The sequence below is a fragment of the Neodiprion virginianus genome, chromosome 3 (assembly GCF_021901495.1).
Source record: "Neodiprion virginianus isolate iyNeoVirg1 chromosome 3, iyNeoVirg1.1, whole genome shotgun sequence".
Classification (NCBI taxonomy): domain Eukaryota; kingdom Metazoa; phylum Arthropoda; class Insecta; order Hymenoptera; family Diprionidae; genus Neodiprion; species Neodiprion virginianus.
This window is the reverse complement of record NC_060879.1, coordinates 4,375,062-4,951,777: the sequence shown is the minus strand read 5'-3', so window position 1 is coordinate 4,951,777 and position 576,716 is coordinate 4,375,062. Positions and strand designations below refer to the sequence as shown.

The following is a 576,716-nucleotide window of genomic DNA, read 5'->3' as shown; positions in this document are numbered from 1 at the left end:
ATCTTTAGAATTTAATTAAACTCAATCCCAAGCGGTTTATTAAGACCCGCAGAGATCACACCTTGGAGTAACAAAGAAGAATCCAGAAAGAAGAAATGTAAGAGAGAAAAAATGCTAATTTCAATATTATCCACAGCTAAGCGACACAAGGTCCGTTCAACTTTAGGAAAACTAGCTTCAGCTCAAATTTCATTATCAATAAAATTTACGAAATTTGGAATAATAGGTACTTTACTTTGGAATACCTAGCATAGCGGAAACAGCACATTTGCGCAAAGAATAACTTTCTGTCACATTTTCTTGTGCATCGAACCGTAAGGAAGTCCTGGCTAACACGCTTTTCCACTGATAGCCGGTCGGCGGAGAAGCTAGATTTAGTCGTGTAAGAGACGGTGAAGCGGAGGTAAGCGGAGGGGTAAAACTGTTTGGATATCTGGAGGGTTGGTGCTGGTAGTGGATGGTCTTACTGACGGACACGTCGGGCACACCTCTCGTCTGCTAGTCACGTCAGAGCTATTGATTTCCCAGTGATCCCGCGGCAAGGCTCTCTCTCTCTCTCTCTCTTTCTCTCTCTATCCCTATCCCTCCTGCAGGCTCTCGCACCATTGTCCCGGACGAAAATTCAGAGCACCATAGTGGTTGGCAGGTGGATAGGCACCCAGGTTAGGTGCACCAACTTTGTCTGAGGCATGAGGAGACTTCGAGAAACGACATCCCGGTGATCCCTAAGCGACCCAGACTTAAGACAAGGTCATTTTCTCCCCAGCGCCATGCACCGCCGGGTAGCTTCCTCTTTCGTTTTTTAAACCCAAGATGCTCCTTTCCCTCATTTTTCCGCTCTCACCGACGGTTCCGTGACCGGAATTTCAACATTAGGGTAAACCCGCGTTATACATTATGTAAGGCAACGGACTCCGTAAACGATCAGGCCAGGAAGTGATTAGAACAACAGGCCTGATTTGGAACGTGAATTTTCGAATGTCAGATCAGTAATGAATGCACGATATTCGGGAGATTCATTGAGTTTGGTGCGTCCAATAACTGCGCCGCAGTTTTACCATTTCAATGCTGCCCATATCGGTTCACCGAGTAATGAATTATCACCCAACCTTAAATTCCACCAACGGGAAATCACGTTTTGCAGTGCAATCTGTTTTGCTTTATTACCAGCCATTCACCAGCTCATGGTGGTCCGTAGCGATATTGGTGATGACGTGACTGCAGAATTTTCACATATGTATAATCAAAGACACGGAACGAATGCGCAAAGTAATTTCTCACCGCATTTGATTGTTAACATCGCGAATTCGATCCGAGATCAATGTGTTCATCATTGCCATATTCAAATTTTTTACTTCCCGAAAGAAGTTGTATCGGACAGTTCCGATTCCTCCTATACTGAACCTCAAGTACCGAAGGAGGACGCGTTCATGCGAAGTGCCTATAACATCAAACTACTGGATCATAGGTAATCGGAGTAAAATAAAACAGGATATCAAGGGATCAGACAGGGGAAAATTCACCCATAAATCAAACGCGGAAGGACGAAGAAGAATAAGAAGAGGAAGAAGAAGAAGAAGAAGAACAAGATGAAGGAGAAGAAGAACCGGACTAAAGGAGAAGAGCCAAACTATGTACCCCGACCTCTCGCACTGTTTATCTCATATATAATGGAACTCTCTCCGCGAGGAGACTTTCCCATAGATCTTGCCGAGCAGCGGGACCAACGCAGGATAACAAGATTCTCTCCTATTCCCGCTCTCTGACACATGCTGCCGTACGCACAGGCGAACGCAGACTAACAGAACACACACCCACTCACACACGTATCGTACCCTCACCTCGGAATACGCACTTTCGCAGATACGCGGAAGTGAGAAGAGCTAGCTGAATGGTGAGACCCTCAACCTTCCCTCACTTTCCTCTCTCTCTCTGCATCCACGTGTAACGGTGAAAATGTGGTTATAGAACACGTAGTAAATAACAGCTCACCATACCAACACTGTATAACCACCACCGCCGCCGCCGCCGCTCCCGGCTTAGGTTTCCCCGCCATGACCAAGATCTATCATAAATCTCCTGGCATGCAGTTGCGCGTATAACGTAAGCACCTCTCTTCCAATCCTCACTCATTACATTTTCATTTTTCGTATATCGCACGATATCAGACCTTACACTTGGTTTCCAAATTCAAAGAGAGACCGCGTCATCCATGACCATGGTTACATATGGGATCGAACTGTTCATGGCAATCGAATTTCAAGTATGTCGCGATAGCCAATACGACACTCGATGACTTCAATGGAAGACACGCTTCTCGACTGTTCGTCTGCCATAATATCAACTGGTATCAATTATCCACATGCCTTTTACCAATGTGAAAACACCGACGTCTGTGATTGACTCACTTGTACCTGATTCAGATTAAAACGGTGAAGTATTATTCAGAGTAAAGAAATGGAATGTCTGGTTCCCGTGAGAATATCGGATTGACCTCATTCTTGATATTCCAAGAGTATAATGACACCTCGGTCTGAGCACCGGGTCGGGTAGTAAAATGGTAGGTAGTTTCACCAGCCCATGCATTTTCAGGTTCTTATCTATAACCTATGTATCTTTTATACATTGCCCTGGAGAAAAAGCCGCGCTGAGTGGTGAAAAGAGGAAAAACGGGGAAGCTTGAAGTCGGATAGAAGGAGGAGAGGGTTGCAAAAAAGCGATAGTAAAATGTGTAAAGAAGTAAAGTGTCGGAGAAAAACATGTACAGTGTTTTGTTTCACTCGACCCTGGTGGGCCCGGCCTTTTCTTACACTCTCATGGAGTGGCTCGCTGGGGGTGTGGATATGGCGGCCACCCTGCATCACCCCATCGTTCTCAGAACTCCGGGTGTAACAGACGTCTGTTTATGAAAGTTGAGAAGGCGAAAGACAGGGAGAGTAACAAAGCAAAGAAGGAGGAGCTTGAGCACTTCCTCTTGTCCTCGAGTAAACCGATGCAGTATTCAAAGGAAATTTCGGACAAGGAACAAAATATGGTAGCGATCCTCCAACGTTCTCGCGCGATTTTGGCAGTCATCGTCGCTTGCTTGTACAAATATCTCACGAGCAAACACGAGAAGAGACGACTGCACCGCGTGATTAGAATAACATTTGCATTATACGAGCTTGCAGTACAAACAACAACTATTCGCTTGCATGGCTAGATATGCTATTTGCACGCTTGGAGGAGGCGAAGAGGGGAAAGGATATGCAGCGCATTTAGTGCAGGTACCAATGCGATGTACCGGATCAGAGCTCGCCAGCATCTGCGTCAGCCGAGGGCGTACGGGGGTGCCTATTAATTTTGGATCTCGATGAACAACATCAGCGAACATACACCTGCACAAGATCAAAGCAATCTGTACACGATTATCTCGCGCGGAGCTTCCGGCGGCAGATACTCGGATGTATCAGAAACACAATATCAAAGCCAAACCTGGAGCTGCACCCTCTTTCTCCGTCGCAATGTTAGTTCAGAACTAATCTCCTCCAGCCTAGCCGTTCGATTTACACCCGCACTATGCTCCGTGTATGAATAACTATTCCACTACAATGACGTGGAATGCGGTTTGCCACCGACGGCATACAGCCTGATGCAGATTTATATGCACTTTGACAGGGGGGGGTCCATTGGATACAGAGTTAATGGCTTTTCGATGCGATCCTCAACCTCCCAGCTTTCGAACCATAAAGATTTTTCCTGATGGATCTATGAGACGTAAACAAGAGGCAAAAACGTGTAACAAACTCTTTCCTTGCTCAGTTTAATAATTAATAACAACAAACACCGTGGCAGTCACATTTGCTTTTCCAACGAGGCTCGTTTCAAGTCACGAATGATGTTGATGGTATTTTTAAAAGACGAGTTAATCTCTTGCAGATTAACCAGGCGTTCTATCCGCACTCTTTTTAGTCTCTCGATCGCAGTGACGACGCTCCTTTTCTCATCGTCGGAAAAATTCCCCTCAATATTATCTCGGACCTTGTTTTCGTCCGGGTTTTCACCTCTTTTAACGACGTTACGTTCAACCGATCGATATTTACCGCAACGAGAGGTGTTTATTTCGGCACACCTGAAATGGATCGATCCGTGAAGTCAGACCGGTCGATTCCTTACCAAAAATGTCTCTTCTAATGTCAATGCGTAAACTATCTATCGACCAAGTCGACTATCTATCGTTTACCCAGTGAGCAATGAATTCATTTCGACCCCTGAGGAAGATATTGCAGAACTGCTTTTCCAAAACAAGCCATTTCTCCGAGGTAATTTAAGCAGCACTTTTGAAGATTCCCGTTGACTCCGCTTGGGTCTTTCCGACAGTCTTAGGCAACTGTCAGACATTTTACCCTCAGGAATTTGAACTTCGATATCACTTTTGAATATTATTTTTCGTCTTGACAGATTTTCTCATTCCGTTTTCATTTGCAAAGATTTACACAACGCGCATGGTATTTGTACTCGCGATATGTCAACGATAAATTTGGTCACCCAGAGGCTATAATAAACAGCAGAAAATAAAGTTTCATATTACCAAAAAATAAATGCCAACGCTTGACGCTCGAGCGAAATCACCAGAAGTTTCGATGTTTGATTCGCGTTTTGCGGTGTGAAATTTTTTCCTCGTTGTACGTAATATTGACGATGAAAATAAAAACCCGAGTTTCGATGTGGCGTGAAATTTGTTTTCCGTTACAATTCACCGTGTTCTCCATTTGTTTGTTCAAGTATTAAAATGAAAAAAAAAAATCCTTTTTTCGATACATCGACACCACACGATGCACCAGCTGCAACGCCCCGAAGCATTGTACAAACACAAAATACAAAATAGTAAATGCGTTTCGCAGGGATTGAGTTTCGTTCCAATTAAATCGGAACACCGACTCTTTTTCGGCCCAAGTTGTAAACAAGAAGGTTTTACATATCACGGAGTCAATAAGCGTCAATCAGGATCCAATCGCAGCGGTACAGATTTTCACCCCGTAATTCTCTGCCGTCGTACGTCGGCTTGTCGTTAAATAAAAAACGAAAAAACGAGATTAACAGAACAAAAAAAAAAAAAACTACCTAAAATCGGCGCTTTTTGGACAAACAGAGAGAGAAAAAAAAATATATATGTATATATATAGAGAGAGAGAAACGTATTTTCTCCCCCGTCAAAAGAACAGGGGGAGAGAGAGAGAGAGAGAGAGAAGGAGAGTGAGAGAAAGAAAAAACGAGCAAACATTGATCCGGTTGTTTTTACCCGAATGCAGTCGGATACCAGCATGCATTCACCTCACCAGGTACTATTATAAAGTTCAACGCGCCGTGACGCTGTTCAGTTTTAATTCGAGTTCAGGCTGCATCGGGTGCTCAAAGCAAATGAAAGGATTTCGTGCCCCTAACGCTCACCGGAGGCTCAGTTTTCGTTTCCCGTTTTTTTTTTTTTTTTCTTTTTTTTTCTTCTTCTCTTTTACTCTCTCGTTTCTGGTATTTATTTACTGGAATGGCCCTTGTGCAGGTAAACGTAGTCGCTTTACGCACCTGTGATGGGGGACTTTAGTTCGTTTCATTTACAGTTTACAGTAAAGCTTTGAGGACTTTTCGAGGTTCGGTCTAATGGAACGAATTATTAAACGAGACTTTGAACGTTACAGTAACCGAAATCAATGAAGTCGACTTTGATTGAAACCATAATTTTATCAAAAATTGTCAAACCCCGCATTTTAGGTGAAATAGATTGAAGATGTTATATTGAAAAAATTTTATTTTCATGCTAAATCAGTAACATTTATCCAAACTCTTGATAAACCACAGTTTATTTTGTTCGTGAATGAAATTTGAATTCGTATCCTTCTAAATATTATTTTTTTTTTTTTCCTTTGGCTTCTCTGCAGTTGATCATACTTACCTACTGATGTGCGCAAAATTATTATAGATATTGTATTTGATGAACTACCATACTTTTTGATAACAAGAAACAAAAAATTATCCACATTATCAAAAATTGGAAAACGAATCGTTTGTAGAAAATTAAATTAGCAAAGAAAATGAACCCTGATTAAAATAATTGAACGAACAATACGATTTACGGTATAAAGAATTGAATAGAGACAGAAAAAAATGCAACCAATGAAAAAACTGACATGTATAATGCTGTGCGAAATTCCAGTCGGTTCATGAAACTTTCGCAGTTTTAACCCACACACATACACACACTTCAGCAACAGCGCTTTGAGTTGTATTTTTTTCGTCCCGATTATCCAAAAATACTTCGAAAATAATCTCTATTAAAATTCGACCGTATAATCATTAATTCATTGATTTTATTTCTCACCTCATACAAGTTAGTCAGTGAAATTTTCGTATTATTCATCGTTCGAGAATTGAAAAAAAAATGAGAAAACGCGTCTTAAGCACTTGAAATATATTAAAAAATAATCATAACGTTCGTTCAAGTTTTCGTAAAAATATACAGTATACGCAATGAAAATTTGATTCGTTAGCATGAAAATCCTCGTCAATCAAAAATCATCGATTCAAAATTCTTGACCCTGAAAAGTGAGCGGGGGTACCAAAAAAAAAAGCGTACTTGAATTACGGTTCCGTGGCTAATCCTGGAAGAAGAGTCAGAGATTCGCGGAAACCTCCGTGACCTTTACGGTCTCCGATGGTCTTCCATGAACACAGAGTGGGGTCTAGACGAAGACGTATCAATCAGTAACAGTAGATGCAACGCGATCCGATCCAAGTAGCGTCTACCACTCGCGCCTCGAGACAATGGCTAGAAGAGATGTCCCGCAGAGGTCCTGGGAGACGATATCCAAGAATCGTGGCGATATATCACCCGTGGAAAGACATTTCTTGATCTCTCGCGGGCGAAAACAGCGGAAACGAAGAGATAGAGAAAGAGCGATGAAGAAGGGGGGGTCGCCCCCCTCTCTCTCTCTCTCTCTCTCTCTCTCGAGAAAAGGATCACGGGAAAGAAAAAGTTCAAAGCTATTCTCGGCCCGGACTTCCTGCGCCAAAATGCGACGTGGGCCTAATTGATCGCGGGACTCGATTAGCCGTCACCTCGTACATCTCAATTTGTTACCTGCTGTTGGGTCAGGTCAGGAACTTCGCTAAGAGGACACCCTTGTTTTAAAAATATATTGCGAATTGTAACATGATTCAGTATTACGAAGAAACAGTCGTTTTCATAATTTCGAAACATTTCAACGGGTTTTCGAAGGATTTTCAAATGGTTAACCAAATTTTATCACAAATAGCCAAAGTCATTTTTAAACCTGCGCCAGTCATGTGTTTTTTTTTCTTTTTTTCTTTCTTTCTTACTGCTGAAGTTTTAAAAAACTTAAAGAATCAGTTCGACATTTCTAATTGATGATCAGATAGTTTACATTATAACATTTTTAGTTGTTTAACGAATAGAAGTGTTTAATCATTGGAATACTCCCTAAATACCGAGAAGCCCAAAAGTCAAACGTAACGACGTATTGCACAAAAATCAATGAATTCTGATCACGTCTGGTTTGAGGTTCAAATTTTTAGCTACTATTGCAGGATTCGTCTTTGAATGATGTACAAATTACAGTTAAAACCTGAGTTGCATAACATAAAAATAAGAAAAATGAACCGGATAATAATGACGAATCAATTCGCATACGTCAATGATTCATACAAGCTATAATATAAATTCTGGTTAACAATAACATGAAATCCGGAGTATCGAGTTCCAAGGAGAAGTTGAAAAAAAAACAACGAATATGTTTCTCGTAACGATAAGAAATCAATTATCCGAAAAGCGTATAAAAGGATCTTCGAGTGATGTTGCATATGAACAATTATATACGTTCCTCGTATGAAGAATCGGGCGATGCTTAATTAATTTGATAGTACAGTAAAGTTATGCCTTGAGTATGGATTCCGTATGGAAGTGGTTTTATTGGCTGGGTCAATATACCAGCCGCATCGATGCTATCAATCCAAAGAGTGATTAAATTTAACTGTGAGTAATTAAATTCTCTTAGAATAGAGAGGAAGAGAGGAGAGGAGAGGATCAGTTATTACGTTGGGTGCCGGCTCGATGCCTTAGTTTTTACGATTGAACATTAATTTCCCGAAGACATTATTCGAGCATTAAATCCCACGTTCTGTAAAGACACGGAAATGAAATACGGTTGGGCTCAAGATATTCCAGAGGATCGATGGCATCGAGATCTTATTTCGCAACCATTTCAAAGGATTTTTACCACATTTTTCACTTTCACACAGACTTCGCAAACTTAATATCAATCGGTACGAATAATTTGTCGGTCGTTTAAATAAGCAGCTTTATCAGCTGAAAAATAATTTCTTGAAAAAACCTCGTCATCACTTTCTTACCGAAATTACATTTCCTCAAAAAAATGGTATCTTTGGAATTTTGGGATTTTTTTTTTTTTTTTTTGGTTAGTCCCAGCCGATTAATATCAGTGAATTACGGAACCTTTGAAATTAAGAAGGACACGTGACCACGCGGTGCGGAAAACTTTGAAACCTCGTAGCAGTGACCGGGTAAATGATTGATGAAGGTAACTTCCAATAATTAACGAGATCATCGCCGAATCGGGTAAACATCACAGTGTAACGTGAGTATAAAGTTTATTCTCTCTATATCAGATTCGGGTATATAATCAATTTTCAAAGCCACTCGTCATCATCCCGCGTTTCACCGGATCCGGTGAATAATTCAATAAACTATCAGATAAGCAGAGGCTGACGGAATTCACTGAATACATGTATATTACGAAACGGAGAAAAAAAAAAAAAAAAAAAACGGCAAAACTAGAAAACCTAGTTTTCGATCGATCGGGTATCGCAAATTGAATTTTCGAAAGCGGCGGATGGGAATTGCCGACGGGCCGAGAAGTTTGAAAAGAAAAAGAAAATGTATGGATGAAAATACGAAACGATCCGCGCTGACTGGGTCCGGCTATACGAGGTTCACAAAATTGAGAAAATTTTTGCGGCAGTCCGGATGCCGTAAAAGGCAAGTCACACAATCGTATCACCATAAAAGTCGAAGAGAAAAAGAAAGGAATAATAAAAGGAACGAGTTTGTCTCCTAGAATTTAACATGTATAGCGGAAACTGGATACCATTCACTGTAAAAGAAAAAGAGCGAAGGTAAAAAAAGCAAAAAATTGGGAAAATCACCAGGCAATCAGGCAATCCAAAACTCACCCTACGAGTTTTTTGAAAAACGTCGACTACATTTTTTTCTTTTTGTTGATCTTGAATAAAAATTAACGGCTAAATATTGCACTCGATTTTCTCTGATACTATGCGATCTGTTCGGACAAATTAAACGGATCTGATTTTTATAACAGGGCGAGTTACGGGTTGCCTGAGTCAAAGTTTTTTAACACGGTATTTTTTTTTTTTTTATTGTTGAATCGAGAATCAATCGAATCAAGATAACTATTGTCTCGTTTCAGCAAAATAAAAATGAATAATTAACTCGCTTAACCTAAGCTCGAATTTCGAAACGATTCCTGTACATTTCGTTGTACCATGAAATACCATGAAATGCACAGAATTTTTTGGCGTGGGCATAACTTTACACACTTTTGGATCAACGATTTTTCAAATTAGGGTGCAGGCATACACGCATATAATACGTGTAGCATCAGCGGCAACTTATTGGCTGCTTCCGCTTCTTGGACACAAAAAACCTTTCACTCTCCTCCTGCTCTAAGATTCCGGAATAACAATAAATTTCATCTCCAAAAGCAAACAGCTCGGCATCGGGCGAACACACACGCGTATATTTCAAGTTCATACATGTACAGCCGAGTGATCCTTATTTGAGGGTTGGAAGAATTTGCATTGGGACGCCTCCCAAATCTGTTCCAAATAATGGATAAAAAAAAAAAAAAAAAAAAACAAATGTTCAAAGTTTCAAGCCTCTATGTGAATTGAAAAACGTGCCTCTAAGCTCCGAAAGTTTTAAATGCAAAATATGTGTGATTTTTATAACCAGTAATTTCGTTTTGTACGACTTTGGTATAAATTAAGGAATCGATTTGGCAGAGTTGATTCTTATAATGACAGGAACAAACCCTGATAATTTCAAAATTGTATCCTAATTTCACAATAGATTTTCGTTTTTTTTTTATAATATACAAGCTTAATATCATCACTTTTATTAAGCTTATACGTGTAAGGGAACGATAACTATGAAATTTCAAACTTTTTAGGGTTTGTTATTATCATTATAAGCAACAGCTTAGCTCTTTATTTCTTTTTGGTTGAGGAAAAAAAATTCCCGAAGTTTTTCCGACGTTCTTAGGTCAAGAATACGTCTATTACGATCGCGTAATAACAATAATTGAACATAAAATGAAAACGACAAATTCATTCTTCTCGGCATTGCTCGGTAGATCTGTTTTACCGATATTTGTTCCCCTTGGTGATAGGCAACCCAGCATACCGCGGCGTTTACTTGGAAACAACCGGTATATGCATTCACCATACGTCAATGCGATGACCGCGTTTAAAATTTTTTCAATCAGCTTAAATCCGAACATTTCATGTACACGAATAATCCGATTTTATCTCTGAATTTTTTCACCCGTATTCGGGCAGAAATTATTACAGTCCGAAGGTTTCCAACGTCACTTATTAATTCGAGCTAAAATTCACATTCGCATCACATTTGTCGACGAAGTTCTTCGATACTTGAGATGTATATAATTTATGTAAGAGATCCTCAACCATATTAAATATGCGACAAGGTTTACTCGAAACTTGATCAAACGGATACAATTATAATTTCCGACAACACAGCGTAGCTACAAAGTCGTTTAACCGGCAAAATACTAACCAAATTGGAGAGAAACAAAGACCAGGATTCAAAGCCTGCTCGACTAGAGTTATACTCTCAAACGAGCTTGAGCTCCCGCTCGAAGAAACTTATGCCTCCTTAAACCGATGTAGAAACCAGTAGAAAGCGTATGTCGCAGAAAATTATTTTCTCAAAGTACTCAACTCTCCAAAGAAGATTATTTAGCCACGAAAAAAACATGAAAACGAATATGATTATAATTCAAAAGTTGAATGAAACTCTTGCCCGGTAATTTTTGCTCAAAAGTACATATTCGAACAAATGGATCGAGACAGAATTAGGTTTAAGATTTAGTACGGAAAAAAACGACTTCCATCAAAGTTGACGTGTACATATACACATATATATAAATATATATAAGGTAATTTTCCGGGGGTGAATAAGAAAGCTGTATCTTATAAATAAACAAGCCGCCTACCATCCTTGGGCGAAAAACAAATTTGGAAGGGAAGGAAGTATAAGAAGATACGGTAAGAAACACTCGGGGTAAAAAAGGGGGTTCTCCCCTATATTTTTTTTCGCGGATTTTTATTTTTTATTTTTTTTTTTGTTAATTCATACAAGCATGCAGGTACGTGACCCTCCCTTCAAACGTTTCGGTGTCGGGCAGTATATCCTTGTTTCGGAGGTAGGGGGGAGAACCCGAAGGGTTTCGAGTGCGCTAAGGAAGAAAAAATGATATCGCGTGGGTTTGGCGGCGGGAGGCAACCTTAGCGTTTTCCCCCTTCTGTTTTAGCTCTTCTTATTTTATTTAGTTTATTTATTTATTTATTTATTTTTTTTTTTTTTTGCTTTCTCTCCATCTGTTGGTGAAACGCGACGTGACTTTGGCGGCCGAGCCCAACCGGCTGCAATGCACCGTAGAAATACAGACAGACGGTCGTGAAACAAACGCGGCGACCGACATAAAGCAAAAGGTATCTTACAGGGATTCACCTTTATTGAGATAAGTGAGATCCCTTCTCTTATCTCCCTCGGACGCTGCAATTCACTACAGTACCATCTTATACTCCGTCAGCCGAGATTACAACCTCTTAAATGCCCACCCTTCTTTACTAACCTCTGCAACAACAATCCCACGATACGTTTTTCCTTGGACTGAATCCTAGATCGAATCTCGGCGATCGGGATTTTATGTATTGTAAAACGAAGAAAAAAAAAAAACCGTCGACTTGACGATACTTTAGAAATCTCATCGGTAAGAAGGTTTTTGGTCGAATCCAATAATCCCGAACGTTGTTCAAGAATCCTAACGTGTTTCTGCGTAAACTGTCGACACATAAGAATTACGTATGATTCGAATCGTCGATGATGAAAACCTTGGGTTATAACGTATCGAAACGATCCATACCGGTGGAAATGTTATCGGAAATTTAAGCAGTCCGGAATTCAGGCCCTTCGGAGGTTCGGGAACTTCGAGTGTTCCAACCTTTCGAACCGAAATATTGTGTTGAATCTGAATCGTACAGGCCATTCGGAATTCCATTCATCCTTCGACGTAATATCGTTGCGAGCATACGTTCGAACGAAAATGCTGAGCAAAGGGTGACTTAGGAGCACGCGAGTCGAGACCCGTTGAGAATTGTTTAACGGTCGTGTTTCCCCGTTATTTCAAAGGTTCAGAAGACCGTAGTAGGACCTCCATCAACGGTTGACCCCTCGTTTGAATGTAATCCTCCGAGAACGAGCCCGGAATTACATGTTCAACTCAAAGCTCTCCATTCGTACCGCGTAGCTCTCGAATATACGTACGTTCAGTCAGACGCACTGCTGATGGGCTTGAAGAGCATCGTTGGCCAAAAATCGATGCTTCGTTTCGAGTCGATGGGCAATTGTTAAAAATCTAGTATGTATGTAGTTTTGTTTTTTTTTTTTTTTATTTTGACTTTGTAATCAAATAAATAAATATTGATTATATACATCCAATAATAACCAAAATCTTCGTTTGTTAGTTATAAAGTTTGCTTTTGTCTTGTTTATGTTGATAAATGAGTCTTGAAGTTTTTCGTTGATTATAACATGGGTGCCTATTTTGAACTTCAGAAGAACAAGGAGAACGTTTTCACCGAGATGCGATGGACTGAACGATGTCATCAGGAACAGTATAACAAAGGAATGATGGTAGATTACGTTTGGAGTTGTATACGAGAAAGTTCGTACGAACATAGAAGAAGTACGGGAAATATTCATTTTTGAACTTTGTTTATCAGTTCTTTTACATTTGCAGTTTAATGTGATTTATATTATTTTTGAATAAAAGTGATTCAAATGCAAAACTGAAGTTTATTCAACTGTTACGTATACTTCAAATGTTTGGGAAAATAGGTGATTTTTTTTTTAAATCCGAAATATCGTTCCGGCTTCTACAAAAGCAAACTTTATCTAATAAAGCTATTTTTTCGTTTATTAGTTACATGGAAGAAATCAAAATTTGACATCCAGAATCCAAACTCAAAAACCGTGTTAACCGGTATAATTCGTGAAATTTAATTCTCGGATGGATTATTTGATTTGGAAGACTATTTTCTACAAATTCACTGAAAAACTTTTCCTTTTCATTATCTTGCAATCGTTGAATAACAAATTTTCCAACATTGCACTACTGATACTGATAAAAATCAATAGCTGAAAATGCTCGATTGTTTATTGAAAAAAATAAATATGCTCCAGTGACTTTGGTAAAAAGTATTCTTCCGAATAAAATGACCTGTCGTAGAGTGAAGTCAAACAAATTTATAATATTATGAACAATTTTGAAACGATTTTGGAGCAACGCGTCGATATCTAAGCTATTCGTAATAATTCCAAGCGTTTCTATTTTCCATTTTAATCTATTGATTTTCGGCGAATCAGTCTCCTTCACGTGCAGCGTGGTTCATATACAGTAAAGTCAGATATTCAGTTGATTAAAGGAACGTATAAAAAGACCTAGTCCTAATTACGTCACTGGATTGAATTATTAGTAGCTTGAAACTTGCGCGCGGTTAATTTGATTGTCAGCAATTCCAATTCATGTTAAACTACGCTTCGAACCTTGAACCTGTCGCGTACCAATTACTTCTTCCCTAATTGCCTTCTATGGGTTGGTAAAAAACCCAGACTGATCTACGGTCATCGTAATATATATGTATACCTATGCCAGCTCGGTCAGTCCGAAAAATAAATGGATCTGGTAGATCGTTTCGGAATTTCTTAAGCTTCTTTAGGCACCTATTTCGCCACGATGAGCCGTCCAGAATTTTATCCCCATAACGACTGACATCATATAATTATCGAGAAATTAAAAACGCTTGAAAGAAAAATTATCAATTTCAACTTATCTACTATATTGTTAAATGTTTGTATCTTTTTCCGTCTACCTGATAAATCTCAAACGAAATTAAATACGAAAGCTAACAGAAACTAAGAACTGGCAAGATTGAACCACGGGATGAAAAGCGGAGAGATTACTAATCGATCCCAGGACTAGAATCGGTTCTCCAAGATGCGAATTTCAGTTTAACAAGAGAGTTGAAAAAGAGTTGCAAAAATTTTTAATTATAATTATGCCACGCAGGTGAGTCGGAAAATAGCTAATTATACAACGGAATTCATGAAAATCAGTGCCGCAGAATTGTAGGCGAGATTTTGATAGCTACGTGGGTTTTGTTTGGTATGTTGTATAAATGCGTAGGCTCATATATCCGAGTCCACCAACGGTATTTCAGACCCCTTTTTTGTCGGCCGACGCGAGATGAGGATTCCCAGAGGATTTGCAGCCCCGTAGAGGGTCGAGGAACGCGCGTACTCCGAAGTGGAACTACGCAGTTGATGACGCACGTGATGAAGGGTAAAAAAAAAATGTGGCATTTTTTAAATAAATTTACCGTCAATTTTCCACAACTTTCATACTAATTTCAATCCACGCACCGAGGAAGAAGTGCAAAATTTCCCTTTCGTATTAATTGCAACAAGTTTATTAATACTGCAATTCTGCAGCGAATTTGGCAAGTAAATTTTAAGTAATAAATCCTCCAGAATCACGTAAATATACATATATTCAGATTCGTCTGAACTACACTGTGCATTGAATAAAAGGGTAATTTATTTTCATCTAGGATTTCGTTCAAGGTAATAATAATATTTATAAAGAGATTTAACTCGGCTCAGACGTCTGAATTTTTCTTCGCGTTAATGGATGCAAATCTCTCTCTCTCTCTCTCTCTCTCTCTCCCTTTCTTGAGAAAAAAAATATTTCTTTATTCAATTCGGCATACCCGCGTGGTCGGAATAGCTAATTAACGCGAAACATTCCTACGCAATAATTTCGAACTGAAAAATGATTTTCCCAAACTCTCATTTTCTCGTCTATTTTCTTTTCATTGGTTCCAGTGTCGGAAAGTTTCAAATACTGATAAAAAGTTTCGGAAAATAAAGAAAATTCTGCGTTTTCTTTTATTTCCAAGCTGAAAATTAGACCAAACGAACAAAGAAAAAAAAAAACCGAATGTATTATATAATTGATGTTTCCTAGTGTACTCGGAGTATGTTGGGTTGCCTATCACCGAGGGGAATAAATATCGGTAATAAATATCTACTGATCCGCGTTGCAAAGCTGTTTGGATTTAGCCAAGCAATCGTTTCGTTGTTTATAACCTATGCTGGAACGTTTTCAGCGATCACGTTCCGGAGTCACGTCAAAGTGATTATATGACATGACCAAAGTGGCAAGGTGACTCGTTAGATCTGTTTTACCGACATTTGTTCTCCTTAGTGGTAGACAACTCAACATATCGCCGCGTTCACTTGCAAACATTCTTTAGTATCACATTACGAGCTATCAATCAAGCTGACAAAACATGGCGAGGGTGAAATTTCACTACTCAAAATTATTCTACAACGATTTGGTAATTGGGATCAAGATAATTACCGAGCTTGCGATTCTATTATCACCTGCACCTGCACCGTGGATATATGTGTATATATATATAGTAAATATATATATATATATATATATATATATATATATATACACATAGGTATAACAAGCTTTGCTGCAGGTGATTCGAGGCAAGCGTACATCCTTTATTTACAGCCCGATCTCACGATAGATCTGCACGTGTTTAGCCTCGTTCTCTGTATCTCACGTGTAGTATAAAAGATATATATATATATATATATATATACATATCAGTGTGTGTTATATAGATAGAAACAGGGCAGAGTAAAAGCAGCAGGAGGTTAATCAACTGAGGTAACTTTTATAGGGGTTGTAAATTGGAACGCTTCACCTGCAAAGCCCGTGTTCACCGTCCCAGAAATCAGTGCGTTCTCTTCAATGATGAAGTTATACGCGAAAAGCGGTAGATTCGGTCTTTGCATGAACAATTTTTTACATACATGCAGTGAGCAGAGGAAACCAAAAATGATTGGGTAATGAATTTTTTTTTTTTTTTTTCTCTCAATCCAATAAAAATCCTCCAAAATATAGCAAGCTTAAAGCTGCAACAGTACACGGTTGGAAAAAAAAAGTCTCAGCAAGTTCACTAAAATTTTTGGGTTGTTTTAACCATTTTTTGTAGAGTACGACTGAGTGGAAAAAAAATTTTTTAAATTACAAATTGAACGTTCATACGAAAATTGAAACGTTAAATGATACAAAAAAAAATTGTTATATTCATTAACATAAATTTAACAAATAACACAAATATAAAGTGAACCTGCTGGGACATTGTGTTTAGTTGAATTTTTCCAACAGTGTGTGACGTTATCGATGCCACTAGGTATATATGTATATATCTATACAATACAATACGCAATTAGTGAAATTAAATTGTTTGAAATATCCGTAATTTCTATTCTTTTATGAAGATGAAAAACTACATTGTCCGCACGCTTGTAAATATTCTTTTCTTCTCTGTCTCTCCTTCGAACATAAATACCCAATTACACACATCCTCTGCCTAAGTTCACGCCACGTAACTTCCCACCGGAGCAACGCGCCGCCCTCCGAAAATTAACGACGATGATTAGGGACTCGAAGGCTCAGCCCGCGAGCAATTAATCAAAAGGGTTATACATAGCCGTTGCGCAAGATCTGCAGAGTTCGGAAAGCGCGGCGAGAGCAAAATTCCACGCCCATGAGGCGGGGAATGGGTGAAAGGTTTTTCGAGCATCAGGGGCGGAAAAGGTGGGGGTGGTTGAAGCGCCTCGGGGGACGGCAATTAGGTGCAGAGGGTAACGGATGAGTCGAGATAACTGGCCGAAGAACGGTTATCTCGCGGGTATTCGACGAGGAATGAAAAGAGGAAAAGGAGCTTTCGCGTCATTCGACGCTCCGATATTGATTTTTTTTTCCCCCCCTCCCTCCTTTCTTATTTTATACACAGTAGGAGGAAAACCTGGAAGGAGATTAATGGACGAAACCGCTGACCTTCCTAAACTCGCAACAGCCTAAAACGCGGTGCAGCAAAGTAAAATAATTATCGAACACTGAGGGAAAAAATTTTTAGTTCCTGTTACCGCTCGGTCCTCAACTATTTTCATTTTTTTACCACAATCGAAAAATATAGTTCTAGGTAGAAAATGAAAATTAGTTTTCTAGCCGTTACCGGAAATTCTAGTATCCGTTACTATTCTTTCTCATTACGATCGCTCTTGTTGGATTTTCTTATAACCGTTGCGAAAATTTCTCGTCGAATTTCGGGTAATCTACTTATTGGTAAAGGCACTTCAAATTCGTGAGAGTTAAATGTTTGAGCTAATCGAAAATGAACAAATAGCCAAAGTGTGATGAACAATCACGTGTAACGGTAATTACCACGGAATTAAATTACTCAAAAGTTAATCCCACCGATAAATCAAAGAGACTTACAATTGTACGTAATTATCCTCCTCAACGATTCTGCCCTGGCATAGAGATCTTCAGAAGTTCTTCAGACCAACGCCATTTCTTTATAATCCCTCGGGTTCTTTGTCGATTCAAAAAACCCCTTTTCTGGAGTTCGGAGTAAATTATGATAATTCAATACTCGAGAATGCCGCGCCGACAATTTTTGAAAATCCTCTGACCCTCGTGAAAATTTACCTATGCAAGGTAATGGTTATTGGAACCTTGGGAAATAAATTTTCATAAAAAAATTTCAAAAATTTTCGAAAACTTCCAACGATTTCTTGTCCATGATTGTAAAGCTTCGAAATCCTGCCGTGCGAACGAAAAAATGACGCACCCAGATGCGGTGCATAATTAGTGAAACTATAGATTGTGTGCAGAATTACACCGGTGTATTGAAAGGCGTATAACCAACTATGTACCAGAGGTAGAAGCATTATCCGATCAATTAGCCGCGCCGCGTTCAATTGCTCCCAGTGGTTTACCCTGCAGGCGGCACATATACTGAGAGTCGAGTGGTTTGACTCACTTATACAATAGATCCTGCTGGTAAACAGCGATGCAGTGTAACCTACAGGCATCGAATCTCCAGATCGTGAGTCGCGAGATTAGGTATACATATGGGGCATTCCACGCCAATTCGACCTGGGTTTTACCCTCGACCTCGCAGATTTGGCGCGCGATTTTTTCTACGATTGTTCTCACTTTGAAAGATACTCTGTTTTTGTTTTTGTTGTTTTTTTTTCGACTCAATTTCAATTTTCTACAATTTTCAGAAACGATTTTATTGACCGACCAAAATTACAAATTTGAAAAAATTCTGAAAAATCCTGCGTCGGATATCAAAAATTTTGACCTTGGACCCGGAGTGGGCCGATTTTCCCTTCCTAACTGTTTTCAAGCGTTTTCCGAGAAAAAAGAAAACGTTAAAAAAATTAGAAGCGAAAGTCATTTTACTATGGATGGCTGCTGAAACATTTTTATACGTCACATGGGATTTTTGAAAACTTTTTCAGATTTTTCGGAACCATTTTACCATTCGCAAGTAATTTTTCGATATCCTTTTCAAGTTTACCATAGATAACCGAAAAGAAAAAATTTTTCCTAATCTGTGGGGTTAATTTTCGGTAAGCTAAAAAATATCCGAAAAACCGCCACGCTGGAAAGTACGTACCAGGGCGAAAAAAAAGTCATGGAGAATTTTCTAAAAAAGAAAAATGAAGGTAAACTTGTCATCCTTAAAACACCGCTTGGGAATTTTGATTACCTTTATTTTTGAGCCACGCTGTCTAACTTTTAGTATCTACGTCAAAAAATTTCGACTGGTGTGCCAAAACTTTTGCCCGGCAGTGTGTATAATATACACGATATCTATGGCAGGATCTGAACTTCCTAAGATTAAAATCCTGAAAACTGTCAATGTTACCTCCCTGCATGAGTTAAAAGATCAACAAGGCGGAACCGAGGGAATATCTGCGCGCCAACTTTCCTGTGCAATTAATTAGTAACATGCGACAGAAGAACTTACAATTAGGCGCATAGAGATATATACCCTACACATTGTAAGTATTACAGTACAGAAGTAAATTGCAATATCAAGCTCTGGTTGAACTAGAATGTTATAACTTACCCCCGTCTTTCTGTTGACCTTTCAATGCCTGTTGGTTGATTTGAGCAGGGTGATGGTGAGTTTAACTAACAATCGAGGCAGGGTTGCGAAAGCCTTTGTCATGGGCAGAGATTACGCCAGAGTTTCTCGTTGCACCGCTCTCTGCAGAAATCTGGGTCTAGTTATAATCCGGATTAGTCCCAACCCTTGCTGTTGAAGGAAGTGCAGCCACGATGCGGGGTGTTAATAAACTGCAAAATTACATGGAGAATTATTAGCAATAAATAATTATCTCGAGCGGGTCACGGTTCAGCGAACCGCGGTTATTTCCGATAAATGCCAATTAATGTTACCTTTAGTGTTATAAGAATGGGTGCGCGGTGTATAAAGTTGGTATTTACAATGATATTATGTGTGGGTGCTTGTAAAGTTTACATATGTACGAGGTAGATATACATATGTAATGGCAAGCGAACTAACACCGCGAACGCTACCGCATGTCCGCGTGTAAACTTTGCAATTTACTAATTACTCATCAACTGGCTGCAGTTAATAGAGCGGTAAAACAACGCGATGCTCTGCTACCGCTGCAGGAACGCTGATTAATTTCTCCCGCGTAACGACGCGCCCAATAATCAAATAACTAACATTAATAACTCAATTGTAACATACATAGCCATCCAAGTATATATGTAAATATACATATATAACGCCCCGTTTTAAAACCGATGTAATTAATAATCAAACTTGAGCTACTTTAATTGCTCGTTTTAACCGTTTTACCAGAATCAGTTTTAAAGAGGTATAAAACCAGGTCGCGATTTCATTTTATTTTCTTGCACACATATATGCAAATGGCATCTCGATCAAGACTCCAAGTCGATGTCTCAATCAGCTTTATAATTTTTTTTTGTTTGTAATCAATAGACGAAAAGTGCAAATTCCATTTTTTTCAAATATTTGCGTCCTAGCGTGTCTAAAGTGAAAACATCTGCTTAATATATGATATACGTTTTCTAATTTCAATCCGAGATCTTGAAAGTTTCTAATCGGTAAATTAATGCTTTTTTTTATACGTATTCACGATAAAGCAATATTTTCCTAGGTTCTAGTCGACCCGTAAAAAATTAGAGTCACTTGACGTTCCAACGTCATAATAATATTTGTATTATTCTATATAATTAACATCATCGATTTACTTTCGAAAATAAAGCCAGGGAATGACTTCTGACGGAAAGTTACTGCTAGAAAAGCATTATACGCATTATACAGTTTAACAGTGTCACTGACGATACATGACGCTTCTCCAGTTTGAATCTGTCGATTCGCATTATTTTCAAGACAGAAAACCACTCACATTATCGTTTACATAAAATTAAAGTTCAATGGTGCGCCGACTCCTCCAACGTTGATCGGAGTTTAAACTAAATTCAGCCCATCTCCAAATCATGCAGAAAAAATTGAACGCAGAAGAACAAACGACAATCGTGTTGCATGTTGCCATTTAGGATGCGTTCCGAAATTGGCTGGCAGCGCTAAAAACTCCCTAGGCAGAGGCAAAGCTACCCACGAACTCGGCAGCGCAAAAGAGATAAAAGATTGTTGACAGCACTGACAATGAGACTCGATATCTCTGAATGCACCCTTAGTGGTTTTAAGAATACCCCAATACCATAATCAGCGATTGATCAGTTGGCACGACTGACTAGTGATGCTTTCAATTCCCGTGATGCATCGCCCGAGCCTAATCGTATGATTCAAGCGATCCGATTGGCCCGCCGTAACGCGCTCAAGCGCGTTACGAAAATGGCGTGTGTGTTGACAATTGTTAGGTTATACGCTGAGAAGATTTTGTTGTCCTAAAATAGGGTCGCGTGTTCAATTTCAGCCGCTGATATTTGCTCCAAAGAGCGAGTAACGATCCACCGTGTCTCGCGAGATGCCTAAATGTAGCGCACCGGGTTGCGCGAGTAACGATAAGACGGAAGTAAACGGCAGAACTCTAACGCTCTTCCCATTCCCCGCCTACGACGATTTGTAAGTTTATCACGAATTCCGTTAACTCGAACGTCGAACGCGTGAGATGCAAGCTATGACGAAAATAGGGCCGTTTAGCCTTGGTTTTTGGCTTGGCGGGACGATGACATAACCTCACTTTTCGCAATCGCTATTCCTCACTCGCATTACCTCCGTTGAAATGAACTCGTCTGGATGCGTCGACGGTTGTTCGACATGAAAAGCTAACTGTCATTCCTTTTTAATTCAGGCTGTCGAGGAAATGGGAACAAAACTCAAAGGTCTACCATACGATGGATCAGAAGCTGAACGATCTGAAACTTTGTGAACTTCACTTCGATTCTACGTGTTTTGTCATTGGGAAACGAAACGTTTTGATGCCGAATGCTATACCGACGATTTTTGGTGCGAAGATTCTACGAGCTGGATAGATCACATTTTTTCTAGTGAATTTCGCTCTCACTATGTAACGCGAAGCTACGATCTTGTAAATTTTTACCTATAATTACAGATAACAACAAAAGAAGATTGAACGGAAAGGAAAAATCTGATTCTATTGAAAATTCGTCCCCCAAGCAAAGACGATTGCAGAGTCAGCAGAATGTGACTCTTCGTTCAAAACTGAATCCCCTTAGTCCACCTGCTTCGAAAGCATTGGAAAACGTACTGTCATTTTTTTCTACTTTACTTTCTTAGATTTCCCATCACCTGTTTATCTTCTCTTCAACATGTTTCAGAATATGAAGGCGGAGGGCAAATTCCTACAGCCGAGCTTAATAGAGCAGGTGCAGAACAATATAAACAAAACAGGTTCGTCATCTGTGTTCACAAAGCAAATAGACATGGGAAAGAAGGTCTACCGCCTGATAATAAGAATCGACAAAGTCTGCGAAGACCAGACCGTGCCACAAGAGCCAGTGAAAGTAGTCAAGAAAGGAAGGCCAGCATCCAAAGTCAAGCAGGTACCTGAATTAGAAATGCCTGAAGCGGAAGCATCCTTGGAGCTGGCAAAAATCGATGAAATAACATCCAGAGGATTGGAAGAGATGGAAGAAACACCGCCCAGAGGATTAGGAATGATCGAAGAAACGATGTTGAGAGGATTGGGAACGATCAAAGAAACGAACACCAAAAAATCAGACACGGTCGAAGAACAGGAGTCCACAGGTTCAAAAATAATCGAAACAGTGGTGTCCAAAAGGCTGGAAATGAAGGAAAGAAAGACATCTAGAGGTTTGGGAACAGTCGAGGCAAAGGCATCCAAGGGATTAGAAGTGGTGATGGCAAATCCGTCCAAGGGTTCGGAAAAAACGGTGGAAGCTAAGGTACCAAGAGGTTCGGGAACAGCAGAAGTAGAACCTCTGTCAAGAAATTTGGGTATAGCAGAAACAAAAGTATCATCAGGCTTGGGGGCGATAAATGCAAAAGCATCAAGAAGTTTGGGAACGGTCGAAGGAATGGCGTTCACAAGTTTGGAACCACTAGAACGAAACAACAGCGAAGTTAATCCTTGTTTAAAAACTGGTTGCAAATTGAAGAAAACGATACTGCACTCAAAGCCTGTATTTCAATGTGAACGGTGCAACAAGTACTATGTTGTGAAGGAGAATGCAAAGAGTGCAAATGCGTGGGCTTGCTATATTTGCCAGGAATCCATGCCGAATGCTGAGTTACTGGGATATCACATAAAGAAACATTTCAACTGCGACATATGCCAGCTGCAGTGCATGACCCAATTGTCCTTTGACAAACATAGAAAGCATCACGTAAGCACAGATCCTCTGTTACCCTACAAGTGTCACAAGTGTTCGAGTACGTTCGAGGTGAAAGCGGACGTACGCCAGCACTGTGCCGACAAACACTCAAAGAATCAAAAGCGAGAAGCTATGACAGAAGAAAGAACTGAGAAGGAGGTTGAAGCCAAGCAGACCTCTTCCGGCCAGGTGTCGTTTCAGTGTGAGTATTGTTACGTTTCGTTTAAAACGGAACAGGCCTACAAAAGTCACGTTCATTTGCACATGGGGAACAGCGGCTACGAATGCGGTGTTTGCTGCAAGAATTTTCAGACCACCAAACACCTGGCTGCTCATCAAGCGAGGCACTCTGAGCCTGTCAAGGCGTCCAAGGGCCTCAGTATTATCCAGAATCGTCAACCCAAGACTCGCACCATTGCCGTCGCTAAGGAAAATCCACAGAAACAACAATCACCACACCCCTGCACAATATGCAACAAGATATTAGAATCCGAATCCGCACTCGATATTCACATACGAGGTCACTTGTCAAACGCTCGCCGGTGTCCTCTGTGCCATAAAGCTTTCATCAATAAAACCACACTCGGGATACATTTTAAAACTCATAAGAAAGGTTAGATCCTGGTCAATCGTATTCTAAAATACCAAAACATCGGAAAACAAGCGTTCGTTCCTTTCTGGTCAATTTTTATCGGGCACAGGATTGAAAAGAAAAAATACAATTTCCTTCTAAAAATCTGAACGATTTGATTTAACTTAATATCGGCAAAACAAACTTTATAATTTGATTTTCTTTTTTTTTTTTTGTTCACAGCTGTGCCGAGTCCTATGGAAAAGAAATTGGGCGAGAACAGAATATACAACTGCACTTTGTGCCCTGAAAGATTTGACAAACGTTCTCAGTTGTACAATCACATTATGACGCACCTTGAACAGATTCACGGAGAAGGCGAAGAACCGGTTTTCGACAGTCTCGATCAACTCCTCGAAAGCGATGAAGACCTAGTGTAACAGCTCGTTTCTAAATATCTATATATTAAGAAAAAAAAAAAGAAAATATATTATTATATGCATAGATACAATGGGAGTTTTATACCTGGAAATGTTTTTCGACAGAAAATTCTTACAAAGGGTCAAAAAATAGCACTGAAGTACGTTTGGTTTATTTACATTGTAGTGTCTATAGCTGAAATGTATTATTACACGCTTTGCCGATGCAAGTTCATTTGTATGCGTATAATACATGTACTAAAACTGACTGCTTTACAGTTTTTCAAACACTGTATGGAATAAAAGTATAAATATTTTTCATTTCGAGTATTCACTAACGATTACCAGATACACGAGATATCGATGACGAGTGAATCGAGCCCACCGCATGAAAACTACAAATCATTTACTTTTTCAGTAAAATTCCCAATTCCGAAAATGTGGATAAATGAAGGCGCCTGTTAAATTGTCGATAAACAATTGGCAATACGTTAATGTATCATTTGCGTATGTAAAAAAGTATATTCGAATCAAGTTTCAAACAAGCACAACTCATAATACTAGCTAAAATTAAATTAAATATTTTCAATGATACCCTCTGCTGTAAATTTCTTCATAAAATATACACACATTATTCGTTTCTCTTCTTCACCTGGTATTACCTCAAATACTCTGTATTATTATTCGCAAATTTTTCATCAGTATCGATAAAAATAGTCCCCTATAGCATTATCGATATGAACTTACTTCAGGAATTAGGGATAAAAAATAAAAAAAAAAAACGGAGCGAGAATTTCGCGTGAACGCCCAATTGTCAAATCTGTTATTTCGATGTCCGGATTGTGTAAAATTAACGCGTAAATTACCTCGGCCCTAATATGATTAATGCTAAAGTGATCATCAACTTGACACGACAATACTTGAATCAGCAAAATGTTGATAACAAGAACGCTACCATCGATATTAAACATGCGAACAGTCGCCCCGTTTATCGCTGAAGGAACCTGCCTGTTGATCATATTCGTGGCGGCCATTTTACTAACCGCACCATTAGTTTCCCACGTCAATCAGTTACTCGTACGTTGAGTTTTAAAAAAAAATCCATTCCACCTCTTTCCCTTAATTAATCTTTTCCTCATTATTCCCGCTATAGGTAAAACCAAGCAAAGATATAAGCGATACGAAGCTTACCGAGCGAGAGATTCACCCTCCGGATTCGGACAAGACCAAACCTCGTCCTGCCGTTTTGCTACCTTCGGTAAAATCGGCGTCAAATTCATCGTTCGACCGATCGGTTAAATACCCGGCGTCACCTGCACCGCCAGCAAACGGTTCTAGCGGTGATGAAATCGGGAGTGAGAATAAATCCGAAGCTTTGATGCGTTCAAACGGATACAACGCTTTCGGATCGCTAAGCTACAACAACTATCGCCACAAGCTGATAGAAGAGACGCTGCAGAAACAATATGGCGGCGGTTACGCGCCGGGTGACGTCATCCTGAACCTGATCCAACTGAACACCGCCGATTCGGGGTGCAGCGTTACGCTGGGCCGTAAATACGACGCGATCAGTTTCTTCGACCACCTGAATCAGTCCGCGGGCCTCAGTCCCAGCTCCATTGGGCCCCACGACCAGCTGACCCATTTCATACCGCGAAATCCGCGGAAACCGGCGACGGCCGAGACGCATACCGAGACGATCGATGAGCCTTCCGAAACCAGCGTCCTCACCGGCAGACCCTCGGGCCCCTCAAGCAGGCCCACAACTCCGAGCGGCTGCCAGAGAATACAGGCCAAATTCGCGGGTTCCGCGTCTAGGACGCCATTCGTTACACCCGTTCAATCTCAGGCTCCGATAATAACCAACCCCGCCATGGTCGAGCAGCTCTTCAGACGCAACGACGACGCTGAACCCGACGTCGTCTCTAGGACCCACGTCGACGCCGAGGAATATCTCAGTCGGATCGCGAGGACTAATCGTCGGCACGACGTTGCCTCGATGCGGAGCGCCAGGTCTGCGCTTAAGAAGTCTGGACCACCCTTGCACACCGGGAGAAATAAGCTTCATCGGAACGGCGTCGGGGAAAGAAATCGTCGAGACTCCGTAAAAGCTGAGCTAGGGAATTTGACGACCTCGAAACCGACCGTTTGGCACAATTGATTTTGAGTGGGGGAAAACGGTTAATGCTTTTTTGAAATTCGAATTCTCCCTGCTTAGCAGTGACGATCGTCGCTTACGAACGACTGACGTTGAAACTCCCGGCACACTGTTTAACTTCCTGCTCCAGTTTGCTTTTCTCCAATTCTTACGTTGTAACCCAATTTTTTGTAACTTTTGATAATGTTTATCCCCTATACACACCGGAGCAGGAAGTTAGCTCTACAAGCCAGCGTTACAAACATTTTTTGTGCAAAGGATCCTGCAGAATTCTTATGGAAATTGCGGCTCCCGATTGAATTGACTAGATTTTTAATACGTTGTAGTACGTAGCCTCCTGATCAAAAGTTCTCTTGGACACAAGTCCCAAAAATCCATTGTTTCTGAGACACAGGCTTCCGAAGAAAGGTGTCCAGATTTTTTCATATCCATGGATTTCTTTATTTTCATAAATTTGAAAAGCTTCAAGGGGACTTGCAGTCAAACAAATCACTCAAAAAACTGCACAATTGATTCTTAAAGATAGATAGGAAGCTCTGATTGATTCCATTCATGGACTCGATGTTTTACCGGAAGGACGTGCAACCTTAGATTTCGCGTTACGAAACGAGACCCTCTGACTTTTGCAATAATCGACTCGTCCTGTTTTTCACACTCTGCAGCTTTTGAGTGTTATATTTGATCTCAAGTCCCCCTTGAAGTTTTGTAATTTGTAAAAAGCGCGTCATCCATAGATATCAAAAAATCCATACACCTTCTACTCAGGTAATAAGCTTGAATTATTTAGTAAAAGCGCAATTCAAAAAATTTTTGAAACAGTTTTTAGTCCGTGGTAGTAAGTGTGACAGGAAAAATTCTGATCTTTTACGATCAAATCTAACGCGCAAGAAACGTATCGAAGAAATGTTAAGAAAACATTCGTAACTTTTAAATCGCTTAACATATTAAGCTTAAATTTAGGTTGAATTCTAATTTCGGGCTTCTGGTCAAGTAGTCAAAATATCAGATATCTTCATCCAAATATACGAAACTTTTGAATTTCTCCGAAGTCTCTCTTCTAAAGAACTTTTCAAATTTACATAAAACCCTCTTAAGGAGGTGTCCTGATCGATTTCGAGTATTTTTATTCGGAATTTTGTACAAAATGAGGCTGTTGATCCCTTTTTCGCGTATGAGATAAGTGGACTTCGATATTTGAAATCAAGCGGGGTATCCTCTAAAATTTTCATATGACTGAATTGAAAAGGGTTTGGTTGTAAAAAAGTAGACATCGCCTGACTGAACCGGTCAGTATAAACCAAAGATCGCGAAATCTTCAGTGGATTCGAAAATCGAGAGTCACGACGAAGTCGAGAAGAAGAATAATAAGAAGTAGAAATCGCTTGTGAAAACCATAATGGGTCCAGTATTGCGGTCTTTTGACTGGGTCTTGTCGCGCGATTTTACGAATGGCGTTGATTCCGTTCGAAGCGACATTTCCAAGTTTTAAGACTCGGGATCGAGGTGGTTCAAAAGCGCCGTCTCGTAGTCCGGCACAAAGGGCGTTTGGAAATCGGGCTGTCAACGGTGCCACTTCAAAAGTAGCCGGCAACTCGACCGTCTCAATGTGTTTATTTAGTTAACGTCAAATTTACTCCAGAAAAACATGAATGAGCACCACCGAAACCGTCGGACCTCGTACCTCGAGTAGGTACTATTTGTATTAACTGAATTCGCAAGATTGGCGTGCCGAGGCGTGGCTTTCTACCCCATTGTGCAACCCCCAGCCACCCCATCGTGCAAACGAGGTCGCGGCGCGGCCGTCAAACGGCGACAAACTATTTCTCACTTCTATTATCCAGACATCCTATATTATTTACGAAAAATTTGGAGGAGAGAAATTTGAGTCAAACTTTAAATCGCGGCCGTCGATTTCCTCCACCGGCTACTTGGAAATCTCATATCGCTTGTACCGACATGCGCAAACGTAAAATGTTCTGCTGTTATAAAATATCGAAATATTTCAGATACATTTCAACAAAACATGTCGGAAATGATTCTGTCTAAATATGTCAGAGCTTTCTTGCGGCGATTATAGATGATGATATTGTAGAAAGATTATTACAATCATTTACAGGTAACATAGGTCTGCAACCAAAAGTATGCATGTACAAGTTTATTTTTTTATTTTTTCTTTTTTTTTCATTGTTTGCTATAGATTTTCATTCACTGAAACCGGGAAAAATAATCAAAAAATTCCATCTCGTCGGGGTTTTTAGCATGAACTCGTGTTTGCAGTTTCATTTGTAGTAAAACTAAATCTGATGTACTGTTATTTATTCTAAAAATCCTATGAAAAAGTAATTTCTTACTACTATTCAATACGCGTTATAGTGAGACTCGAGAATAAATACACACAGTGAAACAGAAAATGGAAAGCGAAAGAGTGTTCAGAGGTGTAAACAGAGCAATTAAGAAAAGGTTTCGCAAGCGAAAAGAATGAACGCGGAATATTAACTATATTTCATAAAGAAATTGTAACAAAATGGTGTCTTTTTTTTTCATTTTTGTTATGCTTTGTTTTTATGCAAACACCTAGTATTTTGCAAGAATAAAATAAAATCGCGATTGAGGCAAATGAAATTCATCTTTATGTTCGGCACACTCGAAAACGTCATGACATTTACCAAAAAACATCCCGTGCAGCTGAAAAAAAAAAGATTCTTCTTTTGCAAATCTGTGTAACAATAAAGTTAAAAACTTCTTGGGGCCAGAGCGCGATAAACGTGAGTCTGGCAGTTAGCAACGGTTGGTTAGAACGTCGCAGATGCTCGGACCACCTAGAAGATGAGAAGTCTATCAATTGGACCCGGTCTTCCCGATCTTCCAAACAGCAAACACACTACCGTAACAGTGGAGGAAAGACGTAAAACGAGGTTACGATAGCTGTCTGAGTAAAGAAAAAGTGCGGGGAGGGTTTCGCGTGACAAATTCCGATTCGCCATGTGTTCCCCAAAACTCCCGAGGACCCCGGGTGAGCGCTCAATTTGTTTCGATTTAAACGGCCAGCCCCCCGTTCCCGCAATCGATCTGCAATATCCACACATCCTGATACCATTTTCGATCTTAAAAAGTCACGGAGTTGCAGCTGAGGAACACGATCTTCTACTCGTGAGGCCCAAAGAATTTTCCGGCTCTTAGACGGTGTGGATTGGAAATTTTCTGCAAATTACAAATGCAAAGAAGAGAAAGAGAGAGAGAGAGAGAGAGAGAGAGGGGGGGGGGAGGAAAGTATAAGAAACAGGAAGGAGAATGAAGAACCGGAGTTTGGCGGCAAGTTAACGCGCACCAAAAGCCGAATGGATGAAAGGGTTGTGAATAAATAAGTCCGAGACCCGAAGAAGCAAATTCTGTCCGACATTAGGAAGAGAGTTGACAATGAATGCGCACTTGCACCAGCGTATAACTTGACCTTCGAAGTCACGCTGAGACTGGACCAGGTGACGGACGATATTGTCCATGGTACCGTTGTGCGGGAATCGGTAGGACCAAGAAGGTTCGTGCCCTCGGCAGGACTCGATGCTGGACGTTATCTTCTTCTTTGGGGTTTAAAGGGCGCGTGTTTTATTGACGAAATTTGGTTAGTGTGTATAAGTCGAAGAGCCGTAGGAGGACCGGGAGGATGAGAAGAGACCGTCGAAGGTATTAATCAAAAGTGAGTTTCCACTCGAGCGAGTGCGACTCCTCCTCCGAGGAAGGTCGGCGTGTCGGCTTCTCTGTGAGTACCAAGGAGACAATCGGCTCTCGACCAGATGGCCCGTGCCACGAATATATGAAGTTTCAATTCTTCGAGTTTAAGGAAAACGTCCCGGAGGTTGTTCGGTCGGTCGGTAGCTGCCGCGGCCGATCGTTGGATGAGGACGAGATCGGTAGAGAGAATGAGAGAGTAGAATTTCCAGGCATATATATGTATATATATATATGCACACACGTATGACGGGGATATAAATAATCCCGTGACGCAGGCCCATTGTCAAGGATCATTGCGGTGTGAACACATTGTGAGATGTGGTCTGGCCGCCTGTCCGCAGGACCCTGCCAGGACCTTTTAGCAAAGGCAGAAGCATCGCGGGAACACTACCCTCGGTCTCGTAACGCGCTCCTTCGTGGGGTGAAAAGCTCGTGGAAGATATTCGCAGCCCTCGGATACGCGCGTTACGAGAGTCAAACGATCGGCCTTGTTGCGTAGAGACGCAACGTCTACGAGGTATCAATGCTCCACTTTGTTGCGTTACGGACGCGAAAAGGGTTCGGCTTGACTCTCGTCTGTGGGACAATAAGTGACTTTTGGTCAAAGCCGATGCCGCCAACGCTTTTTCACGGAATGTAACTAACGTGCGGAATAGGTGACTTTTAATCATTTTCATTCCTTATTTAATTTTCTGCCCAGAGTATGATGTTTGAGGTCGGAACATACAGTTTCCATTTTCATTATAGACGATTGTCGCCACTCTTTTCACAATAAAGCTTCAAATGACGTTTTAGGCCTGTTCCAATTCGAGAACCAATAAAAAAATTAAATTAATATAATATAAAATAAAAATTTGGGTGTTCCGTTTGAAAGACAAAAGTTGGGCCCAGCAGATAGATGCTCCGGGCCGAAAAACTAAGACAGGTACTCATAATTTGTCACCCTTCGACCGAACCATGTTTCGAATCGAACCGCTGCGTTTTCGACATCATGAGAAAAATTTCGTTTGTTGTAGTAACTAGAAAAATCGAGTAAAACAGCTGTCGTTAAAAAAACTGTTTGAATATTGTTGGAATTACGAAAAACGAGCTACGGTTAACAATTTTGCGCTATCGTCGATCCTTTTTTGGTAATTGCAACGGAAAATCGGTTTCCGAGGTTTACTCTACTTTTTTAGTTAAACAAGCCTTTAACGTCAATTTATTCTTGCACAGGGATTAAATTTTCGCAACGGTTGCGAGAAAATCTAGCAACAGCGACCGTAATGGTTGAAGATATTTCTTGAAAACGGGACACCCCGTACATCAAGGGGCGGCGTACAATATGTATTGAAAAATGGCAGGCACGTTCGGTGTTATAATATGTGAAAGTGGTTTGCTATCGGTATAACAATGCGGCAAAATACCAGGAAGCTCGGCATGTAAATGCACGTATCGCGCAGACGGAGCAGGGCACGCGATTTGACAGCCGCCCTCGCATAAATCAATGGCGAAAAAGCGGGTACCGGTCCGGTTTTCGAGGGTGCGCAGCGTATGATCGCGGTCCGCATGATCGCTCGTCTGGAAGAACATAATAAAATTTTGCCCGCCATGCCAGGGGCGGTGACTGCGGTTGCACTTGGCTGCTTTTGGGGTGGGTCTTGCCCCGCACAACTATTATAAGGGGTTAGGGAAACGGGGCTTGGTAAGCCTGGTAGCCGGCGAGGAGGGAGAGTGCGGCTGAAGAAAGACGAAACGCGTAGAAATTTGACCGTCGAGTCATAACCGGCACCGAAAACACGGGGGAAAACGATCAAACTCACCTCGAATTGATTGAAATTCAAGGAACGGAGATCAGAGGGACGCGCTTAATTAATGCGAAAGAAATCGCTACGGCAAAAATATTAAAAAAGGGCCTTGGGGAATAATTGTTTTTAATACGTAACGTCGGAGGAAATGTTCTCGGTAAATAATTACCTCGTAAGGTTTGATTGACAAATTTCACACGATTTATTTATTTTCAAATAATTGCTAAAATCGAAGAGACCAATGATAAAATCTCGCGGTTTTGAAAAATTAATTTTATTGAATTGAATGAAAATTTGCGATATTCATTTGATGACGATCCGGGTGAAAATACGAAATTCTGCGAGGGGGAAACAACAATGCCTGTAGTAATTATTGCTGGAGATATTTTTTCCCGAGTAATTGAGTGCGGTAACCAACGAAACGTCGGAGAAAAGTTCCGACGGACTGCTCGCATAAAAAATTATTGAACCATTTCGTCCGAAATCAGGCAGAGAATCGCTAAAAGTTGTTGGAAACCGGTCGAATCGCGTGATTCCTTATTTCCTCGTGATTTTTCAAAATGTATAGGATATCATGGGGAATCACCAAAAAAAAAAAATCACGTGATTTCGGTAATCGCTGGGAATCACTAGCGAGCAACCCCTCGAAAAGTTAATTATATCGCAATTTTTTTAATGACTTTTAAGAGGTTTACTTTTCAAAATATGTATGAATATGTTTTGAAAAAATATATATAAATATACTGCGCCGTCGTAAAATCTGTTTTAAATAAAATTAGTATCGGTTTTTGTACCTTGAAGAATCCAAGAGTTAACAATTTTAATTAAAAGTTGTTGATTGACCAAGATCGATACTATTTGTCAATTTTATAACAATTTGATTTAATGATTTATCAAATTATTGTATTCGCAGGCTACGAAGATTTTCTTTTGAAATCCAAAAATTAAAAATGCAAAAGTGGAATTATAAAGAGAAACTTTCATATCGGTGCTTCGTTTCAAATAAAAGCTGAAGCTAAATAGCTAAAAGCTAGTTTAAATAAGTTTAAATACTGACTCAAAATTCGTAACACCAGATAAAAAATTCAACAGACTAATTATTTTGTACAAGCTTTCGCGGGAACTGTTCGAAATGGAATTCTCTCTCGTTTATAAAATTTTCAGTAACGTTTGATCATGCGTTGTCCAATTCAAACTTTAATCAAAGCTTAAAGTACGGTTCACGGAATGTCAGATACAATTGCAATATATTTTAGAGGAAAAAAATCATTTCACGACGCTATTGGCATCGTTTCCACCAAAGATTAGATGAAATTTTAAGCACCCTATTTTTCTCATCGAATTCTCTAATTAACTTCTCATAATCAAGACGTATAGAAAAAAAAACAGAGATATTGGTAGGAAAAAAATTTACCTTTCGCAATTGCGACAATATTCCTCCTTCTTCCACGTCGAATCAAATCCCTGACTTTCTTCTCCATAATGTTCCATTTTCCACGGCATTCACGTCTCATTACCTGAAAAATTCACAACACGATTATCGTAACTGATGATAATCGGATATCTGTAGAAAATTGAATTACAGTTTAATTTGTTTTCTTCTTTTATCCAAAAATATAAAAAACAACAAACAATTTATCGTCAGATCGTCGAATCGTTCATTTTGATTGATGAGGTCTGCGAGTGATCAGCAATATAAGAATTCAAGGCGCGCGCCGAAAAAAATCCAACCGACAAATTAGACCGCATTGATACACTTCTGCGAGAAATTTTCTATCGAGTTTTTTTTTTTTTTTTTTTTTTTCGTGAATTATGTCATTCAAGTGACCGAAACGATCCATCATCCCCTCGGACATTTCGGACAATCGTCGGCGGGAGACGAAGCTCGATTTGTAATTCACAATCCGGGACGTGATCGGTCAATCCTAATTTTTTTCGTCAATATTTTTTCACCCTCAAGATACGGTCAAAAGAATTATTTGCATTTTCAGCAAAAATCGCAATTACGTATACACGCTGGATGTGAAAAAAAAAAAAAAGTCGTTGAAGTTTATATAGATGACTTATACATGTAATATACCGTGTTTCGTAAAAAATTAATCAAATTCTATTAAATATATTCATAATGTATGATTTTATTGATCTTCGACCGCTTTCTGATTGAAAGATTAATTTCGACATCGTTCGTGAAATTCCCAACAGATTTCCTTCAAAGCTCTACTTTAGAAGGTTAGAAATTTTTTGTCTCCTAGATTCTTTGAAACGATGAAATGACAAATACGAATCTGAATCAATTCTGCAATTCTATTAAAAACCTGTATTAACTTACGTATTTTCTATTAACCATCTCGTGAAATTTTTTGATTGCTTCAACCATTTTCTACCGCAGGTTGTTTCTTTATTTTTTTGTTTCTTTTTTTTTCAAGACTGAGATAAATTTGCCATCAAACACAATTTGCTGATGTAATTTTTACAAAGAGGATATCAAGAAATACTACAAAATTCTTTCGAACAATTTGAAATATTTTTCCCATTGCTTGGTAACAAGGTAAAAATTCGTCTGTAATTGTCGAAAAGGGTTTTCTTTTTCTCTTCTTTTTTTTTCTGTTTGTTTAAAAAAAAAAAAATCGGTCGTAAAACGGTTGAATTTCAATCAATTGGCAAAAATTCCCAAGATTTTGGTACATTCTTGTGAAAATGATGTTTAATATTTGTTCTAGATTGAAAAAATTGAAAAATAAAATTTTCTCGTAAGTATACGCGCATCAAGACTTACGTTAAAAATTTCTAAAATGAACGGATTTAAAATACGTCGATTTATTTATCTGAAATAAATTGTATAAATCGATATCCTTGATTTCGTGTACACTCAATATAAGCATTATTCCCAATCTGGCGAGTGCCTAAAGGCTGAATTATCTCCTTTCTTATGTCGGATAAGGAGTGAGTAAACGCTGTAAAGTAATGACTGAATGATTTTGGGACAGGTATAATGGAGAGAAGACAGGCCGTGAATTCTCCTGACAATGAGCCGAAAGTGCGCGGCTTGCAGAGCTTTACGGATAATTTGGTAATTGGAAAAAAAACCCAGAGGATAGTTTTACCCGTAACAAGACAAAAAAAAAAAGATGTATAAATGCGTCTAAAAAATAGTTATTCATAGTGAAAATCGGATTATTCTTGACATCAAAAATATACAAAACACATGCTTTTGAAAAATAAATATTTACGCGAGACAACAACGGTTAACCTCTTCCCGGTCAAATTTTGCACGTGTCCGTTCAAACTATGGAACGATAGCCGGAAAGTGTTTAACATTTCGAATATGAAAAATTGGCAAATTGACCGGAAGTTGCTGTAAACCTTGTCGCGCATTTCGGCGCCCTGCGCAAAGTTGGGCTTTCGGTGTTCCTCGGATCGGGACAAGTGTGTTGTGACGTCGAGTATACGAGAGTAAGATGGATCAGCCGCGAGATGAGCCTAGTTCAAAAAGAATTTCCCGAGGTCCTAGCTTGTACCAATTTCAAGTTGTAGCCGAGCCCCTTTTCCTATCCCAACATCCTGCATTCGTCTCGTGCCATTCTTCGTTCACAGTAAATGTAATACGACGGTCAATGATCGATCGATCGTCGTTCTGAGCGTTTCTCTGACTGTAAACGACTCGGGATCCAAAGAAAAATACATACGCAAAGAGCAAAAAATACATTTCCGCGCAAAAACTTTCTCCCAAGAAACTGTAATAATATGCTTGTATTGTGATAAAGGAGGTTTGGAAATTTTATCAATGCGTCTTTGGTACATTTTGTTGGGTTGGGTTAAGTTAGGTTGGGTTTCTTGTGGCGGAAAATCGGTGACAACAAATTTGTAAAGAATTTAATCAATAAATAAAGAAAAAAAAAAAATTAGCCTTAGCTTTTTCCATCCATCAGTTTTAAACGATTTTTCGTATCCTTGTTTCACAGTTTTTTTGTCTCTATTTCCTTCTACATCTACACTTTCCCAGCTAAATTATGACTGTAAATGACGAATATGGATCGTTGATCCGATTTTGAAGGTGAAGCAAACTTTTACGACCATCAAAATCCTGCGAACCGAAACGCGTGTTCGAACGATCATTATCGAGAATGCGAATCGCGTTAATTGTGAGCGAGTTTCGTGCGTATTTCACAGCATAATGGAAAAATCTTCATGTGATAAAGTTTCAATCGAATCAAACAGTTTACAGTCAAGTTCTAACTTTCAAGTCCAGCTACCGTTCGAATTCACTCTGATTCATTTTCAAAATATTCTTTAATTCGTGATCCCTTTTATTGTCGCAAACGACACTTTTGAAGATTTAATTTCGTTCAAACCTTTTCTTCGTTTTTCTCAACTTCCAATACAGCCGTCGAGTCCTATTTTAAATAATTCGATAAACTTTCGTCTAGGTTTTGTAAAAATCTGGATTCAAAACACTTTCCGCGTTTTATCAAGCGACCGCTGTATCCGAGGTCAGGGTGATAAGGAGTTACATTTCACGTTCAAAACAGCGAACATAAAGTGAAGAACCGACTCGACGCGATTACGATACAAGTGAAGTATATTTATGAAAGAGGGTGAGAAACTGGAGAGTCGCATTTAGCGTTGGCGGATGAAGAGCTGCTGGACGGCGATCGTTTCGATGGACAAAGCGAATGAGGAGAGCGGAGTCGAGGACATAATAAGATAGAAGAGGAGAGATATCAATAGCGGGCTGTATGGGATCAATGGATCAATTGAATGAACCCCGAAGTAGTATTCTGGGTCCGAGTCACGTGGGGCACGCGGACAGCGCGCCTTTCAAAGCCCGAGAAAGATGGAGAGAAAGAGAGAGAAGTAGAGAGAGAGAGAGAGAGTGAGAGAGAGAGAGAAGATTTATTATGCCCATGGAAATGTTGGACAAAATGCGGAACACGCGAGTAAAGTAGTAACGTGAAATAAAAAGAGGTGAAACGTAAACGACGTCGAAGGTATGAATACGTATGAAGAAAAAGTAGAATATGTTAACGCAATTGAGGAAGATGACGAGTGCGAATAGAATAAAGTAATATTAAAGTATAATGGGAGAGAAATTAGATGGGTGAGTAAATAAATGAATGAATGAAAAAATAAAAACAAATTGAAATAGAGAAAGAGAGAACGGAATGTGACAGTTCGTCGAAATTACCCGTGCAGGGAATGTCGGGCAAGGCGGAAAGTAGAGTTGAAGAAATGAATCTTTGATCTTTAATCTTTAATAGTAACGTCCACGACAATATTGGACGATCCGGAAATGTCAGTCTAACAAATATGAAAAAAAATAATATAAAAAAAAGACAGCGATCAGAGTAAGATTAAAACGTGACAACAGGCACGGAGATAAGAACAAGAGAAAATTTCACTCAAAACTGGAGGAAATGATGGACGCGTGACGGTTTTTGGTGTGGAACAAAAAAAAAAAAGAAAACATCCATGTCAACTATATTTTTTAATAACTATTTAGCAGATTTTAGTCTGCACACAGTTGTTTTCACTGTTTCTAGAATAAATTCTACTAAGTATACTTTATCAGAAAAAAATCTGACGAGTCTCGCTTTTCGTGGAGTTTTGCAGTTGACGACTTTAAAATCAATACAAAAAATTGAAATTAAGGTTAAAAAGGAAAAACAAAAGAAGGAGATAAGAACGGATAAATGTAAGTAGAACAAAAGTAAGCAAAAAGTAAGAATGGAATAATAAATAAGAAAAATAATTATCAAGTTAATAAATAATAAATAAATAAGAGAAAGAGAGAAATGTCTCTCTCTTTCTCCTCGCCCTCTCCACTGGGACAAAATTTCGTTTGTTGCAGTAATTAGAAAAATTCGGAAAAACAGATATCGTTAAAAAAAAACTATTTGAATATTGTTGGAATTACGAAAAAAGAGAAACACGTAACCATTTCGCGCTAACGTCGATCCTTTTTTGGTTATTGCGACGCAAAATCAGTTTATGAGGTTTGCTCTACTTTTTTAGCTAAACAAGGCCTTAGCGTCAATTTATTTTTGCACAAGCATTAAATTTTCGCAACAGTTGCAAGAAAGTCTAGTAACAGTGATCGTAATGAGAAAGAATAGTCACGTATACTTGACTTTCCTTAACTTTACTTAACTTTCCTTAACTTTTTCTTAACTTGACTTGAAAAATGAAATTAATTAAGGACTGAGCGGTACCTGGAACTAAAAATTTCTATCAGTGTTGAACGTTGCAATGAACCATCGGCTGGATAATAGGACTCCGCCCACCCCCACTTCGCTTCAGTTTCCAGGTTAGGTATTGGTTCAAAATAGCGTATACATTGGCCCGGAATTATTTATGCTTGTAGGTTGCAGCTTTGCCGAAATGCCAAAGTGTCAAAGTTGAGAAGCGACCGTGTCAAAATTCCATGTGTCACCGACTTCGCCTAATCCCACCCCCTCCTCTTCCGTTACCTGAGTTAAGTCTACTCTGATTGTATGAATTTTGCTCGCATTTCAATAACCCCAATTTTGTTCCAAAATTACAACTTGAACGATTTATTATCGTTATTACTATAATCATTGTCTCATTATGGAGATTATTGCTCTTATCTTTTACCCGAATGCACACGAAACAAAAACCAAGAGAATTGAGTATGGAATATAAAAGCCGGCGAAAAGTTTGAGTGAAGCGCTTGAAATTTCTTGCTGCACTAAAGGTTAGATAGCGGAGTCAAAAATAAAGATAACATGGAGGACAAATTTACCTCTATTTTTCTTTTTTAAAAAATTCTCTACGTTTTTTTCAACACGGCTATTTTATCGGCTATTTTTTATCCACCGGTAAATTAGCCGAAGAACGGCCGTATTCGAAAATACGTACCGGGGCCAGAAAAAAGTGTAGAGAATTTTCTAAAAAAAGGAAAATAAAGACAAATTTATCCTCTTCAACATGCCGGTCGAAACGTTTGAATATCTTTATTTTTGAGCCCGTTATCTAATTTTTAGTGCGGCAAGAAATTTCGACCGGTGCGCCCAAACTTTTGAAAATATTGTAACCATCGGTAAGGTTTTTTTTTTCCTTCTTTTTCTCAAATTCTAGATAGCTGTATTCGGTATTTTCCTGGATATCGATTTTTCAGTATAAAGTCGAATGTCGCTATTCTTCAAAAATTTTCTCACTTCGCAATTTTTCCAATGAAATGTCGAAATAATTCCGTACGCAGAAATTCTGCAAAGGGAACCAAATTTTTCGTAAAATTTTCAATCTGACGATTAATTATCAAATTTTGCTATTGATTTAAAATATTAACTAAATCAGTGTAAATTTCTCAAGTAACAAATATTTCATACCGCCGAAAATTATACAAAAATCTCATTCTGTACCTTAGTCGTGATCTAACGCGTCTCAATTCCAGAACCTGAATTCACTTCCAATTCCGTTAATGAAAAATTCTCGAAAAGTTTGTGAATATAAAAAATGACCTGCCAAATCCTGTGAATATCTATCATAAATAAATGATAAAAAGATAAATAAATCTCGCTTAGCTAATTACTAAAATATTGAAAAAACAAACGAAATTGGCGAGATCGACATGCGGTACCTTTATACTTGTAAGTTTCCAATAACGCCGAGTGCAAAAATTAACGAAAGTTTTGAAGAAATTTTACGAATCGATGTGAACGAATATGAAAAACAGAAACAAGCAACACGTCCATACATGTATATCCGTTTCGCAGGGTGACCGCAAAAAGTAAATTCAATTAATAAAGCCCCTGCAGATGTCAAGTGGTGGGCATTAGTTCAACCAAATCTATGCATCCGTACGTGAGGGGGGTCTGAAAAATCCCGATCACAGTTGTATCGTTCGAAACACCAAGGAGGGTGTCGTAAAGCACCCCTGGCAGTAAGTCTGTATGGCAGGGTATTTGGCGTAGCCGGTTACCCGGCCTTCCGCAGAGGGGTGAATTAATAGTGGACAAAGGACACGAGGAATATCGTAGCGCCTACGGCAGGCCTCCACGAGCGCCTCCCCAAGCCCTTGGAAACCCCACCCCGTACCCTCTGGAATAGAAGCGATTCGACAGAAGTGTGTCCTCGAAGGGCGGCGTCAGTCCCCCACCCCTGTTAAAATAAGAAGGGGGAAAATAGCAGCGAACTAGACGCCTCCGAACCTTGGGGTTTATATCTTCCCTGCATAGAATCGGATCCTCAGTATCGACGAAAGTTTGGAAAAGACGAGTAGTTAGTGACCAAGTGACTCGCGTCAAATCCAGTTGGACGGAATCGGCTCTTCGGTATCACGGAGAGTTTGGAAGAGCGCGATAGTTGGCAAAGAATCGAATCGGTGAGATTCATGTCGAGAGGCAACAAGATGGATGGAAATCCAAAAGTAGACCACATCTTCCGTCCGTGGGACGTGGAGTGTAAAACCGAGACGTCGCCGATCCAAGTGAACGTCAAGTGCGACCTGATAAATTGTAACCAAGTTCTCCCCTCGCCGTCAAGTTCCGTTTCCGTTTCCGGGAGAAGTTCCAGTGCCACCGTCGAGAGCAATGGTTCCCAAGGTCGAGAGAACGACAATCTTACGAAGCTGTCGAGCCTCGTCGATCGGGCGATCCCAAGCACATCGACAACCGATGGTTCCGTTGACGCCAGCAGTGAAATCATATATTTCCCAAACAGTTTCTCCATCCACGATCACCGGTCAGCACCGTGCTCGGCTTTCGATCCAGCACATCCGGCCAATTACCCTTCGGGATCCTTCCCGTTTCCCAGTGGCAATGGACCCTGCCTTGACCACCAGAAACTCATCGCTTGGCAGGAACATGTCGCGGCATACAAGCGGTTGGAATATCAAAGACGATTAGCTATCGAAGAGGCAGCGAGGGCGCTACAACATCACGAGACTCTTGTTAAACAGAGCAAGAAACTAAGGCCGAAGAAGTTTCCTTGTCCCCACTGCAACGTCGCGTTCAGTAACAACGGTCAACTCAAAGGACACATCCGGATACACACAGGTGAGTTTCGAAACGCTTTTTTTCGATAGGTACCATAACGATCGGTCAACTTTTTTCCAAGACTCTTACTTTCGACAGTTACGTACTTACTTCTCGCTTACAACATACACTTGTCAGCTGTATTCTGAACATGCTGAACGAGCCTTATCCTTTTGTGAAGTGTTCGGTAGACCAGGAGAGTCAAAGTCACGAAAGACCCTTGAATCCCGATTTAAATCCTAAAGAAATAAACTTTCGGTTCACCCATCGAGAACCTTAGTTGGTCAGACCTGGAGTAATCATGGAATTGAAAACAAAATGCAGAATCTATTGGTAGTGTTCGTTGATAGATTGAACGATTCTATCGCTGAGGTTTTTGTATCTCCGATCTTGACCGTTCAGCACAAGTTTTAGTTTGCGAGTCAAACTTGATCGATATGAACTTGAGAAACACATTCCGGTCCGTTTTCCTCATCGAGACCAAGTTCGAGCATCGATTTCATCGAACACTGGTTCGATCTCTGACAAGTTTCGCTTGCCTATTATTTATCGTTTATTTTCTTTTTGTTTTTTTATCAACAGGAGAGCGTCCGTTCAAGTGCGACGAGGAAAATTGCGGCAAGACTTTCACAAGAAACGAAGAGCTAACGCGTCATAAACGCATTCACAGCGGTTTGCGACCGTACGCTTGTGATTCTTGCCGCAAGAGGTTTGGTCGAAAAGATCACCTCAAAAAACACACCAGGACGCACGAGACGAGGGGACCAGCCGTATACATTCCGGTACCGGGTGCATTGGCGTTTCCGCCCGAACATCCGGTCTATCCCTTCTACTACGGGATGTAGTGAGACCGGTCGCCTAGTTTTCAAAGGTAATCCATTATTCGAGCTCTGATAACCTGATCTCAACGTAAAAGCCATCCAGCCGGAGCCGAAGGATTCGAGTATTGCAAAATTTTCAAGAGTCTCTAGACGAGACGAAGGGAGAGTCCTCGAAACATCAACGAGACTGGATTCCGCGACGACTGATTTTTTGATATAAATTACAATTTAAATAGGAGAAACAATATTTTTTATACACATGTACACCAGTGATAAATTCTATAATGTAATTAGATGCGAGTTATAATATTTAATTATTATACATTTGCGTACTAAGGTTAGCTTGACGTAACTTTAGAATGACCGATCGCCAAAGTTTCGATCAGCAAAATTGACATCAGCGAATAACCGTCCAAATGGAACAAGCGGTTCATTTTCATCCAAATTCGTTATATCCAAAAATATGTGATATGTAAATAGGCAATATTCGTACGCGTTAATGTGCAATTTGTAAATAAAAATTTCGCACATAAATCAATCGAATACTATATATCTTGCATTACTGCGTATGTGATAATAAAAAATAGGTAATGCTAGTGTGCGTGATTGTAAAAAATTGTAAATAACAATTGTATATACACTAAAATGAAGAAATATTTTACGTAGACGCGGTTTTTACCGAATGATGGGAGAGAAGAGACAATCAAATCAGATTCTATTAATGTCAATAAAAACAAGATTATTTTATTCGAATAAAGTGTTCTTTCAATTCGACTGAATCCACCATTTATCCGTTTTTTATTCTTCACTAAATTTCCTCAACCTCCATGTTCTTCATTCCGATTCATCTAACATTCGTAAGTTAATTCAGGGTAAATTGAAAGCAAATTTAAATTTTAACGGACAAATACACATCATCGAGTATCCATGATTTTTTTTTCAACTTCGGTTATCATGTTAAAGATTTCAATAAATATGAATGACAGATCGTTTTTTTTTTTTTTTGCATTCTAAACCTGTATTCGGAAACTATTGAAGGTTATTCACAGAGTTTCTTTGTAGCAATTCAGCAATTCACAAGTAAAGAGAACAATTATTTTTTATTACCAACGATTGAAACTTTCGCCATATCGTGAGTCGTAAAAATTGTCTACAATGATTCGTACCGTGATAGGTAATTCGAGGAAAAAATGAATTCAAAAATCGTTTAAATTTCCGAATACCTAATCAAACTTTGGTATAAACTTTCGATGATTCGATCCTGTCTCCAGAAAAAAAATTTGGCATTTTCCATTGGCAACGAGACGCTGGCCAGCTCAAAAAAAAAAAGAAACAAAAAAAAAAAAAAGATACAAAATAATCTCTCAAAGTATTAAATAATGCGTATGAAAATTGAATCAACCGAATGTGTTTACATTTTCGAAGATGCGTTAAAATTTAGTATCGCAATATTGTGCGATTCGTGAATAAAACGTTAGCAACTCGTAAACGAAGTTGTCAAATTGCGGAACAAGCGCAGCTCGCGCGTTAATTCGAGTTGTACGATATTTTAAAGGAGCACAGAGAAACGGAAGTATCCACCATTTTCCTCTCGATTGAGTTAAACATGGCGCCGAGGGCGATTCCCCCGCGTGATCAGGGAAGCCTTCTCCGTTCAATTACGTCCCCTGGATACGAAGGGTGCGCGCCCCAATTGAGTCGGGAGGCAAAAGCGGTTGTTCACAGCCACCGCAAAACTTAATACCTGCATTCATTTGTACGTGTGTGGATCACGGATACTTTCCCGCGTTTTTTTCCGCCTCTTATTATTCCTTTTTTTTTTCTATCCATCCCTCTTCTCCTCTTCCATTCCGCGTACAGAAGCCCGGAACAAGGGGATGAGCCATGAGAGGATATGAATGTTACGGTCGATTCTGGGGTTGCTTTTTATTTCTTTTTTTCTCTCTCTTTCTCTCTCTCTCTCCCTCTCTCTCCAAAACTTGCCGAGGCAATATGGGGCGTAATCTTCTCATGCGACACTTGAAATAATTCACGTGTCAGACGCACACGCGTGTAATCGGAATATTTTTATTCAAACTCGAAATTCTTTATCATCAATTTTAACGAATTTATTTCTCGATAAGAAAGAAAAATTCTTTCGGGTAATTTCTTCTTCTTTTTAACCTTTCGAAAGTGTGAAAAGTGTATGCGAAACGCGGCGAAAAAAAAAAGTATTTTTTTTTTTTCTCACTCATGAGCAAAGGTTCGAAACAGTTGTCAAAAATTGTTTTTGACATAATCAAATTGAATTATTCATTCCTATGGAGTACAAAAATTGATATTTCATGAAACTCGGAAATTTCCTGCAAAGCGCGAAGACGAAAAAACCAAAAACATCTGTTCATTGTTAAATTATTATTCTTAAAAATAACTTTGCATAAAATCGTTATTGCGAATAACTCTCGTCGAAAGAATTAAAGTATATCAGCAACAAATGCTCGACAAAATTAGAAACTTGTAAAGAGAATGAATCGAAAAAAAACCGTCTACAAGTCAGATATCGATTAAATTTGAAATTCGGGTCCGGAAATACTGGCCCAAATACTTTTGCGAGATTGAAAAACCTGCGGGATAGTATAAAATATGGGTGAGCTACCGGTATAATGGTTAACGATGAAAGATCTGTGCAGATTCTCACACTTGCGTCAGTATAATCGAATAAAGTCCCGCTGTTAAGCGTCCCGCTGAGAGAGAGAGAAAGAGAGAGAGAAAGATGGAGTGAGAGTTGCTGCAGGGCTGCGTGCTGACACCCCCCCACTGGGGAATGAAAGATACACCCCTAGAGTGGGCATAAGTTCTGTTAAAAGTCCTCAGTAAACATTTTCAACGACTTCGGTAGAAACACGAACAATTGTTCTCTCCATAGCCAGTATACCTCCAAAAGTGTCAAAATATTGGCAGAACACTGTGTTTTTCAGTTAGAGTTGAGCTAAAAAAAAAAAGAAAAAATGACATAGACGAAGAAAAACGCGAGGAATCAATCTGGAAAATGAAATTGGTACATCGACAACCTTGAAAGAATTAGGCAATTTAATCATCATGAAGTTTTTCGGTTTGGATCGAGTTCAAAAAGGTAAAAAAAATGTATCGCGTGTCCAATGACGTAATGAAGCATGCACCAAAAATGCAAATTTGATGGTAAAAGCGTGTGTAATTTTTTTTTTGTAGTATTCGCTGCGAAAGCATTTTGAACGTGATTATTTTTCATAAGGTTCGTGATGAAAGGTCATAACCGACGGTATATAAGACCTTAAAATTGCTGATTGGTCCATTTTCAATTTCAACATTTTTTAGCGTATCCTCGGGTTTTAAGCATGAATACAAAGGGAGAAAAATACGCGTTTCTTTACGCTTACGCGTGGTAAAAGGTCGGATAACAGCGCATACATACTTTTATCATTAGGCATGCTATACGAACGACATTGAGACCTCCGACTTTTCAGCCTATGCACGACTTTGTATCCGCGCCAATGGCGTCAGAAGTTACCCAGCAGTTGGGATTCCTTTTCCCCCGATTTCACCCCTGCCTATAATACGATTTACCCGATGGCTCGGGTCGACCATTTTTCAACACCGAGTCACAGCAATTCACTTTGAAAATACTAAACGATCGTTCCAACTCGGGGATTAGAAGAAGTTTGCTTAACACCAGGATTACCTGCAGGTATGTCTTTATACTCTTTAAGTACACATCAGGGTTTGGATGTTTAGTGGAATAGCAAAAGGGTCTGAAATTTGATGGACCCAAAATAACGGGAAAAGAAACCGGTTTGGTTATCATACCTATTATATTTTTCTCTCAAACGTTTGGATATCAGGTTAAACCGTTGGACAGATTATTTGTTTACAGAAGTAAGACGTTGGACGAAACATTCGAACATTGAATGAAAAATAAAAACGTCGATATTGAGGAATGACTGAAGTGAGTTGCATTTCGCCCCCTTCACCAGCAACCGGAAAGTGTTTACCGTTTGTGCAAGAGCATTGCATTGATACATTATATATAACAGAGGGTAAGAATCGTCCATAGAAAAGTATTTTGGAAAGAGTCTAAGGTTATAAGGGAAGAAGAACACCCGCCGAGTACCGTTGACCGACTGATATATAGACGCATGGATACATCGAGTTTCCAGTGCTGCCGAACTGCTGGATAATAGATATTTCGCGTTACAATGCCAAGTTGCATCGTTGGAGCTCAAGTCACCAGCAAGAGCAGTCTCGTCAGCCACTATTAGGGCCTAAACGGTATTAAATGGAAGAATCGTCAAGACGTCAACGGACGACAATGAAGAAGGCGAAAGTAATTCTTATTCGAACCCGCCGCCCGCAGTGTGGCGACACAAAGCCAAAAACCAGCAAGTCTCTGATCGATGCATCCATGGCCATTTAACCATGGTGATCCAGTTATTTCGCGAGATGTCAGGTGATCTTCGATGCGGGAGAGAAAATCGGGCCAAAAAACAAAGTGCGCAAAGAGTGGAGTAGCATTAAGCACGTGATTCAAAAATAACTCTCCATTTTTTTCAGATTCTTATCTCAACTCTAACTCGTGCCCCAAAGAGGGTGGATTATATCTCCATTCAACATTTTCAGGGGCACATCGAATCTACCGAACGGATTTTTATGAAATTGTTGTTGGGGGGTTTTTTGGATCGCTGATTACGAATCCGAAATCGAAATGTGAAAGTTCAAAATGGCGGATCCGATATGGTGGACCAAAACCCAAAGCTGGGCAGAAAACCGTTAATCCATTAATCGGTAACTAACGAAGGTAACAAAATTGCTCTGATTTAACCTTTGAGTTGACCAAAACAATAATTAACGGTATTCTTAACTTTCGTTCAATTGAAGTTCGTACGCTCGGCGAGTCGAATGGCTAATGAATTAATGCGAAGTGCGAGTGCGAATGTGATGCATACATAGCTGTTATACTAGGCATGCCGTGGGTTTCAAAATTTTTTTTAAATATTCAACGATTATCGAAGTTGACTTTTTAAGTAGCGAATTAATGAATAACGAAGTTAATTTTTGGATTAACTCTGACCAGCTTCGCGATAAAACCCCAAAACTCACTTGATATTGTCATATCGGATCCACTATTTCAAATTAAAAAATTTTGAGTTCAGATTCCTAATCAGCGACCCACACAACCTCCCTAGACCAAATTTTATCCAAATTCGTTCGGTAGATTTGATGTCACTCTGAAAAGGTTGAACGGAATCGACCCTCTTTGGGTCACCGGTTAAATTTGACATGAAAATCTGAAAAAATTACTGAAATTCAAAAATGATCTTTTCAAGGAGCACCTCAATTGTACATTCACTGTGCATACTTAACTAGCAAGTCGGTACAACATACTTTACATCACTAATCGGCATGCCATGTGTGTGAGACACTTGTCTACATATTGTTTCCTAACTACAGAGGCCTGGATAGGTTCTGCTGACACCATCAGTACAGGCGGAAGCAGGTCTACCGGTTTTGTATACCGGTCTACCGATGAAGTTGCCGGCAGGCCCGTAATTGCAAACCAGTCGAGTATGATATCCGCGACTCGTGTCACGGGCTCGTCCACATCCGATGAACGACGTGTTTCCCCAGACCATCTGCGTGTAGTGTCCCGTGGCTTCATCAAACCTGAGACGAAGGTGACGTGAGATTTTGAGATCTCGGTTTGACAGATGATCGGTTTTCTCTCGGAACGGACGCCGTGCAGAGATGGGGATCAGGCAAGAGAAGATCGGTCGGTAACTTACCGATAAACGTCAATGTCGTTCTTGCTGAACTGTCCAACTTCGTCGTACCAGCCCGCCACGAGGTTTTCGATTGGCGGATTCACGTTGTGACTGCTCCAGTAGTCCACAACGTTTTGACCGACGCGAAATCTTTCTACGAACAAGAATATCGTTCCGTCGCTGACTTTGAAACCGTATCCAAACTTTTCTGACAGTTATAATTCTTTTGCCGGGAAATCTCGTCGACTTATACAACAGTCTTCAGCTTACCGGTATCCCTGCAATCGTCGTGAGGAATCATAGCGCATTGATCAGCCCAGCGTTGAGCAATCGTTGCCAATTCGTCGTCCCATTTCTACATAAGAAAATGTGTATCGTGGTAAATTTATTGAAAGATTCTAAGCCCGATTGCAAGTGTCGTTAGTGAAAAATTATCTAGTTTCATCCGCTGCATTTTCAACCGAACATTTACCAACTCCTTCATGTCACTGGCGGGTGTCTGAGGTCCTGGACGTCCTCGAGTTTCCTGACCACTGGCAACTCTCTGTCTACGCTCATTATGGTGGGCAACGATGGCCGCTCTTTCGTCACTTGACAACGGTGCCGGATCGTAATTTCTGCACTGACTGGATGGACCGTTGTTCTACAGTGAATGTGAGAAAACAAATGGAAAAAATAAAAATAAAAATTGGGTGAACGGACAAGAAAAGGACTGAGATCACGACGTCGATACAGGCACAAGATTCACGACGAGAGATTTCGATTATCTAACATTGAATTTCCATCATTTGCTACAATTTCTCGAAAAGTTTAAACCGCTTGACCGAATGTCGAGGAGAAGAAGTGTAGCTTTGAAACGTACTAATGTGTCACTACTACGGGGTTTTTCATCCCCTTTCAATTCTTTCTTACAGGATAGAGACAGAGCGTGTGCCGTTGGGTTCCGCACGTAGAAATCGTACAATAGTTGGATGCAGCCCAGGAGGACTGATGGCAAAGCCAGGACGACAGGGTCAAGATGAAAAGGACGGCCGATGTTGAACAGGCAAACATTTCGCTACACTATTCGTAAAACAAGCGTCAGTAAAAGTTGATCAGCGACTGCCGTTAAAACTGTGCAATTCGCTTGCTACGAAGCTGTTTATAAAGATATACCTACGTGCAAATCGCACTTGTTTTCGCATATGTTTTCGATATTGTTCGACATAATCGTCAGCTCGCAAAGCTGGTATCAGTACTGCGACTGGAAAAGTTCACCAGAAAAAAAAACACTTTTGTTCGTATTTTACAGCAACTGCAATGTTCGACGATATTATATGCGGTATGTATAATAAATTTCTATAACATCACGCGCACGGAAATCAAATCTTTCGAGTCACGTTCGACATTTTCTGTAAACATTAATGATAAAACAAGTAACTCTAAACAAGAAAGAACATATATTGTCGCCTTCCGACTATCGTCCATTTACATATACTTTATTTATTTGAATACTGAATTCCAATTACTTTGAGCGATTAGAGTTTCAAAAAAATGAGGCGGAAATACGAATACGGAGAGAAGTAGAGTCGCTTTTAGAGCGCTGGAAGTAAACTGCGAGTCTTCTGAATATCTCAGAATAGGTAAAAGAGCAGAGACAATAAGTCAGCGAGACAAATGTGACAAATAAATTGGTATATATTTATTCTATGTGGTTTCTACAAGCTAGCAGAATTCTAATTGTGTTTGAAAGATGTACACAAAGAAACGGATAGTAAATAATTAAACCTTCGCTATCGGATCATTAAGACACAAAAACCTGGAATAAATAACAGATTCGCTTTCGGTTGGTTCCTATATTTTCTATTATAATTTATTGAATTTAAGGAATCGAGTGACCTAATACTGACGGGTTCCGATATGAATACCGTGGAACCGGATAACCGTAAAAAAAAAATATACTCATACTTCCAGCAATAATATTGGTAATAGTAATTATATGTTTATAAGTCGTATATCCTTGATTGAATTATGTGGTGCGAGTCGTAAATAAGTGACACCTTACATTGGGAAAAGCAATTTTACACGCGGTGCTCTGACGATGGTTTCGCAGTGAGGTATCGTTTGCGAGAAAAAAGGTCTACATAATCGAAGGCGTGTACCATGTGACGTACAATTAGGGTAAATTCCAACCGAACTCTCGTTCTGCTTCGAGGCGGGAATATAGCTGACTATAGGTCAGCTTGGTATTTGTCATGCAAATATTATTGCAAGTTGTACATTTCACTGACGGCGTTACCTCAAGTCCGACTGAAACAAGCCATAAATCAATCGACCATAAACCCGACAAGTCCGTTGTTCCATATAATGAAAATCGTATAATGTGATTTAACTTTGAAATGTCTGGGCCCTCATCCCAAGACGGCCTCATCCGAAACTTCCTGGAGGTAGTATTTCGCACCGAATTGTAAATCATAGCTGATGTCAACATATAGTACCGGTATTTAAACAACATTCAAGGAACTTTCGATTTCGTCCATTGTTATGCATTCGCGATTAAGAAAGAACACCAACGAAGTATATTGAGGCCAAGCGACTTACAGATACGGGTAATCACTGTCATTGTCGTTAATATTCCACGGGTACGTTGACAGGTGAAATATCGTTTGTTGAATCGATTCCCTGATATACAGGGTGAGTCGCTTAAAACGTCCAGAATGGGAGGAGCTCAGTTTACGGATCAGGCCGTAGCCCTCAGCCAATCTGGCATATGTTTAGTGTAGCGTCGAAAAGTCAATAGTGTTATTATTGAAGTAAGGTTCGGAATCTACGTGCACGTCACCACTATGCACAAGAAATGATAATGACGTGTGAGAACAAAGAAAAGACGATAGTACGAAATGTCAGCATTTAGGTTTGGACGTTTGATATTGTCACGGTGAAACGTTTCGCGACACTATTCGCAAAACGAGCGTTAGCAAAACTTGATCAACGACTACCGCTAAGAATGTGATGCTGGCCTTCTACGAAGCCTTTTTGTAAGGACATGTCTACATGCAAATTGCACCTGTTTTCGTATACATTTTTGGTACCGCTGAATATCATCGTCAGTTTGGACAGCTGGTATCAGTCCCGCTATGTTTATGTAACGTAAATGTTTAATTTCTGTAATATAAGATGATTACATTTAATTAGGCGAAATAAGATAATTCGAAAAAAACATAAAGCAAACGTGACTAAGCTAGTCAAGAAAAAATATTTTTGCTTCCTATATCGCGGGTGGAATTGATTATCCAAAACCTGAAGCTTTTAACGCGCATATATTTGTTCACCTTGTAAAACACGTCGATTGATGTTTTTAGTATAGACAGATGATGGAAAACAGGTGTCCAAACTACTGTATCCAACAACATTATTATTTTAATACGACTCAACGTCATGTATGTCGATAAATTTTATAAAACTTATTAGTATTGTTATTCTCATTGTCCGCGTTACCATTCATGCTGGGTGAAGTATACCTATTTATTTTTAACACGAGCCAATACTCTGAAAACACTTGTTCAAACCGTGGAACTGTTGGGTGAAGTAAATGCGCAGTTTTTATTTTATACCGCTATCGTTTACAGGTTTAGGAAAAACACATCACACTGTGTTATAATTGAATATTGTTATTCGGGTTATCACGTGGATATGGTTACGACACCCAAGGTAAACGGCCTACGTCAAGTTACTGCAAACAGGGTCAAATTATCATTAATGTTTATCATGAGCTGTAATTCAATCGAAAATTTAAGAAAAATAAATGAAGAACATGAATGAATTTCATCAAAATTGCAGCCGAGAGGTTCTTTTCCTACTTTCATCGTAATCTCGATTAAAATGGAAAAACCAAACATGCATGTTTTTTTATTATGTCAACAGAAAAAAATTATTATTATTATCATATTTTGTTTTTTTTTCTCCCAAGTTCTGAAAAAAATTCATAGGCTGGAAAGCAGATCCCGGCCGACGATGAAGTTTACACAAGTTTTTGAACAGTTAGAAAGGAACATCATATGAAATTTTTGTCGAAAAAAATGATGCCCCTTTTGAGAAATCTCATGAACTAATATTCCTTGAGCTTTCACGGACTTTCAGCGGCGTCGATTAATTTTTGCATAATTTCGCGTTGGATTTCACTTAAAACTGAAAGTTTTTCATACGCAACTTTTTTTTTTTTTTTTATACAATCAATACTTTTCGAGTGATACGTAACTACACTTCGGACGATTCCGATTTCCGCCCATATTATAAACGAATGCTAACGTCTAAGCGTCGTCGAGTAAAAAACTAAAAAAAAAAATCACCAACACTCTCGACAAGTAACAGAAAGTTTTCACTAAGTTTAAACAATAAGTTAAAATAAACGCCTCTCTCTCTCTCTCTCTGGAGGAAGGGATTGTTAATACAGATCTTACCGCTTACTTAGAGTCAAAGTACTTTCAGGATCCGTATCGATCGGGATCTCTTCAAGAGCAGATCACTCAGTCCGCCTTAAGTAAATGGACTGGTGATGCTAAGAATATGCCATTATAACCGGATGATCACCCTTATTATGCCAATGCGACTTCCGAACAGCCTTCGGCACCATTTGTCATGTAAAGCTGTTAGGAAAATTAAAGGCTCATGGCCGAGCAGCTTCGACACTTCGAACGGTTTAGGGTGTATTTGAGCGATCCACGCTAGGCGGACAAGGGATCAGACCGGGATTATTTATCCTTTTGGGTTGATATTAAGCAAAGCTGGAGAAAACCGGTCAAAGTTTGTACAAAAGATAAGTTCGTTAATCGTTAATTCGCTACTCAAAAAGTTAACTTCGATAATAGTTGAGGTGTTGAATGTTTTGAAATTTTTTTAAAATTTAAGGCAAGTTAACGTTATCCGTTAAAAGTTAGATATCCAAAAGTTTTACCGATGTTTAAATACACTGACGATGAGAGAAAAAAATCGTTGAATCAACTAAATGTGCCTGTTCACGGCCCGCGAAATGAATATTTATTTGCGTCGTTTCAAGACCTTTGGCCTAAAAAAATTTTTAGTTGGTTCAAATGGTCCAACTAAAGATTGATATGTAATATATTCTATCGATATTTGCCGCGAACGCGGGAGAAAAGTGAACTTTTTCCCCCTATTTGTAAGAGAAATGAAATTTGCTGGAGAAAAGTGAACTTTTTTCCCCGCAAATGAGGGAATAAGGTTTAATTTTTTACCCCGCAACAGTTGAGAGGGAAAAATATTCCACTTTCGTCCCGCTTTTCAGGTCGAAAGAGTTAATATTACGGTTGAGTCGGGTATAAAATGAATATAAAAGTCGTTGAGACGTCAAAAGAACAGGAATGAAAACGGTTTCATAATTGAGACGGTATCAAATAAAGAGTTCCCGAATAAACAAGGATATTGGTATGTAGGATAATATATTTTCATATGGATTACAAACATCTTTCTGCCTACATTCACGGAAAAAACGACCGTGCAAAATAAATACGCGATATTATATACACATAATAGATATTACATATTGAATAGAAAAATAATTTAAACAATACCAATATTTTACACGAAGCATATAATTTCCTAAGCGAGGTACCGAGCTTTACCAACAGTGTAAACCTTTTGAGTGATGACATTTCCAGCAGGCCCGTAATTGCAGACAAATCTAGTGTGGTGAAATCCGCTGTCCATATAACTCGATCTTCCACAACCAACGAACATCGTTTCCCCCCAAACGAGCTGACTGTAGTGTCCCCATGATGCGTTGAATCTGACATTTTTTCAAAGGCAAAACTATAAGTTGATCCTACATTTATCCCCAGATAAACGAGCCCAGAACCGTCTTTAACGTACAATTTTAAAGTCAGCGTGGTTGGATCAGGTTTGTTTGTTCATAAGTAAAACGAAGAATGGTTAAAAAAAAACTTTGGATTCTCAGAGACCCCGTGTACGCATTGCATGTTGTTTTACTTTTTTTTTTTTGCTTCAACAATTTCTCCCACATCATCCAACGTCGTATTTATTTTTTTTTTTTTTTTCTTTGCTAAAACTAAGATTGGAGTCTATTTCGGAATTGTTAAATTTTCTCTCGGCAGAATTTCGTTCCAAGAGGGAACTTTGCGTAACGTAATGTCGAGTGCGGTAATAACCTTCAAACGTTGACCGGGGTCTGATTAACCCCCGTGTGAAATTTTCCACAGCTGTAAGTGAGTAGGATTAATGTAAACTACGAAAGACTCACCTAAACGCAGCAACATCGCGACTGTCGAATAATTGGACCTCGTCGTACCAAGCCTCGACGAATGGTACGAGAGACGGACTTCTGCTAGACGTTGTCCAGTGCTTCATGACGTTTTGACCGACGCGAAATCTTTCTAAATCGAGAAGAAAAGAAAAAAAAAAAAAAAAAAACCGACACCCCGCCGCAAAAGATTTTAATGAAGAGGTTGATTAATTTTACGTTTATCTCAATCTTACCGACATTCCTGCACGTGTCGTGAGGATTTATCGTGCACTGATCAGCCCAACGTTGAGCAATCTGTGCCAATTCCTCGTCCCATCTCTAAGGAAATACGAGAGTAATAATAAATTGATACGATCAATCGTTTTTCGATACTACAAGCGCCAGCGTAATGAACGGAAGAGAATTTACCAGCCAATTCATGTCGCTGGCTGGAGGCTGGGGTCCAGGATTACCACGAGGTTCTTCCCCTCTGGCAACTTTCTGTCTTAGTTCGTTATGCTTGTTGAGGATTGACATCTTCTCGTAATACGTCAACGGAACTGGTTTCGAATTAGGGCAACGACTGGACGCTCCGTTTTGCTATGCGCAATGAAATAAAATATACATCCACTCTGATACTTCCCATTCAATTTTAATGATAAACCTTAGCTGGCAAACCGGGTTACGAGATGACGCCAGACAATTCGCAAATGACGCATCTTTTACTCTTAGGTTGAAGAAAAAGTGTATCGTCAATTTCTTACTAAATTACATCGCTTCGATTCTTAAAAGAAAATTCCCTTTTTTCACCGACCACGGCTATCAAACGATTCTTATACTTGAAGTAGTACATCTCGAGTATATACAGTAAGAATATCAGATTTTTAAATAGAAAATTTGAAAAGTTAAGATTTTTTTTTTTTGTGAAAATATTAAATTTTTCGATTTCTCGAGGTTTTCAATTTTTTCTTTCTTTCTTATTTTAATTGTTGTTCTTTCTCTCAAAATGACCTGTGCTATCTTTTAAAACACAGTTTGAAGAGTCTCTGGTAATTTTTGAAAATTCAAACAACCAGCAGATTACTCGTGATATTCATTTTGGTGGTTGGGTTCTTTTTTATTCTTATGGTGATGTGTGCCAGCCAAGGGATGAATTTTATCCAATAAATCAAGATACGCGGTTCACCAAATTGAGGGTAAGAATTGCTGCACCAGCAATAAAATTTCAAGCAACTTTCCCCGTTGATGAACAGAGACTGAAATAAAATGAACGAGCTCGGATTAAGTGAGTGTTTTTTCTTACGGGATAAAGGCACATCGTCTGCTGTCCCGGTGCGCATGAAGAAATTTTGCAATAATTGCCTGCAGCCCCGACTAACCGATAAAAGCACCATGAAGACATAATAAGAAGAATCAGGGTGAATCGTGATCTTGAAAAGACGTCCATTTCGCGTTGAGGTGTACGAAAAACTAGACAAACATAGATTTCGAGATCTTAAAAGAAATTTTCTACCACCCTCAATGGTACAATTAATATGAACGATATTGAGACTGAATCGATTGCCGATGAGCGGCTCGTTTTATAAAGTACTAAGCGCGCAAATAAATGTACAAGATACCCTAATTAATTGTCATTTTGGGTCAGGGTGAAACAATTAACATCTGTTCAAGCTGATCTTGCCCTTCGTGTCTCACATCAAACCTTATTATAGTTTGCGATATCGAAGGTCCGATAAACAACTATCGTTATCATTGTTGTTGGTGTTGTTATTCCAAGTAGGTATTAGACAAATAATTCCGAAGGTCCCATGAACGAGTATAATCATTGCCATTGTCGTTTGTTTGAAATACTGTATAAATAATACCGATTTCATCATCTCCGATCATCCGGAAATAAAACTAATTCAAATACAAATCTAGAATCCCGGAATTTCTACGAAAGAAATCCGCATTCCTCGTCGCTTTCTTGCTAGTTCTAACAGTATGTCAAGGTTACCGGGTGACCTTTTTACAGAGTGAATCACTTTCACCTTTATGCACTGTATATTCAGCCCAAAAAGGCGATGCTTCGTTAAATATCGCTTCACGTCTTCCCACGCCGAGGATCATCTCTATCCCTCGTAACGAATGGCGGTCAATAACGTTCGCGGTAAATTGAAATTCCTTGAAAGGTTAAAAAAAGAACCGATATTAATACGTGGATCTTTTTAGTGAGGAAGAAAGAGAACCAACGAAAAAAAATAATCAATTTTCGAGCATTCTTTAACCGGTAATTGTACCATTGTGGATATTTATTTTATTTTTTTTCTTTCACTCTTCTTAATCGTCCTTCAAATTTGAGTTAAAGGGTAGAAAAAAAATTTGTACAACACCGAAGTTAACGAGGTCGGCAATTAAGTACCGCAGGTGTATTACGAAATCGAAGAAATCCATCTCCTTTTTTTAATCTACGACATCGATTACCGTAACGAAACATTGGGTTGAAAAAAAGTCACTGTTTTCTTATTTTTCAAATGATTTTGAAGTAACTAAGACTGCGAGATACGAGCATGCTTTGTCTTATTACAGTTTAGTGCATTTCAAACTGTTCCAAAATCGAGGAATAACGATTTTTCCTCAGCACGAATCGTTACCACGGGCAAGGTTACCAGCTTCACCATGATAAAGTAAACAAAACATTTCCCGTCTGGACTAAGTAAATATACACGTTGCGCAAAGCACCCACTTGCCGTTCTCACGGCTAGACTCGCGTAACTGACCCCAGACTTCCAGAGTCAGGTGCCTCATGGCGATATGAATGGAGTTCGAAACCCATTCACCCAATTCATCCATTGAATAGGGTTTCTTTCGCGCACAGCCACCCGCCCACTACGAGCCCATTCTTAAAAGCGACAAGAAAAATAAGAAGAAGAAGAAGAAGAAGAAGAAGAAGAAGAAGAAGAAGAAGAGGGCAAAGCCATTTCCCAACCAAGTGCTCAACGCTCCCAATGCGCTTTTCAGAAGTCAGATGGGTTTTGTGCGAAGCGACGTTCATAGCACAGACAGACCCCGCGGCTGTGCACTCAAAGTGTAAGGATTACGTGAGGCGTTTACGCTCATCCCATTTCGTCTCGATCCATTGTCAGCGGGCGTGAATATAATGACTGGTATGGTCAAAAATTCTTGGCTACAGTCAGGCGGGCGGGCAGAATTGGGGGATGATATATTTTTTTTAATTCTACCACCGTCAATGCCGTTACCTTCAACGCAAACCCCCCCCGATCACGTCCATTCTTACCTCTGATCATAGCGAATCAGACTCCGTAGCGAATACGGTACCTATCCATACCCGCAAGTTGCTAAGGAATAGAATCTTCAGGTGTGTGAAATTTTTTTAAAGCTTTAATATATGTATATACCGTAACTCTCAAGAGGATATAATTATGGATTAGTGAATGGTGAGCACCTGCTTAAGCATTTCTCCAGTTGATTATCAATAACGAAACACAAAGAGGATTAACCGAATGATCGTTGGATTCTTCAATGTTCAAGATTTCGAAATTTTGTCACGTTTTATTGATTGACTTGGTCAAAGACACGAAGTTGTACGTTCGTCAAAAAAGTTTCAGTATTTTCACTACAGGAAGTCACTCAAATTTCTAAAGTCAGTCGTCAACTTTCCACCGTCGACAGAGTCAGTCCAAAATACAATTCACATTGATAATAATTTTATCGCAAATGTCTGTCTCAAATTGTACCCCAAAATGAATGAAGAATTAGCATTGCAAAACGGAAAACAATTGCCACCGATCACTTCTTCCCTTTCTTCTGCTTTCCACCTCTCTTTCCCTTGTCGCTCTTTTCCTCATTTGGAGTATTTGGAAGAGGAGGAGGAGAAGAAGAAGGAGAACGCGATGGTTTCGGAGGATGTCTCCAAGGCCTAGGAGTGCGAAACTCAAGATCGATGTTGTTCTTTCTCTCGGCATTTTCGCTCCGCTTGCGTATCCTAAGAACGAAAATATTGGGGTTATCCTCAATGTCGACAAATCTCGGAACCACCGTTGGTTTCCCGTTCTTATTCTCCTTCTTCGAGTCCTTCGAGTTTTCATTTTTAACCTCGCGAGACGGCTCGCGAGACATTTCTTCCGGCTGAGGAAACACCTCGATGGTCCGACAAGAGGCGTCCAAGTTCCGACGATCTTCACCACCACCACCACCCTTACAACCATCGGCCATCCGAAACACCACGTTGTCTCCACACTGTTTCGCCGCTGTTCTTTTCCCTTGACCTTCGCAGCCTCCACCGGCGAGTCTTCCAGACATATTAGCGACGCGATCCTCAAGACAGTCGCATGATGGATCCCACAGGGGCTCGACTGGTTCTCTCTGGACCCTAACGACCATCCGGTTCTCGTTGATCACGGCCTCGATCTCCTTGTACGGTTTTCCTCCAGCGACGATTTCCGAGACGACTTTCTCTCTTCGAGGTTCGACGCCTGCGCAGCACGGCGAACATTTTCCTCGCATTGATTCGTACCTGGTTTCACCGAGTCGAGGACAGGGACACTTCGCCTCGTCCTCCTTAGATCCTCGCGCAAGGATCAACGGATTTTCGAACGGTTTCCGCGTTGCTGATTTTGCTAGACCTTGCGGTTCCTTCCTCTGGCACTCCGACAAACCTGTCGCTGGTCGAGACCATGGCGCCCCATCGTTTTTGGAAAGCGGGGTCCACGGTGGGGATGAAAACAACGAGGAGTCTTCACCGGCTGAGCAACATCCGATCGAAGACTGACCAGTTGATGGTCTCAAGCCGCGATCTGCGGCCGGAAATACCGGGAGAATTGGCACATTTTTAGCACATCCACAAACCCTTGCAGAGGCGATCATTTGCCCGGGTGATAGGATATTTGGTTTTGGTTACTTTTGCTTTTTATCTTGCCTATTTGTTAAATTTGATCAGAAATTTTGGATTGGTGTTTTTTTTTTTTTTTTTTTTTTTGCGAGAAATTTAATGTTGCGGTTAATTTTTGGTTAATTTTTTCTATTTTGTATTGGTTGTAGAAAGACGTGTGCAAAAAAAAAATGGTAAAATTTGTCAAAATGAATGAATGACCGAACGAATGTGTTTACAAAAAGTTGATAGATATCGAGCTATCGATAAGATACACTCGAAGTCGTCTCACATTGGTAAAATAATTGCTGTTCGAATATCGATTTTACCAATGGAATTATTACATCATTATGGCGTCCGTCAACGATGATGATGACGATGGTGGAGGAAATCCTATAAGTTAATCACTTTCGCTGATCCTTGACTCGTTGTCAAAATTTTCAAGTACAGTTTACAACTACAGAATCGAAATGCAAGACTTTGCGGAGGGAAATGGTGAGCGATGAAAAATCTGATTGTCATAAATTTAAATAAGCTCAAAGTCAGTTTTAACCTAAATTCTGAATAAGATGAGTGTAGGAGAAAAAGAATGACGTCAAATCGTGACCTTATTTCACTTCCTTGGCTTCTAGCTTCTTCCTTCAGAAATATTGAGATGAGTCAAGATCCCTGTACTTCAACTTGAATTTCTGTAAAAAATTATATCCAATAAGATCTGATTGACTGAAAATTCAAATGCCACTTGAGAACGTTATTCTTAATCATTTTATAACGATAATTTCTGAAGTCATTCGTCATCTCATCTGCCGCGCCAATTGGATCCAAAAAATGGATTCTAGAAAATTCAATACCACGTGTCAGTAAACGAAAATGAGAAGAAAAACGTTCGTTAATAAAATCACCATAATCGTCATCATCGTAATAATGATCATCGTCATTGTCGTTACAGGTTTCTGCAACTGTCCTCCAATGCAGGACGGTTCGCCGTGTAACGCGATCCGCGACAAGAATCGTCCCAACGCAGGGGAAGGTAAATTTTGGCACGAAATATCAACGGAGATGATAGACAACGCGTTGATAATCCGAGTAGAGAAGGACAAGAACCGTGTGCGACGAATGCGGGGAAATTGGGACCCGCCTTGCGACTGTGAAATGGTTGAGATTAGAAGGCCCAAGACGGGAGAAGAGAAGGCGAAGATAGTCAACGGCGGCGACAACAACCAGGTCCTCTTCAAGGTATTTTCGAAGGGTCGACTGACCAAGGACGAGAACGCAAAGCCGCAGACGATCGCGTACAAGGTCGGATCCTGCAGAGGCGGCGCCCAGAGCAACGATCAGTGCAGAACGATAACCGTCCACCCCCAAATGGGGGGTCCCGGATCCCAACAAGTTCACAGCGACCACCTTACGGATGGTAACCATGACGTGTTCCTGCTGCGGATAAAGAAGAAAGGAGACTCGTTCGATCCAAAGAACAGGAACATAGAACTCGAATTGAGAACTCCGAAGCCACCTACGCCCCTGCCGCCACCAAAAATACCACCACCACCACCTCCGGCCAAACTGCAGGAAAATATGGAAGCCGCTTCAAAACCGGAGAAAAGCAAGAAGATGGGGAAGGCAAAGGGAATGGGAAAAGCGAATGGGAAAGGAAAGAAGTGAAGAAAATTGTGTGATTGGTTGTGTTTTTCCGGTGAAGGGTGTTTTAGATTTTTTAATCATTCGAACTTTTTAAATGGTTATCGAGATTTCCAACTGTTGCAATTTTCTATACAACTCACTATTTTCTTCTTCTTTTTTTTTTTAATATTGTAACCCGTCGACGCCACTGACACGATTTTCGATCTGTTAATAAAATGTATTAACCGTGTTACCGAGAAGAAAAATTTCCATGCGATTTTCAGCGACCATGAAAAGATAGGTATGTACGTTTTTCAACGAGTGACAATCTGAACCATCGACTGGAACACCGAAGGCAAAGTCAGTCCCCGGGGAAGATGAATAAAGAATGAAAGAAGGAAGATGGGAGAGGAAGAGGAATCTCATTCATCTTCATCACCACGCGCTTCGCCGACAAGGTCATATAGTTTCACGGTGAATTACGGTAAGCCTTAAGTGGTTTAATGGTACGGAACCGGGATGAATGAGATACGAAAATTTTTATGAATGAAAACCGTTCGAAAAGCAATTATCATCGCGCAGACTCTGTTCACCTTGTTACCTTGCTGGATATATTAGTCAAGCTTCAGGCGTCTCCGCTTCTGGAGCAGCGAACGATTCCGCCGTTCGAAAAGGATCCAAACCCTCCGTCGTCTTCATAGATTTTCGACAAAGAATTTGGCACGAAGGGGGTTTGTGAATGAAAACGATACTCCACGGTGGAATTCAACTCGATGTATCTGATCCTGACCAACCACTCGTCGTTTTCATTTTGACAAAGCCCGAACCGTGAACGATCAGTTCAAGTCCCGAGTAGCTGTGAGCCCATCGATTTCTCAATGAAATTTTCAGAGATCGTCCTCGCGTATAATGCGGGCATTAATCCTCAGTTTCATAAATATCGATGTAACAAAGGTTCGGTTTCGCGGATAATATATGAAACTCAAAGACTTTAACCATTCTTCAAGCATACATACCTTGTGAGGGTTCGAGATGACTGACTGTAAAATAATTGCGACAGGTCAATAACGCTTCGAAATTTAAAGAGGATAAAAACTTCAACTCCCCCCCCCCTCCCCCTCGTCAGCCAAAGTCCATATAGTCCTATTATTCACTGCCTGCAGATTTCAAAGTATACTATAGGAGTCTATAAAAATGTACGAACACCTTGTTGTGCGGTCCGAGTCAAGCCTATAAATTAGAGGCCATGAAAGCACCTTGATAAAAGAACGACTGCGAAGGAGTCTAGTCAATTTTGACCACAGAATCCGTGACGAGTTCGCGTAACCTCAGCGCAGGGTGACCTCGGAACTATTCTTTGACGTCAAGGAGTCCCACGCACCTTCTTCACGTCGTAAGAATCAAGGAATTGACCACAGGATCGGCGATCCTGCCGCACGCTGACCGCAATACCATATTAACTCAATGTCAAGTCGGAATGGGACTTGGATTTTTCAAATCTCCCCCACGGTTCTTTTTCATGACCGTAACTTCGAACATACTCGGAATGGATTTCCGTCCGCATTGGAATGAATCGAAGGTGAAAGAAACATCTTCTGCGAACGGAATCGTCGGGAGTTTAACGAACAATTAACGAGTAACGGTGATGATAACGATCATCTCGATCATGGATATGGTAAAATATGTCATACGGAAAGAGGATCTCAGAAGTTTCGTCGTCCGTTTGCAGAAACCTCAGCACCAGCTATCAATCGCTTGTCATTAATAACAAGCGTTTGCAAAGAGGGGTCAATAAATCAGCAACAAGCCAGGCCACAAGGTGGCAACAAACTGAAACGAGGGATGAAGGGATCGACCGAGGTGGTCCCCAACGGAAGGACAAAAGCCTGTGGGACCAGCGCATCACGACGTAACAAAATACAACCAAACCGCATGTATACGTTTAAGGTATGATATAATATGTTTAAGGTAGCAGTCGCGTTCGATCGTCGGGTTTGCATGTACATACGGAAATACCGAATATTCGGCAATGGTTCGATGTGCACTAGGACTCCATTGTTGATGTCGTTATTGTGGCTTCTGAATCCATGGCTAGGTATGAACCCCTGCTGATAGGGATACCAGGGTGTAAAACGGAAATCGACGGCCACGATCAAACTTCCATAATTCGCCGCGCCTCGTTGTCTCCGGATCGCGGAAATTTTTATTTCGATTGGCGAGTTGCGCAGATAGTTAGATGGATAGATAGTTAATTACATAGTTAGATAGACCGCCAGATAGTCGGATAGCCAAATAGTAATTGGATAGACAGATAGATGGATAGATAAAAGTTTATTATCAGGATCTATACGGAAACCCAAAAAAATAACCCATACTTTTCTCGAGTGATGTAACGAATGTAAATTTTTAACCATTCGCGAATGCAAATACGAATGCGAATATTTGTCACATCGCTAGTTTACAGCTTTCGAAATATGAAATTTTATCAATGAAACTTGATAAGCTGGCCACCAATTTTTGAGAAAAAAGTTTCATGACATTACCAGGACGTAAGTCCCAGTTTTCCTTGTCATTTTCCCAGTTCTCATAAATTACTAGAACCTAAATCAGTAGACTTATTAACTCTATATTCGGTTCAAATTGAATTCGAATTGAAAAAAAATAAATATAGTGTACGAAAGAGTCAGTTGAAGTTAGTTTTTTTTCCTCTCGATGCGACGTGAAAAAATAAATTTTTCACTTCAAAAAATTAACTGATTTCCCAATTTTTTCAATGACCAAAATAAAAATTCTCCCGAAGTTCCCGATTTTCAATGACCCCTTTTAATGTCTCTGATATTTCCACGTTTTCAGGTTTTCCAAGTATGTGACCACCCTGATCTGAGATCACAGCAATGCGCGCGAAAGCTTTTCATCACCGTATTAAGAATTTTGATCTAAGCGAGCTTTGATGTTGATGCTAATCGTCGGCATAATCATTTACCGAAGCTGTTCCCCCTGCTTTTTCACCTTTTCATAAAACAGACAGAAAAGGACGAGTCAAGCCTTCGCGGTTGTCTGTTCATTCATCACGTGCTACCACCGCTATTATCGACAGAGAAAGTTTCCTTACACGTGACAAAACTTCCTAACTTACCTACGGACGGTCTCAAATGATGTGAGTAAAAAGCTCATTGTCAATGGAGTATTTTTCACTGTATCCACTGTTCCGCCATCATCATCGGCAACGGTATAAGATTATCTCTAATAATGTCGATTTATCAAATCCTTGAAAATAAACTAGAGTATGCAATGAAAATATCTCCAACATTTTTCTCCCACTTTCTTAAACCCGACAAAATCTGATCGCGATAATTTATTTAACTTGATCGTTAATATTTCGGAGAGCGTTTGGAAGATAATCATCTTTTAAAAATATCTGAATAAAGCTCTAATGACTGAACGCAGTCGCGGTTCGTAAGATGTAGCCTATAAAATATAATCAATCGTCATGTGATAAATTGTCAAGTTTTAACCGATGTTATGATCGAGTTCATCGGCCTGTGCGTCTGCAGTGCCTGTCTTTCCTGCATATGCTGCCTGATCACCGGAGGTCTGGTAAGAAAATTTCTTATCACTAAATCCAATCGTATGAAGCTGAGATTATCCATTCCTCAATTTCCAAGAGGTTATAAATTCATTTGTAAACGCATCAAAGCTCTGCTCAGCTGCTGAATAGATAATTTTATTTTATTTTCAGAAGCACATTTATCCAAGTTTTTTCATTCTCTTCCCGATGCCGTATGTTTTTTCTCCTTTTATCACAAGGTCGTCATATTAATTTACATTTTCCTGCTGCTCTGTACCAAAAAATTCCTTTTTTGATCACTGTACTTATTCTCATACTTTTCTGCAATTTTTAACATATATTTCTCAATTTTTTTTCTGTCGAATTTTTATATAACCGGTTCGATCGTATCTGTAAGAAATTTATTTTCCAGTTGCCCAAGAATTTGCAAAATTATTTTCTTTGTATGCGAGAAATTCGCAAAGAAAAATCTATACATTAGATTCTGAAAAATGTGTGCGAAATGTGCATAGAGAGAGAAAAAAAAACCGACAAGACTTCGAAAGCGTATTAATTAAATACGCATTCGTATGATGTAGAAATTTTCTGAGCATTCGAGAAAAAGTGAATGCTGATAGAATAATCATGGCACAGGTAATAAATGTATGAAAAATTACTATACACGTATATCAAATACATATACTTCAAATGCAGAGTACAAAAAATATTTCACCCGAAGGGTTGCTCACTCGAAAATTCGGTAGCACGACGATTTCCAAAAGGAATCGATTTCTTTTGATTTCGACCGCGATCCTCGTGATTTCCGAATCAATGAGATTACCCGCGACTTCGTGCGATTTCTTCTGATTCCAACCGTTACGAGTGATTTCTAAACTGTCAAGAAACAAACATCGATTACTCATCGTAGATCAACAATAATTAATTTACGATCAGGGGTACCCGAATACTCAATCAATAACATGGATTATTAAAGAAATTAGAATAATTTTTTCACTCTCTCATAAACATTTTCGTGAACACTTAAACTTTTTTCACTTACAATAGAAGATGACGTCGAGAATGTATCTGTATACGTAGCCGTTGGATAAATGCTCGCTTGCCTGGAAATGGGATTAGTGATACCCAGCGATTACCGAAATCACGTGATTTTTATACGATTCCCCGTGATTTCCTACAAACTGTGAGAAATCACGAGGAAATCAGGAATCGAACGCGATTCGAGCAATTTCCAGCAACTCTTAGCGGTTGTCCGTATGATTTCATACGAAATGGATCAATGATTTTTAAAGTGAGCCTTCGCCCCTCGATTTCACCGCGTGGTTATAAATAACCATAAATATAGGTGAGATAAAGGTTACAATATTTCCAGTGCATGGTACCAGCGGTAGTTCGTCTTCGCAATAAATGCGTCGAGAAGCATTTGCCGAACGATATGCAGTGGCTGGGAAATCTGCCGCATCCTGACTGCCGCGACACAGAAAGTGAGAGTTGCGGCTCGGACTGTTGCTCCATAACCCGACCTTCTTGCCCTGCAGCAGAAAATGAAGGTCCGACGAATCGAGACGAGCACGTTTCGTCAGAGTCCAAAACACCGGCTCACCGTTCCGACGAATGCAAATGCCAAACAAACTCAGGCTAGTTATAGTCTTTTTACTCTTTAACTTTGGACTCTCCGTAAGTTCCTGCTCACTGACGATGGCGCATGGCGGATGGTTACAAAGAGGCCACTGCGTTCGGTTCTGATGAGCGCGTCAATGATGATAAACCTAACCTAACCTTGCCCAACCTAACAAAAGGTGGCCACTGATTGTTTCAAAATATATTTAACGACATTTTCAGGTTTTATAGAAGCAAAAACACCGTTTTTCCATAAAATTTTTCTCGTTCCGGATTATGAGTGACTTGATTCATTTCGATACCTTGTTATTGAAATTGTCGTTTTTCGATCCTCGTTTGAAAAAGAATCAATTATTCCCGTCAAAAATTTATTTCAGCTTCGAAGATTAGGAACTGATATTTTTATTTTTCCCATGAGCACGATTACAATTCTCTGACAATTTCGCGTTTTTCAGGTGAGTGGCCACCCTGTAACCTAACCTAACCTAACCTAATCTAACCTAACAAATTTCTTTCCAGGAACAATATTAGTAACTAACGTAACCTAACCTAACAAATTTGTTTCCAGTAACAATATTAGTAACTAACCTAACCTAACCTAACCTAACAAATTTGTTTCGAGTAACGATATTAACCTAACCTAACTTAAACAAATTTGTTTCTAGTAGAGTGCAATGAGAAGTTCCGGTCAAAACGGGGAAGAAAATCCGGGAGCAAATCTCGCGATAATTCGTCACCGAGAAAATGGATGCTCTGTTTCAGAGGAGAAAAATCGGGGAAGGAAAACTCAAGTGAGACGTGCTGCGTTACTTCGACGAAAGAGGACAAGAATCGGGCTTCGCGTTCGGAGCCGGAAAAACGTACGCGAAAAAAAACGCGGGAAATTTCAAAAAATCGAGACGAGCTGCGCGACGAGGATTCAAAAACCCACTGCGTATATTTCAAGTCTTGCTCGTGCACAAGCGTCGTAGAGAAATCGTTGAAGCGAAGGAATAGGAGCTGCAAGAGAAGCGAAACGAAAGCGGAAGCTTCCTCAAAATATCCAGCAGCATCGTCGAAATCCAATCGTCGTTCGAAACGGAGATCAAAGACTTCGAAATCGTCGAAATGTTCCACGGCTACTGAGAAACGAGATCGTAACGACGGTCCTGACAGCGATTGCCGGTGCAAGATAATCATCGAGAAGGAAATTTCACGTGAAAATGAATGCGCGTGCGGTAAGCGTGACGAGAAAAGAAAAAATCATCGGGACGATTGCAGAACCCAGCGTTATTGCAGTATGTATATATATATATACGAGGGATGTTAATATTTCGGATTCGAAAGAAGAAAACAAAAATCGCATCAATTTATCTACGATCTTATTTCAAGTCAGATTTGAATTTGCTCAAAAATTCTTGCAAGTTCGCACTGTGATCCAGTGTTGCCAACCGCAAAGAAATATCCTTAGATCTATAAAAGAAATTGAGAGTCCGTTGAGGGAAAAAACGAAAGTTGTTTTCTTGTTAAGAAATATTGTCAAATGATCAATATTTCATTCTTTGTATGCTTCACTGATTTCTTAAAAATCGATAAACCAATTATCCAGCATTGGATACTATAACCATTTCCACTATTTGCTTGGGTTGCGAGTTACACAAGAATTACTTGGAGTATAACGGACAATTGACTTGGGGTTGGAGTTTGTGTCGTATTTTCAAATTTTTCTCACTTCTCGTTTAAACTCTTATTTTTCACTTAAGAATTTCTATTGTTTCGAGTTTCGTTGGAAAAAAACAATAAAAATTGAATTCAAATTTTCGTTTTCCTCTGAAACATGTACAAGCCAAAGTATTCTGAAAAAAAATTTCGACCACCTTCTAAATATTTGCTTGCTTCGGAAGTTGGCAACGCTGCTGCGATCTTCGCTTTGATATAAAGCAAAAAAAAAAAATATAAAAAATTTCATCGGTAGTCGTGTCATCAGATTTTGCATACCGAGTACATCGACCACTCTCATGAATTAGAGATTAAAATATAGAAGTAGTTGATTATTAATTTTGTCTTCCTTGTCCGCGTCGATTTTTTTCGTTTCATCTTTCATTTCTTTTTTTTTTTTTTTTTATCGTTGCAAAAAGTCATCTGACGTTGCTCATACGTCAGAAGCTCACGTGATCGTCTCGCACGGTCTTCATTTATTAACGATTGAATGGATCGTTCTCCTCTTTGACGAGAGAAAAAAAAAAAAAAACATAATCGAATTATAAATTGAAATTAACGACGGGGAAAATTTTTCGCTGGTGTAGGTTTGAGAATTCAAAAGAACCAAAAAAAATTCCCTTCTCTATTTCGGAATCACGCGTCGTGCGAAAATATGACATAATACTTCGATAAATCAAACTCGTCAATGCTGACGCGATGTTTACGGTTTTGTAAAGTGAAGAAACTTCGATCGATATGCAAACCCGTGTCCTGAGATGCCGATAAAAAATACAAATAAGAAAAAAAAATGCTTCAATTATTAGCAATCTGTGGCTGTCTCAGCGCCGTGTGTCTTTGGTGCGGATTAGTTTCCATATGGTAATAAATTTATTTCATTTGGCAGAATTTGAAAACACCGATTCTTCCTTGTATCTTTTCTTTTCCACGATCATTTAACCTAACAAAATCCTAACCTGATCCGAAAAAATTTTCGTTCTTGCAGTTGCCCTGGAATAGCGAACCGTGTTTCGAAATTGTCGAAAAAAGATTCCCACGTATGTCAACGGGATGATAAAAAATCTAGCCGCGAGTCAACGGCGAGTTTGAAAAATAATTGCAGGGATCGTTCGTCGGCGAGAAAATCGTCGGGAAATGTTTACCGCTGCCGAAGTAATACGGCTAAAACTTGTAGTGAAAAAATCGAGAGAAGAGGATCGCTGAGGGTGAAAAAATGCAAGGGTCAAGAGGAGAAGGTCGTCGTAATCGGAGACACGGAACACGCTATGATTTGCGAAATAACCACCCTTCCAAAGGGGGACACGGAGCTTTTTGGAAATGGTCAAAACTGCGATACCGCAGCTTTGCGAGAAACTTTCGATCATCGTCTTCGTAGGCGCGTCGATAATTGCACGAGTACAGCGTCGATTCCATCGTCAAACTTTTCGAAATCTTCCGACGGTGCGAAAATTATTAACAGTTGCAATTGCACTCCAAGAGGAGACTCCGTCACATGTTCTGTAAAAACTTGAGATCATCGTTGGATCCTCCAAAAATTGTTTTCGTTGCCTAACGCGAGAGTGTAATAAAAATAAGGTGGACCGAAAATTCTAAAAAAGTTTCAACTTACTTTTGCGATTTATCAGACGTTTCCTTTTTTTTTTCTTGCTTTTATAAATCAAATTCAGGTCTTGCAGAAACGCAATTTTGATTATCAATTCACGAATCGGAAAAAAGTTGCTTTTCAAAACTTGGTTTTTTTTTTTTTTTTGTTTATGGTTTCTTTCACACCGAATCTGCGTTTCAATTTTCAACAATTTCAAGACAGGCGTAATTTCAATTTCAAAGACGACTGTTTGCGTTGAGTGTGAGTAACAAGTTCAGTGAAATCAATGAAAATGTCAAGAATATCGTGCTAATCGCTAGTCCGCACTCTGCGATAAATGAAGGAGGAAAATCATTTTAAGGAAACTATTTCTCACTTGTGATCCGCAAAAGTTTGTAATAACCGCGAATTGATTTTACATATTTTTATTCATATAGATTTAATTTTTTAATATCCATTCTTGCATAACGGGAAAAAATATTGTCAATATTTTCTCTAATTCTAGGCGAAATTTTTTTATCGTCGAATACACGAATCTGACGCTTGGTAATGTTTTCACATCTGGCAGAGTCTAAACTGTTTTTAACAAACTATAAATTCAATGCTAAAAACTAGCAATTATATGTATATAGAAAAAACTATTGAATCTGTAATTGTAAAAGAAGATACCTGAACGGCTTAAATGATACAAATTTTTTATTCAATAAAATTTGTCGGCTTTAACGAATGATATCGAATGTTCAATCACTCTGGATAAGTATCGAAGCTGAAACAGCACGACGCTTAAAGATTTTTGTATTTTGAAATCAACCCCGTAAAATTTTCAATCCAAGAATCGTCGATAAATAAGAAATTTTTTAAAACTTCGATTCGTTCCATTTCATTCCATCAGATATCAAATAACCGCCATTTGCGTGGTTAAAAAACAATTTCCAAAAAGCAGTTTATAACGTGAGAAGGCTGAAAAATTATCTCCGAACAACGTTTCTAAAACCGTCGACAATGGGTGTGGGATATTTTCCAGCTACGAATGGATCTTCGATTTTTCTGCAAGAAATCCTTCTAGCCTCGGTTTGAATTTCCGGTCTAACACCATCGGCAATACCAGCGAGTATATTTTCATCGGAATGGATTTTCTCGTCGGTTTCATCGGGCCGATTTTCACCCTCGAAATCGTTGCTTTCATCCTTGACTCGAACCCTCTGCAAACGTTTCTGTTGTTCTTTTCGTCGTGGATAAAATAATTCTGTATCTACGGGAGAATTGTCGGCAAAACTGCGACCGATTCTCTGACAATGAGCCTCATTTTCCGGGGGTAAAAACAACCCCCGATCGGCTTCTCCAGGGCCCGATGATTCATTCCTACGGCACTGAGGCCGCGTTCTTGATTTCCTGACAATTTTGACAGTGCATTTTGCTGGCTCCCGATATCTGATCGGTACAGAATTAATTCTCGTTCTAGTTTTCTTCACATCGCAATTGTTCACCGATGATTTACACTTATCGATCATCCGATTTAGCCGCTTTATTCTCGTGTTTTCACATTCGGTTTTCACGCCAGTAGTTTTTTTAGGACAAACCGTGCAACACGCGTCCGAGTCTGATTCTTGCAGGTTTTTCAGAAACTTCGGAAAACTGTTGAGGAATAATAAAAGCGCGGTGATTCATTCGTTTTCAAGTTTATTATAATTAGATTCGCCTAAAAGCTTGCGCAGTAATAAAAAATAGATTGAACGGTTTTCAAATCTCCGGCACAAATTACCAAGAATCAAGTCTCGTCGTGAGATCCTTGATTTACCGCCAGGATTGATTGAGATGTCAAGAATTTGTTAAATGAAAATACTATCATTGAAATTTCGCAGCATTTTTTAACATGCTTAAAAACCTTATCACACAATTTGCTATTTTCATTTATGCACGTAAATTAACGTACTAAAATCAATTATTCTTTTGTCCGGTTTAACTGAAATTCAATTTCGAAACGAACGATGAATTACGAAAAAAAGAAAGAAAGAAAAAAGAAGAGAAATACTTTTTTTTTAAGCTTTTAAAGATAAAAGCGAGTATTTTCAATTCATAAATCACATTCTACACGTTTGTTTATTTAATATAACGATATGCCGGCGAGTGTTTATTAAACGCCTCTGCCTAAGTAATGTATAATTTAGACGAAAAAGAAATATGCTTCACCTTAAATTCCGCGACGTTCCTGAATCTTGTAAGCAGAAAAAAAAAGAAAGAAAATAGCGGACGCCAAAATCAGTGACAAGAGTCAAGCCGTTCAAAGACGGATAATTTGCATAATATGAAGTGACCCAACAACCAGTTTTCCGAATTGTTCGAACATAAAAACAGAAATGAAGGATTGATAAAACGCTGAGTTAAAAGACGGTGAAATAAATTTCGTATAAAACGCAATCGTTGAAATGATGCAAAGAACATCAAGTTTTTGGGATATTTTTTGAACGGTATCAAGAGATGGAAAAAAAAAAAAAAAAAAGAAGAAAAGAAAGAAAAAATGGACATCGTCAAAACTGTACGATAATTGCAATATACGCATACGACTTTTCATAAATACCATAAAGCGAGTAGTGTACACCATAGGCACGTGACACAAGCGCAACTGCATAACGCTAGACCGTCAACCATATCTTAATTTCACCACTCGTAAAGTAACAAATTTTTTTTTTCTTGTTCTATCAAAAAATTTTCTTGAATCGAGGTTATTCTGAAAAAAACAAAAAAAAATAAAAATCCTGTTCATTGACAAAATTGAAACATATTATTATACATATACGGTTATGAGTTGGTAAAACGTGACTGTTCAAATCGATTATCAATCACCGCACAGGCTGTGTATCAAATTATTCTTCTGTTTAACGATCGTAAAATCGATCGATATATATCGATCGATAATCGTCAGTATGAAAATCGCGTGGAGGATTAAAATCGTCGTTGATTGCAAAAGAATTCCTGAACCTCGCGAGGAATGGAAAGAAAACTAAGTGATGTAAATAAATAATGAGCAAAAATGGATGTAAATTATTGTCATCATTTGGTGACAATTGTTGACGGTAAAATTGTTTTCAAAAATATCCACCGACAACTTTTCCACGCTAGAACAAAAATATCCACGAGTATTACCGAACCTCCGACACACCGTGACTTCGATTCGTAAAAATGCTCGAGGTCCTTGCTCTCTGTGCAGGATGTGCATGTGTCTCCTGTCTCGGGTGTGCAATTGCCACGGCATTAACGTGAGTACGAAAAACAAGGCGAACAAAATAAAAAAAAAAAAAAAAAAAAACAGCAATCTTTCTCAAGAGCTACATTCTCGCAAAATTATTTCTCCCCTTGTTTGCTTTTTGCCTCTGTTTTTTTTTTTTTTTTTCTTTTATTTTTCTAGCAGGTTACAGAAAAGTAAACTTCGAATGCTAAAGAATTTTCGTTCCAAAGCAAAAAAAAAGTACGCAAAAATCAGGGGCATGGTGTTTTTTTTTTTTGTTTTTTTGGTTTTTTTTTTCTTTCTTGTGCAAAAGTCTTCCCTTAGGTCCAAATATTAGGGAACTTTTTTTTTTTGTTTTTTTTTTTGGGGGTGGTTTTTTGGAAATCGGATAACGAGGGTATTCAAATTTTCCCGTAAAATTTTGAAAATTGAAAAGTTGTTTCGAAGAAAATTAATTCTCTTCCCGGCGGACAGTTGACAAGTTTTTTTCCTGTAACGAATGATTAATCCAGAGCAGTGAAAAACATCCGGAATAATGGCATCGATCGATAGAAGATTTTTTAGAAAAAAAAAATCTCTCTTTTTATTAGAAGCGCTTCTGAAAGAAGTGAAAAAAAAAGCATGATTTTTTCTTTTTTCCAATTTTCAACCGATCGATCCCCAATTTTCCGGATGTACTTCACTCGCCTAGATTAATGGTCCAACTTTCCGCCGACGTATTTGTTTTTCATTTTTTACCATCTCCTCTCCTTCCTTCTTCAAAAAACAAATTATTCGTTGAAATTGATCTTCTTCTTTTTCTTTTTCTTTTTTTTTATTTATCTCCATCTTCGAAAGACAACGCGAATTTTATTCGTTCTACGTTTAAAATCAGGTTTATCTTGTATTAACGAATGTGAGCAAAGAGTAAATAAATATACAAGTGTTCGACGTTCGCAGTTGTCCTCGGATCTCGAACGTTATATCTCCTCAGTGTCAAGAGCCCGGAAATTGGTGAGTGGAACTTGCATAATATTCCATTGCCTATCTGCATGAAATAATGTATACAGTACATTATCCATATGTATGCAAATGATAGGTGATATGTTTTTTTTTTTTTTTTTTTAATATTTGTCTCTTGATTTTGTCAAATACCTCAAAACTCTGAATATGCATTAGACAATGACGATGATAATGATGATAATCAATATGATTGTCACGGTGAAATTTATTTTTTCCAATCCTGTTGAATAATTCATTCTCAATCTTTTTGCTTATATTTTCGTTCCTATTCTCACGTTTTCACGTATATTGTTAGCTTCACTTTTATTCACCTGCAATAACTGAGAATAAAGTTTCGAATTTCGTTAGTTCTTTTTTCACATGTGCTAAAATTTTTCTATTCCAACGATTTTCGCAACGTGGTAAGAATAATATTTCTCTTCGATTCAAGCTTGAAAAAAAAAAAATAAACGACAAACCGGCAGCTTTATTTTCCCCGTGTAAAATATCGCCTCTGGACTTTAATCACCACATTTGTTAAATCTGATTGTCATTGAATGCGTGAGGAATTTTTTATTCGCATTGCGCAGCTACGAATGGAATCCCTGTAATCACGGTATGAATTATTCCGGCAATATTCCACATCATCCCGTGATAATTTTCCCCATGGAATATCCGTCGTGTATTAATTGGAATTTTCGTCCATCGATATCAAGTTCAGCTTCCGCCCTGCAGTCGCCTTCAATAACCGGAAGTTGTTCTTCGTCGACGACTAATAACAGGTTTGATATACCTAGATTTAAATTTTTTCCCCGCATTTTTATCCTTTGTCTAAATTATTCTTTCAACATTTGAAAAAAAAACAAAAAAGAGAAAAAAAAAAGAAAGAAAACTGTTCTACTCGACAAAATTCTTGCTTTTCATTCGAGTAGTTTCACTGCGAAGGATTGACCGTGGACAATATTTTACGAATGAATAGAAATTAAATTCGAGAAACGTAAAGCAGTTGCTAAAAATACGTCCAAAATGTTTCACGAACCAAAAAAAAAAAAAAAAAACTGCAAAACAATCAAACGAAAAGTGTTTCCCATGCATTTCGCGATCCGCAAAACTGCAATAGAACTGAAAAAAATAAAAAAATAAAAAATATCCCCAACTTTTCCCCGAGTAATAAAACAAAAATTCCCCAACTTGTTTCTCGAATGAAAATAAAAATCGATTGATTGGTAATGTTTTCACAGTTTCCTTTCTTCGTTTCTCAATTTTTTTTTTTTTTTTTCTTTCAATCGCTCGCACACCTCTCGAGACTCGATTCTTTTCAGACGTCGTGAGTTTCAATTTTATAATATAAGAAAAACGTAGCGCGACGTCGCAATTTCTCGTTATCTCTGAGTGCAGTTGCACATCGTTGGGATCCGAAGTGCCGTTGAGGGGGAATGAAAATGTCAACAATATACCGGACGAAGTTTCATCGGCACCGAATGGCGCGGCAAAGTCACAAGAAAAAGTCGAGAACGAATCGAGACAAGGAGAATTTTCTCCCACGCCACCGCCGAGACTTAAACGCAATCGGTAATATAACCGCAGCTGTTTTATTCAGTCCCTATGTTTGTCGATAAATTTTCCAAAAAATCATTCCACCAAATTCTGTACGCAAATACGGCCTTCGGATTTTTGAGTCTTTCTTGTTTTTTTTTTTTTTTATTTCCACTCTCAAGAGTTCTTCACATTATTTAGATGTCAGCAAAGAAATTATTCGAGTACAAAAGATCTCTGACTTCGGTTGTAGGGGCTTTTCGTAATTAGTAGATTTTACAATCAAAATTGAACGTTTCAAAAAATGTCTTAGGAAAAAAAAACAGAAAACACGGGTTTCGATCGGAAATTTTCTGAATTTTACGAAAAATGATCATCATCTTTTTCTTACTTGTAATTTGAAGTGAGAAGTTGAAAAGAAATAAAACTCAAAATATCAATTTCACCATTGTTTCCATAGTTTTTTGAAAATCGGAAATTTTCTTCTGAAAGTTATGAAAATCTCCGACGAAGATCATGTCTTAATCACAGTTGCGGTCTAAATACCAACAAAGCGCTACAATTGACAAGTGATCGTCATTTTCCGATTATTATATATTATCGGATATTAAAAAAAATAATGTGAAGAACTCGTAGAAAAAAAAACGCAATGAAAACTTTTGCGTACGGGATTTGGTGGAATAGCCCATATATATATTAGGATTCTTTGTTTTTTTATTACGTTCAACTCTGTTGTGTTGCTCTAAAAACAAAGATTTAATTAATTAATTGCAAGTTCTGTTTACATTATATAATATGCAAAAACTTTTACCCCGACACGAAGAAACGAGGTTTGAGTTTTTTGTTTAAATTATCAATTCCTTTTTGTTTTCAATCTCAATTGTATGATTTCTATTCAAATATTCTTATCACACGTGATATCATTAATTCTACACGTAGTTCTGCTTTCCTTGGTTCTATGTTGTGCATAAAAAAATTGAAAATAACACAAAACCGATAAAACTTGCAGCGTCAGATCCGTGTTGAAATCGAAGTTGAAAAAACGTGCGACTGAGATTAGAAATTTTTCAAATTCGAAGCAAAAGTCGTTCGAATTTCATCGAGGATCAGGAGCCGCCGGATATTCACCGGACGAATTTTGTGCCAAATATAAATAATCCTCGTACAAATTTGCAATCCAATTGTGCAAAAATATAAATAACCACGTATTGTACGGTTAACAAACTGTCGAAATTGAAATATAAATTTTTCGTTCCTTTCGTGCAAACAATGTTTTTATGACAGTAATATAATTCCAATAATTTTGGTTAAAACCGTAAAAATAAATATAAATAAGAAAAAATCATGTTTTCCGGTGTGTATAAGATGATGTGGTATTAAAAAATGAAACCTCTGACGTCACATCCGGCACATTAAATTCCTTTCTATTTTTTTTTTTTTTTTTTTGTCTCAATTCGTTTATTTATTCTTACTATATATACTAATTATTGCGGTCGGAATTTCTCTGCCGACAATGCGAAAATATCAGGATAAAGAATTCTCCGAAGAGCGCCATAATCGAGTCGCGTAATATCCGCCGGATATGCGAAACCCGACGTTGCCTCGTTTGCTGTATTGACTCTCTTCTAGTACCGGAAAGATAAAAAATTGCAGCTTAACTTGATAAATTGACAACGAAAAAATGAAATGAAAAAAAATAAAACCCCAATTCTCACGCTGCAAAGAAAGAATAATATCCAATTCGAATTTCGGGCTACAAATTTTCAGATCCGTGGTTAACGATATTAAAGTCTTCGGATACGATATTACGTGAAAATATGACGATTTTTTTCATTTCAATCCACTATAATGTATCCACCATTAAAATTTTTGGAAGTCTGACCTTGGGTTCGTTATCGGTGATCCAAAAAACCTCCGGCTACCAATTTTCACAAAAATTGGAATATTTTTAGATTCTTTTCCATCATATTGGATCGCCCATTTTGGATTTCGCAATCTGACTTCGAATTTGTGATCAGCCACCCGACAAACCGTCGAGTAAAAATTTTCATAAAAATCCAAATGTTTTTAGTTTTTTTTCAGCTTATCGAATACGGCAAATTTAAATTTTCCAAATCTGACCTTAGATTCGTGATTAGCGATCCAAAAAACCTCGCGGTACCAATTTTCATTCAAATTCATTCATCCATTCTCAAGATATCATCGTTCGTATTCGATTTTTTGAAATTTTGTTATTTGCATAATTGGAAAAAGTACCGAACCGATCAACGCCAAAATCTAATCAGTTCTAAGTTTGAAAAAGCCGCGTCGATTACGAACAAAATCATGAAAATCCGGTAATTCGTTCTCGAGATATCGTAGAACAAAAAATGTATCCACACATAAATACAGAGATCCATCCGAAAATTGTCGGAGGTGATTCTCTAGGTTTTCAAACGTGGAGGTCTAGTCAAAATAACTTCTCTTTTTCTCTGAAAACAGAGAAACGGGAGGTTAAAAACCAATAAAAATACTGGTAAAAAAAAGTCAGAAAAAAAAAAAAACGAGAACGAGAAGAAAGAGAGATTTTTCATTTTCCTTACGGAGGTTCAATCCAAATAGATAATAAGTGGAATATTCCCCAACGTGAAATGAGAAACTGTTTTTACGACTCGAACGTTGCTCAAGCACGTGAATGACTTAGTCGCGTCGCGTGTTCTTTGGTCCCATTATTTTAAATCACCTTTCGTAACCTGAACTGTATCCCAGCTCTGAAACACGTTTTTTTTTTTTAGTTTCTCAACTCTTCAAACGTACAGCGCATTTGGTTTTTAACAAGATGTTTATTTAAAAAAAAAAAAAAAACAATCGTAATTTTTTTATCCTGCAATCAGAGAAATTATACAATGTGGTCTTTTTTAATCGCCCTAGGCGAATATATCGAAAACTAGAAAAGATGCAAGAAAAAGTTTAATTTAAAGACAAAATGAAGAATGTAGAAGGAAGTGGGTATTAAATTATTCAAAAATTCAAACAAGTGTTTCAAAATTTCGCGCAATTTATCAAAATTTTCTCAATTCCGGCGGAAAATGGTCGAGCATTTCACTTTTCAAAAATTTGTCCAAATTTTGTCAAAAATTTTACGGTTATGGTCAAAATATGTGGAAAATAAAAATTGACATTAGCTTATGATACACGTATATAATATGTAATATATTCATTGATTCGAAATAAATAATTTATCGCTCAATATTCAACATTTTAATTATCAGCCTGCAACTTCCGGTAGAGTTTTTACAATTTTGTCGTAATGTAATTTTGCTCACTTTTCGTCAGTCTTATTTCATGCGTGTAAATTTTTCATTTATTTCTTCTCTTATTTATTGATTTCTCTGTAAACGCAACAGTTATATATAGTATATAAACCCAAGGAAAAATTATTGAAATATTACCGCAAGAATATTAACAAAATTTCTATAACATCATACCGATGAATGTATAAACCGCATTATTACGAACATGCGTAGATTACAATTCGCAAAGAGTAAAAATAACAGGAAAATAAAACAACGAACAGACTGAATTCTAACTCCGTAATATCTGTGGAATTTTGTTGTTGTACATATTGTACATGTGTATACATATGTATACATTATATTCGTTATGAAAATCTTCCGACAAATAAAATTCTGTTTTTTATTTCAACTTCAAATACAACGTATATTATTTATGTCAGATCATTGGTTAGCATCGAAATTTAGCTCAACAAATTTATTTTTTTTTTTTGTTCACAAGTTTGCATATTTCACTACATATACATATATATTTTAATAAAATATTTCACCCACATATAAATATGTACCTAACTTTTTATTGAAACTACTATCAGATTCGATAAATCAAATATTCTCTACATCGATACGGGGTAAATACTTTTAAGTAATCATCGTTTACGCATAATCATAATAATAATAACGAATGAAAATAAACAACGACGTTGTTAATTTCGTCGCATGTTTTCCGTTCATCCAAGGTCCAGAGGTTTTTGCATTGTAATTATTTTTAACTTGCTTTTATTTTCTCGCATTATATTAAAACTTTTTGTTTGTTTGTTTGTTTGTTTGTTCGTTCGTTCGTTTTACCCTGTAAAATGTGCACGTGTAATATATTATTATTACATACATTATTCGACTTGCATACACGGTCTGAAAAGTAACGAAGTACGAACGTTGCGAAAATCTGAAATACCAGCAGCATTACGTGATCGTATGTTAAGTTGATTACAATCTATGACATAGCAACTGAGTTGGGTATAAAAATAAACAATACTAATAAGATGCTTATTTATAGCTTTTGCTTAATAGGAATTTCATGCATGCGAAACTGAAGGAAAAGAAAAAAAAAATAAATAAAATGGGCTCCAGTTTTCATGTTATTGTAGTATTTCAAGGAGGGGGATTTATTTGTAAATGTTTCTTGTTCGCAGGCAACAAAATTCGCGGAGAAATTGGGTTGACGAAAAAAAAAAATTTTCGACAGATTTTTCGTCAAGCTGTACGGTATTATTCATTACAATTTTTTTTTTTGTTAAACTGTGGATATTGGAAGAAAAACAAAAATCTAATTTTTAACGTGAGTATCGATTTTTTGAGCGACACGTGATATTGTCTTATTTTTTTTTTTTTTTGTTATCAACACATTGTGAAAGATATAAATGAAAATTGGGTAAAAAAATATTATGTAAAATTGAATAGTAAGTCTGATATGATCGATTTTCGAATTCCGCGAGACTGAATTTGAATGAAATTGTTGTTATTTTCATCAATTGCCTGAAAATAAAAAAAAATAAAAAAAAAATAACGAGAGAATCAGGTACGCTAAACAAGAAGCAACGATCCGAGTTTAAACTCTTTTTTTAAAATTGAATGACAAAATTTGAAAGTACGTTGTATTTTTTATACGTTTCTCGACAAGCCTGCAAAAATTTAAGAGGACAAACACACGTGTGTAATTCTAAAGGCGGGAAATGGATAAAGAAAATACAAGTCAGAGTCCGAAGAAGGCGATAATATAATGGTGGGAGGCAATTGCCAAGTCGGACGGATATATCGTTTGAGGTGAGAGAGTGTCGTTGAGTAGAAGTCGTCGGACTTCGCGAAAGGTACAATCGCGGATCTGCTGTGCTTAAATAGCGAAAAGGAACGTCAAATCTGGGATAAAGGAAAAGAAAATACGAAAGGATCTCGACGAGGCGATTATTACGAAATCGGCCAAATTTTTACCGTTAAATACGACAGGATATTAATTATCGTTGTGAACTGCTGGGAGGACGATTATTTTTCACACTGAAAATAAACTGAATAGTAAGTTGGAAAAAAAAAATATCGCATTTTTTAAATTTATTTCTTTGTTTTTGTTTTTTTTTTTTTCACCTTTCTTTCAACACACACGATACATTTATCGGGAATATTATACAGATGAAAAATGAGTGTTTCGATTATTTTGGTAACTTTGTTGCAAGCTTTGGAAAATCCGGCATGCTTGCGGTTTTATGAATTCCAAATTTTCATCAATTTCGACGAGATAAAAAAACAAAAAAAATCTTTTTCTCGTACGCTGATTAAATTTCCTGCATTTTGTTGAGACAATCTCGGTGAGAAGGAAAAATTTCAGTCTTTTTTTTTTGCGATTCTTCGATATCTAACTTCGATCGTTGCAAAAATCCAACATTTAAAAAAATTTCATTCTTCAAAAATCAGCTGACATTACGGTTGACTGACGTTTGAAGAAAGAACAAAAAGAGAACTTTGCTTTTTACTTGCGTTAAAATTTACCCGACAGTTGTTGAAATTATTTTGTACAAATTATTGAAAAGAATTGAAAAAAAAAAAAAATAAAAAAAAAAAAAAAACAAAACCCCGAGGAATAGACCACGCGTAAATAAATCTGAGAAATTCCCTGCGTACGGATGAAATAAATTCGAATCAGACTCTGTTGACCAATGGTAGAAGGAAAAAATTACACTTCAACTCTCACTTTCGTCCGATATAATCAACTTTACTGCAATTATAATATACGTATAAAATAAAAGGCAACACTGTCGAGTCGGACATCCTGTACGTAGTAAGCGAATGTTTATACTTCGTTAATTCCGTGATTTTATTTGCACGATGTGTCATTATATTCATATATTATACATATAGGGCATTTCACATCAAATCGACGAGTCATCGGCCTGACCTACTTGGAACACCGATGACCAATGGAATTTTTATTTTTTTATTTTTTTTTTTTTTTTTTGCTTCTTTCGACAAAAAATAATACATATAATTTTTACAAAATTTTCCCCCACGTTTCAAAAGTGTGGCGACCACTCGTAAAGCGATGAAATTAACCGTTGATATCAAGATCGAAAAAACGTTCTTTGTAAAATCAGTAACTCGAAAAAACGCATCTTTTTTTAAACGTTTGTTTTTTTTTTTTTTGGAATCTTCTGGTTTTGAGAAAACAAAAATACGTCGAAAAAATTTCACGCTTTTGAATTCCGTAACGTTTGCAGAGCAGCGATAAGGGTTAAAAAAATAAAAAAAGAAAAGAAAAATTTACCGTTCAATTGCCTTCGTTTCGTAATGCTGAGAAAAGTTACAAGTACATAAAAGTGACGGTGAGAATATTTGTAAATTAGTAAATTTGCGGATCGTTGTACTGATTTACAAAAAAAATTTGTTTTTCTTCTTTTTTTTATTTTTTACATAAATATTCTCTGCACACGTGCAATCGAACTATTTATCGCCTATTTCAAAATTTACAAAGCGACGTATTTGTATTTGAAACGTTACAAACCGTGCGTACGATCCAATCTCGCTTTACATCGTTCAATAGCTTAATTTTGGTCAATTTGTATTTCACGACACGTGCGGTCGACTTTCTACATAATGCGAGCTGTTATAATACTAGCCACGCCGTCAAATCACTGACTTCAAATAATTGGTAATGGTAGGATTATTTCGTTTCGCGTAAGACTCAAAACTGTTGTACAAAATTTCGCTGTTTTTTCGATTCCATGTTTCCTTTTTTTTTTCCATATCACGGATTTCCTTACACAAGAATGATAAAAAATAACCGATTTTCCATTAGATCGATAATTTTTTTTCCCTGTTAATCGAGTGTAATCGATTATTTTTCCTCAAAATCGGTTTTGCGTCTTTTACACCCACGAACGACGCAATATAATATCAATGTATGCAATTAAAGTATCAATTATTATCATTGTCTTACTTACTAAGAACCTATTTATATAAAATAAGTGAAAGATAAACGAACATTTTTTACCTGAAATTGAAAAATATTTTCAACGAAACTATAAATTATGAAAAAACTTTTAAGCCATTAAGACTACGTACTCAAATTTGCAAAATTCTAGTTTCAAATTCCCCGTTTCAAAAAAATACCAATCAATCGATTAATCGATTAATTTTCACCGATTCAATCGAGTCGTGTTCGATTATTTTTTTGGACTCGACTAATCGACGCGTCGATTATTTTTAACTTAGTCGCCATTCTTTGCCTAAATTTAATGTTTATATTATTTCATATACTCATTGATCCTAAACTTCTAACGACTTGAAGATAGACTCAAATTTTTTTACAGAATTTCATTTGTTATAGTAACTAGAAAAATTCAGTAAGACAGGTATCGTTAAAGAAACTGTTTGAATATTGTTGTTCATTACAAGCATTAAATTTTTGCAACAGTTGCAAGAAAATATAGCAAGAGTGATCGTAATGAGAAATAACAGCTATAAAACTAATTTTCATTTTCTGCCTAGAACAATATTTTTCAATTGTGGTAAAAAATGAAAATAGTTAAGGATCGATCGGTAACCGCAACTAAAAATTTCTCTCAGTGTATAATTCCTTTCTACATGTTATCTGTAACATAACAGGTACGATTTTACGCATATAATGTGTACAGTGCGGTATTACGTACGCGTATTTAGACTGCTTTCACTTTCGCGATTTTCCCGTTCGAGCCGATTTTTCTCATTTTTTCACCGTGCAGACGAGTTTCAATCACGTAACAACCAGCGATTTCACACGTACCTTGGTGGGAGTGAAAAACTAGAACGGCCGATTGAAAATAGGACGAAAATGTCGAATTTTCAAAGACGTGAAAATCCAATTCGTAGGATTGTCAAAATTTACAAGGTTCAGGCACAGAAAATTGAAAGTATAGAAATTCGAAGCACAGAGAGACAAAATATAAAAATGCCGAAACACAGAACGGTAGAATTTAGAATCCGTAAAAGATATTCTACATTATCGATACGAATTCTGCCGATTCTACATTTTGGCATATATTGTACATTCTGACCAATCGATTTTTCACGGAAAATATTTGCCAACCGATTACAGATTGCATAATACGTCTACATACGATTTTAACCGTTATTACAGTTTGCACGACCGACTGATCGACAATTTTTCATACTTATCTCATCTAAAATTATGTACACTTACGCATATATGATCGCGTACATAGGCTTACAAAAAGCAAAGATCATGAAAAATATCCCGCGTTGCAGCAACTCGTCAATCCGGTATTTTGTAATTTAAACGTGGAGTGACGTGGTTGTAGGTGCGAGTATGCAGAATTACTTACGATCAGTTGAACGTTAACAACTTCGATATTTCATTGAGAAGTGCGAATATTTGCAGACAACGAATATAATAAACTTATATATTTCTTATATTCACCAGACGTGAAGCAGTTTTTTTTTTCCCCCAACTTATTTCTCCATCTCTTTCGAATTACATATCATTACATCGTAGAAAATGGAAATAATTTTGCAACTTCGTCGAAAATTGAGATGGTATTTTTCTTTTTGAAACAATACCGTATAAACTTGGGTTATTTATTTATTTATTTATTTATTTATTTTCTATAATCTGACAACAGATTTGAAAAACAAACAAACGTATCGAGAGAAAGGAAGAGAGAGAGAAAGAGAGAGAGTGAAAAATGACGCTGCTTCCGCCGACCGTGAAACAGCAAGAACGGATTGATCAGGAAATGAAATGGGATCCGGAACAGACACGCAAAGATGTTGCAAACCTGAGGGAATGGCTTGTTAAACAACGGCACCTGCCGCAGCACATTGGTGAGTTAAAAAACCGCGAAAGAATTTGAAACAAGCGGCTTTAGACTGGCCGTGAGCCAGCCCAAGAAATTCTCATTCTCGCAGTGCAGGTTTATAGTTCATAGAAAAGAACAAAAATAATATCCAATTCGAATTTCGGGCTACAAATTTTCATATTCGTGGTTAACAACGATATTGAAGTCTTCGGTTACGATATTACGTGAAAATATGACGATTTTTTTCATTTAAACCACTATAATGTATCCACCATTAAAATTTTTGGAAGTCTGACCTTGGATTCTTTATCGGTGATCCAAAGAACCTCCGGCTACCAATTTCTACAAAAATTGGAATATTTTTAGATTCTTTTCCACCATATTGGATCGCCTATTTTGGATTTCGCAATCTGACTTCAAATTTGTGATCAGCCACCCGACAAACCGTCGAGTACAAATTTTCATAAACATCCAAATGTTTTTAGTTTTTTTTTTGCAGCTTATCGAATACGCCAAATTTAAATATTCCAAATCTGACTTAAGATTCGTGATCAGCGATCCAAAAAACCTCACGGTACCAATTTTCATTCAAATCCATTCATCCATTCTCAAGATATCATCGTTCGTGTTCGATTTTTTGAAATTTTGTTATTTGCATAATTGAAAAAGTGTCGAACCGATCAACGCCAAAATCTAATCAGTTCTAAGTTTGAAAAAGCCGCGTCGATTGCGAACAAAATCATGAAAATCCGGTAATTCGTTCTCGAGATATCGTAGGACACAAAACATTGGCCAGACTCTAAACTTCAAAACGTGAAGATCTAGTGAAAACTCACTTTTCACTTTCGGGATGAAGACAATAACTTCCTTTTTTCTGTGAAAACAGAGAAACGGAAAACTAGAGAGAAAAAAAGAAGTAAAAAAGGGAAAGAAAATATGTGCAAATTACTGTATAACTTGAATCGATGGATATTCAATTTTAAAAAAGTGACAAACAGCTGTGCAGTTATTTAATTTCCATAACTTGTTACATTATACATTAAAATTGCTTGTATGAATGAGTAATTGCATCGAACGTGTTTCAGACGACGTGAGACTGGAGAGATTTTTATACGGTTGTAAAAACAGCCTTGAAAGAACAAAACAGATGTTGGACAGATATTTCACAGCGCGTACCGCATTGCCGGAATTTTTCGCCGCCAGAGATCCACTGGCAAACGATATTCAGGAATGCTGCAAAGCAATGTAATATACAAATTTCCTCCCTACAATCTTACAAGATAGAAATTCCTTTTACGAAACTGTCGGTGCAAATTTCTCTGAAGAGATAAAATCAACGCTAACATTATCATGGCAGGACAATTTATCCTATCTGTGTATTATGATAAATCAGGGAAAAAAAATAAATAAAACAAAAACAAAAATGGATTGTAAAAATATAATTCTATGTAAATATCTATATTCAACGTAATTATTGCGTCGTTTAAAACAAAAAAAAAAATTTGTCCCCACAGACAATATTTTCTCCTCCCATCGCTGACTTCCGAAGGATATCGAGTCACGATTCTTCGCCTCGTCGATACAAGATTGGAAAAGTTTTCCCTCGAAACAATCACACGGCGCATCCTCATGGTTATGGACACAAGACTGGTTGAGGAATTTTCACTCTCCAACGTCATGATCATTGACCTTCAGGTGAATACCCATTCATTTATATTCAACATTTCAATGATGGATTTATTCGTGAAAAATATTCCCGTGTCAGAGTTAGAAGTGAAGGAAAAGAAATTTAGAAAAAACAAAAAAAAAAAGAAAAAAAAAACGACGGTTTGTGTTAATTCAAAGTACGGAAAATTTAACTGAAACTTTGTACAGTTTAGCGGCAAAAAAAAAAGCCTCAAAGCTCTTCACGTTGAAAAATTAATTTTTTTTCCAACATTTATAAATTATTTATCAATTTATACCAATATAATATGTACAGATTCTGTGAATCCGGATTAGCGTTTAGTCAAGTATAAATAGAAAGAAAAATAATTTGTAAACACAAACGTCGAATCCGAGACTGTGTTTGGCGATCTCGTTAAATCGTCAGACTTGCCAAAACCGGATATAATGTGAACGTTTGACGAAAAAAAATCCTTTACCAAAGTCAAGTTCAATGTAATTCGCACGTTTTACAAATTGGTATGTATTTAAGTGTGCAAATTTTGGCTTCGCGAACCGATTTTACACCAGGCGTTACGGAATCAGTTATCGTCGAAACGTGTCAACTCGAATTGCAAACACACTCAATGTCCTTTTTCACCTTTGATAAGCGAATTGGGTTTTTTATTTCTCAGTTTGTTTTCCATGAAATTGAATTGTATCGTATCGAGGAGAATAAATTTTATTAAAATCAAGGTATTTTATGTAAGAACATGATAATAATTGGCTAACGAGAATGAGAATTGAAATATCGACAGGGTTTCAACGCCGGGCACATATCGCGATGCGTGCCAACGCAAACTGTGATGCGACGCGGAATGGTCGCCACTCAGAACAGCATGCCGTTCCGATTAGCCCGTATCCATTTTCTGCACACACCGTCTTTCATTGGAAACGTATTGGCGATGATTTACCCGCTGCTTAAAGAGAAGCTCGTCGACAAGGTGAGAATATCGTACCTAATACGTCAGATTTTAAAACGTCACGATGTGTCGTATAGAACTGTGATTACAGCCGCCTCTCGATAAGTGCCCGCTTTCGGGGCTGTTGGTCAAAGGAGGAAAAAATAAAACTCTAATAATATAAAGAATAACGTTTGACTTTAAACCGTTGCGAAAAGCTGTATAGAACAGTGATTACAGCCGCCTCTCGATAAGTGCCCGCTTTCGGGACTGTTGGTCAAAGGAGGAAAAAATAAAACTCTAATGATATAAAGAATAACGTTTGATTTTAAACCGTTGCGAAAAGCTGTATAGAACAGTGATTACAGCCGCCTCTCGATAAGTGCCCGCTTTCGGGGCTGTTGGTCAAAGGAGGAAAGAATAAAACTCTAATAATAGGAAGAATAACGTTAGACTTTAAATTGTCGCGAAAAGCTGTATAGAACAGTGATTACAGCCGCCTCTCGGTAAGTGCCCGCTTTCGGGGCTGTTGATCAAAAGAGGAAAGAATAAAACTGTAATAATAGGAAAAATAACGTTAGACTTTAAATTGTCGCGAAAAGCTGTATAGAACAGTGATTACAGCCGCCTCTCGGTAAGTGCCCGCTTTCGGGGCTGTTGATCAAAGGAGGAAAGAATAAAACTCTAATAATAGGAAGAATAACGTTATACTTTAAATTGTCGCGAAAAGCTGTATAGAACAGTGATTACAGCCGCCTCTCGGTAAGTGCCCGCTTTCGGGGCTGTTGATCAAAAGAGGAAAGAATAAAACTGTAATAATAGGAAAAATAACGTTAGACTTTAAATTGTCGCGAAAAGCTGTATAGAACAGTGATTACAGCCGCCTCTCGGTAAGTGCCCGCTTTCGGGGCTGTTGATCAAAAGAGGAAAGAATAAAACTGTAATAATAGGAAAAATAACGTTAGACTTTAAATTGTCGCGAAAAGCTGTATAGAACAGTGATTACAGCCGCCTCTCGGTAAGTGCCCGCTTTCGGGGCTGTTGATCAAAAGAGGAAAGAATAAAACTGTAATAATAGGAAAAATAACGTTAGACTTTAAATTGTCGCGAAAAGCTGTATAGAACAGTGATTACAGCCGCCTCTCGGTAAGTGCCCGCTTTCGGGGCTGTTGATCAAAAGAGGAAAGAATAAAACTGTAATAATAGGAAAAATAACGTGAGACTTTAAATTGTCGCGAAAAGCTGTATAGAACAGTGATTACAGCCGCCTCTCGGTAAGTGCCCGCTTTCGGGGCTGTTGATCAAAGGAGGAAAGAATAAAACTCTAATAATAGGAAGAATAACGTTATACTTTAAATTGTCGCGAAAAGCTGTATAGAACAGTGATTACAGCCGCCTCTCGGTAAGTGCCCGCTTTCGGGGCTGCTAGTTGAACAAAGTAAGAAACAAAAACTCTTCAACTACGAATAATAACGTTCGATTTTAATCTACCGCGGTAAGTCATATCGAACGGCAAATACAGCCGCATCTGGATAACTGCCCGCTTTTGGGGCTGTTGGTTAAAAAAAGAAAGAAACAACTCTGCGAATTGATACAAAGTAGAATTCGTCAAGTGAGAAATGGATATTACTTGCACCTTGCAGTAAGTTACAAAAATCAATGAAATATTCCGATCCTCTCGTTATAGTTCCGTTTTCACACCGGTGGCGGTGAAGAATTGTACTCGTACATGGACAAGGATATCCTGCCGGCCGAATGGGGCGGAAAAGCTGGAACTTTCGACGAACTGAACGGTAATTAAATATTTTTTTTTTGCATTATGTTAAACATGCGGTATAATAACGTAAAACTACTGCACGAATATCATTATACCTGGTATTTTGTAACGTGAGAAAGTTATGCTATTCGACACAAGTTTCATCTGCGACGCGTGTCGGCAAATTGTGAAACGATAATCTTGTTAAAACATATCGATGCCATGGTTGTGTGGACATAAACGTTACACACCTTATTTAAAAATCAAACATCACCTCCGTGGCGGAAATGTTTGAACAGAAAATTCTGAGATTTAAATACTTGTAGGATGTTACGACGTATTGCCGACGTTTGTTTAAAGTCAGCGAAGGTTATACGATATACTCTCAATTACGATTGTAAATAACGCGAAACACTTCATCGCGGGAATTCGAATACTGGAGAGAAGAAAAGAAAATATATTTTTACCAGTGCGGATTCAACGTGTAAAAAACTTTTTTTTACGACGAAAAAAAAATCACCTGCAAATTTGAACACGATCGAATGAAATTTTGGAAACATGGACGTTTTTTCTACGTTTGTATATCGCTTGGGGCGAGAATTGAAAAATCATGAACTTCGTTTCAGATGCCTGGAAGAGGAAAATTGAGAAAAACAGAGACTGGTTCCTCAGGGAGGAGAAGCTTTGCCGCACAAACGAGAACGCTCGTTTGCCAAACTCGAAATCGTCCCTAACTTCGGAATTAAACGGAATCCAAGGATCTTTCAGAAAGTTGAACATCGATTAAAACGGTTCTAATATTTTTTATCGTGTTAAAATCGCAACATCAAATTGAGCAATATTATGTTTGATTTCTTTAAACTGCGTATGGATATAAGTAATTATTGTGATAATTTTGTAACACTTCTTGAGACATTAACTTCACGTTCATAAAGTAATATTGCAAAAAACAACAAATTCAGACAATAATCAGTGGAGGAAAAAAAAAAAAAATATACGTCGATCTTATTCTGATGCAAACTTTTGTTAAAATTGAAAACGGCACTTCAAATCAATGTAACTATATAATATTATAAATTGCTGTCGATAACAATTATTTCATTGTGATCTTTTGTTTGCTTTCTTCCGTCCATCAATAAATAATAACTTAAATTTATATTACAATAATTATAACATCACCGGTGTAGTTAAACATATCGTGGTTCATAAATTAGTGATTCGTGACTTAGATGAGGTCAAAAAAGTCAAATCTCAATTCTGTATTATAGGTATATAGATATATAATGACCGTTTTAACGGATCGTTTAAGAAATCATCAAAACACTAAAAATATGTAAATAACAAGAATAATACGAATAAAAATCATAAAGTGTAAAATGAATAATTCAATAATACATGTTTGTTATATACAACTATAAAAGGACCTATACACATTACTGTATTCACAGAAATTATATTACACACGGTATAACCCACATCTCACATGTAAAGTTGAATAAAATTTGAAAAGTGAAAAATATTTGCCAGTAAAAAAATTCGCTAATTGCTAACCCGCTGGATAATGGCGAGGTGAAATTTCAATTACCGTAAGTCGCGTGAAATCTGCAATTTCGCGAACCGAGTCTCGCAAGCTCCGGCAAAGCCTCGACCGATGGCAGTAGCTGCATGCAAGCCCGAGAGTCGAAAGCTCGACGTAGGTTATTCGCAAGTCCTTCGTTATCAGCCAGACCTGGCAGTTAAAGCTGCGCAAGGTATTTTGAATTTCGCGCCGGAAAATAAAACTGAAGAAAACATTTGAAACGTGATATAATTTTGTCGTTCGTTTATTGAATAAACTATAACCGTAGACTCTCGCTTCGAATTTCGAATTTGACGCCGTAAATCATACACACGAGAGGAACGATGAGGAATATATTACAGATCTTCACGAGTTCTAACCTAAAAATTTTTTACAAAGATTACGAAACAAAAACAATCAAATCGAAAGCATACTTCTTTCACTTGATTGTGTCACTTTTGAATGACACGATTTCTGAGGGGAGTTTTTTGAAAATGAGAATAGGCGAGGAGAAAAATTTTTAAAAATTGAAAGTTGAACATCCGCGTTTCTTGAGACGTAAAGCACACCCATGACGTCGTGCGAGGCAAAGTTGACAGCGCCATCTTGGTAACCGTTGTAGGAGCTTTCAGCGAAATACACGAACAGTTCCTCAACTCGTTTCCGGAGGCCAGTCCATTTCTTATCGTTATTAATGCAGCTAAATGCAGTTTGTTCGAAAATTCGTAAGAAAAGAAGAAAGAAAACAGATCGGATCGTGAAGCGGAAAGACGGGAATAATTTTATCGGCCGTGCTTATATTGTACGATGACCCGTTTGTGCTTCGTTGCAACGTTTGTGTAAAGCTCTGGAAGCGGCTTGCGTTCATACGATATACTTATACGTATATACATAACGTGTAACAATAATATACGTACATAAGTTACGCCTCTGTGCAGTGATTATTGTTGTGACAATATTATAACTTTAACGATTCAATGGTGGTTTCAAAGTTCGTCGTTATTGTCCTAACCGATACGGGATATTGTCGATAAAATATACAACCCGTATAAATAATTCAAACAGGACAAGAACGAAGAGACTATCCGTAAAAAATTTTTTCGGTAAGTGATTGTCAATCAACGTATTTAAATACTTTCACTTCTGTTGTTTTTTTGTTCTTTCTTTTTTTCTTTTTACCATGACAGAAAGTCTTTTTCTGGGTAGAGAATGAAAATGTGTTTTTTTTCAGATGTAAACGAAAAATCTGGTACGAGTTAACATTCTTATTTATTGTAATCAGTTGCATTATATTTTTTATCGCTGAAAGAAATTTTCACTTCCGGTTACCGTTCAGTCCTTAACTGTTTTCATTTTTACCACAATCACCAAAAAAGGATCTACGATAGCGCAAAATGGTTAGGCGTACCTCGTTTCTCGTAATTCCAACAATATTCAAACATTTCTTTTAACGATACCTGTTTTACTGAACTTTTCTACGCACTGTGGCAAATGAAATCTTTCTCAGTGTAGCTATTGCGATGATTTGACGTAGGTGCAACGATAAATCGATATTGCACGAGGCCTTATTTAACAAAAAAAAAAAACTTGTAGACTGAACGAACAGAATTGATAATGCAATAACCAGAAAATGCAGGAATAAGACTAAACGATTACTTGTGTATTACATCTTCGTGTGAATCCGACAATATTTAAAACGTCATTATAACGATATAATATTATTTTCACTGTAACATTTTAGTATAATAATGAGAAATGAAATTTTTTCACAACCATCTGGAATTATTCATTTCGAAAAATTTTGAATCTCGCGAGCACAAAGTCAAGAGTGGGGGGGGGGGGGGGGGGGGTCACCAATGTTATTTATCAACGTAAAAAAAACAAACTTTATAAGTAATAAGTGAAGATTTTCGTTATTATTTGATGTATAGAAGCAAAACTTGCATATTGAAATATGAAATCGAGAAAAAAAAATAATCTTTTTCTCAACCTGTGGCTGCAACATTTGTTTGTACAATTCAATAATTGACTAAATTTTCATATCATTAATTTTTTACTCTTCCTATACTAAGGTGAGAGGAAAAATTAACTTATTATCGACTCAACTCGTCGTTTTACTCTTTTTTTTTCTTTCAACTTCGAAATATCGTATAGCCTGTAATATTAAAAAAATTGATAAATTTGTATCGAAAATCAAAATAAGGATGAGGATAAAAATTTTTAAAAATACCCAGAGTTCACTTTATATCAGCCGGAATATATATATTTTTTTTAAATCTATGTTCATCTTATAATCGTCTGGTAAAAAATTCCCAATATTTTCAAGTTTTTTCTTTGTTATTTTTTTTTTCCTAAATCATATACGAAAGGCGTGCTGCAAGTTCAAAAATGAAACCGCGCAATTTGTAACGGGAAAAAAGGGATCTTCAAAATCTTCAATCGTAACGATAAAATGTGATTTTTTGCGAAAAAAAAAAGAAAAATTTCTTCAATTGCAAGAATATTCGACGATTGTTGTAAAAATTACGCTAATTTTATTTTTACCCGTAAAATTCCGATTACAACAATTGTGAGAAAACGAAACGTCTCTCCAGCTTGGCAATAATTTAATGCAGGTACCTATAAATTTTTTCTTTTTTCTCTATTTCTATCCCTAAAATTTTACACGACTGTTTGGTTGAATTTCCGTCGAATCGTCTTCGTTCGTACACGAAAATTCTACGAGTTCTGCCGGTTGTGTCAGCTCTGCAGTGATTGACCGCAATTCAATCAACTTAGACGTCCGGCGCGTGAGGGACAATTTTACCGACGACATAGTTCAATCTTGTAACACACATATATACAGGTAGTGTACCTAACACCTACACCACCCGACAAAACACAAAGGATTAAATTTCTACAAAGCGGTAATAATTCAGGTCGAAGAAAGTTCAATCTCATGATAAAAAGCCATAAAAAAGCTCCCCTCAGACTCCAATTACCGAATTATTCAATCAACCACTTTACTGTCTTGAATTAATAATAACCGTCATTCGTGTTGTTTTCAACATTGGATTGCACGCATAAGCGTAAATTATATGTACCGCGGTGTAAAAAGTGCTTTGACTCTTCAACTACCGTAAAACGTAGGCTTCGTATGTATGATCGGAGATTCGAAAATACGTCTTTTCATCATCATTCGAAAATGGGATGAAAATGGTGTATACTTTTTTTTTTGGGAGAATTTTCGGTTTTTCAAAAATAAAATTTTTATCTTGGAATTTATTTTTTAACGATGGTTTCTTGTGGTAAAAATAGAATAAAATTAAACTCCGTTTTTATGAACCTCGATTTTCTTTTTGTCTCAAGAGTAAAACGAAAGAAATTATGCTTAATTCGAAAAAAAAAAAAAAATAAATCAATTATTAACAAATGAAATGAAAAGAAAATCGATTTTCATCCAAACGGAGTTTTCCTTTTATTTAATTTTTTTACCACAAGAAACCATCGTTAACAATAAATAGCCAAGAAATTGTTTTTTTTTTTTGGGGGGGGGGGGGAGGGGATTTTTTCAAATTCAAAAGTTTTCCTGAAAAGAAAACAACAAAAATATTCAGCATTTTGATCCCATTTTCAAATCACGACGAAAAGATGTGTTTTCGAGTTTCTGATTTTACCAAAAAAAAAAAAAACAGTCTCACCGATTTAATTAAAACTGTCCATCTTCGTGTCAACGATATTTTTGATCGGCAGACTTTTACAAGATGGCGGTAAAATTTCGAAAAATTTACAGTTGTTATATTTTGAACGAAACAAAACAAAACAAAAAAAAAGTCCATCGGCCCTTGGAGTCTCAGAAGGTCAGGCCCGTTGATCCGTTGGCTTGAAATGGAATGCCCCATATGTAATATACCACAAACGATTCCACCTTGGATTATCCTTTGTGCAGATGACGATGCTGAACCGTGTGTACATTTATACACGTATATACACGATAATCATCGAGGCAAACACATCGTCGTAGTAAAGAATAATTATAACTCAGGGAGCTCTAATTCATTCACCGCATTCCGCGAAGCTGACGGAGCTTTTATTTAATTAAAACCGCAAGTAGATTGGACAGATCTGTGTTAAACCGTGTTTATAAAATTGTTAGACACGTTGTATCAACTCATCGCATAGCTCCGATGTGCCAAAGTGACTAGCCGAGGATCGCAAAATAAACTCTCCTAGTCTTCTCATTTTTATCTAGAATTGATTTTGCTTCCAAGTGAATTCTTTTTTCTACATACTCGAAATATAAAAAACTACTATTGATTTTTATTTCCGCTAACAAAAACTAATACATCTCGTGCTTTATCGAGGTAAAATTTGAAACAGAAGAAAATTAGTGCAAATTTTTACTTTTATTCGCTGTTTTTTTTTTTTTTTCATCCCCCTCATCTTTTCGCTGCGCACAATTTTAACGATTCTCTTCGTAATGCCAGCTACTTTGTTGAGAAAAATTCGGTAGAGATGAGATTTTTCGAGTACCGTGCGTAATTTTTGTCGATCCCTGCGATTCAGAGGAACAACGAAAAAAAAAAAAAAAACAACAACAACAACCGACAACATCACATCTCTCAAGAATTCAACGAACCGGAACTATAAAGTTCTCATCGAATGAATTTTAAACGAGATAATAATTTTTTTTTTTTTTTCCTTTTCTCAAATACCGTCGGCAACTCAAAAACGGGTTGGCGGAAAAAATACAAACAAAACAATACGGAATGGAAAAAAAAAAGAGAAAAAAAAACGAGAGAAATAAAGAAAAAGGAAAGAAGAAAGTCTCTCGACTAACTGTGAGAGATCAAGGCCGCAAGCCTGCTCTCTCCCAGGACATCGACCTTTGTGCATACACATTACACATATTATACGTCAATGTTTATACGGTACAATGACATTTAACTGTCGCCGTGAGAGAAAAAGAGACGCGAAGAACAGAAAAAAAAATAAATAAATAAATAATAAACGAAATAAAAAAAAGAAAAAAAAAACAAACCCCAACTTGGGAATCGATAAAAGCTGCGGGTTTCTCGATCGTTGCGTTATTTAGAAAGGTGCAACAATATCCCAGACATTTGCGTATCGATTAACGATTTTTATGATACGTTGCACATTGTATAGGGCGAGACGATGAAAATACCGATCGCTTTACTTGGATGTATAATTAATACCGCCAGGCGAGCGCGAATTCGTCGACACAAGAACAAATAATACAGACAATATTCAAATCTCCAAAAGTCTGTAAGAAATTACGAAAGCAACGTTGCTGTTATAACTGACGTGTAAGCACACCGTGTAGCGAGAAAAAAGGGGAAAAAAAAAGCAAAGAAAGTAAAATCTCTTTCGATAGAAAATTCGGAAAACAAGGAAAAAAAAAGGATCAATGCTAAAGTGAAATTCGTTACCAATTTTTCGTTGAAAGAAAACCGTTGAAAAAACTTGTAAAAATTATTAAACTATATTATTGAAATTTTCTAAGGAAAATAGAAACGAGTCAACGGGTTATATTTTCTAAAGAATTCCTGTCTCCGTGAAATATTATATTTATATGTGCGTATCCGGATCAAACATTGCATTAATATGTTATACGAATCGACGTGTATGATAATAAACTAAAAATCAGCTACGCGCAAAAAAAGAAAAAAAAATATACAGCCTTAGAAATTTTTCGTACGATATAAATATGTATATTACAAATAGATCAAACGTTTTGTAAATCTCTATAAGCTAATATATGTTGTATATTATTAATTTTCAAACGGTGTTAACAAAAAATATTAAAAGAAAAAACTAAAGAATGAAATAACACGACAATTAATATGTGTTACTATTATTTCAAAGAAAAGATGCGAAAGTTTGATAAAATCGTCGAAATTCAGATATGCACCCCTAAGGGAGATTGAAAACTACCCCTATCCATTGAATTTTATAAATCCAATAGCCATATAAATATTTCGAGATCTCTGTCAACCAAGCGTTTTTACGGTACGTTTGTTATCAAATTTCTCCGCTAACGAATTATATTCTCGAAAATACGTTTCTTTTTTTTTTTCGCATGTATTTATTTATAACAATTATAAACAACTGGGGGATGCCCAAAAAAAAAAAACCTATTCGTTCCAAATCTTAGGTACATATTTTTCTTTTTTTTTTTTTTACATAAAAATGCAAAAAAGGAAAGAAAAGCAAAAGGGTGTCAGTACAGTGGCTTTTGTGTCTGAAAAGGTCAAGTCCTAGGAGTTGAACGTGGTATTTTCCGTACCGCGCGCATGCGCATAAGCTGGCAAATCTGACATTACGCGAACCTAACCTCGATTTCGTGTTTCGCGTAAGAGAATTTAAAAAAAAAAAAAAAAAAAAAAACCATAAACAAACGCGTGCCATACTCCCGTTTTACAAAAAATCACGCGCAATAAAAAGGTCAACGATTTTTTCGCCTCGCTTATTTGCACCACAATTAGTCTTCGACTTAACCTACGGACTCGTATAGCAAACTTACGCTCGGCCCGAAAAGACCGAGTTTCCCTCCTTGTTAAACAATGTACTGTTCCACCTTGGTCTAGGTGCGCGTGTGCGTTTGCGTGTGTAGTACACGTGTAGAGAGGGTGCCACTATACAGGTGGGCCAGGGATTGATTTTTCACCGTCTGACGTCATCCAGGACCGAGTAGAGCTCAGCATGCGCGGGGTCGCGAAACGATCACCGTATACTGTATATACGTTCCTACCTATGTGTATGTGTATGTATAAAGTCAGCTAGGTTATAGGTATGCATATGTAGAAGGTATAGAAGCGAAACCAGCCAGGGTTGCACAGCTCGAGAATCATCCTTTGAACGTGACGAAAGGAAGCGAAGCGAAGCTGACATCAGCCCAAGAACTTTAAACTATATGTATGTATGTATAATTTAACGTCGTCGATGCGAACGTTGAAATAACATTTTTCTTTCTTTTTTTTTTTTTTTTGTTTTTTTTTCTCCTTCCATGCGACAAAAATTCAACGCGTTAAGCTGAATTGTAAATCGGCCCTTCTTTAATTCGCAGTTATATGTATAGTTTTTGTTTATAATATGTCGCGTGGTATTTTTCAAATCTTATCATTTGTTGCATTGGTATACAATGAGTTTTTTTTTTAACAAAAATTCTGGAACATGAAAAAGACAAGGAATGAAATTATATCGGAAACAAAACGAGAGTCAAGTTATCAATTTTTTCTTTACCGAGATCACTTCGAAATTGTTTAAAGACGAATCTCATTAAACTTCAATTCTATTCCAAAGAAATTTGAAACTAAAATTACAATTTAAATAAAATCGTTCTTCGAATTGATCATCGAAGTAGGAAAATTTTTTAAGTATGATTTAGATATTTTTCAATTTAATTGTTACCAAAGATCGAATATTAAAATTTATCGCAATCAAGAAATTGCATAATAAAATGACAAATTTATCAACCGCTTTTCTTTAATCTCACTGCATTATCAAAGCACCCGATGATAAAATCGAACACATTTAAACAATAACAAAGTGTTTTCATCGTCGAAGACATATTTGTGAGAAGAAAAAAAAAAAGATCACAATATTAATGATTCGCTATTGAATAAATAATCATTTAAATACAATTCCCCCGTTTTAACGCTTGTTAATAAATAAAAAAAAAAAATCCTTCTTACGGACGATCCTCGTCCAATTTCAGAGGCTTAAAATACTCATTGGGTATTACATTATGTGTATAACAACGATCAGTCTCTCTCTGCAGAGAAGGGTGAAATGATATTCAGGCATGACTGACCAATGATCGGAAACTGACCTTTCCCATCGAGGAGGGTCAGTGTACCTAATTCCTCGGGACTTTCGTGACAACGAAACGTTAAAATGGACGGTTTATACCCTGGGGGTTGTAAAGATAAAAAGGTAAGGATGGAAGGGGGAGAGTTGCGTACGAAAAAATAAAAAAAAATCAAACTCGCTGCTAAATGTTTTATATCGCATGATTTATACAGAAGGAATTTTACAACTATACTCGTATACATCGACAAACGTTTCACGGTGTCTTTTTTCTTCGGATATAAACGATTTAAGGTTTTAAATACCATCGATTTTAAGCGCATAAAAACTGTAAGACTTGTTTGCGAATATTATTACAAGAGAGTATTAATAAACGACTTTACGGCTAGACCGCTCTTCATGTGAAAAAATTATTATCTACACTTTCCAGCCGTATTGATTGAGCGTAATTTAAAAGTGATTATACTTTCAAGGCTTGATTTCTTACGCGATCTTCATTTATATTTTATTCATTCTGTTCTTGTAATATCGAATCAATAAGAAGTTACAAACCCTCGACTATATGAGAATTACGCATGCAATAAAACGTTAAAAATCGCTCGTTTATTGTCAGTAAAAAAAAAGGTTCCGACCTCTTATATCCTTTTTTGTTAAATCACTTTGTGAAAATTGTTACAATAAACTGTATAACCCAATTCTTCGGTTGTAAATAATTAATTAAAGAGAATAGAGGAAAAAACGACTTCACGTCACCTTCGAAAATTTATTTCAAAACTCGTACACGACAGAAAAAAAAAAAATTGAGTCATTTACCGACCGAATAGTCAAGTCCATGCAGAACCAGTTAATTTTGGCTGATACTGTACAGAAGGATAAAGAGTTTCAGTATTATAGATAAAAATCTCGCTTTCGTGAAAATTGCCCATTAAACACAAGTGTGTACAACGTGTTTTTTCTATTTTTCTTTTTTTTTTTCTTTTGTTTTTCTATTCTCCAGAAAATGATCGTATCCAGTAAGGAATGGGTCTACGTGTAACAGAAACAAACACTCGCACAAACTGGAGTTAAAAAAAAAAAAAAACAGTGCACGCGATATTATTCTTGATTATAAAGGATTTTGACGTCAATGCGGCATGATTCAGTTATTATACAGCGCAAGAGTTGAATTTAACGGTGTGTAAGAAGGGAAGAAAATAATATACATTTAATAATTTTAGACCTATTCGAATTGGAATTATTAAATAAACAACAATTCCGATAATCTTGCAGGTTAATTTCGACATTTTAATTAAAGAATCGATTCAAGAAATTGAAAAGCTGTATTAAACGCTCTGCTTTTGATATTGATATTGATATTTGAAAAGAAAAAAAAAAGTACAAAATCCTTATCAAGAAACATGTTTTCATGCATAATAAAACTTTGATTACTGATTTTTTTTAATCTTGCCAAAACTTCTCCAGCTCAAAAATACACTCACGGTTTATTTCAACATTTTTTTTCCCCAAAACTTTTTGAGTTGTTGTTTTTCACAAAAAGTATTTTTGAGAAAAAATCGCGAGCGCGTCTTAGAACTGGAGAAACATTTAAAAAAAAAAAAAATCAATAACAATCAAATCGAAGATGCGGTACGTATTGAACTAGATTTCTAACAGGTATGAAAGTCGAAAAAAAAAAACTGTTAAAAGCAAAAATATCAGTAAAGAGAAAAAAAAAATAAAAAAAAAAAACAACGAGGTCTGAATCTTGCGTGAAAATCTTTCCAATCGGATGTATCAAATATTTTTACATCCACTATCGTAAAAATCAACTAATTGGGTGTTTTTCAGACGAGTTAAATAAATAAAATCATAGGATAAAGACTAGTGATACAAAAAACAAAAATTTGAAAAAATTCTCACAAGCTTTTCAGGGTTCGTACTAGCGTGGAAAAAAATCTTTTATTAAATTAAAAATTAACAAAATGTCATGTCGATGGTAAATCGTTTTTACGAGTTTGCGTGGAAGACCTTATATACACGTATGTATATAAAAGACACACGTGAACCTGCAGCTCGCCAATGATCCGCATTTTCTTACTTTGGTGGTTTGGCGCGGGGTCACGGCGTGGGTTCATTCAGTGGTTATATTCGCTAGTCAGGAGGGTATAATATCCCCCCCCCCCCCCCCCCCATCATCGCCACCGGTACCATCACCACCACCACCACCACCACCACCACCACCATCACCACCACCACCACCAGTATACCAATAAAACGAAAGCCCTCGAATCACCCCGAGATTCGCCGAAGCTCGGATACCCCAAAGACTAGAGAAGCGACAGTCTGTGACAGGACGTTCCGGGATCCTGTTCACTTGTACCTCTTCGACACATACAAACCAGGATTCGGTTCCCTCCCTTCTTCCCTGTCTCAATTGCTAAAAAATTGGCGAACGGTCTCTTCGTACAACGGTCGAGATAATTGCGAGTTGAAACTAATTTTTATTTATTTTTATTTGTTTTTTTTTTTTTTTTTGTTTTATGCAATTTCAATTCGTATAGACGGGGGAATTGAATCGTTGCAGCCACACTGTGATTATTTTCTCCAATTACCGATCCATGTGCAAAACCTGTGTGCAGATAATATCGATGTGCGCGACACGTTGAGAGAACTTTTAGAAATTTTATATTCATAAAGTGTGTATCTGCATTTACTTGTTACTTTGTTTATAACAAAGGCTTGATTTCACTACGCTGCGCGGCGGGGTGACGATTACGTTTCAACTTTCCGAACGTTGAGAAATTAACCGGAGTTGAAAATCCTGGAATTATCGGCGAGGACATTGATCTTTCAAGTTTATATTCAAGCTAGGTTTTATCTTGCGATATTACGTCCGAATCTGCTGCTGCTGCTGCTGCTGCAATCGACCTGAAAATTTTCAATTGCGTTTATACAGCTAAGGTGGGTGAAACGCAAAATCGAATATAAGACACTTGTACAGTTCCGATTAACCGGCGTCGCGACGCCCTTTCGAAAAAAAACACAACTTCTTAATTACCCCAGTTTTTGCGACTGTCGGCGCGAAATAGAAACGTCAGTCATAGGCACCGGTAATTTTTGACTGTTATCCGGTAGACTTGACGGAAAAAAAAAGATAAAAAAATAACAAAATAAAATAGAGAGTGAATAATCGAAATAAAATTTCAAATTGACAAAACGCGTACGAATGGGATTGAAAAATCAGATTATCAATTCACGATTTTTGGACCAAGGATTTTTCATTGTCAAAAGTGACCTCGGAAACAATTTTTTACGTTCCTACTTCTTTTTCATTCAACATCGCGACACTGTTTTTCATTGGAGAAAAAGACCGCAATTTATTGTAAATATTTTTAAATTTTAACGAAGATCTCAAAGTTTATCTGATCTTTTATTTTTTCGTCATGTCTATTGGATTTTTTCATTCGCTTTTTGTCAAATCATCGTTCGAGTGATCATTTTTCAGTATCATTGATATTTGAATATTCTTAATTTGTTTGTCACTGTTATTGGTATTAATAATTATTGTGTTATTTTTCTTTTACATCAAGAGCCTTGTTTCGCTGCCTTCCAATTTTCAAATATATGTATAAAATTTTCCGACTAACAAACGCAACATTTGTGCACAAAGTTGTATATATTATTATCCGGTGATGGGTTTGAAATCTTATACGTCTGAACGTTTCCATTTATTCGTTCAGAGATAAGGCTAATATTATTATGGGTAATTTTTCAATTATCGTTTTTTTCAACGGTCCAATTTCACAGTGAAAGTTTTTCCAAGTGGTTAAATTTCACCAATTTTCGGGTGATCGAATTTCTCTCTGTTTACGAATTTAGGAATTATCGAATTTACACAATCGATGAATCGTTCGAAATATACAATCGAGAAACGAAGATATTTTGTTTTGATTTTTCGTTTGCGTGTTTTCGAAACTTCTGAGATTAAAATTAGTCGAAAAGGTAACTAGATCCATTCTGAGACAAATAGGTTTTGAGCCCCAAAAAATCACGAAAAAAAAGGGTTTATGAAAACAAAAAAAAAAGCAAGAAGACCAAGGCTAACATTAAGTAAAATCGGACATTGACAATCGGCAGTTTTAGACTACACAGCAAGTTCGTAAGCCCCGAAAGACTTGATCTTTTGATCTTCTAATTGAAGACCCGGCGTAAATTGATTAACAACAAGAGACGACGGAGTGAAGCGTTGAGTGCAACTTGCACCAATTATTCGAGCGTCAAAGCTTCAAATGATTAAATTATACAATTTGTAAAGACGATTGATAAGTTTTAAAAAGATCGCAAACAAAAAAACAACTCGTTATACTAGCAATACTTTTATCTGTAGCTACGAAAGAAAAGTAAAAAATTGAAAGTCTTATCTCGACTATTTGTAAACAAGTATACATCGCATATAAAAGTTCTGAACTAAGGCAAATTCTAAGACAACGTTCGATACCGTTATATTATTACCAAAAAATATTCTATTCTTGAATTTAATTAATTTCGAATCTTGACATTGACTAACGTCTCGAAACGAGGATAAAATTTTCGCAACTTCGGGGAGGGTCGATGAAAAGTATTTATTCAAAGTTCTTTTGGTACGCGCGAATAAAGTACAAGATAATATATAAAGTATACAGGATATTCTACCAATGTGTGTGTGTGTGTGTACACGTAAGTGAGGAAAAATGAATGTGTGTCTTATTCGTCCCTCTTTCAAAATTCCCCCCCCCCCCCCATTCGAAATTCGCTGCAAGCACCCAAGCGAGAGACTATAGTTGTCTAGATCGAGATTACTTCGAGAATTAAGTGTACTCCATAAAGCAAAGACGCAAAAGATCATTCTTACAAAAAAAAAAAATATATATATATACATAACTCCCCGCGTTTTTTGTGACTCTGAATTTAAAAGGGAAGTTGGTTTTTTTCAAACATTATTATTCTTATTTATACAATTTTTATAGAGTCTGTGACAAAAGAGTTGAATAAAAATGAGAGAAAGTTTCAGAGTAGTTGAAACTATGTATCCTATTCAAAATATATTTTACAAGGATTATTTTTCAAGTTATGTAGTGTATTCGGGATGAGAAGTATATCGACTTTGCAAGCTTGCCGTGCGTTCTTCTTCGTGTTTTTACGTCATTTCAATACCTTCGGCTGATTAATGACTCTGGATATTCAGGTTGAATAAAATTACAATTTCCTCAAACAATCAAATCAGAAAATTATCTCAATGATAATTATCCTATCTGTAATAAATTACCGTTATCGTCGACAGTACCATTAATCGTTGCCTTGACATCTGATATGAGTCTGAATAATACGAAAAAACATAATGTATTTTAGTTGAATCGATAAAACGAAAAAACAAACACCATTGAAATTCAACAAAAAGCTGTCTCTTCCCTTCGTTGATATCCGAACGTTTTATCTCCTCCCTTCGTTGTTTTTGTAACCCTCTATATTTGATCGGACTAAAACCCTCGGAGTAACATTTCAACGTATGCATCTAAAAATTTCAGGTGTAAATTCTAAAAGTTCTCACCCCCGTCAGCTATAACGTTCGGCAATTATAACCTGGTCCATAAATTCCGTTAGCAACAACTACAAGTGGCATGATATTGAAAAAGCATTGGTTCACGTTGGCATTGAGGGTGGAGTGGGTGGTACCAACATGTATAATATTCGCTACTCTTCCGGCAGGTTGTAGAGAGATCGATAACACACCAACTTGCAGGACAGAAGAGATCGTGGTATTAAGCTCCGGCAGTATCCTTCGGCTACGTGAATTCTGCAGTAGACGATAGATAAAAACCCGTAAAACATCGTCGACGAAAAGCGGAAAACTTGGTGTTTCCTTCAACTTATACCGCGGTCAAACAACGTTATTTACAATCAATCGTCTTCAGTCGATGATTGTTTTAAGTTTAAACGTTGTTTGAAGTCATCTGAGATCACTTCAAGTCATCAAAGTCACTAGTGTATGGTAATGCGAAATCACGTCAAGTCATGGAAAGTCACTGATCAATGGACATGCAAAACCACTTTTAAGTCATAAAAAGTCACTAGTCAATGGTAATGCGAAATCACGTCAAGTCATGGAAAGTCACTGATCAATGGACATGCAAAATCACTTTTAAGTCATAAAAAGTCACTAGTCAATGGTAATGCGAAATCGCTTCAAGTCATCGAAAGTCTCAAGTCAATGGTCATGCGAAATCACTTCAAGTCAAACAAAGTCGCTGATCAATGGAATAATGGTAAATTCAATTGCGATCTAAGTCTATTAGTAGTCACATGGACGAATGTGAGGTGATTCGAAAGTCGTTTGAATTCACTCTAGACTCATGCAGACAGTACGGTTTAAGGTTACACAAAGTCATTCTATGTCACGTAAAGCGGCTGCAAATTCATGAAATCGACTGAATTGCCGCCACTTGAAATAAAGGCCTACGCTTTATTGGAGAATGTTCAAAACTTCGACACTTTATGGTTCTCCTTCGACGATGTATACATACTTCGATAAAAACTTTATCAGAAATCGACAAACATCTGTAGAAACGACGTTACATAGAATCCGAGGATAAAAGAATCGACCCCCGTAACCCGACCGCATGAATACCCGGGTTCAAGAACGAACCGTACTGTTATCACGTACCTACACGAGTCCAGACATTGAAAACATACATTAAAGGGTTCCGGGGATTGATTGGACTTATACACGTGTTCTGTAAGCACAGGGTTAAGGCGACTAGGTTGCAGAGGTTATTCCTCTAAATATAGAGAAGGCGCACGGGGTCAAATCAATATCTAGGTAACACATAGCTATGACAGTAAAGAGGTACCGTATGTGCCATTATACCTTAATTTCAAACAAATTGCCTACTTTATTTACGTGACCCCGCGCCTCTCCTCGAACCCTCACATAAGTCCCCGTCTCTTCGTTTCGTACCGACAACTGATCTCACGACTGTGAATAATGAAGCTCGTACGGCCAAAGCGACACTTGTTCGGTATCAATGAAGGGGAACACGTTACAATTGGTCAGTTGTTTCAACTCCCTTTCCAGCTTCGACGATATTCATATACCCGGTAAATTTTTCAGAACGAATGTGGTTCGAGCTACCGATTAGAGTGACAGACGCAGATCTGGACAGAGAAAGAAACGATTTGATGAAAAGGGGTGATTGCCGGTGATGGACAATGAACAGCCCCACCAGGAACTGGTCAAATGCGTCGTCGTCGGGGATACGGCGGTTGGGAAAACCCGTTTGATATGCGCCCGAGCTTGCAACAAGCACGTGTCTCTGTCCCAACTTCTCACGACTCACGTACCAACTGTGTGGGCCATCGATCAGTACAGAATCTACAAAGATGTAAGTGCACATCCTCGTTTCATTCATGCGGCTCAACATTCAACACCTTCCCACATGTCCCCAACTAACCAACTTCACTTCGTGCCGCGAGATTCAAACCGCGAAAATCCTCAGTGCACAATTATTATACTGTTCGAAAAAGTTTACATCGATCATAGTTTGAACGAATCGTCCCAGAGACAAAGCCCCGGGATGACTGGTTAATTTTCGTTGCACAATCGTTCCATTTCCACATTGAAAGCCGTAAACTCTTCACGGGAACAATTCAAACCTCGAGAGCTTTTCGATCTCCATTTAACGTACAATGTAACCATTTGCCACATCCTTACAGTACATTTGTAGAGCTTTGGGTCGTTTTATATCTAGAACACGTTTAATCGCAAAGAGAGTTTTAAAGTGTTCCTGTTCTCGGAACAGTTTGACATTCGAGTGAGATTTTCAGTATCCGAGACACCGGGCAACGTGCCGTGCGTAAATTATCATCCCCTGGCTAGATCGTCGTTTTCCAGAATTAAGAAAACGAATCGAATTTCCATTACCGGTTGAACCGTTCCAAATGGGGTGGCGTTGAAACTTCCGAAGGGTGCTGACGTTAATTAATTTTGGTATTTCGCGATTTCGAAGAGAAGAAGGGTGCACACGGTAGGTTCGGACGTACATGCGTCTGTATGTAAGCCGAAGGTATACATGCACAGGACGAAAGGTTATAGAGAGTCGAATAAGGCATCGATTACCCCCGGAGAATGGGGAGCGTAAACTTTTCTCATTTTACCCTCAACTCTGGAGGATCCCATCCTCCTCCGACTTTCGCGCACTAACAATACATCTGTATGATATAAAAACTTTGATGTAAAAGTTTGACCGTATACTTTTTTAATTCCATTTTTTATTTTCAATATTTCTTGCGTCCGTCCTTCGGGGGACGATCGACGACAACGACGACAGGTCCTCGAACGCTCTTGGGAAGTTGTCGACAATGTCAACGTGTCCCTACGACTGTGGGATACTTTTGGAGACCACGAAAAGGATCGTCGGTTTGCCTACGGCAGGTAAATGTGTACTTTATATAATACGTTTATAGGTAGGTTTATACATACATTTTACTCAAACGATGACAGCTTTTTTCCCACGATATACGGCAATACGGCAATACGCTTGATATAACGTTGCACGCACTGTACTGTACCACACGAATATGATACACACACGTGTTTCTGTTCATATATGACCTAGGCAAACATATGGAATTCCGATCGTAATTAAGTAAACGGCAAAGCCAGCCAGCCAGTCGCTGACTGGCACGAGTGGGTGTTTAATAAATGGAGGAAAAGAGCATATCAATCTTTGTTATATGCGAGAATTTACCCTGCGGTGTTTTGGTGTGGGTACCGACACTTACCTAACCATACATACGACAGGTCAATAAGAATTAACAACCGTGTGAGTTTCGTTTTATTTTTCGTTTTTTGAGTATCTGTATACCGTACTTGCATCGTACGTTGAATCGGTAGTAGAAGCCAGTATCGTCGAAACGTATTTAGCAATGTCGAGAGAGTAATTATATGGATATACACAGACAGGTTGCGCAAGTAAACTAACAAACATCGAACGCATATCGAAAATCACTCGGATCGGGTGCAATGCAATGAAAATACACGTTCTAGAATAATTTTTGAACTGTATTTGAATTCCAGACCAAGATCGAACGAGTAAGGATTTATACCTATAAAAACAATTGAAACTGATTTCATACTGGTTTCATCGATGACTAATTTTCTTTTTCGTTTCATAAATAGAAACAGCCTGTAAAAAATCTCAAATCTACTTCACTGGTGTAAAAATAAAAAAAAAAAAGATCTTTCACTTCATGCAAAAAGTTAGATCACAAAAATCGTGAATTTCGTACTGTTGGATCGATGAATATCAACTGATTTTATGCGACGTCGCAGATCCGACGTGGTGCTGCTATGTTTCTCCATAACGAATCCGGTGTCCCTGAGAAACTGCAAGGCGATGTGGTATCCCGAGATAAGACGTTTTTGTCCCCAAACACCGGTACTATTGGTAGGATGTAAGAACGACCTGCGTTACATGTATCGTGACGAGACGTACTTGAGTTTCTTCAGGGATCGAAGTCCGTTCGTCAGGTGAGTGTATGCGGAGAGAAGGAATTCGTTCACACGGATATTGATCAAATGTAAAGTAAAGAAAATTTCGCGGTTGCTGTTCCAAATTCGGAATGGTCAAAACTCCGCCCCGTCAAATATACGCAGTCCACCACGTTACGGACCTTCAGATTTGTGGAGGCTGGTAAGGTTCAGAATCTTGACCATTCCCAACGTTGACCTATTCGCATTTTTGACCATTCCAAACATCAACTTGTTCCGAGTGTTGACCATTTCAAACATCGTCCTATTCGGAGTCTTGACCATTCCGAATATTGATCTATTCGGATTCTTCAACATTCCTAACATCAACTTATTCCAAGTGGTAACCATTCCGAAGAGTGATCTATTGGGATTCGTGACCATTGCGAGACTGAAACTAGCAGCCAGAATAAACAGTCAAATGTTCTTTCGCATAAGGTAGCGAAGTCCGAAAATCAACATTTTTTGAAACACCTTGAACCCCCAATACTGTTATACAGTCATGTTTGTAGATAAAATGGAACTGCATTTTTCTATTTCTAAAAAGTTTAACACATTTGGCTGCTAACTCTGGCCGCGATCTTTATCTTCATTTAACCATTCCGAACATCAACTTATTTGAAGTTTCGACCGTTCGAAGTTCCGATATTTCGATGTAACGGTAGGCCTGAACTTAGAAAATTCGTCTAATGCGAAGTTTGCCTTCAGAGCCACACGAAAAAGCGACCTCGTGATGCCTGACCAGGCAAGATCCGTGGCCAGAGAACTCGGTGTCTACTATTACGAAACCAGCGTCTTCACCTACTACGGTGTGAACGAGGTGTTCGAAAACTCGATCCGAGCCGCCCTGATCGCCCGCAGACAACAGCGATTCTGGATGACTAACCTGAAGAGAGTACAACGGCCGCTTCTTCAGGTACACGAAGTGGATAAACCCACCTCCACATTTGGAGGGACATTCGTGACTGTGTCTTGTTTCTTTGAAATTATACAGGCGCCGTTTTGCCCACCCAAACCGATTCCCCCGGAAGTCACTCTGGCTCCGAGCACATACGAGGATAACTTCAAGGCTCTATGGATGAAGCCGGTTCACACCGACGTCATCCTCGTGACCGGCGGTACTTCCTTTCCAGCACATCGTTGTCTCCTCGCTGCAGCATCGCCCGCTTTTCACTGGCTATTCTCAATCGAGCTTGTTCAGGAATTGACACCACGGAGCTCGAGCGAATCGAGCATGGTAAGCATCGCCCTTTTGGAGTTCAAGGAATGTCCTCATGAATGAAAACCCTCAACTTCGGTGTAAATGCGTACCCTAAACTTATTTCTTATGGAAATTTGGCATTGTCTGTGAGTTGGGGGTGCCAATTTACGCCCAGCCCGAGGGATTTTCCCGTTAAGGATAGTTGAATGGTCCAATGGATTATCGTGACTGTTGACGATTGATGGACGCAACGAATCCAGTAAACATTTATGAATAGACAGTGATAAGAGAGCTTTTGGACGAATGCGCTTCACCTTTCGTAACAAAATTTAAAAAAAGAGAAAACACGGTGAAAAAAATCACCCACATTGTTATTGGCGCCATTGATGCTAAACGCGATTGGAACAACATCCCTGCCACACAATAAAATAGAATCCAAACAATTTCGAACAACACAAGCTAAGATACGAACAGTTTGAAAGATTTTTTTGGCATCTCACTTGACTTGTGTCGTTCGAATTTGGTTCAGATGCATATTTGGAATGTTATTTCAGTCTTGTTCACCATCAACGGTGCCGATACCATTGATGGAGGGATTTTAAGCGTTTTCATTTAAATTCCTTTTGTAACATTTCATGTATTCTCATTGAGAATACGACAAGTTTAATCGTGCAACGAATCTTACAATACGTCGAAACAAAGTAAATGAAACGATGATGTATGATACTTCAGGTGAGCACCTTCGGCGAGGCGACTGTGGGAGATTTTAACGACGACACGGAATGCCTGATACGAGTCGATCAGTCCAAACCGGCAAAGTGAGTTTTACACTGGCATATAAAACTGTTAGGATCAATAGTGCAGCCGGCTAAAGAGACTTGGCATTAACACCGCTCAGATAACTGATCGTGATACGAGACTGACATATACCGCTGTAAACTGCGTACTTGCAATTTCAACTCTTCGTTCCGGAGGATACACGTCTGCACTGATTTACGTAACGGTGAATTCATCTTCTATAACATATTACAGAGTTTGGGAACAACTGAAAAGACGATCAAGCTTCCAAGTCCTTCCGACGATGGACAATCACCGGAAGCCAACCGGAGGTGCAATGCGGGAATTCAACCATCCGGCTTTCCAAAACATCCGGATATCCCTGGTAAGTCTATAATTCGCGAGCAATTCTTTTAAATCTTGCCTAATTTTACGAACTCGAGGTTTGCATGTATGTATGTTACCAGGGTCCTTATTTCGGGGTCGGAAAAATTTTCATAGGTAAGAAAAATCTGTGCAAAGTTTCAAGTCGCCACTGTTGTCGCTACGTCAACTGGAACACGTGCCTCTGAGCTCCGACAGTTCCGAATGTAAGATACATGTAGTTTTTATAACCAGTATAAATCGAGGGACAGATTTGAAACTTGGCAAAGTTTTTGCTTATAATGATTAAGAGCAAACCCTGAAAATTTTGTAATCTTGTAATTATCGTTCCCTCATATAATATAAACCTAATAAAAGCGTTGCTGTTCAGCTTGTATAAAAAAAGAAATATATTACAAATTTATGATAAAATTTTGAAATTTTCAGGCTTTGTTCTTATCATTATAAGTAAAGACTCTGCCAACTTTCAAATCGGTCCCTTAATTTATACCAAAACTATATAAAACGCAATAACTGGTTATAAAAACTACATGTATTTTACATTTAAGACTTTCGAAAATTAGAGGGACGTGTTGCAGTTGACTTGGAAGCTTAAAACTTTACACAGATTTTTTTTTGTTAATGATTTGAAACAGATCTGAGTGGCGTCTCAATGATAATTTATCCAACCCCCAAAATAAGACCACCCTGAGATACGTTTCTAATTAATTATCTTCGTGTTACACTCTCTACCTGTCTATGTTAAATTAATTCATTGATCGTTTTTGATGCAGATTGAAAACTCTAACAACGTTCAGCAACAGACGATAATTGTTACGCTAACAAAAATGATAACTCCACCAGCGATGCAACAGTGCTTGCAGTTCATTTATACCGGCAGTCTTGACAAGCGGTATCACGATTTGCAGGTAATTACGGTTTCGAAAAACCTTTCACATTATTTCTACTCAATTTTTTTTTTCTCTACATACTTTCTCTATCAATTGCTGTACAATGTATAGCCAATTCGAGGTCTTCGTTTTTTACAATGATACAAGTTCTCCCACTGACTCATCAACGATACAACTATCAATATAATTATCTATCGGACATTTTTGTCGTCATTTTCTGAAGTTGGATTAAATTTTTCATGTCTAATTAGAGTAATAAAATAACGTCACGCCAGCAATATTTGACGTTTAGTTTTTTTTTTTTTTTTTTTTAGTTTTCTTATTATTATTTTCTCGCAGTTCTTACAATCTTCAATTTCTGTCTTTGCATCATTTCGAATTAATCGTCAAGAAATTCTGCTCAATTCGTACGGAAAATTCGACAGCCTGACATGCATAATTTGTAAGTTCGTTAGCAGAAAAAAGGCTACAATTTTTTTTTTTTTTTATTCTTTTAACCGCATTATATTAACCCTAATTGAAGTTTGTTTGTTTGTTTTTATTGAAAAAAAAAAAAGAATTCTTAGCTCTACTCTTTGCATCCGCGACTTGTCTTTTCTCACGTATTCTACCATTATGATGCAATTCCACACGTACGTAATAATAATTATACATAGAATAATTATCTATAAATATATATATATATAATATATATATATATATATATACTTCCTGGCGGAGATTTCGTGTATATTCTATCACCTAAAAGGTGAAGCGAGAAGTGAATAGCGGTTGAGAAAAAAGTTGTCAAAAAAAAAAAGATCAAACGGAAATAATAATAATGATAATGACGAAAATAATATAAGTAATAATAATTGTGTTCGATTGGGATGTTTGGCTTGGAACTTTGGCATACGTACAATATTGCAATGTATACACGCAGTTGCTTTAGGATTCTTCTTTAACCTTATAAAACTGTGTTCTTTCCAGACAGCTCCTATCGGTCTCCTACTGGTTAGTAGTACACAACATGCTACTATAGCTACGTACGTTTAAATTGTAGTTGATACGCTGGTATGTAATAAACGTTACAATATACATGATATATACTCCGCCTGATGTCAGTGAATATTATATCCGGTAGATCTCACGCATACCGTACCCATAGAATCACGCTCTTCTCCGTTACATACGCGTTGCGTATTATAACATCTCCTAAATTTTTCATTAAAATTCAAATTCTTCGTGAAAAATTAACGCGTTGTTGTATGTAAATTGTAATGAGTATGCCTTGTACCATACTTAATGTATATAAGGAATTCCACGTCAATTCGACCTGGGTTTTACCCTTAAACTCTCGGATTTCACGCGCTATTTTTTCTATGATTATTCTCACTTTGAAAGGTACTCGGTTTTCTTTTTTTTTCGACTCAGTTTGAATTTTCTACAATTTATTGAAAATTTTTACAAAAATTTTTAATTTTAGTCGAGCAATAAAATCGTCTAAAAATTATAGAAAATTCGACTCGAGTCGGAAAAAAAAGAAAACCGAGTACCTTTCAAAGTGTGAACAATCATAGAAAAAATCGCGCGCCAAATCTAAGCGGTCAAAGGTAAACCCCAGGTCGAATTGACGTGGAATGCCCCGTACAAAATGCAAGGGGTGTTTCACCGAAGCGTTTTAGGCGTCAATATCGTTCGAAATCGTTTGCGTAATATCCGAAATGACACTGAAATCGGTGATATTGGATTAAAATTGTGCATTGGTAATCATCGATGTAATCCTTGATAATAACGATCTCAAGAAATCGTGAGAAATCACGTAATCTGAGCAAAATTTATCTGCCAAGTAATCTCTCGTAATCACTCGATACAATTTAATTAATCGCGAAGTATGAAATGATGGTGTTAATTTTTGCACCGTTGAAAAATCCCTTGATGAAATTTTATGCATTTATACCATTTCACCCGAGCATGCTTAAAAGTTGAGAACACAAGAATAGAACAGCTTCAGCAATAATTCAAACATCACTGATGTATTTTATAACGTGTGTGTGTGTGTGTGTGTGTGTATTCGTACCATTCCCATCGATCACTTATTTACATGCATTGTTAATTATAATCCATGGGGAATTCTATTGAAACGGATTTAAGGGGGAATAACCGATTTTTAAGAATTAATTTTCACAGCGATAACTAATTAATAGAGGGATCGGATTATTACGAGGTATTAAACTTAATTTATACCAATTTTTAATTGAAAAGTTTTTAAATTAACAAAGATATGGGCCTTGACTTAACGATTAATAAAAAAAATGTCCTCCTCCATTGTGGCATTGATATTTCGGTGAACGTCTGTCTCAAATTAAAAAAAATAATTTTATCAATATCTGTACAAATGTAACTATTGTTATACGTAGAGACTTTTTTTTTACAAAATGGCGACGGATACATTTTTTTTTTTTGTTAATCTTAAGGTCCTCTTTTTATGGCCTTTTTCGCCATTTTGTAAATAATAGAAACAGAGGAAAGACTGCGTATAACGATAGCTTCATTCGTATGAATATTTATGAAAATTTTGTTTTTTACTTTACAGATAACCCTTCACCGAAATATCAATACGACAGTGGAAGGGAAATTTTTTTATTAGCCGTTAATTCAAGACCCATATCTTGGTTAATTGAAAAAAAAATTTATAAAAAAATTATTGAAAACAAGTTTAACATACACTTAAAAATCCGATCCCTTTATTAATTAGTTATCCCTGTGAAAAAACTTTCTCCCCCAATTTATGTTTTTTCGATTACATGTATAACTCCGAATCGAACCAAGAAAAGTAAAATTTCATACCTTTATTAGATATTTACTTTAGAATTGAGAATAATTTAGACTGTAGAGTAAAAAATTGACTACAGTTTTGGGAAATTACTAAAAATCGGTGCTACCAATAATTACAGTGAATTTTATATTCTTATTTGTAGAGAGCTCGAACGATCGTATAAAATAACTGTAAGTGAAATCCGGAAGGGTTAAGATTTTTCATGGAATACCCCATGCATATGCTATATCATTAATCAAAATTCGCCAGACAGTATATGCAATACGGTAGTTTCAATATTTAGCGGTCTTTCATTCATTGTGAAACATCGAGTTTGTTTAAAAAATTGAAAGATTGAGCTTCAATTAAATCTTGACCAAAAGTCGATACTCAAAAACTGTTTCAAAATTTTTCTTTTCCTGCTGTGACTACACTAGGTTCGTATTTATCATGACAGGAAAAACTTTTAGCCAAACGTGCATTTTTCATTAGCGAAAAAATTGATAAGTTAAAGCCGAACGTTTAAAACGCGATTGACGAATGAAAATTCTTGTAGCGTAATAACGTCTCGCTCTTGATAAGAAATTTCGTTTACCTATATTACATAAAATAAAAATTACAATCGAAATATTACTCGAGCAACTAATGGTCACAGATAAAATTGATCGTTATATGGCGCAGGAAATCAGACAGGCTGCTGAATTCCTAAAGCTACCTCAACTTCTGATGGTACTGAACAACATACAAACGAGGGAGCAATTTTACAACAGTAATTTAAACAACCAGTACAAAATCGTCGTCAGGCAACGGCTGGAGGATATCTGCCTGCGAGAAGGTGATCAAATGCCATTATCCAAATATTTCGAACATTGAAACACGCGTGAATTGAGTTGACAAAAGAAAACCATAAAGATGCATCGAAATGACATCAATTGCATTCCAAGTGTCTGCCTGGATTTTTGAATTTATTAAATCCTTTCACACTTTGTTTGCTTGTAGTTAAAATTTGTAAATAAATCCCGCACAGGTCTTTTCGCTGACGTAATGTTCGAGTTGGACGACGGAAACATGCCGGCTCATCGTGCGATTCTAACTGCTCGTTGCGACATGATGAAAGCCATGTTTTCCGGTGATTTTCGCGAGAGTAGTGCCAAAGTGGTGAGTATGATTAAACGAACAACAAAAAGAAAAAAAAAAAGACCAATCATCTAGTTTTTACATCGTTCGCATGTAACGTTGAAGAAAACATCAAGTGACATTGATAATGGAATTTACTTTTTTTCTGCGCAGATTGTTTTCCCGGGAGTGAGAGAATACACGTTTCACAAGCTTCTCTGTTATTTCTACACGGACGAAGTACCGGCAATATCATCGGCCAGATGTCTAAATCTTTTGGAACTAGCAAATCGCCTCTGTCTACCTAGACTGGTGAATTTGGTTGAGAATCGAGTGATCGAGGATCTCGATCGGCTATCGCAAAACGACGGCAACGAAGCTGTAGAAAATTGTCTGAGGTTACTCGAACCTTGCAAAGTAAGTATCGGTACGATATTGCGACGAAAAAGGAAATCTACACATTTGTGGTATTGAAAAAATAGTAATTCTTTATAGTCGATTAGCTACCTCGCGTCACTTGAAACGAATTCAAAATACTTATCGCCAATTACGATACGGTAATGAAAAATCTCGACACGATCGAAACAATTACAGCTCCACAATGCCGACCAGCTAGCCGACTGGTGCATGAATCATCTCTGCGTCAACTACAACAAACTGTGTAAAATGTCACCGAGAAGCGTGCGTCTCCTTCACCCTGAGAACCAGGAATACTTGAACGAACATCGTTGGCCGCCAGTATGGTAAAACGAAACTTGAATTAAATGTACTCTACAAGACATTGGCCAGTTAAGACTATTACAGATACTGTCAGATTCGCATTGGATAGTATTAAATTGACATCGTATAGTGTCAACTGACTTCAGATAGCGGCATTTGAAATTATACGGTATCATTGGACATCGCAAAGTGTAAGAGTGACGTCAGATACTAAAATTGTATCGACATGTAATAGTGTCACATTGACATCGAATAATGTCACAATGACATCGAATAATGTCACAATGACATCAGACACGATAATTGTATAGACATATAGCGGCGTCGCATTGACATCAAATAACAGTACACTGACACCAGATACGACAATTATATTGACGTCGTTTAGTGTCGATTGGCATCGAATGTGTCGCATCAGCATCGGATAGTGTAGGAGTGACGTTATAGATACTGAAATTGCGTTGACATCGTTCATTGCCAATTGACATCTAATATGTCACAATGACATCATATAATGTTACAGAGACATCGGACGCTAAAATTACATTGTCGTCATTAAAAATTGTCAATTGGTATCTGATAGCGTCACATTGACATCGGGTGGTGTTGGAACGTCATTATATAGTGTTGAATTGATGCCAGATAGTGTTTATAGATTAGAATCGAATTATAGCCTGTGGAAGTCTACCCTATATATTTCTCACATTTGAGTATGCGACTGTCGGTTTGATTCGATTCGATGAAAATGAGGAAAATGGACAAAACAACCAGATATTCTTGCCTCTTTTTCGCAGGTACTTGAAGGACTACGACTACTATCAAAAGTGTCTGGCCGAGCACGACAAGGAGAACAAGCCGACGTTGAAACGTAACAGGAATCAATCGGGTTGCCTGTGTTTCAGCGGTTCTAATAAAGCCAGACGCGAGACGGCGGCGAGCGAAACACCGGCGGATCGCCCGCTATTTGACGCTTCGACTGAATCGGGCGAACCTGTATGACAAGAGTCAAGCGGCACGAGCCGCTCGGTCAGATTTATTCTGATTCTACCAGTGCTGATGGCATTCATATGCACTATTTTTACCATTTTGATACTCCTACAGATTCATACTTAAGACGATACTAAAGCAACACACACACACACACACAAATAAAGTGTAATAACGTTCTTTATTATAATTATCATCACGAAGATAACAATAATATAATTATAGACTGTCGAAGGTGATCGCGACGTTATTTTCCAATTGAAAATTCACACAAAATTTATTCCACGAAGAATCAGCTTTTTATTGCAGCCAATTTTTCACCTCTAAGATCTGTAAGGTCTCACTTCTCCTCTGATTCTTATCGAGGTTAGGGTCGCGTAATGTCAGATTTCTTCGCGACAGCGCATGCGCGCAACTTGAAGTCGGTATTTTCAGTACTTCGCGCATGCGCATTCGCAGACTCACTCTACCGTCACAAGTAACAGGTACTTTGTGTACGGAAAACATGATCGCGTTATATAAAATAACTCGACATATTCATTCTGACGATTTCTAATTATTTCGCAAACGGATTGCAACTTCGATTTTCGCGTGATTTACCGAATCAATTGTGATAGTTTCGTGGATCATTCATATTAATTTCATAAAAGATTACAGGTATTACTTGACCTTATTTCATCCGAATTTGTGTGTCATTACGAATCTATTTTCAATTTAAGTTAAAGTACAGTCGGTCATTTAACCGAGTGTTATAACCTAGTCCATCGTCTATTCGAAAGAATATTGAAATAGAAATGCGAGAGTGGTTCGTAGTTTTCAGTGCCTTTCTACTTCCATCGATCACCTTATATACTTGTTCTACTATCGTTCATCTACATCAAATGAGAGAAATGAAAAAAATGATTATCACACGTATGTATGAACAAACATTGTATGTACAGTAAATTAGATCTATAATAGGACACGTGAAATAAATCCAGGTATAATATCCATGACATATACGTTAACCACTCTCGCGTTTTATGCCAATATTCAAGCAATATATCTTTGACTTTGCGATTATTTGCATTCAATCTTAAAATAATAATAGAAATAAGAAGGGAGTAAAATTATGAGCATGAAATTATCCCAGCGCAGCATGCGATTCATTCGATTTGAAAACGCAGAATAAAACAAAAAAAAACGCAAAGTAACACATGTTTTAACTAATTTTCTCCCATTGCGTTTAATCGTGAGATTATCCGTGATAAATTTCATACAATTTTTCTCTCTTTATTTGTTTTTATTGCAAACCAAAAACATCGCAACGGTGTTTTTTTTTTTTTTTATTATTTCCAAAAACTGCCACCGGCTCTGGCCAAGTGAGTTCAACTCGTTGATGATCGCTGTATATTATAGCTGATTATATGAATACACATATTGTACGTATACACGTAAGGAAAAAGTATTCGACAAGTATTTGACGGTGAAAAAAAATTATGAAAAATATAATTTAACCGTCGGCACAAATACCGTATGAATTTCTTTCTATACACAAAAATTAAAGCATTATCAAATTCACCCAATATACTGTTTCAACTATTTCGCTACTTTCCGATTTTAATACATATCGTCATTAGTGTATGTATAATATACATAATGTTTCAATGAAATTCGGTTAGATCGTCTCAACTTCTCACTGCACTTTTTACATAATAAAATCGCATAAACCATTAATCAAAATTTCTGCAAACTTTTGCTTCACAGAATGGAAACACAAAAAGCGAAGAGAAAAAAAAAATATTAAAAATTAGAAAAAAATTTTGGGATAATGGTTAAGCAATTAATTATACGTGGCCTGAATTCGATACGAATTTATTTTTCGAAACCACGACATCCTTTGAATCGGCGTATTGAAAAAACGAAAAAACAAAACAAAAAAAAAAAACCAGGCATCTCGAAAGCAAGTATTATGTAATTAAGCGGTATAATAAATGCATATTTATACATCGCGTGTAATGTATGTTGTACTATTGATACACAGCACCGTTGTAATAATTATATAATACATAATACATATGAGCGCATTTTAATCATATGGGTAAAATTATCGTAAGAATAATTAACTGAGCATATCGGAGTGAGAGAACAAAAAGGAACGAAGAATAGTTCTAGAGAGAGAGAAAGAGAGAGAGCGAGAGAGAGAGAGAGAGAAAGTAGCTGGGGACGCAATTTGTATTTGCTCACTTTGCTAATTCATTATTATATTATTGTTATCATTAATATTAGCGTCTTACGGTTGTTGTAATGATCGTAATTATCATTATTATTACTACTACAATAATTATTATTGTTGTTGTTGTTGTTGTTGTTGTTATTATTGTTATTATTATTATTATTATTATTATTGCGATTGATAGAAATTTGATATTTTTAATCGTACAATAATATCCAATTGGTTAATATTCATAGCATAATATTAAACGTTACATACGGGAATTTTCATATCCGAATATCATGTACGGAGAAGGACGAGAGTTAAAAAAAAAAAAAAAAAAAAAAAGAAACCCGGAAGAGAATGAAAAGTGAATGTGAAAGAAATTTTGAATGAAATTCGCTCAATCGCTAATAATATTATTATATACATTTAAGTACGAACTTGTGGTATAGACAAATTTAAAACACCTAGAATGAATATGTATTATATTATTATGTATATCGATCGTGCACGTTGCATGTGTAACACATATTCATACGTATAATTGTACGTATGAAACGTGCGTAAACACAGCAATTTACCAACAAACATTCGAATCGGCAAAAATCAATCCAATGTCGAAAATTAGACAAACGCGATAAAAAAATAATGCAGGACGAATAAGAAAAAAAAGAAAATTCACAGCTATCGCACTGCACGAATGACGAAATAAATTTAGACCTCGCGTCTAATACATAATCAATATACAATATATACGTATAATGAAAACAATTTTTACCCCGAAATTATAGAACGTAACGAGACGTTGATGAAAATACAAATAAAAAAAAAAAAAAAGAATATAGAACAAATAATCGAGAAAAATAATAATTATTACAATAAAAATAATGCACGTGATTGAAATGCAGCAATCATAAACTTGAGGGTGAATCAGAATAATAATTTGCCACATTCAACTCGCGTGAATTATTTATACATATAATTATAAAACTGTAACGTATTACGTATTTAATATAGACGCAAGATTTTAACAGGCAACAATTTTTCTAATAACAATAATAATAATAATAATAACAATAATAATAATAATAATTTTAATAAAATCAATAAAATTAATGATAATAATAGCTAATACCTACCACACGAAAATTTCAAATCAAATAGTACAAAAATCTCAGATTGAAAAAAAAAGTAATTTAAAATTATACCTATTACGCAGTCAAAAAAAAAAAAAAAAAAACAATGTGCATTTTGTTTCTTTTTTTTTCATATTCGAAGAAAACGCTGCAAGATAAGAGAAAAAAAAGATCCGAATTAATCGTTCACAAATATTATACAATTATATTATATATCTTATAATATAAAATATATATAAAGATTGTATATGAAGAGTAACGATCAGGTAGAGAAATTCTTTTTTTTTTTTATAAATAAAAAATTTCATTTGCTTCATTTTTTTTAAATTTTATTCGCGTACGACTGTTCAAACTTTACGGATCATTTGTGTAACGCTGATTCACGCTTCTATAAAACGCTCGTTCGAATCTCAATGCAATACACCCCGATATTATAATTATTATCAAATATTGACAACATCACGCCTGGCGTAATTCGCTGCTAATTTCTTCAAAATTATTGGCACAACGATATCCGGATAGCATACGAGTATTGTTTCTGCGGATAATTTTTACTCTTCAGGGAAAATAAAAAAGCAACGTCGTCAATTCGTGAAAAAAAAATTCATAACACCCGAACCGGAAATATTCAAAAAGGTTGTTGCACGCATTTTGTGTTTCTGAATACATATATATATATATATATATATATATATATATATATATATATGTTTTTTTTTTTAATTCGCATTATATGCAACGTACAGACAATATTACACGTAATAATACGAAACGCGTTTGTACGATTCAGAAAAAAATAAATAAAAATATGTATTTGTACTTAGAAGAGGAGAAAAAATTTTTTTCAAATTGAATTGAAAGTAAAACATGTAAGCATATCTCTCTTGACGCGCTTAATATCAATTATAATTTGGATCGAACCTGGGACGAAAAAAAAATAAACAAAAAACAAGTACGGAATAGATGCGGAGTTTTGTCTTTTTTTTTTTTCTTTTCTTTACTTTTATCTGTCACCGACAAATCGTTAAAATCGATCGCTTGTCAATTCACTTTCCATAATTGAGATATAATTATATACGTATAAATGATACAACTAGACGAACATTGCGAAACAATCTCATATTGTCCGAAATCCGCGAAAGCCGATCGTTTGTCAAGAGTGCAAAAAAAAAAAAAAAAAAAACGAACGGAATAAGAAATCCGGCAAAAAAAAAACAAAGCGATTCCGACGAAGCTAATCAAACCAGAAGAACAAAAAATAAAAACAAATTAAATAAAAAACATCAACTTATCTACACGCATATACGACATATAAAATAAAAAAAAAAAATAAACATTTTACTCGTAGTTCTAACGTATAAATTATACATTTACAATACAATAACAATGCTTCAAGTGTAGATATTTTTTATATGACGGAGCAATGATTATCGTATGTGTGTACAGTATGCGCGTAAACGAATTATAAATGAATAAATAAAAAAAAAAAAAAAACTTGCGAGCGAAAAAAAACAATGAGCAAAAGAAGAGGTGAAAATCAGGAGAAAAAAAAAATAAAAATAAAAATAACTAAATTGTAACTTTAAACGTGAAGATCAAATTTTTTTAATTAAAAGACCATTCCCGATACCTAATAATACTCATTATTCGTATAATATAATTTAAGACGTAAGTGTAAAATATTGCCACATAAGATATCGTCTATTATAATACATGTTACATTATAAAATAGATGTAATATGTATGATTCAAGTACGTTAGATAGATTTACGTGTGAAAGGATTTACGATATTATACAAATATATAAAACGAACGGTCAGGTGAAACGAAAAAAAAAAAAACAAAAAAAAATTTAAAAAAAAACCACAAGCACGTGTGTGTAATACGATAATTAATCATTCGCTAACTTTTATCCAACTAAAGTGAATTAAGTGAAACAAAAAAAGAATAAAAACAAAAAAAAAAAAGAAAAAAAAAACAAACCCACCAACAAGATTATGCAATGATACGGTACTTACATAAAACACATTTCTTCAAGTTTTGACGACCGTTGTATGTTTTTGCAATCATAACGATAAAACGTAGATGTATTTCTTTGAATCGAACCGTGGATGAAACTTTTAATAATTCGATTTGGTAACATCGATATTTTATGTCCGCTACGCGTCAGGTATATGATTTTAGGAATATCAAATGGGATGATAAATTCATCGTTAAATGGATAACGACGCGATGGAATTCATGTTTAAAATAATATCGACGACGCGAAACTGTACGTTGTAATGTTGATAAGAAAGAAATGAGAGGTAGTATAAGTAAGAGGAGACAAGAAGCTTTGTAATGTGTATTGGAAAAATTATTGCATCGACTTGCGAATCAATGAAAAGGATTTTATCATCGTTGGTCATATCGCTAATTATACGTGGAATTTTTATATAGATGGAACGGATAGAAACGAAGTAAAAGCAATAACTTGAGCAGTGTAACGTGTACTTCACTCCCGTGTAAAATAATCTTTAATCTTTCTCTTTCCTTCTTACGTCGGACACCAATTTGCGACTATTGATTATAAAATATAATTTTTATACTGCACATAAACAACGTGGATAATTTTATGTGAAAGCGTGATATAATTGCTATAACGATATAATTTTACTTCCAGTTCACTGTGCGTGTAAACAGTCTTTATGTCATAGTACCGTATAAAAAGGATTAAACCGAGCGGGCGATTGGAGTAAAGAAATAATTGTTTCTGATTCGTTTTTTTTTCTTTATTCCTCTAACAAAGTGATAAGTGTAGTAATTAATCGATACCCAGAAGTACGTCCCGGTTTTAAAAAGTTGAGTCAATTTTCATGTCAATGTATTGAAAAGAAGAATAAGTAAAAAAAAATCAATCTCTCTCTCACTTTTATCCCAAGCATGTATAAGCATACATATATATATATATTAGGGTGAGCCAAAAAGGCTAACTTATCGAATGTATGGTCTTAAAGGGACCAATTTACTGAGAAAAAAATTCTCCCGTTTGGAAACATTTTTAGCTCAATTTTAAAAAGTGTCGCTGGCCATTTGAAATTTCCCATTTAAATAACACGCAAAAAATTTGTTTTTTTTTTACTTAAAATGGTATAACTTTTGAACCGTTTGAGATAAAAAAAATTTCAAGACATATTCTTGTAGGGTATTAAATTCTCTGAAAAAAAACCCAGAGTTGATTTTCTAGACTCAAAAATTCGCATACTTACGGACCGTGAAAGTCGAAGAAAAGCGGAAGTATGCAGCTTTAAGGCTCTACCATTGAAAATATCCATACTAAATGAAAAAACTTTGACTAAAATGAAATAAGGTGTGTGAAAGATGTTGTTTATAAACTAGATTCGTCAAAGGAGTAGAGTGTTAAATCATTTATTTATTTTTTATTGCACTTTTAAACATTAACATTCTTTTGAATTGTTGATAAAACTTTGTTTGTTACAATTACGGTATTGCTGCCGATTTAATTGCACCACTTGTAAAATAAATTGTTTTCGTTCTTCATTTTTCGTTAAAGTTCGATTATAATTTTGTATTAACGCTATACCGCATATTTCCGCTTTTCTTCGACTTTCATCGCCCGTAATTATACGAATTTGGAGTCTAAGAAATCAACTCCATGGACTCTTCTTAGAAAATTTCATGCCTTGCAATATGCCTTGAAAATTTTTTTATCTCAAACGGATCAAAAGTTACAACATTTATAATGAAAAAAAATTATATGTGTGTTATTTAAATGGGAAATTTCAAATGGCCAGCGACACCTTTTAAAATTGGGCTAAAAATTTTTCCAAACGGAAGAATATTTTTCTCAGTAAATAGGTCCTTTTAAGACCATAGATTCGACAGGTAAGTTTCTTTGGCTCACTCTAATATATATATATATATATATATATATATATATACACAATACATATGTGTGTATATTTTTTACCAATGTTCATTGAATACTAGACTATAAATATACATATATACACTGCTATTATATCATAACTAATAAATAACAATGATAATTATTCTGTAATAAGCAAGACAGTCTTGCCGAGGTCTGATCTCGTCGAGCTTCCTCCAAACTCATTCTCAATCCAACGATATATCGAATTAGATATATTATACTTTTGCCATCTTACTAGGATTATAACTACGCATTTCGATTGAAACGAGAAAGAAAAAAATACATCATCGGATGATTGGGCGCTTCTTTTATCAATTGAATAATCATCACCAAAGGTGACAATCTAATTTTTACACAAATCAGTACCCAGATCACGTGATTACAGTCTACTGAATTTTTTCTACAACCATTATCGTTGTTACTATTTAATATCGCGATCGCGTTAAATAAACTTGAAAATGTATGCTCTTAGGTTTTATTTCTCTTAAAACATGATGAGAGGACTTCGGATATAATCATCGTTGACATATGGTGCTCTCGTACGATATAATTACGTATATGAAACTGGTTTAACAATACCAAATAACAATAATAATAGTAATAATAATAACAATTACCCGCCTATTTCGTTAAACTTGTATTCAATTTCGTTCCAAGAAAAGAGGTAAACTATCGTACTGTAATAATAATCAACAGCCAGCCAATTAGCTAATGAGAAAAATAAAAATCAAATGTTTCAACTTCTTGGCTGCTGATTCGATTAATAATAATTGAAAAGCAAATAAGAATCGCATGAGAAAAATTATTGAAACGAGACTCCGTACGTAAGATTTAATTTAGAGAATAAAGAATACGAAAAACCCGATGGGTAAGATTGTGAACTAATCATGCATACGTGTAAAATGTACTCATACTGCATACATAATTTAAGGTATAGAAATGTAGGAGTAGAAAATTTCGTAATAAAAACATCATTCGAAGTAATATTTTCGTTTTTATTTATTCATGTTTTTTTTTTTTTCTTGTTATTTACTGATTTTTGTCCAAGCCATCAGCCTGCACATTATTTTATTCTATGCTTTTCATAATTTGCAGAACAAAAGGAGAGAAAAAAAAATACTCTCAACAAATTCATTCGGCATCCGATTTCGTTTACGAATAAAAAAATATCCCCATATTAATAGACGACTTACAACGTACTTCAAACTTGGAATAATAGAATTGTGAAACGAAATTATTTACAACGGCAATGCCAATTTCACCATTTCCTTTTTCACCTCGTCGTAAAGTTCTTTGTACTCGGGATTTTCTTTGATCAGAACCATTAGACTACCACGTTTGACGCCCATCGCTACTCCGATATCTTGCCGACTAGGTGTGTAACAATACGGAATGTCTTTGTCCTCGCAAACGGCAGGTAAGTGACACATTATTTCTATCGGAGTTACGTCACCAGCAAAAACGACCAGCCTGCCAAAACAAACAACGAGAGATAAGCAAACACGAGGAATTTCTTGGCGAAAACAACGAATTTCAAGTTTTGCATTGGACAAATGGACCAGATATAACGGACAATTTTCATTTGCAGATCGGTAATCTACTGTATTCGAGCATCAAGTTCTAACTTCAAATAGAAAAGCAGAATAATGTTAAAAAACCTGTTCTACTGCAACGTATTCCGTTAACAGTAAGATGAAAAAGTGAAGTTAGGAAAGAAAATGAGCCCTGTTACGTCGAATTATGTACGCTACTGAATTATCTTTACCCAGTTTCTCCTTTTCTGATGTGTTTCTGAACGTCGTTGAGTCCGTTGCGCAAAAATGTTTTGTGCTTCGATGCTGCGAATGAAGAAGAGAAATGGCAAAGTAATTAATGGAAATTTTTCAGAAGAAAGCTAGCGCCGATATTGTAAACTGTAAATACCATTCGATGAATTGCAAGTTAATAAAACGAACAAGGAATTCGAGGGAGATTCAAATTGACGGATGTCACAGAATTTTATTACTCTAATCGATCGATATTCTACCTTTTTTTATTAGCTTGTAAATTTTCTTGGTCAACTTTTTCGACGCCATGGGGTTAGCTATGATGCTAACGTTGTTCAATTTCTCTTCGTAGCTACTTCCTTTTACGATCGACGTGTCGCCGTCGGCTCCATCCAACGTATCATCGTGTTCGATTTTTATCACGACTTTTTCTTTCTTCGTCATTTTTTATTCGCAACGGAATTAATTTTCAACGCCGAAAACACAACCTCAAAAACAGTTTCCACCGATCTAGGCAAAAGCCGTTGAAGAACACGTGGGTCTGTATTTTAGAACAGGGTTCGAAGCATATTCGAACGAACACATAGAAGTCATTCCTCTACGCGAAACACTCGAGGCTTAGCGACATCTGTTGACACATTGAATTCTTTTGGTCGGTAAGGTAGAGATGTTTTTTTCCGATCACGATACGAAAATGAATAATTTACCGTACAATTATTGTTCATCATTTGTTATTTTCAAATGGATTTTCAATGCCAGAAACGGAGCCTCAAAAACAGTTTTCATCGATAGATACAACCGGTGCGATAAATCGTGGATCTGTATTTTAAACCTGGGTGAAATAGAAGGCTGTAAAAATGATTCGTCCCCGCCAAACTGTCAACGCAATCTGCTGAAAAATTTGATTTTTTCAGTCTGTAAGATAAAAAATTTTTCCCCGAAGTGTTGAAAAATTTGATTTCTCAATCGGTAAGATGGATATTTTTTTTTCCCGATATCGTTGACACCATTATGTACATGAAAAATTTTGCTCTAGTTGAAAACATGATGGCTAAATGGCGTTTCTCCCATTACATCTTTATTTCATGCCCAAGAATAGTTGACACTTGGCACTGATTTGTTATTGTCGACTGATAAAAATCGACTTAAGAACACGTGGTATGTATATAATTAATAAAGAGTACAGAAACACCAATCTCTAAAATGGTACCGTAAATAAATTTATACACCAGTTTCCCATACAAGATGTGTAGTAAGATTAGATTAGGCTAGGTTTCATTGCTCCCTTTCTATTTTTAGGTAATCGTTTAACCTACGGATAAATAATAAACAAACCTAAACGCTTGACTCTGACAACGACGGACTGTCAAGCTGAAAATCAAATCCAAAATGCCCGGCTGCAGCGTACCGGGATGCCACAATTCTAGTGCCAAGGGATATTCGATGAAATCGTTTCCAACGAACCTAGCGAGACGATTAGAATGGGCCAAAATGATTGATAGAAAAAATTGGATACCGAATCGCACATCCTGCATCTGCGAGGTTCGATAGTTCAAAGATATTCACTGTTCCTAAGAATTTTTACCTAATTTCTTTCAAACCCTCAGTACATTACACATGCAATTGAAAAGTGGATTCGTAATATTAAGTAATCGCAGGTTCATTTTCCTCCATTTATGTGGGAGAAACCGAGGGTAGACGGAAAACGGAAATTAAGACATAACGCTGTGCCAACAATGTTTCCTCTTCGTTCCAAAAGGGTGAACGCTCGCAACGAGTTAAACAAGAATGGTTTGGAATTAATACCTGGTAGTTCGAAACAAAATCTACCCGTGCCACACTCAATGGCTGAACAATCAGCAGCGACAGAACATTGTGAGGTAAACATTGAGCACAATCCAATCACAATTTACGTTTCTATCAGTTTCCTATTAGTTTTACTTGAAATTAGAAACGCTGTTATTTTCTAGAACAACGTTAACAGCACTAACGATATCAGGACGCATTTCATTGCCAACGAAAATGTTAATGCGATTAAAAATGAAGTACCAACAGTGTCATCTGAAGAAGAGGAAAATGCGGTGATGGACAAAAGTGCAAAGAGAGCATTAACGATGAGTGCGTTTTATCTAAGAAACATGAAGGAAAGATTGATCAAACAACAACGAGAAATTCTGGAACTGAGGCAAAGGCTAAGGAATTCCGAACGTGTCAATAGGAAATTGAAACGTCGGATGGAAGAGCGAAAAATTTGCGCCCAAGAGATTCTCGAGTGTGTTTTGCCCAAGTTTAAATTTTAGTCTTACAAAGTTCGAAAAATTTTCAGAAATGTTGAATTAGTCACTTTAACACTTTACGCGTAATTGAATCCGCCTGAGTATTGGATTTGAATAAAATCCAAGACACTAAAATGCAGAATATAACAAGTACACAACGGTATTTGGTATGCAAGCCAGAAAACAGTTCGTACAATTAGAAGACGGTACTGCGCTGACTAAAAATCAAAGTATTATTAGTGCCTAATGTGAGTTGTCAAGAACTCGTGATCAATGTAGGTGAAGAAATGATTGATTTTAATCGTATCAGCTAAGCAGTGAAAAAAAAATTGTATCTTAATTGCTCATCAGAACTGCCAACAAGGTTCGATTTATAATCAACTGAATACGATTAAATTCATAATCAATTGAATAACGGAGAGAGGAGAAAGTAAAATATAAAGAAAGGAAGAGAAAATAAAGCAAAGCGGTAGCGTGGTGGTCGATGTTCCTCTTCGTCGCGACGTCTTCGAGCGCAGCATCCCTCGTCACTGTGCCCCACGTAAACACAGAAACAAGAAGAAGCGTTTGCTCAGTCAAACAATCACCGATCTAGATCTATTTGCTTGCGACATGTGTTTTATCGGTTTTTAATAGCAGAAATTGTTTTAATATACATCACGTTAGAAGTATATTTATGAATATTGATAAAGTTGAAAACTGGTCGATGTTTGTTTGACGCTGTGGAACGAAAATTCGCTGTACCGACTTAGACTAAACCTGCACACCGATCGCGTTTTGACTACCAAACTTTGTCCGGTATTCTTTCCTGCATTCAACGAACGGATATTGATAAATAATCGCAAGAGCTAAACGAATAAACACGCATTCAAACAATACTCGGCTTAATCCAGGGTTGTTAAAAATTGTTACAAGAAACAATCCAAATCAGGGAATACATTTTGTGATACTTTAGTAACACCAAGTTAATCGTCAGACTTGCATTTTACATTTGAATAAGGCATAGCATTAAAATGTAAAATAGGTATTCCAATCCCGTTTGTTCAAATATGAATATAATAAATCGTTTTGTGTATAATTATTGTGAAATTATTTATGCCATTGATTTTCCTAGATCAGTAAGAACCCTGAATCAATCCACTTATCCTACCTATTCACCTATATCTACCCTATTTCCATTCTCACCAACACACTCATTCGATCCTATATCAATCACACCGTGGTCTGTAGTTTTGAGGCACGAGTAACTTACGTTTCTGGGTTTAACTGTAGGAAGAAAACGGGTTAGTAGACATCCTATCAATCCAGCTACTCATGAATTCGTAATGAATTTAATTATACTTCAAGTATCAAATGTTATATTGTTCACAATGGCTTCAAATTTTCTGCTGTTGAGCATTAATCATTTAGAAATATATGCAATGAGAAAACAGGTGTGAAAAATCTCAAATAACAGGATAGCATTTTCTCAAATTAAATACGATTAAGTTGAGTATAGACTCGACAGCAGCTGCATAATCGTAAATATTCATGGCAAATATTGAGGAAAGAATTCAAATTGACAATAAAAATAATTATACAATTCATCGTATGAGTGTAACATTACCACCACGCTACCGGAGAGAAAGATTGAGGAATAGATAGACAGCAAATATGGTTTGTCTAACTCACCAATTTTGATACTGAAGACTCTTGTTTTCACTTGAGTGAAGCTGACTGCTATGCTGATCACTGGAATCACTTTTCACCGGCTGCTGCCGATTCACATACGAAATATTTTACACATCACACTGTAAAAAGAACAATATTTTTTTATTGAAACTGAATTTTCTTGATTTGAATCTAACTGTTAACTTGATTTCGTAAAAAAGCGCGGACAATCTAGACGCTAAGCAAATTTTTTCGAGAGCCGACAATGTAAGTAATTTTTAATATCTCTGACGGCATTGAATCATCTAAATTTCATTGTAAATAATTTAACCAAAATACTAAAACAAAGAACGGATTACTTACTCAATCCACGAAGATTATTCTGATGTACAGTCACTGTTAGCAGAAATGCCGTATTTTTCGTGCATGATGGAAAAATTGAAGGGGATAGAACTTTTCTTCGATTGCATTATCTAACACAGTGTTGATAAAAATATGGTCAAGTTTAAGTAGAATTTTTTCACTGTTCACATTAGGTATAATTAATAAAACGTAACTGCAGGGATCGAATTATTCAGTGAGCTCGAAGAAACGTACGCGACGCACAAACTTTGTTTCCGAAGGTTAAAAGAACGCGACGATCCGTTCGTTGATCAACAACAAACACAAACAAAACACAGTTCACAGCAAGAATCAATCACTTTAATGCTGCTCGCGACGGAAAAAACATAGAATCAAAACAATAATTGGAATCTGAATCGTTCCGAGAACCGCAGTTCTTTTGTTTATTCGAGCTTGCGACGAACATTTCTATAATCACGACACGTTGCTCGCTGTAGTTGAAATAAACCTTTCACCGGCTGAATTGTGATTTGTTTCTTATTGTTAATTCGATAATTCACTAGAAACTGTATGTTCGATAATGTTTTGAGTAGGTAATTCTGGCGCAGATGAAGAATTTCCTGCTCCGCAGCATCTCGAACCACGTTTGAATCCGACTCAACCACTACTAATGCTGTGATCGCGTGATACACGATTGTCTCTTTTCCTCGCTTGCGACGGTGGCGCTCGAAATGGCGGCGTTCTGTTGAACTACTATCAAACAATTTGAATTCCTTTCCCACGAATTCCGCTGCCGCTGAAATAAGTGTACCTGTTCTACTAAATAAAAATGGAATCGTTCTCGAGGTTTTCGATCGAAAAGCTACAAACTCACGATATACACGATGCGCGATTGTATTTTCCTGAATTTGAATTCGCTTCCCATGAATTTCGCTACGCTCAAATAAGTGTATGTAGTTTATTCACGAAGAAATGTAAACTGTTCCACTGAATACAAGTGGATTACTTCTCGAGATTTTCGATCGAAAAGCTACAAATGCGCTATGTATGCGATGCGAGGTAGTCTTTACCTGAATTTGAATTCGTTGCCCACGAATTTAATATTCACGAATTAATATTCACAAAGAAATTTAAACTGTTCCACTGAATACAAATGAAGCAGCTCTCGAGATTTTCAATCGAAATGCGACAAATGCGCGATTGTTTTTTTCGTTGTTTGCGATGGTGGCGCCCTAAATGACGGTACTCGGCTGAACTATTTTGAAATATTTGAATCCGTTTACCGCTAAAATGGCTAAAATGCTCTCGAATTATTCATTTAATTAAAAAGATTCGAGCTAACGATGAACTAAATTATTTCCGATCCAATTACGTCCGAAGCTTATCAATTTGCATCTAAAAATGGGAATGAAAAAATTATTAAATAAAAAATAAATACATACTCTCTACCGTATACACAAAATCGAACGTAACTTTATATATATATGTATATATATTCATAATTACTAATCGCAACTGATTTCTGGCGAATAAACGAAATAAAAAAGAAAAAAAAATTATGCATAAGCTGTATTAATATTTATTTACAGTTCTCACATTACATGACTTTACAATACCTAAATTGATAAATACAATATGTATATATATATATATATATATATATATATATATATATACGTAATGTGTATAATTTATGTATGTATAATATGTATAATTCTAATGCAATTCATAAATTGTTACACGCTATGTTTTTTTTTTTTATTCGTTTATTCATTTTTTTAAGTACATCTTACGGTACGGGTTTAATTGATTTTCTTGTTTTACTGTATAATATAATATATTGTTTAGTAATTATTCTCGACAACATTAACGATACACATGTGATAAATTTAGCAATAATTGTGTAGTGATAATCTCTGCGGAACACGTTTAAAAACAAGTCAATTCAAACATATCGGTATACATTAGTATTGCGGAAGCAGATTTAACGCACTAGCAAGCCTCGAGCGCATTTCGACATAATAGCGTTGCATAGTTTGAGCAGAGGTAATTGGTTCCTTCGTACCTAATAAAAGTAACTATTATAATCACGTATGGCTGTCTGTAGAATTATTGCAATATTGGCTTGCTCGTCGATTGAAAACTCATGAAGATTTCATCGAGAAAGAATATGCAGAAATTTTCAAGCTTTGCAATGTGCAGAAAAGTCTCGTTACATGATTACAAAAATATTTTGTACCGACAATGTCTGAATAGTTATTACGATTGATTCAGTTTCACTCAGATTTCAAATTAATAAAAAACTAACGCTGTAGATTCGAGAGATTTTGAATTACATTTGAATTTTGCATGATACATAGAAACCGATGGTAACGATTCGTCTGCAGGCGCATGTACATACATACCATTACTATCCCGCATGAACGAATGATTTTAGATATTCATATCATTGAGTCAAAGAGTCGATGAAAACAAGAAATTACTCTTCGCAGATGATACTGTTCCGTAATGGAATTTGAACGTAAGTTTGGGATATAAGTTTTGAATCGTACTTATCATTTAGGGATACTTTTTTAGTCGACATATGTAACGTGTCAAGAACTCCTTGCCTAGATTAACGAACATTAAAATGATGCTAACAATGTGTAACGTGAGATAAGAATATATGTATATCTGATTAAATACATATTTGTTTGTCAATTTGTTTTTTTTTTGTATTTTTTTTTTTTTGTTTTATAGTTTTTTTACTTCACTCCATCGAACGAACGAAGTTTTAGTTTTTGTTATGTATATATAATGTGTACAATATATGAGAATCAACAATTTCAAACTTTTAGTTACGTGAAATCATCAACTTGCAAAATAGTTTACTGTCACTCCGTTGAATAGTGTATATCTATGTATAAATTCTGCCGTCTTACGAACTATAATTAACTATGATTTAAGAAACTCGCAAGCTACATCTATTACAGTATTTCCCTCGGTTTGAACTGTTAGATTCTCTTTCATATTCCACCTTTTCATCATCCTTTCTTCCAATAGACCTGAATTACGTAGTATACTTTATATCGTATATATAATGATGAAATGTACATCTATAAGACATTAACGAAGAAATACGCCATAATAGCATGAGTATATAAATGCAATCACGTATATGTTTCAAACAAATTGTGATTTTGATATACGCATATTGTCATTTTACCCAACGATAATAGCGCTCTGGCTAAAAATTTATTGTAAATTGAGGGTGCGACTTGGTCACAACAATTACACGGTACGGAAGTTTGTGAAAAAGATATCTCGAGAATGTCTTCGAATGTTTTTAGTACATAATAAATCAGAAAAATAGAACAATTTTCTAAGCATAATATTAAGTCTTACATTATCTACAATATCGAGTCACAAATCAAACCAATCGTCTAGAATTTCGTTTCGTAATATTGGACACGCTAAATTAAGTGTTTCCATTATTCAAAATATAACTAATTAATGAATCAACGACCACACCCTCGAACAATAATTACCAATGACAGTGATTTGACGTTCTCAAATTGAAAATTGTAATTCTTGTACAAGGTACTAGAAAAGTATAACTGATATAATAATAATTATTAATGATTGAATAATGCTAGTTATTACGAAAGTATTTTTCTATCGCAGAAAAAATAAACACATTATAACATATTTCGCAGCATGTGGGACACATTCGGCAAGTTTTTTTTTTCATCAATCTATAAAAACGTAAGACTAGTTTAGAATGATGAGAGAGTAATGAACAATAAGTAATCTACTAATACAATTGAAACTTTGGTGAACTATTTTTTTAATTAGTAATACATTTCTATAATATTCTTAGTCTTGATCAGTTTCATTTCTCACTTACGTACCGATGTATTGGTATGTGATTAACGTAAAGTCCCTGCTGATTAAAAAGATTATTAATAAATATTTTCAATTGGCTATTATTGAATAATTAATTGTTTTATAATGGAGTGACTGTCGCACGATTTGTTGGAATACCTAAAACTAAAGCAACTCCATAGAATGTAATCGTCAACAATAAATCCCATAAACACGGATTGTTTAATAGACAATACTTGAAATTATACAGCGAAGCTAGATAGATTATAATAATTACGCAACATTCAATCGGACCGTTGAATAAAAAAAAAAAAATTAAAAAAAAAAACAATTTCTCTTATTTGTTTCTTTTTTTCGTTTGCTTCTCGTTTTGTTGTTTCTTTATTTTTTTTTTTTTTTTCATACCCAGCAGAAAAACTACATTCACTCCGAGTAAGGCATAGCGAGTGTGCTCGCCTTAGTAACTTCGGTAAAGGTGTTTGCTGTTCTGGCAGATTTTAACGTTGTGTAACTACCATTCGGTTGGTCCGTTGGTCGATTGGCCGACCGGTGCTCCTGTGAACGGGTTTGTGGCTACGACCACATTAAATGTTACGGTCAATAATTCAATGCCGTATATGTAGAAAAAAAAAAAAAAAAGAATTTGCAAACATACGTCAATATCCATTCAAAAAAGTTAATTGAATTTGCGAGGCACTAATGGGTGTTATGAAATTTTATGATATCTATTTCTAGCGACAATTTTTAGCTAGCTATACTGGCTATAGCTATATTCGCAAATTCTTTTCCTTTAAATCTACGTATTGCCTAAATCTACAAATACGTATAATTTGTATGTTCATGAGCTTTCATGATTATAAGTTACGATACATAAATTAAAAAAGTGATTTATTGGAAAATAATCATTCGGGATATCTGGTAAGATTACAAAGATGAATAAGATTGCGCAACTTAAGAGAAATTAATGTTAAATTAAGTTAAATACAAAGTAATAATATGAATAACTTGACTTGGTTAAAAAAAATATACATATATTTATTTGGGATCGATACAATGTTAAGATTGTACGACGATGAAACTCAACAGCAGAGGATGGAGGATTGGGGAAGAGTCGTCAGCAGTAAAGCTTACGTAAATGCGATTCTTTTGTTGAAACGCTGGAGGATCGTCGATATTGGAACAGATTGGGAAAAAAATTAAATATTAAATCGAATCGTACAGACGAGTATAAAATAATGGTGAAAAGATAATGAATACATTATAATAATAAAATGGAACGATCACTACGAAATTATGAAATTTTAATTACTTTCTTATATACGTTATACCGTAAGCGTTTCGCTTTAGTTTTACACGGCTATTTTCTGCATTAATTCAACAAATTGCGGCGAGTTAATTGATATAAAAAAATAGCAAAGTATCAGCATGCGGTGTACTTATATAATCAATAATAATAATAACGTACGGATGTCTTCGATTTGATTATGCAAAAGATTTGAATGAATTTGAAGCCGTGTACTTTCACTCAAGATTTTAGTAGTGCTAATCTTCAACTCAATGTAAATAAAATTTTCTGAACATACAGATAGATATAATACCGTCATGATGAAATTTTGATCAGTTATGCCAGGCCGATTTACTTGGAGTTTAAAATTAAGATTGAAAACGCCCTTAGTGTAAACATTAACGTAAAGATTAAAAAAAAAGACGCAAGATTGAAAAAAAAAAGTCCAAATGACATGCGTATTGTTTTAATAATTAAAAATCAATTACATGTAATATTGTGTACAGCATGATGCGCAAAAGGGTAACAATTGACTCATTTCAAAGTAACTTAGTTCCATACTACTGATCAACGATCTTACACGCAAGGCAAAATACACCATCGCGTAATCGCGATTTCTTACATTTATACGAAATGTTATTTGCCTAAAAGCGTAAAAAATATTCAAAACCCAAAACGCAGGCCTCGATTACCTGAAGTATAAATTTATTTACATTGAACGGGTAAATCGAAAGAAATTTTATACACCTGGTTAATTTTCATTTCGAATTCATCATAATCCAATCGATATACTCGAATCGATATACAAGAACGACTGTGAGAGATGAAGTTCGATTGATAATTTTTTTCTACACCAATCACATGATTATCTACGTCGATGTCTCTGACCATTAAAATTATGCATTGTAAATTAATATTATTGACAGAAGCTGATTGAGGATTGCCGTTAACAGAATTGAAAGACAAACAGCGGCGTTGAATAGTTACAAAAGAATTATATTTAAATGTCGTTCATACGATCTGTAGATGAGAGGGAAAGGAAAAAAAACAAGCAAAGAGAAAAACACATTATCGTAAACGAAACTTATTGGCTCAAAGTAAACTGAAAAAATGTATAGTATGTATAATTACGATTATGCATTCTTTATATGCGACATACTTTAAGGCACGGGAAACTAATAAGCGGACGTTAATGGAACTGAAATAAAGAGGAAAAACAAAAAGTCACATCTAGTGCAAAGAAAAAAACATGCATCGCGTGTCTTTATCACTACAATAAACATCGTTATACGCAGAGTGACAAGTAAGTGAAATATCACCCGGTTGACTATCGGCATCCAGCTAAAGAAAATATCACAGATTATAATATTATATATTACAATTATAATATATGTATAAGACTGCAACAAATTATCCTTAAGATTTTTCAATCAGAACTCCCCGCTCAATATTTAATTCATAATAAAAAGATGTTCTTGTGGCTATGTACTCGGCACATACATACAATCAATTCAATTACATGTGGTAAAAAAAAAAAAAAAAGAAAAACGAAAAAATAAAGTTAACAGTTTTGATCTGCGTCAGGAAGAGGAGGACTTTAGCCTTATCGTCGCGCTTTCTGTTCAATTTCATACAGTTTAATGGAATGAATTCACTTAGTTCCGGCCAGCGGCAAATGGACTGACGATTTAAACGTTACCGGCATTATTCAATACTTGTTGCTCTGCGTAAATTATATGACAAATGCGTAGCCCGTTATCGGATTGTGACTATCAGTTGTTACTAAAATAATATTCCTCAGCTTTCAATTGTACAAATGTGTCACTACTGCGTTATGAATTCAAGAACTAGTAATACCGGTCGTGTAGATCACGCGGTCTCCGCCACTGTTAAGGGTTGTATTTTCATTGGCCGTTGTCGGCGGTGGTGGCATTGCGAATATGGGTTGCGCTCCCTGCGAAGCGCCTCCCTGAGGTTGCGCCGTTACAGCATCTTCGTCGCTTTCATCCTCCTATCGGAAAACATTGTTGATTTTTCATTTGTAACACAATGTGTCTGTTGTTATTACCGTTAAAAAATATCGAAAAGAAACGCCGTATGTATATATAATACATCAAATTTATCGATGTCTGTAGTCGCAGCATATTATTCACAGCAGAAGGATGAAAAAGAAGTAGTTGTTATTAATCATTCTTAGAGATCAGCATTGCGACTTTTTACTCTGTTTATTAGATCGCCGATGCTACCATTTATAATCAGAAACAAGTATTTATGCGAGAGGATGCGATTACACGTTGATGGAATTAAGGAACGGTACGCATGCCTTGCTTTAGTGAAATTGAAATACACGATATGCGCAAAGAGAAATTACAATGCTGATGAATGAGAATCAATTATAATTGTATCGAAGTGATTCGAGAAGGCTGAATAATTTGTTGAAGAATGATTAGGAATGGTTTTCAATAACGCATTGAGCGATATTAATATTGTCCCTCAACATTATCGTTGGTCGCAATGGTTGAGCTAAAATAAAAATGACGGCAAGTTAATGATAAAAAAAAAGTATCAAAACTGACGCAGTTACTCGGTATACGCGTTAAGGTATGAAATACAATGAATTTGTACACCACTTGCAAATACAATACCTCGGAAACAGTGTGGAAAACGTAGAGACTTAAAACTGTGATATTGTTGTACTTAGCTAAAGTAATGCGCAGCATCCGGATAACTTACCTTGCGCCCACTTCTCGGCTGGTCGGTCACTATGCCTCCTTCTGCATTCTGGTTCCGCTACAATACAACAACAACATAAACAAAACTTCTATGCTAAAGTGCCTTCAAGATCAGGCTGCACATGCTTGGTAATAAAAATTTGCCCACATATTGTTAAGGTAAGCTTGCTTGCTTCCCCAGTTTATGCAGCCATATGAAATAGATATTGATAAGGGTTCGAGTGATCCAATGGTTATTCGGTTAAATAATAAATAGAAATCGATCGATTCGTTTACGATGCTTAAACCATCTAGGAACAGAGATGATGATAATAATAACAATACGTATTAAAAATAAACGCAAATTACTAAATCTTTACTTATTTATTGGCCATGAGATATTCAATGTGAGACTACAAATGAACCAATGGATACATGAAAGGTGGCAGCTCCTGTTATAAATAAGCTACATCTTTCACTGCCATGCTCAACAACACAGGTGCGACATGAAGGTACAACGCGCGTGCCAAAGAAGATTTACCGAAGCGAACGGCCATCGCGCCGATGACTCTCGGAGCATTAGCTTAAATTTTGATATTAATAATTAGTGAAAACATTTGTCGATTTCTTCTTCACTTGCAACATCTTCTAAAGTTTTCGTCTTTTGCTGAGAGTCATGCTCAAGAAAGCATAATAACGATACTCGATGTCGGCGATGATCATTGGGCATAGCAAACGAACTGAAAACCGATTAACACTGAACAGAAAGATTTGCTGAGCTAAGTAAGAAATTAATGAAAGAAAAAATAGAAGTCAGCGCGTGATAAATGACAGACGGGAAATAGACCATTGCCAATTAATTGACCCTGCTGAAATGTATGTGATAAGCGCTACATTTGATGTGACAGAGACATATGCGTTGCTAAAGATATGAATGCGAGCGTGAAAAAATATCCATTGCATGTTAACAGAAATACTTACCAGAATTTGGAAGACGGGTCAGTTCGAGTCTGATAGATTAAATTCCACAACGATTAGAAATAAAAAAAGCACAGAATTGGGTTGCTGGGATATACAGAAAGTAAGAGAGAATAGTTACAGTCGACATGTTAATGTTACAACGGATGGAAAAATAAAAGCGAAATATGATATTGCGATGCTTACATCGTTCGTAGTGGCTGGAATAGTGCGCATGAATTTTTACCGAATGGCATGTGACGAGAAATTTAAAATTGATAGTAAACATGTGATGAAAGTGATTTTGGAAAATAGAATTTGACGCGCAGTTGAAAAATGAATTGTCCAATAAATTGTGACGATGTCAATGTTCCAATGAATGAGAATATGTTATAGTAGCGATTGCGTTTAATCAACAAAATTAGGGAAAATTTACATTCTTTGACAAGCGACGTGTACAACAGGGAAATTAATTATATCACCAGTGTGAGATAACTTCAATTCTACGTACCTTCTTCCTTTGGTGATTGACGGATGGTCAAGTTTAATTATTACATTACCCTGTAGATATTAATCTGACATTTTCCACACTGTGTTAGTGAATTGCATAAGAACCAAAACGAAAATGCAAGCTAGTTGGTTTATTAATTACAAGATCCAAGAAGAAGAAGAAGAAAAAGAAAGAGGAAAAAAAGAAAAAGAAGAAGAAGCAAAACAGTCTGTGTGACATAATCGTTTAACCAGCGAAAATAAGTTATTATTCTTTGGGATATATCGATATATCATTCATCGTCAATCATGTAAGCCATAATAAAATGCAAACACTACATTGAAAACGTGAAATTTTTTGAGAAAATTCATCAATAATGAAAAAAGACTGACATGAAGTTTATAAACAAATAATTCGGAATTTTTTTGCATACTGAATGAGATGGAAGACGAAAATAGCAAGAAGCAATGCATCGTTGCACGTAAAAAGTTCCTTACACGCGATCTCGGAATTTAATTTCGAGAACACCACCTGTGACAAACTGGTGAAGAATAAAAATAAAAACAAGAAAACGTATTCTTTTTCGCTACAGCCTAACATTCCGCTACTCATAATCATCATTGTGCAAAGCAATAAACAATAAGACAACGAACTGACAATTGCGAAAATCGTGATTAAAATGATATACGAAGAAAGCAAAAAGTATCAACGAAATTAATACTTATGGTAACATGTTCCATAGGTGTGGACATTTTAACGACTTATAACACAATGATGTGTTCATTTGTAAATTACATGTGCCCGACACTGTACATATGTAAAAATTCATAGCGACAGTGTTTATAGAATTTTGCCACATCAAAATTCGCACAATCAACTATCACGTACTAGGAATGTACACATACAGTAATTAGAAGACATTTCTAATACTCGCACATTCAGGACGAAATTTTACTAGCATATAATAATTGTATCAAGTATAAGCCACTTATTTAAGCAACAATGCTCCATTCGTCACTCAATCGAGATGGATTTAATTATATTTTTCAATCTACAAACTGTTGTAAATTTTCTACTGAGCGTCTTTCGAGTATGTCGTTGAAATTTTTTCATTGGACGGTCGTCAGCAAAGAATTATACACACGACTTGCATATTCTATAAATATTATTTTGAAAAATCGATTTGCATACTAGCCAAAAATCAGCGTGTAGCTAATCATTTCTCATGACCATTCAAGCAAAGGTAAAGTAGTGCGAGTAAACAAGAATGGAAGAAATTTGTAGATGTAATAGAAAGGCCGTAGTTATTAGTGATTTTCTTTAATGCGTCAGCATCAAAAGATCAGATTTTTCAAATGATTAATCATAATTTGAATAAAAGGAACATAGAATAATCTTTTTACGCAGTTGTTATGAAAACCATTTTGTACGATATATCAGGTGCACAATGTAAAGACAAACAAGATATTAATTCGGGGTTTTCCACTTTCCAATGTATATCCAAATATCAGAAATACCATCAAATTCTTCGTCGATTCAGCTTAACCATTAAATACTGACCTGTAAATTATGGTAGGCACCGCTGTCCTCTGGTTGCGTTGGTTTACATTTGCCGCAGCAGAAGTTACAGCAGCAGCAACAGCAGCAGCAACAGTAACAACCGGTTATTATGGCACAGACTGCGAACAGGGCCTGAAAAGAACATATTCACAACTTTAACGATGATCGTGAAGACACTGTGGAATTGCAATTCAGCTCTGTTGATTTATCTTATTGCAGCTACTTCGCGCGAGCATTAACCTATTCTCAAATTATACCTTAAACTTGTAGGTTTTAGTAACATCGGTTCTCACCTTGCACCAGCCAGAAGTAACCACGAAATAAGCATTAACATTTTCCTCGCCAAATTGTTCGGCTACATAGAGACCAAGAGAGCCGTAATTATCGTATATGTTGCGTTTTGTTAGGTCCGTGAGGATGGCGTGTGCCCTGTTTATTTCTTTGAACTGAAACAAGATTAGAATTTTAATCATAGAATGATCGTGGAATGAAATAGCACAGAAAAATAAGATGTTGCATATTCTGCTCGATACTTTGACACGGTAATTAAAATTTATTTTACACGTTCAACTGAATCCGAACAGAAATAATTGAATGCAACTTGAGTATGATGGGTGGATGAGACAATTGAGCTTCGTTACCTTATCAGCTGCCTCCGGATTGTTGGGGTTTTTATCTGGATGGAATCTAAGAGCGAGCTTTCGATATGTTTTTTTTATCTCGTCAGGGGTAGCTGTCTTTTGGATTTCCAAGATCTGGTAGAGGGAGTCCCCCGAGGTTCTAGAGTAAATTCACTCTATTAAATAGCATTCTTTAGTCCTGTGCCAACTAATTTGTCGATATAATAAGCAACTTCCGAGAGTCCAGTTGAAAAAATAAAATAATTTTTCATCTTTAAACTGTTTGCGAATTACACCTAAGGCAACGCAAATGTAGAGCCCACATAAGTTTATGGAACATTTATTTATTTAAAAAATCTATCTAATCAGACACGGTATCGTAGAATAAAGAAACCGATGCAATTTGTACCGTACTTGTAAATATTAAAAATCCATTTCTAGAACTAAGATGATAATATAAATATCGTGAATAATGTCAGTTTTAGTATCATTCTGAAAAATAAAATTGTTTAGAATAAAAGTAGACATGAGCTACAATCGCGTGAAAAACGATATTGTCGTCTGCCTTTAACACTTGGATAAAAATTATTGAGCTGATATTCATGAGATAAGAGTATTATTTGGAACAGTTTATTGACAACATAATTATTCATTATCAATCACAAAGCAGCGATCGTCAGAGTTAAATTCTTGCAGTATCAACGATAGAGCGAGGAATTTAATAAAAAACAGATAATCTTCATTGAATTTTGGGTGTGAACTGTAAAAAGATTCTCAGGAATGATTAATTGCTTATAATTAAAATTGTCATAAGTGTGGACGATAGCTTAACTCAAAGACAGATATGACGTACAAGGCAGCGTCCGATACTGGTTGACGAATAATAAAGAGATAAAATAGATGACACATTGGTTTCATAACAATAAGAGGAAGCAAAAGTGGTGAGGTAATTATTAGCGAGATTAGAGCCGTTTGGAAAGTGATATATAATTATCGGCAGAGCCTCTCGAATGTCTTTGGGTGGCAGCAACGAGTGACAGTTACACCCATGGCCAGTTAACCTATAGTTTTCTAGGGCCGATAATTTTCCAATAAAAAATTTCGGTGGCGTTACATCAAATCAAGCGGACCGTCGGAAGAGCGCTAATTTCAGAGAATATTCTGATTAGATTAGATAAGCCTGGGCGCAGGGAAATTCTCCGTAACGCCTTGGGAGACGTCGGATTGAGACGAGGAGGGACGACGAGGCCGTTAAATACTACTCACGACATTTTTCTCCTGTCCATGATCGTTGGTGTTGATACGGATCCGGGGACGACGAACGGCTAGAGGATAATACTGAGTAATAATTCACTCGAAAAGCGACTCTGTTACACGGACATCTTTACATTTGCCGGGAAATACAAGGGTAGCCACCAGGCACCAACTGAACTGAGCTCACAACCCGATTCAATATTTTAGTACTAAATGTCAACGTATCGCTGCTGCTGCTGCCGCTTGTTAACTACAGAAATTTAGCGGCTGCGGACGATCTGCTTACTATCGATCTAACGATTGGATATCTCGAATCCTTAGAACATTACCACTGGAGGGAGTTACCTATTCAATCGACCTCGCGAAAAATTCATCCGAAGTGATGAGAGAGAGTGAGAAAGAAATATTAGAGTCATTCCCGTCTCTCTTGTTCTGCATTTCATTGGCTAAGAGGAGACGTATTGGCCAATCAGGTGTAGAGCACGAGAGACAGATTATAACCAACATATATCTTTCTCTGTTATCTAATAGAAAAGTTCCGCCAGTTGACGTCACGACTGGCGGTTAATGCAAAACTGTTAAGATTCCGAAATGGTATATGCTTCAGTCAACGGGATATTACACGTGAAACGTTGACTACGTTTTTCTGTTCACGCAAAGACAAAATGCGAATACTTTCACTTTTGCAGGCCCCACCACGATTCTTACAGAGCTTAATCAAAAAATTGAAAATTTTTTTATTGAATTCGTGAAATCATGCGACCCAACGCGATGCATGACTCACAATGTTTGCTTATGCATTTATCACACGTGTAGTTAACCTTAGGTTTCGAATGGTCGTTTCCTACTCGCAGTATCAAGGGTATCAAGTAACGAGGGCCAACACTAATCAATTTTTCGTCATAGTCAGAAGGGTAAGGTGATCGTAGCTTTATTGATAGTTTTACCAATTTGACGGAGTTTGCCGATAAAGAGGGAAGCTGGTATGCGTTCCATCGGTAACACTGAGTTTTCTATTGTCGTCTCAAGCATGAAATATAAAAGGATAAAACAATGATGTCGGTACGTCAGTTCAGTATTTTTTAAACGTCCGTAACTTGATATTCAACTTTTATAACACGCCAACTCCCATAAGCATCCAACTCTTTAGTAAAATACAGTTACTCTATGTTCTAAACTGAGTGTAAACAAATCTTAACAGGCGGGGTTCAAAGTTATAGTTCAGAGATCGATATCATATTTATAAACCGCAAACTTATTTTGCGAGAAGATAATTCAACGAATGCCGATTCTAAATACCCATTGCTCTAAAACGGCGTGCGCGTTTATTACGCAATGGGGGTGAAACACCTTTGGACAATTTTAACACCTTTTTGCGAAAGAAAACCGCTGTTTGAACTGCAGGGCAAAACTTTAGCAATTGACTTGAGCTGCTGGATCGTTGACAGTCAAACTGTGACCGACAATGTCGTGCAGCCAAAGATGTATCTTAGGTATGTATATAATGATGAATTTGTGTAGCATTTTCGCAATTGGTTCCCTGACTATCGACGTTTCTCATTTTCAATTGTCCGTTTTCACTTTCGTAGAAACTTGTATTTTCGAACGATCAACCTCCTCCTGCAAGACATTCATCCGGTGTTTGTACTCGAAGGCAAGGCGCCTGACCTGAAGCAAAAAACTATCGAACGGAGAAACGAAATACAGCAAATTAAAAGAACGGGCGCTGTAGCACTGAAAAAGGCTACCGCTAAACGTGGAAGAACTCGATTCAATAATGTGCTCAAGGAGTGCGAGGAAATGCTAAGTTACATGGGAATTAAATGTGTTCAAGGATACGGAGAGGCGGAAGCCATGTGCGCCTACCTAAACGCAGATGGGGTGAGATGAAAATTTGAGGATTGGTTGATCAGAATTTCTTTAAAATAGTATGAAGTGAATCCAATTGTAAATCCTAAGTCCTTGACATCTCGATAATAATTCTTTACAGATAGTGGATGGTTGTGTGAGCCAAGACAATGACTGTTTCTTGTATGGGGCAAGAGTGGTATACAGAAACTTCAACCTCAGTGGAGCTGTCGCTTCAGGAGGAAGTATCGACGTTTATGATATGGAAAAGATTGAATCTGCATTGAATTTAGATAGAAATAAGATGGTAGCGTTGGCCTTATTGTGTGGCTGTGATTACGACGATGGATTGAATGGTGCAGGCAAAGAGGCAGCCTTGAAATTATTTGCACATGTCCGTGACGAAGATATATTAGACAGGTAGAACACTGAGAGTGAAATCTCAATAGGCATCAAATCTGAACAATTCCTGAATCCATGTTCAAAATGAAATTCAACACTTTTACGCAGGTTGAAGAGCTGGAAAACTGATAACCAGTTCGAGACGATTGAAGCTCGATTGGCAAATCCTAAGCATTGCACGTCTTGCGGTCATAATGGTAACGTCAGACTGCACGCAAGAGTTGGCTGCATAGGTTGCGGCACAGTAAAAAGTTGCAGAAATGATTATAAGTGAGCAGAATTGTATGTTAGGATAATTGACACCAAGTAAATTTCCAAATATTTATTAATCGTTGATCTTCAATAGGGAGGAGAAAAAACTGATAATGAATGAGATAACCCTGCGAAAAAAAGCAATTCTCATTGATACGTTTCCGAATCAAGAAATAATAGACGAGTATCTCATTAGGAAAGGTCCGGTTCCATCAAGTCTAGACCTAAAATGGCAACAACCAAAAGTGGTCAAATTTATTGTAAGTATAATTCGAATCATCAATCGCATATACATGCTTATTAAGTGACTTGATAAAATATAAGGTAAAAATTCGAAAATGATGAACATTTTTTCGACAGTTTTTCATGGAAAAAAAGCTGGGCTGGGAACCAAACTACTCGTTTGAGAAATTTCTTCCACTGATGACGCGTTGGCAGCTTGTCAGTCTACCAGAAATAAGTTTAAGACATAGCATAAGTTTCATGAAGTATTCGATCGGTTTGCCCGTATCAAACTTGATATTTCCTGATAGAGTAAAAAAAATTCGCAATATAAAGTCAGTAGCGAGTTACGAAATCATATGGAATGATGCGGAGGGATTTCTCGACGGTCTGATAACTCTGTCGGATGTAAAATCCAGTGAAGAAGATGCCGAACCGCTGAAAGATGATTCCAAAGAGCAAAATCCCCCCGAAGGATTGTTTGTTACAATCGAGCCTCAGAGTTTAGTTGTAAAATGCTATCCTGAGATAGTCGAGAAGTTTGAAGAGGAAAAAGTTGCGAAGAAGAAATCTAAGAACTCCAAAACCAGAGCTAAGACCACCAGCAGAGGCAAACTTAAGGCAGAACTCAACGCTGATACCGAAAAACCGGAAAAGCAGGTTGGCAAAAGGGGGAGGAAGAAGCTCGCTGACATAGTCAATACAAGAAAAATAGACGATTACATAGTGAACAACGTGGTGGAGAGTTTAGAAGACTCGTTCAACAAGATGGAAATTACTCCAAAGCGTCTCAAAAGCGCGCCACAGATCCAAAGAACCAAAGACGCCGAGGTAAACCCAAGAATGAATAACACACTGGACAGAATGTTCGAGAACTTGACTGCTGATGATTTTGCCAGTGAAGGGGAAACGGAACTTGACATGTCTGATATTGTCGAAGAAATATGCAACCGAAAAATTATCGATCTCTATTCTTCGAGAAATAATCACACGTTGAAACCTGAAAACAATAAAGAAAATACGACACCAGACGTATCTCACAATAATTATTCTGATATTTGTACAGCAAAAGGTAATTTTAATTTAGAAAAAGCACAGTGTTATGTTTTCGAGGAACATATTAACGTTTGCCCGATCACTGAGCACGATGTCACAGATGAATTTGCGGACATTGAAAATTATGTTCCATTAAGTCAGCGTGTAAACGAAGTAAAAGGCACACAGTGAAAAGTCGAAGGTCGTAGTGCTATTATTATTCATTTCTTACTTTTTCTGCACTAGTATTAAATACGCTAAAAAAAGGTTGATCATCTGTTGGTGCGGACTTGATGAGAATTGTAAATATAGTATTGTAATCCATTATGTACAGATAGAATATAGTTTACATTATTTTATACATAAAAAAAATGTATTTAATTCTTTCCATTAGCTCAAAAATAGCTGCTTGGTTCTTTCATTCGGTGACGACAATGAATTACGTATCGTGGATATCCACATGAATCGTAGACGCCTGTGCTCAGGCACTGCGGCAATCTAGCATGCTGCTACGTATGCTGGATTGCCTTTCGAAAGTGTGTTAGGCGCATCACGCGATGCCCGTCTCTGAAGAAGTTCAAGATGATTGAACCTAGAAAACGGATAGAAATGATGGAAAATGGATTAAAAACAAATTAAATATATATAATAATACTTCTTTGACTTATTTTATGAACAATCAATTTTATAATAAACTAGTCATTTTAATATATGATTTTGGAGTTTTTTTACTGAATTTTGAGAATTGAATATTTACAAAGTATGGTTCTAAATAAATCATTACCGATAGCGACGTACCCGAAGTAATTTTGGGGTCCCGAAAATTATGAATATGAAATCTCAAACCTTCAATATTTCGACTAAATCGGAAGCATTGTGGAGTGAATCCTTTTCGGAATCCTATCAGTTGACTATGACTGCTCGAATTAGGTGGATCATCTTATTTCCAACATTAAGTTTTTTACTACAGAAAATTGCAAATAACGAAGCCTGCGATTTTTGGAAAAATTCTTACTAATTCTGATAAATGCTAGACTCAGCATCAGCACATGCTATTCCAACACGTATAATATTCTCGGGTGAATGTCGACCGTATACCAAAATAATAGTAATAAAATGACCGAAAGCTGCACGAAATTTACTGGATACAGCCCCGGTTGGACCCATCGAGCCTCAAAGATTGAATAAATAAAAGAAAATCCTTGATTGAAAACAAAATTGTCAAACGTGAAAGAGAAATGCTGGAGTCCCATTTTCAGTGGTTTTCAACTGATTAACGGATTTCAATGATTTTTGTCTCAATCGCAGTAATTTTTCTTAGCTAAGTACTGGATATACTTTTAAATCTTTTTCAGTTATTTGAGAAACTGAATAAACGGAAAGTATTAGTTGGCGCCAGCAAGGTCAGACAAATGAACCAGTTGTATAAACATGAACGTACATATTGGAATAAATTAAGAAACCTAGTTCTAGCTTAGTGTTAATATGAAAAACAGCATAATACGTAGCATCGTTTAAAGTAGTTATAGTAAATGCAATCAATAACAATAGTAGTACGTGCGTATTATGTATCAATCACGCATCTAGCGATGTTATTGCAAAGTGTTCCCAAATGCTACAGTAATTTTATATCCCGTTGAAGATTATTCAGGTGTTAAACACACATTCATTCGGATGACAGTGACAGAGTGTCGAAATGGCAATGAAATGTAACCACTAAGACCTCTCGAAGGTAAACACTTACCCGCAGATCATACTTTACATTTTCAATTTTATTGCTATGAAAGACCATTTTTCGCACTTGCGAGAGCGCCCAGTGACGAGCTAGCAAGAAATTGATCCACATTAAAGCAAGCTGCTGGGTGATAATTTCAATCGGAGCATTTAATCAGACGAATCCAATCACTGTAAGTCTTATTTTTCTTCTGGAATCTACCTGAAAAACCACGAGTCGGCCGATTGAAATTGATACATTTTTTACTATTTCGAAATTCAAATGGAAAATATTAATTGTTGTGCGATTTATCGGTATAAAATTTAGATGAGTTCGTCCAAACATCAGTCAGGTCTCAAGGGGAGCAGAATTGACAGGAGCAACGAGAAGGTTTTCATTCATAAAGTATTCTCTCAAGTGGCAGTCAACAATCCAAATCATACGGCAATTATCTACGAAGGTAAATTTTTTCATCATGTGAGACGTATCACACAATCACTTTGTTATTGTTGTTGAGGGTCCGGAACTGCGTAAGGTCTCGCCGCTGAAATTCTTGTAGAAATGAGTTTTTACTTATTTCTAAGAATGAAGCTCTGCTATTCAGGGTAAAGAAATGTTAACTGAGTCAGAATTCAATAATAAGAAAGTGTTTTGTTACTCATCAGGCAAGTGGGGAAAGTGCGTAGATTTTGACTATCGCGTAATGCTCACCTTGCAGATGAGCGTGGCGAAGAAACAAGGTTGACTTTCAGTCAGCTCGAAGTGAGGACTAATCAGCTGTCACGAGTCCTGGCGAAACGCTGTCGTCGATCCTCGATCAACGGCGTTGATGCAATCGTGGCGATTTCGATGTGGCCTACGGACCGACTTCCGACCCTCTTGCTGGCTACCTTGAAGGCCGGGATAGCCTACCTTCCCCTGGATCCAGAGTTTCCGGTTCCCAGGGTTAGGCACATTCTCACCGAGGCTGAGCCCCTCATCGTGGTCACCGAAGAAGGAGGTGAGGGACGATCCATTATGGAAAGTGGAATCGATGATAGATTCCTCGCAGCTTGCAAATTGGCTTGTCTCTGAGGTTTGAGAAATAAGCGTTGGATACACCAGGTTTAAGATTGACAAATTAACATCAAAATGCGAGATTCGGAATGAACAGCTACGATCAACACCCATACCTACAACTTTCTCTTTCTACGTTGGAAAAAGAAATTTCGAATTCCTCTTCTCAGCGTTTTCATGTAACGAAATCTCAGTTCTAGCAATGAACAGAGGTGAAGAATCCGCAGGACGTGAGATGCGTTTATAGAGGCCGAAAGTTCACAGGCAATGACTCGTATGCAAAAACTGATCCGGAGAATCTCTCGTCTAAGCGTGCCTCATGACTCTGAATAATTTTCATCTGTTCTGTTGAACCGTTTCAGCCGACATGACAATATACGAGGGCACACCTGCCATCACGTACGAGGAGCTTCTGGAAGAAGCCACCAACGAGTTGCCACAGAACATGGATTTGGACGCGTGTCAAGAACTGGCGATCGTTTTATACACTTCAGGAAGCACGGGGGTGCCAAAAGGCAAGTACATTGTGATTTGGCTGAAATTTGAGCTCACGTGAGCTTGGAGGTTTCAAAGAAGGAAATTTCTCGGAACGAAAAAGAAGGATTCAATTTCTGCATTTTTCGCCAGGCGTTAAACTGCTCCACGAGACTCTGATAAATTCGCTTCGCTGGCAGTGGAATGTGGTGCCTTATTCGCCGACAGAGGAAAGATGCGTTTTCAAAGCAACTGTGACTTCCGTCGACAGTGTGCCCGAAATCTGGGGCCCTTTGCTTCAGGGAAGGTGCATCGTCGTTGTTCCAAAGCACATCACAAGGGACCCTCAGAGGCTCGTTCAACTGTTGGAGAAACACAAGGTGAGTAAACGATCCGAATCAAAAGATTCGGCCACGTGAAACGAGATTCGGAAAGAAGACGAAACCCTCTTTTCCTTTGACCTTGAAATACCCGACTATCGAACTGTTTCTGCAGATCGAACGGCTGGCACAAGTCCCGTCATTGTTAAGGACTATCCTGATGTATCTCGACATGCAACAGGACAAGCATCTCCTTAAAAACTTGAAACTCTGGATTTGTGCAGGCGAAGTCTTACCTCTTCCAGTGGCCGAACAATTCTTGGCCACATTCCCATCAGGCGAACACACGTTGGCCAATTTATGGGGTTGCACTGAGCTTGCAGGCGATGTCACATATCATTTGATCAATCACCCTACACAGCTCGAGGGTCTGGACAAAGTACCGATTGGTAAGCAGAGAGTTTTCAATCACCGAATGAACATGGCTCGAATATTATCCAGAAATCTTTAATTCCGTTTCCAAGGTAAGCCGGCAGAGAACTGCATTCTATACGTTGTGGATAAGAAGCTGCAACTCATGCCGCCAGGAGAATTGGGCGAGGTGGTTTGCGCAGGGAAATACTTGGCGGCCGGTTACGTAAAAGGAAGAGATCCGCATCGTTTCGTGGACAATCCACATTCTTCGGATCCAGGTGAGTAAATGAAAGATACGGACATGTACTCGATGCCTTTCTTTGCAAGCTATCCGATACCCAGAGTAACAGACTTGTCGATATTGGACTACTTGATCGGTTGACCGGTAACGGATCGTGCATAAACCTTTTTGTAATAACTCTGATATTTCTCAATGGATTTGGGCGAAAATTGATACACTTCGATTTCGGGGGTCATTGAATCCAAATTCAAAAGAAGAATTAGAAAATTTGATATTAGGGATTCGAAATGGCGGCTTCGAATTCCGGTAATTATAACCAGGCCTCAGCAGCCTTGTTCCAAAAAGTAAAAAATTAGAACAACTCTTTCGAAACTAGTTACTAATAATTACAAAGTTTTGTCACTAGCAATTTCAAAGTTTTGCTTGACTGTATTTTGACCACAAGTCAATCCACAGTCGACTTGTACATCATTACCGACAAAGAATGTGCAATTTAGCGAGCATTTGTGAATGTATGATTGACACATAGTCAACTATTGGCTTCGGATACACCCGAATTATTTCTGCCCGAAATAAGCCAAATATGAAGTGAGCCGATGTTAGTGGAAAAATAATCAAGTTACTATTCCACCTGCAGAATACTCGAGGATTTATCGTACCGGTGACTACGCGAGGATTGTGAAAGGCATATTAATTTACGAAGGCAGAATGGACAACCAAATTAAGGTCCGAGGACATCGGGTCGACATCGCAGAAGTGGAAAAAGCTGTCCTGGCATCTCCTGCCATCGACAAAACGGTCGTCCTCTGTTTCAAACCCGGTGAACTTTCGCAGGTAAATGAAAAGAGAAAAAGAGTACAAAGAGCGTAAAAACCTTTCAGAGACATTGCGAAATACATTTCTTATCGTACCGACAAGGAAACATCGATGCTGGTAATAGAAATACTAACAATCCTGCTCTTTGATCGGCTTTAGTCAAGAATATACGAATAGTGCCGTATAGTGTTCAAGTTTTGTTCACTCTGACGGATTGCTGACCCCGTTACAGGCTCTCGTTTCGTACGTGACGGTTAAAAACAACACCCGTGTTTCCGGATCAGAGATTGAATCTCATCTCCGCACCATCTTACCTCCTCACATGATACCGCATGTCATAGTGATCGATTCCATTCCGTTATTGGAAAACGGAAAGGCTGACAGACAGAGGCTTTTGAAGCGATACGAATTGATGAGCAACGGTGAGGAAGAAATAATCCTAAGATATCGAAAACTGAATCACCACTTTACTTTTTCTTCAACTTCTTGTTCACATTGTTACGCAGAAAAGGATATCGCCGTCGATTGCGACTACGAAAACGTCCCGCCGCCTCTTCTTCCTTTAGCCCGCGTCCTTTTTCCCACGGTAGCATCGGTGATCGGAAGTAGCGCCCGAGCCGCGGTGACGATCGACGCGAACTTTTACGATCTGGGGGGAAACTCTTTGAATTCGGTCTACACCGTCACCAGACTTCTTGACCAAGGCTACCGCATCGGAATAACTGACTTCATACGCGCGAAGAACATGGGAGAGATACTGCGGAGGATGAGGATCGACTCGGAGTCAGACTTCGATGAGCCTCCGTCCGAAGATGGAGAACGTTACGTCCTCGAGGAGCTTAATGACTCACATAGAAAAGACGTTATCGAGTGAGTATGCATATCAATTCTGTCGATCGAAAAGCTCTCGCGATGATTGAGTTCCTTCGGAATAAACCTAATCTATCCTCACCTTTGAAATACAGGATGATCACGGACAGTTTTTACCTGAAAGCTGACCTGGATAAGTGGTTGATGCCTGACATTAACCGAGAAGATTACTCGGAACTGATTGACAAGCTTTGGGATCCTCTGGTGGAGCAAGGATTGAGTTTCGTAGTGAAATCGACGTCAGGCGAGGCGCTAAGCGTCGCGTTGAATTTGGACGCGAGAGACGAGCCTGAGGTGACGATAAATTCGAAGCTGATGGTAACACTTGAGTTTTTGGAGTACCTTGAGAGGCCGATTCTGGAAGAACAACTCCCGAAGGGAAAGGGACAAATTTTCCACTCCTTCATGATGGGAACCAACAGCAGACTCACTTCGGCTGAAAATGTTGCTCTCGTAAGGGTGATGGAGGAAAATGTGTTTCGAGTCGCCAGGCAGAAGGGCTTTGACGGCGTGTTTGCAACAAACACCAGCCCTCTTACACAGGTAATTTGCTTATGGAGTTTGATTGCTCGTTGGTTATTTTGAAATTTGAGCAAACAAGGTATGAAAATAGAGCTTCTGGAGAAAATACTACTTATTCCCAATGATCGAACATCAAACTAATTTGCAAATTTATCGGTGTAGCAACTGGTGACTGGTATCTACAACTGCGACGTCTTGATGGACTACCAGGTCAACAAGTACGTCGCGTCTGACGGTTCGACGCCGTTCGGAGAGGCGCCCGACAGTCAAAGAGTATTATGCTCCTGGAAAAGCGTGTAGAAATTTTTCAACGGCGGCTCTGTGAATTATTTCTAGCTCCTTACATGCAACGCACTGGGTCCGTTTATTAACAGTAAACACATGCATGTGATCGTGACTACGAATTCAATCCGACAACGATATTATTAAAGAGATATTGCACCTAAAACGGATCGAAAGACGCAGTTGTGAGCTGGAAACATCTTTCCACACTTGTCTGTAAATTTGTCGAACGTAGAAAAACTGTCTGCTGCAATATATATTCAAAGAAATACGTCAGCATGTCGTATAATGAAAATTCCTCAAAATGTTACAATTAGTTATACTGTAGGTGCATGTTGCAGATTTGTTTAGAAATTGCGTTCGTCAGGAAGTTTGTTGGGTATGGTCATTGTTGACGGTAAAATAATAAAATGTACAGTGTTATTAAAGTCTCGACCGTTTGATTCGTCGTAACAATCCGAAATATGGTTTCGATTCCCTCGCGTCATCCGCTTTGGATCATTCAAAAATGGTAAACTGATCTGGTGTGTTGGCACATCTGATAAAAGTACCGTTGAGATTAGAAATAAGTACCGAAATGCTATTGCACGTTGGAATTGGAAAATTTTGCTCACTGAATGAACAATACGAATCATTTCGTAAGTATCGATCGATACACTCATCTTATTCCGTGTTTAATGTTGCTGTCCTCATCCATCATTTCCGCCGAGTATGATCCTGTGAAAAGTATCTTCAACACTCTTTGGATGATTTCCGGAAATTCTAGGACAGCGTAATTCAAGTTTTGATCGAATCATGGCACGTTAGCAAAAAAGTGCTATGTGAATAATAAGAAAAATTCAATCACCGTTCCTTTCGATTCGATATTGGGACACATTCAAGGCTACCTCAGAATGAGATCTCGAGGTCCGTTTTTGTACCAATTCATTCGACTGTACGCGTATTTGTAAGAGCGTGCCTGAAGGTAAAATAAATTGGCCATTGATACCAATACTCAGGTACCGAATGATCCAGGCAAACGAGTGAAATAACAGGTATTCATTTTTTTTTCTTTCTTTTTTTGACAGAGAATGGCGCAACAATGGGAATCATCTGAAAAAATGAGAAGTTGTGTACTTCGAACCTACGCTTTCCCTAAAAATGATGATAAGTGCTTGTCTATTTTATCCTACTAAAAATACGAAAAAAACTTCATTTGTTTTCTACTTGGATTCACCACACTAAATAGTTTATAAAAATAAAAAACAGTTCGCGTTGGAGAGGAAGGCCAGAGGATTGTCGAATTTGGTCGAAACGAGTTTCATTGAATGACGAATCTTTCACCTCCATTTTCCGCCGAAAATCTTCCGAGGGATTCTCGACATACTTATTCGGCTAGACTCTTTGTAGTGAATGAATATAATAAAAATGTTGAGGATCTATTTTGTAAATCTAAATAATCTTTCGATTCTTCAAAGACCACTCAAGTATTTTCTTAACATTCCGCTTTTTTTATTGCAAGAATAATTATTATCACCCCGAAAATAAAAAGTCGAGTTTTTACAAGATCTCGACGAGCCTTTTTCAAGGTATCAAGACTTGCATGTAACCAATTTTTATCCGACGAAATCCCGGGAACAAATCAACGGATTTTAATGATCTCGGTTTCAATCGACAGGACTTTGCTTCTCTTGGAACTGATGAAATTTTGGGGCTGATGGATTGAGTAGTTTTTGAGTTATGAGAATGAAGATAAAAAATAAATAAAAATTACGGTATCTTCGCGATGGATTGAGGGATTCCAATGATTCCAGTCTCAATCGGCACTTCGCAGCTTGAGTACAAACTGATTTTGAAATTTTTAATCGGCCTTGTGGTTTTTACTTATTCAAATGAACAAATAAACAAGTTTCATTATTGCTGTTCGTATATGTTAATGTGTATGGGCTGACAGCGCATCTTACTATTAGCGGAAATTGTGGTGGCATTAAGACTTAGGCTGGCAGCATCAAGTTCAGCTGAATAGACATCTTGTTTAAAAATTAACCTATAGTCTGGAATAAATCAATGAATCTGGTTATGGCCTACCTACAATAGGCTTCAACGTCGTACGACGAATCGTTTATACTTGTTTTGATGGATTGGAACGAATGAAGGAACCTGTCTCTGACATAATATTCAAAGTAATACGCATCATCGTACACTACCAATATTATGTATACGACAATTGCCCAAATTGAAATGAAGACTTCGGGGCCACACCAATTTTTGCATTCTGTACCACGAGTTCGAAGAATAGTATTTCATGTTCTAAAATCCAGCAAAAATTTCATCACAAAAGTAATTAATTACTCACAACCATGGTTCTGAGATGTCGTATATCTCTGTAGAGTCTTACCTCTATGTATTGGAATCCCTTGAAACTTATTACATTTCAGTCCCATCAACTCTTGAGAGGGAACTCTACAGGTTTTATCCAAAAAATTAATCATTTCAGTTTTCTTCCAACGATTTAGAAAAGTCTAACCAAGATATCCTTATACTAGTTTCAAGAATCTGATAGTATACGGCTTGAGAAAAAAAACTTCCAACATTCTAAGACGATGGTGTGCGAGCTGGGAATCTTTCGCGGAGAAGAGACAACAAAACGTCCCTGCACATGTTCTCTCATCGCCGACCGTTGGAGCTCTTTTTCAGTACTTAAACTAACATAATCACAATATTCCTGTGAAAATTTTCTGATAAGATTTATTTGGATGAGGTTCAAATCTTACGAATAAGTTAAGAGTATAAACTAACGTTAAGCCACCGTTGGAACAACGTTGGACCAATAGTACGTGCACGCGTGGGTAACGATCAAAAGTAACATTTGAGTTTTTAGAGTATCTGGAATGGTCGATCTAATTTCCGAGTAATGTTAAAATGTGGTTTCAAGTACAATAAAATAGGGTTTTTTTTTTTTTTTTTTGTTGCATTCAAGTTGAACATTTGGTGTACTTGTATGGTTTTCAAGTAGTGCCGCCTCCACTTTGGATCCTCTATTTTGCAGGTTTCAAAAGATTTATTACACTCTTCGACTTTTTTTACTTAAAGGTATTTTGCAGCTGCCATAATATATTGAATCCGTGGTATTGAATTTTTTAATTCTGCTTTCAAATTCAAATTCAGCGACCCCCGAAACGGTAGTGTACTTGTTTACCTCCAAATCCATCGAGAATTAACAGAGTTATTAAAAAATGTGCATATACGCGTCATCGTCAGTCTAGCCGCTTTCTTTTTCTGTGCATACACGCGTCATTACCAGTCAATCGATCAAAGGATGACTAATTCAACAAACAACTTATGGAGCGAAATCAGACACCCAGAAAAAAACCCGCCGGCTACCAATTTTTGTCTTATTTGGTCGGTTGTATGTGGCTACGAGTTCTGGCACAAAAACTGCAAGAACTCGTAACAATAAACCGGTTATTATCACAAGTTGCAGAACGTGTTTAATCTTTTTTTTAATTGAAAGTTTTACTGTGGTTCCTGTACTGCGGTACGTTGTGCACACATTATGTTATGTTAAGCACCTATAAAAATGTCTAAAGTCACGAAACGAACGCATAGAAAACATTTTTTTAACGCTTGACACCTCCGACGAAAGTCCATTTTTGACGAACTACGATTAACTATATCTTGCAAAGCACGCATGTTCGCAAGTTAAAATATTTTTGTCGTTGTTATACTCGACTAGCACCATGCGCTGCTTTACAAAACATTTGTGTAGATCAGGGGCCCAGTTTGGAACAAGGTTCTTTATCGTGAACGTCGGACGATCATGAAAATAAATGAAAATGACAATCTCTTCTAGATGGATTGACGGATTTTGATTATTTTAGTATCAATTGACGCGCTTATCCTTAGCCTGGGACTAAATGAATTTCGGATATCACGGGTCGTGTGGTTTCCCAATCATTTGAATGATATGTTTAAAAAATTGAAACATTTTATTTTTCAATGTCTAACGGGCTCAAAGCTTGTTCTAGCGAAATCTTTTCAGGTTCTCAGCATCAAGGCCGGACGGTAATAATCTTGTTTACAAATCAACGTAACGCTGGGAATGAATTAATAAGTCTGGTATACGTCTTCAACACATAATACGCAGAATCGCTTAAACTTGTTTCGATACCTAAGTATAAATGAGGAAACGTGGTTGTAGTGAAGTGAAATTCCAAATGAATTACGATATCGTTTAAACCCAAATGACTTTTACACGAGTTCAGAGAAGTATTCCAATGGGTACAGCTAAAGCATCCAAAAATACCGTTAACGTTTATAAACAACCATTAATATGATGTGGTAATAGAAATCGAATATTATTAATAATACGCGTGTCTTCGGTAGAAATAATTTCTAGGCTAAACTCCGAATTGGACACGTGCGTCAAAACTAAGCATAGAACTTTCTCGTAGATTATTGTACTTTTTCATATTTTTTTTTTTTTTTTTTGTAGATTATTGTACATTTTCGTGATAAAATCCTACTTTTTTGTAGATTATCCGTGTATTAGCGTAATTTCCTTGACTTTTTGGTCTTGATATTCGGACAAAACTATATTTCTTCGTAGATTATTGTACTTTTTCGTGAAACATTGTACTCTTTTTCACATTATCGTAGATTAGTGTAATTTTCATTTACTTATAGCACTTGATATAAGTCAAAAATCGTAGTTTTTCGTGGATCATCGTATTATTAGTCGTTACTTTTTTCTCTCAAGATTCACCTAATTCAGATACGATGAGTTCTAAGGTATACGATAGATTCTCTAAATCTATCTAGATCGTCTTTAGAAGATGAGAATATAGACCCAAACTTTGCTCGGAACTTAACTTCTCTGCAATAAAATTTCCGTGTGAGAGATGCGACGTCTAGTGGATGGTTGAGGTCCGAAATTGTAACCAGTTTTCGTAGGAAAATTCTAGATTTTCGTAATTTTTCGTCACAATTTGCACTTTTCTGTAAAGTTCGACGCGATTATACGAAAAAAAAATTCGTAACGTGTGGGTCCAAAATTGAAATTATATTTCATAAAAAGTGGTAGATATTCGTAATTTTTCGTTGATCCAAGTAATCTTCTACGAAACTCTGGGAAAAAAAAAATATTTAATCTACTTCCAATATGCAGTTTTCATAATTTTTCATAGAAATTTCTACTCTTCTAAGAAGAATACAACAATTTATCACGATTAGGTACAATCTTTTACACTTTTTTACAATTTGCTAATATTTTCTACGATCTTCTACGGCCGGCAATTCTTCGTAATTTGGTGTAGCAATTATTTTCGCCAAGGGCAATATCTACAAGTCGCCCATCTTTCCTCGTTATTGCACAGAGTTCCCAGAAGATACAATAATTCTTTGTCGACAATTTTTTTTGCGTTAAAAAAATTCAGAGATAAAACCCACGTGCCAGTTTTTATATCCTACACCTTCAAACTCACAGTTAAAAACCAGTTTACGCAAACGCTACTTGCGAATACTAGCGGAATGATAATGAGAGTTCGTGACGTTACTTTTAGAGAGTATACCACTTGTTCGCATATTATACTATACCATTTTCAATGCAAGCTTAATTTCCGGCATAGCGAGATCGCACGGCGACGAGTTAACATAAAAGAGCTCCACGATAAAACAATTTGCTAGATAATACATTTAGTAGCAGCATTCAATCAGATTCATCCGACCAGGGTAAGTCTTATTTTCTTTATCCAGAATCTTATACACTGCATTGTAATTTTTTGAGATTTGTTAATCACGTAACTGGGAATCGATATTCAACGCAATCTAACGGTCACTCAGCCTCAAACTAAGTTCCAAACTTCAAACCGTATGACACCGAATAGACTTGTCTGACATCTTTTCATTGTCCCTTCGTAGTCACAGTTCTAAATAATTCCATGGTTTAAAAAAAAAACTATCACGAGACAACTATCCGTCCGGTGAGGATCGAAAGGATGCGGGACGTCATCTAAAGATCCTGAATTGTGTACGAAAAGTCGATTCCGTACTTATAGTGTATACCCACTTCAATCCCCAAGCATATTATGATTGAAGTCTCGTTTGACCCCAGTTACTATTAGATATTTATCAATGGGTCGATTTTACCCGGTGTGACTACAAAGGGTGAATAATTTGTGCAAGACCATCAAATCGTGAAAAAACTACCGTGAAAACCACGAAATAGCACAGTTTTTACTATTTCGAAATTCAAATGGGAAATGTTAATTGTTTTGCGATTTATCGGTGTAAAATTCAGATGATTTCGTCCAAACATCAGTCAGTTCTCAAGGGGAACACTGTCGACAGAAGCAACGAGGAGGTTTTCATTCATAAAGTATTCTCTCAAGTGGCAGTCAACAATCCAAATCACACGGCAATTATCTACGAAGGTAAATTTGTTCGTCAAGTGACACGTACCACACAATCACTTTGTTATTGTTTTTGAGGATCCTGAACTGCGTAAGGTCTCGCCGCTGAAATTCTTGTAGAAATAAGTTTTTACTTGTTTCTAAGAATAAATCTCTGCTATTCAGGGTAAAGAAATGTTGACTGACAAGGAATGTCACCTTACTGTACCCCCACACAACCTGGGTCAAAAAAATTATATTTTGGACTTCACACCAAAGTATAAACCCTCAAAAAAAATTAGCGGCCCACTCGCATATTTAAGGGGTGAAATTAATTCTCAGAAATCGGTGGTTTTTTCGTTTTTCGCTGATATCGTCGAAACAAAAATAGATACGGCAAAAGTTTGAATAGCAAAGTTGTTCATTTTTCAGTGCTCTGCAATATTGTGTAGTCGGAAATTATATAGAATTTTTTTGTTTTTTTTTTTCATGAAAAACGGGTTTTTTTACACATCTTTCTCTATCATTTCATAATAAAACGTAATTGTTCCGACTCCACATTTAATGATATCAATCTACATTGGTTTTTTACGTCTCAAGAGGTCATGGAACCGGAGAGTTATTTTTTCAAACGCAATTTTTTTTACAGATTTGCACTAATTACATGTTCTTATCATAATCAAACTGTGAGGTCGACTGTTTGAAATACGTTTTATTTTTTCATGATATCCTATCTGAGATGTTTAATACCGTCATATCAGTAAATAATGAGGCTCTGTATAAACTGACTCTTGCCTGAATGAGAATGAAATGAAATTAGCAGATACAATTAAAGAGTTTTTAATTGAAAGCATAAGCACATACGCGAGAATCGAAATTGAAGAAGACGAAAGCTTGGAATTTCAAGAACAATTCAAACACCATGAGCCTGAAAGTATAGAAGACAGTGAATTGGAATGGAATTCAATTTCATCTGATGAGGCAGATGACTCTGAATGTACAAAAAATGAAGATGAGATTTCATTCGATTACAAGAAGAAAGCTGTGGAGTTTTGAAGAAGTGGAAAAACAAAAAATTTAAATATTCGTACAGTTGCACACCGTTTTAAAAAAGTGATTTCTAAAACACAGTTCAAGCGTTGGGCTCATCAAATCAATAAAGGTGGGACTTTTGAAGAAAAATTAAATGAGATATCTCAATATACTTTAAATCGCTTCATTGAAGCAACTGAATGTGGCCAGATAGTACACGATATTGATTTGCGACGATGAGCTTTGACCGCACATAAAAATTTCATGAATTCCGATGCACGATTCAAAGCGTTAAAAAAATGTGTGAACAAGTTCAAAAGAGCACATCGCATTACGTCTCGGAAAATTACAAAATTTATCACCCGAAAACTTTAGAAGACTCAAAAAATCTTAAAAAAACGGCTGAAGAGTTTACAAATAACATTAAATCTGTGATCAACGACTTTGGTCTGGAAAACGTTTACGATTCGGATCAAAGTGGATTTCAATTTGAAATGCATTCTGGTCGCACTCTTGCAAACCAAGGATCGAAAGAAATTGAATGCGTTGTTCAATCGATATCTTCAACAACTCATTCTTATACGATTCAACCAACGATATCCGCCGATGCAAAATTACTTTCACCGTTATATCTTGTATTGAAAGAAATCGGTCGTGACTTTGGCCCACGCGTAGAAAAAACGTTGTTCAAACCCACAAACGTTTTTGTTTCGGCATCGAAATCTGGAAAGTTAACATCAGGTAAGAAATATTTAAATTATACATTCTTGTGGCATATTAAATATTGCGAACCAAATGAAATTAAATATTTCTTTCGTTTTTTTGACAGATCATTTCAAACAGTGGCTAACCGAAATCTATTTTCCGAATGTTGGCGACAACAGTGCGCTTTTAATCGACTCCTGGAGTGGACACTGTTCAGAAGTAGTTGATGCGGTAACTCCTCCTAACAAAAAAATTGTATCAAAAATTATTCCAAAAGGGACAACAGGACAAATACAACCGTTAGATGTGTTTGGTTTTCGAATATGGAAAAATTTTGTTCGGCATTTTTCAGATATAGTAATTCTTTCCGGTAGCGATATAAATCTGCATTTAAGGAATAACATCATCAAACTGCAGTCACTTGTTCACAATCAACTGTCTTCCCCGCGTTATATTAATATGCTTAAATATGCATGGCACAAAAGTGGGTACATAGAAAAAACACCCCCTGAGTTCATCAATCCGGTGACAATTGGTTTTGGCGATAATTCGGAACCACGATGTCACATTTGTGGTGATTTAGCTGTTATGACATGTTCGTGGCGCAAAAAATCTTTGTTTGTCGAACAATTCTTTGAGGAGTATCATTATTGCAATGAATACATTCCATAATACGAAATGAAGAAACTGATAAGTGCATTGTCTGCTTTTTTTCCTGTCATGAGTACTAGACATTTTAATAGCTATATAATATATGAATTAAAGGTTTCTAGTAAATAAAAAAACAATATGCATGTTAATTAAAGTTTTATATAAAATGAAAAAAAATCATGTGATACTTATTCGCTTGTACTAAAATGGATGCACAAAACTAAATTAGATGTAAAAGATTTATGAGTATTTTACGATAAGGGTGGAATAGCATATTTGGATTTACTAAACCTATATATAAATGTAAACTGATTCCGTTTGACGGGTTTGTCAACCTTGTTTAATTTTCAGGCGAAATAAGAACTTTTTCAGTGATCAAATGACGAAAAATGTATTAAAAAACACTTCTTTAAAAAAAAAAAAAAAAAAAAATTGTTTCCAATTTTCGACTACATACTATTGCAGAGTACTAAAAAATGAACAACTTTGCTATTTAAACTTGTGACGTATCTATTTTTGTTTCGAAGATATCAGCGAAAAACGAAAAAACCACCGATTTTTGAGAATTAATTTCACCCCTTAAATATGCGAGTGGGCCGCTAATTTTTTTTTAAGATTCATACTTTGGTGTGAACTACAAAATATAATTTTTTTGACCCAGGTTGTAGGGGTACAGTAAGGTGACCTTCCTTGTGAGTGAGCATTCAATAATAAGAAAGTGTTTTTTTACTCATCAGGCAAGTGGAGAAAGTGCGTAGATTTTGACTATCGCGTAATGCTCACCTTGCAGATGAGCGTGGCGAAGAAACAAGGTTGACTTTCAGTCAGCTCGAAGCGAAGACTAATCAGCTGTCACGAGTCCTGGCGAAACGCTGTCGTCGATCCTCGATCAACGGCGTTGATGCAATCGTGGCGATTTCGATGCGGCCTACGGACCGACTTCTGACTCTTGTGCTGGCTACCTTGAAGGCCGGGATGGCCTACCTTCCCCTGGATCCAGAGTTTCCGGCCCCCAGGGTTGAGCACATCCTCACCGAGGCTGAGCCCCTCATCTTGGTCTCCGAAGAAGAAGGTGAGGACCATCCATTATGGAAAGTAGAATCGATGGTAGATTCCTCGCAGCCTACAAATTGACTTGTCTCTGAGGTTTGAGAAATAAGCGTTGGATACACCAGGTTTAAGATTGACAAATTAACATCGAAAAGCGAGATTCGGAATAAACAGCTACGATCAACACCCATACCTACAACTTTCTCTTTCTACGTTGGAAAAAGAAATTTCGAATTCCTCTTCTCAGCGTTTTCATGTTACGAAATCATAGTTCTAGCAATGAACGGAGGTGAAGAATCCGCAGGACGTGAGATGCGTTTATAGAGGCCGAAAGTTGACAGGCAATGACTCGTATGCGAAAAGCGGTCCAGAGAATCTCTCGTCTAAGCATGCCTCATGACTCTGAATAATTTTCATCTGTTCTGTTGATTCGTTTCAGCCGACATGACAATGTACAAGGGCACACCTGCCATCACGTACGAGAAGCTTCTGGAAGAAGCCAGCAACGAGTCGACACAGAACATGGATTTGGACGCGTGTCAAGACCTGGCGATCATTTTATACACTTCGGGAAGCACGGGGGTGCCGAAAGGCAAGTACATTGTGATCACGCTCCGTACCGAGTTGTCGATAAAATGGAGATTTGAGAGAAAGTAATTTGTCGGGGTGAAATTGAACAATTCCACTTCTGCCATTCAATCAGGCGTTAAACTGTTCCACGAGGCTCTGATGGATTGGCTTCGCTGGCTGTGGAGTGCTATGCCTTATTCGACGACAGAGGAGAGCTGCGCTTTCAAGACTTCATTGACTTTCGTCGACTGCGTACCCGAAATCTGGGGCCCTTTGCTTCAGGGAAGAAGCGTCGTCGTTGTTCCAAAACACGTCACAAGAGACCCTCAGAGGTTCGTTCGGCTTCTGGATAAGCACAAGGTGATTAAACGTTTCGAAACACAAGTTTCCACCATGTGACACGAGGGTCTGGAAGGAAACCAAACGTTTTGTTCTCTTTGACCTTGAATTACCTGATTACCGAACTGTTTTCTGCAGATCGGACGTCTCGTGCTAGTACCATCATTGTTGAGGACTCTCCTTATGTACCTGGATATGCAAAAGGACAAGAAACTCCTTCAGAGCCTGAAATTTTGGATATGTTCAGGCGAAATCATACCGGTTTCATTGGCCGAACAGTTCGTGGCCACATTTCCATCCGGTGAACACACATTGGTCAATATGTACGGTATCACAGAAACCACGGGCGATGTTGCATACCATTTAATCAATCATCCGAAACAGCTCCAGGGTCTTGCTAAACTACCGATTGGTGAGCAGAGTTTCCAATCACCGAATGGTCACGGTTCACTTTTCATCCGAAGATAGAGGATCGGCATAAGGTGTAAGAGAATCATTTTGTTTCATTTCGAAGGTAAGCCGGTGGACAACTTTATTGTCTACATTATGGACAAGAATATGCGGCTCGTGCCGCAAGGAGAATTGGGAGAGGTGGTTTGCGCAGGTAAATACTTGGCGGCCGGTTACGTAAAAGGAAGGGATCCACATCGTTTCGTGGACAATCCACATTCTTCGGATCCAGGTAAGCGAATGAAAGAAATGGACTTGATTCTTTTCTTCCCTGCTACGTGATGTTCGTGGTAGCACAATTGTCGGAATGTTGACCATAATCTGACTATTTATTTGACTGTCAATCGTGGTGATCGAGAAATTGAAGCTGTGCCGATTCAATCGTTCGCAAATGTCCTCAAAAACGTCACCAAAACCAAGACGACATCAAAATAAAAACTAGATATTGTACCCGGGACTTGCCGTAAAGAACGTAATGGCATAAAACAGATTTCGGTAACTGTACTAAGTTCAACGTTGGGCTTGACGATATTTTTACGACAAGTCAATTTATAGTTGACTTGGTCGTTGTAATTGACTCTAAAATGACAACTTAGCGGACATTATTTTTAAACGTACGGTCGACATGTAGGAAGCTTCGTTGGCTGCGAATATGCCTTCTTCGTCAGTCTTCGATCGGTTGACTTTCGACCGAGAAATTTTCGAAATCGACCGGGTGTTACTTGAGTAATAACCAAGTTACTATTCCGCCTGCAGAATACTCGAGGATTTATCGTACCGGTGACTACGCGAGGATTGTGGACGGTATATTGATTTTTGATGGAAGGATGGACACCCAAGTTAAGGTCCGAGGACATCGGGTTGACCTCACAGAGGTTGAAAAAGCAGTCGCGGCGTTTCCCGCCGTCGACAAAGTGGTCGTCGTGTGTTTTAAGCCCGGTGAACTTTCGCAGGTAAATAGGAAGAGAAAAACATTGCAGCGAGCATAAAAACCTTTCGCAGACATTTCGAAATGCACTTCTTATTATAGCAACAAGGAAATTGAGATGCTGGTTATAGAAATACTTGGAATTTTCTGGTCTAGTCAAGAGTACACGAATAATGCCGGATGGTGTTTGAGCTTTATTCACTATGAGGAATTGCTCGCCCTGTTACAGGCTCTCGTTTCGTTCGTGACGGCTAAATACAACACCCGTATTTTTGGATTGGAGATTGAATCTTATCTCAAGACCATTTTACCGCTTTACATGATACCGCAAGTCATAGTGATCGAATCGATTCCGTTATTGACGAACGGAAAGACTGACAGACAGATGCTACTGAAGCGATACGAATTGATGAGCAACGGTGAGGAAGAAATAATCCTAAGATATCGAAAACTGAATCACCACTTTACTTTTTCTTCAACTTCTTGTTCACATTGTTACGCAGAAAAGGATATCGCCGTCGATTGCGACTACGAAAACGTCCCGCCGCCTCTTCTTCCTTTAGCCCGCGTCCTTTTTCCCACGGTAGCATCGGTGATCGGAAGCAGCGCTCGAGCCGCGGTGACGATCGACGCGAACTTTTACGATCTGGGGGGAAACTCTTTGAATTCGGTCTACACCGTCACCAGACTTCTTGACCAAGGCTACCGCATCGGAATAACTGACTTCATACGCGCGAAGAACATGGGAGAGATACTGCGGAGGATGAGGATCGACTCGGAGTCAGACTTCGATGAGCCTCCGTCCGAAGATGGAGAACGTTACGTCCTCGAGGAGCTTAATGACTCACATAGAAAAGACGTTATCGAGTGAGTATGCATATCAATTCTGTCGATCGAAAAGCTCTCGCGATGATTGAGTTCCTTCGGAATAAACCTAATCTATCCTCACCTTTGAAATACAGGATGATCACGGACAGTTTTTACCTGAAAGCTGACCTGGATAAGTGGTTGATGCCTGACATTAACCGAGAAGATTACTCGGAACTGATTGACAAGCTTTGGGATCCTCTGGTGGAGCAAGGATTGAGTTTCGTAGTGAAATCTACGTCAGGCGGGGCGCTAAGCGTCGCGTTGAATTTGGACGCGAGAGACGAGCCTGAGGTGACGATAAATTCGAAGCTGATGGTAACACTTGAGTTTTTGGAGTACCTTGAGAGGCCGATTCTGGAAAAACAACTCCCGAAGGGAAAGGGACAAATTTTCCACTCCTTCATGATAGGAACCAACAGCAGACTCACTTCGGCTGAAAATGTTGCTCTCGTAAGGGTGATGGAGGATCATGTGTTTCGAGTCGCCAGGCAGAAGGGCTTTGACGGCGTGTTTGCAACAAACACCAGCCCTCTTACACAGGTAATTTGCTTATGGAGTTTGATTGCTCGTTGGTTATTTTGAAATTTGAGCAAACAAGGTATGAAAATAGAGCTTCTGGAGAAAATACTACTTATTTCCAATGATCGAACATCAAACTAATTTACAAATCTATCGGTGTAGCAACTGGTGACTGGTATCTACAACTGCGACGTCTTGATGGACTACCAGGTCAACAAGTACGTCGCGTCTGACGGTTCGACGCCGTTCGGAGAGGCGCCCGACAGTCAAAGAGTATTATGCTCCTGGAAAAGCGTGTAGAAATTTTTCAACGGCGGCTCTGTGAATTATTTCTAGCTCCTTACATGCAACGCACTGGGTCCGTTTATTAACAGTAAACACATGCATGTGATCGTGACTACGAATTCAATCCGACAACGATATTATTAAAGAGATATTGCACCTAAAACGGATCGAAAGACGCAGTTGTGAGCTGCAAACATCTTTCCACACTTGTCTGTAAATTTGTCGAACGTAGAAAAACTGTCTGCTGCAATATATATTCACAGAAATACGTCAGCAGGTCGTATAATGAAAATTCCTCAAAATGTTACAGTTAGTTATACTGTAGGTGCATGTTGCAGATTTGTTCAGAAATTGCGTTCGTCAGGAAGTTTGTTGGGTATGGTCATTGTTGACGGTAAAATAATAAAATGTACAGTGTTATTAAAGTCTCGACCGTTTGATTCGTCGTAACAATCCGAAATATGGTTTCGATTCCCTCGCGTCATCCGCTTTGGATCATTCAAAAATGGTAAACTGATCTGGTGCGTTGGCACATCTGATAGAAGTACCGTTGAGATTAGAAATAAGTACCGAAATGCTATTGCACGTTGGAACTGGAAAATTTTTCTCACTGAATAAACAATACGAACCATTTCGTAAGTATCGATCGATACAATTATCTTATTCCGTGTTTAATGTTGCTGTCCTCATCCATCATTTCGGCCGAGTATGATCCTGTGAAAAGTATCTCCAACACTCTTTGGATGATTTCCGGAAATTCTAGGACAGCGTAATTCAAGTTTCGATCGAATCGTAGCACGTTAGCAAAAAAGTGCTATGTGAATAATAAGAAAAATTCAATCACCGTTCCTTTCGACTCGATATTGCGACACATTCAAGGCTACCTCAGAATGAGATCTCGAGGTCCGTTTTTGTACGAATTCATTTGACTGTACGCGTATTTGTAAGAGGTGAAAGGTGAAAACACCTGAAAGTGAAATAAATTGGCCATTGACACCAATACTCAGGTACCGAATGATCCAGGCAAACGAGTGAAATAACAGGTATTCATTTTTTTTTTCTTTTTTTGATAGAGAATCGCGCAACATTGGGAATCATCTGTAGAAACGAGAAGTTGTGTACTTCGAACCCACGCTTTCCCTAAAAAATGATGATAAGTGCTTGTCTATTTTATCGTACTGAAAATACGAAAAAAAAATCATTTGTTTTCTACTTGGATTCACCACACTAAATAGTTTATAAAAATAAAAAACAGTTCGCGATGGAGAGGAAGGCCAGAGGATTGTCGAATTTGGTCGAAACGAGTTTCATTGTATGACGAATCTTTCGCCTCCATTTTCCGCCGAAAATCTTCCGAGGGATTCTCGACATACTTATTCCGCTAGACTTTTTGTAGTGAATGAATATAATAAAAATTTTGAGGATCTATTTTGTAAATCTAAATGATCTTTCGATTCTTCAAAGACCATACAAGTATTTTCTTAACATTCCGCTTTTTTTATTGCAAGAATAATTATTAACAACGCGAAAATAAAAAGTCGAGTTTTTACAAAATCTCGACGACAGGCCTTTTTCAAGGTATCAAGACTTGTGTGTAACCAATTTTCATCCGACGAAATCGCGGGAACAAATCAACGGATTTTAATGATCTCGGTTTCAATCGACAGGACTTTGCTTCTCTTGGAACTGATGAAATTTTGGGGCTGATGGATTGAGTAGTTTTTGAGTTATGAGAATGAAGATAAAAAATAAATAAAAATTACGGTATCTTCGCGATGGATTGAGGGATTCCAATGATTTCAGTCTCAATCGGCACTTCGCAGCTTGAGTATAAATTGATTTTGGAATTTTTAATCGGCCTTGTGGTTTGTACTTATTCAAATGAAAAAATTAAACAATTTTCATTATTGTTGTTCGTATATATCAATGTGTATAAACCTACAGCGCATCATACTATTGGCGGAAATTGTGGTGGCATTAAGACTCAAGCTGGCAGCATCAAGGTCAGCTGAACAGACAACTTGTTCAAAAATTAACCCGTAGTCTGGAATAAATTAAGGAATCTGGTTCCAGCTTACCCACAGTAGGCGTTAATGTAGTACGAAGAATTGTTTACACTTGTTACGATAGCTTGGAATAAATGATGAAACCTGTTTCTGATATCATAATATTAAAGATTATGTCAAGATACCTCGGATTACTGCAGCGTGAAGTTGCATAAATATTCCAATGGGTACATCCGAAACATCTGATAAGTAATATATTTGAAATCACTTTGAATACCTCATAGTACTTAATTGGAATCGATTACTGCCACAATACGTGTGTATTATGAATAAATCACCCATCTTGCGACGTTATTGTATAGATTTCCTAAAATATTCGGTAATTTTTAATTTCCATGAAAAATAATCAGATGTGAAAGGCTCGTGTGCGTTTTACTCTCAAGCTCATAGTTACAAACCAGTTTACGCAGACGTCACTTGTGAATACTAGCAGAATGATAATGAGAATTCGTGACTTCTACTTCTCAAGAGTATAGCGTTTATTCACAGATTATACCATATCGTTTCAAATACAAGCTTAATTTCCAGCATAGCGAGATCGCCCAGCGACGAGTCAACATAACAGAGCTCCACGGTAGAGCAATTTGCTAGATAAGATTCGCTAGCAGCATTGAATCAGATTTATCAGACCAGGGTAAGTCTTATTTTCTTCATCCAGTATCTCATACATTGCATTGTAATTGTTTGAGATTTGTTAAACACGTAACTGGGAATCGATATTAACCGTAATCGAATTATCACTGAGACTCGCAAGGAATCCTAGGCAAGTTCAGCTCCGCTGCTTTTGATCTAATTCAGACATTTTGTAGTGCATCGATAACTAAGAGACCCGTATTTATTTTCATGTGCTTATAAACGGTTTCAAGGAGTGAAAACGACCCCTAAAGATAAGCACCTGACAGGGTGGTTTCTCAATTTCGGTACCCTTCGATCAACATCCAAGGGGTTCACCTATCTACGATTCCTTGTTAAGCTTGCTGTTAGTTTCTGACTTTGAAGCGTAAACTGTTAGAAATTTCTGTATGGAACTTCCTAGACTGTATTGAAAGTTTTATTCCGACACGGAACAGTGAGTTCACCACATGTTTACTGATGATTCGACTTACAAATACAATAAATTTACCACACAATTAGGTGAATTCAAAACACTTGTTTGTGTTGCTCTGATAAATTTTAGTAAAATTTGAACCTGGCATTTGAACGGCATCGAAGCTATATCGCACACATATGGCTTGGACGATTTTCGCGAAATTTGTCACGTGGATGTTTTCGAGGTCGGTGAGAGTTCAGTGCAAATATGCCCGCGAATGATAGAACTTCAAAATGGCGAATCCAATATTGCGGACAGTTACATAATGATTTAGTCTATTCGCATGACGATTGATAGACGGGAGTTGTCGCGATCCCTGATTACGAATCCGCCTTGAAAATTGAGAAATTCGAAATTCCGGAATCAATATGGTGGACAATAATGCAAAAATTGATTTGAATCGCATGAAACTTGATCGGTACTCGAGAGTTTTTGATGCCGCAATAACGAATCCGAACTTGAATACTTTTTTTCGCATTTAGGGCATGAACAGTAAAATTTTTGTTACCACTCGGGAAATTGATCATTTCTGCAACACCATAAAATCCTAGAGAAACCACCAGGAAAACCACGAGTTGGATGACTGAAATTACTAAACTGTTTATTTTTCCAAAATTTAAGCAACAAACGTTTCGTATCATTCGATTAACCGATATCAACTATAGATGAGTTCGTTGGAAGAGCCGTCAATTCTGAAGGGGAACACTGTCGACAGAAGCAATGAGGAGGTTTTCAGTCATAAAGTATTCTCTCAAGTGGCGGTCAACAATCCAAATCACACGGCAATTATCTACGAAGGTGAGTTTATTCATCCTGTGGCACGTGTCACCCAATCACTTTGTCAAAATGACGGAGGATCCTGAACTGCGTGAGGTCTTGGCATCAAAATTTTTGTAGACATACGTTTTTACTCATTTCTAAGAATAAAGCTCTGCTTTTCAGGGTAAAGAAATGTTGACTGTGTGAGCATTCAATAATAAGAAAGTGTTTTTTTACCCATCAGGCAAGTGGGAAAAATGTGTAGATTTTGACTAACGCGTAATGCTCACCTTGCAGATGAGCGTGGCGAAGAAACAAGGTTGACTTTCAGTCAGCTCGAAGCGAGGACCAATCAGCTGTCACGAGTCCTGGCGAAACGCTGTCGTCGATCCTCGATCAACGGCGTTGATGCAATCGTGGCGATTTCGATGCGGCCTACGGACCGACTTCCGACCATCTTGCTGGCTACCTTGAAGGCCGGGATGGCCTACCTTCCCCTGGATCCAGAGTTTCCGGTTCCCAGGGTTAGGCACATTCTCACCGAGGCTGAGCCCCTCATCGTGGTCACCGAAGAAGGAGGTGAGGGACGATCCATTGTGGAAAGTGGAATCGATGGTAGATTCCTCGCAGCTTACAAATTGACTTGTCTCTGAGGTTCGAGAAATAAGCGTTGGATACACCAGGTTTAAGATTGACAATTTAACATCGAAATGCGAGATTCAGAATGAACAGCTACGATCAGCACCCATACCTGCACCTTGCTCTTTCAACGTTCAATAAAGAAATTTCGAATTCCTTTTTTCAGCGTTTTCATGTAACGAAATCTCAGTTCTAGCAATGAACGGAGGTGAAGAATCCGCAGGACGTGAGATGCGTTTATAGAGGCCGAAAGTTCACAGGCAATGACTCGTATGCGAAAAGTGATCCGGAGAATCTCTCGTCTAAGCGTGCCTCATGACTCTGAATAATTTTCATCTATTCTGTTGATCCGTTTCAGCCGACATGACAATATACGAGGGCACACCTGCCATCACGTACGAGAAGCTTCTGGAAGAAGCCAGCAACGAGTCGCCACAGAACATGGATTTGGACGCGTGTCAAGACCTGGCGATCGTTTTATACACTTCAGGAAGCACGGGGGTGCCGAAAGGCAAGTACATTGTGATTTGGCTGAAATTCGAGCTTACGTAAGCTTGGAGGTTTCAAAAAAGGAAATTTCTCGGAACGAAAAAGGAGGATTCAATTTCTGCATTTTTCGCCAGGCGTTAAACTGCTCCACGACACTCTGATAAATTCGCTTCGCTGGCAGTGGAATGTGGTGCCTTATTCGCCGACAGAGGAAAGATGCGTTTTCAAAGCAACTGTGACTTCCGTCGACAGTGTGCCCGAAATCTGGGGCCCTTTGCTTCAGGGAAGGTGCATCGTCGTTGTTCCAAAGCACATCACAAGGGACCCTCAGAGGCTCGTTCAACTTTTGGAGAAACACAAGGTGATTAAACGATCCGAATAAAAAGATTCGGCCACGTGAAACGAGATTCCGAAAGGAGACGAAACTCTCCTTTCCTTTGCCCTTGAAATACCCGACTATCGAACTGTTTCTGCAGATCGAACGGCTGGCACAAGTCCCGTCATTGTTAAGGACTATCCTGATGTATCTGGACATGCAGCAGGACAAGCATCTCCTTAAAAACTTGAAACTCTGGATTTGTTCAGGCGAAGTCTTACCTCTTCCAGTGGCCGAACAATTCTTGGCCACATTCCCATCAGGCGAACACACGTTGGCCAATTTATGGGGTGGCACTGAGCTTACGGGCGATGTCACATATCATTTGATCAATCACCCTAAACAGCTCGAGGGTCTGGACAAAGTACCGATTGGTAAGCAGAGAGTTTTCAATCACCGAATGAACATGGCTCGAATATTATCCAGAAATCTTTAATTCCGTTTCCAAGGTAAGCCGGCAGAGAACTGCATTCTATATGTTGTGGATAAGAAGCTGCAACTCGTGCCGGCAGGAGAATTGGGCGAGGTGGTTTGCGCAGGGAAATACTTGGCGGCCGGTTACGTAAAAGGAAGAGATCCGCATCGTTTCGTGGACAATCCACATTCTTCGGATCCAGGTGAGTAAATGAAAGATACGGACATGTACTCGATGCCTTTCTTTGCAAGCTATCCGATACCCAGAGTAACAGACTTGTCGATATTGGACTACTTGATCGGTTGACCGGTAACGGATCGTGCATAAACCTTTTTGTAATAACTCTGATATTTCTCAATGGATTTGGGCGAAAATTGATACACTTCGATTTCGGGGGTCACTGAATCCAAATTCAAAAGAAGAATTAGAAAATTTGATATTAGGGATTCAAAATGGCGGCTTCGAATTCCGGTAATTATAACCAGGCCTCAGCAGCCTTGTTCCAAAAAGTAAAAAATTAGAACAACTCTTTCGAAACTGGTTACTAATAATTACAAAGTTTTGTCACTAGCAATTTCAAAGTTTTGCTTGACTGTATTTTGACCACAAGTCAATCCACAGTCGACTTGTACATCATTACCGACAAAGAATGTGCAATTTAGCGAGCATTTGTGAACGTACGATTGACACATAGTCAACTATTGGCTTCGGATACACCCGAATTATTTCTGCCCGAAATAAGCCAAATATGAAGTGAACCGGTGTTAGTGGAAAAATAATCAAGTTACTATTCCACCTGCAGAATACTCGAGGATTTATCGTACCGGTGACTACGCGAGGATTGTGAAAGGCATATTAATTTACGAAGGCAGAATGGACAACCAAATTAAGGTCCGAGGACATCGGGTCGACATCGCAGAAGTGGAAAAAGCTGTCCTGGCATCTCCTGCCATCGACAAAGCGGTCGTCCTCTGTTTCAAACCCGGTGAACTTTCGCAGGTAAATGAAAAGAGAAAAAGAGTACAAAGAGCGTAAAAACCTTTCAGAGACATTGCGAAATACATTTCTTATCGTACCGACAAGGAAACATCGATGCTGGTAATAGAAATACTAACAATCCTGCTCTTTGATCGGCTTTAGTCAAGAATATACGAATAGTGCCGTATAGTGTTCAAGTTTTGTTCACTCTGACGGATTGCTGACCCCGTTACAGGCTCTCGTTTCGTACGTGACGGTTAAAAACAACACCCGTGTTTCCGGATCAGAGATTGAATCTCATCTCCGCACCATCTTACCTCCTCACATGATACCGCATGTCATAGTGATCGATTCCATTCCGTTATTGGAAAACGGAAAGGCTGACAGACAGAGGCTTTTGAAGCGATACGAATTGATGAGCAACGGTGAGGAAGAAATAATCCTAAGATATCGAAAACTGAATCACCACTTTACTTTTTCTTCAACTTCTTGTTCACATTGTTACGCAGAAAAGGATATCGCCGTCGATTGCGACTACGAAAACGTCCCGCCGCCTCTTCTTCCTTTAGCCCGCGTCCTTTTTCCCACGGTAGCATCGGTGATCGGAAGTAGCGCTCGAGCCGCGGTGACGATCGACGCGAACTTTTACGATCTGGGGGGAAACTCTTTGAATTCGGTCTACACCGTCACCAGACTTCTTGACCAAGGCTACCGCATCGGAATAACTGACTTCATACGCGCGAAGAACATGGGAGAGATACTGCGGAGGATGAGGATCGACTCGGAGTCAGACTTCGATGAGCCTCCGTCCGAAGATGGAGAACGTTACGTCCTCGAGGAGCTTAATGACTCACATAGAAAAGACGTTATCGAGTGAGTATGCATATCAATTCTGTCGATCGAAAAGCTCTCGCGATGATTGAGTTCCTTCGGAATAAATCTAATCTGTCCTCACCTTTGAAATCCAGGATGATCACCGACAGTTATCACATGACATCCGACCTGGAAAAGTGGTTGCCACCTGTCATTACCAGAGAACATTTCTCCGAAGTGATACACAAGCTTTGGGATCCTCTGGTGGAGCAGGGATTGAGTTTCGTACTGAAATCCACGTCTGGCGAGGCGCTAGGAGTTACGTTGAATTTCGACGCGAGAGACGAGCCTGAGGTGACGATAAATTCGATGATGACGGTGATATTCGACTTTTTCGAGTACCTTGAAGAGCCGATCCGAGAGGGACAGCTACCCAAGGGAAAGGGACAGATTTTTCACGGCTTCATGATTGGAACCAACAGCCGTGTCACTACAGCTGAGAATGTCGCTCTCGTAAAGGAGATGGAGGATCATATGATCAGAGTAGCCAGGCAGAAGGGCTTTGCTGGAATATTAGCAACAAACGTCAACCCGCTTACGCAGGTGATTGGCTTTTGGAGTTTCATTTCCTTCTCCGTATCCAAAACTTTAAGATGGAACGTTACGAGAATATAGAAAATAACACCTCTATCTAGTTGCCAAATGTAAAACTAACTCACCAATTTATCCTGACAGCAACTGGCGACTGATGTCTATCACTACGAAGTCTTGCTGGACTACCAGGTCAACAAATACGTCGCGTCTGACGGTTCAACGCCGTTCGGAGAGGCGCCCGATAGTCAAAGAGCACTCTGCTGCTGGAAAAAAGTTTAGCAATTTTTCAACAGCAGCCCTGTGAATTGTTTGCAGTTTCTTACGTGAAACGTAGTACCGCTAGTTATTAATAGTCAATATCTGGGCGTTATTATTTGATGAATTTGATTCAAATATTGGTCTTCCGGTGAAAATCAAACCAACCGGCAATGCAATTTGACGCCAAGTTTTAAGACTCACTCTGAATTGACAATGAATTCTCCTCCCTTGATAGTTCTCGAAATCACTGTCTATCCTCAGTGGGAATTAATTAACGCAATAAAATTTGGCTCTGCGTGATCCGCGGCGACTAGACACCGGATGAACTACTCAACAATGTACAAATTTTTTAATAGAACGCCGTTGAAGTGTCGAGCGAGGGTTAGAAGGTTATTAAACGATTCGACTCGTAATTTAGATTTATGCACAATAACAAAAATTACATTAAAAAATGATAATCAATTTAATGTAATACCATTAAGCGTAGTTTTACAAAAAAAAAAATGCTATGTTCTAACAAAAATATAATGCTTGGAATCCAATAATTTGAGGTCGTTCTGATTACGCACATTACTCCTTGAACGATTCAAAATGAGTTTTATTATCAGAGTTCATTGACTCTGTACAAATAGAAAATTAAATTTCACTCAAAGATCCGTCCTCTGGGCAACTCTAATATAAACTCCGTCGCCGTAAAGGTTGGTTCAGAACTGTTACACTTGGAATACCGTTGAGAACTGTCGCTATGAAACTCGTGCCGGTGCTACAACGAGAAGTTTACGATACGAATCATGTTTATATTAGGGTGCGTTTGTGCTTACCAGTTGGCAATATAGCTTTATTGTTTGAACATTTCAAATACACAATTGAATACATAATATGTATCTAAGTTTTTCCATTTTATCTACGCAATAGAATGAGGATTCGTATTGTCGGTTACGGTCTGTTGTAAATTTATATCAAATAAATATCGCCTCAACAAATGAACATGCCGAACAAGATCGTAACCGGAATGAAAAATCCTCGATTTACGCATATCACGAAAAATCTCACATAAATTTATATGTAAATGAATATGATATAGATACTAAATATTCATTATAATACATAATAATCTCCGATATATAATAATTTACGTCTCCCGTATGCTTACATAATATGGATAAGTTTAATGTATACTTCGTTACGAGTTCACGGTGAATATTCGAAAGGTTCGGTGGACGTATCAATTAGAAACAGTTTTTCATCCACCATGGAAAAACGAGGGTGAAAGAAAGAACATTGAATTATACAAAAACACTTTTATATCCAGAAACATTATTTTGTCGAGTTATAACAGCCGTATAGAATTTTTTTAAATTGCCTTTCACGTATGTATATCTATATTCCCCGTATTATGTCGTATATTTTATAAATTTTTATGCAATATTGTATAATATGTATACATACTTCGAAATATAGAATTATAAGTAATGGCTACATTTTTCGGTTATTGACGCGATAGGATCGAGCTTTGTAACAACGGGAAATGCATTTCATTACGATGATTAATTACATTGCAACGTGCAATCGATAAAAATCAATTTTTCTCGTGCAAACTTTATTCGCTTCCTTGAATAAACCTGAATTCGATCATCGAAGCTTGAAATATAATTTTATTAATTTACTTTTTAAAATTTTTTTTATTTATTTTACCTAATCCTATCATTATCATTATTTATGTTAATATTAATATTGATTTTACTACCGTATTCCTCTAATTGATCAAACGCAATTTGTATAACCGTCGTGTGTATTTTTAGGCGTGCGTGTATATTTTAAATGCCTCTTTTGAAAATTTTCATCGATTTCGTTTCAGATTAAATATCGGCGTGGCGTGAAATCGTCCGTTTTCTTTATTTCTTCTTTTTCATCGACGCTAATTACGCGGCGTCGCAGGCAAATATTGACTTCGATTGTACACTATAAGGACACGTTTCAATTGATTTACTGTTCGTACGGACATTATTGTACCTACACTAATTAGCTATATACCGTAATTGTGTCATTGTTCAATTTAACGAAACAGAGAACAGAAAATTATTTTCTAAAGAACGAACAAATCGGAGATAAATCGATACCGCTTGCCGATCTCATTTTTTAATAACTGAAAACAAACCCGTTCACCCGGTACGTATCATTAATTTCGTGTGCGTAATTTAGAAAAATACGATGCTGATGAAAACTCGCCAGGTGATTACAATTTACACAATACGTCAGGTTGATACAGATATCGATTATTTATTCTTCTCCTTTCTTGGGCTCGTTTCAACGCTACGGCAATTTATCCAAATTTCATTTCCAAACTACCTGCAGCTCTACTGATATTACGCGATAACGAAGCATTTTTATATAGTGTCTGAATATCAGAATTTCGAACTATTCAAAGCCGTAAGTATAATACATGTGAAGTTTATTTATAAATTACTGTTGTTATTATTGAACGAATGGCCGAATACAATTGGATGTTTAACCTCGATTTACGTAAATGAAATCGAAACGGAATTGGAGCGTCGAAATTATGTCGCTATCCTATCATACACAGATATATGCGGATTTCTGTAAAAGTTTTCATAATTTTCCAATCCGTTGTCTCATCCAGGTCATCCATAATCGATAAATCGTTCAACGGGTTAATATAAATATATATATATATATATATATAATATAATATGTAAAGCTTGATATTCGTTAATAATTGTAATAATTAACATATAACATTAAATATCTATATACGAATAATGCATTTTATAATTTACACTGCTTATTAATTACTGCGCAGTCCTCGTCATCACATTCTCGCATTTATACAGGTCTGTATACGCAAAATATCTTCTTTCGCGTGCAGCCCCAGTTTGTAATATTATCCCATTAACCGCGAACTCCGATCACACATTCGATTAGTTGCGTTGTTAAAGAATCATTCTTTACTTTTCCAGGGAAAGGATTGACCGGGAAATTTTTTAACACCGTTTCAAGTTTTCGAACGCCGAGAAACTGGCCAATATGCAATATTTCTTATTCCGCTACTTTCTCAGCATAATAATGCAGAATTCGTTACGCGGTGTATAAAATCGGTATGTCAAATATTAAATAAATACTATAGGAAATTTTTTTCTCATTCTAATTGTCTTTAATTCTGGATTTCTTATTTCAAGCAAAACTATTTCGGTTTAGATTTATTTATTTAACGTCGTGGTTGAGAAGAAAATGCGTGTTTGGAATTATTATTTTTTTCACAAGTTGAATCAGGCGAAAATGGAAAAGAGAATCTTTTACAAGTTTGATACTGTTCGTCGGATTTCACAGTCAGTCTTACATTCAGTCTTTCGAAACTGGAATCGAAAAATCAAATTACGGTGCAAGTTCATCGATGATATTTGATAATCCTATACGAGCAATGCGAGAGATGAAAAAGTATTTTTTTCACCTTCCTGTACGGTATACAATTTAGCCAGTTTCTTTGGAATCGCGTTATTATTTATCAACATTATGATTCGTTATATATTCGATCTTGAAATCTCGGATATTGACGCGATTTCGAGATCTTGCTGCAATTTTTATCCTTTAACGCGGGCAAAATTTTCATGGAATAATTTCTATATGTATATATATGTATATATAAATGTTTAACGACATTCAACATATTTATGATACATTGTTTTATACTTGTTACGCATAATATTGAATATCGTGTGAGAATTTTAAGATACATATATATATATATATGTATATATATAATATCCGTAGCTCGCCGGCGAACACGAAAAATAAATCTCACTCTTTATGGCATCGAAATAATGTGAACTCATAACTACAAAGCATAAACCTAGATTAGGATCGTTTAAATTTAGGATTACGGTAGAATCATCGATTCAATGATTTATCCAATTTCGATAAGGATTTTAAATATCGATTCATACTGTATTAATTGACATCGATACATCGTTTGATCCTACCCACTTGGTGAATAAATCTAATCTCTCGTTTTTTTTCGACATCGAAATATTTAATCATAATAAATCTTACGTTATAATTGAATTTCTCCATTCGTCTAATTATCAACTGTTCAAACTTATAATACGTGATATACTTAATGAATATATCTGAAGAAAAGTAACGACAAGAAATTTACAGGACAGTAGATACTTTCATCAGGTTAAGGCTGCGTTAATTATTGTCTTTCTTCGATTATGTCTCTCGCGTTTGGAGGAGCCTTATTACTTCGATGTGTCGCATCCTTTTTGCTACACTATTTAAGAACAGCTAAACACCGTTTACAAATACCTCTAAGTTTGCTTGATTCAATATACATACAATAATATGCGAATATGTGTATATGCATAATATTTTTCTTCTACTTTATTTATATACGCGTCGGTAATCCGTATCGTAGAAATTTAACCGTCATCAATCGGCAGAGAGGATAAAAGAGATGATAAATTCTTACCTTCGATCTACAAATAAATAATCCATTTAAATATTTCTCTTGTACTGTGTAATGTCAATGCAAACGTCTCAAGTTTCTTTAAACAAATAATTATCGATTGAAATCACTGTTATTACAATCGTACTCCTCTGCGATAATAAATGTTCGCAAGATTATTTCAAACAAGCATTTGTCAAATCGTTTTCATCCTTCGTGCCCAAGTCGACATATATGTATATGTATGTATGTAATACGTAGGATACAGGCCTACATGTAAATATGTATATATGTATATTATACTGTCTATACATACATAATTCTAACAATTAATATAAATATACAAACAGCACTGCGCTAACTTCTTTCAAACATACTTTTTATGTCTGTATATATTTATGTATATATATATTAGGGTGTGCCAGAAAAAAAAAAAACAAAACGCACACCAAAATTTCGGTAAAACAGTTCAGGTAGTATATTTCATCCATACACGAGCTGTTAATATTGATATTTAGAGGTATCTATTTGTTCTTTACATTTTTCATTTAAATAACACGTAAAGAAAACCGAAAAAAATGTTGAAATTTTTTTTTTCTCGTAAACGGCTTGACTTACAAACGATCTAGATACAGATTCTTATATTTAAATTGTAAATGAATAAAAATAAAAAAATAAGCACCTCCAAATGTCAGTATCAAGAGCTCATATTTGAATATTTGAATGATATATTCTATTTGAGATGCGGTAACGAAATTTTCATGCACGTTTAAAAAAAATATATTTATTTTTCATCTATCATTTTCATATATATATATATGTTTTTTTTTATAAATTGAGCTAAACTACGACTTTGTTCTATTATAGCTAGTGTAAGTAAGTGATGCCTTCGATGTCCTGTTTACCATTTTCAATTTGACTTTGACTCGACTCTGAATCACTCAAAACTCTTCATGCTGCTAAGTTATGTTATAATCTGTTATATTTTCTTTCTCCGTTCATAAGTCAACTTTATAGGTAGGTATCATATAAACAAAATTATACGTACAATAAGTTATCTAAGGTGATTGGTTATTCTGCACGCATACCGTAAATTCTATAACAACAACAACAACCATAATAATAATAGTAATGATAATAATAATAGCTTTTAATAATAATTATTAACAATAATAATAATACTGATTAATGTATTGTCACACGAACGTCTCTTGGTATTATTCGTACATACCTAATTATATGAACGTAATACGAACACAAAGACAAAGATACATATTTAATATTTCAAGCGGTGTTCAATACCGTCTAAGAATCACAGCGATAAGAAATTTTGCAAAATAATGTAAGAAAACAATTTATTGCACGTTAAAAAATTGAAGCAAACCGGTTGTACAAAACTGTAGTAATTTATTTATCTAATGAAAATTTAATCGCGTTGACCGATTGTATCGTTGGATCGTTATTAAATATGGCAATTGTGAAACTAAACTATTCGACTGTACAGTAATAATCTGACGAACAAAAATATGTTAGCAGTAATAAAATATCCGCGAATGGTAAATATTATTAGGTGTTTTTTTTTTTTTTTCCTTACACAACCCGTCATTATACGCATCTGGATCGTTGTCTGCAAATTCATGAACGGACACTGTATATTATACTCATGATCTGTGTTATATATTCACAGGCTGTAATCGGTATGAATGAACGGATGATTCGATTACAAGTGACTGAAATAGTTCAAAACTGACGTGTGCCTGGTAATAAAATTTATCTTCATCGTCAGATGTATTAAAAATAAGTAAAAGAAAAAAAAAAAGAAAAAAAAAAGGTGTGTTTGTAATGTTTTATTTATTTGTTTATTTATTTATTTATTTTTTTTTTGCAATTTGGTCCTACACACACTGCGTCGTCCACGCTTGATCGGTCGTCGGTTAAGTATAAGCTACAGAGTTTGAATCGTGAGTTTTCAAATTCGGCGAATAGTTTCTGCTCCTCGATATATAATTTCAATGCATGTGACAGCTCTCATCCGATATATCGTATCAATGTATCAGGCATGTTTCATGCATGCGTTATAATATAGGTATACGATGCGTCAGTTTATCGAAGCAAGAAATAACGTGGTGTAGGTACATACCTACGTGCAAGAATAAAAGTTTGAAAGATTCTTACCATACACGATGCAAGGAAGTGTTATGCGAGAGAACAAGGATCGATGTAACGAGAGAAACCTTGTGCCGTGGAAGTCCGAATGTTTGGTGTATCGCAGGGATCCATCGGTGTTACGGGTATTTCGGATAATGGATTTCGGTACCGTGGTTTAAAATTTACTCGGACAAACCGGCGGGTTCATTTGACCGAAAACGTTTAGCTCGTAGAGCGATGCGACGGCTATGAAGATCAGGTACCACACCATCAGAAACACCCCGTATCGTCGGTCAAGCTTCCAGCCGTTGAGATGAGTCACAACGACGAGAAAAACTACCGTCGATAGCAGAGACACCGTCGAGTAGGTCAGGCCTGCAATAGTACCATGCCAAGTCGTAGAATTAAAGAACCCGGGTACCGATCGGGAAGTAAGAGAGAAGGAGCCGAAACGAACAAAAACCTGGTTTTGGCGCGGAGTTATCGGTACCGATTTCCTCCACTCACCGCCTTCCGGTTCTTCGATCGTTCGAAATCTTTACAAACCAGGCAGCTGTCAACACCTGGTCAACACTTGATAATCGTAATATTTGAACGACCAAGGAACACAGAAGCAACGATTGAGACAAATCGGTACCTACTGCTAACTTTCCGCTGAAATCTGGCACAAGTTTGTAATCCTAAGTTTCTTCGACTTCTCTCTCACTTCCCGGCACCAACGAATCCATCCCGCAAGGTGACCACCCACCTCTGCTCGTCACGTTCACGTGGGAACCAGGCGCTATCATGGCTGTCTGAATGAACCAAGGAAGCCCAAGGCAGACCAGAATGTCGAATACGTTACTGCCGACCGCGTTACTCACTGCCATGTCACCCAGTCCTTCCTTGATCACTGCCAACGATGAGAGGGCATCGGGGACGCTCACTCCGGCTGCCACGAATGTCAGCCCCATCACCGTGTCGGGTATGCCCAACGTGCTACCTGAATGTAGGAGGATCAAGTCAGCCGGTGTGACCAATTTTTTATCGAGGAATAATGTCCTCCGCTTACGGGAACGGGGACGCAATTGGAACCGTGATGTTTTCTACCTATTATCGTGATCATCCAGACCATGAAGTAGCTGTAGAAGCTGATCCATATCATGGAAACGCAGAAGGTGAAGGGGTACCACCTCTTCCACTTCTCCTGCCGGCAGTCTGGCATGGTTACGCGACACATGAAGTGGATCGGGTAGACCAAGCCCCATGAGAACAAGCCCCACTTTCCACCGTCGGTCGGTCTTACCAGTGGGGAAATCTCGTTGGGGTCGGCCTCCTTCGCTTTGTAGTACTGCGGCTGGGCTGGACAAGCCGGCTTTGGATGGGCTGGATCGGAAGGGTCCTGGAGGCCGGCCATGTTGCCTGAAAGAATCGAAGCCTCGTTAATTCGGACTGAAGAATTTGGGGGTCGGGGATCATTCACCTTCGCTTTTGACTTGGTCCGTAACCGGGGAGTTTGGACCGGTGTACGACAGTCGCTCTTCTTGGAGCGATCGATAACTGACGAGGGCATTCTCCTCGGCAGGATCGTTGTCCTTCGGCAAGTACGGAAGGTTAAGGGATTTAGCCCAACGCTCGAGGCGCTCGTTGAAGGACAGAACGACGCAGTATACGACGTACGTGAAGAGCATGAAGAGGGCTTCGGGCCTGAAAGCGTAACGCGGTTGAACTCAATTCGTTCTTGAATACGAGGGGGTAAGAGAAAAGTACGTAGCTCGATCGCGTTACTGGCGTACTCACCACGATATTGATTCGTTATAGATCGTGCCAAGCATAACGAGGATCGAGATCATGTAGAAGAAACAGTCTCTGCAGAGTGGCCACCAGTTCAGCTTCGACACTGTTCCCGAAAACAGGCCACACACCGATATCACGAACATTATGTTGAACACGGCGCTGCCAATCACCCCGCTCACCTGTAAAATAGCGGTAACAGAATATGAGGAACCGATGATCGATCGTTCCGACAATCGCTTTTATTCTCCGCGTTATCCATTATCGCGCCAGCAACAATCGTAACTCGAAGCTGGATAGGAAGAACAAAGCAACGTCGCTGATTGCAAATCGGACAACGGGACTCACCCCTATGTCGTCTTTAGCGAAAAACACCCCTATCACAACTGTCGCCAACTCGGGAGCGGAGGATCCGGCAGCCATGAAGGTGGCACCAGCGACGTCCGGAGAAAGCCGCAATTCTGTGAATACCAAGTGGATCAAAGATGAGAAGATCGAAGTGGCTCGGACTGTCGAAAATCGTAACTGTGCTCACCTTCGCAAATCCTGTCCAAACTGGAAACGAAGTAATCGTCACAGACGATAGCCAGACCGAGGAACGTGTAAATAGCAACCAGGATGTCGATTATCAGTGCACCATGCTTACGGGCCTCGGGCCCGACCAACGGACGTGGAAACTGCTCGATGGCCGGTGGAGAGCAATTCTCTCTTCTTGGTCTCCACGTCGGACGAGCCTCGTTAATGATCGTTGTAACCGACTCTGGCATTCCCTGCAACGTATGTTTCAACCTCTCAGTTATGCTGAAAAGAAGGAATTCTCTCACGGATATCATTCGACCGAATATACCAGTTGAAACAAAGAGTCATCATCGAAACTTTTACTCATCAACAACGCGAAGGGTTGACCATGCTCCATATAACTACGCACCATGGGACTTCCATGACTTGCATCATGAACCATGACCTTTAAAGTCCTGCCAGAGTAATTCCAAATGACCAGGAACAACTTCTCGCATGTTACCATAAGGGTAAAAGTTCTCCGGAGCAGAGTCAACCCATTTCAAAAACGAACTCCAGCTCACCGTGGTGTTTGGATTCTGAGTTGTCTTGGCCTTCTCGGCACCCTTAGAATCAAGTTTGGTTTCCGGGGTGGTTTCGATGCTAACACGCTGTTTGTTGCCCTTCGGAGTCTCGGTTAAAGTCTTTTCAGTAAGCAAAGAAGGCTCCTTGGGAGCCTGAGTGACTGAAATGGAACTAATCGTTTTCGGTTCGTCATTCGCGAGGGCTTTCCTCGTCGGCGAGTCCTTGTCCTTGCGAATCGCGGTCGCATCTTGCAGGTCTTTGCCTCCGCTGATCGGTGACTGATCAGGAACAGAAACCGGAGTCGCAGCGTCGGTCATACTGGACGTGTAGACCGATGTTGTCGTCTGAATTAAAACGTAGAGGAGAAACAGGCCGACCTGAAGTGGCCACTTTTCCCGCCGAGTCAACCGACGCCGTGGTCTACTCCTCATCGTTGGGTGTTGCTGCAATTTAAGAAGGTGTCGCGTTACCGAAGCTCTTCGTGACAGCCGCCGCGGTGCGTTATATGCGTCAACACGTCGGCTCGCTCAAAGTATCGCGTTACCTTAACCGAACTGTCCGAGACTCGGAGTGTGCGGATCTGGGTTACATGAGGATGGGACGAGAAGGAAGACGCGGAATAAGAAGAGGAGGAAGAAATGTTGGCGAGAGGATGGGGAAGAGGTCAATTTGCAAATTACAGACTCGGGAAAGTAATTCGAGACTCGCAATCAGCCAAGGAAATCTCGACTCGTTGAAGTGCTGAGGGTATTTAATCCTCCCGCAGGACGTGTTTGCCTCTCGGCGTGATTTCGAGAGGCGATATCTGACAGGTTGAGAGGCCTATAGCGTCGTATACCGAGGGCGTGCTTGTCCGGGTTTTCATACCCTGGGAATTTTTTGTTGCTTCAATTTTTAGGACCCTCGGCAACGGCGCCTTTCACTTTTCCGTATTGTCAAAACTCGAAAACGCCAAACCCTTGGGCGAAACCTACGCCTGATGTACTGCGAGTACCTTATCCCAAGCGCCCTCCTCTAGGGAAAATGTTCGTGGGTTCGGACGTGCAATGTATGGAAAAAAATCGTCGTTTTGTTTATTACATGATTTACCTTGTCAATTCGGTAATATATGTAAGAAATCACATGTGGTTTTATGCATATGCATAATAAATGACAAAAGCACGAATCATCAAATCTACTAGATCTAAATTCATATAGTTGATAATATGATTTTTGATACAGTAAATCTGATGATTTGTGATTTTGTAATTAATCATGTGATTTCATATATATTTTATTGGTTGGGTCGGCAGTCGAATATTGTACATTTAGAAGTTGCGAAACGTCGACTCCTTGCGGTGAAATCTTTTCATACCTCACGCGTAAGTTTGCGAATTTTTAAATTCATGTTATTTGCATTGGAGAATTTTTCTGTATACTGCGCAAAATATTTTCAGTTATTTTTCGATCACAGGATCGCGTATTCATTTCTCTGTAATTGGAATAAGAAAATCGGATTTAATCGCGACGGATCAGAAAACGAAATTCAATTGAGTTTATTGGAAATTCCCTCTAGCAAATAAGCTCACTAGTTTTCAATGAAAGTTATATTTGAATCAAGTAAGATGCGGTTTAACGAAAACGATGAAGCCACTTGGGGCAGTAGCTTTTTTTTCCACCGCTCACCGTGCCGAAAAAAGTAATTTGTGCAGCTTGGATGGATTTAAATTTGATACAAAGTTCGTGCGACTGTGAAGTCAATTTAAAAAAGAAACAAAAGAAATTTTGGTGGTATATACTTTTTGTAAGAAAAAAAAGTATGAGCTGTAAATTAGCGTAAATTTTCCATCTGCCGCGGAGTTCCGGTTTCTGGTAAACCCTTCGCATGACCGCATTAACCGGTTCATGTTAAAATTGAAATGTTGTCTGAAAACGCCTGTGTTTGAATAAAGAAGTACTTTTTCGGACGATTTTGAGATGTTTTGGATATGTAAGTCAGAAATTGATTTTTTTTTTTCTTTTTTCTGTGAGAATAATTGTAAAAAATAGATAGCGGTAATGGATTTGTCAGAAAATTTCACCCCTATTAGACATATAGGTATTTGACAATTATTTAATATGAAGTATATCTTGAGAAAATCGTAAAAAAATGAGAATGAACATTGTAAACTATAGCGTAGAAAAAAGCGATTAGGACTAAGGAAAGAGAGAAATGTCCGGTTACGATCACTGTACGCAATTAATCCAAAATTATTTTGACTTTTCATCATCACCAAGAAATGATAATGAGAAAATTTAATACGCGCGGTTCACCGTTCGTTTTTACTACGCAGGTCGCTATAAATTTACAAATATCGAATGATATTTTCTCGGAACTATGGGGCGTTAGGCAAACATTGAACGACTGATTTAACGTCGCAATATTCTAAAAGGCGACAGGCCGCATGCGCGTTACTATTAAATCATTCGAAAATCGTCGATTGTAGGATTTCGGAGGCAGTTGTCGGAAACTGTGAGCTTTGGCGAGGTTCGGTTTGGCAAGGATCGATTCCCTCTTCCTCTGCCCTTGTCTTCCTCGCTGACTCCGGCGCCCCGACGACGATCAATCCGTCCTTGTCCCTTCGCCGCCCTTCTCCGCCCATTCCACCCCCGACAACCCCGCCTCGTCTCCTCGCGTGCCGTCCTCCAAGAGGAGCAAATATCCCGCAGTATCTTTGCGCTACGTCACCAGCATCAATAACGAGTTTCTCTTTCTGTGCAAAGCCGAGGGAGGAAAACGAGGGAGGAAATTTCAGGGTAGAAAAACATCCGGTCACGGGATTCGAACGACGGTACGGACAGGATAAAGGGTTGTGAGAAGAGTGAGAGAAGAAGAAGAAGACGACGATCAAGACGAGGAGGACTAAAGGGTGAAATGCTGCTAACCGATTCTCCGCTAATTCACATCCACCTCGATGTATGCTCGGAGGAAAGTACGAGGAAGAGAATTGATTCTCCGTTTCAGCTGGAATCCTTCCCGGATATCCCGTAAATCGGATATTCTATTTTCGCACAACCGACCGGACTAATTTTCCTCTAACCGGACTCCGTGATATTGATTGATCTATTTATGGAATGTTAATTGACCCTTTTCACCCGTCCACTCCTCCCTCCGTATCTCGTAACATCTACTTATTATACATACAAGCAACACGGAGGAATTATCGGGTATCACGGGTAAATCCACACGGTTCAATATAGTGGAGGTAACAATATCTGGCAGGGACTCGACGAGACCCTGATACGTAATCAATGCATCGAGCTGATTGGATTCATTGGCTAAACCAGCTGACGCGGTCTCGCTATGACGCCAAGTATATCCCTCTACGAGTAGTTCACTGTACCCTGGCTCTGAATCCGAAGCGTTGCGAGAGACTGCTGAAACGATACTCTCGTTCCGTATTTTTTTTTAAGTTTTTTTTCTACCCCTCCTCATTTTTTTGCGAAAGGGAAAAGCGGAGACGAGGAGAGAGAATCAATCATCGCCGTTCAACCAATTTCGCTCTGCTCTTGGTAGTATATTCCTGAACCGCACGCCGGGATTCAAGTGTCTCGAAGTGTGCTTAATGCACGTTGTGTCCTCAATTAGAATAATGAATTACCGTGTGGTTGAACAGAGTCGAGTTTCCGCCATTGGCGATCAATGGGCTCGCCGATACATCCAAGCTTTTTCCCATACAATTGTAACGTTATCGTCGGTGTCGTTCGGTATTTGAATTAAGTTTCGTCTGTTACTGGCAAGTATTATTATGTACATTCGATACGATTTTCTTTGTCACACTGAATTATATAATTCATATGTTCTTCCATTCAGTGTTATCTATATTGTCTCTGCTTCTTTGGAAAGTTTGTTATTCAATTCTACGCTGGTACTGGGAATTTTAGGAACGTTGTAATGGAATCATCGTTGGAATAGTCTACGTATTAATAATGATAAAATAATATTCATCAACGGCGTTAATTAACCTAGCAACGCGATTCAGTTGTGTTGATACAGTAACTCGAACTGCCTGACGGCTGAACGTGACGGTTTTTATCACTAGTGAAAAACCGCGACGTAGCAAGAAAATTTAAACACTTTGATCCGGGTTTCTGGCTCACGAAGGGATTACGAATCTCCATGATTTCCCTTGGCGGGATATTCTTTGATTCAATTTACTGAAAGAGAGATCGGACATGAAACGTCGAAAATTAATCACCGATACGAACCGCACGATCCCGGTAAAATTCTCTCAATCCGCTAAATTTTGTACGCGATATTAAAATATATTCTAGGCGTTTTTCACGGCTAATATTTCAACTTTCTCAGATAAATTTAATCTTGTTATTCCAGATATGATTCGGTGTACCACAAAATTTTAACTCGCGAATTTGACGGGAAGAATCGAAACAACGTTGCGGGAGACGCAGAGAAATTGAAAAAAGTTTTGAAAAATGCAAAGCCTGAATATAATTACAGTGTTTGAAAAATTCCAGCTGTGATTTATCCTCTTATCAAAATATTTTACGTACTTCTGGAAATTGTGAGGAAACTTGAGGGGAGGAAAATTTCAGGAGAGTATAAGGTTTTGTCTATCGCGTGGGTCGATTTAAAGTCTTACGGATGCGAGTATGATGTTTCTAAAATGGAATCGAACATGGACTGACCATCAGGGATAAATTTTACGAGCGACGAGGATTGCGTAATACAAATAAACCGCGTTTGGTGATCGACAATGCGAAATATTCGTGTAACTTGAATCGTGAATGGAGTTGGCGAGATGCTCTTATGTACGAATAATCTGAAAATCTATAGTCGATCTGATATTATCATATCTGAGAGATACGATGATTAATCGAAAAATGCCGAGAGGGAGGTACTTGTTGTATACGAGGACGTACAACTCTTGAAATTCCTTGTCTTTCTGACGTAACAGAGAAAGACGAACTGGAGAAAGGTAAAGCCAGGCACAGCTGACGGTACAGCGGCGATAAACTGATTGAAAATAAAAGCTGTACCAGTGCCGTGGAGGAGAGGAAGGGTGGCTCGTTCGCCCTCTCAGTAAAAGACCAACGTCACTCGGTTAGCGAAGTGTATAAACCGACGAGGTGAAATGCTTTATTCCGGACCCACTTAGGGCTCTTCCATTCAAAGCTGTGATGAATTTCACTCGTATTGGGAATATTTTACGGCTTGAATGTGGACGTTGACTGTACGCGGAGTGAATCATCGTACACAGGCTTGCGAGGGTATTTTGAAAACTGAATACTCAAGATTCAGGCTTACGTCAAATGAGAAATAACTTCTGAGTCATTCTTGCCGTTGTATGGTTTCGCTTAAAACAGCCATCGGTAACTGGCGAACGCTGAAAGTGATCCTGGAACCGAAATAAAATCGCAAGTGGTGCAAATAGCGGCCATCTTGATTTTGTGCCAGGGATTGAATTCGGCTTCCAGACAAAGTGGCGCCGTAAATCGTGACCTATACGCAACTTCACGCCAAGGATTTGGATCTACAAAATAATTTTTACACACCATTTTTTTTTTTTTTTGTGAATTTGTCTTCGGTAAATCGTGTTTGTGTCAAAGAGCATATTATGAGAATTAATTATCAGCAACTTTGACAGTCGTTTTTAAAATAATTATTGTCAACTCGTAGAACAGGAGGGAATTCCGATTACTTTTACCTAGCTGCAGTTTATATCCTTTACTGAAAGTAAAGTCCAGAGGAAGACAGAGAAGACACAGAAAAACGAGAAAAAAACTGCAGATTAAAAGAAGAGGACTGCAGACGAGAGGAAGGGGCCTTATTTATTGGATTAACTTTATTTTTCCAATAGGTATGCGAATATAGCTGCTGGCTCTTTGCGTCAACCGCTAGATTTATCGCCCACTAGATCTTGCGGTAGTTTTTTCAATAATTACAGGTGTATAAAACAAGTAATCGCAAAATCCTGTTAATCCAAGTTTTGGACTCGTTATTAAAAGCCTTGATCCTCGGAAATTTTTCTTTCAAGCTCGATGAAAAATGATGAAATTTTATCCTTAAAACTCTAGAGAATTGCTTGAGTTTGTCAGAGAACGTTAAAACGTTGCGATTAAGTCTCGGCAGGCGTACAAAAACATTATAGAAAAATTTAGGAATCCATAAAATGAAAAGTGAGAGTTAGCTGCGTTTTGGAAAAAATCGTTCTGCTCAACTGAATATTACTAAAATTGGATTTGCCGCAGGTTTCTTTTCGTTTGTGGAATCTTGAGGGAAATATTTTCACCGAATAATTTCGACGTTCTTAATTTTGTTTTCCTTCACAAGCGCCTGTGACACGGTCGTTACTTGGAAGAACCAGACGTTGATTACTTAGCGAATTCATTAAATATTCGTCGCTGAACTGCAAGCCAAACGAAATTCTACGAGCAAAATGTATTAATTTATTCTTAACAGCGTAGCAATATAATATATGCAATATGCGTATATGCACAAGGGTAGTTCACTGCATGTTTCAAACTAATATGACACGTTACATCAGAGTTTGCAGGCGTTCACGAGTCCCATAGGATTGATTATGCAGCCGACGTTTATAATTGCTACTGCACGCAACCGTTAATTAAACTACCCTGCATCGATCGATCGATTAGTTTTCCATTGTAGTTTTCCGGCGTTGAGCCTACGATCTTTAATCGGCAACCGTTTACTTCTACGAAAAAAAATAAAAAGGAAGAAATAAATCTTCTACGTTCATCAATCACGGGTGGCGATCAATTAAACGCTATAGATGTGTATTTCACGAGTTTTTCGCTCTCAATTGCATTAGAAAATAAAACATTTGTCCAAGCGTAATCGTACGATTTATTTTACCCTAGGGAATTACAGTTGAAATTGGTTACTGGATCAAAAGAAGACTGCGGTTCTCTTAAAGGGGAACAAACGTTTCAAAAGAAAGTAATTCCATAGCTAATTTGTGCGTATAATTCTCTCAATTATTCGGGTAATGAGCATAACGAATTTGACGCAGTAAATGACGCTTCGACAAAATGCTAATTGTTTCAATTATAAGTTGTTCAACAAGTTAGGGACATTTCTCGGCGGAATGGTAAACGAGTTTGGATACAAGGTGAGCAAACAGAGACTATTGTTGAAACATATAATTTTGTGTCATTTTATATAGCCATGAATTAGTTTAGGACAAAAATTAGGCAAGACCCCAGTAACGATTATTATGCTAGAAAGCATAAAATGTGAGGGTATTTTTAAACACGAGGCACGATCAGCGAGTGTGTGTAACGGTAAAATTATTGATTTGCATAAACAGCTCAGTGAGGTTTGTAGGTTGAGGGTATTAAGTAAGAGACGTGCAAAAAAAAAGAGCGCAATAAATCGCAGAAACTTACCACTGAGCTGATGGGCTCTTCGAGCATGTTTTCCAGACTCTTGAAGAATCCAACAGAAAGTATAAAACGACGATTCACTTATCTCAGAATAACAACATCTCTCGCCCCGAAATTATCTGAAAATAATGTGAGAAAAAAAAACTACCCTTGACAGCGGCTCTACTGTCTTTAAAGCGTTTTGCAACCCGTTACAGTCGACAACGAGTTCCGCTGTTCTTGGATCGTTGATTATTCAAATATCCCGTAAATACGCGGTCGAATCAAGTCACTTGCAGTTTACCTGACTATTTTCTTGTTTTATATCAATTTTTACTTGTTTTTTATCGACGCTCTGACGTTCCTCTTTGCGCTATTTCGCGTGTAATGCGAGGCTTTCCACGCTCGCCTCATTTTGCGCACGCGCAATTCTCCTCTCGTGCGCGAAGTGTTTCACTAAAAGTGTTAGCCACCGAATTCCGCGAGTGTTTTGGTGCCTGCACACACGCAACCCGCTCTACGCAAAAGAAAACGGGTAGCACTATATATGGGCTCGAGGGGTAGTTAGCAGGGGTCGAATTTAAGTAGCTGCCTCGATTTAACTAGCCAGTGACTACCCCTCAAAGGGTGTAGATAAACTATAGTTTTCATAACTTGCGCGGGGAAAACAGACGATGTATATTCATTATCACCGGGAATTACCTGGTGAACATTCTAATGGCGAATCAAATGACGGTAAATGCATACTTTGTCTTGAAATAATTGTCGCTTTTGAAACTTTAAAAAAATTTTATTCTGTACGATTTGCTATATGAATTTAAAGTCTCAGTCTCTCGAGTGTGACTAGTAGACTCGATAAACAAGGGAATAATGAAAAGACGTTAACGACTTTCGAATCGGTTGACAGCAGTGTGATACACTTTCAAAATTAGCAATGAAAATGCTTACCGGATAAATTTGAAGTCGTACGAGAATCACAGTTCTATACAGGAATCGCGATGCTTTCTTTATATCACAAAATGTAAAGTATGCTGTACGTAAGATGTATATCAACGTACAGACATAAAAAAATTGTAAACGGTTTGTGGTGAAAGCATTTTAGTTTGCCAACTGTCAAACTAAATGTCCAACCGATACGTATGCATACATACTTGTGCTCTTGTACACATGGGTATATTCACTTTGTTATCAGAGTTCATTGCCTCCTACGTTTGGTTCTGTATTCTGAATAATAAAATACATGATCCGTGTCAACGTATTTTGCATTGTATTTATATCTAAGAGGAAAAAAAAAAAAACAACGAACTGAAAATGAGTTGACGAAAAACAACGAGGTAACGTGACGTACCAGAGTCTCTTTATTCTGAGTAAACTTAAACATGTAGATGATTTCATACTTATAGAAAGCCATATGTCTTCTGTTCCTTGTGTCAAGCAATCGTTACGCTCTTTTAATATTATCTTGGCGTTTGGTTGAAGTTAACGGAGTATCCGCCGCTATTAGGGTCCTGTTTCAGCTCAAAGTTGTCTGTGGAAAGGCCGAATGGTCTCAAGACCATATTTCCGAGGTCTTTCAACTTCCCTATCATCTCTGTTTTCAACTTCTCGTTTCTCTCCGCGATCAACGGCGGTAATCTCTGCGAATAATATTCAGTTCAAACACAGACTAGCTCGTATTTCGTAATAAACTTACCCTGACAGCGTAATTCGCTTCGCTATGCGCCGGGTCGAAGGTAAGAATCTTCTTGAAATCCTCCAAGGCTTCGTCGAGTTTATCAGACTCTTCGTAGAGCTGTGCCCTCCTCAAATAAGCCTTCAAGTAACTAGAATTCAGTTCCAACGCTTTGGTGCAGTCCGATATAGCGGAGTCTTTGTTCTCCTGGAAAGAGGAGCCAATCTATAAATTTTCTTTTTCTCTCTGAAAGATGACTATATCTCAATCGTCATAATTATCTCAAATTATCGACCTCTGTAAGGACGTTTTGTAAAGTCATGCGTTTTAAAACGTTTCACCAACAAGGATAAAATCACTGTTGATTTACCATGTATTTCATCTTCGCCGCCGCTCTGTTAGCATATAGAATCGATCTGTCCTTGTCGAAGGCGAGCGAACAGGTTTGTATACCTCTGGTGTAAGCGTCCATGGCTTTCTGATATTCACCGCTTTTGAAAAGCTCGTTTCCCTCGTTCTTCAGACTCTCCGCGTCCTTCCTCAGCGCCTGTTTCACATTCAGTAACATTGGTAGCATAGTATTTGGTTATCGGCAAGCGAAGCGAACGATGCGTTACATGGATTGAAAAAGCTTCTCACCTCTCTCTGCTCCTCCGTCAAGTCGACTTCTCTGTCCTTCAGCGCCTCTTCGTCAATGAAATCATCCGGTAGTTCGGTGATTTTCTTTCCATCCTGTTCCTCCTCTTCATCTTCGTCCTTTCCTATCGCCGCGAAAGGATCGTCGCTAATTTTATCATTACCGATCCTCGTACTAGGCTGTACTTTGTCCTTTTCACTCTCTTTGTTTTCGCCTCTGGACTCCGTCGGTGTTTGCCTAATCGCCGAATCCTCAAGGCCTTTGGTCAGCTCGTCTATTATCTCCTCGTTTGTCTGAGGCCTCTTTTCACTCGCGACGTTATTATCCATCCTCGTTTAAAGTTCAAATTCACGTTAGAAACATACGCACGAACTGTCGATCGCCGGTTTTAAAACCTCTCAACGTACTTGATGCACGCAATATTGCGAGGTTAGCTGTCACACATAACCTACACGACGATGTGATACGTCATTCTGGAATAACCTGCGCTACGAGTCGCGACCAGCTTCTGCGTTTATTGATCTTTCCATACACGGCAAGGCACCGTAGCGTTTAATTACGTTTCTAGAAAATGGGAGTTGACAACATCGCTCGGGACAAAAACTAACAATAGTAATTCGCAAATTATTCAATTATTTTGTATAAAATTTATTTCCTTATTCTCAATCGTCATATCATTTGAATACACGCGAATATTCATGACTAGTTTTAAAATTCACCACATGTGACGCTGCTAGTCGAACTGCTATCTGTAAGTTTTTCAACAAATGAAGCACGTTTTATTCCTCAAGATAGCGCTCAAAATAGTCAAAGTGCGCCTAACTAGAGACAACCTAGCAAATTATCTGAAGCGCCTGATTACGAACAACATCGGTTACAGCTCCGAAACTTCAGAAGGAAAGCCTTCTAGTTACCAGACATGATCAAAGCGTGTAGCTTTTTTAAATTGATTAACCAATTGAATTCGAAACGGTGCATGGAATCGATTTGTAATAAAGGTGCAAGATAATTTTATTGCACGAAATTTCTACAGAAAGATGACCAATGCGACGCATCCGATACTTATAAGCACCACCACTACCACAATCAATTTTCAGGAACACGAATATTTTTTTTTCAGCTCCTCAGTCCTTCGAGTGGTAACCACGATAAGTTAACAGAATTTGCCGCAAGAGTGATGCTGACATCTGTTCAATGCTTTTACCTGTACTTAATGTCAAGTGCCATTCCCGATAAGAGTTTAACAATCAAATATTTCCGAGCCACCAGCCTGGCGGTTATACTAACACAGAGTAAAATGTCCGAACCACACATAACGTATCGGCTTACGAGCCGGCAGCTAATCTGATAAGATAGCAGTTTGTCGAATGAGGCTGTAATCTCCTCGCAGTCGATGCAAAACCTGTGAAATAATTTCTTCTCTTTTTTTTCCCCAAGCTCAGAAGGTTTTTACGCAAGTGACAGTAGGTGCGTGTTAAGGATACTGTGAAAGTATGTCATCTTGGTATTTACAAGCTAAAATATAGTCTTGACTGTGCAAATTACTAAAGAAAAATCGCTTCCGTGCTAATTATTTACCATACCCTGCATCCACCGACAAGTCAATCCGTCATTCGCCAGTAATATTTCTTAATGGTCCCCCGTTACCTTATAATGATAACGAACTGCACCAATTTATAAAAAAAAACATAATTATCGATAATGTGAAACATGAGCGCATTCTTTACAGTCAGTTTAAAAATATCTGCCGCAATCAACTCAAAAAGTGAAGTGAAAAAATGTGTACCCTATTTAGTGACCCAGATATCTCCGTTACATATCATTCTTGGAAGTGAGCAGATAACAAAAAGCAAAATTATCCCCTTGAAAGCGATAATCTTAAGCCAATACAGACGTCTTGAACATCAAATTGTCGCACCGATTACAAGCCCATAGCTAACATCTTCTGCGTCGTAAAGCCACGTGTTTTCGAAATTTGAAATACGTAAACACTGTGTATATTTATAAAATTCTCTGATATTTTTATAAATCATGAAGCTCCTTTAGACGAAAGGAATTATCCTCTTCGTCGCGATCGTCGATCGTCAAAAGACCGCAACGTACGTCATCGTACAGCGGTAATGTGTGTATGATACGCGATTAAAATGAATCGATTGATTACGCACGCGGCAAATTATATCTTACATGAACCAGCAACTGCAGACACTTATTCTTACTCATAGATACAGCGGTACTTGAAAGCTGAGGTCGTCCCCGCTCCTTAACGTTCGCCATGACTTCCTAATCTAACATTTGTTCGTTTAGATTTCAATTCAATTTCTACGTACACATTATTATATAATCTCTTTTCAGTTGGGGTGCTACAATGCTGATGAAAAGCAAGAGTCTGATCAACAGCAGCAACAACAAGTGGTCGAATAAACTGTGACGTTATGACAATAAAAGTGCGCCTCTAATCTCGAGAGTCTCCGTCCTTCTGGTTTCCTCAAGAATAACAGCCAACGAATAGCTGTATTGTGAACAAGTGAATATTGGTAACACCAAACGTGTTTGTACACGTTATAGTACAGTGATTTTTTATTATTGTGCTGCTGCGTGATAAAAAAAAAAAAATATGGGTAAGAAGTACGGCGTCTTCCTCTCTGTCACCGCTCTCATCTCGATCGCATCGGTGGTCATCATTTGCATATCCATGGGTACGACTGGATGGGTTTACGCAACGGCTGCTTCGGTCTCAGGTCTCACTTATGGAGACTCCGACGTGAACCATGGACTCTTCACCGGAAGCTTGACGCGACAACTGGTCCAGACGGCGACGAACTACGATCTATACAGTAATTAATTAAGAATACCTAATGAGACCGAGGAGCTAACGATTAGTCGATTACTTTGCATGAAGCATCATGGAACTCGTTGGAATTCTCGAGAATCCATGAACCGCGTATCGTAACACCGTTTTAAACAACGTTCCAAAGACTGCACGCTGTGTATGTAAAACCACGATGTGGTTGAAAGTTCCGAAGGGTCTAAAGAACTGGATACACTTTTCAATTTGACGTGGTAAAAAAATTTCTACAATCTTTTTTCAGTAACCTGCGTTTGGGGCTCGAACGCGTGTGCGTGGAGCTGCTTGTCCACAGCTTCGGAAAGAACGGCTGAAGTGGAAAGCCTCTTGGCCGGAGAAACGCCTTCATTCGCCTGCAGCGTGTCGACACGAGCCCTGACCAGCACTGGCTCTACAATATCCAGAGCCGACAATGGAACTTGTAAGTTTCACCGGAAACTCGACCCTCGAGAAGCCTTCCAAGAAATGACGATAACGTGTCTCTTCCAACCTGATTGCAGCTACCTCAGATTTTTTAAACGCCGGTGCCTGGCTGAGCAATGTCATTTTCATGACCCTGCTTCTAGCTGCAGCCGCAATCTCGGCCGGTCTTTCGGTTGTCAACAGCGTATGGAGTCCGTCAGAATCGTACTTGAACGTCCTGGTAAGTCAGAGCTGGACAGCGAAGATTCGTCGAGAAAAAACCGGGTCTTAAACTCGATTGAAACATATATGTACAATTGTCACGTAATATCGGCGATTTATTGCCAACTATACCGGGATCTGATAATTAGTAATCACCGAATCATGCATCGAACCCCACGCAATTGTTTGTATCAATTAGGTACAGTTTGAAAGCTTCGTATCGGGTTGAAGTGATAATCGTATTCAATCTAGGGTAGCTATAGATAAATATCATTAAAATCGCAAGATAAGGATTCGTAACGATAGAGCCCGTTGGATGTTCGTTTGCTTTTTTTAATATTGACTCATTTTTCGCGAGTATAAAAACGCGTTCGTTGTTTTTCCCTTATCGTTTGCAGGGTATCTACATAGCTAATGCCGTCACCGTAGGCTTGGACGTCATCGTTCTCATCATTTGGGGAGTCCACTATGGGGTGAGAACACAGACCAACGTTGCTATCAGAGACACGATCGTCGGTGAATTCACTTCTGAAACATCTCTCGGATATTCGTACTGGTAAGTGAATTTTAGTGTCTGCATTATCAGAAATCCCTGTTCCAAACTATGCTACGAGAAAACGATATGAAAACGTAAGAGGTGAAGTATATTAGAAGAAAGTAGAAACGATTGCAGAATTAAATATAATTTTGCGACTATGTTCGGTATAACGAAAACCAGACTTGATTCGGACAAATATTTTTCGTTTTCACTTTCAGGCTTTTATTGACGCCACCCTTCCTTCACGCTATCAATATCGGTCTCCTCTACCTGCGAGACACGTTGATAAACAGCGAGCCGCCCGAAACGAAGATAGACATCGAAGACATCGCCGACGGGACTCTGGTGCTGTTCTAGGATCCCGATCCACTCGAATAATTCCTAATTATAACATTACTTTATAATATAATTAACGATAATAAAACCTATTTAAATACCCGATATCGGTCCGCCTACGAAATTGGTAGACATGACGAAAAAATTTGGTCTAACACAAACGCTGCAACAATATCAACATGGCCGCCGTCGAGGCCCACTTGCGATTTTGTTTTCAGTCCAGTATCATTAATCGCGATCGAAATTCACTGAGGTTTATTTCATCCGAAACTAGACGATGGCAAGAACAGTTCAGCTGTGATTTCGGCTTCGATAAACGCCCAGGAGCCGGGTATTTAGGCAAAAACAAAAATTCCCCTGTCCGAGTGCACTCTCCGCTTTGTGTTGTGTCTATGATTCCCTGGCGGTGGAGATCGGAACGTGGCGCCGTCACACCTGCCCGTGGCAGGTGGTGAAAGCATTCTCGGCGGGGAACTGACAACAGGTCGACCCGTTTCACGGGAGAATCGGCTAAGCGTAAAAGTTTTCGTCGAGGTAAAAGGTGGTCGGTATCCGGAGCGGCATTCGAGTTCTTCAGTCTGTGCGGAAAGGATATTTAGGTGTGCGATACGTGCGGCGTAAGGTGGCATTGAAAAGCGGTGAAAAAAAAGTATCAGGACGAACTGCGTCTGATGAAATAAAATCCGCTATGCCGAGTCCCGAGCCTTCGGAATCCCTGCTTGAATCCCCAAAGTGATATTTTACTTATTTATAAATATTCAAGGTGCGAAGTTGAATCGGCAGTTCGCGACGTGCTGTGATCTCTAAATTCGAATCGAAACCGGTGTGCGAATACGAAAGAAAATTATCAGAAACACGAGGCTGAAGAATTTTTATTTTTTTTTTTTCCAAAAATTCTCTCGTTCTTCAAACCGGTATCGCATCGTTCCATCGAGTGCCTGTAAGGATCGAAATCTTTTTCACTGTGACGTGCAATTGTGGAAATAATAATAATATCAGGTGACGAAGGAATTTTTTCATCATTAAACGGAACGTTCATCGTGATTCGTTAGCGGTCTGCGGGTTTAGTCAGCGATTTACAACTTTCAAGGTAACTTTAGCACACTTTGTGCATAATATAAGATTACACTTGCAAATAGGCTAAACAGACAAGCGGCACACATGACCCTATGACATCTATAAAATTCACCGCACTGTTTCAAGGAAAACCTTTAGTCCTGTTCCTACAAGTTCTTCTTTATTACAACGACGGAGATTGGATCGATCGTAAAATCGGCGATTCGATCGCCATTCGGCCGATCGATTCACAATATCCAAGAAGTTTTTATATTCTGGTACGAATCACCGTTCGACACTGCTCCAATTCTGCAGTTTATCGGGCGAACCACACGGAGGTCAGGAACGTTCGTCTGGGAACTTTCCTGGCCTTCGCCGATTCGCCATTCGTGCGTAATCACGACCGTGCTGGCAATAAGTAAAAGCATGCAAATCTATACGAATTATCGTTATTTCGAGCCGTGACGCGTGCGCGGTCAGTATTGCGAAGTGAATTTTTGCGTCCTGAGTAACGACGATGATAATCATAATAATCGGTCGATCCTCACTCTATTCCGATAAAAATTTTATCCACAAACAGTATCAAATTTTTTCAAACATCAAAAATTTAGGTAAAAATAATTCATTTAACACGAGCGATTAATATTTTTAATGAAACTTCGATCCGACACGATTTTACAACAATTTTCACACACGTTTAACTTTTTTTTTTGTTCTTTTTTTGTTTCTATTTGACAAACAAGACAAAATTTTCGCCAGTTACAGGATAACGCACTATTGGCTCACGGAGAAACGTAAGTGTGCGGTAGGTGATAGTTTGCGTCAAGTTCGCTGATCATTAATTAGACCCTCAAGGCCTTCGAGCGTGCAGTTTAATTAGAGGAAGCTGTTGCGAACGGTGATATGATAGGCGTACGTAAGCCTTGTGATTGCGACTCGAAGAGGCGGTTATCGATTTTCTCTTCGCTCGATTTTCGCTAATTTACCTCGACGTTACGCATATTGTAGGCGCATCGAGTAACCGATACACCGGAAGTTAATAGGCTTGAACAATTATCGCACATTTGGAACACCCTTCGAAACGTAGCGTTTGCAAAGAAATAATACACGAATTTCGAAGTTCCGTTTCACGCTTGTCAATGGCCGCAAAATTGTTACAATTTCGCGTTTCATTTATCAACGTTGTCGATCACTTTTTTTTTACAATCAAACTCTTTGTGCGAAATTCTGCAAGTTTTTAGTTTTGAACATGTATTAAATACAGTGGTTTTTTAGATAGAAATAATTAGTCAAACTCCGATTGGCATAATAATTATGCAAATTCGATTGCTTCGTATCAGTTTGATTGTGACTTTGATAAATTGGATTGCATAATTTTATCGTTAATCAATTTCACTTCGATAAAATAATTTCATTCAAATAATTTCAAATAATCTTGTCCGATTATCAGGAATACAATTTATTTTTAATCTTCGGTGTTATTTAGTATTATAATGTAATCATTTCAAACAATTAAAATGAACTTTTATTTATTTAGAGTCACTCGGAAAGATGTCAATATATATTAATTATAAATTGTTTTCTTTTTGCTTGCTTCAATTTTCACATAAAAAAACAAAAAAATCACCGCAAAAATCTCGAAAGCGCTGCGCAAATAATTCAATGAAATCTGATCGGAGCAAAACTAAAATCAATTTCCATCAACGAATTAATCCCGCGAACTTGGCGCTGACGTTTTTTGCAAAAATTCTTTTCGACAAAAAATAAACGAAGATCCACATCGATTTTGAGTAACGAGCGGTAGGTTTTGAAAAACAGTCATGCCTCTCAGGCTAAATCCAGACAGTTTTAACAAATCACGCGTGGAATTATTTTCGAAATTCAATCAAACTTTACGATCAAATTTTTCATATGCTTCTTTTCTTTAAATTACATTCTACCTATGAAAAACAGCATTCATGATTTTTCACAAAATTTCAACTAAGTTTGTTCTCAAGTTATAAATCTTCGAAACATGCTCGTTTAGATTTTCCACGTATAAACAATTAATATACAATACAACTCTAAACCGAGAACAGATGTCGATAAAATTCTAGAGATATTTTATCTCGTCACATAGAATCTTTAAAAAGAATTACATCTTACACGTTTGAAAAATTTAAACAGCGAAGTTTAAAAAAATTCACAAAACCGTATTAAATACGAGTAAAAGAATTTCAAAAAAATCGCAACTGTTTCTTCAGATGGGCAGAATAAGATCAAAATTCTTCTCAAATTTAAAAAAAATAACGTGTCAAACGCGTGTTTTATTTATATCCACGTGGTGGCAGAATGCGTTTGAAAAATCGCTACTGACACAGTTTCCACGTACGGCGATATTATATCGACAAGTATGCAGAATGGCTTGTATAAAGCTGATAATACGCAGGTACCCGTATACATTTATATCCGTGCAACTGATATAACGAACAGAGAGAAGGAAGTGAAACGCGATAAACGGCTATCGTCTTCTTCTTCTTCTTCTTCTTATTCTTCTCGTTCGAGTTGCGTCACTTGCACCAAAGACGGGTTTTATATTGAGGTAAACACGCGCATGCAGCAGCGATATACACACCTGATAATACGTCCTGTAAGAGCAAACGGTTTAAGAGAGAAGGGAAGACGGTAAGAGAAAGAGGAAGAGAGAGACAAAGAGTGGGAAAAAATTACGGAGTAAGTAAACCGGTTTCTGCTTCGAATTAACATCGGGTTGTCGGTAGTCCGCAGGCTTGGCCCGCTGAATGATAATAATAATAATAATAACAACAACAACAACAATAATAATAACTAAGAAACAATATAAAAGTAGGAAACAAAGTTGGAGAAATTTATGCACACGTTGAAGGAATTATTTATAAAAAAATTTTTCTCTACTTGCTCGAGCAATGAATTATATGCGAGCAAAGTATAACTCCGGAACGATGTCAAGAGGAAATTTTCGTTCGTCGTTTAAATTTCACGATTATTTTTTTTTTTTTTTTTTTCTCGTTTGTTTCCATTTTGGCCGTTTCACAGCGATTCTAATTATTATACATCTACCGGATAATTTCATGCGAGTAAATATTGTTAAGAGAATCGATTTGTTTTAACGCGAATGAAATTCCTGGGGCATAAATTGCAGTCGACTGTGACACAATTCATACGATTGAATATGAGTGGTACAAATTCTTATTCGATGGAACGAAAGTCGACGATATTTCTGGGTAAAAGATGTCCGGTTGGGACGTCAATTTTCGAGCTAAAAATCGTCGAACTAGTTTAGTCGCGAATTGAGAGGTTTTTTTTTTTTTGTTTTTTTTTTTTTAAGGTACGTAACTTGAAAATGTGGAAATATTTCGTGGTATGCATACAGAAGAAAGAAGAATCGGGTTGACCAACTGATAGAAACCGACTGATAATATAATATTACACGCTGTGTGTACAAGTTACTTTGGCGTTAAGTCTAGAAACCGCGTGTTCTAAATTTATTCAAGCTCAACCACACGACGCGGTAAATATACGATATTTATTCTTTTTTTTTTTTCTTCTTCCCTCGTGGTTTTTAATGTTTCCTGAGGCAGAAGACACTGCAATTAAAACCGAGAACTCGCGTTCAGGCTCTCAAAGGTGTAATTTCATTTGCAACGAAAGAAGGGAAAAAAAGGAAACGCACGCGTGGCCCTGAGTTGAAAAATTCCCGTGACAAATAGAAGTTAAATTCTAGTCAGCAGTTTGGATTTCATGCAACTAATCTTCGGATTTCTGTTAAGCGGAGATCAATGAAAGTTTTCGACGTTTTTTTTTTTGTCATGAAACTTTGTCGAGTATTCGTTACTGTATTTATAATCTCCTGTAACTCGACCATAAACTTCAGCCTAATTCGTAAAGCCGCATGATTCGAAGCCTGCAAACTCATTCTCCTGACCCATAGAGCGAGAAACTATGGAGGGGACACCTTCGGTCTTCCGGTAAACCAGACGCTGTTTCCTACGTTGCTTTAAATGTTTATACTGAGAAAAATTTCATTTGTTAGAGTAACTAGAAGAATTCGGTGAAACAGGTATCGTTGAAAAAAAACTGCTTGAATATTGTTGGAATTACGAAAAACGAGGTACGCCAAACCATTTTGCGCTATCGTCGATACTTTTTTGGTAATCGCAACGCAAAATCAGTTTCCGAGGTTTACTCTACTTTTTTAGTTAAACAAGGCTTTAACGTCAATTTGTCGTTGCACAAGCGTTAAATTTTCGCAACGGTTGCAAGAAAATATAGCAAGAGTGATCGTAACGAGAAAGAATAGTAACGGATACTAGACTTTCCGGTAACAGCCAAAAAACTAATTTTCATTTTCTACCTAGAACTATATTTTTCGATTGTGGTAAAAAAATGAAAATATAGTCAAGGATTTAGCGGCAACCGCAACTAAAAATTTCACACCGTTTATACATCGTTATATTAATTCATGCGTGCCGCAGCAATTGAAGAATGCTGTAAGTGGAATTTCTATTTCTTTATTTATTTTTTTTTTCAATTTTCGAAATTCCCCTTATTCTCCTCTCTGATTATAATAGCACAGATTTGAGTCTGCAGAACTCGCAATAACGCCTCAAAATTCAAAGATATAAACCATGTACGATGTGAAAAATGTGCGCGAATTGCGAAAGCAAGTCAAATTGCCAACTCACCCAAATATATATATATATATATATATATATATATATATATATATATATATAAATAATACACTTGTATAAGTATTACATTTATAAAGCAGAAAAGTAGACTGTGTTTTCTGCCCGTGCGAAACTTTCTTTGTGTATCATGCCGACCGTGAAACTCGCGGCTGAATTCCAGATGATGAAAACGACACGCGCCAATCATTTCACGTTATCTGAGGTTATATCAAAATTGATTATAACTTTTTCGAACCGTGCAGCGAATAACTTTGATCAAAAATTTACCCGCTCGACGGATAGAATTCACGCGGAAAGAATATAATTTCTGCTAATTTACGCGTGATCGCAATAATGCAATTTTTCTTCTCGACTATCGTTAATAGATCGAATTTCCTGACATTTTGGAAAATTTTATCAAATTATGAATTCGATACAATATTTGTTGACATATTTATGAAACGTTTCGAAAATTCCGTTGAGGTTGATATTCCAGTAGAAATATACCAGAAACAGACACTGGGAAAAAATTCATTTGTTACAGTAGCTAGAAAAATTGAAGTTTCGCAACAGTTACGCGAAAATCTAATAACAGTGATCGTGATGAGAAAGAATAGTAACGGATACTAGACTTTCCGATAACGGCTAGAAAACTAATTTTCATTTTGTATCTAGAAGTATATTTTTCGTTGTGGTAAAAAAATTAAAATATAGTCAAGGACTGATCGGTAAGCGGAACTAAAAATTTCTCTCAGTCTAGAAATATATAAAATCGAAAATTTTACGTGGCAATTGAGATGTTTCAAACACATTTAAAAAAATATTCTTCAAATTACGCGTTAAATTTTAGCAGACGACGTAGCATGCAGTCGTTACGAATTCACTCTGCACGTACAACGTAACATGAAATTTTCGCTGCGGGCATTTCGATCTCCGCAGGATGATCGATTCTTCCGTATAGATATACAAACATAACGGTTCGGGATGAATTCCTATAACCGCTGTTGAGATGAAGGTAAGATGAATGAAAAGTAAGAGAAAAACAAAAAAAAACCTTTCGAATAACATTATTAATAGTGGTAAAAAAAAAAGAAAAAAAAAAAATTATAAAAATTAATAAGCAAACAAGAAGAATAAATATAAAAACGAAAGAAATTCTCGCATGTGCGGAGAGACCGAGATTCATATATACACGGATATCTATTACGTGTACATGATTATACAGCGATGAGAGGCTCGGATTATACGGCCGACCGAAATATGCCGTTATATTCACTCTCGCAAGGTGTGCGTGTGCGACTCGCCAAACTTCACCGATATCTTCTCCATGTCTGACCAACACCCAACCAACTCTGCACATCTATATATAATAATAAAAAGCACCGCCATACGATATTACAACACAACTCGTTCGAAAAATCATCGTGTGAATAAAAAATCCCTCTATGCACGCGGATATATGTATATATATGGGGTATTCCACGCGAATTCGACCTGGTTTCAACCCTTGACCTCTCAGATTTGACAGGCGATTTCTTCTATGATTATTCTCACTTTGAAAGGTACTCGGTTTTTTTTTTTTGGTTTTTTTTACGACTCAATTTGAATTTTATACAATTTTTAGAAACGATTTTATCGAGCGATCAAAATTAAAAATTTTAGAAATTCTGAAAAATCCTGCGTCAGATATAAAAATTTTCAAGCTTGCATCCGGAGTGGGCCGATTTTTCCTTCTTACTGTTTACAAACTTTTACCGACAAAAACACGTGAAAAAAATTAGCAGCGAGAGTTATTTTACTATGAATGGCTGCTGAAACATTTTCGTATATCACGCCGGACTTTCAAAAAAAATGCAGATCTTTCGCAAGAGTTATTTTCTCTTCTTCATTTTGCTAATAAAAAAAATTGCAATTGGTAAAATGGTTCCGAAAAATCTCAAGAAATTTTCAAAAATACCATGTGACATATAAAAATGTTTCGGCAACTATCCGTAGTAAAATGACTTTCGCTTCGAATTTTTTTTAACGTTTTTCTTTCGGGAAAAGCTTGAAAACAGTAAGAAGGGAAAATCGGCCCACTCCGGGTACAAGCTTAAAAATTTTGATATCTGACGCAGGATTTTTCGGAATTTTTTCAAATTTTATTTTGGTCGGTCGATAAAATCGTTTCTAGAAATTGTAGAAAATTCAAATTGAGTCTTAAAAATACAAAAAAAGAAACCGAGTACCTTTCAAAGTGAGAACAATCACAGAAAAAATCGCGCGCCAAACCTGAGAGGTTAAGGGTAAAACCCAGGTCGAATTGGCGTGGAATGCCCCATATATATATATATATATATATATATAATTATGTATACGAATAGGTATGATATTAATTATTGCGAGAGGTGCTGAAAACGTGGGAGCGCTTTGAGAGATTTAATTTAATTTTTAATCACCCGCAACGTTTCTCTTTACGTATTGTTTCGTATAATTTTACAAATACTGTGTATATAATATCGATTCAAATGTTGTAAAAAGAAAAAAAAAGAGAAAAAAAAAGAAAAATCTCTTTCTTCGCTCAGATCTGTGTTGATTTTATATTATTTTTGATCTTTTTTAAACAAATCTTAGCATCGATACTTTCTTATTATATTCGTTTAACATTTGCGAGTCACCGATTGTTTACGGAACGTTTTGACTAATTACAGACTCGGTATCCGAAAACTTGAATCATTCTTCTTTTCCGGCAGGTGTGAAAGAATATTCTCCGTACGATTATCGCACAGACGTGAGTTAAAAAATCATCAACAATATCCCGCAATTCGATTCGACTATAAAAAATATTTTCACAGCTGCAGTGAGACGTCGTGACCGTAATTCAAGGCAGTTTCTAAACTCGATACCTCATTATATACCTGCTATACCTGCAGTTCATTGCGTAATGCAGATGTCAATTTACGACAGAGTGTGTATTTGAATGAATTATTTAAAAATATACATCCGAGTTAGAAGATATGATATTGTAATAATCCGGTTGATATTTATACGTAGAACCTTTTTTTTTTTAATAACGCACAGCAGCTGCTGATAAGCTGAAGTGAAAAAATATATACACGGCAATTATTTGGATATATAACAATAATACGTTAACAAATTTGATCAATTATTTAGAGTAACATGACGAGCCACTTGGTCATGCAGGCATTTATTTTACCGAGGATTGTCTCAAGTTTCTCTCGAATTTAGGTGAGCTCGATTATTCGCGGGAATCTAATTATTACAATACGCGTTAATTATACGATTATATCGCCGCGTATTATACATGTATACCTAGATACAAAAAGCCGGGGACTTGTTCTCATAGTCGTTATAACATGTTGTGAACCTACAGATTCGAAAGAATAACGTTCTTCTGGCAGAGCAGCTGTTGAAAGCTGGTATGTATGGGCGTAAAAACGACACCCGACGTCACGTAATTTTACTTATAACAAACAATCGAAAGTATCTACATTTACAAGGAAGGATACATATACTGAGTGAAATTATATTTATCTTAACAGTAATTACCTGACGTAGAAGATTATTACACTCGTTGTAATAAAATTAACTCTGTTAGGGATAAAAGAAAATATGATACAAATAAATATAACTTGGTCAAGTATAATTATAGTTGTAAATTTATAACTTCATAATAATGTGGCGAATTAAATACGAAGGTATGAAAAGATCAATTTTTCAAATATAACTATTTTGGCAACACGCGGAGTGAGAAATGAAACGCAACTATGGAAATAACTATTTTAAATATGAGTGTCGGTTAATATATTTCGTCACGCTTCTGTGCCATTGTAACAACATTAACAACCAACATAATTATACTAATTCCCTGTTGATAAATTACATGTTTTCAGGTTCCGCGCAGAAATCCGTTTGAATTTTTCAAAGCTCTGCGAAGAAAGAGAGTCGATAAGCGAGTTTTGGGTGTGATAAAATCCGCGTTATCGCGGAAATAATTTGAGACGAGTCGTGGATAAAGGCCTAAAAAACGGCGCACCAATACGGAATTTATCATCCAAACTCTTACACCTACAGCAACAACCCGCCGAGCGCTTGCAACAACAGCTGTTCGATAAAGGACGGCTACCCTCCGAATCCCCATGAAGACTACAGACCCATATATTTCTACGTAGCCCAGCCCTACACCATACCGTACGCTTACGCCCGTAGGCCGCGTCCGTCTTCGATCCAGAAACCGGGGAAAATAAAATCGTGTAAATCGAATAACAACAGGGTTAAATTCAGTAAAAAACTAAACGCTGCTCAGTTCTCCCAGAAGGTCAGACAGGGCGAATTCTCAAAGAGCTTGAACCAGGTTCAGTTCTCTGCAGAGGCTACACGGGGACAAGGTGAGACGTTTTTTTCAAACCGACTGTCAATAAGGCGAATACCCAGTTTCCGTTTATAAAATGATTGTAAACGAGGTAACAAAAAAAAATTCCTTGTACCACGACACAAGTCTTATTCCAGAATGTCGAGGGTCGCTCCGACTGACTTTGCCGGACGATCGATAACGTCGGAAAACCGAACGGTACCTACCGACGGTAGGTAAGGTCGTCCGGAACGGGGATGACCCGAACCCTCGAACATTCTCGAAAAAGGTTTGTGTCTTGGCTAAGTGTCGGTAACTGGGTCGGTACAGGAATCTGTGATCATAACCGGCATTGATTGTATACTCTTGGAAAATATCCCTTTCCCTCTGATCCTGCGGCTGTACAAATATGGCTTTTCAAACTTATCGAAGCAGTGGCCAGCTGCCCCGGGAACAGCCGTCCGAGGGCCCGCAAAATGACGTCGATGTTCCGGAGAGGGACGATCTTCGCGACGTTTTTCCTCTCCCTCCTAGGAGGGGGGCTCGTCTGCGCCGCCCTGGTCACCCAGCACTGGGTCGAGGCGAGACCCTGGAGGACGCCAAATCCCCAGGAAAGTTCGGGACGCATTCACCTCGGACTTCTCCAGGGAAAGAAGGAACTCAACGTCGCCTACGGATGGAGAACTTACCACTTTTCAGGTGAGTTTTTCATCATTTCCATGGTGAAAATTTCTAATCCTACGAATTACCGCAGAAATTCGTACAAAATTGTAGATATACAAAATTTTTCGTAGACAATTGTTCATTTTCGTTAAAAATTGGTGTATCTTGTAGATTTATTGTTTTCGTAGAAAATTGTACGAAATGTTATAATTTACCTAAAAATTCCAAAAATAAATTGTTGAAATCATTTTCACAAGGATCGTGCAAGTAAAGCTTGGTATTTTTCTAGACGCTACAATTTTAAAAACCGGACGTAGATACCAAATAAAAAGAATTATCCTGGGAGGATGTATCTGTTAAATCCAATTTCAAAAGATTATTCTGAAATTCGAAATTTTTCTCGTTTGAATATTAGGTGGAGAAAATGTGAACGTTTTCTTTTTCTAAACTGTCACCACTCAGTTGCATTTAATTGAAATCTCTCCAAAAGTATCGTTTGAACTTTGTTGCAAGGTTAACAGTTTAGCCACCGAAGATTTTAAAAATACTAATTTTCAGGTATGAGAATCGACTTTCGAATCGAGGGGTTTTTGTAACTTTCGAACTGTTCGAGCTACGAATTTTGTCGGATGGATAGTTTTGAAAGAGTTTAATTCCCTACAAAAATACATCACCTTTCTCTCGCGATTTAAGTAAGCAAAATGTTGAATTAAAAAAAAAAAAAAAAACCTTTTACATTTGAATGTAAAAAATATCCTTTCACGGGGCTTCTTCTTTTGCTGTGTAAATAGAAATTTCTCAGGTTGACGATAAAAATGAACTTGACATTCAGATTGCAAATACCGAAATGACGATGTCGTGATAAATAACTGCGGTAATTACAGTTTAATTACTGTTTTGATTTCCTTCTTCCTTTCGTTGTCAATATCGGTATTCTAACCGTAGAAAAAACTTGGTCTGATCTCTCCGCGTGGCGATACTCGATGCACTTTAAGGTATAATTTAACTATTGTACAAATGCGGTGATACTGGTTAGAGGCTACGGATGTATGATTAAGGCGAGAGAAATTCCCCGGCTCGATCCGGTGACATAGAATCGATCGATAGATCGGCTCGGAAATAATGTTGAAAAGGTGAGAAGTAATTGTGCGAATCTTTTGCAGCTTAGAGATCAGAGGGCCAACAAAAAAAAAAAAAAAAAGAAACAGGAGGCAAGTCAGGATCGTGATTTGGATCTTAAAATAAAAATATCTTTGAAGCAATTCTCATGTATTCAGATATTCTTCAAACGTGAACAAAATTTCGGTTGTCAAATTTTAAGGACGGTATCAAAATTTGATTATCTTCGAATTGAATTCGCAAAAACCGTTGATTGATCACAGTTCGTAAATAGGTCGAATTTTCGATTGGACTTTGTTTTAATTACATCACACTTTCTTTTTCTACAAATCATTTCATTTTATATAATGAGAAAAATTTCATTTGTTAGAGTAACTAGAAAATTTCAGTAAAACAGTTATCGTTAAAAAAAACTGTTTGAATATTGTGAGAATTACGAAAAACGAGGTACACGTAACCATTTTGCGCTATCGTCGATCCTTTTTTGCTAATTGCAACGCAAAATCAGTTTCTGAGGTTTACTCTAATTTTTTACTTAAACAAGGCTTTAACGTCAATTTATTCTTGCACAAGCATTAAATTTTCGCAACAGTCGCAAGAAAATCTACTAACAGCGATCGTAATGAGAAAGAACAGTAACGGATACTAGACTTTCCGGTAACAGCCAAAAAACTAATTTTCATTTTCTACCTAGAACAATATATTTCGATTTTGGTAAAAAATGAAAATAGTTGAGGACCGAGCGGCAACCGGAACTAAAAATTTCTCTCACAAGTGTACATATCTTCGAATGCCCGAGGTGCATGAACACACATTAACCTATGAGAATCGATCAAGCTGACTTTGAGAAAGTTTTTGAGCCTGACAAGAAAATTAAAAAAATCAAAAGGTGAAAGAATTACGTAACGATACTCGCGTCGAAGCCGCAGCTAATTGTCAATTCCGAGCAAATAAAGATTATACACAATCTGCATCGCTTAGATTTTGCACACAAGTATCTTCGGTTCACGATTCTCGCACGATCGTCTGCCTGGCATCTCTGTCCGCGCATGGGATCGAGGATCAAGTAGATCGGATCGTGTCAACGACACCGATCGAAAGAGAACGAGAACGCAACGCAGCGTAAATCACGTCCGGATCGTCCGTACATACCTGTAATTAATTTTATTCTGTCCCGTCTATGTACTTGCATCGTAACGAATACATGTACACTATAGCGTTGTAAGTGGCGGTATTGCGTTACAGTTTACGGTTACAGCGCATACTCGTATTCCTGTATAATGCATATGGATATTGTGTCCATAGCATAGTTAAATATACATATACATATACATATATATATATATATATAACGCACTCGGAAATGGAAAGTGAAAGTTTTCATTGAATACATATTACGACGATCGAATTTGTATATACGGTCAGGTTTAACGTCCCAACTGCAGGCACGTCGTTCAATTACTTCATTTTCTTGCGTTTGATTTGCGGAATGTATTTTTTTTTTTTTTATTTAACAAGTTTCATAGAAATTTCAAGTAACTATAAGCTTTTACGTTGGAAACTCGATCGATATTGATTGAAATACATTTATCCGTCACCGAATATAAAAATTTCACAATTTTACTTTTCCATACATGAAGTTTCTAAACTTTAAAGGAATCGATTTTTCCCTATTGATACAAAAGAGAACGTATGTCCTGTGTGTTCGAAAATTTATACCGTTCCGTAAAATTGAATATCGTTTGTCTTTGGATTGTTTTTGGTTAAAAAAATGAAAAAAAAAAATCATCTCCGTCCTTCTCTTGGATTTGTATTTTATTTTCTCGCAATATCTCACCGATTGTTATAAACATTTTTCGCAACAATAATGTTCCGCTAACGTATTTTTTGGAAAAGTTTTGTTTTCAGACCCGAATCCCGAAACACGAACAATAAAACGATAAACCTCTACACAACTAGCGAACGTGGAGAAAATAAAAGAAAATAACGAAGGACAAAATACGATAGTGGATAAAACTCGACTTTCCTCTCTTTTAATTCGTAAAACGACCTTCGAGAGATATAATAACGCGATAATAGAATCTGATCTTGGTCAAAGATGCAGAGGCTCTGCCACTCGCCATTGTGTTGGAATATCGTTAACGTAGAAGAAAAAAAAAAAGAAAAAACACACACACACACACTTACACTCTTTCAGGCCTGCCATGTAAAAGAATTAAATAAAAACATTTTGCAACGTGAGATACGATAAGGAACATGTACCACCTTGAACCGGATATATCTGATTCCTTAGCTTCGGATTGGGTTGTTAGCCGTACATGTGTATAATTGCTAACAAGATAACGAACGGAAAAACCGAGGAAAGGCGTTCGAGCGAAAAGGCGAATACCCCTTGTATTTTCTACACACACACGCTTATTACGGATATGGTGTACATAGACGATCGTTATCGTCTTCGTACGATTCTTTCGTTATAACGCGTTGTATCCGCACATTCGTTTTGGTTTCTGTTTCCGCACCGCGATTGCTAATTCGCAGTGTTGAATCAAATTTATGCACAACTTGTTGTGCGGCTGTTGGCAAATAACTGCAAAGACGTATAATCGCACGCTAATTCAGTTTCCATACACCCGGAACAATAAACAAATTCGTTGACTCGGCAGGAAAGGAATAATTTTTACTTCATTATAGCGAAATTCTCTTGTAATGTTTTTTCTTTTTTTTTTCTCTTATGTTTGCCGAGACGGGAATGAACTTTTTTTTTTTTTTTTTTTTTTTAAATCTACAACTTTCATCAAAGTTTGGCAAAGTTTCCTCGGAGTCGGGAAACAAAAAATGAAACAAAAAGTACCCGAGGTTTCAGGCGACGATTTTCCACGTTCTGTGATATGTCGCATTGTATAAAAAAAAAAAATGAAAAATTAGCACACGTCTTTCTTCAGTGTGGTCACAAATTTTTGGACAAAAAAAGTTACGTTAGATTTCCAGGTTTTTCCTGATATTTTCCCAGTTCTAGTAAGTTGCTAAAACCTTGAGCCGTTCAGCTTATTAACTCTGTATATATTCGATTCAGGTTCAATTCGAATTGAAGAAAACTTGTTACGTGAAAAAATAATTTCTAATTACCACGATGGAAAACTGATACTTCCGGTTTCTTCCATGACCAAATTGAAAAATCGTCTGACATTTCGAGGTTTTCCAGGTGTTCCACCTTGTTCTTTTTTCGATCTAATTTGACTGTTTTGAGGATAAAAATTGTCCCTCAGGTTTGACCCCGAAAAAATAAGATTGCAATCCCTGAGGGTAAAATCGGTGCCTATATTATCGTCTATTAATAACGAACCGTGTCCAATTAGTTATAATGCCGAGAAAAATTTTATGGTATTATGGGAGTAAATTGTAAGGGTGAATTTTATCCCCTCTGAGCGCCGGAATTGGAACGTGAGAAAAAAAAATACGTCAGTTCCTAATTTTTTTTTTTAATCCGATGCAGCGGATGTGAAGAAAAAAAAAAAGAAACAAATCAAACCGATCAAGTAAACGACCGGGAACTTTCTTTGTAAACATTCCAGCGCCGACTTATTTCAGCCTGAGAAGAAAAACCAGTTTTTCAAGTATCCCGTACGAAAATTCAACCTTCGGGACGTTGCGTTGCGTTGAAGAACAGGAGAATCCCGCTTTGGAAATTTAATTCCAGTGTCCGTGTGCCAAGATTTTCTGATCTTGCAAGCGTTTTCCGAGTACGCGTCGAACCCTGACTGGCAACGCATTTCGAATCAAGCGTGTGACAATTAGACTCATCATTAAACCTGGAGCATTGGGGAATTTCGTTGAGGTAGGCGGTAGGCTTTCGGTGCACGTACGACAAGTAACAAAGGTCCGTGACAAGCGTTCGAAATGATTGCTGCGTGTATTCCTGAGCTGAATTTCAATTCACACAAAACATGCACGGAATTGATGAAACCAACTCGGAACACTTACGTTTCGAGTATTTTCAATTTTTCGTCTTTTCGGTATCAGGTGTGATACTATAAAAAAAAAAAAGAAAAAAAAAGAGAAAATATTCTTCTATATGGGGCATTCCACGCCAATTCGACCTGGGTTTTACCCTTGACCTCTTAGATTTGGCGCGCGATTTTTCCTATGATTGTTCTCACTTTGAAAGGTACTCGGTTTTTTTTTTTTGTATTTTCCGAGACTCAATTTGAATTTTCTACATGTTTTAGAAACGATTTTATCGACAGACCAAAATTAAAAATTTGATATAATCCTGAAAAATCCTGCGTCAGGTATAAAAATTTTCAAGCTAGGACCCGGAGTGGACCCATTTTTCTTTCTTACTGTTTACAAACTTTTACCGACAGAAACACGTGAAAAAAATTAGCAGCGAGAGTTATTTTACTATGAATGGTTGCGGAAACATTTTCGTATATCACGCCGGATTTTCAAAAAAAATGCAGATCTTTCGCAAGAGTTATTTTCTCTTCTTCATTTTGCTAATAAAAAAAATTGTGAATGGTAAAATGGTTCCGAAAAATCTCAAGAAATTTTCAAAAATCCCATGTGACATATAAAAATGTTTCGGCAACCATCCGTAGTAAAATGACTTTCGCATCTAATGTTTTTAACGTATTTCTTTCGGAAAGAGCTTGAAAACAGCAAGAAGGGAAATCGGCCCACTCCGGGTTCAAGCTTAAAAATTTTGATATCTGACGCAGGATTTTTCGGAATTTTTTCAAATTTTATTTTGGTCGGTCGATAAACTCGTTTCTAAAAATTGTAGAAAATTCAAATCGAGTCTCAAAAATACCAAAAAAAAACCGAGTACCTTTCAAAGTGAGAACAATCATAGAAAAAATCGCGCGCAAAATCTGAGAGGTCAAGGGTAAAACCCAGGTCTAATTGGCGTGGAATGTCCCATATATACGCACACCCTGAAGCGGGTTTCTTTCCAAATATTTGAATCGAGGCTTCCGTACAATTCTCACCAAGTCTCACCTACCAACTGGATATACCCGTTTCGAATACGACTCAACGGTCTTCCTGACTTTTTAATGTCTTTCCTGCCCCGCAGAGCCAAGCGGGAAAGGCTTAATAAACGGGGACTTTTACGCAGGCCGCGGGTGTGGGAACTTTCATTAATTATTCACGTCATACAGTCGCTCTGTACACGTAGGAATCAGGCATTATGACACGTTGTATAAAAGACAATTGCGGGATTACTTCCGTACTCTTTCATTCTTTTCGTGAAGATCTACACGTCGTTCGACATTTCTTCCTCACTTTCTTTTGCTGCGAATTTCACTCAACATGCCTCGGTCATGTTTTCTTCCTCAAGCAGTTAGCCCAATCGCTATTGTTCGAAAAAGAACACCTGAAATTGCAATTTGTCGATACCACTATTTTCTTATTCTGATCTCTGGTAGTTCATTGTTTTTTGTCAAAAAACCTCGTCCATTTTTAATTTTTTTTTTCTACCATCAACATTTTTCGACGGAAGCCATAAATTAAAGATTCTGCAGTAGCCTCGGCCGCCACCTTTAATTTAAGGCTTGTACTTGGATAATTTTGATCGTAGATAAAAAATTGAAAATTACCGAGTCATTTCACAAAAACAAGTTTTCCCAACGAACTCAATACGGCGACCGAAGCTACAGCGAAATATGGTGAAAATTTTGAATTTAGACTTACAATGCTCCCCCTCCACTTCCTCCTCCTCTGTCCCTAAATGTACATTTCGAGTGGATTGAGTCCCGATCTTACAATTTACAGCGTATAAGTTTACAATGACACGGGGTGTTTTTCCCTCTTCAATTTCAGTCCCCCAGATGATTAGACAGGACCCAACCGTAATGACGTGGGGATTGTGGGCCGGAACTTTGGGCACAACTGCTTCCGCCCTCGTCGCAGCTGCTCTCGCAGCTTTGCTAGCTGTTTTAAACACGGCGACGACACCGAGGACTCAAATTTTATCGGTGCCCGGTGTTTACCTGATGAACATCCTGGCGCGTAAGTTCAGAATAATTTTTCGCCATTTGCAAATGCAATTCCCTTCCCTTTTACCATTATTTTTCCGCAATTCTCGTTACAGTTTTGCTATGCTTGGCCAGCACGGGAACCTGGCTTGTTCAATACTACACGAAACTCTACTTCAACGTCCTGCCGAAGGAAGATATCGACAATATGTGGACCAGCGAACGATCGGCCGAGTTGGGCTATTCTTTTTGGTAACAAATTTACGACGTTCGGTGTTTCTTCGCAATACGTATTAAGAAAGTCCATCGGGCGTAGGTGCAAAATTTAAAAAAAAAACAAATTTTAATTCAAGTCAGATTTAAACGATGTGTAAAACAAGGTTGATGAAATGGGACCATGTTTCAAGGGTGTTAAATCTCCGCAAGATGACCGAAATACCCGAATGAGATTGAAGCGAGGGAAAAAAAATACGTGTTTAGTAATTTCGGAACAGGTTTGAAGGATTTGAGTTTGAAAAATATGATCTTACATCTTACTTTGTTATATTATATCATAGTTCAGCTAATTTATAAAACGAAATATTCATTGTTTGAATAACGTTACGAATTTCAGCCTCGTATAAATGTGACATAAAAACTGACCGACTAAATTTCTCGATTTTTTCTATTTTCTCTCACAGGCTCGTCGTTGGTGCTGGAGTGGTGCATTTAATCAGCATAGCGTTAGTAGGATGGGGTTCGGGCAGAGAAAGAGACGAAAGATCCGAGCCTGCGCCCGCACTCGAGGAAAAGACTGCCGCAGCCATAATGCTCTATTAATAATAACTATTAATTCCCAAATCGCGAGAAGAAGGGAAATGAAATGAAATATAATATTGGAACGATCGACTGTCGGCGGTATGATAAAAAAAAAAACCGGCTAAATACGACGAAAGAAGATCTTTGCATCATGTACAGTCATATAAACTGGCGATTTCAAAGCTCTTAAGTAACGTCGACGATTATAAGAAGAAACATGGATTTGTTCTTAACTTTTTTTTTTTTCTTTTATTCAAAAGCAGATTACGTGACGTAATTATCGAGGAAAGATTTGTATTTACAATTGCAGAGATTCAATCTAAGGGTTTATGCGATGTGTTGCGTAATTTTTCTGATTATCCTCGAAAAATTCAATTCCAAATTCTCTAAATTCCAATCTTTAATAAACACGATCTACTTGCGTTGTTTAGCAAACATTGTCTACCTTTTACTTGAAAAGACATATCGTGCTGACTTTCACGACTTTAGGCGGTGAAATTCGTGAGACAAATATTTACGAACGGTGAACATTCTTAAAAAAAAAAAAAAAAACGTGACATCTTCGGTATTTCTTTCTCGCCAAGTAAATTTCAGAGACTCCTTGACAGAAGTAAAGTGACTGTAATGTCTTCTAATGAGTTGAAATGTAAGACCGGCAGTGAAAATAATTATTATGATTGACTCGTGTAGAAGAAATCTGAACGCGACGATACGAGGAGAGAATTTTTACCTAAAAAGAAATTATTTGTTGATACTATTTGAGGGAACAATACTCGAGATGAGATGTGAACGATATGATCCACAAGAACGATTATATTATACTGCTTCGACACACCGCAAGAAAAAAGGCCGATAAGTTAATTTGAAATTAATGTGCGAACCGCGTTATACCGTAAACGACAGCGATGTTTAACATGTAAATAGAAAGTTTCCAAATTTTAGAAACCAGTACGGGGCAGAAGATAGATCTTTTATTTTCTTATGTTATCTGTCTAATTTATTGCGCGACGAAACGTGGGTCTTGCATTCCTTTCTTTTTTCTTTTTTTCTTTCTTTGCTTGTAGGTACCTAAACCTAGTTTTAATTACTACGTCTAATTTCTGCATGTCATATCACACAATAAACGAAATTGATTGATCATTATGCAGTAAGGCGCTGCGGGCGCTTGGGCGTAAGTGTCGTGTACAGTTTTAGTGAAAGTTGACAAAAAAAAAAAAAATAAATAAAATAAATAAATAAATAAACGCATAAAACACTTTCCAAAATTGGTGAGACACGTGGTATGTAAAGCATTGTGTATCTCTCGACGCACGACGTACATACTTACAAAGTGTGAAACTCGATTGAAATAAGCTTACAAATAGTTAAATACTACATTAAACGCTTACGAAATTTCTTCGACAAAGTTAACAAGTTATGATATTGTGAATATATATATATATATATATGTATACTGCGTACTAATTACATACCGAATTATAAAATACGTATTATTAACGCACCGTGTGAAAAGAGCTTTTAATAATTTATATAGGTATATAAATTATTTAGAGTTGAAGGAAAAAAAAAACAAAATAAAATTTCAAAATAAATTATTCTTGTTGATGTTGATGATGATAATTACACACCTACACAAAGGCGACTGTTTACCGTCAATATCGTAAGGATAATATTAAAAATGTAATCGAAGACGAAGGTATATAAGAACACTGTTATATAGGATATAAGAGAACTTTATTATCTCGTGCGAACGCGACAAAGATCTCGAGCATAACGTATATCCGATAATAATAAGTCGAATTCGATGCCGCGTTTCGTACGTGAATTTTTCAGCCACTCACGGACATTTCTTTAATAAATGTATAACGTAAAAGATCGTATAAACATAATATATATGTATGTATATATCGACCGGATCACAGGAATACAGCCAGACTGTGACTCGGCGAATTGATACGACTAAATTTAAGGAAACCAATCATCGAATTTGCTTAATACATCGATATTATCGTTAATTAATTAATTAAAGTAGTATATATATGTATATGTGTAATTAATTTTTAAAATGTTAGTTAGACTCATCGAATCATCAATCGAATGCCGAAAACAGAAAAAAAGAAGAAAAAAAAAACACAGGATAAGAGCCGCAAATACCAGAGTGAGAAAGAAATGGTCTAAAGATTTTCCTTTTTTTCTTTATGAGGATTTTGAGGCGTTTGAAAGAGAAAAAGAAAACTCTTATCATAAAAGCGATGGAAATTTAGAAAATCAAATCAATATAAAATAAATGAAAATAGTCTCGTTTGAAATTTCACTGCATCGTTTCTTCTTATCGCTGTTTAACGTACGACTGATTGTGAGAGTAAAAAGCAAGAAATGAAGAGCCAAGATAATCTCATGAGCAAAGAAAATCGTATGGTTAGTTTCCTTCCAAATTCTACCCCTCCCCTCAATGTTTCTAAATTTAAATTAATCTAATGAATATTGTGGAAAACAGCAGATTTTTTTTGCACGACTTTACGATTTCACTTCATGGCAGCTGTTGCCGAAACCTTGTACTCAAAAGTTCAATTCGCAACAATTGTAGATGAGAATGAAGTTAGAAGTTAAAAAAAAAAAAAAAAAACTACTTCGGTTTAATCAACTGATGTGCTCGATCGTTCTCGATACGTCTGTAAATATTGAAAAATCGTCTGTAAACTGAGAAAACCTCGTTGCTAATACGTTTCATAATTGGCCAAGCTCTGGAAGTAATTTTTCTTTGCCACGCACAATATTTAAGGATCGGAGACGCTACACTTTGGCATGCAATAGTGACGGGGAAGGGGCCGAATGCAAAAGGTAGGGAAACCTATTATTCTCAGTTAGACGGTTAATATTCTTAGTATCTTGATGTTCAAATCGCGTCGCGGAATAGAAATCGCGTTCGCATCTTCTAACGCCTGCTCACCGTTGACCATCCCTCGTTTTCCGCAGGCGGTGGTTCCCTTCGCTCGTCCCGGCGCGGCGGCGGTCTTTCTTCCTTACGATCTCTGTCGTCTCGTCTATAAATTAATGTCACATTTTATACCCAGGAAAATGCAACGTTAATTTACTCCGATACACAACACGAAAATTGAACTTGGCTTAGAAATTAAGCATGGTTTTTGTAAAAGTCATTTGTTTCTGTCATTGCGATACTCCGAATAAATACTTCTTTTTCAAACGCGTGCTATTTACCTATTTTTTTTCTCTCAAATTTCCGTATCTCGAGAACATTAGGTCTAGTTTTCAGCTTGAAATATGAAAACCCGTACGAGTTATGATTTTATTTAGTAGAAAAAAAAAAAAAAAAAAAAAACAACCACTCGTCACGTTTATTTTGTATTTTTTACTTTTTCATTTGTGTCCTATATTCAAAATCAGATCATATGTAAGAAAGAAAAAAAACCAATCGCGTCACACAGAAGAATATTTCAAAATTAGCCTGTAATTTTTTCAAGTCAAAAATTCAAAATTATAGCTTCATCGCAGCCAGTATTTTAGTAGTGGTTGGGCCCAAAACGAACCCTGTGTGACCGTCATGTAATTCTGCTGAGATATATAAGCGCAGGGTTAATCTTTTACCATGTCAGTGTACCTGCGTATCAAGACAGCTTGACACGTCCGACTTCCTTTTTTTTTATTTTATATTATTTGCTAAGGAATTAGAAATTAGGTACTCAAAGAAATTTGAATCCTTGGGTAATGCAAACACTTACCTTTCTTCTCTCTTTAAAGAATCTCTCGGTGAGTCACGTGGAGGCGGCGCATCTCCACGTCGCCATTCCAAATTACCGGAAGATCTGGGCGGGCCATCGCGCCTGAAGCGCGTATCCTTCTCACCGCGTTCTTCGCGACCTCTGGGTGGTCCCTCCGAACGAGGAGTTGGGGCTTCCCTTGGAGCTTCGCGCCAGGAGCCACCACCGCCCTGCAAAATGATGAAACATTATTATACTCTGATTACAAAGGTTCCGGATCTTCACTGAAGATGCCAGAAGTCGTTATAAAAAAGAAAAAAAAAAAACATTGATTAGTGTTAATAAGAAAAAATTGAAGTTTAAATTTCATCAATTTTAGAAAGTTCGTTAAAGAGCGAGTCTATTTTGCAACTCATTGAGCCGTAGACGAAGCTTTTCTTCCCCCTCCAATAAGAATACAGGTAGTGTTCCAAAGGGTTTGTAACTTTGATGAAAGTTCCTTAATGTTTTTGAATTTATCGTAGTAATTTCATCACTTATTGTATTTGCTGTGATATTACTGAGAATTTTGTATGAACCACTGGAAAGATTAAAATTTAAGTCGCCTACCATTCCGCGGTCTCTGTCTCGATCACGATCGCCTCCACGATCACGGTCGCGATCCATACCGGATCGATCATCCCTATTCATCCTGTCGAAACCACCTCTTCCTCCAGGTTCTCTCCTTTCGAATCTTTCTCCACGATCTCTGTCGCGATCATCAGTCCGCCTCTTCCATCTGTCGCCATCTTCCCGATCCCGATTATCGTCTCTGTCTCTAACCGGCCTCTTCCATCGGTCTCCCTCTTCCGGTTCTTTCAGTCGTTTCCATCTAGAAAAAAATATTTCGGTACGATTATCGGTGATCTCAATTATCGCTCTGTATTACTTTTTGATAACAAAATATTTCGACATACCTTTCGCCCTCTTCGCCATCCTTCAAAGGCTCACGACGGTTGAATCTGTCGTCCTCGTCGCGATTATCACGCCTCTCAGGCTCGCGTCGCTTCCATCCACCTTCGACGTTGTCGTCATCCCGCCGAGTCTCAAGCTCCCGACGTTTCCATCGTTCAGGTTCGTCGCGGGATCCTTCATCCCTCGGTGCGTCGCCGCGGCGCCAGGACGAATCCATGGCTAGAAAAGAAGAAAATCCATCAGGTTTGAATAAATTTACAAATCTTACGTAGTTTAAAAGAGATTCGGGCCCAGAATTCTACCGCATGATTTAAAAACAGTGCAAAAGTATACAGGGTGTTCCATACGCAAAAAAGATCACACACCGCTACATCGTGGAACGATGAAGACTGTTTCAAATTTTCTGCCAGTTCTTCGATCACACTTACATGGGCGCGGTGGTCCATCCAGACGAGACGATTCCTTGATGTCACGATCCCGCGGTCCATCCCTGAAATCGCGATCACGCGGCACTTCCCTGTCTACGCCACGCCTCCAGGTGTCAGCCGACTTGGCCCTGTCCTCTTCCTGTTTCCTCTCGATTTCTGCCTCTCGTGCCCTTCGTATTTCGGCCTGCCTCTCAAGCTTGGCCATCCGTTCCTGCTCCTTGGCTTCCTCCTCTTCTCGCAATATTCTCTCCTCCTCCTCGCGCTGGAGTCTCAGTTCCTCAAGCTGTTTTCTCTCCTCCTCTTCCCTGGCTCGCTGTTCTTCAAGTCGTTTGCGCTCCGCAGCCTCGGCTCTCTCTCTCTCCCACTTGATTCTGCGCTCCTCCTTGCGTTCAATTTTCCTCTCAAGGAGTCGCCTGGCTCTTTCCTCGCGTATCATCACCTCGTAGTTGTTCAACTTCTCAAGATAAATGTTCCTACGCTCGGCTAGAATCCTTTCCAAGAACGTGTCGTGGTCCTCCTTCATCCTGGCCATGCGCTCACGCGTCTTTACCGCCTGCTGTCGCTCCTCGATCGCCGCCGCGATTCGCTCAGCCTCCTGCTGTTCCCATTGCTGTTTAGCGAGTTCGTTCTTCTGCTCGACAGCCTTTTCCAAAAGTGGAATTTCCTCGAGCCGTTTGGCTCGTTCCAAATAGTCGACCTTCTTCTCCTGGGATTTGAGCTTCTGCTGCATTTCCCTACGCTCCTTTTGAAGTTCCTCCGCTTCGCGAACGGCGATCTGTTCTGCGTCCAGCTTCTCGTCACCATCCAACTTGGAGAGCACTCTCTGCCCGTGCTTTGTCTGCGATATCTGCTGCATCCTCTCCTTGAGGTGACGCTCTTTGATCTGCTGCATTTCGCTCTGGTATCGTTTCTTCTCTCTCTCCTCCCTCTCGAGCTCCAGTCGTTTCTGCTCAACCTGCTTCTGCTGCCGCTGGAGTTCCTCTTGCCTCCTCATCTCCTCCTCCTCCCTGACATTGTTGATGTGTTCTATGTACTCCTTTCTCTCCTCGATGATCTTGTGCCGGCCAAGAATCCTCTGATGTTCCTTCACCTTCGTCTCGTGATAATGAGCCACCAGCTGAGTTCTTAGCTTCTCCCTCTCAACCTTCTTCTTATTCGGATTAATTACGGCCACCGCACGGTGCAAAACCGTTGCCATATTTACCAGCTGGCACCGAATCTGCTCCGAAGGCATGGCTTGAAGAACTGGCCCATCGGGATGATCCTCCCTCTGAGCTTCGGAGAGATCGACCCCGAAATGTATGCATTTCTTACCGTGGTCGATCCTTATCTGCATATCGTTGTACCTGACGCAGTCTACGAGGAGTCTCTCGAGGTGAAAATCGGTCGTGAACTTGGCGAGCTCGATCAGCCGTGCAAACTGAACTGTCTGGTAGACCTGCGATATCTGACGAACAAGACGAACCAACGTGACGTCCTGTAGTGCAGGTACGTACTGAACCAACGGGCTGTTTTCATCAGCTTGTAGACTCTGAATGATGGTCTCAACACGGGTGCACAATTCCAACGGATGGAATTCCACCTCGAGCCACGAGTAGAGGTCCTGGAGGTGCGGTGAGGCCAGATTGACAACATTCAGCCTGACGATGTCCTTCAGTAGCGAAACCCGGGTCGGTGGCTGAGTGAGACCCAACAGAACCGCCAGTCTCTGAGCCTTTTCCAGCGGACTTTTATCCGTTTCAATGAAACGGTCGAATTCTGGATGAGCGGAAGGTAAAGGAATGGACAACGTGGCGAGGAGAACTCGGTTCGCCATGCGTTGCTGCTCTTCCAGCGACATATTCTTTTTCATCTCCCTCGAGAGTTGAAGGAGTTTGAAAAGGGCGGCGGCATGGAAAAGGTAATTACCAGCCTTCCAGAAGACCATAGCCAACTTCTGGTAGTAATTGGCCATGGTTTTGGGTACCGGAGGTTTCTTAGATAGATTCATCAGCCCGTGGATGTCCTCGATGGCTTTGTATGCCTCCTGCCACAGCTCCATCTGTATGGCGGAATCGAGCTGGTTCAGACGAGTCTCCAAGTTCAGCTGCTGAGTCTCAGCTTTGTTTATCGAGACGTTTGAAACCAGTGGCGGGAGCTTGCAGATTTCTTCCAGATGCTTGCGCAGCTTTTCACAGAGCTTTCGGAACTCCGTCTTCCTGTTATACTCTAGGCAGAACTGAAACGCCATCCTTGCGATGTCGTGGTAGAGTGTCTCGACATGAGCGTTTGTCCTCAGTAATTCCAGACACTGGCAGTACGATTCCCAGAGAAATTTTACCCACGGTGTCAGGATTGTTCTGTCGCTGCGATCCTGCGCATCTTCACCGCTAACCGCAGACAGCAATATGCTTTCCGGGGTCGCAAGGTTGTCCAAATCATCAATGTCGATGACCGCCTGCTGACTCTGCTTTCGTGCGGCCTCCGTCTTCTCCTCGGCCATCCGCAAATACCCGCGAATCACATTTTCCAAACTCCCGACGTTGACGGACTGGAACATGTTCCGGTACTGGAATAAACCCTCCTTTGCTATGTGAGATTTCTTCAACTCCACACAGAGGTCCAGGTACTTGAACATTATCGGCTCCAGGACCGACTCCGACCAATTGTACGTCCATTTCTTGTTCCGGAACACTTCCTGAAGGGTGTCTAATGCCCGCGCCGGTTTTCCAACCTCGATGAACTCTGTGTTTAAGGAAAAAATATTTGCGAATTTTAGTGTCGTTATCTCGGCACGCCAACATTTGTGCGCATTCTAAAATAGGCAACTGCTTTTTGGCAGAAGCGTAGAGAAACATTTTTTCATCTGTCACTCTGATTCTTTTTTGAATAGTACTTTTCTTAAGATCACGAAGAAAACAAGTGTTCTGAAATCATTCTACATGCAATACAAAAAACCTTAATATAAATGAATTCATGCAACTGCTACTGACCTGCCTAGACAAATATATAACGAATCTCAAGAAAGCCATGGACTTTAATTGATAAAGATACCATTGTAATAACGAAGATTAGATATCGCTTGGATCACAAAGCTAGCAGATACTCTACCGATACGTAACTTTGTCAATAACATAGTGAAAAGAGGTAAAAACCTGTACTTAAGAAAGAAACTTGGAGATGTTCTTGGTAGCAGCCTCAGAAAGAAATGGGAACTTACTAAAAATAATTGCTGGACTGACTAATTTGATAATACCGGAACTGCTAAAGTGAAGGAAGAAATCGCTAATAAAGTTAATAAATTTTTAGCAAAAGTGGGAAGTTCACTGGCAGAGGACAAGGATTTTCGGATTCTTAAACTCAAAAAAATTTTTCCCTACTTCGCAATATGGTTTTCGTAAAGAAAATTCTACGAATGAGGCATCGATGGATGTAACCAACTATGTATGTATGTTAATAACCCTTAATAACTCTGACAAATGTTTGGGAATATTCGTTGATCTATCCAAAGCCATCGACTCTTTGAATCACAATATACCCTTCAACAACGAACAGGATGCTGAACTAGAAGACATAATTTATGACATATTAAAATCCTATTTCACTAATAGGAAACAGAGTAAAAGTAGATGCCACAAGCGATATTAAGGTAATTAATTATGGACCATCTGTTGTTTTTGATTTTCATTCTAGCATGTCTGGTTAGGATTGTTGGTTGTGCGGATGATATAGTATTGTTGTATAAAGGAGATAGTCGGGAAAATTGCCCTTTAACTGTCAAAGAAAACTTAAATCAAATATTAATGTGATGCGATGAAACTAAGATGATATACTTTGATTAGTACGTCGATAGTGTTTGTTCAGATAAAAATTTGACACTACGCTTTGACGAAATTAATCCGAACACAAAGATCGAAATAGTTAATAGTTTGAAATATCTGGGACCGACTTTTACACTGAAATTTTAGGTGGGATACATTTACATGACTAAAAAAAAATATCCGCGAGTCGTTTACAAGACTTTGTTTCTATCGATTTGGAGTAATAGAATCTCAACCCAGAAAGGAACTTACAAGAAATGTATAAAGCCACCAAAGTTTATCAACAAAATAACCATCAAAACTATATTAAAGAAACAACGGGAGAAAGACATATAAAGTCCTAGATGGCTTCAATATTAGACAGACTTATTTAGTAATTTCCACGAGGTACGTAATTGCAAAATGACTAAATAAATTTTATTTTCATCTTGTATACTCTGAGTGTGCGATTGTGAAGTTGTCAATTTGATTCAATTAATACAACTGTACAATTTTGTCTTATTTACAGTTTCACAAAAGTATATCTTATGTCGTTCGATATACTTATCAAGGACTAAAAACAAGCGCCAATGTGCAAATCACACATAAAAATTAATTTTTATTCAGCTATAATCCTACTGTAAAGACACTCTCGCCCAAGTATCTTGGTACTTTTGAGAAGCGTCTAGTTTTATATATTTTTCTTCGTTCGTTTGTTCCAGCCGCAACGTAAGGGACTTATGCAATAGTATACCAATATTTGATTAATCGTAATATAATGTATATTTGTATACTTGTATTTCTGCCTGTAATAAGACTCATTATAATAACAATAATAAATCTTTATACTATGCAGCAGCCAAAGTTCGATGTCGTGGTACTGACAATTAAGTGAAAACGTGATCTTAGTGAAGTTAGTAACATTATCGTAACAATTCATGCTGGTGAAAAACAGTTATTTCGTGATTTTGGAATTGTTTGAAATTCAGTAAACCGTAATAAAACAAAACACTCTCATATTTCGAAATCTTAGTTCCTTCAAAGTCATAGTAAAATTAAAAAAACAGTAATTTTTTCCCCAATGTTTCGTTACGATAAGGTTGTTAAATTCAACGTCGTAAAACGTGGCTCACGCATTGTAGCCGAAAAATCGATGACCGGTCTGTACGCAATTGGCCGTCGAATTGGAGCGGGTGAAACGCAGCTTGGACTAGGTTAACATGTTTTTTTCACGCCCCGGGGACGCCGTATGGATCGTAGCCATGCAGCATTTCGGGGCGAAATTGAGGACAGAAAAAGAGGGTTTAAAAATATGTGGTACTCGGATAATCTCTGGCGATCCGAAAGCATGCCTGAAGCAAAGGATACAGCCAGTGACGTAACGGCGGACAACACGAAGAGCGGAAAACAGGGAAAATAGAGGAATTGAATTGGGGATCAAAGAGGGTGGTTTTAGGTACTGACAGGTGACATTGCCGCGATTTGGACCCGGTGGAATTTCATGGGATGAAAAACACGCGAGGATCGCTGATTCACCGAAGGAAAGATACCGAATACGAAGAGCCGTGAGGGTGAAAACCTTGGTTGATGAGAACCGGGGCCCTCGACCCTGCCATATTGAAAAACGTCAGCGAAAGAAAAGCGACTCACCGTTGGCTCTTTTCAGAGCATTTTCGGGTCGCTGCCCGTATCGTGCCATCTTGTTTGTTGCCGAGTATCACTGGTTTCACATCAGACACGTTGTGAAAATTTTCAGTACTCGGAAGACCGGGATCGCCTTGAGTTTTTCCCTCCGCGAATCGTCCAACTGCGGACACGATACCGCGTGTTCTGGTGAAAGAACAAGCTCAATATCACGACCGTTTATATGTAAAAATAGTGAAGCGGTTGTAAACGCGTTTTCAAGGCTAAAATTCCTGATTTCAAATATGAAAATTTAACAAAAACATATTTCCAGTAATAAAACTTGTCGTACTATAATATTGTCTGACTCTGAACACACCTCAACAACTCACGTAGTACCCACGTGGAACAAGATGGCGCCAGCAATGGAGCTGCTTTCCTGCGGCATAATCGGTAATTTCGATCGATTATTTACGAAAAAAACTTCCAATTGCATCGTTTGCATCGTTGCCGAGCGATTCGCTAACGCATTCACCCTATACGCATCGTATATTTCGCCCCATGAGCTCTTAGCTCAGTATTTTGACTTTGGCTCAATGGTTAGTTGGTCACGGAATTTTTCGTAATGTGAAGTCCACCGCTTTTTGCCTCACGTATACTACCTACCGCATCTGTAAGAGAGATGGAACCCAACAGCGGCTAACTTCACTCTACTGCGATTAGCGAGCTTGTGCGTCGAAGCGGCGTGGTAATTTCGAATAACGTTTCGATCTCGGCGCCGAATTGCGAATGGAAATATTGATTGACTGACTAAAGTAAAAACGGTGTCAATAATTTCAGAAAAGGATTGCAACGGTGATGTTCTGTGGACTTGGAACTACCCCGACGTTACAGAATCGCAAAAAGTTTTGGTGCTCAGAAAATCTTCCCTACAATCTGAGCACAATGATATTTTACCCTTCGTTTATGCCAGACACTCTCACAACTCCTGGTTTTATATTCAATGCACCGAAGTTTCCGACTCCGATAATTTACCCAGGGCAAGATATTTTGTTAATTACTATTGTCATTTCAATATTTTTGATTTTGATTAAAAGTTTTGATTTACTTGTCTCTTAGAGTGATCAGAAAAAGAATTTCCCTATTTTTTCGCAGCATTTCTAGGGAAACTGTGAAAGATAATTTCTTCGTTCATTTCCTACAGGTAAAACAGTTTGCGCTTGTTTTATTCGCGACAGATTTCAATCCACCAAAATACGAGGCACTGTGTCGTGTCTTGAGCAAAATGTACTGTAGGACTGGAAGTCCAATAGAGTTGCTGCAGCTCTATTTATCCGTATTCACCAAAGGCTCTTGCGCAACTCAGGATAACGGAACGTTTGTTTGCAATGAATACAGCGATCGAAAAGTTGCCAGTAACAGCACCAACCTCAGAGGCTTGATAAAGACTTTTGAGCTGAAGACGATTCTTATATACACAGCGATATTGCTGAAGAAACGGATAATAGTCTACCACCACAGCCTTGAACAGCTTCTTAGATGGATACGGACCTTCCCTGCTTTTATGAAACACAGAAATGTTACCGAATATTTATTTCCATGGGTCGACCTGGTTAAAGATGAGATACTGGAGCTTAAGGTTTATTTCTCCTCATGGGACTTTGAAATTTAGCCCATTTGTTGTCTCATACATTGGCCATTATTAAATATCTTTGCTTGGATATTTCAGGGTCATTCTTCGTATATCGCAGGGTGCACGGATAGTCTAGTCGCTTCACGGGCTGAGCTTTACGATCTACTCGTGAATTTACCTGCAAGAGAAATCACTATTGCGTCACATGCAAAAGGTATTACAAAATTGCTATAATTTGCATAACCATTTTCACAGTGTATTGGTATAAGCCACTCTTCGAGACAGAAGATTTACCGCTCGTCAACTTTTTTCAAATTATTCATCCAATATCTTTACTCCCTTTTCGTGAAAAAATTTTACGAATCGCTTGAACGCAAGTATATCATAAACACGCAATCCTTAACATCCATGTGATTTTTTTTTTTTTCAGAAAGTCTAACGATGACGAAGACACACAAGGAAATAGCCTTGTTCATGGTCCAGCTCGGAGATAATCCATCTTACTCGGAGGTGCAAATAACATCAGAGATCTCAGATAAAACACAAGATCTTTTGAATCAGTTAAAATCGTTGGCAAGTTTAACAACGCCTGAAGGTAGAAAAATGGTATCCATCGAAACGTTTAAAGAGAAAAACTTAGCCCCTGCAGTCGAGAACTTTCTCATCAATTTAGCAATCGCCGAAAACCTAATCATGCTGTGATCTCTTACACACACAAAATATGTTCTTATTTTGTTCCGAGTCCTCTTACAAGTAGAGGTTTCCATTGGAATAAGGTGAGCAAATGTTACATCACTTGTTCAGTTGTTAATTTATGTAGTTAATCGTGGATGCGTGGCTCTTTGATTTTCATTTTCTTGAAAATCTCAGGGATAAGGTAAAAAAAAAATAGGATCTTGCGTAAATTATTATGAATTACGATTTATTTAGGCAGGTGCTAGTGATAAGTGCATTTACAATATTTGACAGATGAATAGTGTAAATCATTGTGATTTTTAATGCTAAATACCTTAATCAATATATATTCAAATAAAACTACTTCCTAAATCATAAATAATTATGAATGATTATGGGGTTCGCACAGATTTCTCCGTTATAGCAGTTGAATGTTACTTTTAAAACTTGCAACCAATACGTATTCATCGGCTAAAGACATTTAAAGAGTATCAGATGTTTAACTTAAATTTATTCCACACTGAGGCATGCTCAACGTTCATGAGAAGAACTTCAGGTACCTTATAATAATGATTGGAGGAAACAGGAGCAAAGCAGTTGTTTTCTTCATTTTACAGACAAATAAATATGTAAAGACATTAAAATTTCTAGTTCGTGTGCGCCCTTCGATTTATTTCATGCATGATATCTATTTGGTAATATCCTCGTCGGGTTGAATACTTATTTACAATTCTGTACAGAACTTCACTATCATTAACCAGTCAAACTAATCACATGAGCAACTACAAGTAATTTCCAATCTATTGACCAGAAAGTGCTAAACGCTTTTCCAACAGCAGATTGCTCTTTGACTGTCTGGCGCGTTTCCAAACGGCATCGAACCATCGGGCGCAATGTATTTGTTGACTTGGTAGTCATGTAAGACTTCATAGTTGTAGATATCGGTACCCAGTTGCTGTAAAGACGAATTGATAAGTTAGTTTTATATTTGGCAAGTAGAAAAAAATGTTATTTTCGACATTCTTATAACGTTTTTCCTAAAATTTCTAGATACAGAGAAAGCCAATTACCTGTGTGAGCGGGCTGGTGTTTGTTGTAAATATGCCAGCGAAGCCCTTCTGCCTGGCGACTCTGAGCACATGTTCCTCCATCTCCCTCATAAGAGCGATATTCTCAGCTGAAGTGAGACTGCTGTTGGTTCCCATCATAAAACAGTGCAAAATTTGTCCCTTCCCCTTGGGCAGCTGTTCCTCTCGGATTGGCCCCTCAAGGTACTCCAAAAACTCAAATATTACTGTCAGTTTTGAATGTATCGTAACCTCAGGCTCGTCTCTCGCGTCGAAATTCAACGCGACGCTTAGTGCCTCGCCAGACGTGGATTTCACTATGAAACTTAATCCTTTCTCTACCAGAGGATCCCAAAGCTTGTGCATCAGATCTGAGTAATCTTCTCTGGTAATGTCAGGCATCAACCACTTCTCCAGGTCAGCTTTCGAGTAAAAACTGTCCGTGATCATCCTGTAGTTGAGACGTTAGCAAAGATAAGGTTTATTCCAAAAGAATCCTATCGTTAAGCAGCTTTTCTATCAATACCATTGAAGTGTATACTCACTCGACAACGTCTTCTTTGTGGGAATTATTGAGCTCCTCAAAAACGTACTGCTCTCCGTTGGCAGAGCCATCGGTGTCGGAATCTGAGTCGACATTCATCCTCTGCAATATATCCCCCATGTTCTTTGCGCTTATGAAATCAGTTATTCCAATCTGGTAGCCCTGGTCGCGAAGTCTGGTAACGGTGTAGATCGAATTCAGAGAGTTTCCTCCCAGCTCGTAAAAGTTAGCGTCGATGGTCACTGCTGCTCGAGCGCTACGTCCGACCACTGATGCTACCGTGGGAAAGAGGACTTGAGCTGCAGGGAGAAGAGACAGCGGGACATTTTCGTAGCTGCAATCGACGGCGATTTCCTCTTCTGCAAAATAAAACGAAGAAGAAGTTTGGAAAAAAGTAAAGTAGGGATTTAGCTTCTTGTATTTTATCATTGTTTCTCACTCACTGTTGCTCATCAATTCGTATTGCATCAGCAGTGTCTGTCTGTCAGTCTTTCCATTCACCAATAGAGGAATGGAATCAATCACTATCACTTGCGGTATCATGTAAGGCGGTAGAATGGTGTGCAGATAAGATTCGATCTGCAGTCCGGAAATATGTATGTTGTCTTTGGCCGTCACAAACGAAATGAGTGCCTATAACAAGACAGATAATTAGTTGTGGTAAATGGAAGTCAAAACTATCAAGGTATTCACACTATTCCACACATTTGAAAAAATTGCAGAGCTGATACCATCTTTATTCAACGCATCACAATTTAAGTCGAGGTAAAATGACTGCGATTTGTAATCTCTCAATATTCAAACATTATTCCACATGTTCTTTGCCTCTCATTTACCTGCGAAAGTTCACCGGGTTTAAAACAGAGAACGACCGCTTTGTCGACAGCAGGGGATGACACGACAGCTCTTTCCACTTCTGCGAGGTCAACCCTGTGTCCTCGGATTTTAATTTGGGCGTCAGTCCTCCCCTCGTAAATCATTATGCCTTTTACGATCCTGGCGTAGTCACCAGTTCGATAAATCCGCGAGTATTCTGTAGATAAAGTAATAACAATTATGAAGAATAATCTGTTGCTCTTGAAAATTACGCCTCGACGTTCTTAGTTTGTCCATTGACCAAAATCAAGTGACAAAAAATCAGTGAATCGAATTCGTCACACAATCCTCTACTTGCAATGTTTTCTTCGATCCCATTAATTAACACTAATGACTCTGTTCTTTCGTCTTATTCATTCCTTCTTTATGTTCACCTGGATCCACAGCGTGTGGATTGTCTAAGAAACGATGCGGATCCCTTCCTTTGACGTAACCAGCTGCCAAGTTTTTACCAGCGCAAACTAACTCCCCGACTTCTCCTTGCGGCACCAACTGCATTTCCTTGTCAACAAGGTATACGGCAGTATTATCTAACGGCTTGCCTGTAAATTGGATTGAAAGAACTCGCTTCATATTTTACTTTCATTTGCTTCTATCCTCACGGAAATTCGAATTCACAATGTTGTTCAAAGATATGAACACCGTCGCTTACCGATCGGTACTTTGTCCAGACCCTTGAGCTGTTGAGGGTGATTGATCAAATGGTATGTAACGTCCCCCATAACTTCTGTACTGCCGTAAAAATTAGCCAAAACATGTTCGCCGGACCGGAATCTGGCCAAGAACTGCTCGGCCAATGAAATAGCCAAAGTTTCGCCCGAGCACACCCAGAGTTTCAGGCTCTGAAGGAGTTCCTTGTCCTGCATTTCCAGGTACATTAGGAGAGTCCTCAGCAAAGACGGGACAAGTACGAGTCGTTCGATCTGTAGAAAAAAGTTCGACTGTCAGACAATTCAGAGGCGAAAGGAACGGCGAGTTTCGTCTTCTTTCTGACCCTCGTGTCACATGGCCGAAATTTGTGTGTTCGGATCGTTCGCTTACCTTGTGTTTCTCCAGAAGCTGAATGAACCTCTGCGGATCCCTTGTGACATGCTTTGGAACAACGACAATGCTCCTTCCCTGAAGCAAAGGGCCCCAGATTTCGGGCACACTGTCGACAAAAGTCAGTGCAGTTTTGAAAACGCACCTCTCCTCAGTCGACGAATAAGGCAGCACCCTCCACTGCCAGCGGAGCCGATTCATCAGAGTTTCGTGGAGCAGTCTAACGCCTGAGTAGAAGGTACAAAAGGTTTCCTTCAAATTCACCCCGTCAAGCATATTTCACTTGAATTGGAACGTAATCTTACTTTGTAATAATGTACTATCGGTACTATCACTTGCCTTTCGGCACCCCCGTGCTTCCCGAAGTGTACAACACGATCGCCAGGTCAGAACACGTGTCCAAATTCATGGGCTCCGTCGACTCTTTGCTGGCTTCTTCTAGAAGCTTCTCGTATGTAACGACAGGTGTGCCCTCGTATATTGTCATGTCGGCTGGAATCGAGCAATCGAATAAATGAAAATTAATAAATGATAAATCCCGAACAAAATTGCTGATTGTCTGAAGTTACATTTGAACGAGTCTTTATTCAAAAAACTTTTCGCATCTACCGCCACGCAAATACATTGCGCAATGTTATTTTGCATAGAAGAAATTTCTGCTTGAGAAGTAGCCTTGTGCAAATGTATCCTATTTTCTGATCATCTGTCACTGTTGCAACTGTAATTGATTGACATTACTGATAGTATGAAGTAAGATATCGAAGCGATAGAATGCAAACATTCCTTTCCAAATTGATGGCAAAAAACATACACTATGAATATACATTATTGGTGTCATACAGGGTTTTATTTCTCATTTCATTAACTGTCGTTCAATGTAATAATTTTATCTTAGTATGTTAATTTATCGCACTCCAATGACGATTTGCATCTTGAGCAACAAAATACTTCCCACTATCGCCATGTCAACATGTATATATAGAATAAACGTATGCCACGTAGGTTTAAGAGCTGGGAGTACCTGTCTGGGAATTTTTTTCACAGAGTTATTTGCTCTCTAAGAGAATTTTTCTCATTACATCAATTAGTTGATTCGTTTTTAATGCGATAGCGTCAGCTTCACGATACGTTCATTCAAGCGTGAAAATTTTAATGCCGTACCGTTATAGCAGAGAATAATCATAGAATGTCAATAAAATTTCAACCAACGTATTATGAGTAATAACACACAGCGAACAGGATTTAATTATCTGCCGTTCATTATAATTATTATTAATAAAAACTCTCATCCGAGACACAGCTGCCTTGTCGTTGGGGTTGAACCGTTTGTTGTGCAACTATAAGAAAATTGCCCATTAATCTGCATAACTCCAGGCTGCTCTGCAGTGGAATAATCGATTTCACTGCCTCTGATTATAATTTTTCACGCGAATCAGAGCCAAGGCTACTCGTTTTTTTACCGTTTGTTTATTACCGCAGGAGTTTAATTTTCTACAACGCAGCGGGAGCTTTTTACGACCTAATAATTACGCTAGACCTTCTACGCCGCAGGGTGCATTGTCTACATTTGCAATCTTGGAACAATAATCTATTCGTCTATGTGAATTTTTCAGAATTCTTCATCGCTCACCTCCATCTTCGGCGACCACGAGGAGGGGCTCGGCTTCGTTCAGGATATGCTTAACTCTGGGAGCTGGAAACCCTGGATCCAACGGAAGGTAAGCCATTCCGGCCTTCAACGTAGCCAGCAAGAGAGTCGGAAGACGATCCGTAGGCTGCATTGAAATTGCTACGAGGGCATCGAGGCTGCTGGATCGACGACAGCGTTTTGCTAGGACCCGTGACAGCTGATTGGTTCGCGCTTCGAGCTGACTGTAAGTCAAACTTCTGTCCTTGCCAAACTCGTCTGTAAAACGAGATTGAAAGCTTAATCGCAACGTTCTTTTTCACTCGTTTCGTCCGTCAACGCAAATTATTATTTCTCAATTAACTATCTCACTTTATAGACCACACAGCTAAATTATCAAAAATATTTGAACATGGTTTTCTCATGAATTTCATCGCCCAGAATTCCTCTTGTATCCTAGAATTTTTTCAATTCTGACACGGTGAGATATTTCAGCGACGACAATTTACAAAAGGGTGAACGAAAATTTACCTTCGTAGACAATTGCTGTGTGATTCAGATTGTTGGCCGCCACTTGGGAGAATATTTTATGAACGAATACTTCCTCGTTCTTTCGGCCTGTGTTTTCTCCTTTGAGAACTGACAACTGTTTCAGCGAACCCATCTGTGAATACGAAAACAAAACAAGGGATGAAAATATTTCTTATAACGTATAACAGAAATACTCGGGAGATTTTTGTCACAATGCAACAAATTTGATGGATTTTTTTGAAAAATACAGACAGATATTTAATTGAAAGAAAAAATGGGAGAAAAACTTTTCAGGAAAATGAGGAAAGAAAGCTTTCATACTAGAAAAATTTGTTACAGAAGTTCCAGGAATATATTGCCAACTCGAGTGCAAAGCGTTGAGCAATTTTATATATAAATCCTTGGGTATAATTAGCACAGAGATATCCTTACTGATAATTTCAGGAAAATAATAAATATATACCGATAAAATGGTGTTACAATGATTGCATAATAGTATATTTCTTGCGCGTATCGCAATCGAAATTAGTTAACAACACGTCTCGTAAAAAGTAAGGAATATACGATGTAAATATTGCATCTATCTACTTTCAATACACACTTGTAAGTATAACCATTGATGTGCAAAGAAAAAAAAAAAAACACTGCGAGTATAATTTACAGTCTGCAGGCGAATAGCTGCCAACGAAAACGTGTACACCAATTGATTGATGGAATAAATGCCGGAAGTTTGTTAATTACCGGTGTTTCAGTTTTCTTATGCGTTTTTTCTTTCCCGTTTTGTAATTCTGATCAATCACTCGTCCCTGAATCACTATATTCTTCAGGAGGTTGAAGTTAGTAAAGTTACTGCAACGATGCATGTTTAGAAAAAGTCGCTACTCCGCACCTTCAGGATTGTCTGAATTTTGGTAAACCGTAAGAACCAAAACAGACTTATACATATTTTGAAAAGTCAACCCATTGAAAAACGTCATTCTAAAATTGCACAATAACGAACTTTTCTCTTACGTTACGTTACGTTAAGTTTACTAAGCTCGGTCAGCAATTCTTCTCACGTCTTTGCCTATTTTATAATTTCTTGTTCTAGTCTTTGTCCTAATTTCCTTTCTTCCCCTTTTACAATTGAAACGAATCATTAGCGCTTGTAAAAATCGAATCGATCAGTTATATCGGTTAAACAACACACACACACTCAACGCGTGTAGTTAAAAAATTTGTAAACCAACAATAACACTGCTCTGCGAGTTGTTCAAAGTGTTTTTTTTTTTTTTTCTTGAATCCCATTGTTTGAATAATTATATATCCTCGTGTCAAAGTCAAGTAAAACTTATTACACGCTTCTATGTGCATTATTTCACGTGACAGGAATATATTTTGATACGTTTCTGCAGTTTGACGAGCACATGTTATGTACATAAAATACTTATAACGATGTTGCAATCTCCAATTTGCTCAATTTCAATGTAAACATAACGTATCTTGTAGACATTCAATATTGCTCGCCGCTTCAGCGTTACAACATATTTGCAAATATTTTTTATTTCTTTTATCGTAGAAAGTAAAATCGAATATCTCACAAAGCTGACGGGTGCATCTCGTGTTTGAATTTTGCAATACGCAGGACCTTCGAAGCCTGAGTTTTAAATTGTTTTATCATTCAATCATTGAGTATACAATCGGAGCTGGTTTAAAGAAATCTATTCAAGAAATAATATTTAATAAAACGATACTAATTTAAGTCAATGACGATTCAATTTCTTCCTATATGCAAATCTTATTGTTAATTAATCAAAGCGCGCGACAAGAAAATATATATATATATATATATATATAATTCGATGGTATTAAATCGTGTGATAAAACTTGTTTCCCCAAATATTTTGACAATATTTTACGAGCACAAATATTTACGAGCGTTGACCGGGTATATTAAAAATACATCTCTCGCCGCATAATCACGAAATTTTCACAAGCGCTCGTGGCGCTAATTGAAAGGATGTAAATTTCGGAAATGTCGAGGTTTTTTTTCCCCAAACTTTGCAGTGACATAATGACACGATCGTTAATTATCAGCCAAAGGGGAAGTCCTCATTTTGTTGTCCATATATATATAAATTTGGTATTCGCAATAAAAAAAGAAAATAGTTTGACATAAATTTATAGGTAGAGATTGTATTTGTTTTTTTAAATTCCTCTTAAATCTGTTTTAGCTATTGCGCAAATATCAGTCATTATGTCAAAAAAGCAGCGATTCGTTGGCCTTATAGAGTATATTATTTTTTTTTTTTTTTCTGCTTTTACCAATTTATTAATACAACCTTACGACTGACAAAACTGATCCTTTCAATGCCAGCCGAAAGTGCAAGGTGTTGCTTTTTTTCCGCAAAAATCGTTGTATTTCAAACTTATTCGAACCAAGTGATAAAAATCATATTTTTGATAAATATCGATCGAATGTTAATTTTTTTTTTTCGTGACAATAATTTTCTCTGCTTAGATTTTCGCAACTTACTGCGAATTTAAATTGCGTCTTTGGTATTACAACCCTGAATTTGAGATCGATTGGAAAAAGAGGGAAAAAAAAATGTTTACGATTCCTTACGGTATATTAGTTTTTATACCGTGACATGATATCATCTATCAAGCGTCGTACGCGTTACATGAAAAGACTGAGAAAGTCAATAGATCAATGCAGGAAATCCTGTATACAACATAAATACCGCACATGCTAATTATTTCTATGGTTTATATCTCCGTCTATAAACGTCGATCAGATTTATCGGCCAGTCTGCAAAGGCGTTAAGAGACTGAACTCGGTTTCCGGACCGAGAAAAGTGAAAGGGTTTCTTTCAACTGTGACACAAGCGCACGAAAAGGAAAAAAAAGAAAAAAAGACCATGAAGCGTGTTTTACGTGTTTTTCCACGCGCACTTTCCGCCCACAGAGTAACCGTTACTGTAACGGTTGAGTGAGTCTACAAATGCGCATGCGCGGAGCACAGAAAATACCACTTTCAAGTCTTGGGAGTTGAAAGCGATATTTTCCGCACCGCGCGCATGCGCCGTAGCGAACAAATCTGACGTTACGCAATCCTAACCTCAATTTGGTGTTTCGTGAAAAAACGCGTGCAACAACAACAACTCTTGTTGTAAAAAAAAATCGCTCCTTTCGCCTCCCGTATTTGCAAAATAATTTTGTCTTTGACTTGACCTACGACTCGATATTGCGAACTCAGACTCGGCCCGAGAATAGACCGAGTTTTCCTCCTCGTCATACAATATATATATACATATATTGTATACTACTTCTTATATTATCCTTAAATGCATCTGTTACAGGCTCGGCGTTGAGATATTTATTTGATTAATATACGTCCACAGATGTTGGCACGAAATATTGGCATTGAACGTAAATGGGGATTGCTTTGTTTTTTTATTTATTATTTTATATTGTTTGAAATAATTTTCTCTTCTCTTGGTTTCATGTTTCTCATTTCTTGCTTACCTTCCGTGTCTCGAAATGCAATCACCGTGTACACTGATTTATATTTTATATACATATGTATATATATATATATATATATATAGATCCGTATGTATACACCAACATTCTGCAAGGACGATGATTTCTATTTGTTGTGTCCTTAAAAATCCCACCGTACCTCGCTTGCATCATCCTACAGTTTTATACGAGAGCGATATTAATCAGGAAATATCTGCACGTCTACAGTCAGAAGGAAAAACAGACGTCTCAAAACCAAAAAATAAAATAATTTAGATAAAAAAAAAAAAAAACCATCTAAAATCATAAAACCAAGTTTCAAGAAGCGAATGTTATGCAAACAATTTCTCCTTAACACTTCGGCAGACAAACGAAAATTGTAATACCAAAGTTTGACAAAAACCGCACTGCTGAACCAAAAAAAAAAAAAACGAAAGAACGAAAAAAAAAACTAGCTACAAATAATCTAGCGTTTAATTTCATTCCTATCTTTTTTTTTTTTTTCTTGCTCAATTGGAATTCGTAAAAAACTTTTCTACATCTTTTTTCTTCAGTTGAAAGAAGACATTGAAGTATAATCTTGAATCGAAAACTATAAAGCGCTGCAAATTTCTAATCTCAGAATCAGTTTCGTTATATTTTTTTCACGCCGCTTTGCAGGGTTCAGATTGTACTCTCATGCCTGATTCATTCATACACAAGCCGCAAATTTGTTCCTATTGTGTATGTAAAAGAAGTACGATGATAAACCGTTACAGGATTATACAGATTTCAATGAATATGATAAATATGTATAAGTCAGTTCGATTGTTGGAATATAAATTTATAACGCAGATTAGATTAGAGATCGTTTATGCGTATTATTTGTATTACAGATTGTACGTGAATAACGGGCTGCATTTAATAACGTAATACGGCTGCATTTATTGGCAAGGTGATCGAATAGCGTAAAATTATTGTGAAACTGAAACACGAAAGTTACGATCAACGACCTTGTCCCTGTATTATAAATAAAGCATGTAAAGGTACGCGTTCTCTACGCGACTTGAACCTACACCGATTTCCCCGCGAAATTCTCATTGTATTAGTTTCTCCTTCGCTCCTGTGATTCCGTTACGCCGATTCACGATCAGACAATTTGATGAAACCTTCATTTCACGCGGAATTTCGACGAGCCTCGGCGGCGATTTCGTTTAAAAATAAATTGAACAAAACAAAAATTAAACAAAAACTACAATAATTTATTAATCACTCACACATGTCAGAGTCGCGTACGACCTCGTACTACGAAGTATAACGGTAGAAGGGCGGATGCGAAATTTTTTTTTCTCATTGTTTCTCAAGAAAAAAATTTCAATCAACGGTAGAACAAACAATATTTCAGTTTAACTTTCGGTATTAACCGTAAGACGAAAAAAAAAATAAAAAAAATGTATACCAACTATCAGGTCGCATCCGCATTTTTTTCATCTTAAATCGCGCAAAAACCTTCGAAACGAAAGATTTACTAGATTATTTATTCATTTGTATCACCCGAAAAATGCTACACAATTAAATCTACATAGTAATACCTAAAGAGGTAAATTTATGCTTAACGATAATAGCAAAAAAATACAAACTTGAAGAAATGATTTTGACATTTGTTTTTTTCCCGAAATCGATAAATCTTCACATTTCAAAGGGTTTCAAAGCGTTTTCAAAAAAAAAAAAAAAAAAAAGAATTTCGCCGACGACCTTGTACGGCAGCTACGTTCTGTATAATTTTGTGAGAAATGTAGAAATTTTGAAAATTCTTACCAAAATCGATAAATATTTATGTATCGAAGGTTTTTGCGTCGTTTACGAGATATAAAAAAATTTCGGATACGACCTTATATCATTTACAAATATAATAGTGTAATGAAAAAAATATTTTCGTATCCACCAAATATAAGGTCTTGATACCGTAATTGCTTTCATTCCGGTTAATTTTAGTGCAAAAATTCGTTTTGAGTGACATTGAAGTGAATGCAGTGAAAAAAAAAAAAGAAATTGTACACTCATTTACCTCAAAATTCACCTTATACCATTAGACACGCGACATTGTTACACATATAACCGGCACCGTCATCGTCGTTCTTGAAGAAAAACGCATGCGGTACACACAAAGTAACTTTACTTGGTCAACGCCACATTAATAGCAAGCTGATACTTATGGTCATGCTCGAATAGCGAGTGTCAGGAATAACATATTGTAAAAGCATAAGTCAGCCTGACGGAAATCACTTCTGAAGCCAGACGACAATGATTCAAGCGAGACGCGTGAATTCTTTCATTTCATCTCTTCGCCCTTTTTTTTTCTTTTTTTTTTTTTTTCTTGCCAGTTCTCTTGGCTGTCTAGAATTTGGTTTTTTTTTTTTTATCTCCGTTTTGTTTCGCAATTATTGTTCTTCTTGGTGCGCGACGATTGAAGAAGGAGAAAAGAGAAAAAAGAAAAAGCAAAAAAAATAATACTATAACGAGTAATACAAAACTAATTAATTAGTACACAAAAAAAAAAAAAAAAAAAACAGACAACGGTTTGGTGTTTATAAAAAGTTTTCTCCTGTCGTTAATTCAAGGTTGTTTTAATAATCGATCTCAAGTGAGTGACACTACTTGTGTATTTTTTTTTTTTCCTTCTTTTTTTTACTCTCTCACACTCGACAAGTAATAGCCTGGAGGAGAGAGGTGATACAAAGAAATCGATCTGTTGGAAAATCTGCAGTTCTTACAACGTAACGATAAACGGTCGTGTTGACTTTGCATAACTGGTACGTTGTTGCAAAAAGAGAGACAAAAAAATTTGAAAAAAAAGAAATCAATCATTCATAAATCCAGGTGCGTACATACAAGTCAGCGATGAAAAAAATCACAAGGATATTTTTGTAACTACTTCGCGATGCTTGCCCACGAAGTAATCGTCGTTGAAGAAACAAGGTTTATTTATTTATTTTTTTTTTTGTTTCCTCGTTTCTCTTTCCATCGCAGTATTAACTTCGGGAACTTTATTCTCCTGCGTTTCAATTACTCAAGTTCCGCTTCACTTGCGGTACAGCAGCATACATTGATATACACATGTAAAGTTCGCCGTGCGACGAAGATGAAAGAAAGAATTTACGGTCTGCAATGGAAAGATGAAAACATAAATCTACCACAATATCGAATTTTTAACGAATCGAAAACTTGATTTGTGGATTTCAAAAATATGGAAAGTCAAAGTGTGGAGGAATAAAAATATCAAATAAATAGCTCAAAATGTTGAATTCTCTCGATGATATAGAATATATATATATATATATATATATATATATATATGTATATATATATCGTACATACTAATGCTGTGCGATTGATCAATTAATTGCGAGTATTGCGATTAATCGTCTCTTTGATTAATCGATTAATCGAAATTATTACGAGGCAACATCGATTAATCGAAACCTTCGATTAACCCTTTCAGTCACATCGCAAAAATTTTCATGCCCTAACCTTATCAGAGTTTATTTACAACTTCAAATGATCTTTGTCTCTTCGCATGACTATTGAAATATGGAAAATTCTAATGTTCGGCCAGAATTACCGAATTTTTATAGTATGTTCGACTTTACGTCCGCCATATTGGATCCGCCATATTGGATTTGAAAATTATCGAATTCCGACTTCAAATTCGTGATCAGCGACCACAAAAAACGTTGAAAAATATGTGACCGAAAGGGTTGATCGATTAATTGGAAAATCGATTAATCCAAGCTGTCGATTAATCTATTAATCGCACAGCACTAATATACACAAAATCTAGATGTTTCCGATATATGTTGTAAACTTTACATATACTTTTAATTTTTTATACTTGAATTTTCCACATTTTCACGACTCTACGAATTATATTTTCGCGTCTTTGAAAATTTCATACTTTCCTCCTTATCAATCGATCAGCCGTTCTAGTTGTTTTTTTTTTTTTTTTTTTTTTTTTTTTTTTTTTTTTTTTTTTTTTTTTACCCCCGCCTATTATTCGTCGCCGATCTCCTTTTCTACCGGCATGCGGATTGTCATCATCATCATCATCGGCGTGAAACCGCAGGTGATTGCGCCGATGATTTCACCCTCACGGATATCCTGCGGCAGCGCGGTTTAATATGGATATTGAATGATGTTCGGTCGGTGGATCGCGAAAATAAATCGCAACAGCTGCTATGCAGAAACGATGTGCAACGAAGCGATGAGCACCGAGTTTGCAGACATTAACGAGCTGCAGTTCGAGCTTTTACTTGGTGTCCTTGTAACGTGACTCACAGAAAATACGAAAGCAAGGTGCAACGAACTACGTGACTCTTACACACACACGCACACACACACACACACGCGTATTGTTTTCAAAGTCGGTGCCAAAAAATTTTTTTCCCCCTTTTCTTTAAATTTTCTTTCCTTTAAATTTTTAACCCACTTGTACTGAAAAATCGATCGTTTTACGATATTCTCGTAAAGGAGAAAGAAAAATAAAAAAGAAAGAAAAAAAAAAGTCGATCCATTTCAAAAATACAATTTCCGTCGATCGATCGAAACGATCAAATCGATTTAGAGATCGTTAAGGATAAATTTAACTTTGAAATAAACGATGTTGAAGAAATATTTTTTCTTCTACCAGTTCTTTTCAAAAATATTGTTTATCATCGACAATCGATCTGTACAAGTAAGAACAATTCAATTTTTAGTGGAAGATGCGATATGTGTAAATATACATTTTTTTTTCTATCCATTTTTTCCCCCCACAGTTAACGATTCAAAATGGTTCAGAGAAATTAACGGAAAATTTGAAAAAAAAATGTCGTCAAGATTTTTAGACGCTCTTGATTTTCTTTTTAATCTATCGCTGGTGTTTATTAATTGAAAAGATTTTACGGCGCAAGAAAGAAAAAATTTTCTACAGTTCGAAATATACTAATTTTCATCGACAACGGGTATCAGATTATTGCGGAAGAAAAAATGAAACATTTTTTGCGACCTGAAAAGAATAATCGGTAAACTTTTCGCGAGAATATACGGACCAATTTTTTTTCTTTTCTTTTTTTCTCTTTTCCTACTGATCCTAAAGAGAAATGCATCGGATTCGAAGCATCGAACGACGACTTCAATCCTCTGTATTTGTATCCTCCACGCATTCCTTGCACTGGGTAAAACCTGTTTTGCAACATAATTTAAGGAAAATAATTTGAAATTTGAACGAATCGGCAACACGTTACTCACTAAAAATAACTTAACATCGGTCAATTTCTCTTGTTCTTTATCTCTGCAATAATACACGAAAATTCCAGTTTCCGTATCTATCCTTCTCTCTCCACCTTTCTCTTTACATCGGTATTCCGTCCAAGCGCGTGTATGGAAAAATAATATTCCCGCGTCATTACGTATTTGTACAATCGCATTTGCGACAAATCTATGCGGTATATAATATAATTAAACGCGCGATTATTCAACCTCCGTAATTTATCTCCTCGGTTCAATTATTGTATTGTACAGTATGATTGACTATTTTTTTTTCTGTGGGTACTTTTTTTTATTTTTCAATTTCTTTCAATTTAATTCATAACCGTTTCATTTAATCATCTTATCGTTACATACGTTACAAGGACTTGAACATTTTTTAAAATGCATTCCGGGCTCTCTTTACAATTACTTGCCAAGAAATTTATCGCATTTGAATCGAAAGCGAATGAAATTTTTCAAAAAAAAAAAAAAAGAAACACATATTTTCAAACCAAAATTACGAATTACGAGCGTATAAATTTTTTTTTCCAATTCGTACGTTAAACAAAATTTTCAACGATCGTGTAAAACCTCACTGAAAGTTGATTCGCAACTGAAAGTTTCACCACCTTAGAGCGTCTCCGTTGATCTTAGATCACGCGGACGAAACTCGAAAAAACATTGAACAAAAAAAAAAAAAACTAACGGGAAAAAACGTAAAAAGGAAAAATTACGAAAAACGAATTCTTACCTTGAAATTTTATCACTTCTCTTCGAATCAACGAATAAAAACGACGAAGAAGAACGGTGGTAAGAAAAAAAATAAAATAACAATAATAATAATAGTACACACTGCACAAGTACAATATTGTATAATAATATGTATATTCACCAAAACCACTATATAATTTATATAAGAATATTTCTGACGAATTTAACAAGAGCAACAAAATACTCGTGTATATATATATATATATATTTATAAATAATGGTAAAATCTCCCGCACTTATCCACAATCTACGAGGCCTTGTTTTTTTTTTTTTTTTTTTCCTCTTTTACATCGATTTCGTCGACCGATGCGGTTGTGTCGCGATTTTCACTGCCGCACGTTTTACGAAACGTCAACGCAACGATGTAAATTTTTCCAAGCCTTGGAAGTGGCGAAAAAAAAAATAAATAAAAAAATTAAAAAAAATAATAGGGAATAAAGAAAAAAAAAAAAAACCGAATGCAAAAGTATCGTCAGTGAACTTATGGCGGTGGCCTCCGCTACGGATACTACGGGAGTGTAGGGCGTTTGACGTCGTCCCCTGCCTTTTATACGAAACTACCACACAGGCTTCAATCCGGGTAATAACTATATGTCTCATTGCCGTTGGTGCTGCTCGCTCGTTCCCTGAATCAAAAAGAATCGTATTATGCGAGATAGCGAGAGTCGCGATTATCATGGTCACTCGCTGTGTATGTAATAAGTATATGCGTGTAACGTCGATCTTCGTTAATAATTTCACTTCGTTATTCGTGAAAACAAAGGAACTGTGAAAATATTGTGAAAAAACATATTTTCAAACACGACCCGCCTCGACGAAATTTAAATTATTAACCAATCGTCGTCGCGAACTTGTCGATGACGTTAATTGTTGTTTTTGTTGTTCTAAGGTTAAAATCACCAAATCTTTTGGTCAAATTCCGTTTGTTAAAATCGTTGATGTGATGATTCGAAGGAACAAAGAAGGAACGGTTAATACAAGGATGACAAACGATCCTTTTCGATTTTAAAATATGTTCCGATCAAATCGAGCTGTGAAAATTTATTTTATTCTTATTTAAATACTTGCTATTGAATAAATTGAGCCAAAAGAGAGAGAGAGAGAGAGAGGAAAACCATTAGACGACACGTTTCAAGTAATTCGCCCGTCTTGCATCAGATTCATTTGCGTAGAAATACATATGTATGTAAAAACGTCGATGGCTGTCAAACTGGATGACTGGAAAAAAATTGTTCGATTCAACAAACGCGGTTATTCCGATTTCCGACTTGTCATTATACAGCTGTGATAAGAGGTTTGATTGTGACGAATGTTACCTTCGATTTTGAATACCTAATTTACGTTTATTATATCAACACGTTGCAATGAATGTGTTTATCCACGATACAGATTCGTTCGATTTTCTCCTCGCATCTTCTTCCCATTCCCCTCGCCAAAAGTGTCAAAAAGTAAGGGTGTAAATTGTTAGCGACGAACTGTTCGGGTAATGAATAAATAATAATTGAACAAAATTTGAAACCTTTAAGTAAACTCAATCAAGCTGAAATCATTGAAATTCAACGTGATCTCCTTGGCATGGTAATAAAACTAAGATCCATAAGTTTTAACTGGAGGAAAATTTCGATCATTGATTATTTTGTAGAAAAATTATGAACACCGTTGCATTTTCTTTTCTTTCTTTTTTTTTATGTAATAAATGAAAATCAACGTTGAAGAGATTCGATCCTTACAGTCTGCTCCAAGGTTGCAAGATGTTTTTTTTGGGGGGGGGGGATTTTAACCTCATCGCCTGTCAGGGGTTATAATGTATAAATAATGCGCAATGCGAATAAACCCGTAGAGAATATTTTCTTTCAACTTAAACTTGCAGCGATAACTTTTTCCTGGTTAAATGAATAAAACTGGATGTAAAAACGTAATCAATTTCGTCGGTTCCAGCGAACGGTTGAATCATATTACGCTGGAATTCATCTCGAATCATATGCACAGCTTGTTTTCACTTTATTCACTCGTTCGTGCTTGTCCTAGGATATGTCGAGGTGAAATTTCAACGAATAATTCTTGAAACAGTTGATGAAAATAATCGAAATATTATTGCGTGATTTTCGCAACTGGTCGACAAAATTGCGCGTAACGAAGTATGTAATAATTTGAGGTAAAAAATGGCATTATTTTGGTTAGAAAACTTGCACAGCAGGCGTGAAATTTCGATGATATACACATTTGTCCCCCCTTTCCTTTTATCATCATCATCATCATCATCATCAATTATTATTGTCGATAGAAATTGAAACGCGGAATGAAACGCCGTGACGCGCATGGAAATATCTGTGCGAAAACTACACGTTGCAGTTTGACCGGATTTGTCGGCAGGCTCCTTACAGTACAGTTTCTGCGAAGCGTACGTAATAGGTAGAAAGGTGTGTGGGTGAACGACCGCGAAACGATCGTGTTTGAGTCAAGTTTCTTTCCTTCATTTCCTTCATTCCAATCACATTTTCCTCGACCCGAGTCGTATTTCGTCACGCAACGTCACTATTGACTAGGTATTAACCATTGCTTGGTTGTGACTATCGTTTGACATCGAAAGTTTCCGCAATCGGTTGAATATGATGACAATTTTTTACTCCATATCAATTTCGGAAAATCATTTTAAATTACGTAGACGTGGCGAACAAACATTTCTCGACACCGTGTCCTTTTTCTGTGTATCATTCGGGTTATCGTTGGCAGATGAAAGATTATTGGATACAAAATTTCGTGCGTCAAATTATAATATTAATCATGGCGTATCCAAGCTCAAAAAAAGAAAAAATGATATTGTCGATTCAAACGCGTCATGTTTTGCAGCGAATTATATCACAAGGTTATCAAGGATTTGTTCTTTTTTCTCTGGCATACATCACCGAAAAGTAACTAATAGAATCGAAAAACTCACTCGTAATTTGATCTCGAAAATATCCTTCGTTCGTTTTAACAACGCTAAATTATTAAGACCCACTGTTGCGGCGCTTTTGCGGCGGGAAACACAGAGCGGCTGTGTCAGTTTGACCGCCAGCGGCGCCACTCCAGAGAAATCTTAATGCCGAGTATTCTCATATTTTGATTTGCGATCGTCCTTGATGCCGTATGAAAATTGCAGATGCCATCGACACGAAACCGTCTATTCTTCAATTTCTCCGTTCTGACGATTTTTCACCGAGTTACAGCCCTCCAAACTTTTCAATCGACAGAACGGCCGCCATTAAAATTTCCCGAGTGTCGCGCCATCTTGCGTTGGATAAACGCTGCCGAAACTTTTCTTCGCTTCTCCTTTATCTTCCATAATGTATCGAGTGGTTACCTAAAATCGGCCACCCCGTATATCTCGTTCACTACTAATGTAATAAATTATGGCTAATTTGGATCCGGCAGTTCTGTAACCTTCAGTTAACCTTCGGCTGCGGGTTAAATATATTATACCAATTAAGTTTTGACATTATTGCGATTTATTACGTATTACTCCCTTGTTTTTTCGTCTTTTTTTCAGCTTGTCGAAAATTCGGGACACTATTCTGAAATGTAAATTACACGAATTAATACGAGGTATATTTTCAATTAATACTCTATGAAATCAATCACCAGTCCGTGTAAACAGAATTCCAAATTAACCAACGTAGATCGGCTACTGCTAATTAGAGTCACCACGAAACGTTCAGATTTACGGAAAATAATAGCAGTCTAAAGTAATCGGCAATATTATTGCTAAAAAGCAACGTTCTTCAATCTGTGAATAGCGAAATAATGATATTGGGGATTTGTAAGCCTATTTTTGGAGAGAAGAAAAAAAAAAGCCCCATGCAAAATCGATAACATTCTTGTTGTTCTATTTTTTAATTTAATTTTTCATCCCCGATCGGATCGTCTTTCCAAATTTCTAATCGCTTTATCTCTGTGTTGCAAAAACTCATCGTTACACCTGATTCGCTGGGTGACTGCGTTTTAAAGTCAGTTGCTCACCTTTTGATTTGATTGATCGTGCTTTTAGCTATGCTCCGGGTTGAAATAAAATATTTTCGCGGACTTTCGTTCAAAATGGTGACATCGGTACCGATAAATAATCAGATGCTAGGCACGTCAAGTATATGCCAAGGAATCCTGTCAGAAATAGAATTTACATCTCCTAATTTGCAACGTTATGTAAACTGTAATTGCGGTCGTTCATATTCGGCATTAAGTAAGGCTGTGACAAGTTGACGATTTATATGTCAAGGAATCGTATTATTATTACTTCTCTCTAATTTCATTAGGCATCTCAATTAGCCAGATTCAGTTCAAGTGCTATCTGTGATTTACTTATTATACAAGGATTTATTATTCCGTTGAGAAGATTGACTAGGACAGAAAATTCCGTTGGCTAAGAGTTGGCTTCTGGCCACGAGGGGAAACTTTTTGTAATTATTCGCTCGAACCGATGACGAACTACGGAAAATTATATTGCAGTTACTTTATTAAAAAAAAACCGCAGACCGTTGTTGCATGATAATTATACAATGTGTATAATGCAACCTCGCCGTTGATATTTTTCCACAAAATTTCAACACTCGTGAAAAGTTATTTTATTCGTATATACATGCATATTGAATCATAAATCAAACACGATTTGTCGTAATTATACTATCGAAATTGGAGATTGAATACCGACTTCGTGAATAAACGTTGCAAAAAATTGATGCGCGTAATCAAAAAAGTTGTGAATATTTCTCATCAAGTCTCGAAATTCAAGTCCCGAGTCACATGCATTTATTATCGATGTAACATTTTGGTCTACATGCAAGTTATTGCTCTAAAAATTATTCCCTCACGTTCTCCCTTGCGATTAGTTCGATAACAATAGCGAAAAAGCTGTTCGTCTCAAATACAACAATATTCATATTGATTAAATATCGCTAAAATATTTAACAATCAGTGTCAGTTGTGTGTCGGAGCTTTTATTGCACTACGACAACAAATGCGTAAAACGGATAATCGATTTTACATACATGTCCCGAAAAATAAAATCATTCCCTCACCGCGTTACAAGTATTCGAATGAGATTTGTGAACGCAGCCTTAAGTTTTTAAAACCTAGCAACATTCCTAATATGTACGTGTGGCGGTTGATATATATATATATATATATATTTTTTTTTTTTTAAACACTGAATTTAATATGCACAAAAAAGCATTTGGTTGATATTATTTAAAAGTTACATTTTTATTTGTCGTTACCTCACTGTACGAATATGGAGGTAAATCAGTATATATATGCTTATGATGTAATTTTTTTTTTTATTGCAACTTAAGGAGTAAAATTTATACACAAAATGCTGAAGCAATTTCGGATAATGTGTAAGTGTTTTTCCGTATTAGCTTGTGTTCGAATTCGTCATTCTCTCATTATATTTAAGAGTGAGAGAAATTTTCAACAGACATACAGCGAAAGAAAAGAAAATAATGGAAAGATAACAGAAGTATTCCCTCGTTTCGTAATTATTTTAAACTTATTTCTTCATATCCAACAATTACTTTCAAACAGACCTTATTTAGTAAAACTTCGGGATTCACCGATAAATAATTTTTCGCTCGGTAAGAAATTTTTTTCATAAAACCCTAAACGAAGTTTCGTAATTTGATGAAAATTATACCTTTGTATAAATTTAACAACCCATAAATTTTCCTCTCGACGTCGTTCCGACCAGGTGCGATAATTCAAATGACTGTCGTGTCTTCGCGTGTGTACCATTATTACATTTTATGTGTGATGCTAGAACAAGCCAAATCACGTCGCTGCGTGTCAATGAATAATACGGTAGTAGTTGGATCGGTTTAGCTATTCATTTGTTATGTAACCCGTACAACGGTAAGTTTTTTATGCTTGGCGCTTCATGTTGCGTAACCGTTTACGGATTAAACCTTTCAGGCTTTAATTAACGTTATCTGCCTTGAGTTGGTCAGTTCCGTTTCTAATTTTACAATCGCCAACAAATCATCTTCGCTTCTTCTGTGCCTCCTTCGATACGAGCGGTCCATGCTGGTACGATTTATTTTATAGCGTAGAAATGCAATTCCGTACTACGGTGGAATAAATTAACGTGCGTGTCTTTCTTCCTGTCCATTGCTTTTTTTTTTTTTTTTTTTAAATATGTTTTTCATTAATTTTTTTTTATTCTCGTGACGAAGAATCCGGTTTTGGAGATAAAGTATCGCTCCAACTGTGTTCGCCGAGTGGCGAATTCAGTGAAAAAACATGATCAGGCTAATCGTGAGATCAAAAAATGAATCGTTATCTGATATAAAGTTTGGCTAATAATGTACAACCAGTAAATTTGGAAAAAAGATGACGTCTCGAAAGTTTCACAAATATGCCAAACCTTGCGACTTTCGATTTATCTCCACAGTTTTTTTTTTTTTTTTTGGCAAGATTTTTCGTCGGTTATTTTTTAATCTTCGCTGAATCCTTCTTTTTTTTTTGACGTTTTTGCAAAAATTGCTTGTTCCGCGAGTAAAGAAGATAGCTGTTATTTATTCGCAACGCCGAAATTGACGGTTGCAAAATAACAAATAGTCAAGATTTTATGAACGATGAGCGAGGAAAATTATGTACAACATAACAGCGCGGTTATTGCGAGGCTCGGTGCAGTCTTTTGACGATGGTTAAGTAACGACTCTTTTGATTGGGTCAAGTGGCGAGAACAATAGCGGATAGAATATATAAAGAGCTTATCAGCCATTACAATTTAATACGCCACATCCGCGTTTCTGCCTCTATCTACATACGTATACTGGGAATTTTTGTTGGAAGAACCTGCTCGTAGCCCGCGCGATTCAAATTGCCCAATTCTGATTGGCTGACATCCTTGCTCGTGGCCTGAAGCTAACCTTTGCTGCCGAGAAATAAAAAAAAATCCCTAGAATCGACCGGCTGACTAGTAACAGTCAACCATAACCTCTCGCCTGCCATGCTGGTAACATTTTTACGAAGTTGGCCACGCTCGTAAACTAGACGAGTTTGAATTCAGGGTGGCCACTAAATGTCCAACACGAAATTCCCTGATCAGTGCCTTTCAAGAAAAACTCTCGGTGTGTGTATATGTATATATCGTTGTAACGCAACGCGCGGGTTCGTCAATCTTCCGACCGACCTTGAATAATTTTTTCATTGAACTAATTAGGGACAATAACAATATCGGCGTCATAACTATTCGGCATCACCGCGTTTTTAACGTTGTTGTGTTGTTGTTTTTTCACTTTTGAATTTGTTACGTTTTACGCTGCGCGCTCGCGTTGATCGTTACTCAATTTTACAACGTATTAAAATTAATATACTATTATTTATTCATCTACATGCAAAGATCACGGTTAACATTGTAAAATATTTTATTTCCAAACTGGTGATTGTATTTTCGTTTTTTCTTTATTCATTATTTCTAACATTTCTAGGCGAATTTCAATCCAGTGCATAGCGTCTATAATAGCTATAGAGATCGAGCTTGCGGACAGACGTGATCTCCAGTGCAATCATTAATATGCATTGTTCTGTCTTTTTTTTTCTACGTTTCGTTTTATCAATACTTTGCCGAATAATTATAAAAAATAACTTACGTATCGTCGATTTTCACCAGATACAGCTTAAAAATCGCGACAAATGTAACAAACAGGCGAATAAATAAACTGCAGATAACAGAATTAAGGATCGATTCAAGTAACCAATAACAGTGTCGCAATGTAACCCAAAATAGTTGCGATACGGTAGAAAGTTTGAAAAATTCGTTATACATTCAGGGATGAAAATCTTTGGAAAAAATAGTTATAAATCTGTCGGAAAAAAACCCGTAAGATAAAGCCATTTGACTTAACGGTTGAACATCATAAAACGATAAGGGTCACAGGTCAATGTACAAGATGATTATCAGTCCGAGTTGTTCCGCATCCTGCACGACGGCAATTAATGCACTCTCAACAACTGATTAATACGCTGTAGCTGTTTGACGAAGATAAACACGGGGATAAAAATTTGATAGCGTAACGGTGTACACTTGAGAATATAATCAACGATAATTTGACAAATAAATAAATAACGGCAGCTGGACTCAGACACTTCTGTCGGATATGCTGCTTCGGATGCTGTCTCTTCGGTGTGTGGAATTCTGGGCACGTTGCGGTTGCCTCTGGTTCCGTCCGCCACCGGAAACCGGCATCTCGTTGTCGCTGCCAACCCTTCGTAAGGTCGAGTCACCCTCGAGGCTGTATCTCCGACTTGACGTCGTCTGACCCTTCGGACTTCGCGGACCTCGAATGTTCGTGTAAACTATGTAGACAGCAAGGATTCCGATTACGAACATCGCCACTCCGACTCCGCTCACCGTTCCCACCTGCGTGGAAAAATGGGAGAAACGCACTTTAGAAGCCAGCGCAAAAACGCCGATCGCTCGGCTGGAAATCGATCGAAAGTTCTGAAAAAAATCGGGAAGCTCAAAACCGACTACAATTAGTCGCGGTTCAAATTTCGCCAAGATTCGTTTTAATTCCAACGAGTTATCGGTTGATCCGCAATTTTTCTGAGGCGTGAAATTTAAGAGCGTGTAACAGTCCTACCTTTACCGACCGTGCAAATTCATCTATTTTTCTTCCTATATTGACTAAACAAACGAACGGAATGGTGAATATCTATTTCGTAGCGGAATTCAGGAAGGTTACTTATATCCCGAAAATTGGTAAAAGAAATGTATGATTATTCCAATATTTCCCGCAATTTCAGGGGCCAAAAAGTGCATAGTTGAGATACTTTGCGCAATTCAGGAAAGAATGAAGAGTAAAATGAGTCACCTTGAGACTGTTCTCATATAATATTCAGGTCGTTAGACGAGAACTGGAAATTACAATAATTTCGTAAATAAAAGATGCTCACACGCCAACCAAGGAACGCTGCACATTTTTTTAACGATTTTTGGGGCACGAGTAACTTTCCCGAATCCCGCTACGAAAGAGCGATGCACCGTTAAAATTTTTACTCTTTCCATTAATTTGTTTATTTAATATAGAAAGAAAGAGAGTGAGTTTGCTCGGTCGGTAACGGTAGGTCTGCTGCATGCCCATTTTTTGATCATGATTAATCCCTACTAGCTTGATGGGTTCTGTCAAGGTCGTATTTTTTCAAGACTTGATATTCCGCGCGACGACTTTACATATAAAGTTCATAGTAGCTTATAAATTATCTCAGTTCTTAGCACCGTTTACCCCCAACTCTATTACGGTCATAAGATGTGAAGATTTGCGGACCGGGATATTCCACGTGATGAATGTAACCGAGAAGTGACCGCGACACTTGTTTCTCCCACCTTCGCAGTTTTTTTTTTTTTCTTGTCTGTTTGTCAAGTTATTCCTACTCTCACTCTGACAGATGAACGGGAATCCCAAGAGCGAAGCATCGAAGCACCTGTAACTTTCACGGTAATCGCAACAGTCCAAGCTAAGCTAATCATCGATGTTGACTAGAAGGGAAAACTTTGGAGAAGAGAAAGACATTTTCGTTGTTCCTCTTTCTTCGAGCATTGTTTCACGGTTTCTCAATTGGAGCAACGAAGGTCTCGAGGTTAATTGCGGCAAGACTCGAGGTTCGAGAATAGACGAACGTGTTTTGGACGTATCTTTACAACTCGAGCAGAACTGCAGGAGAGTTTTAAAGTGGGGAAAAGTACAGGCGCATGAAATTGCGGTCAAGCTCATACTCGTAATTCCGCGGTAAGTAATTGGATGACGTTGCCCAATATTGGCCATACCCGTACATACAGTCAGATTCTCAAGTCAGCTGTAAGAAGAATTGCTCCAGTCACTTGACCCTAAATCGGCCCAGTATCGGGGACGTGAGTTGGATGGAAAAGGTGACAATAGCGATCGTTCGCTTTTCTCACCATCGTCCACCACTCAGTGTCGTCCATTTCGGCAACCACGATTTGGGTAGCGTGGTCCTCCTCATCTTCGGTCAGTTTGGCCTCGTGAAGGTTGGACGCGCAGTCGAGGTTCGCGATCTGTTTCTTCTTCGCCTTTTCAGCAATTTTCTCAATCTCATCCGGCGTATCCTGCTCCTCTTCCTCGTCTTCGTCATCTTCCGTTTCCTCATTCGTCCCCTTACCTTTCCGCTTCTCTTCGACCTTTCCTTGGCCTTTTGCCCCGTCTTTACCGCTCCACGATATCCTCGCGACGTTACGCTTGACGTTGATTTTACCCAAGGTCTTCAAACCTCCGTCGCGAATCTTAACCAACAACTTGAAACCCCGAGGTTCCGAAACCGTCTCCACGTTACGAGATGCCAGAACCTTCGATATCATCTCCATCCAGTCCGCAGAGTTCACCTGGGACTTGCACTTCTTCTTCTTGCTGTAAAAAAGAGAGTTTTCGTTATTTGAACATAGTTCCTGACATCGATTTGCTAAGGTGTTTGTAAATCCTGAAAAAGGCATCCGAGTGCCGTAACAACCGTTTCAAGTGTGACTGATTTGTAACAAGCCTTCTAAGCCAAAGTCATAAGCCTGGCTCTCGTTATTATTCGCAGTCCCGCGTGTTTCGAATCATGGAATCATTTGTTTTCGACTGTGCTCCATTGACGTTATTTCGTTCTTAGAACGCAGTCCGGACCATTCAAAAATATTTGCATCCGAACACTGGAAGCTGTAAAAATAATCCATTGTGTGGTTTCGGAGCCGAGTGACGGTGAGTCAACTTCGCGCAATCTTGGACATACGAATTTCGATCGAATACGGTAAGGAATTAATATCAGTTCCCGAAAATCCGAAACATCATCACCCACTGAGTTCGTTCGGAAAACAATGTCTGTCTTTCTAGCTGGTAACCGCACTCACCGACGACTCTTTGTCGATTATACAAATTGTGGCTTAGCACAAACCGCTAACATACCAAATCGAGTCCAAAGCCGTTCCGTAAACGTCGATAGCGTCCTGAAGCCAGCGGACCTCCGTCATGTCATCAGGGTCAAATTTTCCCGTCCCGTCGCCGTTCCACCACTTGGACTTTTCGACCATGGTCTGCAACTCGGTCGTTTCGTTTCTGGATAAGAGAAAATCGGAAAATGAAGAGAGAAAAAACTGCGGTAAAGAGAGTAAGAGCGGAGCGACGAGGAAAAAGGCTGTATTGAATACTGGAATAGTTGAGGAATTGGGTGGGGGGTGAAAACTTGAAATGTCAAACATTCGAAAATGAAATATCGAAAGATGAATCGTTCCAAGTCTCGATTTTCGAAGGTGTCACTGATCGGAACGACTACTGATCTTTCAGTCCGTTCGAAATATCGATCCTTCCAAGCTTTGACCCCCAGGCCCAGTAATTGAGGAAGTCGGCATGAATATGGTGAGTGCCAAAAAGGTGGTCGCGGAGTCTTTATCCCAAGCATACGAAGCAGCGACTGGATCCGGCTAACCAAGTGAAAAAAGGATCGAGGCTGAGGACCTTGATGCCAGAAGAATATGCATGACACAGAAAACGTTCAGTGGGAAGTTGAGCGAATGTTTTATCATAATACAGTTTTTGTCATGATCCTCGAATGCCGTATTACACCGGCGTTCGTTCCTTCGCTTCGTTATGGTCCGACTCTCTTTATACCCGAAGGTTGCACTTCGATTGCCGACCTCCTCTCTGTAGTGGGCCTGCATTATTATACCTCATTCTTGAAAGTTCATGTCTTTCTAAATAGGCCTATTACTACCGTACAGTGTAATGCCTTGTGTACCCACACAGTTGACGAACATGTGCAACGTGCCTCCCTACACCATCGACGTCGCGTTACAGAGCCGGGACGAAAAACCTTGAAGCGCTGTTTCTCTGCATTATCATACTCGAAACTCGTATGAAATACCCTACCTAGCTGGGAGTATATTTGCGAGAAAGAATTTTTTTGACAAAACGCACTCGTCGCTCCTTCGAAGAACGAATTCACGGCATCGCGAGCACGTGGACGAAACGTTGTCTGCAGGGCTAGACCTACTCATTGGTATAATTTTATAGTTTAGCTTTCACCCCGATAGGAGAACAAGGTCTTCTTTGTGTATACAAGGTTTCGCTTGTAATTTTTTTTGTTCCTTTTTTTTTTATCACACTTTTACTTCCACCTGTACCGAACGATTGCGCAAAAAATGACTGCCGAGTTCACGCGGTTGGTATTTTTTGGCTGCCCGTTTATCTGCTTTCAGGGAAAGAACGTAGTTACTGTAATCACCCCGAAAATTAAAAGTTGAGTTTCGGTGTGTGATCATTTTTTTGTTCGACGATATTGGTCTCGATCGACGCGGCTTTTCCAAACTTAGAACTGATTAGATTTCGGCGTTGATCGGTTCGGTACTTCTTCAATTATGCAAATCACAAACTTTCCAAAAAATGATATAAAAACGATGATGTATTGAGAATGGATTAATGGATTTGAACGAAAATTGTTACCGCTAAGTTTTTTAGGTCGCTCATCCCGAATCTAAAGTCGGATTTCCAAAATTTAAATTTGGCGTATTGAATATGTTGAGAAAAAAAAAAAAATTAAGAACATTTGGGTTTTTGTGAAAATTGATACTCGAAGGTTTTTTTAAGTGGCTAATCACGAATCTGAGGTCAGATTCACGAAATCCAAAATGTTAAAATTTTCGAATTATAATGAATTCAAGGTCAAACTTTCAAAGTTTGTAATGGTGAATCCATTATAATGGTTTAGAATTCAAAAAAAAAAAAAAAATTGTCATATTTTCATGTAACATGGTACAAGAGAGCTTTTAAATGGTTTGAAAAAAAAAAAAAACATGTCGGCCGATGAAAACTCACGGTTCGTACGCATAGTGAAAATCTATAAAACTGGGAAAATTCAGGGAATTTCGAAAATAAGACTGGAATTTGGAATCCGTCGTAGAAAGAAATTCGTTTTTACACAAAGTTCGATCGAGCTAAAGAAAAAAAGAAAAACAACCACACTCAAATCTTCGTTTCTTCTCACCACTTCACACGTTCCATGTACACTCTTCATTTTTCAAACTTTCTTACATTTCTTTTCTTACGGAAAAATCGCGGGCTGTTGTTTGTAAATTAACAGTCAGATAGTAATACAGGTACTATGTTAATATCGAAGGTATTAGTATTAATGTGTAAAGAAATCGTCGTCAATCAGCCGCATATTTTTATGAATATGCATGTCTTTACCATAAATTTAAAACGTGAATTCCTTGAGAAATTCCACACATGCCGACAGTTACTTTGTTAATTAATTAAGATCCTCCGGTGAATTCCGTGCTTTTAATAGACACTTCCTTTTCTTCATTATTCTTCTACTCAATCATTCCAGCGTAACGCCGAAGCCAACTGTGATACACAGTGTAATACACTTAAATGATAGGCTTGTAAAGTATGAATCACAGAAACAGAAACTGCTTTCACGCGATCTCAACACCGCAAGATAAGTTACGCGACCCTCTCGATCCTCATGAATTTTTCATTTGATTGCGCATCGATCAATTACAATCCCTTTCACCGTTGCAAGATGTGTAACGATTAGTAACAATTAACACATTCCGTGTCCGATGGCGCGGAATTGTTCGCGTTATTACAAGACAGGTATTAATTGCCTATTATTTTCCAGCCTGTAATTGCGATTTTTAACCTTGCTGGTATATTTTCACCGCGCGTATGTTTTACGTGCACTCAATGATCTCATTGACAAGATAAAATTGTACAAGGCGTGCGTGAATTTCTTTATCTATAATTAAATAAATCTACAACGTTAAGCTGCTGGTTAGAATATATTTGTACTCGTATACGTAAGGTTAATCGTTCTATCGTTTCCGGAATGCGTAAAAGATCAAAGGATATAACAACTAATCTCAAGTGTTTCCTTGTCAGGGTATCATATAACACAAATGAACGTGAAATTTTTTTTTTTTTTTTTTGTCACTCGAGGAAACGAATCTCTGCTGGAAAATAACGTTCAATAGCCTAACTCGAGGCCTGACAGTTTTAAACATGGAATAAAATTAGGCATCCTAATTAACTAAAATTATTTCAAGTCCGTTGATTCGTTCGAATTGTCTGCAACGGATGTTACGGATCGGGTTAACAAAAAAAAAGAAAAAAAAAGCTTTTCATCAATTTCTCGCGATTTGTAAATGTTTTATCACCTTCCGACGCAGCATCTCGTTGACTGGTTTAGCAACAAATGTAATTACAAGTGATTTCGTACCCTGTCCCGCATACCTAATGATCGGTGATAGAATTTCCTGAACATGGTAATTCCGTGGCATTAGCCCTGCATCGACAAACCGCACGATAAATGTTACTCGATGCGTGACGGCTTGGCAATTTTCTGCTCGGATCGTTACGGTCAATTTATTTTCCCACCTCGGATTATCGCCGTATAAAATTCCCGCAATCGCTCCGGTAATTGTCCCCGCTTATCTGGCCGTGTTTATGTACTCATATTTTTAACCAAGTTGTACGGATAATTGTCACGGATAGATCAATGAATTCGCCGCGTGAGAATTATTCCGGAATTAAACACCTCACCTGTCGTCCTCCACAAGTATTATCGTGTTAGTCGAATTCACGCGGCTTAAACGATTCTCCAATCTTCCTTCGCTGACAACGATCACCGTAGCGTTTGTCGGACCGGCGAAAAAGTCATCGTCCGGTTTTCCGACGTGGATCACGTTCGTGGTGAAGTCTGAAAATCGGGTTCTAGGATCAATAGATGCATCAAAAGTCATTCGATGATATTCACGGTGAATGGGAATGAACGCATCACTCTTCGTTTATTCTCTTTCCGACTTTTATCTCACCTCCGTCCTCGTTGTCGTAAATTATCACGCACAATTCTCTCGATATCGCTTCGGCCGTTAATTTCTTCGCGATATTCCGGGCGTCGTCTTCGTTTTTGTCACCTGACGTAACCAGCGTGAACGATTTCCACTTTAGTCTTTCCACCACCTCTAGGACCCCCTGTAGTTTTTATCAATAATAAAAACGTCGCAAGGTTGTAGTTGACCTCGTTCATAATTAATTAGATCAGTTGCGACACTCGGTTCGGTTCCGAAAACTTGTTTTTCACGACTAACGAGTCTTTGACAGAGTTTAGAATTAACCTTTTTGTGCATACATTTTTGCTTACATGCGCATTCGCTTGAAATTTCCTGTAAACGGACGATTGACGTCACCGATTACGAATCTGAACTCGAAATTCGAAAATTCAAAATGGTGGATCCAATATGGAGAACGTAAATTCAAAAACTTATTTGATTTCGATAAAACTTTGTATGAGACGGTTTCTAAGATCGCTGGATTACGAGTCTGAGTTAAAAATTTGAAAATTCGACACGGCGGATTCAATTTAAAATTATTTTTTTTTGCTTATACATATATATTCCGGTTTTTCATCGATCCCGTCGTTTTGAATTTCTAAAATTACACAACTTTTTCTTCAGTTTCGAATACAAACAACTCGTGAAATGAAATTTATCAGTAAATACAATTGTTAGTTTCGGTCTAGTGCATAAATTATAGTATTTTTATTATCATTTCATTAAACAAAAACAACAAGAAAAAGCTTTATAAAAAAAAATTAAGTTTTTGCAAAAATTAGCCCACAGATTATCATGTTATTTTGCAATGAACAAATAAATAAAAAGTATGTTTTTTATTAGAATCAGAAATATTTCAGGGACCATTTAGAACCAAAAAAGAGTAGTCTAAAAAACAAAAAGTAGCAAAATAAAAAATTAAAGGATTAAATACCGTTCGTTTCTTTCTCATCTACCGAATCAATTCACCGTAATTTTAATACCTGAACGACGTGAGAATTGTTTTCCATTGCCAAATGGTGAAGGAATGCGGAATTCGACGGTCTTCTAACCAAATGCGGGACCCGGAGAACGGAAGTTACCTTCTGAACGGCTTCGGCATACGTCGGATTATCCGGTCCTATGATGCCTGTAATCCATCATTCTATATTTAAATTAACTTATCGCACGACAGTCTGTCATTTACATACAGACGTATATCGTGTATCGTTGCTTTGTAAATTTTATAATACATTAACGCAGAAATTGCATTCTCTTTCTCCGTTCCGTCGCTCATTTTTGCGCCCACTGTTTTAAATAACGTTGGTTATTTCTCCTCGGGGATTTCCCGGCACCGTACAACAGTTACAAGGTTCTACCCATGTCAGAGGTTCTTTTCCCTTTTCAAAAGAAGTTTGTTATACATCTTAAGATTATACATCTGAACGATACTTGATACGTTGAAAATATCCATCGACGCTAACCTTCCCTTGCACACTCCAATGCATCGTGCATAACAGACTTGAATCCAATTTTTGTGTACAATTGTGTACGAGAATGCGAATTGCCATAACGATTTACCGGAATTAGCGTGCAATTACAGACCAGAGACGTATAATATACATTTTTTTTTGAGAGAGAGAGAAAGGCTGGCCCTCGTCCTTGGCCAAGTTTTGTCGTTTGTGTCGAATAGTAACAAATAATTCCCTTGCATACACCTGTAATCATTATCCACGATCGTTAAATCATGTACATTGCATTTCAGCTTCCAAGTCACGAGCGAGAAAAACATTTTTTATTCTCCCGGTGTAAAGAGAAAATTATGGATGCAGGTGTAGACCGTACAGGAAAGTTACGGGACATCCCTTAGATTTCAGAGCCAAGATAGATAAAAAAGAAATTTCTCGGCTAATTCGATCATTTTTCAATGTACGCGCTAAGTAGAGAAAACGTGAAAATTGCTTGTTGTTAATAAGACGGTTTGAATGGTAAAATTACAAGAACGTGTGTTATATTGATTGACAGAAATTTAACCATCAACTCAAATGTAAAGTCGATCTGCTGATATATTGTCTCGTAACATAGCGCATGACTTTTGCAGTCAACACCGGAAAACCAGCAGAAAGAGAATCGTGTATACATACCAAGTTTCATTGCGATTTTCCAATCAGTTTTTATACCCTGCAAAAGCGACACTTTTTTTTTTTTTTTATTTTTGCGTAATGGCTATTAGGGAAAATTCATTGCACAGGTTTTAAATTACCCTTAGATCTAATCACTGTGTCATACGTTCAGCGTCTGTAGGTATGCACTTACTGATTGTGAGATCGTTGATTATAGACACGTTTTAACTGACCTAGGTAATGCGGTGGCTGAAGACAGCTGAGATCGGCAGAGACCAGGGCTTTTATAGCGGCTTTCAAAGCTCCACCAACGCTGCCGCAGGTGTCGACAACCGCAAGTTCTGTTGAAAATAACGATAGTAAATTTATTTGGGAATCATTGGTCGAAAATTTTGTGTGTTATTTTGTGTATCGAAACCGTTCAGCGGTGAAATTAAATTCAACTTTTCATCCCTTGCAAACGTCCTGTAAACTTTTTTCGCTATCGGTATTTTAAAAACCCTCGAAGATAGCCGTTAATTAATCTACCACCGCGAGAGGCCGGATATCGAACGACGCCATATTGCGTCAGACGGCGCACCACGTGACCCGTATTTAATAATAAACCTCATTGTTTATCCCACTTTTCACTCTGTATTGATTGATTTCGACAAAATAAACGGCTAGCAGGCTGCGCGAGGTTTCCGGTGACTCGAGAATCCGGCAATTGACCTAAAATGACGAGCTCCGACTGCCGATCTACTATCGGCGCCATGTTGGATCCCAGCAACATAACCTACCAAGCTTAAAGCCGCTCGTTTTACTGTTGTACTGTTCCAGGAGGAGTTTCGAAGCTTCGTAGAGAAGCACGCCACGGCTTGAAACACGTTTGCAGGCCGCATCCTCGTGGATTCCGGTTAAAAGCGACACCTGAGCCCGGCCGTCGCATTCGGTGCGTGCTCCGCATGTGCAAGCTGCAGCGACAAAGAGGATCACGAGCCATTTGCTAATCTTGAACATTTCGATCGGGGACGATTGTTGCACCGAACACTCGAATATCCCACCATTCACTGTGTGTTTTTTCTTACTCTTCTCCTCGTCTCTGTAACGGGGGATCGAATTGACACCTCGATTATTTCGTTTACCGCATTAAACCTTCGATAAGTCGCACGTGATTTTTCTTTTTTAATCGTCCGATCAGATATCTTCGAGTTCTTCGGGAACAGCGACCCTCGACGTTTTTTCTTTTTTTTTTTCGTTTTTTCTCTACTTTTTTATACTCGGTTGTTTTCACGAACCACCCAAATGGGACCTTGAGAGGTCCGCGAGATATTAACAACCTTGTTCTTGACTCCCTTAGTTTTATACGGAAGCCTGCCTACCCTCAACACTGTATTCCTAGGGTTTTAGTCAAGGGCAAAAAGGTGTTCTCACCCCGCCGTTGTATCGGTTTACCGTCATATATAGACGAGGATTTTTTTTAAATAAATCAAATAAGGCGGGATGATGATCTTAGCGTTAATCGCCGTGGGTTTAAACAAGGATTTTTTGTAAAGAGTAACTCGATTCGGATAAAAACGTCGTAGAAAATTACGGGTAAATACCTCTGCCGCATCGAATTTGAGCACCGTTTTTCTAATGAGCTTATTGTAACTCCGTTATCGGATCGGCGGAAAGCCTGAAATGTATAATAAGTTTGTATACGTTTCTTGCACAAGTACTTTTACGTAAGTCACAAAGAGACAGCTCGTGAAATCAATGCAGGTAATTAAATAAATCAATGTTATATACTACGCGAAGAAATTAGCACGATTCGAATTCTTGTTTTCTGGTACGTATACTGGTGCGTACCCGGGGGCGGGGGGGGATCTCTCCAACCCCCCAAAGACTCGTACATGTGTAATTATTTTTCTTCGGCGTCGAGGCAACGCGTGTTTTCGAATGTCGATTGCTTCGATATTCGCAAGGAGAATTTTTACTCCGCTTTTCCCCCTAGATGGCCTTTTTAAAACTATCTCAATAGTGTAAAATATGGTGACATCAATATTTTTATTATTATTTCGATCGATTTTTCATATAAATAATCGATTAATTGAGTATAAAAAAATATTTCTTGCAATATAACTGCTCCATGAAAACGAGTTTGTAAAATTAATTTGATAAAATGGTTCATCGTTCGTTGTACATTACTTTGAAATACATTCGCGAAATCAATAAAAATCTTGAAGTTTCAACAGTTGTTCAGGGATTTCGAAATCGCAATAATTTACTGTAAATTAGCGATTCTTAGTAATCTCGCAAAAGCTGATTAAACGCTACCCACGACTGGGGTGCGTCACTAAAACCTGATTTTTGGGAAAAACAAACATCCGAGAAACTTTGGACCTTGATCAATTTATATGATTTTAAAAACCGATTATTTCTACTTTACCTTTTGCTTCTGTAACGCACAAGCCTTGCTAAAAATTTCTATTTTGTGACTTCAGAATTTTCCTTTCAATCTTAACCATTAAAACAAATCTGTCTAAAGGTCTTGTTAAAATTTAAAAACAAGAACACATTTGTGTTGTATAAATGTCACTTGAATATCAACGGAGGGATTTGGTACAATTTTTTTGGGTCAAGGCTGTTAGTACTAATTTGTGTCAAGTCCTAGTTATTGAAAAAGTACTCAGCAATAATTTTGATGAAGGCAAACCGTGGTTTAAAGTTTAAATACGGCAGTATTTTTTACAGTCATAAATACAGAATTTTTTTCATATTTATAAAATTTATTTGACAATTTTATCCTCCCCCCAAGTATGTCCTGGATTCGTGCCTGGATACGCCGTACCTCGGATTACATTTATTGACATTAAATTATTGGTCCGTAAAATATTCTCAATTATTAAGCAAGTTCCGTTTTCTCTCTCTCTCTCTTCTATTTTCTTGCCACTTTATCTGTAATAAATATTCTGAGACCAGTTTTTTTATACGATTCCTAGATACTCACGACAAATCACGTAAATTTCAACGCAACGATTATATGTCATATGATCGATAGTAATTTCATTCATTGCGGGCAATATGAGCAAACAATAATTAATTTCATTCACAATGTGTCAGATGTCACAAACCTGTAACTGGAATCCTGTTTCACTGACTGGGCACGCATAGTCGGAGTTTACATACTTGATAATCATTCCGAGAAGTACTCGGAAAATCGAAATCAAATTAACGGAGGAGTCTGATTATCATGCCTAAACCTAGTATTATAATCAATAATTAATTTCCGAAAGCGCGTCAACGAAAGCGGTTATTATTTATTTAAATTTAAATCTCGCGTTGCGGGTCGAATAACGTCTGAAATTGCCGCCAGGGCAGCGCTACCGTTCAACGCTTTACCGCGGTACCGACTTCCAACTTCAAAGCGCTCGTGTGAAAACTACCGCGGTGTTCCTAGCGACGGTGAATTCAGTGAAAACTGTTTTATCGGCGGTGAATTTGTACCATAAAAAACAGTATTGATCGACGCGTAGTTGCGTGCTATGCTTTAGGATGGCAGTGCGGAAAAAGTGACGAGTAACCGCTATTTGGAAATATCAATATCTGAGGAGTCAAATCAGTAACCAGATAAACAACGCTGGTTATTCTAACAAAGAAATTGCCCCTCGCGTATCAGAAGAGGCGAATAAAAATAATCCGTTATTCAAACCCGGAATTTATGTTTCCCTTGTGCTTTTTTCATGCCGAAAATTGAGTTCGGAAAATTATTTTCACCGTCAACCGGATGCCATTGACCAAATGAGAGGGAACACGATATTTTTGTGAAAAACATGCGATATTATTGATTTCCAAAAGTTGGTTTTTCATTTTACGTCTCGTAATTGACGGATTTTACACGCAGCGCATACCCAGGCAGACGAATCATCGATCAAACAATCCCGACGATATGACCAGCCCTACAGGATAGCCGAGAAGTTATCGACAAGCGGGAAAAATGGGTCAGCCATATTGGATTGTTCAAATGCGCGAGGCGGCATTTCACCTCCGAGATAGAACGAGTAAATAAATAAACTGGGTATAAAATAAGAAAAATAAACCGGCGAAAAATTCGATAAAAATACAAAACGTTTATTGGCCGTTTATTTGGAATAAATTTATATGAAATATTATGGAGAAATAAACAGTGAGCTTGACCGATTTGCGATAAAATAGTCCCGGCCAAAAATCGTACACCTTGTCGTCTAAAAATGTTGAAATCGTGATGATACATCACAATATTGGCCACGGGGCATGCTGGAAAAAATGTAGAGAATAAAAAACTGACACGATTCGGTCAATGTTGTAAGCCGTTTAGGGTTGCAGGAAAAAAGTTATGCATCGTCAAAGTTCGGCCCTCGGTTAGCGCTGGCCGCTATGGCGGGCCGCGACTGTACGCTTCGACGCTACAGGAGGCCAGCCGGCTTTAGTCTCTCAGTTAGTAGCAGTACGCACGACGCAACACACGACCATGGCCGATATCTCCAAAGACGAGCTGAGGAAGGAAATCACCGGTAAGTCGTCGTATCTTTGAAATTACCGGGCTAGGTCGAGTGCCGATGTGAAAACCGAGCCGGAAATAAATCGGGAGAGATTTTTTCTCCGTGAATATAAACGCCTCGACGGTGGAAATCGGGCATTTTACTCTTGGTCCGACGGACTTGGCGCGGAGACACGACGGCTATGGCGTACCCAAGCCAGCCATTATTCTATAGCGTAACGTTCCACCAGTGTATCTCGTATCTCGTACATCGCACGGGGAACCTGAACCTGCCGAAATGAAGTAGAATTTTTGCCTTCATTAAACCGTCATCAGCTCGAACACCAGATATCGCCAATTTTCATCGGAAATCGAAATAATAGGTGCGTCCTCCTGCCGTGTGACGCGTTGATTGGCCGCGTTCTGCCCCGCCGAAACTTCCACAAGAGTAGAGAAGGATTGTTGTTTTTTTTTTCTTTTTTTTTTTCTCATTTTACTTTACCCACCCCGATCCCTACCCCGTGCTTTGTTTTTATTATCGCAATGCAGTCGCTTCTCTCGTCGACGGTGCCGTTTAACCCCCCCTAGTCTCGTTCTTATTCATTCTGAGTTTTTCCAAAACACCAACGAAGCCACCAATGCTGCTTCTTGTTACTCCCGCATCGACGCCGCGTCAACGAATATTCGGCCAATTATATATTCGATCTTGTCAATCCAGCCGACGCTCTTCGGGTCCGCCTATGCATTTGTTCGAAACAGCTTCGTGTGTATTTACTTATCTCATTTCGGGTCGATTGTTGCAGCCATCCTGAAGGATGCCGACCTCACGACAATGTCCGCCAAAAAAGTCAGGCAACAGATCGAGGAGAAACTCGATGTCGACTTAACCGACAGGTAAACACAACAAATAACAACCGCGACTTGATGCACCTGATCATTATTATTTTTAGATATTTCCTATTATTAACCTTTCCTGCATACTTTATAGGATATGTTTCGGTCGTTTGACCATATATCATTCTGTAATTTTCTTAATTATAGACAATTAAATAAATAAGAGCGTTACTTTTTGAATTGAATAGTTTGTTTTGAAAAATTAGAAAACCGATTACAATTAGCAATTTTAATATTTGACGTTATTTTATATTTTGTTCTTTCGCGTTAACATTATTTTTCCATTTCTCTTTGTCGTTATGTTTCGTTATATTGATAGCGGTCCAAGAATTTTACCTTGAAATACTTTTTTTCAACCAATTCTACGCTTATTAGAAATATGCAATGAAGAGTTTTGCATGTATGGCTAATCGAAATTGCCGTATTCGCAGAAATTCGTTTTGCATTCTGTACACTGGATATAACATTAGCACATATTTAATTGTGCAGATTGAATTTCCGCTTGAATCGACTGTTTTCCGTTTTTATTTACCGTTGCCGAGTAACAGATTGCGAATACGAATTCGTCATCAACATATGTGGGATCTTAACAATAATTTACAATCTATGCCAAAATGTTCAATGTAAATTTTTTCAGGCTTTCTTGTAAACCTGTTTATTTACTTTTCGACGATAAATTTGTACAAGTTTGCGTATTCTAGAATTAGCCTAATAACATTCAAATAGGGATCGATGCACGAGATCGTATATTTGTTGCGAACTGTGTTTAATTTAGACAATCAATAATTTATTTTACTGTAATAAAAATTTTCCTCATCTCCTTTCAACTCTTGTCAGTTGATTAAACTCTATTCAAAACATCAGCTTCTCCAGAGTTGTACCTTTTTTTATTCCAAGGATGCAGTGCACTTACTTGCTCAATCAGCTAATGTTCAAGAGTTGCACGCTGTGTCCAAGAGCAAAGAGAGGGACTCTGCGTGGAGTTAAATTTGCTAAGCTACCACCTCGTTCCCCCTCCAACAATTTATGTAACAACTCCTGTTTTATGCATTTCTTCTCTTCTTAACTTCCTATATTTATATCAAATGATACAAGATCTATGAATTTCGAAAAACTCAAATAAAAGAGAAAGATGAATAATGGTAACTGTAAACGTGAATGTTCAATTATATTTATAGAAAGAAGGAGGTCGACGATTTGGTGATGGAGTGTCTTCAAGAAAAACAGGACAGTGGAAAAAAAAATAAGAAGGGCAAGGCCGCCAGTGAAGAGTCAGAAGAAGGCGAAGAGGAAGAGGAAGAAGGTTCAGAAGAAGAGGAGGAGGAGGAGGAGAAGAAACCTGCGAAACGTACTCCAGCTAAGAAAACTGTTACCAAACGTAAGAAGGGATCTTCAGATGATGAGGAAAGCGCCAGCGACGACGACGCAAGCGACGAAGAATACAGCCCTAAAAAACCCAAGCCTACCCCCAAGAAAGGTATCAGTAAGTTCCAAGTCAACAAAGTAAAGATATTACCACTTGACTTGTTATTGTCAACTTAATCAGATCCTTATCTATAAGATAATAAGATCTTATTATGCATCTGACCAAGTTGACGATATCGAGTCAAGTGGTAATATCTTTACTTCTTTAGGGAACCAATTGATCCAAACATACCTTTGTACTAAAATCTGACAAGTATATTCTTTCCGATAAAATGAATTTTGCGAACAAGGGTAGCAGAGTCGATCTCAAAACTTGAGTAAAACTTGAACATTACTATTGCTTTTCGAATATTTATCACAGGATAGTGATGAATTACGGTACAGAAGTGCATTAAACAAATTGAAGAATTGGAACAACTTTCCATAGACAGTCTGCTTAGTAAGAATTTTTTGATTTTCAAGTATGATCCCATAATTTTTATTTCCACTTTTTATTCGAGATAGAAATATTGTACAAAAGGTCTGATGTCAGAAATAAGTTGATACATTTTCTCATAGCTAATCGTTCGTTGAAATGTTTCTGGAGCAGGCAAACCAGGCAAGAAGGGAAAGAAGAAGGGATCTGACAGCGACAGTGATGAAGACTGGGGAAAGAGTAAGAAGGCTGCAGGAGGTGCCAAGAAGGGAGCTGGGAAAGGTAAGGGTGGTGGTTACACACGTGCCGTTACACTTTCCCCAGAGTTGGCCTCTGTTGTCGGAGCTGAGCAAATGGCGCGGCACGAGGTGGTGAAGAAAGTATGGAGTATCATAAAAGAGAGAAACCTTTATGTGAGTATTGTCGTTATTTTCATGATCATCTTTTTTTGGTCGCTTATCAGTTTTTGTTAATGGTTTTGTGTATCAGATTAGCTAATTCAATTATGAAATGTTTTTTCTTTTAAGGATCCCAAGAACAAGCAGTTCGCGATCTGTGACGAGGAACTGCTGAAGGTTATCGGGGTTAAGCGCTTTAGGACCTTCGGTATGATGAAGTACCTCAAAAATCACTTCGTAGACTAAGTGCTCCAGCTGTTCAAACTCTGAAGGTTATTAATTCCACATAACAAACACACATGATTATCTCATGTAATTCTTCATCATCCCGGTCATAACTACACGCCCCATACGTGATACCGAACATCGTTTTAAAGTGTCGAAACACCAGACCCTCCTTACCACCATAAACTATTGATTCCGTCAAGAACCCGCAAAGCTTTTAGTGGTAAACTATTTCATCTGCAGTGGTTTATGGGCATTACTCGTGAAAAAAAAAAAAAAAAAAAAAAAAAACATATTTAAACAGAGTCAATTTCTCTAATTGAGAACTTCAACTCAAGCAAGAATTTGTATGAATTTTTCACTCAATCATGTTGATATATATTTAATTTTCTATTGAACTTCATTCTCTTGCTGCCACAGAATCACTTATGCAATATTTAGTTATGAATTTTAGAGATTATCTATAACTTTGCTGTGGTTTCTTGTCAAGGGGTACGTGAACGATCGAAAGTATGTCTGCGTTCACTGCAGTAGTCAGTAAGCAGTTTTTACATTGCATCATATTCCGAGTCAAGATCTTTACAAGTATACATTCAATGGTTGCCTTTTTCTTCTTCCGGTAACTCTTATACATGTTCAATTTCATGAATTTTTATTTCATTTTCCCACTCAGTAATATTAACAAGAGAAGAATTATACAATATTATACATTATTTAATACCGTAGAATGGGAAAATATCTAATTTGCGGACTTCGAATCAGGTTTCTTTTCTCTCTTTTTCGGGATATGCTATTATTCACTCACGAGAGCTCTGCATTGAAGAAGCATTAGATGTACAATCATGTAGAAATTGATTAATTGACAAATAGAAAATTTATTCATCTAGGGAAAAGATACCTTTAATCAGTGTGTAAATTTAATTTAGTTGTTGACAATTTGAATTTGATAATACAGCATAAACTGCATTCAAAAAGTGAGAAGAAAAACAATACAAGGAAGTTTTTTATATTTTGACATTGATGAGTCTTCAAGGTAGGATAGGTTGTTCCGAGGAAAATTAATGAAATTGAAAAACTATACAAAAGGGGAAAAAATGAAAATCGACATTCTGTACTTCTTCTGTATAATAGTAATATTATACATTGAAAGAATATTAATTATAACTATATATTAATGTGTAATTACTAATTAATTATTATCGTCGTAATGTAGGTTTTTTGGTGTAAAAAATTGACCTTTAACGTATAAGATTCAATGGAATGCTAAAACTGATGATGATTCATGATTTACATATACGAAAAAACAAGTTTTAAGTCAAAATGTGTGACGCGATAAGAGAAAGAAAAAAAATGTTGCTGCACGGCGTTTGAGTAGGAATAAATAAATATATAAAAAGAAAAAATAGGATTATGAGTTGAAGTATGTACGTTCTAATTATGAAGTCATTCGTATAGTTGCCCGGCTGTACCTCACTAAGTACAGAACCATCCGTGTATTTTGAACATAAATTATGTAATTTTACGCTGGCCTAAATCATGATACTAGCAAAAGCAAAGAGAACAAAATCAGCTTGCTAACTAGGCCGGCAAATAACGAAAGCGCTAATACGGAAAATATAAGATAAGATAAGAATGAGAAGAAAAAAAAACGAAAAAAATGATTTAAAAAAACAAGAAAAAAAATACGAATAATGTTATGGAAGGATAAAAGTAATATTGATTATGTTTTCTAAAGCCATGAACAACCCGCGGTGTACTATAATTGTATTTGAAAACATTGCCCGATTAAAATATTGCTTTCATTTTTTTTTAAATTTGCTCTCTGTCATTTATGCGCCTCTGTTCCATTTATCCCTTTACGAAATACAGTTATTGTTCCTTTTTTGCACTCGACCAATAGTTCGACAATCTTTCAATTGGTTTATTTCGTGGAGAGGTAAAAATGCAGGAGCTGCTTAATAATTGCATCACGACATTGCAGATTTGTTTGATCAATATCAGGTCTCATTATATTGTAGTCGCTGGGTCTCCTCGACGAAGATTATTGTATCTGTTTTTTAAACCTGAACAACTGCAAGTATATAATCAGATCGAGACGTAAATGAATTCGGTGTTTCACATTAATTAAGTTATCGTACCATTAGATTCATTAGGTTTAATCTATTGTACTTATCTCACAGTGTTCGCAAATTATCCTAATTCTATAATTTTCTTTCATCTCATTCATAACATTACGCTGTGCTTAGAAGTAAATTATTTGTATTCCCAAATGTAATTCGGTGCCGTATTCAAAAGTGTTGCAAGAAAATCCAGACATCAGGAATAAATTGACAAATTTCCCGGGACCATGCACTGATTGAAATATTTCTGAAGGTGCAAAGTAAGGAGCGACTCGTAAGGGTTGGTTTCTGTTGTTGGAACCGAACAAATGTCCAGGCCAGAAGTATTGACAAAGCTACGGAGAATTGTAAAATAGAGAAACCTTCTGTGAGTATTATTGTCATTATTTTTATATTGACGGTATAAATTCGCAGTTCGATTCGTAATTATATCAGAAATCATTGTTTGGTAAAAAAATACTGCCCTTCATATTATTACAGAAGTTTTCGAACTTGATAATAATTTAACGAATCCATTCCGTAATTTTCTTCACCGAACACATTTATTGATCAATAATTGTTTTACAGCCAAGAGCCGAGGGACTTTCACGCGTCCTCAAATTGGACAACATGTTGCTGATCGCCACGTTTTCCGCGCAATCCGTAAATAAAATTTTTCAATCTAGTAGTATTAGCGTAATTATCGCGCATTGTTTGGACCTCCCGATCTCTTGGCGGGGCCGCATGCGTGTAAACGCTACTGCGGAAGTGTGATTTGTAAGTCTGCGTACTGTGCGTAGCTCGTTGACAAATACTCGCCTGAAATTTATTTATTTTACAAATCCACAATGTAGATTTAAAAAAAATTATCTGTCCTACCAGCTGCAGCGCCCTTCGTCTATATTCCCAAGTACTGAACGTGTAGTCCTTGACAATATTCGACTCCAACGGGTGCAAAACTGTCTGCACTTCCTGGTCGTGCAGCACCTTGGGATCCGAGTTTGTCTCCGACCTGGCGAAAATTTGTGAAGAGGGGTGAAGAATCTTAACACAAAACTTAAAATTTGGAGAAAGTCGGGTTCTTACATGGTCTGAGCCTTCGCTGGTTTGATTTCGTCGTGCATTTGAAGCAGGTTTACGTATTCGGGATGATTGTACACGAATTCTACCGTCCCGTTGACGAATCTGTGCACCAAGAGGAAGAACTCGATGCGTTGGATTGCGATTTATAAGAGACTGGAGTCGACAGAGCATGAAATTACGAATGCACTACGAACCTCTCCGGATCAACTCCGAACTTACTAGCTGCTTCTCTGGAGCTGAACGCGAAGTACTTTCCGTTCCACTTGAGCACACCGATGTTCGGGTTTCCCGGAATCAAGGCACCCATTCCTTCGGCAAGGCTCCACGCGCAGAACCCGAGGTACTAAGGACAGGACCGTGGTTTTTTCCTAAAAATTCCAAACGTACTCATACCTCATACTCACCTCCACGTGAATTTGATCGAAATCCTTGGTGATATTGGGGTAGAATACTTGGCACTCCCCCGTTTCGTCTGGAAGAATAATTTGCACCTGATTTCGATGAATTCGACATGCTACTAATGGTCAAGAATATGGAGAGTATAATCATGAAGTACGTTCGATGAAAATAACTCGTTAATACTTTTTGCAATCCATTACTTATCATTTTTCCCATCTGTTCCTCGAGCCTCTCCGCATCGGTCAGAACTTGACCGTCATCGATCAACATTCTGAGCAACGCATCGTCGAAGGTATCGACGTGCTGTAAAATTGCGAATTTACGTTATATTCGTTCGTGGTTGAGAAGGAATCTTGGAACGTTGCCATTACGTTTATCGTCATCGACTGTAGCTCCCAGAGAAACGTATTGATGCTGCTCAAAACCACGACCTCATCCTGTAGTTGCATCCAGGTGTTCGCAAGGTCGATGAACTGGGGCTGAATGTGATATATATAGCGCGTTTCATCCCTTGGTAAATCACTACCAACCGAATTACTTTTAGTGCAATAAAACTTTGATTCTTACGTATATCTCGACAGTGGGAATCGCAGTCCTGCAGTGAATAGCACCGTGTAGTTGGAGTAAACGAGCCTGCAGTTTCTCCATGAGACCTTTCACGTTGCAATCACAGCGCTCGATGTCGTCCAGTAATTTCCTGCAGAAGGTAAATTGTATCGTGGGTGGTCAAATTTTCGTCTAGTATCATATGGTTCCTGTACTTGCGTCTACATACTTATACATATCTCAACTGACCGAATATATACTTCCTGTTGACGACCCGCCGCCAGCATTTGAACGGCCCATTCAACGTGATCAAAAGTGATTTCGGGTGGCCAATGCGACGGGTTCGGGTCATTTGAACAGACGTCTTCTCTCTCCAGAGAAGCGCATATCGTCCGGTCTATGGCTGCGGTAAAATTATACACCTTGTTCATTATCTTTTCCAGGACGTGCATCGTCGAGGATTGAGTCTTCGCAATTGCTTCCTGAAGAACGCTCGGCACTGAGGAATACAATGATGATTGGCGGAAAAGGGAGAAACACGAGGAGGTAAATCGGCAACTATAAATTCACCGGTTCTACTCACGATCGTCAATCCCCTCTCCGCCTCTTTGCAAATCTCGGTTGAACAGCCGGATGCCAGCAACTATCAACATCAGCTCCGTCAGTTGTCCTTCTTTCCGTTCTAAGGGCAATGTGACGAAGTGATTCACCTCGGAAATGCGGTAGACGCTGTGCAGCGCGGCGCTGGCCTCCCTTTAAATTTTTAAACATTATTTTACCAATTAGCGTCAAGATTATGCACTTTTACATTCAATTCTCTATACAGTAAGCACCTCAACACTCCCGGTACCGAAGGATTTCCGAGACCGCTTAGCAGAACGATAAATATCACCATTTTTTGGTACAACTTCTCGGCATCCTGTTCTGTGCTTTTTTGCAATGTCGCGTTGCAAATTTCCCGCAAAAGAGGCGCCGTTTTTGTGTAAAGGCATTTTCTGTGTTTCAGGATCGCCTCGTCTGATGGTTTTGAGGGAAAATATTTTCAGCTTTACTTATTCGAATTTTATACACTATTTTACGATTCCCAGTCACCTCTGGATACGTAGTGTTTTTTGAAGTACAGCTGAAGTTTCAGGACGACCAGGCTCGGTCTTGTTTGGTCCGTAAGTTTGGTTGTGACGGCGGAGACGATGCTCGATAAATCTGTTTGGCACGTATCTTCTCTGACGAAGTCATATTCGGGATTCAAGAGCACTAGGTCCAACTGAGAATAGTAAAGTGATTGACAAACCGAACGTGAGTTTAAATCGAAACTGACGTTTATTTACTTGCGTACCAAAAAGTCAATGAAATCACTCGACACGTCGCATTCCTTGACCTTGCAATCCTTGACAATCGTTTCCATCAAGTATGCCTTGACTTTGTTCTCCATTTCTGGATACATATTCGCAGTGAGAGACATTGGCTTGATACTGAAATCACGTTACCAGCTCACATTCACCTCGTTTGATCAATATCCGTGTTGTCACGACTACGTGATAAGTTCAATCTGTCAGCTTTTAAGTACTCCAAATCTATTTAGCATCTTGCTACATTCTATAATTTCTGTGGTGTAAAGTTTTGAGGTCAACGCGCTATGTTTTCATTTTTATAACCAACTTCAAGGCTAGTAATTAAATTGATCGTGTCGTAATAAGGCCGAAGATATATTCTACATTACGCAGTGTAAGAAATAATTCGTTCCGAGTGTTTAAAAATGTTCAAATTTTTAGCCAGAAGAGGAAAGTGATTACTCTTGTGTTTTGTTGTTTAAAAATGAATGAAACACGAATAAACCGATTTAAATGAAATCAGGTCAATTGGCTCGGATCCATTTGAGTTATAAACGATTTTGAGCAAAATCGTTCGGGCCACCCCTGAGTTACATGCAAAAATCAACATCTCTCTGTGAAAGATTGTCATATCCGCGAATGACTGGAATCGCGGGAAATTGTAGGGCAGATTCTTTCAGACGAGTAGGTTTTTCCAGCTATGCCTTGGGGCTTTTGAATTTACAGAAAGCGACTCCGGATCCGTCGCGATATAAAATCTACATCACATAAGAATTAATTCATCTTAGTACATAGAAACACCATCAATATCCTCGTGGTGAGATAAAGAGCGTCTTGTTTGAATTTCGTGCAATCGAGTCAAGTACCGATTAGTCGAACGGTCACTGCGCGTGCGCGTCACCGCGGAGATAAACTGCGCATGCGCGACGACGAAGTGACAATCTGCCAACTTCAGTCCGTATATTGTCCGTGATCACTGTGATCAGTATTCGGACTTCAGTTGTTGCTCAGACGAGCCACGGGAAGGTGACGTTTGTTCGGCGGGTTTAATTGTGCCGTCAAACAGGGGAAGGAAATCGCCCGATCGCGATGCTGGTGTGACGAACCGCGCCGTCGATCGCTATTTATGCAGTTTGACAAGACGAGATAATAGATAAGCGAAAAACGCAATCCCTGAAATATGGCGAGTCGCGAGTGCGGCTGGTGCTCAAGTTCGCTACGCCCGAGTAGCCTTGGTGTTATTGCTACCACCGCTACTCCTGGCAAAGTGTTGTGCTTGTTGGTGCTCTTTACGTTGGTGCAACCCGGGATTATTTTCGCCCAGTCCGTCTCCCCTCGTCCACGAGGTGAGTAGTAGTGTGACTCATTCGCTAGCTAAGCTGTTTTATTTTTTATTTACGATCAATCTCCATCTCGCGCTTTGCTTCTCGCGCGATCAATGATACCCAAGCATTTGTTTATTACGAATGGCTTCTGCCAACCGTCTCGTTACGATTGTCGTTAAGTCGATGTTGAGTGACACGATTGTCTATTGTTATTCTTTCCTCCTATGATTAACCTTACTCATCTCGTCTGAAGAATCAACGTTGATTAGTCACAATTTCCTCCGCCCCCGCATTTCTCACTCTTCTGCCACAGTTTCCGAGAATTTATACCGTCTATAATTTTGTTTTTCTTCTCTGATGTGATCCTTAAACCTGTTGAAAATAAAGTACAGAACAGAAAAAAAACAGTATCCCGTTGTTTCGTTTTCTCTCGTAAAGCTTATTATTATTATACTCTTTACGTTGCGTTTAAACGACTTTTACGCGAGATCCTCTCGACAGTTTAAACGACTATTAGTATTAAGTAAAGTACGTCAGTCGATGGTGACGAATCGGCGTGCTTATACGAATACCGAAAGGTTTATAAGCGTGCATTCTTCGCGTTGCAGGCTCGAGTGCACAATGTAACGTATCTACGTTTGTTTTATTTTTTTTTTTTTTGTTTTTTTTTTTTTAATTTTACACCTGAGTCACGAACGTAGCGCAAGGAGATTGATTGTCCGCACACGTGTGAACTGTGAAGTTGGCTGGTTGTCAAACGGTAGACCAAACAAAAGAAGAATAAAGAGAAAAAACAAAAAAAAAAAAAAACGACTATCGCTTTATCGCCAGATAGTTGTTTCAAATAAACAATGAACCATAGACTGTGCAATGAACATTGAACACACCTCCGCACGCAACTACTAAAATCACATACGAATACCTACTTGCATTCATGTCCACTTATTCACATGTCTCTCTCCGTTTCCGATTTGACGTTCGCAAAGGTCGTTGAGTCGGACGGATGGACAGACAACAAAGAGAAAGAGAAAGATAGGAAATGCGGGCATGTGTAACTGTACTGTGTCCGCTTGAATCAAGGCGCTCGTTTTGTTGACCCAAACGGGGAAGAGCGAAGGGAGGGGAGGAGGGACGGGGCACGGACGTCAAAAGAGTTTTGGATTGAAATTTATGGGTCTCTGTACGAGGAGATGCACCAAGGGATGATGCATCGTGCTTTCTTTTATCTTTTTTTCTTCTTCAATGTTTATTTTTTTTTTTTGTTTTTCGGGGGTCGTAAATAATTCCACGCCTCGCTCTTCCTCCCTCCTTATTTCATGTCCATCGCGTGTCGGATATTTTGATGAAAAATTTGGATAACGAACGGATGCAGGAACGGGGGGATCAGGGACACAAATCGAAGAATATGTTTGATGAAATATGATGCACGACAAGCGTAAGATCACGCTTGAAATGATTTTTGTAAATTTTACATTCCGTGCTTTATTACGAGCACGGTGGAGTAAAACAGTGAATATTAATCGATCGAATACAATGTAATTGTAAATTATGGTTATTTAATATCGATTTAAAGAGTTGGACTTACTATCTGAGAATAGAGAAAAAACGAAACTGAAATAAAGAAGAAATTACTGGAGACAAGTTCATTCCTATCACGTATAATTTATTGCACACGTAATTCAATCTCCATGAATTTTCAATGATAAACCGATGTAACGACATTGTACGTTTTATTTCCATCCGTTGAATCGAAATCATTCACGTTAATCTTGAATATCGATAATTTTGTGTCTAAATTTAGAAGAATTTGAATCACCGAATATCACACACCTCACACTATAACGAACCTATTGAACTATTTGGATTCGGGAGCCTTTCTTTTCACCCATTGGTTCATCAGTCGATGATGATGATACATTTTCTCAGCTACTCGATATTTTCAATCGCCTATTAATTCGCAGAGAAAGAGAGAAGAGGGTTATTTATATTTTCAATCGATCACTTTTCGAGTGTTGCGGTTGCGCATCAACGCGTCTTTCATAGGAATCATCATCCAGACTTTACTGACCCACCTCAATATTATCACCTTGTTCGCTCTTCGATCGTTGCTTGCAAATAATTCGTCATCCTGATTATACCGCTCTGATGTCTAGTAGACGACGCAAAGCGTATCTATCTACTTTGTTATTACAGCGTGTGTAAACATTGGTACACGAATGAATGATATTCATATGTACCTAGATAGATGATCTAATTTTATGTCTAGTAAACATGCATCGTTGTATTATAAGTTGATTATAGTTCATGTATCAAAAACAAAACTACGCCATGGTTTGATCGATTCGATTGATATTATTATTATTATTATTATTATTATTATTATTATTTTGAAAATTGGTCGTTGCCAATGATCTACGATCTATACGAAATACTTGGAATATCAAAATGTGAGGCGTTTTTTTTTTTTTTTTTAAACCTAACGTATTTTAAAAAACGTAGTTAAAAAAAAAAAAACGCTACGACGTGTAATCTTCGAAATTTTTACACGAATTGAAAATAATTGGGCCGTCTTTTTTAAAAGTTTACTACGGTTTTTAGAAAAAAAATTCTGCGTCATAGCTTCTATACCGCAATTTTCATAAAACACGTCGTTTTGACACTTTGTTCAAAGATCCATTTAACAATATAACATATTGTCTTAGCTGTTAATAATACGGGATAAAATGTTAAAAGGATAATGATGGCTCGTGACCGTCGTATTTATTTAATTCGCGTAGGTGGTTGAAGAAGTAGTAGGTAGGCGTTAAATATCGTAGAATATAAACCATCCACTGAACGCGTTATAAGTAGTTGTAACTAGTATAAATTCGTGCTCTATAAATCTGTAAATTTAAACGCACGTAGAACGGCGAAATTAAATGCAAGCAAGAACGTTCTCAATAATTATTTCGCGATTTGGCGAATTATTGAAATTGACCTGAATTAATTATGAGATTTTTGAATCTATCTTAAATACTTGATCACTTTTTTTTTTTTTTTCAACATTAATTTTCTTACGGTATAGCGGATATATGTATATTGAAAAAGAAATAACAGGTAACGATGGGAAAAAAAAATCAACTAAAATTTGTTGTCGGGGCTTTGATTGTTTTCTTTTTGTTTTGTATTCGTTTCCTTTCCTTTTTTTTTTTTTCAAAGAAATCGGTAAATGCGGCAGCATGGATCGCATACTCCTTCTCTTCATCTTCGTCATTCTTTCTCTCCCATGTGTTCTTTCTTAAATAAAGAGAGTAACTGAAACTAGTTTGACAAGTAGAATTTCTGCTGAACTGCGACTGCCGGTGCAACTGGATCGCTCTTTTTATATTTGTATAGCTCTACAGATGTGTAGAAATGGAGGTACGGTGCATCACTACGTATATACATATATATACATATATATACGCACACACACAGACACACCATCTCTCCGGAAATAGCTACAAACTTGCAGACGCATCAACTCATCTCCTAATCTCGAAATACTTCGTCTTGAACTCCTTCTCGCGTTCTTCGTCGATCATTGTAGTTTATCTCGGCGTTTTCGCTCCCACCATCCCCCCCCCCCCCCCCCCCCTTTCTTACGTCTCTTTTAAATATTTGAGAAATTCAATTGTCAATCGTAGAAAATTATTCGGTACAAATTGAAAAATCGTTCACGCTATTTTGATAATGTTTGAATTTTTCTTGTCGCGTAACGTAACGAGATGTCGGATGTTTTGTAAAATTGAAATCCTTGGACTTTTGCGTTTTCGTTATGTAGGCGATGTTGCATGATCCATGCGGTACAGCGATCGGTTCGATGTTACGGACGAACGAGCGAAAGGCGGGCGTACGTAGATAATAAACTGCGAAAAGTGGGTGGACTTGGATTACGTCACTCATTCGCACCGTCCGAATTTGGGTCCCTTTGCAGACGCGTGTGACATGTGAATAATTTCACTTTTATAATTTATACATTTATAATGCCGAGTAAAGGATAGAGTAAATTAACGAGATAGAGAAGCAAAAAAATTTTTAAAAAATTTCTGATCAGGGTTTCAAAAGTAAAACCGAAGTTCATCGAAGTCGAATTTTATAATAAAAAATATATATTTTGCTTGAAGTGAGGTGGAAAAACAAAAAAAAAAAAAATACGCTAAACTAACCGTGAATCCGAATGAATAAAATTCAATTGTTGATAATTTTATAAATATCCTTCGATTGTAATACAGGTTTTCTTGTAACTACGTAATTATTAAGAATTGGATTATTGGAGATTTCAAGGCTTGCAAAAAATTACAAAAATTGCAAGGATTAAAACGATTACAAGGATTATGGCAATATTACATAAGATTACAAAAAATTTCAATAATTGCAAGAATTGAAAAGATTACAAGGATTATGGCAATATTACATAACATTACAATCGATTGCATAGATTGCAAGGATTCAAAAAATTACAAAAATTGCGAGAGTTAAAAAAGTTTATAGGAATTGAAGAAAGATTACAAAGATTGCAAGGATTACAAAAAATTACAAAAATTTGCAAGAATTAAAAAAGATTGCATGGATTAAAGGAATATTAAAAAGATTACAGCGATATTACAAACGATTACAGAGATTGCAAGGATTACAAGCAAGGATTACAATGATTACATAAAGATAACAAAAAATACCCAAGAATACATGAGATTGCAGTAACTTGTGTAGACCCCAGATTAAAGCAGTGATATTAACGCCTCGTTATAGTGTAATTCGTATGGAGGTTTTAAATTCGTTTCCACATGCAATAATTTCACAAGATCTTGTGTTTTAATTTAATTTTTATTCGATCGACGGAAAAATCGAAAAAACTGTCTTTGAAAAGAAAGAAATACAAGTTGTCCATATTTCGTCGTATATGTCAACGGACAAATTTTGGAATGTCGGATTTTGTAGTCGCGTGCCGGGCAGCGTGAATTAGAGCCCAATGAACATGTGTTATTTTACCCTGAATAACGCGCACGCTTGGGGTGGCTCTAAGCTTCTATTCCAGGGTATTTTGACGAGGGCGCGTAGAACCGGAAGTTTCAATAATTAGCGAAGTATTTTAGCTGTGGACGTTATACGGTTACGCACCTCTTAACCTCCGGCTTCTCTTCCGACGAACTACTCTCCGAAAAAATAATGCGTCACTCGATCTTCTTTCCCTCAATTTTTTTTTTTTTTTTATTTTATTTCTCCGTTCCCACGATCCTTCTTACGTAACGTTCGTTTCGAATCGAAGCTCGTAAGTTCCAGCTTTTATCAAAATACAAATTGACGTATTTTATCGTGCGGTGAATACTGTCGGAGAGTGAATTTTCACGGTGGATGAAGTTGGTAACGTTGTTGCCGTATTCCCTTCTTCTATGACTTTTCTAAATTCGATAAATCATTGTTATAAATAAAATACATACAGAATAATGCCGATAAGTCAACTCCTCGAAAGTTATCCTGAAATTGTTGAATGATAATTTTTTCTCCCGATACGTACGTTACCAACTTCAGCCTCGTGAATTTTCAGCGTCAACATCTCGGAGCACAAAAGAGAGAAATATCCATAAATTCCAATCGATCGATTCATTTCCCACCGATTCATCATTATTCAACGTTGTTAATCAAACTCGATGATGATATTACCACTGATCAATATTCCTGATCGGGTTTCTTTGCGAGCAGTATGTTCGATATACTGCTGTTTGAGAAAATGACGGTACTTGGTAACGAACGAAGAAGGAACTACGTGCCTCAGTTTATCAGCAACGACTCGTCGCTGACGTCTTGGAGGCTTATAACTCCAATGTACCGCGGGACATCCTTGTATAAAAAGCAGCACCAGCAGCAGCGTTATGGAGTATCTCTATACTCGTGTATGTCGGTATCTATCTTGTTGCATGTTTATACTGTATACACATGAAAGACCAAGAGAGAGAGAGAGATAAATAAAAAGGTCTCGGAACGGCAGCCGTGCAGAGACGGTTGCTTCGGTTAGTTCCATAACGGATATACACAGAGCCTTTGTCAGATAGATACCTACCTTACTGTCTTCTTCTTCTTCTTCTTCGATCATCGCAGACATTCGTTTCGTATATTTCTGACTCTATACTCTTGCAGCAGAACCTTGATTATCCGAACCAATTGGCACCGAGCCTGGTTCGGGTAATCTAAATGCAATTTTTATCTTGAGGTATAATAATATAATATATACACCATAAATTTAAATCGACAAACAGTCCGTATTAAAAATCCAACGATTATTTTATCAGCGCTGGTTTTATGCAGTCGATTATTGCCGATTGGCGAACGGCTGTTCCAAATTTTTTAGCGAACGACGATGTAATTTTTTTTTTTTTTTCTCATCTTCATTGTTGCGTATGTATTATTTCCCTCGTTCTTTGCGATCGGCGTTAATTTAAGATTTAGCAACTTTTCCAAGTGTTCGACAGACGAGACTCCGGATAATTTGACCACCGTTTATACATCTCTTTGAATTAATTGTACTCGGTCGGTGTGCATCTAGCTGGAAACAGGAAATCGCGGTCGAATTAAGTGGAATGGTACGAGTTTACGCTGGGAAGTTGCAAACAGATTTCATTTTTACAGGATAATGGGGGAAAGGAGATTGTTACATAAGAAGACCAGCGAGATTCAAACTTTTGCAAAACTCTTTCTATAATATTTTTTATATTTCTTTTATGATACTCGTTGTCACGAATTGACGATCGCGGGGTTACACGAAGACTATATCAACAGATCGGTACTGATCGATAAGTCTGATTCCAATTTCCAATTTCTCGGCAAGGATATTTTCATTTAAATCGTTGGACTACAACTGTTTCCAAAATTGCTGATCGTACAACGAATTTTCCGAATTTATCATTTTTATACACCAATTATTCGATAAACTGAAATATTTGCATCACACCCCAAAAATTTGTCTCTTTTGTTCAATTGCAATTGGTCTGTAACAACGAATGACCTAACAAGTGCGTGTTATCAATCCTGACCTTGTTCACCATCCCGACCGCACGTCTTCCTTCCATTCGATCGCGGTCTACGATAACAACGACGCATCCTGTAAATCAACCAAGGAACCCACAAACCTTAACAGGAATTGATCGTCAAAGTTCAAAGCAGATTATAACGGAGCACATGCAAACCCGCTGGCAATTAAAAGGTATAATCCGTTGATTGAGAGCCTCTGGAAGAGGGCATCAGAAGTACGTAAGAGTAGGAGAAGGAGAAGGTGGTGGTGGTGGAGGAACAGCCGGATTCGAATCTATTCTGAGCAGAACAATGGGCCACAGTTTAACTTCACCGAATAGTAGTGGTATTAGTGGTATTAGCATCAGCATTGGCATTGGTAGTGGTAGGACGGACAAGGGCTGAGCAGAGAACGTCCAGCGAGTGTGATGGTGGAGTTTCGTCGACGAGGATTGGGAGGAGAAGGGATAGGACGGGTATGGATGGTTGTGCACTGTAAAATTCATGGTTGAGGATGGGAGGAGGGACCCACCCTTGGAAAAAGAGGAGGAGGAAGAAGGAGACCAGAGCCCTTACTCACAGCTTAACGTACCCTGCAGAGCACCGCAGCAGCTCTCTCGTCGCGTGTTTGGTTGTGGCCTGACCAACAATCATCCTTTACCCTGTAACTGCACAATGGTTGTAACGCTTTCTACAACCAACTTTGGATAGGTATTAAACTCTACGGGGGTTCGCACGGTCGACTGTTGATACTGGATACTATACTCCTACTACCACCACCACCACCATAACCAGTGTTACTAATATTACGTTCTACTTTGGTCTTCACCTTTGATTGGAGCAGCTGCTGCCAGTGCTGGTTAAACGAGGATATCGTCCGTCTACCGTGACGACGCTTTTCGGTCATTATTTTTTCACCCTTCGAGTCGCGGCTTGAGGTATAATTTATTTTTTTCTCGTGACGTTGCTTCGAGGGTCACGAAGAACTCTAGCAGGGAATTGAAAGGGAGAAGAAGAAAAGAGAGTGAAAAAAAATTGGTTCTTCGATTTCAAGGAGCGTCAAGGATCGATGAAAATAGTTAAGAACCGAGCGGTAACCGGAAATCAAAATTTCTCTCACAATCGGTGTACGTCGAGGAGAAATCATTCTGGCCTGGATGACGTTCCGAGACAAATTCATCCGAGTCAGTTTTGTTGGCGTCGGTTCCGCTGTGTGCGAGGGTGGATATAAAACATCCCTCGAATACCGCCGAACGACCCTCGGCCATAAGTTTATGGGTGTTCAGGAACCCTCGTGCAGCCATCCTTTCTGTATACGGTATATCAAGTATCCCTTTCTCGTTCCTAATTCCCCCAAAGAGAATTCGAAGAAGGGTACGGAATCATCTCACTTCTGTGTTACTGCATCGTTAAAATTTATAGAAATTCTTACGACGGAACGTCTCGTCGTACAGCCTTAAACTAACTGACGAAACGAGAGAAAACGTTAACGATCGGAGGAATAAAAATTAAATGGCTAAATTTTAGAAGGCTGCAATTTTTTTTTTTTTTTTTTTCACAATTTGTGTTATTACGATGAAACATGACAAATTTTCAGATTTTCATTCAGCGTATCCGTAATAATAAAAGAAAGAAAGAAAACAGAGAAACGAAACTTCGGCAAGTTGAATTTTCGAACAAAATCGTATTTTACGTTTGAAAAAAAGATAAATAACAAATAACGTGCAGATAGGGGTGGTTCCTTTATTTTTTTTTGTTTTGTTTATTATTCCCCAAGCTTGAACTTTTCCACTACTCGACTATAATTATAATTGAGTTTAAAAGAAATTTTGCGTTTAATGAAAATAAAAGTTTTTGAGTAACACGTCGACCGTCACAATCATCCAAATTGGATCTCGAAAAGTGGACGAAAGCAGCTGGCGTACCGTAAAAGTTAACGACTGGTGCAACAGACGCGCGTGCCAAAGCACGGTGTCGAATTTCTTGAAACGAAGCAAAACGCACCGCCCCTAATTCGAGGCGACGTCGATAATCTGCAAAACGATCCCCGCCTCATTATGCAGCTGCAAAATCCGCGTACATTCTGTTTGTAATATTTAATCGAATCACACCGCGCAACAACGTTTTGCAAGTGAAAGCGTGAAAACGTACGCATACACAGTTGGTGCGTGTAAATAAATATGGAAAAGCTCCGTTGGAGAGCTTTTCCGTTGATTCTCGGTAAACGCTCGATGGGGGAGGAATTGAGAGGATGCGTAAGCGTTTTAATGTTTAGAAAACGGGGGTGGCGAGGGCGCAAACCACCCCTGGCGTTATACGAAGGGTGGTGGGCACTTGACCGAACGATGGGACGAAGTTTTTTGTACGTACGCATCGAGTTTCCGGGCGTTCCTTAATTTTATTTTTAGCATTGCCGGAAAAAGCTATTTTTATCCAAGTGTTTTCTTTTTTTTTTCTCCTTATTCCTTAAACTGCTTTTTTTTTTTTTATTTCCAGTACGAATCGCGTTTTTTTTCCCTTTATTTAATTTTTTTTTTCCCCCTTGTTGTTTGCTTACTCCAAAATATAGACTGATGAGAGAAATAGGAATACAAAACTTGTAGGTATAAAAATTCTGATAACGGTCTAATGAAAATAATCATTAATTCGTAATGTATAATCGTTAATTGAATAATCGATTCGATGGTGTAAGAATGTAAAAAGTTTAGTTGAATGAAACTTGAATTAGGCACGGTATGAAATTGATCGGTCAAATTTTAATTAAAATCGAATGAACTTTACTTTCATTCAGTTTCGATCAATGTTCCAAGTTGTTAGATACGCAATTGAAGTTCATCCGTTGTTCAAGTGAATTTTAATTGAATTGTGATTGGGAACTTGGCTCGAAAAAAAAAAGAAAAAAAAAAAGAAATAACTACAAATTAATAAAAAAAGAAGTGAAACATTGATTATAGCTGAGACTTCGCGTATTACATGTACGTGTAATAAGTATTATTATTATTTCTATTGTTGTTGTTGTTGATATCGTTATCATTTTCAGTATTATTTACAAACCACTCTATAATTTATTATATTACTATATCAACAAATTCTAGTTTTTACGACGATAATTCAACGAAATCAGGGGAATGGATTTAGTTTCCATTTCATCCTTGTTGCTTTTTTCAACTTTTTCTTATCGCTGCTGACCGATCTAAAGCCGAAGAATAACTTCTTCGTTTCTTTTCTTCACGTTTCATAACGTAACTGGTTCTCCCTGCTTGTCCTTAGAAATTTTCCTACGCAACGATCGGTCCTTGAATTATCCAATGGAACGTAATTTTGTTTAATTTTCGTAAACGAAAAGAAAGAGATCAAAAAAGACGATTTGATAATATATATATATATATTATATTATACTTGATGTCGTAGATAAATCGTAATGAACCATTTTCATCAATCGTATGATAATTATTTTATAAGATATTTGCGATTTTCGAGTTAAGTAACGAAATTGTAGCTCCGGGTTTTTATTTATTTTGTTTTCTAAATTTTGTTTCTTATTTTATAATACACAATCAAAAGTTTTGATCTTGATTTGCCCAATCTCCAACAACTTTTGAACCCTTCGTTTCAGAACATTTACATGATACATATTTTCCATATAAAAATTTGCATATTATAAACTTGAAAATAATAATAATAATAATAACAATAACAATAATAATAAGCAAATACTAGATTTGACTATCAAAACTTTATATTGAAGACAAAATTCTAAAATACACTTTATATATCTTTTTACAATTTATTTATTATATACACTTTATATATATATTTTTTTTTTTTTCAACATATATTTCCTACAATATTCTCTTTGACTCGACGAGCCGAAAATCCAGGCACGTGGAGCAGGAAGCACGAGGCTACTGACACACTCCAAGTTATAAATAATTTATTAGTTCAAGATCTCACCGATGTGATTCACCCCCTACGAGTTTGTTGAATAATAATAAATATATGACATTGGTCAAACTCATCCGCGGTTTAAAGGGGAGGGAAAAAAACAAGGCTTATTATTATTATCATCATCATCATTATTATTATTATCATCATCATCATTATTATTATTATTTTTATTTTTATTATCCTTGCCTCCGTGGTTTTTTTTTATTTTTTTTCTTTTATTTACACCGTTTTTGAAATCGTATGAGAAAAAAAACTGTATAAAATGTACAAACAGGCAATTTTTGTAACACCGTACATTTTTTAGATGATTATAATACGAAAATATGTTATATATTGTTTTGCGAAAAAATGAGCGATTTGCATAATAATTTTTGTAGGCGGGTGGATTTTTATTTATTTATTTTCGTTATCGTCATCTCTCGGTCTGCATGATTTGTTCCAACTTATTTGCGTTCAATCTGAAAACTCGCTGCGGTGAGTCAGAGTCAACTTCCTTCCTCGTCTCTGTGTGGATTTCTGCCTCAATTTACGGTCTGCTAGTCGAGTGACAGAGAGAGCGAGAGAGAGAGAGAGAGAGAGAGAGATTGTTGCGGTCAATTAATCGATCGCTTTTACAGTTTAATGACTCACTTGCGCTGCTTTATATTCTCTATGAATGCCCATTCAATTGCATGCTACATAGAATATATATATAAATATATATATATATATATATATAACATATATATATATATATATATATATATATATATATATATATATATATTATTATATATATGTGTGTGTAGTTTCAAGTCTGTAGTTTCATTAGCGATCTGATTTTTCTGCCCTATGGAGTGATGAAATTTGTTTTTTTCTTCTTCCAAAACTTGAATGCAAAAAAATGTTGCGAATTTTTTTTTTTTTCTCTCTTTGTGAAATCTGAATGATTTGAGCGAGACGCAATATTGTACGATGTATACTTTGTGATATTGTCACGTCGCTTAATTTTTTTTCTTACACATTTCTGACGAATGTTGAAATATTTTTGTGGTTTTCCTTCTTCTTATCTACGTACAAGAATCGCTCACTAGTTACACATGTTAATTGCTATGTCAGGAAAAATAAGTCGAAATCATTGATATATGGGTACCAGAGTCTGATCTTAAAAAAAAAAAAAAAAAAAAAAAAGAGAGAAAAAAAACCAACTCTCTGAAACAAACCTTAATTACATTAAAATATATTAATCAGTGAAATTGTTGATAATTTATCGATCTGCGATTTAACCGGACGCGAGATTTCAGCTTCGAGGAATCGATAAAAAAGAAGAATTGGAATAATACAAGATGCATAATTTATGCGTATGTAATTATATTATATTGTTCCAATTTTTCTTTTTATCGATTCTTCGAAAGCGATTTTTTTAAATTTTTTTTCCACCGGAAAACGTATTTCTCATGTTGGTTTAAAAAACGTTATCCAGAAATGAATAACATATTCGGAAAGGTATTAATTTTTCATAAAACTTTTACTTATTGTTTCGTAATTTATTTATTTATTTATTTTTTTTTTCCGTTTTTCGCGGACGTCAAGTTGGACAAGCTTCAAACTTTGTGAACTTTTCTATCTTATTACACGCTGCAAAGGGTAAAAATTTCAGACGTCAAGTTCATTTGTTGATAATTGCTGGCTCGGCCCATATATGTAAACCATTGTAAATATTTCCTATATATATGTATTTTTTTTTAATCGTAATTCACGTATATTCGAGTAATTAGAAATAATATTTCGTACGATTCGATCACATTATAGTTGAGCAATAATTTCATAGCTGTTTAAGTACGTCTTTTCACGTTCTCTGTATTAACTTTACGCCGCCCTTTGTGCGAAATATTTTCATCGAGGGGTCGATATTATATACATAAAGTATTATCACACCTATTGCACGTAGATATTACGTAGAGGAAGCGGTCAATTGACCGTTTGAACAATAATTTTGCAACGGATTGTTACGACTATTATTATCATATTATTACTGTAATCGTCACCAATATTATCGTAGTCGAATTTGTGTAACACTTTATTTTTCTCGTTTATTTGTTTACGGTCAACGATATCCAATTAATTATTCAATACCGAGTAGTTGTATTAATTATAAAAATGTAAATTCATCAATTTTTAACACACGATATCAAAACCATTTGATATTCGGAGTTTCTTTTTTCATTATTATATTTATAAATTGAGGAAAAAATTTGCCAAGAATATACATATATATGTATATATGTATTTTTTTTTTTTTTTTTAATCTACAACAATGTTGTAATTATTCGGTTCTTTTCGAGCGTTGATTTACGGAGTAATTACGAACGAAAATTAATCGTAGAGACTTGTGTAACCGAGGCTTTAATTTTCGATTCCATCGGGACGAGTCCGCGTCACTTTTCTAATCATACGCACACATCGGGCGAACTTCCGGTACCCCCCAAAACCGGGGCTCCGACCTCTGACTCTGTGTGTATTCGGTGTAACACAGAGATAAATAACGATAAGTGTTGGCCTGAAGGCAAACGAACGATGCCTTTCCGTGTACTCGGTTAGATATCGTCGTCATTGTCGAACCGGAAGTTTCACGCTTAATGCGAAATCGCGCAACGTATCTTTATTCCTTCCATCTTCCTTTTATTTCGCTTTTTTTTTTTTTTTTTTTTGGATTGCATTTTTGATACTCTTGTACCACCAATTCGTGTCGATTTACACGAAATTTGTTTATACGTACGTATATAGTCGTATTATCATTTTCTTACACAATGAAAATAAAATTTAGGCACGTAGAAATATTAATCATTAATTAAAACGATCGAAAGTAACAAATATCACTGATTAATCAAATATTACAATTAAATATTTGTTACTTATTGTTGATGGAATTGAAATACAGAAGTTATTGTGTTCGAATCGGGTATCATTTGTTGCTCGTTTTATATTGTCCTTTGTTATCAGTTTTTTTTTTTTTTTTTTTTTTTCATCGCCTATTTGCATCTTTTAGTGGAGCAAACAAAATGAAAAAAATATATATATATAAATAAATAAATACAAAATTGTTACACGAAGATACATGGTACGTACATATATACAAGTTATTATAGAATTTGTAAAACGACAATGTAAGATCATGGAGATTTTTTATTCGCGCTTCGGTTCGATTGGTTGATAATAACACAACTTGAAAGTAATTCCAAGAGTTGTTGTGTAAGAAGAAGGACAGTCGATGGGCATCCTAGTTTTAGGAAGGGTTTGTAACATTTTTAAAAAAAGAATGGCTGGGACGAAAAGTCTGAAAAAAAATGGCGTGTGCTTTTTTTAGGTTGTAGAATCGTGTAAAAAATAATGAAGCAAATTGGCGGGGGTCAGGGAAAATGACCTCTCGGTTGGCATGGAATACCTCATATATATATATTGCACGTGTGTATGTTTAAGCTGGGTGACACGATTTACGTTAGCGAAGAAGAAGAAGCAGCGAGCTTGCAGGGCGCGCGTTATTTCAAGAATCAAAAAACAGCCGCGAGCCACGACGACGCGTCTTGTGTATTTTCAGAATCAGTCTGCAGGATCTGCTACACATTGTACTAACTGTACGAATAACATTAATCCGTACGTACGGTAATCGAAGATCATCGAAAGAACCCCCGTTTTTGAAAATTTCTTTCTCACTCCCTTAGCCGTTGAAAATTATCCCTACACTTTTATCGTCAGAGAATTTTAATTGCCAGTCTTTTGTCGAAACATTTGTCTCGGCATTATTTTCACACAGTTGTTACATAATTATCTTCGTAACGCGATTTTTAATTTTTCAATTCGAGAAGCTTACGCGTCGATTTCATCGCGCGAATAATCTGCAACGCTGAATCGTGTCAATTTTTTTAATCTAAATTTGATAATATCGATTCTCTGAATTTTTGTGTCTTTCTTTATTTCTTCGATATTCGTCCCCACCGTTTTTGAATCCATTTATTTTTTTTTTTTTTTTATTACAATAAATTTAATAACCTTATGGCTGTACTAGTAATAAACAGCTGTATAAATTGGTTCGAAAAATTGCCGCCAGATGCTACTGTAATCCTGTTATATTCTCACGAGAGAAGAAGCTTTGAAGAAATATGGAAATTTCAATCGTCGTTACTCAACGTTGAGGATTATTTTTATTGTAAATGAAATTGACGAATTAAAAAAAATGTTATCCGATCATTTTGACGTGCGATATAATTTCTTCTTTTTTTTCCTTTTTTCATCACGTATAACGTACGCGTAATAACTTTGACGTACAATATCCGGTTCGAAATTCTTTCCTCTTTTCTCGTTCTTATTTTTTCTTTCCCCTTGTCGCTTTTCCATCTTCTCTGTTTACTTGCGGACGGATAAAAATTTCGAAATCTTTCACGCGTACACATTGAAGCATTTCTTCTCGTTTCGTAAAGGGAAGAAAAGGAACTCGGGACTCTCTTATGGAGGTTGTCTAAAAATAATTCCGTCAAGGAAGACTCGACGGCACAGCCAACATCGCTATATATATATATACATATATAAATGTATAAATGAAAGACTTATCCGTATTATATACAAGAAACCAAACCGATGCAGTTCGGTGATGGAGAAAATTACAGGCTCGCGTTGATCGTATCGTTGCAATGATTTTTGTCTTTTACATTTTTGGGAATGTCCGATGTTTCAACAAACCATAATTTCATAACTTATCGTTGACTAATTTTCAAAGTCCACCATATGAAATTGTAAAATGGTGACTAGGCTTCTTTCTTTTTTTTTTTTTTTTTGTAACTTTGCCCTCGTAAAAAGAAAATATTATTATTTTTGCTAAAAATTGTACGTCCGTGTTATAAGAATCTTTTGTTTTTTTTTTTATTTGTCTGTTTACATTCTTTTTGCAACGCAAGTTCAACGAATATCGAATTCTAATGAAACAGATGAAGAAAAAAAAAAAGTTTTTCATAGTATATATCTATACATATATCACCTTTTTTTTTTTGTCAAATATCTTCATAAATTTATAAAGATTATATTATCTCCGAGTAGAGAAAATTAACATAATTAAGAAATAAAAATTCTAAGCTTTAATCGAAAAAACTTCCATTTACATACACCTATGTGTACGTTACACGATGTACAGTAGAATCGTATACGTGCACATGTGTGGGTGGGATTTAAGTGAGGACGGATTTATCCGAGCGTAGTGGAATTTCAATTGGAAATGCAAAGCGAGAAAGGAATTAAAGAGCTTGAAGCTTATTCGAATCGCATCGGATCGCTTTATCCATTCAGCTATACGGCAAAGTATCAAATCCAATTGAAACTAAAGAATATGATCTGTCTTCGAATTGCGCTATAATCGAGTTAAAGTTGAAATTCACGCCGCCGCCACGTTTTTTTTTTTCAATTTTGCATCAGCTGTGATGTATTTTTGAACAAAAAAAAAAAAGTTTTCTACTTTTCGTTAGGAATTTTTCATACTTGTTTGCGCTTATTTATTTATTTATTTATTTATTTATTTTTTTTTTTAAATTATTTCAATTAGTTTTCTAGCTGTTAAAATTTTTTGTCTTTGCTTCTGTTTTCTACCTTCTCTCTACTTTTTGACCGAATATTTCACAATATTTCTTGGATTATATACGGCTTCTCACATTTTAAAAAAGGCTTGCTGCAATTTCAATGCGCCTGTCTTTCTGTAACGCATAATGCATTATATTATATATAATACACATAGGAGTTTCCAAAAAGAAAAAGTTCAAAGACTGCGTTTCATAGTCGCTTCTCCATGGCGAGCTCGACTTTCGATCGATATTCCTTGTTCTCGTCTATCTCACTTCACCCCCTCCCCCCTCCTTTGTTTTTTTTCTTTCTTCTATTTTTCATTTCTTAGTTTCTCGTGTATTTTTTCTTCCTTTCGAGTAATTTTTTTTTTTTCTCTCTTTCCCTTCTTCACTCTCCTCGTACTTTGAAGGGGGGGTAAAAATGTATCGAAGCGAGAATTAACAGGAGACGGAAGCCGTGGGTAGTAGTTCTGCCCTCCCTTGATTCTCGAATTACGCATTATAGAAAAACTCGATAGAAGCGCTGCAGCCACGCCGCATTTTCACCTTATATATATGTCTTATTCCGTCGCACATGTATACGCACAAATATTCTACATTCTGTATAAACGCTTGTAAAGATGAAAAAAACAAAAAAAAAAAAAAAAAAGTCACGAACCGACCTAATTCTACAACCGCCGGTTATCACACGTAACGCGATAACAGGAATAATTCTTACGTTTCTAATAATGGTAAGAGTTGTCGCAATTTTTACTTGTACGCTTTTTATATCTCCTTTCAACCTTTATTCAATATTCAACTTTTTCACATCTGTCATGTAACTCGAAATGAAATTTTTTATTTACTTACTTTGTTTTTTTTTTGCTTTTTTAAACATAATGAAAAACGAAGCAACTGCATTATCAGATAATTTGGAATTTAGCGTTGATGTTGATTCTTAAAAGTACACATATAAATTCGAGTGAAGTGATTTTTTTTTTTTTTTATTTTGTTCAAATTTGATAATACTTAGAAATCTGATCGCGCCGTATAGTTTTTTTTTTTTTTTTCCGTCGTTTTGTAAGCTTATGTTCCTCTTTTCGTCGTAAAACGTGCATTCTCAACTTTGTTGTTACTATTATTATTATTTTTGTTGTTGTTGTTGTTGTTGTTATTATCTTGTAGCGACGTACAAGATAACTTTTTTTTTTTCCCCCACTTCGTACTTCTTCTAAATTCTAAGAGCTTGCGGGAAGCCGAACCCCGTTTGGGGTTAATTACAGTTTAATGGATGACAAGTGGCACTTCCAACCACAAGCCTCGCAGATATTTAATAACGTCTGTCATGCAGACGATGACTAAAACCGCCGGTGTTGTAACATGTTGGATCTAAAGATGAAAACTGCGGTTTCATTATACCGATAACCGTGCGATTATATGTTACAATTGTTTTTTCCCAACGAATGACTAAAGTTTTTTTTTATTTTTTTTTATCCGTTTGTCGCAACAATGAAACGGTACTCTGGATTTTTTTATGTTTTTTTTTTTTTAATTTTGCAAAAAAAAAAAAAAAATTGTCAATAATTTTATCTTTGATTCCAAATATTACACGATGGGCCGATTTTTATTTTTATTTTGTTTTTTTTTTTCTCAACCCATCTTTTTTCAACACTTTGAAAAGTTTCACGCTCTCCCGAAACTTTGCGCGAACGGTCGTGAAGTTTGTCGAAAAATTTTCACAACTTTTACTTTTCACTTTGAACAATTTTGCACTGGCTGTTTTTTTTGTTTTTTTTTTTCATCTTCATTTTCATCAAGTTCAAACACACGAGGAAGTCATTGTAGATTTTACATTTCCTTGAACATTTCATATCGTCAGGATTTGAAGAATGATTAACGCGGTAAACTTGGTTGCGGAAATGAAATTATTACCATGATTCACGTTGAGAAGAATTCATAATTTATCATTTCTCGCGAATTCACAATACGTCATACTGCACTGTATATTATAAATATCGGAGTGTCTCAAATCAGGCATTTCACAATGTAAAACGAGATTGATTTTTTTTCACAATTATATTTCCGTCAGACACATTGGATGTGTAAAAAATTGCAACAAATTGAAAAAATACGTCTTACGCAACACTAAAAATCCAAACCGGTTACGTCTCATAATATTCTATATATATATGTATGCATGTATGATTGACTGCATTTATTATTATTGCTATTATTATTATTGTTGGTATCAATGAAAATATCGAGAAGAATAATTTATTGTTATGCAAATAAATTCGTCATCCCTCATCATTTGTCGCGTGTCTCTGCCGATTGTGTCAACAATTAATTGTCTTTATTACATATATATGTATATATATGTACTTTCAATAATTTTCTCACTACATAGCCAAAGTAACTACATGCAGTGATTCTGAAGAGAAAAAATTACACAATAAATGAAATAAAAGAAATAAATAAATGCATATTTGATAGCCTGATAATATATAAATTATAGACTGATTGAATTGTATTACAAATTTTCTTGAATATACGTACATACGTATTATTTTCTTATCGGGGAAAACTTTGTTTTAAACAATCTCGAATCGATTTAGCAAAAATTATTTTCCACGTACGCGGGGTAATATTCAGATCGTTTGTTATAAATTTGATTTTTAAATATTTGAAACTGCATCTTTCATATATACCTATGTTAATTTTACAATTTTACAATTTTACAAACGTTTGATAAATATATTGAATTTTTTTTTTTCGTCGTTTTCGTAATTTTATCAAACTGTCGTAACCGTGACTCAACGTGTCTTATACGTGCGGAAATATGAACATTTATTTTGTAAATAAATTGCATCGTTATAGTCATTGGTCACGTATAGAATAATATAATCATTCGCGTAATGTGAAAATTGTTTAAAAATTGTTTATATAACACGCATTAAACTCGACGCGTGCTGCTGCTGCTGCTGGCCGAATCGTATTTTCTTCTTCGTGACTTTCGCGACGCGAGTTTGCCTTGTTGAGACGAAGCCGCTGCTTCCTAATACGGCGTCTTCTGCGTCATGGCGGCTGCTACACCGGTTCCTTAAGTCGATGTGAGAATTGCTAATTTTTCACAACCGTTGCCGTTTGAAAGAATCCTTCAAAACTTAACAAAACAAAAAAGAAAAAAAGAAAAAGAAAGGAAATGAAAAAAGAATACAATTTACGGAAAGTGACGGAGAGGAAAGAATAAAGAACAATTTCAAGGTGTAACATTGTATAATGTGTATACATATAACGTAATTGCAAATGTTTCATTTCATTTTATTTTTTTCCTTATCCGATATTATAATCTCATTTTCAAGCCGCGGAGTTTTGGTTTTTCAATGTCAGTTGAAACAGCGTAACGATTACGTTACAACGATTGTTGTATTAAATAAATGCAGAGAAATTAATTATTGAACATCATTTTGTTTATTTATTTATTTTTTTTTTTTTTGCGATTCTTCGTTTAAATTAGAATTGGATGATCGTTGTAACAAATACTTCTATGATTAATATAAATGACCTAATTCGCTCTATCAATATATATATATAATACCTTTCATTCTTTACAACGTCTGTTTTTAATCGACTAATTTACATTAATACTGCAGCTGACGAACGATTGGCATTTATGATTAATTATTTTTTGAAATATACTCGTTATACAAGTGTTTTTAATATCTCAATATTACATAACAACATTATATATAAAACCGACGACTCGATATTCCGAAATGTAAGATTTCGAAAATTCAAGTTACGACGGATAGCAAAATTTCGAAAAACAAACTTTCGACAAAGCAATATTCCGAATATTAAAATATGTATCTTTAGTTTACTAGACGAGTGGGTTTAAAAAATGAAAAAAAAAAAACCCGTAAATCAGAATGACCAGGATTCCGAACGTAAAACTATCGAAAATCAAAAACAAATGAAGATGAAAATTGGTAAAATTTCACCAAGCCAGAAATTTACATGACCGAAAATCTTGGATAATTCGGAATTTCGATGTTTCACATTTAAAAATTTTCTCACATTCGCACTTTCGGAACTTTCGTTTCTTCACTTGAAATTTGAAATTTACCCTTTTCACAACTCATTTTTAAATTCTTAATCCCAACCTCGCCCCGAGACGCGGATCTTAAATTATTCCTTGCATATTATACACAATATTATGCACTTAAAGCTGATTCAGCTGCACGTGCAGAAGACCGTTTGATAATACATTCATATTATGCCTATGTGTAATATAATATAATGGTTATCCATCCTCACACCATGATGACGTACGTTGGTCGTGGAGGCGGATCTTCAGGTTTCCCATGCATATCCTGATTAAACATCTGCGCGACATCGCTCGCTCATCTTCTTCTCATTTTCTTATTCTCACTCCTTCCTCTCTTTCGGAGACTCGCTGATGGATGCGTTTTTCTTTTTTGAACCCTCCCCCCCCCCCCACAAAAAAAAAAAAAAAAAAGAAATCGGGGAAAATAAGAAAATTCGGTGTGTGTAAAAAACATTTCCCCGCATCTTTTTTTCCGTGCTCGTTTCTCTGTTAAAAAAAAAAAAAAATTCTACGTCGATTCTTTTTTTAAACCAAGGAAAAAATAAAAAGAAAAGAAAAGTTCCCGAGAAGCAAAATTTCAGAAGCGGTTGATTTCTTTCTCTTCCCTCATTCGGAATCGGTACAATTGTTTGAATACGCGTCTTTCCTTGATTACTGTTTATTTTTTGTTATCAATCGGTATCGAAGAAGAATCGTCGTTTATACCTTGCAATTGTTACACGTACACGATGCGTCGGTTGGTCCAGTTGAACCAGATCAACGATCTTGGAATGAAATTTGATTTTAAGACCCCACGTTTTTGAAGGCTACGTCCGTTTGAGGGATTTCAATTTTTTAAAGAAGGTGTCTCGAGGAAGGAGAAAAAAATGGCAACTCGAGACTGGTTTTATTGAAATAATCTGGAGGAAAGAAATCGGTGTATTCTTCGGGTCCGATACCGTACCGAAAACAAAATTATTGACGAATAAAATCTCACGGTGTGAGTAAAAAAGATCGAAAAAAAAAGAAATAAAAATCTGTACGCACCGCGGCTTTGGATATCCTTGGAAAAGGAAATTCAGTTTTTGAGAATATGTAGAAAAGAAACCGCTCCCTTTAAAAATCAATATCAATATTTACAATTCCTGGAGCAAAATTTTGATGAAAATCAAAAATCGTGATATAGTCAGACGTTGGTTGAAGTTCGCATGTAATTCCCCATATATATACATACATATATATATATATATATATATAAAATGTATCCTATCCAATTCTATGCGATATGAATAATTCACGGACAAAGAAGGAAACTCGTTAAAAGTTTCCTTCCTGTGGTTTTTTCTTTTTTTCCTTCTATCCTTCGTCGAGCCGCGAAGACGTTGGTTTTACCATTATTGCCTTGCTTTTTTTTTTTCTTTTTTTCTCTTCTTCCTCGTTTTCCTTCGTATCTCACTTTTCACGCGACTTTTTCTACTCCTTCACTCGCGTACGGATAAACCTTAGACGCAGTTACGTTATTCACACAATTACCTCGAGCTCAAGTCCCTGGTATATAATATAATAAAGGCGTAGTATCGCGTATCTAACCACACTTGTAAGGGCAGCAATTCTCAGTCTTCTTCAGATCTAATCAGTCGACGCTCCCAAACGCACAGACTGAAAACAAACACACAATAATTCTTGACCCGTGTTTGTATATATGTATATACGTTGCACACAAACACACGCACATTACATGATACATGGCATCTGTAAACTTATCTCGGAGTTCTCTTTCACGTATGCACATGCAGTGAGAATAGGATTTAAAATCACGTCGCGTTCCGTTTCCTATCTCTTTTCCATATCGTTGAAATTGTACGTTAAAAATCACGCCGATTGACAAATTATTTACATTTAAAAAGATGGTGTACCAGTTTTTTTTTTTTTTTTTCTTTCGTTCGTCACACGGCGACGTATAATTGGAATATCATGAAAAATATTTAACAATATGTATGTATACGTATAATTTGACACGTTTTTTTTTTTTTTTTTTTTTTCTTTTCTTACCTGTTGCAGAACCCTCGTTGGATTTCACCAGTCATTCCGTTATCCATCCAAAATTATTTCACGCTAGAACCAAACGAGAGATATTTTCAACCAAAGAAAACGTGAGTATAACAATAATAATAATATTAATAATAATAACTGTTATTATTACTGTTATTCAACTGCACAAATTTTTAACATACGCATCGAACGAATTCATTTCTCTTTTTTTTTTATTTTCCTCTCGTCATGTCGGCAATAGCGAAACAAGTATAACATTTTTTACTATGTACGAACTATATTGTATCGACCGAAAACCCCGCCGTCTATAATCCGACGTCGACAGAGTAGCGGAATGAGTGGAAAAAAAAAAAAATTGAAAAAAAAAAAAACAAACGATGTTCAGTTACGATTTTTTATTCATTTTATTTTTTTTTTTTTTATTCTGACCATAAAATTTTTTGAACAACGCGAATTAATGGTATAATTGTACGCATTGCATTGTCGTACTCGCCTAAGAAATTTTACAATGTTTACACACGTACGTATGCGTTTGAAATAAAAATTCATCCCTTTATCCAGACACGAAGAGTTCACCTTATCTTATATCTTCGTTCACTTTACTTCTCCTCTATCCTCTCTCCTTTGTCGTTTCTTATATTAATACAAAACACAGAAATTCCACCAAGCCTTGAATAAATTATGCAATATTGTCTTATCATTACAATATCTTGAATATGAGTATGTTTGTCGTGTAAACAATTTGGGTAAATCCGAACGATTTTTTTTTTTTTTTTACATCTTCATTCTCCGCTCCCTGCTTCTTTCAATCCTGAAATGTCTGACTTCTGCAAATTTACGTACAATAATAATAATAACAATAATGGTAATAATAGTAGTCACAACAATGATAATAATATACCTAAGCGAGAATTTTTCGCTGTTTTCAGACGTCATTTTTATACAACGTAGACTTTGATCGACCTTGTTATAAAATTCCCGAGCAGTTGGGACATTTTTTTTTTTTTTCTGATCTCACTTCTCGTTATTCGTCGATAAGGATGAAAGAAAAGAAATTTACAGTTGATAACATGAAACTTGATATTACTTTGCATTGCGGTTACAGTAATTACGCATTTATCGTTAATTGCAAGCTTTCGTCGTTGCGTTGTTTATACATGTTGTACGTTCGGAGGTCGAGTTAAATACTCTTAAACACTGTAATTGTAAGTGGAACTAGGTATATACCTGTAGACATCCGGATTTTAATGTAACTGGATGAAAGTAAAAGAAAGAGAGAGAGAGAGAGAGAGAGAGAGGCGACGAGTTTGAGGGGGAAAAAAGGAAAATGAAAAAAAAAAAAAAAAATCGAGACAAACGTTTTTGACGAAGTAAAGAGGGGGAAAAAACGGCGAAAATGAAAAAAAAAAAAAAAAAAAAGAATGCTTGTCCATTCGGTGCGCAAATCCACGAGAAACACACGATGAAAAGCGAACGAGAAAGTTTATGAAACGACACAACTGGGTCAGTATTTCAATAAACCTGTGTAGACGTCAACAATGATTATTAACGCGTTGCAATAAAAAAAAAAAAAAAAAACAGGTTAGGCACGATTTTTATATTATAATTCTTAACAGTTATCCTGACAAATAATATTTTTATTTGTTTAGGGCACAAGTTCAATAAAATTTACGACGAGTTTTCGAAATAAAAATTATATTCGTAATTCACAGATAAGACCAACGTCTTTATCCTCGTTATTTTTGATTTTATTTGAAAAAAAAAACAAAAAAAGAAAATTGTGCCATTGTTCCAACTTTGAAACCGTAACCTGAATTTTTTCCAATTTTTTCACTAAACTATTCAATTATTATTTATAAACGCTGAGAATGATTTTGAAAAGGATGTCATTATTTTTTTTTTTTTAATTCTCTAGTACTTTGCAAAACAAAAAAAAAGAAAAGAAAGCAGGGGAAAAAATACGTTAAACTAGCAGTGATTCAGAACAATAAATTATACGCCGTACAATTGTTAATCGCAATGTAATAGGAATATTTCGGCAAAGAACGAAGAAATGAAAGAAAAGGAGAGGAAAAAAGAATTTTGTATAAAAATTAAAACTTTTTTTTCGTTACGACGTGAATCACATTAACGAGGTGTTTCAACATTTATTCGTCCGCCAATGGGAATTTTACTTTTATTACTTGCATTTAACGCAATCAGATCAGTATTTGCGATAATGTTTGAGCCTCTGTTTTGCCACATTTTCAACCCGACTGTAGACCCCGTTAAATACATCTTCGGGTTCGTCGCGTTCGTCACTCGGTTGTCGCTTAACACCATTAACACCACCCCTGGTACTAAGAGTGTATTGTAAATAGTAAGCAGTATGGATTATAATTATACGTATATACCTGCGCAGGTATAACATAAGCAGCGATAGGCTTTCCTAGGATTATTCTAGTAGAATTATGCGTGTAACACGTTGCATTTTTCCGTCGCACCTCACGCGACAACGAAAAAAAAAAGAAGAAGATATTTATCAGAAATTTGATACATTGGTATATACTCGACAAACTACACGAATATATTATTTATCCGTAAAATAATTATCGGGATTTAATCAAGTAATCTTTAATAATGTTATCTTAAGAAATTACTTGAGAAATTGTGTTTCTTCTTTTTTTTTTCTTCCTCGATTTCTTCAGACATATTTTTTTTTTTTTTTTCTCAAGGATCGAAGCTTTTTTTTTGACACAATTACAAATTTCGATCGTTAATTTTGTATTATTTTATTCTTTTTTTTTTTCGTACTCAGTTTTCTCCTCTTTTCGGGATGAAAAAATCAACACAACATGTCGCCAAAGATTTATCATTTAATTCGCGACGTAACGTAGTAATTTTTTTTTTTCTTTTTTTTTTTTATTCCAATTGTTTTTACAACGCGCAGAACAGTGAATTGGGAATGTCTCCTGGTTACAATGTTAATTTTGAATTTTCTTCTTTTATTCTACATACTCGGATAAATTATACATACCGTTACATATACAGGCATATATTAGTAGCGAAATTACCTGCACTGAGAGAAATTTGTTAGTTCCGGTCCTTAACTTTTTTCATTTTTTACCATAATCTAGAAATATAGGCAATTTATACAGGCAAGGTTCTCATTAGTAAGAGACAAAATTTACTTCCCGATAAATAATGACAAAAGAGCCAGACAAATATACGTGAAATTTCACCAACTTCCGGTTTCGCCAGCGAACGCGTGATACATATAATGTAGATAAGAATGCATTTACTACTTCCGTTGTGTCGGAAACGGCGGTATAACGCATATTAACCGATTGCTCGAATAGCAGGGGTATTATATTAAAATTACGTTACACGTTAATTTGTTAAGGAAAAAAGAATGTTTTTTTTTTGCAAGGATCAATAGTCCCTTTTATTATTTCTCAAGCGACAAGATTTTTCGTTTTCTTGACGACATCGCGTTTCATTCATCCCACGATTTTCTTTTCTTCGTCTTTCGTCTCAAAGAAAAAGGAAATTTTGTAAATTTTTCACAGTTGTATATTCCAAGCAGAAGGTAAAAAAAAAAAAAAAAAAAACGCGAAACATGTTTTATAAATTTCGTAATTCACGGACTTGAATAATGTACACGAAGAAACAACAACGGCTCTTAATTAGAAAATCTGGATACTTGAAAATTTTTATTTTCAACGACCACTCTTCCCAACTTTAATTCAAATTAATATCAGCACGATATCCGGAATTTCATTGTTAATCAAGGACTCGAGAGCCGCGCCTGTTATTTATCAGGCGTGTCTGGAGAGGCGCGGTCACGCAACAAATTGGAAAGATTTAGAATCGCGGAGTGGCCGGAAGTGCGAATCGAGGGGTGGCGAGAATGAAGGAAAATAACGACGAAGAGGAAATGGAAAAAAATAGAAAATCCCTCGGACGGTGATTTCAATTCGATTGGATGGAATTGATTCGCGGTTTATATTCAAAGGCGGAAGTAAAAAAAAAAAAAAAAAAAAAAAAAACCGCACCCTTTCGCGACTCGCGAGTTGCACGCGAGTTCTCGACAATTAACGGATTATTGCACGAACGGAAAACTCGTTAGTTTAATGGAATAAAAGTGGTCGTCGAACGAGTAGAGTGACCTGAATTTCGTCCACGACGTACGAAAAAAATATAAAAAAATCTCCCTCTGTCCTTTTCCCTTCATTCTTTCACGCCTCTTTTAAGCAAAACTTTGAACAGGCTGCGGGTACTTTATCATAAATTTTTCATTACAGTCGATTGTCAAATTTGGGAAATTATTGCAATTCGTAAGATATGCGATCACGAGATCTTTTTGGTAATACAACGGTGGAAACGAGTGGAATTATAAAAGAAATTTATATAGATATTCCGGATTCGTTAAGAAATCGTTACGAAATTTTTACAAATTCAGCGACACTGAGTTTCTACTTTTTTTTTTTTTTTTTTTTTTCAACGGTCGATTTAACATATCGCCGTTTGTTGAGGAATTGAAGAAAAAAAATAATTATTCAACGATGCCGTTATTCTGAAAGCAAAAAAAGTGTTTGCAAAATTTTAAGAAAATAATCTTTTGAACAAAAGTCGCTAAGATTTTTGCTAATTTTTTGAAACAATTTAATATAAAACATCGATGTCTAAGCTTTTCTTTGCAATTCCAGTACTTTCCAATATTCTTCTATATAGTACAGCTGATAATTTGATAAACACTCGATTTTTGGCCAAACAAGTTTGATAACAAGTATCGAAAAGGAACCATGTTAAAGAACAGATACAGAAAAATTACTTTTCTGCTCGGTTATAATCGATTCTCCGGATTTTCAAACTTTTTTGTATTGTTATAAAATTTATCTCAGCCTATTTTTGTTTGTTTTTTTTTTGGTAATTTTCATCATTTTCGCTTAATTTATCCATTTCAGGACTTGAGACACGCGGAACTCTTGACGGTCGCATTTACTGTCGATGGTACCGAACGTGTTCTGGACCTACGACTCAACAACGATCTCATTCCAGTTGGACATCAGCTACGACGTCAAGTTAAGAAGGGATCTTTCGATACTTACACACCCCCGAAGGAGGTAAAAAAGATTTTGAACATTTTTTATTTTTATTTTTATTATTATTATATTTTATTATAAAATTTATGCAATACAATTTTAAACTGACGTTATTGCTCAGCGGTATGTAGCAATCTGAAGCAAGGAAAAAAAAAAAAAGGGTGAGGTTGGTAAGAATAAAGTTGAAAGTATTCTTAGAATCGGAATCAACGTAGAAAGCTTGATTAAAATAATTGGATCAAGTTATGAATAAAAACTACGAAAAGAAAGGAAGAAAGGACGAAATTCTAATAACTTTTACTTAATCACCGCACGCGTGATAGTAAATTAGATATTTCACAAACGGTGAGAGAAAATTTTGAAAAATACTTAAATATCGGAATGGAAAATTTAACTGTTACTTTATCGGAGTGGATATAGTCATTAATTATGATAATTGATGCGTTCACGCTGATTAAGCATTTAAGCCTCGCGCTGACTGCTGAAACGTTATACATACATGTATGTAATTTGCAGTTTCCCGGTTCCCATGAGTTCTAGTTTGCTCGTTTAACTGTTTTCTATTTTTATATTCTTCGTTTATTTTTATTTATTTTTTTTTTTGTTCAATTCACACGCAACAGCAACAATAATAATATTAATGATAACAATGCCATTTACAACGTCAATTATACTAATTAACATTCGTCGAGTCTGCACTGAGAAAAATTTCATTTCTTATGATAACTAGAAAAATTCAGTAAAACAGGTATCGTTTTGTTGTTGGAAAAATGTGGGTAATTACACGAACGTAAATATCATCGTATTTCTTCTCTCTTCTGTGCGCTAAAATAAAAAAAAAAAAAAAAATAACTATTTCTATAATTATAATTTCAACGAGCGTGTTTTGGTCTCGACTCGCATTTTTAATACAAGCGTGCTAATTTTCTTATTTATTTACTTGTTCGTCTCCAGTCCCTCCTTCCTCCTCCTCCTCTTTCGTTAAGGATATTATTATACCTGTTCATTGAATATGTACACGTTTTACACGAATCGTGCTTCTTCGCATCTTAAGATTTACAGCACGATTAAAGTTTTCTAAATAATCATCCGTATCGATTTTCCAAAATTTCATACAATCGCGTCACCGTTGCGTGCTGTGACAATAACGATTTTTTTTTCTCATCGTTGGATCGTAATTTCTCATTTGTATTTTAGCTTCTTTTTCATCTTGTGAACAAAACAGATGTACAAGTTGAAAGAAACGATTAACGAACATTATCGAGAAAGCTATTTAAAAGTTTTTACTGAATTGATCGTTAGAAGTGGGAAAAAAAAAAAACAAATATCCAATACCTGTAATCATTTTCAAACAAGGAAAAATCGGATGTAAAATCGTATCAACTTCAACACAGACGATGCGAATATTATATAACCCAATTTTTTTATTTCATTTCTCACACGTGCAGATAATTGGATATAATATGAGAAACGATGTTAACGAATCGTGGTTTTTGAAAATTACATTAAATTGTTATCTCCGTGGGATTAACTGCTGTGTAAATTTTTGGGTTTGTTGAATAAATAATAATGAATAATAATAATAAATAATATTTTTAACATTCGTACGATGTAGAGTATCACGTCATGTAGATTATAATATTACTCTTCGGTCGTTGCACTTGATACGATATATTATTGCACTACACATGCTTACTCTTCAGACTCTCGGTAGTGTTTAACACTTGTAATTACGTATATCGTTCAAAACCAGCAACGCTTTTTTAATCTGTCGTTGGATTACCTTACACATCGGATAAATCTCGAATTTATAACTTGATATAATTTTATATATTGTTGTTGATAAATATCTTTACACAATTTACTCCCTCATTGGAATTTTTTTTTTTTTTTTTTTATATTTTCTCAAGGAAATTGAAGTTTGTCAGTACCAAGGAAGCGTCAGAGGTATACCAGATTCTTGGGCGGCGTTATCAACTTGCAAAGGATTGAACGGCGTTCTTTTTGACGGGAAAAGTCTCCACTACATTCAACCGCAAGATGAGACTATCGAGGCTCCACATTTCATCTACAAGCATGATAATTTTGTCGCAAACAACACGTGCGGTAAATATTTTCAAATTTTTTTTTCCTTTTCATATTTATTTCTTCGCTGCAGAAATATTTTTTATTAATTTTCTTTTTTTTTGTTTTTGTTTTTGTTTTTTTAACGACTTTTCGCTTGTTCTCTGTTTCAGGATACGAGGGTACTCAGCATCGTCACAGCGTTCATAATGATATAATAGATAATAACGAGATGATTAGGGTAAAGCATAGAATATTCTTGGTGTTTTTTCGCTTTTTTTGAAAAAATTTTTTTGTTTTGTACCTTAAAAATCCTAGATTTCGGTGATTACATTAGTAACGAAATATCTTTCTACTTTTATAACAGCACAAAAGAGACGCCGGTCTCATTCGAGGGCCGTATAATTCAAACAAGAATACCCGTTACGTAGAATTAGTTATGGTCGTTGATAAGCTGGGATACGATGCTATGAGTAGAAATTTGACGAGGGTTCACCAGCACGCCAAGGATCTTGCAAACATTGTGAACGCGGTGAGTGATCATTGGCTGATGAATAGACAGAGTAATGTCTATCAATGTTTAATTGACGGACTGTTGAACCGACGGTGTGTTCGAAGTCCCGTACGTGTCGTTAAATTAAACACCCTAATCGCGATTTTTTATTTTACAGCTGTACACGCCTTTGAATATTTTTGTCGCATTGGTTGGTATCGAAGTTTGGACGGAAGTGGATGAAATTATGCTTTCGTCAAATGGTGACATGACTCTGTCCAACTTTCTGAAATACCGCAGAGAGCATTTGGTCAGAAACATACCCAACGACAATGCGCAGCTTTTGACGTGAGTGACGCTATAAAATATACAAGAGATGATAAAACAGTTGAATACCTTCTCAATCTTCTATTTATTTTCAACGAATTTTCTTTCTTGACGTACAGGAAAGTAGAATTTGAAGGCGGCGTTGTGAGCAGGGCTCTGAAAGGTCCGATCTGTACTTTTGAATTTTCTGGTGGTGTTTCGATGGATCGTTCCAATGTCATCGGTCTGGTAGCGGCTACAATCGCCCATGCGATGGGGCACAATTTTGGCATGGAGCACGACACGCTTGACTGCAGCTGTCCGGAGGATAGATGCATAATGGCTCCTTCCAGTGGATCGACAGGACCCACACACTGGTCTTCTTGTTCCCTGGAATACCTGGCTCTCGCTTTCGAGCACGGTATGGATTACTGCCTGAGAAATAAACCGGAGAAACTTTTCGGCAGTTCGATGTGCGGGAACGGTTTCGTCGAACCTGGAGAACAGTGCGATTGCGGGTTGGAAGAAAACTGCAACAATCCTTGCTGCAACGCTACCTCTTGCATGCTTCATACCAACGCGAGCTGCGCTACAGGAGAATGTTGCGATTTCAATACATGCAGACCCAAACCTGCGGGAATGGAATGCCGTTCGGCTGAACACGAGTGCGACTTACCAGAATATTGTTCGGGTCAGAGCGAATTTTGCCCCTCTGATGTATATAAAATTGACGGAGAAACTTGCAGCGATGGAAAAGCTTTCTGCTATCAAGGTACTTGCAGGACGCGCGATAATCAGTGCAAACTTTTGTGGGGACCCTCAGGCTCTTCCTCCGACTCGAAGTGCTACGACATGAATAACAAAGGATCGAAGTTCGGTAACTGCGGGTATAACAGAGTCAACCATACTTACATCAGGTGTAATGACACGTGAGTTAATTATATTGAGCAGAGTTTTCAGTTATCTTGTTAATTAAGTGATTACGGCATTGTGGGAGCTTAGATGAATGTTGATATTGAAGATTCGGTCAACTTTACCTCTTATGTAAAAAACACTCGGCTTCTCAGGAAGCTCTTAGTACTTGGTTTGAAGGTGTATAAAAAACGTAAATCATCGGCGAATGTCCACGATTTTCAGACTCGCTCGCATTTCGCGATTTGAAACGGAAAAAGATCTTCTTGTCATGCAAGCTTTGTTTAAAGTATTCTTGAAACAAAGTTCTCATATCTACATTATAACAATTTTACGCGATGTTGTAAATTTAGTTTCTGCCCTAAGTTTCGCGCTGGTGTATTATTTCACTTGCTATTCCATTCGCAAGGCAAAACACAAAAGCGATTAAGCGATGATGATTTACCATTTACAGAGACAGTCTCTGCGGCATGCTTCACTGTAAGCATCTCAACGAACGACTTGAATTTGGCATGGAAACGGTCGCTATTCTCAGTCACTCCTTTTTGAACAGTGGTGGCCAAATTATACCTTGTAAAACAGCGATCGTTGATCTAGGTTTGAATGAGATGGACCCTGGCCTTGTGCCTAACGGAGCCAAATGTGGTACTGACAAGGTAAAAATTTATGAGAAATACTTTCCATTACATCGTAAGTGCCGATCACTTTTCATACGAATTAACGTCATTAATATTAAACAATTTTATTTTTTCTCAAATAATCAGATGTGCCTGAATCAAAAGTGCGTCCCAGTCGCAGAAGTTAAACTCTCCACTCCGGCAGGTAATGAGGCTTGTCCAAATAATTGCAATGGTAACGGAGTATGTAATAGCCTGGGTCACTGTCACTGCAATCCCGGCTTTCCTCCACCTCTGTGCAATGAAGAATTTAATGGTGGTTCCATCGATAGCGGTCCTGTGAAATCGAGAGGTGAGAATCGTACTGCTATTTGTAAAGAAAGAAAGAAAGAAAGAAATTGTCGAGTAATTACATAAGTACTGCTATTTGCCTACTGCGCCTCAGATTGATAGGATATCTCAAGAACGGTCAATACATCGACAGTTGTCTAATTTAACTTGCGTGATACAACGATTGAAAACTTTTTCTCTTCTAGATGGCTAAAAACTTTGATAGACTGTAATTTTTATAGTTTACGGTACACGCTTCAGCTCTCGAAAAGTCGAGTAATTTCAACGCATATTGTTTATGAAAACCAATTAATCATAGAAAGGGATTTGTTATGTGTTGCAGTACCGTCGTCGGACTTTAACAACAGTGTCGAAGTCACTCTTACAGTATCTCATCCCAGAACCAAACGAGAGTTATCTTCAACCAAAGAAGACGTAAGTGTTATTCGTTGAAATTTTAATGCCGGTGCAAGAAAGTAAAAGAGAAAAAAAAAAGCAATCTCAACTTTGGTTGAAATATGTTTATTTCGAGTTAATGTTCTTGCCAAAAGTAAAGATAAGTGTTTTTTCATGTCATAAAAAATGTCCGAAGACTTATCTATTCAAATATTTTCACACTGTCCGTGTATTATTTTTGCTACGTAATAATCGTGAATTAGAATTAACGATGATGGTTCTAGGCTAATTATCGCTATGTATTAATGAGATCGTTTTTGTTATTTAACCAAACAGTGCTGGCGTTGTGCTTTAAAATCTAATTATAATAATTTCGAGGCTTGGGGTTACATATCAACGTTGATACTGTACGAGGAAAAAACAACAAACCTTTTATTGACCTCAAGATTATACGAGGATATTGATATCGTTTGATTTCCTTTTTTTTTCGTAGTTTTTTTTCATCAATGATAGTCGCAATATCAAGAAACTTTTTTCGCCGTGCCACGATTATTATTATTACAACCGTTGCACACGCGAAAGGAAAATCGATTCACAGTTTGCATAATAACAGTGGAGGCTACGAGCACAGAGGACAAGTTTCCATGTTTTATTCAACTCTGGACGTACATACCTAGTCTGTTATTATTTTTACTTTCTATTTCTCTTCTTCCTGGCCGTTTTATCGTAAGAATTACCGAAGCTATGAAAAAACACGAAAGAAGAGAGCAGAAAACTGTTCAAAGCACAAAGTTATAACTCGAAGTAAATATTTTCATTCTCCGAGTTCTATGAGAAATGTTGATAAGGATTTTTTTTTTTTTTAATCCCTTATAGTTTTAGCGAAAAATACTTATCAAGCTAATTCGTTAAAATTGTGGAATCCGAGAATTGCAACGAATGACGATTTTGTGGGTAAAACGTCGGTTTTTAGTCTGACAATTTTTTTTCCATACGTTTCTTCTCGCCTCTCTACTACGTTTGATAATCGTCAAGTATCGTTGCACGCTGACGCTAAAATGCTTGTATAAACCTGAGCCGACGAGACGAGGCATTAACCCAGAACACGCGACTCACCCTTCACCCACACCCACGTGTCTACCCTCATACATAGACCTTTCGGCTTACCTTTGAGCCTCGAGTAGCAAATCAGAAATCTAAGAAAGGCAGTAAAATTCACCGTCAAGCCCGTGTAGCTCTTTCTAAGCATTGTGAGTGACTCAAGCCGGCAATATTACGGAGATTAATGATGGAAGTACGTTACATCCGGTTTATGAATATCCAAGGAACATCCGGCTCTCCTCCTTCCCTTTTCTCGCTTCTTCATCTCTCGTCGCGATTGCACTGATTCGTCATTGAAACTACTGTATACATGGAAAAAAAAAAGAAAACAAAAAACAATAATTTGCTGCTTTGTCTACGCTTGATGCAAAAAATATGCGTTCGTGAGTAAAGATTTTGGATTTAAGACAAATTAAGATCAACCGAATTTTGTCGAATTTCATCTGTTCGAAATTCAAAATTACGAACAATTCTAATTTTTAAACGTTTCTGGGTCCGATTCCGATGAAAATTTTTGCAAGTTTTTTTTTCGTGCTTGATCATTCGGAACTCAAGTTTCAAGCCTTCGAGAATTTGAACGAGACTTGAAACTTGTACCATTCGAAACAGATCGATAGAATTCTGTCGAATTTCATCTGTTCGAAATTCAAAATTACCAATGATTCAAATTTTGAAACATTTCTGGGTTAAATCCCGATGAAAATTTTTGATAATTTATTTTTCGTGATTGATTGGAGAATTATTCGGAACTCAAGCTTTAAGCCTTCGGAAATTTGAACGAGACTTGGAACTTTTACCATTCGAAAATTCGATCTTGTCCGAGTTTTGACCGTTTGACTCATGAGATGATTCAACGTAAAAGTCGATCTAAATTTTTACGATCCAAAGAATATCGTAACGGCAATACGTGGTTTATAATTTGATTTACGTTTTCTTTTATGCGCCAGCATATCTAATCAGTATTTCGTCTATCAACAACAAAAAAATTTACGACTCTTAAGGAACAAATTTTAGTCGGTGACTGGAAAGTTACTTATTATTTGCCCTTGTATAATCAACCAGAGCGATTAGTTGTTACATTAACTACCGGATTCCGATAATGTTTACCAAATAAGTATTTATACGAATTATTAATTTTCAAAATTTAACAAAGTGCAAACAGCATATGCCCCTGTAATTTTCTGAAACCGTTTCTTGAATCGCGAAATTATTTTTCCCCGACAAAAATGTCACATGCACAATGATCACTCGAAATCACGGATGTAAAATCTTTAATATTATAAGTAAATACTAGATTTAAACTTTATTTAAAATTAAAAATTTTAAATTTAGACACAATAAAGCAGGGAGTTGAACGTTCGAACAGCCGTTTTACAACATGAACCGTAACTCACAGTTGTGGAAAAAATTAGAATTCTTCACGCTACTTTTGATCTCGCTTTTATTTTCATTTATTTCCCCGTGATATTCGTTATTATTTCACAGTTTCGATTGCTTCTAATCATTCGTTTTCATTTTATTTCAGGGATTAAAACACGCGGAGCTGTTGACGGTCGCATTTACTGTCGATGGAGTTGAACATACCCTTGATCTACGACTTAACACCGATCTTATACCCGTTGGACACCAGCTGCGTCATCAAATTAAAAAGGGTTCCTTTGAGACAGTGAAACCTTCAAAAGAGGTGACAAAAACTATTTTCTCTGTCTTTATTTTTTTCTTCTAGTGGTTTAACAATTATCCCCGATCTTCAAACATATTGTACACTTCATTTGAACTTTTAGTAGCCACTCACGTTTAGTCTACTTTATTTTGTTTTTTTACTTCAGTGATCTTATGTTTAAACTTATACGACCGCACTTCTAATGTAATTCTCCTCAAGCGTTCCCTTATCTTTTCTGTTCTTTACGATTGAACTAAAATTAGCATAAAGGAGGAAATCACATTTTGTTTGTTCTTTTTGAAGGAAATTGAGATTTGTCAGTACCAAGGAAGCATCAGAGGTATACCAGATTCATGGGCAGCGGTATCAACTTGCAGGGGAATGAGCGGGGTTGTTTTTGACGGAAAAACTCTCCACTATATTCATCCTCAAGACGAAACTCTCGAGGCTCCACATTTTCTCTACAAGCACGACGATCTTGTAGCGAATAATACTTGCGGTAACTGTCTCATTTATCTATGGTTGATGTTAAATTTCTAGTTCGTAATTTCTTTGCCGCATTAATGATATTTATTGATTCCGTACTTGTTCCATGTTTTAGGATATACCGGAACTCAGCCTCACAACATTCATGATCATCTAGAGAATAACAGAATGCTCAGGGTAAATTTAACTAAACGTTTCTTTTTTTCCTGACAGTATTTGTGATTTTGATTATCGTTTTAAATTAAAAAACAAATTTTGTTCACTTTTCTAACAGTATAAAAGAGATACCGGTGATATTCGGGGCCCGTATAATGCAAACAAGGAATCCCGTTATGTAGAGTTGGTCATGGTCATCGATAAGAAGGGATACTTTGCCCTGGGTAAAAACATGGCCAGGGTTTATCATCACTGCAAAGATATTGCCAACATTATAAATGCTGTGAGTAAATTATGCGAATGAACCTATTTGACAAACTGTATCGACTAAATTGATTTTCAAATGAAGAGTATGATCGGCAGATTTTCCTCGCATTAATACCTTTCGTTTTGTATCTGGAGTTTTCATAATTAATGAAAATATATATATATATATGATATATCTATGTATACATATAATTCTTTTTTTTTGGTTTTTATATAAATGAATACGGACCGTAAACTATCGATATCACACAATAATGTGTAATCATGTGTTTTTCAGCTGTACTCGCCTTTAAATATTTTCATCGCTTTGGTGGGTATCGAAGTTTGGACGGAAGTAGATGAAATTTCGCTTTCGTCAAATGGTGAGACGACTCTGTCCAACTTTCTGAAATACCGCAGAGAGTATTTGGTCAGAAATATACCCAACGACAATGCGCAGCTTTTGACGTGAGTGACGCTATAAAATATACCAGACATGATAAAATAGTTGAATACCTTCTTATGATTCGATTTATTTTCAACGAGTTTTCTTTCTTGACGTACAGGAAAGTAGAATTTGAAGGCGGCGTTGTGGGCAAGGCTCTAAAAGGTCCGATCTGTACTTTTGAATTTTCTGGTGGTGTTTCAATGGACCATTCCAATGTCATCGGTCTGGTAGCGGCTACAATCGCCCATGAGATGGGGCACAATTTTGGCATGGAGCACGACACGCTTGACTGCAGCTGTCCCGACGATAGATGCATAATGGCTCCTTCCAGTGGATCGACAAGACCCACACACTGGTCTTCTTGTTCCCTGGAATACCTGGCTCTCGCTTTCGAGCACGGTATGGATTACTGCCTGAGAAATAAGCCGGAGAAACTTTTCGGCAGTTCGATGTGCGGGAACGGTTTCGTCGAACCTGGAGAACAGTGCGATTGCGGGTTGGAAGAAAACTGCAACAATCCTTGCTGCAACGCTACCTCTTGCATGCTTCATACCAACGCGAGCTGCGCTACAGGAGAATGTTGCGATTTCAATACATGCAGACCCAAACCTGCGGGAATGGAATGCCGTTCGGCTGAACATGAGTGCGACTTACCAGAATATTGTTCGGGTCAGAGCGAATTTTGCCCCTCTGATGTATATAAAATTGACGGAGAAACTTGCAGCGATGGAAAAGCTTTCTGCTATCAAGGTACTTGTAGGACTCGCAATGATCAGTGCAAACTTTTGTGGGGACCCTCAGGCTCTTCCTCCGACTCGCAGTGCTACGTCATGAATAACAAGGGATCGAAGTTCGGTAACTGCGGGTATAACAGAGTCAACGATACTTACATCAGGTGCAATGACGCGTGAGTTAATTATATTGATCAGAGTTTTCAGTTATCTTATTAATTAAGTGATTACGGCATTGTGGGAGCTTAGATGAATGTTGATATTGAAGATTCGGTCAACTTTACCTCTTATTTAAAAAACACTCGGCTTCTCAGAAAGCTCTTAGTACTTGGTTTGAAGGTGTATAAAAAACACAAATCATCAACGAATATCCACGATTTTCGGACTTGCTCGCATTCCTGTAGAATTTTGAACAAACAGTGGTTCGCTATGTTGTAAAATTAGTTTCTACCATAAGTTTCGAGGTGGTGTAATCTTATTTCACTTGCTGTTCCATTCGCAAGGCAAAACATAAAAGCGATTAAACGATGATGATTTTTCATTTACAGAGATAGTCTCTGCGGCATGCTTCACTGTAAGCATCTCAACGAACGACTTGAATTTGGCATGGAAACGGTCGCTATTCTCAGTCACTCCTTTTTGAACAGTGGTGGCCAAATTATACCTTGTAGAACAGCAATCGTTGATCTAGGGTTGAATGAAGTTGACCCTGGTCTTGTGCCAGACGGAGCTAAATGTGGCACTGGCAAGGTAAATATGAGCCAAACTTATAGAAGTTTGAAAAAATCGTTTATTACTCTAGCGTCGCCGATACTATCAAATTATTTTTATTTCACGACAATCAGATGTGCGTTAACCAAAAGTGTATGCCCGTCGCGGCGATGAGACTTACTTCACCTGCTGGCAGCGATGCTTGTCCAAATAATTGCAGTGGGAATGGGGTTTGTAATAGTCAAGGCCACTGTCACTGTCGCCTAGGATTTCAACCGCCCCGATGTGACGAGACTGGCGTTGGCGGTTCCATCGATAGCGGTCCTGCTGAAGATCCGAATGGTAAGTCATTTTTATTATTTTTATGCCTCTGTACTTGTTTGTTTAAAGTGGTTATGTTGAAAAAATTTCAGAGCTAAGCCTTGGGCATAATTTGTAAAAAATTAACTCGTAAAACCCAAATTTTCTTTATCAATTACAGCACGAAGAGACTTCTTAATATCGCTGTACGTTATTTTCTTCGGTATCGTGCCCGTCTTGGTGCTGATAGGATTATTCGTATGGTCCAGGCACAGCGGAAGATATAAGTGGAAGAAAGGCGCTACATCAGCGTACGTACCTAATCTAAATTGCTTTAAGTTGAAGCGTAACCCGCCTAAGAGCCAACTTCATACCGATTACGTGGGTCCGAGTATAAGTGTAAGCTTGAGTAATTGTATGAGCAGTGCTAATCTGTTGAGGAAATTAGTACCTCAGTTTTTGACTGATAGAACGAAAACTGGGCCGAGTCAAGACGGAAAGGACCATAAAATTTTCACTATTAGCGATAACGAGCCTAACAAACTTCATTTGCAAATAACAAAGACTGATTTGGTATCGAGTACTAATCCTGACGTCATGGGCTGCAGCAGTAATATAGAAGTTCAGAAATCAACGCCTTTGAATAATGATCTGAAACTGGAGTTCATCCATCCTCAGGAATTTCTCGCTATGCCCGGCGGTGTTAAAAAATATAAAACCGAAATTCTCCCAGCACCAAAAAAGGAATTAGGTACGAAAATATCCGAACAGATACAAAACTTTCAAAGAAGACCGTCGAAAAATTTCAAAGGTCTTAAAGTTAAGACTGAGCTTAAGTTTCAGCATTTGACAGAAAGCCCCTGTAGCACTTCTGGCATTACTCCAAACACATCGGATACCAACGTATCCAATCCAACACCAAAATCGACCGTACTGTTTTACAATAAAAAGGCTCCTCCCCCACCTGCTCCACCTCAAAATCTTAAACCGAAATTATGGAATTAAAATATCTCAGTTTTTGTTCCGACATTTCCTGCTCAAACTTTCAACCTGTCTCACTTTGGCCGACTTTGGTAATAATTTATGTTTCGTGTATCAGGTTTGATACCTGACATGATTTTCGTGTATAAAATTTGTTGCTTAATATCTGTAATTTCAGAAGCTGGGCATTTAACGGGAGAGCTCGCTTAAATCCTTGATATTAAAAAAAAAAATTTCTCACTACAATTACAGACCGATAGTAATTTTTTCTATAATGGATTAGGAAATATCCTTACATACGATCTCAAATACTCACATCTTTAAGATATATTTTTACATATAACAGTTAGAAAATCTAATGCATGGATCATAACTGTTTGAGAACTTTTAAAGCTTTGTGATTTATGCATTACATTACAGGGGGGGAGGGCTGTGTGGTGGTGGTTTTAAGTTGCAGGAGATAATATTTATTAATATTAAACAGTCGAACTGAGTATCAGCTGTTTTAACAGCTGCGGTATATTGAAATAATATATATATATATATATATATATATATCTAGTTGCATATCAATTATTATAAATGTAATCAATCAAGTCACAATTTATATACTACATGACATATGTATCTCTAGTGATACCTTTATATGAGGACAAATGCTCAAAATCGGGACGTCAGACTGGCAAAGAACAAATTATCTGTGTATTGTAATAAGCTCTTTATTTGTGGCCTAGAAACCATGATTTTAACATTTTGTTTAGTCTCTTTTCTTCAATTTATAATTTAATTTTTTTTTTTTTTTTTCACTTCTCGTTTTGTGTATTCGTGAATTTTAAGTTTAGTGTTGCAACATATACACTCTATTAATTGTGATTCCAATTTGATTCAATTCCTAGAATATCATTAGAACTATTAATCTATAATTGACAATATTTTTAAGAAATTTTATTTTTTTAAACATGCAATATTTGGAAAGTCATATTGTTAGCAAAATACTTAGTTGATTTGATCTTGATCGTAGTATCGTATCGTACGCTTTGTTATTCTCTCTTACCTGCTGGACAATGTAGAGTCTATTGGCTAACATGTTTAGTGTGGTAAGTTCGTTATGTAAGACTAGAATTTAAAATATTCAATTTTGGCTGGTTTTTAATATTACGAAAACCACATTTTGATGAACGATACTATGCTTTATCCGCAATAACACAAGTATGTTGTTAATAGTGATACTCTCTTCTTTATTTTGACAAATATGATTAATTTTATCTCATTTTACTAATTAGGTAATAGAAACTAATATTATTTCGCCATCATCAGTTACCGCTGATTTGCACTTTGTATAAATTTAATATACTATTAGGATAAAGTGTAGTTATTCGTCAATTTCATGAAGCATAGTAAACGAATCTCACATTTGCAAATGATATTAGCATCATTCGTCGCATGAATTATTGTTTGCATGAACAGAGAAGAACAAAAAGATGAAAATTAAACAACAAAGATGAGAACAAATTACATGTTTTAGTATATTTTATTTTTAGTCTTAGTAGTAGTAGTAGTAGTAGTAGTAGTAAAATAAATTAAATTGGTGATATATTGTCAATATGAAATAAACAAATGGTTAATACGTGCATCAAATGCATGAATTTTGAACCGCACTTCGTAAATTAGCTAACCAGCATTTGATTTAAATTTAAACAATGGAAATTCATTTCGCCTTGTTCTAACTTTATTATTTTCACAGATGTAGTTGCATGGGCATGTTTAACCTAAACAAAGTTGATTCTTATGATAAAATTCTCCTTCAATAATTTCAGTTATTGAACTCATATTAGGCATTAGAGAGTTCAATTTTGTTTTCGAATTGTTCTATCGAAAGAAGACGTAAATTCGATTAATTTTCTAATATCGAGCACCGTTGGTTCCTTTTTCTTTCTACCCTCAAATTAACAAACTCAGGCAACATGAACTTGCAATTGAGAGAAAATGAGATAATCGACTGATCCTTGCTGGAAGCTGGCGTACTCACACTCAGTATTCAGTGATTCAATGCAGTGAAGGATGATGATGATGATGATGATACTTAATTATTTAAGCATGTATATTGCTATGGACAGTCTGTACTTTTGTATGCATAATAATAATAATAAATAAAAAAAAAAAAAAAAATAGCACTTATGTAAAACCCGTTCTGTTTTTCTCATAATTTGACATTCTTCCTTTTTCCATTGCTTGCTAATAACTTTCTAATCTTTTACTAACTGTACCCAGCTCTTTAGAGAACCGTGCATGCTTGTGTATTAAAATATTGTTTGTGAATCTTACTCTTGTTATGTTTATAAATAGATAGATAGATTTAATTATTTGGTTGAATAGGTTGATTATCATGATGTTGGTACAGGTTCAATTCAGATAATAATTGATATGCAGCATACGATTTTACATATTATACTTGTAAAGTCAGATATGAAGTTTGTTTAAATGGTTTGAGTGTTAGCTGAAATACAGTTATTAGTTTAGCATCATGCTCGCTGGCTGTATTCCAGTTGTTCATTCGTTTATTCATTACAGTACAATCGTCCGTACTTTGAAAACTGTTGTAGTTACTTCATTATCACGCTTTTTACCCCGACAACATCCTCGCTTAACAATTGCTTGAAATTTCAGGGTCGAACGAGCTGCCAACACCCTGTCTATCAAGACGATCGAACGTTCGAGTCCCATACCTCGAAACATTGAGACGATCGACTCTACTCTCAGCCAGGATTCAGCCTGTGCGAGCCTGCTGCCAAAAGCAGAGAGAGACGAGCGATTCAACAATAATCTATTTGGTCAGTTTAAGGGGTACACAATTACCCCGATCCAGAATCTACCCAAGCTTGCCGAACCGTCGAAACCTGCGCCTCCGCCGCCGACCGTTCCGACAGTAGCTATAAAGACTAACGTTAAATTAGCCCAGCGAAGTAACACCCTGAGAAGTACGCTGTCCAGCGGCGTTGTCCACGCCAATCAAATTTCAATCGCCCCAGCTCTTCCTCCATTGAATCCGGGCTGCAACGCCAGACCATTGATAAGCAGCCCTGTACTATCGACAACGACTTGTACGTCCGTAGAAATAATCGGTCCTAAAGTACCGAGCAGACCAGCTCCTGATATACCGATAAAAGTGACACCCGAGATTCTAACTATAACATCAACGTCGATTCCTCCGAAACCGCCAAGGCCGAACAGCACTCCCTTGACAAATGTGATATTACCGGAAGCGGAAAAGAAACCAGAGAAGGGAAGCGCTCTGAATCGAATAGCTTCCATATTGCGTCCAAACTCTGGGATTATGAGGTCAAACTCACAACCAGCTCAGAAAGAGGATAAGAACACGAGTTCGCTCCCGAGAAATCAACACCACAAGGCGAACAAGGTGATCGATAAGGAGATACTGAGGAACTTGGAGATTTCCAATCCCATACCTCAAAAGGAAATCGAAATATCGACACCTGCCATCCCGGTTGTTCATTCCGAGGTTGACGGGGAAGAAAAGAAGGCTGTAGTTATGCGAGCACAGTCCATGAGAGACAGCAAAATCACTGCAAAACCTGCCATTCACACTTTTGGCTCGATGAGACAAGCCAATGCTGCAAAAAGACCCACCAGCATACCGGCCAGCACTAGACCAACTTCACCTCCTCCGGGACCGCCGAGAATGCCTTCGAATGAAAAGATCTCGGAAACGGGTGTAAAGATTCCCGGATTACCAGGCTACCAAAATCCGCCGATAAAAAGCGCTCCCAGTGTCCAAGACAACGCTTACGACGACTGCATGAATCTGATGAACGAGCCTTCGCTTGGTAAAATAATGGAGGAATCTCCGTCCAGTGACAATATTTATGCGGTAATAGAAGAATCAGTGCCTGAAAAAAGTCGCAATAAAGTTGAACCCCAACTGCCCGTTGTACAGAATGAGTACAAGTCACCGAAACCCTTGGAAACCTCACCGAAGTCGGGAAGCAGCGCTGATTCGATGGGACTGCTGTCCGAAATTGTTTCCGAAATATCTAACAGAAATTTTGACTCTATTTACTCGACGTCGACGCTTGCGAGAAAGAAAAAAGAGAAGGAAGAGATGGACAAGAACTCAGAAAATCTCGGGTCAAACAGCTCGTTGGGAACTTATATTAATTCGAGTCACTACAAAGCCCCGGGTAGTATCTACTCAACTTCGCCTTCGAGTAAATTCAATTCTGCAAGTTCGACGACCAGCTCTGGCTACCTAAATCCATCGGCAGTGAACGTGCCTCGGTCTGAGGATAAGAAAGATTCTGATAAACCGAAGGCGCAGCTGATTGAGAAGGGTTCTAAGAGCGTGTGCAAGAGCAAGTTAACCACCCTGAATTCTAACAACCCAAATATCAATGATGAGATGTCCAAACAGCTCGGAATGAAACCGAGTGATGGTAATCTTAATTTCAAACCATTTTCCACTACTACGAATAAAACGATGGCATCTTTGGCCACGAGCTTGAAGAAAGATGAGAAAAAAGAAGAATCTAAAATACCCGCCAAGCCCCCGTTGAACAGGACAAAGACTCCGCCTAATCTTGGCAAACCGTTTACGTCGAAACAGATGCTTGATTCGAATACTAAGACTGGTAAACAGGGTGCCACGGAATCGAGCCTCAAGCCCACAAGGCAAGGGTCTGACACGAGCCTAAAGACCTCCAGGCAGGGATCGGAGACCAGTTTGAAATCTAGTAAGCAAAGCGGAAGTTTGAACAAGTCTAACCCGAGCTTGAATAAATCTAATACAAATTTAAACAGGTCGTCAAATAATTTGAATAAAAATGGATCTAGCTCAAATTTGAGTACGATGTCGTTGAAGAGTACTTCGTCAAGTCCAAAGAGTTCGGCGCTAAATTTGAGCGCTACAAATAGTCCTGACCTAGTTTCAAGCTGTTCAAACTCTAGCCAGAATATGACGAAGTCGCCGGATGTCCTAGGCAACAATCCTAAAACCATGACCGGGACAATGAAAAATATTGTAAAAACACCGACGATGACAAGGAGCGTAAAAACACCGACTACGCCACCAAAACCAACAGCCATATTGATGAAGTCTGCTAGTCTTGTCGATAAGAAAAAATCGCCAACTGGTAATACAAGTATAGCTAAATCTCTATCGGCTAAGGAAAGTACGGCGAATAAAACTGCCTTGCAAACGAAAACATCAGCGAAAAATGAGGCGAAGGTCGGTGGCGAAACGACTAAAGTAAATCCCGTTCAAAAAGCTGCTGGTAGTAAATCGAACGTTGCCTCATTGCAGCAGAGGTTTGAAATAAACAAAAATACTAATTCTATGAGAACTATGTCCGCGATTGGTAAAAAAAGTGCCGTCGGTAAGACCATTGACGTTGGTCGAAGCAGTAGTGCAAAAAAGTGAATACAATATGAAGTTGAGATTCACTGAAAAGACGTTTTTTCGTTCACAAGAACGCTTGCTGTGCTGTAAAATTTGATACTAATTTTACAAACCTAACGCTGTTTAAAATTTTCGGATATTTTCCAAGTTCGTCTGACAACAATTTGACTAAGAAAGAGAATAAACGAAAAAATGATGGAGTAAACGATTTTTGAATACTAATCGTTATCCCTTAATGGCAGTCGCGGCATGAAATATTTTTTATTAATTTCAAACGAGAGTTTGGTTTCGGCTGCTAGAAAAGGATGTGCTATTTATACTTGGTAAGACGATCGTATAAAAGTTTTAGTACCAAAACGTAAAATCTTATTGCGTAAATAGATATATAAGCTAGGATGTTAATTTAATTAAAAAAATTAACTTTAAATATTCGTATAAAGCGTGTACATAATAATATAATATGTATAAATTCGATATTTTGGTAAAAGAAAACGAAATGTTTTTCCAAAGTATTCAAAGTCCTGATGAATTGATAAAAATAAAAAAAAATATATACTTAATTAAGGCCTTTACGTAAGAGAGAGTTAAGAAAAAAAAATGATAGAAAATTTTAAATCTATTTTCGCAACTTCAATATTCAAATAAAAAAGATGAAGATTATTGTATTCTGTGATACACCAGAAATTAAATGTTTGTTGTAATATTATAATAGAGCAGTTTTTTTAGGCAAGACCAAATCTTACTGGAAAAAGGAGTTTGACAAATGAAATGAAAAAAAAAAAATCAAACACGAATAAATATTGTATTTTCGAGATAATGTACCGATCGATGATATTAGAATTAAATTCAACAGGGATATTAAATATTAATGAATTTTTGATTCAATCAAATTATAGCAAAGTTCAGTATAATATACAACGTATGTAATACATACATCATCGCCTAAAAGCATTAAATAATTATTTAACCCGTTAGAATTTGAAAAACAAAATCGATTGTATGTATAATATTATCTTAACAGTCACAGATACAGCTTCCGTGAATTAGAAAAGATACAAATATACGATGTAAGGAATTTTGGAATATAAGCAGCTACCCAACGAGGGCAGAGAGTGTAATTTATTTGACTGATTTTTTGTATATATGTTGATATGTACGGATATAGAATTAAGTGAAATTTGATAAAAACGTACCTTTGTGTGGACGTTAAGCTAAGTTACAAATTACCATATGACGCAAAGTACGTGTAGCGTATGTGTAGCTATACATACATACACCCACCCACCCACACACACACACACACACACACACACACACACACACACACACACACACACACACGATATATATATACTACACGTATGTGTACATACATTTTTATATGACGTAGGTTCACATGAGTTTTAACATAAGTCGCTTTCAAAAACTATACACTGCCTTGAAAAGTCTTTTAGTAATTATAGGATCGTTGAGTTTATCAAGTAATAATACTAGTATTCATGCCATGCATTTTATTTAAATTGCGAAATCTACATAAAATTAAGAGCACGGGATAAAAATTTATGAAACTAAAAGTATACTATGCATATGACTACAGGATTTGATATTAAAAATCAAACTCACAATGCGATTAATTCATCATTGTTGAACATCACACGGACAAACTAATTACCCACATTCCGTCTGCAATGTTATACGTCTATGAACAGAAAAAAAAAAAAATTATTGCCGTCATGATTTATTAAACGTGTAATAATTTTTTTAAGAAAATATGAAAAATGACACTGATGTATTAGAATAGGGCAAAATATTGTTCAACCAGTGATTTGATAATAAAAGATAACTCCTGTTAATATAGTTAAGAACAATATGCTATTTTATGAAATTGAATAAAATATTTCAAACTCTTCAATTTCAAGCGCCACAATGCAACGCCAATATACTCATAGAATGTTCGTTACAGCGTGTGAATAGAAAAGGAAGAGAAAATCCTGTAATTGGTGCATATTAGATTGCTTTAATCGGGTGCTGGGTTTTATTATTTGTTACGATTTTTCTTTCGTCAAAGAATCGTATAATAATTTAACACCAGTCTTTAATTACTTATTATTACTTTTACTATCATCAAGTGTAAATCAGCGATCCGGAATAAGGGAGCATTTAAATTCAAAGACAAAATTCTTTTACGTTTCGCCTCTAGTCTAACTATTACATAATGTGTATGTTTTTGCAACGGGTACAAACTATTGTACTATTTTACTATATTATTATAGCATTATATTCAGTTTTTTGTAATAACAAGTGCTAATATTCGTATGATGTATCATAATTTCTTGATACCAAAGACACCGTCACACAATTTATATTTCTAGCTATTACTCTCGTTACTATATTATCATATTACATGCGTATAACAAATAATGCGTTTACAATGATTCGTTAGTTACATCTGTATGCTTTTTCATGAATGAAAATTACATTAAAATGATTTCTTTGTATCGAATATTGCGTTTCAAATGTCTTCATCCGTTCGAGTAAATTAATTTTTACTTATAGGTATTATAGATATGTATTACTTACACAAGAAATGTACTATTTGGAATTATAAAAGAACTGTTCAGCCAATCCGAACGAAATTTCGGCCGCTACAAACATTTTCAGCCTTCCACAATTTCCGTGAAAAAAATAGACAAACAAAAACGGACGCATGAATTTTCAAAAATTAGATGATTGTTAGAATTTTATGTGAATTTTCATATAATTTGATATCTGCGTATTCTTGTTAATAATATCCGTAATGTTATTTCAAATCGTGATACTTTAAATTTTTCAGACGAGTCTATTTTTACTTCGAAATAATTTTTAAGGGGACCTTGCGGTCTAGAATTTTCAAAAAATCGATTTTTTTTTCCAGTATTTCGAAAGTATAGTAACTTAAGAATATACTGTGAAAATTTGGTAATGATATTCAGAGTATTTCAAGTTTTACAGCCCATTGAAGGTCGGCGCCAAAGTACGTAGAAGGTTCAGTGAATACTTCTATTGTTCGTAGAAAAGCAGCTGCTACCTGAGTTGTCTACCTGAATTGGTAGTGAAAATATGAGAGAAGAGTATGAGAAGACTGAAGGGATATTGTATGGTACTGGAATTGCAGATTAATGGAAGTACACGTTTAAATCTAATTTTTTGGAGAAAATACCTATTTGAAATTTTAAACGCGTCTATCTCGAAACTACTTTTTTCTGTCTTATGTTAATCAATTAAAAAAAAAATGCTCAACCGATTCATCTCAAATTAAAATATGTTATTAAGTACACTGGCAGCTATCGCAGGGACTAGAATGAAAATTTTCCATCAAGTATTTATAATTTTTTTATAAGCAAAACGTTGTTAAAATCAGGCTGCTTTCCGACTTCTAATTTTGACAATATGCCATTTTGTCATTATTTATTTTTTTTTCTTCATTTTAGTTCCTGCGATAGATATACTCATAATAATTAAGGGTCATTTTTAATTTTTTTATTTCAGATAAGTGAAGCACCAAATCCATTAACAGCAGCAAGGTCAACTTTTTTCGAAGGGACGACTTCAGCACCATTTTTAAAATAATAAAAAAAAAAAAAAATTGGTCGTCTGTAAAGTCGGTTTACGGACGATAGTTTTACGTGATAACGTCATAAAAAAACATTGATGAAAAATACGATTCGAATTGCTAGCTATGACGTCACGCGAGACCTCGCCAGCTCAGCGACAAGTCGAAAAGTTATGGTGGCGCCGTCTAGTATCACTGAATTTTTGCAACGTAAAATATCAGTAAATAGAGCTTAACCAACAACGGAGCTGCAATTAACCTATTCGAGCTGCTGTTTTGTTGTGGGTGAAATAAATTCCAGTGGTATCTAAGTGCCGTGAATCGTTAAACAAGCGAAATGCTATCGCAGGCGTTTCAGCCGTAGCCATGTTGACGTTGAGAGTGTGTGAATACATGTATCAGCTGACAACGGAATATTTTATAATAATTTTGTTCGTTACTTTCGATTTAACTGTAATCTTCCACTGCTATTTCACCCACAACAATTTTGAACAAGGAATCATATCGTCACAAAACATTTGAAAAGTATGCTCTCGTCTTTGAGAATTTACGTTGCGAAATCCACTCGTACGCGTGCACATGTGGTAGTGTCAGAAAAATAAAAGACATCACGATGGTTCACTCTTAATATCATCATTACAACCTTTATTAAATGCCATACTAATATATAAATAATCCGATAACATACATATAACTTTTATAAATCTTTTTGCTGCACTATCAGATAAATAAGTTGGATTTTTAAATTTTCAATTTTCAAATAGTCCATCAATAAAATCTTTGGGCTTTTGCCCTCCAAACAATTGTTTTATATTATCGGCCGTAGTAGCGTAGCGTGTAACGTCAAAGACTACGGAACGGGAGGATCTGAGTTCAAATCCCCAGCCTTTCACGGTAGCTCGCCAAAATTGTAAGACGGGCCACGTCATTCAGGCGCCGAATTGGCGGGTTGAAGTTTGAACTCGGTCCGGCAGCCACACGGACCAAAGGTTTTCTGCAGTTTTCTTTGTGTCCCTTGCGCTGATGCAGATGTTTCTATTGAACATCACAAGCAGACGGCTGCAGCCGCATAATGGTGGCCATGACACCGTTATTTTAACCAAATTTTAAAATAAATGTCATTTAAGGACTTGTCATTAATACGTTCCGTATGGATTTTTTAGGATCTTATTTAGTTTGCTACAGAAATGTCACAAGGGGTTACAAGGGGTTAAGGATTTTTTTAAAGGATAAAATTAAATATGCAAAATAAAATATTTTATACCATTCTGTTTAGAGAGATGGCAAAAAGATATGGATCATCGACATAGCATCCGCGAACTAGTGATTGAGGACAAGAGTAAATGAAACGAAATGAGAGAATACATAGATTACACATATACATGATATTGAGACAGTAGACAATACATGAGATACAGCTGCTGATTTGTTTTGAGTCGCGAGACGGGCAAGCGGCGAGATTTGACGCAGATACGGCAATTAGTAAACATTGCACGCGAGTGTGCGTCCATGCGTGAGGACGATTTTGAGTGCCGCGAACACACGTTTGACTAATTCGATACTTTGCCGAAACAACGACAATACCTTTAAACAGTCCCCACTCAAGGTTGAGCTGCACGGTTGCCCACTAAGGCAGGAAATATCAGAAATGAACTTAGCAAAAAGCGAAGGGTACAGCATAGCAAGTCTTGCAATTGTGATGATAGATAACCCATTATGTGCGGCTACTGGATACAGAATATGTAATGACTGCATGTAATGAGAACTGCCTGACACTAGGCGCCGTTATTATTTTAGGTTTCGCTGCCATCTAGTAACATTTAGATTCTAGGGTTACTAGCCTAGAACAGACTTGGAACAAGAGTGGTTGGAACACCTGCCGATGTGATGGCTGCTACTAGCAATTTGTGTTTGTAAAGAGACAACGAAACGTAAACAAACATTAAAAATTACTTTAAAAATGACAAGTGTACCTGACGTTAAAAATGAACCAATCAACTACACAGCGGGTGAGTGAAATATATAAATTTATTATATACGTATACATAAATATAAAGAAGGTAGAATTCTATTGGTTATGTTTGTGACATAAGAATATGAAATCCATACCGCAGGCTCGTTCATTATCTATTATCCAATTTTCGCCACATTGCTGATGGTTATTTTCTGGTTAGAAATCCGTCAAATGATGCATGGATTTGGCGACAGTTCAGCCCCGCTGTTAGAGTCAGCAAAAATAATCGAGGATGTCGTACTGCACCAAATGCGAGCAATCGTTTACAGGGCGTGCGAAGTTGCTGATAGGCGAGGGAATAGAATAATAACACCTGAAGATTTTATTTTTCTCATGCGCAAAGATAAGGTCAAGGTTCAACGGCTGTTGAAGTACCTAGGCAAGTGGTATTTTTCTTACATTGGTGTCTCATTAATTTTGGTACGTTGTGAATCTATCTCTGTAAACTAAGTACATCCCTCCAATTTGATCTGTTTTCTTTTTGTTTCAGAAGTAAAAGAGCTGCGAGCAATAATGCACAAGACGGTTCAACCAGAGAGTATGGGGAATTTTTTCGAGGCTGACGGTGGCGAAGTTTTGACAAAGCGAAAACGTCCTTATCATGATTTCATTCAATTGATTGACAATACAGGGGAATTACTCGAAAATAGAAGCACTTTTGATATCGTTAAACAGAACAGACTGATCAGGGCAGAGATGGTCACTAGAAAAATGGATGAAATTCAATATGTGGAATACTCAAAGGCACGGCACGCTTCCTTCACAAATAACAAACAGCGACACAAATTCAGCGACTGGGTATGCCCGGATGGTAAAGTGAATTCAACCATATTATGCGTATAGAACAGGTTGGTTTTTTTAAGTTTTTTTTTCTTATGTACCCTTTGAAAAGTTAGTTTTTCGCCTGAAACGAAGTCTCGTAAAACTGGAACTCTATAGCAAAATTCTGAAAGGTTACTCATCCGGTTTGAATTTTTCAAACACTCGAACTAAACTTTTAGAATTTTGCTACCGAGCTTCGGTTTCACGAGGCTTAATTTGAGGCTCAAAACTAACTTTTCGAAGTTTATGTAAGAAGAAAAAAAAAACCATTCTAGTATATACATATATTTTTTTTCTGTTCAGTATCTAATCATAAATCGAATCATCAACGCTTACAGATGATGTGAAAATATCAAAACAAGGCTACCAAATTTTGAGCTATCTCGCTTACGAAACTGTCGCGCAAATTATAGACTTGGCGCTTGTGGTCCGACAAGATCAGAGTAAGATTCATGGAGACGCTATTGAAAGGCTTAAACTAAACCACTGTAATCCCTATACCTACAAGCCTTATCAGCATAATATGGTAAACGAGATTATGGATTTCTTCTCCTTTACCTGAGTCACAAATAATTGGCCTTGTTCCATTATATAATCTCTTGGATTACAGGGAGTCGTAATAAAGCCGATCAGTCCGTCGGAAATAAATGAGGCATTGAGGAGGTATTGGTCACCACAGCTGGATATTACAGGGCCATTTTACAGATCATCGCTGCGTCCGCTGCACCCAAAATTACTTGCTTGTTGAGACATAGGCTGCGGAGGTACGAGCTTGTATTAAAATAATTGCAGGGTTGATGTTGATAATAGCTTCAGTTTATTTATAGCTATCGAGCCACGGCCGTTTTATATTTCAATATATGACTGCGATTTTGTTGTATATTACTCATTAAACTCAATAATCATGATATCAAGTGTATATTTCTAAAATTACAGAGCATCGTACGTACTACATTATAATTTGAGGAAAAACGCTAGATTTGGAATAAAAATACAAAGAAAAGTAATGACTACTTTTGGAAGTTTCTTGTTACGTATTTTACAAAATTCACGATTTACATGCTTACAATATTCTTTTTCTTTTTATTTTTCAGTCGTGTAATAAAATTTATCTACAATTATGCAAAGATCATTATCAACATCACAGTATATGTCATGATTTACAATATAGGTATATTCAACGTGCATTCGTGTATCCTCCTCCTCTGATTATTGACCACAAATCTATTATATTAGAACTATACAATTTTGTCAATTATTTTTGGACGAATTATCGTTATTATTAAACATATCAATAACATTTTAAAACATTCAACCGCTTACAAACTACCCTAATTTTATAAATTACGGCTTGTCGAGGTTTTTAAAGTATTTCTTTTAAATTGTTTCAATACTGTTTCAGTAACAATTTATTATTGCCTAAGAAATAACACCTGAGAACTATTTTCTCTTTAAAAAACTTGTCTATTTGAAAATGGTCGTCCAATCGAAATCCATAATAGCTTCTTTTGTGGTTGTCCAATCACGTGTTTGAACTAAGATTTCATGTCCAAGGTTTTTAACAATGACTACCAACATCTGTTCAACCCTTTTCTATAAATACGCGTAGTTTTAATAAAATGGTATATTTTTTTTAAAAACTACTACTTGTCTACTATTGACAGAATTCTTTATCTCAGATAGGCAAAATCATCTGAGGTACAATTTTCTAGTTGCCCTACGAATGTACACAGAGGCTTATCTTACTTTTATATCATGGTGAAAGTAGAGTCGATACTCTGGCTTTCCCTTCAGCTCCCCCTGTGATACAGGTTCCAGATTGATTTGCCGTCGACCAGTCGCAGCATAACGTGCCATTATGGCCCCCAAGTTCCAATACTTTTTGCGTACCAGGTGGCATCTGAAAAATTATACAATAAATTAAGGAAACACACGAACAATGGAGTTAGAGAATTGGGGAAAAAATTCACCGAGATGTAAAACTTTATTTACCTTGTAAATGTTACCGCCCGATTGTGTGCAAATCAGCATGTGACTCCCATTTTGGTCAAAAGCGAATAGCTTTCCATGTACTGAATTTTTTTCCACCTTAATTTTCATCTCCCACGTATTTTTGTTTGTCTGATTTAAATTTCTTTGACATAATCTACCGTCTTCGCTTTGGGCGCAAATATTTGTGAAGTCGTTTATCAGCTCGATGTCAATCACTGGACTTGAATGGCAGTTAAAATTATCTATTATTTCGTTCCTCCTCAAGTCGTGCATAACGATATTACCGTTAGATAGACCAGTTATCAATAGCTGTCCATTGTGATTGAACGTGGAACAGAGGGCAGTCAAGTTTTGGTCTAATGGTAGAGTTCTTTCTAGTTTCCTTGTTTTTATATCGTAGAGCAGTAGTTTCCCTTCACTGGAATCTGACACCGAACCTTGCACCGAACAGACAAAAGTAGATTCGGCTGGATTACATATCAACGTTACAATTCGGGAACCTTCGTGATGGATTTCCCATAATCTTTTACTATCCCTTGTATCGTGCAATTGAATTATTCCGTTATTGTCTCCGTGCAAAAAGTATCTTTCGTTCTTTGATATCCAATCTAGAGCAGTTATGGCATTGTTGGAATTTGCCGTTGTTGATGTGAAAGTGGCAACTGTTCTGGAAAATGAATTGTCGGTTGGCAAAATATAAGCAATGTATGCTATAATTGTAACGATATTGCATTTTCTTGATTACTTTGGGGACGGAATCGGTGTCCATATTTTAATTACTCCATCTGCGTCACCAGTCGCGACGTAAGAACCACTTGCGTTGCTCTTACATTGAATAATTGACGTTTTGTGTTCAGTGTATTCTTCCTGTTAAAACGAAGGAACATTTTAGACGGTCAAGAATATTTAAAATCACTCGTATTCGATTATTTTCTGTGCATCAATCTCACCTGACTAAGAAGAATGTAGCTGGCGTCGATTTTCTCTTTATTTTTTCTCTCAAATGCCGCGTCTATGGAAGAATCTCTCTTCCTAGAACTGTTCAATCTTGAATCACAGCTGATACTTCTCTTGGCAACAGCTTCTGACTTGCTTAGCGAATTTATTCTACATTTTGTGTTTAGTCTCTTGGTGATCTGTTCAGTTTCCATCTGTTTTTTAACGCTCACTATAGGTTTTCTACCAAGTACGGGACTAGAGCTGCCACCTATATTTCTTATCAAGTTTTTCAGCGTCTTCGGATTCTCTGTTAAAGGTGATTCTCTGAAATAGAGGAAAATCATTTAATCGTTACGCACTTGTGTACCAATTTTTGAGATTATTTCTGTTGGATTCAGATGTCGAGATCTTGGTTCTTACTGAGCTATGATATAAAAATCATCCATGATTGGTGGATGCTGAGGTACAGGTCCTGCATTAACATCCGATATTGTCTCTGGTTTAACCGCATCAGCAAGTCTCTGTTTCAGAGTGTCATTTTCCTCCTGGAGACGCTTAAGTCTTACCGAATCTTCATCTATAGCTAGCAACGTCGGCTGTGGCATACACTGAGACAAAAAAAAAATAGATACAATCTACGTTTTGATTTGATTTGTATTACTTCTCTTATCACATCCTTTGAATAATACTCACTTGGAATATTGTAGCTAAAAAATTGTGCAACGAAACAAGCATGGTGTCTTGCCACTGCCTGCTGAAGTGAACCGAGTAAACAGGATTATCTTCGGGATTTTTAATAAATGGCAGCGCTGTGGATGCACAAATTTCATTTCGTGAATAACGAGTCAATTGATCTGTTGGTAATACTGAAAACTAAAGCTAATCACTTTTCTTACCAAACCATTCCTTCCATTCGCTATGACCCTGGAGCTCCGGTGCCATTTTAATAAAGAACTCTTGGATACGATCCTGTTTGTTGTTAACCGCCGCGTTAACCAGGTACATTTTCAATACAGCATTTTCCAGCTTTCTTATACCAGGTGTGAAATGATTCTCAAGACGAGAAAACATTCTCAAATCCAAATGGCCCCATAATTCTCTCAGTGCATTTAGATCGTAGTTGTATATGTACTGTGTCAGCTGATCAACTATTTTGTCAACCTGTAAATAATAATTTTGCTTCTATAAGGTGCAATGGAAGAGAAAGAAAAAGTATATATTTGTGATATTTCATAGCAATATATTCATCGCTAAATATATGCAGCAATTTGAATGTTTTGCATCTCGTTTTGGGTTTTGATCTCTCATTGATAATTGTATAAGATCCTAATCTGATACGTATGTGTGAAGATATCGATGATTTGATGCGATAGTTTTCGTCTGTTATTGTTAAATAATTGTAGAGGGGCAAAACGTCATGCATCACTTACTCTAAATCCCTTCTCCTTTTCAGCTTTGAGATCGTTATCGAAGGCTTTTAACGTCTGACTAAACCCTCTGAATAACAAGTATTCCTTAACGAGTTCATCTACATACTGGACATGAGACATTTTCAATAAATAAGAAAGTTTTTTTGTTTCAACTGTTCAATATTCGAGACAATGACAGCTCTATGTTGTTATAACCCAGCCATTTTCCACTTGGTGGCAACAATGCAGAATGCATCCCTCCGATGCATACGAATTATCTCTAATTTGGCAACCATGGAACCTAACGTAGCGCTACAAATTTGCTTTGCCCGCTTTCCGCCCGCGGTTTTTAATCAGTGTGCACAACGTCGGTCATAAAAATTCCCTAGTTCAAATTGTATCGCGAGTAAAATTGTCGCGGGATTCACGTAAAGCCAATAACGGAGTATACAAAACGTACAACATTTTTACAAAATGATTCGGAAACAAATTGATATTTACTTGGAGGCTCTTGCGGGCTACATTAACGACGACGACAAATTAGTAATTATTATGGATAATTATTCAGCGATATTATAATACATTTAAATTACTGTCATTTGCTCTTGTTAACTTACAATCTAACCTAGCTTAGCCTAGAACATATTTTTATGTTTATTTTACAGTTTGACATTCGTATTTCAATTCTAACGATATGAAACATTATTTCGTAGATCATATCGTCTTAAGTGCAATAAATGTTAAAGTGAAATTTATCTCAAGTAGTCTGCTCTTGTCACTGCTTTTTGACGTCATCCCTTCTTTCTGAAACATCATCTCATTTTTGAATATAAATATTTGTCAACAGGTTACTTACAAGTGGTTGAGCAAGGAGTTAGGCATCCACGTGAATTTGTCAAAGCAGCTGTTATTCGAGTACTGGGAAACTCAACGAGTGCAGAAAAATCATGTAATCAGTGCGACTTTCCTGCTCATGGGATACGTCAAGGAGCGAGAGATGCGAGTCGAGGTCGTCAAAGAGGATCATATGGCATCTGCCAAGGAGAAATTTGAAAAAATAATATCCGAGCATATTTACAGCTTGCAAAAAACTCTCCCTGAGATAGAGCTACTCGCCATTACTGACAAAGGCGATTCTCAATTGAGCGCTGTCCACTCTTCTCAGTCTGTTCTCAGGTCTGATCATGAGATGGAAGTTCTTCGTTGGGGTAGCGCCTTGTTAGCGAATAAACAGATGAAAAACAATACTCAGATTACAGCTCCGAAAGTTCGGGCAAATGCGAATATCGAGTCGAAGCTTACTGATCAGGCCAAGAATGTCAAGGAGTCTGGTGCTAAATCGACCACAAATAAAACAGCAGTGGCTAATTCGAGTGCAAAAACACAGAAAACTGCCTTCAACAATTTTTTTGCTAAGGCCATAGATAAGCAAAGCAAGGAGAAGACATCTGTGAAAGATGTGAAGAGTAAACCTGTTGCGTCAAGCAGTAGTTTGACAACTACTTCACCCCATAAGAATAACTGGTTCGAGGAGAAGAAGAAACCTATTAGTTCGGACAACAAGGAGGCAAAAGAAAATCCGGATAATATTAGCGATTCAAAAAAGCCTAAACTTAATGAAGACAAAGAAAAATCTCCGAAAACTAATTTACCGAAAAAGAATGCCTGGTTTGAAGCAAAGAAAAAGCCTCCAAGTACCAGCGACAAGGAAGCAAAAGTACAGGTGGAGAGTTGCAGCGATTCGAAAAAGGCCAACGTAGAAAAGTTTCAAGAAAAATCACCACAGACTGAAAAAGTTAGCAAACAAGAATCGGCGGTGAAAAATCTCAGCTCTGGGAAAACTGGCGATAGAAAAAAAGTAGCATCTTCTTCACGAGGAAAAAAACGCAAGACTTCTTCAAAGGGCGAGAATACTAATAAGAAACGAAAACGTATAGTTGTGATATCTAGTGACGAATCAAGCGATGACAGCGAGACTAGGGATGATATTGAGGAACCTGATAGTTCTGAAGAACCACCGCAAGTTGTTGAAAGAGTTAAAACTTCTGCTTCGCCACCTCTGGTCAAGTGTGAAGGCGGGAGGCGCAAAGTTCGGAAATTGGTCGATAAAACGTTTGTCGATGAAGATGGGTATTTTGTCACTCAAAAAGAATACGTTTACGAAAGTTGTTCAGATAAGGAAGAGGAAATGCCGGTAGAGGCTGCAAAACCTTCTACCGCTGATGTTGCAGCAAAGACTGCTAACAAGCGGAAGCAAGTATCGCTGCTTAATTTCTTCAAGAAGTCGTAGTTAACTAATACGTGGAAAATGTAACTGTAATGATGAATTAAAATATTCGTTGAATATATGCAAATCATAGACGTGAACTATACTGTACATTACTGAATTTTAGCGGGAAAATATCAAATTACTCGCAATAAAGATAGAATATTTTTGATTCGTATTAAGGAAAGGAATAAGGAATTAGCGATGCTTTCTTTACAATCAAATTATGGAAACTTATAAATTTTACGTCTATTATATTTGTTTCTGTCGTAATCTTTTTTTTCATGTTACCTGATCAAACCCCGTTTTTTTTTTCTTTCTTCTTTTTCACGAATCCAGAACGTAGGAGTTGTGCAATCACAAGAACTGTACATACCGAAGAACAAATTTGTTATTTTTGTTAATAAATGCGCATGATATGTTTAGGTAGGGGTTTACAATAATACCGCGATATTTGAATGCGTGTAAAAGTCCGGCGTTGCCTCTTCTGGTAAGCCGTTCTCACTGCTGCCAAATATAATAACTAAATTTCCCCAGAATTTCGCAAAAGGTAGTCCTTTCAACTTTTACAATAGACTATCAGAAGCAAGTGTTGCTGTTGTACAATTTATTTTACCTCTATTTAAACAGTTAGTTACAGAAGATAAGTATAACGGAGTATTACCCTTCATTTCGCCTCGTTAAATACTGAAAGTCTATAATCATTGAGGCCATTTGCAACAAGGTAAGCAGTGCCAATATTCAACTTTGGCCACTTTAATAGTCAGTTTGGTTAGGTTTGAGATAGTTAATGTTTGTATCCAATATGCAATAAGTAATTAGGTTAAAGGTGACAGAAACTAGCGTTTGAGCCATAATTGCCAGGATGAATGCGAGAAGGGAAACTGAAATATTTTACTTTCAGGTATCATGTCTGCACCGCCTCCTCACACAGACCGAGAATTAGATTTGAGTAATGCAGGACGAGGAGTATGGTTGGTTAAGGTTCCTAAATATATTGCGAACAAGTGGGAAAAGGCTTCCGGGGATATCGAAGTTGGCAAGCTGAAAATCACAAAGTTTGTTAAAAATGTTAAATTAACCGAAGATCGTTCACAATTGTAGAAATGACAATCATTTCATCGCTCCACACCCTCCCCTTGATCGTGAGGGTTGTTTTATCCGCAGAAATCCAGGGGCCAAAGCAGAAGTTTCTCTAAGACTTTCGGAAGCTGTTTTAGCTCTGAAGGAACGAGAGGAAGAGGAAATTCCAAAGGCACACAGGCTGGATGTAACTACTGTCACGCGTCAAATGCTGGGTGTATTTTCTCATGTCACACGTGAGTTTGAACAATTTTTGTGGCTGTACGCTTTTCTTTCAAAATCACTAAAACCATTAGCTAGTCTATTATTACTTTGATCCTAGAATTGTTCAAAGTACGAAATAATAAATTAGGACAATGCAGCATGCATTCTCTGGCTTGAATCTATGCATCTACTAAATTGTCTATTCCAATGATTTTTACAGCTGCTAGCACTTCGGATGCTATTGTTCCAGAGACTGAAAAACTTTACATGGAGGGTAGAATAGTGCAAAAACTTGAATGCCGCCCTTACGGTAAGTATGGGTGATTCAGAATCGTTGAACCTTGACTTTAGTGGCAAATTTTCAGAAAAGTTCAATAGATTGAAATATTCTTCCAATCTTCGACTGCGTTGTTAATTTAAATTCGAAATTACATTTTTAGCTGACAACTGCTACATGAAGCTTAAGTTGGAAAGCATAAAACGAGCATCGGTGCCTCAGAGGCAAGTTCAACAATTGGATAGGGTTGTACAGAATTTCAAACCTGTATCTGATCACAAACACAACGTAAGTTATGAATATAATTGTTGAAGAATTTTACCGTGTTTTCTGTTTGTCTTTATTTGGAGATTTTATCTGCATTATTTTTACAGATCGAATATGCCGAAAAGAAGAAGGCTGAAGGCAAGAAGATGAGAGATGACAAAGACGCGGTATTAGAGATGCTATTTGCAGCATTTGAGAAACATCAGTACTACAATATTCGAGACCTTGCCAAAATCACCAAGCAGCCTATCGTAAGTTATGCCACAATCTTATAAAATTTTTTCGCAGACATATACGATTTTTCTGAGAATTGGGGAATTACACTTTTGCAATGATTCATGAAAAAATTGATTTACAGGTTTACTTGAAAGAAATTTTGAATGAAGTGTGCAATTACAACTTGAAGAACCCGCACAGAAATATGTGGGAATTGAAACCTGAGTATCGTCATTACAAGGATGATCAGAAGCCAGCGGCAACTGCCACAAAAGTTGATGACTCAGACGATGATTAGTACTTTGTTTTATATACTTTTTTAGAATGTTTGGACGATTTGCTGCCTGTGATTTGCTAGTTCAGATCTTGATTTACTGAGTTCACTGATTACAATCGATCAACTCATAGATCGATGCAATTTCTTAAATGGAAATTTATTTCATTCGTAAGGGCATTCCAGGAATAGCTTCGGTGAATTTAAGCAGAGTTTGTGAGATAGTAAAGTGATAAATCGCGTCCCCATGGAATAATTCTTCTATATCGACGCCAGGCAAAGAGAGAAAATAAAAGACTTTCTCTTGTCATAGGATCCAAATAATAGGGAAATTTGCGGAAATCCGCATTGGATGATTTGTAAATAGTGATATATTGTATTTATTTTTACATCAATCGTTTAGATGCGAAGAGAGAAGTTGAAGAAGCAAAGACTTTATCTCAGATGTAGATTTGTTCATATTGTTACTCGACATAAGTTTCATACGGAAATATTAAAGAGAATCTACAAATATAATGATGCGTAGGAGTAAAAAATATATCAAAACATAATGAAACGGTAATGCACTTTAAAAAAAATTACATTACAGTATATTTAAACATATATATATATATATAAGATACAATTACACCAGCCATCATGCTCTGATTTATAGAAATCAAATCAAGGCTTCTGCTCATCCCAAAGCATAGGGAGACTGTCTGGCTGTCTCAAGAGTAAAGCTGCCTCTGGCACTGCAAAAATAATGTTAATCGCTCATTAGTTCCGAAGCTGTAATGGCAAAGCTCCAAAGTTTTTTTCTCTTTATTGTAACTGGTTTGATACTAATAATTCTCGGTGGACATACACAAGTATCTCCGCAGCTGTTTTCGGTACTAAACAAAGTTTTTCTACTCGTACTTACAATTTGTTAAAAACTCTACCACCCATGTACACTTCGTTGTGTCGCTCAAGTGCTTCCAGGTACATTGAACGTGTTCCTGTGGCACGGAAACCGGTCGGGTTCCTGATAGATTCTGCGAAGAAGTAATAGGCGCGGGAATGGGCGCAGCTCCCTGTAAAGGATAATGGGTTAGAGTGCTGCGATATGCGCAATGACAAACTCTCAACTTGTGCGAAACTTACCGACAAGGTCCAGCCCGCATCCAGGCTGACTGCTACCGCCGTTGGGGTAAAAATCGGTATCACCAATGGCATCCATGATGCCGAGAAGTCCTCCATTTGTGTGGATTATCTGAACATGGTCAGCGTCAGTTTGGTGAATTCGAGATCCAGCTCCAGCAGAGTTAAAAAGAGGAAGCGCTGGGTCGAGACCTGTGAAAATATTCGAGCAATGATGAAAAACGATTCCTTGTGTAAAGAAGACCGGATTTTCGAACGAGTTAAAGAATCTCATCTGCCTTTTACTCACCTATGACAGCGTCGATTGTGCCCTCAGCGTTGCGGGCAGCAATTCCAGACACGTGAGCACCTAGAGAGTGTCCAACAAGTTTCGTCGATGCTACGTTGAGGCCGGCGTTGGCGCTGAGGAAGTTGATCATCAGACTAACTCTGGCGGCAACACCTCTGACGCTTGATGAAGCACTCACGTAAAGAGCACCAGCAATGGAACTCCAATCGATCACAATCACGTTGTAGTCGCCTTCAGCTAGGTAGGCTGAGGATAAAAACGAGGAGATATGAACACAGATATGAACACAGGGCTCAACGATGTGAAGTCAAATTACGTCTTAGAAAAAAAATTTTTTCTGTAATTCTTACAACCGGTGTGAACTTAGCATCCCCACCATCTCTATGTCAAAAACATGCTACAATTCTATTCACATCCAGATTAGTTCTATATTTCCTGATAAGTTTCAATAAAATTTCTGTTAATTTACCGTAAATAAAGGGTGCATAAAGGATGATACGCTAGCTTGGCGCTGTATCTTACAGCGTCTAAGCGAATTTCAATTATTCCAGCTGAATGGAATATTTTTTTTTTTCACCCGTTTTTGGACAGTAGAGGATTCATCAGATAAATGTTCCATTCAGCTGGGATGATCGAAATCCGCTTAGATGCTGTAAGATACAACCCCAAGTTAATATTTCATTCCTTGTTCAGCCTTTTCTTAGGGGTAAATCAACAGAACTCTTATTGAAATGTATCAAGAACTACTCTGGATTCTAATATAACTACAGTTTGGTTTTGATAATAAGTTTACACCGGTTTCTTACCATCGCGGATGGTAATGCAGGCGTCTGAATTCTGGTTCGACCTCCATCCATGAGTGATAAATCGAGTCGGGCGAGAACTGCTCCAGTTACTACCACTGATGCTAGATACGGAGTTGAGAACCAAGAGCTGAGAATTCCTGGGGTTGTTACTGTGCAAAGAGAAGTCTGTAATTAGCTTGAGCTGGTCAGACGGCGCTTAAAAGTCAACAGAACTCTATTCTCACCGAGTAAAAAGATTGAATGTTATGGTTTCGACATTGCGAGAAAGAATGGAATCACTCGAATCAAAACCAGTCAGATCTTCACCCTTTTCCAGCAGGTCGATCAGTTGAGGAACTCCGTCTCCGTCAGGGAAATACATGTAGTCATGCTCAGGTTCAATCACCTCCCCAGCGTAAACTGCATTATTTTGATCAAATAATTAATTTTCGATGTAAACCAAGTGCCTCGAAATTGTTGAAAATGGTATGATGAAATAAATTCACGGCACTGTGAATGGACAATCGAGAAAAATCAAGTAATATTGAATGGTATCGTACCTGAGGCAGTAATCGCAAGAACAGCTATGAGCAGTAGCTTCATTTTTGCAACAAAAACTTGAATTGACCTGTTATTCGCAGAATACTGTACTTATAGTGCCAGCAATTATCGATTCGTGATTGATAATCAAAACAGATTTAAATCTGAGTTTCAATTCCCTTGTGGTTATTGATTAAGGCTCAATTACAACGTTCTTTCATTTAATCTAAAATGTGATAAAATCTAAACGTTTGATCTAGCCCATTTTGGTATTTTTGATTTAAAACAAACAAGATTATTATCTGGATGACAGTATTTATAGTAGTATACTGTATATATTCGGCTACTGATAAAACTTGTCAATCTACTCAGTTAGTTTTTGTAGTGTGTATATCGTTGCAACTGACTGAGATATTATCCTTATACAGTAGTGGTCGTAATTTTATTATCTAACAAAGCCAAAGTGCTGAATTGATCACGCCATTCGCCACTGTTAAATCGATCAATAAATTTTAATCCGTACAATGTTTTCGCATATTGTTACATCCTGTTTGTTGGCTTGATTGCTAAACTGGGATTTCTACTTCTTTAATTAATCAACTCAAACATGTTCAGTTTGACGACTTTTAATCAAACAATCAAAGTATTAAGAATTACAAGTCTATTACTGTGAAAGAATGTGTAATACTTCTTCAGGTGGAATACCAATGTCAGTATGCAGATGCAGAAATCTGTTGCAGATCAATTTTATAAATTTTCAGGAGACAATGGTTTCTAGCGACTCCATTCCAAAGTCAACTTTCTTTGTATTCTGGGACACAATATCAGTCTACAGGTCAATCTTAGAGCTTTTTAGAAAAGCAAAACACCTTTCAAAAACAGCTGGTGGTTTTTTTCAACGAGTTTTACGATTGATTGATTATCTGGTACCACCCATGACCCATACTCCAGATTTCAAATGATAACTACTTTACATTTGTTGAAAACAAAGCATTACATTAACTGCCAACGTGATTCCGATCGTACGATGTTTCTTATCGATGTATCTCAAGTTTCATTTGTAAATACAATTAAAGATAGGAATAACGATCAATATTCATTGTAAATTTTAGCATGGTGATAATTGAATATTCGGCCAGATGCTGACTATTCGTACCAAACAGACAAAGACAGACTAGAAATTAAACTAAAAATGATTTAGGTAAATGTTGGTTCATTTTTTTAAATGGTGGATAATTTGATTGAAAGAAAACTGTGAACGTAAGTGGGAGTGAATAATAGCTAAATTGCCTATAACATTCAGTAACTGTGATAAATACTGTATTTATTATCAGAACGATTAGGGAATCAGAAGTGTTGATTTGGGGTGCACAGACCATTGTTACAAAATAATATTATTCACATGACGCGGGTACATTTTTTTTTTTAGTTAGTCAGGCAATATCGTAGTCTTCTTCTTCTCTTTTTCTCTTCGACGAATCATCAGTTTCCATTTTTATTACAGACACAGGTTGACTTGATGAAATTTGAATCTTTGGCTTTCCAACAGCCGGTTTTCCTCCTGGAGCTCCAGCTCCAGCACCTGCCGAAATGTTTTTATCGCATGTTAGCATCAGCAGATAATAATGATGTATACAATATAATTGAACAATCTTCAAAGATTAAATTCATTGACCGAAGATGCTTCTAAATTCATAAATTTAGTTTCCAGTAAAAATATGTTCTCTAAGTTTTGATTTACTCGCTTCACATTCCAAGGGTTTATTAATCAGTGGATAATTATCAAAATTTCAATGCATAGAACAATTACTGTATTAATACTTTATCACGTTGAAGTTAGTGACGTTATTGTAAACTATGCATGTTAAGGAAAACCGTTATTTCGCTAATCTCGAATTGTCTGAAATTCAATAAAACGTATAATAAGCTAGACATGCTGATATTTTGATAATTTAACTCACAGTCATTTTAAAATTGGAAAATGGTGAAATTTTTTTTGTATAATGTTTCATTAAGATATCGTTACTAACTTTAACCCCGTAATACTTTTTCATTTGTAAAAGGCTCAATCACTACAATTTTATATTCATTTACTGTTGAAGAATCATTTGCTAGTATTTTTCCTGAAAGGCTTTACAATCATTGAAGGAAGTTCCGAATGAGACTAGATAGATCGATCAACTCTACTGATATGCATGTGACACTTGAGATAAATTCTCATATGGAAGGTAAAGAACAGAAATATTGGCAAGTGTGATGGGGTATTGGGGATGGAAAATTTATCAAGTATCTGTGAAATGATAAGTATTTGAATTATTAGTATGAATAGAATAAGAATGAAAATAATCTACAAATCCAATTTCCTCTACAAAAAAAGAAAACCTCTTTATATTTACCGGTAGTGAATTTGAACACAGGTTTTGGAATTGTTATAGCTTGGGTTCGAGCAACAGTAGCGAGAGTGCCAGGCCTCTTGACGATGGACAATCCAGTTTTGTTCGGTTCGATCTTGATCCTGGGTTGACCTCCGCTAAAATTATTTCCAACTATGGCGTGTAACGGCTTACCAACGATCTTTTTGGTAGCGTTTTTCAGCTTATAGTTTGTGGCATTGAGGCAGTAACGATCGGGCGGAAGGCGCAGGCCATTGTTTGGCTTAACAAACGGCAACGGAATATTGTTCTTTGCTCTAGCTACATCCAGTAGTACATCTCTGGGAGGCGGATTGGTGAACGAACGTTCTAACTGCATTTTTACAGCGAGTCTAACATCGTCTAAGTCAATGAACTTCTTCTTTGCATGGTTAGCATATATCCTGCTGTCGTCCAGTATACAGGTTACGTAACCTGAGAACAATTGTACGTAAAATTGTAATTCATTTTGATGAAACGATAAAATCAACGCGATACAAGAGAGGATATACTCACGATAAGTGAATTCGAGGAGTTGATTTATAACCTTTGGCTCGTAGTCAGTGATGCCCATGTCTTTCATTATTGACATTATAACTTGCGCGTCTTTCGGTACATGTTTAATCTGGCTCATTGATTTCGGCTTATCTGCCATATTTCGTGTTCTTCCTTCGACTTTAAATTCATAAAATATCAAACTTGGTCGCTGCTTCTAAATTAGGTTAACTGACCCTGTCGAACCATTAATACAAAAACATTGTGTTTTCTCTGAAGTAGGCTAGTTTTTGGAAAGGTGGATTTTGATGGAACTACGGAAAACTCGATAGTAGTTCGATATTTTTAAATTCGATACCTCGATATTCGTTTGTCTTCCCGGTTTGATTACTATCAGAGATGAGTAGGGAGATCTCCAACGCTCGGCTTTTCGTGATACCAGCTAGGTTGGAGCGTCGACGTGACACCTAGGCGGTCACGCACCGAAGGTGGCCCATTTCCGACCTGACACCTAGGCGACCATGCACCGAAGGTGGCCCACAATCGTGCATATATAGATATACTCGGTCGCTCGAGCAAGCGGTTGCCAATCGCATCCTTGTCCCCGCTCGCACAAATCTTTCCAGGAATGCAAGAATTGGGATTTTTTTGTTTCAATTATGAATGTCAGCGAATAAAAGTATCTGCAGATTTGATAAATTTTGGATTCAATTAGCGGACGCTGAACCAAAATAATTAACCATTCCCAGCCCGAATACTTTTTTTTTTTTTTTAATAAATATTATTTTTTTATTGATATGAAAATATGTGACGCCTGGTGTTCTCGAATATTTGTACACGCAGTCTATGGAAAAATATACGAAGCCAGCTCGATAACATTTATGCAAAATGTGTAATGGGCAAGTGGTTGGAGGAATTTTTTTTTTCTCGAACTGCATCTTCCAGAGAACCATCAGCGAATTCCAAGCAAGATCCATAAACATACCGAGCAAACGCGCGATCACGGACGTAGCTGTGGTGTGGTTGAGTGGATACCACATGAGGATGAATTTTCAATCACAGGTTTTTGCGCGAAGTTTTCCTGTATTTAAGTTAATTACTGCTGCCTTTGCTATAATACTGCATTCAAGTCTTAAACAAAACACTAAAAAATAAGTTGACCACTTAATGTAAAACAAAATGTTAGATTGAGCTTAAAATTTAAGCCGGAGTTACATAAACTAAGATAATTACAAGTGCAATATTGTAAATATTGAGCATTTATTGTTCATCTAAATAAATATGGTTTCCTCCTCAGAAAAAAAAAAAAAACCATGAGGATGGAGTGATGCGGGACACGGGTTCGATCGCAGTTCACTCTTTTTATTTTTTATTTTTAAATTCAATCCCGGCTTTTTTTTTGTATTTTCGGAGAGAAAAAACAAATCAAAGAAAGAAAATTTCGAGAGCCGGTCGATTTTTTCCTTCTTTCCTTTTGCTTTTTTTTTACTGAACCCACCTTTTTTGTAGTGGGGGTAACCCAGAAGAGAACAAATAATTGAAACAATAAAATTCCGAGAGCGAATCGATTTGTTCCCCGTTTTTGGCGCCTCTTTTTTGATAAGGAAAAGTTTTGACAGTAATGTAAAATAGAGATTACTAAACACAAATGTATTGTTTTTTAATAACACCGGCCCACAAAAAAAAAAGTGGTCTGTACTTTTGACCGGACCTACCTATCTTTATGTATTTTGACGCGCTCAATCAGAATCTGAAGTCAGTTTTGCCCGTACACCCTCAAAATTTTGAGTCAATTGCAAAAAACCATAAAAATCGCCAAAAATTAGCATTTTTGGTAAGAAAAAAATGTATGGAAGTATAGACCAAGTATGATTTTTATGCATTTTGGTCCGCTAAACCCAAATCTGAAGTTTATTCAACCATAAAGGCTGACGCCGACTAGACCGCGGCGGACGGCGGCGGACGGCGGCGAAATTTTCGCTCATACAGTTATCCATATAGGTGTTCACACTAGACGGCGGCGGACCGCGGCGGACCGCGGCGGACCGCGGCAATTTTTCGCGAGTTCCAGGTTGGGAATATTTCGGCGGTGCGCCGCGCATCGCCGCGCATCGCCGTCGTCTAGTGTGAACACCCGACCGATGCCGAAATTCATCCCAAGTATAAAAATAGGGAAACCTGCGTTACTTTGATGTAAATGGTTATGGTTTACAAGGATTCTTTTCATTCTCTCCGCTGTTCTTGCGAAAAATAAATGTATTCATTTTTACATCTTAAATAAATCCTACGGATATTAAATAAATGTTACGCAAGTAATTACTTCATTTTTAAAGAAATTTAAGTAAATGTGAGTTTGAGAACAACAAGTTATGATCAACGGATTATTTTATGTAAAAAATTTATTTTTTTCTCATTGTTCGGATATGATGCTGATTTCATGAAGACTGTTTTTTATTTTGCGTATTAATTTTTATGCATAAGAAATGAGAGAGTATATTTTGAGCTAAAATTTATTTCATTTTTACTATACATATATTATATGTATAATAGGGTGTTTCAAAATAAAAAAATTTACGATTTTCCAACGAGTCACACCCGAAATAGTTTAGGTAGAAACAAAAATTCTGGCGAAAGATGAGCATTGTCGGTTGATTTTTAATCCTTTTTTCCTTTTTATCGAATATATGATGGACAATTGTTAGTAATTTTATTTCGTGTTAAACACTTCTTCATCCATAATGAGTAATCAAGAAGTAGTGGCAAATATGCATGATTATTTATTGTGTGCCCATGACGACTGAGACAAATCGTGGTCATCAGATAATTGATAAATATCTCTTTTTCGTAGAAACAGTATCGGCGGGTGGTCACGCGACTATAGTGGGCGCATCTCACGGTAACTGCGCCGCGGTCCGCCGCGGTCCGCCGCGGTCCGCCGCGGTCCGCCGCGGTGCAGTGGGTGTCAGCCTTAACTTTTGAAATGTCCTACCATTTCCGAACACCTCCAACCATCCTATTTACCTATATTACTAGATTAGCTATTATATGAAAAGAGAAGAATTATTCAATTCGAAATGGGATTCTATTCGACGTGCGCTCGATGTATTCCATAACATTAGTATTCATAATTATTTCAACAACTTTTCATTTGCTCTCTCGATCTTGAATTTTCGTAGGCATATAACCAAAACGCTGTTCTAGCTAGTCGAGAGTGAAGTATCTACGTTGGGTAGAGAAGCAAAATTGTTTTTCGAAAAGTATTCGGATGGAAAAAAATTCAGAGTAACTGTAATACATCACGGATGCGCTAATTTTGAACGAGATGAAATGGATGCTTCGTATATGAGATAGTATTTAACGCTGCGTAGTGATTTAAAGACCTAAAAAGGTGATAGGAAGAGAAAGAACGAAGCTTCTTAACACTTCGAGTGTATTTTAACACACATTTGAAAGATACGAGCAAAATTTTTCATCATCCAACTGTCGCAGAACGGCAGCGTTATCGGCTGACCCGTTAAGTAAAGGATATATCTTCAGTCAACGGCTGACCATCGAAGGGCCTGGCCGCTTGAGTCTGGAATCGGCAGGACAGATAAGGTGTGTATTTCTTGTATGAAATGTGAACACTAGAATCATTATACATCATATCATATCATCATATATCATACATCATACATCGTACATCATACATCATACATGATACATCATACGTCATCATACCTAGTATTACAGTTCGAAACCAAAGTTTGAATTTTCGGATGTTCGGAAAGTGACGTCACCAATCTAAAATCGGCTAGCCGAATTCCTCAGTCTGGTAACAACCGCGCAGTAGAGCGGACGGTTGAGAGTCGCGCTCCGCAAACTTCGAGTACCGGGTTCTCAACCTCCCGGATCCCGCGCTTCGGGTCCGCTACGTATTTCGAGTACCGGGTTCTCAACCTCCCGGATCCCGCGCTTCGGGTCCGCTACGCGGTGAAACTCGACTTCCAGGATAAGCGCTCCGTGGTTCATGGTTCATGTTTACAATAAATTATTTCAATTCGTTTTTCGCGCAAGCTGAAATTCAGTAGCTGTCAGTCCGCTAATAAAATTTCTCGACTTCCTGGGTAAGCGCTCCGTGGTTCCTGGTTCATGTTTACAATAAATTATTTCAATTCGTTTTTCGCGCAAGCTGAAATTCATTAGCTGTCAGTCCGCTAATAAAATTTCTCGACTTCCAGGATAAGCGCTCCGTGGTTCCTGGTTCATGTTTACAATAAATTATTTCAATTCGTTTTTCGCGCAAGCTGAAATTCAGTAGCTGTCAGTCCGCTAATAAAATTTCTCGACTTCCAGGATAAGCGCTCCGTGGTTCCTGGTTCATGTTTACAATAAATTATTTCAATTCGTTTTTCGCGCACGCCCAAATTCAGTAGCTGTCGGTGCGCTAATAAAATTTCTCGACTTCCAGGATAAGCGCTCCGTGGTTCCTGGTTCATGTTTACAATAAATTATTTCAATTCGTTTTTCGCGCACGCCCAAATTCAGTAGCTGTCGGTGCGCTAATAAAATTTCTCGACTTCCAGGATAAGCGCTCCGTGGTTCCTGGTTCATGTTTACAATAAATTATTTCAATTCGTTTTTCGCGCAAGCTGAAATTCAGTAGCTGTCAGTCCGCTAATAAAATTTCTTGACTTCCAGGATAAGCGCTCCGTGGTTCCTGGTTCATGTTTACAATAAATTATTTCAATTCGTTTTTCGCGCACGCCCAAATTCAGTAGCTGTCGGTGCGCTAATAAAATTTCTCGACTTCCAGGATAAGCGCTCCGTGGTTCCTGGTTCATGTTTACAATAAATTATTTCAATTCGTTTTTCGCGCAAGCTGAAATTCAGTAGCTGTCAGTCCGCTAATAAAATTTCTTGACTTCCAGGATAAGCGCTCCGTGGTTCCTGGTTCATGTTTACAATAAATTATTTCAATTCGTTTTTCGCGCAAGCTGAAATTCATTAGCTGTCAGTCCGCTAATAAAATTTCTCGACTTCCAGGATAAGCGCTCCGTGGTTCCTGGTTCATGTTTACAATAAATTATTTCAATTCGTTTTTCGCGCACGCCCAAATTCAGTAGCTGTCGGTGCGCTAATAAAATTTCTCGACTTCCAGGATAAGCGCTCCGTGGTTCCTGGTTCATGTTTACAATAAATTATTTCAATTCGTTTTTCGCGCAAGCTGAAATTCAGTAGCTGTCAGTCCGCTAATAAAATTTCTCGACTTCCAGGATAAGCGCTCCGTGGTTCCTGGTTCATGTTTACAATAAATTATTTCAATTCGTTTTTCGCGCACGCCCAAATTCAGTAGCTGTCGGTGCGCTAATAAAATTTCTCGACTTCCAGGATAAGCGCTCCGTGGTTCCTGGTTCATGTTTACAATAAATTATTTCAATTCGTTTTTCGCGCACGCCCAAATTCAGTAGCTGTCGGTGCGCTAATAAAATTTCTATAACTTTACAATCTTCTCATAATCTTTCTGGTAAAATATGTCGTTAAAAAATTATATCAAACCTTACACATTATTTTTGATTTGTTCTCACGCTGAAAATATTTATTAGTATTCGAGGTATAACTCGAGGTGGTTGGCGGTTTTCGTTAAAGGTAGTTAGGGGTGGTTGCGGGTAATCTCGGTGATTTAGGAGGAGGGGGACGAGGATTTGTGCTCGGTGAGTAAAACACTTTTATAATATTTCATGGCAATTGTAATTATATTTTATCTGAAATTTTTCAAACTTCTCACGTTTACATTGAATTATTTCAATTCATTTTTTGCGCAAGCACAAATTCAGTAGTTATGAATAAGCTTATACAATTTATTATATTATTAATTAATTGATTAATATTCCTATAATATTCAACGGCAATTGTAATTATATTTCATCTGGGATATTACCAACTTGTCACGTTCACAATAAATTATTTCAATTCATTTTTCGTACAAGCACATATTTAGTAGCTATGAATAATCTTATACAATTTATTATATTATCAATTAATTATTTAATCAATAACTCAATTATATTAATCCTTACACAAAATTTTCGATGTGTTCTTATACTGAAAATATTTATTACTATTCAAGGTATAACCTGAGGTGGTTGAAGGTGGTCGGAGGTGGACGAGGAGGAGGACGAGGAGGGCGAGGATTTGTGCTGGGTGAGTAAAACACTTTTATAATATTTGATGGCAATTGTAATTATATTTTATCTGAAATTTTTCAAACTTCTCACGTTTACATTGAATTATTTCAATTCATTTTTTGCGCAAGCACAAATTCAGTAGTTATGAATAAGCTTATACAATTTATTATATTAATAATTAATTGATTAATATTCCTATAATATTCAACGGCAATTGTAATTATATTTCATCTGGGATATTACAAACTTGTCACGTTTACAATAAATTATTTCAATACATTTCTCGTGCAAGCACATATTCAGTAGCTATGATTAATCTTATACAATTTATTATATTATTAATTAATTAATTAATTATATTAATCTTTATACAATATTTTTGATGTGTTCTCATACTGAAAATATTCATTACTATCCCAGGTATAACCCGAGGTGGTTGGCGGTGGTTGAAGGTGTTCGGAGTTGGACGAAGAGGAGGACGGGGAGGACGAGGATTTGTGCTCGGTGAGTAAAACACTTTTATAATATTTGATGGCAATTGTAATTATATTTTATCTAAAATATTTCAAACTAGTCATGGTTACGAAAAATTATTTCAATTCATTTTTCGCGCAAGCACATATTCAGTAGCTATGAATAAGCTTATACAATTTATTATATTATCAATTAATTAATTAATATTCTTATAATATTTAACGGCAATTGTAATCATATTTCATCTGAAATATTACAAAACTTGTCTCGTTTACAATAAATTATTTCAGTACATTTCTCGTGCAAGCACATATTCAGTAGCTATGATTAATCTTATACAATTTATTATATTAATAATTAATTAATTAATTATATTAATCCTTATACAATATTTTTGATGTGTTCTTATACTGAAAATATTCATTACTATTCCAGGTATAACCCGAGGTGGTTGGCGGTGGTTGGAGGTGGTCGGAGGTGGACGAGGAGGAGGACGAGGTGGACCAGGAGGAGGACGAGGAGGAGGCGGGGTGGACCAGGAGGAGGACGAGGAGGAGGCGGGGTGGGTCGTGGGAGAGGACCGCTCCTCTCCTCAGAGGAGGGGAGGGGGAGGGGCAGGGAAGTGGGTGAGGTGGGCGGGGAGGGGGAAGGGATGGGAAGGGAAGGGAAGGGGCGGGGTCGGGAGGGTGGCGGTGCGGGGGGGAGGGAGGGAGGGCGGGTGGGAGGGAGGGAGGGAGGGAGGTCGCAGCGGGGGGGGGGGGGGGGGGGTGTACTGCTCTATTGACTCTAACGGGCTCGCATCGACATTCGTTCTCCACTTTCTCCCTCCCACCTGCCCTCCCTCCCTCCCTCCCGCCCACCCGCCCGCCCTCCCTCCCTCCCTCCCTCCCTCCCTCCCCCCGCCACGCCACCCTCTCCGCCCCGCCCCTTCCCTTCCCTTCCCTTCCCCCTCCCCGCCCACCTCGCCCACTTCCCTGCCCCTCCCCCTCCCCTCCTCTGAGGAGAGGAGAGGTCCTCTCCCACGACCCACGCCGCCTCCTCCTCGTCCACCTCGTCCTCCTCCTCGTCCAGCTCGTCCTCCTCCTCGTCCACCTCCGACCACCTCGGGTGATACCTGGAATAGTGATGAATATTTTTAGTATAGGAACACATCAAAAATATTGTGTAAGGATTAATGTAATTAATCAATTAATTAATAATATAATAAATTGTACAAGATTATTCATAGCTACTGAATATGTGCTTGCACAAAAAATGAATTGAAATAATTTATTGTAAACGTGACAAGTTTGTAATATTTCAGATGAAATAGAATTACAATTGCCATCAAATATTATAAAAGTGTTTTACTCACCCAGCACAAATCCTCGCCCTCCTCGTCCTCCTCCTCGTCCACCTCCGACCACCTTCAACCACCTCAGGTTATACCTTGAATAGTAATAAATATTTTCAGTATAAGAACACATCGAAAATTTTGTGTAAGGATTAATATAATTGAGTTATTGATTAAATAATTAATTGATAATATAATAAATTGTATAAGATTATTCATAGCTACTAAATATGTGCTTGTACGAAAAATGAATTGAAATAATTTATTGTGAACGTGACAAGTTGGTAATATCCCAGATGAAATATAATTACAATTGCCGTTGAATATTATAGGAATATTAATCAATTAATTAATAATATAATAAATTGTATAAGCTTATTCATAACTACTGAATTTGTGCTTGCGCAAAAAATGAATTGAAATAATTCAATGTAAACGTGAGAAGTTTGAAAAATTTCAGATAAAATATAATTACAATTGCCATGAAATATTATAAAAGTGTTTTACTCACCGAGCACAAATCCTCGTCCCCCTCCTCCTAAATCACCGAGATTACCCGCAACCACCCCTAACTACCTTTAACGAAAACCGCCAACCACCTCGAGTTATACCTCGAATACTAATAAATATTTTCAGCGTGAGAACAAATCAAAAATAATGTGTAAGGTTTGATATAATTTTTTAACGACATATTTTACCAGAAAGATTATGAGAAGATTGTAAAGTTATAGAAATTTTATTAGCGCACCGACAGCTACTGAATTTGGGCGTGCGCGAAAAACGAATTGAAATAATTTATTGTAAACATGAACCAGGAACCACGGAGCGCTTATCCTGGAAGTCGAGAAATTTTATTAGCGCACCGACAGCTACTGAATTTGGGCGTGCGCGAAAAACGAATTGAAATAATTTATTGTAAACATGAACCAGGAACCACGGAGCGCTTATCCTGGAAGTCGAGAAATTTTATTAGCGGACTGACAGCTACTGAATTTCAGCTTGCGCGAAAAACGAATTGAAATAATTTATTGTAAACATGAACCAGGAACCACGGAGCGCTTATCCTGGAAGTCGAGAAATTTTATTAGCGCACCGACAGCTACTGAATTTGGGCGTGCGCGAAAAACGAATTGAAATAATTTATTGTAAACATGAACCAGGAACCACGGAGCGCTTATCCTGGAAGTCGAGAAATTTTATTAGCGGACTGACAGCTAATGAATTTCAGCTTGCGCGAAAAACGAATTGAAATAATTTATTGTAAACATGAACCAGGAACCACGGAGCGCTTATCCTGGAAGTCAAGAAATTTTATTAGCGGACTGACAGCTACTGAATTTCAGCTTGCGCGAAAAACGAATTGAAATAATTTATTGTAAACATGAACCAGGAACCACGGAGCGCTTATCCTGGAAGTCGAGAAATTTTATTAGCGCACCGACAGCTACTGAATTTGGGCGTGCGCGAAAAACGAATTGAAATAATTTATTGTAAACATGAACCAGGAACCACGGAGCGCTTATCCTGGAAGTCAAGAAATTTTATTAGCGGACTGACAGCTACTGAATTTCAGCTTGCGCGAAAAACGAATTGAAATAATTTATTGTAAACATGAACCAGGAACCACGGAGCGCTTATCCTGGAAGTCGAGAAATTTTATTAGCGCACCGACAGCTACTGAATTTGGGCGTGCGCGAAAAACGAATTGAAATAATTTATTGTAAACATGAACCAGGAACCACGGAGCGCTTATCCTGGAAGTCGAGAAATTTTATTAGCGCACCGACAGCTACTGAATTTGGGCGTGCGCGAAAAACGAATTGAAATAATTTATTGTAAACATGAACCAGGAACCACGGAGCGCTTATCCTGGAAGTCGAGAAATTTTATTAGCGGACTGACAGCTACTGAATTTCAGCTTGCGCGAAAAACGAATTGAAATAATTTATTGTAAACATGAACCAGGAACCACGGAGCGCTTATCCTGGAAGTCGAGAAATTTTATTAGCGGACTGACAGCTAATGAATTTCAGCTTGCGCGAAAAACGAATTGAAATAATTTATTGTAAACATGAACCAGGAACCACGGAGCGCTTACCCAGGAAGTCGAGAAATTTTATTAGCGGACTGACAGCTACTGAATTTCAGCTTGCGCGAAAAACGAATTGAAATAATTTATTGTAAACATGAACCATGAACCACGGAGCGCTTATCCTGGAAGTCGAGTTTCACCGCGTAGCGGACCCGAAGCGCGGGATCCGGGAGGTTGAGAACCCGGTACTCGAAATACGTAGCGGACCCGAAGCGCGGGATCCGGGAGGTTGAGAACCCGGTACTCGAAGTTTGCGGAGCGCGACTCTCAACCGTCCGCTCTACTGCGCGGTTGTTACCAGACTGAGGAATTCGGCTAGCCGATTTTAGATTGGTGACGTCACTTTCCGAACATCCGAAAATTCAAACTTTGGTTTCGAACTGTAATACTAGGTATGATGACGTATGATGTATCATGTATGATGTATGATGTACGATGTATGATGTATGATATATGATGATATGATATGATGTATAATGATTCTAGTGTTCACATTTCATACAAGAAATACACACCTTATCTGTCCTGCCGATTCCAGACTCAAGCGGCCAGGCCCTTCGATGGTCAGCCGTTGACTGAAGATATATCCTTTACTTAACGGGTCAGCCGATAACGCTGCCGTTCTGCGACAGTTGGATGATGAAAAATTTTGCTCGTATCTTTCAAATGTGTGTTAAAATACACTCGAAGTGTTAAGAAGCTTCGTTCTTTCTCTTCCTATCACCTTTTTAGGTCTTTAAATCACTACGCAGCGTTAAATACTATCTCATATACGAAGCATCCATTTCATCTCGTTCAAAATTAGCGCATCCGTGATGTATTACAGTTACTCTGAATTTTTTTCCATCCGAATACTTTTCGAAAAACAATTTTGCTTCTCTACCCAACGTAGATACTTCACTCTCGACTAGCTAGAACAGCGTTTTGGTTATATGCCTACGAAAATTCAAGATCGAGAGAGCAAATGAAAAGTTGTTGAAATAATTATGAATACTAATGTTATGGAATACATCGAGCGCACGTCGAATAGAATCCCATTTCGAATTGAATAATTCTTCTCTTTTCATATAATAGCTAATCTAGTAATATAGGTAAATAGGATGGTTGGAGGTGTTCGGAAATGGTAGGACATTTCAAAAGTTAAGGCTGACACCCACTGCACCGCGGCGGACCGCGGCGGACCGCGGCGGACCGCGGCGGACCGCGGCGCAGTTACCGTGAGATGCGCCCACTATAGTCGCGTGACCACCCGCCGATACTGTTTCTACGAAAAAGAGATATTTATCAATTATCTGATGACCACGATTTGTCTCAGTCGTCATGGGCACACAATAAATAATCATGCATATTTGCCACTACTTCTTGATTACTCATTATGGATGAAGAAGTGTTTAACACGAAATAAAATTACTAACAATTGTCCATCATATATTCGATAAAAAGGAAAAAAGGATTAAAAATCAACCGACAATGCTCATCTTTCGCCAGAATTTTTGTTTCTACCTAAACTATTTCGGGTGTGACTCGTTGGAAAATCGTAAATTTTTTTATTTTGAAACACCCTATTATACATATAATATATGTATAGTAAAAATGAAATAAATTTTAGCTCAAAATATACTCTCTCATTTCTTATGCATAAAAATTAATACGCAAAATAAAAAACAGTCTTCATGAAATCAGCATCATATCCGAACAATGAGAAAAAAATAAATTTTTTACACAAAATAATCCGTTGATCATAACTTGTTGTTCTCAAACTCACATTTACTTAAATTTCTTTAAAAATGAAGTAATTACTTGCGTAACATTTATTTAATATCCGTAGGATTTATTTAAGATGTAAAAATGAATACATTTATTTTTCGCAAGAACAGCGGAGAGAATGAAAAGAATCCTTGTAAACCATAACCATTTACATCAAAGTAACGCAGGTTTCCCTATTTTTATACTTGGGATGAATTTCGGCATCGGTCGGGTGTTCACACTAGACGACGGCGATGCGCGGCGATGCGCGGCGCACCGCCGAAATATTCCCAACCTGGAACTCGCGAAAAATTGCCGCGGTCCGCCGCGGTCCGCCGCGGTCCGCCGCCGTCTAGTGTGAACACCTATATGGATAACTGTATGAGCGAAAATTTCGCCGCCGTCCGCCGCCGTCCGCCGCGGTCTAGTCGGCGTCAGCCTTTATGGTTGAATAAACTTCAGATTTGGGTTTAGCGGACCAAAATGCATAAAAATCATACTTGGTCTATACTTCCATACATTTTTTTCTTACCAAAAATGCTAATTTTTGGCGATTTTTATGGTTTTTTGCAATTGACTCAAAATTTTGAGGGTGTACGGGCAAAACTGACTTCAGATTCTGATTGAGCGCGTCAAAATACATAAAGATAGGTAGGTCCGGTCAAAAGTACAGACCACTTTTTTTTTTGTGGGCCGGTGTTATTAAAAAACAATACATTTGTGTTTAGTAATCTCTATTTTACATTACTGTCAAAACTTTTCCTTATCAAAAAAGAGGCGCCAAAAACGGGGAACAAATCGATTCGCTCTCGGAATTTTATTGTTTCAATTATTTGTTCTCTTCTGGGTTACCCCCACTACAAAAAAGGTGGGTTCAGTAAAAAAAAAGCAAAAGGAAAGAAGGAAAAAATCGACCGGCTCTCGAAATTTTCTTTCTTTGATTTGTTTTTTCTCTCCGAAAATACAAAAAAAAAGCCGGGATTGAATTTAAAAATAAAAAATAAAAAGAGTGAACTGCGATCGAACCCGTGTCCCGCATCACTCCATCCTCATGGTTTTTTTTTTTTTTCTGAGGAGGAAACCATATTTATTTAGATGAACAATAAATGCTCAATATTTACAATATTGCACTTGTAATTATCTTAGTTTATGTAACTCCGGCTTAAATTTTAAGCTCAATCTAACATTTTGTTTTACATTAAGTGGTCAACTTATTTTTTAGTGTTTTGTTTAAGACTTGAATGCAGTATTATAGCAAAGGCAGCAGTAATTAACTTAAATACAGGAAAACTTCGCGCAAAAACCTGTGATTGAAAATTCATCCTCATGTGGTATCCACTCAACCACACCACAGCTACGTCCGTGATCGCGCGTTTGCTCGGTATGTTTATGGATCTTGCTTGGAATTCGCTGATGGTTCTCTGGAAGATGCAGTTCGAGAAAAAAAAAATTCCTCCAACCACTTGCCCATTACACATTTTGCATAAATGTTATCGAGCTGGCTTCGTATATTTTTCCATAGACTGCGTGTACAAATATTCGAGAACACCAGGCGTCACATATTTTCATATCAATAAAAAAATAATATTTATTAAAAAAAAAAAAAAAAGTATTCGGGCTGGGAATGGTTAATTATTTTGGTTCAGCGTCCGCTAATTGAATCCAAAATTTATCAAATCTGCAGATACTTTTATTCGCTGACATTCATAATTGAAACAAAAAAATCCCAATTCCTGCATTCCTGGAAAGATTTGTGCGAGCGGGGACAAGGATGCGATTGGCAACCGCTTGCTCGAGCGACCGAGTATATCTATATATGCACGATTGTGGGCCACCTTCGGTGCATGGTCGCCTAGGTGTCAGGTCGGAAATGGGCCACCTTCGGTGCGTGGCCGCCTAGGTGTCACGTCGACGCTCCAACCTAGCTGGTATCACGAAAAGCCGAGCGTTGGAGATCTCCCTACTCATCTCTGTTGAGACTGCGGGAAATTCCAGAGCTGTTCGATATTTTGAAATACGATACCTCGACACTCGCTTGTTACCATTGCGGATGATTACGGATTTGCGGCATAGTTCAGTAGACTTGATTCGCGTCAAGTCGTTGTACGTTTTTCGTCTCCTGAACAATTGCGTTAAATCGTAAGATTCACCTAAAACAACATGAACATCACGTCAGCAGGTGAATAAAACGGTTTTCCCTCATTCCGGCAACGAAAATTTTCAACTGTCGACAAAAATACAGGACATTGAAGTTTTTCGAAAGCCGGCTACGCTCGTGTGCAAGTCACTGTTTTCAGTCATGACATGATTTGCAAGCCTTGTCACACCTAACCTATAATATATGGATAAAAATATGTTGACAACACTCGATTTTCATTGTTCATATTTATTTTACAGCGGGAATAATTTCCCTACTGGAAGAGCCGATGCCTGAGCTGAAAGTGTTCGCTCTGAAAAAACTAGATCTCATTGTGGACGAATTTTGGCCAGAGATATCTGAGGCGATTGAAAAAATGTACGTGTCACAATACTTATTTATTTGTACAAATCTGTATGTGTGTTACTTGAGTCGTCTTTAAAGATTAAGAAGCAAAATTGCTATAATTATAATCATAAGGCATCGTTTAACTTATCTACAGCGAAATATTGCACGAAGACAAGGGATTTAATCAGCATGAGCTGGCAGCGCTCGTAGCCAGCAAGGTTTACTACCACCTTGGAAGTTTCGAGGATTCTCTGACTTATGCTCTTGGCGCTGGCGAGCTATTCGACGTTAACGCTCGCAATGAGTATGTCGACACAACGATCGGTGAGTTGAAACTAGTCCAAATTGCTGCTACTGGTTTGTTCTGGATTAATTAGTCTAGCCAATAGAGAATTTCACTTCAACAATTAATGCTAGTCATAAAATTGTATTGAAAACTATCGTTTTATGGACTTGAATTACAGATGCGAAAAGTCCATCCGAAAATTTGTTTATTCAAATTAATTTTAAATCAAGATCTTTGACCTGTGACTCCTATAATTGAACTTATCATTTTTTTTTTTTGATAACCGACGACGTCAATTGAAAAAACCGTTTTTTTTACACAAAAAGGTATAGGACGCAAATTCCTACACATCAAAACTCATGTATCCATAATTTATTCCATTATTAATTTATTAATCTGTTAATCATGGTATGAGAATTTGAAATTTACCTGTTTTTCAACATCTATAACTATTAGAAAAAATTATCTTTTTGAGTCGCGTTTTTTGAAGGTTGTACATGAAAGTCAAATCTTTGTAAATACGATTTGGTTAAATTTTCTGCAGTAAAAATCATCAATTTTTGCCCAGTAATCAACAGTTTTTTGCTTAAAATAAGTGGAATCTATGTTATCGTTTTTCTTAACAGATGCAAATATCCAGAATGATATTTGAGAATATGTTTTAAATGAAATGTAACCAATATATGCCGTGACGTTAGTATAGCTATGTGTCTTTGGGCAGTAGAGAGAGGGAAATGGTTTTCCTTTTTTTGATACTAAGCATTTGCTAAGAAGGTTTGTAAAAATCGCTTCACGATTTATGATTTCCTTTTATGATTTTCGTCTCTATTGACTGGACTAAATAAAGGTCTTATCAAATTAATACATCAAAACAAATTTTCTCTTTCCAGCCAAGTGCATTGATTTTTACACTCAGCAGCGTATTCACGAAGTTGAAGGAAAGTCTGCGGTATCTAGCAAGGCCATTGATCCGCGTTTGGAGGGAATCGTGAATCGGATGTTCCAGCGATGTTTGGATGACGGTCAGTACCGCCAGGCGCTAGGTCTTGCTCTGGAGACTCGCAGGATGGACATTTTTGAAGCTGCTATCATGCAATCTGTAAGTATTTATGAAAGAATGTTACGAAAATCTTTGAGGCCCGCGTTTGAACGCCAGATTAGTTTCTTTTCTTACATTTCTAGGACGACGTTGCGGGCATGCTGTCCTACGCTTTTCAAGTCGCTATGAGCCTCATTCAGAATCGGGGATTCCGCAACACGGTGCTCAGGTGTCTCGTGAGCCTCTATCGGAACCTGGGAACTCCTGACTACGTCAACATGTGTCAGTGTTTGATCTTTCTTGACGATCCGCTTGCTGTTGCCGAACTTCTTGATAGATTGAGCAAAGGTTCACAGGAGTTTTCGTTGATGGCTTATCAGATCGCGTTCGATCTATATGAATCTGCGACTCAGCAATTCCTTGGACGTGTTCTTCAGGCGTTAAGAGCAACTGCCCCGATTCCTGCTGCGCTTATGGTCAAACCTATTATAAAACCTGCCGTTAAAGCTACTGCCGAAATACCGGCCGATTCTCCGGCTACCGAGACCGAACCAAATGGGATTACTGCTGACGAAACTCCTCAGCGCAGCATAGAAAGTTTGGTAAGTCCAACCGAGGTCTTGCTATACATTTATGACGGTAAAGTTGTGTAATAGATGTTCAGGATTTCAAGAAATCTTAAAAAATTTGAATAATTATTTGATTTTTAAAGTAGTTGAGTTACTGTCGTACATCAAATTTCAAAGTAGTTAATCATCTGCTGTTTTAAAACCCAGTTTTGAGCGAGTATGGGTTAAAATCTGCTATTCAAATGTTGGTAACACTACAAATTTGTTTTTACATTACTCAGAGTGCCCAGGAGCGGGAGCAGCAGGAGCGTGTGGATGCGCTGTCGAGTATTTTGGGCGGTGAGGTGTCGATAGATTTGCATCTACAATTTTTAATTCGCAGCAATCATACCGATATGCTGATTCTCAAGAATACGAAAGACGCTATACGCGTGTCGATTTGCCACACTGCGACCGTGATAGCGAATGCCTTCATGCACTCCGGCACGACAAGCGATCAATTCCTTCGGTAAGTGAATTTCCATAAATAATCTACGAATAACATGGGATGGATGTGATCAATCGCTGGACAAGATTGAAGTGTGTAACGTTAGCTTAGCAAAGCCTCAAGAAAAATCTCATTAATTTGCAATTTCAATGTACCTATGAAGAAGTTAATTTTGAGTAGGAGTATTTCTTGATTTTCAATGGTTGACGTAAAAGTACGGAATTTTAAAATTGTGAGGTTAAAAGTTTTCCCAGAGTTGAATTTTCACGTTAACGATACTAACTTCAACCTCACACCTTTGGTTGCAACTCTCACCTGAAGTTTCTGACTTGCTTACTCGTTTTCAGTGACAACTTGGAGTGGTTGGCTCGCGCCACAAATTGGGCCAAGTTAACAGCCACGGCGTCATTGGGTGTTATACACAGAGGCCATGAACAGGAAGCTCTGGCTTTGATGCAGTCTTATTTACCACGTGAGACTGGCGCCGGTGCCGGATACTCGGAAGGAGGTGGACTCTACGCGTTGGGATTAATTCACGCCAACCATGGAGCAACCATCACCGATTATCTCCTCGGCCAGCTGAAGGATGCACAAAATGAAGTAAGATTTTCGTTCAAATGACTAACTAGTCATATTATCATAGGGTTTTAAATTTCATAGCTGAATTTGTAAAGATTTCAGCATATAAAACTGACAAAAAATACAGCAATGACCGCGATAAAAATGTTCGTTTTGATTTGAAAACCAGGCTTATATGAATAAATGCTAATTTATTGCAATGTTTATTTATATTTTCGAGCTTTTTACCTGAATTTTAAATGAATCGACGTTTTTAGTTTAGAAATATGGGTTATTTGTGTTCTCACATTATATTCTATTACCAATAGGTACATTCTTTTTACCAAGACTAGGCTGAGAATCAGTTCTAATTGATTCTATTCACACATTTACACGTATAATACCCGTTACATAATTCTTTTTCAAGAATAATCCACCACTCTAATGTACAAGTGCAAGAAACGAGAGTTCTGTGAATCTAACGAATTGTACTTTATTGCAAAGATGGTGCGTCACGGCGGCTGCCTTGGACTTGGACTTGCGGCAATGGGTTCCCACAGACAAGACGTCTACGAACAGCTTAAGTTCAATCTGTATCAAGACGACGCTGTGACTGGCGAAGCTGCTGGTATCGCCATGGGGATGGTTATGCTTGGCTCAAAGTCTACTCAGGCTATCCACGACATGGTGGTGGTGAGTGTTAGAGCAATAACTTTATACTATTGGAACCGAGGGTGAAATTAAATCAGGATGGATTGGAACGAATTTTAATCTTTGTGAAATACTTCAGAGAACATTCAACAAATACGTTAAATTTTTTGGACGATTTTAGACAGCCGTACCTTGTCCCCCGTTTGGTCTATAGATTCATAACTCGATTCATTTCTAAGATTGTCCATAATGAAACATATACGAGGTAGAAACTTTTACGCGTAATCTTCTTTCGTAATGTCAATACGAAGCTAAATTCTGTTTCCTTCCGTTTTGACGTTTGCCCAAAATTTTGCTCATCTCGAGTAATGATCAATCCACCGAACTCCTAATCAATTTATTCGATTTTTTTTTTTATTATGCTCCTTGTGTTTAGGAACAAACAGATCGAGTTTGACATTAACAAAAACTTTGAGTTCATTTTCATGAGATGTTTTCGGTGTTTTCAGAAATCACGGTGCAGGTTTAATAATTGGATTCGCGAATAACGGCGAACAGCCGAAGTGCTCGATTCTCAAGGGAGTCTCTATTCTGTCCCCTCTTTTTGCCTCCATTCTTTCCGTTCTTTCCGTTCTTTCTATCCTTATCCATAATGGCATCCCCATTGGGTTTAACATCCCGTAAAGTCGTGATATAAAGAATAACCGTTTTCCCGTTCGTTTTTTTCCACGTCTCGTTTCTGCATCGTGAAGGTAGAAAAGGTTTTATATAGTTATAATACAAATATGTTGAAGAATTTCTTGACCTTATCTTTAATTATGTGTAGACTTTCTCGGTTTCGAAGGTCAATAAAGGAGGGAAGTCGAAATTTTTTTACGTTCTGATCCTTCTCAGAACATAGATTAGATGTTGATCATAATTTTAATATTAATAATACAACCCCGCGAAAAGAAATATAAAGAAAAGATTAGTCTTGGAAATGTGCAACATCGTTTGTGACAAAAATACTGTCAATCTCAAATCAGACACTGAATCCGCCATGATGATCGATTAGCGATCCACCTTCATCTTTCGCTTTCTTCCATCAGGTAGTTACGACGTTCGATTGTTTACGTCATTATTGTTTAATAATTCTTATATAATGTCGCCAAAAGAATCTGATAAACCTTAGCTCTCCTTCAGTGTGGGTAAGCTTTTAAATTTAGCAAATTATTGATTACATTGGATGTGAGTGTTAACAATAATCTTGTCATTCACTAAATGATGGATGACTTGGCCGCTATTTGGCTTTGATTGATTGATGGATACCACCGATTTGCTATGAATTGGTAACTTGAATTTTTCTTTTTTTCTTTTGTTTTCCATTCTTTTTGAAAAATTTCACCGCGGTTTTTCGCGTATCCAATGTAAGTTTGATCGTATTCAATTTATAGAACAATATTTATCTATAACTAAATTCCTTTCTTTATCTCAATCAATAAATAATATTTTACTTTTCCGAGGAGGTCCCTCGTCAGGGCCAGAACGAGAATAAATGTTGACCCCCCCCCCCCCCCCCCCCCCCCCCCCCCTCCCATTATTGACCTTCGGCACAGAGAAAGTTTACAAATAATATATACGTACACATAAGAAAGTACCAAAAACGTTAAAGATTCCGAATATATAAGTTTACTCTGGTCTTTGCTTTCCGACCGTTTCAGTAAATCTAAATAAATCCCCCCGTCCAGTAGCTCGTGTGTTTCAAAAAATAATTTTTACTGCTACGTCTTTTTTTTTGTATTATATAACACAAAATTGGTTTGTATGGAGTTTTGCGATCTTTTGTTTAACCTTTTATCATTATTCATAAATCATTCAATGATTAGAAAAAAAAAAAGGAAAGAAAACAATCTCCTCACAAACATTACAATTCAATAAAGTTGCGTTGTTTGTATAATATTGTATTTCATTGCCGTCTCTGGAGAATACATGCGTAACGATGAAAATGATGACGATATAAACGAAGAGGATAGGGTGGCATAAAATATGAAGAATATATAGCGTATAAGGTATATATGGGATAGGGCCTTTTTCACGCGGGCGTAATTTATTCTTGTCATATCAACCAGGCGAATTTCCCGGTCGGTGTCAGATATTCGCAAAGGGTACGATCCGCCCTGTAACCGTGGCATATGTCGCGAATATATATCTCTGACAAATGGACCGTTTTCAAACGATCCATTGGCTTCTCCTTTTCGTCCCATCTGCTATTTGCCATTTTTACCATCATCATTATTGTTATTATTATTCTGCGGAAAAAAACATAGAAATAGGAAGAAGTTGATTCTTTTTTTTTTTGTTTTTCTTTTTCTTTTCCGTTTTTTTTTTCGGCTCTTTCTCGGTCGTCGAACTGATCAATAAAATACGTACGGCAAGTTTTCTTTTTTTTTTTCTTTTTATTCCGCCAACATTGTAGAAACAGTTTTGACTTCGTCGAAGTTAGTTCCCCCCCCCCCCCCTTTCTTTTTTATCGTTAATATATCACATTGTTTTGATGCACCGACGTTCCGAACGAACTTCATTCTCGTTTAGCGATACATTGATCAAATGTTCCTAATTGAATTGAAAAAATGCGGAAAATGAAAAATCCTCTGATGCATGCAGTGTAGTGCAAAAACAAAAAAAAAAAAAAAACAAAAAACAAAAGGAAAACGTGCACCGAGAGGAAAATTGAGAGAATTCTGGCCAGCGTCCAACAGGGTTTTACGTCTATAGTTAGATCAAGCGTAGGCAGCAGGACGTGCATCGTCCTCGTCGAAAAGTCCGTGTCTGCTAAACTAGAGGGTCGGAAAATTCATCGATTCATTACTTTATCGATTTTCGATATCAGAGAGGCAACCAGTAAGGGAAGAGGAGAATCCGCGTCTCTACTTTATACGTAAATAATAGAGCGTCTACATGTTCGAAAACTTTTCGCCTACGCGAGTAGCTAAATTGTACACCTATTTTGCGACGCACCGAAAGCTCCGCCCCAAAAGCAAAAAGTTACCGAAAGCTCGCCGTATTTTATCGAGTATAAGCCGACGGACTAGAAATCGACGATCGATAATCGGGTCTTGTAACTTGTTACTTTCGATCTATTAGATTTAACCCCAAGCCTTTATACTGTTTGATTTCGGGTTTCGAGGAGATTGGTTTACCCAAAAATCGATACTTTTCATTAATCTTGGAACGAGATATGAAAATAAAAAATACGGGAATGGTCAACGGAAGTTTAGATATCGATACTTCACTTAGAATCTGTTATTAGTTAGTTAGTTAGAAACTGATGCATAATTTCAAACGATTGAAAAGAAGTTCACCAAATAACTTTATAGAAATATGATAATATAGGTGTTCTCCCCCTTTTTTTTTTTTGCTCTACAAAAATCGTATCGTTTGAAAAAATTTTCGTGGATTCGTTTCTGTTCAATTTACTTTCTTGCAAAGAAAAATAATAATAATAATAATAACTTCCGTGTAAAAGCAGAAATAATCAACAATGTGTAGGGATAGATTGAATTTCAGAAACAGCGTGTGCAGGCTTAATTGGTATGACCCGTCGTTTGAAACTCTCGCTTGTGACCTCAGTTAGTTGGGATAAACCCAGGCGAGGCAGGCCTAAACGTTTAGAGAGGGGTTGAATTTACCCCGGAGACTTGATTGTCATTCTGACTTTCCCGTTTTGCCTTCGAAACGAGAATTGAGGAAATGTGCGACGTACGAATAACAAGAGTCCAGCGAAAATGTTGATAAAAAATAAAAGTCGTAGCATCAGAATTTTAAATAGATATCGAAGTATATCGAAGCTGGTTGAATAGAATGTTAATTTTCTTAAATCTTTCCTTTTTACGTAGAAGGAACATGTTATAAAGTTCAGGTTTAGGCATTTTTGTGGATCATCGTTTGGGATTTCGTTTTCCAATGGATCGTCTACGAATTGCTTGAAATTAATTTCTTCATCACTTTAATACCATAGTCAATAAAGCGTATGGTTATTTTTTCGTCAAATGAAGTATCGCAATCATCTGTTTTGTGGAAAATTCATTAACAAACAAACTGTAATGATCTGTAATTGATAAAAATTGGACACATAAACGATGGTATTAAATTTTTGTGTTGAAATAAATACAAATATACCTAGGATATATCGCTTTAAAATCTGAACACAACTCTATCGTCATTAGTTACAGATTTTTTCAGTTAATCCTTTGCCTATTTTTTATTCATTGTTTTTTCTTTTCGCATCGACAACATTTTTTTTGCATTTCTCGCTCTCTCCTATCACTTACGTATAACCGTTTTACTCTAGGGCTAACCTCGTGTCTCGTTAGATAAAACATTCCAATTTTATTATTGCGTAGTTATAGCACTTGAGGTGAGACTCGGTCGATCCTTGGGGGCCACTGTCGTCACTTTATACGATTACCTATTCGATACGGAAACTGCTCCCTTGGCTCTGATATACATTTACGAAACGAATTCTCGAATTTAATCGAATTAAATATCCTAATATAGTAAATTATTAAGATCCGTTTGCTATTTTGAATGATATTTAGAAAAATTGTGTAAAATTAGATTTATAGTATTTTTGTTTCTGTTTTTTTTTCTTCAAGAGAAACATGTGTTCTTAATTTTAGCAATTATCGGTAAAGTGATAAAAATATGGATGTGTAATATGATGAGTTAACTATTCAGTTGATAACAAAAAAAATTATTTTTTATTTTATTCTTATCTCTAGTTTAATTGTCAATTGAGCTTAAATTCAGTTGTCTTGTTTTTTTCTTTACAGTACGCGCACGAGACGCAGCATGAGAAAATACTGCGTGGTCTTGCCGTCGGTATCGCATTCACGATGTACGGTAGACTGGAGGAAGCCGATCCGCTCATCGCATCGTCGACCGCCGATAAGGATCCAATCCTCCGAAGAAGCGGTATGTACACCCTTGCGATGGCCTACTGCGGAACAGGAAACAACCAGGCAATACGGAAGCTTTTACACGTCGCGGTGAGTGCAGTTCGAAAGTTTTATTACTCCGCGAACAAGGGGGAATAAAGGAAGAGGGAAAAAATTATTTCTCGTCAACTATATCGCGCACATCTCGGTATAGCAGCTGTAATACTCCTTCGTACTTTTACGCCTCGCAACGCTTTGGGCCGTTATTCTTGGTGCTTGGAAGAAGAAAGGTGAAAGAAAAAAGATCTCGAGAGTTTCATCATCCGGTTTCGCCAATTCGTTTGATAAATGTCTCCGCATTCCGAACCCCGGTGGTCTAAAATTCTGAAAAAAATCAAGCAGATGCGAACCGATGGCAAAAAATAAAGCACCAAACTACGTGATGATCCGTTGATAATCTTGGGAATTATAGCTTTTTGAAATTTCTGCTTCGCCGCCATTTTGTTTGAACGAATCCACATGTAACTTTGCACGAAGAGAAGATTCTCGACAGCTGAAAGAAAATGATGTCACCTCTTTTCTTCGCGAAGTAATTACTTTCGACGATGGAGGCGTTTGAAAGAAGAAAGGCGAAGAAAAAGATTTCGAAAGTTCCGTCATCCGGTTTCTCCAATTCGATTGATAAATGACTCCGCATTTTGAACCCTCGTGATCTAGAATTCTGAAAAAAATCAGGCATACGCGAACCAGTGGCAAGAAATGGAGTACCAAATTGCGCGATGATTCGTTGATAATTCTGGAAATTGGAGCTTTTTTACAACTTCACCTTCGCCGCCATTTTGTTCTAACGAATCTACAACTTTGCACGAGAAAGAGAACGATGTCACGTTTTTTGTTCACGAAGTAATTAATTTCGACAATTTCGCGATCCAATATATAACATTTAAACTTACGTAATGGTCATCGGAGTCGATTTCAACTTTCAAATTTATCGGTTTTTTGCTTCTATTTGTCAGGTTTCCGACGTCAACGACGATGTAAGGCGAGCCGCTGTCACTGGTTTGGGATTTCTGCTGTTCCGGTGAGTCGAGCTTGTTTCACAAAATTTAAACAAACGATTATTCATTATCTTCTACTAATATTTCTGTGGTGCTAAATGTGACCCTCATTATTTGGCATCACTTGTAACCCTAATCGCGTTGATTCTTTTCAACGTAAAAACGAAGAAAGAATTATCTGACCGCATCAGGAATACATTTATTTCCAACTAAACGTGGCTGATATCAATTATCCATATAAAACGGCCGATGCTGTTCCCGAGTATCAACAGACTGCTTTTGTTTCGCGTAATAATTGCAAGCCCCGAATCGTACGTGTGTATGGGTATATTTGCATAGATACGCTTCTGCCAATATTCGAACATCGACACAAGGTGGCTGGGTAATGAAATTACTCGCGGCTGCTTAATTAATCGGTATCTATCTATTGCTACATTCTATATTCACTCCACAAAAGCTCGCTGCTTACTCATTGCTACCCCCTACCCCCCACCCCAACATTCAAATTTTCACGTCGATAAATTTTCATGTTTAAATTAATTGAACGACGAATCTAATTTTTTGCTTGATATTTAAATATTCTTACATTTCGCCGATTCTGTAAGTTCTGCGCGGTTGAGGAAATGAAAAAAAAATAAAAATAAAAATCATTTCTTTACATTTGTATCCTTTGATTTTCATTACGAGGGTGAAAGAAAATATTCGATTTTGATTCCTGCGTTGAATGGGATATTTTGCGAACGATAAATCGTCGTTTTTCTTTATCGCGTTCTTATATTTATCTAATCGGAGTCGACGCGAAATTTCAGCCATTATACGGGTACATTTACTTTTCACTTTAAACGATTTCGCAATATATTATATATATAATCGTTTAAAGTGAAAAGTAAATGTACCTGTATAATGGATATATATGTATACACGTATTGCGTATATTGATCGGTTTAAATGATGCAGAAATTTCTGCACGGGAAAGCGTTTGAAACCAGAAAGTCGTAGAGCCGGAAATCTGAGTTCAATTTGAAACCTCTGGTATCTTGAGAGGGCTGCCGAGAAAAACTCTCGCCGCGTTAGTTATTATTATATGCCTATAGAGATATTGAGGGCAGTATTACGGAGGTGGAAACGAAAAATGGATCTAATGGTTCGAAGAAAACGAAGTACCCACGTTTCTTGAATGGAATAAAAAGAAAGAATAAAAAAAAAAAAATATAAAACATTACACACATAACCTCTCTATCTCGTCTTCGGTTTGTTTTTATACTGCTATTATTATTTAATCGTCTTTTTTATCGTTAGACTCGAAGTATAATAATTATCTATCAGATTTTCTTTTATTAAATATTATACATTGGGATGTGTCCGAAACGTTTTTTTTTGTTATTTTTTTTTCCGTGAATGAGGCTAGTTTCTGAACATTTCTTATCATTTACGAATCGACGAAAAGATGTTGCGCGATTCTTTTTTCATACTTTATTTTTTCTTGTTCGTTTCTTTTTTTATTTTATTTCTCTTCCACCATCACCTCAGACAAAAATTGCATCGACCGTGGTGAAAAAAAAATTTCAAATGTAAAAGAAAATTCTGGTTTTTTGTAAATATCGAAACGTGACTTTTTTTTTATGCGAAAAAAAAGTAATTATTGATAAATTTTTATCTACAAAAATCGCCCGAATATAATTAATGTAAATATGAAAGAATGAACTGTATTGTTAAATATTTAGGAAGTTAACGTGTAATAAATTTTTTTTCATCGATTGCGCTCGTACAAATTTTTTCGGGCAATTCGAGGCTCGCTGTTTTCAAAATTCTGATAAAAAAAAAAAAAAATCTTAGGCCGTATTTTCGAGACTGTATTGTCGTATCCACGAATCTCTGGCGAATCGTATTAAAGAAATATCCAGGAAAAAGAAGGTCTACGGAGATCAGAGAAGGGAACGTCCGTCCAAGTTGACAAAGAAATCTCTGCGGGCTACATACGTATGTATATATTTATGTATATACATATAGCCGAGAATTATTTATACCTGAAAAGCGCCAACAAATCTTGTCTCATTCTTCGGCCTCTGCCAAACGCGGCTTGCAGGTTCCTCTGTCTCCTAGCTTTTTCCTTTCATCCCTTCGGCCGTCGCTCGCGATAACTTTGCCGATTTTTTCCATCCTTTCACCCCGACTTCCTCCCTCCCGCCCCTTTCTTTTTTTTTTTTTTTATTACTTTTCTTTCCTCTCTTTCTTTTACACGTACATCGATATCGCCGACCGGCTGTACAAACTCCCGGGGAAAAGTGTAACAAGGAGAAACAAAAGGGATGCATAATACATACATATATATATATATATTTTGTGTATATATATATATATATGTGGGTGAAAGAAAAAGAAATTTAGGAAAGAGCCCTTCATATATATAGACGAGACTTGTAAACGACATGTGAAACTTGATCGATTATTCAATTATTGAATAAAAAAAAATTTTGAAGAAAACCAAAAATGGTGAGGTTCAAACGTTGGTTGGGTTCGCATGGAATTCCCCATACATATATATCAGAGTGAGCCAAAAAAACTAACCTATGGAATCTATGGTCTTAATTAAAAGGACCTATTTACTGAGAAAAATATTATTCCGTTTGGTAAAATTTTTAGCTCAATTTTGAAAGGTGTCGCTGGCCGTTTTAAATTTCCCATTTAAATAACATACGTATAATTTTTTTTTCATTATAAATGTTGTAACTTTTGAATCGTTTGAGATAAAAAAAATTTTCAAGGCATATTCTTGTAAGGCGTGAAATTTTCTAAAAAAAAGTCCCTGGAGTTGATTTCTTAGACTCCAAATTCGTATACTTACGGGCGGTGAAAGTCGAAGAAAAGCGGAAATATGCGGTATAGCGTTAATACAAAATTATAATCGAACTTTAACGAAAAATGAAGAACGAAAACAATTTATTCTGCAATTAGTGCAATTACATCGCCAGCAATATCCTAATTGTAACAAACAAAGTTTTATCAACGATTAAAAAGAATATTAATGTTTGAAAGTGAAATAAAAAATAAATAAATGAGTTAAAACTCTACTCCTTTGACGAATATAGTTTATAAACAACATCTTTCACACACCTTATTTCATTTTAGTCAAAGTTTTTTCATTTAGTATGGATATTTTCAATCGCAGAGCCCTAAAACTGCATATTTCTGTTTTTCTTCGACCTTCACGGCCCGTAAGTATGCGAATTTTTGAGTCTAGAAAATCAACTCCAGAGTCTTTTTTTAGAGAATATAATGCCATACAAGAATGTGTCTTGAAAATTTTTTTATTTCAAACGGTTCAAAAGTTGCAGTATTTTTAACGAAAAAAAAAAAATGTTCCGCGCGTCATTTAAATGGGAAATTTAAAACGGCCAGCGACACCTTTTAAAATTGAGCCAAATATTTTTCCGAACGGGAGAATTTTTTTCTCAGTAAATACGGTCTTTTTAAGACCACAGATTCGATAGGTTAGTTTTTTCGTCTCACCCTAAAACATATAACGTATGTCTAGTAAAACGTTGATTCATTTTTACATAAAAATTTTTGCCCTCAATGATACGTCGACCGTATTTCCCTGCAATGCCGCAAACTTGAGCCCATTCACCACGTGTTACATGCGTATAGCGTAGAATTCGGACTTACCCAAATGTGCCCGAGTAAACACGCGTGTTTTACTGTGTGCGTTTGCAATTAAATTAACATAATCGTTTCCCTCGATCCCCAACCACCGCAAAGGTATAAGGGATTCCTGCATCCCCATGCCGTACATGCCAGCATTATACCGACTGTATAAATTACGTCATTACGCCACATATATTTGCACAGGTGTGCTTAACCGATGATTATTATTATAATAGACGGCTTTGGTGCAGCGTAATCGTTATCATATAATAATAATGATGATTATAACAACAACAACAGTAATAATAACATCCAGTTATGATATACACACTGTTGAAAAAATTTACACTTAACATTACGTTCAACAGCAGGTCCGCTTTATGTTTAAATCATTTGTTACACTTTAAAACACATTTAAAACACATAAATTGTCATGTCTATGTTTAATTTGTACTTTGTACTTTTCTTTCGCTTGGTAATACATTTGAAAAAAAAAAAATGGTTAAATCGATCAAAAAATTTTAGTGCACCCGCTGGGACATTTTTTCTTTTCCAAACGCGTACGCCGTAAATTTGAATCGAAAAAAACTTCGCACAGGCACGTAATTTGCGTTGTTCGATTTGTCGAATGTTTTTTGGTTTTTTGAGGGGAGGGGGCGAAAGTCGACAACGCTTGTATTACTTGTACGAAGGGGCATGTTTTGCCGTCAGGAAATTTGTCTTTCAACGAATGTATATAATCACGAGTGACGTTTTAGCGACGTCTGATTTTTTTCATTGTATACTCGTATGTATATTACCTATCAAAAGTATACTCGTCGGTTAATTGCCATTAATTACATCGACGGATAAATACCTGCCCCATATATTCGTCTCTGTCACCCTCGTTTACGATCTCGCTTATTAAATCGTTCGATCGTTACGCGACCGACGACGACGACGTTACTTTTATGTTTACTCTGACCAACGTGGTGTGCCTTGTTCACCGATTCTCTTATCGTAACCTACCTACACGTTTACTCGGCGAGGATATATTCGAACGGTGTAGAAGAATGGTAACAAAAAATAAAAAATAAATAAAAATAACCGTAACGATATGAATCGAGAAACCAAAAAAAAAAAAAAAAAAAATTCGAAAGAATTATCATCGATCTGAAATATTTCAGTCACGCGTCGTTTCGAACGTCAAGTGTTACGTTTTTTCTTTTTTTTTTTTTTTCTCTACTACAGGCACACGCTACAATTTATTCCGAAACGTGCTTCCTCTTCCGAACGGGATGTAAAGAAACGAAAAACAAAAAAAACAAAAAAAAAAAAAAAATAAAAAAAAAAAAAGAACGAAAGAAAGAAACAAAAAAGAGGGGGGAGGTGGGACGGAGAAAAGATGAATAGTGGAAAAAGGAACGAGGACGGGAGGAGAACGATAAGGCGACGCGGGTCAGAATTTGAGCCACGAAATGTCCGGCATGAGATATGTAAACGGATAAATGGTGGCGTCTGCGTCTTTTTGACAATCGTAAAATGACGGAGCAAGTTGAGTCCGGTCACGACTGAGGATACTCGGAAAGTCATCTCGAGTACTGCGATAGGATGGTAGGAGGAGGAGGAGGAGGAGTATGGCTATCCGGTCGCCCTACTGAATTAATTTACATTTATCCCTCAATTAAAGCACTGATTAAAACCGCCGTAGCAACTAGATCTTGCCACTCGTCTCTCTCCAGATTAGGTCGGCTCGAGTTAGGTTGCCGAGGTTTCGTCGCACGCTGCAGGGTTGCAGGGTCAGGTTAGTTTGCTCTTTAGGAGTCCTGTAATCCCACTACGGTATTGGGCTATATCTTATAATCTCATCTGCCTACCGTCTCCGATCTTGTTTAACTTAACCGTCGTAACGTCTGAAATTGTAACGCGAGTTTGCGACACCTGTCTTCAAAACTCGTTTCTTTTTTCGACGACAACCTAACGCCGATGAAATAGGAATTATACATGTGTGTATATATATATTAGACTGGGCCAAAAAATGGACAATTTTTTTTTTTTTTTTTTTTGAAAAATATATTGAGAATATCATTCAGTATGGCAAAAAAAAAAAAATTTCATGAAATTTTAAGCCCTTAATATTAACTTTAAGAGGTCTATCATCGCTATTTTTGATTTTTAGTAATAATTTGATGTTTTACGTCAGAACTGTCGAAATATTGAAGTGAAAAAATTTATGTTCACTTATCCCTTTATAAAATTAAATTCCCTACAAAAAAGGTCTGATTATAGATTTTTGTCAGACAAGCCGTTTCCGAGTAATTAAGCTTAATAAATTGATATAATTTGTCGATTTGATTTTTTTAATTTGGTATTTTGTGACTAACGAATCAATGAATGTATGAAAAAGATCATGACAGATTCTTAAAGGAAATTTAATGTTCTACAAAAAAGTTCTCTTAATATTTTTGCCTCAATTTAATTTTTCAAAAGTTATTCTCAATTAAAATTGAAGAAAAAATTGAAATTTCAAGTTAAAAAAGTCAAATCGAGAAATTATATCAATTTATTAAGCTTAATTACTCGGAAACGGCTTGTCTGCCAAAAATCTATAATCAGACCTTTTTTGTAGGGAATTTAATTTTATAAAGGGATAAGTGAACATAAATTTTTTCACTTCAATATTTCGACAGTTCTGACGTAAAACATCAAATTATTACTAAAAATCAAAAATAGCGATGATAGACCTCTTAAAGTTAATATTAAGGGCTTAAAATTTCATGAAATTTTTTTTTTTTGCCATACTGAATGATATTCTCAATATATTTTTCAAAAAAAAAATAGTCAATTTTTTTGGCCCAGTCTAATATATATATATATATATTTCTTTTTTTTTTTTTGTTTCGTTCTTAAATTCGGAATGTATGGAATAAAATTGAATACGACGCTGGAATTGAAGTGTATAGAATGGTTTTGCCTTTAATAACGAGCTTAGACGAATCTCAGAGATTTTTCTATCCCGAATCCGAATTCGTTTGAAAAACTTTTCTGGTATCTACAGTTTCTTTGTAAATTGCCTTCGAAGTAACGAAATATGCCGAATTGTCAGCATTATTCGATAGGCTTTAATTTTGAAACGCAGAAGGCTAGATATCCTAAAGAAAATTGGAAATGCAGCTTGATCCTTCCGCAAGTTTTTCGCGTACATTCTTAATCCCGATTTATACAGACAATATGCCAAGAAAAAATATGTTTCTAGCATCTTTTAACACGTTGTAAGTTGACAACGGGTTATGCTAGAGATTTTGAATGACTCTCAAAATTTATCTCAACGTCGACCCTTTGCTTTAAGCCTTAGTTGAAGCCTCTTGCATATTTTGCTTTCCAGTTACAGGCTATTAAAAAAAATATATCAAAACAGTATATTTTCTTTCCATGACTTTCTTCGAATCTGCGTTTACAAACTTTTACAAGGAATTTCACCACGTCAGCCGATTAAGAATAACTTTGAGTTACAGTGTAAAAAATGGTGACGCCAAAATTGCGCGAAATTGAGTCATGTGGAATACCATGTAGTAAAATTTTTGTGCAGGTCAAATTAGACGTTCGGTATCGGTTAGTGTTAGAATTAACTATACGGTAGTCCTAACGGCGCTTTCTTACTTTCTCTCACATTTTCGGTATTTCAATAATTCACGTTGAGCGAACACGATCCTGTCCAACAGTTAGAATTTTTCTTCTTCTTCTCCTCAAATAAGAAACATGAACTAATGTTCGGGTCAGTTGCGTGTAGCAATTTTCATTTCTCCACACGATGTTGCCTAAGCTTAATTGGCAGCCGTAAATTCGCAATCCCTTCCTTCCTAACTCGGATATAAATATTTTATCAAATTAGAGCACCGTGGTTATTCAGAAACAAAGAGAGGCAGAGAGAATTTCGACGGTGTAAAAATAATGCGAGATGCGAAGCAAGGAAAAACGGTTTTGACCCGCGGTGCGCGAAACTTACGTAACGTGAGGTTCTTGAGACCGACGGGACTCCCTCAGGATGTCGCGGAATGGTCGTGGATCTTGCACGTTAAGACGGAGGGATGAATGGGGGAGGTTGATACTCGGGACATTAAGGAAATTGAGTTCAACTCTCGGGATACGTGACGACGAATGTCGCCCACTCAGCTCTGCACGGTTATATTCTTACGTTCCGGAACCAACTTCCATCCTTCCATCCTTCCATCCTTCCTTCCTTCCTTCCACGTCCAAGATTTCGCTACACGGTCGCTGACGATCGTTTGCGGTAGAATTTCACCAATTTTCTCTTACTAAACCGCGATTCCCTTTCCCTCATTCACCTTCGCGTTTCTCCCGACAAATATCACCCCATTTTTCACCCTTGTTTCATCGCTGATCCCCAACGGATATTCGTCAAGGACGAACAGCCTGAGCTTCTTTTTATTCTTCTCCACTCAGCTGGTTCTAGTTTATACTTATTGCTGCGCCACCGGTCACGTTTTCTTCTAGCCTTCGTCTTGTTTGAACTCGGGGGAAAAAGTCACGGTGTTAGAAAAATTTGCAGAAATCGGTACCGGTGCGATTAATCGGTTAATCGGTTGATTGGGTATTTCGATAAAAATAGATTTTTAACTGATTTAATCGTTCTTTGATCGAAATAGTTGACCGATCGGTTAATCGATGCTTTCGATCAGTCGCTTTTACGATTAATCGATCAATCGACGATTTCTTACAAAGTTTTTTTTTTTTTTTTTTCTCGCGAAACGCAGAATTCAGAAGAACAATTTTTTTTTCATGTGCTCTGTCCAATGACCGTTGAATAGATCGTAAACGTATAATTAATTCAGATTTTGTTAGGTGAGAAATTATAATTTGATTCGGGGAATTAACCTTCCTTGTGAAGATTTGCTTTTTCCACTTTTTTTTTTCCCCTACACTTTTTCAAAGTGTTCTAGGTTTTCAAGAAATTTGAACAAATTTTAAGTTTCTTCTTGAAGTGTTATCCATATTGCCCCAAAAGTTGGCGGACCGGAAAGTTTTAAAGTATTGTAAAAAAAAAAAAATTGATATTCAGAAATCGACTGTAACACAAAAGATCCTACGACCCACACGGAGGTTTAAAACTTGGGGTTAAAAGTTAAATTTTGTTCGATTATTTTCAGTAGCCACCATGTTAAAGTTTCTAATAACGTTGATTGAAGTTTATAAAGAAACACATTTTTGAATGAAATGTCGTTGAATTTTTGCTCGTCCTTAAAAAGTTCTAGAGTTCTCCTTCAATGCTTTTTTGTGTTCTTGAAAAATTCTATTTTTAAACTATGCCGCGAACGATATATGCATTTGTTTGACATAAAAATTCGTTTCCTGTTTTACGAGACTATCGGTAAAATAGGAAAGTTCGAATCGAATCGCAAGTTCGACACACCGAGAGAAATTTATAGTTTCGGTTACCGCTCGGTCCTCGATTATTTTCATTTTTTACCAGAATCGACAAAATACAGTTCCAGGTAGAAAATGAAAATTAGTTAATAAAATGAATAAATAAAAATAAATAAAATGAAGAGGTAAACTCACGCGATAGCGATTTAATCGTTGTCACCTTCCATGTAAAATCTATTCCCGCCGTACCTCGAGAAGGGATCGATTCGACGTCTAAGGCGAGAAATCTAACGAGATAAGCCTTATCTACAGTCGCAAAAGCTGCAAGCAAGCACGTCTGTCTGCCTCTCCTCGCGTTCTCATCCAAGTCTCCGGAATGAGGGGGTGTTTAATGACGCGAATCGATAGAACATTGTGAACGCCTTTGCCCGAGGAATTTGCGGCCTTGGCTATTTAGGCTAGTTAGGTATACCAGGTAGATTGGGAAAACGGCCAGGGGGTTTTCCTCGATAAGGATAGATTACGGACAGATAATATTACGGGCCCTTTGCGCTCATCGTTTAACACCGTTATACGTGAAATTAACATCCGTTCAATTTCGGAAGAAGGTTTATCGGTAGGTATACGGATTTGTTCGTACACGTACGATGCGCTGAGAAAAATCCCATTTTTTTTTTTTTTACAGTAACTAGAATAATTCAGGAAAAAAAGGTAAGTGAGACCGCGGGTTAGAAGTTACACCTTTTACAGAAAAAATTAAACTTCGCACAATGTATAAATACGTATTCATCCCTAATTGACGTGGCGTTTAGGTTTACTGTCAAATATAATACTATTTTTGCGACAGAACTAATTGAATATCGAAAATCGTTCTTGAGATATGCATTTTTTTTTATTTTTTTTTTTATATTTTCCCGTGGTTGAAAGAGGAAGTTAACCCTATTCTTTACCTTCGCAATAAAACAACGCAACAAGTGTGATTACGAATAATGATCTTTATTTATTAAAAGTAACGAACACTTGATATTTGAAGAAAACTAAGCTTAATTCGATCAGAAACAAATCATTTTCTTCGTTTTACTCCTGAATCGAAAAGAAAATCGATTTTTATACGGACAGAGTTTCTTTTTATTTTATTTTTCTTACCACAAGAAGCCATCTTAAAAATACCGCGTGATTTTTTTTTTTTTTTTTTTTTTTTTTAGGGAATTCCATACTTTTTCCTCCAACCTCTACAAGAGACTGTACGCGGGGATTTTGGGTAAAACTTGTTAAAAGTTTCGCCCCCTCCCCCCCCCCCCCCCCGACCTTCTCATCTCGGAGGAAATAAAAAGTTGCTGATCATCGGTTTCGGTTATCGAAGATACCGCGCGATATCTGCGAAAGAACGAACTCGATACATATTGTATGTACATACATACATATATATGTACGAGTATATATATATATATTTATCTATGTGTGTGTGTCACGCTCGTGATCTGCACCATCCGAATCCCCGTACGAACACTCATATGTCACGCGTTACACTTAGTATACGGTTTGTATCCCATCGGCTTATGGAATTCTTCGAGCCCGATGAAAAGGCTTGGAAAACTCTTGTCGCTTTTCTTTTAAGTTTGTTTTTTTTGTTTCTTTTTTTTTTTTTTTTTTTCACTTTTTTATTTATATATTTCCTTTCGTGTAATTTTATTCTTTTATCACTTATCGCTTTGGAACTTTGCGGCCATCGCGTTCGTTTCAGTTTATATTACGTCTGTGACGTCCGACAAAGCGGCGAGTTTTTTTTTTTTTTTTTTTTTTTTTTTTTTCGTCCCATTCATTTTCGATATCTATCATATACGGCTTATATATCGTACTTACAATAACATTCCGTTGATGTCGTAAAACTTTTACGAGCTTATTATATTTGTCCACAGATTTCTATTTTCTTCTCTCTCCTTTTTTTTTTTTTTTTTTTAATTTTCTTTTTCGTTTCCTCGCTTGATCGACAACTACGAAAGTTCCTCTCCCCCCCCCCCCCCCCCCCTCCTGTCCGCATATTCGACCATCTGACTGGGATATTTTTCATCGTACTGGCGAAATTTGATTTCTTCTTTGGTTCTCTTCTTTTTTTTCACTCTCCATATTATTGTTTTCTTTAGCGTTGTCCTTTTTCCCGACAAGAATCGAAATCTCACACCAACGATAAGGAAAAATTTCCTTCAATTCAATCACACGAAACTAGCGCGCCAGAGTTTGTAAATTGTAAAAATATGTATATATTTTTTTAATGTTTTTTTTTTTTTTTTTTTTCTTACATATTCAATCGACAATTTCACATTTCATTCTGCAAGAAAATATCAGGCAACAGCGATCGTAACGAGAAAGAATAGTAACGGATACCAGAGTTTCCGGTAACGGCTAGAAAATCGATTTTCATTTCGTATCTAGAACTGTATTTTTCGATTGTGGTAAAAAATGAAAATCGTTGTGGAGAAAAAATTTTTTTGTTCTTTAATTCGTAAACGATGACTATTTTTTTTTTTTTTCTTTTAACATCCTCTCACCCCTCCCGAAAATGTCCCTCAATCTCTCCCCCACCCCCATTAAATCGTCACACGGGTTAATTTTCAGCCCCTTTTAACCGCGCGACGATTATATTAAACCAGGTGTTATTGAACGGTCGCGTTTTAACCGCGTGAGTGACACATTATCGCAACTTTGTACAGGGTATACACATTATTAAACTGTACACTAGGTTATTATAGGCAGGGTATAATAGGAACGGTTGGTGACGCAGTTAACCATTCAGTATCGCGTATTATGTCATCTCCTATCGTGCGATGAACACGTTTATACAACGTGTCGGTGTTAATGATTCGCCCACGCGTTTCTTCCTTGTGTCGACACAATCTTTAACCACGTATTCGTATTGCTTGTACGTTTGCTTTATACGCGGGCTGGCTGCTGGAATAATGAAAGTTTCGCGATAATTCGCGTGTCGTGACGAATTCCGCAGTCATTTTTTTCATCCATAATCATAATTGTGTATTTATTTTCCAACGTTATTTTCAAACTTTATTTATTTTACAATTGTCACGTTTTTACTAATTTTTATTTATTTTATTTTTTTTTTTTTGCTTCTCGGTTTCGAACGAGTTTGGTTGGTTTTTAATTTATAAAAATTAATGCTGTTAATCGAATTCGCTTATTTTCGTTTTCGTTTATTTCCGAAGAGACAAACGTTGATTTAATCGAATGATATCGACGTGGATAATTTCGATGATTTGAATGAGATTTTTTTTCTTTTTTTAATATATCCTCTCTCATCGATATTCCGCGCCGCAAATAATTGACCAGTTTGATTTTCGTTCAAGAGAAATATTCGAAATATGTCGAATGTTTGAAATAAACGATTTATAAAATTAACGATCTCTGATTCCGATAATTTATTCCGATTGATGTTTTCTCGTGCGCAAATTTTACACAAGTGTCGATGTACGGATGTAGGGGGGAAAAAATAAACAAATTGAATTAAAGAGAAAAAAAAAAAATAAGAAAAAGAAAAAGAAAAGAAAAAATTCCGCACGTTTTAATCTCAAAATTCATGTGAAATCTTGACGGCTTTTTTTTTCACGTAGCAGAAGCGAGTCTGATTTTGGGATAAAAAATTTTTCACCCGTAGGTAAAAAGATGCAAATATATACGTATTATAAATCGAGGGAAAAATTTCGCACACGGCGCGACCGAGATTTGGGAAAGATATTGAGAGGAAAATAGAATTCTTCTATATTTAATACCGAAAATCGACGCGCCAAATCTAAAAGGAATAGAAAGGAATGATAAAAAAAAAAAGCAAAGAAAAGAAAAGAAACATCAAATAAAATAAGAAACATGCAGCATAAAAATATCGAAGTGTTGACTCGATCGTTTCACCGTAAACAAACTGACACGTATATGTATAATGTATTTACTGTATACGTGTCAGGAAAGAAAGAGAGAGAGAGAGAGAGAGAGAGAGGTTGAGAGATGAAAGGAAAAGCCTGCGAAGAGAGATGAGATCGAGGTTCTTTTCCATTTACGCGCGTTTGAAGCTTGCGAACCGATACGGGCGGGTGGACATATAGAGGGAAAAATTTCTTTTCAATCTTATTGAAGACATTTTTTTTCTTATTTTTTTTATTTTTTTTAGCTTATCATATATACGCGACGTAAAGCGGGATCTGGATTTTACAGTAATTATGATTACGACGAGTACGATCGGCAGACGGAAAATTGAGAGAGAAGATGGAAAATTTATGAATAAGAAAAAAAAAAAAAAAAAAGACCAAGGTGAAAAAAGTTTCGGGATAATCACGTCGATGAGGAAAATACGTAATAATATATATATATATATACACACATCAATATAAATTATTATACAGATTCATGTCAGTTATTTTGAATTTTTTTTTTTTTTTTTTTTTCGTTCGTCAAAAAAACGTTCTCTTCCCTTTGATCATATTTATCGTTCAATATGTATACGGAAATGAAACACTTGCTCGATATCGAGAGTATAAATTCACCGACGAAAAACAGATTAGAATAAAAAATAAAAGAAAAAGAAGTCTTATATTATTGTACTTACAAAATAATTTTCAACAAAATACCTTAACAAAGGATTAATTATATTTGGTAGCCAAGTTCGGATCTTACGATTTTTACATCAGTTGATAAAAATTTTCATTTCTGACAATTGTCAGTTGTAGTTTTTTTTTTTTTTTTTCAATCTCGTACCGATATTCCGACTGTCGACATAACAAACCTACGAAATAAATGAAAAATCGTTTTCGAATAAACATGGTTTCTGGTTTATTATTTCCAACATGTAATAACAAAATGTGCGTACGATACAGCGTAGAAAAAAATAAAAAAAAATCAATAAAATAAATAAAATGACACAAATTAAAGTCATTCGAGATTTGATAAATTCTCCAAAGCCGTTGATTTTTCCGTCCATTTTCATGCGATGGCGGATGTATATTTTTTTATTTTATTTTCACCGTATTTTCTCCAAACCCCCCCACCACTCCTCTTCTCTTTTGTAAAAATCCTTTTCCTACTATTTTCATTCGTTCGTTTCCGCGGAGGTTGAATTGGAATACGTTGGGTCAGTGGGTGTACATATATATATATATATATATATATATGTATGTATGTATGTATAATGCGTATATACCGTAAACGCCTCCCCCCTCACCATACGCGAATCTAAACTTTATCTTCAATCGAACGAACGAGCATGGCTACAATATACACGTGCATATACTGCATGAAAAAGGTACACGAGAAAAGCGAAAAAATCGGAGAAATCTACTCGATGCTTGCAGCCTTTCATCGAAATGGTACAACTATCGGGTTTTTAATGGAACTTCGAAATCCACACGGCTTCGATCTTCGTACTACGGATTTATCTCCAACATTTCAATTATGCGTGTATCAAATTCGCGTAATCCATTGACGGGGGTTGTAAAAAAAAAAAAGAAAAATATGAAAAATGTTCATTTATTACCTTAAACGTTGTAAAAAATTAAACTGTCGGATTATCACAACTGTCGAGTGTAAAAACAAAATTCCTGCCCAAAACGAAACAAAACAAAAAGAAAAAAAAAAAAGTTTCAAAAATTTTCCAACACGTCTAGGGATATTTATTGTTGCAGTGTATTGGGAATTTTGATTACAATTGTATTTCGTAATTGAAAAGTATAAGAAGATTTCAAAATACGGAAGAAGGTTGTTCGACAAAATTTGAGGGAAAAGAAAATTATTTAGATAATAATTTTGATTCCTAAAATTTTTTTAGTCGATAAAAGGCGGAAAGATCATTGACACTTCAGTCTTGATCCTTGATCCTTTACACAGGACGACGAGGCTACTGATTAAGTATTCTGGTGAAATTCGGTGTCAAGAGTAAAAGCGAAAGAAAGAAAGGGAGCAGCAATTGACCAAGTCTGTATTTCATTTGAAGGAATCGACCCGCGGACGTCGCACGTCGCTGGTTCTCTTTGATATTTAATGAAAGCGAAACAACTTTGAGAGTATAATTGGACTACCTTGTTTTTGTAAACTGAATTTTCGCACGTCGAGAAGACTAGCGACAAAATAAAAAATTTATTTTCAAAGTCGGATGTTTGCACGTTGAAAAGACAAAGAAGAAGGAAAAAAAAAATGTTTGAAAATGGTTTTCATATTGCATCTTTTCTGTTGTTCCATCCGTTGATTATTTAATTGTTTTTTTTTTTTTTCATCGTCGAATTACCGTTGAATTGTCACGTTTCCTTTAAATATGATGCGAAAAACAAAAAAGAAACTGGCGTCTGATCCGATGTTATTTTTAAGCTGCATAACCGGTGTTTCGAGAAAACAAGCAAAATTTGAGGTGTTTTTTTTTTTTTGTGCGTTATCCTCAAAAACTTCCATCGGTAAATAAAAAATGACTCGACAATCGTGTAGCGCGGAAAATTCCACATCGAATTATGCCCTCGTACGTCCGAAACGGTGTCGGATTAACAAATTGGTAAAAAAGAAATTCTACTTATCGACGACATCTCGGGAATTTTGGTAAAATAATTTCTGTTTTATCGATATGATAATTCTACTCTGCTTCAGACATATAAGGACATAATTCGATGTAGAATTTTCCGCTCTACACGATGGTCGAGTCATTTTTCATCTATTGTCAGCTGTTTTTAAGGAAAAAGGAGAAAACGTCAAATCGTGCTGTTTTCTCGAAACACCGACTACGTAGCTCAAAAATTACTTCGGACTTGATTTTCTGAAGGTCGAAAATTTCCTATACACAATGATGCAGCCATTTCCCAAATATTCTTAATTCAGACCTATTTTGACCGAACTAAATATTCACATTCTGCGCATTCATATTCGTGTCTGCAGCAATTGCTTGACGTATGTACTTCAGAAGCCAGCTTGGAAAAGTGGAAAGTCATAAAGCTCGCGGGCTTCTGTGAGAATATATGTATACCTATTTTTCGCTAGGCATTTGTTCCCTGTAATGTCGCATGTCGTATAATGTAAAATTCCCATGTACGTTGGCCGGATGACACGAGGAATTCATTTCACGAGTGGGCGTTTCCGCCCTCTATACGGTATTTAAATTATTTTCACGCCCGGTGAACGTATAATAAAATTATCAGGGAAAACCCGTCGGTGAAGTTGCGAATTTATTAATGTGGTCGGTCGGCAAAAAAAAAAAAAGAAACGATAATTTTTATTTCTTTTATCAATTTATTGTATTCGTTAAGCGGAGTGAAGATTTGTTTTAAAATAGAAAAATAGAAAATACCGGAAATAGAAAAGCTCGGATATCGATGCTTCGTGTTCAAATCGATTCAAAATTGTCTAAAATTTAGTAAATCATTTAGTTTGATTTCAGCGAGAAGAATATTTCTTACAAACTCACTGTAACAGATTTAGTCTTTTTTTTTCTTTCCAGTAGACAATTCGATGTATTAATTATCATTTGTTTATCGCAATCAATATCGGTTCAGTGATGTAAAGTTAAATAATCATCAGTGCCATCGTCAAATGCCGTAATACAAGTCATCCGAGTTTCTTCTTTTATCCAATCTCTTTCCTCGATTTATTCTTCCATTATCAAATCACCTCTCATACTTTCCTTTCTCATTTCTCCGCGGTTTCATCCCGAGTTTTATATCTACAAAAGCGCTACGAGTCGCGTTATTAGAAATTCCCAAGAATATTACAGCCGTCAAACCGAAGGAAAATATTTCGCTCTTCGTGCAAATTTCAAGGGTTATTAACAATCACTCGAGTAGATTCGATGTACCAATAAATTTGTGCAAATTAACTGCACAGGAACGCGCAAGAGATGCACGTAACAAAAGTTTTCAACATTCGAACCAGACAATAACGAAACCAAGGAACACGTTTTCTGTCATACAGAAAAAGGGATACGCGTGTACCTTATTTTCACATACCCTGAAGATTATATACACAAACACACACACACACACACAGACACACCTAAAGAAGCACACGTGACCCAGAAGACGACATATTGTCTTGAGGTAAAACAAACGGAAATTGTCTTTATATACGTGTAATCACGTTTCAAATTGCTTTGTATCGCCTCTTTCCCTCGTATCTATTGATCAGTCTGTCTCTCTCTTTCTCTCTTGTACAGTACCGAAGTCTGTGAAAATAAATCAGATCCGCTTCCTCTCGGCTATATTCTTTTGAAATATTTCCTCATCGATGAACCGCCCCGCGATATTTACTTGGATTTTATTTATTTTATTTTTTTTCTTACGTCTATCTTTGTTTTCTTTTTTTACTTAGATTTAAAAGTGTCCAAGACAGGAAAGTAAACGAAACTTGAGAAGAATGAAAAAATATTGTTTCAAATTGTCGTTTCAGAAATATACGATTTAACGTTTCGAAAATCTCGCTAACGAAAAGTTTTCGGCTCATTTTCGATTGATTTCTGAGGTATCGAAATAAGGAAAAAAAAAAAAAAAAAATCAAAAGTGAACGGAAACGAAATGACTGAATATTTTTCCGAACTTGACTTTCGGGCTGTGTACATTTGTTTTTTATTTTCATTTCGCTTTTCTTCTCATTCATTTACTCCTCCTCCTCGTCTCACGTTTCGTCCAATAAAATTCCTCATTTTCCTCATTTTTATATTGTTTCGAATCGGTTTTTGATCTTGAGAAAGAAGCGGGAGGAGGTAAAAAATGAAAAAAAAATAAATAAATAAACAACAACCCGTAAAACAGGACGATTGAAGCAAAATTGTCGTGAAAACGGTGACGAGAAACGAGAAGAAGAAAAAAAAAAGAAAAGAAAAAAAAAAACTTAAACGAGGGTACAAAGGTATCAACCCGTTCCCTGTACATACATCGGTATATGGGCTCAAATATACGGGCATCCTGTGACGTAGAGTAGATTGGTTTTGTTTGATGTATAGAGAGAGAGAGAGAACGTCCTGACTATATACTTACTAATTAATTACCGGAGAGTTTGACGGAAAGCGCGTGGGTAGCTTTAGAAATTATGTAGGTGTAATAATGGGGTGTGCCAAAAAGGGGGAAAGTTTTTTTTTTTTTTTGTTTTCAAACTTACGTCAAAATTTCGGCAGAACATCTGTAATAAAATGTCTCAGCCAAATGTGAGCTTTTAATATTGATGTTCAAGAGATGCTTATTTAATTCTTTCCATTCTGTACTTGAGTAACGCGTAAAAAAAAAAGATGGGAAAAATTTCGAACTTTTTTTTTCCTCGAAATTTCATACTGTATAAAAAAAAAAAAAAGTACCGAGATGGAATTTTTTTTTAACTCTAACCGATCAAGAGATATTTGCCTGTAAACCTTCGTTGAGTCATCTTGAATTTTCCATCTCCTTACTTTTTTTTTACGGAGAGTGAAATTTTCTACAAGAATCTGTACATGGATAGTTGTTTACAAGTCGAGCCGCTTGCGAGAAAAAACAAATTTCACAAATTTTTCGATTTCTTTTACGTGTCGTTTAAGTGGAAAATGGAAAAAAAAAACAATTAAATAGCTGCATCTAAATACCAATATTTAAGAGCTTATGTTTGGCTGAAATATTTTACTTCAGATGCATCGCCCTTTGATAAAAATTTTTTTTTTTTTTTTCTCTTTTCGACACACCCCAAGGTGTAATTATAATAACGATAATAATAATAACAATTGTTGTCACGATACAAATACGTTTAGGTTTTGTCATTCGCAAATCAAGATACACTTGTGAAGTTGGGATAAAAAATTGATCATACATACAATGTATTGATCAAAGAAAGGTGTAAAAGCAGCAACGAAAGTTTATCGCGAATTGCGGAGAAGTGAAAAGGAACCACCACCACTTGTGGTTATATTGTTATTCAATAGACGTCGACTAATTTGATAACAATTACGTCACTCGGTCGATCCTCGCGTTGTGTAATACGCGGTAAATTTCAACACGTAGACGCGAGTCCGAAGAAACTGGTTTGTTCATTAATTATGGAAATTCAATTTCATTTATTAATTTATTAATTAATGTTTGAATCTTGGGAAAATTCGGTCATTAAAATTGCAAGTGGAATATATGCGGATGTAGGTCGCAAAATTGTATTAAAATTCTTGTACTTTTATTCTTTTGACTGTTGTTACATACAGTTTTAAAATTGAATATATCATTTTCGTCAAACTTGCTACAGGAACATACGACTAATTGACATATTAAAAATGTTGTGGATTCTACTTTTGCAAATATAAGTTAGCGATTAAGGGAAAACAAAAAAAAAAAAACCTTCCCAACTCGCAATCAATTTGCTTCAATTCCATTTTCTTTCTTATTAATCGCATTTTTTTCATCTGAATTATACATTTGGAATGAAAGTCTTAGCCAATTAAATTTCATCCGGCTAATGAATGTAATTTAATTTTTACAGAAATCAAATTCAAGAAACTGATTAACAGAATGTTGTAATTTTACATACTCGTATATGTATATAAAATAACCAAATCGTTTTTTCTTTTTTCTTTTTTTTTTTTTTATCGAGGAGAAAAATGATTGACTTATATAAATTTACCTCTGACTCTAGATTGAAAATTCAACCTTTGTTAGATTCTGCAATTAATTATCGTTCTGCCCCCCCCCCCCCCGTAATTTTCATCGAACTTGAATTATTTTATTTTAACAATTTTTACTTTTCTTTCTCACATTTTGTTATTGTATGTTTATTTCATTTTTGAAACATCTCTGGGTATACAACGGGGAAAATTTTTCAACTGAAAAAAACAGTCCGCAGGACGGAAAATGAGTTCGAAAAAAAAAAAGAAAAAAAATATTACAATCGAAAACTCTCGATCCTTGCATAAGTTGGAGACGACGTCGTTCGTCAGGTTGACGTCCAAGTCTTTATATCTTTCCCGTCGACTTCCGGCCGAAAATCAATCTGTTTCCTTCATCTTATCCTGACTTTCCATCTCTCTCTCTCTCTCCCCCCCCTTGCTTTTCTTCCCTTTCTCTCGTTATTCTTGTTTTTTTTTTTTTACCTTATATTTCTGATTTTTTCGTCCTATCCGTATACCGGAAAAGTTCAACAAATTATGACTTACCGTTGACAATTTGCCAACCGTAATGTCAAGCGTTGCAAACGCTTGAATTATAAACGAAAGGCAAAACGGTAGGGGGAAATTTTTACGGAGATTGACAATTTTTCTTTATTCTTTTTTTATTTTCTCGCGTACATTCCTGTATAATAATTTATTTGCGGCAATCGTCGTATCTTATATGTATTCTTATTTTACCGTAAAAATGATTTTGACGGATAATCTCATTCGAAGTTTCTTTTTTCACGTTCACTTTCACCTCCAAATTATTCAAATAACGCTCAGCATCTTTTATCCGTTTTTGTCTAACGTTGTTTTGTATTTTTATTCGTTACCAACGCGCCGACTGAAAATTGAAAATAAAATGAAAAAACATTATAATTATTAAACGAAAGCGTACCTAATACATAGTAATTATACACAGATATAAACTTGCCAGTTTATTGCTCGTACCCATTTGAAGGTGTATGAAATTCCGTATGTAACACTGCTTGCCACGTTTTCTTCTCTTTTCACCCTCCCCCCTCTTCACGTTTTTATCCCTTCCTCCGTATTCCCTCCTTTGGCTTCGCCGCTCGTAATCCGGTGTACAGTATAAGGCATAATGTAATTTATACCCCGGGTGACAAACTAGCTTCCGTTATTTCCCATTCGTTTCCGAATGGCGGATGTTGGAGCGTAGAGAGAGAGAGAGAGAGAGGCGAGGAGGTAAGGAGGGAGAAATCGAAGGGAGTAACTCCGTCGAAACGAATCGCTTTATCGATCCCCGAAAGAGAGGAGCTACTTCTATCAATTATCGATCTAATCTTGAGGATTCTCTCCGCCAGCGGCAGAGAAACTTTTCACCCTCTCCGGCCTCGTCTCTTACAGTCTCCGTCAGTTCCAACTCGTTTCCCCCTCTTTCTCTTTCCATACACTATACCTTACTGTCGCGCAGATTATCGGGGGTATTAATCTCGCCCCCGCACCCCCTCACCATTCTTACAACTTTTCCATCCGTGATCCTTCGCTTCTCGAACAGAAGCTGCAGGGCTCGTTCAATTTCACTTGGACAGGTGAATAAATAAGGCGAATATTCAAATTAAGTCCAAGGTAGTATGTATATTTATATGTATATGTATAAGTAGTCGAAGATGTAGAAATTGAAGGAAGATGACAATTCGACATTGCTTTAAGATTCGCCGTAAATCTCTAAGAAGTTGAGAATAATATCCAAAATTGAAGGTGAAAATTGCAAAAGGCAGTAAATACCATTTTCAAGACTTGAAAAAATGGCTATTTTGACAATTTGGAAAAATTGCCGCTCAAACGATGACCATTTTGAAAATTTGAACAAAATGGCACTGAAGAAAATGTCCATTTTGAAAATTTGAAAAAAGTGGCACTCGCAGCCCTTTATCGTTCTCCTCTTTAACTTCAAACCTTTAAATTTAAAAAACAAATAAAAATGGCACTTACAACCCCTTTTCATTCTCCTCTTCAATTTGAATCCTTCATATTTGTAAAATCTGAACAATCGCTGCTCGCAGCCTTTTTTCGTTCTCTTCATTTTCAATGTTTCAAATTTTGAAAATTTCAAAAACCTGCCCTCGCAGCCTTATTCAATTCTCCTTTTCAATTTCTCTGCAAACATCCCTAATTTTTTACAATTGCGATTTCGAGTGTCATAATTCCATCGACGATAGCTTGAAATATTTTCAAAGTAAAGCGTACAATGTTTTGGATTTAGAAAAATTTTCCATCAACCTTTCGCTTCGGTTATTGGCCCAAGTACCGAAATGTCCAGTTTCCTCCGCAGCATCCGGCGGCCCGTAACGAATTGCACAATCGGTATAAATTCCGTTGTTCCCATCGAACCGAACGGGAGACAACGAGATGAGATTAACGGTGGCAGCGGGAACGGTTAACAGTTGAATACCCAATTCCTGCCACCCTAAAACTACCCCCACCCCCACCCCCCTCCCCTTGAACTCGAGTAAACAGACTAGCAGTGCGTATAATATACTCCTGAATCTCCGCACGATTCGCGATACACGCTTTTACCCCATTGACTCAAGTGTGCTGCCAATTTGCGGGTATTCATTGCCGAATCGATTTAATTGACTGTTTGTTTGTTGGAGCATTTCGACCTCGATTCGCACGACGATTATCTATTCCAGCCCTAATCTTTCCAGATAATTTGCTAATTTGTCTCGTCGTTAGTTTATAGAATATAGTTGAGAATCATTCGTGTATCGATTATTCAATATTTGATCGGATAGAATAGGAAATTTTTTAATTCTTCAATATTCAAGTTTAATTTTTCATTTCTTCGATTTCAATATTTATTGCGAAATTTGATTTTTCATATGTTCGAATCATTCAATCTTAATTATTTTACAGTCTTTTATCTTCACTTCAAGTTTTTATTTTTTTTTTCCATATTTCGAAGTTTTTCGACTTAATTCACGGTTCAACGTTTATTCTTCATACGAAGAAATTCGTATTTTTAATTCGCATATTTTTAACTCATCTTCCGACGTTTTATACCGACAGCTCTTTGATTCGTTGACAGGTATTGTGGAAATGTGTAATCTTTGCGAGACGTTTGATTTAAAGAAGCTGTTTCCTGTGATGATGAAAATTTTGCTATCGATTGGATGAAAATTTCTTTACACACAATTTCGCCGAAACAAATTTAAGGAAGGATTATCGGATGATGAAAAATATGCATCGACGAAACGAGGAAACGGAAGAGGCACGAAACAATTGCAAAAGAACAGGGTCGTTGGAAGAAGGAAAATCCGAGCTTCTTGTTTTTACCTTCTTTTTTTTCAACTCCCGTTCCCCATTTGTTGAAAAGTTGCGAACGACAGGTTACGAGTACCTTCAACTTGTGCAACAAAGCATACGCAACTTTTTTTTGACGAGTATTGTGAGAAGCGTTACACCGATAACAATGAATATAATGATAAAAAAAAAAGAGGGAGGAAAAAATATGAGAGAAAGTTTTGCACCACAAAGACGAAGTACTAACGTCCACTTTTTTTCTTTTCATCTTACGAAAAAATAAGTTTAATCCCAGTGATTATTGTCAAGTTGTCAATGTTTAACACATTTAATACAATTCTTCTCAAACTTTTATTCCTCGGTATTAATTGCCTTCCAATTTCATGTTTACTCGACCCTTCATCTTTCACAATTAAGTTTTTTTTTTACTTTCAACACCGATTTGTCAAATAGTCAGTATCATCTCGTAAGATTTATCCGTCAATCGGAAAAAAATGATGATCAAACTTCGGTCTAAAAATTTTCCATCCTTTATCGGTATTTTTATCCATCCCGAATTTCCAACACCTTCCGCAAACCTTGCGGATCCAACGTTGCTACAAATTTCGTTATCGCTTGCTCGGCGAAAACATCCGGTCGGTTTAAATCTCCCATGAATAATCAACGATTCGTTACCAAAACGGAATCCGAGCATCCGGTATAACGGTTGAGCGTTAAGGGTTGCCGGAATAAAATCGAGACAAGGGATCGCTCCCAGAGTTTAACGGAGGTCCCGCTACCTCTTGGGAGGTCAAAGGGCGGCTTTCGCCTTTTCGGCGATATGCTCGAAAAGGCCGAGACGACAACGACGCGCCGAATACATTAGGCAAAAAGTCGCGAGGATATTGTACACTCTGCTTTTCTTACGCCCCGTGCGGCACTTTCTTATTTCTTTCATATTCGCGGATTGTGAACAATGTGTGTAAGTCCGTTACACGCGTAAACGGGTAGCACGTCGCATTTTCCTTTTTTGCCCCCTCCCTCTTTCTGTCTCACTATTCTCCTTATCTAATTCGATTTAGATTTGGAGCATTCGGAGTTTCATGCAACGTATACCAACGTCTGACCTCCTCACATCATTTTTGATTTTGTTTTGAACAAAAAATTTGTCTGCAATAGTCTCGACTCTTGAAACGGTGTCCCGAATTTTTCTTAGATATTTCACGCAACTGGTTCATTGTTTATAAATATAGAGAGTGATTTTAGTGAGAACATTGGTGTTTCTTTTTGTTTTTTTGTTTTTTTCGAATTCTCAAAAACCGCATTTCCTTTTCCAAAAATTTTAAGACCGCCGCTCGTGACGGGCCGATATTTTTTTTTTTTTTTGCCAGCACTTACTTTTTTCGATCAACTTGGAACATCGTTCAAACGGTTTGGAAATTCGTGAACAATTCTCGAAACTTTTTATTTTTTACTCGGTAGACTTCTAGACCGGTTTCAAGTTGACGAAGAAAAGTTTAGTGCGACGAAAAATTTTCTTGACAAAAATCACTCCATATTGGAACCGGTGTTTTTTTGTTTCAATCTGGTGACATTTCTTTTCTTACAATTCTCATCAATTTGTGGGTTGTTCTTTTTTCCCTTTTTTTTTTTTTTGCCTGGGGGTTGCGAGTAGGTGAATTAAGTTTTTTTCGTTTGCTTTTCAACCATGTTTCGTTGTTGTTATCGTGTTTATCTTTGCCTAATGCGTGAAAAACTATGTACTCAACTTTTCTCTATCTCCTGTTTCATCTTCTTTTATTTCATTTTTATATTCTCCACTCGGTTTCTTTAATTTTTTTTTTTTTTTTTCCTATTCTCGTTAGCTCGGTAAAACCATCGCAGATATGTACACGCATAGCGTACATAAATCTACGTCGTATACGCGGATTTCTTATTGTTATTATCAAAATCATAACGCAACGCATTATACAAGCGAATTGTTCAAATTCTCGCGTATATCCTGTATTCGAGGCATTTCATTTTCTATCATGAAAATTCTTCCGTCCAAATCAAATTAAATTCCAAGTATCTTGCTTCACATACTGATAATTATTAGTCAAAATAATCGAGAACACCTTGAACACAATACAAGCAATAATCGTGAACAGCCGGCTGTATTAGGTACCTGTTAAACTCTTCGACGAGTTGATCTAAGAAGGAAGTACGAATTTACGTAATCATTTGATATATTGGAAGAAAATCGGCACACATATACTACACCCACCGTGTTGAGAATTGAAAATTTGATGTGTGACAAGGTTGAGGAATTAGAAGCTGAAATTTGACCAGATTGAAAGCGACGTAGTCGAAAATTCGACAAGGTTTGTAACGAAGAATTTGAAATTCAGTAATGTTGAAAATCACGAAGTTGAAACATCGTCGGAAATTAAACGATGTTGAAAACGGAATGCAGTCGAAAATGAAACGTGGTTGACAAACGTGGTGGTTCTTCCTTATACAGACGTTATAAAAACGTCTTTATTGCATAATGACAGGCAAGTATACATGTGTATATATATATATATACACATATACATATATATATGTGTGTGTGTGTGTATAATCTCCGAGGAAATGTCGTGCTCCGTAAATTATGTGAAAAGGTTAGTCAGGAACGCGGGCTCTCCTCTGCATTGACAAAAATAGCGTTCGTTGTTACAACCCCGGGTCGGAAGTTCGGAAAGGGATGGAGAATCGCCGCCTGTCATCTCTGACCTTGACAATGAATCATGTCCTTCAACTCTGTCCTTCACCCCCCCCCCCCCCCCCCCCCCCCCACCCCCACCCTCGCACATCCACCTGATGTTGAATCATCCGCCCGGTGTCACTCCTTAATCTTCTTGCCCCAGTTTCGCGTCCTTTTCGCTAGCGCCTCGCCTCACCCTTCGTCAAGACCCTTGCGAACGGCCGGTGGAAAATGGGGATGAAAAATTTCAGTCTCGTAATACCGTCAGGCTTGAAACTGTCACTCGTTCATCAATTTTTGTTTCTCCTTTTCATTATCATTCTTTTTTAATATTAGTATTCTTTATATATATATACATCTTCGCCCAATTCGCACGGTGAAAATTCAAATCGCGTTGCAAGAGAAAAGAATGAAGGAAGGAGGAAGATAAAAACAAAAAAGAGGCACCCCTGAAATTTTTTGCACGCAAATCTCAACGTCGCTTCGCCTGTTATTTACCAATCACCGTTTCTCAACGATCGTTTTATTTATATTATATACATACTTATAATTTATGAATTTAGTCACAAATTTGAAATGTTTTTTTTTTTTTAAATACACCGACGTATTATATGGTTTTTAAAATAGCGTTCGTTTATAACAACTCGTAGATTAGAACGATATTTATTTTCTTCAATGTTTCTTCAATGTTTTTCTCATCACTGATAATTTTCTTCTCCTTACGATTCTTCTTTACATCCGAGTTACTCAATGATCTTATGCATGAAAAATTCTCTCCGCTTTTCGCGTTGTCCGGACACGTATTTTTTTTTTTTTTAATTTTTTTTTCCTCCTTGCTTTCTATATATATATATATATATATACATTATGAAAAATTTCCAACCACTTTTGGGAACAAAAGTTTTCTCAGTCTCTCGAAGACTGTCGCACATTACAATATTTCATGTATATGCGTTTGTGCATGTATATGTATAATATATATATAATATAAAATGATAAGGAAACTCGGAATGGGTTGAAACGCTTCGGGCTAAACTGCAGAAACCGAGACGCGGAAACTAGTTTCCCAGAGAGCGCCGCGGGGTCGTCTTAAAATTTGCCCGCTGGTCCGGCTCATAGTAACTACATCTATATGTCTGTATATAAAGTCGCGTATTTAAACTTTTACCTCAGCCTGCCGTTAATTGGACTCTTAATTAAACCAGAGAGAGAGAGAGAGAGAGAGAGCGAAAGAGAGAAACTTTTTCGAGCGAATCGAATTTGTATGAATATACCTTGCATATATATGTATATATGCACATTTGTGTGCTGAGCGTACGAAAACGGTGCCAGATAATTTTTATTTATTCCCTTATCGCCTGAAATTTTCCTACCCACTAAATTTCGACGAATCCGTATCCGTCGAGTCTTAATCGTCACGTCTCGAGTTGCAGATCCGTTGATTTTAATTTGGAAAAAGAATCAAACAAACAACATATATAATTATATGTATAGATATATTGAAGGTTGCTGTTGAAAAACAAAGTAACAATTTTACGCTCCAAGGTGAAAAATCTTGAGTCAGCTTGAAAAAAAACAAAAAAAAAAAAGAAAAAAAGAAAAATGAGATTTGCTTCTCATTTTTCTTTTTTCAACCTATTATTCTAAGAGAGTATTTTATTTTATTTCTTGCGACATTTTCCACAGGGCTTAATCGGTGTTTCGTTACACGCTACAACGTTTCTCATTTCGCTAGAAAAAAAAAACAAACGAAAAAAGAAAAAAAAAAAAACGCAAAAAACCAAACAAAACTCTCTCTCTCTCTCTCTCTCTCTCTCTCTCTCTCTCTCTCTCTCTCTCTCTCTCTCTCTCTCTCTCTCTCTCTCTCTCTCTCTCTCTCTCTCTCTCTCTCTCTCTCTCTCTCTCTCTCTCTCTCTCTCTCTCTCTTTCTTTCATTCTCCCATTCTCTTTGTCTAATTGTAAATCTGGGCTGCCGCTCGCTAACCGAGTCGCCAATATTTGTTTCCCATCCGCACGGCGATCCGTTTCCTGTTCTTTTTTTTCATCGGCACGTTTTTTTTTTTTTTTTTCCCATTACATTCCCCTTTTTTCCCCCCACAACATTCCATCCAGATTCTTCTTTCATTCTATACTTCGCTCTGGCTCGAATACGACCCGATGCAGTCGTGCAGAAGTGCTACGAAAAAAAAAAAAACCGGAAGTCGTTTGGATATTTCAACGTTCGAATCAGTGACAGTAAAGTATGGAGGAAAAAAAAAAAAAAAAAAAAATACACACACGTAATGAATGATATTGAAATTTCAGGGAGAAAACCGATTTCGAATTCGATAATGTCGATTCGATTATTAGAAAATTCAGGTTCTTATGTCGGGAACGCTTTTTTTTTTTTTTTCTTTCTTCAAGTAAAATAAAAAAGGCTCGTTCGATGAAAAAAAGAAACTTTAAAAAAAAAAAAAAAAAAAAGCAAGCCCGGAAACGAGTGGGAAAATTGTTAAATCTTATCGTCCTGTGAAGGGTGTACGTAGGAGTTTCACAATCAGCGGTAGGTGTACGTTATGTACGGAGAATCGGTAAACAGAAAAATTCAATTCACAACCCGCGACAAAGAAAGATTCAATTTATTTTCCTCAATACAGCATCGCGGGGCGAAATTAAAATTAAATCTATACCTAGGCTCTTCGTTTTGCTGCTGCACATTTACTGTTGCGGAAATAATGAAGGGATATTTCGACGTACAGTTTTTTGACGATGCCGAAAAAAAAGTGGATTTTGTCGCTTCGTCGTGAGAAATTTTTTTGGCGAAATAATTGGTGGTGCGATGATCTTGAAACCCAAAAAAGGGGGTTGGGAGGGGGGGGGGGGGGGGGGGAGGAGCGAGACGGAAAGGAGTCGGAGAATATACGTTAATTTATTCGCGTGGAAAAAAAACGTTTAGAATGCGAAACGTAGCCGTTCGGCAAGAAATTGTACGAACGGATTTGAGGGCTCGGAAGTTTTGTGATCGTAACTTACAGAGATTGGAAACCAATTTTCCACGGTTTTTGGTCACGGGAAAAGAACGAATTCCGAATCGTGGATCGCGGTTAAGTTCTTGGCGATCTTTCAGTTTTACGCCTTTCCCACCGTCTCGCATATCCGCACCATCAATTTTTTATGCTTCGCAAATTTTTGTTTTTTCACGTATCGATCCTCAACAAAAATATTCTTCCACGTCGGTTTGATCAAATGTTTTTTTTTTTTTTTTGCAAGGATGAAGATTATTATTTTTTACGAAAAAATTTTTTCATCGGTATGACGATGCTTGTGATCTTGAAAAAAAAAAACAAAAAAAACAAAAACAAAAACAAACAAACGAAAGATCATCGGGTTATATACGGGGAGAGAAAAAAAAAAAAAAAGAAGAAAAAAAAAAGAAAGTTGACCCAGTTCTGGAGTAAAGAATCATTACCTATGACGTGAATTTATCTGAAGAACACGCTCGTGATCTTTTTTTAACTGCGAAACGTGAGTTATTTACCGTATATTATTTTGATCCCAATTTTGAGGCGCCTTTTTTTCTTTTTTTTTTTTTTTATTCATCTTATTTTTCCATTTTCATTTTATACGCACCTTTTCGAGAACGTCGCCATTCTCGCCGGCTATCAGCTTTCCGTCACGTCACCCTTTTTTTGTTCCTTTTTTTTTCTCTCAACCCTTTTAAATCCATCGTCCGCTTTATTGCCTTCGGTTACCATCTTTCTTTTCCCATATCAGCTATGTCCCGCTCATCTTACGTTGAAAACTTTTTTTCACCCCCCCCTTCCCTCAATTCTTGGTTCCCGTTTTTTGGCACATCTTCTATTTTTGCGCAACTTTCTCCTTATTTCACTTATCTACCGATTTGCTACTTTCATTTTTATCGACAGTATGATTATTATTATTATATCGGATCTTGAAAATACTTGAGACATTGATGAATAATAGCTTCGCTAAATAGGGGAATGCAGAATTGAGGAAAAAATTGTTTATCCACGACGCGAACGGTAACGATGACGTTTATTTTTGACCTGAAAAACGGGATGAAAGTAGCATGTTATTCCCTCTTAACTTCTTTTTCCCCGTAATTTGCGGGAATAAAGTAGCACTTTTCTGTAATGTGAAATTTTTGGGAAATGTGAGGCCTTGTTTCTCATTTTATTTCGCACTCGGGTTGTAAATATCGATTTGTATGGAACCTTGGAATGTAGAAAATTGAGGTTCGGATGAAAAGTCGAACTGTATTGGAAGGTAAAAATCTGGGAAAATCGAAATCCAGAATCATTCGAATAAATACGGATGTATAAAAGAAAAATATAGAAACTCTTATGATCGAAAAAATGAAGAAAAAAAACACGGAGAGAAAAATTACGGAATAAATAAATGAGTCGGGTAAGACAATTTGTTTTGTTTAAAATTAAATCAACAAGTTAGACCGTTTGAAATTGCGCTTTGATTATAAATGAGCTCATGTATATATATATATATATATACATGTATATATGTATGTAATGTGTATATATATATATACATACAATTACATAAATTGAAGAGAGAATTCGAGTAATTTGAATTATCCGCATGATATCGCATTTAATTAACGTGAACGTAATAAAGTTGAATGGTAATAAAATGTTCATTTAAACGATGTTACGTGAAATAATAATAACCATTAAATTTTTCCTCCAATAAACAAAAATATTTCAAGCAAAGCGTTCAAAGCGCGGAAGTTTTCACAAATTTTTCCCCGATTGAAGTTACATTTTGTGCCTAAATTTCCTTTTGCATCGTTCCGCGAGGCGTGTATGAAATTAATAAAGAAAGAAAAAAAAAAAAACAAATTCAATTTTCTCACATCCCTTTGTCTATTTCGACGCCATTTTCCACTCAGTCGCGGTCATTCATTTATTAACAATACTTCTGCCGTTGTCGTTTTTGTTGTTCTTATGTCGAGTAAAAGTAGTCGTTGCGGGAAAAGAAAGTAAAGTTTGCGATTTTTCCAGCTGAAAAAAAAAAGAATAGGGGGAAACAAAAAAGAAAAAAAAAAAACATTCGACATTCGACAACTTGTGCAATATTCGATTCGTACGAATCAAAAACGCCCTTCGCGTTTCGGCGTATGAATATCTTTCCTCTTTGAATCCGCCGCGGTTATCCCGGTAATTGATTATATCCACCCACGCATTCCGGCTCTGCGATCGAGTCGACAGGCTTAATTAGTTTCCTCCTCCTATACGGTTGGACCCTGTTCTCCGTGTTCCTCACTCTCCATCCCGATCCCCGTCCCTATTCCTATTCCCGTTCCCATTCCTCTTCTCCGTTGACTACTCAAATTATTCGACGAATGTCGAGGCTTGTCGAGGATTAACGAGAAATCGCCGGAATCGTCCCGCATCCTTTGCACGTATTACCGATCCGCCAACTTCTGTTCGGTTGGTATTACGTATACCTACGCAAGCTTCGAAATTCATTGCCGGCTATTCGTTTCATATCATTTTTTATACATACGTTATTATTTTTATTTCCCATACCGATTCATTTTCAATAATAATTGGTTTTTCATCGACACTGTTTGGAATTTTTCTTATTCCTTGTTCTCAACGTTGTTGTTGTCGCTGTTTCGTTTCACAAGTATACTCGTCAGGCGGTTTCGATATTTTATTTTTCATATACCAATACACATGTGATAGATAATATATATATATATAAGTATATATATATATATATGTATAATTTTTTTTCTTTCAAAGCCGATTTAGAATATCCTAAATATCTTAGTGTACATATAAATATTAAGACTTTGTTCTGTTTTTGTTCGCATTTATATCCAAGTTTTCTTATACTACCTGTATACCCAATATTCGACCGATCAAACGCGGCATTATATTCTTAAATTAATTATTGTGCAGGCGTATATTTCGTATCAATATCATAAATCCGCAAACATTATTCGAACGTTTAATATCTCTGACGCAGTTAAAAGTAGCATAACATTGCACAATTTCACGTATAAGTATAACCGAGCAATGGGTGATGATAAAAAAAAAAAAAAAAGAAAAAAAGAACGATCATAATGATAACGACAACGACAATAATAACAATAATAATGATAATAATAACAATAACGATACAACAATCGAGCTTCAAATTAATAGAGACAAGGTTATGAAAAGAAAAAAAAATTCCACACAATGCTATTTCGCGTGTAAAATACAAATGCATGTCAGACGATTATTTACACTGTTAGGTATACACTATAGATTATTACATTTTACACAAAATTTTTCCTTTTATTATCTAATATTTCCTTCTATATATATATATGTATAAGATATTCAACCGTATCGTTGCATATTATATGTATATTAGGGTGAGCCAAAAGAACTAACCTACCGAATCTATGGTCTTAAAAGAACCTGTTTACTGAGAATAAAATTCTCCCGTTTGGAAAGATTTTTAGCTCAATTTTAAAAGGTGTCGCTGGCCGTTTTAAATTTCCCATTTAAATAACATACATATAATTTTTTTTTCATTATAAATGTTGTAACTTGTGAACCGTTTGAGATAAAAAAAATTTTCAAGGCATATTCTTGTAAGGCGTGAAATTCTCTAAAAAAAAGTCCCTGAAGTTGATTTCTTAGACTCCAAATTCGTATACTTACGGGCGGTGAAAGTCGAAGAAAAGCGGAAATATGCGGTATAGCGTTAATACAAAATTATAATCGAACTTTAACGAAAAATGAAGAACGAAAACAATTTATTTTGCAATTAGTGCAATTACATCGCCAGCAATATCCTAATTGTAACAAACAAAGTTTTATCAACGATTGAAAAGAATATTAATGTTTCAGAGTGCAATAAAAAATAAATAAATGAGTTAAAACTCTACTCCTTTGACGAATATAGTTTATAAACAACATCTTTCACACACCTTATTTCATTTTAGCTCAAATTTTTTCATTTAGTATGGATATTTTCAATCGCAGAGCCCTAAAACTGCATATTTCTGTTTTTCTTCGACCTTCACGGCCCGTAAGTATGCGAATTTTTGAGTCTAGAAAATCAACCCCACAGTCTTTTTTTTAGAGAATTTAATGCCATACAAGAATATGCCTTGAAAATTTTTTTATTTCAAACGGTTCAAAAGTTGCAGCATTTTTAATGAAAAAAAATGTTCCGCGCGTCATTTAAATGGGAAATTTCAAATGGCCAGCGACACCTTTTAAAATTGAGCTAAAAATTTTTCCAAACGGGATAATTTTTTTCTCAGTAAATACGGTCTTTTTAAGACCACAGATTCGATAGGTTAGTTTTTTCGTCTCACCCTAATATACATATAGTATATATCACACTACATGTATGTTACATACATTGCAGTCCAGCAGTATACATAATTATTTCTCGTCACGCGCTACTCTTTAAGCGTACTGTCTCCCCTCTACTGCAGCAATCGCTATTATACAATATGTATATTTCTTTATTTTTCTTCTAATTATACACAAATATAATTATTTAATTTTTTTTTCTCATTCTTATCTTATCATCCGCCGTCTTATAATTTAAGGTCAATATAATAACAGTGATTATTGTTGTTGTTACTATATTTAATAGACGCAAGTAATGGGGACAATAACGAGAATAGTAATAACAATATTGCGAAGACAATCGTAATTGAAATTTAATTTAAAATATTATAAAGTATAGTTCAATTTTTGAGTAATAACGTGGATGTGTATTCAATGATTCATTGTATATTCTGGGAAAAATTATTTCGTTCTTATTATTTACGTATTTGAACTTTTTCTCTTAATTTTATTTCACCCGCATGCGCGATCATAACGTATTCAACATCTTTCGGTTCGGTTAATTAATTAAATTAGTCTGATCGTGTGTTATGTAACGCGGAGTTGTAAATTTAATTTTCGTGCACGAAACACTGCGGTGGAATAAAAAATGTAGGCGACGTCAAGATGAAAAAGAAATAAGCAAATAAAAAAAAATAAGCGGATCGAGATGGAAATAGGAATAGAAATGGGAATGGAAATAGCGAGGGACACGCGACAGTCACGAATATCGATCGACGCGTTTTAAAAATACGAATATGGCGATATGTAAATAAATATCATCGCATTCTCTGCAGAAAAATTTCTAGTCTTGCATATCGTGAAGAAGTTGGAAAGAAATGAAAATTAGAAATATGGTTCCGCAGTGAATGAAATTGAAACCAAAACTAATTTCAAAATATTACTTTAATGATGATCAACCGATTTCAAATTTCATGCGAAACCGGCTACGATGAAATTTTTTTATTCCAACAATATTAGATTTTAGTCGTTCATTTTTTTTCGCCGCGATCCAGTTTCGGCTGTTCATTTTTATTTTTATTTTCACACAATTTCACGATTGAAAATTCCTGCGATTTTCATTTTCTTTCTCTCCGTCAAATTTCAACGACTTTTGAAACAGATTGGTGAAGTAAACGGGACAAAACGAAAAGAAATAAAATAAAAAATCAACGAGTATCATAAAAATTTGTCTTTCCGAGCGGTATTTTTTAAATCTTGATAAATTCAAGTCTCGCAACTGGATATATTGTTGAAAAATCAATCGACGTGGAAAAATTAAACTCCTCAATCACACCATCGAAAAATAATTCATTTTTGAAAGCCCGTACTCATAAAACTTGGTTACTCAGATACTATGGCTTCTAGTTTCTAGTTTACAGTCCTTTGATGTCACGCGGCGGTATTTTGTAAACCCATCTAGATTTCCTGACCGATTCTCTTTGATCTTTCTCGTCTATACCGCCTCGTTATCAGCTCGTACAGTGCTTATATACATATTACAACGCAGACGCAGCAGCCAGACGAATCGACGCCCCTTCTCTTTGCTACCCCTAATCAATATTGTATCAACCAGATAAATCTAAACATGTGCGAAGTGTGTTTCAAAGTTGTATCTCTCTTTGGCGAGCTTCGCTTGCTTTGTTCGTTCAATTTTTCACATTTTGTAAGCGAAAATTGCAAAAAGCAAAGTAAAAAACAGCACATTGACGAAAACGTTTTATTTCCGTAAATGAAATTTCTATTCGCCTCTCGTTTGAGATTGCTGTCTATTTTCATCCACAAGTTGGCGTCAGTGCGAATGAACGTGAGATTTCAAATTGCGTTAGAAGAAGGTGACAATATCAGATTGTGAGAGGAGAACGCGGACGTCTCGTCCTAGGTGAAAAATTTATCATTGATACGGCACTGGAATTTTGGTTTCATGAATTGTGCGTAGCGATTTTTTGTAAACTAGATTTAATAATTGTTTTAATCGTTCACTCGTTTATTTATAGAGAAACTTTCACGTAAAATCGAACAAACAAATGTTCATCAATTCTAATATGTTATAATTACATTGAACATTTCAATTTATGAAACGAATGCAAAAATTATATACGGTACGGAATTGGAACGATATTTACACAGAAACCTACAATTGGGCTTAAAAAATTATCATAAACTGTCACATAAAGTCTAACTAATTACGAAGAATAAATAAATGACAAAATTATCGAAACAATTATCGAATCTATTGCAAAAAAAAAAACAATGCTTCGTATAATTCACGCACCCAAAATTCCAGTGTCGCATCAACGAACAATTCTACCTCGTTCGAGATCATCGCGTTCTTAATTAAAAATTTGAGATGTCACGTTTTTTCATACCGTCGTCAAAGTTTCCTCTTCGTTGTATTTTTATTCTCCCTCCTCGTGTTCTTTCTACGTCTTCTTCATCTTCTTCACCGTCGCTGTCGTCACCCCCCCCCCCCCCCCAACTCACCTACTTATACCTAAACGCTCGGAGAATCGTCGATTTAGACCATTTTGAAGAAAAATAAAAATGCTAAATAGCTCGGGTAACGCAGTTACCAGGGCATGGGACTGGTATGTATATATATATGTACATGTATGGCGAGCTCGACTCGAGGAAATAAAAAAAAGAAAACGATCTAGAAGCGAAAAAACAGAAAAAGAAGAGAATTCACATGCATAGAGAGTGCGGGTTAAATTATACCGCGAGCATTCTTTTCCCTTCCTATCTCAATTTTATTGTTTTTTTTTTCTTATCGTTTCGCTACTTTCACGATCCGGCCTTGTTTATTGAAAATGAATTTCTAATTATTTTCCAATATATATATATATATATATTGGAAATTTTATATTTATATATATAGAAATTATATATACATATATTTATTTCTTGCGATAAGATGAAGAGGAAAACAACGAAAAAATTTACTGTGCTTATGTAATCGATATAATTCAAAGGCTAAGAAATATCGACGGAAAGATATTGTCATTATCATAAGTTTCGTCCATGATAAATGATACAGTGTGTAATTATAATTCGTAATTGACCTACTGTAATTAACCAGTTCATTTAAAAATCGTCCATGAATTACACAGTTATTAAGATCTCATAATACGATTATGTTAATAGATATTTTAAAATCCATCGCACTTTTTTTACTCATGCGTACACAGTTATACATACATATATCTGTTTATATATATATATATATATATATACACGTCACTAACAAGCAGACACAAGTGTATTATCAATTGCACAAATAATCTTTTATAATCACTTCGTTATTCAGCCCTCGCACATAATAACTCTATATTATAGATATATTCTATGTATTACACTCGGTGATACATGTATATAAATGGATTTAAAATTAGGCTTTTCACAATTTTTAGCACCTTAGATTCACTACGCGGTAAAAATTTATTTCAATTCTCTCTATACCTTTCAACCGGTTTCATTTTTTTTTGTATCATTCATAGAAAAAGAAATAATTGAACAGATTTATTATAAACGCAGACGTGAATTACACATTTAGACTACAGGTACATCAGGATAGATCTATCATTTATATATTCGTTATTGATTTATCTGTTTGTTTTATGTATAGGAATATTTTTTTTTTTTTCTTCTTATTACAGCTCTTTCGTATCCATTTTTACCCGTCTATTAATTATCTTTCGTTACATCACGTACTCAACATTTATACAATCGATCGTACGAATAGTAATACGTATACAAATATGGGTGCACATCAATTGACTTACATATAGCTGCATATAACATTATTATTCGTTTCGAATGAAAATCGTAGACGACGAAATTGTCGTCTTCCTGTTTCATAGATCTCAATTTACCGTCGTTCGATAAGGCAGAGAAATATATTATCGATGCGAGGATTGACCGATTTTTCGGTATTGCCAAATTATCTTGAAATATACTTCTCTACTTTGTTTTACAGTTTCACAAAATACGTGCAAAAGCGAAATTGACACTCGTGATGTGATAATTTTTCACCAATGCAAAAAAATTTTCGCGATAACGATCGCGTGTCGGTAACGTTCGAAATCTTTATTACCGGTGGGTAGGTGAAAATCGGTAAAACAGGAGAACATATCGTCTTACTCTACCGCGTAATACTCGATCGATATAACCTAACTCTAATTCTAATCTAATGATGAAGATTGTTCGTTCGCTCTTTAGCCCTACGTATTGTAAACAAATTATGTTAATGGTACAGATGTGGATATTCTTAGATATTTTCGCCTATAGCATTGCAGCCGAAGTTGTCGATTAATCTATACAAGCATTTTATTACGTAACACTCGTATATAGTCACTCGAAAACGCCATTGTTACCAACTACATCAAGTTCCCATACAACGTTGATTACGTACATTTTGTACAAAACATTTGGGCAGGCTGGTAAAAATGAAATAAAACGCGGGGGCGAAAAAAAAAACAACCGTAACAATGAAATCCATATTCACTGACTCCGATTTTATTACAAGGTTCTATTCTCTCGATCAGTCATTCTCATGTGGAAATATTTCTACCCTCATTTTTCTTTCTTTCTCTATTTTTCCATTCTGTTTTTGAATCGCAATTTTCGCCGTTTGTTTTATTTATCTCGTGAAAAAAAAAAAAAAAAGTAAAATTGTTGCAAACGTACACGGACTCTTTCTTTTTCACTGCAGACCGTTGGCCGAACGGATGTTACACTTTACGTGTGTGTGTGTGTGTGTGTATATGACTGTGGAGTGCAACGTCACATTGTACTCTCTCCCTGTCTATATTATACGTTGCACAACAACGTCCATGTCGTTAAAATTCAACCACCGTTCTGCTGCTGTTCCCGGATCTCATTGTTGTTCCAGTTCTTCAAATCTTTTTTCTATTCGCCTGAAAAAACTTTACCGCAAACAAGCTGTCTGTATATTACCGTTGAATGTATGCCGCGTATAACGATCGCTTCATCTTTCGTTTCGCGATAATGAGATTGACAATAGCGATTATGATTACGACGATATTAGTAATAACAGCAACAACGACGACAACAACAATAATAATATTAATAACAATCATAATAATAACAACAATAACAATTGCCGCTTCTAGAGTCGCAATCGTAATTTCTTTTTTGCTTCATCCGGTGGTGATTTGTTTAATATTCTTACTTGTGGAAGGAAAATATTCAATGAAATTTTTCACGAATTTTACCGCGAATCTCGTCACAGTGTTGGGAAAAATCGAGAGAAACGTTATTTTGAAACACATCCTAATTTTGTGTACATAAAATTTATGAACTTGAAGGAAAAACGTTGCTTCGTTATGACTCAAATCGTCACGTGTAGTAGAATGATAGGATACGTAATATTATCAGTGTATGAAGCTGGTTGCGTATTGAAATATTAGCGAAGCGTGAAAACCGAACCTCGATTTAATCCAATTATATTATTCCACCCCAATGATCTCTCTATAACAATTTAACAATCGTCGATAGCTCATATTGTAAAAATTACACGCAATAATCAATATCATAACCATCATTTTCTCGTTGAGCAGCCTGTTTGTGGTTTTCCACATTATAATTTTTCCCGCATAACGTTGTTGTTGTTGTTGTTGTTGTTGTTGGTATTATTATTGATATTATTATTATTATTATATTTAATGTTATTCATGTACTCTAGTATGGCTTGCGTGCTTGAATTTTCATTCAATTATTAGCAATATTATTCTAAATTTATATTCATTAGCTCACAGTCACTATCGTTATACTACCTATTATACGTATAATCGATTTATTGCACTGCAGGTTCTTATCCTCAATTTTTGTTATATTTATTATTATTACCATTATTGTTGTTGTTATCGTTATAATTACTATTGTTATTTCTCTTTAAATTATAATACACACTTACATCGTGATAAATACCACTTTGGAGTTCACAGGCCGGCAAAATTCTAGAATTCATTATACTGTGCCGGGGTATTGAAGGTGGGAATGATTGTCGTAGAAACAAAATTTTTATACCTTATTTCAGAGCAAAAATATAAATTTGTTTTCAAACACAGAAGAAATTTGTTTCGTAGATTGAAAGAATATCACTCAATGAATGTATTTGTATGGATAATGTTACGTGTACCTCTGTTAAAAATCGAATCACCCCGAGCACAGTTGACTCTTGATAAATTTCTACGCTTCAAAATCTGGCTATACGCGTGAGTCGATTTCATTATCACCAGGTGGGAATTTTCAGCCTGGTCAGAGCCCCGAGGTCGGGAAGTTACCGAGAGTCTATAATCGCAGATTTAAATGAACGATACATTAGTACGCGCTAGAAACGTTACGTAGAAAATTAATCACCGAGCGTTTGCAGCTGTTGTTCAGTTTTTCATCTTCTATCGCGGTGTCGCGGTTCGCGAAAAAATATGCGGAATCGTAATGTAGACCGGGTGGTATTTTTTTTCACCCACACATAGGATCGTCAGACTCGACTAGCGGCGCCCCTGGGTCGTCGCTTAGGCAGGGCCTACCTGGCGGGCCTCCAAGTCTGATTTCTGTACCGGCAGAGTAAAACCTTCTTGAAGGCCTGCCTGAAGACTTTGTTGAAAATGGTGTAGAATATGGGGTTGACCATGGAGCTGGCGTATCCGAGCCAGGTGACGAGGTCGACGATTTTGTGACTTATTCTCTTCTCGCAGTCGGGACAAAACGCGGGCACTAAATTCAGGACGAAAAACGGCGCCCAGAGGATAACGAAGGTGAAAAAGACGACCCCGAGAACCTTGGTCGCCTTTTGTTCAAGTCTGATAATCCTACCGTGCCGTGAACTATTCCTTGATACAACGCTACTCGTTCTGGAATGGTGGGTTCGAACTGGGCCCGCGTAACGCATCAGACAGGGTGACGAATTGTTGCTCTTTGCCGCTAGGGTCGCGGCTCCGTTGTGCGCGCGCATCGTCGCGGCCCGACGAAGCGGCGAGGCTCTAGGTGGCGCCAGCAGCGTCTTCGTACTACCGACGCTCGAGCCGCGGCGTCCCCCCCTCCACGTCACGACGGACCCCGACTCCGGGCCCCGCTGCCGGGCCAGCAGGCCCATGTCGAGCGGCCCCTTGCCGATCGGTTTCAGCGTATCGCTCGAAACGATAACCAACTCGGTCGACGGACGACGCGGCTGGCGCTCGGAGCCCTCGCCGAAGTAGGGACAGGTGCACGGAGGTGGCAGAGGCAGCGCCCTCTCTTCCCCCCTCCCTTCGCCGCCCGTCGACTGTGGCGCCGCCACCGATTCCCGCACCTCTCGATCATCAGCAGCCGTTGGCGATCGCGTGAACTCTCTCTGAACGTGGAAACTCGACGCTCGTTTACGGCCCATTCGCGGTGGTGTGTTCACGCGGCTGAGGTGCGCCTCGTTGTACGTCGATGCTCGACGTCGTTGACGCCACGGCGTTGGTGGATATCCTTCCTCTACTCCCTGCAGTGTCAGGCTTGTTCGAGAACCCGATGCGCTGCTTGGCGCACTTCCGTCGAATCTGAAAAACACAGAGGGAAAAAGAATTTTTTGTTAGATTGCTGAGGTTTTTTTTACGATTCGTTGATTTTTTTTTATGGGGTTATAGCCTAACTTGGAAGCTTTCGAAATTTCTTAGAAATTACACGAAATGTAGAAGTTTCGAAATCCCATACTTTGAAAGCATGGGATACCTTTACGAGATGATCGAAATTTTTTCAAGTAATTTGAAATCCTGATTAATCACGCCTGCGAACGATACCTGATTGAGGGCTATGTAACTGCAGCCGTCAGTGTGAAACCAAGATGTTAACGATCGATGTGCACGAAGTTTGTAGAGACAAATTTGAATGCCTGTTCCGAAACAGATTGCAAGAAATTTGAGTAAACGTCACCGGAACTTGGTGTTACCTTGAATTGCGCCGATATCGAGGTTCTCTAATTCCCTATCGAATTTGATCGATTCCCGTTGATTGTAACGCGAAACTCTTGGCCTAGAATCGAGTGAGGAAAAAAATTCGCGGTGTTTCGTGACTTGGCGAAGTGACACCTCTGCCTATTGGTTTACTAACGTGTTTCTCCCTCAAACGATCATCGGAGGTATAAATCGACGGTAAGAATCGCCGAGAAAAGAAAGAGGAAAGAATGCTAGACAGGGTAACCTGCCTTTGGTCGATAGAGATTGATCGTCTGTGTCGACGAATGGTCGTCTGTACCAATGAAGAAAAAGAGCCTCTTGTCGCTCCTTCGAAGCAGGAGTGAAACGATCAGGATCCGGACACGAGAAGTCCTTGGTCAACACAATACTCGCCTAAACGTTAGGCGGGCTTCGTTTTACCGCACTCGACTGTCCCAATCAACCTCTTCACTCAACGTCGGAGTGAAAAATGCCGCCTGGAATTGACTGTACTGAATTCCCAAGGAAAGCACCCGAGGTTTACCTCGCCGATTTTCATCATTCCGTCATATGTTGTAGGGCATCGAAAATACTTCGACAATTACTCGTTTCACATACCAATTTTATCATCTCACAGTTAAGAGTCACCCCTGATGTTTGATTTTTCAGGATATCCCGATACAGATATAAATTTTTTGGATTAAACCGATTGGACATTATTGTTCAACATCCATTGGATGGTACTACGCGCAGTGCTTTCACCCTCAGAGATTGCTCTCCTTGATTTTTGCGGATGAAGGGTTGTTCTCACACTTCAAACGCCTGAATTGATATGTCAAAGAAATACTCGTCTCATGTTTTTTCGAAATACAACATGTTACAAACGGCAGAATGAATAAAATCGGCGAAGTACACCTCGGGTACTTTCCTTGTCAATCAGATTCTTTGGGATGACCGCGAATCGCCATTAACAGGATCCTGAATCGGCGCTGGATGACGGCTATCGTTTTGGCTCGAGTCAGAAAAACGTCTTCAATCTGGATGTCTCTACAGTAGGAAGTTCGAGGAAAAAGTCCGGATGTTACGTTTCGCACCGTCAGCTTAACTGAGAAAGAAACTCCACAGTGAGTTTGAAGTTGGAGTTGGAGGATGTACCTACACGTGGTTCTTTCGAACTGGTTGTCACTCGTCTCGTTTATCAGTTTTGCTTCACCGTCTCGGAAATTGGATAGATAAGAAATTGAGAAAGGCGGAAAAATGTATTAAGAAGCGTTGATGGCGATCGTGAAAGCGAGGTATCAGACCCTGAAAAGAGAAGCTTCCGAGCGTCTACGTAGGTCAAAAAAGCCGTCTTGGCCGGGGCTTCGAACATTCAATTCCCATTATATACGCTTGAATATTCCACCCGCGATGTGCAAAGTCTCGGAAAGAGATAGTCGATCCTGCATTCGAAGTAGGTATAACGGCGGGCAATCAGAGAGAAGAAGTTTTCAAGAAGATTGGGGGGCTGTCGTCGAGAAACGAGATACCGCCAATAAATCTCTGGGGTGAAAATATATTATATACGTAAGGCACGTTGCGCAGCGATGCCGTTCAGGACGCAATCCGAGTGTCGTCGTTATATTATTTTAAGAGTACTTGAACTGTCGCGATATGAAACGATCTTGTTTCGAACGTGCGGCAAATTCGTTATTACGTTATACTGACAAGTCTGTCCATTAAAAAAGTGTTCCAACATTTTTAAATATAGTATATATTATCGCTTTTCGATATTCTATTCGGAACGAACCGACGGTCTCGGATGATTCTTTGATCAAGTTGTTCTTCAACTTGTTTCGAATTCAGATGACTCGTTGGAGACTTTACGATTTCGTACCGATCCAACCTGCGACATCTTTACAACCGCAAAACTGTTGATTATCGAAAAGCACGCAAGCTTGCAAAGGCTTTGAGCTAATTTTGAACTTGTGAACGGTAGCGTTCGCCTTTCTAACCGTCTTGAAATTCACCCGGAGTATGCAACTCGGCTGGTAATCGACTTCCCTACTGCATGAGGTAGTACCAATGTGTTTACCCAGAGTCTACAATCTCATTCCTGATTGGCAACGCCCCCGTCGACTATCAGGGCGCGAAACTCCAACCAACGAACCAACCCTACATCGGATGACCTCCGCCTATTGGTGGTTCGAAGCAGCGTCATTATCTCTGCAGGCTTGTATAATTCGGAATTGAATACATACGCACACACGCGCAGACACACATTTTCCTAATTTGCCCGATGAGTACGATTTGCTCGGTTTAATTGGTTCCGGATGAAACGAGATGAATTTCGAAGACGGCGAACGAATCGGGAGAAATCAAACTTTGAGGGTTCTTGTCCTTCCGGCGATATTGATGTAATCGATTCTGGGAAAGCAAGTGGCAAACTTTTCGGAAACTGAAGTTTCATAATGTTATGCGACAAACTAATTTCCGATGGTTAAATACCGTTTTAGTCGTTACATTCGGCGGATCGATCATGAGACATTGATTGGTGTGTGCTCGCGAGATTCTTTATTTCCGTTTTTATCTCCTTTTTTTTTTTAATACCAAGGTTCAAATTCCGATTTACCGTAAAATTACACACCTCCGGAGAAATCTGAGCTTTAAATAAGGCGGTTTGTTGTCTACAAATCCACGCTTTTTATTAACTGTATTACGACGAATATTTATCAAACCATTATAATCTTAAGCTACAAATACCTTTTTGAAAGTACAAAAATAGAAAGTACTAGAATTTTAAACACGAGCTAAGATATCGATTACTCATTTTACATCAATTTAAACGTGTTAAAAATCTGGTAGATTAATTGGATTTTTAAACGAACTAAAACAATCAAAAAAAAAACTTTTCTAAAAATTATTTGTTTTCAATTATTCTGAATCAATTTAAAATGAAGCATCGATATCTAAGCTTTTTTTTATAATTCTGATTTTCACTGTTCTTATTTTATTTTTTTTTTTTTGTTTTTAAAGAGATTCTCATAATTTACGCATTTAATAATTTCGACAAATACTCGATAGTGCGATCATCCCGTAACAAAATTAGTACAAAAGTGATTCTTGGCCAAGCAACTTAAGCTTAAATGAGCTGAACTAAATCAGAATCGTAATCGTTATACCGAAATGACGTTTGCACGCGCGGCGTTTTCCCCGATTTTCCCAACTTCCGTTTCGTTTCCTGGACTTTACTTTCTTCTTTTTGTCTCGCGTTTCTTTCCTCTATTTCCTTCTGCAAAAACTAGCAAATTCTTGTTGTATCTTCTATTTTCATTCTTCGCTTTCGCCTCTCGACGACAAAGCGTTCATTTTATTCCGAGACACGAGCATGCCATGAAGACCGTCCTCTCGTTTCGATGAAACGGTATTCCGCGCGGCTCGTCTTGGCTTTTCGACGCTATAAAAACAGAATTTCAACCCTCTGGTCTGCATGCGGAGCCTTGTATCCATATTATAAATGTAGGTGTACACATATATACACGAATGCAAGGGGAAGAGAAGATGAAAATTCTGGACTCCATCAAAATAACAATTTATGTGTGTGTATATATATGCACTTAAGAACGTGAAATCTACACCAGGAAATTTTCCTTCTATCCTTTTCTTTCTATAATAATAATAAGACTAACATCTCGCAGAAAAATTTGTGCCAAAGAAAACTCTTTATTTGTTCGCGTGCGCGGAATTTCCACTCAACGGAAATTGAATTCAAACTTCTCAAGTTCTGATTTATCCTGTTCTCGTTCGTACGATATCATGAAATCAAGGAGCGACTTCTCTCCGACTTTTGCGTAACTGAAAACCCTGCTATTTCGTAATTTCCCCACATACCGCCTGACCTAACCTCCACTCTTAACAGCTTCAGGGTTTCACACGACGTCCAGACTAGCTGAAGAAAGACGGAAGTCAGAAATTAACCAGGCCTCGGAAAAGCCCCAAAGTAGCACCCCCCAAAAAAAATACAAACTAATTGATACGTGTACGCGTGTCTGATTGTGAGACGCTCTCGAATTAAGTCCGGTTGTGCGAACAAGAAGAATGCCATAAAAAAAAATAATAATGATAAAAAAATATAAAACCATTCGCTCAACGTACGGGAATAAAAATTTTTTTGCGATACAACTTTGACGTTAGAAAAAAAAAAAAAACAATGTTTTACCGGATACTCCATGTGTAAACTTCATTCGGTACAATGACACTGTGATATATTTTTAAAGATTTTTTCCCCAAGTTGAAAATATACAATCTAATTGTTTGTATAAAATTTTTCGTAAATTCTTGATCCTAAGTTCGCGGAATATTTGCTAATGTATAATAAATCGTTCGAGGTAACGATTTTCGCTAGCGTGTTTCCTTCGGAGATATGTTGTACACACGGGTAATGTAGACAGATCCAACCAAGTTTGGCCAAGTTTTGACGAAGTTCCTTAACCGTGACCGCGACGTGCCGTTATATATCCACAGCTAGTCTACACTCACATTATACCGGCGTAACACGAGGTATAATAAACGGCAGCTTATTCAACGGCGTAGAATTTCCACCTAAACTTTACCTAATCCTTCTAAATCCCTGAAAGACACGATCAGGATCAGCCCAGGGATTTGCTCAAACTGTAGAGATTTGCAGTCCTCAATACTGTGTGTGATTTATACATATATAAATGTGTGTGTGTGTGTGTGTGTGTGTGTGTGTGTGTGTGTGTGTATATACACACATGACATAACGAGAAGGCGCAGCGTTCGCAATTTACGTCAACTTCGTCTTGGGTTGAGTGTATATATATATACATCAATTTCGCGAATAATTGAAATCATTATTTTTACCACGAATCGGGACATGTTTGCAGACATTTTTGTCTTTCTTTTTTCTTTTTGTGGGAATGAAGATAAAATAAAAAAAAAAAATGCATACGTGTGAATACATGTTTCATATAAATACACTATTTTCCAGCAATACTATTACATTTTCCTTCTGAAAATATGTATCTTTTTGCTTTTTTCATTCTCTGTCAGTTTTCAATCTTCTTTTTTTCACTCCCTCTCTCCCCTTCTTTCTTCAATCAAATTCATAATAATCTCTGTAGACGAAACGAGATGAGATACGGTTCGTATTGTGAATTATTACAATTAGTTGTAATAAACCCGAATCTCTTCGTATAATATTCATAAAGGCTTGAGAGATTTCTTGCATATATAGGTATATATATACCTACTGTAAGATTTTTCTTTCGATTAAAATATGCCCCTTTCTTTGGTTAATATAAGATATTTCGTATGAGAAATTCAGTTATAACCACGCGGATATTACCGTTATCTCTTTTTACAGTTATTATATTTACATGCACTCTGCGAATTTTCGTCCTCATTTACTTTCCGTGAATTCGGCAATATATGCTAATCAAATATTTCTTATGTATAAATATATATTCATGTATACCGCAACCCTATAAACTCTCCTTGAGAAATTCATATTCAGTCATGTATAACCAGTCCTCTACGGATCCTGTTTCAATATTTTTCGACCTTTTACACGCACCCGTGTTCTTTGAAGCAAATGAACGAACGAACGAATTAACGAATGAACGAATCGACGATTGAGAAGTAAAAAATGTTGAATAAATAACGAGTCTTGAGCGTCTTACGGGATTTTTTTATTTCGTCATGGTATATCACTCCAAAGAGGTCGATAAATTCGGTTCTTTAAAGACGAAGGTCGGAATATTCCTCAGCAATCGAAAATTCATCGATATCGAGACGTTCCTTGTATCGGTAGAAAATATGCAACGATCGTTTTGCGACGACAGATTTCTATACCGACATATTACCGACATTTAGCCAAGACGCAAACCTTTTTCTAGTATCATTTATTCTTTTCAATATCATTACCGTATACACCGATATCGGTAATTATTGTTACACGAATCAAACTTCTTACAGAGGTATATTCTCTGTTTATTTATTTATTTATTTATTTTTTTTTAATTTTGTCGCTTATCAAACATAGAATCTCACCCGCTTCGAAAGTTGCAACGATGATGCAGATTCGCGTGATGATGCTGCTGCTGCTGCTGCTGCTGCTGCTGCTGCTGCTGCTGCATCAGGTGTTGATGATTAACGGATCTCGGTGTCGGTGGCGTTTGGCTGCCCGCAGCCGCCGCCGCCATGCCTTCGAGACCTCTCGAGAGCTTTAGCATTTCGGCACCGAAAGCGTGGAGGGCCGACATCGCCGAAGGCGGTGGGTCGCTTTCCGGTAACCACAATTCGTGCGTGTCGATGGTAGTCAGTTCCGTGTCTGTCGAGGCGCCGGAAGTATGCTGCGGCGTGCCACCACCCCCGCCGCCCGCACCGCCCCCACCGACCACCACACCACCGCCGCCCTTGTTCATCAGCAATCTCCTCCATGTACACCTTCTGTCCAAACCTGCCGGGCAAACAGTCCAACGATTTTCATATCCTGTGATTAATAATCTACAGACGTAACGCAATTTTTATATTTACGAATCAATGAACGAGGGTCGAGCAAACGAATCGTTATTGCGAGCGGACGAACGAACGAACGAACGAACGAACGAACGAACCTCGGGTAATTTATAAAAATTACGTCAACCAAGGTCTACTTGGTACGTATTGAATCGATGCAGAAAAATAGCGTATAATTGGCGAATCGTGAATAAATAAACAAATGAATATATTATATGAATACCTAGGTCGATACGTGATTAAATTATAATATCAAATCGAGTTAACGCATGAATAATTCAAACGACTAGACGGTTGAAAATGAACTGTTGAATGGATGAAGAAGGGAATAACAAGTTTAAGAAAAAAAAAAACGAAAAAAAAAACAAAGAAAGAACGGAAAAAGAATCCCGATCAATTGAATTGTACAAATTAGTCAGAGAACGAATTCATATTACATTATTTAGGAATTTTTGCGGCAGCATCTTGTGATAAAATAATTCCCTGCAGTTTCCGCCCAAATTTTTAGTGAACGAATACACGATAAATTGATTTAAATTTTATTAAATTGGTTTCCTTTCGTTTTTTTCTCATTTTTTTTTTCCATCGTATCATTGTTTTTTTTTTCTACCGCGTTTAGCAATTATTGCAGAACAAAGGAAAAGACTTTTCTTTTCGCGAAAACGTGCGAATTTCTTACATCTATACGACTCGAATTGATAATTTCTTTTTTATATATAACGTATGTATGTATATTGTATAAAATTCCAACAAATTTCAAGTCGTAGAAATATTATTATAACATTATTGTTTTTATTGTCGTCGGTGCTACTTCTTGAATCTTGAATTTTCCTCCAATTACGACGCCTGATTGTTTCTACTTTTTGACATCTCATCTGTAGGCACGGGAAATTTCACCAGGGTAAAATAACAAGGGTATATTCCTGCGGCTGAAGGGAGTGACTGATTACTCCCCTAACTTTCCACGGTGAAAAGGCCTTACCACTTTATCTTTACGTATATGTATACCCGAAACGCTTACTGAATTCAAATGTTTTCTTGGAAGTATTTCAATGGTTGAATATTCAATTAGTTACATAAATTTATCAAACATGGCCTGCTGCTGATAATAATTTCTTGCAATTGAGAAATAAATGCAATATTGTCCGTGAAATATGCACGCAGTATCGTTTTCTATTTTTATTTCGCATTGCGTATATACATATGCATGAATAATAATTATGTAGTAGAAAACAAAGGTAAAAAAGGTCAAGGTAAAGTGGAAGAGGAAATAGAATAAAAACTTAATTCGATATGTCCGTGGAAATTATTTCCTTCCACCAGTTTTTATTTCAAATTTTTCAATACTTTTTTACTCGCAACCCTCTTTTCTTCAAACTTACTCAATGGTACAAAAATCCCAAAAATTTGAAAATGTGAAAAATTTGGCAAATTTCAAATTATTTCGTCCAGCTGCGTCTCTCAAATTGTTCTCTCTAATAATATTCAACCAATATAGCTACAATAATCCGGTCAGTTACTCGGAACATTAATTTTGAATGAAATAAAAATAGAAATGAAGAAAGAAATAAAAAAAGTGAGAAAAAGATTGGAAGTAACGATAGAAATAAATAACGATGGTTAATTGTGTGCGATGCGATTACTCGGCGAGAGCGGAAATTCGAGGAGAGGGGTGAAAAAGGCGGGTTAATTATTAACGCGAATGATGTTCGGAACCTAAAGCGCTGCCTATTGATAATAATGAACTTAATACTTAACGAAGAAGCGGAATATCTGCGGTGTTTTCGGTGAAACGAAACGAAACCAAACGAAACAAAACGATAAGTGGTGAGGTTTCAGGAAAAGGGGCGTGTCTGGGTGTACAATAGGGACTTTATTATGTACACATATAATAAAGTCGCATATACATGTGCATAAATTGCGGGACACTGACGAACTTAATTGAGATTAATTAACGTCGCGTGAAAATTAATGTCAGGATTCACTCGCTTGTATAGAACACGTATTTATATGTATTACGTGTGTAGTGAGTATATGTCGCATGACTTTCACGTGCTACGGTGAATGTCACACGCGTTCTATGTACGTGGATGTTGTACATGATGGAAACGAAAAAAAAAACAAAAAAAAAAGAAAGAAAAAAATTAATTTTATGCCAATTTCAACGTTTTCATTACGGACTTTGATTTTTTTTTTCTCTTTATTGTTGTACTCTTTTGTTACGACGCATTTTTACAAGATATCGCGATAAACGCTTGGAACTAGAGAAAAGAAGGGAACATGGCGATTGAAAAAAAAATTTAAAAAAAAAAAAATTATGTAAACAATCGCGTTTCAAAAACGTGGCTGCAAACTGAGTTTGGTCGAATTGAATTTAACTTCGCAATATTTGTAGAAGCGAAAGCGGGAGTTAATTTTTAAAGATTAAAATCTGATCGACTGCCAATATGAAATTCATAATGTATTTGGTTGGAATTTTTATTTTCGAACTATTCAAAAACGTTACGAGTATCGTTTAACGAACATTTTGTCTCGTGTACGAGTTACGTGGTGTTTAAAAATTGCTCACCTGCGATCGGATTGAATCTGTGTATCAAATTTACAACTTCTGCTTTAGGTCATCCATTATGTTGACTAATTTGACAGTAATTATGAAACGCGGATGGACAAAACAACGTAGTTTTTTTTTTTATTTAACTTACGTATGAGGTCACACATATTAATTATAGATGAATGATCTGTTTCGGTGAAAAAAGAAACACCTCGATTCATTCGCTATAGAACGTCGTACTTTTCGAGCTTTATACAAGACGTAATATTGATGAAAAAAAAAAATAAAAAATAAAAAATAAAGGAAAAAGCTTGACGCATTATAACTCGCGATCTATAAATTATTATTTTCTATTTTTACGTTTAATTCAATTTTTTATAATCCAAAACTCGCGGGTCGCATTGAATTTCAAGAACATGAAATTTTTTTGAAATCCGGGCATACTTGAATGTAAAAAACAAAAAAGCCTGACAATATTTAAATATCCGAATAAATTTCCATCCCTGATCGGTTCCAACCTGCGTTATAAATTGTCAGTATAATCAGCGTCAGGATCGGCCCGAGATTAACATAATCGCCTTTGTAATTATCGTCAGGTTAGTGTACAGATAATACACTGACCTCCTACAGGCGTGCCCTGGGGCCCACCCAACCACCCTGAAGACCAACCTGCTCCTCCGCCAATATTTTGACGCTGTTCCGCGAGGAGACGAACCGTCAATGCGTAGGTCAGGAGCATCACTCCCAACGGAATGTAGAACGATATTATACTGCCGATCAGCTTGTAGAGCGGATCAGGTATCTGGCAGGCTCCGTTTACCAGCACCGATTTATCGTCCTGAAACAGAAGAACAACGAAATCGTCAGATTTCCATTTTTAACTACCCTCAAATTTAATTTCTTTTTTTTTTTTCCTTCGTTTACCGAGGGTTGAAAAAAAAAAAGAAAACCAAGAAAGAAAAAGAAATCGCGTCTATAATTTTCACCCGACAGATTCAAAGCTGAATCTATTTTGTTACTGTTGGAAATCGAGACATTCGTTCGTTTCATTGAATGATTTCTGATGCCGGTTGTTCGGTAAATTCAAACTAATGTTTATCGTTATAATAACCGTGTTCTCTAATTTATAATGTATATCCACGAAAAATAATCCTATTTCCAATATTTACATGGGAATTGTAGTTATATAATTATTTACACGAATGAAAAAGAATAACGGAATATAAAGTTAACAACATCGTGCAAATAACTGTTGTCGACAAATTAGAAAAATTCGAATAAAAAACAAGGATTCAACGATTTGTGGAAACTTGCGTATTATAGTACTGAGACGTGAGTGTTGAAAAAAAAAAAAAAAAAAAACGCAGAATTACCAAAAAATTTAAAGATTAATCTCTGAAAAGTACTTTCAATTTTGAATATCAGCAAAAAATCTGTTGCGATTGAAATTAACTTGTTTTTTTTCTCTTTCTCGAATATTTTTCAGTACCCCCGAACAATGTCCCAGCGTTGTTTCCCTTCTCGCTGAAAGCTACAACCCCCACGTTAGATACGGGGCTGCAATGGCGTTGGGCATTGCATGCGCGGGAACGGGATTGAAGGAGGCGATCGCTCTGCTGGACCCGATGACAAACGATCCTGTGAACTTCGTCCGTCAAGGAGCGCTGATCGCCTCGGCTATGATCCTGATACAGCAGACCGAAGCCACCTGCCCAAGGGTTAAAGATTTCCGTGCCCTTTACGCAAAGGTCATCGTCGACAAGCACGAGGACGTGATGGCAAAGTTCGGCGCGATTTTGGCCCAAGGAATCATCGACGCCGGTAAGAATATTATTAGATTATCTTGTCCGCGCGGATAAGACGAGGGAAAAGGAAAATGAAAAAAAAAAAAAAAAACGAGGACGCTGGACGAGGAAAAGAGAATATTTTTTTCAAACTCGAAAACGAATTTAGAACTCGGAACTTCGACTTTTTTGAAAACTGAGAGAAACTTTGGTTTACGAAGAGAACCAGATTAAAAAATGAAACTGCAAAATTCATTCTCTTCTTTTTTTTTGCATAAATTCTCTCTTTTTCCATTTCTCTCTCTCTCTCTCTCTCCCTTTCTTTCTTGACGTTTCAAGATTATCTCGTACTTTGGACTTGAAATTTATTATGCCCCGGGCTGCTTCGCCCAGTACTCTTTTTCCCTAAGGATCTCGGTACCGGAAAATGTTAATGAAGCTTTCGCTTGAAGGCGCGAAGAGGTAAAAGAGAGAAAGAGAAAGCGGGCGAAACTTATTATTCAGAACTAATTCACCAATCGAATAAATAGCCGTCTTTTTCAGGAATCATAATTCTTTGCAATTTCTCCTTTTTTTTTTTTCTCTTTTTCTTCTCTCAACGCTTTGTTCGCGGTTTTTTTTTTCACCCTTCTATCTTGCTTCTTACGGTCCTTTTATTTCTCCCTTCTTGTGTTTTCCTTTTTTGTTTCAACGATGAAGAATAAATGAGTATACGTGAAATATGCTTTAAAAATATTCAGAGAATTTCATTTCATCTTGGAGGGAGATTTTTTTTTTTTTATCTTTTCTCCACCTTCTGAACCTTTTTCTCTGTCAGAAACTGTCATAAATGTTGCTATTTTTTTTTTTTTTTTTCAAATTGTGCTATTTTATATTGTTCTACTGTTTTGCATATTTTTTAATTGATATTTCGCTTCAATGATGTAGCAATAATTCTTTCCATCTTGTATTTCTTACACACTGTAAGCCGTGCGCGCAAAATATCTTCCACCACTTTATCGCTCAAAATTCTTTATGAATGTTTTTCGGAATTTAATGATGACGCATTTATTCTAATCGGTTTCAGCCATGTTTCGATTCAGAGATCGAAATCGATGTTCATGTACTCCGCTTACGGTTTTTATCCAATTTTGTGCTCTTTTCCGTAGCACAATATTCATAGAGGCACTGCACGTACAATTATTTCGAAAATTTTCATCCTTTTAAATAAACCCAGAGATCTTTTTCCATTGAACTGGGAATTAAGATAAAGATATGATTCCAAGATTCTTACGACCTACAAAAATTTGAGCAAAAGTTAAAATGTATTTTGAATTTTAGGTACTGCAATTTATAGTCCAGTATAATCTGTTTTCGATTTTTATTTTCTTGAGAGGTGCCAAAAAGTCACCATCATTCAAGATTTCTACGTTATTCCATTTCCGAGTTACACTCTGTCAAACAATGTTGAAAATCTAGCATTTCGTTGCGTATTTCGTAAACCCAATTTACAGAAATACTAGACGTTCTAGAAACATTTTGAAATGAGTTTTGAATTGAGCAGCAAAAAGGTCACTTGACGAGACGTTTTGTTCACGGCGATTCGTTCGCTAAATAAAAAAACTAACATGACGTTCTAGAAATAATCTAAAAACAGATTTTGATTCCGCATTGAGAAATTCACGCGATAAGATCCCGATATTTTCATTTAGAAAGATTTTTGTACAACGTTCTGTATTAACTCTTTACAAAATGTTGAAAAATTATTCTTGCTGGAAAATCAAACGTGCTAGAAATGTTTTGAAAAAAGTTTCCGATTCAACATCGATAAATTCACTTACTTAAAGTGAATCAACCATTCGTCTCAATCTCTCAAAAAAAGAAAATGCCTCAAAAGCTAGCATTTTTCGTTGTTTCAATCTCGATTACCAGAAGAACCAAACATGCTAGAAATATTTTAAAAACAGATTCGGATTCAGCTTAAACGATTTCTCTTGATGCAAATGAACCAACCATTCGTCTCAAGCTCTCAAAAAAAGAAAATGCCTCAAAAGCTAGCATTTTTCGTTATTTCAAACTCGATTTGCAGGAGAACCAGACATGCTAGAAATATATTTAAAACAGATTCGGTTTCAGTATAGACGAATTCTCTTGCTGCAAATGAAACAACCACTCGTCTCAAGCTCTCAAAAAATGGCTTCAAAACTAGCATTGTTCGTTATTTCAAACTCGATGTGTAGGAAAACCAGACGTGCTAGAAGTATTTAAAAAACAGTTTCGGATTCGGCGCCAATGAATTCACTTCCTAAAGCCCGACAGATCAATCCTCTGCGATTATCGCTTCGTATCGATATCCCCAAACTCCGTAAAAGTGTCGAAGAACGTATAAAACGGCAATTTTGTCGCCCTGCAGGCGGACGAAACGTGACGGTATCTCTGCAGTCGAGAACCGGACACACGAACATGCTGGCGGTAGTCGGTGCCCTGGTATTTACCCAATACTGGTACTGGTTCCCTCTGGCCCATTGCCTCGCTTTGGCTTTCACGCCGACCTGCCTGATCGCCCTGAACGCGCAGCTAAAAATGCCAAAGCTCGAAATCCGCTCGAATGCTCGACCGAGTGTTTACGCCTATCCGGCACCGCTCGAGGAAAAGAAACGCGAGGAAAGGGAGAAAGTCACCACCGCTGTTCTCAGCATCGCCGCACGTGCTCGAAGACGCGAATCCGAAAGACGGGCTCGCGATTCTCACGAGAAGATGGAAGTGGTGAGTCTATAAACTCTTCGGAGCGATTCGGTATTCTTCGTTTTCACGCTTCGGCATGGTTGAGGAAAAAATTCGATCGTTTTTAATCGATATTAAACAAATTCAGCAACTCTGGACAGTCGACAAAATTTGATAAATAATTGAATTTTTAACGTTCGTTTTTTTTTTTTTTTATTCGACACTGTTCAAACATATTCACGTGAAGTTTCGCCGACGATTGGCAAAAATTTTGCTTCTGTTGATAAATAAAGGGCAAATTTCGTACGAAACACGGGATAATTTTTTACGAGAATACGCGCACGAAATTTAATTTCGGTTTTTTTTTTATGCTTGTTTTTTTCTTGTTTTTTTTTCTTTTTTTTTTTTTATATCGCTTCTCAATCACGTCCCGTTACGGATTAGAATTTATTTCCCACGCCTTTGCAAGGATCCGTCTCCGTCCGAGACGAAGGAGTCGGTCGAGACGAAGGAGGAGAAAAAGGAGGATAAGAAGAAGGATAAAGAGGACAAGGATAAGGTGGACAAGAAGGCCGCGGGAAGCAGCAAGGACGATGGTGGAGAGAAGAGCGAGAAGGAGAAGGAGAAGGACAAGGAGAAGGAAAAGGAAAAGGAAAAGGAAAAGGAAAAGGAGAAGGAGAAGGAAAAGAAAGAATCCGAACCAAATTTCGAGATACTGCAGAACCCCGCTCGCATCATGCGTCAGCAGTTGAAACTGATTTCTCTCGTTCCCGGAAGCCAGTACGCTCCTGTCAAGGATGTCGGAATTGGTGGAATCGTCATGGTCAAGCACATCAAGCCGGACACCGAAGAGGAACTCGTAGAACCTGTCGCTGGTAAGCCGGAGCGAAACGTTGAAAAAACGTCATTTTTCTTTGAATCTTCACGATGGTTTTGAAGGTATTCAGTTTTTTTTTTTTTTTTTTTTTTCCTCTCTAAATATCAACGCTAGTTTTTTCTCTGTCAAATTTCATTGAAATCCGGACAATCCTCAAGTTTTTCGAAAGGTCGTTTTTTTTTTTTTTTTTTTCCAAAACATGTATCGTTACATCAACGTTACGAACTTCATAAAGTTCCATTTTTTGTTTCAAGGATCATTTTTCTCGGTTTTTTTTTTGTTTCAAAAATCACTCACGGGCCTTCGATCGTACAAATTGAAATGAAACGGTGTTTAAATTGAGAAATAAAATACTTATAGTACGTATTTCTCAGGTGATCTGAGTTTTGTATTTAAAAGAAAGAAAGAAAGAAAACGTTCTTAATTTCAAGCCAATCGTTAATTGTCATGATTTCGTGCACGCTTATTCGATAAAACACATTTCACCGAAACTTGAGTATTTGCATGTACCTAAAGATTGATATTTTTAAAATTTGTTACCTATGTGAGGTATATACTTTGGAGGATTGAAAATCTCGTGCAACGTAAACAAAACAAGAAGAAACTCAGTCCGAGTCTTAAATTGTATTAGATATATTGCAGAATTAGCGAAAACTTGATCTTTGTCAAGTATCTTATCAATTTATTTCCGGTTTTTTTTTTTCTTTTTTTTTTTCCCCCGAAAAATAACAACGGTCAACGTCGTCTCAATTTTTTTCACAGCATTCGGTCCAAAACCAGACGAAGAAAAAGAGGCCGAAGCTCCGGAGCCGTTCGAGTACATCGAAGATTAAAAAAAAAAAAGCGATAAAAGAAGCACGTTTTATCACAAATATGATGAAATTGTAACATGTATTGAATTATGTATAATGACTGTACGGTAGTGAATTTAATCAATGTAACATACGATGACGATAACGATAACAATAATCGTAAATAAGCTTGCGAATTGAAAAATCTTTGAAATATCGCTTACTCGTAAATCGAGTTTATACTAATTTCGAAAAAAAAAAGCGAAAAAGAAAAGGAAAGAGAAACGATGTTACGGTGAATTTGTACAACCTCGTAAGTTATTATTAACTCTTGTTATTCAATGAATGTTAAACGTAACGATAACACTCCGCGATACCGCAAAAATTATACAAACATTTTTGCGATAACAACGGTTAGAAACGATACTCCGTATTTTCATTCGCTTTCCGATTATTGTTCCTCTTCCGCTCGATGTTGTTCACTTCCGGCTTTGTAACCGGTTCCGCCGATTCGATGCCGTACAAATCAGTTTCGCCGTAGACGTCGCCGTGTAAACTTCGGTATAGAAATAAATGTATCCCGTATATTCGTCGTGTGTGAGCATGAAAATTTCGCACCGTTTACATTACAATTCTTACCCATCCTCTCGCACTTCCTTGTACGATGTAATAATAAAGATAACGTTTCCGTATCGTAAAAAGTGTGTCGCGAGTTTATTTTTCCATCTAGAATCTGAGGAATTTTCATTTTTCATTTTATTTTTTATATCCACGTACGAAGATAATTGTTTCTTGAAATCTAGTTGAAAATTGGTGTAAATAAATCATCTGTTTGTAATATGATTTATTTGACGAGTACAAGTGAGTTTAAGAAGAATTCTTGAAATTTAAAAACGTATCGACGAGTTTCCTCGTTCGCCTTTTTGTTTTATTGTTAGTGGAAAAATTGTGGTTAAATTAGCCAACCAAAGTTCGAGAACCGTTTCGGAAGAAGAGAGAAAAAAGGAAAACAGCGAAAGGTAAGAACGATAATTAAAAAAAAAAAAAAAAAAACTAATTGTCTTATTCTTTCCGTAAATAATATACACGCATTTATGTAATTCACATTCATTCATTTATAATAATAACCTGTCATTTCGATTAGTCGTAATCGCAGATTCTTGCCTCTCACGATGCTTTATTTACACAATATCGTTACTACGCACTGTTGTTGTTATTCTCGACCGCGTTCATCGCATCGTTTGCTGACCTATCTCAAATCTCTCGACACGCTGCGAAGTCGACGCTCTCAAAATAAACAACCTTCGTTGCTTATCGTTTACACGGCATATGCGTGTTGATAAATCAGGAACAGAGTCGAAAGAGTTTCTTCCATTTCTTCTATTTCTTGTGTTTTTTTTTTTTTTTTTTCCCGAATCTACGTAACTTTACTCCACGCCGTATTATTATTAATCCCCTTGAAAAAGTTTGAAAAGTTTTGATCTTGTTTTAATTACGCATCGGATTATACTTGTAGATGCTTGTTTTTAATTCCTCTGACAACAAGTAACAAGAAAGAGGCATGAAGTGCTTAACGAAGCGATTTCGAACAGCTTCTGGCGAGGCTTTTTTTTTTGTAATTAAGGTCGAAAGAATTACTGGAAATAATCGAAAAATCAAATTTTTTTTTTTTTTTCTTTTTTTCGTTTTACCAATAACGACGTGTACATTTTTTTTCTAACAAACGGTGTTTCTGTTATTCGGATTCTGAAAGTTTTTCCTTCTATTCTCTTTGTTTGAATTTCAATCGCTTCGTGAAAATTTACTCACGAACAAAGTTAGCTACTAGTGGTAGAAACAAATCGATCCGTCTCAAATTGTGTTTTGCGGTAATTGAGATTTTTTCCTCTTCGATTGGATTTGATTCGATCAACTTCAATCACGGCTCACGAAAAAACCCAGCAACCACTGATAAGTGAAAAAAATGGTCAGACTGAGATAGGATTCAACGAATTCTTGCTTTTTCTGTCTGAAAACTGACAAAAAAAAAATAAAATCAATCGATCGTGACTTTTCGATTGATCCGAAATCAGAGGCTATAAATTTATTTCAGTCGAAGAAACTCCAAATTTTACCCAAACAAATTACTCATCATTACTGCGAAGTTTTAAACAAATTCCGTATAAAGTTGAAAAAATTATCCGTACAGCGGTGAAATAATTTCGTAAAATTTGTAAGAATCCGATCAATTTGGAAGATTGATAATTCTCTGAAAACCAATCGGACAATGTTTTTTTCCAGTCAAATAAGACCGAATGATTTTCTATCGAGTCGAAGAATCGGGTTTTAGAAATATTTTTCTCACTTTAGAGAGAAAAATGTTAACGGGTGATATTTTCCTCGATAATATTAGCCTGTTTCTGGCTCGGAGTGGGTATTATTTTATGTATCAAGGGATGGATGGGGGCGAAAGCTAGCACAGCTGGATCGGAGTGCCAGCCGAGTCCCGAGGGATCCGAGGAGCCAAGAAAGAAGCACGGCGTACGCTGTCTGAGCTGAAGCTTGCAGAAACGTTTCTTGACTTCCTCTGTCGGACTTAATCACATTTTCCCGAGGCAAACGTCAATTCCGATAATTAAAAATCCTCCCAACCTTTGACCTTCCGGAGGTAATTCAAACGTCTTATTGCCGATGCTTCTGCTTTTCCTCTGCTTTTCGTAATATATGTATATATATATACACCAATTGCACTGGATTACGAATTTCTCTTGCACAACGATTTTACTTTTTCGTATTCATTGCTCGATCATTTTCAAACATGGATCCAAATTTTTCTCGGCTTACCGTTGAACAAGATCAAATTAAATTGGTGTAACGTTTTTTTTTTCTTTTTTTTTTCGTTACAAGAAAAAATAAAAAACAGTAATCCGTTTTAAGCGTTACGTTAAACGTTCTCTGATCCCGTTGCAATATTATTCAGGTCGCCATCGGCCGAAAACTATTTTTTTGATTGTTTCGGCTTTTTGCGTTGGTAGTTTTCTTTTTTTTTTTTTATTTTTTCTCTTTTTTTTTTTACACCCTCTCCTTGAACCGCCAATGTGTATACGTGTGTAATGCGCAATGCGTGGTCGACCAGATAATTGGGATACGTTCGGATGAATTGATCGCTGAAATTTTGACTGACGTACGGAGAACTTGAAACGAAACTGAACAATTTTTTTTTTTCACACACAGTCTCTCGGAAACAGCATTTAACGTTTCATTCTACTCTTTTTTTTTCGCGATTTCGCGCCGCGGTTGCAAAAACGTTTTCAATTATTGTAGAAATTTTACGTACATATGCACACGCGTACACGTGAAATGAAACCTGTCATTTTCCGATGCAGGGTATTGTGTGTGTGCTTTTTATTTTTTTATTTTTATTTTTTTATTTTTGATTCGTTCCTCTTTTCGTCTCTTTTCCTTGAATTTTTTTCAGATTATTTTATTCAACTGCTCAATTGTCTGTAAATATTGGTAGCGATTTTGAAAAGGATCTTTTTAAAAAGTTCTCCAAAAAATTCTCAAAACTGTATTTTCTATTCCAAACTTTTCATTTTTTTCCATTCTTTGTCAGCACTGACTATGTTTTTTTCTTTGTTAGAGTAATATAACATTGTTTGAACGGTCTAAAAATTCTCGAAAAATTCTGTAAAAAAATAGTATTTTTCACTTGGAACATTTGTAGACCAATTGAATGATAGAGCGATTTATGTCTATTTTTTCGGCAGGTTTAATTTTTTCAATCAATTTCATAATGCAAGCGGTCTAGAAATGTTCGAAGTGAAAAACGGAAGTTTTGAGAATATTTGGGGAATTTCCAGATCGTTTAAACAATGTTAAAGTTGGTAAAAAAAAGTAAAAGTACTAAAAAAAAAAAAAAAAAATAATCGGCCCGTTACGGGCGCAGCCTTGAAATTTTTAAAATCGAAAATAAAGCTTTTGAGAATATAAGAAAAAAGGGCCTTTTCACAACCACTTCCAATATTTATAAATAACTGAGTAGTTGGAGAAGAAAATCTAAAAAAAATTCAGAGTTGGGACAATGGCTGGAAAATTTTTTTTTAACAAATTCAAATATTGTAAAAGTCGGACGTTGGTTTGGTTTCGCATGAAATTCCGCATATCTAAAAAGATGTTGAAATTAATTTCACGAGAAATTGCATAAAACAAAGTAAAAAAACGAAAAAAAAAAAAAAACATTATAAAACGTAAAGTTTGAGACGCTGATTAGGAAACGCAAATTGCTCACGAATCTTTTTTCGTTTTCGGTTATCGAAAGAGAGAGAGAGAGAGAAAAAAAATCGTCACTTCCAGCTCTGTCCGCATCAAATAAATAGATTTAAAAACACCTGAGATTTGCTCTGCGTTTCTGTTTCATTTTTATTTATCTTGAAACTGCGTTTATCGATTACTATCGTTTAAACTCACCTTCGAATACATGAGGCTTAGAGGAAGGCTCATAGCGATGCTGAGCAGCCATACGAATATTATTTTGAGGGTGACTCGTCGGCGCGTTTTGTTGCGTCCGAATTTCATCGGGTAACGGAGGCTCAGGTATCTGTCAACCGATATTGTGCAGAGGTGCATTATGCTCGCTGTGCAGAAAAGCACGTCGAGGCACATCCAGGCCAGACAGTAGACAGCCGGCAGTGGGAAATAACCTGAAAATTGATATTTGACCATTGTTAGACTTTTTTATTTCTTTTTTCTTTTTTTTTTTTTTTAATTTTTCACACCTATACTCATAATAAATTCGCATCGGATATATGAAATTTTAAATCAATTATCGCCGTGTTGCGTCGTTTTTTTTTTTTTCTGTCGCCTGCATTTTCTTTTTATTTTGCAACCGGTACAGCAATTTTTTGAGCCTCTTTTTTTTTTTTATTCTTTTACTAATTCAATCATCTTTAAACGTAGCTTGACAATCCCTTTTTAGCCGTATACGATGGTGGATAAAGTTAATCGAAAATTATTCGAAATTCGATAAAAGTTTTACGCAAGCATTTGTGTATGAGGAAAAAAAGAAAACTGTGCCTTAAAAATTTCCGTTAGTCAACGACGATGCGTTGTAATCTTATTTTAGGGTAAACTTAATTTTTCTTCAATTATACATTTTCCCTACAAATATATAAATCTCATCATTTGAGAATTTGATAAAAAATTTTACAATGTCAGTATCACAAATTAAACAGGTATAATAAGAATGAATAAATTTACCGCACGTAATTTATTATAATAAAACTTTTTTTTTTTTTTTTTTCCGATTCTGAATTACTTTCAATTTTTGTTTTTCCCTTTCGGTTCGAACGAATGAAAGAGACAAACTGGCGAAAAAATAAATACTTGGCGATTATACTTTTCGTAGGGTTAAAAAAAATATGAAAATATCGTTGAAAATTTAGACAGTTTTTGAACGACTTTTCTCGCCTATCAGACCTTTTTCTATCCTGCGTGTCGCGAGTGTAAGTTGGGTGATTCTGAATCGTAAATACCAGGTCAAATTTAAATTCAAATAGATAGAGGGGTTGAAAAAAAAAAAAAAAAAAATACAAGAAACAAAAAGGCCCAGAGAAGAAACAAAAAGAAAAATCGAGGGAAAAAAAAGCTTTTAAAATGTAAATCGGGTCGAACATCAATCCGAGTTGCGGATACGTGAGAGCTTTGTTGCACATTGTCTCCTTGGGCGTACGTTTCACACCCGAGTGTCGATACGAGAGACTATACGTGCCTAATTTATGCGAGACAACAACGTATCCGCCTTTCATCATCCTCGCAATTTCTCCTTGTCTATATTTTGAGGGTATTTTTGCGAATATGAGTGGAAGGAAAAAAGGTGAAACAAAAATGGTGGATGAAAAAAAAAAAAAAATTGGGCTCGGAGAGAAGGGAAAGAGGACGTTAATCCCTCGCGGAAAGGCGTTACAAAAAAGAAGCCAAACCTTGGTGAGAAAAAAAGAAACGTACGGCTCTAACCTGAAATTAAAATGCCTCACTTTCGACCCTCGTGATGTTTATCTTTAGCTCACCTTCAGCTCTCATTTTTTACCTCATAACTTAACAGCCCTTCATATTTTTTTTTTTTTTTTTTTTCTTTTTTTCCTTCTTGACCTCGTCCTCAGTTGTGGTTATTTTTCAACACCTCGTACAGCGACGCTTTTAAACCCTCTGCAACGTAATCGCGTCTACCTGACGTACGCGTAATAAATTATACACTGAGAAAAAATTTCATTTGTTACAGTAAGTAGAAAAATTCAGTAAAACAGGTATCGTTGAGCTTTTTATCCGACAATTTTTGTGAAAGTCAAAACTTGAAACACCTTTTCGGAATTCCGCGTGATGTGCGCGTGTATCTAAGAAGCCCGACACATTAAATGTTGAAAGTTTACGTGACTCGGGGTTAAAAGGGTGAACCTTGTCTCGTCCGCTTACGCTCTTGGAGTTGAAGATGTTTTAGAGCGTACAGTCAGCCGAAAAAGCGTTGAAACGAAACAGAATAACGAAGAGAAATAATTGTTGATAAAATTATGAACCGGGATTCGAGTCGAGCGAGTTGAATCGCATCGAAAATAGATTTATTCGATACCGAATTGCTTGGATTCTTCCTTTGCATGGAAACTTGAGCGACAAAATTTTGGTCAATCACAGAGATAATGGATCCAAAAAAGAGAAAATCTTTTCCACAATTTGAGAAATTTCGAAGCTTTTTCAACGGAATGTACCTGTACCTACACTGATTACGTGATGCTTAAAAGTTTTTGGATGGAGGTGGTCTAACTTTGATCGGTGTTTCAAATTAACCCTTTTAGTCATAGTGATAAGTATTCTTACCATCTATTTTATATCGACTTTTCGTATACTTTGAGAACTTTTCGACATAATTCTTTGCGGTTTCTTTTCTATTTCTGATATTACAATAATAGGTTTTCAATACTCGAGGTTAATTGTTGCGATATAATGTAAATTATTATTGTTAGAAACAAATCGACTTAACATCTCTCTACACGTACACATGTTTTACTCAAATCACAAGTTCTCAGGATCGCTGATTACGAAAATTTGAAATTCGATGAAATCCGGAAAAAAAAAAAAAAAAACTGTTCACGGGTTTTGGGGGTCGCTGATTACGCAAGTGAAATCAGATTTTGAAAATTCAGTATAGCGAATCCAATTAGCGTCCCTGAAAACCTCCGCACGAGAGTTTTTTTGATCGTATTTGAATAAATTTGAAATTTTCGTCAAGCCATATTGGATCCAAAATCTTGAATTTTTGAAATCTGATTTCAGACTCATAATCAGCGACTCCTTGTTATGATAATTGACTCGGCTCAATAATGTGTGACTCAATGGGTTAAAAGAGAAAGTGCTCGTGACGGCAAGTTCAAGGATTGCTCGTGGAAAGCGGCGGAATCTACTTAATCACCTTTTTCTTAGAATTTAAATTACCACGTTCCCAAGGCACGCTCCTTAACAACTTCGAACCTTTTTTTTTTTTTTTTTTCCACGGAACCGCGAATAAGGCATGATTTCACCACGGAATTACAGGCTCGAAAATTCTGCGCTCATACAGCAAAGAAAACGAGATTCGTTTTCTTTTCATTCTCCTCTCTTATTCCTAAACTCTTCGCTTTTCCGTTGTCGGACCTTTTTTTTTTCTTTTTTTGTCTTTCTCTCTCACTCACTCGTCAATTCTCTCGAATCCCGAAATACGAAGTGCTTTTACGAAAATTTATTCACAATAACCAATCTACAAGCTATTCTCGATACAAATTCTTCTTTCGCAATTTACAGATTTTTTCGAAACAAAAAACGAAAAAACTGCCACCAATTTGATACGACTCGACCATTTTCTACGATTAATTTAAACGCATAATCGTTCAATTTTTAACGCACGTATAGAGAATCGTGTAGCAAAATTTTTTTTTTTTACAACATTACCGACAGATTTTCTACAACTAAATGTATTGATTGAAATTTACGCATCTCGTACGTTTCGTTATTTTTTTTTTTTTTTTGTTTTTTTTCTTCTTTTTTCTATATTCTTCAACTTCAGTAATTGACGAACACAAATTTTGCAGCGATCGTTTTTTTTTTTTTTGACATGTAAACAACCGTTTGTTCAATAATTCTCGCGATATGTAATTCAGGGTTTAACTTGCGGTCTGCGAAACCGCGCGATAACCAATCTCTGGGAAAGCCGCAAACGGAAACAAAGCGTGAACTTAATATCCGGCTCACATGTGCTTGGCTACAATTCAAAGCCCTCGTTCTCCGCATACCTCGAACTCGGAACCCTCGATAATACGGGTGGCTAATCTACCGATTGTGGCGCGAAAATACAATTTAAACATAGATACGGCGACCGCACGAACTTGGCGATATCGAGTTTTGTTGACAGCGATTTTTTCGATAACGATTTGAAATTCGTATTGGTGAAAATATGATTTAGAGAAACTTCGAATCGCTCAAACAAGATTTGCTCACTTTGATTCATGTGGATTCTTCTCAGTGCAAGATTATTTATCTCATCAGTTGAGAACTTCTTTTTACTCGCTATTTTCCAATCGCCAGAATTAAAAATGAATTGTTGAATTGTAAATCGTGAAATGAAAATTTTGAAAGCTCTTCGAAACTTTGTCAGTTTTCTGAAAATATTGGGATTCTGAAACTTTGAACAACAGGAGACACGTTTCTTGCAAATTTTCAAGCGGTAAAGTTGAGTTAAAAATATCTCCGGTTCTAAATTTATTTTTCCGCTGCCTGGTAAATAAGGGGCAAAAGGTGAACGTGAATGATTGTTACGTCGGATGTCCATTAGGGCTGGTGGAATTAGGTAACGCGGTAATTAGCGGCTAATACGAGGGTTGAAGTTACGCCTAATATGTAAGGTATTATACACGATCATGAATATAAACGAGTGAAAATAGCATTGATAAAATACGAAAAAGCCCGCAAAACTCGAGCTGCAAAGAGAGAAAAAGAAAAAGAAAAAAAAAGAACGGGGCTAATTTCAAAGCGGAAAATTTCTCGTATATTCCACGGAGTTAAAGCCGGAATGATAATACGTAGGATGAATGAATATAAAAGAAACGGATGAACGCTCGTCTCGCCGATCGAAGAGAACGGTAATTGAGGTACGTTTATCCAGCATGTTCCATTCGGAATGAAAAATCCTTTCACCTCAATATTCCGCTAGGACGAGTCTTTTCAATCAGGAATCGTGTAATTATTGAAATAATTCATGTCCATTTTTTTTCTTCACAGTCCGAGGTACAATAATCGTGAGTTGAGATTTTTTTTAAATCGGTTTTATCCTCGAATCCGAATATAAGTTCTCCTGGTCTTTTTTCGAAAGTAAAAAGTGATCGTCGTTTGTATTAAATCAAATTTTACGAAGGCTGGTATTCGGTCAGTTTTCTCACCGTTGGTCACTTTTTGTAACTTCAAAAAATGGTCACTCGAGTCACTTTTTCGGTCACAATTTAGTTACGTGCGTTAAAAATTTGGCTGGACAATTTCTTCTGCACGTGAATATCCACCAGACAAGATTTTTTTTTTTTATCAAGTATCGTAACATTTTTAGCGAACAAATCAACTTCAGGTTGATTTTGAAAAATCAATTGCGATCACACTGTTCTGTAACGAAAAGTTCCGATCGAAAGGACATTAGGTTTATAAATCATAGTTATTGTTCACTTTTCGTTCATTTGATAATATCGCGTACAGTGATAGATTTTTTTTAACGCGGAAAAAGACGCGAAAAACAAGGAAAACCCGTATACCACGATATAATTGAAAATAGGATTATTTCCGACGAGATTTTTCACTTTTGAGTCACTTTGGAGTCACTTTCATTAAGTCTTAAAGTCAATATTGTCACTTCTCTGAGACGACTTGACGGCCACCAGCCCTGAATTATTAATTTCCATCTCGTCAAAAACATTCATCAATTTTTTCAAAACCTTTATCACAAATTGAAAAAAAAAGCATTCCTAGATCAATTCTAACCGTGTACATTAAACGTATATAAAAAAAATGTCGTGTTTTTGTAACTCCAAATGTTCTTTGTAACACAATATTTTGTAGAAATTGAATTTTATCGTATCAAAGGAAAAAGAGAAACAAACGAACAGCAACGATAACTTGTTTAGTTATAAAGGCGTAATAATAAGATTTGAGATTTACTTTTTAAGCGCCCGCAGCTGAGTCGTAGCGGTTTTAAGATAGAAAAAATTACTCGAGTTTCTTTTCGTAATTTCCCGAGCCGCACAGACAGCAACTTTTAATAACCGCCTTCTCTGCACTCGATGCGGTCTGTGCTCGTTTCCCCTTTGTGTGTTCCTGCAGGCTTTAAAGCGCTAATTAGAATGCTCACCGTAAAGAAGGGGGAGCGAAAGCTTGGCTTAAAATGTCGAGGCGTAACCGTAACACCCCGTATGAATTATACACGTAAATCGCGTAGGTATGCCGTTGGTATTTAAGTCATCCGACCCTTAGGAATACCGTCGGATGTGATCTAATCTCTCTTGACACGAATCCGACATTGATTGCATGTGTGGTAAAAATTAATCAGGCCAAGCGAACTTCGAGTAACACGAGGAATGTTTTTTCATTCCTATTTACTATCGTAATTTCGGTGACATGTAACGCTGAAGATTTTTTGAACGGCTTTGGGTGGAGGAAAATGTGTAGAAAATTCAGAAAGTAAAAATGAAAAAGCGAAAATCTGATTAGTAGTAAGTTCGAAATGTGGAAAGGACAAAGTCTAGAAAGCCAAAGTATAGAATTGTAAGAATTCTGATCAAAGTCTAGAAAGCAAGAATATAGAATCGTTATGACGAGACTTCGATTTTTCTGCATTTTGAAATACTATCAAATACATTTTCGTATCTGACTAAGAAACGAATATATTTCTTATCCATGCTGACGATTTTATATTCTGACTTTCCAGACTTTTCCAAGGAAACGTCAAACATATTCCTCACTTATCTCGACGATTCTACATTCCGACATTCTAGGCTCTGCCTTTTTCACAATCAGGCTTTCTTATACTTCACCTTTCTACAATTTAAAAACTCTACGAATCAGGTATAGAAATATTTAATCATCCAGACCGCGATTCCCGTTCATCCTTAAATCCGTGAATGTTACTCGAAGCGACGAATCGAGGTGCATGAATTTCGTCACCGAATGGTCAAGCCCCAAGGCAAAGAGCAGCTGTTTGTAAATTGGCTTTGGCTTTCCTCTTGAAGCAATAATTTCTCACTGTTTCAGATTTAGGTGAAATTGGCGGGGATAGACTTTGATGTATACTGTCATTAATATCGAGCCGAAACTCCGGCAGACTTTCCGTCAGTCCTCCGAAAGCTCGTAGCCAAATTTTACCCACACGTGCTTTTCTTATTAAGCATATTCGATAATTATTGGTTCCTCAATTCCTCGACTATAATTCGAAGACGTAGATTTTCGGATACGAAAATTGTTTAAACTATTGTGGACCGCAAGTTTGTTGGTTGCTCCTCAAAATTACGATATAGTTTTTTTTTTTTTTTATCCAAAATCATTTTATCCTACATTCTAGGGTGTTTTCGCTTACGATGGCTCGGCCAACTAATTATGCTTTGAGAAAAAGAAAAAGAAAAAAACTTATACCGTATACATGTATATATTTTTGGCAAGAGAAATGTTTTATGCGACGACGAGATGTGTTTTTTCTTCTTCTTCTTCATCTTTTGATTTTGCTATATACTTCCGCTACTTTTACAACCCCCGAGCTTTTCCTCGCGCAAACTCTCGAGGCCCTGCGTTTTGACTTCCCGGCATAGTTTATATCGTTACTTTCAATTACGATTTGCATAATTCCAAGTCCCGAGGGAAACCGGCAGAGGGTTGTCTTTCTATATCAGCCTCGAAGCCACTTTTTCACCACTCTTCAAACTCGATTATACCTACCAAGCAATTAGAAATAATTTCAATCCATTTTCCGCCTCCTTTAAACTCGCGAATAATAAACAATAATTATCACCCCCTCGGCGACGATTTTCCAAACTCCGCGATTTACTTTATAAAAAAAAAAAAAAAAAAAAAATCACAATTTCTTATTCGAAATGTTTTTCAATAGAGTTGATTGCGATGAAAAAAAAAGCTCAACCGGAGGACGAAATTCGACCAAATTTAAAAGAACAAAAAAAAAAAAAAAAGTACCAAGTCAAAGATTCAAACTTCATTCAAGATTGCGTACATATATATTCCAACCGGAAATGGCGCGCATCTCTGGGACCGACTCGAGTGAGTTTTCATCGAGATTGACAATCGTTCACGACTCTTACCAAGGCTTTTGTGGTGTTGTTGGCGCTTCCAGAGATCTACCGAATGGCGGTTTCTTCCGGCGTTGACGAGGGTCTTTGGGTCAAAAGTGACCAACCTTAACGAGTCTTCGGGACTCGTCGTTCCTCTCTAGTTAAAAAGACTTCACGACTTCAAATTTAATGCTTCCAAAGTACTCTCGCTCTGCGGATATCCTCCCCGCCGCACCCCCCGCTTTGTGCGAAACGGTTTCTCACACTCGATTTATCGATCACTCACTTGATCTCCTTCGCTTTTGTCGACCAGTTCCGTAACCTTAAATTACGACAAAGTGCCACGATTAGAACTATGAGAATTGGTCCTATTCCAACCTCTGTTTTTTAGCATCAATCCTGTCATGGTCATCCGATTGGAAGTCATTGAGAACTATTGATTAAATCAAGACGATCATTGAAAGCAAAGAATTTGCAATTATTCTGAATTCTATCTATTCTGTGCGACGATTTTTTTACCATGTCACGTTGGATCAAAGTTTTCGGATACTACCCTGTTTCGATTTTTTGGATAACTCGAAGAGATGAAATCTCGTGGTTCAAAAAGGCATCTTCCGGATACGTAAAGATATCTTTACGATGTACGAAAAAAATCTGTCATAATACATTTTTCAATCGTATGTTTGCCGACTTTTTGTTTTGGTATCGTTTTCATTGTTTTTAACGTAGTTTTGTCTACTTGTGAAAACCGCAGTAACAATATTTTGCATATAATATCGCACAAGTTCATCTGCATTCGTAACCTGCAGTTATCGTTTGTTCAGATAAAAATTTTACACAAACCATAGACAATTTATGTTCGGTCTTCTTTATATTATGAAATATACTGTGACATTTATGTTACCGTAAGTTGTTACGCATAATAATTGCAGCTGGCGAATTTGGGTTGGTTGGAATAATGAAAAATCTTTTACATCACCAAAGAAAACATTATTTCCGTAAATTGCGTCGGGTAATCTTTATTTTGCAATTCCTCTTATCGAGACTTTTTGATCGTAAACGAACCCGTTGAATTTATGGTTGTTGTATGTTTTGTTTTTTTGTTTTCTTTATTTTTTTGTTCTATTTGTGTTTAATTTTTATTTGACAAGTTTCATCGATCCGTTGTAAGATGAGAAATTTTCTACAAATGTCGGTGAGACGGAAATTCAATTACATATGTATACAAAAAAACGTTCACACATTGCGTATTCGTACAATCGATATCGTATTCCAACAATGCTTCCGATGATTTACCGCACTTATTTTTTTCTTTTTTTCCAATCGTGAGAAATTATTCAAGCGAAGTAACTTCAACGCCAATCGTTGTCGCGTCGTCAGGTGTTTCGGTTGTCGAATACCCGCCGTTTCTCAGTTCATTCTCTCTGCGTGCCAATTTCTCTTGTATCCGTCGATAACACTTCATGATTTCCTGCGGAATTTCGATTGGTTATAAAAAAAAAAAAAAAAAAAAAAAAAAAATTAATTTAAAATTTTGTATGAAAAAAAAAAAAATTGAATTTCGACCGTCGAGATTTTCTTACCGCTTCCAAAACCGGGTCTGCGACGAAGTCGTAAACCTTCGGACAGCTGTCCGAGACTCCGTCGTCGGTCCACGATGATCTCTTTTCGCGAATCGGTGAGACGTTCGAATCGTCGAGTTTAAAATCCGTTATCGAGTCATCTCGAACGAAGTCCGCGATTACTTCGGGAACGCCGACGTCCAGCTCTTCGAAGCTTGCAAACGCGCGATCGGAAGCTTGCGGAACTTGGTTGCGGGCCGGAAATCCGCAGGCAATGCTTGCCAATAAGCCGGTTATTATCAATCCCGATTTCCACAGCATGGTGGCTTCTAGATTTTTACACAGTCGGATCGATACTGACTCTCCGTTCCAGTCGGTCTTCTAATTATACCGACGCCGCGACGCCTCTTTCATCTTTCGTCAAAGTTCATCGAAATTCGCAGAATAAAAATAAAACGAACGGTGTACGTGCGAAAATCGCGATTCGTCGCGTGAAGATAATCGAGGTGAACCTTTGGCCTTTGCGCCGTGATATTAATTTCGATTGACGTCGTGTTGATCATGTTTTTAGCCACGCAATCCGAGATGTTCACAGAGTACAGTGGAAAAAAATCATGCTATACGTTGCGATCTGTAGAATGATTTAATATTTTTATAAAGAATTTCCTACGTCTATGAATAGGTGTAAAAAAATATTGTTGTCAAGAAAATTTGTTATTTTACAAAATAGGGAAAAATATTGTATGTCCTTGACGAGTGTGAAATTTTCGGGTTGAAAATAATTTTTCACGGCTATTGGTAAACGTAAAAATAATTTCTAATAACAACATGTCACATTTTTCTGACGAACAAATTTTAGTGGATATTGCTAATCGTGTTTATATTTTTGTCAGTTTTAATTTGTCGAACTGGTGCTTTGTTGTTCCCAATAATCGGCGAGTCACATGAAATGTAACAAAAGTCTTGCAGCAAAATTTTGCTTCGTTGAAATTACCGATCGTGTTAAAATTCACCGAAAGCCAGCTGTGAGGTTTCAAGAAATCTGGTTCGAGTGAATTATTTATAATCGAATGAAACACTCATCAAGTATCAATCAAGTTTTGCGCGGGAAATTTTTCGAGTGCATTAATTAGTCGCAATATATATTTTCATGTTATTTCAAACTTTATACTAGACAAAGAATACAGCAAATGTAATATTATAATATTATCCGGATTCAGCGGTAAATTCTTAATCGAATTGTGACATTTAATTAGGTTGATAATATCAATCGAATGAAAATTGGTAAAATTTTTCCTTCATTTATTACTAACAGTATTTTTATTGAAAATACAATGGATATCTCGTGATAACGTTTGTATCTTGAACCGCATATATTTGTGAACGTCGAAAAAAACGTTGATATTTATATCGCATCGGACGTGATTCGTCATTCTTCCATAGGTCATCTCCTTACTTTTGACCAAAGCTGATTAGAAAATGCAAGAAAATAAATTCACGGATCATTGCCAGTTTTACGTTAATTACGCAAGATCATTTGAGTTTGACGTATTATTTTATTCCACATGTCGGTAGCTTAGGAAAAAATGATTCGGTCTTTTGTCTTCTTTGTTCGTCTCTTCAAGCGAATTCGAAATTAACGTATCTCCAAAAAATGGGAGATTCAATTGCAATTTCAATACGTTCGCTTGTAAGTAGAATGAAAAAAATATTTCGTACATTTAAAATTTCTTTTATTACCCTAGTGCGTGATAATGCTAAGAATACGAATCGGATATGCGTGTAGTATTGCTGATCAGTTGCTGATTTAACGAAAAATGCGAATTGCATGCCTCTGTTAGTAAATCTCCAACTCTTACTTGGTCTTTGGATTTTGATGAGTGTTGCTTTTATAGCACAACCTGAAGAAAATTACTAACATTACCAAATCGATGTCTTTCGAAGTGTCGAATTTTTTCGAGAAACTGATCGATGGCTCGTCGTTTCTGACCTCACACAATGTATTTGAAAAACAACACGCGTATCATGCGAATCGGCGCTGGTTCACGTAAAGGCTTTCCCTGCGAGAGAAAGCGAACATATTTCAGAATCAGCTTCGAGTCCGCAGAATTGACGTTACGAATAGGGATATTCGATAGAAATTTATTTGACCATGAACAAATGACAAGTTTTTCGAATGTTGCATCAATTTGTTCAAAATCACGGCGCGATACTATTTCTAAGTAAAATGAGCGAACAATTACCAACCCGAAAGACTCTCCAAAGATGTGTTACAGGGTGTCTCACTTTTCAAACTCAACAATACGCGGCATTTGATTCACAAATCGAGACAATCTGGACTTGTTGGCAGAATTTTTTATTATTTTTTTTTTTGCAATCTCGTTATTAAACAACGTCTGAAATTTCTTACGATGAATTACTTCGGATCTGTCCTTTCGTCCTGGACTGGAACGGACTCCCCGGAACTCTTGGGGCGTTCAAATCCGTCGCTTGACACTTCCAGACGTTGACTATCGGCATCCGGCGACTTCTCGAAGGCATCCTTCCACAGATTTTAACCTCCCGACGCATGCCGACGAACCGCAAAATTTCCCTCCTTGACGGGGAATGATCGTCTTCGGGTTCCTGGGAAGGTCGAGGCGATCCGCAGGCGGCACACCCACCAGCAGGACGAGGATCAGAACGACTTTGCACATGCTTAGGTTCGTTAGTTTCGACCGACGATCAAGCTCTGCCGTGGTTTTCGGTTACGGCGGTCCTAATTATTGCCGCAGTTCTCCGAGAGTGGCGAAAGTCGGCGTTGGAGAGGGAAATGTGTACAGCGATATGTGAGGTCAAAGGTCAATATCAAACCTAGATAACCAACGATTATCGCGGATAAACATTCGAAAGTATACCTGATTTACCGAACGAGAACGACACGTTTGTGTGAGAACTGACAGTGACTTCTTGGACCGTCGGTTACTCCCTGAAAGTTCAACAGTCTCTTTATCGGAGTGGCCGCGGTCCGTTCCCGGAATTTCCCGACGCGAGTTTTCCTCGTCAAGTCTTGTGTTTAATATTTACCTTAACAGTAGCGAGAAATGCATTGTACGAGGAAATGTCGTCAGCGTCGTCTTTGACCCAACGAATGTAACTTCGGCGAATCGTCGATTGACATTTGACTTCGTATCAATACTATTTATACTATAGAAATTGTACGAGAAGATTTTCAAAATCAACATCAACAATCACATCGCAAAAAAAGATCTAAAAACATTCGGATTTTGGTAGAAATTCTTGGACGTAAGTTTTTTTTTTTGTCACCGATAACGGATCCGAGGTCAGAATTCCAAAATTTGTAACGGTTGATCGATTACAGTGGTTGCGAAATAAACAAAAATCACGAAACTGAATTTTTATTTCGAACTTCGAATCGGATATTAATATTTTTTTTTAACGGGAAATTCGAGACGGCTAGCCTAAAGCCGATTTTTCTTTTACGGTGCAGTTATTCTCAACTCTCCCTGCATATCTCACCACAAAACGTATCGGATCGGCTTTTCAGTCAGGATATTTCGATTCGATATCGGAATCACAGTCGGACCTTTTCCAACTCATCGTCGATGATATTCTAGAGGTTCGAAAATGTACGGATTCGTTGAAATTAGAAAAGGTGATTTTCAAACGCAACCGATACTTTGCTCTCATGTCGCGAAAGGCGATGAGAAGTAAAAATACAGTACGAGTAACCGTAATGAAAAAGTGAAAAGCTCCGGGTACTAGATTTTTTTTATTACGGTTACGTAACTCAATTCTATTCTTTCATCAATTTATTCAAAATCACGGCTCGATACGATTCCTAAGTAAAATGAGCGAACAATTACCAACCCGAAAGACTCTCCAAAGATGTGTTACAGGGTGTCTCGCTGTCAGGGAAATCAAGAGAACCAAGAATTGTCAGAGAATTTGAACGTATCCGGAGAAACCGGGAAATGTTAGGAAATTCGGGCGTGTATCTTGGAACTTTTGTAATATCTTCCTCACTGGTGTACGATTCTTTGAAATTTGGAAAATTACTCTCCGTGATACAGTCGAGGGAGTTTCGTGTGAAAAGGGTACGAGTGAAAAAAAAAAAAATATGGTTTTTGGAGGCATGTTAAGAATTGATAGATTGATTTTATGCACGACGTGAAATTTACGAAAAATATAAACGAGTACTAGAAACAGTCAATAATCTCAGATTGTCGTTTTTACCCTCACGTTTCGTTGGTTTCTGAAAATTTGAGTGTTTGTTGGTTGTTTTTTTTTTCTCATTGAGTCTAAGCAAAATTTTACCGAAAGAAAAATTGGTCTATCTTAACTTGCAATGATGTCTGATCCAATGTCTAATTTTTAATAAGAAATTAGGTTGAAACGAGTCCTGGGAAAATGTCTATTCGCGTTTGGAAAACCGGGTAATGTCAGGGAATTTGACAAGTAACCGAGGTTAGAAATTTGCTAAAAATGAGAAATCCTTCTACATCCTTGATAGAACTTGATGCATTCCTGGGTTTCTCCTCGCAGCGTCCGAACTTGTTCAGTGTACTCATTGATAAGCCTTGCGTGTTGTCGCCGTTCGCTTTCCATGTTTTCCCGCATCAAATGTTCCGCACGCGTCCAATTTTCCCGCTCCTTCTCATATTCCACCCGCTTCCGCGCCAACTCCTGCTCCGTCTTTTCCAACTTTTCCTCAATCATCCGAGTCGCCTTGACATGCTCTTGTTCCATCTGTTCCCGTTTCCGTTGTTCCGTCTTCTTGGTTTCTTTCAGCGCTTGATCGGTACGTTGCCTCTCTTCCCGTTTCTCTTCTTCGTATTTATTACTCCGCTGTTCCAATCTTTGCTCAGCTTGCGACAACAACTTTTGCTTCCTATCCAATTCCGCAATTTTTGATTCAATTACGAGCGACATTCTGTTTTGTAGCTGCTGATTTTCCCGCTCCGCTATCATTTTATTCCTTTCCAATTCTTCCTCCGCGCGTCTGTGTTCTTCCTCTATCCTCATCCGGCATTCCTCTTTCTGTAACGACAACTGCTCCTGAGCCTGATTCAACGATTCCTGTGTCTTGTTCAATTCCGCATTCTTGAATAGAATCACTCGAGCATGATCCGTTTTCAGCTGCTCGCGTTGCTGCCGTTCTTGCTCCACTGTGTCCAGTAGAATCCTCTCTTCGCGTTCCCGGTCTTTTTTTTCCTTCTCTTGTTCAACCCTCTGTAGCAAAAGTTTATCCTCTGCTTTTTGCAACTTGTCTTCCAGCGATTCAATTTTATCATCGTACTCTCTCTTCGGTCTTTTACTTTTCTCTTTCGCCTCTCGTTCCTTTTCCCTTTTTTGACGCGCTCTCTGCTCGATGCGACTCTCATCCGCTGTTCCGTTTCCTTCACCATTTCGATGATCCCCAACAATTTTCTCCCGCAAATCTTTCCGCTTCTCAATCTGCTCCAGCTTTCGCTCCATCGAGTCAAACTGTTCTTCTGCCCACTTTCTGTATTTCAAGTATTGCTCCTCTTGCGCGTTGATTTGTCGCTCCGTCCACGTTTTGTACATTTCAAGCTCATGCTTAGATTCTTCCTTCGTTCGGTTCGCCTCCTTTTCTCTTTGAGATTTCTGTAATTTACATAACAATTTTATATTCATCGCAGCGGTATATTTTGACAGTAAATTTCACCACGGACATTGTCTTCACGCCGTTGACTCTAGAAATTGAATTATGCTCCAAACGCGAATGCGTTTCTTTCATGTTTGTACGCATTATTCTTTCTGTACAGCGTGAGTAGCTAAAATTCCAGAGCAATAGCAGTTGTTTTGTAAGGACGCCCAATCTTCAATATACTTACTTGCCACACTGGGGTCTAAAGGACCCTGGCTCTGTTTCATCGTTAAGGCTTGAATAAATTAAAATATGTCGATAAAAACACATGGTTTATGTTTTCACGAAATTTCCCACTTCATTTCTCGGAATGATTACCTTTTTTATGAAGCCACTCGACTACTATCTTTATTTTTATAGTGATAAATCGGTAGAGGACTCAGCTAAAATTTTAGCCCTTAATATTGATTAAATAAGCAAAGTATAATTTTTTTTTTTTTTTTTGTAAAAAAATTATCAATCTTCCATATTTTTACTGTACTCAAGTTTTACATTTTGACTGTATAACTTACATAATCCTTTAAAGTAAGCTTTGAATAAATAGTTTTTTGTTTTTTCTTGTAACGTTTTTTTGTCACTGCGGTCCGAATGTGATTCTACGTAAGTGTGGCAAGTAAGGGTTAAAGTTCATACATCGCGATGACCTGTCATCTGAACTCACGACGCGACGATTTGTCAATCAGTCAAAACAACTGCCTCTGCTCCAGAATTTTAGCACATGCGCATTAGACCGTTGAAACCGTTAATTGCTCACTCCGTGTAATAAAAGTCAAGTTATTATTTGCTTTTAGTTATTTTAAGCACGCGATTTATTCGGTCGAACATACAAACCGAAATGTAAAAAGAAGAGGAGTTCACCAATAAGAAAATACTTTCTTCAAAGTTCTCAACTGTTCGATTAACGTAAATTTATAATTCCCCTTCCGAGACAGGAGGAAAAATTTATAAATGACGTTAAATTGTACGTGTGGTAAATTACTTGATATTCACAGACACCTTCCGACACGTTATTATCAGCTTTGCTTACCTTATTTTCAACACTGAGTTTCGCGAAGATGGCCCGTTCTGATTCACTTAAAACCGGCAACGTGTCAATTGGAATTCCAAGACTTTCAGCTAACTTTTTAAATTCAAGTTCCGATATTTCCGGAAGGATTTCCGTAACGTTATTATCCTGGACATGATCCTTGGCCGGTAATCCACAAACCGCATTCACCAACAGTCCAACAACTATCACTGCCGATCGACGCATTTCTTAATCGTGCGAATCTTTCGACTACACTGAATGAACACTTTCGTTAGGATGGGCGCTTATGCAAGACAAGTCAATCATGGCGTCAATGGAGTTATCTGTCAGGTTCACGAGAGCAGCTCTGCCGAGCCAAGGTTGATTGTTTAATGCGATAATTAGCGACGAAGAGTGTTTGCTCCAGAAGCACACGAAGCAATGCTCGTGATTACGTCTCTCGGAATTTATCGGACGTAATCGATCAAAAAGCTCTTCAAATTGCATCAGTAGGATATGAAAATTCCCTGTGAACTCTTATAGTATTCTAAAATGTAACTTAAATCTTATTTTCCAGTGTATGTTGTAACTTCGTTAATTTATTCCCAAGCTCGTTTGTCAACCTCTGTGATTCCGACCGAATCAGCTAACATATTTCTCTTGAACACTCAGGCGGACTCTCTGCTGCAATTTGAATTTCGCCATTTTTTTCTCTTTTCTTTTTTTTTTTTTTATCGAGTCATAATTTGCTTCATTCGGGGCGATTATTTGCGGTTACAATTTCTTCTTTTTCCGAGCAACTAATTTCACACGAATCTAACACAAAGAGGCCAAAAATTCAAATAGCAGAGTCACGAAACATTTGGGGAAGTCTGCGATATAAAAATTGTAACAGTCGGATATTAAAAATTGGTAGAGCTTCTTTTTTTTTATAATTTTGACAACTACTGACGATCGTAACGCGTAAAGTTGGAGTATTGATTCGAGACATTGAAAGTTACGAAATAAACTTGACGAAACTTTTGTAAATAGTTAAGATTTAGGATTTTCAGTTAATTGAATATTTCCAGACATTCGGAAGCCTGAAAATTAGAATCTTTCAGATATCGAGCGAAAAAAAACTCGGGATATTACAATGAGGTAAAAGTTGGATCAACTTGGTTGTTAGGCTTCCAACTTCCAACGCGTAAAACAATTCGTTGATCAGCAAACTCGAGAAATTCAATCAAAATGTATAATATATTATTTATAGAACATTTATGGTGGTAAAAAATACAGCGGACACCGCGAGTGATCAAAGTTATACTTGGAAGGATGTGAAGAGGATGGATATGATTTTTACATACAGGAATTATCTAACATTTCCTCGTATCACAGTTGTTTAAAAAAAAATCACGATATAACTCGAACGGAAATACAAGCTACGCGTGTAAAAATCTGCTTATCTGTTACAACAGATTAAAGATGTTCGTTCGGAGAATTGTATCGTTTAATTTTACAAATTACTTACGTAGTGAACGAGAACAACATTTGTTTTAAACTTAAAGGTGTAACAATCGAGCTTAATAACCAATTTACCGAACGTTTAGAGTCCGACAACTTTTATCAGAAAATTAGAAACTATGAGGTAAAAGTTTTACATAACCGTTAAGTTGAATCGGTGTAATTTCAATTAGTCGCTAAAAGAAATCCGTCGCACTGTGTCTTTCATAATTGGAACGATGTTTACTACGAATAACCAACAGTTTGAAAGCGTTTACATTATGCGAAAACTATAACTGTTCGAATTTCTTATCTCGCATTTTGTTTGAACGGTGACGTGTTCGAAAAACTTGTAAAAAACGATGAAAAAAAAAAAAAAAAACTGTCCGTCTTATTTCTAATATTTGTAGAAAAAATTTCAGAGTATAAAAAATTGTTCGTCAAAAGATTCCCTCTTAATTTCTATCCAGCGCCAACATTGCACGATCTAAAATCTTTTCGCCCAGCGTTTTTCTTTCCGGTTCTCGGTGCACGTCGTATTCATTTGTCGGACCGTGATTACGTTCGGCTTTTAACTCGTTGACTGAATTCTGCAATTTTTTTATAACCGAGAGGAGTTCCGTCGTATCAATCGGCTCTTTGCCGCTACGAAGCTGTTCCAATTCCCACTGAGTGTTCCTCAATTTTTCCCTCGCCTCTTCAAGCTCCGCGATCGTGCTTTTCTCACTGTCTTTACATTCCGCCAGTGATATCTCGGCAAATATCTTTTCCCCCTTTGCCTCCATGTTTTTCTCCAATTCTTCATCACGGATCTCCTCGCACTCGATCAACTTCGATTTTAATTCGTTTATATCTGCCTGTTTCCTCTCGTCCAGCTTCGACAGTTCCATCCATTTCTGCATTTCCATGGTATTCAAAGTCTCAAACTCGCTTTTCACCCTCTGAAGTTCCAGTCTCAGGTCCTGTACTTCGCCGAGAAGTTTCACCTCGTTTTTTGTGCTATTCCTCAACACTTCCGTTTTTATCTTCACGGTATTCTTCAATTGCTCCATCCTGTTGTACAACCATGAAACTTCGTACACCAAACTTTTAACCTTCGGCTCAACCTTGGCTATGAAATCCTCGTTTTTATTTATGCAGACCTTCTGCATACGGTTTGAACACTCGTCGCACGCTTCCAGGTTACTGCCATCCTGGTGTTTGCAGGTCTGCGAAAAATCCACTCTTTCAATCATATTCAAAGAACGTGTCTGGTAAAATGTAATTATGTCAAATCTGTTTGTGAATTTACGGTAAAAATATGACGTTTAAAACGCCCCTTACGAATATTATCATATTTCGATTAATGCGATAAAGGGATTTTCCGAACATTTGTGCCTCGTTCGATAGTCGAAATGAAAGTCATCAAAGTCGCGTAAAAATAAACTTATAAATGTCCTCGAAATTGCGTTGTCGATACAGATGTTAGGAAAATGAATGCTTTTTTTTTTTTGTCACGAATATAAATACCAAGTGGTCTTATTATATTTAAATATCAAGCAGTCCTTACCTAAACTATGCGGAATCTTTTTACAAGAGTGCCAAAAAACATTGCATCTTATTGCAGACGACTAAATCAATCTTTTTAGATTTTCGTATCCAGTAAAACTACACTCTTACTAATCGGCATTAAAACGTAAAAAGCGTCGATTATAATCTAAAGTTTTCTTCTTTCTTCTTTGTAATATCGACGAGGAATTAGGTGAAAATAAACGGTATATTCTTACCGAGGGGAAGAATAAACCTCCGAACCAGTCGCAGCTGTGCACCTTGGTCAGTGAATCTTTCCTAACCGAGTCGCTAAAGGCTTTGCTCAAGTTCTCTGGGATCGGTTTGTCCTCCAGGATCATCTCCAGAATGTTCTCAGCTTTGGTCAAAATAGATTCGGCCGAATCAGGTGGCTGCCATAGTTCGAGGTCTTCATCCCAAAGTGCTGAGGTCATGACGACTAAAAGTGCGAGGATCACTGCGGGTTTTATCATATTTTCGCTAGGTCAAACTACCGGTTACTGAGGCTTCGGCTATGCCGATGTTTCTTATATCCTATGACTCCGTGGTCTTTTGTAGATTTCAAACTCTCGAAATTATTCGGTAAACAGGTTTGAGTTATCTTTTAAATATCTTCCATGTTGTACTTTCATAGCTGTTGTTAATTTTCCACCCGTCACTGTTTTCCATGTACGACGTACGACATCTTTCGATAATGAACTTGACACAAACTTTGGGTTTTGTGTGCTTTAGGTTCAAGTGACAGTGAAATATTTGGACATCAATACACTCTGCAAATTCCACTATCTCACTTACTTGAAAAACTATGTTGCAGCACGTTCGTTGCACTACGACCTTTAACCTCTGTCTAATTCTCAGTGATCGGAAGTGCGTTTATATTACCTGACGAGTTAATTGTCACATTTATACTACGATTCGTTTAGCCCAGGAAAAAACTCGATCAGATATCATAAAACTAACTATTCCATTCGTAGCAATATGGTAAAATAAAATATACGTAGTTTTTCTTACGTCATTTTTCCAATTGTTTTGTAAAATATTGTTGAAGCAAATTATGCTCAAAGTCGTTATTTTGAAAAATTCACCGCGGCAGTGGATTCTACGAGAAAAATGATGAGGGAACTGCGTAACATATTTTTTGTCAGTGTTCAGTTTACAAGTATGTACAGAGTAGTTTTTTGGAACGTCAACCTTGTTCGGGTAAAATATCCTGAAAAGTACTAAAAATCTCGTAAATTTTATCCTTGCTTTTGTGAAAATCAAAATTCGCGTTGCTTTCATCGTGATTTTGTTTCGATCACTCAAGAAACGTCGTTAGGTTGATTTTTCAGCTTTCGAAAAAACAGAAAAAGAAGCGGCGGTAAAAATACGGTCGCGTAATTGCAAATAAGCCTCGATCTGTCTCGTTATTGTCTCACCTTGAATAGTCCATTTGACGGTACCGAAAAATGCCTCGATCCATTTGAAACTTTGAACTTTTCAACATTCAGATTCCCAGCTTTCGATCGTTCTGCCACTGATTATTCGAGCGCTGTTAAGTTGCTCATTACGCGTTCCAAGAAGTTTCATCCAACGCTATCAAACCGAGACTCGTCGGTCGGTGATAAAGTGTCTTGTGACTCGTTACGTGACAAGGAACGATTGTATTTGACATCGCTAAGGGAAAGATCTTCTGAAAACCCAGAGATTATTTCCACGCAAATAATTCGTGTCGCGTTTATACGTTTCCTACAAGCTTCTGTATCGTGCTATTCAGTTTCACTAACGGGTCGATCTTAAGGCGAGGGGAAATTCAAATTTTCTACAACTGTCGTGTGGTTTAAAACCGATTTTCATTTCTCAGGCTCACGTTTGCTGTGAAGTATGAATCATTCTTGTCGGAAACGACCGTCTCGATAAACTCGATTGGACTTGTTAAGTAACCATTGAAATTTTGATTTGCTTCCATTTTCAAAAAAAGACACATTCAACAGTATTGATTTTCGACTAATCAACATTCTTAACACATTGAATTATACAATGGATACATATTTAGTACCAACCCACTTGGTTATATCGATGATTTGACAATCTCTGATCAAGATATATATTTTATCTATAAATAATATATAAAAATTTAATAATTAGATACGTATTGCGAAATGAAAAATTTTATCGTCGGCGATTAGAGAACTTTAAAGAATTTTTTTTTTCTTTTTGCAAGCTTGAAAAACCACGGTAAAAAACTTTGTACAAAATCCGTCAGTCCCGATTTATTGATCCGTCGAAATTCTGTTCATTATTCGACAATAATGGACACAATTACACTCTGTTATTTTTTTGCTTCTGACATCCTTCGTTATTCCGTTTAAGCTCGAGCTTTGTCCGCGTCGAAAGTCTCCGCTGATCCATCAGCTTCTCCACCATCCCAGTATCCTCTTTTTGCAGTTCGAGGCGTTCGTAATGCGCGCGATTTCTGGTTTCCCGCTCTTTTTTCTCCCGCGCATCCCGCTCTAGCTTCAGTCGTGCCAACTTTTCTCTCTTTCACCTCGCGCAGTTCCCGCGCTTTTTCTTCCCGCCACTGTCGTTCGAACAGCGTTGATTCATTTTGCTGGCTGATACATTTAACAAATCGACTTTCCTTGCGACATTTAGATGTCTGTTTTTTACGTCCAATCCTGTGAAACCCAATTTGAAAAACTGAAATTGCTTTTCCTCTACGTAACGTGTCTTTTATTTCCCTTTTCTTCGTGAAGAGTTCAACTTTGATAACGAATAAAATGATTTACTAATCTGAAGATTCCGTTTCACGTAATCAAATAAGAGATGTACGAAACATCGACTATGCGAGGTATCTTTAACGACATTATTTCCGGTGTTTCCGGAAGTGACGTCATCTTTCGGATTCTCGAATCTCTTTATCCTCGACGAAATTATTCGCGCGAGGTTGAAATCCGCAAGCTGCAATTGCCAAACCTGCGATAATCACCGTTGATTTGTACGGCGTCATGTTTCAACTGTACGAATCGTTTTTAACTCGTCCAGCATGCGGGCAGAAAAATATCACCTATGTTCTCCTAACCGTAGATAAGGGATTCATTACCAGAATTACTTGCGGAAAGAGGAAGTCACTTTTCATCGATAACGGGGACTTTTTTTTCTCACAGAATATTCAGCTCGCGAATCAAGTTTCAACCATTTTTTTCTCCGACTGTACGCGATACGACACAAGAAATGAATGAAAGGAAAGTTCGCGAAAACTTTGCTTACCTACAATGATCGTTATTGTTATTCCTGACCATGCATCCGGTGCACAAATCACACAACGCGAATAGAATAGAAACATTTGCGTATATCACACCGGATTTTAAGGAAAGAAAACCGAGTATCTTTCAAAGTGAGAACAGTGATAGAAAAAATCGCGCGTCAAGTCTGAGAGGTCAAGGGTAAAATCCAAATAGAATTGGCGTGGAATGCCCCATATACGTGTATATACTTATGTAGTTAGGTATGTACGCGCATATGTTATTATACATTGTACTCCTCTGGAAACTTCCCACTTTGCGGGGGCAATTGAATTCCAACGCGCCAACATTATACATATACAGAGTGAATTCCTAACGACTGCATCCTCCGTCGTCTGCTGAAATTTAATTCGCACGCGCTTCAATCCGAGAGCGGATTTTTACCAAGACGATGAATTTCAACCTCAAAGCGTATATGTTTTGACTGCGATATTACTGGAAACTGTTTATATCGTGTGAAAACGATCTTGAAGAATTGCCAAAACGTTAGAATCGAACTTGGAATCGTAATCTGAGATGGAGATTGAGTCGAAAATTTTATTTAAATAATCTTCTCTCATCCTCCTTACGACTTTCTGAAAAGCCGTATTTCAAAATCGTTTAGCTCGCCCAGGAGAACAGATTCTCTGAATTTTTTAAACGCGAAAGTTTTGCGAAAATCAGTCGATGCGTTTGGAGTTTATCAACGTCTTAAATTGACTCGGTTTTAATTTTTTTTTTAGCACACCCTGTATACGCGAATCACGTTGAAGAAAACAAACTTTGTCACCGTTTGTATATATTTCGTTTATAATAAAAGGAAAAATATGTTTTAAAAGCAGGAAAGGTAATCTTTGACCAGACCATTCCAAACTATTGATACATGCCTTTTTGATTCCGTGATATACAAATAGCAAGTATATGTATCCTTCCTAAGAAATGATTAGAATCGTGTTAATCGTAAGATATGATTTGAAATGTTGTAAAGATTTTGTTATAAAATTTCTGACATGTTTCAATTCTTGATAAAGCTAATTTGAAATTGCGTTGAACATTTGTGTAAATGGTTTTTTTTTTCGTTTGAAATCTCTGAAACTGCGTTAAATCTTCGCGGTTCTGAAAACTCGAAACCAGACGACGGTGAGAAATGAAAACGATGAAGAAAGTGAAAGAAAAAGAAAAAGAAATCTGAACGAGTGGTGTTAACCCTCGACGCGATCTAATTTCGTCTTGAAAAACCGCGAAACTTTTTTATATACGGCGAAAAAAAAAGGAATAAAGAGAGAAGAAAAAAAAAACAAAAAAAAAAAAAAAACAAAAAAAGAAACGAAAAGAAAAGTAGTAGTAAGAGAAATTCGTTCCAACCTTAGCTCTCGTCGACTTTGCGAAGCTTTCGGTATTCAGCAACTTTTTTTTCCCCCCTTCTTACTCGCTCCTCTTTTCTTTCGATTTTTCTTTGAAAAAAAAAAAAAAAAATGGGAATCCACCTTGGACGAAGAGACGGCCCTCAGAAACGAATTCGTGACTCGCCTCTGAGCTCAATACATAATGGACTGACTCCTTGTGGTCTCGGATATTTTTACGGTACTAGTGGTTGAGGATGAATGGCCTTGGCGTCTGAATGAAAAGTTTCGGAGAAGAGGGAAAAACCGTTGATTAAATCACTGGCAGTGTTATTAGTGCCGATGATTATTAATAATAATGAAACAGCAATATTCGAACAACGCCGTATAAGATAAGAACAATCTGAGAAAAAAACGTTTGGAATTATTAAATTCTTGCCTTTTTTTATCCCCCGTCAGATTCAAATGATATTTGGTACAATTTTCTCGCTGATTAGTCGTCCAAAAATTGTCTGCAAAAATGTTCGTTAAATCTTGGATCGTCTCTCTAGAGATGAACAAAATGAGCCGAAAACCATTAAAATTGGATAAAAAGAAAGAAAAACAACAACAAAGTTTAATAATTTTTAACGCTCTAGTATTATCAAATATTTGTTCAAACTAACGATGTTTTAGCTTGGTGTCATTACAACTTTATCAGATTCATTTTAAATCACGTACCAAGAATGTTGTTATATTTGTGTTCACGATCATCGGTGTAAAAAAAACTTTGCCGTAGCCCTTGAGCAGTTTTTTTTTTTTTTTTTTTAAATTGAAAAAACAACTTCTTTATGAAATACAAACATTCCGTTGGCATTCTTTTCACCTGTGAAACCATTTCTTCGTTTCTTTGATATATACCTCAGCTTTGCTTTTCCATTTTCTGTTTCCCCGTTTCACAAATCGGTAAATCGCAGACAACTTTTCAGCTCGGAGTTTAGAGGAGGAAATAATAAAAAAAAATAAATAAAAAAAAATAAAAAAAAAACAACAATGGGGGAAGGAAAGAGAGGGAGGAACAATTCGAGCGAGAAAACGAGCATGTAGAGAAAGCGAACGGCGGCGATACAATCAAACCCTAAGGGACAAGGGTAGACCACCGGGTTTAACCTGGAACTAGATTTACAACCGGTCCGAATTCGATTGAGGAAATTAATCGAACGGCCGCCGTTTCCCTCCCTCCTTTGCGTGCTTCTGATTCGGCTTCTAATTCCGCTGCCGCCTGCAGTGATGTAACGAATTCGTTAATGGTTAAGGGATCACCGACTTTCCTCGATATCCCATCGAATTATGGATCCCAATAGTTTCACGCCGATCTTTACTCACATGCATTTATCGCTTGGCGTTACGTAAAGAAGTATAAAAAAGAAAAAAAAATCAACACCTGATAAGAAAAATTAATCGAGGGTTAGATAAGCGATTTTGGCATTTAGTAATTTTCTCGTTATTATCATTAATTTCAGTAGTTATACCTGTTGAATTTCAAATTCCTGACAAACTTTCTATTCTTATAATCGCGAAATGTCGAGGAATTATCGTGTCAGTCAAGTTTCGGGCGAATACGGTTCGGCTGTTTATCGAGTATTTTGGTGCAATACGAACGTATGAATGTACGTACGAATTTCGTTTGACGGAATCGATCGGCGGAGTGGCGCGGTATAAATTATGGCAGACCGAGAATCGCTATTGACGGAACATACGAGACGGAAGAGTTGATGGAACTCGGGCGGCAGCCATCTTAAGCAAAAGCATCGCGGCAATTCCAAACTACAATGGCTTTGCCCGCGCTCTTTAACGCCATTTCAACCCTAATATCCGGCGGACTCTCGACGCTTTCCCATCCCTTACATGGATTAGCTGGTTTGCGATTTTACAAGGGGCGTTCCCTGCCTATTCCAAACTCTCCTCCGGACCGTCATCCAATTTTTATTTCGAACTCCAAAATTCGCTCATCCGTGCTTTTGAATTCAAGTCGTCTTATTCCAAACCGATCGATTATTTTACCGGAATGATAATTTTGCGATCGCTGAAGTTTTATTCTTGTCGCATCAGAGAAAAATTTCTAGTCTTATTCGCTATTATACGGTCCTTGAGCGTTATAACGTTCTATTAATATTTTTTTTTTTCACATCGTAACCGAAGAATATGTTTGAATCCTTGTTATGCAATGTTTTCTTTTAACTAGACCTCTGACCTGCAAGTGTGTACTGGAAAATATAGAATATGCAACTGTGATCGAACGATATAAAAGGTTTACCTCATCTTGGAACAATTTTCTACACGTACCGGGAGAATCTCTTGAAAGTTGAAAATGAACCGCGCACGCGCGAGTTTTATCGGCCATTCGCGCAGGCTGGCCAACCCGAGTTTTCAGCCGTCAAACTGTTTCTGCCGGCGATGTGGTTGACACGAATTTTCGAGGTTAGAATCTCGAATAATCGAGGCAGCGACTCGGAAAGGTTTGGGAAGCATTTGTTATCGGGTCGGAAAGTTGATTCTTCGAAGAACGGTCGGAATTCAACGCTTGTGCTCTTTGAAAATTCAAACGTATACATTTTGCGTAGGTTGGCCGGCCTGCATCGCGGACAAGAATATCGCTGCGGGAAGATTTCGCCTACCAATGAGATTTAATTATTTGGCGCATGCGCGGTTCGTTTTCAAGTTTCGAGAGATTGTCCCGGTACAATTGTAAGAAAGGAAAATTTTCTCAGTTTAAAAGCAAAAGGGTTGAATAATTTTTGGTCCGTTAGGATGTTCGATAAAATGAGGTACACGTATCGTTGTTTAACAAATAAATGATGATCAAGCTACCGAAGAGTTGGAGTTATCCCATATTTTATAGAGATATTACGCGTTTATCGACCCCTCTTGAAACGAACTTGAAAACTTATTAATCATCCCTCGAGTTCGAAGGTTTATTATTAAATTCAGGAAGTGAGTATAACTTCCACTTTTTCCCTACATCATACACGTCGATGTAAAATACACGCGCAATCTGGGGCCGTCGCGTTTGTGACGCGTAAAGTGTGAAGTTGGCTGCGGGGTTTAAACTTTTCCTTCGGCATAACCTCGTCCTTATGGAATTGCGACGAGGATGGCCGACAGCTGCAACGTTGATTCTGACTATGGAGATCGTATTTCAGAGGGAAACGATCGCTTATACATTCACCCAGTTTACTTCTAGACTTCTAAATCCCCCACGGGTGAGTTTTCTCGCCGTGTTCTTTACGCCCGATTTTCCCACGAATATTACCCGAATATCGAATTCTGAACGATTTTACTCGATATTCTCAAAAATGGAATAAAACGGTTTTCAAATGGGAATGCCTTATGCGACGGAACATTCTTTCACCTAAAGAAAATGAACAAGTTACGATTCTTATTCGTACATTACGATTCGTTTGAAAGTTTATAAATCAATACGATTAATCTCTCCCTGCGATATAAAAATTCAACCGAAATAATTGCGAATCGATGAAAAATGTGCGAAATATTTGGAAATTTTTTTTCAAACATTGTTATTTTCTAAAAGGTATACCAACGAATAAAAATTCCGTCGTCTTCTCGAAGCGGAATTCAATGCAGCGATTAATAACTTTTTACGCGATATAACTAAAAATTAGTTTTTCCCCGATCGATGTGTAAAATAAAAAAATTGCGCTACTGTTGATTCTTTTTTCTTTTTTTTTTTTTAAGTTTTTTCATTCAATCACAGATTCGATTCGCTTTTCAATCTTGGAAAATTCTAACGTTTCAACATCCACGCTCAAATACCACGAGTGTAATCGTGCGACGATTTGTCATCAAGTTTTGGCAATTTTCTCTCTCACAGATCGTTTCGAAAACTTTCTCGTTTGTCAAACGAAAATACCTAACGTGATACAATGACGCTGAGAATTGAACCGAGAGAGTGAAATAATTTCGACGCAAAGTGGTACGTAAAATCGCTTTGCCCAGAATCGTCGCGACAGATCCCGGATAATAATTCGGGAAATGTTTTGAAATTATTACAGTGAAATTTATCGCACAGTTAAACTCGCGATAATTCTACCCTGTAGGAAGTTTAAATCCCGTTGAAAAGTTAGCTGTTATTAATATACGCCTCGGGTCGAATTCTAATTATACGGTAACCGCATTGTAATTAACAGACAATTATTATACTATAACTACATTTTTACTTTTCACTTCTATTTTGCAGTGTTGCTGTTTTTTATTTTATTTTATTTCATTTTAATTTTTTCTTTTGGGTTACCCTTTACCCTCTGTAATTTTCATCAGACACGGGTTAATTTCCCGTCCCTTTTCACGGTCACGGATTCTCCGGTGATTTGATTTTTTATTTTTTTTAAATTTTTTTGTTTATTTTTGGTCCTCTCTTTTATTCCTCGTTCTAAACTGCAGTAAAATTTATCTCCCACAATTTCTGTAGAGAGTTACAGAATCAGGGAATTGAAATTAATGAAAATTGCAACTGCGATTCGATTTTGTCTTGAAAACAAATTATTCAGCGATATTTAATTGATTTAAAAAATCAAGTAAATCGATTTTGAATTCAATTTTATCGAGTCGCAATTTTTTTGAATCGTGGTATTTTTTTTTTTTTGACAACATTCAAAAGCATTCCGCGTCGTTTTCAAAAGTCATGATTTGTAGATTATAATTATTGGTCGCGTATATATCAACCGTTCCCAATAAATTTCGAGCAGTCACAATTGATGAAAAAATTTTTTAAAAAAAAAAAAGGAAAAAAAACCAAGCTTCCGAGGGTGATAAACTTTTTTCAAATTTCTCAACAATCAAGCGAACCGAAAATTTTCGCAAAGTTTTACGAATACGTCGGCACTTGTTTTCGTCATCGCAGTTTTATTACAATATCAATTTACATAGTTACTAAAAACCTTATATTTGGCCGAAATTAACAGCAGGCCAGAAAATGGATTTGAAATTCGAAGGTTCGGTTGGTCGTAAATGTGATAAAACTACGAACGTGAATTTCAATAGAAACGCAGTATTCGTGTACGGTCATAAAATTACGTCCTTGAATTGCGGAAGCTCGTTGCGAATTTTGTTCAGACCTCGGAGCCTCTCGCATTGTTTAAATGGCCGAACAACTAAGGTCCTAAAATCAAATCGTCTACGTAACGACCGCGCTTTGTTTACACAAAGCAGCATCCAGGCTTTATCTTCCTCTCGCATTTTATATTCCTTCTGTCTCTCTCTCTTTCTCTCTCTCTCTCTCTCTCTCTCTTAGCCTCGTGCTTCTTGTAATCCGCTTATCAAAAGTTTTACGCTATGACAATTGTTTGTTTCATGTCAGCTTCTCGTTCGCGATTTTCAAGCCTGAATTTCAGCTTCTTCCGGGACTGGAATCGAGGAAAAGTTTACGAAACAGAAAAACTTATGACATGACTGGAGACGAGAGAGTTTGAGAAACAAATTTTTTCGCATCAATTTATTACGGTTCGGTTGCCTGAGTGTTTTTTTCTTGCGTTATCTTAACGTCGATAATCGCAATAGCCGATTCGTTTTATCAAACTCGCTACGCCGCGTAATATCGATAAAGTATTGTAAAAGTACATCTCTTTCAACGAATTCGTTATAATGTCAATAAGACAAAACTATATGAATAAAAAATTCTTTTGTTTTACAATTATAAACAAAATAAAAATAAAACTACGAGGCAGTTCTTCAATAAAGAAAATACCCTTTAATTTATATTATAAAATAGGCAAAAATTAAATACGTGCGTCGAGATTTTCCAAATTTTTACAATCACGGACACGAATTCAATTCGATTAAATTAACTTCCGGTCTTTTTATTCTTCTTTTTTTTTCATTCGTTTTCTTTTTTTTCTTTCAGGAGATTTCATTGCTGAATTCGATTTTGTTTATTTTGTCGGCTTCAAATGCATTTCAAAATATAATCGAGATATTTGAATTTTCCAATATCAATAACGCAATTGTCGCATTTTTTTCCCTCGTGCGATAAGAAATGATTATCCGAAAATCCTGAGTCAGATTTCGTAATTTCGACGTAAGGAAGAAAAAACTTTGAAACGCATGAACAAAACAAAAACTGCCGCTGTAATAAAACATTCACAGAAATTGTTCTGTTTATATTTATTCAATAACATCCGAGATACTATTTGTTGAATATCTTTTGTCAAACCCTCATGTCAATAAATTAAAGCTTTTTTATAGAGGAAATAAAAAAAATCCGTTGACAAAAAAAAAAAAAAAATGCCTGCGCGAATTGCTGCGGGAATTGTCGTCATATTCGATAAATACTAATAACTTGATAGAAAATGAAGCAACGGAACAACAAAAAAAGAAGAAGAAAAAATGGAAAATGTGTCCAGACTATTATTTTGTAATTTAAATTTTTGTTTCGATTTTTTTGCACTCGCAAATAATTTTTCCCGTAGCTTTTCCATCCCCGGACATAATTTGATAATTTTCGGTAGAAAATAAACAGTGTCGATTTTTAATTTCTTCTCCCATTCGTTCATTTGTTTTTTCGTGCCTCGATGCGAGGTGAATAAAATAAAAAGAAAAAAATCAAACCCCGTCAATTAAATTTTACTCCATTCTGCCCGATTCATTTCTACCCGAAATTAAGTCGAGCGATTTCTTTTATTCCAAAACTCATCGAATTTCGAACAGTTATTTTTATTTTTCTTTTTTTTTCTTTTATCCGTTTGTTTTTCGTTTTCTCCTTATTCGCGATTCATCCGGATTGATCGAGCCCGACAGCCGTGTGCCGGTGAGGGATGAAATTTTGCGAGAAAGGTAGCCGCGGGTTATGGGAGAGATCGATGCGGTCCGGCAACGTGAGAGAAGACAAGTTCATTGCGGTTGATGGAAATAGAGTGAGAGAACGCCGAGAGAGTGGGAAGCTTGCAGAATTTACAAGGATCTACGTCGAGGCGAGGCGAAGCTTATATTTCCAGACCCATCGAATATTCGTTGCGAATTCTGATTCAGGGAACAATGTAACGGTGCTTTGACGAATCTCGAACGGATGGCGAGAATTTTTTTTCAAATTTCATCTCTCGCCTCGAGTCACGTGTTGAGAATTCGTTGAAATAAATAATTGTGGAAAAATTGAAAAATTTTGTCTACGAGGTCTTAAATATTTACGGTGAATTTATTGTTGGACAGCTTGTGAGAGTGCTTTATTAATTACGTATTTCTTGTCGTTGCGTATTCGAAATATTAAACAACGCGGTTTCAAAACCTTTCTAGTACAATTTTAATGAGAAAATTCGGAGGGGTGATTTATAAATATATGTATATATATTTATATAATTATTTTTTTTTTAAAGGACCTATTTACTGAGAAAAAAATTCTCCCGTTTGGAAAAATTTTTAGCTAGGCCATTTGAAATATCCCATTTAAACAACACGCGAGAAATTTTTCTTTCATTAAAAACGCTGTAACTTTTAAACCGTTTGAGATAAAAAGATGTTCAAGGCATATTCGTGTAGGATATTAAATTCTCTAAAAAAAAGGACCCTCGAGTTGATTTTCTAGACTCAAAAATTCACATACTCACTGAATATTTACAAGAGGCATCTGAAATGATTTTGATTTCGAATATTCAGTTTATTTAAAAATAACAGGATAACGATCAACAAAATCCAACACCAAACTGAATATTATCCGCGTAGAAATCATCTATACCGCTATATTGAAAAATTTTAATTTACACAACATGCAATAAAGCAAATTGTAAAAGAGAATCCAAACAATTTTACTCGGTTCTTTTCCGAATGTTACAAAGGAAAGGGTAAAAATGCCGTAGCTCAAAGTCACACTCGATCGAGCGATTGAGCGTTCAGTGTCATCTTCAAGCATGTAAGCAAAGCCTTCCAGGTACACAGAGAACTTGTTGTCGTCGTACTCGAAGCGTCGAATTCGCTGTTTCCAAAACAAAAATATCCGGTATTTACGCATGCGCGAGACGCGAACCAAGATCGGAAAATCGCGATCGACAATTTCAGTTCGTGTCGTTCATCCGATCTGCGCGGACCACAAAATCGACGAAACGAGTCGCGATAGTTTTGTGTTTGTGTGTGTGTGTGTGTGTGTGTGTGAGTGACGCGAAGTGCCAATTAAATAAGTTTCCCGTTTTTTCAACGAATCCGAATTTTGGGTGTAAATATCATTTATTCTCGTCGATTTCCTTGAGGGGGTGGATTTCGGAAATATTTTACGCCGCTTCGTGCGGTTTAAAATTCAACTCCGCTGTACTCGGAATGAAAACGATTTATTTGAACAATGATTTGTCAGAAAAGTCTACGTTTTCGTTACTTTTTCAATAGCGAACGTTCAAGTTTCAAGATGTAAAAATGAAAAGCAAAATACGTCGTCGAATAAAAGTTGACAATTTACGAATTTTGACTAGTTAGAAACGATTTTCACTTTCGTCAGTCAACTGTTTTTGATTTTTTTTTTTTGTTTTTTCTCTCGCGACGTTGTTGCAGAGAATTTTGATTTGTGCAATTTTTAAGCAATTTTCTGATTATTACGAATTTCCGATTGGAACAATTTTCTACTCGGGCGTGAAAAATAATAACTTATACAACCGTAAATCGTGATTGAAAATTCTTACCTGTAAATCCGATAAACTGGTGAAAAAAAAAAAGAAAATAAATCAAGCTGTGACGTCACAGTGACGATGCAAAAAACGGTAATTGTTTATTTCAACATTCGATGATTAAAATATAAAATTAAGAGTTATTCTGGAATCGTAAAAAATGCTCCATTCGTTCCTATAACAATACCAACTTACAATTAAATCATTGTCGTTACATATATCGTAGAACTTTGCAAACTCGTTTCAAATTGATCGTGAAATTGAGAATTTCTCAACTAATATTAGAACATATTTAAAACGTATTTGCTTGAGCTTTAATGTGATTTTGTTTTCCAGTGAAAATTCGCCGGTGTATACAAAGTGAATTTCTAACGAATGCACGTTACGGCGTCTGCTAAAACTTAACGCAGAGGTGTTAAAATATAAGATCGGCTGTTCGTCAGAGTAACCAACCGTCGTCAACATAACCTAAAAAATGTCGACAGTTTTCGGCTGTCAAAATTTTTGAGGTTAGCGACAGTTGGCCGCTTGGCGAAACATTTGCTCTCGGTTTACGGCGCGTGCGTATTAAATTTTAGTAGACGACGGTCCGTGCAATTCACTCTGTACAATACGCAGCGTGAAGGTGGTTTCATCAAGCCTGCCAACTTCCGAAGGGGTCGGCGCATAAGGTAAGAAAAAAGTTTACTTCATCTTGGAACAATTTTCTATATATACCGGGAGAATCTCTTGAAAATTGAAAATGAACCGCGCACGCGCGATTTTTATCAGCCGTTCGCGCAGGCTGACCAACCCGAGTTTTCAGCCGTCAAATTGTTTCTGCCGGCGATGTGGTTGACACGAATTTTCGAGGTTAGAATCTCGAATAATCGAGGCAGCGACTCGGAAAGGTTTGGGAAGCATTTGTTATCGGGTCGGAAAGTTGATTCTTCGAAGAACGGTCGGAATTCAACGCTTGTGCTCTTTGAAAATTCAAACGCATACATTTTGCGTAGGTTGGCCGGCCTGCATCGCGGACAAGAATATCGCTGCGGGAAGATTTCGCCTACCAATGAGATTTAATTATTTGGCGCGTGCGCGGTTCATTTTAAAGTTTCGAGAGATTGTCCCGGTATACAACATATGCGCATGTATTATATGACAGTGATCAGCGAAACCTCCCGTCCCGTCGTCAACTTTGCCCCGTAGTAAATTATGGAGCGGCCAGGTCGTGTCCTGGATACAGGATCATGTTTCTCGGTCTCGCATCCTTCTCTCCTCTCCAGGAGCAACAGCTGCTCCCGGTGTTTGAACGCGTACATACTTATTTCCATGATAACCTTAGAGAGCTTTTATTATTCAAGGCAGGCTTCAAGATTCGCGCGGAAGCTTTCATTTGACACGCGATTCCTCCTCCTTTTTATCCTGTCGCTGCGTCGCTTAACCCTTTTCATAATTTTATTCTCTCCTCGCTTTCCATAAGACTATTTCATAACTCCCTTAAAATTCTACGTGACGTCACACCTGCAACCAGTGGAGAAACTCTTTCTTTCCTCTTTATCTCTTTCATTTTCTCCATTTTTTTTTTTTCCTCATTTTTCCTTATATTCCGGTTTCATTTCCTCGATCGTTTTCCATCCGGGCGAGAATATTATCATAGTTTTTTTTTTATTTCTCAACTCTGTTTTATTGTCTATTTTGTTCGTTGGGAACTTTGACAATTGGCAGTTTTTTTACGTACTCAATGATCGCGTGTAAATGTATACACTCGTTTATCTCGGTATTTTCATCTTTCGTAAAAGTATTCCGTAGAATGGTGAATAAATTTTTAATCAAACGTATAACAACGACACCCGATCAAAAGTTTCTCATGCACTGGAGTCTCTAAAAATCCAACCAATTTCCATAATGTTTCTGCGAGCTTTCTTTATATTATTTAAACAATCCCGATAATTTATTCTCCATTGTAGAATATTCGTACGATATTGTTAATTATTCAAAAGTTTATTGATCAGACGATTGAAACAGTGTCTCGAAGCAATTCATTAGAAACTTGAAAAAGAGGCAATCGCGCATGCTTCAAACTTCTTTTTACGCTTGTTGCACTTACGATATAAAATACATTGCAGAATTTCATTTTGTAAAAATCCCAATATACCTTATTCGATACGCAAACTAAATAAAGCTTGACTCAAATCCCCGTGAGTTGTGTGCTTGCATTGAAGGATATTACGCGTAAGTCTGCATCCGTTTGATCTATTTGCATCTGTGTTTCGTACACAAAGACCGGCTATCGAAAGGAGATGAAAAGAGATTCTCTTTGAACCGTGTCAATATATATTCGAAGAGGAGAGAAAATTAGAAAAAAAAGTATATATATATATATAGAAGAAGAAACGACTTTCTTGTCCTTTATTTTTGCTGTTTTTACTCTCATTCGTTGTTGTCCTCGGTATTTTTTCTGACTTCTTTTATTGCCTTCCACTTCTCACATGTCGGTAATCAAACTGTGCACTTGGATGGTTTTATTGCCTGACAATGACAACGATAACAGTAATAAGAATTACGCGCCTCGTAATATCGCTTTCATCCGATAAAAAACAAAAACAAAAAACTTGTTATTTTCGAGATTTATTCGAAGAAAGAAGAATAGTTTCCCTGGAAATAAATTTTCCACTTGAGGCATATAACACTTCGGTGATTTTTCTTTATGGCCTGACGATAATTTATAGAATGAATTTTTCGATGAAACTTCTTGTTCTTTAAAAACAATAAATCTTAGGTTATACTTCTGAATCAGCCCAAAGTCAAATGTAAAATACACAATCGCTGCATACTCGTATATATATATATATATATATACATCGAATTTGACGAAGGCAGAGATTATCATGGATTTTCCTCAACCCGCAGACCTGTTATTTCGTTGGGTTTGATATACGGCCGGAATTCGTCGGTGGAATACATAATTAACTTGTAACTGAATGAGTAATTCGGCGCTGAGAAACTCGACCATTTCGACCCTTGTAGAAGCGTTGTTACAACGATGGCGAAAACCCACTTTTCGTTGCAAACAGAGTCATTTTAATGTTATGCATTATGGATGGAACTCATTTACCCTTTTTGCTCATATATTATAATGTATGAGGTAACTCTACTGATTACCTAATTCGAAACGGGCGACGCCGAGTTTCTCTACACTTTATCCTTTGCACGAATGCAAACGAGTGATTTTTTAAAGAAAACTTTTGTCATTTTTTAAAGAAAACTTTTGAGAACGGGTAGAAGAGTAATTTGAAATTGAACTTTTTTTTTGTTCAATCATCTCGTTAAGCTCGTATCGTTGTTTCAACGATATTTCGTGCTGTGTTTTTCGAACAATAACAATTCGAATCGTGAAATTGTAAAGTATCCAATTTTTTTTTTTTTTTTTCAAACCCACGTTTTACAATCGTTCGCCAAATTATTGGTATTTGTGCGAAAAGTGTTTCAACAACGAAAATGACTAGCTCGAATCGTATCAAACAAATTGGAATCTTATCTTGTAGAAAATTTAGAAAAAAAACAAAAACGGGCAAAAAGTTGGTATACTTGAAAACAACCGTCATTCTATTTCGCACTATTTTTGTATCGATTGAAAGTAGTTTATTAATTCATGAAAGTTCGGTGAAATTTGCGTACCTATGAAAAAAACTCTTTCGTCATATTTATAGAATTGAATGAAATTTCGAATTCATGCAAAGTGAATGTTTCATTTCAGAAAATGTTTTTGATAATAATACCGCGAGTAAAAAAAACCAACCATGCATCGGTAATTTTTTTTTTTTTTAATTTTCTCTTTTACAAAAAAAAAAAAAAAAAAAAATTCTATTTGCCGCATGTACATATTTTTTACTCGTTAGAAATAAATTGAAAAAACGCGAACATTTCGCAACTCTTTCCCTCAATTTATAGCCGCAAGTAGTTCGAATTTTTGAGCCATTTGTTTGATTAAGAATCTAACTTTCACGCGGTGCAATAAGACGCAAAAATTTTTAATACTCCATTTTTTATTCCGTTTGAAGACCTAAATTTCCATCGATTAAGAATTTGACTTGAGATTTATCGGTGTTTTCGAACCTTTGAATTCTCATTACAATATCGACGTTACAATTGTAATTACATCGGCACAGTTTGTTCAATTGAAGAACAAAAAGTTTAAAGAACACGAATTACGGTAACGGAAATTGATAACAAAAAACAATAATAACTGCGGTTAATTCACCGCAATGATGGATTTCGATTTATTTTTTTATAATTAACCGCCCTTTTTCTCGTGCACATACGCAGATGTACAATTGGTGAAAATTCCGAAAGGCAATTTGCAGAATCAGGCAAATACAAACAAATCACCTTCGGATGGATAACAAAGTAGAATTTTCATTTATTCGAATTCATAAATGCGGAGGATCAAGAATCAGAACGGTTAGAACTCCGAGTAGTAATCTCATAGAATGCTCGGAATATAGAATTGCAGTGTGTCGGAATCGTCGGAATGAAGAATCTCGATATGTCAGAAGTATCGATAACTCGTATCGTATGGGAAGCCAAGAAATATAAGTTTATCGTATCAAAAGTCGTATTCAATCTTTTAATGAGACAAAAATATTGCAGATGAAAAGATACGCCCGATGCACCAAAGAATTTCTTTGATTCTGTATACAAAACATTTTGCAAGTCAAAATAGATTAGTCGGTTACTTTCGGAATACCGATCTTTCCGAATTTTACGATTCGGAATAATGACCCTTCTACATTCCGGATATCAGTTTTCCGCCGTTTCTGGATGATCAAGTTCTAATTTTTATTTTGATAATATTTGGACGTTCGAGAATACGAAACTTTCTACAAATTCGTTCTCCGGAACATTGACTCTATACGTTATTAAATTCCGCATCTCTAAATTCTTGGGTCAACGTTTTCTGAAGTAAGTGGGTTCGGATAATAATAAAAACTCTACTAAATAAATTTTAGGTAAACCGCAGCTTTTTATTGGGCACCATTAGGGACTTAAAATGTCTGACGGTATCTGTTCTCTCACATTTGTTATTCGAGATTATTAAATTCGGTATTCTGGCCATTCTGATTTTCGGTTTTTCTAATTTCTGACCCCCATCCGATATGTAGGCCTGTTCGTTATTCAATAAGGATTTTTAAACGAAGTGCATGGTCTGATAGCCGAGTGTCTACTCTGTAACGAGCATTGTTTGAATGTGGAATGCCAGCCAGTGGCTGTGAGCGGAAGTGGAGGGTTGGATATTCCAATCTCCTTGCGGAGATAATCACAAGCTGAGGAAAATTGCTCGGACGACCTCAAGCTTTCGTATTTATAATACCTCGAGGTGTTGAATTTGTCGTTTTCTCATATGTCTCTTCTTATAGGTAATTATTTATTTATTTTTTTTCACCCGGACAAAGAACAGTAAAATTCGGAATAGTATATTTTTTACGTTTGCTTATCAGACTTACATACATTCGCAAAGACTTGGTTAATTGTAACACAGGTCAACAGAAAAGAAAACATTTTTTCTCACGAGTTTACGTTCAAATAAATGAAGTTTTATTTTATACGTCGAGTTTGTTTCTGTCTTTTTTTTACGTTGATAAATAAGTCTTGAATCATTTGCTCGATATTATAAACAGCGCGTTGACGTAAAAGCAACATTTATCTAACAAAACTGGTTTTTTGTCTTCTTCTAGTTACGCGCTAAAAATCAAAATTTGACATCTGGAACTTTGACTCAAAATTCGTGTTGACGATGCAATATTCGTCTACCTATTTTGTTTTTTCATTTTGACTGTCATCCTCGTTATCAGTCCGAAGTAAAAGCTTGCGAGCTTTCTTAAAAAAAAAAAAAAAAACTTTCACCGAAACTGTAAGTTTTCTTCAAATTTCTTATACTCATTTTTCCCCAAGACCTAAAACGATCATCGCTATCAGTTGACGATTCAATCGTCGCGTCGGTGAATTTCAAAAATTTATCGTTAAAATTCAAATCCCGGAACGATTTGTTTTCCGGTTCAGATTTTTAGTACACAGGCAAGAGATTTACTTTGCCGAGCTTGCGGCCGACGGTTTTAGTTCGTCGTTCTTGAATCGTGATTTCAGAGCCGAATTGCCCGCGGCGCCTGTTAATTATACGCGTATTATATTCGTACGCATATATATATATGTGTGTATATATATATATATCTTGAAAAGTAAGCAGCCTGTCTCTTTCAGAAGATAAAGATAAGGATAAGAAAGAAAAACTCCCCGGACGTATATATAAGAGTTAATTAATTTAGGTTCTAACGATATACTCGTAAATCATAACCGCTGAAAAATGTTTATCAAAATTTCACCCCTTACGCGGTTAGCATTTCTTATTTATTTACGTATTTTTCGTTGATCCTTATTCGTCGATTTGTTTTATTTCATTTTATTCATACACAGTCATTTTTCTTTCCGTTATCAAACTATACTTAGTGAAATTTAATTATCGGATTCCGCGCGGGTTTCGAACAGTTTCAAAGCTGTAAATGAAATCGATTTAGTTTAATATACCATTAAAAACGTAATCTTCACGTAGAAAATATATATATATATATATATATATATATATATATTTTTTTTTTTATTTGATCCCTTAAAAAAATTTTACCGTCTTTGCGAAACTCGTCTTTATTTATTATATAACGTTCTGTGTACTTTCTTGACGAATTTTTAAAAGCGAGGAAGGGTAGGGAATAAGCTGTTTCGCAAAAATGACGTTTAATACGAGGGTTCGTGAAATTATGGAGAAGAAGAAGATTGGAAAGCGTAAGACAGGCAATTATAGAGATAAGATCTTGAGAGGATTGTGATACGAGTCTAGGAAAAGTTCAACTTTTTTAACGGCTTGCCACGCTTGTCGCTTCGCGCCTCGCGTTTCACTGGTTTATTATCTTTTTGCCAACCTTTTCACCGACTGACAAAAATTGTGCAAAAAAAAAAAAAAAAAACTGCCGATCCCATCTTTTCACAGTCCTCAAGGTTCTCTAGCCTTTGTATCAAGTTTTGGAATTCTGATATGCATTTATCAGCAAGATTAATAACGTGACAACAAGTTTGATTTCAATTGCGACAAAAAAAAATATAAATAAATAAATCAAACTACTCAAAAATAATCGCAGGACAATTTCACCCGCTTGCAAAATATACACTGAGAAAAGTTTCATTCGTTATAGTAACTAGAAAAATTCAGTAAAGCATCATAAATGTTTCATCTGATATAAAAAAAAAAAAATTCAAAGTTCTGACAAAAGAATGGAAAGTAAATCGATCCAATATGGGTCCGGTATTAAAAATGTTTGAAATAGAAAATATAGTTTCAGAGAATTGTTCGAGATTTTTAAAAAAGGACCTTTTCAAAATTACTCCAATTATTTATAAATAATCGAGCTGTGGGATAAAAAAATCTGAAAAAGTTCAGGGTACTGTTTCAAATTTGGGACCATACACGAAATTTTTTAAACGAAATCAAAAACGGTGAGGGTCAGACGTTGATTGTTTTTGCATGGAACTCCCCATACATTGTACGCGTCATACGATCTGAGAATTTTTCCGGATGCGCGGATGAAATTGACCGACAGTAATTAAGGCCATGCGTAATACCGATTTTTTGTTTTGTGGGTATATATATATATATATATATATATATATGTAACGACAAGTAAAAAGTTAAATGGCAAGTTGAAAAATGAACCGTGATTTATGGACAGCGTGTTGTCTCTTATTTTCAAGCCGATGCGGACCAAAAGCTCGGTGTGACGTTCTCTAATAATTCATTCTCATCCTCAACTGACCTGCTTTTCTCTCGTTTGAAAAAAAAAACGCGGTTACTCATTGCAGGAATTAAACCGTGTATTAAAATTTGCGAATGAACATACGGACGTTTTTACTGACGATTTTTCTTTTTCCTTTCAGAATTTCATCCGCTTTCTCGATACGCAATTTTACTTTCCGACAACTGACTTGTTTCTCTTGTAACTTTTTTCGAAAGCTTTCTCTCCGGTCTTTCATCCCTACGAGGCAAAAGTTATTTGTTTACTTTTATTAAACGCAATTGGTAAACATTGAAAACTAACAATTTCGACAAAGATTTTCAGGATACAGACGCGATTATTCAAAATTCCAAATCGTAACACTATCCCAACTTTCGAACAACAGCTACTGATCATTTTCTATTTTCGATCCATGTTGTTCGTCGATATGTGTGTTCGAAAGTTCCTTGAGCTTGATTTGACTTTTTTTTTTTTTATTTTTTTCCAGAATTTCCAGAATTCGTCACTGATATCTTATCAGTGAAAACGATTTCGCCGGTCGCATTATTGAAAATTTTCTCATTGCTCCAAGTATTGGAAAGAATTTCCCAACTTTTTCAACAACCGTTGGAGAAGTTTTTCCGATTCTCTCAGCGATAAGAGCATGAAAAAAGAAAAGAAAAGAAAAAAAAAAAAACGGACCGTCTACGTTAGATTGAATTTGTACATACAGACAAGATCCTTTGAAAATTCCAAAACACTCGTACGGTTGATTCAATTTTTTTCTCTTTTCTTTTTCCAATTTCCAAATCCCAGTTCCAAATTCTACGATTCTCCGCGCCGAACGAAGCAGCGAAAGCAACGAAACTTTAGCGCATTCACCCAACTGACCCGGAAACATTTACAAAGTAGAAAAGGCAGTCCGGGTAAACGAATCGTTCCATCTTCGGAAGCAGCTGTCACCATGTAGAAACCGCTTGTCCAGCCCGGATGGGTTGGTAAATTTCCGTGAAAGTGCGGTTTACTCGGGCGAACCAAAACCGAACCCTTTTCCTATCGTGTTTTTGTTCAATTCCCCCCCCCTCCCGCCCCCGGCTTCCTCCACTCTTTCATTCCCCGTTCACCCCTGTCCGTCAGTATTAACTTTATCGGATCCAGCAGAATCGTCGAGTCGACCATATCTTTCCATCTGCACCGTAACGTCGAAAGACATCGCCCACGGTTTAATTTCTTGCACCGAATCTCGCCGAGTCTCGAGATAAAATCGATCTATCGATGAATTGTAAATAAAAACTGCCAACGCGGAGATGATTTTTTTCTATCCGCAAAGCCGAGCATTATTTGGTGGAAGAAAAAATTTGATTCTCTAATTTACTGGTGAATTAATTTTTTTTTTTTTGTTTTTTTTCACCCTCAAACCGCGTATTCAAATCTACGCGAAAATTATACGCAACGTTCGTTTTTGACGAATTTAATTTGTGTTGAGATAATTCTGAATCGTTTCTGAACGCGAAACTGATTGTAATTTTTTGGTTGATTCGTTTCGTTTCGTTTTCGTATTCAATGATCCACGATTTTTGCCAAGTTTCTCGGAGGAAAATTCGCGTGATTAATTTTTTTTTTTTTCTTACTCACAAATTCACGAGTGGCCGACCAATGGTAGGTTTTTTTTTTTTTTTTTGATTCACGAAAAAGTGACTATTTAGACGTTGCGAAATTTTTGAGATGGCAGAAAAATAAATATTGAGTTTTTAAATTTGAAATTAACTGAAAAATGATAACCTTATTATGAACGTCTGTGTAAATGGAAGATAAAAAATTGGGATGATAATTAAGTCACTCATATCGTCTGTCCATAATATTGTTATTATCCATTGATATACGTGTCCTCGGTTAAGAGAAGATTGCGAAGATATCCTCTTTTCCTTTATCCTTAGTAAGAATGAATTCTTTTTTTTTTCACGTTTATACGAGTCCAATCGTACGCGCAATTCTATTTGATCGTTGGGTGAACATCGTTTATCTCAAATTTATTCACCCTCGACGTTACACACTTCCCGAATATAATATCAGTCTTATATACATATATATGTACAAGGTTTTGCGAAAAATTTTCCCAGCCTCACTTTCATTCTTTCTTTCTTTTTCCATTTATCTTTTTTTTTTCTTTTTTCTGCCTTGGGGCCGGGCCGGATGAATCCGTATTAGTAGGTGTAACGTTTTTCGTACCATTTATTCTTATATTTCAGTACAGAATAATCGAACCTGTTCGCTTGTAATCATTTTGTGAAGAAAAAAAAAAAAAAAATAAAAGTTGCGCTCTTCGCGAAAACGGGAATTCACCAACACGTGAAAAATTTTATTTCCTCCCAACGGGATGGGAAAAATTTCACTTTTTGTGGTTTATTGATATTTCTAAATATCGTTGGAGTTACGTGGAAACGTAAAAAAAAGAAATATGTATCCGTAACTTGAAATTTCTCCGTGATAAATAAATAAAAATAATACATACAGCAACATTAAGTGACTTTTGGGAATGATCATAAAAGCTTATTATAATATTTCTCTGAACAGGTGTTTTTCGTTCCACATTATAACGAGCTTTTGTGTTCATTCTTACACCAAAAATGGCAACCAACAATAATAATGTTTTTTTTTTTTTTTTTTTATTTCCATTTTTCTTATTTATCTTTCGAAGTTACGAAATCTTCATCCTCCAACAGGTGTCAAAAATTTTTTTATATTCGATGAGATTTTTCTGAATCTTATAAGATTTCAGAAAGTGGGTTTTTTGTTTGTCAAGTTTTCAAATCGTACCTCAGATACGCTGGGTCGAAAATATCCGAAAAAAAAATCATGATCGCGTATTCCGTCACGTACATTAATACAAAAAATTATAAAACCAATCTGAGACATCGACGTACAATTTTTATCGAAATGTCCTGGAATGCCCCGTATATACATGTATATATACGTGATTCGGAAAATTTTCTGCTCGCTAATCGGACAGCTATGACGTGACAGCAGCTGTGCTTTGATCGAATGTCAGCTATGAGGATAGGTCAAGTGCTACTTGAGTGATGTAGAAACGCATGTTTTTACAAGCAAACAAATTGGGTGCGAATATTAGTCAACGATTAGCGGCCTCCACTTGGCAACGAGAAGCGTAATCGATTTATCCACGTTGCCGTATATACATTGTGTATGTGTATGTATATGTATGCATATACATCGCAACCCATTCACAAGTAAATTTAACCCATTAACTTGGTCTATTCTCGGATAATTCATTCCTATGTATTATTCAGCACAGATTGTGAGAAAAGTTTGCTACCATTTATTGAGCAAAATTTATAGCTCTTTTAGAATTTGGAGATAACTATACGGCGTCACGCAATCGTCTGAAATGAAACTCGCGAGTATTTCTTGAAAGATTTTTAGACGTGGATTATATTAATCTCGCTGTGAAAAAAAAAAAAAATTTCGGCAAGCCGAGTTACTTTCCATTTGTTACGTGAGAAACTATTTCCAGCAGCCCTTCACATTCGTCAACTTTCAAATGAGAGGAATTTGTGAATCTTGTTTTGTTGTTGAAATTTCTAGGAAGGATAAAATTATCAGATTTTTTATTCAACTTCCATTTTTTTTTTTTTTTTCAATTTTATGATCCAAGCTATGTTTCAAGCCTTTTTCGAAATCCCTACCCGAGTTTTAACTTGAATTAAATAAATATGAAAAAAGGAACAGAGTTACTCGGTAAAATTTTACAGTGAACTTTGTACTTTGCATCGAAGAAACTATCGGACCTAAGAGACAATTTTTTCTCAATAAATAAAACTGAATTATATATGTATACATTTTCGAAAATATATTCCAGTCGATTCGACCGGCTAATAGAGGAAATAAAAACTCTCTGCGTCGAGCATGCCAGATGGTAAAAAATTCAGATTTCCCGTCCACTCGAACTTTCGTCAAGTTGACACGCAGGGAATTGATTCGTGACCGACAGGCTGTGCGTATTTTTGATCGATCTCAGAGTTCAGTAAACTTCTGAAAGCTGCTGTCCCTATTTACATGTTTTATTCGGCTGTCAGTCAGTCGATCAGTCGATCGTGTAATGTCGTGCTTAAATGGACCGACGGGTTATAATTTGACTTGTTATTGACTTTGATACGTTTCAGTGTACACAGACACTGCAGGCAAATGAGCGTAAACTAGGTACGATAACATTCTGTCAAATTGACGATGTATGTATAAATATGACATGAATACACTTGAATAACAATCGTGCGAAATATGCCAAAGTCACTGCAAATTGTAATGATAATAGTTTTTTTCCTTTTGGTTAACGGAAATTTTCGTTGTAGTTTTAGATTACGCTAATTGAATATTCAGGGGTTCATTCAAAACTTTTATGGATTCACTTCGCTCTGTAGAAAGTTTTCTGTGTTTTTTTTTTTACCACCCTGACAATCCCTTTAAATTCAACGATCGTTGTTTAATTTTAGCGACGAGAAATCGCACGCTGCATTAATTAAGTTTCTTAATTGAAGACGGAATAAAATTTTTGAATAAAGATTGTAAAATTTATTCGGATCAACGTGCAATATCGTATCGAACGGTTTTTTTAGTTCCTAATTCGGAATCTCGGTTTGAAACTCGCCTATTTCTTATTTCAAACCAGCTGCAGTTTGTAATCGTGACAATGTTTCATAAATCTGCGTACGTTTAGTTGAGAAGTATATCAAGATACAAACACAATGGTTTGAAAGTTCGTCTTGAAGAAGGAATACTTAAAGCGTAAGGGCGATGGGAGGAAAATTACGCGAAACTCGAGGGGTGATAATAACCGAAGTTTTTACGCGAATAACACCTTGCAGGAAGATTTATTTATCTACCTGCACACCTGCGTAACACAGGCTGGGCCATAAATGTATAACAACTACACGGACACAAACGAATGCCTGCCTTACTCCTGAGAAATATTTTACGCTTCGTTTTATTCGAGCACCCTTTCTGTACTCTCATCCTCTTCCCTTCGCTTTTTCAACTCCCGTGCGGCGTATACAGCCAACTACCATCACGAGATGATAAAAGCGAGCCGGGATACAACGGCGTTGATAATTCAGACTCATTCCCAAATTACCGAAGAGAGCCAGGGAGTCTAGAGAATTAAAGGAGAAAGAGAGAGGGAGAGAGAATAGAATAGAATAAAATAGAACGTGTTTTCATTATACCAGAGTGAGCACCCCAAAGTATAAAACGAGTAAGAAAGAAGGTTACAGACTTGGAGGGTAACTTGAAATAACTTAAAACTAGCGAACGAGAGATCTTTCAGCGTAGTATTACATTGTAGATGGAATATAATAAGAAGAGAAAAATAAATGTGACGAGGACAAAAATTTGAGAGTGCAAGAGATTGCAGTGATCGTCAAAAATCGAAAGAAAGAGAAACGGGTTTTCCTCAAGGGGTGAAAATTTAACGCACGGTGCTAATCTTAGAAATGAGAAATCCCCAACGTCAGAGATCCGATTCACCCTCTTGTGTATACCTTTACAGGCTATAAATTCAGTTTTCCCACCTGAAACTCGAGTCAGCCTGTATCCTCGACCTTCGATCCCCTGCGTATGTCCTCGAAACTCTTTATCGAGGATGAGAGGCAACGCGATGAGAATAAAGAGGGGAGAAAACGGAACGTAAATAATGGAAGAAAGAAAGTAAAACAAAAGAAATCGGAACTCGTCCATCTTCTTATCCGATTTGACTCGTCAACAAACGTGTTTTTCATTCTTCTTTTTTCACTGTGAAACCTCTGGGCGTGAGAAAACACCCTGCGACTTTCTATTTATTCCTGTTTTAAAAGTTCTTTCAACGAAACAAAAAACGACGAGTTTAGAAAATTTTATATCATGCTTCAAGAATGCACGATACGTTAAAAGAAAAAAACAACCCGCTGAAAGTAATTTGTGAGGAATTTAACTATGAATAAAATGAACTATTTTTCAATGGAATTATTACAACCATGCATTGAAAAAAAAATTACCAGCAATTTGACTTCATCAACATTTTTAATAACAAGGTGTTTTATCATAGTTGAAATTTAGTATTTGAACAGTGTGTTTTCGTTCCAATAGATTGATTCTTAATCATACCCAATTTGAGCCAAATTCCAGCGATTCTCATTTTATACCTCCTACCTCCGTTTCATCATATGACGGCAATAAATTAAGTATGAGGGAAAAACCGTTAATAGTCGGGGAATTTCTTCATTCCGGAAAAGTCAGAGGCTGCTGAAATTCGAGAAAAATTGGTGCCACTAAGTGACAGAGTGCAAAAAGATCGTCGAGAAGTTTTACGAGGTGGCGATTCGGTACACACAAAAAGTTGTGTATGCAGATTCCCTTATCGACGCTTACCGACACTTAGCCAAGACACAAACCATTTTCCACAATGTTTTCAGAATCTTTGAGGGTAAAAGGTTTGTGTCATTGGCTAAGTGTCGGCAAATGTTGGAACGGAAAGCTGTACTTGAAACTCTCCTTGTACCTACTGGGGTGTCCAAATTTTAGATCGGATCGGTAAATACTTGAGGCATGTATTTATTGACGAATTTTACCCGTTAGCCACTCTGTGCATGAAACTCGTTGTACGTGTAGGTAGAGAGGGTTCAGAAGTGGGAAGGTATTACAGTTATGGGCACAGCGGCGGAGGCCGTAAAGTGCGCGTTAAAACAGTTCACCCAAACATGCCCTAAGTAAATATAGTCCGAGGCTTTACACGACAAGAAATCGACGGGTCGAACACAAGAATTCATCGAACGAGGATTGTTTCTCCAACGGTTATTCACTTGGAAAACTAATTAACTGCGAAGTCCAAATTACCAGAGTTCAATTACGGTTACAAGGTGTTTCGAAAGACTAGAACCTCAGATTACTAGATATCGTTGTTTTTCTTTTTAGTTAGTGTCAATTATAAAATATTGAAAATTTCACGGGACTTTGTAAGGTTTTTTCGGATCTCATTTCTTTATATGGAAGATTTCATAAGACTCCTACGATTTCATATATACACTTCAAGATTCGTTTGTTTGTTGATTTTTTTTTTTTTTTTGCTGTAATTCGCCGTTTGTCGCATTGATTAAGTGAGTGTATCGAAATAAAACAATTTCAATACTCAAATTCAATTTAATTGGTTATTGGGGTGCACATTCATTAAATCCTTTTTTACACTATCTCGGACCGAACTGCACAAATACATAATATGTACGAGTATATCCGAAGGTTCTTGTAAGTTTAACGATTCCGGGTGAAATGTACGGAATACGAGTAATCATAAAACACAACTTTTAAACGAGCAGCTCAGGTTAATTGAGTTTAATTTCTTAGAAACAATGTCCCATTAACTTTGTAAGAAAAATAAAAATCACAAGAATTTCCACTTAAAAAAGCTCCGTTAAAGATTTAACAGAAATCTTTCGTCGGTCCGAATAGAAATGCTGTCAATTGTTCAATCGAAGCTTATGTGAAATTGAAACTTGTTTCAATCGTAGTGAAAATTATTTCAAAATTGCCCGCTATGAATTCCCTGTGTCATTTAAATATTTTCAACTTTCTTGTGCCTCTTCTCAGTCGACTGAAGTTTCAAAAGAAACATTAATTCGAGCGGTTTGTAAATAATTGTATTGACGTCAACTAAATCGAAATTCACTAAAAATGGACAAACGGTATTTTCCTAGCACTAAAATCAGAAACAGTAACACGACGATTCTATTTCTGCAAAAATATTCCTAACCAATAGAACTTTTTCATTCGAAGTCACGTTTTGTCGAATTTCGTTCGGCCTTGAATTTTAACCGAATTCTACTGGTCTAAAAAAACTCGCATCTGTCAAACCAACTCACTTGGACTTGATTCAGTCCGCATGAAAAAAAGAAAATTCTTGAAGCTACTGCAAACATCTTTTGTTGGGGTATCAGGGAAACAGTTAAGGAGCAGCGTCATACTTAAAGAGCTGAATCAATTCCCCGAAGAAACCACCGACGACGTTTAAAGTCACAATAAGCGAATAAAAATGAAACTCGAGTAATTCGTGAATTGTAGCTTAATAGAAGAAAAAAATAAATAAATAAACATCTTACAGTGCGTACAGATTTTTTTTCTGATTCAAATAATATTGTAAAAAGTGGCACAAAATTTGTATCCTGTGAAACGCGTGTGACTCCTTTTTCTTTTACTCATTTTTCCTGAAAAAATAAAGAAATAAAAAAACAATCTGAATTAGCTAAAATATTCTGTTCATTTTGAAAGCGACAAATTTAGTAAAAAGCACACAAAAGGGAAAAATTTTTTAGTTAATATCCCAATTGGGAGAACTTTGGATGATTAGTAACCAGTATCCACATAAAAAGAAAAAAAAAACAAACAAACAATCATTTCTCTCCGCAGAGACAAAGCGAGAGGAAAATGATGTACTCGAATTTTCTCAAAACAAACAATGCGATAATAACTCTCCGAACTAATCATGCAATCTACAATTATAGTGATATAATTATGGAATAGAAAGGTAAAAAGAACAAAGGCAAAGCGGAATGAATTTTGTAATCAGTGAAAAATCCCGTTGAAATTATTCACGTTTTGGAGTCGATATTTTTTCGGCTTTTTTTATCCACCAGTTCAAAGAATAATTGGCGTATTAAGATCGAATGAGAAAGAAATAGAAAGAAGCAAAATCTGCACGTGGAATTATGAAGGTAAAAAGAAAACTTGAATGTTAAATACAGCGGAGGATGACAAGTACGCATAGAATAAAGTAGAACTAAAATGTAATAAAACAAATTAAATAAAACAGGTAAATAAACGAATAAGTAAATAAATAATTAAAAACAGCTGTATATATCTGTAAAATATTAAATATGTGTAAAATGTTTAGATAAATAAATAAAGAGAAACAAAATTAGTGAAAAAAGAAGTTGTAAAACTAAACTGAGAACCAAAAACTAAAGAAATTGGTAACTAAAAAACTAGCATCTTTGTTCTTCCGTCTCGAAAAGTTACGCTGATAAGCGACTTTTGAAGTTGCCGATTGTTGAGAAAGAAAGCGAAAGAAAAAGAGAGAGATTCGATCGATCTTCGAAACGTAAACTAAAAATAACTAAACGTAACGAAAAATAATAATAATAACAATAAAATGAACTAGATAAATAATTGTTAAAATAATATACATGTTGTACAAAGTTGGAAATGAGTTAGTCAACTTTTCTTCCTCAATGGTATCGTGGTTTGAATTTCACGGCGTTTCGTCACCGAGACGTAGAGCATTTTAAATATATATGAGAAAGTCGTAAAACGGTTTTGTGCGCCGCGCTTTCACGGTTCTCGAAACCGGTATTTATGTAATTGGTAATTTAACGCGTGAGTGGCTCTTGCTCGAGAGCTCTTTCCTTCTGAGAGGAAAATTGTTGGGGAGTTGTCCTTATCGCTGTGTGTATGTGTTTACATTTCTGTGAGTGTGCACGCGTGGATAAGGGTAAAAGGTGAAGGATTACTTCCCTTTCTACCTTCCTTCGTTTTTCATCCCCTTTTTCCCTGCAACACTGCTGCGTGTTAGATGTTGAATGGGGATGAAATTTTACGCGAATCTAACATTTATCTGTTGAATTATGTCGATATTATTTATTTTGCATACGGTCATCCCGATTCGCGTATCAACTTTGACGATTAATCATAAAATTTCAAGTTTCATATTACTTATTTCAAGTATAGACACGCGTAAAATGACAAACAAAATTTTTACCACGATTTTTAATACCTCTTTAATAGGATAGAATATTAACGACAAAATTTCTCCGAAATTATCTTCGTATAAATTATGTATGTATATATTTAAATCAGTCTAATGATGTTTTGAACAATTTTTATTTATTTATTTTTTTTTTATCTTTCTCCCTTATACACCAAATAAATGTGATTTCCGCACACTCTACAAAAAGCGAGCCGGTAGATTGGAAGCTGAAACTCTGCCAATTAAAATTTCGAGCAGCCTTTCAGTTTATTTTAATTCTTTTCAATTTTATTTTTATTTTTTCAATCCACTTTCAAGTTCAAATGATCTCCTTCACTTTGATCAGCCCTTCGACTTTGTGTCTGGAATTTTTTAATATTATCCTTCGTTTCCTGGCAACAAGTCGAACAAAAATATGGACGCGTTTTTAAATTAAGATATTTAGTAGGTACTTTGAAAGAAGAGAAAAAAAAAAAAAAAAAAGTAAAGGAAAGGAAAAAACACATGGAAAATTTTATCATTTATTCTTAATTTTTTATTTACTTTATTTTTTTTTTCTCTCGGGTCTAGAAGTTTTCTTCATTTTGCAATGTAAAAAACACCGATTAAAACTGCTACATCTACACTTACTGTATTAATACGTAAATGTCACGTTTCTTTATCCGTCAGCGACGTCTTGTTTGTCAGTGAATTTGAAATTGGAAACGTTTTTTTCATCACTTTGAGAGGAGAAATTCGCCAGGGGTGATGGGGGTATTTTTCTTAATTCATCCGAGTGCTCAAGCTTCATTTTCATCCGCTTATTCGACACGGTCGAATGCGTCTTTAAACGTTGCTTCGGTGTCTTCTTTGGTAATGAACCCAGCTCGGCAAGTGACGCCCTTGAAAATTTCTTCGATATTGGAAGTAAAATCATTTGCCGTAGTCTGATAGGAAATTTTTTTCTCCGTATCTACCGAAATTGAATTTACGGCTATCGAACCGAGATGTAAAAAAGAAAGGATGCTTCATCGTGAAATTTTTATTTTTTTTTTGTTTTTTTTTTTTTTTTTGTTAGAAATGGCGAAAAGATTATTTTGAGGGATCGAATTTAAATTATTCATTTATTTTTTTTCTGCGACTCGTTTTCTTTTTCACTTTCATTCTATGCGACTGATCCAAATATCACTTCTAAAAATGTCCAGTTGTTGAAATTTATCGTCAGTCGCACCCATTGAAATTAAATTTGCATAACTTTTTTTTTTTTTTTTTTCATTGGGTCCGTTCCAACGACACTTAATCTTGGAAGGAAAATCTTGTTACTTCATATTTCGTTACGTCAGGAACAAAGTACTTGAAAAATATTTCATCTCAAGCCGTGACAGGAATCCAATTCCAGGCAGCTGGACTGTGTCTAATTTTAGGGACACATTGAATCAGAAAAACCGTGCGAAGCTCGGGGGGAAAAAAAACTCGACAAATTCCGATGAGAGAACGCGATTTCTCACTCCCCCCCCCCCCCCCCCCCCTCCCCCCTCACTTTCATTCCTATCGGAACGAGAAAACTTTCGCACAGTCATTGCGTGAAATCTTGAATCCGTGGATGTGCGGTGATTTTTTTTTTTTTTTTTTTTTACTTTAATTATTATTACTACCATCATAATTAATACAAAAATCACACCGCATCTAATTATACTCTAAGATTTCAGACCCGACTCGCGCTCTGTTTAGTAGTCGTAAATTTTACGCGCCACGCTAACTGCAGACACAAAATTCGTTCCTGATTCGTCTGACCCACAATTGGGCTTCGCTACTTGAAGTAGAGGCGGTCGACGGGTCGATCAGACAAGATTGGAGCGGGCGGCCAACACGCTTCGAAATCGATGTTATCTATCTTCTTATCGTCATCACGAAACCGCGCTTTATTTTTCTATTAAACGTAAACGGTTGTTGCGTCGGTGAACACCAGCATAGAATCAATGCACGAATAAGCGATTTCCAGGGAAATTCCCGTTACGTGAAACGATTACAAGTAGTGCACTGAAAGAAATTTTCAGTTCCGGTTACCGCTCAGTTCTTAAGTATTTTCATTTTTTACCAGAATCGATAAAATATAGTTCTAGGTAGAAAATGAAAATTAGTTATTATTTAATTAATAATTAGTCTAGTATCCGTTACTGTTCTTTCTCGTTACGATCGCTGTTGCTGGATTTTCGCGTAACTGTTGCGAAAATTTAATGCTTGTGCAAGAATAAATTGACGTTAAAGCCTTGTTTGACTAAAAAAGTAGAGTAAACAAAATGGTTAGGCGTACCTCGTTTTTCGTAATGAACAACAATATTCAAACAGTTTTTTTAACGGTATCTGTTTTATTCAATTTTTCAAGTTACTATGACAAATGAAATTTTTCTCAGTGTACGAATATTTAAACATAGAGAAAAAGTAAATAACAACCGTTTATAAATTATTTAAATGCGTTTTCTAATATGGAAATTCACCCAGTACTTGTCCTACTGTCAATAATATTATCCTTCAATTAGTTATTGTTACATGACGCGATGCGCAACAAAACTTTCACGATAATTGAATCGGGAAATTGAGGTTCCGATTTTTTTTTACGCGTTATTACGGTGTATGAGATTTTGGTGATCCTTTCAGGATCGGTTCATTTTGAAATGGGTCCTACAGACTTGTGGGTAAAATTTTCAACAGCTGATTGAGAGATTTTTGGAAAATGTGACAATGTTTTACAAGAAACCAGTTTGTCATGGTGTCTGAAAGCTATAGTTTACTAAAATACTGTCTATCACGTTATCAAGAATTTAAATACGATTTCAAACGAAGCATCGATATCTGACCATGAGTTTCGATGAATCACTTCAACATTCTATGTTGAAAATAATCCACACAAAAATACCGTAACGTAAGCAATTTGAACAAAAATAACTCAAGAGAAAAGTAACCCACGACAAAAATAATCCGTGACAAAAATTGACGAAAACAAGAATTAAATATCAAAACATTAAATTTCGACAAGTTAAATTAAATTAAATTAAATCAAATCGAATTTCAAATGCGTTGTTTTTGTCGTGGATTATTTTAGTAATTCGTTATTTTTGCTGTGGGTCATTACAGTGATTGGTTATTTTTATTGTGGTTTATATTCGTGTAGGTTATTTTTGTGCGTTTTTTTTTTTTTTTAATATCTTTCGTATTTGCTTTATTATTTCCAGGGCATCAGGTCTTAAAAAAAAAAAAATTAACGAAAAGTACATACCTTTCCAACCAATCAATCTCCTCAAAAGCTTTGGAAAAAGAAAAAAAAAAAAAGAAAAAAAAACATCGAAAACGCTTCCCTCGTGATTTGGGAATAACAATCCGATAACAATTAGTGTCAAAATTAATGTTTTACTCACCGCGAACGAGCGTAAGTATTCCAAGAGGCATGACCAGTATCGCAACCATCAGATCGGTGATCGCTAGACTCATTAAAAAATAATTTGTCACATTCTGGAGTCTTCGTTCCCAGGTGATGGCCAGGCAGACCAAAATATTTCCTGCGGCCGTTCCGAGGACGAGGACCAGGGCCAGCATGGCCCACCAGTTGTTCAGAACGTTGTCGTCTACGGATTGTGGGGCGCCAGGGGCGGACGGGGTTGTCGGGGCGCCACCCCCACTCACGTAGTAATCACTGGCGTTTAATATTCTCGTCACTGTCACCCGCACGATTTCACCCGCACTGTTGTCGTCCGCACTCTTGTCACCCTCGATGTCAACGTCGCCGAATACATCCGAGCCGTCGAAGAGGCTTCTGTAAATCACCGGGGCGCCGACCGGCGACGTCAAGTTTAAACCACCCCGATCACGGTTTTCCATAACCGGTGAAAACCCCGCGGATATCACGATTTTCTGATCCTCTGATACCGGGTCCATTGCTCTCAGCCCTCCCTCATTTCAAAATTTTTCACACCGACACTTCACCGCAAATTTACACCGCGATTTCACAACAGTCTTGTGCTTTTATTTATTTATTTGTTTATTTATTGCTTTGACTTGATAGAAAAAATTTTGCGAATAATTTTATCACTTCAACACTGCACTTCGGAACGTTTTATTTCACAGCGCGTTATTTTTTCGTTAATTAGAGACGACAATTTCCGAATATTGATCACCCAAGTTTCTGAAAATAAAACGATGGTATAAATTGTGGAACAATGATTTTTTTTTTTTTTTTTATAATTCAATTTTACGTGCATATAGGTACGTACGTTTTTTGAGAAGATTCGTTTGCGTGAAAGATCTTAAACCTCGAATTCGATTTACACGAGATCTTATCGGCGGCGTGAGATATTACGATTTGATTTTTTGTTTGATATTTTTATATTTTTCACGAGTTGAAAACTATATGAATTAAAATCGGTGAGTTGTGATGATCGAAGTATCGATAGAAAAAGAAAATTACTATTTCTGACCACGAGGCGCTAATTTTTGGTTTTCTTCTTCTGGTTTCTCTGTAAACTTTTTATCTCCTATGACGTCAGACTTGAGATACGAATCTGATATTTTCAATTCAATAAAATTAATGCAATTCTGCCGTAACCTGAAAAGTCTAAAACGATACACGTAAGATATTTTCGCTAAGCCCTTCTTCCCAACGATTTGAATTTTTCAATCGATCAATTTATCTCGTTTCACGATCATACGTTCATTCGTTTTAATGTCGTACAATATTGTGCCTAGATTCTCATATATTTCATATTACTGCAAATACGTTCAGTTTTTATTCGACTTCGATATTCGACAATTTAACAATTCACAATGTCTTGGTAAAAGAAGGAAAATAAAGAAAAAAAAAAACAAAACGGGGAGTTACAGATATCCGAAAATTTCACACTCTACGGTAACGATTATTATTCTCCGTAGAATTTTTGCGGATCAAGGAAGGCGGTCCGAATTTCGCGAGGCGATGTAGAACGTATCCCTTTTTCTTTATCTGGTTCTTTCCTCCTGCTTTTCTTTCCGACGTGGAACTCGATTTTATTCAACCGGCACGGTTGCGCGATATCTTGTAAGAAAAATTTCAATATTACAGATTGAGACTTTTTTTTTTTTTTTTATTTTTTTTTTTCATCAGACACCCAAATCCCCCAAAGTTTCACCCTGAAACGTATAACCGATATTTCCGATACGTTCCATCATTCATGCCGATGAAATCGCGGATTAAGTTTTTGCGTTGCAATTCAAATTCACATCTCGGTAGTAAAAAAATTTTCTGCTTATCCCCGAAATCCGTACAACCGAAATCGCTTCGGTCGTCCCTACCGAAAAAGGGAGAACAAACAAGAAAAGAAAAAAAAAAAAAGGAAATTATAATACGCGCCGTGACTAAGTTTTTTTTTTTTTTTTTATTTCTTTTTAGCCACGCGTAACGCCAACTTACTGAAAATTGATGCAATGTGGGAAAGAAAAAAAAAAAAAAAGGTCCGTTCCGAACAAATTTCAACGACGAATTCTTCTTCAATGAAACCACAAGTTTGTTAGAATGAAAAACGAGGTAAAACTTTTGTGTTTTTTTTTTGTTTTATTTATTCATTTATTTGTTGTTATTATTATTTTTTTTTTTTTTCTCTCGTCAAGCGAACATTCCGTTGCGCACGTAGCGCCGGATAAATTTTTTTTTTTTTTCTCCTTACTCTCTTCGGTCGCGAAACGGTGCGCGCAAAATTTTTCCGCAAGGGTCGAAGGTGCCGAAGATTAATTAGCTACGATTCGATTAAAATCGAGGAGGGATAGAGAGGGGCGAGGTAAACGAGTCTCCGCGTGATGAATGGAGATTGTTTTTCGAAGGAAAATTTTCTCAACCTCCCCTAGAAAATTGGAGGGGTAGTCGGCCGAGCCCTTTGGCAAATTAATAAAAGAACGCGGACGTCAACCGCAGATCGAAGCTTTCGTAACAATCTTTAGCCTCGGTCTGAGATTGAGGAGAGATCATCCCGTCTCGGCTGATCGCTACATCCAATTGCTCTTTCACCTTCTTCTACTCGATTCCTCTCTTTATTACTCCCTTCCTCCCTTCCTCTCACACACAAATTCCGATAATAAGTGTTAAAATAGAGGCGGAGGCGGAACGATCAAGCGATTACGTTTCTGCGTCACCACCTTTCGTCTCTGCGAAATATTGATAGAGCCAAACCCTCCGTGGGAAGTGATAATTAAGAGATAAACTTTCCCCGCTTGTTCGTTCCAGTCTCGGAACTTCTACGTCAAGCTCACTTCCCTTGAGTCTTGACTGACGGGATATACAGGCTACCGTGGTGGGATTTTCATCAGAAAGAAGAAGAAGAAGAAGAAAAAGGAGAAAAAGGAGATGTGTTTGATTAATAATTTTACCAGACGCCACTAATTCCGGTATCTCTTTTTTTTCAGGAATACATATTTTGTTCGTTCGAAAATATTTATACCGTGGGAATGGATTGGAAAATTGAAAGGTCATGATTATGTATTTTAAAGATCGCGAAAAGCGAGGTTAAAATTAGACAAAATTTATTTTTAAGGTAAGGTGTGACAAAATTTATCTATGAATATAGAATCGTTAGAATTTTGACTTGCTATAGTTTTCATTCGTTCTAACGGTTCGAGATTTTCGTTTTTTATAACACTTCGAGCTTTCTACGTTTCGAAATAATTTGAAATTGAATTTTTCATCTTTGAAATTTTGATGTTTTAACCATATTGTTTTCCGAATCCTCTGCGTTTACACCCCGCGCATCAATTTTACCATTTTCAGATCACTTGTCGATTTACGAATCGATTCCTTGACTCGAAATGTTTCGCTGAAGTGAGTTTTTTCGGTTTCGATGGCGTGCGAAAAATTTGTCGTGGTAATTTTATACCACGAAGGAAACCTTCAATAAGATGTAATTCTCTGCAATCATCGTGATAAAATTTCACCTCGATACAAAATATCAGCCGGTATTTTACCCTTTATTTTTCTTTCAACATTTCCATCATTTTTACACAATTTTCAACAGATTTCTATACAACGCGGGTAAAACGTTTCACGCTTAATTAAACCGAGTAAAATCACAGAAATATAAAAGTAAATATGTGATAAAATATGAAACTAAACACGAACAATGATAATTACGAAAATTTGTCAATTATAAGGGGAAAACTTTACACATCATTTAACTGTATCTATACTCTAAAAATACTGAGCAAACAGTCCATCATATTTATCCCGTAAAGTGAAAATATTTTTCTTCGATATTGGCGTTGAAAAATTATCGTAACGATGTTGTGCCTTCGCTTTTTTTTTTTTTTTTTTCTTTTCTTGGAAAAAAAAAGAACTTGCTCGTTGTCATTTTTTAAAAACGGGCCAGACGACTCTCGTATTTTTTAACCTATATATGTATTCACACGTACGACGCTGAGACAAATTCAACCACCTGTATTATACATGTATACCAAACAACGGTAATTTATAGCCCGTCGTTTGCAATATATCGCGATTCGCGAATGAAAAGTACCCGTCATTTTAGCGCTAGACACGCAGCACCGACATGTTTCGATACGCGAACACTAAACGGATACTTTTACTTCACCGTCGGCGGAAATAAATTTAATAACGTTCTCGATCGATGTTATAAAACAAAAAATAAATAAATAAATGAATAAAACACAGAAAAACAAAGAAGTACGATACTCGCTTTCCGGTGTAATTAATTCGATCGATTGTTGCAACAGTATGTACATATTTTTAAATCTAGTAGATATTATAAATTTGACGAGATTGAAAAAAAATTTTACGCGCATCATCGGATAATCAAGGTAATTGATTGATGTGATTATTATTTTTTTATTTATCGTTATAGTTTGAATTCACGTGTAAATTAAATTGACCATCTTTAGTTTCATATTCCATAAGAGGGAAAACTTTTCTACAATTCGTGTCGATTTGTAGTGAAAAAAAAAAGGAAGAAAAAAATAACAATTCTGCAAACGGTTCGTTGAAAACACAAATGGCGTGCTTGCGTTGTTTGAAGCGTGGATCGCGGTATTTATCGATAAGGAAAGTGTCGGTTATGCTGTAAAATAGCGATAAGCGTAAATTCAGGATGATATATATCCTTAACGAGTGTGTATGCACAGTTATGTACGTATAATATGTATATATATATAGACAGGCATAGACGGCGAATGAATTATATCGACAAGTCACACGATGATCTTATACGTAACTTTTAACCCTTTGAGTCATAGCGGTGAGCATTCTTAGCAAACTGAGAGAAATTTTTAGTTCCGGTAATCGCCCGGTCCTTAACTATTTTCATTTTTTACCACAATCGACAAAATAAAGTTATAGGTAGAAAATGAAAATTAGTTTTCTAGCTGTTACCAAAAAGTCTAGCATCCGTTACTATTCTTTCTCATTACGATCACTGTTGCTATATTTTCTTGTAACCGTTGCGACAATTTAATGCTTGCGCAAGAGTAAATCGACGTCAAAGCCTTGTTTGACTAAAAAAGTCGATTAAACCTCAGAAACTGATTTTGCGTTGCAATTACCAAAAAAGGATCGACGATAGCGCAAAATGTTTACGCGTACCTCGTTTTTCCTAATCCCAACAATATTCAAACAGTTTTTTAAACGATACCTGTTTTAGTCAACGGAAAGTTAATCGATCAATTGCTATAATTTCGTCCCAATCTTGAGTAAAGATTATGCAAAAGATCAACGCTCAAACATCGAATTAGAATGTAAAGAATTACTCGTGTCAAAATTTTTTTTTTTTTTTTTTTCACAATTCCAGTCGAATGTTCAGCGCAAAATAGTTTTACAATTGCGGTAAAAAAAACAAGGGTGAATAAAAAATATTTACAGGTCAGATCTTGAACGGTTTTTGCGATAACTCTTAACATTTTTTGCTTGTTTGTTTCCTTCTTCTTTTTTTTTTTCACGCAAAAAAACAGCATGGTCGACATTTCGCGTGTCGAATAATTGCTCGTTCGGGACGAAAAAGATAGGGGAAAAAGGGGTTTAAATACTAGCCTCAGGTATCGACGGACGCGTGAATGCATGTGTGTAGATATGATCCATGCAACTTGACTGCAGTGGGTCTATATATGGGGCATTCCACGTCAATTTAACCAGGGTCTGACCCCTACCCTTTCGGATTTGGTCCGCGATTTTTTATGCTGGTGTTTAAATTCTAAAAAGCTTTCCAACTTTGTTCAAACGCCCCCATCCGGCGTACTCAGAGCCATTTTTCAAACGATGATATTTGAAAATGATACCGATAATTTGGTATCAATTTTTCAACTGATTATGAATTTATTTTTCAGTCGCGTTGATTACTTTTTTTTCAATCCATAGGTTTCAACACATTTTCCCTAATACGACAACAATTAGTGAATTCGCATTGAAATTTGAAAAATAAATTAAAATACAAATTTCAATTCCAATAATTTTTTTTTTTTCTCTCTCTTGTTGCGAAAGAAAACTATTTTCCCATAAAGATGCGATTTTTATATGTTTTCACGACTATTGCCAGAGATCAGTCGGAAAATGAAACTCTTTTTTTTTTGAAAAACTAATCGAGGTTGAGAATTATTTGAGGAATCTCAGTTGCCTGACCCTTTCACTCACACATTTTTTAACTCAATATTTTGGCCTGAATTTTTGCCGCTGGTTACGAATCTTAAGTCAGACTTTGATAATTTCTAACATTCAAGGTGTCGGCTCCAATATGGCGGATGTAAAATCGGAAAAAGTGTTGAAATTCGATGAGTCCGGTCTATAATTGCCAGAATTTTTTGGACTCGCTGATCACGAATCGGAATTCTTGAATTTTGATTGTTTCTAAAACCAAGATGTAAATAAACTGCGACAAGGCTAGGACGTGTGGAAATTATTAGTCAAGACGGTGAGAGTTTCGTCACTGTGACTGAAAGGTAGATAAAATCGTAATTTTGGGTGGGGAATTTGCAGAATCGCCCATATGTATTATACAACATCCCTTGAGGAATCGGTGCCGAGTCGAGGCGCCCGGCGCCCACTTCTCACAACCGGCACGTATTCCTGAGATGGAAGGAGGAGGATCGTAAAAGGATTACGAGAGGCACAGGCTGGGGAGAGAACTTCAATTTCTCGTATAATGCCTCGACCGTCTTCGACTGTGCCGAGTGCAGTATCATGGGAATAAAATGGCACACCCCCTCACTCAATATTGCCGCCCCCATATTCCGCCGCCGATGATGGGGAATCAGAGATTGCGAGAACGGCGAGAAGTCGTTAGATTCGTCATTGCTGCGTAAGGCAAGAAGGGTTCGGACGGCTTCCGGAAACCGGCATCACCGCCACGATTTTTTTTCACCCCCTCGGATTCGAAATCGGATTAAAAAATTGGAGTTGAAAATTTTTTTAACGTTTTTGAAACGTATCTATTCCTTCAGATCGGACTGTAATTCGCTGTACAATGTTTTTTTTTCTTTTTTTTTTTTTACTTTTTTTTTCTCTCTACTGAAATCCGTTTTTCGTCCGTCAAAGTTTAAGAGTTGAAAGAAGCTCCTTTACTGGGCGATGCGATTTTCAACCGTCTATCAAAATATCGCTGTCGATATGAAATTTCAATGGAAAATTATCGAAATTCTTACTCCCTGTTCTGTAATCGCGTGTCGCTAGATTAATTATAAATTTTTAAAAACGAAAAATTTTTTCACCGCGTTGGGTGAAATTTGTCAGACGAAATTTTACTTATATCGATATTTCTCTCCGTCAAATTTTCAAATCGAATGTGGTATTGTTATTGGAGTTTTTTTTTTTATTTTTTTTTTTTTATTATCTTTTTGTTCTTTTGTTCTTTTCAATTTTTTTCACGATTACACGAGGAATCTCAAATTTGATTTATCCGATTAATTTTTCAGTTTAAACGTCCGTACACATCCCGTTGAATTCCGAATTCTTAAAGACGTCCGACAAAGAGATATTTGATTAGTTTCAAATTTTTATAACTTATACTTTGATGCGATACATCTTCTAAGAGTGACTTGATATCTATAAACGACCGTAAACTTGTTCTGTAGCCTGGTAACAGCGAATTATGAATTTTTTTTATATCCTAATAGCGCACGGTTCAAATTTCGATAGAAAATATCGAAAATGGACGAAGTTACAAAATTTAGTTTCGTAAAGAACCGGAGTAACTAACCAAACGCTTGCACCAAAAAAGCGCGACGGGGCTTTTCCAAAAAATTGCGATCCTATTTTTTTTTTTTATTTCTGATTCAACTTCGATCATGATGATTTATTTTTCGATTATTAATATTTTATAATAAAATACGAGGCACTGTAAATTTGTTTTCTATTTTTCCAATAAAATTTGAAGCGTGTACGTATCACGGTGACTATAAATATTCGATTAAAGTAAAGACCTGCAGTACACGCAGCACTCGAGATAAAAACAATTTGCGAAAATTAGCTTTTTTTTTTTTTCTTTTTTTTCTTTCAAGCACCCAGGTGTAATTCACCCCCCCCCCCCCCCCCCTTTAATTACAAAATTTCCAGGGAAGTTGTAATTATTTTCTGAACAAGCTTAATCTCTCTTACCAAGACAAAAAAAAAATAAAATAAAAAACAATAAAATTCAACGATGCGAACGAAGGTCAACAGGCGTTTTAAAACCCGTGATTGTTTACTCCAATATTTAGTAAATGAGTCGTTAAATGTGACAAGATATTATCTAACGATCGTTACAGAATGATTTCAATTGTCAGGACTTTAACTTGACCGGAGAAAGGACAAAAACACATTTTTTTAAGTGAAATGTGTGAAATTTTAAATGTTCTGAAGAGACTGTTGAAAACCTCAAGAATAATTTTATACTTTTTTTTTACAAATAACAGTGCAAGAAATTTCAGATTAAAATAATATAAAAAAACAATTTCAGAAACCCTGACGCTTGAAACGAGACACCAACGATTATTTTTCAACTTTACACGAACACTGAGTAATTTGGCAAATGAGAAGAAAAAATTGCACAACTTTCTAGTATAAAAAATGTAATTAAGATTGAAAAGAAATTTCGGGCTGTGATTTGTTATTTGTTAAAAAAAAAAAAAAAAAAAAAAAAAAAAGAAATTTGACAAATACCTCGATAAAATACCTAAAATAAAAAAATAATAAAATACAAAAGTTTTCGGGTTTTACATTATGCACGTTTTATATTTTCTCAATCATTTTCATTCAACTTTTCAGAAAATCAATTTTTGACCCGAAACTGATTTCTTTTGTGCATTTAAAAAAATTTCCCCATCTAGCAATAATAAATACGATATAATCTTTAAGCCTTTCACCGATTGACCATAATTATTGCGGTTTCAACATTTTCGTAACAATCATACGAAAATAAACTCTTTTCAAAACGAATCGTAAGTTGGCAAGAATTTCCTTTTCATTCGATCGTAAAACGATGAGCTTTATTTCGAAATCTTTTGTTTTTGGCGTTGGTTCTTCTTTCCATCAAATTCTATTCAGTCGATATTTACACGTACCGACGTACTTTTTACCACAATTTCCGACGAAACGAAGCAAATTACAAACAACTGGTCGCACAAAATTGCTAAACTCGTGATCGAAACTGATATTCCGCTATTTGAAATTTCGCGCGCGTTTTTGCCCGCGTTATTCGCGGCCGGAAATCGCAGCAGCAGGAAACTAAGATAGACGCGACGAGTGACGGGCAACGGTTAACTGACGGCGTGCTCGAACCGCTACCCCGAATGCCCCCCCCCCCCCCCCCCCATACTTCCCCTCGGTTTCCCCCACTTTCCAAAAATCTTCCCTTCTGCAACCCCGGGAAAGCTGCGCAAGCGCAAAATGCATTCCCGCCTTTAATCCACCCGTCATGCGAAATACCAGACACCTGTAAAACACCCACGCCGATCTGCCTCCTTCCCCCTCGCCCCCCACCCCCCACTCCCCACCCCCTCATCCCCTCTGTTCGCATTTCTTCACCCGTCGAATCCCCTCCCCCTTTGCAGAAATTTTCTTATAAAAATGCGTATCTTGCCGAAGTTTTAACATTCCGACTCTTGCGTCGAGCCTTTTTTTTTTTCCATTTCTTTTCCCCTAACGATAAAAACAGCTTTTTGGATGGTTTTTTTTTTTTTTTTTTTTTTTGGGTCGTAAATTACAACGACAGCGCAACACTCGACTGGTACCAAAAAGACAGTTGGTTAGATCGGTATGTTAAATTATTAAAAGCTCGAGCAATTCATGTTTCAATTCAATTATATATATATATGAGACAATTTGTGAAGAGAAAACAAAAACGGCTCAGTTTTATTGTTTTACGTTCGATACACCTGGTAAAAGATGTGAGAAAAACAAAGGCAAAAAGAAATTTAGAAAGGAGACTTGCGTTGAGTTTTTTTTTTTTTTTTTTTAATTATTTACGTCGAACTCACGACCGTATTTTCACCCACACTCGATTCTATTTCGTTGATATATCGATCTATATGCGTGCATGATTTCTCAAACAGAGGGCAAAAGAAGCAGAAGGTAATAAAAAAGGGAAAAATACGAACGGTAGAAAAAGTTGCGTCTAGTTTTATATGTGCAGTCATAATTTCAGGCGATATAAAGAGAATTTCAAATTCTTCCTTTACCGTCGAAGGAAAAAATCCCCCTGTAAATTCTTTGAAGGTTCAATATATTGTCAGTGCATTTTATATTCTGTATAATATACGTGGGAAGAAAAAGGAACGAGGATCAGAAAAACGTAGAGGAATAGTGGGGAAAAAAAAATCAATAAATAAATAAAGAAACTCTGTTCAACAATTTAATTATGATTCTATAATTTGTCGTAAGATTTTATGAATTTTTTAATTGTTTTAAAAAAAATCATTCTCTTACCTCTGAAATTTCATGCGGTAACATCAAGGAATTTTCGCTATCTTAATGTAAGAATGTTTAATACTTGAGAAATATTTTTGTCGAATTCGTACGATTCACTTAGTTTTTTTTTTTTTTTGTTACCCTCATCAGTCATTTTTCACGATTGTGATAAATTATCGCTCCACGCATATCGTGTGTCAAAAATATTAAAACAAACGAAAGGCAAAGATGAAAATAATTCATCTACAATCTTTATTTATCAATGTGTTTCTCTTTAGTTCTTCTTCTTCTTGTTCTCGATTTCGTTCAATTTTTCGTTACGATAATAACTATGACATGACCAAAAGTAAAAGCAGTGAAAAAAAAAAAAAAAAGGAAACGTGTTCGATAAATCTCATCTGCTTTTCAAGCATTGAAATCGTTTTTTCACTACCTGACAATCAATTTCCAATTTTGCTTGAAGTAAGTTTTTCTTTCTTTTTATCTTTCGTCCTTCTTTTGGCGCACGTATATCATGAGTTTCGTACGCGTTTTCGATTATTTATTTTTTCTTGCTTTCATTCTTTCTTTCTTCTTCTTTTTTCCACACCCTTTTTCATCCTCGATGAAAATTATCGGCCCTCATTTGTTACCTGCGAATATTTGTAAGGCGCTGTGTCTGCACGCGATACCCGATTATATAATATATATACATATATCTATATATATGTATATATATATCTATAATATATGTTTATATGTATATGTATCCGATCAGGCCTTCCTGTGCAGGAAGAATCAGGAATCTGGATTATACGTAACGCTGAATGGAATAACAGATTATAAGGCTGCAGGAATATACATATACTCGGAGTAGGTGTACAATCTCGTTAACATGCTCGCCGTGTTATTTTGGGGAAAGACAGAGATTGATCGTCGAGAATCGTCGTTGTGTTAGTTCTAACCACGTGTTTCACGCTCTTCCATGTCTCTCCGTCTCTCTCTCTCTCTCGCTCTCTCTCTCTCTCTCTCTGTCTCTCTCTCTCTCTGTGGCTCTCCGTGTGCGTGTCTGTCATGAATTCAAATTGCAAATATTGAGTGACGTTCCAGCCGCCCCGAAGCTAACTTAATGAATTTTTTAAACACGCGGACCTTCCGTTATGCCAAATTATGTCCCTCGTTCTTTTTTCTTTTTCAATACTCGCACGCGTCTGGTTTAATTTCAAATTCGTCGGGTATCGGATGTAAATTTTTTTTTGCTTTTTTCTTTATCTCATTCCGCTCGAAGATATTATCGAGTACATTTTGGGAAAGGACCGGTTGTCAAAAACCTCAAAAAAAAAAAAAAAATAAATAAAAAATTTGAATCCCGTGTTTATTATTTTTTATTTATCGTTGGTCAAACGGGAATTTTCAACCACCGAAAATCTAACGACAATCAACGTTGTTTTGGATTTCGAATTACGTGTAACGAAAAAAAAATATATATGTACCATAACTAATCGGATTATACAAAATTTGAAGCCTGTTTTCACCCTCTTGCTTTTCAGTCTATGTAAATATGTATATATGTATGTATATGTATTCAATAATTCACCTAAATTGCGGTTTCCTTTTTTTTTTTTTTTTCATCCCTTTCTTTTTTCTGTTGCCTGCGAGAATTTCGTTGAGTTCGGATTTGAGCGAGAAAAGAAAGACACGGTCAGGAGTGCAAGCTTGATATAATGAAAGAAATGGGAAAAGACAAAAGAAAATGAAAAATGAAAACGTAAAAATAAAAAGATATAAAAACGCAACATTTCGGGAGATAAATTGTTGAAGCTGCGAGACCCGCCAAGGACTGAGTGCCTACCCTGGGTTTATACACAACGCATATATATATATATACTATATACATATATACATACATATGTAATACACCGTGTTTTGTGATTAATGACGAAAGCGTAACGGAACCTTGAAAATTAAAAATATCGCTTACCTACTGGGCGAAATGTGATTATGAACGCCCTATGGCCTAATTATTAACCTTGTTGAAATCGCGTAGCGCTGCATCGTAACATCAATTAAGATTTCTAATACTTAATTGCCTCCTGTATAATTATAGTAACGCCCTGTAAATATGTTACTTAAACGTGATTTATCGTTTTCGCTTTCTACAGGCTTTTATTGCAGTAAATATCGTTGCCTTTTTTTTTTTATTTATTTCACCCATGTTATAAAAGGAAATGATCGTATTGTTTGGTTTAGCGTAAATTTTAATTATCTCTCTAGAAAATGTAACGAACATTTTGTGAATACCGATTATTAAAATCGATTGCGCTAACAAGTTTTCAGGCATCCCGACAGAATTAATTTTCAATTTGCGATCCATACAAACGCGGTAGTTTCAAATCGAAATTGTTCAAAATTGTACGACATCGAAATTTTCAATTTATCCTGAAAAATTGACTCGAAATTTTCAAACCAACGGAAATTTTAACACCGGAATCGAGAATTTCATATCAATTATACGGATGTGATGAACGATTTTGATGATATTAATTAGCGACAAGACGTTGAAAATTTTTTTTTTATCTTGAATCGACACCGACGAGAATTCATCTGATGTAAAAGTCAGAGTTGTAAATTTTTCAAGGAAGACATTCGAATGTCACCTCGGTCCGCTTTTCCTACCTGCCCTTAATATTCACTTTCCGTATTTCTGCGCCCATCCGTCTAGGCTGATATCGATAATCTCCGCGCGATAATCACGGTTTAAAGTTGACCCAATTCCGAGTAATTTACGCCACTTTTCGAAATTCGCTGACATTACTTCAGAACTGATTCAACTCGCGATGGTTCAAGAAAAATTGCAGTCATTTCAATTTCCAAGAGAGAAGAGCGGAAAGAAAAAAAAAAAAAAAAGAAAGAAAAAGAAAAATTAAAAGGTTTATAAAGAGGTCGATAGATAAAATTATTTACGTTATTTTTATTCCAACAGTTTTCACCATACTCTCGGCACTCGTGATCGAAAAAATTTGGATAGAAAAAAAATAAATAAATAAAATTATCCGAAAAGTTTTTAATTGGCGAGGAGAAAATCAAATTTTCTAAATGTTTTTTTGCAAACTTTGCATGAGATTAAAACTAGAATAAGCATAAACGTAAATGCAGCCAACTATTCGGATTATTTGATTTTTCTTTCTACCAATTCCTTAATATGAGCTTAAAATTTCGAAATTGAACGACCTTTCAGAGATCATGCTTTTATCAATCGATATGAATGATAGAAAATTTTAGGAAGCGATCGATCCAAAGTACGCAGGCTGGGCTGCTTCGAGACTGCAAAAAATTTTCCAAGTCCGCCAAACGGAATTATTAGGCACGCGCAGAGGCGGGAAATTTGAAATTTTTATAAATTCAATATCATCGAGGAAATTGGTAGAATTTATTCAATTCAGGTGAATCTGATTCGAATCTGGTAAACGGAATCACACGTGTTTGCTTATTGCCGAAAGTGTTTTTACAAACGTGGGTGCGCCGAAGTTTATACACCGTGTCTGAAATGAGTCTGCGTGACTGAGCAAATTTGCAGCATACGGGAGAGTCGAGCAGTGTCTGTGTGTGTTAACCCTTTTCCAGGGAATGGCGTGACACGGTTAAAAAATCGAGGTCTGGATATCGCTATCTCGATCTGGTCTAGCTACCCGCGCCTCAACCCCAATCGATAAGATATCCTCCACTTCTGTTGCAATACGTAACTTGTCGGAAGATTAATTGGATTCTGATAGATTTTAATTAAGGCCACTCGACGCATGCGTCGCGGTTTCGTTCTTTTTTTGTCCTCTTTCTTTCTGCTTTCATTTTTATTCTGCGTCTTTTATTTTTCCTGACCTTTACGTGACAGTTTTTTTTTTTTTTTTTTTTTCTTATAACGGTAGCAGCGACCGTCGAATTTTTTCATTTCGTGTATAATTTTGACGAATCTCGACAATATCATCGAATGCTTACTCCAAACTTGGCAATTTTTTTTTTTTTTTTTGCGAACTAAGGTGAATTTCCTTTTTTATACATTAGCTTTAAAAAAAAAAAAAAAAATCTAATACAACGAACGTCGTTACAATTTTAAGGGTTCAAATAATCTTTAAATAACAAGAAAATGTGATAAAAGTTACCATTTAGTCCGATTATAGCTTCCGATAACACATTTTCTGATTATTGTAACATTGAATTTGTTTCTTTTAGTTTAATAAATATTTATAGTCAGTTACACAATGGCTTGATATCGATTTACCGTTTCGCAAACATTATATTAGAATACAACTGACCAATTAAACCTAACAGTGAGATAAAATAGATTTTTCCCACACTAGTGCGCAAAATAGTACATTCCCGCCGAGAGAGGGTATTCGCCAATACATCGAGTGATGAGCGATTGCAAGGATTTCCATTTACACAGATTTCATACAATTTCACGCGATTTCATGTGATCTCGCGTGAATTTAAAATTATCTTAAGCGATTTCAAATGAGTTTGAAGTAAATGCAAGTGATTCGAAGCGACTCTGAAATGACTGCTTTTCAAAGTGGTTTGCGATTTCAACAAGTGAATAGACACACGTTGCGATTTTATGAGATTTCAAAAGTTTTCACGAGATTTTAAACGATTACACGTGATTTCAAGGGATTTCAAGCGATTTTGAAGTGGTTTGCGATTTCAACAAATGAAGACGCGTGCAATTTTACGGGATTTGAAAAAATTTCACGGGATTTCAACCGATGACACCTAATTTCAAGCGATTCCAAGTGATTGAAAGTGATTTCAAGCTATTTTAAAGTGACTACCTTTTAAATTGGTTCGCGATTTCATAGGATTTCAAAAGATTTCACGGGATTTTAAGCGATTACACGTAATGTCGAGTAATATTAAGCGATTACACGTGATTTCGAGTGATTTCAAATGATTTTATAGAGACTGGTTTTATATGCACCACTTCAAAATACTTCTCCGATTCCGGCACTAATACCGGAATTAAATCGAAATATCTGGGACATTGTACGAAAATATATTTCGATTCGATTCCCGCACTAGTGCGAGAATGAATAAACTATTTCACGCACCGGTGGTCGGATAGAAAAAATAGCGTACGTATAAAACTTTTCGTGCCTCACTTACGCAATTCTGTAGTTACAGCCACAAAACAAATTGTCATTTTGTAACTAAAACAGTACTTATCACTTATGGTAGAAAATGAAAACATCTCAGAGCTGTTCAATTACCAACACTAGAAATTTCGATTACACTCTACTATTCACGACTCAAGGAACGCCCTGTATAACGGATGAAAAGCCGCTGCATGAATCTTGTTGCGGGTTGCAGAAGTTTGTGCTGCAGTCTCGACTAAGTTATCTCTGAGTAGTGCGGCTAGGAGGTTCAGGACTGCACCCTCCTCGCATTGTTCCAATATTGCACAGTGTTAAAGTCGCTTCCGGAACGACGTTCACGTCACTCACGCGATTGAGCAAACGTCAAGCTTGTTCAGTTCCACAGGAATTTCTATCCTGGGTCACGTCGCTCCTTCTTCCTCTCCGTCTGTTGTACAATATCACCTTTTTCCACCCGCAACATCAACTTTTCAGTCTCGGTGCTCGATGAACAAAACCGTGATGTTTTCGACCATTCTGTTCAGTTGATGTCGATTTTCATTGCGTGCAAAACTTTCTTACGTTCCATACAATTTTGTCTAAATCGAATTTCTCTCAATGTATAGTTATGGACTAAATGATTCTCTTGCATTTTTTTAAACAAGTCTTGTTACTAAATAAGCTCAGAAATAATTGGTCGTTGGTTTTTTTTTTTTATTTTTTTATTTTACCGCAATAATAACGATTGACAGAATTACTAAGCTTGTATTAACAATTCTCTCTCAACAAGTGAATCTAACTTGTTATTAATTTTTCATACTTTTAAACACCGCGATTCTAACCATTATCATTATCATTATTAGCAACCTTAAAAATGTATCGAATCACGCGGAGGAAATAATTAATGTAATATTTTTTCAATATCGTTTGTCCTGACCGTTTTTACTGTAGATTTGCCAAAAACGATGCATACGCGAAAAACATGCGCGTTGTGTAATGCGCAGATCCGGATCTATGAGTGTAAGTAAATTAAGTACCGTTGTTCCGCCAGTGATTACACCACAGGATAACCACTATTTTAATTACCTGGCTTTATGACCGTGCAGGTACTCGAGTGCGATTCGTGATCTCGTTTGAAAGCAGAAACTCTTGCACGTATGCGTAGAGTAATTTATTCATTTAAACATCGCCGACTTCGTTCGTATTCGTTCGTCTGTTTTTTTTTTCCCCATTTTTCACCTAAAATTACCGCAAATTAAACTACAAATAGTCACTCCGCAGTGGTTAGAGTCTTTTTTTTTAACGGGTTTGTTTTATTATATCGCAGTGATAATTTTCACTCGGAAACATATCATTTTGATACCGTATGTGATTTGTATGAAATTTTACCGATTTCCGTTGAAATTATTTACACTAAACTGTAAAAAGCAACGAAAAAAGAATATCTGCGGAATTTAAGGAAAAAAAAAAAAAAAATCTGACACACAGCACAGTCGAGTATTTTAGAGTTATTAAATACCTCGGGTGAAACGACAAGGCGTCTTTATTTTTTTTTTTTTTTTTTTTTTCAGCGAAGTCACGTAGCTGTACCGGAAATAAAAGGATAAAGAAAGCGAAAAGAAACGAAGGGAGAGAAAAAGAGAGAGAGAGAGAAATGCGTGGGATTTAAAAAGAAAGGATTTTTTTTTCAGCAAGCTTGACGTTCCCTTACCTAAAAATACCTGCCCCGTTTAAAATATTTTCGAAACAATTTTATGCCAAAGAATTTGCTTCCCGGACAAAACTGTGCAATTTTTGTTTGAAGAATGTTTAAAAAAAAAAAACGGTACCGTCCGTTGCGTTGTGGAAAAATCGTCAAATCTTAAAATTCATTATTCAACTAGAATTTTATCTTTTTCAACTAAATAATTGTACAGAAAATTATTGAAAATATTTACCATTACAGAAGTGACAAGAAATTCAAGTTTTATTTTATTTTTGATCGTTGCTTAAAAAATTATTCCTCACGATATTATTGCTTCCTGAGAAAAAAAATTTAAACTCCGATCTAAGGACAATGAAAAAATTATTTTGCTTGAAATATCTAAGCAGTTTTCATATACCGATTCTTTGTGCTTCATTGTTGTTGTTGTTGTTGTTGTTGCATCATATTGCTTACCTCATGTTTGAATCAATTATTATTTATAGCGTTTGTCGCAAATTATTTTCATCAAACATAGCGATAAAATTATTTTCCCATTCGATTCTATGCTTGGAAAAAAGTTTATTTAAATTTGACAAAGTTTGTAAAAATCAACTAATTTTTCCGAGTGGTGCGGGTGAGGCTAAATTTAAGAAAAAAAAAGGCTTTTCTTTTTGCAAGTTTTTGGTGAATTTATTTTTGTTTTACATTACTTTTGTCATGGGTTATTTTTGCTTGTGTTATTTCTGTCATTGGTTATTTTTCCTTGGGTTATTTTTGTTGTACGATTGTATTTGCGTGGGTTACTTTTGTGCGGATCAATTTTGTCGCGGGTTACATTCGCGTTGGTTATTTTTACGTCGCTTGTTATTTCTGGGGCGTTCGTTCCCAGCGCTCTACGTACACGATATACCCCGCCGTTAATAATCCACTCTAATGTCCCACGGTCAATTACCCATTGAAGTTAACCAAAACGGACCTGTCCGAGAACTTTTCCTCGTTCAGCAAACACTCTCCTTTGTAGCCGGGAGCTGGAAAGTGGAAAGTGGAAAGTGGAAGCTGGGAAAGCTCCGGGAAACCAGGAAGGCCTCGTAGCTTCCAGCATCTGACAGAATTACGACGAGGGGATTCCGCGGCTCGGAAACTCGTCTACGTATACCTTAAACCGTCGGTCAAACCCTTCTCCTTCTCTCCTTATTCCCTTTAACGATCTCGAGATGATGCCAAGTAAATCGCCGACGAAGAAATTCCGAGTCCTTATCTTGATCCTCGTTTGCTTATTTTTATCTCGCTCTCTCTCCAATCTTTCGCTCATCCAATCGTACCGATGAGAAAAAAAGTTCGCCATTTTTCATTTTCATATCAAACTGTTCGTCAATAATTTACTTGGCTCGAGCGAGAGAATTTTATTTCAAAATTTTCACACAGGATCGTATTGAAATGAATATTTTTTTGCGTCAACTACCGTTGACGAATCAAATTTAGTTTTCTTTTATTTCTTTTTTGCTCACGATCTTTCGATAGAAATTTTCCAGTCGACGCTGAAACATTTTTGCAGTTTGTTTCAAGTAACACAGTTCTTATTTTTAGAAACAAAAGTGTCTTCTCTCCGATCCTTTTCGAATTTCTCAATCTTCGCGTACAAAGAAAAAGAAAAAAAACTGCGACGCGTGTTTGAAATTTTACACAGATAATCATTTTTCCCATTTATATTACGATGAAAGTGAGTGGCAACGAAATCAGACGAGATCCCGAATTGAGAGGCGGATTTTCTTCATTCAAATTTATTATCCTTATATAAATTTCGCGATGGAAATAATCAACAAGTACTTGTATCAAAGGAGTTTTGACGGTACGCTCTGAATCTTCGAAATTACCCAGCTACGAACCCGGAGAATTAACGTCTCACCGCCGGCCATAAGTCAAGTAGCTGACGACACGAGGCGTAAAGATAGTTTAGTGCTTTTCCCTCGTTTCATCGGCACTGTGACAAAAAACAGACGCCGCGTCTTGCTAATAAAGTTTGTGTTTTAGGTGCCGCTGATGCTGCACGTAGCTTTCCGACAGGATTTATACCTTCTATGCTTTAAGATCCGCGTGCTCGTGATCTTTTCGAAGGAAAATCTTGACTTGGACTAAAATTTCTGTGTACCAAAAGTTGCGGAAATAATCTTCCGATTTTCCCCAGATATCATGAAAGCCCTGGAATCAGTTTTTTTTTTTTTTTACCACTCATGATTTCGTGAGTATTGGTAAATGCAATTTGTAAATTCGAATTTAATTAAATTTTCAGATAAATCAAATTTTTCCGGGCCCAAATGCAATTATTTGATGGAATATTTCGTTGCATGAGAATACGAAAATCAATCTCTTGTAAAAAAAAGTAATTTTTTTTTTTTTTTTGTTTTTCGAAAAAATAAAATGATACCAAAATATCAGTCCGAATATCGAATCTGACTTTATTAAATAAACGTGTCACAAGTTTTTGTTGACCAATAACTTTCGGGCTTGGGAAAATTTTTTTCACCAACTCATCTAAAACTTATCCAATACAATCTTACGACCATTCTGTGTTTATGCTCACGATATTTTACGAACAAGCCTGAGTCAGCGGTAAACAATCAAGCAAACAAGCAAGCAAACAAGCAAACAAACCATCAAGAAAACTTGGAAAATCTTTCAGAATTCAAGGCGAGTTGGACCCGCGCCCTTAAAAGTTCCGCTTTAAGTTTCTTCTTCCCCCCGAAATACTTTCGTTGATTGCTAATTTATCTGCAAAATACTTGCTAATTTATACAGATAGCAGGAATACATATTTGTTTGAAGATGAAAAAAAAATTTATACAATGTATACCGTGTACATTATAAATGTAAAATTGAGATCTTACTTTTTCTTCGAAAAGAAACGATGAAATTATTATCTTTTTTTTTTTTTTTGTTTTGGAAATTTTTTCGTCCAAATGTTTGAAAAAATGCAATAAAACTTTTCCAACCTTATCAACGGTGAATTCAAATACTTTCACAGTTTATGGTCAACTTTTCAAACGTTGTAACTATTTCTCCATTAAACCTTGATTCTCGTGAAGATTACAAAAAAAATTAAGCGTTTTTTTTTTTTTTTCTTCTCTTTTTCATATATATATATATATTTTGGGCCAATGATTGTTCCGTAATCTGTTACCGTATAAATGTTGCATTTTTACTGAACGATGAATTCGTTTTTCTTTTTTTTTTTTTTCTCATATATCCTAGGAAAATGAACAAAAACGAAAGAAAACTGCAATCCTAAAGCACGATTAAATCGAAGGAACACGGTTGACTGTTTATTCGAGGCTGGAAGATGACCCACGTTGTATATATAAAGCCCTTTGCCACTGATACATTGTATACATACACTCGATATATATATATATACTAGCAGCCCATCCCGGCTTCGCACGGGCATATAATAATATTAAGCAATAATATAAATGTTATTTTTCTAGAAACTCACTGTAAACATTGTGTATTTTCTTTTATTATATTATTATATGCCCGTGCGAAGCCGGGATGGGTTGCTAGTGTAGCTTATATGACACGTTCGTAGATTTACCATAGCAGCGCCATCTATTGATTACTTACTCAACCCAGTCGAAAGGTATCGACATCTGTTAGAATGATTTGGAGTTAACAGATAATTGTGACTGTCGAATAATAACAGACAAATAATTAGCAATAAATTAAAATTGCGACTATAATTTGAGATTTAAACTATCCTATCTCTCAAGTTGGATCGAACTGCACATGGTGTGCGTATTTTATTATAATCGGTTAAGTGGTTTAGGAGTCCATCGAGGACAAACATCGTGACACGAGATTTATATATATTAAGATATATATATATACATGTATGAGGCATTCGACGTCAAATTAGCAGCCTTTGCGAGATTTTTTTAACCACCGGTAAAATTTGAAAAAAAAAACATTGAAAAGCCAATTCGCAAAACGCCATTTTTAAGAATCTGAAAAAAATTAACATGGGTCCTATGATTTGAAATGTGATTTTTAACCACCGCACGATGACGGGATTTCAAATTTTAATATTATTTTTTCGCAAGTTGTCAGTTTTTCTATGCAAGAATTTTTCTTTGTCTTTTTTTTTTTTTTGCGTCAGATTCCCTTTTTTTTTCAAAACATTAAACATGGAGATCCCATTATCGTGTGATGCTCGACAATCACAATTTTAAATCATGGAATCGTTGTGAATTTTTTCAAAAAACTTTGAAAAATGGCGTTTCCGAAATTGGTTTTGTGATTGTTTATAAATTTATGTACAGTACATAAATTTCACCATCGGTTAAAGAAGATCTGTAAAAATTCCCGTGACCCATTTGGGTCGGTAGGAAGATCCTAATGAAAAATGATGAAAATCGAAGGTGGTGAAGGTATATGGACGTGGAATGCTCCATATACATGCATACGTCTAGGTCCGTGTTTGTGCGGGTTTAAGTAAATTTGCGATAAGTTGATAGAAAATTTATCGATACGTAGCGTGTATTGCAAGCTTCTGAAACTCGTTATCCTCAGTAAACAAGAGGCGGCTGCTGCCATCGCTTCCGGATCCTCCTCAAACTGCATCGGCATAGAATGTATAGGAATATACATAAGCCATTGTGAGATACATGGTGTACCTGTTTTACGGGCCAGGCAACTTTAACGGCTTTGGCTGTGTGCGGAGAGTACAAGCTGAAACCCTGGAGATCAGTGGGTCGAATGAAGCCTGCGAGAATTTCGTGAAAATTTCCGCGATCGTTAACTCTTACAACGTCGAAGAGATTCATGCAACCTCAATGAAAATAAAAAGGTTCGAACCAATCGTAAGATAAATATTTAATATAGCTTAGGATTATGATCGAGGATTATCCAAATTCTGATTGTCTTTTTCCGGTTACTTTACCAATCAAAATTTTAATATCGAAAGTAATCGGAGGTTTGGAAAATTTACTCCCGCTTTGATAATCCAGTCGCAAATTTTGTTCGATGAACAGGTTATAACTTTTATTTTCCTATCCAAATATAGGTGTTGGTTATTAATTTCGAGGAACAGTCTTACCTAAAGGTGACGAAATTTTGGATGAGAATTTTTTTTTTCAAAAACCTCGTCTCGTGTTAAATATCTATGTTTATAAAATATAAATAAAAGGGAACGTGTTTCCAGCGATATGCAACTTGAAGCTCTGACGTCGAATTCAATCAGGGTAGGACGTATTGATCTATAAATATAGATGTCGCCATATTTGTGTAAATTTATATATTCCATGAATAGTAGAAAATCTTTTCGTGACGGGAAAATAACCGTCCGGCACCTGTGGCGTCACGTAGCCATGCGGAATGCTTGCAATCGTTTCGCTGCGTTATTACACGAATGCATTTGAATCGAGCAAAATTTTATTTACCCCCTTTTTTCTCCCTTTGCACTCTTTCTGCTCGTGTAGACAGAATGGAAAAATCTTGTCTTCACTCCGTCGAACTTGTCGAGCGGAAAAGTGTAACGTAAAAATGAAACTGCAAAAGAATTCAGCTAGAATAATTTTATTACGCTCCGATGTTGTTTCGTTTTATTTTACTTTGAAATCGATTTAATATGGAAAAACACAATAAAAAACAAAACAATTTACTAATAACAAAAGATTATTATTCCTTGTATGAAGTTCAAGTTCTGAACGGAACCGAATCTTGGATTTTTAGGATTTTTTTTCTTTTCACTCGAAAATTTCTACCTGAAAAAACGCCTAGAACGTTATAACGGATAATTTACTTGCACGGATTAGCATAAATATTTGAGAAAAGATATTCGGGTACTGGAAATGAGAAGAAATCCTTACGAATAATCGAATTTTTATCTCATTGACAGAATTAGACAATCGGAAAAAAAACACATTTTTTACGCAGCAAGATGCTCAGGACCGAAAGAATTTGGGGGATGGCGAAATGTGCGATAAGCCAAGTTTGATGGATGGATGGTTCGGGTGGTTGGAAAAAAAAAATGGTGATTTTCCAGCGTGGCAGCCCCCCTAAAAAGATTGTTTAGGTTACAAGAAAGATTGTGGGAAAAGATGATCGTCCTGCGTTATGCGTAGGATCGTCCTCATTTGATTTTTTACTTTTTGTTTTACATTTTCGTCAATTTCGTCGACCGATACAATAAACGAGGGGAAAAAACTTTTTTTATTGATCACGTCAATAAAAATATCAATTTACATCGTAAAGAAAATTCATTCTTGTAATATTAAGTCTCCGATCGATTATCGAGCTATAAAATAGAAGTAATAAAAAATGAAAGGAGAAGAAGTAAAATTAGGGAATTTTCGTTTTATGAGTTACTTGAATTAATAATGAAAAACTCGTCAGATACACGCAGACTTAATATTACAAGTGCGAATATTCTTTAAGATTAATCTAAGTAATAATTTTAAAAAAAAATGAAAAATTCCCGATCTCGGGGAAAAAAAAAAAATAAATAAACGTATATGAATAGTAATTTTTTCATTTCATTTTCTCAAACACTCTAACGCATGTATACGCGTACGGAGTGAATTGCCGACAACTTAACGCGCATGCGCATAAGTTCGAGAAGATTTGCACGCCAGGGTGACCAACCGTCGTGAACGTAACCTCAAAAATTTTGACACCCGTCGCCGGCCAACTGCCGAAGTTGTCGGAGAGCAACGCGTGTTAAAATTTTTTAGGTTACGTACATCGCGGCGAACTCTCGTTTAAATTTCCGACAGTTGCCTGCCCTGACAAACAATTATTCTCGTATCGAAGCGCATGCGCATTAAATTTCAAGAGACGACGGATCAATTCGGCCGTCGGAAATTGTACCCTGTATGCATTCGATACGGTTATATCCATCCCAAGCTGTCTTGTTTGTCTCTATGGTATACCGAAGAGCCGCAGTGCTCATTGTGTAGCAGCTCGTAAAGTTCAGTGTGCCGTCCGGGTAACTTATTGTTCCTGTACAGCGAACTGTGGCCGCCTCCAAACCTCCGACCTACGCTTTTCCCTGACTCTGTATTATGTCAGTTACGTGTATCTAATTTCATCGTAAAACCACCGGGCTTGCAGCTCTTCTGCAGCGATGCACACTGAACGTGTGCTTTGGTCGTACTGCAAAAAGTCGAAAAAAGTTGTCGACTCATTGTCAGCCGGCGGTGGAAATTTCGCCCAAGTTATTCACTGGGTGTTGTTTAGTTTTTTATTCTCTCATTTTTTTTATTTTATTTTTTTTTTTTTGCCCCAACAATAGATCACGACACAATATTCTAGAATGATTTTCAAAAAAAGAATAAAAAAAAAACAAAAATCATCGCTCGTTACTTGACGTTAGCAACATAATAACCATTCTGCATTTGTAATCGATGAATGAGAACAAATGAAAATGATGAAAATTTTAATTTTTAAATGAAAAAAAAATAAATGAACAAATAAATAAATAAATGAATGAACTGTATTCCGTTTGGATATTTTTTCCCAGAAAGTTGCGAGCGTTTTTTTTTTTTTTTTTCTTCTTCACCCGAAATTTATGCTTTCTGTAGATTTGGACTTATTTTTGAAATTGGCGGAAACGATTCTGTATATTTATTTTGTTGATAATATATGTAAATTGTACACTGCATGGTTTGTAATATTTTGTTATATTTTTGTTTTTTTTTTTTTAGATAACAGAGTGAGAAATTTGCGAAATTATGTATAAAATTTAAAACACAGAAAATGGTGTAATATCCAAAGGAAAGACGTTGCGAAACCGCGGCTGTGCAATATCGAGGCTGTTGCGTTTTCTACGCTGCAGGTTGCATCGATCGGTCGGAAGTTGTGCTTTCCCAGCGAAAAACGATCGCGTTGTTTTTTTTACTCTCGTTGGCACTGCGTATTATTGCGAAATTTAATGTGCAAAGAGCGTGTTCGTAGGTAAAGCACACGTGCTCGTTGTATCCTAGAATTCAGCCCGACTAGTGGGCCATTAACATTGTTAAAAGGAAAAAATGCCTCGGGGTTATGTACGCTGTTGATGCCGTTGTTTCGACGCCGCGTTGCAAAATTGAAGCAGCGGTAGAGGAAAAATTCGCGATTCATGATATTCCGTTTCTCGCCGATATATTCCAACTACGTTTTCATTCACGATTTTCAGAATTACTTACCGAGATTTTGATTGAAATGAATTCCGGAGAAAAATTCCATGCTGGACTTGAATGAAATTCCAAGGAGCTTTTGAATGTCCAGGGATTGAAAAGTTTTGTAAGTATAAGAATTTTCTCCGTGAAATACTTGGAGATTTGTGAAAAATGAAAAAATTTGACCTACTTTTCTGCTATTGCTGCCGAATATGGAACAATTTTTAACGCGTGCGAACGAACTATAAAGGGGATTTGAAAAAAAGTTTGAGCTTTCGCTCGTGTCACTAATTATCGTTATTATACATATATTTTTTTCATTTTATCTTCTTTCTTTTCTCTTCGGCGTAGAGTATAATATTATTTTTCTTTCCGCTCGTGTTTTGACGCGTCGCCAGAGTTTCTATTACCCTGTTTTTTGATTTTTTTTTTTTTTTTTTTTCGCTTCACAGAGATTAGCCTTATCTTGGGTAGAGGGATTATTGAAAACAGCTTTTTTTATAGTAACCCCGAGTATGAAAGACGCTATTTTCGACTAAAAAGTTTCAGAGTGACACGCATGGAGTAATCCATACCTCAAAGCCCCGATAATCCCTGAATGGCTCCGCGCCCGCTTCTACACCGGATGTACCCGGTTAAATAATGTTTACCTCGTGTAATCACTAGCCAGCAGCAGCAGCAGCAGCAGTGTGTCAGACAGAATCACGATATTTCACTGAAAGTCGGCAGGTGTACAAATAAAGCTTTCATTAGCATCAGCGTTTTATGTTTGTTTTCCATTTTTTACTTCACCCTGCTCTTAATTAGCGCTTTAGCAAATTACAAGATATCAAATGAAATTGTAGGGAAAAAAAAAAAAATAAAGTTTGAACATCGCGAAGGACATTGTTATTTTATTTATTTATTTTATTTTTTTTTTTCAACGGGATACAAGTAGGAAACGAAATGCGTCAAAGAGTTCCAAAAATACTCGAAATTTTTGCTGAATTTTTATTGCTTTTCACAAATTCTCCGGCACCATTCGTTCCAAATTTACGGCCTATCAAATAACGCCGAAAACAATCGACAAAATTTTTTGTTTCGGTTATAACTCGGGAACGGAGGGTGGTAGAGATTTTTTGAAAAAAATTGTAAACCAAGCTGAAATTTGGAGCTAAACTTTGAGTTTAATGACAAAATCTCCAGAACACCTTACTCCCGAATCACGGTTTGTGAAACGCCCGTTTTTTTTTTTTTTTTTGTCATTTTGAAAACGGTCGGCGTAGCGAAAAAAAATATCAAAAACGACGGTCTGGATAATTTTTTATTCAACAAATCTGAGATCAAGGCTGCTGCAGTATTGAATTCCGGCAAGAAGTTCGGGCGTCTAGGAAGTCTGTACCCGGGTTCTGTTTCAAGTTGAAACTGCCTGCCGGTGAATTCATCTCGCGGATGAAGTTTGTACACTGGGCGTCTGAGATAAGTGGATTTGCGACATGGGGAGTTTAGTTTACCGCTGGTTTCGATGCAATAATATTAACGGGGACATATTACAGCCGGAAATTGGGAGGGAGCGATTAAGCGCTGTCTAAGCATGTCACGTGACGCCGGAAACCCTGGGGCTTGAAAACCGTTCCTGAACCACGGCGCATCAAACCTTACCCATTTTCCATTCAACGTTCTCCATTCATCCGTCCGCACTTAGAGGGACGCAATTTGCGAAAATTGCTGCCAATGGCAGCCTCCATTTTGTCTTTAATTTTCCATTTTCAATTCTCGCCACTCGCTACCTTTTCTTCAACCTCACTCACTCCCATCTCTTTCTTCGCTCTCCTCCGTGACCGTAAAACTGCGGGTCTGGGTTCTTTGTCGTTGCGAAAAAAGTCTACGAAAGGATGGGCAAATCAGTTCTTTACCTTCCATTTTTTTTTTTTTTTGTTATTCTTCTTTTCACCGTCAATGTTTCTAATTTTCGTGGCTCGAGAAACACTTTTAACCGCACGACCGTAGGCTACAAGTGCGATCGCTTTGTGTTTCATTGAAAGAAATAGGAAAAATGAGGCGGTGTTATTTAGTTTGTTTTCTCTGTAGAAGCAGAAAACGAAATGTAAGAAACGGTATGAAAATTGTGAAAATTTCGCGATGAAATTATCGGTTTATACGTGTCACGCATCGTATATTCGTATCGCTTTTCTAAAATCATCTTTACGCAGGTGTTGTTGCGGGATAGTGAAAGTAAAGGAGAAATCATGGTTACGACGCATCGGCATTATTCCGATTTCATTGTCAAGCAATTTATAAAGCTGAATAAATTTCTTCCCGCCAAACACGTAACGATAATAGTCATGTGAATATCGATTACAACGAGAGCCGAGAACTCGCGATCTCGTGTAACGTGTATATGGAAAGAGAGAGAGAGAGAGAGAGAGAGAAAAAAAAAAATAAAAGAAAAAATTACACACTCTGCAGTGTAAGCGAAATGACTATAATTGGGAAGTTAAAATCCCCTCTCAATCTGTGATAAAATCCATTCAACTCGATGCTTTATATCGATCCTTTTTAACTTCAGTCTCCTGCACATTAATTTTATACAAGAACTATTTCCAACTTTTATGGGAAGTTCGTGATCCGTGAATTGTAGAAGAAAAATCATGGAAAACTTTTGAAAAGTAGCTGGATACAAAAAGAATTTAAAAAAAAATAAATAAATAAATATCGAACAACACACGGTAATGATGAACAATTGTAGATGAAGATTAAAAACGCAACGCTAGAGTGAAACTGAAAATTCAAAGTTCCCCTCGTGTAATTGTAAAATTTTCGTATTTTATATTCGTTTAAATTTTACGCGTATTTCATATGGCGCCAAGTGTGCATTTTAGAAGCATTTTATGCTGGTTAAAAGTTAAAATTAAATGTATGTAACTTGTAGAATGTCGAGTGAGTCGATGATGAACGACGGCAGGATGCGACTAGGTGTGAACGACGTTGATTATTCAACCTTTAAGTACTCGAGTAGTTTCATGTATTACCGTTTCCGTTCGTTTCCGGAGCCATTTTCAATCTCCACACGGCGGTTTAATTCCCGTGACGTTCATCCTACGTCGTTTAATTATTCCATGATTGATTCGAGGCCAGAATCTGTTTAAAGACTCTCAGACTCAAGGTTTGAACATTCGGAAATGAGGCAAAACTTATGGCAAACGATTTTATAAAGATGAATTTGAGAAAAAAAAGGACAGAAGAGAAAATTCGATTCAATGATTATTAATTGTCATAAATCATGTGATTATAGATTATTTTACTCGGAATCCGGATATAGATTGAAAATTTTACTGGCCTGTCTGATTATTTTGCAGAATAAATTTTGAGAATAACGTTTCACCAAAATTTTTTACAGACAAACTCGAAGCCTTGCTCTCGAGGTCCGAGCTGAATTTTGAGTTTGATTTTAAATCGCAAGCTCGCTCCGTTACCGAGTTGCAACTAATTGAAAAATTCTCAAATCAATTCTCAGCATATCTCGAATAATCGGAATTTTTATTTATATTTTCTTCTTATTCGCTGTTAAATTGGTAGCTAATTCTGCTAGAAACTTCAGAAAACATACGAAATGCGACGCTACTTTGATCCCAACAATTTGAAATTATTTCGAAAGCTCTTACGCGTTATATTCACGTGTTACAATTAGTTAGAGATCAATTAGTTGAAATCATACCGATTAAATAACGCAATTTTCTACACTGAATTTCTAACCGATATTCATCAAGGCTGAAATAATTTCCACCGTGTATAATTGACAGAGTTTTTTCGTCTAAGATAACGTTTGATGATTAGAAAAAAAAAAAAAAAATAATAAATAGAAACAAATCTCCTAAGCAACGGTTGTAGAGTGAAATATTAAATTTCATATTTTTCGGAGGTTCGATAGGCGCGTGTTTTTACAACAATATTTCCATTGTACGCACATTTCAACGCAAATTTATATAACATCGTCGAAGACGGGTTGGTACGAATATTGAATAGATACGTGATCGTATATCCGAGCGTTCTTAGAATATAATATATGAGGGGGGGGGGGGTCAAGGCACCTACCTGAGTGGTTTTTCACCCCTTGTATATAATATCGTGCATTGTGTATTTGTTCACTCAGCTCATTCATCCGTTCATTCGTTCGTTCATTCCCTTTCTGGATTTCACCTCGGTATCGATTTATAAAATGTGATCCCGTATATCTTTCTCGTAGTAGCATTCTCTCCATCGATTGTCATTCAAGCACCGCGGGGGTGACTCGGATTCTAGTAGCTTTCATCCCTCGACCGTCACTCGCATTTTCGAACTCTACCTGGATCGCCGTACCTTCGAAGCCTCGGGCTTGGGTGGGAGTAAAAAACTTGAAAATAGAAAACGTCGAATTTTCAAAGAAGCGACGATATAACGCGCGGCGTAACCAAATATTGCAAGTCCGTGTGCGGAAGGAAAAAATTAGACAAAGGTCAAGACGGAGAATTGCAAAATCTATAATATGCACACGATTCTGAATTATCGAGACGAGTTCTTAACGATTCTATATTTTTGCATTTTATATTCTGACCTTTTTTTTTTTTTTTACATCTCCATACATCGACTTTTTTTCTGCATTTTTTGATTCTATCGATCAAATTTTTGCTTCTTTGATAATTCCGCATTGTGGCTCTTCTATTTTTTAATATTTTTATATTTTCATATCCGACCCACTTCTTTCAAAATGCCTTAAAAGAAAAAATCACCCTGTCGAAATTATTCGTATCGTTCATCGTTGCTCCAAAGTTAAAAATTTCATTTAACGATTGTTAAAGGAAACGAAAAATAAATATACAGATGACACAGCGCTGAACTAATAATAATTCTTGCGTGAAATCATCTTTATAGTTTTATAAGATTCGTGGTATTTATTTATTTTTTTTTTTTTAATTTCTCTATTGCATGTTTCGGATTAATTCATATTCGTCAGACTGGCTTGTGTAATTATCACGTACTATTACTATTTTATCTGTAAATTTAGCACGAATTCAGAGTTATTATTCAAGCGAGTAAAAAGTAAACGACAAGACAGAAGAAATGTCTGTTTTTAGTCTCGCGCTTTCAGTAAATCAATATAGTTTAGTTAAAATATTCGTCGTATTTTAAAAACTAATCTCTTCTTTGTCATTGCCGAAGATTATAACTTTTACGAGCTTGCAATAACGGAATGCAGTTTATCATCTGTAATTTATCGTTTAGAGTTTGAAAAAAAATCTCAATGAATCTTAATAAAAAGTTTTCATCGACTCTAAAGTTAATGAATTTCAAAGTTGATTTTTTTTTTTCCATACAATGTGTTTCACGTGATATCGAATGGAAAATTTGTGTATAAACTTTAAGAGCAAAAATGAAGTTAAATGGGGTAGGAAAAAATGCAAAAGTGCGAGGAAATTAAAAGCTTTTAGTGCGCGGCGGTGACGTTTTGACCGAAGTGATAAAAAAATCGCCTCACCAGATGCTGAAAATCCCGATAAATTGTCAATTCGAATTTCTCCCCGGTTTCGAAACTCGGAGCTTTTCCGAGCTTTTCCGAGCTTCTGCCAGTGATAAATACATTTATAATGCTGGTTATTGATTGTCGAGATTCTTATCGCGGCTTTGGTACACGCCCGCGCTCGTTGCAACCATAAAGATAAGGGGTTGAGACTAATTTAACTCAATTCCAGGGAAAGCTCCATAACTCGTTCACCTCTCAACCTATTTTTACACACGCGGTATAATCTGCAGCAGCGGAACCGGCAAACCCGCGTCTATCGCTACGCGTCACTTCACGTATGGGGCGTTCCATGTAAGTTGGACAAATTTTCACTCTAACAATTTTTTTGTTTCTTTCCATTTATTTATTTCTTACTGCTATCGGAACATTTCATTCTTCGATTCCAATCATATTAAGGCTTGTCCCGACGATGGAACGATTTTTTTTTGCTGTTCGTCGAGGTAGGTACTCGAAAAATTTAGTATTCGCATTAAAATTTTCAAAAAAAAAAAATTCAAAACATTCTTCACTCTATTTAAAGCACGTTTAAGTTATGCGGAGGGTAAAATTATTATTATTATTTATTTATTTTTTTTCTTGCAACACATCCAAGATTTCAAAGACGTATAACCTGAACTAAATTTTGCTCTCGAAAAATGAAAAGAAGGAAAGAATCCAGTCTATTGCAAAGATCGATGATACTTCAAATTCCGTTGATAAAAATGAAGTACTACAATTTTTGTAAATACATTACGAATTTTGGCAAGGCGTCAACGTAATTTTCGGATATTAAAATTTCAAATGGAAATGAGAAATATAGTGAAAACATTAATGAATCATTTTAAATGATTTCGAAGATTAGTTTATTTGGCAGGGAATGCCCCATATCTATATAACGCACGCTTTTCCCGGAGACCTTTCCTCTCTCTCTCTCTCTTGTGTGTTGTTTAATAGATGTCTGACATGATACCAAACGCGACATATTAAAGGACTCGACGTACACATATTGTTACAATTTCAATACGCGCAAATCTGCTTTTCAGAATCAGAATAGAATATATGAAAGCGTAGCTTTATTATCCGAGATGCAGGTTGATTCTTGAAGAAAAAAAAAAATCTGGCGTGTGCCGTTTTTCCTCTTTCTTGAGGATTGAAAAGAAAAGTTTCTCTCCGCACGAATAGAAATATTTTATTTTCAACAAACAATTGCTTGCAGAAAAATTCATTTCTGGGATTCATTCTTTGACACTGAATTCCGATCTAAAATTTCGTTTCAATTCTCGAAACAACTGTTTTGAAAATTTGAAAAATTTTCTTTCCTAATGCCAAAGTCTTTGCCAAGTTTTTATGTAGCTCCATACGACGCTTGAAATCGGATGTCAGTTCAAAAGGAATGAACGTTCTTTTGACAATTTCGTGCTGATATAATTTTATAAGAAAAAAAAAAAAATAAATAAAATAAATCACATCTGCTTTGTGTATCGCTAGAAAAAAATGTAACCAAAACCGATGTAAAAAGTAAGGGATAAAAAAAAAGAAAAGAAAAAAGTAATTGACCGATAATTCGATCGAATTCAACGACTGTTTTCGAGGCTAATCGATTTGGCAATTTATCCTGGAACGTTCGACTTCGATTTTTTATACGTATAAATTATAAAAGATGTTCACGCGCGGACGAGTTGTTGTTTTTTTTTTTTTTTTGTAATTTTTCAACGCGTTGCGCAGACTTTTAATAAAAAAAAAAATATTTCACTTGCGGTAAGAAAACGGAATAAGTTAACGCTCCGTTTAGTTTCACCCGAGAAAACTCACTTGCTTGTATTATTCTAATGAGGTTACCGCTGCTTTGGACATCCGATACCAACCGTCTTTTCATTCCGCAGATATACCAACGACTTTTAAAGAGGATAAAACCACGCGGTGTTTTTCCTTTTCTCTTTCTTTTTTTTTCTTCCTCCCACTCAGCGTGATCAGCTTTTGTCTACAACTGAACACGTGACCTGGATTATCCGACGGCAAATTTCGCAAAAAAAAAAAAAAAAAAAAAAAAAAAAGAAGAAAAATGATGAAAAGAATGAAAAACTTATACGCGTATTTAATCCTTGGGAGTTTTTAATTTCTTGTAAAAGAGATGCATGAAAATACGGATCGTGAAATCAAAAGTACGAAAGACAAAAATATGAATGTTAATTTTCCGATATTCAAAAATAAAAAAAAAAAAAAAAAAAAACAAACCGTTGATTAATTGGCAGTCGATATTGGGATTTTTATTGGACCAGCGAGCATATTTCAATGCTCGTTGGTAAGATAATTAATTTAGAAATATGAATGAGAAATGAACGCTCGGATGATAAAACTGAGTTTTTGATTAAAAATTTCTTTTCTGATCGCTGAGTTTCCCTGAATAAAATAAAAAAAAAAAAACAATTTTTATGTTCCCTCATCGTTTTGATAGGAAAAATTTTAAAAAGACAAGTATGATTTGAACAGAGAAATTTTAACAACGTGTCAATTTGACCCTCTGCATTGTTTACGAAATGAAAATTCTTATCATCTTCTTTGAACGGAGTTTGAAAATTTATGTAACTTCTTACTTTGGGGAAATGGAGCGATTCTACCTGTAATAACGTATACGTGTAAAACTATATATTATACTAAAGTATAGTGAGGCAGGCGTAAAGTACGAGAAGTCCCTTGTGACGCATGAAATTTTACTTAGCTAAACGCTGAAATTTCTACCTAAGCAATAAGGAGTTACGAGGTAAAAATATCAAACCCGGGAGACTCGTCTGTCAGAACCATAAAGAAATAATAGATATAACCTTTTTTTTGACGCGTTTTCATTCAGCTTCAACGCTGAAAATCGGTAGTTTCGTTCTTTTTTTAAATAATTTCATTACGAGATTATTTTAAAAAATTATTGTACTCCTGAGATACGAAGTTTACTTTGAAAATACAAAAATATAAAATACTATAATTGTAAATAAAGAGTGACGATTCATTTTAAATCGCTTCGAAAATTCTTACAGATTTAGTGAATTCGTTCGATTTCATTTTCATCCCAGGAACTATTTTGTACGAATTTACTGGAACACTTGATTTTAAATCTGATCTTTTCAAGGGTGATTAGTGGGACAGTTTTTGCAAGAAAGTAATTTGAATTTCAGGATTTTGAGATCAGATTCGTGACCAGTGATTCCAAACCCACGGATTTTGAATAAAACCGCAAGATTTCTTTCGGTATTTCACCTCTCTTATCGTTTCCAATTTATATATCATCAAATTCGAGTTTAAAATTACCGAATTCGCTGTCGGGATGGCAATTCTAACAAAATATCCTGAATTATCGATCGCATTTTCGTTGAAACAATTACAGTAGAGTCGTGGATTATAAACCTGCGAATGTCTGATAGGCGAGCTTTCAACCACGCGGCTGTGTCGCTGCCAATTGATGAATACTTAACCACTCTCGAAACCTGTACCTATTTGCGAATAATTTTCCCGGATGGCCTGTAAACTGATTATAAATAAAAAGCATCGAGAGCTTAAGAATTGAGAGAAAAAAAACTGAGAACCGAATCGGTTAATTATACCTTTGATCATTTTATGTTGAAAAAAAGTATATACCAAAGTGTCGAAGCTCTGAAAGAAAAAAAAAAACAAAACAAAAAAAAAAAAATTTTGCCTCGATTCGGTTTTTTCAAACTTGACTGGAAATTTATTTGTGAAATTTTTGTGGTGATAGTTTTATTTCGTATAAATTACATTTCACCTAATTCGTTATGCTTGACCGGTCTATTGTATTCAAATTTTGTTTTTTCAATTCAAGCTTGAAAAAAAAGTTTATTTTCATACACTTTGATCATTTTCATCTATAAATAAGCTTTTAATTTATCACCGAACTGAAGATTTCGTGAAAATGTTCAACTGAAATAATTAAAACGTCAAAATATAGCTTGAAAAACAATTTTTTTCACTCGCGTTGAAATCTTATCAATATTACTCATAATGCAATGTATACCCGAAAAGAAAGGGAAAAAAGTTTAATCCACGCTTCCACCATTGTGACCCAAGGAAATTCGCAGTGTTTCAGAAATTCGTTGTCAAAAAGAAAACCGACGAAAATAAAAGAAGACGATGAAAAAGAATCACACGAATATTTTTCGCCCGGTGAAACGTATCGGTATATATATATATATAATAGCTGCTCGTGTATCGATGAGAAAACCGTTCGTATATAGTGGATGTCAGGTGCGGCTCGACACGTGTGCTTCATACTCTCATTCTCGTCGATTGCGCCAAATGGAAGTCTGATAATAGAACTGGTGTACGAATAATGTATATCTACACGAAAGTGTCGGCGACGTGTGGATTAATGACAATGTAAAGAAATTTAAAAAAGAGCTTCGATTCTCGTTATTCTTACTTTCTTCCCCGATCTTTTTTTTTTTTTTTTTTTATTTTTCTTGCGATTGCCTAAAAGCGCAGAAAATAATGCGTACAATCGATTTAGATTGGAAATACATTTTTTTTTTTTTTTCTTTAAACTTGAATTGCTCGAGATGCCTTGAAAACGTTAAATTTTCAAAGAGTGATTCTAAAGATATCTAAAAATCCATCTATCTATATTATAGAAATTACTGCAATCGACGCAAGGAATATATTACAGTTCGAGTGACCACGATGAAAGGAATAGTGTCACATACTATATTTTCGGCATAAAGTTAAGAGACTAATTTTTATTTTCCACCCAGAACTTTAACCTTCGGTTAGGGTAAATAAAGGGAAATCATACGGTTAAGGTCTCGTAGTACTCCTAACCTTACCGACCGAGAAACGGTGTGAGTCTGCTCGGTCGGTAAAGGTAGGAGTATTACATAACCTTAAGAAGTACAATTTCACTGAGTAATTAACTCGATTCCTTGTTAGACTTTGGAACAACGCGCAGCGAGGGTCAAACGGATAAGTAATACAATGAAATAAAAGAAAAAAGATGATGGAAAAAGAAAAAAAAAAAAAAAAAAAAAAAAACTACAAGCCAATAAAATGAATCGTGAATTGCGTATTGCAGGCGGTGTATAAAGCTTGAAACTGTATCGAAGGGTTTCTTTCCGATTTACCGAATTGAAGTTGCCTCACGTACGTCTGACTCGAGTTTCTCGCTTTCCTGGGAGCTTATCGTTCCTGCACCAGGTTCTTATGTAAGTATCCGGCTTTAGCCGATGACCGAAGCTGCAGCGATAGTTATACATGTACCTACCTATGTAGTATTTGTATATAAAAGGAGAAGCAATCGTTAGGATAGGGAGCCAGTGTTATATATGTACAGTTTCCATCAGCGTATCAGCGGTTTTCCTCATTCCCAGATTGCCCGAGTTTCACTCCTCTTAGGGTTTGTTTGCTAATACGAATATACGTATACGTAGACAAGTTTCTAAAACCGAATATCTTTGAGTAAACAGACAAAACGCCAAGGTTATAACACAGAATCCACCGATAGTCGAGGATTTTTATAAACTGTAAGAGAGAGAGAGAGAGAGAGTTGGTAACAAACGAGGAAAAAAAAAGATTTTTCTTTTTAAGATATTTATTTTATGTTAGAAACAAAAAATTTTACACTCCCGTCACGTTAGCTTTGTGCCCATCCTGTGTTAGTCGAAATTTATTACGAAAGTGTGAAGAATTTTTGCCATGCGATAAAATGAAGCTTGCATTGTGTAGATTTTGCAAAAATTTCTAGCAATTTGGAATATTAGATTGAAAAAAATTGTCCGATATAGCGATGAAATTTTTTTGTCGAACTGTTCATCAATGAACTTTATTTTCTATAAATCAGTATTTGGAAATTCTCTCGAAATAGCAATCAATCGAATAATAGAACAGCTCCGGCTCATTTCAATACATTTTCACGTCCAATACACACGAATAGATTCGCGCGCTGCTCTGCAATTTCTCAATCAATAATTTATCGTCGTCGTTATAATTGTTTGAATGGATGATGGAATTCCCATTACGCCACAGTACGAATTACATTCTCGATGAATTCTATCTCACGTATACTTGCATTAATCGTGTAACGCGATGTGTAAACGCATTTTCGCGAATCATCTGCCCGGTTACGTTTAATCTAGCGGAATATTTGCTCCGAGCATCCCAAATCCAACCCTTGTAATCCAGCGGCCGTCGTGAAATAATTATATGAACAAAATTTTGCATGTTTAAAGGTGTATTATATTTACCTATCTATTTATTACACAGCCACTGCGGTATAAATTCTTTGCACAATAGTCGAAATTTCAGAACAAAGCTAACGGCCAATTTATCTTCCCCTCAATTTTGTTTAATCCACAATTGTTTTCGTCTCTTTTTGCAGCGGTTACTTACTGAATCGACGGAATTGGGAAAAGGTTTCATGATTTCGTTTTTTTTTTTTTTCTTTTTCTGTATATTTTTCTTGAGACTGGAAAAATAGTTTCATGCCTCAAAGTCCGATTCGTTTTGCTCACGATGTCTGACAGACAATAATAAAAAATAAAAATAAATAAATTAAAAAAAGATGGGGAATGGAACAGTCGTGTTATAAATCCGTGATGATCGAATTGCCATAGAACGCACTGTATGTATATTGTATATATATATATATATATACACACATCAGAACGCGTCCAAAGTCTCAAGCGTAAATTACACCTAGATGTAGATTCGTGCAACTGTCGTAAAATGGAATTAGGTAAAACTTTTTTCTTCTTTTTTAATACCTTGTTTTTCCTAGGTGTTTTTTTTTTTTTTTTTACCTCTCATTTCGTTTTCTTTTTTCTTTTGCTTTTGCTTTCACTCCGCATCTCTGACGCGGAAAAACGTTCGCCTCATAGACCATAGCGCATACCGTATAATGATAAAAGTTTTCGTCCTAATTAGCAAAGTACGGTAAACTCTGTCCGGCGAGCTGAAGAGCCGCGGAATCCACAAATGGCAAAATGCTTGGGCGGCTCTTTTTCCTTCGAATATTTCCCCAGAGACGATCACCTTCTCGAATAAAGCTGCATCCGACTGTTTCTATGTAACCGCTTTCCGTTAAACGTATTACGTGTACCTCCATACCTAAATTATAAATATTATTCATACATCACGCATCTAACGAATTGGGATTCGGAGATATAATTTTCAGTTTATTGCTTATTGACATGCAGCGAAAGAACAAGGACAAAAAAAGCTGGAAACAAAAAATGAATGAAAGAGTAATGGCTCGAAGGAATTCTTATCGTGATTCATGAATCCTATTTTGAAAAGGTTGATAAGACAAAGAAGAGAGATGAAACACTTTATTTGGTCGGTATTTAATGATCCTCGTGTAATTTTTTTTTAACCATTTTTCGTAATCTAGAACAGTTTAGAAGTGCTAATTCCACCAATGTGGGAAAGTATTATTTTACAAAACACAAATGTTTCAATTCTTTTTTATGACACGGTCTCAAGTTTTTTACTCCCAACAGAATGGGTACCTGATTGAAAAAAAAATCTCATATTTGTGGTTTATATTTATACTTTACGGCTGTCGATAATCTCGTAAATTCGGTTCTTACCTGCTGGTGGCACACAAAAAAAAAATTTTCGGCAGCCTCACAGCTCATTGCCCGAATGACTGGGTGACTAACGTACCGATTGTCGGTTTAGCACAGGTGCTATGGTCAGACCGAAATCAAGGCACAGAATTACCTTCAAATTGAAACATGTATTTCTAAGTTACCACGTTCATGTATGGATGTATCTTAGACAGTCCAAAACGTTTGTTAGTAGCTGAAAAATGCAAAATGTTTGCTTGTCGTTTGGATTGTGAAGTTTGAGATTCAATTTTACGCCTGAGAGTGCGAAGAATGGCAATCTGACGTACACAATTCGCGCATGCGCAGTCCAAACGCGGGGGTTGGCTGTTCGGGGGCGGGGGGGGGGGGGATATCTGAAGCAAGCATGACGTCATTAACGCATGACGAGCGGCCAGCGAACGCGGTCGAACGTCGCGCGCAGTTTGATCGTGTTATCTCACGTGTGATACGCTCAGACAGTTGGAGTAGATCTAAAATTACCCAGTGAAACTTGTGCAGTGGGATTGTGACCTGAGGACATTAGTAGAATTGGAGAAATTTTTTTTATTTATTTTCTTCTCTTCCACGCAGTATAAACATAATGTCAATACCGGACATCGACGAGTTGGCAAAAACTGTCTACGTTATAATATTACAAAATTTATATTACACAGTAAGTTATTTCTCGGATATTTGACAAGAAATGAAAGTAACGACCGATTAGTGATATTCAGGAAATCATTTCACGTCTCGAAGGGTTTGATACGCGTATTTCTATTGTATCTCAGGGATGCTAATTTTACGTCCAAATGATTGTAGTTCCTTTATTTGCTTGTCCTTCTTCTCCTTATCGGCAACGCAAGTCTCGTATAGTTCTGTAATTTTTGCGAGTTCTTTCTTCGACTGTTCCGTTTGTTCGGTTAGTCTGTTGTCCCAGCGCTCCTTCTGTGCCTTCAGATTCTGAACACATTCGGTGGTTTGCGTAATCATTTTTTCCTCCAAGCCGATTGAAACTTGCTTTTCCTTCATCAACTTTTCCTTCAATGATTCAATTTCAGCGGCATGTTCGGTCTGCAGCGTCTCACGTTCCCGGTCTTCTCTTTCCTTGTTTTCTTTCAATGTCTTCTCACAGATTTTCTTTCCTTCCTCTACCGTTGTTGTGAAATTCCTGGATCGCTGATCTAACTCTTCTCTCAAATCGACTAATTTTTCCTCCAAGATCTTGACTTCTGTATCATGTGCCTTCTGCAGCGTCTCGCGCTCCCGTTCTTCTCTCCCTTGGTTATCCTTTAATGTCTGCTCGCAGCTTTTCTTTACTTCATTTAGCGTCTCATCGGATTTTCTGGATTGTTGTTCTAACTCTTCTTTCAAGCCATCTAATTTTTCCGTGAAGACCTTGACCTCTGCATCATGTTTCTCTTCGTTCTCCTTGATTGCAAGGTCCTTGAGCGCAAGGTTTTTCTCCGCCTCCTGCAATTTTTTCGTCAACGCCTGAACCTCATTTTGAAGCTTTTCTAGTGCTTCGTCGTTTGTTTTACCGACTTCACCGCGACAGGAGCATGAACCCGGCAGTCCATTGGTAGCTTGCCCTCTATCAATCTTTATTCCGACCAGCCCATTCCCATTAAAAAAACCGTTTGGCGTTTGAATGTTGTGGAGACCAGGAACGTCGCTAGCCGAAATATGTCCCAAATCGAAACCATTTAAATCGGGTATATCAATTCCTACGAAATTCGGCGAAATATGCAAGTCTGGAAATCCCACGTTGTTCATCGAAAAATTTGGTATCGGATCCCACGGGAACATTTCGATAGTTCTTTTTTGACGTGGTGTATTTTCATCAAGAGAATCGCAGGACGCGTCCCCCTCGGCGCATGATGTTTTTGGCTCTTCATTCTCCTGTTTTCAAAAAATTTAGCAACTTTTATAAAGTTTCTGATTTATTTTTAACGTTATTTTAATGAAAATAAAAACGCGCCGACACTAAACGAACGTCTAAACTGAGTGAAAAAATGTTTGTAGCAAAACCTTTATCATTGACTAACGAAATAATGAATTCTATCAATTGTGGTGGAATCTACTTATCGAGGCGTATTGATCTCACATTCGCCATACTCTTATTGTGGGGTTCCATATTTCGTTTCAAACTTTCGTCGAAATATCGGATCGGAAATTTGAAACGAGCGATTATTGTGGAAATGCTTCAGACACCGTAGTAACAAATATTCGGATCTGGATTTTAATAATTATCAGAGAAGATGCATTATTTTTTCAGAGTATAAAAAATAACGTTTCAAGAATAAAATTTCTCTGGTCCAATTATGTATTTTCCTAACTTAACGTCGACTACACCAGAAAAATATTTATCGTATAGAACAATCTCGCGATTTATAATTGTCATTTCCGTTTTCCAAGATTGATAATATGAAAGAAATTTTTCCACGTTTTAAACGTCATGCTTCCGTTAATTGTTTGAAAATTGTCGTAGCTTTTGCATCATGCGAACGAAATAATTACATTTTTCCTAAACTGTAGTTCAGTTCTTGTTCAGTGCATGCGGATAAAAATTGGCATTGATTATCTTTTTGGTTGAATAGAAATTGCAAACGTTCGAGTTCTAGAACGGTCGAAATGCTGAAGATTTTTCATTTTTGGGAGTATTCTCGAATTTTTCCGTAATCGTTGAAGATTATTCCATATTCAAGTTATTATCGGCGATTTGAACCGCATATTCGAAACCTTGATAATTCGCGATCGTCTCGACCATTTTGAAATTCAAACTATCGATTTTCGGACTCTTCAAAAGCACGACGATTCAGAATTTTGCTTAAAAAATAATCCGCAAATTTGAATCCTAAACGCTGTCAACTCTGATTCGAGATTCCGTCTTACCTCGGCACTTTGATCGGATCGTATTGCTGTCACCGTCGTGAATTCCGGAATCTTCATAGTAGCGGTAAAAAGACGATATTCGGAGGTCGATTTCTTGTCGGACTCTCGGACGCCATCATCTTCCTTCTGATTTTCGACTTCCGATCCTTGCGACGGGATTTCCGGAGCCTTTTCATCGACGTTATCCTCGGCTACCGATTTTCGCAGGATGTCGGCGGGTGGAAATGCGCATGCCGTTCCAATCAGCGCAACGAGAATCACTGCAGATTTGTACATCGTACCACGACAAAATCCCTCGGATATTGAGATGTTCGTTCGTTCCGTGGCTCTGATATAAGTACGAGTTATCAGCTCCTTATCTCTGCGAGGACGATTATTCTTGGAATTTCTCTCATACGGGAAAAAACTTCATCGCTCAAGGGGACAGGGGTCATACCTTGACGATAAACGGGCAATCTTTTTAGAGCGCAAATCTGCAGACAGTTGGTAATTTATTCCTTATTTTTACATCCAATTTACGTCGCAGAAATTTCCTGCACTTCACGTAACTCCGTGAAGAGAAAAAAATAAAAACAAATCACGAAACATTGGTAATTTCCACTTGCGATTTGATATCCATAAACACTGTTTGTATATGCGATTCTAGGCTGTTCAAATAAATTCATATTCCACCGGGTTTCGGTGATTTTCAAGGAATTTATACAATTTTTGTAAGGTTTTGATCATTGTTATCGGGCAGCGTAGACTATTATAAAAAAATTCCTAGAATTTTGACCATTTTTAAGTAAACTAAAAACTTGTACAAGAATAATTCCTGTCGTAATCCTCCATAGGATTTTCCCCAACCGTTAAAAATAGGTTTTCAAATTCTTGTAAACAAGAGCGTGCAAATAGTGACATGATATGTTTGAAAAGTTCCTTCCTTGTGTAGACAGTCGACAATTGAGTCAAATGTTGAGTCAATTCAGCTGTAATTTTAACAACGAGCATGATATCAAATTCGTTCTGTCGCGTGCGTGTTCTCTAGATTCTACCGATCAAGATATTTTCCTCGTTTTGTTTTCCTTGTTTGTTCACTGAAAAGTTTTATTTTTTCTATCTCTTACGGTTCCTGCGGTAATTATCGAAAAGTAATGCTTGATGCTGAAAGCCGTTGACCGATGACTGATTGATAACATTGGTTACCCTAACGGAGTTCTTTTTGTCTTATATCGCGCAGCACGCGTTCTCAAAGACAGGCTCATCTACCGGCCGAGTACTGATCACAGAAAATTTTCCCAGCGCTAACCGTTTTTGAATTCTTTCGTCAACGTAAAAGCTACGGTGATTTTGACGGTGCGAGTAAAAATAGTACAAATTGAAGAAAATCAATCAATAAATAAAAATATAGCTGCCAGCGAAAAATGTTAGTGTGTGAATTTTGGGAATTTTGGTCCGTACGATTGACATTCGATAGTTGACAAATATGTATAAGCTGAAATCGTGATAATGCCTTGGCCCAGGTCGTACGGTTCAACGAGGGCAAATATCATATGAAATTTAAAACTGACTTTCAAAGAGCGATGTCTAAAATATATTTATGACGATTTACCGATAACATTACAGATATGAATCTAGAGGTACCAATTAACTTGAAGTTTTTCACGAAATTCATTCATTTATTCATTTATTTCCAAGAAAATATAAATATACATAATATACAGAAGTAATATACATAAGTACATTTATAGTCCTATAGAGGTAACCTAAAGTTTCCTGCGCATAGGCTCGGGAAGAGTGAAAAGGCATATAATCTAACAATGCCAGTTCAACAATTTTAAATTTAATTTCAAAATTGAGAAAAATTATACAGTTTGTACATGTAATTGAGCGAAAAGCATGGAAGTGCCATTAGTTCATGTTTCATAAGATTTTTAAATAATTCGAGTATTAAATTTTACAAATAAAGTGAAAGACGGATATATTCTACTAAAGCGTTGATAGATGCTCAGTGTGGCCGATTAACCATTTTTTCAATTTAAGTGTAATCGACTTGTTCAATATAGGTAAATTCTTTATTTCGTTTGGTAACAGATTGAAAAATTTAATTGCAGTATGTAAAGGACTGCTGCAGAACTTAGTTTCAGTGACTTTGGGTCCTTGTTTTAACTTATGTCTGGATCTACCGTCGTAGTTATTGTATTTTTGCTTACAGATACTTACTGAATCGACGGAATTGGGAAAAGGTTTCATGATTTCGTTTTTTTTTTTTCTGTTTATTTTTCTTGAGACTGGAAAAATAGTTTCATGCCTCAAAGTCCGATTCGTTTTGCTCACGATGTCTGACAGACAATAATAAAAAATAAAAATAAATAAATTAAAAAAAGATGGGGAATGGAACAGTCGTGTTATAAATCCGTGATGATCGAATTGCCATAGAACGCACTGTATGTATATTGTATATATATATATATATATATACACACATCAGAACGCGTCCAAAGTCTCAAGCGTAAATTACACCTAGATGTAGATTCGTGCAACTGTCGTAAAATGGAATTAGGTAAAACTTTTTTCTTCTTTTTTAATACCTTGTTTTTCCTAGGTGTTTTTTTTTTTTTTTTACCTCTCATTTCGTTTTCTTTTTTCTTTTGCTTTTGCTTTCACTCCGCATCTCTGACGCGGAAAAACGTTCGCCTCATAGACCATAGCGCATACCGTATAATGATAAAAGTTTTCGTCCTAATTAGCAAAGTACGGTAAACTCTGTCCGGCGAGCTGAAGAGCCGCGGAATCCACAAATGGCAAAATGCTTGGGCGGCTCTTTTTCCTTCGAATATTTCCCCAGAGACGATCACCTTCTCGAATAAAGCTGCATCCGACTGTTTCTATGTAACCGCTTTCCGTTAAACGTATTACGTGTACCTTCATACCTAAATTATAAATATTATTCATACATCACGCATCTAACGAATTGGGATTCGGAGATATAATTTTCAGTTTATTGCTTGTTGAGATGCAGCGAAAGAACGAAGACAAAAAAAGGTGGAAACAAAAAATGAATGAAAGAGTAATGGCTCGAAGGAATTCTTATCGTGATTCATGAATCCTATTTTGAAAAGGTTGATGAGACAAAGAAGAGAGATGAAACACTTTATTTGGTCGGTGTTTAATGATCCTCGTGTAATTTTTTTTTTAACCATTTTTCATAACTTAGAACAGTTCAGAAGTGCTAATTGCACCAATGTGGGAAAGTATTATTTTACAAAACAAAAATGTTTCAATTCTTTTTTATGACACGGTCTCAAGTTTTTACTCCCAACAGAACGGGTACCTAATTGAAAAAAAAATCTCATATCTGTGGTTTATATTTATACTTTACGGCTGTCGATAATCTCGTAAATTCGGTTCTTACCTGCTGGCGGCACACAAAAAAAAAAAATTTCCGGCAGCCTCACAGCTCATTGCCCGAATGACTGGGTGACTAACGTACCGATTGTCGGTTTAGCACAGGTGCGATGGTCCGACCGAATTAAATCGAGGCACAGAATTACCTTCCAATTGAAACATCTATTTCTAAGTTACCACGTTCATGTATGAATGTATCTTAGACAGTCCAAAACGTTTGTTAGTAGCTGAAAAATGCAAAATGTTTGCTTGTCGTTTGGATTGTGAAGTTTGAGATTCAATTTTACGCCTGAGAGTGCGAAGAATGGCAATCTGGCGTACACAATTCGCGCATGCGCAGTCCAAACGCTGGGGATGGCTGTTCGGGGGGGGGGGGGGGGGGGGATATCTGAAGCAAGCATGACGTCATTAACGCATGACGAGCGGCCAGCGAACGCGGTCGAACGTCGCGCGCAGTTTGATCGTGTTATCTTACGTGTGATACGCTCAAACAGTTGGAGTAGATCTAAAATTACCCAGTGAAACTTGTGCAGTGGTGTTTGTGCCGTGGGATTGTGAACTGAGGGCATTAGTAGAATTGGAGAAATTTTGTTTATTTATTTTCTTCTCTTCCACGCAGTATCAACATAATGTCAATACCGGACATCGACGAGTTGGCAAAAACTGTCTACGTTATAATATTACAAAATTTATATTAGACAGTAAGTAATTTCCCAGATATTTGACAAGAAATGAAAGTAAGGACCGATTAGTGATATTCAGGAAATCATTTCACGTCTCGAAGGGTTTGATACGCGTATTTCTATTGTATAATAGGGATGCTAATTTTACTTCCGAATGATTGTAAATCCTCTATTTGCTTGTCCTTCTTCTTCTTATCGGCAACGCAAATCTCGTGTAGTTCTGTCATTTCTGCGAGTTCTTTCTTCCACCGTTCCGTTTGTTCGATTAGTCTGTTGTCCCAGCGCTCCTTCTGTGCCTTCAGATTCTGACCACATTCAGCGTCTTTCATAGTCAATTTTTCATTCAAGCCGATTGAAACTTGCTTTTCCTTCATCAACATTTCCTCCATTGATTCAATTTCAGCGGCATGTTCGGTCTGCAGCGTCTCACGTTCCCGGTCTTCTCTTTCCTTGTTTTCTTTCAATGTCTTCTCGCAGCTTTTCTTTCCTTCCTCTACCGTTGTTGTGAAATTCCCGGATCGCTGATCTAACTCTTCTCTCAAATCGACTAATTTTTTCTTCAAGATCTTGACTTCTGTATTATGTGCCTCCTGCAGCGTCTCACGTTCCCGGTTTTCTCTTTCCTTGTTTTCTTTCAATGTCTTCTCGCAGCTTTTCTTTCCTTCCTCTACCGTTGTTGTGAAATTCCCGGATCGCTGATCTAACTCTTCTCTCAAATCGACTAATTTTTTCTTCAAGATCTTGACTTCTGTATTATGTGCCTCCTGCAGCGTCTCACGTTCCCGGTCTTCTCTTTCCTTGTTTTCTTTCAATGTCTTCTCGCAGCTTTTCTTTCCTTCCTCTACCGTTGTTGTGAAATTCCCGGATCGCTGATCTAACTCTTCTCTCAAATCGACTAATTTTTTCTTCAAGATCTTGACTTCTGTATTATGTGCCTCCTGCAGCGTCTCACGTTCCCGGTTTTCTCTTTCCTTGTTTTCTTTCAATGTCTTCTCGCAGCTTTTCTTTCCTTCCTCTACCGTTGTTGTGAAATTCCCGGATCGCTGATCTAACTCTTCTCTCAAATCGACTAATTTTTTCTTCAAGATCTTGACTTCTGTATTATGTGCCTCCTGCAGCGTCTCACGTTCCCGGTCTTCTCTTTCCTTGTTTTCTTTCAATGTCTTCTCGCAGCTTTTCTTTCCTTCCTCTACCGTTGTTGTGAAATTCCCGGATCGCTGATCTAACTCTTCTCTCAAATCGACTAATTTTTTCTTCAAGATCTTGACTTCTGTATTATGTGCCTCCTGCAGCGTCTCACGTTCCCGGTTTTCTCTTTCCTTGTTTTCTTTCAATGTCTTCTCGCAGCTTTTCTTTCCTTCCTCTACCGTTGTTGTGAAATTCCCGGATCGCTGATCTAACTCTTCTCTCAAATCGACTAATTTTTTCTTCAAGATCTTGACTTCTGTATTATGTGCCTCCTGCAGCGTCTCACGTTCCCGGTCTTCTCTTTCCTTGTTTTCTTTCAATGTCTTCTCGCAGCTTTTCTTTCCTTCCTCTACCGTTGTTGTGAAATTCCTGGATCGCTGATCTAACTCTTCTCTCAAATCGACTAATTTTTTCTTCAAGATCTTGACTTCTGTATTATGTGCCTCCTGCAGCGTCTCACGTTCCCGGTTTTCTCTTTCCTTGTTTTCTTTCAATGTCTTCTCGCAGCTTTTCTTTCCTTCCTCTACCGTTGTTGTGAAATTCCCGGATCGCTGATCTAACTCTTCTCTCAAATCGACTAATTTTTTCTTCAAGATCTTGACTTCTGTATTATGTGCCTCCTGCAGCGTCTCACGTTCCCGGTCTTCTCTTTCCTTGTTTTCTTTCAATGTCTTCTCGCAGCTTTTCTTTCCTTCCTCTACCGTTGTTGTGAAATTCCTGGATCGCTGATCTAACTCTTCTCTCAAATCGACTAATTTTTTCTTCAAGATCTTGACTTCTGTATTATGTGCCTCCTGCAGCGCCTTGTATTCTTGCTCTGTTTTCTCTTTCTCCTGCAATTTTTTCGTCAACGCCTGAACCTCTTTTTGAAGCTTTTTATTCATTCGAATGTTGCAGGGACCAGGAACGTCGCAAGCCGGAATATGTCCCGGACCGATACAATTTTTATTGGGTTTATTAATTGGTCTGAAAATCGGCGGAATATGCACGCCTGGAAATCTCATCCCGGGCCGCGGCAATGGTGGTTTCGGAAACGGCCGGAACCATCCGATAGTTCTTTTCTGACGTGTTGTATTTTCATCAAGAGAATCGCAGGACGCGTCACCCTCGGCGCATGACGTTTTTGGCTCTTCATTCTCCTGTTTCCAAAAAATTTAGCAACTTTTATAAAGTTTCTCATTCATTTTCAACGTTATATTAATGAAAATAAAAACGCGCCGACACTAAACGAACGTCTGAACTGAGAGAAAAAATGTTTGTAGCAAAACCTTTATCATTGAATAACGAAATAATGAATTCTATCAATTGTGGTGGAATCTACTTATCGAGGCGTATTGATCTCACATTCGCCATACTCTTATTGTGGGGTTCCATATTTCGTTTCAAACTTTCGTCGAAATATCGGATCGGAAATTTGAAACGAGCGATTATTGTGGAAATGCTTCAGACACCGTAGTAACAAATATTCGGATCTGGATTTTAATAATTATCAGAGAAGATGCATTATTTTTTCAGAGTATAAAAAAATAACGTTTCAAGAATAAAATTTCTCTGGTCCAATTATGTATTTTCCTAACTTAACGTCGACTACACTTGATAATTGATAATTCGCGACCGTCTCGACCATTTTGAAATTCAAACTATCGATTTTCGGACTCTTCAAAAGCACGACGATTCGGAATTTTGCTTGAAAAATAATCCGCAAATTTGAATCCTAAACGCTGTCAACTCTGATTCGAGATTTGGTCTTACCTCGGCACTTTGATCGGATCGTATTGCTGTCACCGTCATGAATTCCGGAATCGTCATAGTAGCGGTAAAAAGACGATATGCGGAGGTCGATTCCTTGTCGGACTCCCGGACGCCATCATCTTCCCTCTGATTTTCGACCTCCGATACTTGCGACCGGATTTCCGGAGCCTTTTCATCGACGTTATCCTCGGCTACCGATTTTCGCAGGATGTCGGCGGGTGGAAATGCGCATGCCGTTCCAATCAGCGCAACGAGAATCACTGCAGATTTGTACATCGTACCACGACAAAATCCCTCGGATATTGAGACGTTCGCTCGTTCGCTCTAGTATAAATACGAGTTATCAGCTCCTTATCCCTGCGACGACGATTATTCTTGGAATTTCTAACATACGGGAAAAAACTTCATCGCTCAAGGGGACAGGGGTCATACTTTAACGATAAACGGGCAATCTTTTTAGAGCGCAAATCTGCAGATAGTTGGTAAGTTATTCCTTATTTTTACATCCAATTCACCTCGCAGAAATTTGCTGCACTTTACGTAACTTCGTGAAGAGAAAAAAAAAAAAACAAAACACGAAACATTGGTAATTCCCACTTGCGATTTGATATCCATAAACACTGTTTGTATATGCGATTCTAGGCTGTTCAAATAAATTCATATTCCACCGAGTTTCGGTGATTTTCAAGGAATTTATACAATTTTTGTAAGGTTTCGATCATTGTTATCGGGTAGCGAACACTATTATAAAAAAATGCCTAGAATTTCGACCATTTTTAAGTGAACTAAAAACTTGTACAAGAATAATTCATGTCGTAATCCTCCATAGGATTTTCCCTAACCGTTGAAAATAGGTTTTCAAATTCTTGTAAACAAGAGCGTGCAAATAGTGACATGATACGTTTAAGGGATCGTCTCATTGTGACCCTCCGAAAAATCACTGATTTTCGCGAATTTTTTTTTTAATGTTCAAATAAACTAATCGGTCCGGTTCTTTTTTTCATAAATAAATACGTTTATGAAGAATACAAAATGATTTTTTCAAAGTTTATTTATTGAGTGCATCATTGTTGTATAAATTGTTGTAATTTCACGTGAAAAAAAAAGGTGCTGCACGGTTTCCACGATGACGGCCGCAATTTTGATCTGAAAAAAAAGTTTCAAAAAGATTATTGATCTGTAGGAAAGTCGCTATCGCGCTATGGAGGGTTTTTTTTTTTCAAATTTGACAAAATGGCGGCGGTTTGAACAAAAATTGTCGAATGTGGCCCTTTTTCTCGACAGTTTTTCGTAAAAAAAAATAGGAAGTTTTCAAAAAAAAAAACAAAGCTTCCATAGCGCGATGAAGAATGACGTTTAAAATGTTCTTCCGAAATTGGAATCAGATATCTTTGAAACTCTTCCTTTGAGAGTGGAAACCGTTTTGCAAAACACCATTCTGAGAAAAACGCGTTTAAAGATTGAAGTTGGAAAAGTTTATATAAATCGTTTACTTACGATCAATCGGCGATGCCAGGTCTTGATTTTTTTCTTGGGGGTTTCTCTCGTACGTCTATCCGTGGTGGATGTCAAAAACGAACTGAAATGCTTGGACAGTTTATTCTGCAAGGTTATAGAACCTAAGCACCTCAGTACTCGCGCAGGTAGAAAACCCGTTCCCTTTCTACAAGAAACGCTGTAGCGACCGTAATAATTTGAATTTCGATTTGAAAATTTGAGAGAATGTTTAGAACAGTGTATACTATACGATGATGCAAAAAAAAAAAAAACAATTTTTTGAAAATTTCACACTGAGACGATCCCTTAAAAAGTTCCTTCCTTGTGTAGACAGTCAAATGTTGAGTCAATTCAGCTGTAATCCTAACAACGAGCATGATATCAAATTCGTTGTGTCGCGTGCGTGTTCTCTAGATTCTACCGATCAAGATATTTTCCTCGTTTTGTTTTCCTTGTTTGTTCACTGATAAAAGTTTCATTTTTTCTATCTCTTACGATTCCTGCGGTAATTATCGAAAAGTAATGCTTGATGCTGAAAGCCGTTGACCTATGACTGATTGATAAAATTGGTTACCCTAACGGAGTTCTTTTTGTCTTATATCGCGCAACACGCGTTCTCAAAGACAGGCTCATCTACCGGCCGAGTACTGATCACAGAAAATTTTCCCAGCGCTAACCGTTTTTGAATTCTTTCGTCAACGTAAAAACTACGGTGATTTTGACGGTGCGAGTAAAAATAGTATGAATTGAAGAAAATCAATCAGTAAATAAAAATATAGCTGCCAGCGAAAAATGTTAGTGTGTGAATTTTGGGAATTTTGGTCGGTACGATTGACATGCGATAGTTGACAAATATGTATAAGCTGAAATTGTGATAATGCCTTGGCCCAAGTCGTGCGGTTCAACGAGAGCAAATATCATATGATAATTAAAACTGACTTTCAAAGAGCGATGTCTAAAATATATTTATGACGATTTACCGATAACATTACAGATATGAATCTAGAGATACCAATTAACCTCAAATTTTTCACGAAATTGAAACAATTTTTCAAATTTTCTAATAGGTTCCGATAGAAAATTAAACAACGAGAAAAAACTCAGAGAAAAATATGTAAGTTTACGGTACATTTATGCTAAGATTGAAAATACAAGTTTCAATTTCAGTTGAGAATTACAATATTATAATTTATATTGACGGTATGTCGTCTATATGCTTTAAATATGCGTAAATAACGTATTGTGTATTTTTTTTTTTTCAGTTTTTCCATACTGCAAATATTCGAAAATCTCGCGTGATACAAGGTACTGTAAAATTGATCAGCCTGTACGATTTTTCTGTCGTTTCTATCATCTTCATACGCGATGGAAAAATTTTATTTTCGGATTCATCTCGTCGTTAATTTACTCGTGAATTTGAAATTTTCAAAAATTTATATAATACGTGCATACATTTATACTGTATCTGATAAGCAATTGTGGAATGCAGTCAGTAAAGTCTGTATCAATGATTGTTGCGTCTTTATTAGCCTGTCGTCCAGCTCCTTACCGGAAACGCAATCCTCGTGTAGTTCTGTCATTTCTGCGAGTTCTTTCTTCGACCGTTCCGTTTGTTCGGTTAGTCTGTTGTCCCAGCGCTCCTTCTCTGTCTCCAGATTCTGATCACATTCAGTGGTTTGCGTAATCAATTTTTCCTCCAAGCCGATTGAAACTCGCTTTTCCTTCATCAACATTTCTTTCAATGATTCAATTTCAGCGGCATGTTCGGTCTGCAGCGTCTCACAGATTTTCTTTCCTTAATCTACCGTTGTTGGAAAATTCCCGGATCGCTGATCTAACTCTTCTCTCAAATCGACTAATTTTTCCTTCAAGATCTTGACTTCTGTATTATGTGCCTCCTGCTGCGTCTCACGTTGCCGTTCTTCTCTCCCTTGGTTATCCTTTAATGTCTGCTCGCAGCTTTTCTTTACTTCATTTAGCGTCTCATTGGATTTTCTGGATTGTTGTTCTAACTCTTTTTTCAAGCCATCAAATTTTTCCGTCAAGACCTCGACCTCTGCATCATGTTTTTCCTGCAGCGCCTTGTATTCTTGCTCTTTTTTCTCTTTGTCGCTACACGGAATATTTGTGAAATCGAAACCACTCAAATCGGGTATATTAAATCCTTTGAAATTCGGCATATTATTGTTACGTGGGGGTGAGGGTGTACTGAGCGGTGGTAGTTGATGATTAATTGAATGATCAAGCTCCCACGTAACGACAATTAATAAAAATTAAAACTAAGAGAAGACCTACCTTTCGATAAGCCGGTAAATTGTAGGATCGTGTTGCTATAGTTCTGTACAGGTCTGTGAGGCTTGTTTAAATTAATGAGGCAATTTTACAATAATAAAAATAGGAAGAAGGTCGTTCAAAATAAATGTTTAATATGATTTAACTGGTAAAAGTTGAAGTATATTCTGTTTCGATTTGGTGATTGAAATATCTGGTAAACAATCAATGGTGATAATGATATATGAGCCGAAAGTAATAATTCACAAAGTGTTCAATTTTATAAAAATCGTGTGTTGTTCTATTCTAAAGGATATTATTATTTGGTACCAGGAACATCTACTCTGAACGATGGTCGACTAGCTGGTCGTGATTATTGCATTGTATCTCTCTTTTTAGATTATCTTAAATCAATTATATATACTATTGTTGAGTCTTATTCGTTAATTCTTGGAAACAGTAAGTACGATTTAATCGGGGGCAGTGAAGCTACCCACTAATTCTAACGAAAATTACTGAAGTAGATTTTGATTAAAAAGGTGAAACAAGAATTCGCTCAATTTCGAAGATTAACACTCGGATTGTCTTAGCTTTAGGTGAATCGGTAGACGAGATTGAGAGCCGTCGGATCGTGTCGGTCTGCGTCGGTAGAATTCTGGACCAGGGGCCTCACCTCAAGTTTCGAAGAGTTGATCAATCGAACGATGCTGAACGTCGGTCACTTAGTCTTTTTAGATTTGGAATGATATCTTGTTATCGAAAGTTTGAAAGTGTCTGTTTTCTGATTTTGACGTATGTTAAAATTGATTTCAACGATTTGTTTATTAAAAACGATAGTGTAATTATTATTATTATTACTTAAGATTCCATGATTCGATTGAATCAGGGCCGAACTCAATTTAATTATGGAAAATGGAATGGCATAAAAATGTCTATTCGCGAAATGATGAGATTTAGTAAAGCACAGAAAAGATGAAAACGCAGAAGAAAGTGAGTCTCTTGCAGCTAACAGAATAACTGAATGCTCAAATTTGACGAATTAGCGCGAGACTTTAGGCCGGTCACAACTAAGATTTTTCGAACGCTACTATTGCTCGAGAGGGCTAATCCGGGTTTACGTCCACGCACTTCGCGACTTGACGGACGAAAGACGCGGCTTCTTGGGTCCGAGGATCCAAGGAGCTGCAGTTGTAATAAGTTACAACGGTAATTAGCCAATGAGGTGCGAGGGCGACCTCCCGGTGCCCAAATCCACATGGTCAGCGTTACTTCTCGCTCTTCGACGGTGTTCCGACGACTCTCAATCTCGTCGGTGACACATTGAAAATATGAACAAAAGATATTTGCATGCAATGTTCACACATTCATTCATACATTCCAATAAGTAATCTATTTTAATTTGGTGGTTCTGAAGGTAGTGGTTTATCCTAGTTATTGATTATAGTTTTAACTTAAAAAGAGGGATATTTCCAGTCTGAGCGCTACTGATGCTAATTCAGCAGTCTCCTATCTCAGTTCTTGGTACCAGTTATAAGAAACAATTTTGAAACTTATACTAGGGATCATTGTTGGTCTCTACGTGACTTTTGCCAGGAGGGGTGGAACTCGCCGTTATTAGTATATGAGATTTTGCTGATATGATACCAGTCTATTGTTGAGATTCAAGATATAAATTGGAGTGTTATATTGAACATATCTGTAGTTGTTCAGATATAAATAGTGTAACAACGGGAACAATTCGATAGTTCTTTTCTGACGTGGTCTATTTTCATCACCAGAATCGCAGGACGCGTCACCCTCGGCGCATGACGTTTTTGGCTCTTCATTCTCCTGTTTTCAAAAAATTCAGCAACTTTTATAAAGTTTCTCATTCATTTTCAACGTTATTTTAATGAAAATAAAAACGCGCCGACACTAAACGAACGTCTAAACTGAGAGAAAAAATGTCTGTAGCAAAACCTTTATCATTGAATAACGAAATAATGAATTCTATCAATTGTGGTGGAATCTACTTGTCGAGGCGTATTGATCTCACATTCGCCATACTCTTATTGTGGGGTTCCATATTTCGTTTCAAACTTTCGTCGAAATATCGGATCGGAAATTTAAAACAAATATTCGGATCTGGATTTTAATAATTATCGGAGAAGATGCATTATTTTTTTAGAGTATAAAAAACAATGTTTCAAGAATAAAATTGCTCTGGTCCAATTATCTATTTTCCTAACTTAACGTCGACTACACCAGAAAAATATTTATCGTATAGAACAATCTCGCGATTTGAATTGTCATTTTCTTTTTCCAAGATTGATAAAATGAAAGAAATTTTTCCACGTTTTAAACGTGATGCTTCCGTTAATTGTTTGAAAATTGTCGTAGCTCTTGCATCATGCGAACGAAATGATTACATTTTTCCTAAACCATGGTTCAGTTCTTGTTCAGTGCATGCGGATACAAATTGGAATTGATTATCTTTTTGGTTGAATAGAAATTGCAAACGTTCGAGTTCTAGAACGGTCGAAATGCTGAAGATTTTTCATTTTTGGGAGTATTCTCGAATTTTTCCGTAATCGTTGAAGATTATTCCATCTTCAAGTTATTATCTTGATAATTCGCGACCGTCTCGACCATTTTGAAATTCAAACTATCGAGTTTCGGACTCTTTAAAAGCACGACGATTCGGAATTTTGCTTAAAAAATAATCCGCAAACTTGAATCCTAAACGCTGTCAACTCTGATTCGAGATTCCGTCTTACCTCGGCACTTTGATCGGATCGTATTGCTGTCACCGTCGTGAATTCCGGAATCGTCATAGTAGCGGTAAAAAGACGATATTCGGAGGTCGATTTCTTGTCGGACTCTCGGACGCCATCATCTTCCCTCTGATTTTCGACTTCCGATCCTTGCGACGGGATTTTCGGGGCCTTTTCATCGACGTTATCCTCGGCTACCGATTTTCGCAGGATGTCGGCGGGTGGAAATGCGCATGCCGTTCCAATCAGCGCAACGAGAATCACTGCAGATTTGTACATCGTACCACGACAAAATCCCTCGGATATTGAGACGTTCGCTCGTCCGTGGCTCTGATATAAGTACGAGTTATCAGCTCCTTATCTCTGCGAGGACGATTATTCTTGGAATTTCTCACATACGGGAAAAAACTTCATCGCTCAAGGGGACAGGGGTCATACCTTGACGATAAACGGGCAATCTTTTTAGAGCACAAATCTGCAGATAGTTGGTAATTTATTCCTTATTTTTACATCCAATTTACGTCACAGAAATTTCCTGCACTTCACGTCACTTCGTGAAGAGAAAAAAATAAAAACAAACCACGAAACATTGATAATTCCCACTTGCGATTTGATATCCATAAACACTGTATGTGCATGCGATTCTAGACTGTTCAAATAAATTCATATTCCACCGGGTTTCGGTGATTTTCAAGGAAATTATACAATTTTTGTAAGGTTTTGATCATTGTTATCGGGTAGCGAAGACTATTATAAAAAAATTCCTAGAATTTTGACCATTTTTAAGTAAATTAAAAACTTGTACAAGAATAATTCCTGTCGTAATCCTCCATAGGATTTTCCCTAACCGTTAAAAATAGGTTTTCAAATTCTTGTAAACAAGAGCGTGCAAATAGTGACACGATATGTTTAAAAAGTTCCTTCCTTGTGTAGACAGTCGACAATTGAGTCAAATGTTGAGTCAATTCAGCTGTAATTTTAACAACGAGCATGATATCAAATTCGTTCTGTCGCGTGCGTGTTCTCTAGATTCTACCGATCAAGATATTTTCCTCGTTTTGTTTTCCTTGTTTGTTCACTGTTAAAAGTTTCATTTTTTCTATCTCTCACGATTCCTGCGGTAATTATCGAAAAGTAATGCTTGATGCTAAAAGCCGTTGACCTATGACTGATTGATAAAATTGGTTACCCTAACGGAGTTCTTTTTGTCTTATATCGCGCAACACGCGTTCTCAAAGACAGGCTCATCTACCGGCCGAGTAATGATCACAGAAAATTTTCCCAGCGCTAACCGTTTTCGAATTCTTTCGTCAACGTAAAAGCTACGGTGATTTTGACGGTGCGAGTAAAAATAGTATGAATTGAAGAAAATCAATCAATAAATAAAAATATAGCTGCCAGCGAAAAATGTTAGTGTGTGAATTTTGGGAATTTTGGTCGGTACGATTGACATTCGATAGTTGACAAATATGTATAAGCTGAAATTGTGATAATGCCTTGGCCCAAGTCGTGCGGTTCAACGAGGGCAAATATCATATGAAAATTAAAACTGACTTTCAAAGAGCGATGTCTAAAATATATTTACGACGATTTACCGATAACATTAGAGATATGAATCTAGAGATACCAATTAACTTGAAGTTTTTCACGAAATTTATTTATTTATTTATTTATTCCCAAGAAAATATAAATATACATAATATACAGAAGTAATATACATAAGTACATTTATAGTCCTATAGAGGTAACCTAAAGTTTCCTGCGCATAGGCTCGGGAAGAGTGAAAAGGTATATAATCTAACAATGCCAGTTCAACAATTTTAGATTCAATTTTAAAATTAAGAAAAATCATACAGTTTGTACATGTAATTGAGCGAAAAGCATGGAAGTGCCATTAGTTCATGTTTCATAAGATTTTTAAATGATTCGAGTATTAAATATTACAAATAAAGTGAAAGACGGATATATTCTACTAAAGCGTTGATAGATGCTCAGTGTGGCCGATTAACCATTTTTTCAATTTATATGTAATCGACTTGGTCAATATGGGTAAATTCTTTATTTCGTTTGGTAACAGATTGAAAAATTTAATTGCAGCATGTAAAGGACTGCTGCAGAACTTAGTTTTAGTGACTTTGGGTCATTGTATTAACTTATGTCCGGATCTTCCGTCGTAGTTATTGTATTTTTGCTTACAAAAATTAAAGTATTTTGTTAAACTACTCAAGACGAAATGTTGTTTGACGTTCAGTATTATTTGATCATCTACTCTTATTTTCTTTAATATTCTTTTTTGTAAGCTGAAAAGTGGCTTAATTGGATTACTATATGCTCCACCCCGCGCTATGATACCATAGTTAATTGTACTTTCGAAAAGTGTATGGTAGAGAATTCTCAGAACATTTTTATCCATGAAATAATCTAATTTATACACGAGAAATCAGAAGTATCTGACTTTTTTAATCAACTCCTGTATATGTATATCCCACTTCAAACATCTGTCAATGTAAATACCAAGATACTTACAGCTATTTACTGCCTTAATTGTTTTATTATTTATACTAATTATAGTCTTTGGAGTAGGATCACTATAACAGGAAAAAGTTAGACAAACAGTTTTATCAACATTTAGTGTCAACTGGTTATTATTTAACCAGTTGCTGACTATCTTTAACATGTTATTCGTGTCCTTTTGCACTTCGTCCCATTTGTCTCCTGAACACCGAACAGCAGTGTCGTCTGCGTATGATGATAAGTATTTTTTGTCTACAACTCTAAAAATGTCATTAATGTACATTAAGAATAATAGTGAACCCAGTATAGTTCCTTGCGGAACACCAATATTCACATTCTCAGATTTACTATAAGACCCTTTGTATTTCCATTATAGAATCTTGCTGATCGGTCAATTAGGTAAACGTATTTTTAGTCAACGTTTCGACCCGGATATGGGCCCTCCTCAGAACGATTCATTTATTTAACTGTCAAGAACAAAAACCAAAGCTAAACAACTTACAACTTATTTTCAAATATCGCTACTGAATTTAGAAATCAATGATGTCCATACACATATTATCAACTCTGAAAAGATATTGATTAACCTAGGAGAACAAATCAACCTCAAACTAGGGAGTACTTCAGGAAATAAATTCTTTGAATCCCAACATCGGATGCTAAACAATAAATTCATTGCTATCAAAAATCGTAATATCAATAAATTCACCAATTCACTTGCTCAAAAAAAAATCTTCTAACAAACACAAAGATTCGTATTCAATTGGAAAAAATAATTGGTTAATAAATCTAACTGACACTCCTATTCCTGAAAATGTTACTGAAATAGTACAACTTTGTCACAAATTCGGACGTCCATACAACAATCGCGATCTGCCGGTCTTCAACCTCGTTTCCAATTTTGAAGAAAAAATTACGAGTTTTCCTACCGAGTCAAGAAATCAAGTTAGATCCGATTTCACTAACCGAGTTCTTGTTTTCCCAAAGTACCCCAGAAACAACATCAATAATTCAGTCACTGACAAAAAAATTTGTGACACCATGACTTTTAAAAAAAAACAACCCTAACATTATGTCTTTAAAAGCTGACAAAGGCAATACGTCGGTTGCTATGCATAGAGACTCTTATAACAACAAAATGAGGCAGCAGCTTTCTGACACCAACACGTACAGAATTGCTAAATATGATCTGTGTGACTCCCTACAAACTAGGGTGAATAAACTCACGTTCAATTGGTTTACCTCCAAACTAATAAACAAAAACCTACATAGAAGCATTTCTACTTACAACAGTGTCCCTCCACGCGCATATGGGCTACCTAAAATTCACAAAGAGGAAGTCCCATTAAGAATTATCGTCTCATTTGTCAATAGCCCGACCTATGATGCCTTAGCCAAGAAAATTAATTCATGGCTCACCACTAATATCACACCTCCCACCTCTAGAGTTAAAGACAGCTTTTCCTTAGTTGACACAATAAAAACATTGATTATCCCAGACAACTATACTTTAATATCGTTAGAAGTAATATCACTCTTTACCAACGTTCCGACAGATCTCGCATTGCGCGCAGTAAACAACCGTTGGGCTCCTCTTGAAAATAAGATCCCAATTCCCCTTATTGAACTAGATAAAGCTTTAAAAATATGTTCTGATTCTGTAATATTCAAATTTAACAACGATACGTATGCGCAACAATTCGGGTTGCCCATGGGATCTCCTCTCTCCCCAATCTTGTCAGACCTTGTCATGGAAGACTTGGAAACGTCTTGCATTAACGATCTTGATTTTGATTTACCGTTCTATTTTCGATACGTTGATGATATTCTTACTGCTGTTTCTAAAGAAAAAATAGATCACACTCTTAATACTTTTAACCGATATCATCCACGATTACAATTTACTATCGAAGCAGAGGAAAATAACGCCATCAATTTCTTAGACGTATTGCTGATACACAACAACAATAATATCAAAACAGATTGGTTCCACAAAAAAACCTGGTCTCAAAGATATCTGAATTTTAATTCTCACCATCCAATTTCCTACAAAATAGGCATCATCGTTAACCTAGTTGACCGAGCCATCAAACGTTCTAGTACAGAGTTCCAGGAAAAAAACCTGTCGCTCATATACGATATACTAAGATGGAATGATTATCCTCATGGCCTATTACGTAAACATATAAATAAGAGACGCACCTACATCAACAACTTACCTGACAATAATATTGACTCTGCCCCCGCAGACGATAACAATAGACCCGCTACTACATATATCCCCATCCCATAATGTATCCGGTCTCTTTGAGTCACTGAACCGCCTATTTGCCAAACATAATGTCAAGTTTGTTGGAAAAAATTCAAAAGATTTACAATTAGTTTTTGATACGGGAAAAGATAAGATCCCCATTGGCAAACGATCCAACGTTGTCTATAAAATACCTTGCAATGATTGCAACCAAGTTTATATAGGTCAAACTGGCCGCCACCTTAACACTAGAATCAGGGAACATCGACGCAACGTAGATGAGATTGAAGAACGTCACACGGCTCTAACAAAACATAGTATCGATAAAAAACATACTTTTAATTACGACAATACAAACATCCTTTGTGAAGAGCACAATTATTATAAAAGACTATTACTAGAAATGTGCAACATTGTAGGTCACACCAATTCCGTTAATCTTAGACAAGATGTTGAACATTTGAGTAATATTTAAAAACCTCTAATCTCCGCCCACACAACAAATATAGTTTAACCTTGACTAGATACAAAAAATTTTTTTGTCCCCATAACACAGTTCTTTCTACATAATTTTTTTCACAAAATTGTTACGTCCGTGATTAGAGTTACTCCTGAGCGGTAAGAGTAAACTGGTTGGCTTCGCTTTTAAGTTCCAGGACAACCGGAAATCAGGATGAGGATCGAATAACGTAGGGTTTGTTTGAGATATTACTAATATATTTATTTCGAGGAAGTTCAGATGACGGTAAAAACGAAGTGTGCTGTATGAAGCTATGTAAGAAGTTCAGACGTGACGTTGTTGAGAGTTAGAATAGAAGTGTTCCTCGAGACGTGAAACGTACGGGTGCAGAAAAGGTGTGACAATGCTAGGAGTAGGGAATGGAATTTGACGAGTAAGCGTGATAGTGAATAGCGTGAGACTACGTAGAGATAAGAGGACAGGACAGAGACCATGAGATTAATGTAAGAACTGTGGGAGAGTTAGCGAGTAGGAAAAATAGAGAGAAGTGGTATGTTGGACGTAACACCCCCCCCGTCAGAGGGAGCATAGCGGTAGGTATGGTCCCGAATATGGGAAGCAAGAAGGTGGAAATGTGAAACATGAACAGCACATACTTAAAATTAGTTTTACAATTTTTCTTATTATAGGTAGTGTATGGTTAATATTATGGATTACGTATGAGCGTAAGGCATATAGTTATAATACTATCGTTACATAATGTTGTTTAAAGCTAGGCGCCTAGGGTTAATGCGCATGGAAGCGGGTTAGTACACTTAAGCCTAAACAACAATGATTTTTTTTCTTTTTGATTAGCTGGGTACTAAGTAATACTATATTTTTTTGTTTCTTGATATATCGAGATACAGAGTTTGACCTATTTGTACAATGATATCGGTTATGAGTGTAGATATATTTTGGGCTAATTTTAAACTAAGGGTATAAGATCGTCACTACAATTATTTTAGTGCAGTAGTGTACACAAGTATTTATTTTATTTATGTCTGTTTGACAGCGCAACAGCAGATCTTGGTAGCATGCTATTGTCGGTTGTATTGTAGTAGCTATTGAAGGGGTTAATGTGGGATTTTACTATGTATGTGCGATTTTCAGTTTATTGAGATGAACTATTTTAGTTTTGTTTAGCGTGAGGTATATTTCGGCGTTAACGTCATCTATTATTCGTTTGATTACATACGGGCCTTTATAATGATCTTGGAATTTTGACCTTGTTTCGTTCAATAGGTAGACAGTTTGTCCTACTTCAAATCGTTGTGGGTTAATCGTTCTGTCGTAGTGTTCTTTACTTTTCTGTTTAGCTTGTTTCAGGTTCAACGCGGCGCGTTTACGGATGTCTGTGAGATTCGCTATTAGATCGAGGAGGAATGTATCGTATGTATGCGTGGATGTGTTGCTTAGTATCGCATCTGTCGGTAGTTTAGCTTCCGAGCCGAAGATCAGCTGGTGAGGTGAATAATGTGTACTGTCGTGTTTTGCTGTATTATAGCAGAAAATGGCGAAACGTATGAATTCATCCCAGTCTTTACCTTCGTTGGTGTAATGTTTGATGTATTCGGTAATTACGAGGTGACTTCTTTCTAATGAGCCGTTTGATTGCGGTCTATAGGCGGTTGTTCGTAGTTGTTTAATTTTGAAGAGTTTACAAGGTTGTTTGATGACTGTGCTCATAAAATTCTGTCCTTGGTCTGTAAGTATTGCTCGAGGAGCACCGTAACGTGTAATGTATTCTTTTGCGAATGCTGCGCCTATAGTTTTGGCGGTGGCATCAGGTAAAGGGATGGCGTCCAAGAATTTTGTCAAATTGCATTGTATCGTCAAGAGATATTTGTTGTTCGATTTAGTAAGGGGTAGAGGTTCAACAATATCTAATGCCATTTTGTCAAAGGCCTCTGCGGGCGTGTCAGTGATTGCCATGGGTAATTTTGTTTTGATCCTGACTAGTTTTTTCCTCTGGCAACTGCCGCAAGATCTGATGATATTTTGAATTTGCTTTTTCATATTTGGCCAAAAATATTTTTCTCTTATTTTATTGAAAATTTTTGTAACGCCTTGGTGTCCTCCGATCAGTGACTCGTGTTACTCTTTGATCATGTCTTCGCGTAGTCGTTCGTCTGGTATAATTGTAGTATTTCTACAAAGTGTTACTCGAATGTCTGAATCCGCAAAAATGTGATAAATGAGTTTTTTAAAGATAGATCGTAGAATATCATCAACTCCTGGTCCTGACATGGGGAATGATATGGACCGAATGTCTAGTCCGGACAAGATAATCCTCAAGTTAACTAACGTGTAGAAAATGTCGTCAAGTCTGCCCGGGTCTGATTGACGTGGTTTCACTACGAGGGTAAATATGTATTTGTTGTTTTTCAACCGAGTTTTAATTACGTCGGATATTTCTGGACTCTGGTTTTGAAAGGATTCCATGCTTATTAGATTTCCGTCTATCAACTGTTTTTCTAGTCCTTCTGTCCAACCACAATTAGCTGATACGAAATGAGCGTAATTATCGCACAACATGAGAAGTCCGTCATTAGTTTCGGTTACGTTGGGTGTTGGTAATATGTCATTTTGATTTTGTATGAAGTAATCTAAGCAACAAAAGTTGTCATTGTCAATATGGGGGCGGTCCGGTTTTCGCTCTTCGGGATTGTCGCGACGTTGTGAGCCTAAAGGTGGTAGCGTTGTCGTAGGTACAACGGAGGCATCGCTATCCGTGTCTTCAACAGCTGACTCCGGATCATGTGTCACGGAGTCACTCTCCGAGATATCAGTTGGGTAGCGCGAGGGAGTAGAAACCGGAGCATGTCTTGAAGCTGACCTAGTGCCGGTCCGACGCATTGGCCGACGAGTTACAGGGGGAGCAGGGATTCTGGGTGTTGATGCGTCTGCTTCAGATTCAGAAGATGTCGAGTCATAAGTCGGGTTTTGATAATTACAAATGGTGATCGTTATGTCGGAGTCTTTAAATATGTAATGGATCATCCGATTAACAAGGTTCCAGTCTAACTTATCTAAGCCGCAGCCTAGTCTTGGAATCGAGAGCGATTTGACTTTGTCTTGTTCTAAGCAATTCTTTAGATTTACTAGGGTGTTGAACAGTGTCTCTTCAGTTGGTTTCTGGTAGTGGTATTTTTTGGTTACTAGATTGTAAATGAGGCGGTTACCATGTGGCAGTGTCAATACGGTCGTTACTTCAGGGTCTAGTTGTTGTAGTTGATCTCGGGTGATTATTTTCCTATTGATTAGTTGTCCCGCGACTCCTCGTGATGTCTTGCAGTCTGCCGAGATGCAGTGGGCTAGGTTATCTTGTCTGTCGAGGAGATTGGCGCGTATCTCTTGAATAAATTTACTATGCGTTAATGATAGGTGGTTAAGATCTGTTACGAATTCCGTGAATTGAGGGGCGTAATTTCGTCCTTTACTGGTAGTGGCTTCGGGTGTCGGCTTATTCAGTGTGTCGGACTGTTCTTCACGTATTTTAACACTACGACCCTGGGGCTTACCGGAGTTTTGGTTTGATTCAGATGAGGTGAGTGGTTGAATTCGTTCCGTAGTTTGCTTGATCGTTTTATCGATTACGATCGGTGCCTCCGTTGCGCTGCTATTATCAGTCATACTGGCACTTGAGTCAGAGGTAACAGTAGAAGTCGAAGTGTCTTGTAATGCTTTGTTTCGTCTTCGTGGGGAAGGGTTGGTGGATTCATGTGCAGATCCATGCGCTTGTATTGGGTCTTGGTCAACATGTTTCATTCGCTTGTGAGCGCCGGTAGATGAAGATAGCGTATCCGGTTCGCGAGCACGTGTTGGGTGTTGGTGAGCTATTTTGGTGCGTTTGTGAGCGCTGGTAGACGAAGACAGCGTATCTGGTTCGCGAGCACGCGTTGGGTGTTGGTGAGCTACTTTGGCGCGCTTGTGGGCGTCAGTAGATGAGCATTCTGTATCGGGTCGTGGCCGTTTTAAGGTAATAGGTAGAATTCGGAAATTGTCGACAGGTGGATTTCTGGAAAACGCGTCTGCGTTGGAGTTCGCTATTCCTTTTTTATGTTTTGTGACGTACGAATATTCTTCCAACTTCAGTCTCCAGTGCATTAAACGAGAAGTCGGGTCCCGTACGTTTTTGATCCACTTTAGTGGTTCGTGGTCTGTTACCAGAGTAGAGGTTCTACCGTAAAGATAAGGACGAAAATGTTTGACGGCGTAAACGACTGCTAAGAATTCTTTTTCGGACACCGAGTAATTGATTTCGGCCTTTTGTAACACCCTAGATGCATACGCGATTGGTAAATCCTCGCCATCTTTGTCTTGACTAAGTATTGCTCCTATTGCATACTTTGAAGCGTCGGTTGTTAGGACGAAGGGTTTTTCGAAGTCTGGATACTGCAGTATCGGTTCTCGACACAGACTATCGCGTAGTGTTTCGAACGCAAATTGATGTTCTGCTGTCCATAGGAAAGGGCTATTCTTCTTTAGCAAATTATTAATAGGTCTAGCAATTTTTGAAAGGTTAGGAATGAATCTTCGGTAGTAGCCTATCAAGCCTAAAAATTGTTTGATCTGTTTAGGATTCTTGGGAACTGGGCAGTTTTTTATTGCTGATATCTTCTCCGGATTAGGTTTCAATCCATTTTGAGTGATGACGTGACCTAGGTATGCTACTTCTTTACGCAGAAATTCACATTTATCTGGCTGCAGGGTTAGTCCTGCATCAGACAATCTCTTCATGAGTTTCCGAAATTTGGTTTCGTGTTCCTCCAAGGATCGGGAGTAAATGACTATATCATCCAAATAGACAAACATATCTGTACCCTGTAATCCCGATAGAACCTGATCCATTAGACGTTGAAAGGTGGATGGGGCATTTTTTAAGCCAAATGGCATTCTAGTATATTCGAAATGGCCGTGAGGAGTCGAAAAAGCGGTCTTTGCGCTGTGATCGGGATCCATTGGAATTTGGTGGAACCCGGAAGCCAGGTCGAACGTTGAGAAATATTTTGCGGAGCCTAGCTGATCTAGGATATCGACGATATTTGGTAACGGATAAGCGTCGCCAATGGTTTTTTCGTTTAGTTTCCGGAAGTCAATGACCATTCGCCACTTCTTTTCGCCGCTAGCATCTGATTTCTTGGAGATGATCCAGACCGGAGAATTGTAAGGAGATGAAGAATGTGTGATAATGTTCTGATCAAGGAGTTTGGTCACTTGTTTTTGTATTTCGTCTTTGTGTACTCTTGGGTGTCTGTATTGTTTGGTATGAATTGGTGCGTCATTGGTAGTAGGGATCGTATGGCTGACTAAGTTTGTATGTCCCAGGGTGTCACCCGGGAGGAAAAATAAATGGTTGAATTCGATAGCAAGATTAACTATTAATCGTTTTTCTTCGTCGTTCAAATGATCCAATCGTAAGTTTTCTTTCAAAATCTCAAGGCGTCTCGAATTGTAATTTGGGGATGTGGGAAGAACGCGATTCTCGATCCTTTTTTGTTTTTCGTGTAAGACCTGTGCTAGTAAGACCTGTCCGCTGCTTGCAGTACTCGTATGCGTTAGGTGTGTTTTTGCACTGAGCGTGGCGGTGCTCGCGAGTTCATCGACTTCTTCTAGTGTTACGACTGGTCTTCTTATTTCCACAGCTAATTCGTTGGAATTTATTGCATAAACGTAAGCAAACCCTTGTTGGTTGGTAACCAGGGCCTGTCCCAGGAATATGTTAGCGCCTACTTCCAACTGTTCTATGAATCCCGTTTTTACAGAGGGATTCGAAATTTTTAGTGCAATCACCTGAGCCGTTCGTGGTGGTATCAATATGTAGTCTTCGTTTAGGAGTTTGAATGGTTTGCTAGTATTGTTCGGTATTATTTTTTCTGTATCGAAAGATATCGTTGCATTTTCGTTTCGTAAAAATATCGATCCTAAGATTCCGTCTTCTTGTATCGGAAACAGATCGTCGACTATATGGAATATATGAAGGTTGTCACCGATTCGAATGCTAGTTGTTCCTACTACTTTTATTGGCTCATGTATAGCACTGGTAACGTGGATCTGATCTTTGAGTAATTTACACGGAACATGCGGATGTATTGCTCCGAGTTTAATTATGTTTACATCAGCACCGGTGTCAACTATAAATGTGCTGGGTTGTCGTGTGAGTTCACCGGTGGTTATTCGAACCTTCGGTGTTTGTGTGACAAATGTTATGAGGATACGCGGTGGTGTTTTTGTGTTGGTTCTATGCTTGTTAAAGGGAATAACGCCGGTTTCGCGAGAGATAAGGTAGTTGTTTTTGAAACAGATAGTCGCCTTTTCCGAACGTAAAAAGTCTGCACTCAGTATACCGTCTTCGATGATAGGGAAGGAGTTATCGACGAGATGGAATTCGTGGCGTGTATTAGCTAACTCGATGTAGAGACTTCCTATTGTTCTGATGGATTCTTCCGTTATCCCTGAAATTTGCCTAATGTCCGTCTTTGTGACGTGGACTCTTGGGTCGATTTTATCAATTTTTAACAAATTAATATTAGCGCCAGTATCTATTATTAGTGTCACGTACCCATTCAAAGACTGCGGGCATTGTGTTCGAATCTGTGGAGGGCCAGGTTCTAATTGTACGGAGCTGACGTTTGGTTTGGACGCTGCTCCGGTTTGAGGGAGGTCGATGCGTCCGCGCGGCCGTCCCTGAACTCGTTTAAATGGCTCGCGTTGCCTGAATATTCGCGATGTTGCTTTGCTTCGTATGAAACTTCCGGGTGGATGCCTGTATCGCAATTCTCGTTCGAGTAGTCTTGTGTTACGAAATTAACCCTGAAGTTCGATCGTGAAGGATTTGGTGTGTTATACTGTTGTGAGCGTTGACTGTCATCTCGCGTCTGGTCTAAAGGTTGGTTTGTCGGGTCTCTTGCTCGATATTGGGTATTGGGATTGTTCTGTTGTTGACGATTAGTGTTATTTTGGAAAACTCTTGAATAACTCTTCTCTCAAATCGACTAATTTTTCCTTCAAGATCTTGACTTCTGTATTATGTGCCTCCTGCTGCATCTCACGTTGCCGTTCTTCTCTCCCTTGGTTATCCTTTGATGTCCGCTCGCAGCTTTTCTTTACTTCATTTAGCGTCTCATTGGATCTTCTGGATTGTTGTTCTTACTCTTTTTTCAAGCCATCTAATTTTTCCGTGAAGACCTTGACCTCTGCATCATGTTTTTCCTGCAGCGCCTTATATTCTTGCTCTTTTTGCTCTTTGTCGCTACACGGAATATTTGTGAAATCGAAACCACTTAAATCGGGTATATTGAATCCTTTGAAATTCGGCATATTATTGTTACGTGGGGGTGAGGGTGTACTGAGCGGTGGTAGTTAATGATTAATTGAATAATCAAGCTCCCACGTAACGACAATGAATAAAAATTAAAACTAAGAGAAGACCTACCTTTCGATAAGCCGGTAATTTGTAGGATCGTGTTGCTATAGTTCTGTACAGGTCTGTGAGGCTTGTTTAAATTGTTGAGGCAATTTTACAATAATAAAAATAGGAAGAAGGTCGTTCGAAATAAATGTTTAATATGATTTAACTGGTAAAAGTTGAAGTATATTCTGTTTCGATTTGGTGATTGAAATATCTGGTAAACAATCAATGGTGATAATGATATATGAGCCGAAAGTAATAATTCACAAAGTGTTCAATTTTATAAAAATCGTGTGTTGTTCTATTCTAAAGGATATTATTATTTGGTACCAGGAACATCTACTCTGAACGATGGTCGACTAGCTGGTCGTGATTATTGCATTGTATCTCTCTTTTTAGATCATCTTAAATCAATTATATATACTATTGTTGAGTCTTATTCGTTAATTCTTGGAAACAGTGAGTACGATTTAATCGGGGGCAGTGAAGCTACCCACTAATTCTAACGAAAATTACTGAAGTAGATTTTGATTAAAAAGGTGAAACAAGAATTCGTTCAATTTCGAAGATTAACACTCGGATTGACTTAGCTTTAGGTGAATCGGTCGACGAGATTGAGAGCCGTCGGATCGTGTCGGTCTGCGTCGGTAGAATTCTGGACCAGGGGCCTCACCTCAAGTTTCGAAGAGTTGATCAATCGAACGATGCTGAACGTCGGTCACTTAGTCTTTTTAGATTTGGAATGATGTCTTGTTAACGGAAGTTATAGTTGAAAGTGTCAATTTTCTGATTTTGACGTATGTTAAAATTGATTGCAACGATTTATTTATTAAAAACGATAGTGTAATCATCATTATTATCACTTAAGATTACCTGATTCGATTGAATCAGGGCCGAACTCAATTTAATTATGGAAAATGGAATGGCATATAAATGTCTATTCGCGAAATGATGAGATTTATTAAAGCACAGAAAAGATGAAAACGCAGAAGAAAGTGAGTCTCTTGCAGCTAACAGAATAACTGAATGCTCAAATTTGACGAATTAGCGCGAGACTTTAGGCCGGTCACAACTAAGATTTTCCGAACGCTACTATTGCTCGAGAGGGCTAATCCGGGTTTACGTCCACGCACTTCGCGACTTGACAGACGAAAGACGCGGCTTCTTGGGCCCGAGGGTCCAAGGAGCTGCAGTTGTAATAAGTTACAACGGTAATTAGCCAATGAGGTGCGAGGGCGACCTCCCGGTGCCCAAATCCACATGGTCAGCGTTACTTCTCGCTCTTCGACGGTGTTCCGACGATTCTCAATCTCGTCGGTGACACATTGAAAATATGAACAAAAGTTATTTGCATGCAATGTTCACGCATTCATTCATACCTTCCAATAAGTAATCTATTTCAATTTGGTGGTTCTAAAGGTAGTGGTTTATCCTAGTTATTGATTATGGTTTTAACTTAAAAAGAGGGATATTTCCAGTCTGAGCGCTACTGATGCTAATTCAGCAGTCACTTATCTCAGTTCTTGGTACCAGTTATAAGAAACAATTTTGAACCTTATACTAGGGATCATTGTTGGTCTCTACGTGACTTTTGCCAGGAGGGGTGGAACTCGCCGTTATTTGTATATAACAGTTTGCTGATATGATACCACTTGATTGTTGAGATTCAAGATATTATAACTAACGAAATTTTGTGATAATCCCACGTTGTTGATCGAAAAATTTGGTATCGAAATCAACGGGAACAATCCGATAGTTCTTTTCTGACGTGGTCTATTTTCATCAAGAGAATCGCAGGACGCGTCACCCTCGGCGCATGACGTTTTTGGCTCTTCATTCTCCTGTTTCCAAAAAATTTAGCAACTTTTATAAAGTTTCTCATTCATTTTCAACGTTATTTTAATAAAAATAAAAACGCGCCGACACTAAACGAACGTCTAAACTGAGAGAAAAAATGTTTGTAGCAAAACCTTTATCATTGAATAACGAAATAATGAATTCTATCAATTGTGGTGGAATCTACTTGTCGAGGCGTATTGATCTCACATTCGCCATACTCTTATTGTGGGGTTCCATATTTCGTTTCAAACTTTCGTCGAAATATCGGATCGGAAATTTAAAACAAATATTCGAATCTGGATTTTAATAATTATCAGAGAAGATGCATTATTTTTTTAGAGTATAAAAAACAACGTTTCAAGAATAAAATTGCTCTGGTCCAATTATCTATTTTCCTAACTTAACGTCGACTACACCAGAAAAATATTTATCGTATAGAACAATCTCGCGATTTGAATTGTCATTTTCTTTTTCCAAGATTGATAAAATGAAAGAAATTTTTCCACGTTTTAAACGTGATGCTTCCGTTAATTGTTTGAAAATTGTCGTAGCTTTTGCATCATGCGAACGAAATAATAACATTTTTCCTAAACTGTAGTTCAGTTCTTGTTCAGTGCATGCGGATACAAATTGGAATTGATTATCTTTTTGGTTGAATAGAAATTGCAAACGGTCGAGTTCTAGAACGGTCGAAATGCTGAAGATTTTTCATTTTTGGGAGTATTTTCGAATTTTTCCGTAATCGTTGAAGATTATTCCATGTTCAAGTTATTATCGGCAATTTGAACCGCATATTCGAAACCTTGATAATTCGCGATCGTCTCGACCATTTTGAAATTCAAACTATCGATTTCCGGACTCTTCAAAAGCACGACGATTCGGAATTTTGCTTGAAAAATAATCCGCAAATTTGAATCCTAAACGCTGTCAACTCTGATTCGAGATTTGGTCTTACCTCGGCACTTTGATCGGATCGTATTGCTGTCACCGTCATGAATTCCGGAATCGTCATAGTAGCGGTAAAAAGACGATATTCGGAGGTCGATTTCTTGTCGGACTCCCGGACGCCATCATCTTCCCTCTGATTTTCGACTTCCGATCCTTGCGACGGGATTTCCGGAGCCTTTTCATCGACGTTATCCTCGGCTACCGATTTTCGCAGGATGTCGGCGGGTGGAAATGCGCATGCCGTTCCAATCAGCGCAACGAGAATCACTGCAGATTTGTACATCGTACCACGACAAAATCCCTCGGATATTGAGACGTTCGCTCGTCCGTGGCTCTGATATAAGTACGAGTTATCAGCTCCTTATCTCTGCGAGGACGATTATTCTTGGAATTTCTCACATACGGGAAAAAACTTCATCGCTCAAGGGGACAGGGGTCATACCTTGACGATAAACGGGCAATCTTTTTAGAGCACAAATCTGCAGACAGTTGGTAATTTATTCCTTATTTTTACATCCAATTTACGTCGCAGAAATTTCCTGCACTTGAGGTAACTTCGTGAAGAGAAAAAAATAAAAACAAATCAGAAAACATTGGAAATTCCCACTTGCGATTTGATATCCACAAACACTGTTTGTGCATGCAATTCTAGGCTGTTCAAATAAATTCATATTCCACCGGGTTTCGGTGATTTTCAAGGAATTTATACAATTTTTGTAAGGTTTTGATCATTGTTATCGGGTAGCGAAGACTATTATAAAAAAATTTCTCGAATTTTGACCATTTTTAAGTAAACTAAAAACTTGTACAAGAATAATTCCTGTCGTAATCCTCCATAGGATTTTCCCCAACCGTTAAAAATAGGTTTTCAAATTCTTGTAAACAAGAGCGTGCAAATAGTGACATGATATGTTCAAAAAGTTCCTTCCTTGTGTAGACAGTCGACAATTGAGTCAAATGTTGAGTCAATTCAGCTGTAATTTTAACAACGAGCATTATATCAAATTCGTTCTGTCGCGTGCGTGTTCTCTAGATTCTACCGATCAAGATATTTTCCTCGTTTTGTTTTCCTTGTTTGTTCACTGAAAAGTTTTATTTTTTCTATCTCTTACAATACCTGCGGTAATTATCGAAAAGTAATGCTTGATGCTGAAAGCCGTTGACCGATGACTGATTGATAAAATTGGTTACCCTAACGGAGTTCTTTTTGTCTTATATCGCGCAACACGCGTTCTCAAAGGCAGGCTCATCTACCGGCCGAGTACTGATCACAGAAAATTTTCCCAGCGCCAACCGTTTTTGAATTCTTTCGTCAACGTAAAAGCTACGGTGATTTTGACGGTGCGAGTAAAAATAGTATGAATTGAAGAAAATCAATCAATAAATAAAAATATAGCTGCCAGCGAAAAATGTTAGTGTGTGAATTTTGGGAATTTTGGTCGGTACGATTGACATGCGACAGTTGACAAATATGTATAAGCTGAAATTGTGATAATGCCTTGGCCCAAGTCGTGCGGTTCAACGAGGGCAAATATCATATGAAAATTAAAACTGACTTTCAAAGAGCGATGTCTAAAATATATTTATGACGATTTACCGATAACATTACAGATATGAATCTAGAGATACCAATTAACATGAAGTTTTTTACGAAATTTATTTATTCATTTATTTATTCCCAAGAAAATATAAATATACATAATGTACAGAAGTAATATACAAAAGTACATTTATAGACCTATAGAGGTAACTTAAAGTTTCCTGTGCATAGGCTCGGAAAGAGTGAAAAGGCATATAATCTAACAATGCCCGTTCAACAATTTTAAATTTAATATTAAAATTAAGAAAAATCATACAGTTTGTACATGTAATTGAGCGAAAAGCATGGAAGTGCCATTAGTTCATGTTTTATAAGAATTTTAAATAATTCGAGTATTAAATTTTACAAATAAAGTGAAAGACGGATGTATTCTACTAAAGCGTTGATAGATGCTCAGGGTGGCCGATTAACCATTTTTTCAATTTATATGTAATCGACTTGGTCAATATGGGTAAATTCTTTATTTCGTTTGGTAACAGATTGAAAAATTCAATTGCAGTATGTAAAGGACTGCTGCAGAACTTAGTTTTAGTGACTTTGGGTCATTGTATTAACTTATGTCCGGATCTACCGTCGTAGTTATTGTATTTTTGCTTACAAAAATTAAAGTATTTTGTTAAACTACTCAAGACGAAATGTCGTTTGACGTTCAGTATTATTTTATCATCTACTCTTATTTTCATTAATATTCTTTTTTGTAAGCTGAAAAGTGGCTTAATTGGATTACTATATGCTCCACCCCGCGCTATGATACCATAGTTAATTGTACTTTCGAAAAGTGTATGGTAGAGAATTCTCAGAACATTTTTATCCATGAAATAATCTAATTTATACACGAGAAATCAGAAGTATCTGACTTTTTTCATCAACTCCTGTATATGTATATCCCACTTCAAACATCTGTCAATGTAAATACCAAGATACTTACAGCTATTTACTGCCTCAATTGTTTTATTATTTATACTAATTATAGTCTTTGGAGTAGGATCACTATAACAGGAAAAAGTTAGACAAACAGTTTTATCAACATTTAGTGTCAACTGGTTATTATTCAACCAGTTGCTGACTATCTTTAACATGTTATTCGTGTCCTTTTGCACTTCGTCCCATTTGTCTCCTGAACACCGAACAGCAGTGTCGTCTGCGTATGATGATAAGTATTTTTTTGTCTACAACTCTAAAAATGTCATTAATTTACATTAAGAATAATAGTGGACCCAGTATAGTTCCTTGCGGAACACCAATTTTCACATTCTCAGATTTACTATAAGACCCTTTGTATTCCACTGTTTGCACTCTATTATTTAAGTAGTCTTTAATCAAGTTATTAGCAACACCTCTTATACCATATCTTTCAAGCTTATTTAATAATATGACGTGATTAACAGTGTCAAATGCCTTGGCTAAATCCAGAAACGTGATAATTGTTCGTTTATCAGAGTTTAGGTTGTCATATATATACTGAACGAGGTCTGCGTGAGCATCACTTGCGCTTCTATTTTTTAAAAAACCAAATTGTCTCTCAGAAATTATGTTACATTCAGTTATAAAGTCCGATAAACGATGATGCATTAGTTTCTCGAAAACTTTTGCCAAGTTAGATATTAATGATATCGGTCGATAGTTACTAGGCTCACAGTGTTCTCCACTTTTGTAAATTGGTACAACGACTGCAGATTTTAAAGCGCGTGGCCAGATACCTTTGCTTATGCTTAAGTGGAAAATGTGTTCTAGAGGTTTGCTAATAGCGTGTACTATAGTCTTCAAAACTTTACTGTTAATATCATCTAGACCACCTGGTTTATCTTTTAAATTTTTAATCGTATTAAATATTTCACCAGGATCTGTAGGCCGTATGAATATAAACTTACAATTGTTTTCTACTAAATCAGATGCCCTACCTTCGCTCTTTTTATCTAGATTTATTTTACTAGCTAAGTTCAGCCCTATACTGCTGAAAAAATCAACAAAAGCATCGGCCATCTCTCTATTATCAGTTATTTCTTTATTCTGATAAATTAAATATTCAACATCATAGTCTGCTTTATTGTTTCTTCCCAGTTTATTATTCAAGTATTGCCATAATTTTTTGCTGTCGCCGCTGCTTTTATTGACTCGTTCTGCGTCATAGTTTCTTTTAGCACGAGTAACTACGCTAGTTAGGATTTTACAATAGGTTTTATAATCGTTTTTAAGTTTAGTATTATTCTTATCAAGCTTCCAGACGTTATACAACATTTCTTTAGTGTTACATGACTTAACTATACCCTTAGTTATCCATTTTTTCCTATGGACACTAATTTTACTTTCATTTATATGTTTATTTGATTTTATTTTACGTGTTGAGTTTCTTATTGAAGTTTGAATTTCATTTATTAACGCCTCTATTGCTGTGCTTGGGTCTTGTATATCAAATATGTAATTAAAATCAATTTTATCAACTATAATTTTGAGTTTGTTGTAGTTTATGATAGTTTTTGGAGCTTTAGCGTTATTTTCTCTTTGAAAGTTTGTTGTTAAAAAAATTGGATAGTGATCTGTAAAAGCATTAGCGTATGTAAAAGAATTTGTTGTTGCTATTTTGGATTTAATAAACACATATTATCAATACACGAACCCTCAAGACTGTTAGGTCCAGTAATGTCACTGAAACAGTTAACATAACCAGATCCTAACATAGTCTCAAGAAACTGTTCAGCAATAAAGTCTGCTTTGAGCAGGTTAATGTTAAAGTCGCCAACGATGCAATGATGTTTGACATTTTTGTTTATAATTAGATATTCTTTCATTTCAACATTAAAATTATCTACATTAATATCATGACATCTATATATACCTGTTATCTTAAAAGACGTATTATTTCTAATTCTCAACATAACCGACAATACATTACATGGACCTATATTTTCATTTGTTGTTGCGTGAGATATTGTAGATTTGACGTATATCACTACACCGTCCGCCTTGTTGATATTCCCGTGGCTATAGTATATGTATAGTATAGTCGTCGAGCTTATAATACTTGTAATATTCTAGCTTCCATGTCTCGGTACAAACAATAACGTCCGGCTTCGTGTGTAAATTGTTTATTAAAATTTCTAAATTCTGATGGTTAGCATTCAGGCTTCTCACGTTAACATGTAAGATTATTACATTTTTGGACACTAAAGCCTGGTTTAATTTGCTTAGGCGGTCATATTGTTTTGTATACTTGTAACGTAAGTATCGTTGTGAGCCATTGTTATGTGTAATTATTACGCGTTGGTCGACGTCGAGGCTTCTTTTTTTCTGGTCAGGCAACCTACCTAAGAATTTTGGTATTCTAGGTGAGGTTGGATAATCAGTCGTGTTCATTAGTTTTTGTAGTTTAAATTTAATGTATTCACACTTAGCGGTGTCGTTTGGACGATGATTTGTACATTTCTTTTGCTTATATTTATCATTATAGAATTCGCAATTTACACACTTGATAATGTCAGATTTACAGTCGATAGTTTCATGGTCACCGGAGCACTTTAAACACTTTATCACGTTTTTACAGTTTTTACCACTGTGATTAAGACGCCCGCACTTAAAACACAAGTTTAAATTAATGTCATCAACGATTTTACAACATTGGTATCCAATGTACAGTTTGTATTCATTCTTGGCAATAATGCCGTATATTTCAGGCGCGGCCTCAAGTGTAACCGTGCGTTGTTTTGATGCATTTTTAAATTCACCTATTAATGAGAAATTACCATTTAGCATCTCTGAGTTCCTATTTTTGATGTCCTCAGTAAGGTCCTCGAGATTCATGTCATTTTGCGCATCCAAGATTTTCATTCTTGGTGCCTTTAGTGATTGCACTTCAACTTGGTAGTTGTTTTTCAGCTTATTATTTAGCACAGCGGTAGTTCTGTCTACATCCTCTTTGTCCTTACACTTGATGGTGACTTCACCAGACTTGTTAGTAAACAGTTTTTTAATCGGCACAGCAATATCCCCCAGCAATTGGTTCTTGACTTGGTTGACAGTGTCGTTGTTGTTATTATCTTTTGCTTCAACTATTATATTAGGTATAATATTCCTTGTGTTGACTTTGTTAGACTTTGTTACATCCGCGTAACTAACCACATTACTATGGTTATTATTATTTTTGATATTTACCATTTCTTTTAACAGATAATTTTTTTCTTTGAGTTCCTGATTTCTTTCTTTCGTTTAGTCGTTTTCAACTCTGAGGATGGCCAGCTCGTCTTCGATAACCGTCTCGTCCAACAGTATACTCTCCCTGGTCTTGTTCAAGGAAATATTTTGACTTAGCTCATCTTTTACTTTATCCTTTTCAAACAGTTTGGTATGTGCGATTATTTTGCGCGCATCTTCACATAACTCAATGTTGTCAAACTGACTTTTAGAGGTTATGTCCACGTGATGTGCCGCGCATATAACAAAAATATATCACTAATAAACTTGCCCGGACCATTTTTATTTAATCGAAGTTAAGAATTGAAGTCATTTGTATGAAAAACACTTTCACATAGTATGCAAATCACGATTTTAGGGACCGGCATATTCAAGTGGCACTTAAATGTTTTCGCATTACTCGGCACGATGTGCGTATCGCCCGCCATCTTGGCTTACAAACTGAATTGAAACAATTTTTCAAATTTTCTAATAGGTTCCGATAGAAAATTAAACAACAAGAAACAACTCAGAGAAAAATAAGTAAGTTTACGGTACATTTATGCTAAGATTGAAAATACAAGTTTCAATTTCAGTTGAGAATTACAATATTATAATTTATATTGACGGTATGTCGTCTCTATGCTTTAAATATGCGTAAATAACGTATTGTGTATATTATTTTTTTTAGTTTTTCCATACTGCAAATATTCGAAAATCTCGCGTGATACAAGGTACTGTAAAATTGACCAGCCTGTACGATTTTTCTGTCGTTTTTATCATCTTTATTCGTGATGGACAAATTTTATTTTCGGATTCATCTCATCGTTAATTTACTCGTGAATTTGAAATTTTTTAAAATTTATATAATACGTGCACACATTTATACTGTATCTGATAAGCAATTGTGGAATGCAGTCAGTAAAGTCTGTATCAATGATTGTTGTGTCTTTATTAGCCTGTCGTCCAGCTCCTTACCGGAAACGCAATCCTCCTGTAGTTCTGTAATTTCTGCGAGTTCTTTCTTCGACCGTTCCGTTTGTTCGATTAGTCTGTTGTCCCAGCGCTCCTTCTCTGTCTCCAGATTCTGATCACATTCAGTGGTTTGCGTAATCAATTTTTCCTCCAAGCCAATTGAAACTCGCTTTTCCTTCATCAACATTTTCTTCATTAATTCAATTTCAGCGGCATGTTCGGTCTGCAGCGTCTCACAGATTTTCTTTCCTTAATCTACCGTTGTTGGAAAATTCCTGGATCGCTGATCTAACTCTTCTCTCAAATCGACTAATTTTTCCTTCAAGATCTTGACTTCTGTATCATGTGCCTCCTGCTGCATCTCACGTTGCCGTTCTTCTCTCCCTTGGTTATCCTTTAATGTCTGCTCGCAGCTTTTCTTTACTTCATTTAGCGTCTCATCGGATTTTCTGGATTGTTGTTCTAACTCTTCTTTCAAGCCATCTAATTTTTCCGTGAAGACCTCGACCTCTGCATCATGTTTCTCCTGCAGCGCCTTATATTCTTGCTCTTTTTTCTCTTTGTCGTTACACGGAATATTTGTGAAATCGAAACCACTTGAATCGGGTATATTGAATCCTTTGAAATTCGGCATATTATTGTTACGTGGGGGTGAGGGTGTACTGAGCGGTGGTAGTTAATGATTAATTGAATAATCAAGCTCCCACATAACGACAATGAATAATAATCAAAACTAAGAGAAGACTTACCTTTCGATAAGCCGGTAATTTGTAGGATCGTGTTGCTATAGTCCTGTACAGGTCTGTGAGGTTTGTTTAAATTGTTGAGGCAATTTTACAATAATAAAAATGGGAAGAAGGTCGTTCAAAATAAATGTTTAATATGATTTAACTGGTAAAAGTTGAAGTATATTCTGTTTCGATTTGGTGATTGAAATATCTGGTAAACAATCAATGGTGATAATGATATATGAGCCGAAAGTAATAATTCACAAAGTGTTCAATTTTATAAAAATCATGTGTTGTTCTATTCTAAAGGATATTATCATTTGGTACCAGGAACATCTACTCTGAACGATGGTCGACTAGCTGGTCGTGATTATTGCATTGTATCTCTCTTTTTAGATTATCTTAAATCAATTATATATACTATTGTTAAGTCTTATTCGTTAATTCTTGGAAACAGTAAGTACGATTTAATCGGGGGCAGTGAAGCTACCCACTAATTCTAACGAAAATTACTGAAGTAGATTTTGATTAAAAAGGTGAAACAAGAATTCGTTCAATTTCGAAGATTAACACTCGGATTGTCTTAGCTTTAGGTGAATCGGTCGACGAGATTGAGAGCCGTCGGATCGTGTCGGTCTGCGTCGGTAGAATTCTGGACCAGGGGCCTCACCTCAAGTTTCGAAGAGTTGATCAATCGAACGATGCCGAACGTCGGTCACTTATTCTTTTTAGATTTGGAATGATATCTTGTTAACGGAAGTTATAGTTGAAAGTGTCAATTTTCTGATTTTGATGTATGTTAAAAATGATTGCAACGATTTATTTATTAAAAACGATAGTGTAATTATTATTATCATTACTTAAGATTACCTGATTCGATTGAATCAGGGCCGAACTCAATTTAATTATGGAAAATGGAATGGCATATAAATGTCTATTCGCGAAATGATGAGATTTATTAAAGCACAGAAAAGATGAAAACGCAGAAGAAAGTGAGTCTCTTGCAGCTAACAGAATAACTGAATGCTCAAATTTGACGAATTAGCGCGAGACTTTAGGCCGGTCACAACTAAGATTTTCCGAACGCTACTATTGCTCGAGAGGGCTAATCCGGGTTTACGTCCACGCACTTCGCGACTCGACGGACGAAAGACGCGGCTTCTTGGGCCAGAGGGTATTAATAGGGAAAAATCTGCAGTTGCAATAAGTTGCAACGGTAATTAGCCAATTAAGTGCGGGGGCGACCTCCCGCTGTCTAAATCTACACGGTCAGCGTTAGTTCGCGCCATTCGACGGTGTTCCGACGATTCTCAATCTCGTCGGTGACACATTGAAAATATGAACAAAAGTTATTTGCATGCAATGTTCACACATTCATTCATACATTCCAATAAGTAATCTATTTTAATTCGGTGGTTCTAAAGGTAGTGGTTTATCCTAGTTATTGATTATGGTTTTAACTTAAAAAGAGGGATATTTCCAGTCTGAGCGCTACTGATGCTAATTCAGCAGTCTCCTATCTCAGTTCTTGGTACCAGTTATAAGAAACAATTTTGTAACTTATACTAGGGATCATTGTTGGTCTCTACGTGACTTTTGCCAGGAGGGGTGGAACTCGCCGTTATTAGTATATGAGATTTTGCTGATATGATACCAGTCTATTGTTGAGATTCAAGATATAAATTGGAGTGTTATATTGAACATATCCGTAGTTGTTCAGATATAAATAGTGTAACAACGGGAACAATTCGATAGTTCTTTTCTGACGTGGTCTATTTTCATCACCAGAATCGCAGGACGCGTCACCCTCGGCGCATGACGTTTTTGGCTCTTCATTCTCCTGTTTTCAAAAAATTCAGCAACTTTTATAAAGTTTCTCATTCATTTTCAACGTTATTTTAATGAAAATAAAAACGCGCCGACACTAAACGAACGTCTAAACTGAGAGAAAAAATGTCTGTAGCAAAACCTTTATCATTGAATAACGAAATAATGAATTCTATCAATTGTGGTGGAATCTACTTGTCGAGGCGTATTGATCTCACATTCGCCATACTCTTATTGTGGGGTTCCATATTTCGTTTCAAACTTTCGTCGAAATATCGGATCGGAAATTTGAAACGAGCGATTATTGTGGAAATGCTTCAGACACCGTAGTAACAAATATTCGGATCTGGATTTTAATAATTATCAGAGAAGATGCATTATTTTTTCAGAGTATAAAAAAATAACGTTTCAAGAATAAAATTTCTCTGGTCCAATTATGTATTTTCCTAACTTAACGTCGACTACACTTGATAATTGATAATTCGCGACCGTCTCGACCATTTTGAAATTCAAACTATCGATTTCCGGACTCTTCAAAAGCACGACGATTCGGAATTTTGCTTGAAAAATAATCCGCAACTTTGAATCCTAAACGCTGTCAACTCTGATTCGAGATTTGGTCTCACCTCGGCACTTTGATCGGATCGTATTGCTGTCACCGTCATGAATTCCGGAATCGTCATAGTAGCGGTAAAAAGACGATATTCGGAGGTCGATTTCTTGTCGGACTCTCGGACGCCATCATCTTCCTTCTGATTTTCGACTTCCGATCCTTGCGACGGGATTTCCGGAGCCTTTTCATCGACGTTATCCTCGGCTACCGATTTTCGCAGGATGTCGGCGGGTGGAAATGCGCATGCCGTTCCAATCAGCGCAACGAGAATCACTGCAGATTTGTACATCGTACCACGACAAAATCCCTCGGATATTGAGACGTTCGCTCGTCCGTGGCTCTGATATAAGTACGAGTTATCAGCTCCTTATCTCTGCGACGACGGTTATTCTTGGAATTTCTCACATACGGGAGAAAACTTCGTCGCTCAAGGGGACAGGGGTCATACCTTGACGATAAACGGGCAATCTTTTTAGAGCGCAAATCTGCAGATAGTTGGTAATTTATTCCTTATTTTTACATCCAATTTACGTCGCAGAAATTTCCTGCAATTTACGTAACTCCGTGAAGAGAAAAAAATAAAAACAAATCACGAGACATTGGTAATTTCCACTTGCGATTTGATATCCATAAACACTGTTTGTGCATGCAATTCGAGGCCGTTCAAATAAATTCATATTCCACCGGGTTTCGGTGATTTTCAAGGAATTTATACAATTTTTTTAAGGTTTTGATCATTGTTATCGGGCAGCGAAGACTATTATAAAAAAATTCCTAGAATTTTGACCATTTTTAAGTAAATTAAAAACTTGTACAAGAATAATTCCTGTCGTAATCCTCCATAGGATTTTCCCTAACCGTTAAAAATAGGTCTTCAAATTCTTGTAAACAAGAGCGTGCAAATAGTGACATGATATCTATTATAGAATCTTGGTGATCGGTCAATTAAGAAAACGTATTTTTAGTTAACGTTTCGACCCGGATATGGGCCCTCCTCAGAACGATTTATTTTTCAACTGTCAAGAATAACAGAAAGATTTTTTATAAAATAAATAATAGTACTAGAAGTAATCAGACTTAAATATTGTAGATGTAATACTCTTAGAGCTATCATATATTGTTGATTGGTAAGAACCTTATGATTAATTGAAATAAGGATGTCTTTAAGTGTTATTTACCTTTTGAATTAAGTAAGTGGACTAAGATGTAGTCGAATTCACAATTACAATTGGTGGAGACAGTGTTCTTTCGAGTGACGGTAGACAATGTCAATCTTCAAGTTATTTTATATGTGGGAGTTAATAGTTGGAAGTCATTAATTAAAAAGATTAAAGAACTGTGTTTCTTCACAGTCAGTATGTCATTGTGTTAAAAGGTTATTAAAGAAGGTCTTTTTAGCAATAAAATTAATTCACAGGTGTCGAAGAAGTGGAGGTAGGCTCTTTTATAATTAAGTTCCACATGTCTAACGAAATATTGTTGGTTGAACCAATTGAGTCAACAGGTGAATAACGCCTGATGAGAGAAAACAATGTAATCCAGAGTGAAGGTGAACCTATTATAAACAATTATACAGAAAAACAATAAATATTTTGTAAGAAAAGTTATGTAGAAAGGACTGTATAATGGGGACAAAAAAATTTTTTGTATGCAGTTAAGGTTAAACAATATTTGTTGTGTGGGCGGAGATTAGAGGTTTTTAAATATTACTTAAATGTTCAACATCTTGTCTAAGATCAACGGAATTGGTGTGACCTACAATGTTGCACATTTCTAGTAATAGTCTTTTATAATAATTGTGTTCTTCACAAAGGATGTTTGTGTTGTCGTAATTAAAAGTGTGTTGTTTATCGATACTATGTTTCGTTAGAGCTGTGTGACGTTCTTCAATCTCATGTACGTTGCGTTGGTATTCCCTAATTCTAGTGTTGAGATGTCGACCAGTTTGACCTATGTAGACTTGATTGCAATCATTGCATGGTATTTTATACACGACATTAGATCGTTTGCCCGTGGGGATCTTGTCTTTTCCTGTATCAGAAACTAGTTGTAAATCTTTTGAATTCTTTCCAACAAACTCGACATTATATTTGGCGAATAAGCGGTCAAGTGACTCAAAGAGACCGGATGCATATGGGATGGGGATATATGTAGTAGCGGGTCTATTGTTATCTTCAGCGGGAGCAGAGTCAATATTATTGTCAGGTATGTTGTTGATGTTGGTGCGTCTCTTATTAATTTGTTGGTGTAATAGGCCATGAGGGTAGTCATTCCATCTTAGTATATCGTATATGAGCGACAGGTTTTTTTCCTGGAACTCTGTACTAGCTAGTTTGATAGCTCGGTCAACTAGGTTAAAGATGGTGCCTATTTTGAAGGACAAAGGATGGTGAGAATTAAAATTCAGGTATCTTTGTGACCAGGTTTTTTTGTGAAACCAATCTGTTTTGATATTATTGTTGTTGTGTATCAACAATACTTCTAAGAAACTGATGGCGTTATTTTCTTCTGTTTCGATAGTGAATTGTAATCTTGGATGGTACCGGTTGAAAATATTAAGAGTGTGATGTATTTTTTCGTTCGGAACGGCAGTAAGAATATTATCCACGTATTGAAAATAGAACGGTAAATCAAAACCAAGATCGTTAATGCGAGACGTTTCCAAGTCTTCCATGACCAGGTGTGACAGGATTGGGGAGAGAGGAGATCCCATAGGCAAACCAAACTGTTGTGCATAAGTATCGTTATTAAATTTAAATATTGCGGAGTCAAAACATATTTTTAAGGCTTTATCAAGTTCAATGAGGGGAATTGGGATCTTATTTTCCAAAGAAGCCCACCGGTTGTTTACTGCACGCAATGCGAGATCTGTAGGAACGTTGGTAAATAGTGAAATTACATCTAGCGATATTAACGTATAATTGTCCGTATAATTAATAACGTATAATTTTCTCCCATCAGTCGTTATTCACCTGTTGACTCAATTGGTTCAACCAACAATATTTCGTTAGACATGTGGAACTTAATTATAAAAGAGCCTACCTCCACTTCTTCGACACCTGTGAATTAATTTTATTGCTAAAAAGACCTTCTTTAATAACCTTTTAACACAATGACATACTGACTGTGAAGAAACACAGTACTTTAATCTTTTTAATTAATGACTTCCAACTATTAACTCCCACATATAAAATAACTTGAAGATTGACATTGTCTACCGTCACTCGAAAGAACACTGTCTCCACCAATTGTAATTGTGAATTCGACTACATCTTAGTCCACTTACTTAATTCAAAAGGTAAATAACACTTAAAGACATCCTTATTTCAATTAATCATAAGGTTCTTACCAATCAACAATATATGATAGCTCTAAGAGTATTACATCTACAATATTTAAGTCTGATTACTTCTAGTACTATTATTTATTTTATAAAAAATCTGTTTGTTATTCTTGACAGTTGAAAAATAAATCGTTCTGAGGAGGGCTCATATCCGGGTCGAAACGTTAACTAAAAATACGTTTTCTTAATTGACCGATCACCAAGATTCTATAATAGATTACATACGAGGTCGAGAATTCTTATTCATCAGTGACATGATATGTTTACAAAGTTCCTTCCTTGTGTAGACAGTCGACAATTGAGTCAAATGTTGAGTCAATTCAGCTGTAATTTTAACAACGAGCATTATATCAAATTCGTTCTGTCGCGTGCGTGTTCTCTAGATTCTACCGATCAAGATATTTTCCTCGTTTTGTTTTCCTTGTTTGTTCACTGAAAAGTTTTATTTTTTCTATCTCTTACAATACCTGCGGTAATTATCGAAAAGTAATGCTTGATGCTGAAAGCCGTTGACCGATGACTGATTGATAAAATTGGTTACCCTAACGGAGTTCTTTTTGTCTTATATCGCGCAACACGCGTTCTCAAAGGCAGGCTCATCTACCGGCCGAGTACTGATCACAGAAAATTTTCCCAGCGCTAACCGTTTTTGAATTCTTTCGTCAACGTAAAAGCTACGGTGATTTTGACGATGCGAGTAAAAATAGTATGAATTGAAGAAAATCAATCAATAAATAAAAATATAGCTGCCAGCGAAAAATGTTAGTGTGTGAATTTTGGGAATTTTGGTCGGTACGATTGACATTCGATAGTTGACAAATATGTATAAGCTGAAATCGTGATAATGCCTTGGCCCAGGTCGTACGGTTCAACGAGGGCAAATATCATATGAAATTTAAAACTGACTTTCAAAGAGCGATGTCTAAAATATATTTATGACGATTTACCGATAACGTTAGAGATATGAATCTAGAGATACCAATTAACCTCGAATTTTTCACGAAATTGAAACAATTTTTCAAATTTTCTAATAGGTTCCGATAGAAAATTAAACAACGAGAAAAAACTCAGAGAAAAATATGTAAGTTCACGGTACATTTATGCTAAGATTGAAAATACAAGTTTCAATTTCAGTTAAGAATTACAATATTATAATTTATATTGACGGTATGTCGTCTCTATGCTTTAAATATGCGTAAATAACGTATTGTGTATATTATTTTTTTCAGTTTTTCAATACTGCAAATATTCGAAAATCTCGCGTGATACAAGGTACTTTAGAATTGACCAGCCTGTACGATTTTTCTGTCGTTTCTATCATCTTTATACGTGATGGACAAATTTTGTTTTCGGATTCATCTCATCGTTAATTTACTCGTGAATTCGATATTTCTTAAAATTTATATAATACGTGCATACATTTATACTGTAGATATTATGCGACAATGCATCGCAGTCTCCAAGGTCAGCTGCATTGCCAGAGTCATTGTCACGTAGTTCGTATAGAAGCAAAATCGCATTTTGTTACGGACCGCAAACAACTTGACCGGAAGGGGAAGACATTATGGATCATTGTTACAAATGACCAAATGATCCTTGTTACAACTTTGCGCACACGCGGTGCAAACTGATTCAGAACTGATACAGAACTGACTCGAGCATTACGGCAGGGTTACGACGAGCCTTGCGGCCAAACGTCGCGTGCAGTTTGCACCTCGTTATCTTACGTGTGACACGCTCGAACAGTTGGAGTAGATCTAAAATTACCCAGTGAAACTTGTGCAGTGGGATTGTGAACTGAGGACATTAGTAGAATTGGAGAAATTTTTTTTATCTATTTTATTCTCTTCCACGCAGTATAAACATACTGTCAATACCGGACATCGACGAGTTGGCAAAAACTGTCTACGTTATAATATTACAAAATTTATATTACACAGTAAGTTATTTCTCGGATATTTGACAAGAAATGAAAGTAACGACCGATTAGTGATATTCAGGAAATCATTTCACGTCTCGAAGGGTTTGATACGCGTATTTCTATTGTATCTCAGGGATGCTAATTTTACGTCCAAATGATTGTAGTTCCTCTATTTGCTTGTCCTTCTTCTCCTTATCGGCAACGCAAGTCTCGTATAGTTCTGTAATTTTTGCGAGTTCTTTCTTCGACTGTTCCGTTTGTTCGGTTAGTCTGTTGTCCCAGCGCTCCTTCTGTGCCTTCAGATTCTGAACACATTCGGTGGTTTGCGTAATCATTTTTTCCTCCAAGCCGATTGAAACTTGCTTTTCCTTCATCAACATTTCCTTCATTGATTCAACTTCAGCGGCATGTTCGGTCTGCAGCGTCTCACGTTCCCGGTCTTCTCTTTCCTTGTTTTCTTTCAATGTCTTCTCACAGATTTTCTTTCCTTCCTCTACCGTTGTTGTGAGATTCCTGGATCGCTGATCTAACTCTTCTCTCAAATCGACTAATTTTTCCTTCAAGATTTTGACTTCTGTATTATGTGCCTCCTGCTGCGTCTCACGTTGCCGTTCTTCTCTCCCTTGGTTATCCTTTAATGTCTGCTCGCAGCTTTTCTTTACTTCATTTAGCGTCTCATCGGATTTTCTGGATTGTTGTTCTAACTCTTCTTTCAAGCCATCTAATTTTTCCTCCAAGACCTTGACCTCTGCATCATGTTTCTCCTGCAGCGCCTTATATTCCTGCTCTTTTTTTTCATTGTTCTCCTTGATTGCAAGGTCCTTAAGCGCAAGGTTTTTCTCCGCCTCCTGCAATTTTTTCGTCAACGCCTGAACCTCATTTTGAAGCTTTTCTAGTGCTTCGTCGTTTGTTTTACCGACTTTACCGTCACCGGAGCATGAACCCGGTAGTCCATTGGTAGCTTCCCCTCCATTAATTATTATTCCCACCAGCCCATTTCCATCAAAAAAATCGTTTGGCATTTGAAAGTTGTGGAGACCAGGAACATCGACAGTTTTTATTTGAACTTTCGCGAGATTTGATAAATCGATCTGCGAAAGGTTTGGTATCTGAATATCGGGGATATTTCCTATTTGAATCCCTGCATCATCCGGCATCGTAAAAATTTTCACGTCGCCACCCGGAATATTTGTGAAATCGAAATCACTTAAATCGGGTATATTAAATCCTTTGAAACCCGGTATATTATCCATGTCCAAAACTTTCACGTTGTCCATCGAAAAATTTGGTATCTGATGCCACGGCAACATTTCGATAGTTCTTTTCTGACGTGTTGTATTTTCATCAAGAGAATCGCAGGACGCGTCCCCCTCGGCGCATGACGTTTTTGGCTCTTCATTCTCCTGTTTCCAAAAAATTTAGCATCTTTTACAAAGTTTCTCATTTATTTTCAACGTTATTTTAATGAAAATAAAAACGCGCCGACACTGAACGAACGTCTAAACTGAGAGAAAAAATGTTTGTAGCAAAACCTTTATCATTGAATAACGAAATAATGAATTCTATCAATTGTGGTGGAATCTACTTGTCGAGGCGTATTGATCTCACATTCGCCATACTCTTATTGTGGGGTTCCATATTTCGTTTCAAACTTTCGTCGAAATATCGGATCGGAAATTTGAAACGAGCGATTATTGTGGAAATGCTTCAGACACCGTAGTAACAAATATTCGGATCTGGATTTTAATAATTATCAGAGAAGATGCATTATTTTTTCAGAGTATAAAAAAATAACGTTTCAAGAATAAAATTTCTCTGGTCCAATTATGTATTTTCCTAACTTAACGTCGACTACACCAGAAAAATATTTATCGTATAGAACAATCTCGCGATTTGAATTGTCATTTCCTTTTTCCAAGATTGATGAAATGAAAGAAATTTTTCCACGTTTTAAACGTGATGCTTCCGTTAATTGTTTGAAAATTGTCGTAGCTTTTGCATCATGCGAACGAAATAATTACATTTTTCCTAAACTATAGTTCAGTTCTTGTTCAGTGCATGCGGATAAAAATTGGAATTGATTATCTTTTTGATTGAATAGAAATTGCAAACGGTCGAGTTCTAGAACGGTCAAAATGCTGAAGATTTTTCATTTTTGGGAGTATTCTCGAATTTTTCCGTAATCGCTGAAGATTATTCCATATTCAAGTTATTATCTTGATAATTCGCGACCGTCTCGACCATTTTGAAATTCAAACTATCGATTTTCGGACTCGTCAAAAGCACGACGATTCAGAATTTTGCTTAAAAAATAATCCGCAACTTTGAATCCTAAACGCTGTCAACTCTGATTCGAGATTTGGTCTCACCTCGGCACTTTGATCGGATCGTATTGCTGTCACCGTCATGAATTCCGGAATCGTCATAGTAGCGGTAAAAAGACGATATTCGGAGGTCGATTTCTTGTCGGACTCCCGGACGCCATCATCTTCCCTCTGATTTTCGACTTCCGATCCTTGCGACGGGATTTCCGGAGCCTTTTCATCGACGTTATCCTCGGCTACCGATTTTCGCAGGATGTCGGCGGGTGGAAATGCGCATGCCGTTCCAATCAGCGCAACGAGAATCACTGCAGATTTGTACATCGTACCACGACAAAATCCCTCGGATATTGAGACGTTCGCTCGTCCGTGGCTCTGATATAAGTACGAGTTATCAGCTCCTTATCTCTGCGAGGACGATTATTCTTGGAATTTCTCTCATACGGGAAAAAACTTCATCGCTCAAGGGGACAGGGGTCATACCTTGACGATAAACGGGCAATCTTTTTAGAGCGCAAATCTGCAGATAGTTGGTAATTTATTCCTTATTTTTACATCCAATTTACGTCACAGAAATTTCCTGCACTTTACGTAATTCCGTGAAGAGAAAAAAATAAAAACAAATCACGAAACATTGATAATTCCCACTTGCGATTTGATATCCATAAACACTGTTTGTGCATGCAATTCCAGGCCGTTCAAATAAATTCATATTCCACCGGGTTTCGGTGATTTTCAAGGAATTTATACAATTTTTGTAAGGTTTTGATCATTGTTATCGGGTAGCGAAGACTATTATAAAAAAATTCCTAGAATTTTGACCATTTTTAAGTAAATTAAAAACTTGTACAAGAATAATTCCTGTCGTAATCCTCCATAGGATTTTCCCTAACCGTTAAAAATAGGTCTTCAAATTCTTGTAAACAAGAGCGTGCAAATAGTGACATGATATGTTTAAAAAGTTCCTTCCTTGTGTAGACAGTCGACAATTGAGTCAAATGTTGAGTCGATTCAGCTGTAATTTTAACAACGAGCATGATATCAAATTCGTTCTGTCGCGTGCGTGTTCTCTAGATTCTACCGATCAAGATATTTTCCTCGTTTTGTTTTCCTTGTTTGTTCACTGTTAAAAGTTTTATTTTTTCTATCTCTTACGATACCTGCGGTAATTATCGAAAAGTAATGCTTGATGCTGAAAGCCGTTGACCGATTACTGATTGATAAAATTGGTTACCCTAACGGAGTTCTTTTTGTCTTATATCGCGCAACTTAATTCGAGTATTAAATTTTACAAATAAAGTGAAAGACGGATATATTCTACTAAATCGTTGATAGATGCTCAGGGTGGCTGATTAACCATTATTTCAATTTATATGTAATCGACTTGGTCAATATGGGTAAATTCTTCATTTCGTTTGGTAACAGATTGAAAAATTTAATTGCAGTATGTAAAGGACTGCTGCAGAACTTAGTTTTAGTGACTTTGGGTCCTTGTATTAACTTATGTCTGGATCTACCGTCGTAGTTATTGTATTTTTGCTTACAAAAATTAAAGTATTTTGTTAAACTACTCAAGACGAAATGTTGTTTGACGTTCAGTATTATTTTATCATCTACTCTTATTTTCTTTAATATCCTTTTTTGTAAGCTAAAAAGTGGCTTAATTGAATTATTGTAGGCTCCACCCCACGCTATGATACCATAGTTAATTGTACTTTCGAAAAGTGTATGGTAGAGAATTCTCAGAACATTTTTATCCATGAAATAATCTAATTTATACACGAGAAATCAGAAGTATCTGACTTTTTTAATCAATTCCTGTATATGTATATCCCACTTCAAACATCTGTCAATGTAAATACCAAGATACTTACAGCTATTTACTGCCTTAATTGTTTTATTATTTATACTAATTATAGTCTTTGGAGTAGGATCACTATAACAGGAAAAAGTTAGACAAACAGTTTTATCAACATTTAGTGTCAACTGGTTATTATTTAACCAGTTGCTGACTATCTTTAACATGTTATTCATGTCCTTTTGCACTTCGTCCCATTTGTCTCCTGAACACCGAACAGCAGTGTCGTCTGCGTATGATAATAAGTATTTTTTGTCTACAACTCTAAAAATGTCATTCATGTACATTAAGAATAATAGTGGATCCAGTATAGTTCCTTGCGGAACACCAATTTTCACATTCTCAGATTTACTATAAGACCCTTTGTATTTCCATTATAGAATCTTGCTGATCGGTCAATTAGGTAAACGTATTTTTAGTTAACGTTTCGACCCGGATATGGGCCCTCCTCAGAACGATTTATTTATTTAACTGTCAAGAACAAAAACCAAAGCTAAACAACTTACAACTTATTTCCAAATATCGCTACTGAATTTAGAAATCAATGATGTCCATACACATATTATCAACTCTGAAAAGATATTGATTAACCTAGGAGAACAAATCAACCTCAAACTAGGGAGTACTTCAGGAAATAAATTCTATGAATCCCAACATCGGATGCTAAACAATAAATTCATTGCTATCAAAAATCGTAATATCAATAAATTCACCAATTCACTTGCTCAAAAAAAATCTTCTAACAAACACAAAGATTCGTATTCAATTGGAAAAAATAATTGGTTAATAAATCTAACTGACACTCCTATTCCTGAAAATGTTACTGAAATAGTACAACTTTGTCACAAATTCGGACGTCCATACAACAATCGCGATCTGCCGGTCTTCAACCTCATTTCCAATTTTGAAGAAAAAATGACGAGTTTTCCTACCGAGTCAAGAAATCAAGTTAGATCCGATTTCACTAACCGAGTTCTTGTTTTCCCAAAGTACCCCAGAAACAACATCAATAATTCAGTCACAGACAAAAAAATTTGTGACACCATGACTTTTAAAAAAAAACAACCCTAACATTATGTCTTTAAAAGCTGACAAAGGCAATACGTCGGTTGCTATGCATAGAGACTCTTATAACAACAAAATGAGGCAGCAGCTTTCTGACACCAACACGTACAGAATTGCTAAATATGATCTGTGTGACTCCCTACAAACTAGGGTGAATAAACTCACGTTCAATTGGTTTACCTCCAAACTAATAAACAAAAACCTACATAGAAGCATTTCTACTTACAACAGTGTCCCTCCACGCGCATATGGGCTACCTAAAATTCACAAAGAGGAAGTCCCATTAAGAATTATCGTCTCATTTGTCAATAGCCCGACCTATGATGCCTTAGCCAAGAAAATTAATTCATGGCTCACCACTAATATCACACCTCCCACCTCTAGAGTTAAAGATAGCTTTTCCTCAGTTGACACAATAAAAACATTGATTATCCCAGACAACTATACTTTAATATCGTTAGATGTAATATCACTCTTTACCAACGTTCCGACAGATCTCGCATTGCGCGCAGTAAACAACCGTTGGGCTTCTCTTGAAAATAAGATCCCAATTCCCCTTATTGAACTAGATAAAGCTTTAAAAATATGTTCTGATTCTGCAATATTCAAATTTAACAACGATACGTATGCACAACAATTCGGGTTGCCCATGGGATCTCATCTCTCCCCAATCTTGTCAGACCTTGTCATGGAAGACTTGGAAACGTCTTGCATTAACGATCTTGATTTTGATTTACCGTTCTATTTTCGACACGTTGATGATATTCTTACTGCTGTTCCTAAAGAAAAAATAGATCACACTCTTGATACTTTTAACCGATATCATCCACGATTACAATTTACTATCGAAACAGAGGAAAATAACGCCATCAATTTCTTAGACGTATTGCTGATACACAACAACAATAATATCAAAACAGATTGGTTCCACAAAAAAACCTGGTCTCAAAGATATCTGAATTTTAATTCTCACCATCCAATTTCCTACAAAATAGGCATCATCATTAACCTAGTTGACCGAGCCATCAAACTTTCTAGTACAGAGTTCCAGGAAAAAAACCTGTCGCTCATATACGATATACTAAGATGGAATGATTATCCTCATGGCCTATTACATAAACATATAAATGAGAGACGCACCTACATCAACAGCTTACCCGACAATAATATTGACTCTGCCCCCGCAGACGATGACAATAGACCCGCTACCACATATATCCCCATCCCATGTGTATCCGGTCTCTTTGAGTCACTGAACCGCCTATTTGCCAAACATAATGTCAAGTTTGTTGGGAAAAATTCAAAAGATTTACAATTAGTTTTTGATACGGGAAAAGATAAGATCCCCATTGGCAAACGATCCAACGTTGTCTATAAAATACCTTGCAATGATTGCAACCAAGTTTATATAGGTCAAACTGGCCGCCACCTTAACACTAGAATCAGGGAACATCAACGCAACGTAGATGAGATTGAAGAACGTCACACGGCTCTAACAAAACATAGTATCGATAAAAAACATACTTTTGATTACGACAACACAAACATCCTTTGTGAAGAACACAATTATTATAAAAGACTATTACTAGAAATGTGCAACATTGTAGGTCACACCAATTCCGTTAATCTTAGACAAGATGTTGAACATTTAAGTAATATTTAAAAACCTCGTAATCTCCGCCCACACAACAAATATCGTTTAACCTTAACTACATACAAAAAATTTTTTTGTCCCCATTATACAGTCCTTTCTACATAACTTTTCTTACAAAATATTTATTGTTTTTCTGTATAATTATTTATAATAGGTTCACCTTCACTCTGGATTACATTGTTTTCTCCCACCAGTCGTTATTCACCTGTTGACTCAATTGGTTCAACCAACGATATTTCGTTAGACATGTGGAACTCAATTATAAAAGAGCCTACCTCCACTTCTTTGACACCCGTGAATTAATTTTATTGCTAAAAAGACCTTCTTTAATAACCTTTTAACACAATGACATACTGACTGTGAAGAAACATAGTTCTTTAATCTTTTTAATTAATGACTTCCAACTATTAATCAATTAATCATAAGGTTCTTACTAATCAACAATATATAATAGCTCTAAGAGTATTACATCTACAATATTTAAGTCTGATTACTTCTAGTACTATTATTTATTTTATAAAAAATCTTTTTGTTATTCTTGACAGTTGAAAAATAAATCGTTCCGAGGAGGGCCCATATCCGGGTCGAAACGTTAACTGAAAATACGTTTTCTTAATTGACCGATCACCAAGATTCTATAATAGGTTACATACGAGGTCGAGAATTCTTATTCATCAGTGACATGACATGTTCAAAAAGTTCCTTCCTTGTGTAGACAGTCGACAATTGAGTCAAATGTTGAGTCAATTCAGCTGTAATTTTAACAACGAGCATTATATCAAATTCGTTCTGTCGCGTGCGTGTTCTCTAGATTCTACCGATCAAGATATTTTCCTCGTTTTGTTTTCCTTGTTTGTTCACTGTTAAAAGTTTCATTTTTTCTATCTCTTACGATTCCTGCGGTAATTATCGAAAAGTAATGCTTGATGCTGAAAGCCGTTGACCGATTACTGATTGATAAAATTGGTTACCCTAACGGAGTTCTTTTTGTCTTATATCGCGCAACACGCGTTCTCAAAGGCAGGCTCATCTACCGGCCGAGTAATGATCACAGAAAATTTTCCCAGCGCCAACCGTTTTTGAATTCTTTCGTCAACGTAAAAGCTACGGTGATTTTGACGGTGCGAGTAAAAATAGTATGAATTGAAGAAAATCAATCAATAAATAAAAATATAGCTGCCAGCGAAAAAATGTTGGTGTATGAATTTTGCTCGGTACGATTGACATGCGATAGTTGACAAATATGTATAAGCTGAAATTGTGATAATGCCTTGGCCCAAGTCGTGCGGTTCAACGAGAGCAAATATCATATGATAATTAAAACTGACTTTCAAAGAGCGATGTCTAAAATATATTTATGACGATTTACCGATAACATCAGAGATATGAATCTAGAGATACCAATTGACCTCAAATTTTTCATGAAATTGAAACAATTTTTCAAATTTTCTAATAGGTTCCGATAGAAAATTAAACAACAAGAAACAACTCAGAGAAAAATAAGTAAGTTTACGGTACATTTATGCTAAGATTGAAAATACAAGTTTCAATTTCAGTTGAGAATTACAATATTATAATTTATATTGACGGTATGTCGTCTATATGCTTTAAATATGCGTAAATAACGTATTGTGTATTTTTTTTTTTTCAGTTTTTCCATACTGCAAATATTCGAAAATCTCGCGTGATACAAGGTACTGTAAAATTGATCAGCCTGTACGATTTTTCTGTCGTTTCTATCATCTTTATACGCGATGGAAAAATTTTATTTTCGGATTCATCTCGTCGTTAATTTACTCGTGAATTTGAAATTTTCAAAAATTTATATAATACGTGCATACATTTATACTGTATCTGATAAGCAATTGTGGAATGCAGTCAGTAAAGTCTGTATCAATGATTGTTGCGTCTTTATTAGCCTGTCGTCCAGCTCCTTACCGGAAACGCAATCCTCGTGTAGTTCTGTCATTTCTGCGAGTTCTTTCTTCGACCGTTCCGTTTGTTCGGTTAGTCTGTTGTCCCAGCGCTCCTTCTCTGTCTCCAGATTCTGATCACATTCAGTGGTTTGCGTAATCAATTTTTCCTCCAAGCCGATTGAAACTCGCTTTTCCTTCATCAACATTTCTTTCAATGATTCAATTTCAGCGGCATGTTCGGTCTGCAGCGTCTCACAGATTTTCTTTCCTTAATCTACCGTTGTTGGAAAATTCCCGGATCGCTGATCTAACTCTTCTCTCAAATCGACTAATTTTTCCTTCAAGATCTTGACTTCTGTATCATGTGCCTCCTGCTGCATCTCACGTTGCCGTTCTTCTCTCCCGTGGTTATCCTTTAATGTCTGCTCGCAGCTTTTCTTTACTTCATTTAGCGTCTCATTGGATTTTCTGGATTGTTGTTCTAACTCTTTTTTCAAGCCATCTAATTTTTCCGTCAAGACCTCGACCTCTGCATCATGTTTTTCCTGCAGCGCCTTGTATTCTTGCTCTTTTTTCTCTTTGTCGCTACACGGAATATTTGTGAAATCGAAACCACTCAAATCGGGTATATTAAATCCTTTGAAATTCGGCATATTATTGTTACGTGGGGGTGAGGGTGTACTGAGCGGTGGTAGTTGATGATTAATTGAATGATCAAGCTCCCACGTAACGACAATTAATAAAAATTAAAACTAAGAGAAGACCTACCTTTCGATAAGCCGGTAAATTGTAGGATCGTGTTGCTATAGTCCTGTACAGGTCTGTGAGGCTTGTTTAAATTGTTGAGGCAATTTTACAATAATAAAAATAGGAAGAAGGTCGTTCAAAATAAATGTTTAATATGATTTAACTGGTAAAAGTTGAAGTATATTCTGTTTCGATTTGGTGATTGAAATATCTGGTAAACAATCAATGGTGATAATGATATATGAGCCGAAAGTAATAATTCACAAAGTGTTCAATTTTATAAAAATCGTGTGTTGTTCAATTCTAAAGGATATTATTATTTGGTACCAGGAACATCTACTCTAAACGATGGTTAACTAGCTGGTCGTGATTATTGCATTGTATCTCTCTTTTTAGATTATCTTAAATCAATTATATATACTATTGTTGAGTCTTATTCGTTAATTGTTGGAAACAATGAGTACGATTTAATCGGGGGCAGTGAAGCTACCCACTAATTCTAACGAAAATTACTGAAGTAGATTTTGATTAAAAAGGTGAAACAAGAATTCGCTCAATTTCGAAGATTAACACTCGGATTGTCTTAGCTTTAGGTGAATCGGTAGACGAGATTGAGAGCCGTCGGATCGTGTCGGTCTGCGTCGGTAGAATTCTGGACCAGGGGCCTCACCTAAAGTTTCGAAGAGTTGATCAATCGAACGATGCTGAACGTCGGTCACTTAGTCTTTTTAGATTTGGAATGATATCTTGTTATCGAAAGTTTGAAAGTGTCTGTTTTCTGATTTTGACGTATGTTAAAATTGATTTCAACGATTTGTTTATTAAAAACGATAGTGTAATTATTATTATTATTACTTAAGATTCCATGATTCGATTGAATCAGGGCCGAACTCAATTTAATTATGGAAAATGGAATGGCATAAAAATGTCTATTCGCGAAATGATGAGATTTATTAAAGCACAGAAAAGATGAAAACGTAGAAGAAAGTGAGTCTCTTGCAGCTAACAGAATAACTGAATGCTCAAATTTGACGAATGAGCGCGAGACTTTAGGCCGGTCACAACTAAGATTTTCCGAACGCTACTATTGCTCGAGAGGGCTGATCCGGGTTTACGTCCACGCACTTCGCGACTTGACGGACGAAAGACGCGGCTTCTTGGGCCCGAGGGTCCAAGGAGCTGCAGTTGTAATAAGTTACAACGGTAATTAGCCAATGAGGTGCGGGGGCGACCTCCCGGTGCCCAAATCCACATGGTCAGCGTTACTTCTCGCTCTTCGACGGTGTTCCGACGATTCTCAATCTCGTCGGTGACACATTGAAAATATGAACAAAAGTTATTTGCATGCAATGTTCACACATTCATTCATACATTCCAATAAGTATTCTATTTTAATTTGGTGGTTCTAAAGGTAGTGGTTTATCCTAGTTATTGATTATAGTTTTAACTTAAAAAGAGGGATATTTCCAGTCTGAGCGCTACTGATGCTAATTCAGCAGTCTCTTATCTCAGTTCTTGGTACCAGTTATAAGAAACAATTTTGAACCTTATACTAGGGATCATTGTTGGTC

General features: G+C 37.1%; 39 protein-coding genes and 1 long non-coding RNA gene across 67 annotated transcripts; 18 read left to right on the top strand and 22 right to left on the bottom strand.

The window, feature by feature from the left end:
• Nucleotides 1-21,159: 21,159 nt before the first annotated feature.
• Nucleotides 21,160-24,467, top strand: LOC124300215 (zinc finger protein 878-like). Of its 2 annotated transcripts, none has more exons than XM_046754032.1 (5): nt 21,160-21,423; nt 21,653-21,807; nt 21,914-22,065; nt 22,140-23,358; nt 23,971-24,467. In XM_046754032.1, the coding sequence occupies exons 1-5, from the start codon at nt 21,326-21,328 to the stop codon at nt 24,165-24,167; spliced, it is 1,821 nt and encodes a 606-aa protein (XP_046609988.1). In that variant the 5' UTR covers nt 21,160-21,325; the 3' UTR covers nt 24,168-24,467. The 2 variants fall into 2 exon arrangements, with proteins under 2 accessions (XP_046609988.1, XP_046609987.1); XM_046754031.1 differs by having other exon boundaries at nt 21,161-21,423; nt 22,140-23,769.
• Nucleotides 24,468-40,188: 15,721 nt separating this feature from the next.
• On the top strand, nt 40,189-41,658 carry LOC124301014 (zinc finger protein 713-like). Its single transcript, XM_046755619.1, has 2 exons — nt 40,189-40,834; nt 41,396-41,658. Exons 1-2 carry the CDS (start codon nt 40,189-40,191, stop codon nt 41,656-41,658), a joined length of 909 nt encoding a protein of 302 aa, XP_046611575.1.
• Nucleotides 41,659-44,841: 3,183 nt separating this feature from the next.
• Nucleotides 44,842-48,526, bottom strand: LOC124300223 (venom allergen 5-like). 2 transcript variants are annotated; one of them, XR_006907182.1, is made up of 6 exons: nt 48,321-48,526; nt 47,881-48,051; nt 47,679-47,763; nt 47,430-47,562; nt 47,032-47,310; nt 44,842-46,934 (listed from the first exon to the last, which is right to left on the bottom strand). XR_006907182.1 is itself a non-coding variant. In XM_046754047.1 (5 exons), the coding sequence occupies exons 1-5, from the start codon at nt 48,459-48,461 to the stop codon at nt 47,088-47,090; spliced, it is 753 nt and encodes a 250-aa protein (XP_046610003.1). In that variant the 5' UTR covers nt 48,462-48,526; the 3' UTR covers nt 44,842-47,087. The 2 variants fall into 2 exon arrangements, 1 of the variants encoding a protein (XP_046610003.1); XM_046754047.1 differs by having other exon boundaries at nt 44,842-47,310.
• Nucleotides 48,527-53,003: 4,477 nt separating this feature from the next.
• Nucleotides 53,004-54,992, bottom strand: LOC124301013 (venom allergen 3-like). Its single transcript, XM_046755618.1, has 5 exons — nt 54,947-54,992; nt 54,073-54,243; nt 53,898-53,982; nt 53,662-53,794; nt 53,004-53,190 (listed from the first exon to the last, which is right to left on the bottom strand). The coding sequence occupies exons 1-5, from the start codon at nt 54,959-54,961 to the stop codon at nt 53,004-53,006; spliced, it is 591 nt and encodes a 196-aa protein (XP_046611574.1). The 5' UTR covers nt 54,962-54,992.
• A 24,449-nt stretch (nt 54,993-79,441) lies between these two features.
• Nucleotides 79,442-89,202, top strand: LOC124300221 (alpha-tocopherol transfer protein-like). Of its 2 annotated transcripts, none has more exons than XM_046754043.1 (7): nt 79,442-79,686; nt 83,283-83,484; nt 84,545-84,704; nt 84,974-85,154; nt 85,922-86,107; nt 87,753-87,858; nt 88,448-89,202. In XM_046754043.1, exons 2-7 carry the CDS (start codon nt 83,346-83,348, stop codon nt 88,606-88,608), a joined length of 933 nt encoding a protein of 310 aa, XP_046609999.1. In that variant the 5' UTR covers nt 79,442-79,686; nt 83,283-83,345; the 3' UTR covers nt 88,609-89,202. The 2 variants fall into 2 exon arrangements, with proteins under 2 accessions (XP_046609999.1, XP_046610000.1); XM_046754044.1 differs by having other exon boundaries at nt 83,273-83,484.
• An 825-nt stretch (nt 89,203-90,027) lies between these two features.
• On the top strand, nt 90,028-118,722 carry LOC124300216 (rho-related BTB domain-containing protein 1). 5 transcript variants are annotated; one of them, XM_046754033.1, is made up of 15 exons: nt 90,028-90,482; nt 104,315-104,585; nt 105,531-105,634; nt 106,535-106,732; nt 107,441-107,648; nt 107,727-107,969; nt 108,666-108,751; nt 108,966-109,095; nt 109,868-110,002; nt 110,954-110,977; nt 113,463-113,616; nt 113,809-113,939; nt 114,072-114,314; nt 114,492-114,640; nt 115,412-118,722. In XM_046754033.1, exons 2-15 carry the CDS (start codon nt 104,406-104,408, stop codon nt 115,614-115,616), a joined length of 2,190 nt encoding a protein of 729 aa, XP_046609989.1. In that variant the 5' UTR covers nt 90,028-90,482; nt 104,315-104,405; the 3' UTR covers nt 115,617-118,722. The 5 variants fall into 5 exon arrangements, with proteins under 5 accessions (XP_046609989.1, XP_046609993.1, XP_046609991.1 ...); XM_046754035.1 differs by lacking the exon at nt 90,028-90,482 and adding an exon at nt 92,208-92,224; XM_046754036.1 differs by lacking the exon at nt 90,028-90,482 and adding an exon at nt 96,280-96,298.
• A 3,336-nt stretch (nt 118,723-122,058) lies between these two features.
• LOC124300226 (H/ACA ribonucleoprotein complex subunit 2-like protein) lies at nt 122,059-125,190 on the bottom strand. Its single transcript, XM_046754053.1, has 3 exons — nt 124,895-125,190; nt 124,634-124,706; nt 122,059-124,338 (listed from the first exon to the last, which is right to left on the bottom strand). Exons 1-3 carry the CDS (start codon nt 125,076-125,078, stop codon nt 124,107-124,109), a joined length of 489 nt encoding a protein of 162 aa, XP_046610009.1. The 5' UTR covers nt 125,079-125,190; the 3' UTR covers nt 122,059-124,106.
• A 473-nt stretch (nt 125,191-125,663) lies between these two features.
• On the top strand, nt 125,664-127,988 carry LOC124300225 (THAP domain-containing protein 2-like). 2 transcript variants are annotated; one of them, XM_046754051.1, is made up of 4 exons: nt 125,664-125,792; nt 125,934-126,176; nt 126,293-126,514; nt 126,605-127,988. In XM_046754051.1, the coding sequence occupies exons 2-4, from the start codon at nt 126,024-126,026 to the stop codon at nt 126,932-126,934; spliced, it is 705 nt and encodes a 234-aa protein (XP_046610007.1). In that variant the 5' UTR covers nt 125,664-125,792; nt 125,934-126,023; the 3' UTR covers nt 126,935-127,988. The 2 variants fall into 2 exon arrangements, with proteins under 2 accessions (XP_046610007.1, XP_046610008.1); XM_046754052.1 differs by having other exon boundaries at nt 125,783-125,840.
• Nucleotides 127,989-131,578: 3,590 nt separating this feature from the next.
• Nucleotides 131,579-141,908, bottom strand: LOC124300224 (dnaJ homolog subfamily C member 5-like). 4 transcript variants are annotated; one of them, XR_006907183.1, is made up of 8 exons: nt 141,656-141,907; nt 140,411-140,549; nt 140,063-140,215; nt 139,770-139,901; nt 136,785-136,841; nt 135,909-136,062; nt 133,223-133,339; nt 131,579-132,824 (listed from the first exon to the last, which is right to left on the bottom strand). XR_006907183.1 is itself a non-coding variant. In XM_046754048.1 (7 exons), the coding sequence occupies exons 1-7, from the start codon at nt 141,673-141,675 to the stop codon at nt 133,278-133,280; spliced, it is 717 nt and encodes a 238-aa protein (XP_046610004.1). In that variant the 5' UTR covers nt 141,676-141,907; the 3' UTR covers nt 131,579-133,277. The 4 variants fall into 4 exon arrangements, 3 of the variants coding, with proteins under 3 accessions (XP_046610004.1, XP_046610006.1, XP_046610005.1); XM_046754048.1 differs by having other exon boundaries at nt 131,579-133,339; XM_046754049.1 differs by lacking the exons at nt 131,579-132,824; nt 133,223-133,339 and adding an exon at nt 133,781-135,249.
• Nucleotides 141,909-142,540: 632 nt separating this feature from the next.
• LOC124300218 (flap endonuclease GEN) lies at nt 142,541-145,740 on the top strand. The gene is made up of 7 exons (XM_046754039.1): nt 142,541-142,557; nt 142,845-143,136; nt 143,233-143,524; nt 143,634-143,911; nt 144,002-144,163; nt 144,240-144,405; nt 144,506-145,740. The coding sequence occupies exons 2-7, from the start codon at nt 142,979-142,981 to the stop codon at nt 145,592-145,594; spliced, it is 2,145 nt and encodes a 714-aa protein (XP_046609995.1). The 5' UTR covers nt 142,541-142,557; nt 142,845-142,978; the 3' UTR covers nt 145,595-145,740.
• Nucleotides 145,741-147,232: 1,492 nt separating this feature from the next.
• Nucleotides 147,233-152,539, top strand: LOC124300214 (dimodular nonribosomal peptide synthase-like). Its single transcript, XM_046754030.1, has 12 exons — nt 147,233-147,309; nt 147,444-147,576; nt 147,835-148,116; nt 148,535-148,687; nt 148,800-149,026; nt 149,142-149,415; nt 149,491-149,658; nt 150,259-150,455; nt 150,670-150,859; nt 150,944-151,307; nt 151,403-151,850; nt 151,992-152,539. The coding sequence occupies exons 2-12, from the start codon at nt 147,444-147,446 to the stop codon at nt 152,127-152,129; spliced, it is 2,574 nt and encodes an 857-aa protein (XP_046609986.1). The 5' UTR covers nt 147,233-147,309; the 3' UTR covers nt 152,130-152,539.
• A 5,161-nt stretch (nt 152,540-157,700) lies between these two features.
• On the top strand, nt 157,701-166,303 carry LOC124300213 (dimodular nonribosomal peptide synthase-like). Its single transcript, XM_046754029.1, has 12 exons — nt 157,701-157,820; nt 158,389-158,521; nt 161,658-161,939; nt 162,357-162,509; nt 162,621-162,847; nt 162,965-163,238; nt 163,341-163,508; nt 164,033-164,229; nt 164,434-164,623; nt 164,708-165,071; nt 165,167-165,614; nt 165,756-166,303. The coding sequence occupies exons 2-12, from the start codon at nt 158,389-158,391 to the stop codon at nt 165,891-165,893; spliced, it is 2,574 nt and encodes an 857-aa protein (XP_046609985.1). The 5' UTR covers nt 157,701-157,820; the 3' UTR covers nt 165,894-166,303.
• A 2,465-nt stretch (nt 166,304-168,768) lies between these two features.
• LOC124300219 (dimodular nonribosomal peptide synthase-like) lies at nt 168,769-175,828 on the top strand. Its single transcript, XM_046754040.1, has 12 exons — nt 168,769-168,923; nt 169,700-169,832; nt 170,091-170,372; nt 170,791-170,943; nt 171,056-171,282; nt 171,398-171,671; nt 171,747-171,914; nt 172,515-172,711; nt 172,926-173,115; nt 173,200-173,563; nt 173,659-174,106; nt 174,239-175,828. The coding sequence occupies exons 2-12, from the start codon at nt 169,700-169,702 to the stop codon at nt 174,374-174,376; spliced, it is 2,574 nt and encodes an 857-aa protein (XP_046609996.1). The 5' UTR covers nt 168,769-168,923; the 3' UTR covers nt 174,377-175,828.
• Nucleotides 175,829-179,532: 3,704 nt separating this feature from the next.
• LOC124300220 (probable sodium/potassium/calcium exchanger CG1090) lies at nt 179,533-191,561 on the bottom strand. Of its 2 annotated transcripts, none has more exons than XM_046754041.1 (9): nt 191,211-191,561; nt 183,824-184,267; nt 183,277-183,511; nt 183,090-183,202; nt 182,748-182,923; nt 182,431-182,654; nt 182,058-182,369; nt 181,717-181,950; nt 179,533-181,343 (listed from the first exon to the last, which is right to left on the bottom strand). In XM_046754041.1, the coding sequence occupies exons 1-9, from the start codon at nt 191,235-191,237 to the stop codon at nt 181,144-181,146; spliced, it is 1,965 nt and encodes a 654-aa protein (XP_046609997.1). In that variant the 5' UTR covers nt 191,238-191,561; the 3' UTR covers nt 179,533-181,143. The 2 variants fall into 2 exon arrangements, with proteins under 2 accessions (XP_046609997.1, XP_046609998.1); XM_046754042.1 differs by lacking the exon at nt 191,211-191,561 and adding an exon at nt 189,109-189,223.
• Nucleotides 191,562-192,521: 960 nt separating this feature from the next.
• Nucleotides 192,522-194,182, bottom strand: LOC124300222 (tetratricopeptide repeat protein 1). The gene is made up of 4 exons (XM_046754045.1): nt 193,498-194,182; nt 193,229-193,405; nt 192,880-193,065; nt 192,522-192,823 (listed from the first exon to the last, which is right to left on the bottom strand). Exons 1-4 carry the CDS (start codon nt 193,822-193,824, stop codon nt 192,644-192,646), a joined length of 870 nt encoding a protein of 289 aa, XP_046610001.1. The 5' UTR covers nt 193,825-194,182; the 3' UTR covers nt 192,522-192,643.
• Nucleotides 194,183-194,709: 527 nt separating this feature from the next.
• Nucleotides 194,710-197,943, top strand: LOC124300655 (uncharacterized). 3 transcript variants are annotated; one of them, XM_046754949.1, is made up of 6 exons: nt 194,710-194,986; nt 195,848-196,329; nt 196,585-196,761; nt 196,841-196,983; nt 197,363-197,520; nt 197,721-197,943. In XM_046754949.1, exons 2-6 carry the CDS (start codon nt 196,110-196,112, stop codon nt 197,857-197,859), a joined length of 837 nt encoding a protein of 278 aa, XP_046610905.1. In that variant the 5' UTR covers nt 194,710-194,986; nt 195,848-196,109; the 3' UTR covers nt 197,860-197,943. The 3 variants fall into 3 exon arrangements, with proteins under 3 accessions (XP_046610905.1, XP_046610908.1, XP_046610906.1); XM_046754952.1 differs by lacking the exon at nt 194,710-194,986 and adding an exon at nt 195,595-195,612; XM_046754950.1 differs by lacking the exon at nt 194,710-194,986 and adding an exon at nt 195,771-195,789.
• Nucleotides 197,944-198,394: 451 nt separating this feature from the next.
• LOC124301700 (uncharacterized) lies at nt 198,395-216,653 on the top strand. 2 transcript variants are annotated; one of them, XM_046757080.1, is made up of 6 exons: nt 198,395-198,928; nt 207,479-207,973; nt 208,372-208,635; nt 215,539-215,727; nt 215,810-215,945; nt 216,374-216,653. In XM_046757080.1, the coding sequence occupies exons 3-6, from the start codon at nt 208,413-208,415 to the stop codon at nt 216,510-216,512; spliced, it is 687 nt and encodes a 228-aa protein (XP_046613036.1). In that variant the 5' UTR covers nt 198,395-198,928; nt 207,479-207,973; nt 208,372-208,412; the 3' UTR covers nt 216,513-216,653. The 2 variants fall into 2 exon arrangements, with proteins under 2 accessions (XP_046613036.1, XP_046613035.1); XM_046757079.1 differs by having other exon boundaries at nt 198,397-198,928; nt 208,369-208,635.
• On the bottom strand, nt 199,159-216,842 carry LOC124301701 (uncharacterized). The gene is made up of 3 exons (XR_006907540.1): nt 216,726-216,842; nt 199,597-199,609; nt 199,159-199,169 (listed from the first exon to the last, which is right to left on the bottom strand). It is a non-coding gene; the product is annotated as an uncharacterized LOC124301701 (long non-coding RNA).
• A 1,366-nt stretch (nt 216,843-218,208) lies between these two features.
• Nucleotides 218,209-227,218, bottom strand: LOC124301699 (eukaryotic translation initiation factor 3 subunit A). The gene is made up of 6 exons (XM_046757078.1): nt 227,022-227,218; nt 221,593-224,316; nt 221,167-221,383; nt 220,820-221,081; nt 220,232-220,440; nt 218,209-219,535 (listed from the first exon to the last, which is right to left on the bottom strand). Exons 1-6 carry the CDS (start codon nt 227,068-227,070, stop codon nt 219,427-219,429), a joined length of 3,570 nt encoding a protein of 1,189 aa, XP_046613034.1. The 5' UTR covers nt 227,071-227,218; the 3' UTR covers nt 218,209-219,426.
• Nucleotides 227,219-227,400: 182 nt separating this feature from the next.
• Nucleotides 227,401-235,638, top strand: LOC124300297 (putative DENN domain-containing protein 10 B). 2 transcript variants are annotated; one of them, XR_006907194.1, is made up of 6 exons: nt 227,401-227,447; nt 227,835-228,034; nt 228,199-228,633; nt 228,724-228,841; nt 229,058-229,403; nt 234,444-235,638. XR_006907194.1 is itself a non-coding variant. In XM_046754241.1 (5 exons), the coding sequence occupies exons 1-5, from the start codon at nt 227,408-227,410 to the stop codon at nt 229,327-229,329; spliced, it is 1,065 nt and encodes a 354-aa protein (XP_046610197.1). In that variant the 5' UTR covers nt 227,401-227,407; the 3' UTR covers nt 229,330-230,101. The 2 variants fall into 2 exon arrangements, 1 of the variants encoding a protein (XP_046610197.1); XM_046754241.1 differs by lacking the exon at nt 234,444-235,638 and having other exon boundaries at nt 229,058-230,101.
• LOC124300296 (plipastatin synthase subunit B) lies at nt 229,533-245,019 on the bottom strand. Of its 2 annotated transcripts, none has more exons than XM_046754239.1 (12): nt 244,509-245,019; nt 234,989-235,121; nt 234,461-234,736; nt 233,170-233,322; nt 232,831-233,057; nt 232,442-232,712; nt 232,164-232,331; nt 231,750-231,946; nt 231,357-231,546; nt 230,915-231,272; nt 230,373-230,820; nt 229,533-230,257 (listed from the first exon to the last, which is right to left on the bottom strand). In XM_046754239.1, the coding sequence occupies exons 2-12, from the start codon at nt 235,119-235,121 to the stop codon at nt 230,120-230,122; spliced, it is 2,559 nt and encodes an 852-aa protein (XP_046610195.1). In that variant the 5' UTR covers nt 244,509-245,019; the 3' UTR covers nt 229,533-230,119. The 2 variants fall into 2 exon arrangements, with proteins under 2 accessions (XP_046610195.1, XP_046610196.1); XM_046754240.1 differs by lacking the exon at nt 244,509-245,019 and adding an exon at nt 235,310-235,347.
• Nucleotides 245,020-251,907: 6,888 nt separating this feature from the next.
• On the bottom strand, nt 251,908-262,801 carry LOC124300212 (uncharacterized). Its single transcript, XM_046754028.1, has 8 exons — nt 262,267-262,801; nt 261,721-261,828; nt 260,369-260,514; nt 259,368-259,527; nt 259,096-259,252; nt 255,463-255,612; nt 254,460-254,925; nt 251,908-252,920 (listed from the first exon to the last, which is right to left on the bottom strand). The coding sequence occupies exons 1-8, from the start codon at nt 262,484-262,486 to the stop codon at nt 252,639-252,641; spliced, it is 1,689 nt and encodes a 562-aa protein (XP_046609984.1). The 5' UTR covers nt 262,487-262,801; the 3' UTR covers nt 251,908-252,638.
• A 3,047-nt stretch (nt 262,802-265,848) lies between these two features.
• LOC124301606 (upstream activation factor subunit spp27) lies at nt 265,849-270,998 on the top strand. 7 transcript variants are annotated; one of them, XM_046756896.1, is made up of 5 exons: nt 265,849-266,001; nt 266,771-266,861; nt 268,040-268,338; nt 268,876-269,114; nt 269,229-270,998. In XM_046756896.1, the coding sequence occupies exons 1-5, from the start codon at nt 265,959-265,961 to the stop codon at nt 269,343-269,345; spliced, it is 789 nt and encodes a 262-aa protein (XP_046612852.1). In that variant the 5' UTR covers nt 265,849-265,958; the 3' UTR covers nt 269,346-270,998. The 7 variants fall into 7 exon arrangements, with proteins under 7 accessions (XP_046612852.1, XP_046612850.1, XP_046612845.1 ...); XM_046756894.1 differs by having other exon boundaries at nt 268,873-269,114; XM_046756889.1 differs by having other exon boundaries at nt 268,040-268,344; nt 268,873-269,114.
• On the bottom strand, nt 270,555-274,927 carry LOC124301002 (cilia- and flagella-associated protein 206-like). The gene is made up of 13 exons (XM_046755577.1): nt 274,788-274,927; nt 274,544-274,715; nt 274,285-274,468; nt 274,035-274,204; nt 273,701-273,950; nt 273,473-273,602; nt 273,277-273,384; nt 273,106-273,208; nt 272,911-272,978; nt 272,701-272,849; nt 272,510-272,608; nt 272,303-272,435; nt 270,555-272,242 (listed from the first exon to the last, which is right to left on the bottom strand). The coding sequence occupies exons 1-13, from the start codon at nt 274,911-274,913 to the stop codon at nt 272,030-272,032; spliced, it is 1,905 nt and encodes a 634-aa protein (XP_046611533.1). The 5' UTR covers nt 274,914-274,927; the 3' UTR covers nt 270,555-272,029.
• Nucleotides 274,928-275,693: 766 nt separating this feature from the next.
• Nucleotides 275,694-322,074, top strand: LOC124301605 (uncharacterized). Its single transcript, XM_046756887.1, has 21 exons — nt 275,694-276,128; nt 298,794-298,885; nt 303,731-303,889; nt 305,779-305,974; nt 306,106-306,173; nt 306,300-306,464; nt 306,604-306,773; nt 306,872-307,660; nt 308,098-308,299; nt 308,408-308,612; nt 308,934-309,025; nt 311,613-311,771; nt 312,054-312,249; nt 312,352-312,413; nt 312,511-312,675; nt 312,937-313,106; nt 313,205-313,993; nt 314,366-314,567; nt 314,663-314,870; nt 315,010-315,139; nt 318,477-322,074. The coding sequence occupies exons 1-21, from the start codon at nt 275,963-275,965 to the stop codon at nt 321,241-321,243; spliced, it is 7,152 nt and encodes a 2,383-aa protein (XP_046612843.1). The 5' UTR covers nt 275,694-275,962; the 3' UTR covers nt 321,244-322,074.
• Nucleotides 322,075-326,314: 4,240 nt separating this feature from the next.
• LOC124299821 (transcription initiation protein SPT3 homolog) lies at nt 326,315-328,616 on the top strand. 2 transcript variants are annotated; one of them, XM_046753200.1, is made up of 6 exons: nt 326,315-326,823; nt 326,989-327,207; nt 327,319-327,639; nt 327,989-328,176; nt 328,261-328,414; nt 328,587-328,616. In XM_046753200.1, the coding sequence occupies exons 1-5, from the start codon at nt 326,775-326,777 to the stop codon at nt 328,396-328,398; spliced, it is 915 nt and encodes a 304-aa protein (XP_046609156.1). In that variant the 5' UTR covers nt 326,315-326,774; the 3' UTR covers nt 328,399-328,414; nt 328,587-328,616. The 2 variants fall into 2 exon arrangements, with proteins under 2 accessions (XP_046609156.1, XP_046609155.1); XM_046753199.1 differs by having other exon boundaries at nt 326,317-326,823; nt 328,261-328,616.
• Nucleotides 328,268-332,243, bottom strand: LOC124299818 (WD repeat-containing protein 91). Of its 2 annotated transcripts, none has more exons than XM_046753195.1 (9): nt 332,012-332,243; nt 331,478-331,742; nt 331,275-331,390; nt 331,002-331,189; nt 330,593-330,905; nt 330,388-330,509; nt 329,643-330,309; nt 329,397-329,550; nt 328,268-328,406 (listed from the first exon to the last, which is right to left on the bottom strand). In XM_046753195.1, the coding sequence occupies exons 1-8, from the start codon at nt 332,129-332,131 to the stop codon at nt 329,404-329,406; spliced, it is 1,938 nt and encodes a 645-aa protein (XP_046609151.1). In that variant the 5' UTR covers nt 332,132-332,243; the 3' UTR covers nt 328,268-328,406; nt 329,397-329,403. The 2 variants fall into 2 exon arrangements, with proteins under 2 accessions (XP_046609151.1, XP_046609152.1); XM_046753196.1 differs by lacking the exon at nt 328,268-328,406 and adding an exon at nt 328,445-329,243.
• Nucleotides 332,244-332,372: 129 nt separating this feature from the next.
• On the top strand, nt 332,373-334,338 carry LOC124299819 (DNA polymerase delta subunit 3-like). The gene is made up of 2 exons (XM_046753197.1): nt 332,373-332,533; nt 332,838-334,338. Exons 1-2 carry the CDS (start codon nt 332,465-332,467, stop codon nt 334,278-334,280), a joined length of 1,512 nt encoding a protein of 503 aa, XP_046609153.1. The 5' UTR covers nt 332,373-332,464; the 3' UTR covers nt 334,281-334,338.
• Nucleotides 334,339-334,807: 469 nt separating this feature from the next.
• LOC124299822 (general transcription factor IIF subunit 2) lies at nt 334,808-337,476 on the top strand. Of its 2 annotated transcripts, none has more exons than XM_046753202.1 (7): nt 334,808-334,980; nt 335,161-335,314; nt 335,424-335,575; nt 335,764-335,853; nt 335,984-336,108; nt 336,195-336,338; nt 336,446-337,476. In XM_046753202.1, exons 2-7 carry the CDS (start codon nt 335,166-335,168, stop codon nt 336,599-336,601), a joined length of 816 nt encoding a protein of 271 aa, XP_046609158.1. In that variant the 5' UTR covers nt 334,808-334,980; nt 335,161-335,165; the 3' UTR covers nt 336,602-337,476. The 2 variants fall into 2 exon arrangements, with proteins under 2 accessions (XP_046609158.1, XP_046609159.1); XM_046753203.1 differs by lacking the exon at nt 334,808-334,980 and adding an exon at nt 335,028-335,085.
• LOC124299820 (phospholipase A1 VesT1.02-like) lies at nt 337,145-339,528 on the bottom strand. The gene is made up of 7 exons (XM_046753198.1): nt 339,334-339,528; nt 339,019-339,193; nt 338,795-338,943; nt 337,989-338,234; nt 337,703-337,891; nt 337,482-337,632; nt 337,145-337,311 (listed from the first exon to the last, which is right to left on the bottom strand). The coding sequence occupies exons 1-7, from the start codon at nt 339,374-339,376 to the stop codon at nt 337,254-337,256; spliced, it is 1,011 nt and encodes a 336-aa protein (XP_046609154.1). The 5' UTR covers nt 339,377-339,528; the 3' UTR covers nt 337,145-337,253.
• Nucleotides 339,529-340,417: 889 nt separating this feature from the next.
• On the bottom strand, nt 340,418-342,536 carry LOC124299823 (transcription initiation factor TFIID subunit 9). The gene is made up of 3 exons (XM_046753204.1): nt 342,241-342,536; nt 341,710-342,159; nt 340,418-340,895 (listed from the first exon to the last, which is right to left on the bottom strand). The coding sequence occupies exons 1-3, from the start codon at nt 342,377-342,379 to the stop codon at nt 340,747-340,749; spliced, it is 738 nt and encodes a 245-aa protein (XP_046609160.1). The 5' UTR covers nt 342,380-342,536; the 3' UTR covers nt 340,418-340,746.
• A 13,531-nt stretch (nt 342,537-356,067) lies between these two features.
• Nucleotides 356,068-422,276, top strand: LOC124300658 (26S proteasome non-ATPase regulatory subunit 1). Its single transcript, XM_046754957.1, has 14 exons — nt 356,068-356,210; nt 356,429-356,546; nt 356,671-356,840; nt 357,693-357,901; nt 357,985-358,443; nt 358,692-358,918; nt 359,245-359,497; nt 359,960-360,148; nt 364,918-365,133; nt 366,039-366,103; nt 417,524-417,858; nt 420,214-420,566; nt 420,994-421,399; nt 422,164-422,276. Exons 1-14 carry the CDS (start codon nt 356,192-356,194, stop codon nt 422,232-422,234), a joined length of 3,090 nt encoding a protein of 1,029 aa, XP_046610913.1. The 5' UTR covers nt 356,068-356,191; the 3' UTR covers nt 422,235-422,276.
• Nucleotides 402,476-481,095, bottom strand: LOC124300659 (5-hydroxytryptamine receptor 2A). Of its 2 annotated transcripts, none has more exons than XM_046754958.1 (6): nt 480,854-481,095; nt 480,002-480,765; nt 426,642-426,874; nt 416,659-416,875; nt 413,019-413,427; nt 402,476-406,592 (listed from the first exon to the last, which is right to left on the bottom strand). In XM_046754958.1, exons 2-6 carry the CDS (start codon nt 480,516-480,518, stop codon nt 405,593-405,595), a joined length of 2,376 nt encoding a protein of 791 aa, XP_046610914.1. In that variant the 5' UTR covers nt 480,519-480,765; nt 480,854-481,095; the 3' UTR covers nt 402,476-405,592. The 2 variants fall into 2 exon arrangements, with proteins under 2 accessions (XP_046610914.1, XP_046610915.1); XM_046754959.1 differs by having other exon boundaries at nt 416,707-416,875.
• On the bottom strand, nt 435,478-436,665 carry LOC124300669 (uncharacterized). Its single transcript, XM_046754975.1, has 3 exons — nt 436,329-436,665; nt 436,093-436,220; nt 435,478-435,980 (listed from the first exon to the last, which is right to left on the bottom strand). Exons 1-3 carry the CDS (start codon nt 436,390-436,392, stop codon nt 435,843-435,845), a joined length of 330 nt encoding a protein of 109 aa, XP_046610931.1. The 5' UTR covers nt 436,393-436,665; the 3' UTR covers nt 435,478-435,842.
• Nucleotides 440,314-443,095, bottom strand: LOC124300665 (trichohyalin-like). The gene is made up of 2 exons (XM_046754971.1): nt 442,770-443,095; nt 440,314-441,699 (listed from the first exon to the last, which is right to left on the bottom strand). The coding sequence occupies exons 1-2, from the start codon at nt 442,992-442,994 to the stop codon at nt 440,551-440,553; spliced, it is 1,374 nt and encodes a 457-aa protein (XP_046610927.1). The 5' UTR covers nt 442,995-443,095; the 3' UTR covers nt 440,314-440,550.
• LOC124300666 (uncharacterized) lies at nt 444,672-446,403 on the bottom strand. Its single transcript, XM_046754972.1, has 2 exons — nt 445,997-446,403; nt 444,672-445,438 (listed from the first exon to the last, which is right to left on the bottom strand). The coding sequence occupies exons 1-2, from the start codon at nt 446,249-446,251 to the stop codon at nt 444,686-444,688; spliced, it is 1,008 nt and encodes a 335-aa protein (XP_046610928.1). The 5' UTR covers nt 446,252-446,403; the 3' UTR covers nt 444,672-444,685.
• Nucleotides 481,096-519,077: 37,982 nt separating the features above from the next.
• On the bottom strand, nt 519,078-532,103 carry LOC124300660 (trichohyalin-like). Its single transcript, XM_046754960.1, has 3 exons — nt 531,817-532,103; nt 525,950-527,463; nt 519,078-519,816 (listed from the first exon to the last, which is right to left on the bottom strand). The coding sequence occupies exons 1-3, from the start codon at nt 532,099-532,101 to the stop codon at nt 519,297-519,299; spliced, it is 2,319 nt and encodes a 772-aa protein (XP_046610916.1). The 5' UTR covers nt 532,102-532,103; the 3' UTR covers nt 519,078-519,296.
• Nucleotides 532,104-549,239: 17,136 nt separating this feature from the next.
• On the bottom strand, nt 549,240-550,724 carry LOC124301000 (uncharacterized). The gene is made up of 2 exons (XM_046755576.1): nt 550,418-550,724; nt 549,240-549,464 (listed from the first exon to the last, which is right to left on the bottom strand). Exons 1-2 carry the CDS (start codon nt 550,691-550,693, stop codon nt 549,240-549,242), a joined length of 501 nt encoding a protein of 166 aa, XP_046611532.1. The 5' UTR covers nt 550,694-550,724.
• An 8,780-nt stretch (nt 550,725-559,504) lies between these two features.
• LOC124300994 (uncharacterized) lies at nt 559,505-560,637 on the bottom strand. The gene is made up of 2 exons (XM_046755568.1): nt 560,334-560,637; nt 559,505-559,720 (listed from the first exon to the last, which is right to left on the bottom strand). Exons 1-2 carry the CDS (start codon nt 560,607-560,609, stop codon nt 559,505-559,507), a joined length of 492 nt encoding a protein of 163 aa, XP_046611524.1. The 5' UTR covers nt 560,610-560,637.
• Nucleotides 560,638-565,487: 4,850 nt separating this feature from the next.
• On the bottom strand, nt 565,488-568,261 carry LOC124300662 (DNA ligase 1-like). Its single transcript, XM_046754963.1, has 2 exons — nt 567,954-568,261; nt 565,488-566,987 (listed from the first exon to the last, which is right to left on the bottom strand). The coding sequence occupies exons 1-2, from the start codon at nt 568,227-568,229 to the stop codon at nt 565,704-565,706; spliced, it is 1,560 nt and encodes a 519-aa protein (XP_046610919.1). The 5' UTR covers nt 568,230-568,261; the 3' UTR covers nt 565,488-565,703.
• Between the last annotated feature and the right edge of the window lie 8,455 nt (nt 568,262-576,716).

Coding starts and splice junctions, on each gene's coding strand:
- LOC124299818 (XM_046753195.1), bottom strand. CDS start 332,131: ATGTCTCATGTCCAGTATGTAGATGAACTCGTTAAGGAATACTTGTTA. Junction 331,190..331,274: donor TTTTAGCTACAATATTCCAA/GTGAGTATTATT, acceptor TTTTTGTCTCAG/TGTATGCCACAGCCGACGTT. Junction 330,906..331,001: donor GATTTTTATATCATAGCTCA/GTAAGAACCAAG, acceptor CCTCTATTTCAG/AGAATCACCTTTAACAGAGA.
- LOC124300212 (XM_046754028.1), bottom strand. CDS start 262,486: ATGTTCAAGATTAGCAAATGGCTCGTGATCCTCTTTGTCGCTGCAGCT. Junction 259,528..260,368: donor ACAATTCTCACGTCGTTCAG/GTATTAAAATTA, acceptor TAAAAACTACAG/GGGGTCCTAGAGGTGGTGGA. Junction 254,926..255,462: donor ACGGCTTTGGACTCGATTTG/GTATGTTAGCGG, acceptor TCTTTTTTACAG/CAAGAAGAAGAAGTGCAAGT.
- LOC124300213 (XM_046754029.1), top strand. CDS start 158,389: ATGATTTCGTCCAAACATCAGTCAGTTCTCAAGGGGAACACTGTCGAC. Junction 162,848..162,964: donor GGCTTCTGGATAAGCACAAG/GTGATTAAACGT, acceptor TGTTTTCTGCAG/ATCGGACGTCTCGTGCTAGT. Junction 164,230..164,433: donor AGCCCGGTGAACTTTCGCAG/GTAAATAGGAAG, acceptor GCCCTGTTACAG/GCTCTCGTTTCGTTCGTGAC.
- LOC124300655 (XM_046754949.1), top strand. CDS start 196,110: ATGGGTAAGAAGTACGGCGTCTTCCTCTCTGTCACCGCTCTCATCTCG. Junction 196,762..196,840: donor CAGAGCCGACAATGGAACTT/GTAAGTTTCACC, acceptor ACCTGATTGCAG/CTACCTCAGATTTTTTAAAC. Junction 197,521..197,720: donor TCTCTCGGATATTCGTACTG/GTAAGTGAATTT, acceptor TTTCACTTTCAG/GCTTTTATTGACGCCACCCT.
- LOC124301000 (XM_046755576.1), bottom strand. CDS start 550,693: ATGTACAAATCTGCAGTGATTCTCGTTGCGCTGATTGGAACGGCATGC. Junction 549,465..550,417: donor GATCCGATCAAAGTGCCGAG/GTAAGACCAAAT, acceptor TTTTGGAAACAG/GAGAATGAAGAGCCAAAAAC.
- LOC124301014 (XM_046755619.1), top strand. CDS start 40,189: ATGGATGGAAATCCAAAAGTAGACCACATCTTCCGTCCGTGGGACGTG. Junction 40,835..41,395: donor ACACATCCGGATACACACAG/GTGAGTTTCGAA, acceptor TTTTATCAACAG/GAGAGCGTCCGTTCAAGTGC.
- LOC124300666 (XM_046754972.1), bottom strand. CDS start 446,251: ATGATAAAACCCGCAGTGATCCTCGCACTTTTAGTCGTCATGACCTCA. Junction 445,439..445,996: donor GAGGTTTATTCTTCCCCTCG/GTAAGAATATAC, acceptor GATTTTTCGCAG/ACCTGCAAACACCAGGATGG.
- LOC124300297 (XM_046754241.1), top strand. CDS start 227,408: ATGGCGCCAGCAATGGAGCTGCTTTCCTGCGGCATAATCG. Junction 227,448..227,834: donor GCTTTCCTGCGGCATAATCG/GTAATTTCGATC, acceptor CAATAATTTCAG/AAAAGGATTGCAACGGTGAT. Junction 228,035..228,198: donor ACTCCGATAATTTACCCAGG/GCAAGATATTTT, acceptor CATTTCCTACAG/GTAAAACAGTTTGCGCTTGT.
- LOC124300216 (XM_046754033.1), top strand. CDS start 104,406: ATGGACAATGAACAGCCCCACCAGGAACTGGTCAAATGCGTCGTCGTC. Junction 104,586..105,530: donor AGTACAGAATCTACAAAGAT/GTAAGTGCACAT, acceptor CAACGACGACAG/GTCCTCGAACGCTCTTGGGA. Junction 113,617..113,808: donor GGATATCTGCCTGCGAGAAG/GTGATCAAATGC, acceptor AATCCCGCACAG/GTCTTTTCGCTGACGTAATG.
- LOC124299822 (XM_046753202.1), top strand. CDS start 335,166: ATGTCTGCACCGCCTCCTCACACAGACCGAGAATTAGATTTGAGTAAT. Junction 335,315..335,423: donor GGCAAGCTGAAAATCACAAA/GTTTGTTAAAAA, acceptor TTTTATCCGCAG/AAATCCAGGGGCCAAAGCAG. Junction 335,576..335,763: donor TGTATTTTCTCATGTCACAC/GTGAGTTTGAAC, acceptor TGATTTTTACAG/CTGCTAGCACTTCGGATGCT.
- LOC124299819 (XM_046753197.1), top strand. CDS start 332,465: ATGATTCGGAAACAAATTGATATTTACTTGGAGGCTCTTGCGGGCTAC. Junction 332,534..332,837: donor TTAACGACGACGACAAATTA/GTAATTATTATG, acceptor ATTTGTCAACAG/GTTACTTACAAGTGGTTGAG.
- LOC124299823 (XM_046753204.1), bottom strand. CDS start 342,379: ATGGCAGATAAGCCGAAATCAATGAGCCAGATTAAACATGTACCGAAA. Junction 342,160..342,240: donor ACTCCTCGAATTCACTTATC/GTGAGTATATCC, acceptor AATTGTTCTCAG/GTTACGTAACCTGTATACTG. Junction 340,896..341,709: donor TGTGTTCAAATTCACTACCG/GTAAATATAAAG, acceptor ACATTTCGGCAG/GTGCTGGAGCTGGAGCTCCA.
- LOC124301605 (XM_046756887.1), top strand. CDS start 275,963: ATGGCGAGTCGCGAGTGCGGCTGGTGCTCAAGTTCGCTACGCCCGAGT. Junction 308,613..308,933: donor CGGTCCTGTGAAATCGAGAG/GTGAGAATCGTA, acceptor TATGTGTTGCAG/TACCGTCGTCGGACTTTAAC. Junction 312,250..312,351: donor TGTAGCGAATAATACTTGCG/GTAACTGTCTCA, acceptor TCCATGTTTTAG/GATATACCGGAACTCAGCCT.
- LOC124301606 (XM_046756888.1), top strand. CDS start 265,865: ATGGCGGGCCGCGACTGTACGCTTCGACGCTACAGGAGGCCAGCCGGC. Junction 266,002..268,039: donor GCTGAGGAAGGAAATCACCG/GTAAGTCGTCGT, acceptor TTATATTTATAG/AAAGAAGGAGGTCGACGATT. Junction 268,345..268,872: donor TACCCCCAAGAAAGGTATCA/GTAAGTTCCAAG, acceptor ATGTTTCTGGAG/CAGGCAAACCAGGCAAGAAG.
- LOC124299821 (XM_046753200.1), top strand. CDS start 326,775: ATGACAAGTGTACCTGACGTTAAAAATGAACCAATCAACTACACAGCG. Junction 326,824..326,988: donor ACCAATCAACTACACAGCGG/GTGAGTGAAATA, acceptor TTTTCTGGTTAG/AAATCCGTCAAATGATGCAT. Junction 327,208..327,318: donor ACGGCTGTTGAAGTACCTAG/GCAAGTGGTATT, acceptor TTTTTGTTTCAG/AAGTAAAAGAGCTGCGAGCA.
- LOC124300994 (XM_046755568.1), bottom strand. CDS start 560,609: ATGTACAAATCTGCAGTGATTCTCGTTGCGCTGATTGGAACGGCATGC. Junction 559,721..560,333: donor GATCCGATCAAAGTGCCGAG/GTGAGACCAAAT, acceptor TTTTGAAAACAG/GAGAATGAAGAGCCAAAAAC.
- LOC124300220 (XM_046754041.1), bottom strand. CDS start 191,237: ATGCTCGAAGAGCCCATCAGCTCAGTG. Junction 182,370..182,430: donor GGACCAAGTCAAAAGCGAAG/GTGAATGATCCC, acceptor CGATTCTTTCAG/GCAACATGGCCGGCCTCCAG. Junction 181,951..182,057: donor CTGGATGATCACGATAATAG/GTAGAAAACATC, acceptor TCCTACATTCAG/GTAGCACGTTGGGCATACCC.
- LOC124300225 (XM_046754051.1), top strand. CDS start 126,024: ATGCCCGGCTGCAGCGTACCGGGATGCCACAATTCTAGTGCCAAGGGA. Junction 126,177..126,292: donor GCACATCCTGCATCTGCGAG/GTTCGATAGTTC, acceptor AAGTAATCGCAG/GTTCATTTTCCTCCATTTAT. Junction 126,515..126,604: donor CAGCGACAGAACATTGTGAG/GTAAACATTGAG, acceptor GTTATTTTCTAG/AACAACGTTAACAGCACTAA.
- LOC124300658 (XM_046754957.1), top strand. Junction 356,547..356,670: donor TCTGAGGCGATTGAAAAAAT/GTACGTGTCACA, acceptor ACTTATCTACAG/CGAAATATTGCACGAAGACA. Junction 421,400..422,163: donor ACTCGTAGAACCTGTCGCTG/GTAAGCCGGAGC, acceptor TTTTTTTCACAG/CATTCGGTCCAAAACCAGAC.
- LOC124300218 (XM_046754039.1), top strand. CDS start 142,979: ATGGGGGTGAAACACCTTTGGACAATTTTAACACCTTTTTGCGAAAGA. Junction 143,137..143,232: donor CAGCCAAAGATGTATCTTAG/GTATGTATATAA, acceptor TCACTTTCGTAG/AAACTTGTATTTTCGAACGA. Junction 144,406..144,505: donor CAAAAGTGGTCAAATTTATT/GTAAGTATAATT, acceptor TTTTTTCGACAG/TTTTTCATGGAAAAAAAGCT.
- LOC124300662 (XM_046754963.1), bottom strand. CDS start 568,229: ATGTACAAATCTGCAGTGATTCTCGTTGCGCTGATTGGAACGGCATGC. Junction 566,988..567,953: donor GATCCGATCAAAGTGCCGAG/GTGAGACCAAAT, acceptor TTTTGGAAACAG/GAGAATGAAGAGCCAAAAAC.
- LOC124300296 (XM_046754239.1), bottom strand. CDS start 235,121: ATGGGTTCGCTGAAACAGTTGTCAGTTCTCAAAGGAGAAAACACAGGC. Junction 233,323..234,460: donor CGTGGTCGCCGAAGATGGAG/GTGAGCGATGAA, acceptor GCTCGATTCCAG/CCGACATGACAATATACGAG. Junction 231,547..231,749: donor AACCCGGTGAACTTTCGCAG/GTAAATGAGAGG, acceptor GTCTTGTTATAG/GCACTCATTTCGTTTGTGAC.
- LOC124301699 (XM_046757078.1), bottom strand. CDS start 227,070: ATGGCACGATACGGGCAGCGACCCGAAAATGCTCTGAAAAGAGCCAAC. Junction 224,317..227,021: donor TGCTCTGAAAAGAGCCAACG/GTGAGTCGCTTT, acceptor CCTTAAACACAG/AGTTCATCGAGGTTGGAAAA. Junction 219,536..220,231: donor TCTTTAAAGAGAGAAGAAAG/GTAAGTGTTTGC, acceptor ATTAATTTATAG/ACGAGACGACAGAGATCGTA.
- LOC124301013 (XM_046755618.1), bottom strand. Junction 53,983..54,072: donor CCAGCGACATGAATTGGCTG/GTAAATTCTCTT, acceptor GTATTTCCTTAG/AGATGGGACGAGGAATTGGC. Junction 53,191..53,661: donor CGCGATGTTGCTGCGTTTAG/GTGAGTCTTTCG, acceptor AAAAAATGTCAG/ATTCAACGCATCATGGGGAC.
- LOC124300221 (XM_046754043.1), top strand. CDS start 83,346: ATGACGCTGCTTCCGCCGACCGTGAAACAGCAAGAACGGATTGATCAG. Junction 83,485..84,544: donor GCACCTGCCGCAGCACATTG/GTGAGTTAAAAA, acceptor AACGTGTTTCAG/ACGACGTGAGACTGGAGAGA. Junction 84,705..84,973: donor CAGGAATGCTGCAAAGCAAT/GTAATATACAAA, acceptor TTGTCCCCACAG/ACAATATTTTCTCCTCCCAT.
- LOC124301002 (XM_046755577.1), bottom strand. CDS start 274,913: ATGTCTCTCACTGCGAATATGTATCCAGAAATGGAGAACAAAGTCAAG. Junction 274,469..274,543: donor AAAACACTACGTATCCAGAG/GTGACTGGGAAT, acceptor CAAAACCATCAG/ACGAGGCGATCCTGAAACAC. Junction 273,385..273,472: donor TTCCCACTGTCGAGATATAC/GTAAGAATCAAA, acceptor TATCACATTCAG/CCCCAGTTCATCGACCTTGC.
- LOC124300219 (XM_046754040.1), top strand. CDS start 169,700: ATGAGTTCGTTGGAAGAGCCGTCAATTCTGAAGGGGAACACTGTCGAC. Junction 171,672..171,746: donor TCTGGACAAAGTACCGATTG/GTAAGCAGAGAG, acceptor TCCGTTTCCAAG/GTAAGCCGGCAGAGAACTGC. Junction 173,116..173,199: donor ATACGAATTGATGAGCAACG/GTGAGGAAGAAA, acceptor ATTGTTACGCAG/AAAAGGATATCGCCGTCGAT.
- LOC124300226 (XM_046754053.1), bottom strand. CDS start 125,078: ATGACGAAGAAAGAAAAAGTCGTGATAAAAATCGAACACGATGATACG. Junction 124,707..124,894: donor TTACAAGCTAATAAAAAAAG/GTAGAATATCGA, acceptor CTTCATTCGCAG/CATCGAAGCACAAAACATTT. Junction 124,339..124,633: donor ATCAGAAAAGGAGAAACTGG/GTAAAGATAATT, acceptor TTGTTTTGGCAG/GCTGGTCGTTTTTGCTGGTG.
- LOC124300223 (XM_046754047.1), bottom strand. CDS start 48,461: ATGTTTGCCTGTTCAACATCGGCCGTCCTTTTCATCTTGACCCTGTCG. Junction 48,052..48,320: donor ACACGCTCTGTCTCTATCCT/GTAAGAAAGAAT, acceptor CATTCACTGTAG/AACAACGGTCCATCCAGTCA. Junction 47,764..47,880: donor CCAGTGACATGAAGGAGTTG/GTAAATGTTCGG, acceptor TTTCTTATGTAG/AAATGGGACGACGAATTGGC.
- LOC124300222 (XM_046754045.1), bottom strand. CDS start 193,824: ATGGATAATAACGTCGCGAGTGAAAAGAGGCCTCAGACAAACGAGGAG. Junction 193,406..193,497: donor TGACGGAGGAGCAGAGAGAG/GTGAGAAGCTTT, acceptor AATGTGAAACAG/GCGCTGAGGAAGGACGCGGA. Junction 193,066..193,228: donor CGGCGAAGATGAAATACATG/GTAAATCAACAG, acceptor TCCTCTTTCCAG/GAGAACAAAGACTCCGCTAT.
- LOC124300214 (XM_046754030.1), top strand. CDS start 147,444: ATGAGTTCGTCCAAACATCAGTCAGGTCTCAAGGGGAGCAGAATTGAC. Junction 147,577..147,834: donor TACGGCAATTATCTACGAAG/GTAAATTTTTTC, acceptor CTCACCTTGCAG/ATGAGCGTGGCGAAGAAACA. Junction 149,027..149,141: donor AACTGTTGGAGAAACACAAG/GTGAGTAAACGA, acceptor CTGTTTCTGCAG/ATCGAACGGCTGGCACAAGT.
- LOC124300659 (XM_046754958.1), bottom strand. CDS start 480,518: ATGGACCCGGTATCAGAGGATCAGAAAATCGTGATATCCGCGGGGTTT. Junction 413,428..416,658: donor CCAGGGCACGCCTGTAGGAG/GTCAGTGTATTA, acceptor TTTGCCCGGCAG/GTTTGGACAGAAGGTGTACA. Junction 406,593..413,018: donor CGTTGCAACTTTCGAAGCGG/GTGAGATTCTAT, acceptor TGTGTTTTTCAG/ATTCGACGGAAGTGCGCCAA.
- LOC124300660 (XM_046754960.1), bottom strand. CDS start 532,101: ATGCCGAATTTCAAAGGATTTAATATACCCGATTTGAGTGGTTTCGAT. Junction 527,464..531,816: donor AACGTGAGACGCAGCAGGAG/GCACATAATACA, acceptor GCGCTGCAGGAG/GCACATAATACAGAAGTCAA. Junction 519,817..525,949: donor AAGAAAAGCTGCGAGAAGAC/ATTGAAAGAAAA, acceptor CTGCGAGCAGAC/ATTAAAGGATAACCAAGGGA.
- LOC124299820 (XM_046753198.1), bottom strand. CDS start 339,376: ATGAAGCTACTGCTCATAGCTGTTCTTGCGATTACTGCCTCAG. Junction 339,194..339,333: donor TCTTGCGATTACTGCCTCAG/GTACGATACCAT, acceptor AAAATAATGCAG/TTTACGCTGGGGAGGTGATT. Junction 338,944..339,018: donor ACATTCAATCTTTTTACTCG/GTGAGAATAGAG, acceptor CTCTTTGCACAG/TAACAACCCCAGGAATTCTC.
- LOC124301700 (XM_046757080.1), top strand. CDS start 208,413: ATGACGTCGATGTTCCGGAGAGGGACGATCTTCGCGACGTTTTTCCTC. Junction 208,636..215,538: donor GAGAACTTACCACTTTTCAG/GTGAGTTTTTCA, acceptor CTTCAATTTCAG/TCCCCCAGATGATTAGACAG. Junction 215,728..215,809: donor CCTGATGAACATCCTGGCGC/GTAAGTTCAGAA, acceptor TTCTCGTTACAG/TTTTGCTATGCTTGGCCAGC.
- LOC124300669 (XM_046754975.1), bottom strand. CDS start 436,392: ATGCTGTGGAAATCGGGATTGATAATAACCGGCTTATTGGCAAGCATT. Junction 436,221..436,328: donor CATTGCCTGCGGATTTCCGG/CCCGCAACCAAG, acceptor ATGACTCGATAA/CGGATTTTAAACTCGACGAT. Junction 435,981..436,092: donor CAGACCCGGTTTTGGAAGCG/GTAAGAAAATCT, acceptor GAAATTCCGCAG/GAAATCATGAAGTGTTATCG.
- LOC124300224 (XM_046754048.1), bottom strand. CDS start 141,675: ATGGACAGGAGAAAAATGTC. Junction 140,550..141,655: donor ATGGACAGGAGAAAAATGTC/GTGAGTAGTATT, acceptor AATTTACTCTAG/AACCTCGGGGGACTCCCTCT. Junction 139,902..140,062: donor TTACTTCTGGCTGGTGCAAG/GTGAGAACCGAT, acceptor TGTTCTTTTCAG/GCCCTGTTCGCAGTCTGTGC.
- LOC124300215 (XM_046754031.1), top strand. CDS start 21,326: ATGCCTAAATGTAGCGCACCGGGTTGCGCGAGTAACGATAAGACGGAA. Junction 21,808..21,913: donor TGCTATACCGACGATTTTTG/GTGCGAAGATTC, acceptor CTATAATTACAG/ATAACAACAAAAGAAGATTG. Junction 22,066..22,139: donor CTTCGAAAGCATTGGAAAAC/GTACTGTCATTT, acceptor AACATGTTTCAG/AATATGAAGGCGGAGGGCAA.
- LOC124300665 (XM_046754971.1), bottom strand. CDS start 442,994: ATGCGTCGATCGGCAGTGATAGTTGTTGGACTGTTGGTGAATGCGGTT. Junction 441,700..442,769: donor AACTCAGTGTTGAAAATAAG/GTAAGCAAAGCT, acceptor TGTAAATTACAG/AAATCTCAAAGAGAAAAGGA.